Genomic DNA, 576,716 nt, shown 5'->3' with positions numbered 1-576,716 from the left:
GAGAGCAACAGCAGTGAGAAGAATTCTGAAAGACAGAAAATATTAAATAAATTCAACTGGAACCAAATGTCACTGTCAAGCTCCATTGTGGCTATGTGTTATATTTATAAAGTGTTTAAATAGGATCTCAACTCAAATCACAAATATTCTAGGTTAACACAATAACACAATACAAGAAATTAAAGATATATTCGACTGTATATATATATATATATATATATATATATATATATATATATATATATATATATATATATATATATATATATTACATACATGTATTGTGTTTACAATTTACAATTTAGAGCTCTTTGAGAAAGATTATGACACAACCAATCCTCAACTTTTGCCTTGAAATTCATTTTACTGTGGCTTACTGGGAAATGTAATTGCTCAAGGACAGGGAATAATTTCATGTTTCTGGAATAAAATACATGTTTATGAGGGACAGTGGGAGCAAGAATTATAAGAAGTAGATCAAAAAATGCCAACAAAAAAAATAACTGAATAACTGATATGATAATTTGCTGTAGCACCATGCTCGATTAAATTTCCATATAGTCTTTCTTAAAATAATTAATAGCCTCAGTGACACAGTGCTGCTGGAGTCTCAATTAACAGTGCTTGGATTTCATCCACTTCTTCCTCCATTTGCTGAAGATGTGGTTTTACATTAATTTAAGAACTGATGAAGCCACTTGGATAAAGGTTCTTCAATAAATGGAGGAACACGTCCAGATGCTCCAGAATAGACAGACAGACAGACTAGCCTCAGTAAGGTGGAAAAATACTAGACAGTGTAATGACAGGCAAGATGGCCCATAAATACAACGGCACCCTCCAGCTGTCAACATCTGGACAAACATCTCATGCTATGAACCCGAAACACGCTCTACTGACTCTTTTTCTTGCATAAAAATGTCCTGTTTAGTCCCTTTTCCTAGCTCCAGAATGTCTTGGCATCTGTACTGACCAGGCCTAAGCATTTTCTGCCAAGCACTCAGTTTCAACTCTGCACTTTCTCACGTTTTCCCCTTTTCCTTCTTTTTACCTAATGACGTGGCTGAATTGCAGATGTCAACGAGTGCAGTTCTGCTGAAAACGCTGTTGCCTTGACTCACATGAGCTCTGAAACAGATATTCAGCATCAAAACTCCCAGCTCTGACTAACATTCCAGTCATATATAAGTAAAGAACAATTGTATAGCTAATTCCATGTCTTTAATAACAAATTACGCTGGAGGAGGCAGCATTACGAGATTAAAAAGCTTTGAAAAATCTGCTGAAACCCAGACAGAACATGTTATTTGTTCAACAGCTGCAGTATATTAATGGATGCAGCTGGCTTGAATGAAGACAGTATGCAATCAGTTCAGCATCTAATCAACTTCTTTAGCAGCTGATTGTGATGAAATATTTTCTATCTATTATCTATCTATCTATCTATCTATCTATCTATCTATCTATCTATCTATCTATCTATCTATCTATCTATCTATCTATCTATCTATCTATCTATCTATCTATCTATCTGTCTGTCTGTCTGTCTGTCTGTCTGTCTGTCTGTCTGTCTGTCTGTCTGTCTGTCTGTCTGTCTGTCTGTCTGTCTGTCTGTCTGTTCTGGAGCATCTGGACGTGTTTCTCCATTTATTGAAGAACTTTCATCCAAGTGGCTTCATCAGTTCTTAAATTAATGTAAAACCACATCTTCAGCAAATGGAGGAAGAAGTGGATGAAATCCAAGCACTGTTAATTGAGACTCCAGCAGCACTGTGTCACTGAGGCTATTAAATATTATTTTAATGGAGAAAGACTATATGGAAATTTAATTGAGCATGGTGCTACAGCAAATTATCATATCAGTTATTCAGTTATTTTCTTTGTTGGCATCTTTTGATCTACTTCTTATAATTCTTGCTCCCACTGTCCCTCATAAACATGTACGGTATTTTATTTCAGAAACATGAAATTATTCCCTGTCCTTGAGCAATTACATTTCCCAGTAAGCAACAGTAAGACGAATTTCAAGGCAAAATTTGAGGATTGGTTGTGTCATAATCTTTCTCAAAGAGCTCTTTCAAAGACAGTCAATTGAGACTAAATAGAGTTTTTAATTATGTTACGTAATAACACAGTCCCACATGTTTCTCCTAAATGTCATTAAAATAGAAGCAAATTAGATGATTAGATATTGAGATTATATTTAAAATATAGATCAGTGAAGATGGTCTTGAGGTATCACACAAGAAATTGATTCACACTGAAATCTCTGACATTTGATTGCAGATTTTGGTTTCTGATAACAATATGATGAAATCTTTTGTGAAACTCCAGAGGAGACTAATTAGAGGTTACTGTGCTCTTTTTCTCAGAAGAAAAATCTAAGCAGGGGTCTCCATCAGCTCTCCATTTAATCTCACTCCTGTCTAGAAGAAAATGAACTCCACACACTGTTATGTGATGCTGGATATTCAAGAGACATTCTTGTTTTATAATGTTGTGCATTTCTGGCAGTTGTGGATCCACTCTCGCCTCTAGGGAACTGCTGCCAAGATTCAAAGTGACATAGCAAAATCAAGCCTGAAGTCAAACCACAGCTCATTCGGGCAAATCCCAACATCAACATTTCATAATCTGTCCTCAATCTTCATCTATACACCACTTCTATATACACCTAAAGATAATGTTTTACACAATGAAACTCTACGAAGACAGCAAGGTCTATGGTAACTCCCATACACCATATGAATTCATCCCCAAGAGCTGCAGTATTATTGAAAGGAATAGCAGCATTATTAAATTGTGTCTGGGATTGATTTATGAGTAGCCTGAAGCCACAATCAGCACTGGAGCAACACTGTTCTCAGATCAGAGAGGTACTACATGCGCAGAAATCGGGAGTACCAAAAGTTCAAGTGTGCCAAATATTGCAGAACCCCAGTCACACCAAACAGCTCAAACCCAAAGCCCTTTCAGAAAGGAAAAAAATCCTCTGTACAATGCTCAACCCAGATTAAAAGGCATACAGCCCATGATTTTAATTGGCAGTGCCTTGACTGAATGCGAGGCTCCCGTGCAAAGTGAGTGTCCTGGTGCGGCCCGCTCAGCTCTACTGAAGGTCAATCGGGAAACAAATCTCTCTGGCAATCTGACTTTACTAATAAAGGCTGCTTTACTGGAGGATTAATACAGCAGGGGAACTAGTTCAGAGAACAGGACTTAACCCAGATCATGACAACTAACAAACTTTAGGGAAGCTGTGATGTTTACACTGTATAAAGAACTGCGGCAAGATTTGAGAAAGACCCTATGAAAAGCTCTAGGGATTAGCCAATGAGCTTGAACATGATGCTTTTATTACATTAACTATTATTAGTGAATTTGCAAGAGTTAATGCATGAGCTAATCCAGGAACAGAACTATGAAGCGTTAAATATCTGCTTCAACTGCCTCATAAGAGTCTGAACTGAACCTACAGGCTCTTACAGGTCCACAACATTTAACCTAATAACTTCTTTAGAAAATCCCAGACTTTCAGAACTTTTCCAATGTTTGACCTCGGTATGATTTTTTAATGGTTTTGAAAGAAATCTTATAAGCTCACCAAGGCTGCAGTTATTTGAACAATAAACAGTAATATTTTGAAATATTATTACAATTTAAAATCAAAATTGTCACTGATGCTTCATTTAGTAATATTTCTTCTAATTATCAATATTGAAAACAGTTTAACGGTTTAATATTTTGTGCAGTGATACAATCTTTTCAGCATTCTTTGATAAATTCAAAAGAACAGCATTTATTTGAAATAGAAATTTTGTAACATAAATGTCTTTACTGTCACTTTTGATCAATTTAACGCATCTTTGCTGAATAAAAGCATGAATTTCTTTCTTTAAAAAAATCGTACTGACCCCAAATTTGAATGGTAGTGTACATTGAGTCATATCTAGGGACCAGAATCTCACTAAGACTTAATGCCTTGGCAACCACCCGCAATACCCTAGATGGTGGCATAATCTTAACATGGGCAAACAACAGTGATATTTTCATCACAATGATTAAAAAAGTAAAAAAGTAGTGCTTTATTTTTAAAACATAATTCGACTTTTGTCAGGATCTTTCCTTTAATGCTAGTCTTGTTCAGTGTAGTCAGACAAACAATTAAAGGGTGTGTAAGATAAAGGGTGTACTTCACAAGCATTCATTAATATAATTAATTATACCAGTTTAATAGCATGATGACAATACCATTAGCATATTAATACGCACCACAGCTCTATAAAATATACAATCAAAAAGGAAGAAAATTAATTCTCAATAAAATATCAGCAGTACACTTTAAATAAAGATATAGTCATCTATGGTTCCATGAAGAACCTTTAACATTCATGTAACCTTTCCAATGCACAAAATCTTTCAGTGGAAATAGTGGAATTAAGTTGTTTTATTTTTATTTATTTTTTAATAGGTGTCTTTTAAGAACTTTTCAGTGAAACTTTTCTCTTCTACTGCATTCCCTTTTAGAAACCTTAATTTTTTTCTGTAATATTGTTAAAAAAAGATAATTTATTATGACTTCTGATTCTAATGTTTCCCCACAAAAAGGTTTATGATGTATCAAATGCACAATGATTTTATCAATTCCAGCTCAAAGTGAATTATCTGTTCTCCATTAAAGTGCCCCTTGATGCAGAAAATTATGCTTTTTCAGATATTACTTTTCATGCTACGTGTGTAATATAGCTGTTTGCAAATATCAAAGTGCACGACAAATGTTATTGTCTCACAGAAGAAAGAACTGATTCTGAACTGCCTGAAATGAGTCGTCAGTAATTCCAGTCTTACTTCCCGCATGAACCTACATAGGTTTGTAACAAATTTACATAATGCCAGCCAATGTTCTCATTGGCGGCCATGAACAATGTCTACTTTGACCTGCCCTCAAACACTGTAGTTGTAGCTGAGGCCTGGAAGAGTTTGGTTCAGGTTGTTGACTTTTCTGCACAGTGAAAGCAAATCCACATTGCATGTACTTCCAAAGGATGAGGACTCTGGCTCGAATTGATATGGTAAAACCGACACATCACTACTGTTTGTATCAATGTGTATACAAGTGCTGAGGAAGCCTCCGGAGCTGAAATTCAGATACTGTATGGTAATGGTAATGTTTCATTTACGACATGCGCTGTAAGCGGTAGGCCAATCACAACAGACTGGGCCGAATCCTTTATCAAACCATTTCTGACACTGCGAGAAAAGAGGTGATGTTGCGATGAATATGATGAGATTTAAAGTGTTTTGTGACTTTGGATAGATGTAAACCTATTGTAGAAGACTTCAAAAACAAAACTAGGAACTTTTAAAATAGCATAATATTGGCACTTTAAGGGATTACCCCTAAAATCGGAATGCATAGAGTTTGACCTAAAACTGTAACTTACATAAAGAGGACAATGCCTGTGTTAGCCATGGCATACGCTAATCCCAGAATTCCACTTCCCATGATGGCGTTTCCCAAATTGAAGACGGACATCCCAAAAGAAGTCTTTCCCTCAAACTAAGCAAGAAGAAACAGAGCAGTTAGTCTACACATTCACATTCAAAACACTTCACAACATTATGGTCTTATCTGAAGGAGACACACTGTCACATACTGCTATACATAAAATCTTACCAAAAGCTCAACTTACATCCGTGAAGCGAGTTGTTTTCTTGTCATCTGCATTGGACAGGAACTCTGAGCTTTCAGGCAGGTTTGCCTCGGCATTACCTGGAGTTCTGTCAGTACTAAAGACACAAGAACAGCCATGAGGGATTGCCAACATCAACAGAAAGTGTTAACGCCACCAAAACAGTAATTGAGGATGAGTGCTTTAATTATAGATGCATGATTTGTAGCTGCAAAAAAAAAAAAAAAAAACTTCTGTCTGCAACAATTCTGCTCTCTGCATGACATACCTGACATTTTCTGTGCTATTTGGTACAAGTTCCCTAAAGAGCAGTGTAGGAGCCGCATCCACGAAAGCACAAGAGACAAGGAAATCATAATGAACACATCCTTAGTTAAACACACTGTTGAAGGTATGTGGCCACAGTCGGGGGGAAGTGATGTCTAGCTGAGAAACATTTCATTTCCTTAAGGTGAAGGGCAGTTCTTCTTCATGCAGGGTGATTTTATTTTGCATATAAAATTACAAAGAGGTGTTTCTTCAACTATGGGCACTTTTGGCCATGTGGAGAAAAAAATGATTACCTAAAAGACACTTTCCACAATCTCACTAATCATTCTTTTACTACTAGCAATGGCCAACATGCGTCACAGGAGCGTTCTGTCATTTTTTTCTAAAACAAAACATTTAAATTTCCACCATTTCTCACACTAGTTTTGTTTGTTTTTTTGCATTTGACAACATTCAATGGTGGAAATTATTGACGCATTTATGCAAACTTTTGACGCAAACTAAATTGCAGACTTTGTTTTGCTAAGACAAATTTCGTAATATTTTATGTATGTACACAATGAAATTATATTGTCACACATTTTTCATAATCTGACACAATTACAGCTTAACTGCAAATGACACACAATAGTGAAACTTTTTACCATGGTTTACCATCTCAAACATGCTCTTCTTTGTGAACTAGTGTACAGTGTACAACCAAATATTTTAGTTGATTTTGGAATAATTTCAGTGCATCTAGTTGTTTTTCAGTAATATGTTTTTATGTATTATATGATTTTCATATTTTAAGATCGAATGTCTGGGTCTGATAAAAGGGTAAAATAGTCTTAATAAAAATCTTGTTGTCACATAAAAAGTTCCTGTAGTTTAAGAAACACCCGTATACATTAGTTTGCACATAAACATCTACACAATCACAAACACATTGGAGCTTTAAACATATATTGAGTTATAAAGAGCATAACATCAGTGCCCAGTGATGTCTGAACCGTGTTGTTCAGTGACATTTAAAACTGTGATGACAGACAAGCTTCACCTTATTAGGATGACATGACTTGATGCTTTAATGCTAGCTGGAAAATACTGCAAAACACACACACTAATGTTCATAAATACTGGATATATGCACTAATATAAGACACCCCTAAAACATTTTATTCCATAATCTTACCAACTAGACTAAATGATAAAGCTTATACCAACTGAAACTGTATTACTAAAACTAAACACATTGGATGACTGACAATAAACCATCCTGAACTAGACAGACACTATAGTGCACCCTTGAGCGCATACTTACTGAGCAGCATCTTCTGATTGGCTTTTTATTGCAGTCGCAGTTGTCTCATCACCAGCTTCGTGCCCCTTCCCATTGGGGATAGTGTTCATCTCAGCAGGCTCCATGCTTTCAGGGCGATTATTCTCGGTCTTCAAATGTGAGTGTGTGAGACAGAAAGAGAAACTGTGTCGGTCCCTTGTATGCCTGTACGAAAAGGATGTAAAAAAAAACGTATATATTAATCCCAGCTTGTTTAAAGGAGATATGTTCATCTGTCTAAAAGGGAGCAGTGAAGGTACATATTATGTAAGACCTTGAAATAGGATAGTAATGTGATCCCCAAGGCCCGAAACACACTCATCTACACAAACTCAATTTCACATGCTGATGCTTTCCAAAAGTCTGCATGAAACAGACATTGAGATATTTTCCCCCCTATTGTAACATATATCTAAGGGAAACAACTTCTCGAATGAGAATGTAGGGCGGCACTGGATTTTGTCGATCAGGAATTGATTGGATCAGTGGATTGTTGTTGTTTGCTAACTGCATGTGAGTGACCGGTTGCTGGTAGGGGAGAGGTTATTGTCCTGTCCTCGCAAAGGTTGAACACGTTATCAGAGAAGAGATGTCATTGCTAGGGGTGAGGAGAAGTTAATGTTTTTGATTTTTAAAGAGTATGAGGGCACATGAATTTAAAAAAAAGAATGATGTACATAGATACATTATTTATAATAAACACTGCAATATTCCTTGAAAAAAATAAGAAATGTCTTGATTTCATGTTGAGCATTAGTTGCATTCTTCTCAGCGTTGCCCAAGGGGTGCTTACTCTATGGTCAGTTTTTTTACTTTCATGACAACTACTGACTTGGAGAAACAGTTTGAAGAGAATTTTTACTAGTTAGTAAAAGTTAGTGTGTGAATAATATTTAGTTTCATGGCACAGGCATTTAAAGTTACCTCTGTTGACCTTTGAGTACGGATGTTTGTTAGAGTAACACAAGATCTCCTGCAATGTGTTGTACGGTTGTGTCATTCTGAGAATTTAAAGTTCCAATGATTTTCAAGTTCAGACAGAATTGCAATTCAAATTTGAATAAAAAGAAGTAGACTTAAAATGAACTATTCTAAGAAATTCATATAACTGCAATACGTGTAATTTTTAACTACAAAAAGGAAGGTTTGTCAAGATAAACTTTGAATGACGGCTTGACAAAACTTGAAAGATTAAAAAAATTTAACGAAAAGGCTTTATATGCCTTATGGACAGACAGAGCTTCCTCTATGACTTTGGATCTCTGTATTTCTCTTGTGTTTGTCTTCATTCTTGCATGACAAACAGCTCCATCAAATCTCTGCCACTGCCAAATTAACTTTGCAAAAGAGCCGGTAACCTTTGCACCGATACCGTACAACTGAATAAGTCGTCACTTTCCTGACTCTACTGAGAGGTGTTGTTCTTACTTCTCTCCTTTCAATATATGGCTCCTGATGTCTCTATAGCTGTTTTTGTGGTCTCTTCCTGCCTTCTTTGGTGCCTGACTCCCTGTGGCTGCTTATGATGGACCTGTTGGAGTGCTTAGCCCTGAAAGCACAAGCTGACATGCGTCTCCAGGCTTCCATTTGGCCCCCTGGTATTCCCAATCCTGATCTGAAAGGACAGAGCCCTAGAATCACATTAACTACTGAGCATAAACGGGAGTAGGGGGTAAGAGGAGGGGAGGGAACCTACACTCCAAACCAGTGGGCCCATTGAGGAAGGCCATGAAAGCCAGCAAAACCAGCTATGACCAGCTCAGAACCAGTTCTGTCCCTCTTTGTCCATTCATCTCGCTTTTTTTTTTTTACTGCTTTCTTCCCATTCCTTTGCTTTTAATTAGGAGAAGCTTAACATAACAGTCATGCTCTCTTCATGCTTAAAATTCTGGGCTGGCATAACCTCAAATTCCCCCAGCTCCTTTTCTCCCTTCTACCCCTCACTCTTCCCCGCTATGCCTCGAAAATGTATATATAATTTTATAATAATAATATTAATAACAAGCAGAAAACGAATCAGTGTGAACTCTGAGAAGATAAACTCTGGGTTATCCAGTGAGATGCCACGTTACTTGGCTTGCTGCATGGCCGCGGCAAGAGCAATGTGGTTGGGCAGCAAAGCACGGTACGCAATTGTGCATGCTGTGCTGTTTCCTGGGAACAGGGCTGGAGGAACAGAAGGGTGATTGTGCCAAGCGTCATTATACCAGTGGGGCCTCCTTGGCTCAAACTCGCCAGGGCACTCGAAGGGCTGAAAAGGTAATTCATCGGACCCCCAAATTGGGAAAAAAATGGTGAACCTTAAATTTGGGAATGGGAAGCGGACCTATGATGGGGGCAGAGGTTCGTGCCAAGATGCTGAATGGAGAAGCAGCCTGTCCTTCATGCATTCCACTAATCAGACAGACAGTGATCTGCCCGTAACAAATAGACGGTTACAAGTGATTGGCCGGAGGAGTTCAAGGCTTTGGGCGGAGTCAATTGAGTTAACTACAACAGGTCCCATTGTTGTATATTTAAACACATAATAGCTGCTGCGTTCGCTCTGCGCCAGAATATGTGACGTCTTTCAGCCGGGTCTGAAAAACACAAACAGAATTTGTTTTCATTCTACACCGATGTCTGGCAACTCCTAAACACACTGGGGAAGAAACTGCTTTGCCAACTAGGTCATAGCTTAAGTTTCTTGAATAATGAGAAGTTTATTCATGGATTAAATACTCTGCGCAGCCTGCTTTCAATTGCTCATCTAGACTAAACCCACTAGCACAGACGCACGCTTCCAGAGAGTCATAACATTGCTTCCCTACTTGCGTAACAAATGTCCCACGTTCTCAAAAAGAGGCAGGGACATGCTAATTTGTACTCATTATGTCTGCATGACATCAAGCAATCACATGCAAAAAAGCATGAATTTCTTGCGACATGATCTGGTGTTGTCAGGAGCTGATTTAGCTCGGCTCTGTGAAAAGCACTTATTAGAAGTGCTGCAACGACACATCAGTGTTCATTAAAAACAGCCTACGAATGTGTTTAAAGTGTCTATAAATTACTGCTATTAAGACTGATTCATCCCTCTCGGTCACGGGATTCAACACCAGCGAAAACGTGCGAAAGAGGACGAAATCGACTAAGAATGGATTACAGCAAATGGTGAAGAGAAAGAGGATAAAAATAGTGGTTGCTAGGCCATTACTAGGTGGTTGCTAGGGTGTTGTGGGAGGTCACTATGTGGTTGCTTACTAGCCCATGTCAAAAGAGCCCACCCACATGTCTTTATTGTTTTTGGAAGAAGTCTCTTTCTCACCAAGGTTGCATTTAATTGATCAAAAATATAGTAAAATCAATAACATTTGAAAGGTTGTCTACATCTATAGGATTGTATCACCAATATCACAAATTGTTTGATTAGTAAAGTAAGTTGTGCACCTAAGTTTAATACTAATAACACATAAATGCAGTACATCTGTCCTGGAGACATTAGGACAGTGTTTAATGGGTGTGAAACCGTCCTAAACTTACCCAAGCAATGTGAGCATAATCATCTCTCTGTCTCCAAAAACCACAGTATCTTATTTAGAAAAGTGAAATGAAAGACAAAATGAGATGAGGTGAGAAAAATCTAAAAAAAGGATAGAGAAATCTGGCACCCCCACAACACAGTGAGACCAGCGAGGCAGCTGATGCAACTCCACAGTATCAGTGACGTGGGTAAAGCTGCATCGGGACGTCACTCGGTCCAGGGGTTTACACACAGCACTGGAATGTTTGCCTTCAGCTTTCAGATGTGCGTGAGCTGTGTACATGGTTTGGTGTCCTGCACTTTTAAATGATCCCTGCTGTCTGATTACTTACAGACACACCAGCCTGGCACACACTCACACACCTCTGCTATTCACTTCATTAAACCTGCACTGTAATATCCAGGCTAATTGCTCAGTCAAAAAGCCCCAGGTCTTTAATTAACTGATGAAGGATTTGGAAATGCTGTGAACAACCCTCTGTCCTGCCTACCATCTGGAGTATAATCTCAGATTAACTGTATTCCGTCAAATTCACCATATTCCAAGTAAAATGATTCAGGTTATTAATAAAACAACATTATGGGAGATTTGTTTTAGCTTTATGTATTGGAGAAGAAGGGGCTCTTCCCTTGCAGAATGCCATTAAGAACAAAAAGTACATATCAATAATAGAGAAAGAGAGAAAAAAAATAATAATAAATATATATAATAAAATATAAGCAAAATACCAGGCCATTAAAGGGATTGACCCGAAAATGAAAATTCTGTCATCATTTACTCATCAACATGTAATTTTAAACCTAAGTGACTTTCTTCAGCAGGGAAACACAAAACAAGTAGTAATTTTTAAAGAATATCCAAGCACATGTTTTTCATAAAATTAATGGGTGATGTAACAGTCCAAAAATGGCAAAAAGTAATCTGTACTACGCCTCATTAATCTTACACCTCATTACTGTCAAAGCTGGTGAAACACACATTGATGCTCCATATACTGTATTAAGTAAATTAGAGATGCGCTGGAAGGGAACATAATAAACGCTTTTTACTTTTAAGTTGCTCATTTTTGGAGTTTGACAGTCTCAATCCACCATAGCCCCGTTTGCACCAAAATTACCCAGAACAATTTGCCCCAGGGACTTTTTTTCCCCCCAGACCTGTTGCTGTCTGCTTTTCCATCGCGGTCTAAAGTACCGTTAAGATTAGTTCGGGGATGTAGGACTGCGCGCGACTTTCCAGTTCCCGCTGGATTTCGTCCTCCGCATATATTACAGTTTTTCTCAGTCGCTTTGGTACATTTCTCAAAACAATTCGTACAAATAGCAAAACACCATGGATTACCTGCAAAAGCCAGTCTCTTGCTCAAAATCCTGAGTTCATCTCTCAAAAGTAAATATCTGTGTCAATGAACATGTCAGTGCCATCAGAATGACAAGTCCTTGTGTCATTGTGTATGAATAAGACAGTCAAATTGCTTCGTCATATTGTCAATATAACTGTACTCTGGAGGGATGTTCTGATGTAAAAATGGCTAAAATTTTGATGACAATTATTGTAAATTGTAGGTTACACCTTAGTGTATGTGTGAGTTTGATTGTAAGAGACTGGACAAGATTCACATTTATGCTTTTACTGTTTGTACTGTAATTTGTTGACAGACCATGTCATTGCGATACAGAAAGGAAAAGACAGCACTGCATAGCACAAAGAAAAAAACCCCCCAGAAAAACAAAAGTAGAAATGTGAACGTCTAACGGAAATGTATAGAAATATGCTTGACATATTATGACAACTTGTTCAACCATTTTGCATGTAGAGACTTATGCTATGAACTAATGCCTAAATGTTGTGGGGGGTAAGACTATTCAACAGAGACCCATTAAAATACATTTTGATCAACATGACATAAGCAACTGATAATGTAGGAAACAGCAGAGAATTGTACATAAACATTTGCATGGATGTACACAAGCATTTGCAACTTGTTCAAAGAAATGAGAAACTGCTTTTTTGATGTGCACAAGTGACACAATGATGTGAAGATTGAACAGGTAGCTTTGAGAATTTCAATTCTGATCTGAGAAATGTACCAAAGCGACTGAGAAAAACTGTTACAAAGCCTGAACCTCGTCGTCTGTCTATCGTCGTATTTTTTAAACTCCATTGTTGATTCGAAAAGCAAACAACTCTTACTGCACGCACCACAACAGACTTTTAAAAATGGTGTTTAAATAAAATGTTGCGTGGAGTCAAAACATCAAAATGCTGCATGAACTGCATGAACAAAAAGTACTACCTCGTGAGCAGGGACTTTCTGAGGGGGACATTTTTACCCGGAAATTAATTTAGACCCTGGTCCCTGTGGTTGAAATACAGTAGGCCTACCACCCCAACTTTCCTAGTTCCTGGGGAAAGTTCCTGCGGTGGAAACGCAGATTTTCATTCAATCTGATTTTTGTAGTTGTCTCATACTTCTTATATTGTTATTTCTAAATGCTACTGCTGTTTATGTTCATACACACACAAAAATATCCATGCATTTCATATAATCGTTCTAACACATGATATAGTCTGCGAAGGGATTATTTGATGACAGACTGTGGATCTATAGTGATCGCTACTGACTGTAGAGCACCATTAATCAGATTCAGCATCTCATGTGATCTCACGGGGAAGCGGATGTACACAAAATGGATACTGTGTCGTGGCAATTTGCTGTATCAACACTTATTCTTTGTAGCGAGAAAAAAAAAACGATTTCACATTTCGACCAGCCGTTCCTCGATCTCATTGGCTATTGTTTAAGTACTGACATAATCATAGTCGTAATCATCCCGATTTAAAATTCAAAATATCAAACATGTTTGATATTGTCGAGGTGGCCCAGATGTGTCTGTGAGCAGATCGGGATGTTTAAGATTTGATCTGTAAACGCCTCACATTACCAGATAATCTGGGCCGAATATCAGAACCAACCGAAGCCCTGGACACATTTTTTTTCTCCAAATGTCGGGAGGGGTAAATCGGGCATAAATTGGCCTGTAAAACTCCTGTAGTCTGAGCCCGGTTTAAGAAATTGACATTGACAGTTCTCTCCCATTTTTCTCCCACAAACACAATCCAACACTTATTCACACAAGTGCAGAATCTGTTGGATTTTTCAAAGCCGTCACACATGGGCAAAACTGGATTAAAACCGGATCACATGCCGCCTGACTGCAGGATAAACATCCAATCCCCAGTCGCAGTCAAAAATAGCACAGAACATTCACAATCAGTCATGTGACAAGCATAGATGTATAGCACTAGCATCACACCATGCATACTGCGATGTGAAGAACAGACGTTCTGACAAGGATGCTGTTGAAGTGTGGACTGGATACATACATAAACGAGACAAACAAGTCTGTCAAGGCTGAAAACAATTTCTGACTGCCATGAAAAAAGCACCTCGTTTTCCAATGCAAAATTCTGTTGACAGTTTAAGTAACTGATTTCTAACATAAGTAAAAGAGAGTTAAGATGTGTAAACACTCTTCAGAATCCTGTGATTAACCTAACTGTAATGACACATATATTGTAGCATAGATTGTACACACAATAGTTGAACTATTGAAGGTGGTGGGCAGTATAGTGTACTAAAAAGCTTGAGCCACCCGGAAATACTTCGATATAGTGACATTGTGCATGAATGTCTATATCAGGTGTTTAATAGTACTTCCGATGGAGAATTTATGTTATGTTGGGAAATTCGGCTCAATTTGAACCATAATATAATTGTTTCATAACAGGGCTGTACGATATCGAAATAAAAATTGCCATTTTGATATGGCTTAATGTGAGTCATATCGAGAAGGCTGCGATATGATTAATAAAATACATGCATCAGAGTGAAGAGTGGCATTGTGTTCATTTACATATGTGTAGCTCACAATACAGTGTTTTTCAGTGTCTTAGGTTCATTTACTCAGAATCGATCCCCTCTGAGATACTAAACACATAAATAACTTGTTAATAACTTGTACATTTATAATGAGGAAATTAACAAAACTATTAGTAATTAACTAAACTATTAGTAATTTTACAGTGCTTCATAAAGCACATTTATTTGTATTAAATACTACTAGGGCTGCGCAATATATCAAAATTATCGAAATATCGTAAATGTACATATCGCAATCTGCATATTGCAAGGGCACGCAATATATCTGAATGATTTTAATAGGCTATGTCAACATTAAGAAAAGTGTACGTTTTAGGTTGATACATATACAATAGACTGGGCACACGACTGTGACTTATTTGCTTGACGTTAAAATGAGTTATTAAATGCAAACACTCGCGAAAAACAACTCCTTGCAGTCTTGTGCTGTCTGCTGTCTGACACACACACGGAAACGTGCGCACAAGCCATTCTTTTTTTCGTGTCTTGTAACACACTCGAACTGTCAAATACACACACAGTTATGTCAAAATGGCTGTCTTGATGAGTATTCATGTAAACACAGTCGGTTGTGCTTTAAGTGAAAGATTTCAGATGGGGAAAGAAGTAGATTTTACACACTTAAAGCAATATCGTATCGCATATCGAATATTGCATTATTTAACAAGGATATCGCATATCGCATTTTTCTTCAATATCGCACAGCCCTAAATACTACTTTTTATTTGACAGTCCAATAGCATTATTGCATATATATTTATTTTGTTTATTATTTTTATTTAATATTCACAATAAAATTACTCAATAATCACTCATATTTTAGTCATATTGAATGGGGCAGAAACTGGGAATGTGGCCCCTGAAAATCAATTTAACTCATTCGCTAGCTCACTCATGCACGCGGTATGATTTATAATAGTCCTTTACGACTGTTGCTTGTCAGTACGAACATCCCTGCTGTAAGCCATGTCACACTGTAGGATGTCAGTTGTCCTTAATATGAGACTGTATGGAAGTCAAGACGCATTAAAAGCAGGTCGCCCAATCCATGACATGTTCGGTGACTGTGAGCGGGATTGAAATGGTGGCTAGCAAACAAAAACAATCTCAAAAACAATCTCTAGCATTAATTTTAAACAAGAAAAATGGGGGGGGGGGGGGATACTAGTATGGCCCAGATTTACTAGTATACTAGTATGGCACCAGTGCAAACCCTATTTTGCCATTAAAAAAAACACTGTCAGGATAACAGTGAAAAATTAGCGCTGAAAAGGCAAGGGCAGGGTTGTTTTTACAGCTGAACTTATTGCATATGCATTTGTAGGATTTTCCCTTTCAGATGCAAAATTTATGGGAGGAGAGTATTTAAACGAATCATGCAAGGGGATTTATTAAGATCTGCACTTGTAATATTACTGGTATTTATTATTTACGCCCACGGACCGTTGGCTGAACATCTGATGCATATGGCACGATTATCTGGAAACACTTCAGGAGTTTCGAAGTGGTCATCTGATTGGTTGAATTCTACAAGACGTCAGCGAGACACGTGTGTGTCGCGTCCTTAAATGGTCCGCCTGGAAACAAATGGCGTGACGCAAAACTCCCTCGGGGAGGAAGAATGCCGTCGTGTTTAGAACTGGGACGACGAGCGCTTAACAGGATTAACTAAAGGCTGGATTTTCAAAAGTATGTGAAGTTTGTGGCTCCATTGTTGCAGTAAACTTGCACAACGTTCTTGAATTAATAATTTAAAGATGCACGCCGGTCTGTAATTGTAGGGACATCGACTTTACATTTTCACAACCATAAACATGACGCGGAACAAAATGAACTGTGATTGGTTGCGTTACATGACTCTTGGGCGGTCCTTGACCATGAAAGCTGCAATAGTTTCTGGAGGTCTGGCTACGCAAGACTATTTACTGTCCAAAAAAGCATGTCTTAAACAAGACACTAATTTGCGCTGCTCTTGGTAGATTACATTGGTCATTATGGATGGAAATTATCAGGCTGTATCTGTGTTTTTTAATTTGCACATCATCAGTAGATCACGGCAGAACTTTCCACTCCCATCTACACTTTTTTACAATTGCCCTCTCATGCCAATTTGCCCAGTTTAGCAAATCTGGCCCTATGTGTGTGGAGCAAGTGGTGGTTTGATGTTGTCTCAATTGTGTCATCAGGTTGTGTGCTACTATTGGTTTTTGATTTGACGGTTGTGGTAGGAGAAGTTACATTGCAGGACTGTGCATCAAAACTTCTGACACTGCCAAAATTTCATCTGAGGTAAAATTTGAACATTTCAACGGTCATTAATCAACTTTTGGTGAACATGTCAAACTAAGGATCAAAGATTTCAGATTTTGGCTTAGGATTTGAGGAATCTTTTAGGATTCTCAACATTTATTAACGGCCAAATTGTGACCAAAATCGTACAGTGTGAACGTGGCCAACATTGGGTCTTGTGAAGAGTATACCCAATTGTTATCTAACACTATCTAACAAAATGTTGTTGTATGATGCAAGACATTCATTTTTATCTCATAAGATTACACTGAAAGGATGGTTCACACTCAAAAAATAATTTTTTCAGTAAAAAAACAAAAAACAAATCAAAATGCTGTGTGAACTCAACAAATCAGCATGTTCAGTGCCCAAGTCCCACCCCAGAAAGTTCCTGAGCTTTGAAAAAGTACTACCTCGCGAGCAGGGGCTTTCTGAGGGGGACATTTTTACCGGGAACTTCATTTAGACCCTGGTCCCTGTGGTCGAAACACACTGTGTTTCTATGCAAAGTACTTCCCAACAAGATCAGCCCAATCATTCAAGTGATTTGAAATGATTTGTTGTTTTGAAAATATAACAATTCAAGGCATTTGTTGAAATATTTTTTCTTATCGCAATATATAAATCACAGATTTTTTCCCCCACAATGTCTTATATTGTCTACATCGGCATCAAAACACAGCGAATCCAACGCATTCGGGCAGCTCACCGTGGTTTGTATATACGTAGATTACAAACAAGCAGCAGCTATTAGCTCCATTAGCTGCTATTTAAAAAATGGCGGATCTCAAGTTTGTGTTTGTCTTGTTGGTCACGTTAGCCCCGCCCACAGCGCCTGATGCAGGCGGTTCTTACTTCTAGACCAGCAATGTTTTGGTGCTACTTAAGAATCACTTTTCCTGGTTCAGAGCTGGTGCTTTGGGTGTGGAAAGACAAAGAACCGATTTGAAACTAGACTCTGGCTCCGAACTAGCACCAGCGCTGCCTTGGTGGAAAAGGGGTAAAAGAGTCTACAAGTGCACAATCTGCACATACTGAAACTGGAAACGGAACGCATCACATCAAACTGCATCACCAATCAAAAACATCAGAGTGAACTGGTCCTGTTGCTCAAGTGTCCTTTGTCATCACTTTTTCATCATTCTAATGATGATCACAATCTAGTGCTTGTCTTCATCTGCACTGCACTTCCCTCTTCTTTTTCCCTCCATCCAGAGGATTTGTGATTAATGAGATCTGTGTGAGAGAGATTAATTCCAACCAAACCAATGTAGACGTCAACTGTCAACCCTGAAAATGAAATGAAAATTCGATTCAAAAGTTTGGGGAGTTTTGAAAAAAATATCTTATTATCACCAAGTCTGCAAAAAAAACCAAACAGTAATATTGTTAAATATTATTACAATTTAAAATAAATGTTTACTATGTTCATATATTTTAAAATGTAATTTATTCTTGTGATAAAATTTTCAGCATCATTACTCCAGTCTTCAGTGTCACGTGATCCTTCAGAAATCATTCTAATATGCTGATTTGCTGCTCAAGAAACATTTCTTCTTATTATCAATGTCTTAATATTTTTATGGAAGCATTTTTCAATGTTCAAAAGAACAGCATTTTTAAATTGAAATACAAAAACAGTACTAAATCCAGACTTTTAAAAAAAAAAAACAATGCTACTGATAAATTATGCAAATGTGGAATAATAAACAATACAGGCAGGTGCATCTCGATTGGGAGAGGACGATCGTCATATGGAGGTACGTCACATGCTTCGAGTGCAGTTTCCTAAAAGGGAGATTTAACAAATCTCGTTCATAAAGGCAAATTCTCTCACTCTCATCTCAAAAAAAGGCTTCAGGCTCAGAATGAAGATGTCAGATCCTGATGAAGAGGGGTTTTTATGTCATCTAGCTCAGTGGAGGGGTTGGAGACGTCACAGCATCAGGCATTGCCCATCATATATGATGAGCTTTCCCTTTTCCTCCCGTACTCTCCTTCACTCCCTCTTTCCACCCCCAACGCTTTCTGTGTCTCTTTCCCCGGAGGCAACGTGGAGAGTGACTCATTGCAAATGTGATTTATTTATAGGCCTGTGCTCCACATCCTGTCGGGGCTGCTCAGGTTCCCACACTGAGATCGCCACAGGTAGTGGAGTTAACATCAAACATGCACAAACCAAATACAGGTAAAACAGAGACCAATTATAAATAGTGGACCATGGCTTGACTCATATTGAATACGGCGGACACATGCATGAGGCCGTGCTGACAGCCAGGGATGTAGTAAATCAAATCATCTGGTTAAATTATGTGATATATTCCATTACAGTGATTATGATCCATTATTCACATTATTAAACCATAGCAAAAAAAAAAAAAATCTGATTTTTTTCGCATGGTCTGAAGCGCATGGCTCAGGTGCACTTAGGGCAGGGGTAGGCAAGTTCAGTCCTAGAGAGCCACTGTCCTGCAGAGTTTAGCTCCAACCCTAATTAAACACACCTGAACCAGCTCATCAGTGTCTTCAGGATTACTAAAGCTACAGGCAGGTGAGGGTTTTTCAGGGTTGGAGTCAAACTCTGCAGGACAGCGGCTCTCTAGGACCGAACTTGCCTACCCCTGACTTAGGGCATGTCCGATTCCACTTTGGCTATTTTAATGACGGAAAAACAGTCGGCTCGCCAGGTGCATGGTCCAAATGTTTTGGGCGTAATCCAATCAGAGTCTCATACCCCATTCCCTTTAAAAGCCAGTTGCGCTTGCACCATGGCGGATTCGATATTTACATAGTAGAATTTGCGAGCGGAAAGACTGAATGCTTCTCCAGAGAGGAATCTTTTGTTTTTAATATTTAAAAATATTAAATATAGGCACATATTACTTATATGCCCTAACACAAAAAAATACTTCGCTATTGACTTTAGACCAGGTTTTTGTTGGTCAATGGCGCAGTCGTTTTCAGTTGCCTCAAAATAGCAAAGCGCCAACAATGCGCCTGAACACACCTCGTTTTCAGACCAGCACACCCATGGGCGCACAGATGGGCATGAGAGCATTTGCTATTTAAACAACATGGCACTGGATGTGAAAATGATATCTGCGTCTGGCTGAAACTAGCAAAAAAAAAAACTTGCGTCGCACCTGCCGTCGCATTGCACCGGGTGTATGACAGGGCCCATAAATTTCTTTCAAGTCCAAACCTTTTCTCTTTTTAAATGGAATTTAAAATGTACTATCCTGCCTAATATGTGTTTATTTTATATATACATTTCTTATAGTTTATTTTGATAGCGTATGAATAAATGTTACTTAAGAAGTTTAAATTCAGTTGAGATGCTGCCTTTAAAGGTGTCTCTGTAGACAGTTCACAGTAAAGCAGCTCACAAGGTTTTAGAACAGAACCATTAACAACAGATGATATTCTAAAATAGAATTAAGAAAATTACTGTGAAATAGTCCCACTTTAGCTCTTTGTCTTCAGTGGCCAATCATCTCTTGTTTCACACTCTTCTTATCCATTAACAGTTTCTGAATGTGTAAATACTGTTAATAAGGAACAATTGTGTGATACTGTATGAATGCAAGGTTTTGGATAAAAACTCTGTGTGAAGATAAAAGCCTTATCCAGTGAGAAAGAACAGATTAAAAAGTGTGACCAGCATGAGAGATCTCATTACTTTCCTAAGCTGTAAATAAATAAATAAATGTCAGAAAAAGGAGGGAAAGAAAAAGTGATAAGCTGGTAAGCTGTCACATTAATCCAGATTGTATAAGACGATGGCATGAAGACACAAGCGTAGTGATTAGATGCTACTGCCTGACTGCACTGAAGTTGATAAATCAATGGCAAAAAAAGAAAAAAGAAATTACATTCATTGTGGGTAGCTGACCTTAACATGATAAGCTCTGCATTAAGTGGCCCCAAAAAATATTTGGACACAAAAAATTCGCAAAAATGTGAATTTCATATAATAAATAATAGTTTGCTGAGGGAGGTGATATAAGTAAAGCCGCAGGAACTTTCCCCAGGATCTAGGGTCAGTGTGTTTCGACCGCAGGGACCAGGGTCTAAATGAAGTTCTGGGTAAAAATGTCCCCCTCAGAAAGCCCCTGCTCGTGAGGTAGTACTTTTTCAAAGCTCAGGAACTTTCTGGGGTGGGACTTGGGCACTGAACATGCTGATTGGTTGAGTTCACACAGCATTTTGATTGGTTTGATTGGCACCAATTTATTTCAACCATTTTTAAAAGTCTGTTTTGGTGCGTGCAGTAAGAGTTGTTTGGTATTCAAATCAAAAATGGATTTAAAAAAATACAACCAATGGACCGACGACGAGGTTCAGGCTTTATTAAGCTTATATGCGGAGGATGAAATCCAGTGGGAACTATAAAGTCGCACGCAGTCCTACATCACCGAACTAACCTTCACGGTACTTTAGACCGCGATAGAAATGCAGACAGCAACAGGTCTGGGAGAAAAAAGTTCCTGGGGCAAATTGTTCTGGGTAATTTAAGTGGAAACGGGGCTTAAGTTATAAAATATTACAGTAGACAACTATATCTTAAAAGGTGAAGGTCAGTCCAAAAAGTCTTTATACCATTTACAAAAAAATGTATTAAATGACAAACATGTGGTGTAACCATTAAGACAAACCAAAACACCTCCCTTTCACATTAATTGCAAGAGAATGTACCTAAAGATGGTCGACAGGAAAAATATCAATCACAATTTTTTTCAGACAAGATCACAATCTATTATTTCATCACAATTCATTTTCATGTTGGCTTTTAAGCCCTACAAACAAAAGTTAAAGAAAAAAGAACTAACAAAACAAGTGTCACCTGTAACCACAGGTGTTATTCATCACATTAACTAATATGGATAAAATCCACAAACATTTCACAACCAAAAAGTGGTGGAATACTTTTTTTTTTCTCATTTAACTATTGATTTATACTTCAAAATCTTTTTGTGAAATGTTTTGCTTCGAAGCCTGAAAAAAATTAAATGTGAGTAGGTTTGATATTTTGGTAACACTTTAAAATAAGGTTGTATTAGTTAATATTAGTTTATGCATTAGTTAACATGAACTAACCATGAACAACACCTCTGTTCAGCATTAGTTCATCTTTGTTAACGTTCATGTTCATGCTGTTCATGTTAGATCACAGTGCATTAACTAAGGTTAACAAGATTTTAATAATGCATAAGTAAATGTTGAAATTAATATTAAAGGGGTGGTAAAACACATTCTTTTGAAGGCTTGATTGTGTTTGTGGGGTGCACTGTAACATGTGTTCATGCTTTGTTTAAAAAAAAAAAAAATCATTATTTTTCATATATTTGACCTTTATTCTACACTGCTCTGTCCCTCCTTGTAAAAACGGTCTGATGCTTTCCGGGTTGTATGAAGCCAGTCCCTCAAAAATACGCGATGGGCTCAGATTGGTTAGCTGGCCCAGTGTGTTGTGATTCGCTAACCGCAGTGCACGTTTGTCGGAAACGCTACGCCCCTTACCTTTACCGGAGGCTGTGCTTTGGTCAGTATTAGAAACAATGGCGTAAATAAAACCACACCAATCTGAGCCCGAAACAGACCCAGAACATTTTAGTGAAGATGATCGAGCAGAAGCTGTTCAGTCCTCAAGAGTAAAGACTGCGGATCTATAGTGATCGCTACTGAATGGCACTTTTGTATTTTTAGAACGATTATAGCCAAATATCTCGCGAGAACTATTAACTTCTTAACCCGCACCGGTTCGTGGGCGGGGGGGTTGACGGAAGTGGGGGGGTGTGTACTTTTATTTACTTTTGTTTTATACAAAATATTCAATCAACTATCACAAACTATGCATCATTTGAAAGCTAAAACACTCAAGATTCATGTTCTGAACTTGTTTTTGCAATAAATACACCAGAGAGGAAAGGGTTAAATGAAACGCTAAAGGACCGTCCATGTAAACATTAGCAAAATATTAGCGTTACTCATCTTTCATCTCCTGTCGTTCAGATCAGATCGGACGAATCCAATAAACACCCGCATACATCTCTGTGTAAGAGTCCATTCTTCAAAATGCATCCCACTTTTTAATCCAAAACAACGAAAAAATAGGGAAAAAACTAAAAATCCTCCGTTGTTTGCAAGAGAGTTTTGAGTTAGCGTGATCAATCATGTCCATTTTCAATGAAATATCGATTCTAATCCGTGTCTGGCAAACTCCCCCTGCTAGAATAGCTTCTCCCACGTGCAATGGTTCAACCCTCGTCTCTCTCCTTCAATCAGAGACTCTCCTGGGATGCCTCATATAGAGGAAGTGCCTTACAGGCTTGGTGAGCTGTCAATCATTGCGCCCATGGTTTTCGTTGGATAAAGGCACTCGGTGCCCAGCCAATGCCTTTCCAACAAAGGTTTGATTGATGGACTTAGTAACCAATCAAAAGGCATTATCTTGCGCAGTTTGCGTAAGTAGGCTTTGGTGAATACTGTTTGTGCGCTGGCTGCGCGTTCTCAATGGCGCAACTGCAGTGGAGCGCGCAGTCTCTTACTGACGCTTCCCATCAGCTAAATGAGTTTTTTACACTTTGTAATCTCTGTAAATAGTTGCTTTAGTTTTTCAGTAACTGTTTATCCATTATAATTAGTAGTATATTGCAGTTTATTGCAGATTTATTTGAATGAAAAACTACTCTTTACAATAGCAAATGTTCTGAAATAAATGGCCTTTTTGAAATGACGCCTAGACTTTTCTTGACATAAAAGCTCACAGAAGCTACATTACTGAGAGAATCATCCTCATATTTGAATCATGACATGATTAGACATTCAGTTTTATATTTAAGTTATTTTCAGGCTCTTAACATTAAATTATAATATTTTTTTCCCTAAGTGAAAACAAAAAACAAAAAACGTGAGTCACTTACATGTATATTTACATGTATATTACTCTGTTCCCATATTACTTTGAGTTATTATGACTCTTGGGTAGCAATATTTCAAGTGTCTAGTTTAAAATAAGACCAGGTTTATGAATATAGACCATAGGGTTTAAGAGCTGCAGACATTTTCATTTGGGTATATCGTTTTCAAAGAATTCTCAAAAATGGGGCGCTTGTTAAGAGGTTAACCCAAAACGAACACTAAACACTGGCTTTACTAGTAAGTTAGCCAAATCACACACAGAACCATGTTTAGCATGCCTGTAGATAAACAATACATAAAAGCTCTAATCAAAGAATCATTTACACTAATGCCAAGTTCGCTTTTGAGATTTTAACGTTAGGTGTTTGTAACGTTAGGTGTTCGTCGGATAACGTTAAGTATGAATGAGCATTTAACAGACTGGTTTGCAGAACAGCGTTGTCATCTGTTTACTTCCTTGCTACAACGCACAATTAACGTTTTACAGGAAAACACATCGATGAAAAATAAATCAGACTTACAGGTTGTGGCCCGTAAACAGCTTCTGTTTGTAAATCCAGCTTTCAGGACAAGCCGTTGTGCGAATCCTGCATTGAACTCGCAAAGTTTGTGGAAGTTTTCCTCCGTGAGATGTGCAGTGGGAGTCCCGCCTGTTCCCCTCCGTCTCAAACACACGTGCATATAACATGCTGTATGTTAAACGCTCTGCAACGCACCCCCGTCCCTATGAAGGCTGAACAAAGCAAGTACCCCAGACCTGCAATCCGGATGAAAATAACAGCGTTTCGTCGGCACTGCAGCAACACCACTCCAGCCTAACTATACCACAACAGCGCCGCGATACAAAATGGCCTCACCCCCCCATATTTAATATTCTCGGAGGAGGGGTTTATGTAAATATTGAGGCTGTTGATGTCACCAACCCTGGAGGAATGTGTGTAGTCGCCTACTGGCCGTTTGCTGTAGTCCTTAGAAATTGATTTCTTTAAAAGCAAATATCTCCCTTTGCTTTAAACTTTGAACGTTGTAACTTTGCAGATGTTGTTTATGCTCAAGCAGCAACATTACACGCTAGCTAAAGTTAGAATAGTGAAATCGTGGTTTACCACCCCTTTAACAAAGATAAATAAATGCTTTATAAGTGCAGTTCATTGTTAGTTCATGTTAACTAATGTAGTTAACTAATGTTAGCTAATAAACCTTATTGTAAAGTGTTACCGATATTTTGTTATATAATACAATGACAAATTTTTATGTCGCAAGATACAAAGTGGTGGCTAGAAGCATTGAGAGGGTGATAGCATGTAAAAAAGTATTCACTCTATAAGTGACATAATTAATATCTAGAACAATCAAGTTCTAGAGTAATTTTATACTGCTCACTGAAAAAAGGCTACATCTTCAATGAGAATGTCTTACTCTACACGAGTTCACTTGGTTCAGAGGCTGTGACCGTATTTGTTTTCACTTTCTCCACACAACTGCCATTTCCGGTGTGTAGGGGCATGTTTCTCTGTTAGGAAGTTATTGTGCTATTGGAGCGTAGAGGAGAACACTGAGGCAGTGTTGGATCGGTCAGGCGCTCAGCAGATGAGGGAAGCCTCCACATGCTGGCATGTCATCTGCAACAATAGAGGAGCGTAACAGTGGTCCAAACAGGGCGTATCGTTTCAGGTCGGCCCATCAAAAGCCATTCTGTGCCAGTGTCCACACACCACTCTAAAACAAAGGGACACCCTCTCCTGTCTTCCCTGATGTTCTTCTCCTGAGTCACGTGGTGAGAATATCGTGAGGGGATGTCACCGTGACCAGATGGCAAATCTATATACTGCTGACACCTCTGATGAGGCGACCAATCAGAAGCCAACGCTCAGCTGACGACATCAAGAGACCCCCAATCGCTTTCAAGGTCTTAAGACAAAGGATACTAGGCATTCATTTGCTCTTTGACAATAACACTATTGGTTGAGTAGAGAGAGACAATGTTTCATTGACTTGCAGCATACTTGGCGAGAATTAACGGCGTAGTAACTGGAGTCACATTCAATCAAATCCTTTATCAAATCAGTGAATTAAAAGCATTAAGTGAAGCATTCTCATTGTGAGACATGATGGCTTGTAAAGCCTGGCATATTAAATAGACTTTATTGAACCTTTAGACAAAATCATTTAAAAAATGTAAAAAATGATAGGCCTACATCAGGGTTGTGTGGCTTTCTATGATTTAGTGAGAATATAGAGCTCATATTTGAGGAGGAAAAACTCCTAAATTTTATTCAGAAGCCCAAACTGAGCAGTTAACAAAAAGTTAGTCAATGAAACTGTGATAGCTTGTAATGTGAAATGAATCAATGAGATCTTTAATACTGTCAGTATCGCAGACTACTAATATAAAATGCATTTAAATATCAGTTGTCCCTCTTATATCTCCTAATAATGTCTTATAAAGATGATATTTTAATGATTTTTTTATTAAAGCTTTTTTTGTGGGAGCAAAACATATAATATGCAATAATGATTGAGACATGTACAAATAAATGTACCTCAAAAGCCATCATATAAATATTAAATCCTATTTAACACTCACATTTTACCATGTTAAAGTGGCTTCAGTCCAGTAAGTGATCATCTTTAAATATTACCAACAATATAATAGTTAGCCTATTCTTACATTTACTTAAAAATCAGTAAAGATTTCCCAGCAAAAAGAAACACATGTACAAGACCTGAAGGGGGACATTTTTAAAATGATAGTAAAAGGCCTTTTGCTTGCTTAAATATTATAATCTATCAATCAGACGTCAGAAGGAATGTAGTAGATTGTGTAAAACAGGTTTTGCAACAAAGTTTTGCTCATTTAGAGATCTTAGAAATGTGTATCAAATATGATAGAGCAAACTTTAAAGAGTTAAAGGGATAGTTCACACTAAACAAAAATTAATTTTCTGCACTGCGCACAGCTACACACACAGAAAGCCGTCTCTCATATAGTGCACGAATACTGAATTGAGTTCTCTTTCGCACCTTCTTGTGCTTGAACGGACAAATACTAACAACACTATGACAAAATATCCACGTAAATACAGTCGATTTGTCTTAAATGTGTCATACAGTTGTATGACACATTTTTACTGGCTTTTCTCTTTAACAAACATCCTCATCTATTGTTTAAATGCTGCAAAGTCTGAAAGAAACAGTGTATTATGCAACATTTCTGACATCCCGCTGCTGTTCTCTTATCCATCTCTGTCTGATATTTACAGTACATGACTCTGAACTTGTACTTGTTGGATTTATTACACAATTTTAAGTAATTTATATAAACAGCACACTGTTTTCTGCGCTGCTCACATAAAGGGCCAGATAGGCGTGGACAGTTATTTTTGCAGATGGTAAATGGACTGCATTTATATAGCGCTTTCAACAGACTTATGGCCATCCAAAGCGCTTTAAATATTGCCTCACATTCACCCATTCATTCACAGACGGCGGTGTCAGCCATGCAAGGCGCCATCCAGCTCATCGGGAGCAGCTGGGGTTAGGTGTCTTGCTCATGGACACCTCGAAACTTGGTCAGGTAGAACCAGGGATTGAACCAGCAACATTCTGGTTTGTAGACAACCTACATGAACCACTGCCACCCCAGATGACCTTACTGCAAATGCATGGGATGTATGGGAGGAGAATATTTAAATGAATCATGCAAGATAATTTCCTAAGGTTTACTCTAGTCAATTTACTATTATTTACCGCCCAAAAAAAACATGTCTTAAACCAGACGCTGATTTGCGTTGCTCTTGGTAGATTACGCTGGTCATTATGGAAATGATCCGGCTGTTTCTGTTTTATGATTATGAACGGAACTTTCCACTTTGCTCTTACGCTAATGTGCCCTGTTTAGTAAATCTGGCCCCTGCGCAAATACTGAATTGAGTTTTCTTTCACATCTTCTTGTAGCTAATCTTCTTGTGCTTGAACTGACAAATATAAAAAGTTGTGTCAAAATATCCTCGTAAACACAGTCAGTTTTGTCTTAAGTGAACGTGAACAGTTGAGAAAGAAAATGCATGTGTAACAGTAGGCTTTATGCTGAACATCACATGAACAAACAGGAAAACTGGTCTCATTGCATTTGCTTGTCAGAGTAAGTGTAATGCTGCGTTCACACCAAACGCATATAGAGCGTCAAGAGCGAGTGATTTCAATGTTAAGTCAATGGAAAGGCGCGTTGACACGCGTCTGGAGGTCCTGCAGCGCGATAGATGCGCTTCGCCTGGCGCGATGGACTCGATTCCGCCTCATTCGCGCATCCAGTTAGCACAAATTTACGCAAATTGAGTGTCTTGCGCGAGTGGTGCTTTCTGTGCATTCACACGTTTGAAGCAAATTCGCGTCTGACGCCCGAGTTGAAAAATTTGAACTTTGGCGTCAATTCGCGCCGCGTTAACCAATGAGGAGCCTGCTTGCTGCTGTCACATGGTAAAGTGACGTGATGAGAAACCCTGCATAATTTAAAAATACTACTATTGTATCACAAAATGTAGTTTTAAGACTTTTTCAGGTTGGAATGTAGTTGTTTAAAGCTCAAATCTGTGGTTTATTTATAAAGAGATACATAATTTTTTTTTAATTATCCTTTTTGGAGTTGTGAGATCCAGGCGATCACCGGGCGTTCAGCGCTCATTAACCCCGGCGAGAGCAGCCTTTCCTCGGCCAGTCCTTCTGCCGTCTGACACTGGCTCGAATGTCTCTGTAGTGGTTAAACATGAGATAGAATTCGTCTTGTGTGGATCTAACGGGCGATCTTTGGTGTCATGAATCTATAATTTGTTGTCTGCCAAATCGTTTTGACTGAGGGCAAAGAGAAGTTTCATAACATATTTTTTTTTAGGATATTTAAATATACATGCAGTGAAGATAATCCAGGTATGCGTTTGTGTGGCTATTAATGTTTAATATATTTTTTTAATGAAAATGAAAAGAGGCAGAGTGGTGTTTTATGACTTATTTCTCCTAGAGCGCCTTGAACGAGCGTCTATTTCGCTTCAAACGCTCGATTTATACGCGCGTCCAATTTGCTGTGGATGCGCGAATGGATTCAAAATGTTCAAGCGTCCAACTAGACGCGGTAGACGCGATTTTGACGCTCTTTCGCGTTTGGTGTGAACGCAGCATTGACGGCAGTATGAACTGACAGCGATATCTATGGACTTTTAAGATAATCTGCTAACTGTTGGCGTTTTATTCATTCAATTTAAATATCTAAATGTTAGTGAGAAGAAAAATAAACAATCTTTTAGATATCAATCTGTATATGCGATGGACATTGGTTGTGATCATCATTGCTCTCTCCTCATCTCATGCTCTCTCCACCCAAGACATCTTGAGTAAAATGGCTCTATATTTAATGAAATGAATACAAAAGACCTGAACCAAATACGGAGGTTTGCTGCACATAACTGTGCATTTGGTCTTAAAGTGACAGCAGCCTAATAAACCTGCTACCGTCTATGTCATTAATGTTGATCAAAGAACAAAAGAAAAATAAAACCATTCTCTGATCTTGACTGAATAACTTTTGTAAATTTAATAAGGATTCATCTATATTTTAATTATGAAATGAAGACTATGCAGTGTGATTTTACAATTGATTACATTTGATTTCAATTTCTGGACCTGAACAATTTCTGTGGTATTTTTGTTGCAAAAGTTCCTTGTGTAAGTGTTCTTTAGGCTGCTGATTTTTTTTGTTGCAACCTAATGCATTGCAAAAAGACAGAATACATGTGTTTAAAATCTAATATTTTGACCTTTTTTAGCGATAAGCAGACTCCGAATCGCTAAAATTCAAACGATACCCATGCCTAGTGTTCAAAAGCATTACTGCATGCAACTTGATGCCAAAACTATCCATAGACCAAAAAAGGCATTGGAACTAATTTTCCTTTGGAATCTGAATCAATCCATTAACAACCGGTAAGTCAGCCAATGAGATGGCTAGACTCCAGAACGAAACAATGCTGCTCTGCCAACGCTAAATTGTAGATACTGATCTACAAGCAAACCTCAGTGGCCAGTTTGCAAGCAATGCTGAAACACAACAGCCAAAGATGGAGATGAAACATAAAATTGGACAAATAACATGTGCAATATGACACACAGACAAGAGCTTTGCCAACAAAAACACCTCAATCAAACAATATTGCAGCCCTGCTGCAATTAATCATATTCATGCAAACTGAACCATTAGCCTAAACAAAATATACCAGTAAGTAAGACATCTTAAAGTGGAGGCCAGGGAGTGCACGCATTTTGTTTTGTTTTTTAAATTTTGTTTAATATGTAACTGTGTGTTTTTGGAAATGATATTCCTGTTTGTGCATGGAATCTACAGCACAGCACATCCATAAACTCTGTAAATTAGTGTCAAGTGCTGTTGTTAAAACTTACCCCACGCAGATTTAAAATTTTGTGCATGAATATATAGTGGTATTCAAGAATTTACTTGCTCAAAATTGTTATCACCAAACATATCAATTTGAAATGTTAAACATAGAAGATATTTTAATTCAAAATTGGGAGTTTTACAACTTCTGCTATTACTTCAGGATTGTGCTGATGGGTAGTGGTCAAGTATGATAGTGATGTCACATTGAACTGGTAAAACAGATTGTGTTACAACTCACCATGTGTCACTCCCCGGTCTTCCCTACTTAATAATTTACAACCACTAATTTAAAACCTCAGTGACACACATCTTGCTTAATACAATATTGGTGACACTTTACAATAAGGTTCATTAGCTAACATTAGTTAACTACATTAGTTAAAGGGGTGGTAAAACACATTGTTTTGAAGGCTTGATTGTGTTTGTGGGGTGCACTGTAACATGTGTTCATGCTTCGTTTTAAAAAAAAAATCGTTATTTTTCATATATTTGACCTTTATTCTACACTGCTCTGTCCCTCCTTGTAAAACGGTCTGATGGTTTCCGGGTTGTAAGAAGCCAGTCCCTCAAAAATACGCAATGGGCTCAGATTGGTTAGCTGGCCCAGTGTGTTGTGATTCGCTAACCGCAGTGCACGTTTGTCGGAAACGCTACGCCCCTTACCTTTACCGGAGGCTGTGCTTTGGTCAGTATTAGAATTTAACAATGGCGTCAATAAAACCATACCAATCTGAGCCTGAATCAGACCCAGAACATTTTAGTGAAGATGATCGAGCAGAACCTGTTCAGTCCTCAAGAGTAAAGACTGCGGATCTATAGTGATCGCTACTGAATGGCACTGTTACTTTTGTATTTTTAGAACGATTATAGCCAAATATCTGTCGCGAGAACTATTAACCCAAAACAAACACTAAACACTGGCTTTACTAGTAAGTTAGCCAAATCACACACAGAACCATGTTTAGCAAGCCTGTAGATAAACAATACATAAAAGCTCTAATCAAAGAATAATTTACACTAATGCCAAGTTCGCTGTTGAGATTTTAACGTTAGTGTTTGTAACGTTAGGTGTTCGTCGGATAACGTTAAGTATGAATTAGCATTTAACAGACTGGTTTGCAGAACAGCGTTGTCATCTGTTTACTTCCTTGCTACAACGTACAATTAACGTATTACAGGAAAACACATCGATGAAAAATAAAACAGACTTACAGGTTGTGGCCCGTAAACAGCTTCTGTTTGTAAATCCAGCTTTCAGGACAAGCCGTTGTGCATATCCTGCATTGAACTCGTGAAGATTGTGGAAGTTTTCCTCTGTGAAATGTGCTGCGGGAGCCCCGCGCGCGTCGTGCATCCACACACTGGCAGTGTTTGTCTCGCGCAGCTGACGTTGTGCAAATCCGGCATTGAACTCGTGAAGATTGTGGATGTTTTCCTCCGTGAGATGTGCAGCAGGAGCCCCGTGCGCGCCTGTTCCCCTCCGTCTCAAACACACATGCTGTATGTTAAATGCACTGCAACGCACCCCCGTCCCTATGAAGGCTGAACAAAGCAAGTACCCCAGACCTGCAATCCGGATGAAAATAACAGCGTTTCGTCGGCATCGCGGCAACACCACTCCAGCCTAACTATACCACAACAGCGCCGCGATACAAAATGGCCTCACCCCCTCTTATTTAATATTCTCGGAGGAGGGGTTTATGTAAATATTGAGGCTGGTGATGTCACCAACCATGGAGGAATGTGTGTAGTCGCCTACTGGCCGTTTGCTGTAGTCCATAGAAATTGATTTCTTTAAAAGCAAATATCTCCCTTTGCTTTAAACTTTGAACGTTGTAACTTTGCAGATGTTGTTTATAATCAAGCAGCAACATTACACACTAGCTAAAGTTAGAATTTGGAAATCGTGGTTTACCACCCCTTTAACATGAACTAACAATGAACTGCACTTATAAAGCATTTATTTATCTTTGTTAATGTTAATTTCAACATTTACTAATGCATTATTAAAATCGTGTTAACACGATGCACTGTGTCAATGCACTGTGAACTAGCATGAGCAAACCAATTTCTGGAAGATGAACTAATGATGAACAGAGGTGTTGTTCGTGGTTAGTTCATGTTAACTAATACAACATTTTTGTAAAGTGTTACCCAAATATTCATATAAATTCAGTGTGAAACAAAACATGAATATCCACCGAGGCTTCATACAATAGACGTCTTATACTGTGGAGTAATGGAGGTCCTTTCTGTGTTTTCACACTTCAGGCACACAATTGACCCTTCTGAGAGCTGTCACATCAACACTCACAATCTGCTTGGGATGTGAAGTGCTTTCAACAGAACCAGTGATAACAGACCAGCTGCACTGTATCTGGGATCTGTAAATATCGTTTTCTATTTTTCTTCGGCTCTATTGTTATTGTGTTATTATCTTGCAATTACAGGAGCAGCACACATGGATTTATTTTAACATGCATAAAGAGTTCTGTGAGTTTCAAATGAGTGATAGGCCCAAAATTAGGTCCAAAAAGAAGAACAAAGACACCTTGAGTCATGAAGCTGTGCTTCTTTACAGATTCAAACTCTCTTGCAGCACACTATAATCCACATTTCATGCATATTAAGCAAATAATTCATGTTTGCTTTTCATTTATGAGGAATTAAACTATCACAAACAGACCAACATCGGACTAATCTACTAAAGCTAAAGTGGTTCAGAACGGGCCACCCGTCCCAATGCTTCACCTGTGAGACTTAGAAAATTGAATTCTGAATCAAATACAAAATAGCCATCCCGAAATGCCTGAGGATAAGAATAAATAACCTTTGTCGAGGCATTTCCTATTGAACCACCTTTCAAACAACTCCAAACTTGATTAGTTTGTCGAATGTCCTAAGGGCATGTCCCAATGAGATTTTAGTACATTTCAAAGGGCATACAATAAGAAAAAGAGATGCACACAAGATTCATATTTCATGTCTTCACCTGTTATCACTTTAGATAAAACAGGACAAAGCCTGAGACATCTAAGAGGAGGTTTGAAGTCAAGATTCTTTTGAAGTCAAGATGTGATTATTATGCTCTGTCTAACCACCCCTGTTTGGATAGACTTAAACAGAAAGGAAGAGAAAAAGGGAGACAGGGAAATCGTGCTTTCACTCTTCCTTACCTAATCACTGGTTAGAGCACAGCACCTTCTGTGCCTTAATCTACCACCTCAACCACCTGACGTGCTGTGAACTCATGATACTGAATATCTCCGCTTCACCTAGGTCACTTCTGCTGGGTCTCATCTGTTACCCAGACGCCCTGGGCTGATGCTACACTAAGGCACAGGTGCACACAGGAAGACAAGTAACTCCTGTCCAATCATACCCCGATGACCCGTTACTGAAGCCGTAACGTTGTAAGTCTTAACAAGAAGCCTAAAAAAACATAGGAAGGCCAGTTATAAACACACAGCAGGCAACCAGTCCTATAAAGGTAATCTGTGTCCAAAATAACATTTAAAGTATTTTCTAAAAAAAAAAAATAGGACCCACTTTATATTAGGTGGCCTTAACTACTATGTACTAACATTTTAATTAATAATTTGATACAATGCACTTATTGTGTACATACATGTATTTACATTGTACTTATATTTAAAAAAATACCTGCATGTAATTACGGCTGTAATTAATTTCTGTAGTTACATTTGTAATTACACAGTTGACACTTCCCTTACACCAAACCCTACCCTCAAACTTACCCTTACCAACACACCTGTCCCTAACCCTACCCGTATCCCACCTCAATATCACCAAAGGTGTTTTGCAATACAATTTGAACACAGTAAGTACATTGTACTTATTTTTTTGAGGTAAGTACATAGTACTTAAGGCCACCTATATAAAGTTATAAATTATTTTACTTTATTATTAAAGTTAAAATATTTTTAATCTGTGTAAAAACAAAAGAGGTGTAAAGAACTACTAAAATACTTTCCTTGCACCTTGAATAATAATATAATATAATATAATATAATATAATATAATATAATATAATATAATATAATATAATATAATATAATATAATATAATATAATACATTTTTAAGTTAGGAAGATCACACTGATAAAAATTAATCATTGAGGCTGTAAGTGTAATATTAAAAAAATCATAATTTTTTTAACAAATAAATCTTTTTTGTTACTTTACTTGGATTATTTGAGTAGCTCACTTAATTTGGATTTAAACATATTATGTATAATTGTACTGTATATCGCACTTCTTATCCTGAGTAATCCAGACAAGGCTTTGAAGACGTGCATTTCCAACATACTATTTAAGTTACATTTACTTAAAATATTTACTGCGGGATTTGGCTGATGCAGTGAATATTTTTCCATATTGCAACATAAATCTAGCAATTTTTCCTAATTTTTCATATTTTAAGGTAATTGTATAACAGTGTGACATTGTAGTTTCAATGATGTTTGCTGCTTAATCAATATTATTCAAATTAACATTTTGTCAAAACTTAATTTTAGGGTGTACTCACACTAGCCAGTTTGAACCGTGCCCGAGTGCGTTTGACCACCAAAGCGCGGTTCGTTTGACTAGTGTGAGTGATCCGAACCGTGCCCGGGCGCGGCTCGATTAGCCGGCCCTGGCCCGCTTGGAAGAGGTGGGCCAGAGCACGGTTCAGTTGGACTCGGGCGCGGTTCGCATGCAGTGTGAGCGCTAACCGTGCTGGAGCACGGAACAGCTGCACGCTACTATCAACATTACGACAGCAAACACCAAACTATTACTACTTGGATACACTTTCCAATTAAATCAAGTATATTCACGTTTATAACGGTCCTGGTTCTCACCTCATTGATGAACATGAATTGTAGTTTGCGAGTAAAGCTGCAAATTCCTCTGTCAAAGTCAGCTGCCTCCGTAATAATATTCTGATATGTGCAGTGCAATCAAGTGAAAATCGCTGCATGGCATAAATGATAAATGTTTTAGGCAGTCTATTAGCGAAAACACTTTTATTCCCGTTTTCTTCAAAACAAAAATTTGCATCATGAATGACGTAAGCTTGCTCCGGTCCGGTATGTTAAGTGCAATGTGAGTGCAGGCCAGCAGGGGAGTGGGGAGGGGGGACAATCGCGCTCGGGCACGGTACAAGGCAACCAGGCCTAGTGTGAGTACACCCTTATTGTGTACAATCTACTTACTGGGGGTACGGAGATTTCTAGTTCCCAGAATGCTTCGCGTGAGATTTAATTGCAATAGAAAATTTGTTTTTAATCAAAATAAATGAAGTATACGGCTTGTTATTATTGTTTAATGTTCTAATAAGTTGGGATTTAGAAATGTTTTTGTCATGTTGGAGTTTCAGGGAGTTTCGAGGAGCCTGACGTTAGGCTGACGACAGTGCATTATGAATTGCTTTGCTCAACCAGCAACCGTTTATAGCAGTATTGTGGTTCATCTCCACTGCTAATTACGTGAAATAGAACTAATGCATGTCATATATAAGTGTATTCACTTGAGATATTTTTACATCTAATTTTGTTGGCGCTAGTTGAATTGTGTTTGTGCTACACAAAGTATTTGAGTTGGGTTTACAAGGGTAAAAAAAAACACAAAATTGAGTTGAAATTACTTAAGGGTGCATGTTGAAGACATGTAAAGTCGATTTGGTCAAACACAACTTAGATGAGTTCAAAATGAGTTCAAATATTTTTTTTTTCTTTTTATTAAAACCAAGGCAATATTTTTTACAGTGCAGAGTTTTCTATTTGAGCTTGAAAAAAAAAAGTATTTTCATAAAAATGCCACAAAGTCTGCTTTTTAACACCAAAATGTGTGTGTGTGTGTGTGTGTGTGTGTGAGAGAGAGAGAGAGAGAGAGAGAGAGAGAGAGAGAGAGAGAGAGAGAGAGAGAGAGAGAGAGAGAGAGAGAGAGAGAGAGAGAGAGAGAGAGAGAGAGAGAGAAATAACGGTTTCCCACAAAATTTCCCTCCAAATAATATCAGCCTTTAAATAAGACTTTCTTTACAACAAGCAGACATTTACTCCACCTTGACATCTCATCATTTGCCATAGGCTGTATCTCCTCTACCTAGACAGCATTGTTTTGGGTATAATGCGCGCGTGCAGACTTTTTGGTCTTCCCATTTGCCTTCCTCTTCAAGCACCCCATAAATATTCTGATTATGATTTAGTTTTGACATCTGCACGCGCACCTAGGATGCCAAAAATGCTGTCTTGGTAGGCACCGCACGAGGATTTGAAACAGCCATTACCAGACAATAAAGTTTCTGCAGTTTCTAGGCGACAGAAAGTATTTACACACTGATATTTAAATAAACCACACAATGAATTAACGGACGTATGACAAATTATTATATTTAGAAAGACATCAATGTGTTCATCATTGGTCACATAGTTTTACATAGCCTATATCCTGTGAGGAATAGTAATGTCATTGTTAAAAGACTACGACTAGAATGTAGGTCACAACGGACAAAAAAATGTGGGAAACGACGACGTATCGTATCTATGAGAGATGTAGCCTATTTTATATCACCATATAAAAAAACGTTCAGTCTTACCGGGCAGGTTTTCTGTGATGGTAGATTACTGAGAAATGTCCTTCAGATGAAGCTCTCCCCGTAGGTTACCTCAGATAAAACATATAACACCACAAAACTTGAGAATGGGGATGGGAGGACCGTCCGGTATGAATTACTGCCGTTATTCTCATTGACTTGGAGCCCGTGAGTCGGTTTTGACGGGTTTTTAAAGTGGGCTGTAACGACTCTTCAGTTTCCCCGCCTCCGATTGTCTAGACCGAGCCGCGACCAATCAAATCATCCCAGGGAATTTTCGTCACACACTGGACGCAACGCTCCCGTTATAAGCCTGTGGGCGCGTGCGCTGAATATCACGGGTCCGTTCAGATTGGGGCGCGTCGCGTCAAGCCGCTCACATTTGATTGGTCGGGGGGAGGCGTCAGAATTCCATCCATCCATCCATCCATCCATCCATCCATCCATCCATCCATCCATCCATCTATCTATCTATCTATCTATCTATCTATCTATCTATCTATCTATCTATCTATCTATCTATCTATCTATCTATCTATCTATCTATCTATCTATCTATCTGTCTGTCTGTCAGCTGGTTGAAAGAAAAACACACTGCACCTGTTTTGCTGCCTCTTTAAATAACATTTTATTAAATATTAAAATACATAAATATGATCTTTATACATTTGCTAGAATATCTTTGTTTTCACTGTATCCATGTATCTGTATTTTGTCATAAGTTTGTTAGACCAATATAATTTTAATAATGACATATTAACTTTAATACACTGATTAAAGTTTTGCTATCTCTAGACAACTAAATATAAAATCTGAAGAAGAAAAAATCTCTCTGAATGTGAAAATTCTCCACATTTTGTCCTGTAATGAGTTGGATGTGATCTTTTTTGGTGTTTTGTTTTGTTTTTTATAAATCTGGCTTGATTTTTCTACTGCAAGTGCATTCTGTTGATTAAGAAAAACTGTGGTTAATTTAAACTCAGATACAGGTCCATTAAGATCCATTAAGGGGATCCATTTACTGCAAGATATTGGAGAGGTAAGCAACACCTAACTCTATGTGTGCATGTTAGAGGGACTTTAGAAGGGGCGACGGCATGCGTGCAGTGTGTATGGCCCAATACAGGCTCAAGTCATACATCCGGCATGTGGCCGCATAGCAAGGATATACAATAACGACAAATCCCCAACAATTCAATGACTTCAAAGACCAGTTTAATATTGAATGTGGATGTCACACAGCGCCGTGGCTATGGGGAGCTCGATCTTAAAGGCAAAGGCATATCCCCGACCACTGTGCCCTGCTGTACTGCCAGGTGCGTCAGTACAGCTGCATTCATAGCACGCATGTAGCACAGCAGTGAGGATCTCCGGACAGCCTTTGGGGGAAAGTTAATGGGGCCACTGTGTATCTCTGCACAGCCGGAGACCAAAATACTGATATCCCTAACAACCTCACTATACCAGGAATTATGGGAATTCATATTCACCCTTTTGTATTAATGTTTCTATATGTTCTTTGACGTTTATCTTTATATAGATATGGTATTTGAACATTTAATTATTTTGAGGATTGATTCATATTTGGAATGTATATTTTTGATTAATCTTTCTATGCATTAAACATATTTTGTGTATGTTTATATATTAGGGCTGTCAAAAGATTAATCGCGATTAATCACATCCAAAATAAAAGTTTGCGTTTACATAATATATGTGTGTGTACTCTGTTAATTATTATTTATAACACACATTCATGTATATATTTAAGAAATATTTGCATGTATATACATTTATATAATCTCTAATATATATAAATATAAATGTTTTATATATAAAAATAATATTTTTTCTTAAATATATACATGCTTGTGTGTGTATTTATATTTAAATAATAATTAACAGAGTACACACATATATTATGTAAACACAAACTTTTATTTTGGATGTGATTAACGCGATTAATCTTTTGACAGCCCTATTATATATACAAACATAATTTTATAAGTCTATATTAATACAATTTTATAAGTCTTCATTACTATGAATGAATCATATAATGAAGCATGAAAGCCTGCACACACCTTAAAGTTTTTTTCATTCAAGACATTTTTTATTTAATGTATAGAATTCAATCGAAATAACAATTTGTATACTTTAAATCATAAGTATGTGTGTGACTGTGTATATACACTAGATATAAATGTGTGTGTGTATATACACTATATTGACAAAAGTTTTGGGATGCCTGCATTTACATTCACATGAACTTTAATGACATCCCATTCTTAATTAGTTGCTTTTAATATGGAGTTGGCCCAGCCTTTGCAGCTATAACAGCTTCAACTCTTCTGGGAAGGCTTTCCACAAGGTTTAGGAGTGTGTTTATGGGAATTTTTGACCTTTCTTCTAGAAGCGCATTGGCTCGCAGTTTCTGCTCCAATTCATCCCAAAGGCGATTTATCGGGTTGAGGTGCAGGCCAGTCAAGTTCCTCCACACCAAACTCGCTCATACATGTCTTTATGGACCGACGCTTAATGCATTGGTGTGCAGTCATGTTGGAACAGGAAGGGGCCATCCCCAAACTGTTCCCACAAATTTGGGAGCATGAAATTGTCCAAAATATCTTGATATGCTGAAGCATTAAGCGTTCCTTTCACTGGAACTAAGGGGCCATGACCAACCCCTGAAAAACAACCCCACACCATAATCCCCCTCCATCAAACTTTATATTTGGCACAATGCAGTCAGGCAAGTACCGTTCTTTTGGCAACCGTCAAACCCAGATTCGTCCATCGGATTGCCAGACAGAGAAGCGTGATTGGTCACTCCAGAAAACACGTCTCCACTGCTCTAGAGTCCAGTGGCAGCGTGCTTTACCCCACTGAATCCCATGCTTTGCATTGCACTTGGTGATGTAAGGCTTGGATGAGCTGCTCGGCCATGGAAACCCATTCCACAAAGCTCTCTACACACTGTTCTTGAGCTAATCTGAAGGCCACACGAAGTTTGGAGGGCTGTAGCTATTGACTCTGCAGGAAGTTGATTTTACGTGGCCTACCACTTCATGGCTGAGTTGCTGTTGTTCCCAATTGCTTACACTTTTTTATAATACTACTAACAGTTGACCGTCACATATTTAGTAGTGAGGAAATTAGGTGGCAACCTATCACTGTACCACGCTTGAGTTCACTGAGAGCGACCCATTCTTTCACAAATGTTTGTAGAAGCGTCTGCACGCCTAGGTACTTGATTTTATACACCTGTGGCCATTGAAGTGATTGGAACACCTGAATTCAATGATTTGGAGGGATGTCCCAATACTTTATACAGTATGTAGTGCATATATATGAAGAGTTCAGATGCAAAAGCCTCTAAAAGCCACTTCGGTCAAAAATTAGATAACAATACTGAGTGAATGCTCTCCGCATATATAGTATACGTTCATACTTTCACTTCAAACCCACTAAATCCCAGCCGCAGCCCATTCAGAAGTACTTGGTACTTAGAAACCTATACATAGAAGCCTGACAAAAAGGCTTATTTTAAAGAAAAATATCAGATGGTCTTCATATATATATAGTATAGGTGTGTGTGTATGTATATCCCAAGGATTATAGAACCCCACTGAACCTTTTTTGTGCTAGTATCCTATTTTAAATTCAGCCAGAGATAGAATAATTTGATTCACTTTTCTGATATAAATATTCTATCCCAATAAATGTGTAGTAAAATTCAGTTATTTGTTGAAACTTACATTTTTTCCCCCCTATGAGATTAGAATTATTCTGTTGTGAATTTGAATGTTTTTTCTCTTGTTCAAAAGTGGAAGCACCACTGCTAAATCTCTGTAGGACTGTAGGCTTTTTCTCTGACTCCTGCTTTGATTCATGTTTGCAACAGGCACAGGCCACTGACAGAGTGAGATAATTCATTTAGACACAAGTAGGCTGCATATCCCGCCCACAAAACGCACTACTCATGTAAATCCAGATCCCTTAACCAGTGGCGTGTCTCTTTTTGTATGATGCAACCGTCAACAAGGTAAAAATGGGGACGTACAGTAACGTCTTTCTCTAGCCTTGCCCAGCACCCCTAATGAGGAGCAAAAATTCCAGCACAGATAATTAACTCCATTGAACATGTTGTGCTACTCCCGTTGTTGGACGTAACGATCAAACTCAATCGAGGTCATTTACAGCCCACCCCGAGTTCTGATGGGGGATGGCCTTTTTTACACTGTTCTGGAGAGAGAAACATTTCTCGGAATCCTTTACAACGTATAATACAGATTTTTAATCACATCTTGTCTGAATGATTGCATAACCTCCCGCTCAGTTTTTTAAACAATAAAATTAAACCGAATGTCTATTTTACTCTGTGATTGTTATTTTAATCTGAAACCCATTAAGATTATGTGGCCATATGGACGGGTTACTGTTTTAGGTGTAGGTTATAGTATTGCAGAGATTAGACTATTCTTTCATACTGCAGTTATGGAAATACACTTGCCACGTGGCTTGTTGCACAGAAGCTGGCTTTACTACCAAACACAACGGAAAATACTAATCATGTCTGACAGCGACAACTTTGGTATTATGTTAATTGGGACCTCTGGCATTATGCCTTAAAATGAAGAAAGAAATGAATGCAATGCATATTATACAGCAAATCTAAATTGGCCATGAGTTCATCGTGACATTAAATGGCATTAGCATTTTGTATTTTTAGTATCATATTATATAGATGCAGAAATTAGTCGCTGCATCTTGACTATAAAATGGATGTTATTAAAAATGATTGCAAATAAACATATTTACTCACCTTCATATCATTCCAAACCCGCACGACTAAATTTCTTCTACTGAACTCAATGAGATTTCTTGAAGCACGCTGGGGTCCATTCAAATAAATCTTAATGAGGGAAAAAAAGTATTTAGTGTGTATATATACACAATTTTTAAGCAAACAAATAACAGGTGTGTGTATATACTGTCACTATATCAGTATTTGATTTGTCATCACTAGCTCTGTTTCCATCCAAAGTTGCGAATGTAACTTATGCGCAAAATTACAATATTGCATAAAACATTTGCGAATAAAGCACCGTTTCCATCCAGTGAGTCGAAGAGAACATAATCGTCACTTCCTGAGCATAGATGCAAACTCCTCATCTTTAGGTTAGAATTCACTTTTTTGAGATCAAAATAGGTCACCTACAAGATTCATTCGTAAAGGCTGATATTTTTTTTTTCTTGTTTTGTGAAGTTACATTACGGTAATAAAAAAATAAACATTAAAAATTAAAAAACGGGCAAGGCTGAGACATGCAGTAAACCAAAGGAAGCAGGCCCTTGAAATTCTGGTGGCTAAACATCAGAAGAAATAGGGTTAACTTACGAGGGGGTGTACAAAGAATCCCATATTGATGCATTTGTAACCAGTGGGATCTTCAGTTTTCAATTTTGAGTGTTAATAAAGAAGCCAAGATGATTTCCAACATACATTTTATCTGGTTGTTGTCTTCTTGTTTTTGTTTTGTTTATGTATTCAGCTCCCACTTCTATTGAATCCTTTTTTGCATATATAAAGCGTTGTTTTGCCCTACATAAAACACAAAACCTTTTTTTACCTCTTACCTGTTAGAATTAGTTTTCAGGCAGATGCAAAGATACTATAGTGTCTAGAAATGATCATGAAAAGTAAATATATACATATATTTTAAAAAGTGTCCTGATCTCGGAGAATGTTTTCTCCATCCACGCAATGTTCTCACCCTTTTTACCCCTCACCCGTTTCCATCCCTACCTGATAAACTACTGCTTAAAATCACTAAGAAACATAGGAGAAGCCACCATATATAATTATTTTCGTATATAATAAATGATTTGCGTCTCAGAGAAACTTGTGCGTCTAAACAAACTTGTTGTCTTGCTTGTAAGACGGAAATATACAGAGCTAGACTGGGTAAACCCAGCCTGATCTGCCGTCGATTTGATTTCGCCCTGCAACTAATTCTGGAAACGTGTAGATTCATTTCTACTGCTTCTGTTACACTTTTGCGTAAACCAATCACAGACTGGCATATCCACTTGGCCCGCTATTGGCGGGTTTAACACGATGACGAATAAAGAAGCGATGGGTCGCTGCCCAGTTGATCACGCCTCTTGTGGTCAGATTGGTTGAAGGACTATCCAATTGGGTAGAGTCATTTAATTTGTACTCGTTTACCACACCTCTTGTGCAGTAGAAAATACAAAGCAGACTCCCCAGACCAATGTTCAATCTTAAATTGAGCTTGGTCTGGTGATATCCAAACAAATACCGAGCATCTTTGACAACAGACTTCTGAATGACCAAAACAGCATTTCAGATGCTTTGCAAACAAGATTTTCCTGCTGGTTAGTACAGTTATGCTGTTACATCGCAAAAGTTACATTATTTTTTTTATGCGCATCCAGGAATTTATTCGGTAAATGCATTTCCATTGTAGTTTATGTGCATGTTTTCGTATCGGATAGAAAATGTATCCGACTCAAACGATGGCATACGTTTTTTATGCACATTTTTAGAATTGATGTGCATCTTGGTGTTTCCATGCAGCATTTTTTTATGCGATATCCCAAAATGTGCATAAAAATAGGTGGATAGAAACATAGCTAGTGTCAGCAGTGTAGCTAATCACCTCGTTTGTCTGTCTAGGTATTTAACCCTGTGTTTTCAGTTCACCTTTGTCCAGTCTCTTTCGTGAATGGTAGTGTTGCACGATATACCGGTACTAGAAAAGGATCGTAATACCCAGCTATTAAAAAATTTAAGATATTACGTTTTATTAGTACTGGTACTTTAAAGGGTAAATTCAGTGATTTAGCATTAAGCTTTTTATCAGTAGAAACCCCGTAGTATATTTGAATTATGGTACTTTCCCCCCTCATGTCCCCCTGAGACGAGAGAATTATACATTTTATTTCTGGGAAAAAATCCTCAGATGACGCAAATATCGTCATTTTGCGTCATCTGAGGATTTTTTGGCCAGAGGCTAAAAACTACAGCCAGTAGAAGGAGCTGTTCCGCATGTTTTCAACCTGCCCACAGGGGAGGAATCTCATGAACAGAATGTAAATGCGTTCGGCTCGGCCTCGGGCATTCATAACGGAGCGATGCAGAGCAAAGTAAGTGTTTCAATGAATTGGGTCATTGCAGGTCTTAAATATTCTGTGTGATTTAATGTTAATCAAACAACAAAAGAAAATAGAAAATCACCCCATGCTTGACTGAATAACTTTAATATATTTATAGGGATTTTCACACTGGCATGTAATTAGTATTATTGAAATAATGGTCAAAAAGCAGGGCAGGAAACATGCTGGCCAATTGAGGTTTTTAAAAATATATAGGTATAATTAGAATATCATCAAAAAGTTTAATTATTTCACTAATTCCATTCAAAAAGTGAAACTTGTATATTATATTAATTCATTACACACAGATTGATATACTTTAAATGTTTTTTTTATTTTAATTTTGATGATTATAACAGACAACTAAGGAAAATCCCAAATTCAGTATCTCAGAAAATTAGAATATTACTTAAGACCAATACAAAGAAAGGATTTTTAGAAATCTTGGCCTACTGAAAAGTATGAACATGAAAAGTATGAGCATGTACAGCACTCAATCCTTAATTGGGGCTCCTTTTGCCTGAATTACAGCAGCAATGCGGCGTGGCATGGAGTCGATCAGTCTGTGGCACTGCTCAGGTGTTATGAGAGCCCAGGTTGCTCTGATAGTGGCCTTCAGCTCTTCTGCATTGTTGGGTCTGGCAGATCGCATCTTCCTCTTCACAATACCCCATAGATTTTCTATGGAGTTAAGGTCAGGCGAGTTTGCTGGCCAATTAAGAACAGGGATACCATGGTCCTTAAACCAGGTACTGGTTGCTTTGGCACTGTGTGCAGGTGCCAAGTCCTGTTGGAAAATGAAATCTGCATCTCCATAAAGTTGGTCAGCAGTAGAAAGCATGAAGTATACTCTAAAACTTCCTGGTATACGGCTGCGTTGACCTTGGACCTCAGAAAACACAGTGGACCAACACCAGCAGATGACATGGCACCCCAAACCATCACTGACTGTGGAAACTTTACACTGGACCTCAAGCAACGTGGATTGTGTGCCTCTCCTCTCTTCCTCCAGACTCTGGGACCCTGATTTCCAAAGGAAATGCAAAATTTACTTTCATCAGAGAACATAATTTTGGACCACTTTTTTTCCTTTTTGTCTTTAGCACAGACGAGACGCTTCTGACGCTGTCTGTTGTTCAAGAGTGGCTTGACACAAGGAATGCGACAGCTGAAAACCATGTCTTGCATACGTCTGTGCGTAGTGGTTCTTGAAGCACTGACTCCAGCTCCAGTCCACTCTTTGTTTTGAATGGGTTTTGTTTCACAATCCTCTCCAGGGTACGGTTATCCCTATTGCTTGTACACTTTTTTCTACCACATCTTTTCCTTCCCTTCACCTCTCTATTAATGTTCTTGGACACAGAGCTCTGTGAACAGCCAGCCTTTTTTGCAATGACCTTTTGTGTCTTGCCCTCCTTGTGCAAGGTGTCAATTGTCGTCTTTTGGACAACTGTCAAGTCAGCAGTCTTCCCCATGATTGTGTAGCCTACAGAACTAGACTGAGAGACCATTTAAAGGCCTTTGCAGGTGTTTTGAGTTAATTAGCTGATTAGAGTGTGGCACCAGGTGTCTTCAATATTGAACCTTTTCACAATATTCAAATTTTCCGAGAGACTGAATTTGGGATTTTCCTTAGTTGTCTGTTATTATCATCAAAATTAAAAGAAATTAACGTTTGAAATATATCAGTCTGTGTGTGTAATGAATGAATATAATATGCAAGTTTCACTTTTTGAATGGAATTAGTGAAATAAATCAACTTTTTGATGATATTCTAATTATATGACCAGCACCTGTATATTATATATAAATCAATGAATAGTATGTTATGTCATATTATTCAATTACTTTTACTGTTTTTTTGTTGTTGTTGTTGTTGTTTTCGATTCGGTATCGAGGTATTTTAGTCTGGTATCAAAGTCATAATTTTGGTATCGTGACAACACTAGTGTATGGTTGACATTGGTTGTGTTGTGTGTGCTCTTTTGGATTACCCTGTGGATACTATTAAATACTTTGCGAACCTACCTACTTTGTGTCATGTCATTTTTTTTTACATTATAGTTCTAGCTCAATAGCTCAAATAATTGCATATATCTATATAAATATAATTTTAGTAACAAACAGTTTGAAAGTTATTCTAGGTTACTATAATACACACAAAACACGAGGAAAAGCTCTCAGATCTAGTGCAAAGAAATTAGACAAAAGAAGGTGCAGCATTTCTAAACATTGCATAATTCCATGTACAGCAGCAGCACAATCAGTCTTTGAACGGTTTATCAACATTAGACATCTGTCATACCACGAACGTCATGTTTGTTGTTCTTCTCTGGATATCAAAGGTCAGAGATCACTTTCACAGAGTAAGTTCAGAGAGCAGACCCCCCGCCCACCCACTCAAACCCCCTTGCTCCCCCCTCAGGTCTTCACACGGCCCGCGCCGCGGTGCTCGGATGCTCTACTGGGAACAAAGAACCGCTAAGCATTGTTCCACTCCGAGTGCGGAATTCCGCAAGCAGGCCAGGTGCACCTCCATTAGGCCTCAGACACGATGAGGGGACCCCGGGGGGGCCCGAGAGTGCGGATGGAATTCAATTGAAAGTGAAGCACAAATGAAAACCTGAACAAGTCCAGATTTGAAAGATTACGGCAGTCTACAAACACAAACAGAGACATAAAAACATCCTAAATTTAAACCAGGGATAGTTGGAATTGTACAAAACAACAAAAGTGAAGGTGCTTGCGGAATAAACCTGCTGATGTTGACACTGCTGCAAATAGGAGTTCAGGGAGGTGATGCAGTTCATTCTATGGTAAATATGACCTCAGTGAAGAGAAATCCACCACCCACTATACAATTTGTTCAAAGCCATTCAGAAATAATTTACAAGCATCAAGGCTATTAGATGTCTAGAACGTATATGTTTATAAATTATTGAGACATGATGCATATAACCTGACTGTGCAAAGGGGATTAAAGTAAAGTCGGATTGTACTGACGCTGTTGTATGAGAACTGAACTGAGCTGGACGATGACTGCTTTATAGATGAAATGAACTATTTTAATTATTGATTGTCTTTACAACAGAACTGAATCAACATTGAACTGACTTCAGCTGAACAGCAGCCGAAATGCATAATTTTCCTGTTACCAAGCTGCTTTGAAACAATCTGTATTGTATAAAGCACTATATTGACTAGAGATATTCTAGAGAACACAAGTTCAGGAGCTGTCAGGTGATTGATTCTGTTTCAGGCCTTCAGGTCAACAACACAAGCCAAATCCATAACGTCTTTTGTGGTAATACTAAACATTAGCCTGACGTCGTCATGCTCAGATTCTAGTCAGAATATGAGTCTGATACTGCTCCATTGGGCTGTGATTATGGGGCGAAAATGCTCTGCTAGACCTACAACCAGTCAGAGCGAAGCATCACCCTTAAAAAAAAAAGGTGCCAGGAAGAACCAAAAAGGCATTTTCACAGTGATGCCATAGAAGAACCATTTTTGGTTCACTGAAGAATCGTTTTGTGAAAGGATCTTTAAAGAACCATTTTTTTCTAACCATTTTATAGTCTGAAGAACCTTTCTGCGCTACAAAGAACCTTTTGTGCAATGGAAAGGTTCTTTGGAAATTAAAGGTTCTTCATGGAACCATACACCCCGCCAATGAACCATTTAAGAACGTTTTAAGAGGCAACAGAACTCAACTGCACGCATGCTGGAGAAGGAAGTAGAAGAAGAATTCTGTTGTAAAAAGAATTTAACACTGAGTACTTAAAGGTCCCATGGCATGGCATTTTTCTATTATTTTATAATGTTTCCTGAGGTGTACTTATATTGTTAGTATGACTTTTACATCATAAAATGTCATAATTTAGAAATAAAAGGCATTTTTTCAATACTGCTGTTTGCCCTGTGGCTGACTGCCCTGCTTCAAGAGGCGTGTCTGCTGTGACTGTGAGACTTCAGTAAAAACGCCCACTGTTATGATTGGCTGACATCTTTGCATTTTAAATGAGCGGAGGGGGTGTGGTTTAACTTGGTCTACGAGGCACGAGCAGGCACGAGCTGCTGCCAGAGAGACGGATGGACCTGAGTTCACTTCACATCAGTTCTCAGCATGTCTGAACTGTTTTAGTTACAGCATATACTTCAGGTTATTAGTCTATTTCTAGTCGGAGCGACTGTCACTCATGTCAGAAAGTTAGTAACTTTAGTCAATTATGGATCAGCGCTGACTGGAGACGCGAACCGTTTAGAACGATTCAGTCCGATTTGGTGAACTGATTCGGTTCACTAAAAAGAACTGGTTCAAAAGAAAGATCGTTCGCGAACCGGACTTCACTAACGTACCAGAGACGGAGCTCAGCGATTGCTAACAAAGTTATTTATAGTAACTACTGAGTTATGAGAGCGCTGTCAGTCAGCGCAAGTTTATTGTGTTTGTATCTGAGAGTTCTGAATAAACACGAGTCCCAGTCACACCGAGTCCGTCTTCATCATTATTACCAACTTTGTAACACATGCAAAGTACCATTACAGCTGTCGAGATGAACGAGTTAAAAGTAAGTGTTGATAATAGCATTATTTTTAAAATAAAATAAAAGTATTTTATTTTACTTTGTTTGCGCGTTGAGTACACAGCGCAAACAAAGACACAACAGCAGTAATCGAATGTAATCCAGTTTATTGTGGAGAAAGCTGGCTAGCCCGAATATGCTCACGCTTACCCCCCTTCTGCTTAATCTCACGCCGCATTTGGTGCCTCCGCTGTGGGCCAGATGCAGTACTGGGGGTCGGGGATGTTGAAGGCCAACGGCCAGTGCAGCCCGAGCTTCGGCGTGTGTGAGGCCGATGTTGAGCAGAAACTCATGACTGTATGCACATTTTAGAACCGATAGACGCGACGAGGACGTACAAAAACACTGACTCACAAGATAGAAAACACGAAAACACCGTTCTGTCGGGAGAGAGAGAAGCCGCATTGTGTGCACGAATAATAAATAATTAGCTACACATAAGAAATCACTGATCACAGATCAGAAGGAACTGAAAAAAGACTTCTGTTTTCATTTGTACATCCAAACACTGAGAAACTGCCAGCATTCACTCGTTCACAAGTAATGATCTCTCGAGCGTTTGCATGGGCGTGCCAGATTCTCTGGGCGGAGGAAAGGGAGGGAACCGTTCCTGCTTGGACGTCAAACCAGGAGACTTCAGGATTGGCTCGTCTGGCCTGTCATTTTCTCAAAGGCAGAGAGAGACAGCCAGAACTCGGGTTTACACCGATCAACATTTCTATCCACTTGGGGACAATATTCAGGCTAGGGGAACTCATATTAATGTTGAAAAACCTCATAAAATGAAAATTTCATGCCATGGGACCTTTAAAGGACAAATCGACTTGTCAAGACTGTTTTCCAAGATGGCTCTTGTCTGTATACTCGTAACTGTCTTTATAAAGTAGCTTCTTATTTAACTGTATGTACACTTACAAAGTTCTCAATGCTTCGGTTTGCATGTAGGGACCCTCATTATGCTGTGTGAGCCTTGTTAGTGGTATTAACTAGCGATTTAATTTTACTTATTCTATGCCCCATATACTAGCGTTATAAGATAATCTGTTTTTAGAGATAAAACTCTTTACATTCGATTTTCATGAAAAAGCATCCCAGAGAACGATCTACTCGGTAACCATGTGTTAATTACCCCTAGGTTAATTTTTTTCACCGGAGTTGTCCTTTAACAACACAATCATCCTTTTTGAGAGAAATAGTAAAGGTAAATGCATATACAAACAAGTTTAGTAAACGAATTCAACCCAAGCACGTGGATGATTACGTTACTGTTGATCATATAAAGCCCGTCCTGACAATTTGATGGGTCCGACCAGCTCTGGTTCGAGCATAGAGACAAAGCACATTTAGGCCTTGTCCCAACTGGGAGCCAGAACCAAAAACCTAGACGTTTTTATAAGCTGTTGACCCAAAAAAATTTGCGTTTAAGGAGACAAAAGGTGATACAGGCAATAAGACGTGAAGAATCAGCAGGAAGAATGGGTAAATTTTGGGATCCTGACACTAAGTATACCTATTTGTACAGTAAACATTTTGTCACTGTTAAGTCAAATATCCAAATGTCAGTTTTATAGATTATATTTCCTGTCGCTGATTACATTCCCCTCCAGTGGGTTTAGTTCTCAGCGTAATATAACAGGTCCCGCTCCGTCTCAATTGCCTGTATCCACTTTTGTGTCCTTAAACGCTCGTTTTTTGGGTCAACAACTTATGAAAACTTCTGGGTTTTTGGTTCTGGGTTTTGTTTAGCTTGTTTGCTGTACACATCGTCACATATCAGCTTTTAGACATTGTTCTGTTTTTTGTTATGAGTCAGAAAAGACAAGGAGGCTGCTTCATGCAATACAAAGTCAATGGAGAACGTTGGATTGTCCCGGTGGGCGTGGTTTTCAGATTATGACGCGTGTCGCTCAGACCGAACTTCCCGACCTCAATTGTTGTGGGCGGGGCTAAGTTCGGCAGGCATCCAGGCTAACCAAACATCACACAGAAAGAAAAATGTTGAATGTGATATTCATCAGATCACATAAGTATTTGTTCACTTAAAAATGTTTAAACGTCATTATATAACAAAATATTAAAACAATTGCCATTTATTTAAAAGAATTACACTTTTCAAGCAAAATATTTCACAAATGTTAAGCTTTTTAATTATAAAACAATAGATATACCATTCAGATTACAATTCAAATAAAGATTAAAAAAAGTATTTGGACACTTTCTGGCTGTCAAACGTGAGTGGATCACACATTCAATGTGCTGGTTAGAAATATAGCATAAATGGCTCAGAAAGTTAGCTAAAAAAATGCCACTGGGTTTGATACTTTATAATCAGATGCAATAATATTAGTTTGTCCAAAAACGTACATTGACTATTCCAGTCAAACATCATGCACACAAATAAGAAGAATCTGAGAGCCAAAAAACACAAACTGCCTCTTAGACAGACTTAAAACAACCAAAACCCAGAGCTTCTCCCACTGAGAAAGCACAAAAGAGGCTTTTCCAGCTAGAGCCATTGTAGCATCACATGAGGGGAAAGTTTAGTGGGAGAATCAAGAATCTGCAGGAGTAAAACTGTGGGAAACATGAGCAATTGTAACCTCAGTGTTTTGAAAACAAGTATTGGCTTGACAAATTGCCCGTCTCATCAGTTTGTCCAAAGCTCAAAGCACTTTTTGTTTTTATACCCAAAATAGTATTTCTGAAATGAGAGGTTACATAAAAGCTTTGTAATTACCCTGTGCGCTCATGTAAAAACACTCGTTTTCCTTCGTTTTTTTTTGTTCAAACACTGTGATGCAGGTGATAACAATTGTTCTCTAAACTGTGATACTCCAATTGTACACAAACGAACATCCTGTTATGGCGGTCTGATACATTTTATATTAAAAGTTTCCATTTACACAAAATGAATGCTAAGCCTGGACTTTATCCAGTGGATTTGGTTACTTAGGAAAAATCAGGTCAAGTCGTTTTAGGGCAAAAAGCTTCAAGTCTCCGAAATGTAGCTGTCTAGTGAGATGTGAGATCTAAGGAAAAAAGTAAATTCACAGTTGGTTTATTTAGCTAAAGTGGATAAAATGCAACCCCACAGAGACCCAGAACCTGATAAAAAAAATAATAAAAAAAGTTATCTTCCACAAATGAAGTCTGTGTCTGCGCTTTATAGAGTTTATTGGGTTCAGATGTTGTCCATTTGGACAGCTGCAAGAACTGTATGAGATGGACTATCGGCTTGAATCACTCCTACATGGCGTTTTACATACAGTATTACAATTTTTTTCTTTGCGTCTCATCTGTTACAGGGTTATTGAGGACATGCAAACAAAGCCAAAACAAATCAAACACCAATAAACTCATGCACAGAAAAAGGAATGTTTAAATGAGTGATAAAATGACTAATTTAATTTTAAATGCACTATGAAAACATATCTAAACTTTTTAGACCTTTAAAACATAGAAGTTATTTTTGCAACTTACTGATATCAAACAGATAAGCTAACACAAACACTAGGCTATAGCAACCACACAGAAAAAAATTGTAACAACATACAAAGCAAAGCCCGGGAACCACAACAACAAACACATAGAAAAGCCCTGGAACTACCATAGCAACAAATTAGCAACCACCCAGAACACCATAGTAACAACCACAGAGAAAACCATAGTAACCACATCCGGGAACTATGATAGCAACCACATAGCAACACCCTAGCATCCATCCACAGAACACCATAGCAACAACCACAGAGAAAACCATAGTAACCACATCCTGGAACTGTGATAGCAACCACATAGCAACACCCTAGCAACGACCCAAAACACCACTGCAACATAGAGAAGCCCTGGAACCACAATAACAACCACATATCAAAGCCCTGGAACTACAATAGCAAACACCATAGCAACACCCGAGCAACCACATAGCAAAGCCCTGGAACAACGATAGCAAACACCATAGTAATGCCCGAGCAACCACATAGCAAAGCCCTGGAACCGCCCAGAATATCATAGCAACACCCAACCACCCAAAACACCATAGCTAAAAGAACACTTCAATCAAACTAAGATAAAAAAGGCCAAAAAGTGCTTCATGTGGCGTTCACCCTATTTCGACTTAATTTAGATTCTTCATTAGCTAAACAACTGCTGTTCTTTTGAAATTTCTATTCATAAAAAAATCCAAAAAAAATCACGGTTTCCACAAAAATATTATGCAGCAATAACTGTTGACATAAGTGTTTCTTGATCGGCAAATCAGCATATTAGAATGATTTGTGAAGGATCATGTGACACTGAAAAATGGAGTAATGATGCAAAAAAAATTAAGCTTTGATCACATTTTTAAACATTAACATAGAAAACAATTATTTTAAATTGTAATACTTTTTCACAATAATACTGTTTTTACTGTATTTTCTATCAAATAAATGCAGCCTTGGTAAGAGATTTCTTTCGAATGCATTTAAAAATCTTACCGACCCCAAACTTTTGAATGGTATTGTATATATTTAAATTTTTGCTATATATAAAAACTTTGCCCAAAACCCCAATTAAATGCACCCCAATTATTGGTATTACCCAAAATACCCTATTTAAAAGCAATGGTGGCAGGAGGTCAGTCTATAATAACAAAATTACACTTGTATCCTATTTGATGTTTATGATGACTCACAAAACACTTTCCTGTGTCAGAACACAACACAGACAGAGAAAGTTACAGTGAACGCCAGTGGCTCAACGCCCTCCACTGAGGAACCCAAAGCCTCTTCAAGTTCCCACTGAACTAAAGCCAGGGCACTTAAACTACAGAGCAGAGCCACAGGGGGACAGACTGTTCCAAAGGGTCAACGGGGAGGGGAAGCAGGGAATTATGCCTGTGTAGTGTGTCTAGGTTTGTCTTGCACAATAAATTAAACCAGTCCAAGGGATTTCAATTAGGCCAACGGTACAAGTGAGAGTGTTAAAGGCACTTGGCTTTTCCTGAGCTGATATACTGAAACAGGAAATTGGGGTGGAACATATTGAAGTGCTAGTCCTTTTTTTGGCCAACAACCTTGAAGCTAACAGACATGAAGTAAAAGTCACAAAAATTCAATTTAGACTTATAAAAATGAAAAGTATAAAATAATGTGATGCTTTTTTCTAGCCTAGAAATCTAGACACACCCTAGCGGCTGCAAGGGTAGTCTAGCAACTCTCCATTGGCTTGCGAGCTGGAAAAACCAAACTCTGGTCAAGCCAATCACATCGTGTATAGAGTCGGTGGGCGGGCTTAACATAATGACGGCAGAGTTGCGGTGGTTCCGTGCATGGATATACATAATAAAGGCTAGATGTCTCGTCCGCGCTGCTGGCCAATGGAGGTCGACGTCCGCACCTGGCGGCCATCTTGTCACAGTCAGCTCGCTCACTCGTAACATTGTGTTTTAATGGTGCTTGGACTTTTTAAATAACCATAACTTGCTACATTTTCCGATTTTCAAACTGTTTGGTTTGTTATAAACGTCAGAGATGTAGTTATGACACTGCATACTCATGAATAATTATTCATAATTTGTTCAAGCATCCATAATTATAGCCACGTTAATAATGTTTTTAAGAAACCAAACCATTTGTAAATCCGTCAAGATTTCAGCGAGATAAGAGTATTTGTGTTCATGCAGATCACTCGCCTTACATCAGGTAGCACAGAGCCCGCCAGAAAGCTTGCCTGTGACAAGATGGCCGGTGATGACGTTACAGACTCCGCCGTAAGACATCTAGCCTTTATGTATATCTATGGTTCCGTGTGCTACTCGTAAACAAAGAAGCTGGCGAACAGCGGTCTTTCGAATCGGCTTTGGCCGCGACTCTGGAAGTCTTGGAGTTAAGCTTTTCTTTGAGAAAAGAACAAAGAACGGCACTGAAGTCATTCTTAAGAAAGGAAGATGTGTTCAGAGTTTTGCCGACCGGATATGGCGAAAGTTTAATCTATCAACAGCTCCGCTTCACCTTCTTCGTTGCTCTGGTTGGTTGTAGCGCTATCCTATTGCGTGCAGAGGGAATTTGAAAGACAACCGTTTATCCCGCCCCTCGGATTGAGCCCTGCCAATGGTGTGTTCCCAGACCCAACATCTTGATGTGGGTCTGGCTTGTCAGGCTAGCTTTTTTTATCTGTTGTCAAATATTCAGGGATCCCTGAAAGAGATACAGGTGTCCAGTAGTGAAGTCTCTGCTTGCAACCCATTGTAACTAATGATCGTTTTCTGGTAAATCAATCTCTTTGGAAGCGGTGAGGATCAAATGCCTTCATGTGACTATCTCTGTTCCGCAACAGTGTCCCACTTTCTCAAGGGATTCGGTGGCCTCTGAGGGACATTGGCATGCATTCATTTGAGAACTGTTCTCCTTAAAAAGACATTAACCTTTCCATTCTATGAGAAGGAATCAGACGGGTCTCAGATTAGAGGAGAACAGTACAAGCACAAAGATTGATGAGATCAGCGTTCCTCTTTGTCTTGGACAGATGGCTGTCTAGATTGTAAGTGGGAGTGGGAAATAAAACTCAGAATTCAGGTCATTCTTCTTTGTCATTAAATAAAATCAAATGTTAACAGTGTTATTCAAACCCTACTGGATCCTTTTTTTCAAGTCTGGGTCACACTTTATAATAATGTTTATTACTAGTTATTATTAGTGGTGTTTGCTAAGGCAAGAAACATTAGTACTATTGCTCATAACATATAAGTCATTCTGCACCACTTGTGCGACATACATGAATATTAAAGGAATAGTTCACCCAAAAATGAAAATTACCCCATGATTTACTCACCCTCAAGCCATCCTATGTGTATATGACATTCTACTTTTGGAGTTATATTAAAAATGTCCTGGCTAATCCAAGCTTTATAATGGCAGTGAATGGCAGCCCAAAATTTGAAGCCCAAAAAAGTGCATCCATCCATTATAAAAGTAATCCACACGGCTCTGGGGGGTTAACAAAGGCCTTCTGAAGCGAAGTGATGCATTTGTGAAAGAAAAATATCCATATTTAACATGTTATAAAGTAAAATATCTAGCTTCCGCCAGACCGCCTTCCATATTCAACATACGAAAAAGCGTAGCAGTGCGACACATGATATCAGGCATAGTGTAAGCGTTTTGAACTGCGAGAGTTGTCACACTTTCTTTGTAAGTTGAATACAGAAGATGGTCTGGATTGGCGGATTCAAGATATCTTACTTTATAAAGTTCTAAACATGGACATGTTTCTTACACAAACCCATTGATTCGCTTCAGAAGGCCTTTACTAAGCCCTGGAGCCGTATAAATTACTTTTATAATGGATGGATGCACTATTTGGCCTTCAAATTTTGGGCTCCCATTCACTGCCATTATAAAGCTTAGAAGAGCCAGGACATTTTAATATAACTCCGATTGTGTTTGTCTGAAAGCAGAATGTCATATACACCTAGGATGGGTTGAGGGTGAGTAAATCATGGGGTAATTTCATTTTTGGGTAAACTATCCCTTTAACTTAAACCATCCACTTTCATGAAGAGATGCAGTTATTTGTAGCAAAGACCTGGAACCACAATAACAAACCCATAGCAAAACCCTGGAACTATGATAGCAACAACCCAGCAACCACCCAAAACACCATAGTAAACACATGCCAACTCCCTTGGAAGCACAATAGCAACCACATAGCAACGCACTAACAACCACTATGAACACCTTAGCAACTGCTCAGAAACACCTTGGCAAAGTGCAAATCATCAAGACAACATTTGCATGGGCAAACACGTTATTTGATGTGTTTGACATGTCATGATTTAAAAATCATGTATCTTTGATTCAAATATTTTTTAAACTTGAATGTACATTAAAGGGATAGTTCACCCAAAAATCATTTACTCACCCTCGTGTTGTTCCAAAACTGTATGAGTTTATTTCTTCTGTTAAAAAGATAATATTTTAAAGAATGTTGGTAACCAAACAGTTGAGGGTAGCCATTGACTTCCATAGTATTTTTTTTTTCCTACTGTGGAAGTCAGAAAAAAAAAAGGTTTTATATGGCACCTAAAATGGTTCTTCATCATAATCATAGATGAACCACTTTTAGTGCTATATAGCACCATATCTTAACATGTTCTGTATATGGTAGCAGTGCTAGGCACCTTAGTTAGCGGTGCTATATAGCACCTTAGTCAAAGAACCGGTGAAGAACCACTGAAGCACCAAAATTGGTGCTATATAGCACTAAAAAAGGTTCCCCTATGATTACGAGCCAAGAACCTTTTTTGGTGGCATATAGAACCTTTTTTTTTTTTTAAGAGTGTATCATCAACTGTCTGGTAACCAACATTCTTTAAAATATCTTCTTTTTTGTTTAATATTTGATAAGTTGGCAAAAAGTCTGTTTGACCCACATTCCACCTATTTTATTTAGTCATTGTCTGCATGTTAGACACATTTTTATTGCTGAAAATTCAGGCAGCACACAGATTTGAACCCCGAAACATGAATTATGAACCATTCTCTGCCTAAATGTAATGGCACATTTAAGAAATAAACTGGACCAAAACCCAAAATTATGAGAGGAAAGCAAGTCCAACCAAAAAGAGGTTATCTGAAGTTGCTTTGTGATGTTGTTCTCATCAAAGCTTATGCAGCTGTGAAGTCTAAGAGGATGTGAATGATTTAACAGGTTATGACAGACACGTCTTCCAGTCAAAGATGTCATCAGTAGATGCAGCTTTAGCACAGAGAAAATGATAATGCTTGAGGACAGACAATGGATTAGATAATAGGTATGTGACAGAATAAACGGTGTGTTATAGATAAAATGTCACAAAACAGACTAATAATCATGTGTTCTTGCATTTATCATGTCAAAAGTACAGCCTAAAAGCATGTTATTTACTACTCTCACATTTACTCTAAAATAGGCTGTTGTGGAGAAATGTTAACCATTCATCATAAATGCACTGAGAACAGGCAGTTGTTGTAAAGCCAAAAAACCACAATCAATAACTAGGATAATGGCTGGAGGTCCCTACTAGTATTTATGTCGGCCACCTGGATATCTTTTGGATTTGTCACAGAATTATGTCCTGCTTTTATGAATATACAGAACATTCTCTCTTTCAGACTTTCATCAGGCTATTGGTGCAGACTGAAGGAAAGAACATGGAATGCCACGGGCGCTATACGACTCGGGTATAATCTATAAAATATTAGCTGACCCCATGCTGCTTCAAGACGTGGGAGAATTAAATACAGGTCATGGGGAGCATTGATTCCCTGAGTTATTTGTTTCAGGTTTATGTTTAATAAATTCCTCAACAGCCTCTGAAAGCATAAAAACTGCTACTACTGGAACTACTTTGAAAATAGATCGAAGGGAGGCCTGTGTTGGGTTAAAAAAAATTGAGAAAAGGTGAAGAAAATTGATAAGCTTCCAAGCCCTGACCAATATGATCGAAGAGCCAGCAATTAAATTTTTTTTGTAAAGGTTGAGAAAAAGGAGACCACATAATTATATTCATAACTGTGGTAACATTTGATTGGGCAAGTTAATAAAAATAAAGGCACTACAGAAATCAACTTCTAAATTAAACAGGTCATTTTCAGACCTGGTCATGTTTATGTATTGAAATATTGAAGTAAAACCCCCAAAATAAAGGTTCTTAAATTAGCATTTATGACTCCATTAAAGGATTAGTTCACTTTAAATGAAAATGTCTCGATATTTTACTCACCCCCATCTCATCCAAAATGTTCAGGTCTTTCTTTCTTCAGTCGAAAATAAATTACGTTTTTGAGGAAAACATTCCAGGATTTTTCTTCACATCATGTACTTCAATTGCAACCAATGGGTTTTCTGGCTATCACCAGACCAATCTTTTAGGATTGAACATTAGTCTGGGGAGTCTGCTCTGTACTTTCTACTGAACAAGAGACGTGATCAATGGGCATGGTTTAAATGACTCTGTACAAAATTGGATAGTCCTTCAACCAATCAGACCACAAGAGGTGTGATCAACGGACATCGTTAAATGACTCTGTAAGCAATTAGACAGTCCTTCAACCAATCAGACCACAAGAGGCATGATCAACGGACATCGTTTAAATGACTGTACGAAATTGGATAGTCCTTCAACCAATCAGACCACAAGAGGCGTGATCAACGGACATCGTTTAAGGGCGTTTTCACACCTGAAAGTCCGCACCAAGGTCCGAACCAAAGTTCATGTTTTGATACTTTTTATATATTCGGTTAGTTTTGGTTTGGTTTCACATTGCAATTATGTGAGCGGACTAAAGAACTTTACATGACGCACTTGCGTCCACTCGTCATCATCTATGTGGGCGGCATCTGGACATTGATTGGTTTGTAAACGGACGTGCGTCTGACGTCAGCGTCTTTGACAAGGTGAATGAACGGACGCATATCATCGTTGCCACTATTGAACAGTGCGCATTGCTTGACTATTTTTTTATTCGTTACGTTTAAAAGTGGACATTTCAAGCTTTATATACACGTATTTCTCATGTTTGTGAGGCAAGTAGCCTGCTGAGTTTCGGTTTATTTGAGACCCGCTCCAGTTCATGTGTAAAGCATGTGATCGCTCCCGTGATTATTGTCTGCTATAGACTATTTGCTTCTTATTTATTAAATCCAGGCAATTATCTGATTAAACGTTGATTACAATTAAGATACAATTTATACAAAACGAAATTCCCATTAAAGAAATGCTTTCTAAGCAAAATCATACAAAATTTCGTTCAAAATTATTTCTGACTTTCTGTCTACTGACATATTGCGCATATTTTCACTTTTCATAATCAATGTAGCCTAGATTGAATTTAAAAATAACGTTATAATATCTAAACATAAACAGGAACTTCCTATAAATGGTCTGAAAGTCCGAACCATACAGAAAATGCTTTCACACTAGAAACGAACCGAACCTTTGTTCAGTTTGATCCGGACCGAGACTACCTCTTTTCGTCGGACCAAATTTCGTCTGTTTGGTCCGGACCGTGGTACGGGGGAGGTTTCACACCTGCAATTTTGATTCGGACCAAACTGAAAAGTCAGAAAATCCGGACCAAACAAGGTAGGTGTGAAAACGCCCTAAATGACTGTACGAAATTGGATAGTCCTTCAACCAATCAGACCACAAGAGGCGTGATCAACGGGCATCGTTTAAATGACTGTAAGAAATTGGATAGTCCTTCAACCAATCAGACCACAAGAGGCGTGATCAACGGGCATCGTTTAAATGACTGTAAGAAATTAGCCCATCCTTCAACCAATCAGACCACAAGAGACGTGATCAACGGACATCGTTTAAATGACTCTGTACGAAATTGGATAGTCCTTCAACCAATCAGACCACAAGAGGCGTGATCAACGGGCATCGTTTAAATGACTCTGTAAGAAATTGGATAGTCCTTCAACCAATCAGACCCCAAGAGGCGTGATCAACGGGCATCGTTTAAATGACTCTGTATGAAATTGGATGGTCCTTCAACCAATCAGACCACAAGAGGCGTGATCAACGGGCATCGTTTAAATGACTCTGTACGAAATTGTATAGTCCTTCAACCAATCAGACCCCAAGAGGCGTGATCAACGGGCATCGTTTAAATGACTCTGTACGAAATTGGATAGTCCTTCAACCAATCAGACCACAAGAGGCGTGATCAAAGGGCATCGTTTAAATGACTCTGTACGAAATTGGATAGTCCTTCAACTAATCAGACCACAAGAGGCGTGATCAACGGGCATCGTTTAAATGACTCTGTATGAAATTGGATTGTCCTTCAACTAATCAGACCACAAGAGGCGTGATCAACGGGCATCGTTTAAATGACTCTGTATGAAATTGGATAGTCCTTAAACTAATCAGACCACAAGAGGCGTGATCAACGGGCATCGTTTAAATGACTGTAAGAAATTAAGACAGTCCTTCAACCAATCAGACCACAAGAGGCGTGATCAACGGGCATCGTTTAAATGACTCTGTACGAAATTGGATAGTCCTTCAACCAATCAGACCACAAGAGGCGTGATCAACGGGCATCGTTTAAATGACTGTAAGAAATTAGACAGTCCTTCAACCAATCAGACCACAAGAGACGTGATCAACGGACATCGTTTAAATGACTCTGTACGAAATTGGATAGTCCTTCAACCAATCAGACCACAAGAGGCGTGATCAACGGGCATCGTTTAAATGACTCTGTACGAAATTGGATAGTCCTTCAACCAATCAGACCACAAGAGGCGTGATCAACGGGCATCGCTTAAATGACTCTGTACGAAATTGGATAGTCCTTCAACCAATCAGACCACAAGAGGCGTGATCAACGGGCATCGTTTAAATGACTCTGTATGAAATTGGATAGTCCTTCAACCAATCAGACCACAAGAGGCGTGATCAACGGGCATCGTTTAAATGACTCTGTATGAAATTGGATAGTCCTTCAACTAATCAGACCCCAAGAGGTTTGATCAACAGGCATCATTTAAATGACGCTGTACTTTTTTATTCTGTGAGATGAGATTGTCCTGACACCGGAGCATTAGCTCTTGAAGCTCCACCCTCTTCTTGAAAGGGGGCCGAAGGCACCAGCTTATTTGCATTTAAAGGGATACACACAAAAACTGCAATTATAACATGCTATAAAAGAAGGATTTTGAGCTAAACCTTCACATAATTACTTATTTTACATCTTTAACCCTTTAACATCAATGGAAACTTTCTGTTGCACAAAAGGTTCTTTATAGTGGAAAAATGTCCTTTAGATTACGACAAGAAAAGAAAAGTAAGAAAAAAATGGTTCTTTTAAGAACTGTTCACTGAAAGGTTCTATTAAGGAACACAATATTAAAACTTTCTTTTTGAACTTATTTTTTAAGAGTGTATGATGAATTTTAATGCATTTCCTCAAAACAACAGAGCCAACATGCAGTATAATGATATTTCTCAATGCAAAAACACTAGGGATTTTTTTTCTCTTTTTACAAAAGCAAGTGTCCATCCACAACAGCCTGGTTTACACCGGTTCTCTGCCTGTCAGGGTCTGGATGACAAACACTGTGTACAGATCATGAAGAATAGAACAGAGGGTGCATGAGGCAATGTCTGATTCAGGCTGTATGAAGAAAGGCAAAGTGTGAGATTGCCAGGCAGTCGCTGACCAATCTGTGAAAATCTGCCTTAGAATGAATTTAATATTACACGATCTTAACAACTCTATAGCTATATACAGCCTGCACCCACACATAGCAAATAACAAAAGGAGGTAGTTTGTTCAGCAATTCCAACGTGAGTAAAACCAACATGCGATGCCCAGACTGAAGCAATTATATAAGCTTTCTGATAGCCAGTCAACGAGCAAGACTGCTCCGAGGAAGCAACAGACCGCCTACACAGCTTCAATAAATTTAAGAATGCTCTATTTATTTTACACACGCAATATAGCTGTTTTGTAAACGAAAGCAAGGGATTTCTAGCATCAGAACTCTATAATTATCTCTCATATTCATCATATCCTATAAGCTCCTTTATTTGACCAGACAGAAAACAATTATAGCTAAGCCGACCACACAGACTTAGAAAAAAGTTTTAAAGGAATAGTTTACCCAAAAATAAAAATGAAAACTTCTAATGCCGTTCCAAACCCATGTGACTTAAATTGTCTGTGTAGCACAAAATTAGATGTTCTAAAGAATTTTTATTTTGCTATTTTTTATAAAAGTGGCATACAGTGACCACATATACAGAATTATATGCATGTGTGTGTGTTCAAAATATATACACATATATATATACACACACACACAAATTATTTTTATATATTCAAAATATTCACCCTGCTTTCTTCACATATATTTCAACTGATCATTTCAAATGATATCTCATAGGTAGATCGATACAGTGGCCTGACAAACATTTTTCAAGGTTAGCAGAGGCTGCGTCACACCACATCCACAAGCAGCACTCAATGATAAGAGAGCCTGTGAAGGTGATAGGTGTGACATAATTCCCTCCCTCATGCAGAGTCAATGTAGCATCTCTCACTGCCAAAACTAGATGAGCAGATACAAGCTCTACCCAAAAAAAGTGTCTGAAGGTCACCCACACATACAGAACTTACAACCCCAAGAATACTGAAAGCTGCCACCAGAGGGAAAACTTCAAAAGACATTGCATAAAAGGCAAACAGACAAGATGTAGAGGCAAGCGAGTAAGGATGGTGTTTTCAGTACGCTTTATCGTTTATATGCTTATTTATTTTTTATTAAAAATGTTAATATTGTTTCTCTACTAAACACTGTCACACTAAGCTGTTAATCAGTGGTTATAGGAGATGCTGCCACCTTGTGGTACATTTATACCAAAATACCTTCTTTCTTCTTTCTGTATGTTCCGCTATACATTTTAAAGTCACTAGGATGAATTGCCCTAAATTAGGACACTGCCTAATGTGGGCCACTTAAGGTCTAGTGTTTGTAGGTCCACCATAAATACATGAATGCCAGTGGTTTAGCCATAGCTGTTGTGTCATGTGATCAAAATCCCATGACCTCTCAAATGTCATCCAATCATCAAACTAGAAACACCTTGTGAAGTCCACCCAAAGTTCAGTTACAAAGTTTTGACAAATTTAAACAAAACAATCCTGCTACTTTTTGGCCTAATATGCTTATGAAATGTTTGTCCATCAGAAAATAGTATAACTTTGTATGTATAAACCATATATTTTATATTTTCATCAAATTTCCTACTGTCCCACTTTAGGAAATGTGGTTGTGAAAAGTGGGACAGTACAAAATTGTGTGGTGGGGCAGGGTTTGTCGGACAAACAAATTGTTATTTATGTTGTTATGCAATATTAGAGCTGCAGTTCACAGCATGTTCATGAATTCTGACTCAAGGTTGAATCTAGCCTAAAGTTTGTTCAAGCTGTGGGTTGTTTGTTTGTTTTTTTGCAATTTGCAAGATTTTATATTTTGCCTTCAAATAGTCTAGGCTATGCCTGTTGTGGTTGTATGTGTTTGTTTGTGTTTATTGTTAAGTAAAATGAACTAGAGAGCAGTCAGGAATTCTGAATGTGCATTTAACTCTACATAACAGGCATATGATAATAGTTGCTTAATGTCTTAATAATAAATGCAGCAAAACTATTATTTTTTTCTGATGATGTTCAATTATCTATGTTTCATCCTTCCATAACGAAGAGAAAATTTTACTATTCTACATGAATCAAGGTGATTTTGGCCTTTTATCAGACTTTTCAGTGTCCCACATTAGGAAGTTGCAGATTTTCTCAGACGACTTGCACTAATATGTCTATATTTTTTATGAATGTGCTATATGCATTTTCTCTTTTGATTTGATTCGGACACATCCTGTTTTTTTGTTGTTTTTTAAATGGTATTGAGTGTGGATTTAATGTTTTGGCTACACATCGCAATATGTCGCAGAAGTCTGAATAAAAATTTCCCATATTAGGGCAATTCACCAAGTAGACCCAAGGTTTCCCAGCAGAACATTGCCCAAAGCATCACACTGCCACCACCGGCTTGCCTTCTTCCCATAGTGCATCCTGGTGCCATGTGTTCCCCAGGTATGCAACACACACGCACCTGGCCATCCACGTGATGTTAAAGAAAACATGATTCATCAGACCAGGCCACCTTCTTCCATTGCTCCATGGGCACCCTGACTGGTCTGCGTCAATGCAGCCCCATACGCACTAAACTGTGATGGACTGTGTATTGTGACACCTTTCTATCAGAACCAGCACTAACTTCTTGAGCAATTTGAGCTCCAGTAGCTCGTCTGTTTTATCGAACCACTCGGGCCAGCCTTCGCTACCCATGTGCATCAATGAGCCTTGACCCTGTCACCGGTTCACCACTGTTCCTTCCTTGGAGCACTTTTGAAAGATACTGACCACTGCAGACCGGGAACATCCCACAAGAGCTACAGTTTTGGAGATGCTCTGACTCAGTCGTCTAGCCATCACAATTTGGCCCTTGTCAAACTCACTAATTTTTCCTGCTTTTAACACATCAACTTTGAGGACAAAATGTTCACTTGCTGCCTAATATATATCCCACCCACTAGCAGGTGCCATGAGGTAAAGTGTTATTCACTTCACCTGTCATTATGTTATGCCAGATATATTTATACAAACAGATACATACACAATATAGCTACCAATAAAAGTGTTGTTTGTTGTCCTCAGTATGTTAGCACTCTGTCCTCTGTAATGAGGTATGTGGGTAAAAGGCTGTCATCAGAAAAACACAGGGATCTAGTTCACCTCAGGTACCTCGGTTAATTAGTAAAACACAGGCTGCACGCTGTTTCCTGACAAGCTGTCAGAGAAGTCTGAGGGCATGACAGTAAAATAGCTGCAACTGTTCAGTCTCCTGAGAGAGACTGTGATTCCCATGGTAATAAAGAAGAAATTGGACAGCCGGCACCCAAAACAGCAGAAAAGTGCATGATTATTTTAGAAGTATTATAGCTGTCTTAAAACCAAACAATTATTTGTCAGATTTGGTTGTTTCTTGAACTCAGGGACCAAAGGGATCGAATAAATTCCCTTACAACACAGTCTTCACACTCTCATGTGGATATTGGTTGTTTAGCAACTGCAATGTCCAAAAGAATAGATTAATCATTTTTCTTACCACTTTTTAACAAAACGGTCTACACTTTGTCAAGGGCAATGTCTAGCAGTCCTAAAACACAATATTTTCTTACTTTAACAAATAAAGCTTAATTGAAAACGACCCACAATAAAAGTATCCAGTTGACTAGTGATATTTACCTTGCTTCTTATTCATACAGCGAGCCAGGAATGCTCTTCAGTGACAATATTGCACCCTTGGTACCCAACAAATACCTAAACTTTTGAAAAAACCTCTTGAAAATGATGCCTCAACATAAGCCGTATGAGGGACAGTCGTATGTTTTGAAAAAAAAAAAATTATATATATATATATATATATATATATATATATATATATATATATATATATATATATATATATATATATATATTATATTATATTAATTACTTTACTAAAGTAATTAATATAATTTAACAGTAAACAGCGATTTGTGTTTGCTTCACTCTTTGTTTGGATTATCAAATAATTACTTTATTATAACATTTCGTAGTTTAAGATTTAAATTATTTAAAAGATGTAATCTGTACATTTAAGGCATTTGAAAAGTAGCTTAAAGTCCCAGAGAACCGGAAGTTGCAACTGACTTTATTTCAGTGCAGTGACGTATTTCCAGGTGAAACGGAATATTGAATAGAGGGCAGGGTTTTACTTCAGCGCTCCTCCTCTCCATCTCGCGCTCATAGCAGACTAACGGTTGGAGGGGAGTGGTTAAGGATATTCAAACCCAAGCCGGCGCATAGTCGTCATCGGAAAGGGAACGCCATTCAAGACCGGAAGTTACTTTTCAGATTTTGATTAAAGATTACCGCGGCAAACAATTTTTTTCTGTGTATTAACTTGCATGGATTAGTTGTTCACCCTAAGACCTGTAATGTGGGCTAACAAATTAAATAAGATCGATTTTGATTTCATGAGGACTTTAACTTAAAAAAGAATTACTGCCTCAACCGGGGAAGCGTTCGTTATTTCCTTCACTTTTATTTTGTAATGTAATGATGACTTTTAATTTGATGCGAGTTGTATCAACCGGCCGTGACGTCACGTGGTCACTGGGGCTGCCTGCCTCCATGCTGGAGTTGATGTAACAGGCGTGCGGATTGATCGTTGTACCGGTGTTTGAGTTTCATTGATCGGATAAACGGCAATCAGGCGGATCTGTCAGCAGATATGTCGTACTGCAAACAGGAAGGTATGACTCCGCTAATTCGGACTGTTTAAACCCATTTTATACTCATCTTTTACTGTCGTTTAGCTGAGCGGCTAGTGCTCATGCCAGTAAAAGTCACACTCCCCAGCCATGCTTGTCAATATCATATATTAACTTAATATATTTATTAAAAAATGTAACGACTGCGAATAATCTTTTAAGATGTTCAAATGTGTCGTATTAGCCTATATTATGTGTGTACAAGTTTGGGGAAGAATTACTGAATTTCTGTTGGAATTATAGATGAACATTCTTCTTATTCAGAGTCAACATTAGCTCAATAAAATATACACATCAATAGTGTAACGAAATATGTTTTCAATAAGTCCAAAATCTGACTTATTTTGATGGCTGTGATGACTGAATTACTACATGTTGTGTTACCCTACATATGACAGGCGCCTGCAAGGTCATCGTAATAACCTGGGGAGTTGACCTAAAGTCCACCAAATGGTTACAGTTTTAACAATAAGATCTTCAACACACAACATTACACACTGGCACATATATTTAAAAACAAGACGTAAAGTTCTTATTCACTCAGTTCATTCCCATTACAGAACGTACAGAAGTGGTTATTTATTCCTTGTGTACTGATTGCAAAGTTTTTCATTTGACCTTTAACTCTGTGGATAATTTTTATAAAGATTTTGATTACTCATAAATTGCAGTCCGGTGTGTCTGATATTTAATCAGGGCTGTAAGACATTGAAGGGGATATACTAGTGTGTGTGTGTGTGTGTGTTTATATATAATTATATTTAAATACATAGCACGCACACACACACACACACACACACACACATAATATTATATATATATATAAAAAATGTGTGTGTGTGTGCGCGCGCGCGCGTGTGATATGTATATAAATATATATGCACAAGTGTGTGCGTGTATATATATATAACAAATTTTATATTAGATGTGATTAATCAATATGACAGCTATAAGTGTGTACTATGACTTATTTTAGATTTTCACTTTATTTAATTTGAGTTGTCATGTGCTTTTGTTTTGAGTGTGTGTGTATGTATGTATGTATGTATGTATGTATGTATGTATATATAATATATATATATATATATACAAATACATAAATTAATTAATTAATATACTTTTTTTTAATTCCAGAAAATGATTAAGAGTTTTAGTTAATAACACAACACTGGCATAGAGGTCAATTACCGGTATGTTTTTAAATATAAAAAAATCTTATATTTTTATCATTTAGTGTAACTCCATTCTTTTCTCACAATAGGTAAAGATCGCGTCATATTTGTCACCAAAGAGGATCATGAAGCACCCAGTAACGCTGAGCTAATTGAAGATGACCCTAATGATCCATATGAGGATCACGGTAAGTTGATATAATTACAAAATACAAAACAAATGACTGTACAAAATATGATCATGTTTCATAGTTTATCCTAAATATGGTTTATCTTACCTCCAGAATACTCGTTTTACACTCATTTCATTTGACCCTACAGGTCTTATTCTACCTAATGGTGACATAAACTGGAACTGCCCGTGTCTGGGCGGTATGGCCAGTGGCCCTTGTGGACAGCAGTTCAAGGAAGCCTTTTCTTGTTTTCACTATAGCAAAGAGGAGGTAAAGGGGTCAGAATGTGTGGAAAACTTCCGGAGTATGCAGGAGTGTATGCAGAAATACCCCGAGCTCTACCCCCAGGAAGACGACAGCGCCCCCTCTGGTGGGGCCGATACTACACCCAGTGAATCCTCTTCCACTGACTCTCTCCCTACATCCTCTCCTGATTCCGCACCAGCAGCCACAGAAAACCCAGCTGCTAGCTAATATTATCCTGGCTACATTCCCTTCGCACCTCACATAAGAGACAGCTCCACTTTCGTGTATGCAGAGATCATATCTTAACATGCCACTGGATAACTTAGATGCTCCCCACCTGGCTGCATGATGCACGGAGATGGGGGAAGCCCTTAAACTTCAGGTTTTTTGAATAAAATAAAAATCAAATGACATTAACATGCACTTGAGGGACCTAAAAAAAAAAAAGAGTTTTGAGGATCTGTATGGTGAGTATGACCCCCTTTGAATCATCCAGCTTTGTATTTTTTGGTTATTATTTGCTCCACAACCAAAGCTAAGCTAGTTTGACTTGTGAACTACTACAGATCAAAGGTCGTTTGGCGGTTGTTTTTTGACAACTGTGCAGTTTTTGGATGAAATGCGCAAATAAAGAGTCTATGTACATTTCCTGTGCTGATTTTTTGTTGTAGAACATAATTAATTTTATGATGAAGAAATGTTCTGTTGCTGTCAAGCGTGTAGCCCAAAGTAGCATATAAAGTACAAACAGTAGGGGGCGTGAGTGAGTAAACCAGCAGCCTCACCTGTCAATACACAGAAGTGATTTTTTTTGGCGTTAAAATGATTATAATAGGGAAACATCAACGCATCATAAATGACAAGATCTTCTGTTCTGTAAGAACATGCTAATATATGTTGTTCCAGAGACTAGTAGGTTTTGTTTAAATGAAGTATCTAACATCGAGGGCTGTTTCTAGATCTGTTTTCAACACATGCTATTGCTAACATTAAACAGTGTTTAAGAATCGTTCTGATGTCAGGTCTTTTTTGTAAGATATTTTAAGCTTATTGGTGCATTTAATCAGTGACATGATAACTTTACAGCAAGGTTTTATTTGTTAACATTAGTTAACTACATTAGTAAGCATGAATTAATAACAATGGGCATCTAGAGCATTTATTAATCTTGGTAAATTCTAATCTCAACATTTACTAATGCGTTATTAAAACGTTACAAAAGCACTGTGAACTAACATGAACGTTTATTAACTTGCATTAACAAAGGTTAATAAATGCTGTAAAAATATATTGGTCATTGTTAGTTTGTGCAAGTTAATGTATTAACAAATGCTAACAAATAAGACCTTAAATGTAAAGTGTTACCAGTGACATTTACAAATCTGTCTGTTTTGTCTCCAAGAGTGATTGTGTTTGGATTGAAATGATTTGTCATTCAAAGCCTTATTCTTGTTCTGATTAAATATTTTCATCTGTGATATATCTGTTTCTGTAAAATGTTTAATAAGATAAGAGTCCAAATCATGCATAACAAAAGCACTGGGAAAATTCGAATCAGTCCATGCCCTTTTGTTTTTCAATTGTGACATGTTCAAATGTATTTTTAAAACTGAAATGTTGTAAGCAAAAAAGCAATTAAAATACAAAAATGAATGAATGAATCACAAAAATGCATTGCCCATTCTTAAATGCAAGAAACAAGAGAGAGAGAGATAGTCTTTTGATGATTATAATCTAATAATCATGAAGGAAGTACAAAAACAGTCCAATCAGGCTTATGAATGCCATATCCATGTTCTGAGTTTTTGCATTTATGATTTAGTGTCCACAGGACAACGGCCACCTAAATGAACAGTTATTTTCGGAGATCCTTGAACAACTTTTTCTGTATGACAATTATATTTATTTTAAGTGACTATTAAGTGCACTTTGCCAAGAAACTACTTCATGAATCTTGCTTCTGGTAATTACCCACGTTCCATTTCAGTTGCATCCGGTGGTCATGCTACATTTAGGATCCAGCTGCCTGCTTTGGTACAATGGCATCATTTCAAGTGAGGGCTTTCAAGTTTGGGCAGTGATGTATGGAAGCTTGTTTCCACCAGGGAATACTCTCACGATTCTGACTTTAAAGGGTTAGTTCACCCGAAAATGAAAATTCTGTCATTAATTACTCACCCGCGTGTTGTTCCAAATCCGTAAGACATTAGTTCATCTTCGGAACACATATGAAGATATTTTTGATGAAATTCGAGAGCTCTCTGACCCCTCCATAGACAGCTGTTTAATTAACTCAACTCAACTCAATTTATTTTTATAGCACTTTCAAAGCCATTAAAATGGACCAAAGTGCTGTCCATAATTGGTAAAAACTGTAAGAGACACATATAAAACAATAAAACGCAAAGTCATACCAACATCAAATAACAGCACAACAAAACACCAAGAAAAACATACAATCAATTTCTCACAGTTTTCAGACCTAATCAAATGCCATAACACCTAACACCTTTAACACCTTTCAAGGTCCAGAAAGGTAGTAAAGACATCGCTAAAATTGTCCATGTGACTCCAGTGGTTCAACTTGGATGTTATGAGGCGATGAGAATACTTTTTGTGTGCAAAAACAAATGTTGACGTAGGAGCTGACCAATGTAAACAGCGTATGAGACCGGTTGTTAAATACATTTTTTAAATTTTTGTTTGTTTTTTGCACACAAAAAAGTATTTTTGTCGCTTCATAAAATTAAGGTTGAACCACTGGAGTCACATGGACAACCTTGGACATTTCTGGACCTTGAAAGTCTTAATTACATTGCTGTCTATGGAGGGGTCAGAGAGGTCTCAGATTTCATCAAAAATATCTTCATTTGTGTTCTGAAGATCTTACGGGCAGGGGCATTCTAGGATTTTCATTTTAGGGGGCTCAGCCCTCAGTGAGGGTATGAAACAAATGGTAACACTTTAGTTTAGGGTCCAATTCTCACTATTAACTAGTAGCTTGTTAGCATGCATATTACTAGGATATTGGCTGTTTATTATTACTTATACAATCAAATATTAATGCCTTATTCTTCATCAGTGAAGAAAGTAAACATAACTGTATTTATATGTTTTATGAATCATTTTCGTAGACACATTAATTTATTGAAGGCTACCAGGAAAGCTAGGTTAGTTTATTAAATTAAATCACAATATGCATTGCATACATTTAATGCAGGCTAATCAATAAAATAAAATAAAAATCACAGAAAATACCTATATCTATAACATCCTACAACAGCAAGACGTCATGAAAGTCATTTATTTTACATCGCCTCCCGCCTCCGGCTGACATGCAGCACAAGCGTTGCACTTCTGACGAAGAGCTATCACGACACGCATGCGCAGAAAAGCAACGAGAATAAAAAAATTTAATAAAAGAAACTTGAATCAAAGTCTTTATTTAATCGACATGCCCTGCGTTTCTTATTGTAATTTTTATTTTAAAAAGTAAAAATTACACTTTCAATACATTTTGATAACATGATAGTTGATAGTTTTAGGGGGGGCTGGCATGACAGACAAAGCCCCCCTAAAAAGGGTCGAGAACCGCCCCTGCTTACGGGTTTGGAACGACATGAGGGTGAAAATTTAATGACAGAATTTTCATTTTTTTGTTATATCTTTGTTATTTTTTGTTATAAAATATCAGTTTATATCTCGCATATCTGGGAAAAGCCAGATGTTTTAAATAAGTCACAAATACCTATTTTATTTTGTGGCGGAAACAAGCTTCCATAGTGTTGTGCTACTGTACATTTGGGTAAAGTTGCGCTCATAGGCAGCCCTGATGCAGTGCTTCTGTGACCTGAAAGCCCAGGATGGGGGTCCAAGGGACTACCAGACTCTGCATGGTGACCAGTAGCCTCCCTGAGTGCACTTCCTCAGGACCTGCCAGTAGATAGTTCCCACCTAAAGATGACAAAAACACTACTTTTATGAAAAACTTGACTGAACCAAAGCTGTGGCCCAGATAACAGTGAGTTTTTATAGTTAAGGGATTATGTGGTGTACCTGGGTTGAGGATGGGACAGGTGCAGCCGCGGCTGGTCCAAGAGAGTGGGTACAGACTGTGTGTGCCCTGGGAGAGGGGCAGTTTACCAGAACGGAACACCTTCCTCACCTTCACCAGGACAACAGCGTGTGTGCCTTTATCATGAGCTGACAGCACACTGGCTTTGATCACTGCGGCCACCACAAACAGTCAGTTCACTCATTAGATATAAATGTATATTGATTCATCAGAATTGATTCATCAAATTATTTAACGTCCTCACCGTATGCATGTTTTATCTTGCAAAGATCAGCCACACTTTTCAGCTTCTTTTCTCTACAGCTGCACTTCCCTATATTGAAATCACATTCAACATGTCACAAGTTCTGTACATATTGGCATATTTAATCTCACAAAAACACACTCAGGTCAAAGAAATTATATTTTACACAAATGAAAGGAAGCCTATTTTAGGACCATTAAGATTTAATGCTGTCAAAATCTTTTTTTTTTACCCCAAATTTTCATTACTACAATGATTCTGATTAATACAATTTTTAAGTTTTGATGATTTTTTACTGTATTAGAGTAAAAAAAATGACTGTAAGGGTGTGTTTTGTTATTTAAATAAATAAAAATTAAAGTACAACAAATACCACCATGATGTATTAATACTTTATAATTTAAAAAATATGTATGTCAAATAATACATTATATACAATACCATTCAAAAAACTGTTTTGAAAGAAATTAATACTTTTATTTAGCACGGATGCATTAAATTGATCGAAAATTAAAAGTAAAGACATTTATAATGTTACAAAAGATTTCTGTTTAAAATAAATGCTGTTCTTTTGAACTTTCTATTCATCAAAGAGTCCTGTAAAATGTATCACGGTTTTCACGAAATACATTAAAATAGAAACAGTTATTTAAAATTATAATACTATTTCACAATATGACTGTTTTTACTGTATTTTTTATCAAATAAATGCAATATTGGTGAACATAAGAGACCTCTTTCAAAAACAATAAAAAAATCTTACTAACCCCAAACTTTGGAATTGCAGTGTATAATAATTTTGCATTACATGATTTAAAATAATATTGTCATGAAAATAATCCCACAATGAAAAAAATAAATATACATATATTACACTCACCTAAAGGATTATTAGGAACACCTGTTCAATTTCTCATTAATGCAATTATCTAATCAACCAATCACATGGCAGTTGCTTTAATGCATTTAGGGGTGTGGTCCTGGTCAATACAATCTCCTGAACTCCAAACTGAATGTCAGAATGGGAAAGAAAGGTGATTTAAGCAATTTTGAGCGTGGCATGGTTGTTGGTGCCAGACGGGCCGGTCTGAGTATTTCACAATCTGCTCAGTTACTGGGATACTGGAAGACCCCACCGGGTACCACTCATCTCCACTACAAATAGGAAAAAGAGGCTACAATTTGCACAAGCTCACCAAAATTGGATGGTTGAAGACTGGAAAAATGTTGCCTGGTCTGATGAGTCTCGATTTCTGTTGAGACATTCAGATTCAGAATTTGGCGTAAACAGAATGAGAACATGGATCCATCATGCCTTGTTACCACTGTGAAGGCTGGTGGTGGTGGTGTAATGGTGTGGGGGACGTTTTCTTGGCACACTTTAGGCCCCTTAGTGCCAATTGGGCATCGTTTAAATGCCACGGCCTACCTGAGCATTGTTTCTGACCATGTTCATCCCTTTATGACCACCATGTACCCATCCTCTGATGGCTACTTCCAGCAGGATAATGCACCATGTCACAAAGCTCGAATCATTTCAAATTGGTTTCTTGAACATGACAATGAGTTCACTGTACTAAAATGGCCCCCACAGTCACCAGATCTCAACCCAATAGAGCATCTTTGGTGGAACGGGAGCTTCATGCACTGGATGTGCATCCCACAAATCTCCATCAACTGCAAGATGCTATCCTATCAATATTGGCCAACATTTCTAAAGAATGCTTTCAGCACCTTGTTGAGTAAATGCCACGTAGAATTAAGGCAGTTCTGAAGGCGAAAGGGGGTTACACAGAATTAGTATGGTGTTCCTAATAATCATTAAGGTGAGTGTGTATATATATATATATATATATATATATATATATATATATATATATATATATATATATATATATATATATATATATATATATATATATATATATATATATATATATATATGTATCTTTTTTAAAGATTTTCCTTAAGTAAAGTTTTATTTTACTTTTGGGATGAAATATGACCTGGACATGTTCTAGATAGGTTTGTGAGATTCACCCATTTACATTGCGACACATAATTTGAATGAACCACATTAAAAAGTCACATTTCCTGCTGTGGTTTTCCCATGTTTCACAACAGTGTTTTGTTACTGTAGTCAGCTCACCTGTATAGTACAGTGCAGATACGGCGAGTTCTTTAGGCCACGCCCTCTCGTCCTCTTGAGGTTTAAAGTGGGACAGTTCAGGTATTTTCCCACCAATAGGTACATTATAGAGTTTCACATTGCCTTTGCTGTTAAAGGAAAATGATATGATAACAAAAAAATCAATGGCATTTGAAAATCCCCAGCAGGTGTGCAATTAAAATTCGACTTGGATTTGAGATTCCTAATGTTCAACGTTTCAATTTCAAATCACAAATAGTAAAACTTGTTATAATTTAGAACAGAAAGAATTGAAATTTTAATTTGTGTATGCATAAGTCTGACCTGTCTAGGCAATGACCTGTGATGGGGTCGCAGGTCAAGGGGCACACACAAGGTTTGCAGCCTTCCTCTCCAAAGCCCCAGTACCCTGGTAGACAGTGGCTGCAGGTGGTGCCCCCCACACCAGGTTTACAGTGGCACTGTCCACTTCTAGGATGGCACCATGGTGTCTCGTTTCTAAAATATATTGGAACCGCACCAATTGGGTCACACCTGCATCCTGCCACAGAAAAGAATGTTGATCAACGTACTGCTTTTGAGTCGCTTTAGTGGTCTGTGTCATACCGCCGCCACTAGGAGGCAATGAAAGACTGTTATTGAATATTTATATATTTTAATGAAGTATATATGGAGTGTTTGACCATGCAAAACATGTCATCACTATGCTATGGTCTAATACACCGATTAGGCATAACATTAAGAGCACTGACAGGTGAAGTGAATAACACTGATTATCTCTTTATCATGGCATCTGTTAGCATGTGGGGTATATTAGACAGCAAGTGAACATTTTGTCCTCAAAGTTGATGTGTTAGAAGCAGGAAAAATGGGCAAGTGTAAGGATTTGAGCGAGTTTGACAAGGGCCAAATTGTGATGGCTAGACGACTGGGTCAGAGCATCTTCAAAACTGCAGCTCTTGTGGGATGTTCCCGGTCTGTATTGGTCAGTATCTATCAAAAGTGATCCAATTAAGGAACAGTGGTGAACCGGCAATAGGTTCATGGGTGGCCAAGGTTCACTGATGCAAGTGGGGAGCGAAGGCTGGCCTGTGTGGTCCGATCAAACAGACGAGCTACTGTAGCTCAAATTGCTCAAGAAGTTAATGCTGGTTCTGATAGAAAGGTGTCAGAATACACAGTCCATCACAGTTTGTTGCGTATGGAGCTGCATAGCCACAGACCAGTCAGGGTGCCCATGCTGACCCCTGTCCACCGCCGAAAGCGGCAACAGTGTGCATTGTAAGCATCAGAACTGGACCACGGAGCAATGGAAGAAGGTGGCCTGGTCTGATGAATCACATTTTCTTTTACATCACGTGGATGGCCGGGTGTGTGTGCGTCGCTTACCCGGGGAACACATGGCACCAGGATGCACTATGGGAAGAAGGCAAGCCGGCGGAGGCAGTGTGATGCTTTGGGCAATGTTCTGCTGGGAAACCTTGGGTCCTGCCATCCATGTGGATGTTACTTTGACACGTACCACCTACCTAAGCATTGTTGCAGACCATGTACATTATCTAAGGGTCATGTCATTATGCTTGTTATAGTGTGTTGTATGCTAGCTGTGCTGGAATTTATTTTCAAGGAAGTACCCTGTCAATGAATGGGTATAGCTACAGTAACATCTTCAACTAGTCAGCTTGAGATCTTTTCCATCTAAACTGGTTATACCTCTTAAAGGGTTAGTTCACCCAAAAAGGAAAATTCTGTCATTAATTACTTACCCTCATGTCGTTCGACACCCGTAAGACCTCCGTTCATCTTCGGAACACAAATTAAGATATTTTAGTAGAAATTCGATGGCTCAGAAAGGCCTCCATGCACTTTACACTCACTTTACACTCTCACTTTACATTCACTTTACACCCTCATGAAGCTCCGGAGAGTTATAAATCAGCGAGTCGAATCATGATTCGGATGGCGTTTCTGAAATCACGTGACTTTGGCAATCCAAACCGCTGATTCGACTCGCTGATTCATAACGCTTCGAAGCTTCATGATGCAGTGTTTTGAAATCAGTCATCACTATATAAGTCGTTATTTAGGGTTTTTTTGCGCACAAAAACTATTCTTGTCGCTTTATAAAGTTATTGTAGAACCACTGTAGTGAGATGGACTTTGTATCGACGTCTTTAGTACCTTTTATGGGTTTTGAGAGTGTAAAGTACATTGTACCAATGGAGGCCTTTCTGAGCCATCGGATTTCAACTAAAATATCTTCATTTGTGTTCCGAAGATGAACGGTCTTACGGGTGTCGAACGACATGAGGGTAAGTAAATAATGACAGAATTTTCATTTTTGGGTGAACTAACCCTTTAAGCCTAGTAGTGAATGTTTTATGAGCAGCGGATAACCTTATTTATCTGCACAGAGACAAAGCTCAACCAAAACAATGTTCTTCTGCAAAATGCATGTAGTTTTGTTTTTAACTGCTAGAGCAGGGGCCTCCAAACTCGGTCCTGGAGGGCCACTGTTCTGCAGAGTTTATTTCCAACCCTGATAAAACACACCTGAACCAGCTAAACAGTGTCTTACTACGGCCTAGCAAGACACTGATTAGCTGGTTCAGGTGTGTTTATTTGGAGTTGGAGCTAAACTCTGCAGGACAGTGGCCCTCCAGGACCGAGTTTGGAGACCCCTGCACTAGAGGGTCAAAAGTTACAGAGTACCTTTAACAAATGCCACCTTATTATAAAGTGTTAATGAAAAGTCACTTGAGAGGAAGAACAAGTTATAATTGATTGACGATTACAAATTTCATTTAGTTTTTTCTTACAAAGGGAAAAATAATAATATGCACAATTAAATCATTCACTTTAAGACCAGGAATGTGAAAGTCAAATTTGATTTAAATCTAAAACAACTATTTGAGTGCAGTCCTTTCAGTTTGTTCCTTCTCTTCTTTTCTGTCTTACGTGTGCAAGCATGCGGGGAGTTGAGGGGTCTGGCAGGGTGGCGGTGGTATCCAGGACGACAGCGCTGGCACCGGCGGCCCACAGTGCTATGCTGGCAGTTGTCGCAGACTCCCCCACTACTGCCCCCTGTGGACAGCCACACTCGCTGGGAGAAGTGGCAGCTCTCTGCATGGCCATGACATTCACACTCTTGAGCAACAGAAATAAGTGCGAGGGAGAAAAAAAGAGACATAATGGATGAAAGAATCATCCAAGATCTGATAAACAATCCTTAACATTTCAATTTAATCAAATTAAAATGACTTTAAAAACTCTTTTAAGCAAAAAAGCAACAACAATATTCTCAACAGTCCCGGTCACACATCCAATTTTAAAAATAGATATGCATCCAGCTGTTTCACCATTTTGTAATTTCCATCCGGTTATCAATTTGCAATACAGACATTTTCTTATTTATTTATTTATTTATATTTATTATTTTTTTTATTTAAAATGTAATTATTTATTCTTAATAGTGATTCTCACTGGATTATCAATATTGCAATGTAGTCATTTTCATATTTATATTTACTTTATTAATTAAAGTTATTTAAATAATAACTTTAAATTATTTAAATTAAATTCATATTATTTAAATGGGCTAATATGTTTTTGAAATAAGATATGCATCCAGCATTTCACTTTTTAGTAATTTGCATTAATCTTAACTGTGATTCACACTGGATTCTCAATATTGCAATAGTCATTTTCTAATGTATTTATATATTAATTAATTGTTACATTTTAATTTATAATACCATAACACTATTTTATTTAAAGAGTACAACAAATAATATCATGATGTAAAAATGCTTGAATAATATATTTACATTGCATTACAGTAATGACAATGAGATCTTTGAATATATTAAAATGTATTACAATTATTTTCTTTAAGCAAAATATATTTTGCTTATCTTTATTATATGGTATAATCAAACCTGGAGATTCTTAAAATCATAACATGATGATGTGCAAATTTTGTAAAAATGTTTACAAAGAAGAAAATGTTTTTTGCTACAAAAATCATAGGGCAATGCTGGTTGTTGCCAGGGCATAGTTTATGTGGTTGCTAAGGTGTTCAGAGTGACTCTTAGTGTTCTATGGTGTTCTGGATCATTGCTTACAGTAATAACACAACAACCCCCCTAAGATATGTATCGGATCCTTTCTGCATTAGAAAGTAAAAATATAAAAAATACCTTTCATCGCACAATTTCCTTTCCATTTTCAAGGATTAAAGGAATTTAAGGCTAAATCAACCCGTACAGTAAATGCACTCACTCTTGCATGGGTTGCTCTTCCCGCTGCTTCCATTGGCTGCTCTCCAGGGCTGGTCGTTGTAGAGCGGGGCACACTTCTCGCAATGCTCGCCCGCTGTGTGGTGGGTACACACACATTTGCCAGACACCTGTGCTCCAGAGGAATGATTCACTTTCAGTTGCTGCCCATTCAAGCCCCATAAAGCCTTATAAAAATACATGTAACAGGCCACTTCCTATTCTACTAACTACCGGGTGAGTGCACATATACCCTCAAGTATGCATCCAGGCAATTCATGGGGGTGGCCAATGCAGGCACAATATGGGCTTGAGATATGGGACCTATAGGCTAATTCAGATAGGGCCAACATGGAACCCATGGATGAACCCATTTAAGGCCCATACTGGTTCTAATTCATATAGGGCCAACATGGAACCCATAGACAAACCCATTTAAAGCCCTTACTGGTTCTAATTCAGAACGTGATTAAGTTATCCATAACACTCCACAGAGCAGCGCAAGATGAGCAATTTAGGTTAAAAAGTATATACCGTTTTTTTGTTTTTTATAATGACCAATCGTTTCACTAGATAAGACCATTTTTCTCGTCTGGGATCGTGCAGAGCCCTTTGAAGCCATTCGAAGCCATTTGAAACTGCATTGATTTGCACCTTCAACCATTGGTTGCCATAGAAGTCCATTATGTGGAGAAAATCCTGGAATGTTTTCCTCAAAAAACGTTATTTCTTTTCGACTGAAGAAAGAAAGACATGAACATCTTGGATGAGATGGGGGTGAGTAAAATATCAAGAAATTTTCATTTAATGTGAACTAATCCTTTAAGGCCTATACTGGTTCTAATTCAGATAGGGTAAACATGGATCCCATGGATGAACCCATTTAGGGCCCAGACTGGTTCTAATTCAGATAGGGTAAACATGGATCCCATGGATGAACCCATTTAGGGCCCAGACTGGTTCTAATTCAGATAGGGTAAACATGGATCCCATGGATGAACCCATTTAGGGCCCAGACTGGTTCAAATTCAGATAGAGCCAACATGGAACCCATGGATGAACCCATTTAGGGCCCAGACTGGTTCTAATTCAGAAAGGGCCGACATGGAACCCATGGACGGACCAATTTAGGGCCCATACTGGTTCTAATTCAGAAAGGGCCAACATGGAACCCATGAATGAACCCATTTAGGGCCCAGACTGGTTCAAATTCAGATAGGGCCGACATGGAACCCATAGACGAACCCATTTAGGGCCCAGACTGGTTCTAATTCAGATAGGGCCGACATGGAACCCATAGATGAACCCATTTAGGGCCCAGACTGGTTCTAAATCAGATAGGGCCAACATGGAACCCATGGATCAACCCATTTAGGGCCCATACTGGTTCTAATTCAGATAGGGCCAACATGGAACCCATGGATGAACCCATTTAGGGGCCCAGACTGGTTCTAATTCAGAAAGGGCTGACATGGAACACATGGATGAACCCATTTAGGGCCCAGACTGGTTCAAATTCAGATAGGGCCGACATGGAACCCATGGATGAACCCATTTAGGGCCCAGACTAGTTCTAATTCAGAAAGGGCCGACATGGAACCCATGGATCAAACCATTTAGGGCCCATACTGGTTCTAATTCAGATAGGGCCAACATGGAACCCATGGATGAACCCATTTAGGGGCCCAGACTGGTTCTAATTCAGAAAGGGCTGACATGGAACACTTGGATGAACCCATTTAGGGCCCAGACTGGTTCAAATTCAGATAGGGCCGACATGGAACCCATGGATGAACCCATTTAGGGCCCAGACTGGTTCTAATTCAGATAGGACTGACATGGAACCCATAGATGAACCCATTTAGGGCCCAGACTGGTTCTAATTCAGATAGGGCTGACATGGAACCCATGGATGAACCCATTTAGGGCCCAGACTGGTTCTAATTCAAACTTATATCATGCCTACATCGACCCCAAAAGAAACACTAACAAAATGGACACACTTACCACATTACTGGGTTGAAGGCTGTCTTGTCCTTCATTTTCAGGAAGGCAATGTTCAGCATGGCCATGACACAAACATGTCCCTTTAGCCAAAAGAGAGTACACAGCAAATGGGGTTGAATTCAGGGGATCAGATCTGGGTGTGGGAGAAGTCAACATCCTGCTTTGAATTGTGGGTAAAAAGGGTGGGTTTGACTGTTCCGGGACACTCCGCTGCCCCTTCGAGATGGGACACTGTTGTGATTTTAAAAGCTGTATTCGTAAGTTGGTTACTGTCAGACGGGACAAAGCCTCAGGACTGTACGGATCGACAATCCCTCTTTCCAATCCTATGGATCGGAATATGATCTAGAATAGAATTAGAAAGAAATGATTATGCATTCTCATATTTAAAAAGCATCAGACAGAACTAAGATTTAAATTCACCATAGTTGTACTCGAATGGGGGAATATTTGGTTTAAACGCTGGCTGGTTAACCTTACGAAGTCTATCATATTTGATATGCAAATTTCGGGGGCCTCTAAATGATCAACAATCAAAATTTTGCTGAAAATGTTGTTATGCACTATATACTTCATGCCTTCTGACATCTGATTGACAGTATAAAAATGCCCGTCTTCAGGTCATGATAAAGGTCTTTTTGCTGTGAAACGTTTACATTTTGATACATTTTATATTTAGAATATATTTTAATATGGTATTACTGCAGATATATAGCAAATTGCAATCTTATTCAGTCAAGAGTATGTAAAAATGTATAAATTGGGCAGTAGGTTCATATACAGTGGGGAGAACAAGTATTTGATACACTGCCGATTTTGCAGGTTTGCCCACTTACAAAGCATGTAGAAGTCTGTACTTTTTATCATAGGTACTCTTCAACTGTGAGTGAATGAATCTAAAAAAAAAATCCCAAAATCCAGAAAATCACATTGTATGATTTTAAAGTAATTAATTTGCAATTTATTGCATGACATAAGTATTTGATACATCAGAAAAGCAGAACTTAATATTTGGTACAGAAACCTTTGTTTGCAATTACAGAGATCATACGTTTCCTGTAGTTCTTGACCAGGTTTGCACACACTGCAGCAGGGATTTTGGCCCACTCCTCCATACAGACCTTCTCCAGATCCTTCAGGTTTCAGGGCTGTCGCTGGGCAATTCGGACTTTCAGCTCCCTCCAAAGATTTTCTATTGGGTTCAGGTCTGGAGACTGGCTAGGCCACTCCAGGACCTTGAGATGCTTCTTACGGAGCCACTCCTTAGTGGCTGTATGTTTCGGGTCGTTGTCATGCTGGAAGACCCAGCCACGACCCATCTTCAATGCTCTTACTGAGGGAAGGAGGTTGTTGGCCAAGATCTCATGATACATACATCCCCAAAGAATGATGTTTCCACCTCCATGCTTCACGGTTGGGATGGTGTTCTTGGGGTTGTACTCGTCCTTTTTCTTCCTCCAAACACGGCGAGTGGAGTTTAGACCAAAAAGCTCTATTTTTGTCTCATCAGACCACATTATCTTCTCCCATTCCTCCTCTGGATCATCCAGATGGTCATTGGCAAACTTCAGACGGGCCTGGACATGCGCTGGCTTGAGCAGGGGGACCTTGTGTGCGCTTCAGGATTTTAATCCATGACGGCGTAGTGTTACTAATGGTTTTCTTTGAGACTGTGGTCCCAGCTCTCTTCAGGTCATTGACCAGGTCATTGACCAGGTCCTGCCATGTAGTTCTGGGCTGATCCCTCACCTTCCTCATGATCATTGATGCCCCACGAGGTGAGATTTTGCATGGTGCCCCAGACAGAGCGAGATTGACCGTCATCTTGAACTTCTACCATTTTCTAATAATTGCGCCAACAGTTGTTGCCTTCTCACCAAGCTGCTTGCCTATTGTCCTGTAGCCCATCCCAGCCTTGTGCAGGTCTACAATTTTATCCCTGATGTCCTTACACAGCTCTCTGGTCTTGGCCATTGTGGAGAGGTTGGAGTCTGTTTGATTGAGTGTGTGGACAGGTGTCTTTTATACAGGTAACAAGTTCAAACAGGTGCAGTTACAGTTTTTCTCAGTCGCTTTGGTACATTTCTCGAATCATCCTCGACATTTGCAAAACAGTAAGTGCATTTCTCAAAACAATTCGTACAAATAGCAAAACACCATGGATTACCTGCAAAAGCCAGTCTCTTGCTCAAAATCCTTAGTTCATCTCTCAAAAGTAAATATCTGTGTCAATGAACATGTAAGTGCCATCAGAATGACAAGTCCTTGTATCATTGTGTACGGATAAGACAGTCAAATTGCTTAGTCATGTTGTCAATATAACAGTGTACTCTGGAGGGATGTTCTGATGTAAACTATGGCTAAAGTTTTGATGACAATTATTGTAAATTTTTGGTTACACCTTAGTGTATGTGTGAGTTTGATTGTAAGAGACTGGACAAGATTCACATTTACGCTTTCACTGTTTGTACTGTAATTTGTTGACAGACCATGTCATTGCGATACAGAGAGAAAAAGACAGCACTGCATAGCACAAAGGAAAAAAAAACTGAAAAACAAAAGTAGAAATATGAACGTCTAACGGAAATGTATAAAAATATGCTTGACATATTATGACAACTTGTTCAACCATTTTGCATGTAAAGACTTATGCTATGAACTAATGCCTTAATGTTGTGGGGGGTGAGACTATTCAACAGAGACCCATTATAATACATTTTGATCAACATGACATAAGCCACTGATAATGTAGGAAACAGCAGAAAATTGTACATAATCATTTGCATGGATGTACACAAGCATTTGCAACTTGTTCAAAGAAATGAGAAACTGCTTTTTTGATGTGCACAAGTGACACAATGATGTGAGAATTGAACAGGTAGTTTTGAGAATTTGAATTCTGATCTGGGAAATGTACCAAAGCGACTGAGAAAAACTGTAATACAGGTAATGAGTGGAGAACAGGAGGGCTTCTTAAAGAAAAACTAACAGGTCTGTGAGAGCCGGAATTCCTACTGGTTAGGTGATCAAATACTTATGTCATGCAATAAAGAGCAAATTAATTATTTAAAAATCATACAATGTCATGCAATAAAGAGCAAATTAATTATTTAAAAATTATACAATGTGATTTTCTGGATTTTAGATTCCGTCTCTCACAGTTGAAGTGTAACTATGGTAAAAATTACAGACTTCTACATGCTTTGTAAGTAGGAAAACCAGCAAAATCGGCAGTGTATCAAATACTTGTTCTCCCCACTGTAGGTTTGGTGGTGGTTGTGTCTTTGTGAGAAAACAATTCATGTAATTTGAAAGAAGTAGTCATTGAATGCCAATTTTGTGCCAAAGCAATGGAAAATGATCCACAGTTTTGCTCACATAGACTGCTGCTGTGCTCACTGTGTGGAGAGTTTTGAAAAGTGATCTAAGTATTGAGAGATGGATCCTCTCAATTGTAAAAAAATCTGTAAGATGCATTTCTTTAAGGCATTTGTAGTTACAAAAAGCCTACAAAAATGAGTGCAGAAAATACATACTTCAAGTTTAAACCTCCTGAAACATTTAAAAATCGCAATAAAAAAAAAAAAAGAAAGATATTTTGTAGTGCTTTGGAGACCTTATTTCCTTCCTTACCTCTCCTTGGCTGCATGGGACCGCGTTGGAATATCTGGAAGTGCAGACAGCTCCTGCTTGACTTACATCGTCAGGAAGCCCGAACATCTCAGTGCAGTTCCTGGCAAACAGCTTTAGTGTCTCCCAGGTCTGGCCGAAGTCCTGTGAGCGTTCCAACCTCATAGCAGCAGGACGTGGGGAACGGAACAACATCACAACGTGACTCATGCAGAACCGTGTCTCCAAGTCAAGACGGATTTCTTCCTTTTCTCCAGTGGCCGCCGCTGAGCCCCACCAGGTATCTGGATGAATAAACGGGTCATCGGCCATGAGGGCAGGAGGATGAAGCTCTGCTAGACATCGTGGCTGGGTTGGCAGGCAGGAAGAGCTATTAGTGCAGCAGCTAGTCAGCGTGAAAAGGGTCCTGCCACTGGCCAAGTTACCCATAGGAGGGCTGCAAGCACGACCAACACATCTGGAATCTGTGTAAAAGAGAAAACATGCATTGCACACGCATTCACAAACAAATCAGGGAAACTTTCATGTTGATGAAATGAAATGCACCATTTTTGAACACTGAACCTCTGTAAACACTACAGTCAGGTTCTGGCATGTCACAGCACAATGTTTGACAACCTGAGCCTTTAATGAACCTCATAGTTGGGCTTTCACAGAAGCTGTGTCATTTCTCCCGCAAAGATTGCAGCACTGCAATCATAGTTAGGTATGACAAGAAAAGTGAAAGAAAGGTCAAGAATACATTAAAAGTGACAGTATATTTGTTTTCATGTTATAAAAATATGAAATATTACACAGCTTAACTTTAAGCAAACACTATAAATACATAAAACCAGATCTCAAACTAAGTTTACACATCTGACAATTTGATTATTACAGTTATTTTAATGGATCCTTCTTCCTACAAAGTGAAAAAAACAAAAATTTGGTAACCATTTATCATAATACTCTTTCGACCTCTGTTTAAAATCATATAAAATGTAATGAATTTACAAATCATTATACAATCCATCAGTCAAGTATGAATATATATTCATCAAAGTTTAAGGACAGACAGACAGACAGATAGACAGTAGATAGATAGATAGATAGATAGATAGATAGATAGATAGATAGATAGATAGATAGATAGATAGATAGATAGATAGATAGATAGATAGATAGATAGATAGATAGATAGATAGATAGATAGATAGATAGATAGATAGATAGATAGATAGATAGATAGATAGATAGATAGATAGATAGATAGATAGATAGATAGATAGATAGATCTCACCTGTGAAGCCCTGCAGGAATCCAGGAAAGACCATTGCGCACTTCAATAACACCATCACAAACTGAGGATTCCCAATGGGTTTCATGTTTAGCAGTCTGGGTGTAAAGGCAGGTTAGTTATCCATAGTTAGAACAGATGCCTGTCCCAGTGCATGATCAGTTGAGTTTGGAGAGATCTCCTTCACTGTCTGTGTGGAAACAGAGTCTGCATGAAAAGTTGCATGAAATCCAGCTGCTGGTAATCCATTTTCACAGTGAGTCAGTAAGAAAACTTTTCTGATGGTGGTGGTGATCTGGGATGCACCTGTCCAAACGGCACGCGGTTCATTCCTTTAATTCCTTTAATTCCTGTTTTTTTTTTTTTTTTTTTTTTTTTGCGCACTCAGATGAAGACTCAACAGTTGTCTTTTCTGTGCTTGGACATGACAGTCCTTTCCAAATGAAGGCAAACGAGAGGAAAATCACGCAGGTCTCTTTGGTAATAGCAGTGTGTCGCTCGCTCCACTGCGTAATGCGCAGCGTTGTTCCAGCTTCCCAAGAGCACAGATGAATGACTGTGATCCACTGGCCTGAATCTGAAGCATTGAACGGGTTGAAAAGGAGCACTCTACTGCCTCACAGTGGAATGCTACCTTAGTGCAGTTCCCTGCCTACTTCAAGTGATCTTGATGACCTTTTTGTTCACTGTCCCAGACATGCCACTGAACATCCTATATCGGAAAGAGGCATCTTGGGCTTTTCTGGGATACCAAATGATAACAGAAAAGGAAAGGGATATAGTTTAACTAGAAACGAAAATGATGACATTATTTACTCACCTTCTTGTCAGTCCACACCTATCTTTTCCATAGAGCAAAAATTATTTTACAGAAACTTTTGCTATATATTTCTTATTCACGATTTTTCTGGGTCTTTTGCTTGGTGGTTGTGAAGGTGAGAGCATGAAGGATTCCCAAGGCTGGAGAACAAAGTTAATGTGATCCAGCCACATGGAGAATTCTAGAAACTGTATATATATATGCCAGCACCAAAACCTGCTCTCCTTAATGGGGTGAGAGATGTTACTTTATGTGCCTTTTCCTCCTGGTTTTGAACTATAGTAGTTCTGTAGTATGGCTGCTTTTATATTTCCTCTTCTGATATTTGATATTTAGGAAAATTGAAATACATATACGAAAGAAGGATATTGTGACATGAGAAAATAGATCACTATGAATGTTTCTGTCTGCATGGTGGTTAATGAAATCATAACTCATGCACATGAAACTACTGACATTTATGCATTTAAAGGAGGAGGTTATGTATATTTAAAAAAAAAATTATTACATGCAGTTCACTGAGCTGAACAGTCTCAGGGTTTGAGTGTTGAGATGCAAATCCAATGGAAATTATTTTTTTTATAAAGATCAAGAAACCTTTAGCCTTTGATATAATTGAATTATATATTCATGGAGATAAAGTCCCAATGTAAACTATCAGTTAACCTTTCCTTTCAAGAGTTTCACCGTGGACAAAAATCCAACTTGTCCTACCTGTCTCTTGCCCAGTTTACATTAAAACAGATGTTGAGTTCACTTTGTACTCATAAACAACACATAAAAATTAACAGAGAAAAAAATAACTCATTATGCCTCAATTAAATTGTCTGCATCTTTGTTGTCGTGAAAACCAATAAAACTGTTGTTCACAAATTATTTGAAATAAAGACATTTGAAATAATGATCTTATTATGTTTTCCTCAACATATAGGCTACATCAGAGGTTAATGGGCATATTAATTCATAAGTTAATAAATAAATGCCATCCCAGCTGAAATTGCCAGCTGTGCTAATGGGGGGAAAGATGAATTTCAAAGCCACATGCATTGACACAAAATATGCTCAAATGAAGTCTTTGGTTTTATGGTAGAGCATTACAAGGAGAAGTTTTATTGTAGTCACGTAAAAGCTGTTTACAATATGTGCAAAATTCCAGCAAGTCCTCTCGCATCTATGCTAGGTTCTTTTGAACTTAACTAGGCCCTTATAGTTACCTTCAGCTGTTTATATGAATAAATGATTGAAAAATTCGCCCACACACTATGTTGTTGCAGAAGGTATCAATATCGAAGGCAAAAATGGTTGGTTCTTTGCAGAAAAATGTAGCATGCATTATGACAATTATGTTGACTGAACTCAGTTATATTCAAAGCAATAGGCAAACTAACAAACATACTAATAAACATTGCCAGTACTTTACAGTAGTATTGAATGAAAAGTAAAAAGACAAATAAAAGAGAAAAAAGGAATATGTAAAGATACACTATAACTTTTGGTCCTCTTGTAGTTAAAAAATAAAACTGCATGCATTTTGCGGAAGAACATTGTTTTGGCTGTGCTTCAGTTCTGCGTGACTGTGTGGATGAATATGACTCTTGATTCTCGTTTTATTACAAGCTCTGTCGCATTCTCTTTTTGCCAGCAGAATGTCCTCTGTTTTGCATTGTTAACGGGCAATTCCCTGGAGGTTCAAGATTTAGGTTGCTCCTTGTAAAACTATCTAGCTCGTTGTGACAACTGACTTATGGCACTCCCACACCATACACGCATCAAAGTAGCCAGAGCAACTTTTCTCTATTTACGCATATGACGGGTGAGTGAAGCATGCACAGGCGATTTACGTATACACAATTTCCCACAAAATCCATCCATATAGGACCAAAATATAAACACTTATAAAAGGCCACTCTAAAAAAAAAGGTTCTATATAGCACCAAAAATGGTTCTTGGCTCATAATCGGGGTACCTTTTTTAGTGCTATATAGCACCAATTTTGGTGCTTCACTGGTTCTTCAGCGGTTCTTCAGAGATTCTTCACCAGTTCTTTGACTAAGGTGCTATATAGCACCTCTGAGGAACCGCTGAAGAACCACTGAAGCACCAAAATTGGTGCTATATAGCACTAAAAAAGGTTCCCCTATGATTACGAGCCAAGAACCATTTTTGGTGCAATATAGAACCTATTTTTTTAGAGTGTACCATAGTGAATCAGGGTAAGATAAAAACACGTTTTGAAAGAAGGATTGATGATGTTTCGATCATTTAAATTTTGTTAATTACAAAAAAAATTCCATAGTGTACCTTGAAAGGTTTAGGGTTCACCCAAAATAAAAATTCTGTCATTTACTCAGCCTCATGTCAACCCGTAAGACTTTCACTTCAAAAAGTTCATAAAGAGATTGTAAAACTAATCTGTATGAATGGAGTGGTTTAGTTAAAATATTCTGGAGACACAATCACTTTATATGATAAACAGATTGAATCCAATCTTTTATTCACATTTAAATATTGATCAGCGAACATAAACAGAAGCTCAAGCGAACCTGCTTGATGTGTGAGAATAAACCTCATTGATTCTTGCAGAAGCTCAAACGTGCTGCGTAACACACGAGAATGAACCTCATTGGTTCTTGCAGAAGCTCAAACGTGCTGCGTAACACGAGAATGAACCTCATTGGTTCTTGCAGAAGCTCAAACGTGTTGTGTAACACAAGAATGAACCTCATTGGTTCTTGCTGAAGCTCAAACGTGATGCGTGACACGAGAATGAACCTTATTGGTTCTTGCGGAAGCTCAAATGTGATGCGTGACACAAGAATGAACCTCATTGGTTCTTGCAGAAGCTCAAATGGGCTGCGTAACACAAGAATGAACCTCATTGGTTCTTGCGGAAGCTCAAACGTGTTGTGTAACACGAGAATGAACCTCATTGGTTCTTGCAGAAGCTCAAACGTGCTGCGTAACACGAGAATGAACCTCATTGGTTCTTGCTGAAGCTCAAACTGTTCATCTGTCCGCTCAATTCATATGGATTATTTTTTACGATCTCTTTATGAACTTTTCAAAGCATCAAATTGGTAGTTGCAGCTGTCTATGGGGGGACAGAATACTCTCAGATTTAATTTGTTTTCCAAAGATGAACAAAAGTCTTATGGTTTGGCCTGACATGAGAGTGAGTAATTAATGACAGACTTTTCATTTATGGTTGAACTAACCCTTTAATATTTTTTTTAACTGTTTTTACATTACATTGTACATGTTATGTGTTTTCAATAATATACAATGAGTAGTTGCATCTAGACTGCTAGTGTAGTTTAAACAGTGTCATCCTATGCCTGCACATGCTCTCGCTGCACATTAATTCTTGCTTTTTGAATCCTCTCATCTTTACTTTTGAGTTTAATTTTATGTCTTTCATTTCTATATATCTGCTCTTTATTAATTTTCCTCCCCCTTTCTCACATCCTACATTTATCTCTTCCCTTTCCTGACAGTCTCTACAGCGGCTGGCTGCACTCCAGGTCATAAAAGAGCTCAGAGAGCAGACCTTCATCTCCAAACCTCATCATCCGGCTGTGGGCCTTTCTGCCACCCTGCAGGCTGCATGAGCAATAACTATCTTTATTGGGGATCACGTTAATCCTATTGATGGTTAATTAGCTGTGAGCTATTAATATTTATTACTTCCAGATGGGAAAAATGGATGAATCTGTTCTTTTAAAAAGGTTTGATTTAAGGACTGTCAACTTTTCTGACAGAATCAAAGCATAATTTAGTTGTGTCTGCCTTTAAACATGTTTCTGTAATGCTCTTCTTGCGGGCCTTCCGGCATGCACTACCAAACCCTTGCAACTGATCCAGAATGCAGCGGCGAGGTTGGTCTTTGGTGAGCCGAAGAGAGCACACGTCACGCCTCTCCTCATCAGTGTGCACTGGCTACCAATAGCCGCTCGCATTAAATTCAAGGCACTGGTGCTCGCCTTCAAAACATCCACTGGCTCTGCACCAATATACCTAAACTCGCTCGTTCAGACTTACACACCCTCCAGAAACTTGCGTTCTGCCAGTGAACGACGCCTTGTGGTGCCATACCAGAGAGGCATGAAATCGCTGTCACAAACCTTTTCCTGGACCGTTCCCACCTGGTGGAATGACCTGCCTATCTCAATTCGTGCGGCCGAGTCTGTAGCCATTTTCAAAAAACGTCTAAAGACACATCTTTTCCAGCAACACCTGACCGATCGAGAATAGCACTTATCATTCTATTCATTGTCTGTCTGTCTAATTTATTAAAAAAAAAAAAAAAAAATATATATATATATATATATATATATATATATATATATATATATATATATATTTCTGTGCTAGACTAACTGAGACTTGTTACAGCACTTGCATATTGCTGATATTGTTGCCCTTCGACTGCTCTAGCTGCTTCTATTGCCCCCATTTGTAAGTCGCTTTGGATAAAAGCGTCTGCTAAATGACTAAATGTAAATGTAAATGTAATGTTTTTTTATAGTTTAATGAAGGAAACAATTACAACCAAAAACATTCAACTTTTTCTCTTATGTTTGTCAGCAGCGTATTGATACAAAATGTATATTGTGCAGACAGAGACATCTCATTCTACTGTCCTTCTTGCTGTTTTTGCTGACTTCATACATGGTCAAATCTAACCAGATGACATTGTGTAATTCAAAAGTTTAACCGTGTGGGGTTCCTCTGGCTGTTCCCAGGGTCTTTTTTGTGGCCATTACTATGTCTGGTCTGCTGGATGACCCTTAGGCTATCAGTGTAGCACACCTTATATCCACTGGCTGAGTGCATGCCAAAAACAGGAAGAGATGGTCTATGCCTGGAATTAGAAACAGCCATTTCCACCTAGAAATAAAACAGATGACACATAGTTGGCATTCCTATTCAGATGTTATGAAAGAAAGAACATTTATTTTGTGAAATAGATGGTTCAGCCTGATTTTTAGACAGAAAATAAAATGGAGTTCATATATATAGCAATAGCTACACTATTGGCAAAAGTATTTGGACACCCCTCCAAATAAGTGAATTCAGGTGTTCCAATCACTTCCATGGCCACAGGTGTATAAAATCAAGCACCTAGGCGTGCAGACGCTTCTACAAACATTTGTGAAATAATGGGTCGCTCTCAGGAGCTCAGTGGATTCAAGCGTGGTACTGTGATAGGTTGCCACCTAATTTCCTCCCTACTAAATATTCTACGGTCAACTGTTAGTGGTATTACAACAAAGTGGAAGCAATTGGGAACAAAAGAAACTCAGCCACTGAGTGGTAGGCCCCGTAAAATCACAGAGTGGGGTCAACGCATGCTGACGTGGACAGTACGCAGAAGTTGCCAACTTTCTGCAGGGTCAATAGCTACAGACCTCCAAACGTGTGGCCTTCAGATTAGCTCAAGAACAGTGCGTAGAGAGCTTCGTGGAATGCGTTTCCATGGCCGAGCAGCTCATCCAAGCCTTACATCACCAAGTGCAACCCAAACCACCAGATGCAGTGGTGTAAAGCTTCAACTCTTCTGGGAAGGCTTTCAACATGGTTTAGGAGTGTGTTTATGGGAATTTTTGACCATTCTTCTAGAAGCGCATTTGTGAGGTCAGACACTGATGTTGGATGAGAAGCCCTGGCTCGCAGTCTCTGCTCTAATTCATCCCATAGATAATCTATCGGGTTTAGGTCAGGACTCTGTGTAGGCCAGTCAAGTTTGTAGGCCAGTCAAGTTCCTCCCCACCAAAGTCGCTCATCCATATCTTTATGGTCCTTGTTTTGTGCACTGGTGCACAGTCATGTTGGAACAGGAAGTTCTCCTAAAGTGCTGCGTAACAGAAACTGTTCCCACAAAGTTGGGAGCATGAAATTGTCCAAAATGTCTTGGATTGCTGAAGTATTAAGAGTTCCTTTCACTGGAACTAAGGGGCCTAGGCCAACCCCTGAAAAATAACCCCACACCATAATCGCCCCTCCACCAAACTTTACACTTGGCACAATGCAGTCAGGCAAGTACCGTTCTCCTGGCAGCCGCCAAACCCAGACTCGTCCATCGGATTGCCAGACAGCGAAGTGTGATTCGTCACTCCAAAGATTACGTCTCCACTGCTGAACTGCGGTTCATTTAAAAAAAATTATAATTGGGTTCATTCTAGTAAAGCTTTTCAACAACTCATTAAAATATTTGCACAAAACAGTATACAGGATTAACTATTTAAATGTCATTGTAAATCCTGGTTTCACACTGTTCCGTTTTTACATTGTTGAGAATTATGCTGCCTTCATGTGCTATCGGAAATTTCGTATTTATCCCCTCCGCCATGTTTAAAGTTTATGGCCCGCCCAACTATCAAAAATATCCCTTGAGAGAGCGTTCATGTCCATTTTTTAACTAGGAAACTAGTATTTACGATAATTCCGATAGCATGTAAAGGCAGCATAACACTTACTTGCATATTTCCGGCGTCAGCGTCATTCATTGAATGAACACAGCACACAACCTGTTTAAATAACAGCGTTTCGCTCATATTTCATACCATTTCTGAAACGTTTTCCGTCACTGTTTGGTCATGTTTATCTTAGTGAATCCCTCTCAAGTTTCTGTTGCCACATGAAGCTTATGAATATTTAAAGGGGTACTTCAGCGCTGGGAAGATGAATGTGTATTTATCATTTGTGTAGTAGAAATGTGAAATTATTTTTGAATTTGGTGCCTTGTAGACTGAGAAAAGACAGAAAATGTATTTTTGTCTCATGTGGATGAAAGACAACAACTCCCAGAATGCATTTGCTTCGCTGCCCTACGAGGCCACTCCCAAAGCCACGGCCATGACCGCCCCACCGTTGTTTTGATTTTCATAGTAATAAAATAATTTAGTTCAGTTAGAGAATAGACACTACAATTAAATACTGAACGTGTCTTTTCAATAAAGTGTGAGTGAGCCGAACGAAAGTCACGGCACAGACGCAGCAGGAGTCAGATTTCATTCATCACGAGAGCGAAGAGCTGAGCAGAGCTGAGGTAAGTTATTGGGAGACACGAGGGTCAGTGGCTCTACCATTGGAAAAAGTGTAACGCTAACTTGCATCACATGTGCCTTGATAACCAATCACATTGCAGCCTTGATGTTGTGCAACAGTAATTTACTGTTTGCGGATAGCTACCATAAAAATGAATAAGAAGCATCTAAACTGAATAATACCTGTCGTTGTCTCTAGATCAATCCAAAATGAATTTTTAAGAGAAAGTAATGTTGAAGATTAGCTAATGGGCTGTCGATTCATTTAATAATAAGCTATTTCCTTACAAAAGTGGTTTATTCAGCGTAGTGGAGCCTCTCCTCCATTGACATCCATTTAAAAACGCCTCGTCTCCTTCCCTGCGTACCGCAGCGTTATGGCGTTAGGCTTTTTTTATACCTTTTTTTCTAAAGGTTGAAGGCTTGCCTTCAAGTGGCTTTGACAGAATGAAGTCAAGGTTAATGTGTGTATTGCACATCAAAGGTCAAAGGTGAATCATAGATTGTTGTTTGACCAGAGTATGGTAATGTAACCATGGCAAACCTGCCATAAATGACAAATGTTAACAAACAAACCATATTCATTACAGCAATTTCAGTCATCCGACCATCAGATCCAAGATTGCTAAGAGATTTTGGCATCAAAGTATGTTCAAGCACTTAGATGATTGTTTCTCCAGCAATGGTACTGTATAATGGAAAACACATTTTTTTGTAATGAGGGATGTTTGAAATTAGGCGAATCAGAACATCTGTGTGTATCCCACATTTATATTCATTGAGGTTAAATGAGACATTTTAATAGACAGAATCTGCTTTGTGTCATATTGGTTGTGGGGTTCTTTTAGCCCGCGTAGCCTATTTAAATGTGTGTCAAGTCAAATGTACGTTTTACAAGAAAATACTGTAGTCCTTCTACTTTAATATGTCATGTTTAATTCAGTGTGTTAGTTGCTGGTTGATTAGTAATTTACTAGCAATTTTTGAGTGAAAATTGTTTTGAGTGTAGTTTTAAATCATTGTAATCAACATCTTTAATTTGTTTATTCCTTTGCAATTTGTTGCAGAACTATGGAAGTCCATTTCCACCAGATACATTGGATAAACAAATACCTTTGTATGCATGTTTGTTTCTCACTGTGGTTGTGGGCTTGTGGTGGTCTGTATGAAAACATTTGTTCGTGTGTGTGTGTGTGTGTGTGTGTGTGTGTGTGAGACAGAGGGTCACAACATGCGAATATCTTTATACACAGGTAATAGGTTTAAATTGCTGCACGTTGCTTTGATCTGTGAGAATGAATGACTGAGATTAAGTTGTCAGGCCGGGCTCTGATAGAGCCCAGATGAACGGCTATGACAGTCCGGAGCCCCTGTGGAACATGTAGCAAGATTGCCAAAGTAATTGTGTGATTACATGCATGCGTCCATGTCTCCAGGAGAGCTAACGTTTGAGTCTATTGTGACATAGACAACCTTTGCATGCAGTAGCTCATGTCACTGTTTACATGCGAATGAGAGTGCACGCAAGTGTATTTTTGTGTGTGACGAGATTTGTCGCACGTAAACACTCACATATGTTCCAGTGTTCCAAATCCATTTAATTTCAACATTATTAGGTCTTAAGAAGCAGGAATGAGAGGAATTTTAAGAGGGGTGGTTTTGATTGAAGAGGTTTGTGCCTGATTGGTAGTGCCCCGCTGCAGGGACGCAGCTGAAACCACATTTTATTCGAGCGGAGTAAAGCTTCCCACACATATGGAGGTCTGTATAAACATGCACGGATACACACCCCACATCCTTCATAGGGGTTCGGTAAGTAAATAAGACAAGTGTTTACCAAGAGATTTAGCCATTTTCACGCTATATCACTGAGATACTATAGCAAGCTACTACGTTTCTGGAGTCTCTGCACGATATTAATTTTGGCTATATGAAAGATTTGGACTGTAAATAACGTTTTTTATTTACAGAGTTTTATAGGGAAAATGTGCAACAGTGAAGCATACATTTCACAGCACCCCATGGGGCACTTTAAAAAGAAAGAGATCATGGTGGACTGCAGTGATATTAATAAATAATGTAAGCCCTTTTTGCTTTATACATGTGTATTGCAGCAAGCTAGTGTAATGTCTAGTGTTTTGGTTTTGTTTCATGTTCATTGTCTTGTTTCCTGGTTTGTCATGTGATTCCATTGTATCCTGCCATGTGCTCCATTGTCATGATGTTATTGGTTGGTTTAGTCATGTGGGTTCTGTTGTCATGTTCTGTCATTGTTTCATTGTTTGATCATTGTTCACAGGTGTGTCTTGTTTAGTCATTAGTTTTTGTGTATTTAAGCCCTCATGTTTGCCATGTGTCCTTGTCGAGTATTGTTTCCTGTAAACCACTGTTGGTGAGTTCATTGTCCTTTGCCTGTTCAAGGGTCAAGCCTGTTCAAGGGTCATTCAAGGGTCAAGCCTGTTCAAGGGTCATTCAAGGGTCAAGCCTGTTCAAGGGTCAGGTCTGTTCATGGGTCAAGCCTTAGATTGTTTTGTATCTGTTCACATTTGTAAATAAAACTGCACTTGGGTTCACATCAACTTGCCTCCAGTGGATCTACATTACAGAATACTCGACCACATCATGAACCCAGAAGTTGTTCATCTGCTTAACCTCTGTCAAGGGGCTTGAGGTATAGAGTACTACGTAGAGGAGTTTTGCGGACTTTGTGATCACGTGGGTTTTTAATGACGTGGTGCTTAAGGACATTTTTAGATTTGGGCTGAATGAGCCCATTTGTTCTCAGCTGCCTGGGGGAAAATTTATTTGACTCTGGCCCAATACATTGACCATGCCCTTCTGCTGAGTGGCTCTTCATTTACTGTGGGAACGGTGGATGAGAGGCCCTGCCAATTCGCAGTACCAGAGTGTCACCATGCCCCCTCTGCCATGCCTGATTTTGTTCATGTCATGCCTGCCCTGCCACAGCCTGTCCGCGTCCAGAGCCAAGCGACGTCTCCTGTCCGCGTCCAGAGCCAAGCGACGTCTCCTGTCCGCGTCCAGAGCCAAGCGACGACTCCTGTCCGCGTCCAGAGGCAAGCGACGTCTCCTGTCCGCGTCCAGAGGCAAGCGACGTCTCCTGTCCGCGTCCAGAGCCAAGCGACGTCTCCTGTCCGTGTCCAGAGCCAAGCGACGACATCTGTCCGCGACCAGCATCCAGAGATGGCTCCAGCCCACGACCAGAGGCTGCTCCAGGCCATGACCCCATAGCTAAGCCCAAGAAAATTTGGGGTGGGTACCTTGATAAGGCCATGCTTCTGTGGCCCCCTGAACCTCCTGCACTGCCATGGCTTCCCACGCTCCACAGCCCAGGTCCGCCCATGCACCCAGGTCTCGGCCTTGCCAGGTTCCATGTCCTGTCCCCCTGCACGGGCCTGGCTCACCATCCCTTCCCCAAGACCTCCTCCACTCTCCAGGACTTTCATGTTTTTGTTGGGCGTCGAGAGCCCCCTTAGAGGGGGGGGATCTGTAATGTCCAGTGTTTTGTTTTTGTTTCATGTTCATTGTCTTGTTTCCTGGTTTGTCATGTGATTCCATTGTATCCTGCCATGGCTCCATTGTCATGTGTGTCCGTAGTCTCTTGTCATGATGTTATTGGTTGGTTTAGTCATGTGGATTCTGTCATTGGTTCATTGTTTGATCATTGTCCACAGGTGTGTCTTGTTAAATCATTAGTCTTTGTGTATTTAAGCCCTCATGTTTGCCATGTGTCCTTGTCGAGTATTGTTTCCTGTAAACCACCGTTGGTGAGTTTGCCTGTTCATAGTCAAGTCTGTTCCTGTGTCTAGTCTTAGTTTGGTTTTTAGCTGTTCACATTTGTAAATAAAACTGCACTTGGGTTCACATCAACTTGCCTCCAGTGGATCTACGTTACAGTAAGTATATCTTTTTCATTAGATTTATTTTAATTTTTAAATTATATAAAATAATTAAATATAATTTTTACTATAATCTGTCGACAAATCAGTTTTTATATTTTTATTTGATTCATTACATTTAAATTATTTTTATTATATATATATATATATATATATGATTTTTTTTTAATTATCCATCAAAGAATCAGCCAGTTTTTTTCTCTGATTTATTAAACTTTAATTTTTAAATTATAGAATATTAATGATAACTTTAGTATAATTTAATATGATACGTTTAGTATAATTTTTATTATAATAGAAACAAAGAATCAAGGTTGTTTTTTTTTTATTAAATTTAAAATGTTAAACTATACAATATAATTTTATTATACTTTTTTTTATTATTACAATAATTACCTTTTTTTTTCTATAATATTAAAAAAGTACCCACCTCCATCTCTATGATATTCTGATTTTGGGTCCCTTCTTCAATGTAAGTCTAGTTATTTTCCATTTGTTTTTTTTTTAAATACATTTTTGTGTTAAGTAGAATATTACTTAAATAGTAATTGTGATCCTGAATTGTGACCAGGTGTCCACCACAAACCAAAAGCTAGTCTAATCTCATCACCATCAATTAAAACCTTTCTATTTTATGTCCTCATGTGCTCAGATATCCGCCCATGATCTCACCTGAACCCTACGGCCATTTAAAGGTCATGCGGGTCACCATTAAAGCCACTAAGCCTGTCTGGTCTGGCAAAAAGCATCGTCATTTCAGGCCACAGCTCTTTTTTATTCTCTCGTAAAACACACATACTTCGAGAACTATAATGTGACACTCACTGACCTGATGGTGTATACATTTCACCCATTAAATAGAACAGATGACGGTCATGCACTGCTGCAGGGCTGTTGAACTTATGTTTTAAAACTATATTAGACACCACGTTTAACAGATTAGCTAATGGCAAAATGGAGCATTAGCTGCTAAAGCCAGACTGTGTGTTATGGTTGACACGTGTGTTTTACATTACATCAGCTGTGCCACATAATGTACTGTGGAACAAACACCTTATTTTCCAAGTACTGTCCAGACGCAATCTTGCAATCTTTGATGTGCTTGCTAACTGAGATAAAACAGAGTCCAGTGGTCTAAAAACACAGATCAGACTTATAGAAGCTTTATATCGTTCCATGACTCTTTAGCAATGTGACACTGGGAAGCTGGGGGCCCACCTCTGCTGCTCTCCAAAACCAACATCTGGGTATCATGAGCAGCTAAAGTTAGAAGCACATGTTGCTTTCATTACTGTAAAATAGGAGTCACACTCAAGCAGGCGTGACACCCACAACCGCCTGCGGAATAAAGGCAAGGAGGGCAGATGAGGGGTGTAAAGACAGAATGACTGGAAGACGTGGACGTTTCAAAGATCAATGCTTTAAATCATAATTATGACATAAGTCAAAATGATGGCCTACTAAGTCATCATTATGACATACAAAGTCAAAATTAGATAAATAGTCAAAGATATTTTGTCAAAGGTCAACATTATGAGATAAAAAATAATAATGACACAAAAAACATACTCATAATTACGATATACCAAAGCATGTTTTTTCTTATGGAAATGGGCTTTCATACAAAACTAATTAAAATACAATAAATGGCATTCTTAGTGTCATGATTCCAGCCTGTATGCCGGAAAGGCTGTCGCATTTGTATATTTTTTGCTTGCTGTTTAATAATCATTTGAAAATAGCAAACAAGCAGCTCCAGTAATGAAACATAGCATGTATAAACCTTAATCAAAACATTTAATAATTAAAAAGGAATTTATTTTATACCTGTATGATATTACGCTGCAACCACATTGGACCAGCGGGATGATTCAGCTGAGGATGGCATTTTCTGGCAAGACCCAGGAATTAATTTGGCGCACAACTCTCACAGTGCATTATGGGTTTTATTAATTCAAAGAACAATTCAAAGAGTCTCTGTGTATAGACGTCTATGGTTGAATGCACATCAGGGCTGCGTTCAGCCCATTTTTTTACAGTCTGGTTCAGCCCTGATAAAACGTTTTACGGAAACGGTGCTGCGTTGAACACCTTGTTCTGATGACGCAAGATTTGCTACTATGGCAAGAACTATGTTCTTTTTGAGGAATTTTCTGTGCATGACGAAATCGATGTAAAAACGTGTTTAATAGGTTACTGCAAAAAACATGCAATCACTGCCCTTGCTGTCCAGAATAAAATACAACATCTATATATATAATGTCTTCTAATATCTTCAATTGTTGCGTATACTCATAGACAGTAAAAGAAATGGACACAGCGACCCCATAGACTTCCACGGAGAAAAGTGAAGTCAATTAGAAGCACTCACTTCCTGATGGCTGAGCGTATTGTGCAGCCTCAAGGCCTGTACACACCGGGACGAATATCGCGCGTGCTTATCGCCAGCGTTTTTCGTGCCGTTTTTCGGCGCGTCTTGAGTGTTCACACCCAAGCGATTTTCACTGGCGCTGCGCCGAGTGAACGTGCACATTCAGTCGATGCGCTCGCGGTACACAAGATGGTGCTGCGGCACTTTAAGCCTCTGACACTCGCTTGTCACACAGAAGGAGAAGAGAGACAGTATTTACGTGCTTGCCAAAACCATAGACATATTATGTATATGGACAAAACCATTCACACACTTTTTGCTAACTGGCAAGCAGCATTAGCAGTTCATCTTCTTCTTTGTATACTTACTACTTCTTCGTCGTATCAATGTGTGCTCGGCAAGACTGTTTTGTGCTTGAGCGCCACCAAGTCGTGTTTTACTGTCACTTCAGCAGCTCCAGGCACGTGAACAAAAGCGCCGATCTCATTGGTCGGACAGTTTTTTACGCGCCGCGTCAAAATAAAAAAACGAACCCGAGGCGTTTTTTTAAAAATGATGCTTTTACGCCTGCCGTTTTGCGTGTCGGTGTGAACACTCACATTGGCGCCCATTGTTTAGTCCCGAGGCGTTAAACGTCGGCGATAAACGCGTGCGAAAATCGTCCCGGTGTGAACAGGCCTTCAGACTGAGCTTGACGACATAGATGTGACGTGAGCAACCTGTCTGACTGTTGTAAGTCTTCAAGTACTAGTTGTGCAAAGTAAAATCTGAATCACTGAATCTTGCAGAGACGGAGAGTGTGAGCAGGAGCAACTTTTGGTAAGTATTCTGAGTCATTATTTTGTCATTTTGCATAGTATTTATTTATTTTAATAAATTACCTCATAGACAGTAAAAGATTGCCTGCGAGCTTCTCCTCCTCTCTATACGGTAATTCCTCTACTGTGCGACAGAGAGTCGCGTGGTTATTACGCAATCGTTAGCCTATTTTTACAAAAATGGCTTCTACGGGGCGATAGTGTAAGATACAAGGTAATGGAGCCTTTTATACATTGTCGTGTTTCTTTAGAAATAAACAATGGACAAATGGAGTCTTTAAACACCTCCGATGTAAAGTTATTCGCTGTCAAAGTGACGCCAAAATGAATGAGAGTCAATGGAATGCTAACAGCAGGTGATGGCTTGGTTAGCAATGGCTGCCCCTATGGAAGGTACGCTTTCCGGGTGCTGGATTACCCCCTTGCGTATACTGAGCTGCAGCGGACGCATTTGTAAACAACTTTCCTTGGACCCATTGTGCGAGCTGTCTCTTTAATACCGTGTGGTTTATATACATGTTGCTTCTGGCTGACATGTTTGACACACCCACCAAACCAGAGAAAACGCATCTCAAACCCGCCGTTGCACACAGTTTCCAGGAAACATGACGTTCAACCGGAAACCATAGCAACGGTTTGAGCTTTGAATGTGCCCCAGTTGTACACTGGTTATTGTGGTGCATTATGGGATTGAATGAGTGCAATCGATAACATCCACTATGGTTTCGGACACCACTAAAAATGGCTGTCCCCTCAAATAGCGCCCTATTTATATAGAGCAGGGCGATTTCGGACACAGATCCTGTCTTGCGTTAAGGGACATTTATGTTGAAGTGTTTTCTGTTTCCATTGTTTATATTCACTTCCTGTGTTTAAATCCTGTTTTCCATGGCTGAATCCGAAATCGCCCTCTAAACCCTCAATCACTTCCCTACGTTAGTCCAATAAAATTCCCGTGAAGGAGTGAATGAAAACGAGTGAGTGAATTCGTGCTTAGCCCTGAGCGCACATCGGCTGTACACTCATTATTGCGGTGCAGTGTGGGATAGAAGTGCACTCGATAACGTCCAGTAAGGTTTTGGACACCACTGTCCACTCAAATAATGCCCTATTTGACGGTATAGGGTTCTCTGGTCCTCTGCCTGAATTTATTTCTCTAGGAAACTCTATACTGCATTTGGATCCCTTGGGTCCTGTATTTTCTAAAACAGCCACGTTACACTCAACTGTTTGAAACTGTGCCCCATATGGATTTAATACGAAACACATTTTATCCCTTAAATATTGTACAATTATGCATCATTCAGCATGGCTAACAATTCTAGTAGGTGTGAATTTGATGTAGGGCATAAAAAGTTGAAGTTGTTTTCTGGTCCTATATTTTGAAAGTCAGCTTTTCTTCTTGATACTGGCATAGTTTCTGCTATGTTGACATTTGAAAGTCCCAGATGTGCATAATTTTATCAGAAATGTCTTTCATCTGAAGTATAACAATGACCTCAATCACTTGGGGGACAAATCGGCCCTGATTCTGGATCACAAAACGAGAACCTTTCTGTTTTGAAGACCCAATGCACTAGAGATCTCATCTGTCTAGTTCAAACAACCCTGTAATGTTGTAAGCCAAAGCTATTAGTCATTAATTGCTGGCAGGTGATCCACTGCCAAGATGTGTCTGCTGCATCTGCCCTTGGGATACAGTGTGGGTCGATGTCTCATGATGCAACTGCACAGTTGTAAGAAGCTAGAGGGAAAGACACACAATTTTGTGAGGGTGATAGGCTTTACTGCAAGGCATTTGCCAGAAATATGTTTAGAAGTTCTGTTTGACTAATTGAAATCTAGATTTTTGTGGACCACATCTATGCGGTATCCAGAAGAACCATAACCTTTTAATAAAAATAAAAATGTGTATGTATAATAAATAATATGATAATAAATATATGAACGTATGTGTGGTGAACCGGCGACAAGGTCATGGCTCATTGATGCACGTGGGGAGCGAAGGCTGGCCCGTGTGGTCCGATCAAACAGACGAGCCACTGTCGGTCAAATTGCTCAAGAAGTTAATGCTGGTTCTGATAGAAAGGTGTCAGAATACACAGTCCATCACAGTTTGTTGCTTATGGGGCTCCATAGCTACAGACCAGTCAGGGTGCCCATGCTGACCCCTGTCCACCACCGAAAGTGCCAACAGTGGCACGTGAGCATCAGAACTGGACCATGGAGCAATGGAAGAAGGTGGCCTGTTCGGATGAATCACGTTTTCTTTTACATCACGTGGATGGCCGGGTGTGTGTGCGTCGCTTACCTGGAGAACAAGTGGCACCAGGATGCACTATGGGAAGAAGGCAAGCCGGTGGAGGCAGTGTGATGGCCATAGGAGGCAAAAGTGGGACCAACACAATATTTTCATAATGTTATAGATATGTAATGTTATATATCAGGCATAACATTATGGCCCCTATGGCATAACATTATAAAAAAATTTATGGTCCCCATTTGCTGCCAAAACAGCCCTGACGCGTCAATCCATGGACTCCTCCAGACCCCTGAAGGTGTGCTATGGTCCTGGCCCTTGTCAAACTCACTCAAATCCTTACGCTTGCCCATTTTTCAAATACATCAACTTTGAGGACAAAATGTTCACTTGCTGCCTAAAATATCCCACCCACTAAAAATGATGAAGAGATCATCAGTGTTATTCACTTCACATGTCAGTGGTCATATATATATACAAAAATGAAACCTTGGGGAAATAAAAGGAAACCTTGGGTTCTCCCATCCATGTGGATGTTACTTTGACACGTACCACCTACCTAAGCATTGTTGCAGACCATGTGCACCCTTTCATGGAAACAGTATTCCCTGGAGGCTGTGGCTCTTTCAGCAGGATAATGCACCCTGCCCCAAAGCAAAAATGCTTCAGGAACGGTTTGAGAAGCACAACAATGAGTTTGAGGTGTTGACTTGGCCTCCAAATTCCCCAGATCTCAATCCAATCGAGCATCTGTGGGACATCTTGGTGCCAGATACCACAGCACACCTTCAGGGGTCTAGTGGAGTCCATGCCTCGATGGGTCAGGGTTGTTTTGGCAGCAAAAGGGGGACTAATGTTGGTTATGGCATATACATCCCTTACACTAACTTCCTCTTTTGTGGTGAGTAATTGAGCAGGCATTGGTATCTTGTGTAAAGTATCACTCTTGTGTTGTTAATTGGCAAGTCTTTCCTCTGCTGCTATTAACTTTTTGACCTGTTGACTTAATGATCTGATGAATCTCCTTAATGATCTGTCAGTCTGTCATGTCCTTTTTACAATGATGGCATTTAGATCCCCTAAAGTCAAAAGTCATCTCTAGCTCCTCATTTTGAATTTCACACATGCACTTGACCTCTGACCTTGCCCAACCCTGTCTTTGGGTTTGCACGACACCTTCTGAGAATGACACATGAGTTCAGGCACATGAAGTAATTGATGCACGCAACAGTGAGCATGCTCAGGATGATATGCAGGGCCAGTGGGGGTGAAGGTGTGTGTTGCTTATGATCTCCGCTGGGAAATGGGGCAGGATTCGGTGACCTTTTGACCCAGGAGTGTGAGGATTCCTGTGGGTCATTCGGGACTATAGAATACAATTACACAGGATGAGATGAAAAGAGGACGGATGGGTTGGGAATAGGATCGCTCTGGGACGCCATTCCAGTGTATTAGGTCATAATTACTTCCATTAACTATTGCAGTACAGAATGCCTTAAATGTCTGAGGATCAACATAACCGCAACTGTCATTAACTGAGACCGTTGCAGGCATACTTTATTTATACTTACACAATGTGTAATTCATATAGAGCATCATGTTATATAAGGGAAAACAGATGGCTACTTATGAGAAATGTCAGACATTAAAAATACATTTTTAATTAAGGGACAATAATTCACTCAACTACAATAGTTGGTTTTCAGGGCCATGTTTACCCAAAGGCATAAGTTTCTACTCTTAATATATATATTTTAGGGCTGTCAAAAGATTAATCGCGATTAATCAAATCCAAAATAAAAGTTTGTGTTTACATAATATATTTGTGTGTACTCTGTATAATTATTATGTATATATTAAATACAAACACATTCATGTATATATTTAAGAAATATTTGCATGTATAAACTGTATATACATTTATATAATTTATATTATATATAAATATAAATATTTTATATATAAATATAATACATTTTTCTTAAATATATACATGCTTGTGTGTGTTTTTATATATAAATAATAATTATACACAGTACACACACATATATTATGTAAACACAAACTTTTATTTTGGATGAGATTAATCGATAAATCGATTAATCTTTTGCCAGCCCTAATATATTTCCATTAAACCTGTAACTAGATAGGATATGAATATAATAGAATATTATGAAATATAGCATATGTTACTTAAAAGAAAAGAAAAGAAATAAACTAAGAATTGCTCCTAAATAAGTGTTGCATAACCCTGATTAACCTGATATTTTAATAGGCCTACATAATATCTACACATATCAATTCCCATTGTCTCATTAAATATTTTCTCTATAAAAGCTTTCACACAAATATTACACAATGTAAAATAAATTACATATAAATCGTTACAGTGGGAAAATTACTATTCCTTATCTTTTTTGGAGTCGTATGCAAGTATGCAGTTCTGAATTTGGCATAATGTGCACATTTGAACAAACACACGCTAAATTATCAAGTACGTATTTATTTGCACAGTTGTTAGACCCTAAAGCTTAACTTGGACAAACAATATATCCATATATGTATTTCCTTTTAAAAAGAAAACTTTTTAAACTAGAAAACATTTTGCATAGCATCAATGTTTGTTTGCTCTCCACAGTAACTGCTTGTAAAGCGCTCAGCCATTTTTGTCTCGTGCACCGGAATCCACAACAAGCTCCGCGTGAAAGACGTTGGCTTAGCAACTGTTACAGCGTCGCTAAATGACAGTCAAAATAATATTTTAGACACCGAGGACGGCGGAAAATATACAAATGAAACGTATTTATGTTACCCACGGCTTGCAGTTTTTATATCACTTTTGATATATTTATAACTTTGTACTTTAAGCGATGCTTGTCAGGTGCTGAGATTTGAGGTAACTTTAAATTTAAACTGTTTTTTCCCCTTTTAAATATGTAACGTAACGTTAACTCAACCTTAATATAACATATATTAAATATAACGTTACCTCTCTCTTGTCATATTTTATTGAAATACGGTGCTACAGTGCTTACATGCTGTAAGGAGTTTGTGTAATTCATGAAACTATTCTGCTTTTCCGTGACTTTTCTATTTTCTTACAGTTAGAGATTATGGACAAAAAACAGACGCAAAGTGAAAACCATCCTCACGGATCTGGCATGTTTCGTCCTCACCCTCCAAACGAGCCTAGAAAGGGTCATAGGGGAAAACTGCCCCCTTTGAGGGGCATCTACTCTGATCTCATATCTACACCATTCAAAAGTCTACAAAAGGTAAAAAAACTATTTCTCTTCTTTTACTGCTTCGTCCTGGCATGTATTTGCTCAGTAAGGAAATCTATGAAATCTTTTTTTTTTCTTCTTTTTTTTTCTCCCCGTGTTATTATTTCAAAAATTCTGAAAAAGCATGTCTAATCAATTGAATAAAACGTTAACATTTTAACAATTCATTTAAATGTAACAATAGGTCCCTATGAAATGTTATTTTTCCTAAATTCCATTCCCCCACAATTTCTGTTTGTTTGTTTGTTTGTTTATTTATTTTGTATTCTGTGTTTTATGATTTAATACAAATGTATCATCAAAAGCTTTGGCAGTCAGATGCATTCATAAAACTTTACAACAAAGCACTGAATTTAATTTATTGTCATTAAATTTAAACTGAATTCAGTTGGGTTCTGGAAGTAAAAACTCTTTTTTTAAACCTTTAAAGACAGACAACTGAGCTACGAGGTTGTTAATCCATGGTATTTGCTTCCAGCTCACATTAGCCGTCAGCCCACATTATTAGAGCTTATATTTAAAATAATCTTATTTAAGAGCAGAATTCCTAGTGAAAAACTACATTACCCATGATGATGCTGCACAGTAGACTTGTTTGAGATTCGCCTCGCCTCAAATTCAGCTGAGACTAGGCGGCTGCAGTGAGGGGAGAAAAAAGTGCAGGCAAGACGGATAATTCTCTCTTCTAGTAGTGGATCAGACACCTGCGAGATCAAAGGCGATATCACGGGATTCACACTCGTGCACTTTGTTGCTGATAAACTGGATGTAATTTAAGGTATTTTCCTTTTATATGAAAATAAATATGATGAACAATACACCCAAAGTTTTTGTTATTTATTTTATCAATAATTTTTTCTTTAATTACATACATGTTTTTATATATTTTTTATAAATATGACAACAATCACAACAAACAGAGAGATCGCACAGTCAGAGAGTTTGGGAATATTCACACATAATTTATATACACATAAAAACATGAGTTTTAAAATCAAACATTTCAAAAAAGAACCATACATCACGGTTGTTTAAACCAATAAGCATTAAAGGGATAGTTCACCCAAAAATGAAAATTCTATCATCATTTACTCACCCTCAAGTTGTTCCAAACCTGTATGAGTTTCTTTGTTCTGCTGAACACAAACGAAGATATTTTGAAGAATGTTTGTAACAAAGGAGAGAGAGCAACCATTGACTACCATAGTATTTCTTCCCCTACTATAGTAGTCAATGGTTGCTCTCTCTGCTTTGTTACAAACATTCTTCAAAATATCTTCGTTTGTGTTCAGCAGAACAAAGAAACTAATACAAGTTTGAAACAACTTGGAGTTGAATTTTCAAGTTTTGGTGAACTATCCCTTTAAAGCTAAACTGTGTAACTTTTTTAGATTATTATTAGCTAAAAACACTTAGTTCTTTCAAAAATATATGTGCTCATTAATGTATATTTACTTCTTTCAAGTAATAAAGTATTCTCGTAAGTTAATAATATGCTATTGAAAATACATACGGCTGAGGGGTTCGAATGCGGGTCGCCATGTTGCCCCTCCATCTTGAAAGTACATTAGCCAATGAGGGACATACCCGTAAATTCAAGCTTCGCCTTTCGCGTTTTAACACTCAATGGCACCGTGTCGAATGTGGACGAGGTCGAACTGGACGCCATGTTAATCTTGGACTAAATCGGCCACCGTAGGAGTAAAAATGAAATCGGAATTGAGAGGAACAGAAACTAATATTCACTGGATGGTCATATACCTTTTCACCGCTAGATGGGGGAAAATATTACACAGTGTAGCTTTAAGAGTCATTTCCCATCATGCTTTTGATCAGCGCAGTAGGTGGAGAGCAACTGCGCACGACTGCAGAATCCGACAAGTCTGCCTTGCCATCGCGAGGGTTTTTTGACACACGTCAGCTAGGGTTGGGCGATGTCCCCTAAATTGGCAGTTGACGATGTTTAGGCCTACAGTAAAACATCGTGATGGTCGATGATATCGTCGTTTTTCTTTGGGGGGGGGTTAGGTAAATGGGTAGATAATATACTATATCTCTTTACATAAATACTATTTTCGTTATTTTTACTAACCCAAATAATGATTCATCCGCTAGGTTGCACGTGAGGGGGAAAACAATAGGTTCCTTCCACTTAAGAGTTGAGCTCTTTTTATTTTAATATATCTCTTTACATAAATACTATTTTCTACTTTTAAAAAAATAATTTCATTATTTTACTAACCCAGTGTTTTGTATGTGAATGCTGTTTCACATGAATATTACCACAGGAGTGAAGCACAAAGCTTTGTTTAGCCTAGAAAGGAAATAATGGTCAGATGGCACTTTTTCATTCTGTTTTGCGATCTGGTCACTCGATTTTCCGTTAATTTTAACAATAGGCCCAGTCCATTGTATCCCACTGGACATGAACATCTCGTTTCTTTTCCCAAATCTTCACTCATGTCGCCATTTTCGCAGGGGATTATAAACGTTTCTTCCTTTCGTTTGCTTATAATTAAGTCTATTATAACTATTCACATCCTTTACTGTGGTAAAGTATAAAAAAACACTGTGGGACGAATACCTTTTTACTTCAAATTTTATTTAACACAGTCTGTCCTTGTTATTAAACTTGGTAAGGCGCGTCAAGTTTGGTTTATTTGAATAGCGCATTTCACACACACGCCGGTGATTTTAGTTTCGTTTTCTCTGGCAGTGAATAATCAAACATTGCCTAAATGTCTTGACCTTGTGGAAGATAAAATCCTCTCTTCAGACCTTTTACAACAAGTGTTGCTTTGCAACATCAGGAGAAAACATGAAGATGAAGATATTCGAAAGGTGTCTATCCAGCTCGTGTCCCACATTCCTCTCAAAGCGCAGAGCGGTATAGCCTATGACGCATCTTTGCGGGGAAATAGTATGAATCAAATATTTTTCTAACTAATATTTAATTTTCTTATATTCTTGAGGTAACCATTATTTAATGAAAATCGTTTAAATGTTTTATAGGCTGTAGTGTGTTGTTTCACTGACGGAAGTGCTAAAATAAACACGCATGCTTATGGGTGTTTCAGCGTCAAATGATTTCAAAATGTAGGCTATATATCTGGCATAGACTACTTAAAATAGCATATGCATTAATTACATTCTCAATTTAATTTACAGAGCAAGTCCCTGCTAAGTTTTTAGTTTAACTAATACTATAGAAGAGGATTAGTGTGTGTCGCACTCACAATAGACTCGCAACGGGGGCGTGACATCACGATGGTGGCGCTCCATCGTGATGTCGGTCAGCCATCACCGTCCATCGGCACAACCCTAACGTCAGCATGACATCAGAGCAAGTCAGGCCACACTCTGACACATTTCTAACCGGCATGCATCTCGCGGGGATCACCGGTGATCGGTTCTGCAGAGATTTAGCTCATCTCAAACGAGCCTATTTACATCAGTCAGAGTTGAAAAAAGCAACATGTGACAAAATAGCTCTTTAAAGGGTCATGAAAAGATGAAAAGATTTTAACAGAAGGATGTGTGTTGAACATCATGGAAGACAGTGTTACCATCTGTTAGTTTTGAATGTGGGAGAAAACTCTGGGAATAACTCTACCTACTCCCCATGAAGCGTTGTCATTGAAACTATGTCATCGAGTCGATCTCTCCAGGCTCACAAAATACTTATACACTCACCTAAAGGATTATTAGGGACACCATACTAATACTGTGTTGCGCCTTTAGAACTGCCTTAATTCTATGTGGCATTGACTCAACAAGGTGCTGAAAGCATTCTTTAGAAATGTTGGCCCATATTGATAGGATAGCATCTTGCCGTTGATGGAGATTTGTGGGATGCACATCCAGGGCACGAAGCTCCCGTTCCACCACATCCCAAAGATGCTCTATTGGGTTGAGATCTGGTGACTGTGGGGGCCATTTTAGTACAGTGAACTCATTGTCATGTTCAAGAAACCAATTTGAAATGATTCGAGCTTTGTGACATGGTGCATTATCCTGCTGGAAGTAGCCATCAGAGGATGGGTACATGGTGGTCATAAAGGGATGGACACGGTCAGAAACAATGCTCTGGTAGGCCGTGGCATTTAAACGATGCCAAATTGGCACTAAGGGGCCTAAAGTGTGCCAAGAAAACATCTCCCACACCATTACACCACCACCACCAGCCTGCACAGTGGTAACAAGGCATGATGGATCCATGTTCTCATTCTGTTTACGCCAAATTCTGACTCTACCATCTGAATATCTCAACAGAAATCGAGACTCATCAGACCAGGCAACATTTTTCCAGTCTTTAACTGTCCAATTTTGGTGAGCTTGTGCAAATTGTAGCCTCTTTTTCCTATTTGTAGTGGAGATGAGTGGTACCCGGTGGGGTCTTCTGCTGTTGTAGCCCATCCGCCTCAAGGTTGTGCGTGTTGTGACTTCACAAATACTTTGCTACATACCTCGGTTGTAACGAGTGGTTATTTCAGTCAAAGTTGCTCTTCTATCAGCTCTTCTATCTATTATGCTCTTCTATCAGCTTGAATCAGTCGGCCCATTCTCCTCTGACCTCTAGCATCAACAAGGCATTTTCGCCCACAGGACTGCCGCATACTGGATGTTTTTCCCTTTTCACACCATTCTTTGTAAACCCTAGAAATGGTTGTGCGTGAAAATCCCAGTAACTGAGCAGATTGTGAAATAGACCGGCTCGTCTGGCACCAACAACCATGCCACGCTCAAAATGGCTTAAATCACCTTTCTTTCCCATTCTGACATTCAGTTTGGAGTTCAGGAGATTGTCTTGACCAGGACCACACCCCTAAATGCATTGAAGCAACTACCATGTGATTGGTTGATTAGATAATTGCATTAATGAGAAATTGAACAGGTGTTCCAAATATTCCTTTAGGTGAGTGTATATACTTAAATATATGCATATTTTCAAAAAATAAAACACCAAAACTCATGCTGCTGTTTTCAGACTTCTACACAAGGTCCAGTGAGCCAACAGAGTTTACTGTGCGATTTCAACTCCCGCAAAAGTAAGAAATCAACCCATAATCAAGTCTAAACACAAATGCTAAAATTAATTAAATTTTACTCATTGTATTGTACTTTGTTTTTGACTGCAGCAGCTATGTTCAAAACACCTCCTGACCCACACAGTGTCCTGGAGAAGGACTGGCATGAACCATCCACACAACTCCAGCACGAAACAGACTTTCATTCTGGAAGTTACACTCCTAAAGTTCAGCTACCTTATACGTGTCTCCCAGGACATGTGCCCCGCAAGCTCGAGATTGAGAGGTAAGCAGTTCAGACAAATGACACCCGTGGTTCTCAACTGATGGCAGGGTCTGTTTTAGTAGAAGCTAGGCTAATTAGATGCCAGCATGTACAGGAAGCTTGACATGCTTTATCCTCTTAAAAACCATGCATAAAATTATGCAAGGTTAACATATTCACATAAAAATATTCACTTTTAAAAAGGGTAACCAAAGTGTGTTCTGCTGTAAATCATTGGTTGTTGAGATTTTTTATTATTCATTATACACTAAAGAAATGAATACTTGTATTCAGCAAGGATGTATTAAATTGATCAAAATTGACATTACAAAGATCTCCACTTCAAATAAATGCTGTTCTTTTGAACTTTCTATTCATCACATAATCCTGAAAAATAGTATCATGATGATATCATTCAACATATCATGACACTGAAGACTGGAGTAATGATGCTGAAAATTCAGCTTTGCATCACAGGAATAAAGTGCATTTTAAAATATATATAACAATAGAAAGCTATTCTTTTAAAGTGTAATGATATTTGTCAATATTACTGTTTTCCTGTATTTTTCATTAAATATATTTTTCAAAAACGTTAACGTTAAAGGCATTTTTCTACATTGTAATGTAATATGTATGGATGTTGGTGTTTGTTTTAATTCTCAGACGTAGGAGGGAGTATCAGAAGTTAGATATCAGTAAGCTTTTGACTAAGCAAGACATTGGCTCCAACCAGCTGATGCCCAGAAACCAGACGGAAGAGACAGAAACCCCCTCCCAGGACTTTCCAAACTTCCTGTCTCTTGAGGTCATGCATGTTGCTTGTATATTGATTTTATAAAGTATTCTTGAAGTGAATTTTAATGTTCCAGTTTGCTCATGTAGATGCTTTCGTTTAAATTCCTGCACCTTTTCTGTTCAATTGGCTGCATACTTGTTTATTAAATGTCTTTATGTAACCCCAGATATTCGACAATGAGGAGTTTGACTGCCGGACCCCAGAGGAATGGCTGGCTTTAGGTTATGAGCAGGGCTCCATTGACCGCAAACCTGTTCCCGGCAAAGCCCTGCTGCCGACAAAAGACAGCATCCCACCTGGTACGGTACTGTCTAAACCCTCTGAAAATACCTGACATATTGTAGTCGAATGGATCCCATCATTTGTCTTGTAGTTCCTCCTGAAAATAAATTTATATTACAGCCCATCCAGTGGGAGCCATATGGGCACATGTGGTAAAAATTAAATGTCTGTTCCTCATGTGTTTGACGTGTAGTGGATCCAAAGAGCCCAGCTTTGGAGTATTCTTGGCAGTTGGTTGGCGTACTACAATACAACCAGGAGACGAAGCAGTACTTAGTGCATAAAGTGGACTGTAATGGAAGGGTTCGAGATTCCGAGGAAAACCCCATTTTGAATGGAGGACAGATAGAAGAAGGCATGTGCAAAAGAAACAGTTCGACAAGCACTTTTTTCCTATGCTTACATATTTCCTATTGAAATATGAAAGTTGTGATGTGACATTTCACAGCTCATCCCAGAACAGAAAGAAACTTAATGACCATTTAAATGCTGGCTAAAGGGACCCTTTTTATCATATGAATAGCATCAAACCTAACACATCAACTGAAAGCCACAAAACGTTTTGGTTTAATGGTTAACTCTGTGATATAGTTAAACTTCTTTAAACCAATGTTTCTATTCCACACTTTCTTTTTTCACAGGGGTTTTGTCACTGCAAGAAGGACAGTATTGGATTCCCAGGATCAGGCTGATGTTTTGTGCGGAGGACCCACGTGTATTTGCCAAGAGAGTCCAGTTTGCACAGAACTTGAGACAGGAGACAGAGGCCTTACTCTTTTACCATCTTTCCATTGACTGTATGCCAGTCTGGAGTGGTGCCCCCACTCTCGAAACCACCAGTTTAGAACGCATCAAAAAATATGCACTCTCCACACCAGGCCTCCATCCTGAACGGTGAGAAGAGTGAAAATATTAACAATTTGGTATTTTTTGGATCATTTTTATTCAGAAAGGATATATTAAATTGGTCAAAGGTGACAGTAAAGACTTTTTACATTTAGACATTGTTTCAACAAAATCTATTTTAAATATATTCTGTTCTTTTGAACTTTTTATTTATCAAAGAATCCTGAAGAAATGTACGGTTCACGATTTTCACAAAAATATTAAGCAGCACAACTGTTTTCAACATTGATTATAGTAAGAAATGTTACTTGAGCACCAAATCAGCATATTAAAGTGAATTCTGATGGATCAATTGACACTGAAAATGTGGCTTTTTCATCACAGAACTAAATTATATTTTGAAATCTATTAATATGACTGTTTTTACTGTATGTTGGTTTAAATAAATGCAGCCTTTGTAATAAAAAAATAAAAAAAAAAGTAAAGATCTCAAACTTTTGAATGGTAGTGTATTTTGTTAGAGTTTTTCTTTTTGTACTAGAATAGTTATGGGTTTTGCATAAAATATGGATCTCTGGCACTGTTGTACAGTAGTGTAAAAAAAATCTAAATATGCATATGAATTCCATTATACCCAAGTATGATCATTAAGAATAAGACATTAAGACTTTATAAAAAAAAAAAAACATCATTAACACCAGATGTACAGTTCCAGAACACACACGCACACACCATAAAATTGCATAAACAGTTACTGATGTCTGCTGCACAGAATTGTCACAGATAGTATTAGTTTGTATTTCAATAAACACATTTGTCTATACAGTCTACAGGATTGTCTGGAGCGGCTGGAAAAAGAGCTTCATCTGGAGTACAGTCGCACTGTGAACCGGATGGTCTTTGATAAGGTGGTACAGGAATGCCCAGAAGAGTTTTCCTACATCACACTTCCTCAAAAAGAACCTGAGAGAGTTCCCGAGAGAGGTAGAAAGATGAACATGAAAAGAGACTACTTTCAGTATGTCTGAGATATAATGTTGTTGACGTTCACCAATAACTTCCTGTCTCCCCTCCACCTAGGCTGTGTGTCAGTCCCTGACTATCCTTTTAAGAAGAATCGTGCAGCTATTGCCTTTTATGCTCTGTTCACTCAGCGTGAGGTGGTTGCTGTGCTGTCCAAAGTGAGAGAAGAGTGCAACCGGGTGGCAGAAATGAGCCTGTTCCATGTCAGCTTCAGAAAATCATTTCGCTTGGAGGAGTTTGAGTCGGCACAGTCTCGGAAACATGCACAGGTAAGCGAACTGCCACCTGTACACACATACACATACAAATGTGCCTCTACGTCATCATACTCTTTCTGTCTTCCTGCAGGTCCGTTTGTTTCTACAAGAGTCATGGCTGCCTGCTGTATGTAATTTGATTTCTTCTGGTCTACAAAATGAAAAAGGCTGGTACGATCTCAATGTGCACCGCTGGGATGTTTACCGTATGTCCAAACTGTGTCGCCTGATGGTGCTGATTCGCAGCTTTCAGCACGACTCAATCAGGTTCTTAGTAGAGGATTCCCTTGCCAGCTTGACCAAATTATTGCTCGATGCTTGCCACAGTGTCCTACACTGCCCCAAAGATCTGACCTGGGGCCCTGATCTCATAAACAGTCCATACAAGTATGTTATTTCTCATTATCCTGGTTACTACTTGATAAATATGCTTATATGATAATGTTTGATATAGCTTTATATTGAATTCCTTTTGTATAAATGAAAAATCTAAATCAGTGGTTCTCAACCAGGAGACCAGGGTCTACTAGGGGGCCTCTGTAAACTTCCAAGGGCCCCAATAAGTCATTACAATATTTAAATGTAGTTTTATTAATATAATCTTTTTTTTTTAAATACTTAAAAATATGCAGTAAATATAATCTTGAATAGGACCTTTGAATACTGTTTTGGACAAAGGGTGGCCTTGGATTCAAAAAGTTTGAGAAACACTGATTTAAATGAGATAATATGAGTGGCACTGTTTTTATATTGAATGTAACATATCCTTGATCCAACATGATTTTATGCAGGCCAAAAAAGACACCCCTCTTCTCAGTGGATTTGGTGCTCGACCAGACTGGGGTTCATTACAGCAGTCCTCTAGAGAACTTTGAGACCTCCATTATCAACCTGTTTGATAAAGGAATCCTGTCCACATACAACTTACCTGTAGTAGACAAGGTTCCTTATCTTATTAACTTTTATGAAGAGCTTTCACTAAATAAATGACCATAACTTAGACCATGAAGAGGTTGTGTTTATCAAAATTACTATAAATAAAAATGACTATATTATTAAAAAAGTCAGATTTATTCAGTAAAACATACTAATTATATTATTAAAATTATATATTTGAAGCTTTTTTCTGTTTTGTTCTTTCCTTTTCTCTCAGTGTGTACTGACGAAACTATTCATTGTTGGAGATTTGTTATGTTCAGTGGGCTTGTGGGAACCTGAAGTCGTGAATCTGAGGGAGAGCATCAGGTTGGCCCTGAAACAGGCCATCATACCTCTTACAGCATACGCCCGTGAATTTGAATGCCACCTTGAGCTCTACAACTCTGATATCAACACTTTTCTAGAGTAAATCTCTAATTCTGTTTGCTAGTTTTCTTTTGTATACTGGTGTTTGTAAAGAATGTACATATGCTGTATACTGTAATACTCATACACAGCAAGGATTGTTCTTCTGCTTATGTTTTTGTGTCTTCAAGGTTGCACAGTCCGGAAAACAAGACCCCTCAGGAGATGAAGCAGGAAGTTCGGGAGCACCTGACGGAGATGAAACTTTTAGATCAGTCCATCCCCTCTACCATCATCATTGGACCCTTTGTGGTCAGCGTGGAGGCTATTCGGCAAAACCTGGTAAAGAAACGGAAAGCCCTTGCCAATGCATTGCTGGACCGACTTGCCCTGAGGTTGCGTCAACAGATGCAGGATGTGAGTCAGAGTTCATTAGGACTAGAAGCATTTTTAATCAAGTCTGAATAAAACGCTGTTATATAATATTGTGCGTGTGTTTCAGGCATGTATGGAGTTTAAAGCCATCAGCAAAAAGCTGCTTGAGAAGCCCAGCTGCATTGAGGAGCTCATAGGGCAGAGAGAATGGATGAAACTAGTCCCTGAGCAACTCAAAGTGCATGAGGTACAGTCACTGTTTTATCATTACGTATCCTATTAGATTGCCACTTACAAGCCAATCAAAGTCTGAATCAAATTATATTATATAAGATAACTCAATAAAATGGGCAAAAAAATCCCATACACTTGTATTGAGGTACTCAAGCCATATCTAGAGACCAGAATATAATAGTGGCTTGGAGGTGGTTCTATTGAATTTAGACAGTTATCAACCACCGAACAACTACCCAGAAGTCCCTAGCAACACCTTAGCAACCACCCAGAACACCCAAGCAATGACATATATATGTGCTATAAATCACCGAGAATTTAGCAACTGCATGGCAACAACCTGGAAGTTTGAACTGCAACTCCCCTCTTCAGAAAATGTAAAATCGTATTATTTTATGTTTTTCCCTTTAATTGGAAAGGTCGGCATATCAGAGCACATGTCCTCCCCTTTGGCATTGTCTACCTAATTTAGATGATATTTTAAAAAGTCCTGTTGCATTGTTGTGATTATTGCTGTATTCTGAATGATTTTTTCTCTTGTCTCCATTGGATGATGGCCTCCTGCAGGAGCTTTTATCCAAAGCTATGTCTGAATATGATCTAATGGATGAATTTTGCTACAGTCTCTCTGATGTGGATTTCAATGAGAAGTGAGTGTATCATTGCCTTGCCATTGAATGAAATAGTGTTTTAACCCAGTCCTTTGTGTAGCCATAGCCAACCTCCTAAATATTAAATGTTGCGTAGGTGGACAGCAATGGCCTTGCCCTATAAGATCGTTGACCAGATGGAAACAGTGAAAGCCCAACATGTTGAGGATGAAGAATGCTTCCATAAGATCCAGGACATTGACCAAAACAACTTCCTGGAACGCTTGAGCTTCCTGCAGGTCAGACTCACTGATCATTATTAAAGGCATTATCAGTAGGGACTCACTTCCTGTTTTACTTCCCTAGCAAAATATGCTCATCAGTTATTGAATTAAATCATACTATAAAGTCCAAGGAAGTAATGTTTTGTCGTGAGATTTTTTGTTGTGAACAAATGGTTTGAAATTGGTCACCTCTGTTCAATTTTCAGACGGTGGTGGCTGGACTTTCTGGTTACTCAAACATTGGGCGAGCACACGAGGTGGCAAATGAGGTGCGGAGAGTGGACAAGCAGCTGAAAGAATGTCAGGAAATGGCACAGCTTTACAACAACCGTGAACGACTCTTTGGCAAGCCAGTCTCTAATGTAGGTTAACTCTAATTTTCCCTTTTTAATTATTTAAAATTATTAATTGTTTTATTATTTTATTTTATGACATTAATTAGACCATACTTGACCTTTATGATAAATAACATTTTTGAATTGAAAAATAATTTCTTTGTATTTTATGGTTGCGGTATAGTACACAGAGTTACAGAAGCTGAACCGAGAGTTTCAGCCATTTCATGACCTGTGGAAGACGACATCTGATTGGCTGCGTTGGAATGAAAGCTGGCTCAACGACCCGCTGTCAGCCATCAACCCTGAACTGCTGGAGCGTAATGTCACTGATGCTTACAAGACTATGCACCAGTGTGTCAAACAGTTTAAAGACAATCCTGGTAAGTAGGAAGTACGTTTAAGAGGATACAAACAAAGCTGAACTGAGAGGATTTTTAGCATAACTTTGTCATAACTGATGTCAAGAATGAGATATTACAATAAGTGAAGACTAAATTCTCATAAATACAAAAGTTGATGGGAATTCTGTTTTTAGACATTTAGACACGCACATCTGTTCATTCAGTTAAAAACATATTTTTATGCTTGACTCTTGACTCCATTTAGCCTGTCAACAAGTGGCATCTGAAATACGGACTAAGATTGAAGACTTCCGTCCATTCATTCCTCTGATACGGGGCCTGAGGAATCCTGGCATGCGGAACCGTCACTGGGAACTTCTTTCTGAACGTATCAACATTAATATGAGGTCTACAGCAAACCTTACCTTGTCCCTTAGTCTGGAGATGGGCCTGCTAAATCATGTGGAGGAAATCAGCTGCGTAGCTCAGGAGGCTGGAAAAGAATATGCTATTGAGCAAGTGAGTGTAGTGGAGTTGTTTTTCAGGTGCATTTTACCTTTATGAGGCACATAAAAACACATTTATGCCAAATACTTACAGGATAAGTTTGCCAATTTTCAACCAGCTTTGATATTGTCACAATGTCAGTAGTATATGTAAAAGAACAATACTCTTTCTCTGTACCTGCACCCAGATATCCCTGTTGCAAAACTTGTAATTGTGTGCCATTCAATGGAATTTTGACACTAGTTTTGGAGCTACAGATTGAACTTCTACACTTTTGTATTCCGCCCATAGACAGACGGATCAACAGAGTGGCGGTGCAAAAAAATCTAAAGTGCATAATGGGTGTTAAAGTTTTTGGCCAAAAGGAAACGACATAGCCCTTTTCTGTTTTTTCTCTAGCCATGTAGTGGCATTTCTACTGCATAGACAGCTAAGTTTTATTAAAATCTCATCTTGCCAGCTGTGAATTCCCCCTTTAAATTTAACCAACAGCTTTATTGGAGCAATTATGGCTGGTAATTATAACTTTAAATAAGCAGTAAACAGTCACAGTAAACATGCTGCTAAAAAGAATGCATTTTGGGATCATTTGCTAAGGCTCATTGTGCCTGAGGCAGTGCTACACCACAAGGCCTACTAAGCCCAGCACTGCAGGATCCACTAAACCCAGTGATGGAGATGCATCATGGGGCCCACTGCAATTCAAAGCTAGTGGGGTCTGTACAGTTGCGGGTGATATTTTTATCTTTAAAATTATAGTGTGAACTAATCTGTCTAGCACTAAATTAATATTTTATGACATGCCTATATACAGCACTTATTAAATGATTAAAAATGATTAAAAAAAAGAAAATAACCTCAAAAAAAGCACAAATGAACAATAGTGGAATATGTCACATTTTCACAGGGGCTTTCAACTTGTTATTTTTTTCTGGATTGTCTAATGATAATTCCATGGTCATATTATTTCATATGACAATATTTTTTACTCGCAAACATCTGCTTTAGGCTCTGAACAAGATGGAGGAGGAATGGTCAACAGTGAGGTTTGAGGTGATACCATATAAGGAGACGGGCACTTACATCTTGAACAGCCCAGATGAAGCATCTCAGCTCCTGGATGACCACATTGTCATGACCCAGAGCATGGCCTTTTCCCCATTTAAAAAACCATTTGAGGAGAGAATCAGCAAATGGGAAAGTAAATTGAAAATGACACAGGTTAGCCAATGTCATCCTGTAGGTATGATTTTGAAATATTGTTGGGTTGCTTGTTTAGTTTGCATGTACTGTGGCCCTAATTTGCATACTATCCATCCCAAATAGTATTTGAAAATAGAATTTGTATGTCCCAAATCGTAGTATGTTGAAAAGAGTATTCCAAAGATACTTGGATGGTCTACTATTTCTGGTTAGAATTCGAAGTGAAGATCGACGCTCATTCTAACGGCTGATATTGCCCACAACCCATTGCGAGTTGGACGAGGATTCGATTAGAACTACAAACGTGGATAAAAAGTGTTAAAAAACCACAAACATGATGGATTTGCGAGTTAAGTAGAGAGGTTTAGGTAAAGGGGCTTGAGTAAACAATTATCAGTATTTAACCTGACGAAAGGATATTTGTTCAGTGTTATCCACATTATATTTCACCAGCAACAGCATTGTGAACTTTTGTAATGACACGTTTGGCTATTAACTTGTAAATGCATCATTATATTTAAACTGCAAACACATGAGGAGAGTCTCTGCATTAAAAGTTCCACAAATGGCAGATAAACCTGCAACTAGCTACATTTCGCTCCGATATGGTAGGAAATGAAATTGAATGTGGAGGATTTTAACTGTGGCGAGGATTGACAGGGCTTTTTAAATGGTGACGGGATGCACGTAACTAAACAAACTAAACATTCCATTAATATATGTTATTGATGGCTGTAAGTATTTTCCCCAAAAGACTCTGTGTCACTGTGGCCCTCTGCTGGTAGGATGTATTAGAAGAGTGGCTTATCTGTCAGCGGTCGTGGCTGTACATGGAACCCATTTTCAGCTCTGATGACATCAACCGCCAGCTGCCTGTGGAAGGGAAGAGGTATCAGACTATGGAGCGCACCTGGAGAAAGATCATGAAGGCTGCCCATGATAACAGTCAGGTGAGCAGAGTCAGAAAATTTAATCACAATATAGTAGATTTTTCAGTGGTTCATTAAAGAATTCAAATTTTCTTTGTCTTCATGGGTCCAGGTGATTGAGGTGTGTCCTGAGCCACGTCTATTAGCCAGTCTCAAGGACTGTAACAATTTACTGGAGCTTGTGCAGAAAGGACTGAGTGAATACCTGGAGACCAAACGAAGCGCCTTTCCTAGGTTAAAATGATAAATTTTTATGGTTTTCTTAGTTTCTTATGTTAAATTTATCTGTGCAGGATCACTATAATCGTATATGGAATTATTTTAAATCGCTCTTTATTTTCTGGTTTTAGATTTTATTTTTTATCAGATGATGAGTTGCTGGAGATTTTATCTCAGACTAAAGATCCAACAGCAGTGCAGCCACATCTCCGCAAATGCTTTGAGAACATTGCCCGGGTGAGTGCTCTTTTACAGAAAACCGATCAGATTAGAAGTTCACATAAACAGTATGGCAGAAAATATCAATATCATTTTGGTTTATGTAGTAAAATAATGATTAAATGAATGCGACAGATTATGAAATCTATTATACTGTATGCAGCTCCAGTTCCAGTCAGATTTGCAGATCACACACATGTACTCTGCTGAGGGAGAGGAAGTCCATTTGTCCGTTCCTGTGTCTCCTTCTGGGAATGTAGAGCATTGGTTGCGGGAAGTGGAGAACTCCATGAAGGCCAGTGTGAGAGACAACATCAGTCGCTCACTGAAAGCCTATGTTAAAGTAAGTGTAATTGCTGTTTTGTTATTTTTTGTCAATGGTACCCTTAATAGGTATAAATCGCTATAGACTTTCAAAATGCACTCGATTTTTTTGTCACAACCTAAATACTATTTGTATTATCATTTTAAGTCACATGTGTCAAACTACGCTCCTGAAGGGCCACTGTCCTGCAGTGCGTAGCTCCAAAACACCTGCCTAGAAGTTTGTAGTAATCCGCAGGCCTTGATTAGTTGGTTCAGGTTTGTTTAATTAGGGTTGGAGCTAAACTCTGCTGGACAGTGGCCCTTCAGGAACTTGTTTGACACCCCTGCTGTAAGTAGTTAATGTGGTCAATGGGGGTTGATTGTTCTGTATATAAAGAGTGATATTTCTTTGTTCGTCTCTCTGCAGCATCCTCGCACAGAGTGGGTGTTGTCCTGGCCCGGTCAGGTGGTGATAGCTGGGTGTCAAACATTTTGGACCCAAGAGGTGTCAGAGTCTCTGGATAAGGGAGATCTGGCAGATCGGCTATATCCACAGCTACAGACGCAGGTACAGATTTTTTCCATCAATGCAAACAATTCCACATTCCTGGGGATGATTTCCCTGTACACTGACTGCATTTTTGTAGGTTCTAATAAAGAAACATTGGATATAAATAAAAGTTTTTGTATATTCACAAACAGTTGGGAGATTTGGTCCAGTTGGTGCGGGGTCCCCTGTCGAAGATGCAACGAGCGATGCTCTCTGCACTTATTGTGATTGAAGTGCATGCTAAAGATGTGGCAGCCAAGCTGGTTGAGGAGAAAGTATCCAGTGTCAATGATTTTGAGTGGATCAGTCAACTGAGGTTACACAATATACAATTCAGAAAATGTTAACACTTTACAATAATGTTTCATTAGTTAAGTACTTCAGTTAACATGAACTAAGACTGAACAATTCTTCTACAATATTTTTTAATCTTAATTAATTTCAACATTTACTAATGTATTATTAAAGTCAAAAGTTGTGTTTATTAACATTAGTTAAATGCACTGTGAACTAACATGAACAAACTGTATTTGCATTAACTAACATGAACAATGATGAATAATATTGCTTATTGATAGTTCATGTTAGTTAATACAATAACTAATGTTAACAAATTGAGACTTTATTGTACAGTGTTACCTACACACACATTCCTGTAAAGTTTCTTCTTATCAATGTTGAAAACAGCTGTGCTGTTTAATATCTTTATGAAAACCATGCTACATTTCAGGATTCTTTAATAAATACAAAGTTCAGAAGAACAGCATGTATTTTAAATAGAAATATGTTGTAACATTAAATGACTTTACTGTCACTTTTGATTAACTTAATGCATCCTAGCTGAATAAAAGTATACATTTTTATAGACATGGAGTTTAGACGTGTTATTGTTTGTGTGTTTGTAGATATTACTGGCGTGATGACCTGTACATCAGAGCGGTGAATGCTGAGTTCTTGTATGGTTATGAGTACCTCGGTAACTCAGGACGACTTGTTATCACGCCATTGACAGACAGGTGATATTAGAAAATTTAACTTAATTTATACATACTTATAGTTTTCAAAATAAAGTATTTTAAAGGATACCTTCTTTGTTCGAAATAAAAGATACACTGTTTTCCACACAGGTGCTATCTAACCCTGACTGGTGCGCTTCACTTAAAGTTTGGAGGCGCCCCGGCGGGCCCTGCAGGTACTGGGAAGACGGAGACCACTAAAGACCTGGGAAAAGCTCTGGCCATCCAGACTGTAGTTTTTAACTGCTCTGATCAGCTGGACTTCATAGCCATGGGCAAGTTTCTCAAAGGTTTGGCTAGTTCAGGGGCCTGGGCCTGCTTTGATGAGTTCAATCGAATAGACGTGGAGGTTTTATCAGTCGTGGCTCAACAGATCACAACCATTCAAAAAGCCCAGCAGCAAAGAGTGAGTAAAGTCACACACTTGAGAATACAGCTTAGATCTACTATCAAAACACTATCATATGCATGTTAGGGACAGAAAGCGTGTTAATTGGAACATAAAACTCATACATAGAGTTTAGTCTCTAGTAAAACATTTTTTTAAAAACCTTATCTAGTAATCATGAAAGACTAGAAAAGTCATGGAAATTCATTGATCAAAAGGTCTGAAAAAACCTGGTATCCTTTTTGTTGTGTTCAGGTGAAGACCTTTGTATTCGAAGGCATGGAAATCGCTCTTGTTCCGTCCTGTGCTGTCTTCATCACTATGAACCCTGGCTATGCTGGTCGTACTGAACTACCTGATAATTTAAAGGTACAGAGCTCACCAACAGCAATCTAAACATACAAAATGAAAGACACATATTTCAACATATACAAAAAGACTGAACTGTATGTGTTCCTCAGGCCCTCTTCCGTCCTGTGGCTATGATGATTCCTGACTACGCCATGATAGCAGAGATCTCTCTTTATTCATTTGGCTTCAGCGATGCCAAAGTCTTGTCCAAAAAAATCACCAGCACCTTCAAACTGTCCTCAGAACAGCTCAGCTCACAGGTCTGACCTTTACATCACAGGTTTTTCCAGTTTCAACTGTTTTCACTGAATCTAACAGAAAGAAAAATAGGCTAAATTTGCTTGAAATTCACTTTGTTGCTTGTTGTTTATTAGGATCATTATGATTTTGGGATGAGAGCTGTGAAAACTGTGATCTCTGCAGCTGGAAACTTAAAGAGGGAAAATCCTGACATGAATGAGGTGTGTTTGCAGTATTCCTTTAAAAGTTGTTGAATGTTTTTTTTCTGCAGTTTGATCCCTTATTGAAACATCATAATTCAAAAACTGTCTGTGGCTAATCTGATTTCATGATTTATGCAGGAGCTGATATGTCTGCGTGCCATCAGGGATGTCAATGTGCCAAAGTTTCTTCAGGATGACCTCAAGCTCTTCAATGGCATTGTGTCCGACCTCTTCCCCAAGATCCGTGAAGAGCCAATTGACTATGGAACCCTAGAGGAGTCCATAAGGAACGTCTGTGCAAACAAGTGCCTTAAAGATGTTGATGGTGAGAAGAAAATAAGAAGAAACCATAACTTTATATGATATTATAATTAGCTTTAAACATTTATTAGGTACAAAATGCTACTTCTGTAATGGTTTCTTAGCACATGATGAACATGATTGTGTATAAATGTTTTTCTTGTCTTGCAGGCTATATAACCAAGTGCATTCAGTTGTACGAGACCACTGTAGTCAGACATGGTTTAATGTTGGTAGGACCATCAGGCTCTGGAAAAACTAAGGTAGGCTTCGCTAATGAACAAGCTTCAACAAAAATTCTAATTTTGGAATAATTTTTTCTTATATGCACTCTCACACTTGTAGTGTTATGAAGTGCTGGGAGCAGCCATGACTGCACTGAAAGGCCAGCCCTCGGTTAGTGGAGGAGTATACGAGGCTGTACAGACCTATGTACTCAACCCAAAGTCCATCACAATGGGGCAGCTTTATGGAGAATTTGACCAGCTTACTCATGAGTGGTAAGTGCACTCTGGATTTATTGTATTAACAATACTCGACAGGTTGTGAAAAGTAACACACACTATTTGATTACAGGACAGATGGTATACTGTCTTGTCTCATTCGGGATGGAGCTTCCTCCGTGAACCAAGAGAAGAAGTGGTACATGTTTGATGGGCCTGTGGATGCTGTGTGGATAGAGAACATGAACACAGTTCTGGATGACAACAAGAAACTGTGTCTGAGTTCTGGAGAGATCATCAAACTCTCTGATGTATGAGAATTTCTGCTATTGCTTTCTGACTCCCCATATTGTACCTCCTTTGTGTAACTATAAAAATGTTCTGGGGGATGTTTTCTGACATTGTTTTGGCCCTCAGGTGATGACAATGATGTTTGAGGTGCAGGATTTGGCGGTGGCATCTCCTGCCACGGTTTCTCGATGTGGCATGGTGTATCTTGAGCCCAGTATTCTGGGTCTAACTCCATTCACAGAGTGTTGGCTCCGTACTATTCCTGACATGTTTCAGCCCTACACAGATCAACTCAAATCTCTCTTCACCAGGTTTTTACAGGTGATTGGTCTTACTGTGTTTTTATTAAATGTTTTAAATTGAATTAAGTGAAATGTTTTATTCATGGAAAGCCCCTTGAGATGCAGCATCTCGTTTTCAAGGGGGACCAAGAACATACAACAGATACAGTGCACTCAATACAATACAAAACAAACAGAACATTACAAGACAAATCTGCTCAAATAAAATTAAAAGAATTACAGAACATTAAACAGTATTTGGACCCACTTTATATTACGTGGCCTTAAAGGGATAGTTCACCCAAATGGAATAATATAATGGAATTAAAAGTACAAGCCAGTAATGCCTTTGAAGTAGTATATTAATGTAGCACACAATCTTATACAGCTATTAAGCTAACAATGTTCTATAGCACCTGCGCTATATTGCTAAAACTATCTTTTGGATCAAACAAATTATTTCCCACATTCAGGTTCCAGTTTATAATATGCAAAAGTCTAAACGTTAATATCTTAATTTTGCAGTAAGAAGTTATACTTATCGAAAATAAAAGCTTAAACATCTAAAAAAATATACATTTAAGGGGCTCCTCTTTTGGTCAAAGTTTTCAGACAGCTTTCAAAATGGCCACCAGACAGTGTGAACACATGAATACCCATATCTCAGTGTGCAATAGTCTAATCACCTACACAGGAGGTGTATAGCAACAAACACATCAATTGGTTAAGACATCAAGTAGGATGATAAATATTTTTTTTTTCTTTTTATAATCTGAGCTCAAAGATAGTAATGGGTACTTTAGCTTAATAGGTATGTTTACCCTATCCCTTTAATTATGTACTAACATACAAGTGAATCATTTGATACAATGCACTTATTGTGTACATACATGTTTTTACATAGTTCTTACATTTAAAAAAATACCTGCATGTTATTACATCTGTAATTAATTTCTGTAATTACATTACACTGTTGACCCATCCTTTACACTTAACCCTACCCTTAAACCTACCCACACCACACCTGTTCCTAACTTTACCCGTATCCCACCAATACAATACATTATGAACACAATAAGTACATTGTACTTATTTTTTGATATAAGCACATAGTAGTTAAGGCCACCTAATATAAAGTGGGACTCAGTATCTACTTTTTTCAGTACAGATTTTTTCATTTTTCCATTGCTTCATAAGAATTATTAGAAAGTGCATCTTTCATATGAACTTTAACATCAGTAGTCAGTTAAATAAATATTTATAGATATTTTTCATCAATAACTTTAAATTACATTTCTACTCAAAATAATATTGACCAAAAAATCCTAGTCTAATAGCTTTCTACCTCGACATGTAATTTATTTCCGTAGTAACATATGTGGATGTACAGTATATGTTTGTGAATGTAATTTCATGTACTGCATGTTAAGTGGTTTATTGTGTTCAATCAAATATCTGTTGAAGTGAATATAATATAAGGTGTATATACAGTCAAACCAAAAGTTATTCAGACACCAGATATAATTTTTTTACTAGTGGGTGCTGGACACTATAGCATTTATCTAAGTGAGGCTAGCAAAATAACGTAAACTGTGACATATTAAACCCAAAAATTCTTCGAACAGTGGACTACCAGTAAAATGTATAAAGATTTAGGACCAAAATTATTCAGACACTTTCACCTGATCATGTTTTGCTTTTTTCTTTAATTGCTAATGCGACCTTTTACACCTCAGACTGAGCAAAGTTAAACATTTCTTGGTAATTGGTTGACCTGAATTGAAAATCTAATTGTGTACTTAAATTTAACAGCTGACAGCTGATTGGTTGATTGTAATCCATTACTTACCTTTCTTACAGAAGTTATCTGACATTTTCCAGATGAATTTGTTCTGACACAGTTTAACTCTGAGTTCTTGTCATATTTTATTACCATTTTCTAAACTATAGCGAATAACCTGTGATAATGTGAAAAAATGTTGAAGGTGTCTGAAAACATTTTGGTTTGACTGTACCGTAGTTCATTGTCTATCGGGATTTTGAGGTGTTGTCATGTGTATCCTCAGGACTCCATCAAATTTGTCAGAGAATCGGTAAAGGAAGTGATCACCTCCATGGACAGCAATCTCACCTGTTCTCTGCTCAAACTACTGGATTGTTTCTTTGAGCCCTTCATCCCACAAGAGGTCAGAGAACTTTTAGTATGATAGTGGTTAGACTTGTTCATTTATTCATGGTTAAACTGATTTTTGTTGTGCTTGTGTGGTCAGGGTAAGAAGCCTCTTTCTCAGGAGAAAATGTCTCGGCTGCAGGAGCTGATTGAGCCCTGGTTTATCTTTGCCCTCATGTGGAGTGTTGGAGCTACAGGAGATGCTGATAGCTGCCAACGCTTCAGTGCCTGGCTCAGGGGCAAGATGACTGAAGAAAAGGTCAATAGTGGCATACATTTATCATGAAGCTCAGTGCTACCCGCAATGATTTACATGCTGTAGTAGATAATTAAACAGAAGTGCCAGAGAGTGTTCAAATCATTATTTGTATTGCTCTTACGTAAGTTTATTTATTCAGAGCGAAAATCTGCACACTGCATTTTGCTAACCTAATTTGTCTGATTTCAGGTCCAGCTGTGTTTCCCTGAGGAGGGACAAGTGTACGATTACAATTTAGATGATGCAGGAATAAGCGGTTTTGATGCAGATGATGAGGGTAAAGAGAGGAAGGTGAGAGAAAAAAAACAAAACAAAAACTCAGAGATGCTTTTATTTTTAAATGAATAAACATACACATTCATTTGATTATTCATATGCTTCAGATACAGTGGGTCAATTGGATGAAATATGCCCAGGAAGTGGTCATCACCCCAGAAACAAGCTACTCAGACATCATTGTGCCCACGGTTGACACTGTTCGAATGTCCTTTCTGATAGACATGCTGCTTTCTAATAAGAAGCCTGTAGGTTGTTCTGAGCCTCATTCAACATGCAGTCAACTTAATGCCATACATATGTCCTGCTAATCTTGTTCTCTGATTTGTCAGGTCTTGTGCATTGGGCCCACTGGCACAGGAAAGACCCTGACCATATCAGACAAGCTCCTCAAGAAAATGCCTGCTGAATACATAACTCACTTCCTTATGTTCTCTGCTCGCACCTCCGCCAACCAAACTCAAGACTATATCGACAGCAAACTCGACAGGAGGTGTTTTCTCTCTATCTCTTCCTGTCATCAGTTTGTTATTGAATTGAACTATTAATTCGCTGTGCATACAGTGTATTGTTTTGATCATTAAATTTAGTATTTATGTATCTTTCCACAGGCGCAAGGGTGTGTTTGGGCCTCCTCTTGGAAAATATTTCATCTTCTTCATTGATGATTTGAACATGCCCATGCTGGAAACATATGGAGCCCAGCCTCCCATTGAACTGCTGCGCCAGTGGATGGATCACGGAGGCTGGTATGACAGGAAACAGATAGGTGTGTTTACTAAGAATGCATATCTTTTATGAACGTTCATACATACATTACCATTTAAACGTTTGGAGTCAGTCTTTTTTTTTTTTAGAAATTAATACTTTTATTCAGCAAGGATGCAGAAAGTAAAGAAATGTATAATGTTACAAAATATTTCTATTTAAAATAAATGTTCTTTTGAACTTTCTTCAAATCTTGAAAAGAAGGTAGCATGGTTTCATTAAAAAACATTGATAATTATTATTAAAAAAAATACGTTTTTGAGCACCAAATCAGCATATTAGAATGATTTCTGAAGGATCATGTGACAGTGAAGACTGGAGTAATGGAGTAATGCCATTACAGGAATAAATTACATTTTAAAATGTATAAAAATATCTAAATGAAATATATATAGATAGAAAACTGTATTAGATTACTGTGTTTTTGATCAAATAAATGCAGCCTTGATGAGCATATGATTCTTCTTTCGATAACATGAAACGTCTTACATTTTGAGCGGTAGTATATAAACATATGCACACATAACTCTATACAAACTCTGATCAAAGTGTGATTTGTGTTCGGTGTTTACCAGGCACATTTAAAAACCTTGTTGACATAAACTTTGCATGTGCCATGGGTCCCCCCGGCGGGGGCAGGAACCCCATCACTCAACGCTTCACACGCCACTTCAACTTCCTGTCATTCACTGAGATGGAGGACACCAGCAAGAGGAAGATCTTCTCCACCATCCTAGGGAGCTGGATGGGTGAGTGACTGTCATCATGCGGGCATCTAGATATGAATGTATTTTAATGTGGGTTTCAACAGAAAACACCTGTCAGAAGCTTTGGTCGCATTTTAAATGGATCTAAATGGATTCTGTTTTTGTTTTTTTGGAAATATGAGTAAAAAGGACTCAGGCAGTAAGATTGATACAGAGAGAGAGATAAATATAGACAGAGAGAAGGAAGAGAAATAAATCTTTCTTCAAAGCAAAAGTTTAACATCAACATTGAGCTTATTTTGATGTGTATGTCACATTTGCAAAAAGAATGTTCTCACATGAGCTCATTTTGTATCTGTGATTTCTAGAGAAAATTCCAGAAATGAAACCGTTCAGTGAGCCACTTGTGGATGCTACCATCAGGGTATTCTCCACTATTACCTCTGCACTCCTACCCACACCTGCTAAACCTCACTATACGTTCAACCTGAGGGACCTTTCGAAAGTCTTCCAGGGCATCCTTATGGCAGAGGCTGCTAAAATAGAGGTACAACCTTTGATAAACCTCAGTTTTTCAGATATTTCATGTTTTATTTATTAAGATCTTCATAAAATCTTTTTGTGTCATCTTTATTTACACAGAATAAAATACAGCTATTGCAGCTTTGGTATCATGAGAGCTGCAGGGTGTTCCAGGATCGACTGGTCAGTGATGAAGACAGGAAGTGGTTCGACCAGCTCCTCCACACTCACATACAGGAGTTTGGGTGCAAAATTGAGGAGGTGGTCCCGTACCAGCCAGTCTTGTATGGAGACTTCATGCTCCCTGGGTCTGTTAAGATCTACCAGCTTATTGAAGATAGAGAAAAGGTAAATGGGACATATTTTGCCTTGTATTTATTCGGTTGCATATTAGTGATGCTTGCTACAGAAATTAATGATACTTCAAATTGATCAGACTTAATTTTTGCGTGTGCAACCACCAGTCACATTTTCACACGGAAATATTAAAATGTGACCTATTTATTATTATTTTGTCCTTTTGCTTGCTTTGATATTTATTTTGGCAAGTGTTTTGCAGAAAAATAATTAATTTTTGAAGTGTTGTTTCTTATCCCCTGAAACAGCTGGTCCATGTGATGGAGGAGTACATGGGTGATTATAACCAGACCAGCACCTCTAAGATGAAGCTGGTGCTGTTCATGGACGCCATACAGCATGTGTGTCGTATCAGCCGTATCCTGCGCCAGCCCCTGGGGAACGCTTTGCTGTTAGGGGTTGGTGGCAGTGGCCGCCAGTCCCTTACCAGGCTTGCCACACATATGTGAGAGCTGAACCGTTTATTGTGCTGAACCTCCTACAATATAATTAGCATTACTAATGAGTCAGTTGAATAAGACTTTATTTGATCAAAACCAGAAGTTGTATTGGTCCACTGATTTAAAACTGTGTTTAAACGTTAACAATTTTGACATCAATATTTTTGCCAAAGTGTCCCTTGTCTGTAATCGTTTTGCTTTGCCACCCATGTAGAACTGAAAAGAATTATGTCATGTCATGCCTGGAACACATATGCGAGCAAACATTCAATGTCTATACCAACTATCTGAACACATCAAATAAACTATGACATATATAATACAAATGCATCATTTTACAATAGGCACAATATTAATACACATATTCAAAATGATTGCTCAAATGTGTTTAAACTAAGTAACAATTATATTTAACTAGTCACTGTATTCCCTACTGCCAGCCCAGATCTTAAACTTCAGTTAATTCTCATACTTTTGATCATTGCCTTTGTGGGAGGTATAAATATATCTTTATACCTCCCACAAAGAAACAATTATAGTGAGACTCCAGCCATTATATCCCACCATCAGTGACAAGAGATACTCCCACTTCATTAAAGGTCCATAGAAACACATTGAACATTCATATGTCCATTTGGAAACGGACCATAAGTGATACACCAAATTAGAGACTTCATCTATGGCTTCATTGTTGACCTATATTTATTTTCTCATTGTGACTGTCCTTATATTGTCAGGGCTGAGTATGAGTGCTTCCAGATTGAACTCTCCAAGAACTATGGCCTCCTGGAGTGGAGAGAGGACATAAAGAGCATCATGCTAAAGGCTGGTCTGCAGAATGTGCAAATCACCTTCCTGTTTGTAGATACACAGGTGAGATCACAGATTATAAACATTTTCACATTACATTCTAGATTTTATATATACTGTTCAGACGTTTGGTGTGTGTATTATTTCATTAATGTTTTGGAAAGAAGACTCTTGAACTCACTAAAGCTGTATTTCAGCATATTAATCAGCATATTAGAATAATTTCTAAGGGATCATGCGACACTGAAGACTGGAGTAATGAATAGTATGTATATTTTATAAGCCTTCCTTTTATAAGTCCCATTAGTAGACAACCTACTAACTAGTCAGTTTTGAAAATGTCAATTTTGCACAATACTAATAGTAGTATAGCAGAAAAAGCAAGCCTCAAGGAATGTATTGATACTCAACATGGATTTGATGAAACGGTGTGAAAAAGCTCTCTGATGTTAGGCTAATGGACTTTCCAGTCTATCAATAAATGCTCCTAAAAGAGTAAATCACCTTGTCACCATTGGCAAACACACACAACAACATGCTGTAAAGTCTTTAACATACAATTTTTGTGTCTTCCCTTCTGGTTTTCAGATTAAGAGTGAATCTTTCCTGGAGGATGTGAATAACATCCTGAACTCAGGCGACGTGCCCAATCTTTACACTTCGGAGGAGCAGGAGCGCATCCTGACTGCCATGAATCCTGTGGTTCTGGACATGGGCCAGCAGCCCACCAAAGCTAACCTCATGGCTGCCTACATCAAGAGAGTCCGCAGCAACATCCACACTGTTCTCTGCATGAGGTTTATCTTTATATCTATACCTCTGTTGATATTTCAGTGCTACAAATACACTGTACAAAACTGTGCAAAATTCAGTGTAAGATTGGTGTAGATTTAGTGTATCTAGTGTACATCTTTTTGACCCTTGTTAGAAAGATTTCTCATAATATTTCAGCACCGAGCTATAGCTTGTAACATATACAGTTAGAAACTGTTCTTTGCCTCCATCTACAGTCCAGTAGGGGAAGTGTTCCGGGCTCGCCTTAGGCAATTTCCCTCACTGGTCAACTGCTGCACAATTGACTGGTTCAGTGCCTGGTCACAGGAGGCACTACAGTCTGTAGCAACATCTTTCCTAAATGAGCTTCCAGAATTGGAGGCCAGCCCTACGACCATCCAAAGCTTGGTAAGGAAAAGTGTGTGATATGTCTGTGCAGGGCCGTGCACAGGGGGGTGGCCCGGTGGCTAAAGCCACTGCCCCTCTGCCCTCATCAGCTGAGGTGGCCCTCTCGCAGTCTATGGTTGCTACCCATCCCCGCTAAAAGTGTTCTGTTTTTCCCTCCGCTAAAGATCCACCGATTCCGCGAATCCGCTCCCGTGTTTTTTCCGCTGGCTCCCCAGCGTCACTCAGAGGCTGTGCGTGGAAATCTGTAAAGCGGAGACAACAGTTCCAGAATGTCGTCGCATTAACAGTATGCATTACAATCCGCGGAATTAGTAATTTGGAAGTTTGTTTTTGTATTTCTGTCTGTATTATTTTGCGCCTGATCTTCTAATAGTGCTAACAACTTGTAAAAAATACACGTTCTTCAAGTTTTTGTACCCGAACTGATCTAATATAAATAACACCAACTTTGCTGTTGATGGCACACTTTGTAGAATATATATATTTATTTATATAGGCCTAATTTCATATAATAACCCATAAACGGTTACAGAATGTATAAATTACTTTTGATATAATTCTTATTACTATTTAGGCTATATCTTCCGTGTCATAATGTATATTTGTACTAAAAATATTCTACTTAATTTTATTTTGACAATTTAGTAGAATAATTGAATAACTGATAACAGAAAAATCTGAATACCAGTAAAAGATAATCATCTGAAAGGCATTTTTTGTATGACTTATGTACAAGCATATCAATATTTACTTATTTAATTGCCCATATTTTATCTGAAGATATGTCATAATAATAAATAAAAAACATAGGCCTAATAGATTTAGTCTTAATAGAAATCACTCAATTAACCTATAGGTTTTAATGAAAGTGAAGTTGCCTGAAATGTACATCTAATCCATGAAAATATTAAATAATAGCCCTGTTTATTACAATAAGTATTAGGTTACATTTAAAAACAATAACATCAGTAACAACATGCCACTTGGGGCCTTCTGTGCCAAAAATGGTTGGGTCATCTTACCCCAATTTTATCTTTTTTCTTCAAAATAAAAGCTATAACATTTACTCCACAAAGCCACAAATTTGTGTCCACAAATCCTTCATTAACAAATAGACACAAAAACTTTGATATTCAACATAATACAATGTCATATATCATTATTTTCGATAGACACAAAATTAGATCAGAACTGTTTTGACTGACTAGTAAGAGCAGGATGGATAATTTGTATGGACAAGCACCCAATCCTCGCCCCCAATGTCACCCCACCCCAGTGCCCCTTTATTTGGTTTGGGCCACTGCCCCTCTGTGCACGGCCCTGTGTCTGTGTAAATGTATACAGGGTGTAACAGAGTTCTGCCTCTCTGTACAGGCACTGATGTGTGTTGAGATCCATCAAATGGTATCCAGGAAGTGTGAGCAGTACCTGGCTGAACTTTCCCGCTACAACTACGTCACTCCTAAGAGTTACCTGGAGCTCCTCAGCATATTCTCATCTCTGATTGGCCGGAAGAAGCAGGAGCTACACAGTGCTCGTCAGCGAATGAAAACTGGCCTGGACAAGGTAATTTGGGAAACATCCATTTTTTCTATACTGTACATTATGGTGGCCCATATTGAGGGGTACAAATTGTTTTTGGGAAATGTTAACCTCTCACTCTCTCATTTGTTTCTCCACTAGAAGTATGTAATGTATGCAAAATACCATCCAGATCATTTGTAATTTTAGGGTATGGTCAAAGAATGCATATTGTTATCAACAGGTACTTCAATATCTGATGTGATATTAGCTAAGGTTTCATTCACTGATAAACTTTTGACTGTTTCTGATATCAGATGGCCACTTTGTACACTTGCTTGGAATCAAGCAAACTTTATCAGGTTGCAGTCTTCCATGAGGGCAGTTGTAGCCTAATGGTTAGGTTGCCGGTTCCATTCCAAGAAATTACTGAGGTGCCCTTGAGCAAGGCATCTAAACCCTAATTGCTCCCATGCCGCCACATCATAATGGTTGCTCTGGGTGTGTGTGTCCCAACGGTTTGCATTGTGTGTGTTCACTATTCACTACTCTGCTTCTAATGTGTGTGCACTAACTTGGATGGGTTAAATGCAGAGGTTAAATTTAGAGTTTGGGTTACCATAGTTGGCCTTCACATTTCACTTTCACTTTCACTGGCAATGTTCTTCTGCATTCAATATACATCGAGTGTATCTGCATCGAATGTGAAAAAAGGGTACAGTGAAGCATGAAGGAGCTCTACTAACAACACTGTTCTGTGTTCTCGTTTTTAACCTAATTCACGGTTTACTAATGGTCTTGTATAATAATTAATTACGTGCTGTTATGTTAATTAAGACAACATTTTAATTTTGTTGAGTACACCCTAAACGTAGTCCAGTCTCGTTTGCGAGCAAAATTTGATTTGTTTCCATTACTCATGAAGGGGAGTTGACTGGGTGGGTGAGAGCAGAAGTAGTCCAAAAATAAGGCCCACCCTACAGTACATTATTTCCAAAAGTGTTTTATGATTGTGTGTGTGTAGTTGTTGAGTACAGCAGAGGATGTGGCCAAGATGCAGGAAGAGTTGGAGATGATGAGGCCTCAGCTGGAGGAGGCAGCCAAGGACACTGTGGTCACTATGGAGAAAATAAAAGTGAATAAAATGATCAAAAATAAAAAATGTATGAATGCAAACATGGAAGAGTAAAATTCTATCTTGAATTTTGTCGCCTGGGGAATGTGTTTGAGTACAGGAAGACACGGTGGTAGCTGAGGAGACCCGTGTAGCGGTGCAGGCTGAGGAGGCTAAAGCCACTGAAAAGGCTTGTGTGGCGCAGGCTATTGCCGATGATGCTCAGAAAGATCTGAATGAAGCACTTCCTGCCATGGATGCCGCCCTCGCTAGCCTGCAGTCCCTGAAAAAGAATGATGTCGTTGAGGTGCAAACATCATATTTTCTGTTAACATCTGCACATATACAGCAAACGATTAGATCATGCTATCTCACAAGGTGAGGTGTGTGTGTTTGATATACAGGTGAGGGCTATGCAGAGACCTCCTCAAGGAGTGAAGCTGGTTATAGAAGCTGTCTGCATCCTGAAGGGTATCAAACCTAAGAAAGTTGCAGGAGAGAAGCTCGGAGAGAAGGTTGATGACTACTGGGATGCAGGAAAGGGCCTTCTGCAAGATCCAGGAAAGTTTCTGGAGAGTCTGTTCAAGTATGACAAGGTAAGGGGAAGATTTTGTATGTGAGTTCTATAAGCGTGCCCCTTTTGTTACCATTTGCTATGTCGCTTTTAAGAAATGTTGATTTTTTTTGTTGTTGTTACATACAATGCCGTTCAAAAGTTGGTAGAAAAAGGCATTTATAGTGTTACAAAAGTCTTCTATTTCAAATAAATTTTGTTCTTTTGATCTTTCTAAAAGAAAATGAGTTCCACAAAAATATTTAATAGCACATTTTTCAGCATTAATAATTAAAAAAATGTTTCTTGAGCGCCAACTCAGAATACAAGAATGATTTCTGAAGGTGACACTGGAGGCTGTATTAATGGCTGCTAAAAATTCAGCTTTGCCGTCACAGGAATAAATGACATTTTAATATATATTAAAATAGAAAACACTGTTAGAATTATAGCATTTCAATTGTAATAATATTTCACATTTCACATATTCACGGCATTAGAATAATTAATTATAACATTTTAGCCCAAAGTGTATAATAATCTTCTTTCCACAGGACAACATCCCAGACATGGTGATCAAACAAGTGCAGCCTTACATTGACAACCCAGAGTTCCAGACTGACTCAATCGCCAAGGTGTCCAAAGCCTGTACTTCCATCTGTCAGTGGGTGCGAGCGATGCATTTGTACCATTTTGTGGCCAAAGCTGTAGAGCCCAAACGGGTAAGAGCTTGATTCCTTTCTGCTAAATGCATTATTTAGCTTAGATCTCCTCAAATGTATGCTTAATTTATGTATTTGATTTTATATGCCTGTGTCTGTTCTGGACAATCTGTCTTTTTTGTATGTAATGCTTACAATCTACAATGCTTACAATGATTTCAATCTAATGCTTACAAACATGTTGTTGTTGTTGTTGTTGTTGTGAACAGACCAAAACTAAGGCTTGTTTTAATAATTATATTCATGTTTTAATAGTTCACGTTTCTTTGTGTGTGTGAACAGCAAGCCTTGCAGGAAGCTCAGGAGGATCTGGCTGTAACACAGCGCATTCTGGACGATGCTAAGGCGAAACTAGCAGCTGTAGAGGAGGGCATTGCCACCCTGCAGGCTAAGTATCACGAATGCCTGAGCAAGAGAGATGAGCTAGATGCCAAATGCCAGTTGTGTGAGAACAGATTGATCCGCGCAGATAAGGTGAGTGGAGAAAAACCATCTCACCTGTCTAATTTTACATTCAGCTTACTGTAATATTGGCTTGTCAAACTTACCTCTTTATCATATCAGTCTGGTAACAGTCTTCTGTTTTTCTAAATATGATATATGACTATTGAATATGTTTTGTTGAAGTTCATTATACATTGAGTTTATACTGAGCACATGGAGGTTCAGACACAGGATGTTTTTGTGTGTGGCAGCTGATTGGTGGTCTGGCTGATGAGAAGGTGCGCTGGAGAGAGACAGTACATCAGCTGGAATACATGGTGAATAACGTGGCAGGAGATGTGCTGCTTGCTGCCGGATACGTAGCTTACCTCGGACCCTTCACTGTGAGTGTGTGGGAATGAATGTGGTAGGGAAGTGTTTGAATGTCTTTAGTTAATTATGAGGCTGTTTGATTACAAAACATGTTAAGAACATGTCCAGGTCATATTTCACTCCAAAAATCAAAAGGAATAAATAAAAAAATAAATGTTCTCTTCTATATGCTACAATCCTCTCGTTACCACAATGCAGAAAAAACGAATCTTCGACATCTTATTGTGAGATTCAGCAATAGAGATTGGATGTAAATATGTATAATAGAGATTGGATGCAAATATGTATAATTTTTGCAGGGAGAGTATCGTTCAGCTATGGCTGAGGAGTGGCTTAGGGGTTTTAAAGAACTGGCAGTTCCTCACACAGAACAGCCAAACCTGATCAGCACACTAGGAGACAAAGTCAAGATCCGCTCCTGGCAGGTTAGAAACCAACACATTTGTACAACATTGTACATGTACTTAAGTGCTGTGCATGGACATAAATCCTGTATAATAAAAGGTTCAATATATACATATATTATAACATTTATTATGTTTTTTTATTTATTTATATATTTCTGTGTGTAATTTTGTGTAGATTGCAGGCCTGCCCAAGGATAGTCTCTCTGTGGAGAATGGAGTAATCGCACAATACTCCCAGCGCTGGCCTCTGTTCATCGATCCGCAGGGACAGGCCAACAAGTGGATTAAGAACATGGCAAGAATTATATTAAAATATTTTTTTACCGTACATAACAGAACTAACTAGATGAATTATGCACTGAAATACAAAGGTTTTGGGTCAGTAAAAACAGTAATATTGTGAAATATAATCACAAATGAATTTAAATAGCTGTTTTCTATTTTAATTTAAAATGTAAGTTGTTTCTGTGTTGGCAAAGGTGAATTGTCAGCATCATTACTCCAGTCTTTAGTCACATGATCCTTCAGTTTCCTTGCCACTGTTGCTTCTGGCTTGGCGTGCTCAGTTGGGGACACTAAATTTTTCAACTAAACATCGAAATAAATCTAATTAATAAACTAAATTAACCATTTAAACTAAATTACTGATCGAATTATTGATCTAAAGCCCACACTGTCACTGTATGATAATTGAAATGAACTGATGACATCAGCGTTTTTTCCAGAATGGCTAGACGGCTGAATAAAATTATGCTGCATTATTTTCCTGTTTAACACTGTAAAGCTGCTTTGAAACAATCTACATTGTTAAAAGCGCTATATAAATAAAGTTGACTTGACTTGACTTGACTTCAGAAATCATGTGCTGATTTGGTGCTCAAGAAACGTCTTATTATTATCAGTGTTGAAAAGAGTTTTGCTACTTTGTTTTTTTTTTTTGTATTCTTTGATGAATAGAAAGTTCAAAAGAAATATAATGTAAAATTATAAATGTCTTTACTCTAACTTTTGATGTAAAAAATAAAAAAAACATCTTTCTTTCCCAAACTTTTAAATGGCAGTGTATGTCATTTACCCCAATGTAACTTTTTTTCCCTGCCTTTTCTCATGGTCTTTGTTTTGTTCTGTTTCCGCAGGAGCGTGATAACAGATTGGATGTGATGAAGTTGAGTGACCGGGACTTCCTGCGTAGTTTAGAAAATGCTATCCGCTTTGGGAAGCCTTGCTTGCTGGAGAATGTAGGGGAGGATCTAGACCCTGCACTGGACCCTGTGCTCCTACGACAGGTACATATCAATGTTTTGTGTGAATAAATCATAAAATAAAGCTCAAAAGCTGCTATAGCTAGGCTAGCATCTATATTTAAAGCGTTCAATGATCAATATTTAAATTAACCTTATGTTTTAGTATTTCTTATCTGCCTTTAGTGTAAAACTGATTTTCTTGTGTGTATGCTCCTCAGACATATACCCATGAAGGCAACACAGTTCTAAAGCTCGGAGACACTGTCATTCACTATCATGACGACTTCAAGATGTACATTACCACTAAGCTGCCCAACCCGCATTACTCACCCGAGATCGCTACTAAAGTCACTCTCATTAACTTCACCCTCTCGCCCAGGTGCTGCTCTTACATTTCTTCAAACATAAACATAATGAAGGCTTCTAGGTTGTGAGGTAGAGTCTGGATTTCACATGTGCTGGGTTTCCGTGTGTGTTAATGCAGTGGGCTAGAGGATCAGCTACTAGGGTGTCTCGTAGCTGAAGAAAGACCCGATCTGGAAGGGGCGAAGAACCAACTCATTGTGAGTAATGCGCAAATGAAACAGGAATTAAAGGAGATAGAAGATCAGATCCTGTTCCGACTGAGCTCTTCAGAGGGAAACCCTGTTGATGACGAGGAACTGATAAGAGTGCTTGGGGCCTCCAAAGTCAAAGCCGAAGAAATTCAGGTATGACTGAAATAAATGCTTGTGTATTCCTTGCTTGAAAAGCTAAATGTGCCTTCTGTTTAATTTAGCATCTACTGTAAAAGTATCTAATGCCAAATAAGTGATTTTTTTTTTATCATTTCCAAACCACTAGGCTAAAGTGACTGCAGCGGAGGCGACTGAGAGGGACATTGACGCCACACGTCTGGAATATGTCCCAGTGGCTGTCCGAGCCCAGATTCTCTTCTTCTGCGTGTCAGATCTGTCAAACGTTGACCCCATGTACCAATACTCTCTTGAGTGGTTTCTTGGTATTTTCATGGGTGGCATTGCCAACTCAAAGCGAGCAGGTAGAGAACGTCCTGTCCTATTTTTCACACTATGCACAGAAGAACCTGCCAATTTTTCTTACAGTTTTTTTAAGCCAGTTCTTTACCTTTTTGACTCCAAGGCCCCCCCTTGTCCACAACAATATTCAAAGGCCCCATTACTTTTCCAGTTGTTCGTAATTTACAGGATAAGGATTAAGTATAAGGATTTTGAAAAGAATTTGAATTTCTACCTGATAAAATATTTTAGATCTTGGCATAACTACAAAAAAAAGCCCATGGTATAACTCCATGGTCGTTTTATTAATTTACATGACATTTCCATGTCTAGAAATCTGATGCATCCAGGGTTTCCATGACAGTGAGAATCCTGGTTCTTCTTGAATTAAAATAAGAAATATCTCGATTTTGAGTTGTGTCAGCTAATTTTATTGCTTGTTTTGTCTTATTTTAAGTCATCTTGAGGCTCACTAGTGGGTGCCGGCCCCCATGTTTTAGACATCTTATATATTTTAGACATTTACAGTACTAGTTAATATAATACATCACTTCTTTTATATAATAACTAACTGATTAACTAACTGTCTTGTCTTGTCTTGGCTTCCCTCCCCACAGAGACAGTGAAGGAACGTATTTTCAACATTAATGAGTTCTTCACCTTCAGCTTGTACAATAACGTCTGTCGCAGCCTTTTTGAGAAACACAAGCTGATGTTTGCCTTCCTTCTGTGTGCCAGAATCCTGATGAATGACAGCAAGATTGATATGGTTAGCGAGAATAAAAAAATTAAAAAAGGATTAAATGTCTCTTTCTCTCTCTTTCGTCTCTATCTCAACCTTTTTACTTTCCATCCTGCAAATAGACACACAAGGACTTTTTCATTAATTTCATTAGTTCATTACATGAATTCGGTCTCCATTTTCTTTTGATCTTTATCATTCAAGCTGCTGTTAATAATGCTAATGTTTGTTCCACTAGATATCCAGGAGCCTTATTTGATCGTGCTGTGATAGAGGCAATTGAACATACAACACTGTGTTGTCATATCATTACCAATGTTTGAAATGATGAATCATAACAAAGTAAAGAGATATCTTGGGGACTTATATCTGAATGTTATCCATTTATACATAAACGTCCTTGTGTGTACAGGCTGAGTGGCGATACATGTTATCTGGGGGGCGACCCCAGCAGCAGGCTCCTAATCCCGCTCCAAACTGGCTGTCCATGAGAGCCTGGCAGGACATATTGGCACTGAGCGCCCTGCCCACTTTCAGTAACCTGCCAGAAAGTTTCACCAAACATGAATCAGCCTTCAAGAATATATTTGACAGCAGTCAGCCACACAGGTAGCCACAAACACACATGCAAGCCCTATTCAAGTTTGTAAAAGTTATCATTATTTATATGCATATGTGCATGTATGTGAACAGGGAGCCTCTTCCAGGAGAGTGGGACAGCGACTTAGACTCGTTTCAGAAGCTGCTGGTTCTGCGCTGTCTGAGAGCTGACCGGCTTACTCACGGCCTGCAGGACTTTGTGGCTTCACAGCTGGGTCAGAGTTTTATTGAACCCCAGGTACCCAAAAATATACTCCATATGCACCACACTCATGTCATCATATAACAACATTAGTAATCTAATAGCATTTTGATATTGATGGTACAACGAAACAACATACTGCTTATGTAAGAACACATTAGAATGTTAAATAAACAGAGGCTAAAGACACAATTTTAATTCACCCTTTAGCAGGTATTTGCATATTTTTGAGTCATACTAATAATGTTTCTCTATGACTCACTGTTTTTGGTCATGATTTGTAATTTCTCTCATTTCACTGTGTTTCTCTTGTCTCTCAGACATCGGACCTGTCTGCGATGTTTAAAGAGTCGTCTCCCTCCACCGCTCTCATTTTTGTGCTTTCTCCTGGTACCGACCCTGCTGCTGACCTCTATAAGTTCGCAGAGGTCATGAAGTTTTCCAAGAAGATGAACGCCATCTCCCTTGGGCAAGGCCAGGTCAGAACTCACAGTAGAACTTCCAGAAATATAGAAATATATGCACAAACTGATATCATAATTGTAGCTTCTGACTAGGTTTTCTCTAATATGTCCTACATGCCATTTCAGTCAGTTCGAAGTATCCACCTTCATACCTTTGAGACTTTGAGCCTAAAATACTCTCCATACATTTTTTTGCAGTAGACGAACACTAATAAAAGATGACTTCCCACCCTAGTGCTAATTATGTTACTATTTAAAGTTTCTGAAAGGCTGTAATGTTCTGTGCCACCGACTAAGAACCGTGACATACTGTACCTGACCTACAGGCACACACCAACTGGTTAACATATATATTCAACATTACTCTAATATCTTAACAATGTAAACTTGAGGTTCATTTCTTTAGGGCAAAGACTAAATCACATACATTTTAATAGCCTTTTAAGGGCTTTTATTTGTATTTTCATGTTTATTTTATCTTTAAGACACTGTATCTTTGTATATTTGAGTATATTGACTATTTTAGGCTGAAAGCATTTGTTGTATGCCAGGGCCCCAGCGCTGAGACCCTGATGCACAGTGCCATGGAGAAAGGAGAATGGGTCTTCTTTCAGAACTGCCACCTTGCTCCCAGCTGGATGCCATCTCTAGAGAGACTCATTGAGAACATCGATTCTGACAAAGTTTGACACACCTGACTAGCTATTTCAGTTTTTATTTGTCCGAAAAAACTATTCTTTCTACTGGATTTTCAAAAGTAAGAGTTTTTAAATATATTGGAACCATATGTTTGTACCATAGGTCCATCGGGACTTCCGTCTTTGGCTCACTAGTCTTCCCAGCAACAAGTTCCCAGTGTCCATTCTGCAGAATGGCTCCAAGATGACCATAGAACCACCACGAGGCATTAAAGCCAATCTTCTGAAGACCTATGTCAGCCTCACTGATGATTTCATGGCTTCATGCAATAAGGTTCCTATCAAAAAGAAGCACATGGTTTCAGAAAAACCCAACTTGAGAAAAATACTGTATCATATTTAATTGGGATTATAGCAAATGTACTGTTCACAAGTTTGGGGTCGGTAAGATTTTTTAAAAATGTTTTTGAAAGGAGTCTCTTATGCTCACAAAGGCTGTATTTAATCAAAAAATAAACAGTAAACAGAGTAATATTGTGAAATATTATTATTTTAAATTCACGATTCTTTGATGATTAGAACATTCTTTTTTTTTGTCACTTTGGATCAGTTTAATGCATCCTTGCTGAATAAATGTTTTTTTATTTTATTTAAATAATTATACTGACCCCAAACTTAAGTAGTATGGTTGTTTACAAAAGTATACATATGTGTAAATATAAAATATATTTATTATTTTCTCTCTCTCTGACTTTCTTTATCTTGGCAGACAGCCGAGTTTAGGGCTCTCCTCCTGTCTCTGTGCCTTTTTCATGGAAATGCCATTGAGCGCAGAAAATTCGGCCCACTAGGATTTAACATTCCATACCAGTTTACAGATGGGGACCTGCAGATCTGCATAAGCCAGCTGAAAATGTTCCTGGATGAGTATCAGGACATCCCATATAAGGCAAAACCAGACGTTCTCTTTCCACCCACCCACACACACAGTTTCATGTCTCTTCCATAGCTGATTAGGCATATATTGAGTAACTAAAACTTGCCATTTTAAGCAGTTACAGAACAACTATATTACTAATCTATATTAGGTAGTGTTTATAGTTGTATTATTTATAAAGGAAGCCACTCTCACAAATCTTTCTGATCTGGTTTTCATTTTTCTCTTTCTCCCTCTCTGTTCAGGTTCTCAAGTATACTGCAGGGGAAATAAACTATGGGGGTCGTGTGACGGACAACTGGGATCGCCGTTGCATCCTAAACATCCTGGAGGATTTCTACTGCCCTGCTGTCCTGGGCCCTGAACACATTTACTCTCCTTCTGGAGAATACAGACAAATCAGCACTGAGAATAATGTCAAGGTCCAGAACTCATGTTTCTTAATGGAATCTCAACCTCAAGTATTATGAAAAAACAATAAAGCTGACCTCAGATCAGTGTAAAAGGAGCTTTTTCCTCCACAGGCTCACAATTCAGCACAGTCTTGTGTTCTTTTGTGTTTAAAGTAATGCAGTACATCTATTTTTTTGTGCAGGGTTATTTGACATACTTTCGTGGTCTGCCCATAAATGACTCACCGGAGATCTTTGGCCTCCATGACAATGCCAACATCAGCTTTGCACAAAATGAGACATTTGCACTGCTGGGAACTTTAGTGAAGCTCCAGCCCAGAGTTGCAGCTAGCGGAGGCCAGTCCAGAGAGGAGGTATGTGTCTATATGCATTATTGTACATTTTACATACCAATATTTTCCTTATATGTACACTACTGTTTAAATGTTTGGGTCAGTAAAATTTTTTTTAAAGAAATAATTTTTACTATGTAAACGTATAAATAAATAACGTAGCGACTGCAGTGTTAACACTGCAATTATGGATTTTTCTTACAACCTTTGATGTAAAATGATAATGTAAAATGCTTATGCATTTTAGATTTAATGCACGCTCTTTTCTCTTCTACTCTTTAAGATCATAGAAGAAATAGTGGAGGTGATTGTGGAGAAGATTCCCAATCTCATTAACGTGCAGGAGGTTGTGCATAAATACCCAGTGATGTATGAAGAATCCATGAACACTGTCCTAGTTCAGGAGGTTATAAGGTAAGTTTTTAAAATGTGCATAATTAATGTATAAATGATATACAAAGACCTTTACCTATACACTACCGTACAAAAGTTTGGGTTTGGTGTGATTTAAAAAAAAATTTAAGGGATAGTTCATCCAAAAAATGACAATTATCACATAATTTCTTCTTTCAGATGAATACAATCAGAGTTATATTAAAAAAATGTCCTGGCTCTTCCAAGCTTTATAATGGCAGTCCAAAATTTGAAGACCAAAAAAGTGCATCCATCCATTATAAAAGTAATTAATACGGTTCCGGGGGGTTAATAAAGGCCTTCTGAAGTGAAGCGATGGATTTTTGTAATAAAAATATCCATATTTATCTAGCTTCTGGCGGACCACCTTCTGTATTCAACTTACGAAGAAAGTGTAACGCCTCTCGCAGTTCAAAGTGCTTGCGTTATGTCCAACGTCATCGTCACACCTGTTACTCTTCTTTCGTAAGTTGAATACGGAAGGCGGTCCGCTGGAAGCTGGATATTTTACTTTATAACATGTTCAATTTTGATATTTTTCTAACACAAACCGATCGATTCGCTTCAGAAGGCTTTTATTAACCCCCCAGAGCCGTGTGGATTACTTTTATAATGGATGGATGCACTTTTTTGGGCTTCAAATTTTGGGCTGCCATTATGATGCTTAGATTAGCCAGGACATTTTTTTATATAACTCTGATTGTATTTGTCTGAAAGAAGAATGTCATATACACCTAGGATGGGTGAGTAAATCATGGGGTAATTTTTTCATTCATGTATCACAGTTTCCACATAAATATTAAGCAGCAACTGTTTTCAAAATATTGATAATACTAAGAAATGTTTCTTGAGCAGCAAATCAGCATATTAGAATGATTTCTGTAGAAAAATAGAAATTTTCACAAAGAAAGAACAAAAGCTATTTTAAATTGTAATGATATTTCACGATACTACTTTTTTCTGTATCTTTAATCAAATAAATGCAGTTGTCGGGAGCATAAGAGACTTTCAAAAACAATTTTAATCAGTTGTGTGTATTTTAAAAAAACAAGTAGATTACAGTCCACTTTGTCACTAAGCACACTAAAAATGCACCTCTCCATCACTCTCACAGATATAACAAGTTGTTATCAGTGATTTCCCAGAGTCTCAGTGATCTGGTGAAGGCTTTGAAGGGTTTGGTGGTTATGTCATCTGAACTGGAGCTGATGTCTAACAGTCTGTTCATCAACGCTGTTCCAGAAATATGGAAGGCCAAGGTAAGAATCTCCCAAATGTTAACCATGCAAGACATGCTCAGAATTTGTGGAATGATTGTTTTTGTTGCTATGTAAAGACTACGCAAACTTCTTACGCATGTAACTGAAATCAGGGCTTTAATGGGACACCGCTCGCATAAAATTCTTCTTTTGGTATTTTCCCAGGCATATCCGTCTCTTAAGCCGCTGGCCTCCTGGGTGTCAGATCTGGTCCAGCGGATAAGCTTTTTGCAGAACTGGATCTCAGATGGCATTCCTGCTGTATTCTGGATCAGTGGGTTCTTCTTCCCCCAGGCCTTCCTCACAGGAACCCTGCAGAACTTTGCCCGTGGCTCTGTGGTCTCCATTGACACCATTGCATTCGACTTTAAGGTGCATAATCTGCTTTTAACAGCAAGGCTTTCTTGCATTAAACTCTGTGTAATGCAATTTCAAGCCTCAACTATGTTTCCATATTAAGCTCTCAAAGCAAACTTGATATTTGATAGACCATTAAGAAAAGTACAGTATACCTGAGAAGGTCAAACATTGGAATGGAACGTTCTCTTGCATATCTTAACAGCATGGTGTGTGTATTTTTATAAGAACCACAAGTCTTAATCAACCTTTTTAATGGATTTCCTTTTGTTGATCCCTCTTTTAGGTTATGAAGGAAAGCGTAGCGGAGCTGACTGAGAGGCCCGACATCGGCTGCTTCATCCGTGGTCTGTTTCTGGAAGGGGCACGCTGGGATGCAGAGACAGGCCAGCTTGCTGAATCCCGTCCCAAAGAGCTCTACACAGAGATGGCTGTTATCTGGATGGTACCCGTTCCCAACCGCAAACCCCCTCCATCTGGGATCTATGTGTGTCCCATCTACAAAACTCTTACGCGTGCTGGTGAGCAATTTGAAAAGCATTTCTTTGTGAGACTTGCCACGATCTTCTGTTAAAGTTTTTTTTTACTGTACATCCTGTGGAGTCATTGTGATTTTATCTGAGAATTTGGTTTGTGTTTTACCAGGGATCTGAAAAGTTTTGTTTTTCCTCCGCAGGAACTCTTTCGACCACCGGGCACTCGACCAACTACGTCACTGCAGTTGAGCTGCCCACAGATCGTACCCAGGGGCACTGGATCAAACAGGGTGTGGCGTTGATTTGTGCTCTAGACTACTAGACTCTCACTCAAACACATTTTCATTTATACACACACAACAGTTATTATTAATATGCATTTTCGTTATTAGAGCTGGGCAATCAATTAATCGCATCGAAAATAAAAGTTAATGTTTACATGATATATGTCTGTGTACTGTGTATAATTATTATGTATATATAAATACACACTCCTTCATGTATATATTTAAGAATTATTTGCATGTATATACTGTAAATAAAATGTATCTTATATATGAATATAAATATTTTATATATAGATATAACATATTTTTCTTAAATATATACATGCATGTGTATTTATATAGTATATACATTAAGTTTTTTTTTTTATCTTTTGTTGTAAGTTTTACATTTCTATGTTTAAGTTTTTCATCTAATATTTATAATTTATTTGAAATTTGAAAACTATTCAATAATTTTAGTTAACCATAACAACAGTAAACATACAGTGACATAAATGAACACTCTTGCTACGGTGAATATTTTGAATAAAGTGTTTACATGACCTAAAATTGTGATTTATAATATTTTCCCCGGTCATCTTTCAACAATAAAGTGCGCGGCTCCTTTAAGAGACAAGCGGTTCAGTAGCTCGCGCTTCCGCAACAGACACTGACCCCATGTGAACACACACACACACACACACACACACACACACAGCGGTTTCACGGTCAATGACGGGAACTCGCAGGACAAAAGACACTTTCTTTTTCATTTAGCACATTTTTTATTCTGGGACCTTTTATACTGAACGTGAATATGACTTTTATAATTGGATAACACTGTTTTTGAATTAATTCTAGCTCGACAAAATCTAATTCAAAAGGGGATTTTAATTGTTAAACTTTATTTTTTGATAATCTTCAACTTGAAATGTTGAGACCGGCATTTTACTTATATGTATCTGACTATAAGTGACTTAATTCTGGTAAATGTGCAGTAATTCTGTAACCGTAAGTCATCACAGGAATTCATCAGCGGTGTATTTTCGGAACAGCGTCACTCACTGACAGCGGGACCGGCGCGGATAGTTTATCTGTGGATTTCTGAAGACCCTCTCGCCGCGTTGAGTCTCTAATACCTTCATTTCATCTGCACTGAAAGATGCTCCAGAATGGAAAGTCTCAAACGCACACCGCGGATGCGTCCGAGCCTAAGCCCGAAGCGCAAAGCGAGAAGACAGAAGCGAGCGAGAGCGCCGCGTCTCACCCGGAGAACGAGTCCGCAGACACCGACTCCACTCAGTTCCCCCTGCCCGTCTATCCCAAACTGGAAATCAAGCGCCATGCCGTGACTGATGACTACAAAGTCTCCAGTCAAGTGTTGGGTCTGGGTGTCAACGGCAAAGTAGTGGAGTGCTACAATAAGAAAACCGGACAAAAGTGCGCGCTGAAGGTAAATTACACACATGTTGTACTGGGGATCCAGATGTTTGGATTTATAATGGGAAAGTTGACTCAACTCGTATAATACAGTTTTTTTGTGGGGGGCAACTAGCATAATAAACCCTGTTCTAATACAATAATTGTTGTTATGTTTCAAAATCAGTCCTCGTGCCTCAAAACATGAAGCACAAAGGGCTAGATAACATTTGGACATGCACTTCTTTTTCAGTGGATTCGACTATAGTTTTTAATGTTAAGGAATCATTGTTACAGGGTAATCATATATTTAAGTACTGAGTAATATTAATTAACATGTACTTATAGGGTTATGGTTTGGTTGTGGGTTAGTTGTAACATATGTAACAAGGACACTGTAAAATAAAGTGTTACCATTTAGTTAATATGAATATAATAAAGTGATTTTTAGGTACAAATATTGGTCCATTTAACACATTCTGTTGACTATAAGTAACATTGCACCTACATGTCTACTAAGTAGGGTTAGAATAAGTTGACATATAGTTGCAGGGGCGGGGCCAGAGGGGGGCCTGGGGTGGCACGGGCCACCCCCAAAATGTAATTGGCCACCCCAAGTGCCCCCCCACCCATCAGAGTCGGAAGGTAATATGTTGTTGGACTTGTCAGTTTGAATTCTTTACAAGTAGGCTAGTTCCAGCGGTTTTCTTAACTAAAACTAATATTTTACAGAGCATTGATTTATTTATATTTTATTGTATGCATGCAAGTGGCCACTGTACTCCTCGCCCTGTTGTGGTTGTGGAGCGCCTCTGCACTGGGGAGGAACCACTCTACCATGACGTGCTGTTATCGGAGTAAATAGTGGGCGCAAACGGACGGCGAAGTGTGGTGGTTGGTTTCTCTACTTTAAAGCTTATAAAAAAACATTTGAGCACAAACATAAACTAAAACTAAGCCAACTCAGGAGTTAGAAAACGCGAATGAGAAGTTGTGCACGCTGTGAGAAGTGTGTGTGTGTGTGTGTGTGTGTGTGTGTGTTTGTGCTCATCCGAAGCGCGCAAACTCGCGTCTCGAGCAAATATTGAGTTCTCTTTAAAGTCTTGCGCTTAAACGGACAAATTCACACAAAAATTGTCAACATGATCGTCTTGAGTATTCTAGCAAACTAATATTCCTGCTGTCTGTGTTGTTAATGTTAATCAAACTACAAAAGACAAGTAAATCACTCACTGCTTTAGCTTTTATAACTTTAATAACAGTCTTTAATTTATACAGTCAAATATGCAATGTAATTTTACATTTGATTACTGATATTCCATTTCTGAGAACTAATGTTAGACCTACCAGAAAAACCTGAAAAGCACTGTTTATTTTATAAGTATCTTTGCTCTGATTGTATTTATTTGTGCTTTTGCATAGTTAGATTATTCGTTTTTATTTTCTTTATTTTTATTTGACAGTAGTTCTTTTTATCCCTGAATATAGCACATACAGACTGAACCATGAGTAATTTGAACAGTTAGACCCTATAGCCTAAATATTCACATAAAAAATATGTATTACAGGCCCCCACTAATTATTCTAGAAATAAGTTAATTCAACGAAGGTAACCTCTTTTACTGTATTTTTTTGATGGTTTGAATGCATACTCTCCATGTTTTACCATTTATGAACTATCATTTATGTGCCCTATACCATCACCATTCATATCTATGCAACCAATAAATAAATTACTACTAAAGTACAAAATTGTTTACAAAAAACTCACTTAATTTTTCTCTCAAAATGCACCAGATTTATGCATTTAAATTTAAAATGAACAAAATTTTCTTTTGGGGAGCAACCCCTAGCCTAGAGGGACCAATGTCTACCCAGCACAGTCTCAAAAAATCCTGTGGGAAACAAAAATAATATATTTATAATGTAATATGAATATGAATAAACACTGCTACAGCTTCTTGTTGAGCTCAAAAGCCTTTCTACTGTTGTCTAATGTTGGTCCATCTTGTTTACAACTATATATGATGGAAAAAATCATGCTTGCATTGCATTTACTACAACCCATGTTCTTCTACTACTGTTGAGTTATTTGTTATTTCATATCACATTTGAAGTTGCTCATTTTTAATTCCTTTTCACTCATTATACGTTTTGTTATCAATAATATACAGTATTATTACCTCCAGTGTAGGGCTATTTATACTGGTTCACTGTTTACATGTATTTAAATGTGCCACCCCTCTCTGAGTCTGTGCCCCAGCCTGGCCCCCCCACGAAAAATTGTCTAGACCCGCCCCTGTATAGTTGCAAAGTTACTTATAGTCAGTAGAATGTCTGTTGGGGACCATCAAAATAAAGAGTTAGCAGATATTAAGCAGATAGTGGACTCAATGAGAGTTAGTTGACAGATAGTTGCAAAGTTAAAGTCAACAGAATGTTCAAAAGGGACCATCAAAATTAGGTGTTACCCAAATATGTTTTATATAAAGTGAAATCTTGAAAACATTCCTTCTTTACCTGTGGTTCTCCTTGCTATACATGACAGCTTTGAAAAATCACACACTTTTTGAATTGCTGCATGGCTGTAGATTTTCCTAGAGCTAGTTTTGTTTCAATGGCCAAGAGAGTAAATAATGTTTTCGCTATGAGTTCTAACACCGGATGTCATTGTTAATTTAGCGTCTCTATATGTAGGTGCATAGGTCATCATGTCATACCTCATGTGAAGCCGGGGTTAAAAACGGTGTTCATGTTCTTGGAAACTGGAGGGCCAACGGTTAAAGGGTTACCGGATCTGACTTGGCTCTTTAAGGAGATGAGGTGTGACACACAGCATTCATGCAGTGTAATGGAAACATGTCACCCACGTGGCATCACGGACATGGATTTACTGTCCAGTATAATCCAGCTGGATCGAGGAACTCAATATGCACACACAGTAAAGACAGAGTGCCATTTTTTATTTATTAAGTTAGTTCTAGTAAGTTATTATAAATTCATATTTATTTTAAATTCTAATTTCAAATTTATTTTAAATAATGTTTTGGGGATATTTGTGGGAGGAATTTAAAGAGATGCAAAGTGTACCAAAACTTCAGGTAATGATTTGTCATCTCTCTTTTTTTTAAATTTGGGAAGCAATTCGTCAAAAGAACTTATAAACGTTGTCGCTTTTCTGGCCATCTGTTTTGGCAAGTCTGGATTGCACCTGTTCTCGTAGTGCTTTACAACTTCGTGGAAGATGTCTAACTTGGTTTGAACAGCAAGTGACCCGAAATACGTGTTTAGTGTCTCATAATGATTTGAATATGAAACAGAGCCAATGTGATCTCGAGAGACTCGCCGGTTCTCACTTGCGCATACCATCCCAAATATCTCTTGGGCATGATAGAACCATTGCTCATTATTATGCTAATGACACTGGCTAATGTAAATAAGCTGCTTTTGATGCTTATTGTCCTCCTGAGGGTTGTGTTGTAAGATATTGTGCTATCCTAAACGAATCTCATTGTGCTGGGACACAATGAAAATCAAATTGACCTGATCTTGTGAGTCATTCAGGTGTAATTTATTGCCCAATATCCTCTCTGCTTTTTAAATGGCTGCCCATCTTGGCAGGCTTTTAATTAAGTAGCATGTTTACGGCTGAATGTAATGAATGCGAGCGTATATTGGTGCTGTTTAATCCACTCTGTTTAGCTGGACGGAAGCCATCCTTTAAATCTAATTCCTTTAATTAACTCTTGATTTCCCATATTGGACTTGAACGGCTGCCAACAAGGAAAAGATATCTTACAGCCTGATCGAACCCCTGAGATCTATTTATTACACTGCCATCTCAAATATTGCAACCTGCAGATCTGTACCTTGCATATACTGTATAGTCCAGTGGAAGTGGTGGTTCTTGGTCCCTGAGTTTCTGGTGTGCTCATTTAAAAACATTTAGAAGAGGAAGCTATATATGTATAAGTCGGAAGTAAAAAAACAACAATATATATATACACATACAATACACACACACATATATATGCAATCTATGATATAAATTATATAATTGCAATTTTTATATATATATATATATATCAGGGTTCTCACGCTTCTTGAAAGTACTTGAATTTCAGACACATGGATTCAAGGCCTGGAAAGTACTTGAAAACAAATATAGGTCCTTGAAAGTGCTTGCATTAAATTTGAAATAAATTTTGTTTAGAATGGTGTTATTTCAAAAATTGTCCTACAGTATATGTGCGAAGACAGAAAGAAACGTTGCTTATGTTCGGGGGGTGGAGGGGAAAATAACTTGAACTGATGGAGAGCAGTACATACACTTGCTGAAAATGAAAAGTTGTGATTTTCTAGGCTGATATGGCTAGCCTAGGGTCTATACTCTCATTCCTGTGTAATAATCAAGGAACTTTGCTGCCGTACCATGTGGGTGCAGCGGAGCAATGATATTACAGAGCGCCTGACTATTTTCAGGTGCTGCGTAATATCATTGCGCCGCTGCATCTATGGTACGGCTCAAAGTTCCTTGATTATTACACAGGAATGAGAGTACAGTTCCTAGCCATATCAGTCTAAAAAAATCACAACTTTTCATTTTCCCTCGGTCTTGGTACACGATGTAACTATACACATCACAGCATGTAAATAGGAAAGTGTTGGCGTTATTTTGTCACTTATTGTAGGCTAGCTGGAGCCATTTACCTCCAGTCTTTGTGCTAAGCTAGGCTAGCGGTGAGTGCGTCAGACAGAGGTATGGCACGCACGGAGATGAGAATGGTATGTATGGACTTATCTAACTCTGGGGGATACAGTGAATAAGCTAAAGTCCCAAAAAGTCTGTGTGTTCCTTTTAAGTAGCCTACTTTTAAGAGGTCTTTCGTGATGCTACATATGCTGGGACCTGGGTTATGAATTCAATAGGTGCTTGAAATAAAATAAATGGTGCTTGAAAAAGTCCTTGAAAGTCCTTGAATCTGGTGTTCATGAAAGAGTGGGAACCCTGCATTTATATATATAATTAATAATAATAATTTGTTTAAATTGCATATATATTCTATATATCTATATAGTATAACATAACTGTTGTTTTTTTACTTCTGACTTAATTTATTAATATTATTTCTTTATTATTAATACTTTAGTGCTGTAAATTCGATTAATCGTGATTAATCGCATCTAACATAAAAGTTTGTGTTAATATAATATATGTGTGTGTATCTTATATATATTTCTGTGTGTGTGCGTGTCTGTGTATATGTACATATGCACATATATATATATACATATATATATATATATATATGATATTGTATTTGTGTATAAATATATGTGTGTGTGTGTGTGTGTGTGTGTGTGTGTGTGTGTATGTGTGTGTGTGTGTGTGTGTGTATGTATACAGTACATAGACATACTGTATATACAATATATATATACATTTAATATATATACACACACACACATATTATGTAAACACAAACTTTTATGTTAGATGCGATTTATTGCAAATAATTGTTTTGACACATATACACCGATCAGTTGAAGTGAATAACACTGATTATCTCTTATTCATCACGGCACCTGTTAGTGGGTGTGATATATTAGGCAGCAAGTGAACATTTTGTCCTCAAAGTTGATGTATTAGAAGCAGGAAAAATTTGTGAGTTTGACAAGGGCCAAATTGTGTGGCTAGACGACTGGATCAGAGCATCTCCAAAACTGCAGCTCTTGTGGGATGTTCAAACAGACGAGCCACTGTAGCTCAAGTTTCTCAAGAAGTTAATGCTGGTTCAGGTGTCAGAATACACAGCGCATCACAGTTTGTTGCTTATGGAGCTGCATAGCCGCAGACCAGTCAGGATGTTGCCCATGGAGCAATGGAAGAAGGTGGCCTGGTCTGATGAATCACGTTTTCTTTTACATCATGTGGATGGCCGGGTGCGTGTGCATCGCTTACCTGGGGAACACATGGCACCAGGATGCACTATGGGAAGAAGGCAAGCCGGCGGAGGCAGTGTGATGCTTTGGGCAATGTTCCTTGAGTTCTGCCATCCATGTGGATGTTACTTTGACAAGTATCACCTACCTAAGCATTGTTGCAGACCATGTACATCCTTTCATGGAAACGGTATTCCCTGGTGGCTGTGGCTCTTTCAGCAGATAATGCGCCCTGCCACAAAGCAAAAATGGTTCAGGAATGGTTTGAGGAACACAACAATGAGTTTGAGGCGTTGACTTGGCCTCCAAATTCCTCAGATCTCAATCCAATCGAGCATCTGTGGGATGTGCTGAACAAACAAGTCAGATCCATGGAGGCCCCACCTCGCAACTTACAGGACTTAAAGGATCTGCTGATAACATCTTGGTGCCAGATATCACAGCACACCTTCAGGGGTCTAGTGGAGTCCAGCAAAAGGGGGACTAACACAATATTCATAATGCTATGCCTGGTCGATGTGTACGTTTTTGTATATGTATATATATATATATATTACAGTACAGAATTATGTCATTATACATATACAAGATAATTTCTAAAATAGTTATATTATTAAATACAAATTATATTAAAATTAATGTACAAGTAAGTAAGGGGTAATTGACAGTTGATGGCTTGTTGAATATAAATCAACAAAAGTAATATTATCTAATATCTTAATGGTGTGTATATATATTAGTGCTGTAAAATCGATTAATCACATCCAAAATAAGTTTGTGTTTACATAATATAGGTGTGTGTACTGTGTATAATTATTATGTATATATAAATACACACTCTTTCATGTACATATTTAATATATATATATATATATATATATATATATATATATATATATATATATATATATATATATATATATATATATATATATATATATATATATATATATATATATATATATATATATATATATATATATATATATATATATTTATGTTTGTTCATATTTTATATATAAATATAACACATTTTTCTTAAATACATGCATGTTTGTGTATTTTATATATGCATAATAATTATACACAGTACACACACATATTATGCAAATACAAACTTTTATTTTAGATGCGATTAATAATGATTCATCTATTTGATTATATTATACACATGTACTGTACCTGTATGTATAGTCGATAAGACAAAATCAGAACCTTGTTTCATGCTTGTTTCTTACATAATCTAATAAAGTACCGTGGTGGTAAAATGTCAAGGAAAGATGTGTGAGCCCTGTTCAAAGGCCTTCCACCGCTCCCATTGTGCAGCCAGTTACCGTACGCTCGACTGGTTCATATTACAGCCCTGGCACTGCCACTCTCCTTCAGTGTTTGAGTTCATCTCTCCGCACAGATTCTACATTCAGGGTCCAGTCATTGTTCAGGATTCAGCCTTTGTTCGATCCTGGCATATTTCATAGTGTGCCGCAAGCTTCACCTGGAAGGCGCTTTATGTTTTCTATGCAAGAGGGAAGACATTAGTTTCCCCCTAAGGTAGAAACAGAGAAGCCAGAGTGTGACAGAGCTGTTTGACGAATTTCCAAGAGCTACTCTGTGTAGAAGTTCATTATTTAGGAGGGTCGGTTTTATGCATTAAAGGATTAGTTCACTTCAAAATGAAAATGTCCTTAAATTTTTCTCACCCCCATCTCATCCAAGATGTTGATGTCTTTCTTTCTTTAGTCGAAAAGCAATTAAGGAAAACATTCCAGGATTTTTCTTCACATAATGGTTTTCAATTGCAACCAAAATGTTGAAGGTCCAAATCGATGCAGTTTCAAAGCGCTTTGAAGGGCTTCAGAGAGGCTCTGCACGATCCCAGACGAGGAATAGGGTCTTATCTAGCGAAACCATCGGTCATTTTAAAAAATAAAATAAAAATTAATATACTTTTTAACCTAAATTGTTCATCTTGCGCTGCTCTGCGGCCGCCAGTGATTGCGCAATCACGTCGAAAACGTCACACTAGACGTAGGCCTTGTGTACCGTCCCCGTGTTTACAAAGCACACATGCAAAGACTAATAAAGACCATAGACAGTAGATACAGACGCCCTTTAACAAAAACAGGTAAAACAACGATGTCGGATGATTTTGAAGTTGAAGATGGAGTGTTTTTGGTAAAGGACGTTTGTATTAGTCCTTGCACGTTTGGTTTGGGCGCTACTTTCGCCTACTGTGACGGTGATTGCGCAATCACTGGCGGCCGCAGAGCAGCGCAAGATGAGCAATTTAGGTTAAAAAAATATCTACATTTGTATTTTCTTTTTTTAAATGAACGATGGTTTCGCTAGATAAGACTCTATTCCACGTCTGGGATCGTGCAGAGCCTCTGAAGTACGGTGGCCCAGTAGTGCACAACACAACGCAATATAAAAAGGTTAACAACACAATGAAACAAGCCACAACACAACGAAAAAGCCACAACACAAATAAATCAAGCCACAACACAACGAAAAAGCCACAACACAAATAAATCAAGCCACAACACAAAGAAAAAGCCACAACACAAATAAATCAAGCCACAACACAAAGAAAAAGCCACAACACAAATAAATCAAGCCACAACACAACGAAAAAGCCACAACACAAATAAATCAAGCCACAACACAACGAAAAAGCCACAACACAAATAAATCAAGCCACAACACAAAGGAATCAAGCCACAACACAACCGGAATGCTCCCAACCACTCGGGGGCACTCTGTAAAGTTGCCACTGTTCTATAGAATCTGCAATCTTACAAAGATATCAATACCACAATTAGTTAATTTAATTCATACAATTTAAATGTTTCAACTTGGTGGAATTGGCAGACGTTCCCTTAGCGCCGTGGCAGCGTGTCAAAGTGTTCTCGAGTATAAATATGCAGCTATAATGCACGTAGGTGATTTTGAATTTATATTTCATGTCTACAATTGCACACTTAAAACTGATCGTAGTGTTTACATATTTGTAAGACTGGCGAATCTATAGAACAATGCAAGGAAAACTAACTTTACCGCACTCCGAGAGCCCCCTAGTGGAGCATTTCTGTTGTGTTGTGGCTTGATTTCGTTGTGTTGTGGTTGTGTTGTGGCTTTTTCGTTATATTGTGGCTTGATTTCGTTGTGTTGTGACTTTTTCGTTGTGTTGTGACTTGATTTCATTGTGTTGTGGCTTGGTTTCGTTGTGTTGTGTTGTGGCTTGATTTCGTTGTGTTGTGGCTTGGTTTCGTTGTGTTGTGGCTTTTTCGTTGTGTTGTGGCTTTTTCGTTGTGTTGTGACTTGATTTCATTGTGTTGTGGCTTGGTTTCGTTGTGTTGTGTTGTGGCTTGATTTCGTTGTGTTGTGGCTTGGTTTCGTTGTGTTGTGGCTTGGTTTCGTTGTGTTGTGGCTTTTTCGTTGTGTTGTGGCTTGATTTCGTTGTGTTACGGCTTGGTTTCGTTGTGTTGTGGCTTTTTCGTTGTGTTGTGGCTTGATTTCGTTGTGTTGTGGCTTTATCGTTGTGTTATGATTTGGTTTCGTTGTGTTGTGGCTTTTTCGTTGTGTTGTGGGTTGATTTCGTTGTGTTGTGGCTTTATCGTTGTGTTATGATTTGGTTTCGCTGTGTTGTGGCTTTTTTTTTGTTGTGGCTTTATTTTTTGTGTTGTGGCTTGATTTCGTTGTGTTGTGAACTTATGTAGGCTTTTTAAATTTCGTTGTGTTGTGCGCTACTGGGCCACCGTACTGAAGCCCTTCAAAGCGCTTTGAAACTGCATTGATTTGGATCTTCAACATTTTGGTTGCAATTGAAAACGATTATGGGAAGAAAAATCCTGGAATGTTTCCCTCAAAAAACGTATTTTCTTTTCGACTGAAGAAAGAAAGACATAAACATCTTGGATGAGATGGGGGTGAGTAAATTATCAGGACATTTTAATATTGAAGTGAACCAATCCTTTAAACTCAAACTCTGTCCCAATAGTATTGAGTGATTTTTACTACAGACCCAATAAAGAGTATAAGATAAGAATAGTTTTTATAAAGACTGCTGTGTAATGCTGTGGTGTCTTTTACAAGGGTCTTATTTTAGACAGATCAGAGTGTCATGTTTCACGTGTTATCATAAAACATGACTTGGACAAAAATGGAAAGTAATATAAACACATGCGTGTCTCTGACCAAGAACCAAATGTGAGATGGTTATGATTAAGCTGACCTCGAATAACTCAAGTTGAGATGCTTCAAATGTCAAAACCAGAATGAAAAAACCCCTGCACATTTGTAAATGTTTCTGATGTGAAACTGAAGTGTGGTTTCTAGAAGATGTAATTCCCAATCTGTTTTCAGTTGTGTAGCCTACGTTTTTTTTTTTTTTTTAAAGGAAACTGTGGTCACAGAAACCTTCTGGTTACATTCAACATTATAAATATTTTACACTAACTGTAAAAAATAAAATGAGCTTCATGAGGTAACGTGAAAATATATATTTTTTAACTGCATCAATCTAGACTACACCAACAAAAGTCATGTCGACGTATAAATAAACAACTAAATATAAACAGTATATGTCATTGGATGTTATCTGCAAACAACATCCATCCATCTCATTCAAATGAATGACTCACTTAAGCGAATGTAACCTGTTATTTACTAAACAGAAACCAGGAGGAAGTATATAGACTCGTCGTCTCGCAGTTAATTTTACTGCTGAGACTATTAAATCCTGAGGCTGTAGATTCAGGAAATTAAATACCGTCATAAAGCTTAAATAGTCAATATATCCAATATGCATTCTGCTATCAATCTCTGCAGACGTGCTGATGAACTGCCTGTTGCATATAAACTGTCAATAAAGTTGAGCAAACTGATTGCTTTCATGGTAAATACAATTTCACATTATTATACATGTTATTATTGGCCTTAACTCAGACCATTGTAGCTTGTAATTTAACTGAAAAACCTGGCTCAAAATATCTGACTCTCATCGTAAGCTCATGCCCATACAGCTTTTGCTGTTGCACTGAATTCATGATGTAAGCTGAACTAAAGCTGCAATGCTGCTGCAATGCTAAGGTTTTCAGAGATGTTGCTAGGGTGTTGCTGTGCAGTTCCTTAGGTGTTTGAATTGGGTTGCCAGGGTGTTATGCAGTTTCTAGGGTGTTCTTGGTGGGCGTTGCTAATGTAGCTCCTTGGGTGTTCTGTGCTTTTGCCAGGGTGTTGCTATGCATGTTGTAGGGTGTTCTGTGCTTTTGCCAGGGTGTTGCTATGCATGTTCTAGGGTGTTCTGTGCTTTTGCCAGGGTGTTACTATGCATGTTCTAGGGTGTTCTGTGCTTTTGCCAGGGTGTTGCTGTACATGTTCTAGGGTGTTCTGTGCTTTTGCCAGGGTGTTGCTATGCATGTTCTAGGGTGTTCTGTGCTTTTGCCAGGGTGTTACTATGCATGTTCTAGGGTGTTCTGTGCTTTTGCCAGGGTGTTACTATGCATGTTCTAGGGTGTTCTGTGCTTTTGCCAGGGTGTTGCTATGCATGTTCTAGGGTGTTCTGTGCTTTTGCCAGGGTGTTAACTTACTATGCATGTTGTAGGGTGTTCTGTGCTTTTGCCAGGGTGTTACTATGCATGTTCTAGGGTGTTCTGTGCTTTTGCCAGGGTGTTGCTATGCATGTTCTAGGGTGTTCTGTGCTTTTGCCAGGGTGTTGCTATGCATGTTCTAGGGTGTTCTGTGCTTTTGCTAGGGTGTTGCTATGCATGTTCTAGGGTGTTCTGTGCTTTTGCTAGGGTGTTGCTATGCATGTTCTAGGGCAGTGGTTCCCAACCACGTTCCTGGAGGACCCCCAACAGTGCACATTTTGCATGTCTCCTCTATCAAACACACCTGATTCAGGTCATCAGCTCATTAGTAGCTACTCCAAGACCTGATGTGGGTGTGTCAGACAAAGGACACATCCAAAATGTGCACTGTTGGGGGTCCTCCAGGAACGTGGTTGGGAACCACTGTTCTAGGGTGTTCTGTGCTTTTGCCAGGGTGTTGCTATGCATGTTCTAGAGTGTTCTGTGCTTTTGCCAGGGTGTTGCTATGCATGTTCTAGGGTGTTCTGTGCTTTTGCCAGGGTGTTGCTATGCATGTTCTAGGGTGTTCTGTGCTTTTGCTAGGGTGTTGCTATGCATGTTCTAGGGTGTTCTGTGCTTTTGCCAGGGTGTTGCTATGCATGTTCTAGGGTGTTCTGTGCCTTTGCCAGGGTGTTGCTATGCATGTTCTAGGGTGTTCTGTGCTTTTGCCAGGGTGTTGCTATGCATGTTCTAGAGTGTTCTGTGCTTTTGCCAGGGTGTTGCTATGCATGTTCTAGGGTGTTCTGTGCTTTTGCCAGGGTGTTGCTATGCATGTTGTAGGGTGTTCTGTGCTTTTGCTAGGGTGTTGCTATGCATGTTCTAGGGTGTTCTGTGCTTTTGCCAGGGTGTTGCTATGCATGTTCTAGGGTGTTCTGTGCTTTTGCTAGGGTGTTGCTATGCATGTTCTAGGGTGTTCTGTGCTTTTGCCAGGGTGTTGCTATGCATGTTCTAGGGTGTTCTGTGCTTTTGCCAGGGTGTTGCTATGCATGTTCTAGGGTGTTCTGTGCTTTTGCTAGGGTGTTGCTATGCATGTTCTAGGGTGTTCTGTGCTTTTGCCAGGGTGTTGCTATGCATGTTCTAGGGTGTTCTGTGCTTTTGCTAGGGTGTTGCTATGCATGTTCTAGGGTGTTCTGTGCTTTTGCCAGGGTGTTGCTATGCATGTTCTAGAGTGTTCTGTGCTTTTGCCAGGGTGTTGCTATGCATGTTCTTGGGTGTTCTGTGCTTTTGCCAGGGTGTTGCTATGCATGTTCTAGGGTGTTCTGTGCTTTTGCCAGGGTGTTGCTATGCATGTTGTAGGGTGTTCTGTGCTTTTGCCAGGGTGTTATGCAGTTTCTAGGGTGTTCTGTGCTTTTGCCAGGGTGTTGCTATGCATGTTCTAGGGTGTTCTGTGCTTTTGCCAGGGTGTTGCTATGCATGTTCTAGGTTGTTATGTGCTTTTGCCAGGGTGTTGCTATGCATGTTGTAGGGTGTTCTTTGCTTTTGCCAGGGTGTTGCTATGCATGTTCTAGAGTGTTCTGTGCTTTTGCCAGGGTGTTGCTATGCATGTTCTAGGGTGTTCTGTGCTTTTGCCAGGGTGTGGCTATGCATGTTCTAGGGTGTTATGTGCTTTTGCTAGGGTGTTGCTATGCATGTTCTAGGGTGTTCTGTGCTTTTGCCAGGGTGTTGCTATGCATGTTCTTGGGTGTTCTGTGCTTTTGCCAGGGTGTTGCTATGCATGTTCTAGGTTGTTATGTGCTTTTGCCAGGGTGTTGCTATGCATGTTCTAGGGTGTTATGTGCTTTTGCTAGGGTGTTGCTATGCATGTTCTAGGGTGTTCTGTGCTTTTGCCAGGGTGTGGCTATGCATGTTCTAGGGTGTTATGTGCTTTTGCTAGGGTGTTGCTATGCATGTTCTAGGGTGTTCTGTGCTTTTGCCAGGGTGTTGCTATGCATGTTCTTGGGTGTTATGTGCTTTTGCCAGGGTGTTGCTATGCATGTTCTAGGGTGTTCTGTGCTTTTGCCAGGGTGTTGCTATGCATGTTCTAGGTTGTTATGTGCTTTTGCCAGGGTGTTGCTATGCATGTTGTAGGGTGTTCTGTGCTTTTGCCAGGGTGTTGCTATGCATGTTCTAGGGTGTTCTGTGCTTTTGCCAGGGTGTTGCTATGCATGTTCTAGGGTGTTCTGTGCTTTTGCCAGGGTGTTACTATGCATGTTCTAGGGTGTTATGTGCTTTTGCCAGGGTGTTGCTATGCATGTTCTTGGGTGTTATGTGCTTTTGCCAGGGTGTTGCTATGCATGTTCTAGGGTGTTCTGTGCTTTTGCCAGGGTGTTGCTATGCATGTTCTAGGTTGTTATGTGCTTTTGCCAGGGTGTTGCTATGCATGTTGTAGGGTGTTCTGTGCTTTTGCCAGGGTGTTGCTATGCATGTTCTAGGGTGTTCTGTGCTTTTGCCAGGGTGTTGCTATGCATGTTCTAGGGTGTTCTGTGCTTTTGCCAGGGTGTTACTATGCATGTTCTAGGGTGTTATGTGCTTTTGCCAGGGTGTTGCTATGCATGTTCTAGGTTGTTATGTGCTTTTGCCAGGGTGTTGCTATGCATGTTGTAGGGTGTTCTGTGCTTTTGCCAGGGTGTTGCTATGCATGTTCTAGGGTGTTCTGTGCTTTTGCCAGGGTGTTGCTATGCATGTTCTTGGGTGTTCTGTGCTTTTGCCAGGGTGTGGCTATGCATGTTGTAGGGTGTTCTGTGCTTTTGCCAGGGTGTTACTATGCATGTTCTAGGGTGTTCTGTGCTTTTGCCAGGGTGTTGCTATGCAGGTTCTAGGGTGTTCTGGATGGATACTAAGGCATTGCTATGCATGCCTCTCCATTTCAAAAATGTATTTTGTCTATTAAATGCAAAGTTTTTAATTTCAAAAGCACTTCTAAATTAAGTTAATAGTTCCAACAAACGAAATTCAGAGCCAAAATAACGAAGTAGTGCTCAAGTAGGCTATAAGGCACTTTCCTTGCCATTAATGCTTAGTAACACTCCTATGTCTCCAATGCGGTGGCCGGGATATAAAACTACCAACATCCATGGCATAATTTTTGGAATGACTTATCGAATATTGCTGAACTACTGCACAATGTTTCAAACGAATGGAAAATTCTGAACAAAGACTTCGTTTTGGCGAGTGATTCGTTAAATGTCTCTAACATGACTGTTGCAGCTCGGCAAGTTTTCCCATGTGAGATGTTATGCGCGCACACTGAATTTGGCTTCTCAGCGAGCGCTAAAGTTGTTTTTCTTCTGCATTAGCCTATGTTTTAAAGATTTTTTTGTGGCTCTAACCAAAGTAAACTTTTTTTTTGCTTTTAAAGACATTTATAAATGTTATATTTTATAAAGAAACTGAAAAATTGTCACACTTAGTTGTAAATTGAGAACTGTTTATTCTTAATTAATGTTCTTTGCAATTGTATGGCTTACTATGTTTCATTAGAGCTTGTTAATCTTGAATATAACTTTGTTAATAAAATAAAAGTATTGAAAGAAATCTTCATAATCATTTTTAATATGGCAATACGGTCAAATACTGATATTCTAACTAAAAACAAAACACATATTAGCTCAAATTTTGGTTAAAATGTAAAAAGTTAATGTATTTGCACAGCAGGATAATTAGTTACCAAAAATGTATGTTAAGAATCGTTTTGGGAATCGGATTGTTACTCCCAGAATCGGAATCGGATCGAATCATTAAGTGACTTAAGATTCCAACCCCTACTAATAAATGTTCATTGTCTAGTGCTATCAAACGTGTAAATTTACAATGCTCTCATTCAAAACAGTAGATGCCATCGTCCTTTACAAATTAATACTTTTACAAGATTACCCGTAAAGCTTATGCTGCCAAACCAGTGCTCACGTGATTTAATGCGTGTGTGTGGGTTATCTGATACTCTTGTGGGTTTTTTCCAGCCACAGCTTCTGCTCTGTTATTGTTGTAAAAGGAGTTTCCTGAGGTCTCTTCCCCGGACACGCTTTAGCATTTTTTTTTTTTGGGTTGGTGGTTTCTGTATCTCAGTGAATCAGGGCTGAACTATAAAGGTTGCCCCAGTCAGTCATTTACAACACTGCCCTTGAAACTGCTACCCACCGGCATCTCTGTTAAATGACTCAAACTGTCTTTCGGCTGCTGTTAGTCGGAAAGCAAACGTAATGTGCCTCTTTTTCACCCACACACATCTATACACACACTGTGAACTTTTAGTTTATCAACTGCAGATACAGAGACAGTGTGGGCGGGAGTCAAATCAAATTGAATGTAGTTCACCCCTGCAAGTGGTTCAAACAGCTTTTGGGCTTTAATTGATAGAAATTAGTACCAGAACCCCATTTCTGTGTACTTGCATGTAAACAATTGCTGAACTTTTTAAAATGTTTAAATGGATATAGCACATTTCTTTGCTAGTTTATTGTGTTTCATTTGGTGACATCTGCCTTAACTGTTTTTATTCGGGTCAAAAATAGTTTTTAATATGATGGAATTAACACCAACGAAGGAAGATATTTTAAAGATGTCTGTTTTTTTTTCTTTTGTTCATACTGTCAAAGTCAATGACTGACTTTTATTTAATAGACACAAACTTTTTGTGTTCCACAGAAGAATTTTTGGGTGAACTCTCCCATTAAGGCGTCCAGTGTGATTATAACTTTTGTTGTTGTAAATAGCTGACAACAGTAAACTATTTATGAAACATATAGACACCATGTTCTTTAAAGGGGACACAAACCAAGTGGTTACACTGGGTGTTACTGCAGCAGAAGCTTTCAGGGCCCAAAAATACACTCTGATGGGATGCATGTGCAATGTCAAGGTCTCACTCTGTTCCAGTGCATGCCATGTCTGTGACATCCCACTTTGGGGGGAGAGAAAGGACGGACACACAGAGAGACTTTCTGTACTGAATTTCTGTAATGAATATAAATGTTCTTTTCTTTTATATGAAACAAGCTATTGCATAACTGTTCTTCTTTAATGGACTGGAAAGCGGTGGACATAATGACGTAAAACGATTTCAGTTTTTTTGACAGCATCTGTCCACAGACAAAAAGGGTCACATCCTGTAAACAAAGCAAAAATACTACATTAAACAGTATTTATATGATACATATATATTAGAATTTTATTTAACTTTTATTTTTAATGCAAAAATGATTAAATCTTTTTAAAAAATAAATATAAACACTTTCAAAATTTTGTTCAGCAATATAGTAAACATTTTTATATTGTAAAATATTATTGGAATTTAACATATATTAAAATATTGTAATTTACAACCCCAAATCAGAAAAAGTTGGGACAGTATGGAAAACGCAAAAAAAAAAAAAAGAAGTGATTTCTAAATTTACTTTGACTTGTATTTCATTGCAGACAATATGAACACAAAATATTTCATGTTTTGTCTGGTCAACTTCATGTCATTTGTAAATATGCATCCTTTCCTGTCATTCAGACCTGCAAAACATTTAAAAAAAAGTTGGGACAGTAAAGCATTTACCACTTTGTAATGTTGCCATTCCTTTTCACAACACTTAAAAGACGTTTAGGGACTGAAAACACCAAGTGATGAAGTGTTTCAGGTGTAATTTTGTCCCATTCTTCATGCAAACAAGTCTTAAGGTGGGCAACAGTACGGGGTCTTCGTTGTCGCATTTTGCGCTTCCAAATGCGCCACACATTCTCTATTGGAGACAGGTCGGGACTGCAGGCAGGCCAGTCAAGTACCCGTACCCTCTTCCTCCACAGCCAGGACTTTGTAATGTGTGCAGAATGTGGTTTTGCATTGTCTTGTTGAAATATGCATGGACGTCCCTGGAAAAGATGTCTTCTTGAAGGCAGCATATTATGCTCCAAAATCTCTATGTACTTTCAGCATTAATGGTGCCTTCACAGAAGTGCAAGTTACCTTTGCCAAGGGCACTGACACAACCCCATACCATGACAGACCCTGGCTTTTGGACTTGTTGCTGGTAACAGTCTGGATGATCCTTTTCTTCTTTGGTCCGGAGCACACAGCGTCCATTCCTCCCAAAAAATACCTGAAATACTGATTCATCTGACCACAGTACACGTTTCCACTGTGTGATGTTCCATCCCAGATGCCTCCGAGCCCAGAGAAGTCGACGGCGAAAATAATTTTCTCACGTATTTGTTGGCAAACTGGCGATCCTCTGCCTATCTTTGCTCCTAAAGGATTAGACCTTTCTTGGATGCTGCTTTTGTACCAAATCATAATTACAATCACCTGTTGACATCACCTGTTTCAAATCACATCATTATTTAACCATTTTACCTCATTACTAGCCCTAAATTGCTCCTGTCCCAACTTTTTTTGAAATGTGTTGCAGGTCTAAATGACAGGAAAGGATGCATATTTACAATAGACATGAAGTTGACCAGACAAAACATGAAATATTTTGTGTTCATATTGTCTGCAATGAAATACAAGTCAAAGTAAATTTAGAAATCACTTCTTTTTTTTATTATTTGCGTTTTCCATACTGTCCCAACTTTTTCTGATTTGGGGTTGTATTACTGTGATGCAAAGCTGAATTTTCAGCATCATTACTCCAGTCTTCAGTCTCACATGATCCTTCAGAAATCATTCTAATATGCCTATTTTGAGGCGCAAGAATGATTTTATATTATTATTATCAATGTTGAAAACAGTTGTGCTGCTTAATATTTTTGTTTAGACTGTGATTATTTTTTTACAGGATTTCTTGATGAATGGAAAGTTGAAAAGAACAGCATTTATTTGAAATTTTGTAACATTATACATGTCTTTACTGTCACTTTTGGTCAATTTAGTGCATCTTTGCAGAATAAAATCATTCATTTCTTTTTTCTTGTTTCTCTAGATTCTATATGAGTGTCCCAAAGCCCAGAGAGAAGTGGAACTGCACTGGCGAGTATGCGGAGGGCCACATATAGTTCGGATCCTCACCATCTATGAAAACATGTATCGTGGGAAAAAGTGTCTTCTCATAATTATGGAATGGTCAGTGGTCATTTTTCATCATGCTCGGCTGCCAGAAATTTTACAGTCCTTTTTATTCAGTCAGTCAAGGTCTTTTTTTTTTTATAAAGACATGGCAGGAAAAACACTGAACTTATTGCTGTTTTGTGCTGAATGAAATCTTGTGATGTTGAGTCACAGTCTTGTTCTGAATGAAAGTTTCAGTTCTCCTTTTCACTAGTAGTACCTCACTGGTTTTTCCATTTTATTCTCGTCCATTTGGACTGTATTGTTTCAGTATGAGCCACCACAAGACTTTAAAAACATAAAATAAATCAACCCATAAAAACATTAATAGCCAGTATTCTTAATAGTAAAGCAGTCATGAATCATGATTTGCTACTTGCTTGTTGCATGTGGTATTAGGGGGAGGGACATTCTCACTTTAGAAAGCTTCTGATTAAACAAAGACGGACTGTAAATTGTAAATTCTAAAAGTGAATTCTGCCAGCTTTTCCATAGACAACCTCAAAGCTAATAGACATGGACTCAAAGCCACAGAACTTTGATTTGGTTTTCATGCTGTTTAATCAAACGGTGGCTTTGAGTGCTGTATTAAGTGGCTGTGATGTGCTTTATCTGAGGTGACTGAGAGCGAGTGTAAGTGCATCACTCAGAGGAGCAGAGAGGGACTGTCATAGTCCCAGATTCACAGAGACAAACGTTCCATCCCTTAATTAGAGCTCATTTCCTCTCTCCCTCCTGCTTTTGGACATTTTGGCAATACTATGATTCACATCATTTCTAGAAGTTGTTGTTGTTGTTGTTTTTGTGCATGCTCAGCTGGGAACTCAGGAAGGAACTCAGCTTATTGTGATTGTGAATTTGTGCATTAAGCTGTATAATTAGGAAATGCGTGTGTGTGTGTGTGTGTGTGTGTGCCAGTATGGAGGGGGGAGAGCTCTTCAGCAGAATTCAGGCCAGAGGAGACCAGGCTTTCACTGAGCGAGGTAGGTTATCTTCCGCTTTGTTTTTATAGCACACACACACACACACACACACACCCACACACAGGAAATGTAGACTATAAATGTATATGCACAAAGCCACACACACATTGTGTTTTCATGTTTTATGGGGATATTTCATAGACATGATGATTTTTATACTGTACAAACGGTATATTCTATCCCCTATCACTAAACTTACCCATCACAGAAAATGGCTAAGTTTAAATTTTAAATTTATTTTTGTGATTTATAAGCTGTTTTTCTCATGGGGACCAAAAATATCCCAACAAGGTCAAGAATGACTGGTATTACTATCTTTGTAACATAACATAGGGTTTACCAGACTCTCTCACACACACACACACACACACACACACACACACACACACACACACACACACACACACACACACACACACACACACACACACACACACACACACACAAAGACCTACATTCTCACACAGACACACACACACACACACACACACACACACATAGACTCACACTCTCACAAACTCACACACAGAGAGAGACTCACACTCTCACAAACTCACACACACACACACACACACACACACACACAAAGACTCACACACGCACACACACACACACACACACACACACACACACAGACACACACAAAGACTCACACTCTCTCTCTCACACATACACACACACACACACACACACACACACACACACACACACACACACAGAGACACACATACACACACAGACAGACACACACAAAGACTCACACACACACACACACACACACACAGGTAACTATGAATATGCTTATGGTTATGATGAGGTTAATTCCCCATATAACTTCCATGGGTTAGTTAGTTTATATTTTGAGGAAGGAAATTAATGGTGGAGGTAATTGAAGTTCTGGACCCACTTTATATTAGGTGGCCTTAACTACTATGTTTTAGTAACTTTAATTAATAATTTAATACAATACACTTATTGTGTACATACGTTTTTACATTGTACTTACTTTTTTTTTTACATCTGTAATTAATTTCTGTAGTTACATTTATAATTACACTGTTGACCCATCCTTTACACCTTAAACTTACCCACACCACCACACCTGCCCCTAACTTTATCCATATCCCACCTCAATATCAGCAAAAGTGTTTTGCAATACAATATGAACACAATAAGTACATTGTATGTAAGTACATAGTAGTTAAGGCCACCTAATATAAAGTGGGGCTGAAGTTCCCCGTTCTCTTACACTTGTAATCATAAAAAGGCTCTGGTATGGCATTGTATTACCTCTCTATTGTACCTGCAGAGGCCTCTGAGATCATGAGAGACATCGGCACAGCCATCCATTATCTGCACAACATGAACATCGCACACAGAGACATCAAGGTAACAAATGGACTGTTACTACCATCTATAAGAATAAGAGTAACATTATTCAAGTTCTATATAGAGGAAACTGGGATTGCATTAAGAATCTATTTATGTTCACAATATTTTGAGCATCCCTCTGCCCTCCTCAGCCAGAGAACCTGCTCTACACTAGTAAAGAAGACATTGGAGTTCTCAAATTAACAGATTTTGGCTTTGCTAAAGAGACTTCACTGCATAACATGTTACAGACGCCCTGCTACACGCCGTATTATGTAGGTCAGTAAGCCACTCTTATCATGAAAGGTACATTCTTCACCTCTGTTCAAACAGAGATAGAGTTATAGTAAATTGATAATGAAGTTATAACACATGGTCTGCTAAAGTAATCGTATTATTTTTTTCTCTAGCCCCTGAGGTTTTAGGCCCTGAGAAATACGACAAATCATGTGATATGTGGTCTCTGGGCGTGATCATGTATATCCTGTGAGTTTAACGATTCCGCTTGGTGTTAAATAAAGGGTGTGTTGTACATTTTGTAGCTTTTAGGTGAAACTGCTTTGTTCCTCTTCATGTTACAGGTTGTGTGGGTTCCCACCGTTCTACTCCAACACAGGACAGGCCATTTCACCAGGTATGAAGCGGCGTATCCGCATGGGCCAGTACGAGTTTCCCAAACCAGAGTGGGCTGATGTGTCTGAGGAGGGTAAGGTGCATTTTATGTGCATTTATGCACCCAGTCAAACATTGTATGTGTATTTATGCACCCAGTATGTATGCATCCAGTCAAATGTCATGTTGGCTGTTGACCACCAGAGGACAGTGTTGCTTTTGTTTTGATTGCCATTTCAATAACTATGTGTAATCATTTGGACCTGTTTTATGTAGGAGTCCATAAATCAGTGCAAAGTATAGCTTTTGCATATATATATATATATATTTTTTTTTTTTCATTTGCATTATTTATTTCTTTTTTTGCTTTTTAAATAATTGTATTAGATCCTTTTAAAGCATTAGATAATAATTATATAATAATTATTTATTCTTAAATATATAAAAATTTTTATTTAATTTACAATGCACAAGTGCGCACACACACACACACACACACACACACACACACACACACACACACACACACACACACACACACACACACACACACACACACACACACACACACACACACACACACACACAGTGTATATATATATAATATTAGTACTGTAAAAAAAGGTTCATTGCAATTAATCGCATCCAAAATAAAAGTTTGTGTTTACATAATATATGTGTGTAATGTGTATAATTATTATGTATATATAAATACACACACATGCATGTATTTAAGAAAAATTATATTTATATTAGTGGTGGGCATATATATTTCTTTTAAATCTAGATTAATCTCACTGTAATCTTGGAATTAATCTAGATTAAAATGGCTCATTTGAATTCTGCCGAAGGCATTCAGAATATGTGTGCTCGTAAGTGATCGTTTGTCTTTTTGTAGTTTGAATAATAAATAACTTCTGTCCCTTTAAGACCTGACGCACGCATGGATCCCAAACACTGTTCCTGTGATCTGGTTATGACTGTGTTTACGTTAAAACAAACCAAGATGGGCATTGAGACATTTTTGAGTGTATTTGACCATTATTAATAAGCTGGAAAAATGAGCTCATTTTTGCTCTTGTATGAGGCGGCTTTATTACGGTATGTGTGTGTGTGCTTCAGATGCGAGTGCGAAATCTGCGGGAATTAGTAGAATTAACGTTATGTGCAACCCCGCGCGAAATTCAGACCGGTCACTCCAATACAAACAGCTGTCATGAGGAAAAATCCAGCAGAACACCCGTTCGCTATGTTCAGAGGGTTAAACGGACTGAATGAGAGGAGGCGGGTGCGTGTCAACTCGCTGTCGGTCGGAGAGGAAAGGAGAGCGCAGCTGATATCCATACTGTAGAAAATGAGTATCGTATCGTTTCAGATATTTCAGTATCGATACATAGCGAAATATCGATATTTTTGACAACACTAGTAGGCATACACACAGGTTCGAAGACTCGTTCTCTCGCCCCCTACTACAGTGCAATTCGGGACAGGTACAGGGTACAACCGAACGGTTTCCGAATGCAATCTTTAACAGTTAACAGTCGGCTTGTTTTAAGCGCGGAACACACAAATCCGAGTTCCCACAGGAACATATTCATTATTCAGTCCATTTTATCACGAAATTCAAGCGATAAATGCCGTTTTGACGCTCTTTAATGTGACGTGACTGTATATTAGGCGCTGTATAGACGCGTCAGTTCGACTTCAAGCGGTAGCGCGGCGCGCGAGTGAACGCGATCATCTCTTTCTAAAGAATAAACATAAAATAACATACCTTAAGGTATGTTGAGGATACATTACAACTTACTGAAATGTATCATATGTCGTGTAATCACTCAATTGGTGTTTCAACGGTGGAAAGACAATAAAACAGCTTGTAAACAATGTCACGTAGCATCACATTTTCCTCGGGCAGTCTGAATTTAGGCTAATAGTTTGGGCTCTGTTGTTAACCTTTAATATTAATGTGCAAGTAAGGGCTCCCTTTATAGTTTACAGCATTATCTTTAAGAAATGTTTAGTTATAATTTAATTCATTTAAGGACAGGCACAATTTTTTTCAGGAAAACACTGTTGAATAAAAATAAATAAAAATCAATTTTGTAAAACTGCTGTACCGAACTCGTACCGAACCGTGATTTCCAAACCGAGGTACGTACTGAACAGTCAGTTTTGTGTACCGTTACACCCCTAATATATATATATATACACACACACAGTATATACTATATTTCTTAAATATATACATGTCACATGTCTGTTTTGCTTTGGATGTGATTCATCGTTTGACAGCCCTAATATATAGTTCAAAAAACAACAACAGTTATGTTACACAATATAGAATAAAATAATAAAATATTAAAAAACACTGATCTAGATGATGGAGACCTTCTCCTTACTGATTTATAATAATAATATATTCTCCTCCAGCCAAACAGTTGATTAACCAACTATTGAAGACTGACCCCAGTGAAAGAATGACCATTGAACAATTCATGAACCACCCCTGGATCATTGTGAGTATTTCTCCTGTTTTTTTGTGTGTGTTTTCTTGGATATAATTTCACTGCTATCTATTCCAACACTGAGATGTTTCTTTCAGCAATCCATGGTGGTTCCCCAAACGCCGCTCCACACCACACGAGTGCTCGCGGAAGACAGCGAGATGTGGGACGAGGTCAAGGTGAGCGGAGAATGCACTGGACATTGAGAGAATTACAGTACTTGTTTAGAATAATATCAAACACCTTTTCAGTATCTTTCTCATTCTATTTTCTGAAGATTGGTGAGGGCATTATTATCTGCAATACCATCCCTATCCTCAAGGGGGAGCCACATTACAGAATTAAAACAACTCTACCCAGTTCATTTGAATCTCAGTAGATTTATTGGCATAGTAAAATCAAATATATACTCATGGAATTTAACATATACTTTATTGAATATCGAATAAAATATTAAAAATATAAGTTTTATATATATGGTCACACTTTAGATTAGGGTCCAATTCTCACTATCACAGGTTTATTCGCTTTGGTAGTATTTTCACAAGTAAGGTGTACATTTTCAAAACTTGTAACACAGCTAGTCATTCTTTCAAAAGCTGATGTCATACTTTCATTCAGTTGGACATATTTTCAGTCCACAAGATGAGAACATTTGGTGTAATTACCGAAACACAATATATGATCTTCTTTCAGTTTAGTACATTTAACAATCGGTTCATTCAACAGCAAACAATGCATTTTTTACAATTACAATAATTACACAATTATACACTAATTACAGTAATACAGGATACAGTTGCCACAATTAGAAGATATACTTACTTGAAGGTGCACTATGTAACTTTTCCGTCCACTAGAGGTCGGCTATTCAAAACAAAGGCGTAGTTTGAGGACGCCAAGTTTGAGCGCAGAATCTTGGGACATGTGGTCTTCACCTCACAGCCGGTGGAAAAGAATCGGGATAGGATTCGGGCAGAAATCATGTTTATGGATGTGATTATTAACGTTGCTGTAGTATGAAGCAGAAGCAGGAGCGATTGGGAACTTAAGAAGAGCGCAACACATGCCTCGCGCACAGCGGGACCTTTATTATGGCTTAGTCGCCGGCGGGACTTTTATTATGCCACAGTCGCCGGCGCCATTTCCGCTTTTCCGGCCATGAGTATGAGGTAACGCAGCTCTGTTTATCATATTAGATACATCTGAGTGTGTTGAAAATTATGTTATAACGTTACTCTGGCGTTCGCTCGGCAGCTGCTATGACGCTTGTTGCACACTGCAGTGAGAGTACAGCGTTTCTGCAAAATAAAACCGAGGGTAACGCAGATATGACGCAATTGACAGGCAACTCCCAAGCGGCAACCTCCCGCAGTTTCTCTTGAAGCCAATACGGAAGTGACTTGATGAATCTCATTGAGCCCCATCTTAAAATGCTCAACTTTACAGCAGAAAAACACATGTTTACAGCCTGGTACAAATTGTGGTTTTGGTCTATACGGCTAACTTTGCCCTTCATGACAACTGTGAGGGGGGTGAATTTTTACTGAATGATTCAGCTGAATGAATTTTTACTGAATTAACTCATTTGTTTACATTATATAAAGCCTTAGAGTTATGTATAATTAAGGGCGTGGCCACTTTGAGTGACAGGTGGATTGCTTTTTTGTCTGCTGTCTGTTAGTCATCACGTCATCTCAGCTCCACCCACATCTCGCCTTTTTGCCCATTTTCTATTATCCGGGAGTGACGTGCTGCCAAGATGGCAACGGCCAGCTCGACCCGACTTTACGCTTCAAAACTGCTCTTCAGAATCCTATGGGTGACGTCCATATTTTTTTACAGTCTATGGCGACTCCCTCACACGCCTGGTTCCTTGGTTAAAATAGCAATTTTCTCACGATTTACAAATAGTTGGAAACATTTGGGATATTGTAAGTACTCAACTGAACAAAATATATAACACTGGCCTAGTGGTTTTTGGATATTTTACTGAAAGAATTTTACATAGTGCACCTTTAACTTATGTAATTGAATCCATAATGTTATATAGTATCTAGTGTTATCAAAAGTTGTGAAGTATGACAGCCCCGAGGATTTGAGAGTTTCCTCTCCTTGTACATTATCCTGATCTATGTTCACATATAGCAAATTTCTCTCTCTCTCTCTCTCTCTCTCTCTCTCTCTCTCTCTTTCTCGCTCTCTTTCACACACACACACACACGCACACATACACACACATACACGTGCATGCACAAACTTTGAACATAGTGGTGTTATCATCTAATATAATCACTAATGTAAAAAGAATTCATCACATTTGGTAATTGCAAACAAGTTCTACAGAAACTATGTCTATAGAATCAATATCTATAGAAATCTAGGTATACCAAATGATTCATTGATTAACCATTAAGATCAGTTAGATTAAATGATAGACAAATATATTACAGTTTTTCTCAGTCGCTTTGGTACATTTCTCAGATCAGAATTGAAATTCTCAAAGCTACCTGTTCAATCTTCACATCATTGTGTCACTTGTGCACATCAAAAAAGCAGTTTCTCATTTCTTTGAACAAGTTGCAAATGCTTGTGTACATCCATGCAAATGATTATGTACAATTCTCTGCTGTTTCCTACATTATCAGTGGCTTATGTCATGTTGATCAAAATGTATTATAAAGGGTCTCTGTTGAATAGTCTCACCCCCCACAACATTTAGACATTAGTTCATGGCATAAGTCTTTACATGCAAAATGGTTGAACAAGTTGTCATAAAATGTCAAGGATATTTCTATACATTTCCATTAGACGTTCACATTTCTACTTTTGTTTTTCTGTTTTTTTTCTTTGTGCTAAGCAGTGCTGTCTTTTCCTTTCTGTATCGCAATGACATATATATATATATATATAAATATATATATATATATGTGTGTGTGTGTGTGTGTGTGTGTGTGTGTGTGTGAGAGAGAGAGAGAGAGAGAGAGAGAGAGAGAGAGTAGAAATATATGTATGTGAAAGGAGAATGTATGTGTGTGAGAGTGCCAGAATGAACGTTGCTGGCTTGTACGGCCCCTCATATGTGTGTGTGTGTGTGTGTGTGTGTGTGTGTGTGTTACCAAATATGTATGTATGTATGTATATATATATATATATATATATATATATATATATATATATATATATATAAATGTGTGTGTGTGTGTGTGTGTGTGTGTGTGTGTGTGTGTGTGTGCGTGCGTGCGTGCGTGCGTGCGTGCGTGCGTGCGTGCGTGGGCATGTTTTTGTGAAATATCAGGACACAAATGTGTATAATGACATGGGTATGACATAGGTATTACAAAAAGAGGGTGAAATATGAGGACGTTCCCCATGTCCTCACTTTTCAAAATGCTTATAAATCACACAGAACAAGTTTTTTTTCACAGAAAGTGAACTGCACAGTCTCCTGTGAGGGCTAGGTTTAGGGGCAGGGGCAGTGTAAGGGGATAGAAAATACGGTTTGTACGGTATAAAAACCATTACGCCTATGGAATGTCCTCACATTTCACAAAAACAAACGTGTGTGCGTGCGTGTGTGTGTGTGTGTATGTATGTATGTGTGTGTGTGTATAATAAATGTAATGGAATAAACTCAACAGGTAAGTTATCAACAGATGAAGGTGCAGTAAGCAATTTCTGAGAATTATTGTTGAACATTGTTGATATGTGAAATCACCCAAACAAACACACCCCTCCCTTCATTGCTCCGCCCCTCAGCACGAACAGGCAATGCAAGAGTGGATGTCTCTTTCATATATCATAGCTGAGGTGAAGAAAAATAAAGCTTCACCAGTAACACACACTCAAAACCAATGTTACTCCCGTATGGAGCAGAAACAATGCAACCTCTGCGTCCGTTTTCAGGCCTTCCCGCTTAGGTCTCTCCAGCGCTGGAATGCTTTTCTAATATTAACGCCTGATCATAATCCTTCTTTTCCAGTGATATTCCTCTGACCTTTTCTCTTTTGTAATGTCTCTCTTCAAATCTCCCTCTTGCCCACTCTCTTTTCTCTTTCATCATGAGTGGACACGCCCCCTGCTGCTGATTGACTACAAGTTTGTTGTGGGGCTCTGTCCGATCCACTTTCAACAGCCATTTTCAGAAATGTACCTTTAAGTTAAGCATGTTATACCATTTACATGTATTTCTTTCTTTCTTTTGGTTTGTAGGAAGAATTAACCAGTGCGTTGGCCACCATGCGTGTAGATTACGAGCAGGTGAAGATTAAAGACTTAGATGCCTCCAGTAACCCCTTGCTGAACAAGAGACGCAAGAAAGCGGCGACAGGGGAGAAGAGCGGAGGAAGCGGATGCAGTAGCCAATGAGGGACTGGAGATGGAGGATAGACAGATCAATGATCAATCATCAAAGTGCAAGATCTGACAGAGGATGGGATCAAAGCAGAGGGAGATAGATGGGCTCTCCGAAGAAGAACAGAAGATGGACCTATTAAGAGAAAAACGCAAGAAAAGGAGACAATTTCAGTGATAAGCAAGAAAAATAGAGGAATAATTGGAGGGAATGCACATGTGTATCCTTGTTTCTACCACCAGCAGTGAAGAACTGAAAAAGCTGCTTTAAAGTCCTTCAGCTCTGTGTGTGTGTGTGTGTTCTGTTTATTAACTTTGTGTCTTTTTTGTGTACTGATCTATTACTTGATACGCACCTCTCGCACTGTGTATGTTATGTATGTGTATTTGTATAAGATGTCTCTATGTGTCCAAGTCATCACCAGTATCATGCAGTTCACTCCAGAGACGTCATTTGTTGTTGTTTTGGGCTTTTGTTATCGGCCCTTTTTATTGCAAATAAACATTTTCAATACATTTTCAGAGGAATTGTATGTCCGTACTGGAAATGTTCACAATATCCCTTGTGTTGCGAAATGTGGTACTTTTCTGGTGCAGTGAGTCACTTCCTGAACCAAAACTACCCAACGTCTGCCAAACCCTGACCTCAGATCAGGCCCAAAGACCATTTTCTGCAGTCTCCATTCCTTAGTGGACCAGAGAGAGTGTTCTCAATGTTAAAAAAGGTGCTTAATACTTTGCTTGCCTGAATTTGCATCAGTCAGAATTTCCCATTCAGCTCATTATGATAAAATACTGGGATTTCCCACAGGTACTTGCGCTCGATTCTTACTGTTATGCTGAGTATATTCTGAAAAGGTGTGTTTTCCCGTTAATAACTTAAAAAAGAATTATTGCAGAAAAATGCATCATGAAAGCGGCCCTGCTTTCTTTGTGGTCAGACACTGCGGTTTATAAATAGCACACATCACACTGCGTTTTGGTGCAAAGCCAGCATTAGTCTGGCTGATAGCGGGCCACTTTGTAGTGAACATATTTAGACGACCACTTGACACTGACCTTTCCCCTAGTTTCTGCCAGCGCTCCTCTGAGACAAATGCTCACCTGATCTTTGAGGAACAAGTGCCTTTGAATAATCAGCATGCATGAGCGAGCTAAAAATCATGAACAATTATGACAAAACGTTTTTCGCAACATACAGGGACGTCAAGAAATATTTTCACACTCAGTCCACACTCAAAATATATGAATCTTATTGCATTAGATGACAAAAAAATATAGCATAAGCACACTTTTCAAGCACAACATTTGCTAAAACAATAGATATACTGCTCAAACTGAAGACAAACAGGTATTTGGACACCACCTGGTTGTCAAATGTTAGTGTTCATAGTTAACACTTAACAGGGCTCGACATTAAGCATTTTCACGTGCTTGTCCAACATAGTTTGTGTTGTAAATATAATTTATTCTGAAGCAATATTCTTATACAGAAGTGTTCAATATTTTTACCTTTTATAAAGGGCATTTTCCCCTAATCTTATTACAGTTTTTCTCAGTCGCTTTGGTACATTTCTCAGATCAGAATTGAAATTCTCAAAACTACCTGTTCAATTCTCACATCATTGTGTCACTTGTGCACATCAAAAAAGCAGTTTCTCATTTCTTTGAACAAGTTGCAAATGCTTGTGGACATCCATGCAAATGTTTATGTACAATTCTCTGCTGTTTCCTACATTATCAGTTGCTTATGTCATGTTGATCAAAATGTATTATAATGGGTCTCTGTTGAATAGTCTCACCCCCCACAACATTTAGGCATTAGTTCATAGCATAAGTCTTTACATGCAAAATGGTTGAACAAGTTGTCATAATATGTCAAGCATATTTCTATACATTTCCATTAGACGTTCACATTTCTATTTTTGTTTTTTTTTTGTTTTTTTTTCTTTGTGCTATGCAGTGCTGTATTTTCCTTTCCTAATTGTCATCAAAACTTTAGCCATATTTACATCAGAACATCCCTCCAGAGTACGGTTATATTGACAACATGACTAAGCAATTTGACTGTCTTATTCATACACAATGACACAAGGACTTGTCATTCTGATGGCACTGACATGTTCATTGACACAGATATTTACTTTTGAGAGATGAACTAAGGATTTTGAGCAAGAGACTGGCTTTTGCAGGTAATCCATGGTGTTTTGCTATTTGTACGAATTGTTTTGAGAAATGCACTTGCTGTTTTGCAAATGTCGAGGATGATTCGAGAAATGAACCAAAGCGACTGAGAAAAACTGTAAATATAGGCCGTGCTTCAGCTTTCATATTCTTAAATTTGATCGATAAATTCAATTCGATTAAGACACTATAGGGCTGTTACCAATCAAATTCAATAATTGACACTGAAAATTACAACTGCATTAAATAATGTTATGAGATTATTTTAAATATTTTTGAATATACAAATAAGAAATGTTGGAAAGAATGTTTAAACATGAAACTAAAACGCCAGTAGGTGGCGGCAGGTGACCGTCTGAATGAGTGAGTCATTGAGTCGATTCGTTCAAGCGGCTGATTTGTTCAAGAACGAGGCAGTTGTTAATGAATAGGTTATTGAATCTTTGATTCAACCGATTCGTTCAAAACGCTGAATCATTCACTAACACGCTCTATGGTTCTGTTGTGATCTTTGTTTGGAACTATTTTCACTGCTGAAATAGAACAAAAACTGTGAATATTGCATCTAAAATGTAAGTGACTTGATGTTAATTAATTGTTTATGGAACTGGCGTATAATTTAAAATCAGTGTCATTTTCAGTCGTGATGTATTCAGGAAACACAGCACTCTTGCTCGTGAAGAAGAAATTCTCTTTCACTTGCCCCTTCAAAAAATCCACTTGTCCTAGACAAGCAGACAAGTGTTAATGTCGAGCCCTGATTAATATCATTAACTTAAGGGGAAACTGACTTTATTTCAGTGTTAATTTAGTATAATATATTATATTATATTATATTAATCTTAATTTATTGAGTAAGATTTTATTTTTATATTTTCTGTTTTTACTTTAATTTTAATTAAAGTTTTTGTAGTTTTCCATAGTTTAGTAGTAGTTTAGTTTTTATTATTTTTATGTTTATTTAATTTTTGTTATTTTGGTACTGTTAAGTAGTTTAGTACTTATTTTAGAAATGTTGCTATTATATATGTGTATATACACCGATCAGGCATAACATTATGACAGGTGTGAAGTGAATAACACTGATTATCTCTTCATCACGCCGCCTGTTAGTGGGTGGGATATATTTGGCAGCAAGTGAACATTTTGTCCTCAAAGTTGATGTGTTAGAAGCAGGAAATATGGGCAAGTGTAAGGATTTAAGTGAGTTTGACAAGGGCCAAATTGTGATGGCTAGACGGTCAGAGCATCTCCTAAACTGCAGCTCTTGCGGGATGTTCCCGGTCTGCAGTGGTCAGTATCTATCAAAAGTGCTCCAAGGAAGGAACAGTGGTGAACCGGCGACAGGGTCAAGTCTCACTGATGCACGTGGGTAGCGAAGGCTGGCCCGTGTGGTCCGATCAAACAGACGAGCTACTGTAGCTCAGATTGCTCAAAAAGTTAATGCTGGTTCTGATAGAAAGGTGTCAGAATACACAGTTTGTTGCGTATGGAGCTGCATCGCTGCAGACCAGTCAGGGTGCCCATGCTGACCCCTGTCCACCGCCGAAAGTGGCAACAGTGGGAACGTGAGCATCAGAACTGGACCACGGAGCAATGGAAGAAGGTGGCCTGGTCTGATGAATCACATTTTCTTTTACATCACGTGGATGGCCGGGTGTGTGTGCGTTGCTTACCTGAGGAACACATGGCACCAGGACGCACTATGGGAAGAAGGCAAGCCGGCGGAGGCAGTGTGATGCTTTGGGGAATGTTCTGTTGGGAAACCTTGGGTCCTGCCATCCATATGGATGTTACTTTGACTCATACCACCTACCTAAGCATTGTTGCAGACCATGTATTCCCTTTCATGGAAACAGTATTCCCTGGTGGCTGTGGCTCTTTCAGCAGGATAATGTGCTCTGCCACTAAGCAAAAATGGTTCAGGAATGGTTTGAGGAGCACAACAACGAGTTTGAGGCATTGACTTGGCCTCCAAATTCCTCAGATCTCAATCCAATCGAGCATCTGTGGGATGTGCTGAACAAACAAGTCAGATCCATGGAGGCCCCACCTCGCAACTTACAGGACTTAAAGGATCTGCTGCTAACATCTTGGTGCCAGATATCACAGCACACCTTCAGGGGTCTAGTGGAGTCCATGCCGCGACGGGTCAGGGCTGTTTTGGCAGCAAAAGGGGGACCGACCTATACAATATTAGAAAGGTGGTCATAATCGAAGTAAAATGTTCAGTGTCACAAAACTCGGAGCAACTTTAACAAAACTTCATTTGTGTAAATAAAACTTACCAATATAATTAAACTTTTATTACCCCCAAATTCAATCTCTTTGTTTTGCATTAAAACACCAATTCACAATGTGCCATTCAGATCAGTGTGTGAGGTAATCTTTTAATTTCCTGACTGCATCTTATTTCTTATAGGCCTATTAAGGAATTAACTGACTGTATTTGACACAGAACAAAGCAGAGAGGGTGTCTTGCTCAAGAGCATGTCCTGTCAGAGAGCTAGAAATAGGGGTAAGACTTGTGAAGCAGGGTCACTAATCACTATGGCCTTTATAAAGAATGTTCCGGACAGACACGTAAAGGTCAAATTCTGTTGTCACAAGTTGTAGATTTATTTTCAGCCTCCCCTGTCTTGTTTTTCATATGTTATGCAGTTTTTTCCCCTCTGTGACATTGTTAACATATCTTCAGACAGCCCAACTTTTTAACAATTTGTGCTCTTGTCATTGTAGATATAAAAATAGTACACTTTCTGATGGAAAGATCACAAGCTTATTGACGTGTGTGTTTGCGTGCACCAGATCACATTTACATCCTGTTCCTACGGACCCTTCTTAATTTCATGCCCTCATCACAATTTCATGCCCTGCTTTGTTCAAGTCTGAACAGAGCCGTAACTAGCGTCACACTTTTGCATCTTTTTTACAGCTTACCAGAAAGCACTAGATTTAACAAGCAAGAAAAACATTGACTCATACCAAATAGTTCAGCTCAAACTATTTCAACTTTGTTTATTTATTGATATTGGCCATGTAAACAGTTCTTATCAGCAAGCACGGACCCATGTGACCTGTCTCCTGACTTGGCCTGTGTCCACAGCTCTTATGAGTTTTTCCTGTGGCGTTACGGTACATGTTGCGACGTGACTGACATGTTCCAACTGTACAGGCTAAAAATGTTTTTGAATGCAGAATCACTGCAGCGTCCAGCAGGTCAAGATGTTCCTAATATAGCCGAGACGTTTCCTGAGAGACATCGAGTAATTAAAACACCTCTCCTGCGTTAGTGAATTTAGGCCTTATTGAACTAGATTTGAATTGATTCTCCACATTTAAATGGTGTAATTCTATCTATCTATCTATCTATCTATCTATCTATCTATCTATCTATCTATCTATCTATCTATCTATCTATCTATCTATCTATCTATCTATCTATCTATCTATCTATCTATCTATCTATCTATCTATCTATCTATCTATCTATCTATCTATCTATCTATCTATCTATCTATCTATCTATCTATCTATCTATCTAACCAACCAACCATCCATCCATCCATCCATCTATCCAACTGACCAACCAACCAACCATCTATCCATGCATCCATCCATGCATCCATCCATGCATCCATCCATCCATCCATCCATCCATCCATCCATCCATCCATCCATCCATCCATCCATCCATCCATCCATCCATCCATCCATCCATCCATCCATCCATCCATCCATCCATCCATCCATCCATCCATCCATCCATCCATCCATCCATCCATCCATCCATCATCTATCTATCTATCTATCTATCTATCTATCTATCTATCTATCTATCTATCTATCTATCTATCTATCTATCTATCTATCTATCTATCTATCTATCTATCTATCTATCTATATATTTCTATCTATGTATCTATCTATCCATCTATCTATCCATCATCCATCTATCGTTAGCCTACACCCCCAAAAATCACATATTATAGTATCAGAATATATTATTCTTAGTACTTTCATATAACATAATATAGATCCAGTATAATTCATATATAGTAAACTATATTTATTATGTAGTTCAATTAAAAAAAATCATACAAGATTAAATTGTTTTTGGGTGTGTTCAAAATCCCATCCTTTCACTTTAAACATGTAAACAAAAGAACGAAAGCATTCATTTACACATTCCTGTGTAACATAAAACATTGAATAACACTGCGCAACAGTATCAACATAAACTTTCCTCTGATTCTTTCTAATGAAGGTGGGTGTGTCCGCTCGCCTCTGCCTCGCAGCGATTGGCTGCACCACCTGTCAATCAGTGGGCGTGTGTGCTCGTGTTTTCACATACTTCTCCTTTATACCTCAAGGCTCGAGCATCAAAATAAAGCACTAACACTCAAAACGCGGACAATGAGGGGCGCCAGCCGGTCCAAAAACACGCAGATTCTGGATAAGAGGGGTAAGGAACATGAGGTTATGGCTATTCTCTGGCGGAAGCAGCTGGTATTGTGTACGCGACGAGGAAGAAGTAAACAAGACTCTGTCACGTAGGCGCGTGTGCATTGGACTCAACAGTCCACGAGCTGTTTATTTGAGCATTATATATATGGCCTGTTAATGATATACTCACATAACCTATGGCTATACATTGCTGTAAACCATGCATGTGATCTAAAAATAAACTGTCGCTGTGTTCTGTGTACTGCATTGAATGAATGAAGATAAGCACAGTGTTTAGATCATGTGCTGCATGCATTGCAATGCATTGAGGTTTTATGTGCACCTAAGATCGATTTCATTTAGCGTTTTGTGTCATTTCTCAGTTGTGTTTGTGTTATTTCTCTCTTGTTTTTGTGTTGGCCATGCCATTCATGCTGTGCAGGAGTGTGGAGGAGTTGAGGTCAAATCATGGCCATGTTTGTTAGATCACTGACATGGAGGTAAACTGCAGCTTGTCCGGTTGTAAAAATAGAATACTATGACCTAGAGAAAAGACAAAAACCAGCAGGATTCTATAATGAGGTTATCAGCAAATGAGAAATATTACAACGAACACAGCTGCTGTTGCATTTCATCCAGATTTGTTCAGATGACAGGAAAATGGGGAGGTTGGCAAGCAGTAATTATAACAATGTGGGCTGTTAATGAAATGGTTGTAGGGTCGTATCCCTTAAGTTTCCATGAAGTATCGCTGAAGCTATTGTGATGGGAATGACAGTCAGATTCAAAACAAGTACACATAAGAACTAAAGACAGTGGAATTACATCTCAGAGATTTTGAGCTATGACAGTATATGTTGTATACCAGTAGATAAGATTTTTTTTTTTGGGAGATATGATTATAATATGATTTGGGAGAATATGATTTGTTGTTTGTAGACTTTAACATATTCCACACCCACGCTTCATTGTTTAGCCACACCAGATCTAGTTTTCCCTGGGAATCTGAATGCTGATTTATCAGTCTGATTTACTAACTGCAAAATATGATTCATAGTTTGACAATAGACTCTATTGTACAATAAAATCTAGAATTGGGAGTGAATGTATGATTTACAGAGGTTTTGTGGTTTACTAGTTCCTTATTCAGCTTAGTCTCAGTTGAAGGATCTGTTGAAGTCTCCCCCCCCCCCCCAATCCCAAATGGCTGTTACTAATATGCATGTGTTGTTAAGTAGAATATTTAGCAAATATGAAATTGTCCTGATGTGTTTGCTGAAAAAAGCAGTCTAACATCATGTTGCCTCATTGTTTTTCCACCTTAGATGATCTGTAATCCCATTTCTGTGGCAAGACATTGTGCACTGATACAAATACATGCTATGTCTCAGAAATCACTGTTATTATCAAGCTGTGCTCACAGCTCAAGTCAAATCCTCTACCCACAATCCATAGAGTGCGTAGCTATGAACACGTCTCTTTCTTGCCATCTAGTGGATAATTTGTGTGTAGTATAATGTATTTGACTTAACATTCACTTTCAAAATGTAAGAAAAAGAAGGTTCTGGCACCTTTATTAGCCTTAAAATGTATATTGTTGTAAGTGGCTGCAGTTTTTGGAGTGTAGTGATTTGATATTTTAGGTTTAAGCCATGTCTATGATCTTTAACACTGCTAATTTTGAAGGTGAACTTTGACCTAATTTACATTCTTTTGTATTTAATGTAACTGTGTTTATTACAAGCACACTCTTTATACCCTAAAGTCACTGGGACAACAGGTTTTACGAGATGGATCAGTAAAAAAAAGTCAGACTATCCAAGAAACAAGTTGCAACCACCCTGCAAAGGCCACTGAAAATGTCCATGATCAGTGTAAACCAGTACAATTTTAACGTTTTACATGTGCATTTAATTTAATTTAGGAAAGTCTTAAACATATATATTACATTTGTAAATAGTTTCAAAATTAAAAAATTCTAATAAAACAAATGTCCAGTACCACATGGGGGCGCTCAGCAGTTTCATATTCAATATGCAAACCTTTAAGGCCTCAAATTATCAACATAATCAAAACTTGTGCTTTGTTTTACAATCTACTACATGTCTTCTGTTGTGTGATTAATAGTTCATCCTTTTTTAAAGCAAGTAAAAGGCATTTTAGTGTAATCCTAAAAATGTTTAGGTTGTGGTTTACATGTCTTTTTGTTGTGAAATCGTTCATTATTATATAAACATTAAATATGAATAACAATATAAATTATTTTTACAAGATGAACATTCACTGGACTGAAGCTCCTTACGTTAACATCCATACGTAATGTATTTGAAAAATCATCAAATGGACGGTATCAAAGAAGACACAACAGGCTTTTGAAAAAAAAAATTTAATGTTTAAGTTCATCTCTAAATCTTTGGATTGCATTATGTTTTGCCTCCCACAGTTAAAACTACAGAGCTTTGATCGTAAAACGTAGCATTTAAATATCATCTTACTAATATTATTGGGAGATATAGAGCGACAACTTGCATTCAATAAACTGATCCATTTAAAGGGTTAGTTCACCTAAAAAAGAAAATTCTGTCATTAATTTCTCACCCTCATGTCGTTCTAAACCCGTAAGACCTTCGTTCATCTTCGGAACACAAATGAAGATATTTTTGATGTGATGCTAAGCTCTCTGATCCCTCCATAGACAGCTATTTAATTAACACTTAGGAAGTAAAGACATCATTAAAATTGTTCATGTGACTCCATTGGTTTAACCTTAATTTTATGAATATACTTTTTGTGCACAAAAATAACGACTTCATTCAACAATTTCTTCTAGCCTGTGTCAGACTCTTACGCTGTTGACGCAGTGTAAAACAGTACAGCACTTCCTAGTTCTACGGCTGAACGACTCGTACGTCACGTGAACCGTGTCGGCCAATGGTAAGCCAGCGATCTGGAAGCTCTGCACTGTTTACACTGCGTCAACAGCGTAAGAGTCTGACACAGGCTAGAAGAAATTGTTGAATAAAGTCGTTATTTTGTTTGTTTTTTGCACCAAAAAGTATACTCATCGCTTCATAAAATTAAGGTTGAACCACTGTAGTCACATGGACTATTTTAGCTATGTTTTTACTACCTTTCTGGGCCTTGAAAGTGTTAATTTAATTGCTGTCTATGAGAGATGTCTGTCAGAGAGCTCTCGGATTTCATCAAAAATATCTTCATTTGTTCTGAAGATGAACAAAGGTCTTACAGGTTTAAAACCACACAAGGGTTAGTAATTAATGACAGAATTTTCATTTTGGGGTGAACTAACCCTTTAAATGTATATATTTTTCTTCTTAGTATTATTTTTTCTGTCAGGCTTTACAAGGTTAAAAATACCGTTATAATGCAAATATTGCTATTAGAACTGTATCCCAAAAGGCGTTTTTTTTGTCTCACTGGAGACATTTAACTAAAATTGATGATAATTTAAATCAAATTTACAAACAAAGGGTTAACACGCTGCAGCAATGCCTTTAACAGTAACCACAAACGACTGATGATGACTAGTCCGTCCACCACAGCGCAGAGAAACGTAACAGATACCGCGTGACCACGGTGTCTATTCAACAGTGGTCTGGACAGAATTATGACATAAAATAACTTTAATAACAGTTGAGGTGAAAATAGGATATTAATATTTACATTCGTATACAGACTAGTAGCTGTAAACCACCTATTTTAGGAAACATATCCGTCTTACGCTTAATCACTATGCAAAATATACACCTTGCACTACGGTAAAGTGTAGCGGGTGCGTATCTTTTCTTGAAGTTACGGTAGGGCCGTTCTTTCTTTACCCAGTCTCATGACATTCTTCCTCGCTGTCTTTACTGCGCATTGATGGTAATGGACGCTCGTGCGTTGAAAGTGAGACGACGAATATAATGAGTGTAATAGAGAACAACACAGAGCAATGCGGTAATAGTCTAACCCGAGAGCTCACACAGAATCCTTTAAAGAAAATATGGGTGCCATCCTCCAAAAACGGCCTTCCAGATAGACACATTAGTCAAAGAAAGGGTAAGTATGGATGAGAGCCGGACACTGATGCTGCACTCGGATGAGGGTTAAACGGGCTTTCTGATGCAATACTTCTATGGTGATACAATTTAACATTGTCTGAAACAAATCTAGAGGTTTTTTGTTTGATTGCATTTTTTTTTAAATTAAACATTAAATACGCCTTAAGAAGATTACATGTATTGTAATGATTTATTATAAATTGTTACATAATAGGCTACTCTGCTGTTCACTAGTAAATACATTTTCAAATACACTATTAATATATAATAATACAAATAGTAATAATAATAATAAGAAGAAATACAATAATTACAGTGTTATTATGTTTACATGTTCAGCATTCATGAGGGAATTAAAAAATATGTATTAATAAAATCTTTGTATAATACAGGGCTGTTACATAATCAGTAAATTAATTATTGCTTCGTTTTGTTCTTGTTAAAAAAAGTTTCACCTCAAAAACTTCTAATATAATTTTAAAAATAGTATATCATTTAAAATGTACCGACAAAGAACAAATACTTTTCACCCATTTTAGATTGCAAGACTATGTGGACATTGCTATGATATTATGCAATTTGATGTGGAGATATCGAAATGACTTATGCTCTACAAAGACAACTCACAAATTGTATTAAAGCAATAAAAAGGTCACATAATCTGCACATGGATTAAAAAAATTCTGTTCTTTACACCAAATGGTGTGATAACGGACCGTTCAACTGTTGTATATGTGGAGAATATTATTGTCAAACATATCAGTGTTTTATGGGCTGCTTTTTTTTCTTCTTCCAGTATGCATGACCAACTGCCCCACACTTATAGTAACCGTGGGTCTACCAGCCAGAGGAAAGACCTACATCTCCAAGAAACTGACGCGCTACCTCAACTGGATTGATGTTCCGACAAAAGGTGCAAAGCACATGCAGTGTGATTCTCATATCAAATGATGATTGGTGACATTTGTTGAAATACTGCCTTTGCTGATCCTGAAATTAGTCTTGGTTTTTTACTTCCGTAGAGTTTAATGTTGGGCAGTACAGACGTGAATGTGTGAAGATCTACAAATCCTTTGAGTTCTTCAGGCCAGATAATGAAGAGGGGCTTAAAATCAGGAAGTAAGACATATATTTCATGAATGGTGACCATTCAGAAAGTGAAATAATGCTAAGAATATTTAGAAGCTCATCTAATTTCTTGTTTCTTTTAGGCAGTGTGCACTGGCAGCTCTCAATGACGTACGGCAGTTCCTCACAGATGAAGGCGGACAGGTGGCGGTAAGGAAAACATCTTTTGAACATTTTGAATTGGATAGAGAATTTCAAATGGTGCAAGTATGTTATCTAGGCTAAGTTAAGAGTAATCTGGATACATTTGAACACAAATCATTCAGGCCTTCATTCACACTAAAGGCCCATTCACACCAAGAACGATAATGCTAACTATATTGGCGCCGTCCACACCAGCACACAATATCTGCATTTTTTTTGTCTTTTACTTTAAAGCAGCTTGGATTCTTCTGACAGGCTGGTATTAATATCATTCATCAGCTGGAAAAAAATTGTTTTGAAAGTGATTCCGATGATATTGTTTCTTTGTGCCATTATCGTTATAGTTGTGTTATGGATTGTGCTATTTTATATTTAGAACGATTTTTAGAACTATATCTTTATTGTTATCGTCCTTGGTGTGAACAGGCCTTGAGACAGCGGTTTTATCCTGAGAAAACTGAGCTATTTGAAGATGCTTTCCCAAGTTGATGATAACTTTGAAAAGTGAAAACACTGTTTCAAAACAATGACGTATGTTTAGTCATGTACCGGTGTGTGCCCGCAATGGTGTTGTTCACTTTCACAGTGTTGCTAAAGATACATGTTACTTTGTACAATCTCCATATTACATTTCTGCAAAGATGACAGACAATGTACTTGCAGTTGTTATCCTGTGTCAAAACTGTGTCACTCATTCTCTTGAAGCCAATACGTAAGTGACATATACTGCAATTTATCGACTTGCTGCTAGGGAACGGCTCCAGAAGGGAGCAGAATCCCATTGAGCCCCATGTTAAAATGCCCAACTTTACAGCAGAATAAAACATGTTTACAGTCTGGTACAAATTGTGGTTTTGGTCTATACGCCTAATTTTGCCCTTCATGACAACTGTGAGGGGGGTGAATTTTTTTATAATTCATTCGTTTACATTATATAAAGCATTAAAGTTATGCACAATTAAGGGCGTGGCCACTTCGAGTGACAGGTGGATAGCCATTTATCTGATGTCTGTTAGTCATCACGTCATCTCAGCTCCACCCACGTCCCGCCTTTTTGCCCATTTTCTGTTATCCGGGAGTGACGCGCGATGACACGCTGCCAAGATGACAACGGCCAGCTCGTCCATACTTTGCACTTCAAAACTGCTCATCAGAATCCTATGGGTGACGTCAAGGACACTACGTTCAAAACGTGAGGGCCATTGCGTTTTAGACCATGCATGGAACTGCAATTGAGTGCGACTTGAATGCACCAGTGAGTGCTCAGATATTTTGCTAATAAAGTGATCGTGGCAGAAGAATAGCGGGACAACTTTGTCGAGTCTTTGGTATCATCTCAGTAATCTGTAAGATCATTTAAGTATCTTGTGTGGATGAGAAACTTTCGTAAAATTGGTGTAAGCGGAAAGGGTTTTAAAATTAAAACAACACCAATTTGCGCACTATTGTATACCGTTTTATAGTGTAAATAGTGTTTGTACACACACACACCTATGACACACAAAATACATCATGTCACTATCCCTGGATAACTTTCAATTCACTCTACACTAGTTTTGTTCACATGATCTGCGCTGATTGCCATCAAAACACAGACATTTGATGCAGTTTCACTCATGCCAGCGGTTTCGATTTGTGACCGGGAACACACACTTGCAGAACAAACTGCATCCACTGTTTCCTTAACACTGGGTTATTTGGGAAGCTGAACAAGGATATCTTTCCCTCAAAACCAAAAACACATTTCTTTAGTGACATTGTTGGTTTTTGTGGTCTAAAATCAAAATGACAGCGCTGCCGACGGCTTCCAAAACCTGAACGAAGAGAGCTCTTGCTCTCGCTCTGGTTGATGTGCACATGCGCTCATCCAGGAGAAGTGCCCATACAAGAAATTCCACCCTTTATGACGTCATACTGGGCCATTCTCGGAAAAAAAAAAACGTTCCAAAATGTATTAGAATCCTGAAGGAGTGTATTTGGCACAGAAATACTCTGTGAAATGAGTCATACATCCAACTCGTTTTTTATTTATTTTAGCCATGTTTAGCATGAGAATCAAACTCTTTAACAGTGTAAATAAGTCTGAATGCATTAAATAGCATTATACCCCCTCTTTAACCAAAAAAATTAAGTGTTGAATGAGGGTCAATCAGACTCAGATGTTGAATGACAAAATTAGAAAATTCATAAACTATTCATAAACATGAATATGTGCATAGTGTATAGTGTGTCATTTGGGACACAAATATTGTCTTTCTTTAGCTCCAGTTCATCCTCTGACCATGTTGATCTTAATTTCTTTGTTTTTGTTTTATGCATTCACCCTTTTTGCTTTATGATCTTCAGGTTTTTGATGCCACAAACACAACAAGAGAAAGGAGAGAGACAATCATCAGATTTGCAGAGCAGAATGGTTTCAAGGTGCTAGAAATGGGATAATTCATCTACGATGTTCATGTCATGCGTTTTCTTTTTCTCACTTCAGCTGTTTCTTTTCACATCCCTCAGGTTTTCTTTGTAGAATCTGTGTGTGAAGACCCTGATGTTATTGCAGAGAACATTGTGGTAAGTCTCAGAAATGCAGAATGTTTTCAATATCTTTATCTCACCGTTGTTTTTGGGCTAAATTTGTGGTGTTCGTTTTCAGCAAGTGAAGTTGGGCAGTCCAGACTATACGCACTGTAACACAGAAGAGGCCACGGCAGACTTTATGAAGAGGATAAAATGTTATGAAAACTCCTATCAGCCACTGGATGAGGAACTGGACAGGTAAATGCCATTTTGGTGCTGTTGAAATGAATCCTATCTATCTTGAATCCATGAATTTACTGTTTGGTGTATTCAGGGACCTTTCGTTCATAAAGATTATTGATGTGGGAAGGCGGTACCTGGTAAACCGGGTCCTGGACCACATACAGAGCCGAATAGTTTACTACCTCATGAACATCCACATCACACCCCGTTCCATCTACTTGTGCCGACATGGAGAGAGTGATCTGAATGTCAAAGGTCGTATCGGTGGAGATTCAGGCCTTTCGGCAAGGGGAAAGCAGGTAAGCTGTAAAGGCCTTTTTGCACATAGTCATCGTTTTTAGCGTAACTGACAAGCAGAAAAATAGCTTGAGGCTTGACGGTCTCAAAATACCATGTGAAAGTGATGAAATCAGGACAGAAATATGTTACTCAAAAGTGTTTTATTTTAAAGAAGTTAATACTTCGATTCAGCAAGGATACATTAAATTGATCAAGTGACAGGAAAGACATTTATAATGTCTGATAAATGCTGTTCTTTTTATAGTTTTATTCATCAAAGAATAAGAGAAGAATTAAGAAAAATATATCATGTTTCCACAAAAATATTAAGCAGCACAACAGTTTTCTAAATGTTTCTTGTGCAGCAAATCAGCATATTAGAATGATTTCTGAAGGATCACGTTCAGCTTTCCATCAGAGGAATAAATTACATTTTAAAATATATTCAAATAGAAAACTGATATTTAAAATATTAATAATATTTCACAATATTACTGTTTTTACTGCATTCTTGATCAAACGAATGCAGCCTTGGTGAGCATAGGAGACTTCTTTCAAAAACAATTTTACCAAAACTTTTGAACAGTAGTGTAGATATTGATAAGTATTAGACATCAATTTAATTTTCAAAAGCACTGGATCCAGAAACCAACAGTGTGAATTATAAATTGATTGATTGTATTTTTTATTTGTTTAGACAAAACCTACAATACTATTTTCTTTTTAGAGCTGCTTTACAGCTGATTTGAACTGCATCATTGAATTATTATTTTCCTATTTATCCCGTGAACAATCTGCATTGTATAAAGCGCTAAAAAGATAAAGGTGACTTTACTTGACTTGGCAAAACAGTATCGAATTTTAAAATCAGCCATTTATCAGCTATTGGCCATAACATGCAAGTAATTATCAGTCCAACTGAAGTTGTACTGTTAAAACTTAATCAGATGCTAAACAATTCATTCAGTTATTTGAAATCTTGTCAAAGAATGACTGGCTAATACTTTACAATAAGATTCCATTAGTTAATTTAGTTAATGCATTAACATTTGTTACAGTGTTTATTAATCTTTATTTACATTCATTAATATAAATCCAACTGTTCTTTGTTAGTTCAGGTTCAATAACTAATGTAAACAGATACAACTTTTGATTTTAATCAGGTATTAGTAAATGTTGAGATTTTCTCGATTGTTAACAAATGAAGGAGTAAAGGTAGAGTGTTGCCAATGACTGTTTCTGTGCTTCTGGGTTAGTTAGCAATTAAAACCTGTTTTTTCACATTCCCTCTTAGTTTGCTGATGCTTTGGGCCAGTTTATCCAGTCGCAGAATATCTGTGATTTGAAGGTGTGGACGAGTCAGATGAAGAGGACCATACAGACGGCAGAAGCTGTGGGTGTACCGTACGAACAGTGGAAAGCTCTTAATGAGATAGATGCCGTAAGTATCTTGTTGATGAATGTTAACACAATATCCCAAAAATAAGGGGAAATTTTGTTCAAGCCAGAGGACACACCAAGCCGACTATTGGCTGTCGGCAATGTCAGACCATTTTTGAGCGTCGACCTTCTTTGTTTTTTTTCCGGTGTGTTCCGCACCATTGGCTCTAGTCGGACGAAGTCAGGTTTTTTTAGGGGGTCGATTCAACATGTAGAATCGACATCGGTCCGTCAGTGAGAGAGAGAATTCTCTGTTCAGTTTAGTGAATGAGTCGGTGCACGAGAATAATAGCAAAACAGCGAGCAAAGAAGTCAAAACGGTACAGATAGAAGGCTGTTCTAATTTTATGTCATCTTACCGAATGTTCCTGGGCGAATATTTTAGTAATAACATGAGCCCAGCGGAATTAAGAGAGTGATCAGCAAGATTGATATTCAAAACGGTAAGCATGCGCTGCTTTGTTTGGTTTGTGTATCTGCAGCCTGCTGTGTCGATTTCCCTTTTTGAATGATGAATATAGACAAATATATCTGCAGAAATAGACGGATATCTCCTTTACACTCAGGCGCAGAACGCGAGTGCTAGCTGACACTCGGCTGTAGTCCTTTCGGTGTGTTCAAGCGCAGCTATTTTGCCCCAACATGAGGCGAGAACATTCATCAGCGCTAGTTCTTTAATTGACTCTGTTCACTCTCTGTGTGTGTGTGTGTGTGTGTGTGTGTGTGTGTGTGTGTGTGTGTGTGTGTGTGTGTGTGGGTTTAGGGCGTTTGTGAGGAGCTCATGTATGAGGAGATCCAGCTGAAGTTTCCTCTGGAGTTTGCATTACGGGACCAGGACAAATATCGTTATCGCTATCCCAAAGGAGAGGTCAGTTTACATGAAATCAGTTTTCTTTTAATACATTTATTTTAATCAATTTCATTTAAATCACAGGGGGTTGATGGCCATATATATCATAGCGAGATGTATTTTAGCTGTCATATTTTATCATTCAGTGTTTGTATTGCTCTTTTATGTCCCTTTATGTCCCAAAGATCTTTTTCTTACACTTTAGCACATTAAACACTAGGGTTGGGAATCGTTAGAAATTTTCTGGCTCCGGTTCTGCCGGTTCCGCCTAACGATTCTGGTCCCATTAAAATTATTAAACAAATAGTGGTAAAGGAAAAAGGCACAATACGCAACTCAAACAATAATTTATGTGTTTATTCCTTGCTCTAAAATTACAATTTACAGGTTGGCAATGTCAAAATAAAGTCCTGTACTGTACATATATTACAGTATTAATTAAGCCACTCTTGCAACAAAAAAAAGGAATTTATGGAAATTAAAATTAAATATGTTCAAATGAACACCTCTGAAATTGTAGTAAACGGATTTACCGTCTCCGAAGTTCCAAGAGAGGGTGTGGGAGTGGCACATTGTTTAACATCTGAAAAAACATAAATAATATTTCTATATATATATTGATAGTCTATAGTTTATTACTACTGAAATAAAATATTTACCTGTGTATGAATTCCTACCTGGCGATGGGGACGTGCAAGGTGCAGCATTCTTCCTTAAACAGTTGAAAACATTGCATGTTTTGAGGTTGATTCCGCGCTGTAGCAAATGTTTTGTCAAATTGCTAGTGCAGCCTCCTTTTCACATGTGTTACATTTCGCACACACATTGCACCAGAACCGTTTTCGGAACCGAAACTTAGGAATTTTGCGCGGTTCTGGTATTTTTCAAAAATCAGTATCGGTTCTGCATAAGAACCGGTTCTCGGTTCCCAACCCTTTTAAACACTCACCAAATAAATGTTGCTGGCTGCTATAGGCTCTCTATTACTCATGGCCAAATACTTCCAAATGGAGTAAACAAGCCTGTTTTTTAGGTTGTATTGAGGTTGTTCCCAAGGTGCCTAATTGATGTTATTTCATGTGTTTTTTAGCTGTTATTGCTTTGATTGAGCACATCACACACAATTATCCTGAGGCCGCACATACACTTCCATTTGCTCCTTTCATCTGCCAGGTTGTGAGCATTTGTTCTTCAGAGCAAGCAGTTCTCATTTAGATCAATATCTCAAACCTGTTTACTCAGAGAGCATTAAAGCACCACACTGTTCTCACTATATTAGATAAAGACTGGGTGTAAGGTCCTCGTCACATGTTTATGTGTGTATTTATTTCAGTGCTGTAAGGTTAAGGGTGTGTGTAATGGGACTGCACATCATTCAATATCAATTGAGTTTGGCATATTTTAGTTGCATGTCAATTGTTGTTAGATATAGAATAGTTTCTGTGAATGATTTGAATTATAGGGAACTCTCTGAATGTGCATTACTAAAGCATTTATGTTTGATAATAGGTCTCTCTGTTTAATACTATTATGATATTACAGAGCACCTGAAAAAAGTCCCCAGCACGCTCTCTGGGGATATGGTGAATAAGCTAAAGTCACAAAAAGTCGGCGTGTTCCTTTAATACAATTTATATAGTATATAGCATGTCACACCGCAAGACTCTTCTGTCAAAAGCTTGAGATTTCACCTCAAATCCCAATTATATCCAGCCATATGTGTTACATGTGTGTGATCATTACATCGTGAGTGGAACCTGGTTTCTAATCCAGCTCTCTTCCCCCAAAGTCCTATGAAGACTTGGTCCAGCGTCTGGAACCTGTGATCATGGAGTTAGAGCGGCAGGAAAACGTCCTGGTCGTCTGTCATCAAGCCGTCATGAGATGCCTGCTGGCTTACTTTCTGGACAAGACTGCAGGTGATGACCACTACGACACCACTCATGAAGAGACACTTAATCACAGTTCACTTGCACAGAGTTGCACTGATGTGATGAGTAAAAGTAATCTAAAATCTACTTGTTTGCTGTGTTTTTCCATCTCCTGCAGAGGAACTGCCTTATCTGAAATGCCCTCTACACACAGTACTGAAGTTAACACCAGTGGCCTATGGTAAGACAGGAAACCTTTCTCAACCATCCTGGACATTATACTTTAAATAATGCTTTTCAAGTCCTGATTGTGAATCATCCTGTGTCTTCAGGTTGTAAGGTGGAGTCAGTCTGTTTGAAAGTAGAAGCTGTGAATACACACAGAGACAGACCGACGGTAAGACTCATAAATGCAGTCACTTAGGTTTTTAAAAAGCCTCCCCATCTGTTATGGCTTAAGGGAAAGTGTGCAGTCAGTCTGTAGTCATGCTTGAGAGCTCTTGTGTATAATAAAGTGATTAAGCTTTGTGGTCTCCTGAGCCTCAGCCGTTGCATGATAGATGTGGTCTCGAGCTCATTGATTCATTTACCAAGGGTGAAACACATTATTAGATTGCACTGTAGCAGTTTGTTAGCCACGGAATAAAATATAAAAAGGTCATTCAGATCTCACAATTCTAAGAAAAAAAGTTAGAATTGCAAGATATAAACTTTTTTTCCCCTCATAGTTGCGAGTTTATATCCCGCATTTCTGACTTCTTTTCTCAGAATTGTGAGATATAAACTCGCAATTGTGACAAAAAAGGATTTTTTTATTGTGAGTTTGAATCGGAATTGAGTTCATATCTTGCATTTCTGACTTTTTATCTCGCCGTTCTCACTTTTTTTTTGCAACTATTTCATCATTCTGACTTTTTTTCTCATAGTTGCCTGTTTATATCCTGCAATTGTGACTTTTTTCCTCATAATTTGCTAGTTTATATCCTGCAATTTTGACCTTTTCCCGAATAATTTGCTAGTTTATATCCTGCAATTCTGACTTTTTTACTCAGAATTTGGTAGTTTATTTCCCAAAATTATGACTTTTCTCAGAATTTGCTAGTTTATATCCTGCAATTCTGACTTTTTTCCTCATAATTTGCTCGCTTATATCCTGCAATTCTGACTTTTTTCCTCATAATTTGCTATTTATATCCTGCAAATATGACTTTTTTCCTCAGAATTTGCTATTTATATCCTGCAATTATGACTTTTTTCCTCAGAATTTGCTAGTTTATATCCCACAATTATGACTTTTTTCCTCAGAATTTGCTAGTTTATATCCCACAATTATGACTTTTCTCAGAATTTGCTAGTTTATATCACGCAATTCGGACTTTTTTTTCTCGTAGTTGTAAGTTTATATCTTGCAATTATTACTTTTTTTTCTTCGCAATTGTGAGTTTATATCTTGCAATTATTACTTTTTTCCTCAGAATTTGCTAGTTTATATCCCACGATTCTGACTTTTTTTCTTTGCAATTGTGAGTTTATATCTTGCAATTCGGACTTCATAACTCACAGTTTTCACATTTTTCACAATTATCTCACAATTCTGAATTTTTACTCAGAACTTTAAGATATAAACTCGCTATTGCGAGGAAAAAAGTCTAAATCGTAATTGTTACCTATCTTATTTTGTGGCTGAGACAAGCTTCCATACTTTATACTGCTGTTTTTAAATGATAAAAAAATGTACTTCTAAGCAAAAGCTCCTTGTTTTCCTCTTGATATTTGTGTGGTTCTGTTACATCGTCGCCGCCCCCTCACCTCATCTATTAACGTGACGTCATTCCCTGTGTTTGCTTCAAACAGAACGTAGATGTGTCACGGCAGGCGGAAGAGGCTTTGTTAACAGTGCCAGATCATCAATGACAGTTCCTTGTTCCTCACACACCATTGTCCCTCCCCCATTCCCTTTTTTTTTTTTTTTTAGGATTGTAAACATTCTAAAATGCATCTACTGCATTTCCTAAAATCAGAGGCCATTTTGACAGCTCAGTAAATGGCTTTTGAGTTACAACTGAGAGATAATTATGCACAGAATTAACCTTTTTTAAATGAATTAATTCAGTTTGTGTTCCTTTGTTCCTTGACGTGTTAATACTAAGCTGCACTTTATCATAAATGCACACTGAAGTTTTTCAGTTGTTGCTGCACATGAATGTAACTGCTGCTATGAAAGAACAGCATTCACTCCAGTAGCATGTGAAATCTATTTATTGTGCACCTGTAAATTGCATTTGTAAATTAGGTTGGGTTTTAGCAGGTTAATTTTACATTGTCTTATCAGTAATTATTCATCACTTGATAATTCTCAATGTGTATTGTGTATATAAGTTTTGTTGCTAGCTGAGCCTTTTTGTGCTCTTGGAAGAAAGACATTTTAGATTTTACGAACTAGTCTTTTTTTTTCAATTATTTGAAACACTAAGGAATGTTATGATGTGAAACTGTTCTCTTCTGGCAACTGAGGTAGAGGAAAAATCTCTACTGTAATGTCTATTTGCGATGCTAATAAAATGTATTTAAATAGTGAAATCCTGTCTCTCTTTACATTCACTCACAATTCTGGCTGTCGTTAAAGAACAAAGACAGAACAGATTCTGACACAACTGCACAACACTGCAAAATTTCTTCCAAATAAACCACCATAAAATGATAACATGAACATGGCAGATACCATATTACTGTGGTAAAGGGCAGCAATGTGGTTTATGTCAGTGGACTTTGGATCTATTGAGCTGATAATTTCAAATGTTTAATATGGTTTTATATCACCTCACCTTTTGTCCCATGACATATGTCCCATTTATATATATATATATATATTAGCTTTATTTTTTAAGTTTACCAGTACCAGTCTTACGACACATGTTTCAAGATAACCGGTAGATTTTGAAAAACCAACCATATAATAGTCTGTCATTTTCTGTTCTTTTTCTTAGAATGTTAATGTGCACCGTACTGCCGAGGACGCCCTACAGACCGTCCCGCCTCACCTCTGACCTACAACCACGCCTTCTCACCGTTCACTACACCCGTGTCCCTGATCCAACCCTGGGATTAGCATTAAAAGGTCAACCCTGCCTTCAGATTGGCTCCTGGTCAAGTTCTGGTCTGTCTTGTAAACCCGGAATCAGTTGATGTGTGAGATATCTACTGGTTGTATATAGTATGTGGTGTCTCACTCTATGTTTTGAAACAGCCATTATCAGTTTACATGGCATGAGATACACGGAGCCTGGGAGATTTTGTTTGCACTTATGGGGTTTGGGAAATATGTGTTCCTGATGGATGTTACATTAAATACTATGCTGAACAGAACGTAGACGTGTCACGGCACATCTACATATATCTACAGAAATGTCAATTATACCTATGGGTTCTGCAGGTATGTTATTTTGCTGCTCCTCCAATATTTGTGCTGTCATTTTGTCAAATCTAAGATGTAATCTCTCTGTTATTTTGAGGGATGGATGACAAAATTTTTCTTTGTGTGTGTGTGTACATACAAATCAGAGAAAAACACTCATTGTGTCAAAGAATTCTATTTACTTCAACTCCCTCTAATGATAGAGCATCTTTATTTATCTTATTTTTTTATATGCTTTAAGAGTTTAAGACATAAATATCGACCCTTTTCTCCTGACATTTAAATCAAACACTTATTGATTCAAGTGCTAGTTATTTTAAATCAGCTGACAGTTCAGGCAGATATTTTTACATACTGTCAATTTTATTCAGAGTCATTAGCAGAATATCCTGACTTTCCAACAGTGATTTTAACTGCATGTTTCTGAGAAATTGAAGTGCTTGTGAGAAGAAAAACATATGCTGTTTGTTACATTAACAAATTCGGGAACAAGATAGAAATCTCAGTATTTGTATTTATAATTTTAAACATGTTCCGCAACAATTCATTAATATAAATATCCATATTTCCAAGGATTAAAATATAGTACAAAACGATAGTCTGTCCGGTTATCTGTAATTCATTCCCCCTAGTAAACCTTGTTTAGATCCACTGAATTGTTGCCTCAAACCATATCCAAAGAGTGCTGTGGTAATTACTGTACATTTGAACAGGTCTAGACTATATTTCTGGAGTATTATGATTTAGTGCCAGTATCACACTAAATGGCCTAAAGATGTGTTTTGATATAATAATGAATCAATAGTAAATATCACAGATTTTAATTCATATTGCTACACCATGTAGACAAATATTGTATAGCTACAGCAGCATCATGGGTAAATAATCTATTTTATGTCAAATTACATAGATTTTTGTTTTTGGAACCATTGAAAATTCAATCTGTGTTTGTGTGTTTGAATTGTATCTCCTTGAATAAACGTTTTGTGGTGATTTCATATGTTGTCATTTTTTTATGGCACTGATAAGAGTAAAAGCCTTAAAAGCAATAAGCCACTTAGGCCATGTGTTTGGTCTCAAATATTCCATCTCAAAGGATAATAGCCCCTTTTTAGTCACATTAATTTAACGATAACCAAAAACAGAGGCTGAATCCGAAATCGCCCCTAAACCCTCACTATTCCCTACTTTAGTCCACTTAATACAGTTCACTTGAACTCGTTATTGCGGTACACTGTGGGATTATAGAATGAGTGCACTAAATAACGTCCACTGTGGTTTCGGACACCACTACAAATGGCTGTCCCCTCAAATAGTGAGAGTGAATTTCGGATTCAGCCAATATCTTGTACGCCACTTGACTTAAAATATAGAAAACATGGAATGGAGAGGAGTAATTGTAGCGCTTTGGGTGGCGGAGGGGAATCTCTTTCGCTCCGCTTTTATTTGGTACTCCAGGCCGGGTTTTCATCTGCGCGTTGATAGGTGACAGGCTTGATGCTTTTGGCTTCTTTGGAAGGAGCTATATTAGTTGACGAAAACAAGAAACATACGCCCAAACTAAGTGGCCCATTTAGTCTGAAACGTAAGTTACTCAATATGAATTTGTTTCAAGAACTTGTAAGAAATCAACATCACATTCGCAATAGAGCTGTAGAAATGAATATTCACTTGTGTGATATTGCTTAATTTTTTCCATGTAACTTAGCGATGGTGCTATTTATATACAAACGATACGTTTCCCACTTTTTATCCGTATACCTAATTATTCTTATCTTATATACGGAAAAATCCCTACATTACGTAAGCTACTTCACATAGGCCTACTGACAAAGACAGCAAAACACCAGGGCACCTGAAAGACAGATATATAGTACTTATAGCATTATTGCTACTAGATGGCGCTATTACCTCAGCATTTTGAGATCAGTTGCTTGTGTGTGTGCGTGTGTATGTGTGTTTGTGTACATGTTTGTATGTCCTCATGGGGACTTATGTCACCGTGGGAACCTAAATTGAGGTCCCCATGAGGAAACAAGCTTATAAATATTACAAAATGTAGGTTTTTTTTTTAAAAAATAAAACTGCAGAACGTTTTCTGTAATTGATAGGTTTAGTGTAACTAAGGGGATAATACCTCAAGAAAAACATTTGCACATTACGTGACTAAACCAGCAAACCAGTTATCTGCTTTGAGTGCCTTTACACCCAAGATAAATACAGTATATGGGTGTTTTTTGGGGGGCTGTGTTGTTGACTGTTAGCAGAACAAAACAAGTCATTTTCAGTATGAAGTGCCAAATACTTTTGGCTCTGTGTTGAGTGGAAATATCTCTCCTCTCTCACACAGTGATATCATTCCTCAGTGACTCAGTTGTTGGTTATGATGAACTTACTGTAAGTTGTAGTATGACAGCATGTTGACTTACTAAGACTGACGTCATAAGAGATGTTTCTGCAGGGACTCATTCTGTGTTTTGGGTGTTTGAGGTTTAGTAAGGAAGTGCTAGGAAATGTTTAGAGAAGAACTGTATACATAAATAAATAAATTAATGTATAAATATATCAAATTAATATGTTTATTAAAATAAAAAATATTAAATTAAAATAATGTAAATAATTAAATATTAAAATAAACAAATGAATAATATACAGTACAGTAATATAGTAAGTAAAACCCTTAATGAAACATAATATAATGTAGAAACATAATATTTTTTACACATATTAATAATATATATATTTTTCACATTATAAAATTTGGTCTTAATACATATGTATATAATTGGGGGTCTGTTGCATCTAAAAGATTAACAATGGATTATATAGATATTAATTATTTAACATAATTACGGTACAAACACAATAACGCAAAACATTAATTAATCTTTTTAACATATACCACTTGTTAATATAACCTAATCTTTAATGTGCAAGGTGTAGCAACTCATAATGTAGTAGCTGCACATAATGTAATAAGTATGACATTATTATTGTAATACAATGTTCATAATGTTATAATTTCTCAAAACATAATTAAATCTTGAGCTCATAATGTAATAAAAGAATGTACATTATGAGATTTATTAGATTATAAACTAACCAAAAACATGTCATATTTCCATTATTGTAATAGCTTTTAAAGCATAAAACATATTAGTATTCCCTTACAGTACATTTAAAAAAAAAAAAATCTAAATCCAGTTTTAACCTGCCTACAGAATCCACCAGATTACTGATACTAGAACTACTAAAGTTATTTATATTTCATTTTTCTTTTTTTACATCACAAAACCCAACAGTTTTAGCAGGGGTGTGTTGTACTGTATTTTTTAGTTCTCTCTCTCTCTCTCTCTCTCTCTCTCTCTCTCTCTCTCTCTCTCTCTCTCTCTCTCTCTCTCTCTCTCTCTCTCTCTCTCTCTCTCTCACACACACACACACACACACACACACACAAAACTTCTGCGTTTTTCCGTATATTGTTTTAAGCCAAGTGTCCATAAACCATTTTTTCATTGAAATACCAATGTCATTATACACATTTGTGTCCTAATAAACCACATATATCTGTACACACACACACTGTTTTTTTTGGGGGGGGGTTTACGTTTTAACACAGTGTTGGTATTTAACACTGTTTGTCATTTAACAGTAAGTATACCAAATATTAGTAGTAGTAGTAATAATAATATTAGCATTATCGTTAATCCAGTGGATTTTGACTTAGATTTAGATTTTTTTAAATGTACTCTAAAGGAATATCAATGCTTTATGTTTAATAAACATATAATAATAATAGTAATAACTGCATGAATATTTAAATGCTGAATTTCACAGGTAGTTTAAGACTGGCTTTAGATTTTTAGGGAATACACATTTTTTATGTTTTAAAAGCTATTACAATAATGAAAAATGACATGTTTTGGTGAGTTGATAATGTAATAATGTTCTCATAATGTAAAAATTGTTATTACATTATGAACTACAATAATAATGTAATACTTATTACATTATGTGTAGTTTTTACATTATGTGCAGTTATTACATTTTGAGTTGCTACACAAGGTTAACGTGCGTTAACAAAGTAAAATATTTTTTACTTTGTTACTATACACCTTTGCTATTATGGGACACATATTTCAAAGCAAAATGAGCCTTTTTGCCTAATTGTTGTGATATATTCCTGTGTTGATGGTGGAACGCTTTGTTTGTAAAGGAAGGAGATGGGCGTTCTTCCTGAATTCAATAACCATCTCCACAATTGTTTGTGTGTTTAGCTCGAAGTCTTCAACTGCACAACATGACAGCAGACGGCTCACTTCCTCTCGATGTAGACTGTTAACAGAGCATGAGAGAGAACACACTGTTTCCTATTGGTTTGGAAAGCATGGGTCCAATAACAGACAGGATGAGGGACCTAAAGCTGATATAGGAAATCAGAACTAAAAGCAACAAATACACTACCGTTCAAAAGCTTAGTGTCAGTATAATTTGTAAAAGCTTTTAAAGGGGTGATGAATTGAGAAATCAACTTTCCCTTGAGCCTTTGATATATAAAAGTTCATCGGGATACAGGGCCGGCCCTGACCAATTTGCTGCCCTAGGCAAGATTTTACTTGGTGCCCCTTGTATCAAGGTTTAGCACCACATGTTTTCATTTTAAGTTGCGGAAACACTGGTACGGTTTTATTTTTTTAATGCATTGATGTTTTTTAATTTTTATTGTTGTTGTTTTATATGATGTCCAGTCCATTCTACCCCGTCATTATGTTCATGATATTATTATTATTTAATTTCTTTAAAAGGCTGATGATAGTTAAACTATACAAAAATAGCACCTACGCCACATTACAGCCTAAACACAAATAACAAGTAATTGCATCTAGCATTCATGCACAGACTATTGAGAACTAGCAAAAGTGTTTGTTTTCCAGTAGATGGCAGCAAACTTCCACTTATATGCACATTCATGTTTTCACCATGAATTAAACTGAGAAATTTAGATATTTAATGTGAAATTTACATAAAATGTTGCTATTTTAAATACACCTGTATATAAATATCATTACTAATTTCGGCAAATACATTTTAAAATGTCCATATGTCCCCTTAAAACTGCAGAACTGTAGAGTATAAAAATTAAAGAAACAAAAATTATATTATATTCATAGTACATATCCACCTGTAAATTCTGTTTATAGTAATAACCATCTGTATATTATTCACTGTACATATTCACCTGTAAATTCTGTTTATAGTAATAACCATCTTTCTATTTATAGATACATTTATATATATTCAGTACATATCCATGTCCTGCACTTATGCAAACGTTGTATATCCTGCACTTGCTGCTATTGCACTTCTGGTTAGACCTAAACTGCATTTCGTTGCCTTGTACTTGTACTTGTGTAAGGACAATAAAGTTGAATCTAATCTAATCTAATCTAAAAACATTAGGTTATTAAAAAAGTGATATTACATGCGTTTAAAAAAAACAGATATGATTGTTTTTTTGACAAAATACACTATCTGTGGCCACTGGAGAACCCAGAACAGCTGCTTGCATATAGTTTAAGGTAAAACTGGAATTAATTAGCGTACATTCGTATTTCACTTCTATGCAGTTAAATAAACTCATTCATTACATCACTTTACCTCTGTCTTAACACTGCAAAAAATGCTCTTCTTATTTACTAATTTTTTCTTGTGTCCAGTCCAAACATCAAAAAATTCTTAAATCAAGATGTATTTACTAGTAAAATGATATTAGATCATTTTTTTTCTTGTTTTCTGGGGGAAAAAATCTAAATTAAGTGAGTTTTAGCTTAAAACTAGCACAATTATCTGCCAAATGGGGTGAGAAAAATGATCTTATTTCTGTTTGGGACAGAAACAATTAACAAGATTTCAATCAGAAACAAGATTATTTTTCTCACCCCATTGGCAGATAATTTAGCTTGTTTTAAGCATATATTCACTTAAGAAAAAATATAATTTTACTTATCTAGTAAATGCATCTTGTTTTAAGAATTTTTAGATATTTAGACTAGAAAGACAAAAATACTAAATAAGAAGAGCATTTCTGCAGTGTTTCCCTTATCTTGCCTGCATCAGAGGGCTTCTGTTTTTTATGACACTACAATTCGGCCATCCGTCATAAATTATCAGGCAACTTTCACCGTGTCTACACCTGAAGCGAGCCAAGCACCCTAAAAAATGAAAGCAATCCTGTCTACATTAGATGCGGCGAGAGGCGACGCGACACAGCAAATTCCATAACTGATCAGAAATATAAACTGATCGCGCGTTATATTTCTGACGCACTTCAAGTAGCTCGGCGGGGGAGATTGATGAGGCGGACCGGGAAGATGCGGGGGACTTGGTTAAGTTTGTTTGCGCTTTATTTGGTAATATTTCAAATTAATATGAATAAAATAGTATCAGTTATAGATTTTTGCGCCCCTATGGATGAGTGGCGCCCCTAGCATTTGCCTATTCCGCCTATGCCACGGGCCGGCCCTGTCGGGATATAAGAATATACTGTAAGTTTCAGAGCTGAAAACTTGCTTGTTAGTCAAAGAAAAGCTTTTATTGACACCAGGCCCAGAAAACACTCAATTTCAGAATATGTCGACCCTTGACGTCATCGTATGCTGAAACGCCGCCTCTACAGATTAATAAGTACGCCTGATTCTGTAGCCACGCCCACCGACTCGTGGAGCTAAACGGATCGCGCTACCAGGCAATAAACATGCCGAAGATAGCAAGATATTGCGCTGTGCCTGGTTGTGGAAGAACAAAGTCGCTGCATAAGCTTCCTTCGGATTCTAATATTGGAAATGTGTGGTTGAGCTTTATTTTTAATGAATATCTCACGTGGGGAAGACATTGCACATATGTTAATTTAACCACGGATTCGTTTCTAAACAAGAGACTGGATTTGCAGACAGGATGAGATTACATGAATGAATGAAGCAACACAGTAGTGTGAGTAAAAAATGTTTTTATATATGATATTATTGCATTGTTACAGATCAAATACAATGTTACCAGGGGTAAAGTGGGCCGGAACTGCATTCCGGCAGTTTATAAATTAATAAATAAATAGATCCAGCAGTCGCGAGAGCAGCTGGATCGCCTCACGCAAACCTCTTTTAAAAAAAAAAAAAAAACTCCTTATGGTGGTATATTCAAAAGTTGTTGCTGTTTCTGAAAACCTGTTTGCTTTGACCTCATATCTGGAGTTAAAGGGTTAGTTCACCCAAAAATGAAAATTCTGTCATTAATTACTTACCCTCATGTCGTTCGACACCCGTCAGACCTCCATTCATTTTCGGAACAGAAATTAAGATATTTTAGTTGAAATCTGATTGCTCTGAAAGGCCTCCATTGGCACAATGGTACACTACACTCTCAAGACCCTTAAAAGGTACTAAAGACGTCGTTACAAAGTCCATCTCACTACAGTGGTTCTAAAATACCTTTATGAATCGGCGACAATAGTTTTTGTGCGCAAAAAAGCCCTAAATAACGACTTACATAGTGATGACGATTTCAAAACAAAGCATCATGAAGCTTCGAAGCGTTATGAATCACTGAGCCGAATGATGATTCGGATCGCGTGTCAAACCGCCAAACTGCTGAAATTTGGCGATTCAAACCGCTGAATCGACTCAGTGATTCATAACGCTTCGAAGCTTCATGATGCTTTGTTTTGAAATCGTCATCACTATGTAAGACGTTATTTAGGGCTTTTTTGCGCACAAAAACTATTGTCGCCGATTCATAAAGTTATTTTAGAACCACTGTAGTGAGATGGACTTTGTAACGACGTCTTTAGTACCTTTTAAGGGTCTTGAGAGTGAACCGTGCCATTGTGCCAATGGAGGACTTTCAGAGCCATCAGATTTCAACTAAAATATCTTCATTTCTGTTCCGAAGATGAACGGAGGTCTGACGGGTGTCGAACGACATGAGGGTAAGTAATTAATGACAGAATTTTCATTTTTGGGTGAACTAACCCTTTAATGCATTTATGCTGTTAATATGTTGCAGCCTGGGGTATTTATATATAGGCCTACTTAGTATTAAAATTGAATATTGAATAAATTGAAATTGAATTTAAAAAAAAAACTAATTATTTCTGTGGTAGAAAACGGTGTGGCACCAAGATCGGCTACTATGGGGACCCTTGGGTTTGTTATAACCCCAGGGCCCTACGTGTTCTTAATTCGGGTTTTTAATCATTTTTATACTTCCCATTTTTATGTTTGAATTTACATTGTGAAAAACAAGGTTGTGTCGCGTATTATTTTAACATAGTATCATCATCATATCAGTGTAGATGTATGGACCCAAAACAAAACCATTAAAATATAAAGTAAATAAGTATTGTGATACTTGGGGCCACAGTGACACTCTTGTCCCAAAAAGTATTGCTATACCACAATACCCAATATGTTGTCCCACGGTGAGTCTTTCCCTGTTGCACCTACACAAAATTTTAGGGTTCCCCCACCTGCCAATTCCCACTTTAACCACTGAATGTTACATTGAGTACATGTCTTCTAACTAAACATAACTTACCACTGTCACAGGGCTCGCAAAGCCCAACGTCCCGGCTATGTGTTTTCCAGACGGGCTACCAATACGTATAATCTTAAATAGTGAAATAACATTCCTTTCTTGGTGTGCGTTGTTCACTCTCTTGACTTGATATTTGAAGGAAAAATACAGCCGAAGCTCATTAAATATGCAAAGCTTATCCAATCATAGCAGTGGGTGTTTACTTCCAAGTCTTCAGTGCGGCACGCCCATAAAAACCGAACGTGTCTTGAGAGAGGCTCAAAACCAGGGCAGTAAATAGCCTATTATTTATTCATTATGATGTTTTTGAATGTAAAAACCACGCGAACGTCACAAGTAGACCTCAGACAACAGTATAAAAAAATGTAAAAAGCCAGTTCATGACACCTTTAAAGTCTCTTATGCTCTGTGAATGAGATTTCACCAAGTACAACATGTTCCTGAATCAACATCCTTGTGGATCCTGGAACAACATTCCAATTGGATTTGAGGGATAGGTTTATAGTTAATGTCTACATACAAGGGTTAGGAGCTTCAACTGCATTTTTATTCACCTATCATTTCCCTCTGATTTTAGGGATAAGTTATGAGTAGGGTCAGGACTATGCTTTTGGACGGGAATGTTGTTCCAGGATCAACAAAAGATGTTGATCCAGAAACACGTCTTACTTTATGACAGGTGAAGTGAAGTATCTCTTCATCACAGCACCTGTTAGTGGGTGGGATATATTAGGTGAACATTTTGTCCTCAAAGTCGATGTGTTAGAAGCAGGAAAAATGGGCAAGCGTAAGGATTTGAGCGAAGGGCCAAATTGTGATGGCTAGACGACTGGGTCAGAGCATCTCCAAAACTGCAGCTCTTGTAGGGTATTCTTGGTCTGCAGTGGTCAGTATCTATCAAAAGTGGTCCAAGGAAGGAACAGTCACAGAGGTGAACCGACGACAGGGTCATGGGCGGCCAAAGTAGTTCACCCTTTCATGGAAACGGTATTCCCTGGTGGCTGTGGCTCTTTCAGCAGATAATGCGCCACCACAAAGCAAAAAAATTTTGAGGAGCACAACAACGAGTTTGAGGCGTTGACTTGGCCTCCAAATTCCCCAGATCTCAATCCAATCAAGCATCTGTGGGATGTGCTGAACAAACAAGTCAGATCCATGGACAGGACATAATGTTATGCCTGATCGGTGTAGTTCATAACATCATAATAAACATCATATACATAATTCACCCGCTATGTTATACAGGCTTTCTGGCTTTCACAATCTTTTATATCAACGGCTTTCACAATCTTTCACAATCTTTCACAATCTTTTATATCAACGGAAAAATATACCTGGATAACCTGGTTTCTCTTGAGACTCCCCTACTTCACAGCATAATTAATGATATGTTAATTGACCTGACTGGTTACAGTTTGTTACAGAAACACCAGCGATTTCAAACCTGTCTTTGGTTCACTGCCGTTTGAGGGAGAAAATACTCAGCAATGGTGTTGACTTATGACTTTTCACATGGTTTGTCTTAAAGCATATTAAAAACACCACATTGTCATATAAACAACATTAAAAACTTTTCACCACAGGGGGTCTTTAAAAACGAAGCACATTAGCTTTAACTGTTGTGAAAGAACTGACAACAGTGATCATGAAGAAGCAACACTTTCATTAGAATCAAAGCCCAGCACATCTGTTTCTCTCAGCTGATGCCACTGGAATTCCCAGCCTTACTGTTCCCTGTTTCCAGCTGTCATTTCTCCCGCAGGGCCTCAGCCATGCAGTCCATAAAAAACAGGACACAAGTTTGTCAGTTGACTTGGCCCTGTACAATGCATCCCACTCATTTCAGCGTGACTGCAATGCACAGACTTATGGGTGGGGTGAGCAAACAGACAGGGTGCCTAAGAATGCCATTATTCGAGAGGAGAAAACGTGTTGTGTTGAAACAAAACATTGGAGTGAAGGATGGGTCATGAGAGCTCGTTTGATGATAAGTCATATTTCGATTTGCCTTTCAAATGGCAATGGTTACAAAGCCGCAAAAATAATAGTTGAATGTAAGGCGAGGTTGTATGGCTTTGGTTATGCAAAATGATATGCCACACATCATAAAACTATCTTTTAACGTTTAAAAGCCATGGTTAAATAGAAAAATATGCAAATTTCTGAAACATGCACAATTCAGTATGCAAATAGATATAGTAAAAGAGACCAATTGTAATTAGTATGCAAATATTATAATGACATCATTGTTGTTGGATTCATGCGGAACATTCTAGCAATGCAAGTCAATGGAATATGCTTTAATCTTATTTTTTTCAAAAGTACAATGTTTACAAAATATATACAAAACATATTTTGGTAACACTGTAGTTTAGGATCTAATTCTTACTATTAACTAGTTGCTTATTAGAATGCATATATAGGATATTGGCTGTTTATTAGTACTTATAAAGCACATATTTATGCCTTATTCTGTCCATATTCTACATCCGTTGTTCCTACCCAACAACTACCTTACTATCTATAAATAAGCAGTAATTAGGATTTTATTGAGGCAAAGGTCATAGCTAATAGTTGGTAATTGTGAGAATTGGACCCTAATCGAAGTTTGACCCGTATTCTAATAATAACAATTGTTTTGATTATTATTAAAGGGTTAGTTCACCCAAAAATGAAAATAATGTCATTTATTCCTCACCTTCATGCCGCTCCACACACCTAAGGCCTGAACACAAATGAAGATATTTTTGTTGAAATCCGATGGCTCAGTGAGGCCTCCAGGGAGCAAAGCAATTTACACTCTCAACATCCGTTAATGTACTAAAAACATATTTAAATCAGTCCATGTGAGTACAGTGGTTCAATATTAATATTATAAAGCGACGATAATATTTTTGGTGCGCCAAAAAAAACTAAATAACGACTTTATAGTGATAACCAATTTCAAAACACTGCTTCATGAAGCTTCGGAGTGTATCGAATCAGCGAGTCGATTCAGTGGTTCGGAGCGCCAAAGCCACTTGATTTCAGCAGTTTGGCGGTTTGACACGCGATCCGAATCATGAATCGACTCGCTGATTCGATACACTCTAAAGCTTCATGAAGCAGTGTTTTGAAATCGGTTATCACTATATAAGTCGTTATTTAATATTATCATCGCTTTATACTATTAATATTGAACCACTGTACTCACATGGATCGATTTAAATATGTTTTTAGTACACTGATGGATCTTGAAAGTGTAAATTGCTTTCCTCCCTACCTGAGCTTTCAGATTTCAACAAAAATATCTTCATTTGTTTTCCGAAGATGAACGAAAGTCTTACGGGTGTGGAACGGCATGAGGGTGAGGAATAAATGACATTATTTTCAATTTTGGGGGAACCCTTTAATGCCATTATATTAATGCCAATTTTTGGTAACACTTTAGTTTAGGGTCCAATTCTCACTATGAGCTATATTGCTTATTAGCATGCATATTACTAGAATATTGTCTGTGTATTAGAACTTATAAAGCACATTAATGCCTTATTTTGCTTGACCATATTCTACATCCCTTAATCCTCTAAACTTAACAACTACCTTACTAACTACTAATAAGCAATTGTTTATTGAGGCATGGACAATAATCTAAAATGTTTAAAAGTTTTTTTTAATCTAAATTATTGCACATTTATTTTCATTCTTTTTTTGATGCCATTTATCGGCATTGATTTCAATATCAATACAGTGCCTTGAAACATCTATATAAAAAAGCCAGTTTCATGGACCCACATCCAGCCAGGGCATGGCTGAAATTTCTATGAGAAAGAAAAATATTAAAAACATAAGATTTGTCCATCAATTCGAGTATAAACAAACACACAAAGTATGCTGACCATTTTATAATGAAATATTTTATTAATACATTATATTGCGTTCAAAATTAAAGAGTCCCACGACTCTTTACAATAAAGTTAAAATGTTCTTTCATCTGCACTGTACATTCAAGACATTGAACCACTGTTTAATAAATCTTGAGGGGAAAAAAGGAAAAGGTTAGATACATATCATCACATCATCTGTATTGCACTCAGACCGGTAACGGGCATGAAAAGGCAACCATTATATAAGAAGATGTCTTCAAAAGGCACTGCAGCTAGATTTTATTTTGATGCACCTCAAAATAAAATGTGTCTGCTAGTCCTTTAAAAAACATTAATACGACTCGATATGAACAACAACAAAAACAAAACCCAGTGTAAATTAAAACAGAGGTATTAGAATAAATCGTGATTGGCTTGAAGGGAATGGACTGTGTGGATTCTCCATTGGGGGAGAACCTCGTGTCCCTGCTGGCGTCCTTTGGGAAGGTCCGTTTCCAGGGTCAAAACTTCCTGACTGCACAAAACACAAAACAGGATATGGCTTGCCTCTGGTGAATCTCTGAGAGAAAATACAATGACTGCCAGTAGAGAACACCAGCACAGTTGTACAGCTGTAGTGCTCGTGCGGATAATGCAGGTTCTAGTCTGACTTGCAACATGTTCTGATCCCATTCTCTCTCTCTTGCCTTTCTTTTATCCACTGCAAGTGGCAACACCACAAAATCAGTTTTTACCATCAAATTGATGATAAGTGGTGCATATTATGAATGAATCGTTAAATTGTCATTTAACATGTTTAAAATGCAAAGTGATCTTTTTTATATCAATATATACATATAAAAACAAATCACCACATTTATATAAAAAGAGCTCGACATAAATGTTCAGCACTTGAATACACAAAACATTAGTCGTTATGCAGGACTGCAAGTCCCTCCTACTGGAAACATATTCAAAGCAGAACAACATGAAATGTTCAACATCACAGTTGAGTAGGCTTTATACTCCGAGGCACATTTAAGATGTCTTCAAGGCTCCACTGAGTCCATTCGTCCGACAAGCTCTCCCATAAGTCCCCTGTGATGATTCCCACTGTAAACATTTGATTTGAATGAAAGCAGACGTCTGTGTAATAATATATAGCATGTCATGAACTTATCATCACAATACAGTCTTTTCCATTTCTTAGCAAGTGCAATTCAGTTCTGAAATGGTCCTTTTCTTGCAGTGAAATCGTCCTCTTAATATGTACAAGCAGCAATAATTTCATGCAGAACTAATACTAAATCAGAGAAGTATTACAATTGCAAACATTTAGTGACGATGGACTGCAATTCTGAAAAGTGATAGCTTATTTATGGAACTATTGAGAGCAAACTGGGTCACTTCTTCTGTTTATAATATTGTAAATGTCTTTGATAAAATATTTATAGCATTTTAAGTGATAAAATAGGGGAAGGGGAATGTTTATGCAAGTAAAAGCATGCATCCATGAACAAAAAACATGAAGCATGTAACATTTTTAAAGTCACCACAAAATCAGAATGGACAATTCTTATTTTTTTTATGCGGAGTATTGTAGTATTTAATATAAATGATTTATATGTGCACAAAAAATTCATGTTCTATGTAATCTTTAATCTAAATAACTTCTCCGCCTTGCAGCCACATCTCTTTTCTTCTCTGATGACATGTTTACTGACTCGAGGGCGGGGCGACCTGTCACTCACACAAAATCGACTAATGGCAAACCACACTGTAAACCCGAATAAGTTGGCAAAACTCAAAAAAATGTGAGGTAATCAGTTACAAAATTTAAAGTTTAAGTAAGGAGTACTTGCAGATTTTTATTTTGTAAATTCATACATTTAACTTAAAATGATCATGTAATCTCAACTTAAATATTTTTAGTAGTGGAAACTAGTCTAGCTTTAACTAGCTTAACTTTGATAGCATTAGCATAACACTTGTTGAATGAGTACAGCAATAAAAAAACATTTAACATACTGTACACTCACCTAAAGGAATATTAGGAACACCTGTTCAATTTCTCATTAATGCAATTATCTAATCAACCAATCACATGGCAGTTGCTTCAATGCATTTAGGGGTGTGGTCCTGGTCAAGACAATCTCCTGAACTCCAAACTGAATGTCAGAATGGGAAAGAAAGGTGATTTAAGCAATTTTGAGCGTGGCATGGTTGTTGGTGCCAGACGAGCCGGTCTGAGTATTTCACAATCTGCTCAGTTACTGGGATTTTCACGCACAACCATTTCTAGGGTTTACAAAGAATGGTGTGAAAAGGGAAAACATCCAGTATGCGGCAGTCCTGTGGGCGAAAATGCCTTGTTGATGCTAGAGGTCAGAGGAGAATGGGCCGACTGATTCAAGCTGATAGAAGAGCATAATAGATAGAAGAGCTGATAGAAGAGCAACTGTGACTGAAATAACCACTCGTTACAACCGAGGTATGTAGCAAAGCATTTGTGAAGCCACAACACGCACAACCTTGAGGCGGATGGGCTACAACAGCAGAAGACCCCACCGGGTACCACTCATCTCCACTGCAAATAGGAAAAAGAGGCTACAATTTGCACAAGCTCACCAAAATTGGACAGTTGAAGACCGGAAAAATGTTGCCTGGTCTGATGAGTCTCGATTTCTGTTGAGACATTCAGATGGTAGAGTCAGAATTTGGCGTAAACAGAATGAGAACATGGATCCATCATGCCTTGTTACCACTGTGCAGGCTGGTGGTGGTGGTGTAATGGTGTGGGGGATTTTTTCTTGGCACACCTTAGGGCCCTTAGTGCCAATTGGGCATCGTTTAAATGCCACGGCCTACCTGAGCATTGTTTCTGACCATGTCCATCCCTTTATGAACACTATGTACCCGTCCTCTGATGGCTACTTCCAGCAGGATAATGCACCATGTCACAAAGCTCGAATCATTTCAAATTGGTTTCTTGAACATGACAATGAGTTCACTGTACTAAAATGGCCCCCACAGTCACCAGATCTCAACCCAATAGAGCATCTTTGGGATGTGGTGGAACGGGAGCTTCATGCCCTGGATGTGCATCCCACAAATCTCCATCAACTGCAAGATGCTATCCTATCAATATGGGCCAACATTTCTAAAGAATGCTTTCAGCACCTTGTTGAATCAATGCCACGTAGAATTAAGGCAGTTCTGAAGGCGAAAGGGGGTCAAACACAGTATTAGTATGGTGTTCCTAATAATCCTTTAGGTGAGTGTATATCTGTTCTCAAACTAAGCTCATGCTCCACTCGTCACCATGATGGTATCCCTACAAAAAACAACAACAACAACAACATAATGAAGCTCTTCTAAACTAGTATAACTAGTACTAAACACTACTAAATATTTCAATTAACATTAATCTTGCACCAAAAACATTATAAAACGCTTAATTTGAGCATTTACTCTCCATTTTGAGTGTCATGGCAAAGCATGCTGGGAAATAGAAACCCCAGCCCAGTTTTAGTTAAATTTAAGTTAGTGTAAATTAAAAGAATCAAGTTCATAAAACTCAAAACAGTGCAATAATTCAGGTTACTTAAAATGTGTCAGTTTTGTGAACTCAAAAGAAAAAGAAAGTTCTAAAAACTCATAAAAGTTCATTTGATTGAACTAATTTGTTTAATTTAACTCAAACCAATTCATTATTTTGAGCGTTAGGGTTTACAGTGCATCCAATCAAAAAAGTCACGCTCCACCCCTGATTTTTTTCGGATATACATCACACTAGAGAAGAAAAGACTATCGCTACTTCTGTTTCATGGTGACTTTAAGAGCTCCTATCATGTTTTCCTCACTCAATATTGGTGGCAAAATCATATAGGTTTTAATTCATACTGATATAAAGCTAAGGGGTTCATTGGTTATTTCTTTCGGATAAGCTTTGGTAGGCCAACTTGAAAACTACCAAGTCAGAGGGTTGTGAGGTAGGGGCACAGACCTTATTAAAAATAGCCATGTTTTCCATTTCTCCCTTTAGTGTAGGGAGAGATTCCTTGGGGATAATCCAAGATGAAAATAAACAACAATCACCCAAATAATTTCACACGGAAGCAAGCTAGTTAACAACATCAGGTGTACACCCCAAAACAGACCAAATGATGTTCATCCGATTGAAAATCTCCCACTACATCTAGTTAACATGTGCAAAGCCAGACGGGGGTAGATCTATTGTCATCGCTTTCATAGTACATTCAGCAGGCACGCCGGAGACCCGCGGTGTGGATTCTCCCGGTAATGCAGTCTCTAAACTGAACGTGTGCGTTCTGTAGCTCCTGAAGAAACACAGTGAATCTACGGCTCAGGGTGAGTAGGTTTGCCACTTCTGTTTGTTTAGGAAACTGATTGCTGTTAGACTTGTCCCTTATTGAGGCATCAAAAAATAGCTGAGAAAACTAAATCATTTTAGTAATTATAAGTAAATAAATTATTAAAAAAAAATGATAGACATGTACATAAGTCTACATTGAAAGTATCTAATCCACAACACTGCTCATAAGAATTTACTACTTTCATGCTAATTAGAAATAATAATTATTTACCAGTTGATCTGTGGCATTTCAAACTTTAGATATTACTTATTAAATAAAGCTTCCTCAAACGTTTAATGCCACCATTAATGGTCCTCTCAGTCTGGCACAAAAGCAACTTTTGCTCTGCAGTGTGCGAATTTAAGCTCATAAATTGCTTCTAGAATAACAAAAACGTATTTTAAAAATGTCATATCCTATTTTAAAACAGCAGTGGCTACTTTGCAGAATTGCACGATTATTTCCTCAGGATCTGGGAATCACTAATTGGATCCTCTTAAGTGTATCCCAGATTTTCCATCTCACTACGGTAGCGTTGCTCGGACACTCGGCTTTTGTGCTGCTTGCTCTCCAGGTGAAGACGAAACTCGGCTTCCTCGCTGGCACCCGAGTTACACATTGAGCAGTAGAACTGCCCGCTGGGTGTGACGCACATCGCAAGGTCTCGTGGGATACGCTGCCTCGGCCGTGGGTTGTAGTAAGGGCCTGAAGCAGCAGAGAAAATGTGTCAGTTCATGTGAATAAATGAAGCGTCAAATAAATGCCTTCAGGGATTATGTGCGAATGTTCACGTTTATACTGCCTTTCAAAAAACAAGCAATGTTTTTTTTTTAAATAATACTTTTATTCAGATGAAATGCACTAAATTGATCAAAAGTGACAGTAAAGGCTGTTACAAAAGATTTATTTTTCAAATAAATGCTGTTTTTTGAACTGTATATTAATCAAAGAATCCTAAACAATGTTTCCACAAAAAGCAGCACAATTGTTTTCAGCATTGATAATAATAAGAAATGTTTCTTAACCTGTTATCTGTCACTGGCCCACCGGTGGGCCTATTTGTCACTGCATGTTTAAAACAATTATATCCTATATTTATCCTGATCTAATGTTGACAAACTATATATCATTCGAAAGCCTACGAACTCAATATTCATCCTGTGAAAACCGTTTTGAAATCGGACCTTGCATTACCATGGAAATGGTACCCTAAATTCTTCTAGCAGGCTCCTCCCCTAGTGGGCGTCGTCATGTTTCATATGACAACATTTATTTGAACTACTTTATAATAAAAACCTTTTCTAATCTTGACAAAACACATATTGTCAGAAAAGTCTGAGTGTCACGGTTCTATATATGCCAACTGTTTTGTGATATTTGGACAAAAATATATACATTTGTTACAGGAGAATGCATAAAAACACCCGGTGACTATTTGTGGTACAGCTCCTAAACAAAAACAATTTTACAATTCAATTTTTGTGATATCAACTTCAAATTTGGAACACAAATTCGTTAGACATATGGCTTTGATTTGATAGTAATTTTAGAGTACAAATAATTTTGTAACATATATATTTTAAATAAAATATTTAGTATAGTACATTTGATTTAGAGTAAATTTAAACTTTTATAACTTTTTCATACTTTCATTTGAAGTGATTTCACTTGAGCAATAATCTGCTGACTGTCTTCTTTAAAATGAGACCAAACTTATGTCTATATTCCAAAGCATTCTTGAATTGCAACCATTTAAGTTTGGATAGTGCATTTCTAATGTATATTTTCAAAAAAAAAGGGGGGGGGGGGGGGTGACAGTTAACGGATTGCACCAAATCAGCATATTAGAATGATTTCTGAAGGATCATGTGACACTGAAGACTGGAGTAATAATGCTGAAATTTCAGCTTTGCATCACAGGAATAAATTACATTTAAAAAAATGGCAAAAAAATAGAAAACATATACTATGTTAACATTACCATTAAATACATGCAAACCCAGCTTTGTGCCAATCAGAATTGAAATGAGAATGCTTTATAAATTCCAATTCACTTCCTGAATTTGCATTTTGAGGTAAACAGGATGCAAATTGTAGAATTTGAATTTAAGTAAGTAGAATTTAGGACGCTTAAATCATATGCAAATGCTAACTGCTTAAACCTGGGTAGTGTGGCTATTGAATGCTATGCTGTGTGTTTTGGTGCGTATGTGAGGACAGGACCGCGGGGCAATGGGGGCATGTGTGTGATTGAGGTCTGCCATCGTGTGGGTGACGTTCGTGAGCCCAGGCTGACGTGGGGTGGAGTATCGGCTTACATAGACCAAAGCATTGGCATCCGGCCTGCATTTAGCGAGACTAGCGCATTGCGCTACATTAGCACAGGCTGGCAAACTAGCACGCGCAGCTGCCAAGCACTCTGCTGCCAAAGCAGTGATCACAAATGGAGGTTTTGCACCACGGCCTTGGACCACTGAGCAGAAAACCGAACCCACGGGACAGATCACACGATGACAAAAATCTGTCTCTCTTAAACTATTTGTTGATGTAAATGTGTGTAGACAGTACCTGGCATGGCAGTGTTGATATGAGCCCTGCGGTTCTTCATTAACCTGTACTCGTACCCTTCTTTCCGGGGCCGTCTCTGAGTGTCGGATAAGTCTCTGCGAAAAATACAATATAACAATATTGTTATAACAATATTTGTGTACAAAATGTTTACAAAGACATATGGAAAATGCTACACAAAGACTGTTGCGGATTAATCATTGAATCATAGTTTTGAATCAGTTCATTCAAACGGACAGTTTGAGCTGATTCATGGAAATTAATCAAACTGAAATATCAGAGACGATATTAAAACACTCATATTCACAAGTAACAAGGCAAGATCAGTTTGTGAAATGTTTGAAATGACAAAAAATACTATTATTATAAATAATAATACTAGTAAATAATTTCAAATAATAGGCCTATTCATTTTAAGACACACTCAAAAATAATATACAAATATTTTAGTAGTCAAATAAAAGTTATCATTTAAATCCAATAATAAATAATTTATAACAATATGAACTTAATGACACACTCAAATAAAAATAATATACAAATATTTTAGTAGTCGAATAAAAGTTATAATTTAAAACCAGGCAAAATCACTGTGAATATATAGACCTACTAGTATTGCTACTTTCTACTTTTATCAATAACTAAGCTAATTTGTTTTGTTTTGAATAATAGGATCCAACCCTAGCTTAGCTAGTCATAGACATGTTTGCTCAGATAGCATCAGACGTTTGGAGTGCAGCAGGATGTATCTTCCTGGGTTTGTTATCAGGACCGCCCAACTTTGGCCACAGTGAATGAGTGCCTCACTTATCAATGCAAAAACAGCCTGAAGATAAAGCTACCAGGAAAACCCTTTTCTCCATGCAAAACGTCCTACTAGCTAGTTGATACATGATTTGTACAAGGTTTTTCTTTTCATCAATATTCCTATGGCTGTATGAAGATGTATATCCTAGATATATTTTAACTTTCATGCCACCTACCCATAAACCCCTGGGAGCAACAAAAGGGGCCATGACCCCGCCGTTTTTCATCTGACATCACCTCCTATAGTCGAATCTTGCGGGACAAACTGTATAACTGATGTCTCTCAATACAAAAAATGCTTCACACCGCCCACAAATATGGAAGGATTTTCCGTGTATAACAGTTGTTTTTATCTTGGAGTGTGTGGGTGTGACAGACTCACAAGGACGTGGCGTTCTGCTGTGCCTCAGCCAGCCGCAGTCTTTTGGCGTGGTTTTTGCCCTGATAGTGCGCCTGGGCCACAGCGGGGGAGCTGAAGGAAGCGTCACACAGCTTGCAGTAGTCGTTTTCCGTGGCCAGTATGACTCTGCTAGCGCCCTTAGAAAGTGGCTGCAGACGGGACAATGACAGGAGAGCTTTTAGAAAGAGTAGAGCGACGAAAGGTGTGCGTCCACAGAGACGTCTCTGATTACTATCACACTGGGCTTAGTGAATGGATGCTTGCAGAGTGACACCGCATGATCAAACTGCACTTAAAGATATACCCAGATAGGGCTGGACGGTAAAGCTTAAAAATATATCTTGATCATTTTTAGATGTTTAGCTTTTTGATTATAGTTCCTATATGTAGGCCTATATATAGTATATCACTATACTATATAGGCTATAGGTCTTTTTTTTTTTAGGCCTAATCATTTTATTCAGCAAGGACACATTAAATTGATCAAAAGTGACTGTAAAGATTTCTAATGTTACAAAAGCTCTCTGTCTGATAAATGTCGTTCTTTTGAACATCTACTCATAAAGAAACCAAGTATCACAGTTTCCATTAAAACAATTAAGCAGCACAACTGTTTTCAACATTGATAATAATCATAAATGTTTCTTGAGAAGCAAATCAGCATATTAGAATGATTTCTAAAGGATCATGAAGACTAGAGTAATGATACTGAAAATTCAGCTTTGCATCACAGGAATAAATTACATTTTAAAATATATTAAAATTGAAAACACTATACTGTGTAATAATATTTCTGTGTATACCGTGTAATAATATTTCACAGTATTACAGTTTTTACTGTATTTTTGATCAAATAAATGCAGCCTTGGTGAGCATAGGACACACATTTAAAAAAAATATTTAAAAAACCTAACCAACCCAAATGGGAAGACCAAATGAATTGAATTAATTCACTAAAATGGACAATTTGAATTTCATGGAAATTATCGAATTTACTAACTGGTGGTGATAATGTCAGTGATGAAAATCTCCCTCTTGCTGCCATTTGACAGACAAACAGGTAATTCTGCCCCAAATTTCAAGTAGATATAGCTGTAGTCTTGGAGAACTCCAAAACGGGTGTGAATTCAAAAAGTGGGCGGTACCTCAAAAAAGGGGTGGGGTCTCCACACATGCTGGCTTCACGTGTCATCATAAATGCTAGTTTCATAGTAAAAAAAATAGACATGAATGTCATCTCAAGTCATAAGTGCAATGAACTCATAAACACAACTTCAGATGTGGGTAGTAGGAAATGTTTTAAACAGCATTAAACACTTTCGCTTCCGCCAAATGTTGAATTTCATTTCAAAATAAAAGTTTGTAAATTAAACACAATTTCTCTTTGAAAGAGGAATTGATCTGACATGAAATTTAGGCATATGTTAAAGTTACAAAACATGCAATCTAAATACATATGCCTTAATAAATAAATAGATATTTATTTATTATTGAGATATAGCCATTATCTGATTGAACGTCATCTTTGGGGGGCGATAACCATTGATATACATAATGAAGGCTAGATGTCTTATGGCGGAGTCTCTAACGTCATCACCGGCGGCCATCTTGTTACAGGCAAGCTTTCTGGCGGGCTCTGTGGTACCTGATGTAAGGTGAGTGATCTGCACGAACACAAATACTCTTATCTCGCTGAAATCTTGACGGATATACAAATGGTTTAGTTTCTTACAAACGTTATTAACGTGGCTATAATTCTGGATGCTTGAACAAATTATGAATAATTATTCAAAAGTATGCAGTGCCATAACTACATCTCTGACGTTAATAACAAACCTAACAGTTTGAAAATCGGTAGAAAATTGAGCAAGTTATGGCTATTTAAAAAGTACATGCACCATTAAAACACAATGTTACGAGTGAGCGAGCTGACTGTGACAAGATGGCCGTCGACCTCCATTGGCCAGCAACGCGGACGAGACATCTAGCCTTTATTATGTATATCTATGGCAATAACGTCATGAGAGGGGGGTACCAAAGCTTGGGGCCGGTGGCGTTTAGATGGGGCCGAGGGGACCTCTTATACCCTTGAGTTTGAAGCTCCGGGTCCCCACACCTTCATCGAGATATAAGCGGGAATCCCCCATGACCATTGAATTCTTTAGGCTGTTGGGCGAAATTTGTGCTGAATCATGTGTCATCTGTTTGTCAATGGGAGGAAGCCACACCCCATTTTGGAGTACCCACCCTATTTGGAGATTTCCAGGCTGCAGCTATAACCTTCTCTCAAAATTAGTCCAGCCCAGTCGGGCGCTCCAAAAGTGTGCTAGTGGCATTTAAATGACTAGTAAATTGATGCACATTCACAAATGTTGCTTAGTTTTACATAGCTACCAAAATCATTGCAAATAAGTTGTAAAAAATAAATATATATCGTCCAGCCTTATTCCAAGACAGCCTGAAAAAACACACTTGTTCGGACAGAAATGCACCAGCTAAGAGTCATAAGCACCTGGCTGGCAGTTACATTTGCAGAATCTGTGGGTGGAGTGGCTGAGGGTTGCTGGGAAACAGGCTCTACTACCTCTAGTATTCGTATGGGAGGTGGCTGCTGGCTACCAGCATAAAAATTGCGCAGCTTCTTACTGTGGTTTTTCCCCTGTAGACAAAACAAAGGATGGATTACATGCTTTATAAAACCAATCATCTTAAGAAAAACATCTCACTGAAAGAAACCAAAATGAAAGTAAAAACTCCTTATTTTTAAGCATACAGTAAAACAATCACGACTAGCTATTATTTAGATATCGACATCGTGCAAACGAAAACCACTTTGTTGATAAACACAATGTGAATTAATTTACTATTCTCTTATCTTATTTTCATACCTCATGGACCACAACATGAGCTTTAGATTACCTGATAATGTGCCTGAGCCTGTTGGGCAGAGTTGAGAGTGACGTTACAAAGCTTACAGTACAAAGGCTTGCAAAGCTCTTCCAGGGTGGCTTCCTGGTCAGCGCCCACCGCCTGACCATCTTCGTCAGGGGGCTTTGGACTGAGGACAGGAGGTGCTGGGATGGGTGGGTTGGGCGGCATCTGGAGGTGAGGGGGCGGCTTTACGGCTAGAGGAGTGCAGTGTTGAAATTGCAAGGGGTCCGGCGTCATCATCACAGGTGGAGGTCTGAGGTTCTGAGTCGGGGTCATGGCCTGGAAGGGCTGAGGTGGCTGCTGACACATCAAACTAAGATGCGGCTTCAGAACTGGGTCTGGAATTGGAAAGCCAAATGACAAAATGTAGGTGTCAGAATGAGAACATACACTCTTCAAAATAAAGGCTCCTTTGCCATAGAACCCAAAAGAACCTTTCAGTGAACCGTTCTAAAAAGAACCATTTTATTCTAAATGTGTGGTAACATTAGTGAAATTTCAGCAAAATGTGGGCAGAAAAAGGTCCATTGTCAATAGCATAGATGTATGAGGCACTGTTCACACTGAAGCCACTTTCAAACCAAAAAGCTTTGTGTTGGTCAGCACAGTGAATTTGCATGGCCAACTTGAATAAAAGTGAATCTGCATAGGGAAGTTCCAGGACACCCTTAACCAGTGCCCTCCAACTGTCAGTCTGCGGTGAGCTATATGATGAGGAGGTGTGCTAAAGTCAAGCCACACCTTCTATTTTTTCTCATTAAATATTACATTTCACGTGGTCTTTAATAATCGAAATAACCTTTTGTGCAATGGAAAGGTTCCAATATTATAGGTTCTTCATGGAACCAAAGATGCCAAAAAACCCTTTTAAGAGATCCTCCTAATATCTCAGTTTGTTATCTTACACAGTACTGAGATTAAATGTAGAGAACAGCTTCTAAGGTGTTTCTTCTGAAAAAAGAGACTCCAGTACTCTTACATGTCTCTAGTTTCAAAAGAGACCTCAGTGTTTCAAACTGTGCTCAGATTTGCCAAGTCTGCACTAAAAAGTCAGATATTTAAATATTAATATTTATCCATCAAATTCTTACCAAAAATATGAGAGCTATAATGTCCACATTAAAGGTAGAGTAGGCAATTCTCTGAGAGGCTAGCAATAGCATGCTAGCTTTGAAAGCATAAGATTCCACCCTCCCTTCAGAGCGTCTCCAAAGCCACGCCTCCTTCAAAACACATCAATGCACACAGCCAGAGCAAACAAAAGCGTCACGAGAGACTGTGTTAAACTATGTCTCAAAGCACATAACATTACAATAATAATGAACATAAACAACTTAAAGAGCACAGACCTGTACCACCTGATTGCTGCAGATTCATTTCGCCATCGATAGTGTTGCCATTGAAATGCATACATTCGAGTCACAAAGCGCTCAATGTCCAACGTCACAGGTTCCCATCTCTTACAAATTACAGTAGTTATTACGTAAACACAGCATAAGCTCGTTGTTTTGGTTCAGGAGGAACTGTAATGGCTGCTGTCTCGGTTGCGGTGCTCTGTGACTGACGTCTGTCTAACTCTGCATAGCATAAAACGCGCTGATGACGCGATGTCTGCACGAGCAGGGTGCGCAGAGGTATGGAAATACATACATTGACAGGCAGTTAGGACATCGTCTCAATGCATTCGGACCGAATTTAATGATTGGACGAGAATGTTATGGACCTACACCTTCCACAGACGAGATATAGGGGAGTGCGGGGCACAACCTAACGCGGGGTTAGTTGTAACACGCTTGTTTTAACAATTTCCACACATGCCAGAATGACGAAACTTAGTGTATTTACTTAGCCTGGATGCCAGCCGAACTTAGCCCCGCCCACAACATTTGAGGTCGGCAGTTCGGTCTGGACTCGATCCATTGGGGAGCAACTATGCCCGAACAGAAGCTGTTCGGACCAATCAAATCGTCAGGGTGGGCTTTAGACGATGATGGACAGATGATAAACAGTAACGTAAGCATCCACGTCACCAAAGAGCGCTTGGGTTGAATTTGTTCTAATCCTAAACGGAGAACTTGTTCGTATATGCATTCACCTTCACTATTTCTCTCAGAAAAGATGATTGTGTTGGTAAGTAAACTCTGTGTATCCTTAAATTCTTTTTTACAACACTGGCAAACATCATTTACACTTACTTCTTCCAGCACGCGTGCACAGGGTTGCCAAGTTTTCACAACAAAACCCGCCCAATTGCAACTCAAAACAAGAACAAGCCAAAACAAGCCCAATAGCTTTCCGGGGGGGGGGGGGTGTTCTCCGGGAAAAAAAGGCGTTTGGGGGGTAAAATATGTGTTTTTTAAGCTGGGTTGCCTGGGTTCCTGGGTCTAAATATCACATAATTGGGGTCGCTTAAACCCGCGGACATGGAAAAACAACCCGCGGCACTTGGCAACACTGTGTGCAGTTGAGTTCTGTTGACATTTCACAACTAATGTTATGTGTCGCTCCGTTGCTCTGATTGGTTGTAGGTCTATCCAATTGAGGTCTTTCCTGGTTCGGTTGAAACACGCCCCATAATCACAGCCCAACGGAGCAGTATCAGACTCATATTCTGACTAGAATTGAATATGACAAAGCTAGTATTTACTAGGGCTGTCAAAAGATTCATCGCGATTAATCGCAAGTTTGTGTTTACATAATATATGTGTGTGTACTCTGTTAATTATTATTTATATATAAATACACACACAAGCATGTATATATTTAAGATTTTTTTTTATTTTTATATATAAAACATTTATATTTATATATATTATAGATTATATAAATGTATATACAGTATATACATGCAAATATTTCTTAAATATATACATGAATGTGTGTGTATTTATATATAAATAATAATTAACAGAGTACACACACATATATTATGTACACACAAACTTTTTGGATGCGATTAATCGCGATTAATCTTTTGACAGCCCTAGTATTTACTAGTCATATCAACATTATTTAGAGAAAAAAATAGCGCCAAAATTAAAAAAATCTCTGGAAGATATTACTGAACATGTATTAAACCATAGCAAAAGTAAATGTCTTATGTTTAGTTTTCATCTCTGTTTTTTGTGTTTATTTAAAATAAGACAAATCCGATAATATTTTAATCTTATATCTGTTATTTAACAGTTGAGATAGTTCTTTAATGCTGATCTAACAGCAGAATACACGAGCCGCGGTTTAAATCCCAGTTGCTCAGATGGGGTGTGTTGTAACACTGCGTTACAATGAGCCCCTATTAGAAATATGCCATTATATTCTATACTTTTATTCATTCTTATGAGAAACCATGAGAAAAGGGTGAATAATGACTGAGAGTAAATGTTCAGAAATTATTGATTATTATTATGTTTTGAACTATGCTGTATAGCTGTGTTTAGCTATGTGTTTGTTGTCAAACTCAAAAAGGAGTATATTTTTAATGATTAAAAAATGCCATTATTTTATTTTAAAAAGTTAATTGTATTTTGTTGACAAAATATTTTAGTTTGTCTTGGATATTTTTTTGATTATATCAGGTAACATTTTAAGCAGTCATTTGGTCATGTTACATTGTGCCCCACCACATGTTACAATGTACTCCACCTAAGGGGCACGTTGTCACATTTCACTTCCATTCTTTCGGGGTAAATGAAGAAAAAGGTATACAATGAAACAAAACCCACATAATTGTACTAGACATGTGTGCAATTAATGTGGGAAACAATAAATACTCTGAACCCCAAGTGGATTTACACAAACTGAGAAAGTCAAAAAGCGTTAGGTTGTGCCACGCTCTCCCCTACATATAAATATGATTGCGATCAGGATGTGAAGAGACTTTCAACCAGCATAACAAAAATTGTTCTGGAACAAATCACCTACCCTGCCTTTAATTTTGTAGCTCTATATTTTTATATATTTATCCTTGAGGTGCAGTCACACCCAAACCAAGCAGCCAGCGAATTTGAGTGACTAACTTGAACATGAGGGAAATTTGCATGGGGAACTTTTTCATACTCATGTGAAACTTCATATTAATTTGCCCACGATATTTCACCGAGCAGGAACTAAACGAGACTACACCTTTAGGACAAACATCCGATCATGAAACATAACATAAGACTCCTGTGCTACATACAACGGCGATGTAAAGGCCGCATACATACATTTTTAGTGCAGCAACAGATCCATTCTAATACAAGAGTGGATGTATATAAGTGGCATGTCTTGTGTATCACACTTTCTGTGGCATGAGTGAGTCTTTGCATGGCCTGCTGTAGATGTGATTAGGGCTGACTCCTGCCTCCTGAACTCAGCAAGTGTTTGGCGCTTTGGCAGAACTGAGGCCGGGCGAGTGGGGGGTTGGACAGTCAGCTGTTTTGTGGTTGTGTGATATTTCCAGTGTATCAGTTCTGACAGGATCATGACAACAATGATTCAGCCGACCAAAATAGACATAGGAATGCACCAAATGGTTCTGTTTCCGGTTGCCTGATGGTGTATTCATTAGAAAGGCACTTCTTGGAACTCTTAAATACCACACTGTTTATATCCTTAAATGGAGCTGTTACATTTATATTTCCATTTTCAATGTTTATTTTTAATGTAAATGTCCCCATGTCCTCAATTCTTTGGTCCAACACTGTCCCCAAACTATCACAATTGGTCGAGTCAAAAGTCAGATCGCTCAAACAAGCAGAACAACGTTTTTTTCCCCCAAGTGTACTTTTATGCTATAAAGTACTTCAGATAAACCTGTCCCTAAATGGCACATTGAAATTAAAATGGACAATTCCTACATTTTGATGGAACATTGCGCAGCAATTAGCAACAATGATCCAATCAATTCCCAATTGACAAAATCATGTCATGTCCTATATTTTTTTCTCATTTGAAAAGCCATTTCACGTTAATTAGGGAAGAAAATATGACCATAATTTCCGTTGCATGCCGACTTTAACTGTGATTGGCTGTTTTTATGTTGGTCATGCAGATTTTCCGGTCAAAGACACAGTTCCAGGCAAAAATAAGTTGCAAAGCTTGCAACTTGCTACACTGATAGTCAAAAGTCTGCTTATGAAAGACTAACCCATTTCTGCACAGCTTTTGCACACTTCCCCTTTAAAGTTAAAAGTTCACCAAAAAATTGTCATCACTTACTCACCCTCAAGTTGTTCCAAACCTGTATGAGTTTCTTTCTTCTGTTGAACACAAAATAATATATTTTAAAGAATGTTGGTAAACATTGACTTCCATAGTAGGAAAAAAAAATACAATGGACGTCAATGACTACCATCAACCTTCTGATCTGGTTATCAGCATCTTTAGTGTTCAACAGAAGAAATAAACCTATACAGGTTTGGAACAACATGATTTTGGTGAGTAAATGATGACAAAATTTTAATTTTTGGGTGAACTATCCCTTTAAATTCGATCATTTGCTATGTTTCAAAAATGAACATACCCTACTATTTCACATTCTTCTCCTTTTGACCTGAAAACAAACCTGATATCTCTTGGTCATCAGAGAATACAAGCCCAGAAATAGGTCTAAGTAGAACCTACAGTCCCTACTCAAGGTCATGGACACATACCTGCTTTCTCCATCCAGATTAAGTCCACTGTTTATTTAGCTTCAGTGCAAAGTTTAGTTGGAGCCCAGGAACAAACATCTGCTCTTTCATCAGGACTGAGATCAAATATTTTTAGATTTCGGGAGGATTGTTCTCGTTGGGCATCTATAATGCAAGGTATGCAGGGCACATGAGAAGGTAAAGTCGTACTATCACTTGATGCTGCAAGCAGGTTGTTTTACACCACACCGCTGCAAAACACTTCTAAGCTGTTCGTGCACTGTACAATTGTTCTTTGACAGCATCAATTATTGAGAGCAGAACAAATGCATGGTTGCTCTTTGTGTTTAATACACATTTTAAGTGTTTAAGATTTCATCCTTCTATTTTGGCATATGGATTTGATCAGAACTGTATGGTGTCTCACCATAAATAAGAGCCACACTTCAACCATGATTTGCACAGAACAGAGTGCAATTACATTGCAATAAATAAAAATGGAGCATTTTTATGCTCTGTATGATCAGTTAGATGTTCCATGAAACGACTGCCATGGAGTCTTCGTAAATAAAATCCACAGAAGTAACCTTGTGTTTTGTGAAGACATGGGCTGCAGATAGTGACGTTATGGACTCTTACTGGGACGTTTACAGCTGACCAGCGATAAGCCAAAAATCATCATTGATCTTGTATGTCCCTCCATATCAGCACAGTCATTGGATTTATATGTAAGCCAGACTTAAGTATCCCAAGTGTGACAATAAACCTGCACCCATTCTGTTCCTACGGTATATAAGGAATAAATAAATAATTAGTCCACTCAGTGTGTAAAGGAATATACTGAAAAAGCTTGCATGCATGGTTTTTGTTACTTATCTAATGCAAACACATAACATCCTCATAGAAAAGAAATAGTTACATAGAATACAAAAGGTGCACCTGAAGAATTGAAGTGAGATGTTAAATATGTTAGTCATGTACACAGTGTTCCATTATCATTTGATATGCAATGATCCCTTAACAATGCAGATATGGGATGTCCATTCTCAATCTGTCAGTGGTTAGGCTGACATCAAAACCTTTCTTCTGTTTAACCTTACCATTATTTAAAAATAACGAGCGGTCCCTAATAAACTCCTATTTTAAACCATTGCAGTAAGCAATTGTGATGCAGAGCATCACTTATAACGCAATGCATTGAAACCCATTTTGAAAACATTGTCTTTTCCTACCTGTCATCCGAGGGAAATAATGGCTGCAATCTCCATAATTTACAGGCTGAGAGCTGTAGATATTGCAATAGTCAGCACTTGAATAAAAAGCATCTCTGTTTTTTACATTCATCGCCATCTTCCCTGCATCCTTCCAAGCGCTCTCTGCTGCTCAACTTCTTCCAGCCAGACGTGCGCCGCATGCTTCAAACGTCCAACAGAGGGTAGTTTTTAATCACAAACGGTTTCAAAAACCCTAGAAATACGTAAAAACGCTCAATACATGAGATAGTGGGACATTTAAATTGTGCCATAGATACATTTGAAGAATGTATTCATATACATAATTGTAATTGCCGGAAATATGGTGCAATTTATATTAACCTCTCCCTCACCAGAGTTGGTACAGTCCATTTCCTATCGATGGGAGAATCTGATTGACGATTCAGCACGCGCAATGAGAGGATGCGCGAGCCTGTGATATGACAAACGGGTGTGTGAAGTACTTGAGGTAGTGTACTTCATTACTATTATCTATATGATTTAGCTGTATATTGTACTTTACGCGAGTAGTTTTGAAACCGAATTCTTGTATTTTTCTTAAATTAATTTCCACGGTTCATTTTTTATTTCTTAAAAATTAATTTATACGTTGAAACTACACGTAACTACGTTGAATTGTTATATTCGAAGATAAAATCATCAAAAAATGATGGAGGACATTGAGAAAATTGAGAATAAATTGTGGAAACGACTATACTTTCATTCAAGTTGCCTATGTTTTAGCAATACTCTGACTTTTAATTGAGTCAATTATAATAATAAAAAAATGCTGATAAAAAATAAAATCAGTAAACAAACTAGTTATTATTAAAGACCTAACGTTATGCAAATATATTCAGCTCTGCATTAGTACGGGAAAAAACTGACTGACAGAAGAAAGACGATGAAGAGAATTTAGTTGCTCGATAAATATATGCAGGTCAATTTATTAATAATTTAATATTTTAAACTTTCGTTTCCTCTTTAGCATTCAACATTCATTATTTCTGCCAATGTAATTCCTGTGTGCCATGAAGCAGTCTGCATAAAAGCACATTTTCGTGGCATTTCTGCAGTTTTAAATGCATAGGCAGTGCATATTGCATAATAAATCATATATACGCTTTCTAAGTGTCCTGACAAGATTAGCAATTCACACTTTATTTCGCTTGTTTGGGTGTGTAGTGGGATCATCGATTGAAAAAGTAGTTCATTGGGTTTGTCATCCTCGCTCTCTCTCTGTCCCTCTCCCTCTCAGTCAGTCACCCTCCCTCTTACCTATCCGGCCACTTTGGTGCTTATTTATTCACAGGATCCTCCCTTATTCCACAGTGACAGCGTTTCTGACGATTTTCATCCAATCCATCGGATATTGGACAGTATGTATTTCGTCTTTCTATGTCGGAGATGAATGGTTTGTGTGAAAACATTGCTCGCGATCCACCGCCGCCGCTGCTGTGATGATGGAGAGGCGGTGCATGTCAGAGCAAGGCGGATAGTGGCCTAGCAAAGCCCCGCACTGAATTTACAGCCCTGATCGAGCGACTGAATACCATCAGCGGATTACCTCACAACAACTCTCCGGTACATACCCATATTAGCTATATACATGTGAGATATGCGTTTATTCCTTTATTGTTCAAATAACAACGCTAGTTGTCTTTTAAAGTTGTATGTGTTGTTTCAGACTGGTAACTGTTAAAGCGTCGTTGGCGGGATATTACTGCATATTTTATCTGAAAGTTATCGGGTTAGCTATAGCGTATTAGCCTAGCGGCTATGTGGCTAAAGGAATCAATATCTAATTTTTAAGACATAGCAAATTCGTCTTTAATGACTTATTCTCACGCTAACAACGGATTATTTTAATTTTGGAGCATTTCAGCTTTCTAGCAAGATTATATGTCAATTTCTGCTTAATTAGTAGTATGTTTTGTAAGGGATTGCTATTTGGCTATTTGGCTAATTATGTCAGATATGAGCCTCCAAAATATACTTTTACTTTAATATTATGTCTTTTTGTTTTTAATGTACTTAAATGCGTGCTCATAAAATTCAGCGTGGTTCTTTATGAAATACTTTTTTGGCGGTGTAATATTAAGCCGGTTTATTGCATGTTTCTGCTCTGTCATGATTCATTCTTGTTTGTTTTTACCAGTTTGTGGTTTGAACTAATAAACATAGGTGTAACATTAACTTATTGTCTATAAACGTGTTGTATAAACAGTTCGTTTTAGCTAGTGGCTCTCTGTAATTGTGGGTCAGTCTATTCATATGCAAGAATGATAAACCTCTTAATCTTATTATCTTCCCATCTCTGTCACTCTAAACACTGCTGTGGAAGTTTGTTGTGGTTTGTACTGTTGGCATTGGTTTAGTTGTTTTGGGTAAACTTGTCCACTTTCCGCTAGACACTGAATGTCTGTCCTTGTTGCTGTTGTTACAGTAGTGGACCTGAAGTTATAAAGCAAGCAGATCAGATAAAGGTCTGAACTATGACGGACATTTACAAGTGGCCCTAACATCAGACTGAGGTAAGCACAAATACCACCAGCTTATGTAAATATTGATTCATCTCTTGCTTTTTTTTTTTTTTTACTGAGAAGAGATGACTAGCAATAAAAAATGTGAAAGGGTGGAGGTGGTTACAACCTTGACCTTACCAGTATTCGCAAAGCTCTGTGATAAACATTTGCATGGTGTTTTACATGAATGAACCTGAAGAGGATGGTCAGGACAAAAGATCTGATGTGTTCATCTCGCATGGCCTAGTTTTAAAATCCAATAATTTCAGATAACAGATCACATGTGTCTTAACATGGTGAAAGATGCTGTTTGTCAGATTAGTGAATTGCTTTCAACAGCCTTACAACCGGGAAATGTATACGCTTTTCTTTTCGTTGGCTCATGTTAGCAGGGAAAAACAAGTCATCCCCTTCAGTGTGAAGTGCCAAATGTTTTTGGCTCTATGTTGAGTGGAAATATCTCTCCTCTCTCACAGAGTGATACATTCCTGTCATTGCTCAGTGACTCAGATATTGGGTTGTACTGAACTTCTGCAAACTTTTTTTTATTAAGACTGATGTCAGTGATGCATTAAATGACTCTATTGGCCTCATGGATTAGTACTAGTGTGTTTAAGGAGGTGTGTGTGTTTTAGGTACAGCTTAAAAGTTTGGGATCGGTAAATTTTTTTTTATTGTTTCGAAAGAGGTCTCTAATGCTCACCAAGGCTGCATTTATTTGATTAAAAATGCTATAGAAACAGTAATATTAAGAATTATTATTACACTTTAAAATAACATTTTTAAAGGTGCAGTAAGCAATTTTTAAAAAGCTGTTGAAAGTGGATCGGACCTAGTCTTTGCCTCAGACGTCATGCCCATGGATCGTTGGCTGAATGTCTGATGCATATGGCACTCTTATCTGGAAACACTTCGAAGTCGTCATCTGATTGGTTGAATTCTACAGGATGTCCGCGAGACGAGTGTGTTGTATTTAGACGTGCCGGTATACGGTAACACGATATATCACGATATTGAACATGCATGATATCGTTATGGTGGGCACTTCAAAATACTGTGAATAATTATTTATTACGAATTATTTTGCTTTTTAGAATGCATTTTAAGAATACGTTACCCATCAACCGTTTAAAATGAACGACACCGCTGTATGCTGCATCAAAAAGGAACGTGCACTGATGTAAACAAACCCAACAAGCATGAGCAGCTCATGGCAGGAAGAGTGAAGGAGACTGCACATTCACACTTTCTGACAGCTGATGGAACAACAGAAATGCTGCTGTTTCCCCGGTAACCCCCGTAAACAAAGCAGACTTGCACTACTAAACTAGCCTAACTCCGCCCTACTACATACTTCCGCTCAATTTTCATTTTCCTTCAGTACTCCGTTTGGGACTGTGGTATATACTTAGGTTTTCTCCGAACAAATTTTAACCGGTCCAATCAGCGAACAGAGGGAGTGGCTGAGAACGATGACGTTGATGTCGTGCGCTAGTTTGAGTTGTAGTTCAGTAATGGGAGCGGAGAAAGATGCGAGTGAAGCCGTTCATTCCGTTGCGGCACCGCTGCCGAATATCCAGAAGTTAAAGGAGTTATCCGGAGCAAGAACAATCTTTGCTGAGTTCTGTTCGTGGCCATGATGTTGTGGCCCTCCTTCCCACAGGGTTCGGGAAAAGTTTGATTTTCCAGCTCGCTCCGTTAGTGGTGAAGGAGTTGGCTGAAGCCCTATTCGGACGGCAATTGTTTCTCGTGGGGTCGGAAGGCATTGTCATCATTTACAGGGGCTAGTCAGAGATTTTTTTGCCCTCCGTCTCCCACCACCCGCGTAAAAATCCCCGGCCGAATTTCCTACAGCCTTTGACAAACACCAAGGTCGTGTGGTCATTTAATTGCTGTCCGAATCCACATCTCTGAGTTTTCCTGTTTATATCCTTTTTGACCACTGCAGAGCACCGTGCGGTTACGCTTCGCTGTAATTTGGATGCATTTCTAGACTTGTATTTCTTTAAATGCTGGCAAGTATTTACAAGAGCAATATATTTAATCACCGCTCAAAAACTAAAAAGAAGAAAAGCACATAAACATTTGAATTGGGCTGTTATTTACGGCAGCATTTATTCTTATCATACCAATATATATTTTATTTACAGCAATCATGTTACGGACCACGTGAGCAAAGCGTTCATGATCACAAAACTCTCCCCTCCACTGTGAATAAATCACAATCCGAATGCACAAGTTTTAGGTTTTATCACTGAGGTGTCGTGAACAATCTGCACAGTTATTTTCACGAATTTCCATGTGTGTAACAGAGGCGAACGGCGCATGACATATGTCACGACCAAACGTTAGCGATTGGTTATGGCAGATCCAATAGTTTTAAACTTCAACAGAGTACCCACCTTCAAGGAAGTAAACGCTTGTCAATGGAGAGTGGCCAGACTCTCTGTACATATTAAATGTACGAGAGTCTGGTAAGACCACCAGGCTACTACTAAACAGTATTAAGGCTAAATGTTTCAAACAGCCATTCAGATTTCTGTATTCGCTATGGTGCTAACCAAATCACATCACATAACCAAATACTTAATACTTAAAGACTTAGGGCTATTTATTTTCAATCTTAAACATTTTTATATTTTAATCTGGACTACATGCCCTAGATATTGTTTGAATATGTTCTAATTATTTATTGTTCAGTCACACACTTTACAATAAGGCTCCATTATTTACCACTAGTTAATTCATTAGTTAACAAACTGACAATGAAAAATACTTCTAAAGCATTTATTAATCTTAGTTAAATGTAAATTTCAACTTTTAATAACACATTATTAAAATCAAAAGTTGTAACTGTATTATTTAATGGACCTGAACTAACATTAACTAACAGTTGCTTTTTTAGTAACTGACCTTATCAAAGAATAATAACTTCTGTAAAAAATGTAGCTATTTGCTCTTTCTTAATGTTAATGCATTAACTAGTGAGACCTTATTGTAAAGTGTTACCTATTGTTCTTTATAATTCTTTTGCACTTTAATCTGTTTGAAATATTTGCTTACTTTATACATCTTTATTGTATTCAAATGTTCAGGTCTTTTCGTTCCAAAGTTATAAAACCTGTTATTGTATTATACACATATATTTTTTTGCAACTTATTTCAATATCGTGATAAAACCGTATACGTGATAAAAGCTTCAGCAATTAATCGCAACATGAAAATTTGATACCGTCACATGCCTAGTTGCATTCTTTAACAGTCCGCCTAGAAACAAATGCTGTGACGCCAAACATCCTTGTGGAAGAAGAACACTGTTGTGTTTACAAACTGTGACAACGAGCATTTACCAGGATCAACTAAAGGCTGGATTTTCAAAAGTATGCGAAGTGTTTGGCTCCATTGTTGCAGTAAACTTGCACAACGTTCTTAAATGAATAGTTTATAAACATGACGTGGAACAAAAAGAACTGTGATTGGTTGCGTTACATGTCAGTCAAGCGTGCTCTTGGGCGGTCCTTGACCAATGAAAGCAATAGTCAATAGAAAATATAAATCTTTTGTTTGTAACATTTCAAATGTCTATTATAATGATCAATTCAGTGCATCTTTGCTGAATTAAATGATTAATTTCCTTAAAAAAATCGTTCTGACCCCAAACTTTTGAATGGTAGTTTATACAAACGGTAATATCAGTAGGTAAAGCCTTACAGTATATAATGCTTTAATGCAAGACCACGTAAATGAGAAGCATTACTGTTGTTACATCCAAGTTTATTATGCTTGTTTGCTGTCTGTGTTCCTGTTTGTTACTTGCATAGATTCTTAAGATTTGTTCTGGGTGTAGTTTGCAATACCTAACATTTTGTCTTGTCCGTTGATCTTCTTGTTATTGAAAACAGAGCATGATGTCAAACATGCTGCCAAAACCCACTTTTATTTTTCCTGTTCCTTTTCAGGAGAAAAGGAGGTTGGTGATTTATTTTTTTCCCCCTATTGAAGATTGTGAGGACTACAAATCATGCCTCCAAGACCCTCCTCAGGAGAACTATGGGGCATTCATTTAATGCCCCCCAGGATTCTGGTGGACTGTCTACTGCCCAATGGCATGATCCTGACACTAGAGTGCCTCCGGGAGGCTACCCTCATCACAATCAAACATGAACTTTTTAAGGAAGCAAGGAAGTATCCCCTCCACCACCTGCTGCAAGAGGAGACCTCCTATATTTTCGTCAGCGTAACGCAAGAGGCGGAGCGTGAGGAGTTCTACGACGAGACGAGAAGACTTTGCGACCTTCGGCTTTTCCAGCCCTTCCTAAAGGTCATTGAACCTGTAGGGAACAGAGAGGAAAAAATCCTTAACAGAGAAATCGGTAAGACGTCACACATGAGCGGATTTTTCCTTTATTTACTATATGCATGACTTAAAACAAATTCATGAATAGAAATTCAGTAACAACCTAGGGCTTGGCGATATGGCCAAAAAATCATATCTCAGTATTTTTTGGTTGAATTACGATACACTGTTTATATCCCTGTATTTTCTAAGTTTCTAAGTTTTTTATTTATTTTAATAATCCCAGTGATGTCCTAAAAACAATGTTGATTATTGAAGGCTATAAACAAATACAGTGAATGTGATGTAGGCAATATATCATGTGCAAAAAGGGGGTTTACAATATAAAAACAAAATTAATCATTTTAAATAAAATTGAAAATAAAAACAAAAGCATATTAGTCTATATTTGATTACCCCATTTTAATGGTCACTTTCATAAAAATACACTTACTTGAAGGTTTATAATTCCACATATGGCACATTTATTGTCCGACAACAAATATTTTAGAATTAGAAATATGTATACTTTAGTCATAATTATTGCGCTCCTATTCTATTGCGCTCCGTCTGTTTGCCGCGTGCGCTTGTTCACGGGAAGGCTGAATTTTAGCGGAGATTCACATGCAGAAGACTCGTCCTCTCCGGACAGCAAAATGAACATATTTGCATGACTTTCTAACATTTAAAGATGGAGAATATACCTGTGAAATGTAAGTTATGCACTGAGGAAAGCACCGCATTTCAAATGTATTAAACAGCGCAAGTATTTATCTGTCTGTCAGCACAAGTATCTCTCAGATCATCTGACAGGGCAAGCTGCTTTAAACTATACGTGTTAACACTATCTTACCAGTTATTTTGAAGCCCTTAATATAAAGCATGAGTCATTTTTGGGACAAATCGTATCATGCACTTTCCCTGCATCAGCTCACTCTGAATACTCAGTTATTTTTCAGATGCGCTCGTATCAATCTACTGTATATCGATATAAATGGTATTGCCTCATTCCATATCGTTTCTAAAAAATATATCGATATATTGTACAAACTCGATATACCGCCCAGCCCTATAACAACCAAAAATAAATGTCAGAGTATTGAAGTAGACAGAATGTCCACAATTTACATTCCTGTTTCTGAAAAACGTACAGTACCATTCATAAGTTTCTTAGTAAGATATGTGACCCTGGACCACAAAACCAGTCATAATTTCTCAATTAAGATTTATACATAATCTGAAAGCTGAATAAATAAACTTTCCATTGATGTATGGTTTGTCGGCCGAGATATTTGAAAATCTGGAATCTGAAGGTGCAAAAAAAATCGGAGAATTGAGAAAATCGCCTTTAAAGTTGTCCAAATGAAGTCCTTAGCACTGCATATTACTACTACTAATACATTTTTACTTTATGTTAAATTTGTCATCATTACAGTTTTTACTGTATTTTTTATCAGATAAAGGCAGCCTTAAGCCGGGTGCACACTGTGCGATTTTGGACATGATTTGTCCGTCAGAGACAAATTAGCAAATCCTAGATTCCTCTGATCCTAGGCTGAAATCTGAAGTCTTTGATTGTTAGTTTGATATGTTCGCCGACAGCCGATTAATGACCGCTGCGATCAAATTTGACCTCACACCAAATTATCAGAAGATTTGGCGCGAAATCCTGCAGTGTGACTTCTCCTACGACGATCATCAAATTATCTTTGTTTTCCAAAACAAACTATAACGAAAATGAGCGCTAGAGATTTCTTTATAGCCACTACTTCAATCCTTTGTGTGTAATGCAGCTCTCTATCACTGAACGCGTCTTTTATTGATTATATAAAACTCCGGACAAGTTTTCTTGCGTGCGCCTGTTTTTAGCGTGGCTTGACTATCGTACAGTCTGACATTAATGACAACTTATATCTTACAGTGTGCCATGGCTTACAGCGGGGATCATGTTCGTACAGTCTGACAAGGAACAATCCTAAAGGACTATTATAAATCGCACAGTGTGCACCCGGCTTTAGTGAGCTTAAGAGATGTCTTATGAACAGTAGTGTATTTGATTCACAAGTTTTATTTCTTTTCTCCTGATCTAAGATGTTTTATTTTGTGTGTGTGTTTCAGGTTTTGCCATCGGCATGCCAGTGTGTGAGTTTGATCTAGTGAAGGATCCGGAGGTGCAGGACTTCAGGAGAAATATACTTAATGTTTGCAAAGACTCAGTAGAGCTGCGGGATGCCAGTGGGCCACACAGTCGAGCACTATACGTTTATCCTCCTAATGTAGAGTCTTCACCAGAGCTTCCAAAGCATATATATGGCAAATTAGACAAAGGTAGGCTTGTTCTTTTACAGGAGTATTCAGTGTTATTTTCATATTTATAGACTCTATTTTCTTCAGGAGATCCACTATCTGCTTTTTAAGTCATGACGTAAGGAATGCTGTTTCCAGGTCCTCTACTCATTTCACTTGAGAATACCATCTCAACAGCCATTTATGAGCACTATTTATTCATTCATATTATACATTTAAGCTAAGCATTTAAAAACGTACGGTGTACACTACAGTCTCCATGCTCACGCTGTCCCAAACACGAGTATTTTAAGGACTTATAAAAGATGAATCACTGTCTGGCCATCTGGTATTTTGGTATGGAGATAAAGGTTAGGATTATAATTTTTATAGTAGTATTACATTACATCATGAGTGTATATTTGCAGCATTTGTTGTTTTCTTTGGGCATTGTGGGTTTGGACCCAGAAGCGGTGACGCGTGACGTCAGACTTAACAAGCGGATGAAGTTCTATATTAGTCCTTTAGAAATTAAACTACTTTTCTAGGAACTTCTGCTTATGAGTTGCTAGTGTGAATTCTGTGGGCAGAACTGAAGAACGCTGCTTTTCGGTTCTATGTTCCTTTTAGGCAGATGATAACTGTTTTTTAGGTGATCATGACATGAGTTGACATGAATAATCATATACATAATGTGAAACCTATACAATATTCATTATTGTCTTGCAGTGTTTTGTTAGTTCCAATAATGTCGTACTTAAGATTTTCATTTAATGCCTAATTTAAACTGTGTGTGTGTGTGTGTGTGTGTTTGTGTTCACTACTCACTTCTCCTAATATGTGTGCACTAACTTGGATGGGTTAAAGGCGGAGGACAATTTCCGAGTATGGGTTACCATACTTGGCTTTAACATGTCACTTTAAACTTTAGTTATTTTTAACCGTTTGTTTAAATGAATCAGCTTAAGACATTGATTTTAACAATTTGTTTACATCATTCCTCACATAATTGAATGGAATTTCCTGGTTTCCCATGCTTTAAAATGTCTTGGCAATAAATTATGTATCTATATTTACAGTGAATTATTATATTGGTGCATCAAAAAATCATTAATTATTATTATTTTTTAAAATAATTTTAGAGGAAATGTTGAGGAAAAAAAAAATCTAAATTATGATTTTATGTTTTATATAAATAATAATTTTTTAGTAATGTCGCCCAGCTCTAATTTAACCACATTAGTCTCATACTAGCACATTATTGAATGCATACTTTCTAAACAGTGTGATATTTGCATGTTTTAAACATTTATTACTAGCTACACTTTCATTGTGTTTTGCTAATACACACTGGCGGTCCTGTCAACATTATCGGCTGTGGTAATCGACAGCATGCCACAGATGCGGCACATTGATCAAAGGTTGAAAAATAATGTGGAATGTTTCTTTATGCCTTATAGCCTGAAGCCAGTAGTAATCTTCATAGTATAGAGTTATTCCCGTAACTTTTGTATTTTCAGCAATGCTGTTTTCATTCTTATGTGAATGGGCCTGTGTTGTAATAGAGGGCAAAAGCATCATATGCTTCATGACTACTACTATTTCCCTTATAGCCTGGAGCAATACATGCACAACAACTCCATTACATTCATTCCCTGACAGCTTCATTCGGCTACATTCAGTATATAGTCTTTCTGTGTAACACACGGTTGCCATGTGGGATTAAATGTTTGTTCTCACATGCTTGATGCCTGAAGGAATCAATTCAACTGTGCTGTTCCTGTTAACACTCTGATCTTCTTCTTTGTGTGCTAGGTCAAATCATTGTAGTCATCTGGGTGATCGTCTCTCCCAACAATGACAAGCAAAAGTACACGCTTAAAATCAATCACGACTGCGTACCTGAGCAGGTGATCGCCGAAGCCATCAGGAAGAAAACCAGAAGCATGCTGCTGTCAGCTGAGCAGCTGAAGATGTGCGTGCAGGAATATCAGGGCAAATACATCCTGAAAGTCTGCGGCTGTGACGAGTATCTTTTAGAAAAGTACCCCATCAGTCAGTACAAGGTACCTTTGAAAGTTCTAGACATTTCATTTTTTTTTTTAAAGTTTATGGTGATCATGTGTTTGTTCCAGGCTTTCATTATCCCAAAACCACCCAGTACACAGAATGCAAATGAGTAGCCTCCATATCCTACTGCATTTTAAGTTTTATATCATCCCCAAAAACACTAAAAATAGCTTTGCACATTTTGGATGATTTAACGGCTCGTGCTGATTATTATGTGGATTTATGTATGAAATGGCTCTTTATTTCTCTCCTTCTCATTCTCTCAGTATGTGCGGAGTTGCATTATGCTGGGTAGGTTGCCAAACCTCATGCTTATGTCCAAGGACAGTCTCTACTCTCAGCTGCCTATGGACAACTTCACCATGCCTTCCTACGCCCGCCGCATCTCCACTGCCACGCCTTACATGAACGGAGAGGCCTCCACCAAATCCCTCTGGACCATTAACAGCACTCTAAGGATACGTGTCCTCTGCGCCACATACGTTAACGTGAATATTCGGGATATTGACAAGGTGCTTAATTGAAATCCGTCTTTCTGCATTCTTAAAGTCATTTTATTGTGCAAAATGCATGAGATGTGTTTAGTAAGAAAGCAGAAGTTTTACTGAAATTGTTTATGAAAGAACAGGAAGCGGTTTGTGTCTTTCTTTTTATAATTGCATGACCTTTCTGCACTGGCATTTTCTTGATCTAAAGGCCAATTCACACCGCACAGACTAACGCCAACAAACAAGATGACACGTCAAACGCTGATTGAACATGTTCATTCGGGTGAAAACAAACCCTGACCAACACCAGCAGATGCCTACTGGGGTAACACACTGATCCAACAAAACCCAACACATGTTTGTTGGTGTTTGTCTGTGCGGTGTGAATTGGCCTTTAGAGGATGTTTGCTGATAGGTTGTTACCTTTTGTTTCAGATTTATGTACGAACAGGGATCTACCATGGTGGAGAACAGTTGTGTGATAATGTCAACACACAGCGTGTCCCATGTTCAAACCCAAGGTACCGTTCAAACACTGGTCCTATCTGATACTGATGCTACAATTGATTCATTACTAAGTGAATGTGTGAGTGAATGTATCTACAAAATACAATGAAAGGCCATTTCTGCCACGAAATAAAACAAAAAGGTCAATGTTTTTGACATGTTTAAATGTATTACTTTTATACCGCAATTTTGACTTTATATCTTGCAATAACGAGTTTATAGCTCACGATTTTGAGTTAACATCTTGGAATTTTGACACTTTTTCTTAAAATTGCATGTTTATTTCTTCTAATTCGCAAACTTCAAAATTAATATTTAGCAATTCACACTTTTTTCCATCTGAATTCTGAGTTTCTAACAATTCTGACTTTTCTCTGAATTCTGAGATTATATCTGTTTTTACTGGAGCTTAATTTCTGTCTGTATTATTAATTTTGTTGGTAATTATTTGTTTTGGTACATTCCATTTCGTATTAATATTGAAGTATGAAATCATATTAAATTCGCAATTCTTAGAGAAAAAAAGAGAATACCTGCAAAGTTAACTCAGAATTGTGAGAAATAAAGTCATGAGTTGTGAAAGTCATGATTATCTTTTTTTTTATTTTCTTATTCCGAAGCAGAAATGGGCTTTAATACTTATTTGTAATGAAGTAAAAATGAACCAAAGTATGCAGATATGCTATATTGACTTTAAATGTCAAAGGAGAAAAGGCATTTCATCTAGTGCAAGAGTCGGCAACCTTTCTGACGTGTAATTCTTCTTGTTAATAACTGTGACATAAAAAGCCCACCCTGTCTTTTTCCTGAAGAAACTCTTATTTCAAAATATCCCCCTCATTTAAACAGTTCACTGCAGAATGTGTGAGTGACATTGTACCACCCAACTAAACCACTAGGCCAATGCTGTCAATGGTTAACACAAGTAAATGGATTCACTTTAGTCTAGTAAGCCACATGATAATTAGGCCCAATCCCATTTCTACCCTTTAGCCCATCCCTTTCCCCTACCCATTCGTTTTGCGCATGAAGGGGTAGGGGTGTCTTGATTCTCTTTTGGCTGGTATGGTAGGGTTAAGGGGAAGGACCAGATAGCCCTTTAAAGAAAGATTTTCCAGGACCAGACTTTGAACGAAGGGGAATGAGGAGTTTCCCTCCACTGACTACCGTGCTGCTAGAATGTGTGTATGTTGCCACTCGGGATGGATCACTTGTGTGTCGCCTGGCTGCCAGTTTCTCCGTAGCTTGCTAAACGCTCTATTTGAGTGTTTTGAACACATATTAATAATAGTTAAAAATATTTATCTGGTCATCCTTCATAACGCAGTCGATATTTACATCACGTATCGTCTGTAAACTCTTGTGTTACCAACGTATGACGTATAACATATGAACATAATCGCAGCACCACTGTAGATAACGAAACCATATCTGTACTGGCCGGCTCGGATGAGCACGGAAGGGACCGGTTAACAAACAAAGAGAACAGTTTGGCCCGATGAAAAAGCGGCTTCACTAGTCTTGTATGTTCTGTATCATTCTGTATCGTCTTAGGAAACTTGAAGGTTCATACGTTTTTGAACTGAAAACGAGCGCCGTTTTATTAAGTCCAAATAATGCGCAAAACTCTGTTGGGAGTGAGTAATCTGTTAAACGTGCTCTCGCCTGATTTCTGTTAGATATGTGCACTTCATTGCTGTTCATACTGGTTAAGTGTTACAGGACACTAATAAAATAAAAGGGGTATGATGACGTGTAATGGTTTAGTAGTGGTGTCCCATTTCTTAGGGGAATATTTTCTCCCCCATGCTTTGCCGCTTTCTTTCAAGGGGCAAGGGGAACGGGTAGGTGTAATGGAAGGCGAAGGGGTATGAAATAGAACTGTGATTTGGCCCTAGTGACAATCATCTCTCTTACCCCTCAACCTGCCAGTGATGGTCGGAGGTTGCCCGACCCCTGATCTAATGCAAATATTTCCAAACATGTTAGACATTTGAAATACAAATTAATACATTTTAAAAACGTACTCTGTGGTTTATTCTCTCTGTCTCCAGGTGGAACGAGTGGCTGACTTATGACATGTACATTCCTGACATCCCCAGGGCGGCTCGTCTTTGTCTCTCCATCTGCTCTGTGAAAGGAAGGAAGGGGGCAAAGGAGGTGACTTGCTTTTTTTGTAATGCAATTTACACCGTTATAACAGTGTTGTTATTGTAAACTACAAAATAACATATTATATTAAGAGTTTTTGATAATTTAAATAAAGCTAAAATAAATATAAATACTACATGAAAACTTAAACAAAATGACAAATTTGTACTAAAATGACTAAAACATACTGAAATAAAAATAAACTACAGTTAAATAGAATAGAAAACAAAAAAACAAATGAAACCAGCACATAAAAATGACTTAAACTAATATTTAAAATATTAGTTCTAAATTAACACTGTAGGGCTGTAACGATTTGACCAAAAATAAAAACCTCGATTAATTGAACATTTTATCTCGATTACGATTAATGAATTAATATTTTGCTTTTTTTTTGCTTTCCATTTTTTGCCCTCATAAGGTTTTTGAGTAAGTTCCTGATAAGGTTTTTACTGTAAATATTTTCTACTATTAAAAGTGGAATATTTTTTTCTAATGAAAAAGTGCATTTCTTTGTGATTTTAAAATACTTGAAGGTAACTGTTCACTTTCAGCAGTTATTGTCTATGGGGCAGATTTCTGTTTGTTGTACATCAGATACAGATAAATTAACACAGTTGGCCTACATTACATTTATTTGAATGCATTAATGAGAGAGTGATTGTGTGTGTGACTATTTCCCCACCTTTGTGAGAACACTGTTTCAATGTTTTAGTGGTGATTGCTTCAAAGGTCTTTGAAATTAACCATTAAATGTTCCGCTACAGGAGCACTGTCCACTGGCCTGGGGAAACGTCAACCTGTTCGACTACACACACACACTGGTCTCAGGAAAGATGGCACTGAATCTGTGGCCAGTACCACACGGCCTAGAAGACCTCCTCAACCCCATTGGGGTCACGGGCTCCAACCCTAACAAGGTTTCTCCTCCTGCATAACCTCTTTCAGCACTGAGCTCTTTACGATATAATAAGGATTAATACGATTGCTCTCTTGTCTAATCAGAGGTTGACATGGTTAACATGCTCTAAAGCTGTTTATTTAGTGTGCAGTTGTTTTGAACCTTAATACAAAATACAGAAGTGTAACTGTATAGATGCTGAAAGTGCATTAGTTCTTAGTAATGTGCTATTTAGTTACTTGGTTTGTTAATGTGTTTTGTGGTTGTTGTTTTTTTTTGCTCTAGGAAACCCCATGTCTAGAGTTGGAGTTTGACTATTTCAGCTCGCCCGTTAAGTTTCCTGACATGGCCACGATTGAGGATCACGCTAACTGGATAATTTCCAGGGAGATGGGATACAATTACTGCCAGTCTGGACAGGTGAGCTTTCAGACACACATCCTACTTAATTAATTATAGTGACACGCTTACTGCTGCTATTAATACCCTTTACAAGCCTGAGAAACATCTCTTGTCATTCTGTGTAGTCACCTCATGAGTGTCAATGTTTCCAATTATTAAAAAGGTACAATGTTCATTCGTCTGATTTTTGTAATAGATCTCAGCGGTGACCGCACACTTTTTCAGTAGCATGGTTCCCGGATGCCCATTCTCTTTCTCAAAACTTTGTTGATTCATCTCTTATGGCTTTGAACTTTATCAAGGCTTTCTTGTTGAAAAATCACTGATGTGTGACTTCTACAGAAGCGAACACCATTGTTTAACAACATCAGAGGTCATATTAGGTTTGTCTTGTAAAGATTAATGCTCTCAAACTTTCTAAATGGTGATTTGAGACTTAATCAAACTGAAAGTACACTACCAGGTTGAGAGTAAAAATTTTTTTGAAAGAAGTCTCTTAAGCTCACCAGCTCTGCATTTATTTGATCAAAAATACAGTAAAAACAATAATATTGTATTCTTTTTTTAATGTGTGATCAAATGTAAGTTCTTCTGTGATGCACAGCTAAATTTTCAGCAGCCATTACTCCAGTTTTCAGTGTCACATGATCCTTGAGAAATATTTCTAATATGCTGGTTTGGTGCTCACGAATCATTTCGTATTATCTGTGTTGTCATGTTGCTTAATATTTTTGTGGAAACAACTATACATTCATTCAGGATTCTTTGATGAATAGAAACAACATCTATATGAAATATAGATTTTTTTTTTTCTTCTGTAACATAGGCCCCGTCCACATGGAGACGGAGTTTAGCTGTATACGTAAAAAAATTGTACTGTATCAGCGTTTCGTCCACACGGATCCGGCGTTTTGGGAGCATGAATCTGATATTTTTTTAAAACCGGGTCCCAGAGTGGATAAATCTGAAAACGACACCCTTGCGTTTTCGTGTGTACAGCCAATCCGTATATTTTGTGAAACGGTGATGTCATTACACCACGCCGCACGGGAAAAACTTAAAAGGAATATGACTACGGGCACTGGGCATGCGCACATCAATATTGCGTCATTTAATTACTGTATTTGCAATATTGTAAGGGTAGGTTTAGGGTTGGGGTTGGGGTAGGTGTAGGCGTTAATAAAACACATCTGGGGGAAGTAGCACATTTATTTATTGGGTTTTAATTGTGAGATTTTGCCTCACTTCCTACCATTGCTGTACCCCTTCTGTGGCAGAATTACAGTGCCACATACTGGTCTGGCATTTATACTATATCGTTTTGAGTCGTTTTCAGTGCTCTCGTGTGTACCCCCTTTCTTGAAACGAGGGGGAAAAAAATTGGATAGGGAAAGCTCTGGCTTTGTGTGGACGGGGCCATAATTTTGATCAATTCAATGTGTCCTTACTGAATAAAAGCATTAATTTCTTTATTAAATTGATTAAATGTTAATAAAAATCTTTATTGAAATATAATTTATTAATAATATTTTCTTGCGACTTACAGAGCAGCAGACTGGCGCGAGACCATGCCATGACGGAGACAGATATAGAGCAACTTCGACAGCTGGGCAACAGGGACCCGCTTTCTGAGATCACTGAGCAGGAAAAAGACTTCTTATGGAGGCACAGGTAGTCTAACGCCCCCATTAGCTCTAGTCGTTTTAGTGTCCATCGGCAGAAACGTTTATGTAGAAATGTGTTTTCTTCTGTAGGCAGTATTGCGTGAATATACCCGAAATCCTGCCCAAGATTCTGCTGGCGGTGAAGTGGAATTCCAGAGATGAAGTTGCACAAATGTATTGCCTTCTTAAAGACTGGCCCGCAATAAAGCCGGAACAAGCCATGGAGTTGCTTGACTGTAACTATCCTGATCCAATGATCCGAGACTTCGCAGTTCGATGCCTTGAGAAGTATCTGACTGATGACAAACTCTCACAGTACCTCATTCAGTTGGTTCAGGTAGGGCTGATATATTCATTTATTAATTATAAATGCCCTCTCATGTTTATCTGTTGATTTTTCAATGTTTCACTTTTCATTTGTTTAAGGTTCTGAAGTATGAGCAGTATCTTGATAACCCACTGGTACGATTTCTGCTGAAAAAGGCTCTTACCAATCAGAGGATTGGGCACTTCTTCTTTTGGCATTTGAAGTAAGTGATTTCCTCTTTTCGTTCTGCTTTCTGTCAGGGTTTTACATACACTGACGTAAATGTCATGGTGTTTTTGACATTCCAAATGAAGTTAAATTGTAACAAGATCTTGTGGGGTTGCAGGTCAGAGATGCACAATAAAACCGTGAGTCAGCGGTTTGGTCTGCTGCTGGAATCGTACTGTCGGGCATGTGGCATGTACTTGAAGCACCTGAGCAGACAGGTGGAAGCCATGGAGAAGCTCATCAACCTCACAGACATTCTCAAACAGGAGAAGAAGGATGAAACTCAGAAGGTAAACTCAGCCTTTGACCTTTCACCTCACCTAAAAGTAGGCATGTGAGGTTATATTAGGAGCGTCTTTACGTACTCTGCAAGTGAAACCTTAGCTGTTAGATTCGATTTACTGAGGATATGCCATCTACTCCGTGAGGTGATCCTCAATAGCATTTATGCATGATCTTGAATTACCAAAACATCCCACTCAATGTCGTTAATGTAAAGAAGTTGAGCTTAAAGTTTAATGGTCAACTAAGTTGCTTTGTGTTTGCTGATGTGAGAAGCTCCCCATTATGGTGGCCCAAATGTGTGATACTCAAATGTGAATTATTTGATAATTAAGAAATCAATAAATTAACTGGGAAATCTCTAAATCATTTGAAAAAACAATGTGAATAGATAACCGATTCTGTAATAAATAAGCTAACTCAAAGTACAACATTTAAAATTTTGTAATTATTAATATGGAATTATTTATAAAAATGAAAATAATTATTTTAATGTGTGGTAAAGTGATTGATGAATGCATTTTTAAATTTCATGTATTGCTTTTTCTATTATCTATTGCCCTTTATTGGGCGGCACCCAATCTGCCATTATTCGTTGTCCTGATGCTAAGCTTAGAATGATACTTTTATTGATTGACTGACTTTAATTTTCACAGAAGGCTTAGATTAAGCCAGGATTAGGCCTTGGTTCTATTAGGGCATTTAAGTAGCTTATGTAAATGTGCCTTAAAAAAACAACTAGTGTGCATCTCGAGACAAAACAATAGTGCTTACATGTTGCTTAAATGTTTTAAGATAAGTGCAAGTTGCTTTCGGTTAAAACATGCATTTTAGTCTGGGAATAGGCTTAAGCCTTATCTGTGAAACTGACCAAAAGTGTATTTATTTTGGTTTTTCAGGTGCAAATGAAGTTCCTTGTGGAGCAGATGAGGCGACCGGACTACATGGATGCCCTCCAAAATTTCACCTCTCCACTCAACCCCGCCCACCAGCTGGGTAACCTACGGTGAGTACCACACTGTGCAGTATTTACAGCTGAGAGAATGTATTATCACTTAGCAGGGATGACACACAAGGCAGACATAAAAGGACACAATTGGACACTAGCATGAGCTTACGGGCTAATGTATTTCCCACTTACACTACCCCTCATTTTTTTTTAAAGAAATCAATCCTTTTATTCATATTTTAAATTAATCAAACGTGACCGTAAAGACATTCATAATCTTACAAAAGATTTATTTTTCAAATGCATTGTTTTTTTTTTTTTACTTTCTATTCATCAACGAATTCCCCCAAAAAATGTTTCATGGTTTCCACAAAAATATTGTAACATCTGTTTTCAACATCTATTGAAGTAATGGCTGCTGCCATCACCGCTTTACCATCACAAGAATAAATTGCATTTTAACATGTATTAAAAGAGAGAGTTATTTTGGATTGTAATATTTCAAAATATTACTGTTTTGCTGTGTTTTTGATCAAATAAATGCAGGCTTGAGGTAAAACTGTAAACACTAGTGTATGTTTGATTTGTCACTTGTTTTTCTGTTTGCATGACAGACTTGAAGACTGCAGAATCATGTCCTCGGCCAAGAGGCCGCTCTGGCTGAATTGGGAAAATCCTGACATCATGTCCGAACTTCTGTTCCAAAACAATGAAATCATCTTCAAGAATGGGGATGGTCAGATCATCTTTTATACTTTTTTAGTATGAATACCCTTATTTGTTTATGGTAAGAAACAAAAGTGACACATATTTCTACCTTTTCCTTAGACCTGAGGCAAGACATGTTGACTCTTCAGATCATCAGGATAATGGAGAACATTTGGCAGAATCAGGGGCTGGACCTGAGGTATGTGGGTGTAGTGGTTTAAGATCTTGGCTGGTAACCAAAACATTGTTGTAGGTTTAAACCCCAAAAGGTTAATGCATGAGCCATCATCGTTTCCTTGATTAAGGCACAGAATTGGAGCTGCAGTGTACATTTAAGTCACTAAAATAATTAGTAGTTAATCAGGTATCGATGTCAAGTTATCCATAATTCTCTTGCAGCCTTAAAAAAATATTTTTTCTTAAATTTTTCGTATCCCAGAATGCTCCCCTATGGCTGCTTGTCTATTGGAGATTGTGTGGGTCTCATAGAGGTGGTGAGAAGTTCTCACACCATCATGCAGATTCAGTGTAAAGGAGGTCTGAAGGGGGCGCTGCAGTTTAATAGTACAACGCTACATCAGTGGCTAAAGGACAAAAACAAGGGCGAGATGTGAGTGCTGATTTTTACATTAAAAAAGTTTTTCAGTGGGCAGTTCAAATATCTAGTAACAAAATCATCTGTGTTTATAGGTACGACATGGCCATTGACTTGTTTACACGATCCTGCGCTGGCTATTGTGTGGCCACTTTCATTCTGGGCATCGGTGACAGACACAACAGTAACATCATGGTGAAGGACGACGGGCAGGTGTGAAATTTATTGCCACTGAAACATTCAGTCATCAATTTCCTCATATTGACCTTCTGCTTGTGTTCCTGCAGCTGTTTCATATAGATTTTGGTCACTTTTTGGACCACAAGAAGAAGAAGTTTGGCTACAAGCGAGAGCGAGTTCCATTCGTCTTAACTCAAGATTTCCTAATTGTGATCAGCAAAGGAGGAACCCAAGAGTGCACTAAAACCAGAGAGTTTGAGAGGTGCGTATGTTCATGCTGGAAGCATTGCAACAAATCCTTTGTTGTTTCGACACTAACATAGTTATTGGCAGGCAGCTAACTATCCAAGACAATTAGCGATTGAGTTTATACAATAGAGGCTTTCAAAATGGGCCTCTTGGGCCTCCATCCCAGCAGCCTTTCCTCTTCCAACAATACTCTGACAGCCAGCTGGCTGCCAAGTTTCCTGCTTCTCCTCCAGACTTCCGCTTTCTAACAAATCTCTGCTTCATTCGTGACTCAAAGGAGGCTTCAAAAAAAGCAGGATTTGCTCTCTATCAGTGTGTCTCAGAGGAGTAGACGTCCATGTCTGCACTTGCTTGCGTAAAACTAAACCAGTGTTGAAATGGTCTTTGGTGGAATGACAGGCTTTGAGTACACATTCAAAAAAAAGGTTTTTAGTTTCATTCAAATGAAAAGCACATGAAGGAAGATTTTAATGTTGTCTCTAACTTTGCATAGATTTTTTTTTTTTTTTACAGGCCAACTCAGATGTTGGCATCAATCTGATTCCTCCGACAACAAGATAATAGGATTTTTCCGTTGGCTTTTGGATCATTGCAGAAAATAAGCTCTGTGACCAACAACATGTTTTGTTCAGAAATATATTCTTCACAAATGAACACAACTTTAATGAATTTTGTAAAGTAAAAAGCTAAAGTTTGGCTATAAACAAACTATACCACGATCGCATAAAATCTACAAAGTTGAGATAGAGGGTTTTGCAAGTGCACGAGTACAAACACAATGAGGCTGTTAAAGTGGACTAGTGAGTAGAAGAATTTTCCTTCTCGGCGTGATGACGTTTAATGTCAACTTTTTAGCAAATGCCTTTTTCAAGACACCTAAAAAAAATCATGAATGGGGTATTACTGAAGTATTTTATATTGTGAGCTTGTGTTAACCGCAGACCTTATTCCAGGCATTCAACCAAGGACTCTCTAAAGATGCTGCAGAGAAACTGAATGTCTCAATGTCTCTCCGTGCAGGTTCCAGGAGATGTGTTACAAGGCTTACTTGGCCATCAGACAGCACGCCAACCTTTTCATAAACCTCTTCTCCATGATGCTGGGCTCAGGCATGCCAGAGTTGCAGTCCTTTGACGACATCGCTTACATCCGAAAGACCCTGGCACTGGACAAAACCGAGCAGGAGGCCCTGGACTATTTCATGAAGCAGATGAATGACGCTCACCATGGTGGATGGACCACCAAGATGGACTGGATCTTCCACACCATCCGACACCATGCTCAAAACTGAGCCAATGCCCACTGGCAGGACTTGGGGCCGGATAACAGGCAGAAACGAGACCTTTTTTGTAGGACGCACTGCCTGCTTTATGCCATGGAGAATCATGGCACCCAAACCTCATGTACAAATGACCTACAGAGCACTAAAACAACCTGAAAGGACATCTTTTTTTGTCCTCTTCTTGTTTATTTTTTTGTTTTTTTTTTCTCAAATGAGGCATCTCTTGCTCATCATGTCCAGAGTGATTTTACATTATAGCTGTAGTTTTGTCCCGCTGTTTTTTTCCCTCTCCCCCTTGTGCTGCTCTTTTCCTGGAGAGTCAATTCTTCTTATTATTAATATATACATATAATTATTTTTTTCTACGGAAAACAAACCTTCGAGGAAAAAAACCCCTTCTGCACTCTTCAGGAGCTTTTCTGGGGATGTTCATGTCTTCCTGTTTAAAACTACAAATGCCTTCTAATATGCACGGAACCTCTGAGAACACTCTAGAAAAACAGGGTATGAAACTTTCTGGTCTGCTACCTGGCCTTTCCTCTCTAAACCGTCACTAACCACCTGAAAGGCAGCCGAGGCGTAGCAGTACAAATCTGATGGTGCTGATTTCCGAATTGCGCTCTTGTTGTTTGAGTTCTGTTGGCCGCACTGGCCTTTACAATAGACGGATGTTACGTTTTTTTTCTCCTTTCTTCCTTATATGCACAGTGAGCTAAAATGATAGCCTGAATACCTTATGCACTGGACGTGAATATTTTTTATTTAGTTTTTATTGCGATCTCACAGTAGCACTACACGAGTCTCGTACAGACTTTTCAGAGACATCGGTAAAAACATGGTTTGTGTTCTCAATATGCACGTAATGCACTACAAAATAACAGTTCAGATCCTCCATGGAAGGAAGTATTCATTTTTAGGGCTATGCTATGTTTTTTTGTTTTTTTTTGATGGCCAGTACTGATGGCGATATGTAAGCAAATCAATGCGGGTTAATTATTTCCCTTATTTGACACTTTTACTCCAAATACTGAGTTTGAAACATTTGAACAATGTTTCTTTTCCAATACCAATGTTCTTAAAATGGCCAAATATCGGCAAACGAATCAGCCTGGCTGATATATATCGGTCGAAAATTAATATAGTTACATATATTACAATTTTTACTCACAGATCAATGATGCTTTTCCAGTTCCAGTGTGCGAAACATCACAGGAATCCAGGTTATCGGCTCTCTGTGTTTTCTTAGCTGTCCTGTGCGATTGAGCAGCGCAGAGTAACGATTGTCCTACCAGATGCCCTGGCAGCGTGCAGAAATGAAGCCTTAATACAAATAGTATGAATGGATAATCGTCTCCTCCATGTGCCCTTGCATGCCACAGGAAAGCAAACGCTTGTTGGTGCTTTGACGCTAAGCAGTTGCGAAAGAACAAACGTCTTTTTATCACCTTCGGTTGAGTCGCCGTGTCACTTGGTATTTTATTCCACTACATTAAAGCTAGCGAGACCTTTTCTGTTAGCCTGGCACTTAGTTTTTTTTACAGGTTGTAGTTTGTGCAAGAAGCATTAAGAAAGATGGTGCTCTGTAGTTACATTGAAAGACTCTATGGACGAAATGGATGTTTTAGGCGGTAAAATGGCTTTTAGATGCTTCAAGTGGATGACGCTGGTAAAATATTGTTTACCGATGACACTACAGTACAGTGATAAGTACACATACATTTATATACATACATACATGCATATATATGTGTATACATACGCACTTGTCTCCGTTTTCATTACTACAGACAATGTACAGTGAATGTTTCGTGGTGCAGGATGTCTCCGATGTGAGGGCTAAACAAACTAGAGAAGAGGGGGAAAAGTTAATTTCAAATGAGCGCCTCTTGAGACTGGTTAAGTGCCTTGCTTGGGGCCGTAATGGCAGTGTTACGTTTGAGCTTCTCCCTTCGCCTGTTGATTTGCCAGCTTTCTGGATAACAACAACACTTTCGCTTTGCCGTCTTGAACCACTGAGCTACGACTCGAAATGGGAGATTCCAGAACAGGTCGTATCCAAACAAATATTCCCTCACTCTCATGTTGTTCCAAACCTGCAGAACAAGAAAGAAGATATTTTGAAGAACGTCCAGACAACATTGGACCCCATTGGCTTTTATTGTATCGTTTTTGAGAATCTATTTTGTGTGGTAAAGTTTTGGAACGACACGAGGGCGAGTACAGGATGAAAGGCAGTTTTTCTTTTATAGGGTGAACTATTCTTGGACACAGATCCACGTTTTCGCTTTCCATCCCTCCTTGGGTCTTGTCGGTCAATTCAAGCCTCTGTCGTGTTTCTGCATCCTTTAAAGCTGTGAATGTACAATTACAAATGAGGTGTAATCGTGCTATTTAATGGTTATATGGCTACTAGGCAGGAAACCCCCGAGTACTATTTTTCTCCTCTCACACCGTTTTATGTATGTTGTATTTTCCTCAATAGGAAAGTCACTGATCAGACAACGATCAGATGTAGGAAAAACTGAAGGAAGTGGCTCATGCGCATTTCCATGTTGCAATCTGATGAGGTATTTTGCGAAGCTGAAATTCAGCTTAAATACTGGGCAACATTTTACAATGCAAATTGTAATGATAGACCGTTTGTTTTTCTACTGTTTTTAAGTTTAAAAGGGTGTCCTGAGTACTTACTGTTGTAGTATTCCACACTTATGCATTCATTTGCTATATGTTTTTTTGTAAACATTGTTGTATCTCTTATATGCAGTAAACAAATGAACAGATATACACTTGGCGTCAGACTGATGTATGCAGGTGGTTCTTGCACTTTGTATTCCTCCGTTCTTTGTTCTTTCTCTCTTTGCCTTCGGTCCTGAGGGACGCTTTAGTCTCCTGCATGTGTTTTTAACCCTACCCGCTCATTTACTGCCTGAAACTGAGATCAGCTACATTAGAGCTTAGTTATGGTAAGCAGCCTTATGTTAGCTCTCTTAAAGCCATTTAATGCATGGTTCTATTCACTATGTGTGTTTTTGTCTGTACAGGTTACAGATGATCTTGGGCTGGACCCGCTAAAAAGCCCATTCACAAATGTTTAATGTGATCAGTAGCTTTCTAATTTACCTAACTTTATGTACTTTTTTTTCCCTTTTCTTTCATTTGAATGACTTGCTAACAAACTATTGAGATGCAGAAATTCTGGAGTCTTTTGTATGACAAATGAAAATAAGATAAGAAAAAAAGGAGTTTCATGTTTAAAATGTTTAATAAGTTTCAGTTGTTGTACTTGAAAATCATCGCTCAGAACCGTCTTTGTGTCGACAACAAAGCCGTCAAAGTTGCATAGCACTGAAGGTTTACTTGCAAAGGCAATTTCATACCGATTGTGAATGTTTCAGTGGTTTGGTCTGGAGTCTCTTTACTGTTAGAAACTCCACTACACCAATAAAAAGAGAGGAAAATTACCATTTGAATTCAAAGGAAAATAAAATGTAAATTAGTTTGCTATCATGTGAAGTTTTGTCGGATGGAGGATATCAAAAATTCTATTTAATGGAAGGTCAAAGCATTTTTCATTTTTGTTTTTTCTTCGAATGCTTTGGTTACATTTCTCTCTCGGTATTGCTGTTGCATTTTACTTATTTACGTGTTGAATTATGATGTCATAAAGATATAATTTTCTGTACTATCACTATTATAAAAATGATATATAGCGGGCCAAATACTTTCTTTACATCCTTCCTTCCTTGCATGGGATTAAAATAAAAAATACAAAAATGGAAAAAAAAGACAAAAGCTGAAAAAAATGCCCTAGTATTTTTTATTTTTTTTTGTAGATGTAAGGGATTTTTGGCCTATGACTGCACTCAGTAGACACCATCTATAAACTGCCATCAGTTACAAAGCCTCATCTTCATTTCTATTCAGTTTCATTGTGCACCTCAGTTCAAAAGTAGCTTTGTATCCAGTCTGTCTTCAATATTTTGAGTGTTATGTGACTATGTACAAATAAACGTATTTCAAGAATTTTCCTTACTGTTTTACTTAATATGTACATGTTTGTGTACATGTATCTGAATGGCATTAACATTCATAGTTTACACTCTCTCAGACAGTAGCTAGACTAGAAAATTGTGAGACAAACCTTGTAGATGTGAAAAAGTCTGACAAAGGCCAGACATTTGACTTATTCGATTAGTGACCTACAAATACTATTTTAAAAATGTACATATTTAAAAATAATTTGAAATATTTTCCTTGTTTTTTTAAATGACAATGAAGGAACTTTGTTAAATTATAGCACACATTTATCTAATCAAAAAATATAAAAATAAGCTATTTATGTGTGTGTATGTATGTATGTATGTATGTATACAAACACACACACACACACACACACACACACACACACACACACACACACACAAACACACACACACACACACACACACACACACACACACACACACACACACACACACACACGTGTGTGTGTGTATATATATATATATATATATATATATATATATATATATATATATATATACATACACACATATGGCTCATTTTTACTTTTAGAATTTACATTTTTTAAAGTACAAAATATTGTAAACCTCAAAAACGTAATCCATATACGTAACGACATGGTACATAGAGATAAAAGCTTCTGAAAACCAATTTTTTAAAACACTTTTCAATTCTCTGTTTGTCGTACTTTCTATTCTCTGTTAGAAATTAGGCTATATCTTTGTTATTTTATCTATGGTGCACTTTAAAATAAAGAAACAGGAAGATGCTTGATCTCTCTACCATGTGATTGCGAGTCTTTTATTATGAACTATTCAACTTCCGGTGATGTTTGACGCGCAAGTGTTTAGATGTCTCGTGTCTGCACATTTCTTCTGTCTTTGCAAATTCATGTTTCCCTTCTATCTTTAGTGACCGACTGCTCCACAGGTCGCTTTCAGCTGCAGGGAAGGACTTCTGGTGTTAACGCGCGTTGCTGAATGCGTCATGTGACGGTGGTAAGTACAATCATGTGCAGTAACTGTTGCTTACAGGCCATCCTGCATTAAGGTCCACGGATTATTCATGTGTGGATTTGCATATTTAAAAGAACGTCTGCTTCTGATGTGCATTAGAGCTGACCCTGACACCTTTGAAGGTTTCTTGGTTTGGATTTGTCATTTGACCTGAATGACTTAAAGGGACAGTTCACCCAGAGCCATAGAGAGATCTCTCTATATGGCTCTGAGTTCACCCAAAAAAGAGAATTCTTGTCATAATTTACTTCCTATAATGTCGTTCCAAATCTGTATGCCTTTTTGTTTTCATTGTAGCAAAAACCGTGAAATATTGTCGCATATGAATGTGTGTTAGCCAGTTTTTCCATTTGATGGAAGTGAATGAAGAGTGATGGAGTTAAAAATCCCTCACAAAAAAACCCCATACAAATTGTCCATAGGACTTGTTCGCTATTTTCCAAGTTTCTAAAGGCTTAATAATAATAATAATAGTTTCTAAAGGCCTAATAATAATAATAATAATAATAATAATAATAATAATATATCTCTCTATCATTATATCTCTGTCATTCCAAACCTATGTGAAAAACAAAATTATGACAATATATATATATATATAATTTTTTGGATAACCATCCATTTAACAGAGTAGTTAAAAGATTTGTCATAATTTACTAATTTCTTTCTACACTTGAAAACAGTGAATGTTTGAATAACAACCTTCTCGCCTTATTCAATACAGTGAATGTGGGGCGGTCAATCTCCAAAATGACAAAAAACATAAAAGTTTTATAAAAATGATTATAAGTCTTCTGAAGTCATTTGGCAGATTTGTGCGATGAACAGGCCTTAAAGGGATAGTTCACCCAAAAAATAAAAATTCTGTCATCAGTTACTCACCCTCATGTTGTTCTAAACCCGTAAGGCTTATTAAGATATTAAATTGATGAAATCCGAGAGCTCTCTGATCCCTCCATAGACAGCAATGTAATTAACACTTTCAAGGCCCAGAAAGGTAGTAAAGACATTGTTAAACTCGTCCATGTGACTCCAGTGGTTCAACCTTACTTTTATGAAGCGACGAGAATAATTGTGCTCAAAAAACGTTACAATAATAGCGACTTTATTCAACAATTTCTTCTCATCTATGCTATTCTCCAATGCCGTTTACATTGTAAATACAGTGCAGAGCTTCCTAGTTCTACGTCAGAACGCCAGCTCACCATTGGCCGATGCTGTTCACTTGAGCACCACGAAGCATGCGTGTGATGCTGACGCAGGAGTTAGCCAATGGTGACCCAGCCTTCTGACATAGAACTAGGAAGCTATTTGTTTTTTGCGCACAAAAAGTATTCTCGTTGCTTCATAAAATTAAGGTTGAACCACTGTAGTCACATGGACTATTTTAACTGCTTTTAATGCCTTTCTGGGCCTTGAAAGTGTTAATTAAATTGCTGTCTATGGAGGGGTCAGAGAGCTCTCGGATTTCATCAAAAATATCTTAAAGGGGTGTTAAACCACGATTTCACTATTCTAACTTTAGCTAGCGTGTAATGTTGCTGCTTGAGGATAAACAACATCTGCAAAGTTACAACGTTCAAAGTTTAAAGCAAAGGGAGATATTTGCTTTTAAAGAAATCCATTTCTAAGAACTACAGCAAACGGCCAGTAGGCGACTACACACATTCCTCCAGGGTTGGTGACATCACCAGCCTCAATATTTACATAAACCCCTCCTCCAAGAATATTAAATAGGGGGGGCGGGGGCGCCATTTTGTATCGCGCCGCTGTTGTGGTATAGTTAGGCTGGAGTGTTGTTGCCGCGATGCCGAGGAAACGCTGTTATTTTCATCCGGATTGCAGGTCTGGGGTACTTGCTTTGTTCAGCCTTCATAGGGACAGGGGTGCGTTGCAGAGCGTTAAACATACAGCATGTTATATGCACGTGTGTATGAGACAGAAGGGAACAGGCACGTGCGGGGCTCCCGCAGCACATCTCACGGAGGGAAACTTTCACAATGTTCGCGAGTTCAACACCGGATTTGCACAACGTCAGCTGCGTGAGACAAACGCGGCCAGTGTGTGAATGCACGACGTGCGCGGGGCTCCCTCCCGCAGCACATTTCACGGAGGAAAACTTTCACAATGTTCGCGAGTTCAATACAGGATATGCACAACGGCTTGACCTGAAAGCTGGATTTACAAACAGAAGCTGTTTACGGGCCACAACCTGTAAGTCTGATTTATTTTTCATCGATGTGTTTTCCTGTAATAGGTTGTAGCAAGGAAGTAAACAGATGACAACACTGTTCTGCAAACCAGTCTGTTAAATGCTCATTCATACTTAACGTTATCCGACGAACACCTATCGTTACAAACACCTAACGTTAAAATCTCAACAGCGAACTTGGCATTAGTGTAAATGATTCTTTGATTAGAGCTTTTATGTATTATTTATCTACAGGCATGCTAAACATGGTTCTGTGTGTGATTTGGCTACTATAGTAAAGCCAGTGTTTAGTGTTTTGGGTTAGTTCTTGCGACAGATATTTGGCTATAATCGTTCTAAAAATACAAAAGTTAAAGTGCCATTCAGTAGCGATCACTATTGATCCGCAGTCTTTACTCATTAGGACTGAACAGGTTCTGCTCGATCATCTTCACTAAAATGTTCTGGGTCTGATTCGGGCTCAGATTGGTATGGTTTTATTGACGGCATCGTTTCTAATACTGACCAAAGCACAGTCTACCGGCTACCGGTAAGGTAAGGGGCGTAGCGTTTCCGACAAACGTGCACTGCGGTTAGCGAATCACAACACACTGGGCCAGCTAACCAATCTGAGCCCATTGCGTATTTTTGAGGGACTGGCTTCATACAACCCGGAAAGCATCAGACCGTTTTATAAGGAGGGACAGAGCAGTGTAGAATAAATGTCAAATATATGAAAAATAATGATTTTTTTTTTAAAACGAAGCATGAACACATGTTACAGTGCACCCCACAAACACAATCAAGCCTTCAAAACAATGTGTTTTACCACCCCTTTAATATGTGTTCTGAAGATGAACGAAGGTCTTACAGGTTTGGAACAACATGAGGGTAAGTAAAAGATGACATTTTTGGGTGAACTAACTATTCTGTAGCTCTCAAAACAAAGATCGTACCCTTAGTCAAGTCACCTTTTATTTAGCGCGTTATACAATACAGATCGTTTCAAAGCAGCTTTACATTGATAACAGGAAAATTATGCATTTTGGCTGTTGTTTAGCTGAAGTCAGTTTAGTGTTGATTCAGTTCCGTTGTAAAGATTATCAACTACTAAATTAATTTCATCTATAAAGCAGTTCTGCAAAAATGTCTTCGCCCAGCTCATTTCAGTTCTCATACTGTAAAACAGCGTCAGTACAGTCAGATCAATAATATTGTTGAATATTAAAGTGTACAAAACTGAGCAAGCCAAAGGCGACAGTGGCAAGGAACCCAAACTCTCATCAGGTGACAGAATGGAGAAAAAAACCTTGGGAGAACATTAGATCTCATTAGGTATAATATCAAGTGTCAATTGACATTTTCAGCTCAGCAAATGTCATTGATAAAATCCTTTTTCTTGCATTCAAGGCATGATCGGAGAGTAGAAACTGTCAACAAGTCGGGAAAGAAAGGGCATCCTGACCTATTTTGTGTCCATGTAGAAGTGGATCCATGGGTGTCCTGCGGGTGCTGTCGGTCGCCATGGGAAGGATCAGCACTTTTAGGTCCTATCAGATCATGCTGCTCCTTGCTGCAGCTTTGGCAGTGGTGGCGTTCTACTACTTTGGCTCCGAAAAGCAAAACTTCTCCAGCACCACAAAACGGATCAAGGAAACCCAAGCGAGCCACAACACCAACCGTGATGATGCTGATCTTTCCATAGACATCCGGTCAGGACATCCAGAAAGCAGAACAGGAATTGGAGATGACATGGAGGGAAAGCTGTCACGCTTTCACGCTCTCATGATGTTCACCAAGGTTGACAAGAGCTTGAACCTTCAGCAGAAGTTTCAGGTGGTCATGCGCTCCATGGCCAAACATGGACGGTTCTTAGAGGATGAGATGCTGGTTCTCCACTATGTCTCTGATGCGGGCAGTCAGGAGCTGGGGGAGAAGATGCTTCCTGAACTTCTGCTGGATGCAACCTTCCAGTACGAGGTATGTCGCTGGACCTCCATGTTTTGCAATGTGTGCTGATGCAGCACTGACTCTTCTATCAGTTAATGTCATGTTTTGATGTCTTTAAAATATTTGCAATCTGAATACATTCTAATAATAATACAGATAATATTACTACTACTACTACTACTACTACTAATAATAATAATAATAATAATTATTATTATTTGGAATTGTAGTTCTTGTATCAGAAGATGATTATAATATTATATTACAGTTTTATAATCATATTATATAAAACATACTCTATATATTACATATAATAAACAAATACAAAAACTCTTTCCCTGCCATTGACAGAAATTTCAGACTTTTCGTGTTTCGCTGTTATACGGTAGATTGTATTGGATCTCCTGATCAAAACACAGGGAAAAAAAGAAGCAGAAACATGTTCTTTATCATATTATGTAATCATATGCATAATAAAATAATGCAATCACCAACGTTAAACAACATATGAATCAAAACTGCCTAATGTTACTGAATGAAATGTCAACCCAGGACGAGCTATGGACTTGGTCGGCGTTACTGGGAACGCCCACAAAAACGTCATATTCTGCATATGTCGTGGGGGAAAGCAAGCTATTAGAATGAATGCACGTAGTAGACCTTGATAGACGCTTTATCTTTACTCTAAAACTTCAGATAACTTACTAGAGGTACAGAACGCCACATGGCAACTTTTCGGGACTGCACCAAGCAAAAATAAATCGTAATCATTACAAAGAGTAAAGATAAAGAGTCTAACAAGGTCTACGTGCATTCGTTCTACTGGCTTGTTTTCCCCCACGGCATATGGCGAATATGACGTTTTTGTGGGCGTTCAGAGTAATGCCGTCCAAGTCTATAGGACTGTGAAGTTTTGGGAGTGTTGATGGACTCAATCTACTCCATCTCTGTTTTGCTCATCGTTCTGATTTGATCTGGAAGTAGTCTTTGACGACAAGCTGATTTTCTCATCGTTTTGTTCAAAATGTTGCTTTTTTTAAATAAAATTTACCCACATTCAAGGGTTGATTAAAAAAAGGAATGCATTAAGCTAGAAAAAAATGTTTTTTTTTTGTTTTAATGCAGATGGTCTATTCTTTCAGATATTCATACAACAGAATATTCCGGGGTCATGAAGCTTTTGTGAAAATGACCAAAAATGTCGGTGGTGGGGAACTATTTTCAAAAACGCTGGCAGGGAAAATGATGGGTTAATGGACATGGTTTTTTTATTAGAGGGATAGTTCAGCCTAAAATGAATTAAGTCAGAAATGACTCACCCTGTTGTTGTTCTTGATGTCCTTCTTTCTTGTATGGACCACAAAATGAGGATTTAAAAAAAAAATGTCCAGCATCAATCAATCTTTTTAAAAAAAAAGAGGCAAAAGTATCATAGAATGATCCCATGCGATAAGTGCTGTGTATTCCAAGTGTTCTGGAGGTATACAATAGGGTTTAGTGAAAAACAAACCAAAATAGAATGTATTTTTAACACCATTTTGACCTTGTCCATTGGTCTTCTGAGCACAGCTGCACGACTTTTGTGCGACTCTGTTAGCGCTGCAGTTCACTCACACAAGCTGTGAGAAATCAAGATGAACAAAAAACGTAACATGAAGTACAACGCCTAGAACCCACCCCCCCCTCCCCCCCAAAAGTATCTGTTTCTTCACTGAGTCCAATATCACGGGACACTGTTTGTCTGACAGTCAGAATGACAGCTCAACATTGCTCAAAAAAGTTCCCCCACCGTTTAGGTTCCTTACATTACAGACATGCAGACATTGCTCTGTTCACATCTGCAGTCCTCATGCCTCCTGCAGCAGGACTATGGGATGTTCACACAGGTGCATCTGGGCATCTTTCTCCTTGTGTTTTTTCAGAGTCAGTAGAGAGGTCTCTTGAGTGTCCTTAGTTATTGGACCTGTTTCTTTAACTGTCTACCGCCTGTAAGCTGTTAGTGTATTATGGACTGTTCCACAGGTGCATGTGCAATAATTGTTTTAAGGTTATGTAAAGCTTTTTTTTTTTTTTTTAATTTCTTTAAATACAGTATCCTGAAAAATTGATGTTTTTTTTTCTGAAGGCATTTTCTGGTGTCTGTTAGCACAGCAGGTGGCAGTGCAGGAAAGCTGAACTCCGACAGCTGGACTAGAGGTCACACCGCAGACGTTTCCTTTACATCAGCTCACAGAATAACAACACGCTGCTCTCATACTCCAGTACTCCCTCAGGAACGCTCCAATTGCCTGTTCTCAAACACTTTCACACTGTATAACAGATTTTTCAGTTCTTCAAAACAACTAGGCTCATTCTGTGAACACACTTCTTTCTTATTAAATTATTCAAGCTTGAATCAATAAAAATCGAGCAAGACTTCGCCAATCTTTTTCACTGAACTATGACTGCGATTATTTTAGTGTTTAAATCGTTCAGGTAACTTTAATAACTGAAGTATAAAGTAAGGCTTTCATTGGCTGTGTGCTGGTCACATGGGGGCAGTGTTACTCTATTACAGTGGGTTTTTGTGATTCCTCTTTGAGCTTTAGGATCTTTGGTCTGATCCTGTTGTTGAGGATTTGTCTGTAGAACTTGGCCTAGTTCAGGCAGGTTCTCACTGGACTTTTAAGGTTAGGATATTTTCTAGATCTCATTTGATTGGTCATGCGACGGCAGTGCAACTTATCTGCTGTGGATCATGTATCAAGCAGAAGGCAATGTTTCCTGCCTAGCAACAGTTGCCGGGCATTAGTGGAGGCTGATCCTCTGTCCTGGAGTGGCGGATGGACAGTGGCTCAGTTTAGCAGGGATGCTGTGAGACTGAGGTGCAGATTACCTTCCTTTAATCCAGACTCATTCAACACACACACACTCAATAAGATAATGAGTATTTGGCTTAATGCAACATCCGATAATCATCGTCACCCATCCCAACATGTGCTGCAACATTTTGATTAAAACACACACGCACAAAACAAGAGCTTTAACTTTTTTCAATTTAGGATGAACTTTTAGTAGCAGTGGTACTAATAATCATTTTTGATGATGATGATTTGTTTTCATTTGTATTAGTAAAAGTACATGTTGTAGAAGACATGTAGATGTACACTCTCCAGCCACGTTCCCTCGCAGGACACATTTCAAGGCAGGAAGGCATCAAGGCATGTCCGAATCTAATGTTAGCTTCACTTCCTGTCTCCTGAGAGACCTTCATCAGATCGATTTTTGAAGGCAGCATATTTGTATCCTTCGCTGCCTTTGATATCCAACAATTCTGTAGCCTAGAAATCTAGACGCACCCTAGCGGCAGCAAATCTAATTTGCCGCGAGTGTAGTCTAGCTACTCTCGGTAGACCTGCGAGCTGGAAAAACCAAACTCTGGTCTGGCCAATCACATCGTGTATAGTGTCGGTTGGCGGGCTTAACAGAATGACGGGAGAGTTGCGTCAGCTCTGCGTGCTACTCGTAAACAAAGAAGCTGGCGAACATCGGTCTTTCGAATCGGCTTTGGCCGCGACTCTGGAAGACTTGGAGTTAAGCTTTTCTTTGAGAAAAGAACAAAGAACGGCACTGCGATCATTTTTAAGAAAGGAAGATGTGTTTGGAGTTTTGCCAACCGGATACGGTAAAAGTTTAATCTAACGTTAGGTCTGCTTCACCTTCTTTTTTTGCTCTGGTTGGTTGTGGTGCTCATGGCGCTATCCAATTGCGTGCAGAGGGAATTTGAAAGACAACTGTTTATCCCGCCCTTCGGATTGAGCCCTGCCAATGGTGAGTTTCCAGACAGTTTCAATTTCTGTGACAGTTGAGCTGGAAAAAAAGATGGCGTCCGAAAGTTGTGTTTGCTGGTCAGTTTGTGTGTAAACGTAAACATTTTTTTACCAACATTTTCTACTTCTGATGTCATTTCTAGCGAGAAATTACTAATGCTGAAGTTCAAACTGTGCATCAGTATGGGAAAGAAAGGTGATTTTTGAATTTGACATGTTTGTTGGTGCCAGACAGGCTGGTCTGAGTATTTCGGAAACTGCTGATCTACTGGGATTTTCTCTAGGGTTCACAGAAAATGGTCAGAAAAAAGAGAAAATATCTAGGTGGCAGTTTTTCGGGCGAAAATGCCTTGTTGATGCCAGAGGAGAATGACCAGACTGGTTCGAGCTGATAGAAAGGCAACAGTTACTCAAATAACCTCTTGTTACAACTGAGGTCTACAGAAGAGCATCTCTGAACGCACCAGACGTCGAAACTTGAAGCAGATTGGCTATAGGTGCTGAAGAACACACTTGGTGCCACTCCTCTCAGCTTAGAACAGGAAACTGAGGCTACAATTCACACAGGCTCAACAAAAGTGTGCCAACTGATCTTCGTTCAAATGCCACAGCCTAGCTGAGTATTGTTGCTGCCCATGTCCATCCCTTTATGACCACAGTGTACCCATCTTCTGATGGTTGCTTCCAGCAGGATAACACACCGTGTCACAAAGCTCAAATAATCTCAAAATGGTTTCTTAAACATGACCGTGAGTTTACTAAACTCAAATGGCCTCCGGATCTCAATCCAATAGAGCACCTTTGGGATGTAGTGGAACGGGAGATTCGTGTCATGGATGTGCAGCCGACAAATCTGCAGCAACTGTGATGTTAAATGTCAATATGGACCAAAATCTCTGAGGAAAGTTTCCAGCACTTTGTTGAATCTATACCACGAAGATTTAAGGGTATTCTGAAGTCAAAAGTGGGCCAACCTGGTACTAGCAAGGTGTACCTAATAAATTGGCTAGTGAGTGTTTTAGTTATTTTCGTACTTTGTTTAACTAAATGAAAACGAGAAATGTTGCTTTGGCTTTCTTAGAGTGTCATGTTGGCATGTGGTTTTTGGCTGTAGTGTCATGTTGGCATGTGGTTTTTGGCTGTAGACTGAACCTGTTTCGAAACTGTGCAGAGCAGACACTGACAGAGTGGAAAGTTCCACTATCACTGAGGGCTCACAGACTCCCACACAGTCTCATGATGAGATGAATCCAGTATGAACTCATCAGACATGTGTTCTCTGGGAAGAGAGGACGGCACCATCATCAGCTGGTGTTTGAGGGAGAAAAGTCATTATGGTGTATTGAGCTCTTTGAGGAACTGAGTGAAGTGTGTAACGCCTGGTATACCAGGGCCGTTTTTAGGTTTTAGGTGGTCGCCTATGGCGCCATCAGCTGAAGGGGCGCCAATGAACGCACATCAGGGGTGTGTGTAAAGGGTGTCACGGCCACCCTGAAATATGATTGCCGCCTCCACTGGTTCCCCTAACACTATTGGGAAAGAGGACTGTCAATCAGGCGATTCCTATATTGGATCAGAGTACTGTCAATTACGGTCTGAATGTTGCATGTAAAGTTTGCATTTGGAGCGCTCAACACCATTAGATCAAAGCGACGCTTTTTTTAACCACACAATAAAGCTAAATTCAAAGGCCAATTAAAAAAACAGGTACAATAAAAAGTGCACAAAGTATTTGTGGCAGTCGAGAAATCACGCTGTGAAATGGGCAGATATTGTAATATTGCTTGGTGTGTATTGTAGAGGCAAGATATAGGTTAACCACACTCACTTTAGCATTTCATGATATCATTATATTTTGACTCATTGAAGCTTTCTTCTCTTACTTGCACCTCCAAAAGGTGTGTGTTTTTGCGCCAATGCATTGTTAAAGGATCAGTGTGTAATTGTCCCATATAAAACTTTAACGGCCAATTTAAAAATAGTATAATAAAATGTGCTAATTCACAATATTTATTACATCCTTTATTAAACCGTTTTGTCGAATTTAATGCATCTTTACGGGTGGTGTTGAAAGCTGAATCGATTCATTCAGTTCTAATAGTGTTAGTTGGTACGAAAGAAATGTACACCTGCTCCCTACCACGTGTAAATGTTGCGTAAAACATTTGAACGTTCTATGTTCTAATTTTGATGCACTATGTACCATAATAATATTTCAAGAGTTGATTTGCCCCTTTTTATAATTTTTTTTACTGTTCAACATTGGGTAATAGACAGCGCTCGTCACTGTCACTTTTTACAAAATCATCCAATCAAAGTTGAGGAAGGGTGGGACAAACTACACCGACCAATCATCCTACTGGTACACCGACTGAACAACAATAATGGAGAAGTTAATACTGCTTTTTACGGCATTTTTTATTCAGTAATATTCTTCAAAATGAGATACTAGTAACACATTACTGCCATGGATATTCTGTATCATAGCAACCAAAGTATCTCAGCTGGAAAAACGTTTCCCTTGCACAGCACTTTCAGGCGCCACCAGCTGGCCGTTTTCAGAAGAGCACCGGGCGTAAAAATGCTTTGATGGACACACGATAATTGAATATTTATTGCTAGGCATATGGCCAATTAGTCTCTTTAGTATTTATGCAATATACTGGAGCCAAACCTGAGAAAGAAGTCCAGAAGATTCCAAAGCGTTCCTGGCCACGTCAGTTGCAGTTGAAACTCATGGGCGGGGATTATGCTAATTATGAATGAGCGTGCACGTGCATCACATTTACGAATGTTTTGAATTCATTAATATACACATGTTTAACTACTGAATCCGTGGTATACGAAGCGTTTGTGAATCTGGAGGAGAGTTTTCGTAAAGGTCCATTATACGCGCAAATTACTCAGAATTTGCTCATATATTTACGAAAGTTGGCCCTTTGTCAGTTAATCAGAGTCATAGATCACTTGTTGACGTTTTCACCCCGGATTTAGGCACGTTGTGACCTTCCAGGTCTGGAGCAGGTGCCAGCATGTCCAGAACAACATCCTGTGTCACTCTCCCAAGGATGCCCATTGTACACCTTCAATACGGATCTGTAACAAACAGAATACCGCGCACATACACAGATACACAGTCTCTCCAAGGTTGTTTAATTAGGATAAAGGTAAATTTAAGTGGCGGTGGATTTCAGAATCCGCACCCTTCAGTAGTATCATGGTATTCTCTAAAGTATACTGGAGTACCAATCGTTTAGTACAATATATCAAATTACCATGGTAATACCATTTTACACCATCAAACATGATGCTTTTTAGTTTAGGCAGGGCGATCATATTCCTGTGTTGTTGAGTTCTCATGATTCCCTCACAGAACATTCAGATTGTCAGTAATACTTTAGCAAGCATCCAGTCTCATGTAATAAAGTACTGTCTCCCTTTATTATAGACCTTTCACACCTCCAGAGCTATTTGGAAAAGCAGAAGCACATAAATGACCGGCAGGCTCTGCTCCAAGTCCCCATGAGCATTAACACAGTCTGAAGCCTTTGATTTAATAATACCACAGTCATTATTGCACCGCACTTCATGTGCAAGTAATAGAGATTACACTCAGCTCTGTATGCACAAACTCATGTGAATTCCTGGAAGAGACGAGCTGGTCCCTGCGGTTACTCCATCTATGAAATGAAACTAGTGCTTTCTGGTGTAGTTTCTGTTCCTAACTATTAGTTCTTTTCAAGTGAAATGAGGAATTCAAACGAGTGTTCTGTTCTCTTTCAAGTTCTTATGATGAGCAAAATGTTTCTCAGTCAATTTCCCAATGAAGTGAAATATTGATAATTGTCCTCTCTTTGGATGGAAAATTCAAATTCTCTACTTTGGAATCTCTGTCCTATGTAGTCGAGCATGCAGGACACCATTGGGCTGTTGGAATGCATCTATTTTGGGTGAAATGAGAAAAACATGTGAATGAACATGATCGCGTCAACTTTCAATTGTACATTTCCTTACTCCAAAGATATGGGGTGAAGAAAGTCTTGGTTGTGTGAAAGTTTCAAAGAAAATCTCCCTCTACATACTGTACTTTTGCACATATTTCCCCGCAAACGAGACAACTTTAAAATGCTTGCTTTGTTACAATATCAACTGTGTTCCTTGAATAATCTGAGCTTGTGCTGAATTAGTGCTTTTGTTTCACCAGACTGAAGGTGGAATGCTAATCCTATGGCAGAAACATATATTATACCCCTGGAATCAAAACCTTAATGGGAAATCTGTGATGACTGAACGCAGATGCCCCCTCCAGCTCAGTCCTCTTTGTGCAACCTAGCGAGGGATACACATTATCTGATTGCATGAGTCAGGTCGACGCCAAAGCCTTGCATAGCAGAGCAGGATTAGTGGGCTGATTGCACTGCAGACAAACACAGGTATTGTGTGTTTTCAATGGAAGGAGCAGTAAAAGACGACTGTCAAGGTTCAGTGAGCCAAACTGGTGAACACCTGAGAATGAAATCTCAGTGCCAAAAGAGGGCAGAAATAGAGCTCCCTCCTGTCCACCCATGTGTACATTTACAGAAAAGTAGTGTCAGTGTCACTAGGGTCACAAAAAGTCCTCGTGTATCACATATATTGTCTGTTGTCTATTCCAGGTGGTGTTTCACAATGTAGCTGCTCTTACAGAGAAATTATTCCCCATCGTGGAAGCCATGCAGAAACACTTCAGTGCAGGTTCCGGCGCGTACTACAGCGACGCCATCTTCTTCCTGTCGGTGGCCATGCATCGCATCATGCCTGCAGGTGAGATGTGTGACTCGGAATTGCCATTGTTTATAGGCACAGGAAAAGCAATTGCAAGTTGCTTTTGATTAGCTTGTAATTTTGATGTCCTCAACCACAAGCGCTTAACCGCCCCACACCATTAAACCAATGCCTTTGTACACACTCTTTAGCTCTTTCTCTAGCTTGCTTCCTAATCTAGTTGTAATAAACCGGGCATTTTAGTTGGTAACTTCTGCGCTCTGTGCGCCTCAGCATGAGCTGACCCCGCTTTGTGATTTTTCCGTGGCTTACCACTTCGCGGCTGAGTTGCTGTTGTTCCCACTTGCTTCCACTTTGTTATAATACCACTAACATTTGACCGTGGAATATTCAATTGTGAGGAAATCACGGTACCACGCTTGAATTCACTGAGCTCCTGAAAGCGACCCATTCTTTCACAAATATTTGTAGAAGCGCCTGCATGCCTAGGTGCTTGATTTTATACACCTGTGGCCATGGAAGTGATTGGAACACCTGAATTCAATGATTTGGAGGGGTGTCCCAATACTTTTGGCAATATAGTGTGTAATGGAGCATTACACGGTTGATGCTAATTCAGTTTTCTTTCACGTATCACCTTCAACCAACGAATAATCCAAGCTAATAACAATTTTTTTAACCAAATCATTATGATAATTATCTTCATTATTTATCTGAACGAAAATAAAAAATAAATGAGGAAGAAAAGGGTGTGGTCCGCTAATGGAGACCAAAAATGAACATGCGTGAAGGGAAGGAAGTGGAGACACGTCGCGGAAGTGAGAGAATAATTAGTTGTCGTTGGAGTTTAACCACTCTCGATTGAATTGCAAAACCTTGTGGGTACACCAGGAAGATCGTGCTGAAATCTTTGGATGTCCTCTGCACAGGGAAGAATTGTGGCAATCGAAACGGAATAGGCCTACCTAGGTTTCAACGACACACGCCGAACGGGTTTGAAGGATTTTGATTTTCTACCCTTTTGGGTTACTTGACTGCTGGCATAATTATTCTTGAACAAACTTCCCCTTGACTCTCAAGAATAGGAGAGCTCAAATCAAACTATTTCCACGCTTTTAAAGCTTCCTTCGATCCGATCTCTCCTTCATTTTCACTGAAGTTAGACCCTTGCCCCGATACAAACCAAACTCTTACGAATATATCACTTTAACTTGAATATTTTTGGTTGGAGAAGTTTGTTTTGTTGAGTCTTTTTTGTTCATTATTTATTTATTTCTTGTCGTATGGAAACTGTGATCTAGAATATCATGACACATACAAGTTTTTGTATTGCAAATTCTCTAAAAGAGTTTGTGCTATATACACTCACCTAAAGGATTATTAGGAACACCTGTTCAATTCCTCATTAATGCAATTATATAATCAACCAATCACATGGCAGTTGCTTCAATGCATTTAGGGGTGTGGTCCTGGACAAGACAATCTCCTGGACTCCAAACTGAATGTCTGAATGGGAAAGAAAGGTGATTTAAGCAATTTTGAGCGTGGCATGGTTGTTGGTGCCAGATGGGCCGGTCTGAGTATTTCACAATCTGCTCAGTTACTGGGATTTTCACACACAACCATTTCTAGGGTTTACAAAGAATGGTGTGAAAAGGGAAAAACATCCAGTATGCGGCAGTCCTGTGGGTGAAAATGCCTTGCTGATGCTAGAGGTCAGAGGAGAATGGGCCGACTGTTACAAGCTGATAGAAGAGCAACTTTGACTGAAATAACCACTCGTTACAACCGAGGTATGTAGCAAAGCATTTGTGAAGCCACAACACGCTCAACCTTGAGACGGATGGGCTACAACAGCAAAAGACCCCACCGGGTACCACTCATCTCCACTACAAATAGGAAAAAGAGGCTACCATTTGCACAAGCTCACCAAAATTGGACAGTTGAAGACTGGAAAAATGTTGCCTGGTCTGATGAGTCTCGATTTCTGTTGAGACATTCAGATGGTAGAGTCAGAATTTGGTGTAAACAGAATGAGAACATGGATCCATCATGCCTTGTTACCACTGTGCAGGCTGGTGGTGGTGGTGTAATGGTGTGGGGGGTGTTTTCTTGGCACACTTTAGGCCCCTTAGTACCAATTGGGCATCGTTTAAATGCCACGGCCTACCTGAGCATTGTTTCTGACCATATCCATCCCTTTATGACCACCATGTACCCATCCTCTGATGGCTACTTCCAGCAGGATAATGCACCATATCACAAAGCTCGAATCATTTCAAATTGGTTTCTTGAACATAACAATGAGTTCACTGTACTAAAATGGCCCCCACAGTCACCAGATCTCAACCCAATAGAGCATCTTTGGGATGTGGTGGAACGGGAGCTTCGTGCCCTGGATGTGCATCCCACAAATCTCCATCAACTGCAAGTTGCTATCCTATCAATATGGGCCAACATTTCTAAAGAATGCTTTCAGCACCTTGTTGAATCAATGCCACGTAGAATTAAGGCAGTTCTGAAGGCGAAAGGGGGTCAAACACAGTATTAGTATGGTGCTCCTAATAATCCTTTAGGTGAGTGTATGTTTGAACTGAAATAATAATAATAATAATACTTAATTTCTGAACTTTTTGAGAGTGATTTAATGTGTTGAAATGCTGGGTGGGGTCAGTTTTTTTTTTTTTACATTAATTTAAACTGTCTGGCGCCCGAACTGAAACTTTGAAATACCTCGGTGACCACGCTACAAGTGTAAATCACGTTTGATGGCTTCCAGTACTGTCAGTCAAAGTAGTCATTATTTCTGCTTAGTGACACTAATGTCACATTAAACTATATCGTTTCAAATGTATGTTTACAAGTTTTTCATAACCATATTGTGACCCAACTTTTCCATTTTAAAAGCGGCAGCTGCAGAACATTCGGTGTTCATGTAAACTTCCCCCATCACACTTCCTGTTGCACATTCTAACCGTGTTATCTAAAGGTCAGTACATTCGGCCATCCTGAAAGCTCCCCTCAATCAGTCAGGCTGTGAATGGATTTGAACACGAGGCCAACTCACTCACAGGTGTTGAAAAGGCACATGGCACAGCGCTTGGCAGAGAGGACTAGAGGGGGGCGGGACGATCGATCGTCCTCTGTGACACCACTGCGTCTCGCACGCAGAGTGGTCTGCCACTCGCTCTCTCTCGACATTGAATTAAATGGTCATGCAGGCATGGTATGCTGCTACACTAAATGTGGATTCCTCTGTCAGCCTAACAAATCAATGATACCATGACAGGGAAAAGACCTATGAGTGTTTGATAAAGCTTTTAGGCTCGTGGCTGTGACACAGATTACTGACATTACTTTTCTTTCTTGGAACCTTAAAACAGTATGTCATATTAGACAAGACCAATAATATATTGGAATAACATTAGCAGTCATTAGGACTTTTTTGGAATACTTGAGTTAGTTCAATTCAGGTCTTTAAATGTGTTTTGTAGTGTCTGAGTTTAATATGGTCACAGGGTCGGCGCCAGATCGCATAAAGTGAGGGGGCAACGTCTGGCTGGAGGGAGGGGGGTTGTCGGTTTTGTCTGTTTCTAAATATTGATTGATCTAAATAGTGTAGCCTACTAAGGTGAAGCAATATTCAGAAACAGGTGCAACGAATAAAATGGGGAAAAAACAAGCACGAAACTTGTAAATAAAATAATTTTATATACAATTTAAAGTTGTTCCAAACCTGTATGAATTTCTTTTTTCTGCTGAACACAAAGAAGATATTTTGAACAATGTCGGTAACCAAACATTTGACGGACCCCATTGACATCCATAGTATTTTTTTCCTTCTTTGGAAGTCAATGGGATCCATCAACTGTTTGGTTAAGCATGTTCTTCAAAATATCATCTTTTGTGTTCAGCAGAAGCGAGAAATGTATTTATATGTAACGTAATTACATGTATACCTAAACAGCAACACAACACACATCTCAAACATGATGATCAACAAATTTTAATTCAATAAAAAAGATGAATTCTGAACCATATGACGATTAAATAACAGTGACATTAAAGGGTTAGTTCACCCAAAAATGAAAATTAGCCCATGATTTACTCACCCTCAAGTCAACCTAGGTGTATATGACATTCTTCTTTCAGATGAATACAATCAGAGTTATATTACTAAAGTCCAGGCTAATCCAAGCATTATAATAGCAATAATAGTTGCTCTGTTTTTGAAGTCCATAAAAAATGCATCTGTCCGTCAATTAACGTGCTCCGCGGCTCCGGGGGGTTAATTAAGGACTTCTGAAGCGAATCGATGCGTTTGTGTAAGAAAAATATCCATATTTAAAACTTTATCATTTAAAGTTTCGGCTGATCAAAAGACTAACGCAACCAGGTACGATCGGTATGACGTCACGTACGCATCTTGAGATTCACTTTCAATACTTTTCCACGGAAGGCGATCGGCTGGAACTTTACTTAATAAAGTTTTAAATATGGATTTTTTTTTACACAAACGCATCGATTCGCTTCAGAAGGCCTTAATTAACACCCCAGAGCCGCGTGGAACACGTTATTCGATGGACAGGTGCATTTTTTTTATGGACTTCAAAAACAGAGCAACTATTACTGCAATTATAATGCTAGGATTAGCCAGAACTTTTTTAATATAACTCTGATTATATTCGTCTGAAAGAAGAATGTCATATACACCTAGGATGACTTGAGGGTGAGTAAATCATGGGCTAATTTTCATTTTTGGGTGAACTATCCCTTTAACAGCTGCAGCAGCGATAATTTTTTTTAATAATAGTTTCCACATAATATTTTTCAAGCTGCAGTGCATGCTGGGAACTGGCACAACATTGTTCAATGTACAGTTGTTTGTTCAGATAACAATTTGGAAAGTTGGGACATTTGGACAAGCTTTGGACAAATACTTGTGAATCTAAATAAGGATGACAACAACATGTTTAGAGTATTCTTTTTATCTATTTTTTTAATTAAAGTTTTTCTTTTTAAGTTCACTCAAGATAAACTGACTCATCCTACTAAATAATCTTTGTTTGTTACTTTTTTTAATGTTGGTTAGAAGAAAATTGTGCAAGTTTTATACGCCATATTGAGTCGAGTTCTCACTATTGAATTAATTTATTTTTGTGAACTGTATAAGAAATGTGCGTTTCAGAAATTTTAGACACTTATGTGCATTGATCCAATTTTAATTTGTTCTTCAGACATTTTGCTGTAGACCAAAACATTTTGCAGTTTGCAATTTTTTTATTTCTCTGGTAATACTTCACACTTTACAAAAAAATTGGTTTGAATTTTCAAAAAATTATCTTCTGCTCACAAAAGATGCATTTATTTGAACAAAAATACAGTAAGAACAGTAATATTGGGAAATATTAAATGTAATTGTATTCCTTTGATTTGCAAAACTGAAATTTCAGCATCATTACTCCAGTCTTCAGTGTCACATGATCCTTCAGAAATCATTCTAATCTGCTGATTTTCTGATCAATAAACATTTGTTATTATCAGTGTTGAAATTGGGTGAATGATCCCTTTAACGGTGGTTTTTAATTCACGTTTGACCCACTGACTGACTGCTCAAACCCACCTCGAGGAATTCTGTCCTGATTTCTCTGTATGTACGGAGTAGGTCTGTCTGCTTGCAAAACCCGTCTCTCCCGCCAGGCTTATTCCGGTCATCGAGTCTACCGACAGGGCGGTCAATACCGGCCTGCTGAGAGGCTGAATAAGTGAGCCATGAGGAAGAGACTTACACCATATGTATCACAGTTTAGACCATGATCTCTGGAAGACCACTGGCCCGCTAAGGAAATGATCATTTCTTTCGGTCTAAAAGAGCAAGGTTAGGTGCTCAGTAATGATGCTTTGTTTGTTCTTCTGAAACATTAGTGGGGGAAAAAGAAGCACATGCACTGTTTTTTTTCTAGTTTTATGTTCTATCATATTGCTGTGAGGGATTTGGCTGTTCATTAAAGGAACATTGCGCCTGGAGGTGGGCTAGTATATTAACTGCTTCGTTTAAACGACAACAGGAGCTGTGAAAATAATTGGCCCTTGTTTCAAATGGCTATAAATCTGCTTTTATTGTGAAGAAGTGCCATGTGTTCGGCAGCTCGTGAGGGAACAGAGAGCCCTTGTTTTAAGATCTTCAGCTTTTTCACTGCCTCAAGAGTGTTTTGTCAACAAAGTCTGCTTCTTTGAGGGTTTTTTTTAGCAGTTGTTTTTATTGTGTCTGCTGGTAAATGGATAAGCTAGAACATGTAAGGATTTTTTTTTTTAAATATTTCTACCTAATCATGTTGTTGCATTGATCTATTGGAGGTTTTAACACAGGTTGCTATAGCTGTGCACTAACCAGACACAACATGACAAGATTCCAGGACAAGCAATCGTTCGCAAGAATGAGGTGGCACAACATCAATCAATCAATCAGAACCATTCTTTCTGTTTGCAAACTACTAGCAAACATTAGCCTACTAGTACTGCAGCTGAAGAGCATTAAACTAAGCACTTAAATTGAATTCTCTTGACCTCCATTTTTTTTCTTGCTTTTTATGGTTGTATATCTGATCAATTATTTTTCCTTCATCCATGTTCAGACATTTACTTCGAAGGTACTTTGGTCCAATTACATTTTAGTGATGGTGGGGCTATTTGGTGACGGCACAGGCATATTTTAATATTATTTATATACAATTATGGTATTTATTTGAATCAATATTTGTATTTTAATTTTTCATTGTAATTTTAATTAATACGTTTTTAATAATTTGATGTGCTTTTTGCCATTTTTTTATTTTATTAAAAAAAAATTTATTTGCTTTATTTTATATATTATATTTCAGTTGTAGTTTAGTAAGAATTCAATATTTCATTTAATTTTTTCATCTTATATTTGTTTATTTCAGCTTTATTTCAATTTGCAAGTATTACTTACACTTATTATTAATTGGTATTACTTATTTATTTAGTATCATTATTTATAATGTTTTTATATTGCAGATTATTATTATTAATGCTGTTATTATTGCCAGGACCTGAGGACGAATTTTTGTTCCTTTCATGTACCGCACGTTTTGGAATGAACACAGATAAAGTGTTCTGCGCACTGTGTGCCTCAGCATGTGCTGACCCCACTTTGTGATTTTACGTGGCCTACCACTTCGTGGCTGAGTTGCCGTTGTTCCCAATTGCTTCCACTTTGTTATAATACCACTAACGGTTGACCGTGGAATATTAAGTAGTGAGGAAATTTCACGAATGAACTGTACAGGTGGCAACCTATCATGGTACCACGCTTGAATTCACTGAGCTCCTGAGAGCGACCCATTCTTTCACAAATGTTTGTAGAAGCATCTGCATGCCTAGGTGCTTGATTTTATACACATGTGGCCATGGAAGTGATTGCAACATCTGAATTTAATAATTTGTAGGAGAGTCCCAATACTTTTAGCTATATAGTTGCAGATTACAAACTACAAAAATGTAATTTGTGAAACTACAAATTACTACTTTTTTGTCTCTGTTGGAAATGGAAATGGAAAATGAGGGGGAAACTAAACATATTAAAACAAATCAAATCAATGTGATTTGTTGAACCATTTAAGATACTGTTTTATCAACATTGAAATTCAAGGCATTTGAACAACTTGTCAAATGCTTTGAAGAACAAAGTAGACCTAAGACCTTAGATATCCCAGATATTTCTTATCAAAGGCAGTCTGTTTTGTGTAGCTACATTATAAAAGTCATTTGCCATTTGACTCATCTTCAGAGTAGAATTGAGTAATTGTACTAAGGAATTACTCTCAGAAGGAAAACATGCATGCATTTAGAAAATTCATCATTTTGAAACTTGCCTTAATGTCATTTTCTTTTCTTTTTTTACAGTTTTTATTGATCCTCGTGTCTGCATGACCTGCCACATGATTATGAAATGATACATGAAAAGATTCTTCTAAGAAAGATGTCTCCTATAGGGCATGATCTTTCATGCCAGATTTTAACTACAGCTTTGCGTTTATCCTTTTGCCAATTGAGATATTCTTATTGTGTTTTTTGCTAATAGAGAGGGACCAGATAAGGCTGGGGTTTAATCGCATAATGAGGTTGACCTATATCAGCCTATATCACTTACTGTTGTTTTCACAGAGGAAAGCATTAAAGCCATAATCCACAGAGAACAGATGGAATTCCACCTGCTCCATGCATTTAGTTAGGACCAATTGATAAAGTAGATTACCATCCCTGGGTATTGTTAATCACCTTAATACGGTTTTAACTTGTGGCTATGCAGTGCATTTGCTGGGAGATTATATCTAAAAAGAAGGGAAAACCTAAACGATGCAGATATTCCCCAAGATGATGCTATTAAAAGCTTGTACAAAAGTATTACATCTGTGAAACAGCCACTTTTTTTAAAAGTGTGTCAAGCTTCAGCGCCCCTAGTCAATTAAGATGACCAGGCTGTTTTTGAGAATGTGCAAATGTGTGTTCGCCTGGCTGAAAATATGCTGGGAATGTCCTAGACGAATCTGTCTGAAACTAAACTAGAAACTGTTTATAAGGCTTCATAGGCATGTTTCCAGCACCCAAAGCCATAATGGAGCTGGTGAACTTCACGTGGACCTGGTTCTTGAAAGTCTTCATCGCTTCAGGCCGCAGAGGCCCAATGAGATGAATTAGTGCAGCCGTTAATGCTTCAAAGGCGCATTTTAACCTGCTTGCTGACATGCCCTCGGGTGCACATCAAGCCTCTGTGGCTCATCCTGCCCAAAGCGAATGTTCCTCTTTTGATCTGGTGTTCTGTGACGCATGGGTTTTATTTTTGGAGGTTTGACGGGACTCTCGGTTTTCTATGATATAAAAATTGTCCCTATTCATTTTGAGGCACCAAACTGAATCACAAAATGCTTACCGTTTACAACTGCAATTTGTTACAGAAATTTCTGGTGGTAACAGTAGCTGGTAACTATTTTTAGTATGAGAAATAAGCAATATCATGACTGATATTATAAATCTATACTGTTTTTGTTGTTGTTGTTTTTAATAGCGCTCTACTAAATCAAGTCACACAGCGATTCAAATTAAATCACATCAAAACAATATAATGTACTGTTAAAAAGATAATTTTGGTAACACTTTAAAATAAGACATCATTTGTTAACATTAGTTAGTGCATTAGTAATAAAGTAGAACTTTTTTTTTTTTTACAGCATTTATTAATCTCTGTTCATGTTAGTTCACATTGCACCAAGGCTGCGTTTTTATTCAAAATAGTTAAAAATATTGCGTGCAGTGCAGCTCCACCGCATCATCATCACACGCATGTGTCGTGGTGCTCATGTGAACAGCATCGGCGGCCGTAGAACTCGAAAGTGCTGCACTATTTACAATGGAAACTGCATAGGAGACTGACACAGGCTAGAACGAAATTGTTGAATAAAGTCGTTATTTTTTGTTTCTTTTTGTGTTCACAAAAAGTATTCTTATCGCTTCATAAAATTAAGGTTGAACCACTGTAGTCACATGGACAATTTTAACAATGTCTTTACTACCTTTCTGGACCTTGAAAGTGTTAATTACATTGCTGTCTATGGAGGGGTCTGAGAGCTCTCGGATTTCATCAAAAATATCTTAATTTGTGTTCTGAAGATGAACGAAGGTCTTACCGGTTTGGAACGACATGAGGGCGAGTAAATAATGACAGAATTTTCATTTTTGGGTGGACTAACCCCTTTAATTTTGAAGCCTAAATGCAGTCGCCAGAAGTAAAAAGCTAAAGGTAGGCAGACTACACCACCATCACTAAGCTTTCAAAAACTCTTTCAGTTTTTATCTCAAAACATTTTCCCAGAACGTTTGAGTTCGGCTAGTTTATAAGAGCACAATTATGAGCATAATGAGGCTGTAAAAGCAGATTGAGTTTACCTTTTCGCCGTGATGACGTTTAATCTCCCCGACAGCCTCTGTAGTCCCACTTAGCCACTTTTTGTCAACCGCCTTTTTCAAGACACGTAACGGCTGATGTAATACTAATGTATTTTATGTCATAGAATAAAACGTGAAAGTGTCTTGAGCTTGTGTTCACCACAAACCTTATTTCAGCCATTTAACCAAAATCCAAAACAATAACATTGACTTTGGGATGATGGAACAGTGCTAACTTGCTTCTGCGTTTTGGCCTACAAAGTGATGTCATACCTGCACCACTCTACCCAAAAAAAGTGCAGATGGGAGTGGCAAGTTCTGTGCATGATCTACTGATGGTGCAAATTAAAGAACACAGACGCAGCCGGATAATTTCTATAATTACTAACGTAATCTATCAAGAGCAATGCAAATTATCGTCTGGTTTAAGACTTGTTTTTTTGCCGCTGTAAATGGTGCAAATACCAGTAAATTGATGAGCAGAAACTTGCATGATTCCTTTAAATACTCTTCTTCCATAAATGATGTGTCTGATAGGGAAACTCCTACAAATGCATATGCAATAAGGTCACAAAAATAACCCTTTTCAGTGCTCATTTTTTACTGCGTGTTTTTCATAAATCCTTGATAGTAGGTTTTTAACACCAAAAGCTGTTAGTAAATCCGGCCCTAAATGTCTTTACTGTCACTTTTGATAAATTTGATCCATCTTTGTGGAATAGAAGTAGCAATTAAAAAAAAATGTACTGACTCCCAAACATCTAAACGGCAGTCTAAGTAGAAAGAATGTCTTTTTCGACCTAAGTATAACCTACTGTTAAGATAACTACTAATATCTGCTTCTAGTTGCCTACTATTGCAGCTTATTAAACTGTGATGGGATGAAGTATTTGAGCTTTATCTGTGTTTTGATCTCGGTGGACTGTAGATGTGTTTCCTGTTTCATACAAATTCAGCAGTTGTCCTCCTTTTATCATTGCTCATGAAGTGTTTTGTAGTCAGCCTGTGTGTTTGGAGGGGAGCGCTGAGATCGTTGATATTGATTCGTCTAGTTTCCGGTGCTTGTTTGGAGAGATATCAGTTTGAAATGCCTGACCGACTAAACAGCTCTGGCTGGCTGCTCTCTGCTCATTGTTCTAATTACAACAAGCATAGTTTGGGCCCCCTATGTTTTGCTTTCCGAATGTGTGTCATTGTGTGTGCTGCCTCTGCTCCACAATGGTGCGTCCAGAGTGTTGTCTTGAGGGCTTTGTTGTGCAGTGGGCTCACACGAAGACCCTGAGGCCATCCGACGTGAGAAAAGCCCTCCGGATGATCATGTCCCATCATATGTTAATTTGTGTTTTCTGCATTAGTCCACACAAAAAATTAATACGAAATCTCTTATTCATTGCATGTCTTGCTGCTCACCACGTGAGATTATTTAGAAGTTTGTTGATTTCAAGCAGATTTGCTTTATGTTCCTCTTTCTTTTGCCCCCTAGAACTGAAGCGCATTGTTCAGTTGGACCTGGACCTCAAATTCAGAAGCAACATCAGAGACCTCTTTCAAGAGTTTAACCATTTCCCTTCTAAGGCCGTCATTGGAATTGCACGTGAAATGCAGCCAGTTTACAGGTATCTGACGCAACTCTATGTACAGTCATTTCATTGGGTTCACTCTTCTCAAATTTATATGCTCCCTATTAATAAATCTGGTGCCTTCATACCAAAAATATTAAATATAATATATTGGTACCACATCATTTAGAGAGGTTTTTTTAAATGCATCAGTATTGCTTGAAATTATACATGCTCATTTACCCTATTTATATATTTAGATTTAATTTGCCATCATCGATTTATAGTTTTAATGATAGTTTTATCATGTTATAGTTGTTAAATGTAAAGCAAATCTCAACAAGAATATTATAACACTATTAAGACAAAATAGAATTTTCAAACCTGTAATTTATTAGTTATCAGCTATACCATGAAAATAATGTTAATATTCCAGTGTTATTTTAGTGTTTATTATAGTATTATTATTTAGTATTTATTATTAATATTTTGAATTAGCATTTATATTTTTAGCTTAATTTTAATTTTAGTAATTTTATGTGCCGTTGCCATTTTTATCAGTTAGCTTTATTTCAATTTTTATTTTTAGTCATTTTAGTACTTCAACTTACATGTTAACCTTAAATTTTAGTTGCCAAGGCAACATTTTTGTTGTATTATTTAAAATTAATTTCAGCTTTATTTCAAATACCAAAAACAATTTTTACAGTTTTAGTTAACAATAACAAGACTGATGCATTCCTAATCAAAAGTGCCATAATACCACCTTGTTTTGTATTTTATATGGTAATACCATGATAATTTGGAAGTGTACCTTGGTAGTACAATGTTAAATATGATAATACATAATCGTGTAGTACCATGGTATATATCAGAATCGCATGGTATCGCCATCTGATACACTACACTCACTGTACCATGGTATCATCATAGTACTGTTTTGGCAATACTAGGCAAGTGCTAATACTGCACATCAAACATGAAAAAGGAAATAAAGGGTGTAGTCTTATTTTGCATCTAGGTTGAGCCAAACGGTGGCATTGGCAGATCTAGCACAGTCCTACTGTACAGTTTGAGCAAAACAGATTTTCTAAAGCCTGAAAGAGACTTTGGACGACCTGTTCTCCTGGTTCACTTGCCGAACAGAATGTCGAAATAGTCAATGCCGTTTGTCTTGTGCCCTGGCAAAGTCAAGCTGGACATGAAACTGGGACACATTTGGAACCGAATAGAGGTGGAAGCCTTTTCACAGTGTTCTCCAAGAGCCATCATGTGACTTGAGCCGTTTCTAATAGCTCCAGTGTTTAGTCACCGAAACATGAGGAGGAAGCTCAGATTGGTGATAGGAATTCACAAAGGAGGCTGTTTTTTTTCTGCTGGCTTTCTACTACTGTGTTTGTGTGGTTCTGTGTATGTGTGAGAGATGGAAAGACTGTAGGTTAAAAAATACCCCACAAACTCTCCTTTGAAGCAAGTGGACTTTCTTAAAAAGACTTTCCTAGTTCATAAATCTCATAAGTCTCCTTAAACAGGCACAGATGTATTAAACGGATTTAATTACTAGGATCTTTAACAGAAAGGTGGCAAGACCTGCATGATTGAATATACAGGCATGTTTTATCAGATTAGTGTTGATTTTGATTAATGAGCAGTTACAGTAGCAGTTCACCGGACGGCATTAGATGGCTCTACCGTGCCCACCACTCCATTGTTGAATGTTGTTTCCCTTTTCATTTGTCCTACATTTCCATTAGACATGCCTCACTTCAGTCAGGGCCACAAGTGAAGTCTTTGTATAAGAAAACAACAGCAAATTGTAGCAAGCACATCTCTGTTAAAAGAATAATTCACCAAAATTGAAAACCTTGTCATATTTTACATACGCCATTGTCATTTCAGCTCATATCATTTTTTTCCTCCTTCCCGGAATGCATATCAACATAATAAATGTAGTGTACTCTCTGTCAATTACAAACTTATGAACAAAGGATGTCACCCATCCATTGTAAGGCCTGAGAAATAATTTTTTGAAAGAAATGAATTCAGCAAGAACACATTACATTGATTAAAAGTGACAGTAAAGACATTTATTATGTTACAAAAGATTTCTGTTTCAGTTAAATTGTTCTTTTGAACTTTCTATTCAAGTATTCCAGAGAGCGGTGTCAATTGAAGACTGATATAGATTCCTTACCTGCTATTATAAATTCACTATTGTTTTCATTCACCCATACAAGAATTTTGAAATCTAACGTTTTATCATTACATTTCTCATCTGTCTAGTCATCATTTTGTAGTGGATCCGGGAAGTATACTTCAGCTGTTGTGGTAGTGATCAGGCATTCAGCTGTGTGAGGAGCTAATATAATTTCTGTATAAAAGAAATGAGCCACACTGATGGAAAAATTGTCCACATGAGTGGTTTTTCTCCACAACAGAGTGCAGGTTTTCCACAACAGTTCTCTGACTGCACACATAACTACTGTACGCAAACAATTGAGAAGAATGAAAAAAGCATAAGCAGCCGTTGAGATATCAGTGGTACGTCAGCAGCAGCCGCACTGGGGTTTGGTGATAACATCTAACACCTGTGCCAGCACAATGACCCCGTAGGCTGCCGTAATTAAATTTTGGTCTTTTCCAAGCCTTCTGCCCGGCTGGCACAGGCCTTGTGCTTTGTTGTAATGCTTCTACGCTCCCAAGACCTCTCGTTTCCACTGATGCAGCATGTTCAGGCGTCTCCTGGCACTGAGTTGCGTGGTTCTTTTGATGTTGTTGCATTACTGCTGCTGCAGCTGAGGCAGAAAGAACACACAGCAGGACTGTTTCTCTCCAGAGCACTGTTTTATCTAGTGTAGAGTTATTTTAGCTAATGTGCTTTTTAGTTAATGAAATGAGGCTTTAGAAACAAATCATAGACCATTTTTTTAGCATGGTGGGTGTAACTATTTTGGCGTTCACTTCTAGAAGACTTACATTACATTTATTGCTCACTGGTTTAGTTGTTTAAAAGGTTGTCTCTTTGATTTTCTCTTGAAATGGGAGTAAGTATATATATATATACTGGAGCCAAACCTGAGAAAGAAGTCCAGAAGATTCCACAGCGTTCCTGGCCACGTCAGTTGTAACTCATGGACGGGGATTATGCTAATTATGAATGAGCGTGCACTTGCATCCCATTTACGAATGTTTTGAATTCATTAATATACACACGTTTAACTACTGAATCCGTGGTATACAAAGCTTTTGTGAATCTGGAGGAGAGTTTTCGTAAAGGTCCATTATATTGCTCAGAATTTGCTCATATATTTACGAAAGTTGGCCCATTGTCAGTTAATCAGAGTCATAGATCACTTGTTGACGTTTTCCCCCCGGATTTAGGCACGTTGTGACCTTCCAGATCTGGAGCAAGTGCCAGCATGTCCAGAACAACATCCTGTGTCACTCTCCCTAGGATGCCCATTGTACACCTTCAAAACTGATCTGTAACAAACAGAATACTGCGCACATACACAGATACACAGTCTCTCCAAGGTTGTTTAATTAGGATATATACACTCACCTAAAGGATTATTAGGAACACCCTACTAATACTGTTTGACCCCCTTTCGCCTTCAGAACTGCCTTAATTCTACGTGGCATTGATTCAACAAGGTGCTGAAAGCATTCTTTAGAAATGTTGGCCCATATTGATAGGATAGCATCTTGCAGTTGATGGAGATTTGTGGGATGCACATCCAGGGCATGAAGCTCCCGTTCCACCACATCCCAAAGATGCTCTATTGGGTTGAGATCTGGTGACTGTGGGGGCCATTTTAGTTCAGTGAACTCATTGTCATGAATCATTTCAAATTGGTTTCTTGAACGAGCTTTGTGACATGGTGCATTATCCTGCTGGAAGTAGCCATCAGAGGATGGGTACATGGTAGTCATAAAGGGATGGACATGGTCAGAAACAATGCTCAGGTAGGCCGTGGCATTTAAACGATGCCCAATTGGCACTAAGGGGCCTAAAGTGTGCCAAGAAAACATCCCCCACACCATTAAACCACCACCACCAGCCTGCACAGTGGTAACAAAGCATGATGGATCCATGTTCTCATTCTGTTGAGGCCAAATTCTGACTCTACCATCTGAATGTCTCAACAGAAATCGAGACTCATCAGACCAGGAAACATTTTTCCAGTCTTCAACTGTCCAATTTTGGTGAGCTCGTGCAAATTGTAGCCACTTTTTCCTATTTGTAGTGGAGATGAGTGGTACCCGGTGGGGTCTTCTGCTGTTGTAGCCCATCCGCCTCAAGGTTGTGCCTGTTGTGGCGTCACAAATGCTTTGCCTCATACCTCGGTTGTAACGAGTGGTTATTTCAGTCAAAGTTGCTCTTCTATCAGCTTGAATCAGTCAGCCCATTCTCCTCTGACCTCTGGATACTGGATGTTTTTCCCTTTTCACACCATTCTTTGTAAACCCTAGAAATGGTTGTGCGTGAAAATCCCAGTAACTGAGCAGATTGTGAAATACTCAGACCGGCCCGTCTGGCACCAACAACCATGCCACGCTCAAAATTGCTTAAATCACCTTTCTTTCCCATTCTGACATTCAGTTTGGAGTTCAGGAGATTGTCTTGACAAGGACCCCACCCCTAAATGCATTAAAGCAACTGCCATGTGATTGGTTGATTAGATAATTGCATTAATGAGAAATTGAACAGGTGTTCCTAATAATCCTTTAGGTGAGTGTGTGTGTATATATATATAATATATATAATTTTTTTTTTTTTTTTTTTTTTTTTTTTTTTTTTACTGACAAACAAGACAAAAGACATGCCTCGCCAGAGTCCTAAGAAACATCTTTTTATATTAAAAAGAAACTTAATGTTACTATTTGGGGAGATTTGAACATATTTGTGTTGCTTGTATGGAATGTATGAAGCAGCTGAGTGGGATATGAAGAGGTGCCAGAGCTCAGGATTGCTTGAACACTCATATCTCGGTTCTGAGCCTCTCCCTTCCACCGGCCTCTGTTCCAACCGGACCAGGGCACAAAATGGAGCATGGCACCGTGCCAGGGGTCAGGAATCCTCGCTGAGCACACCGTTTGGAATGAATGCAAACACTGAGCTGGGAATTATGTAATCGGATTGAGAGCTTCAATATGTCAACAATTACACACACCCTTTACCTCCCTGTGGAACTCAAACAAAAATGATGACTTGTTTATGAGTACTCCTGTTTATTTATTGTTTGGATTGAAGAGTAGTTTTCATGGTCAAGGTCTGGATGGAGATTAGTTCCGAGCAGAGAAATCTTTTGTAAACAATCTGTAAAGATCTTTGCGGTTTTTGAGACTGCCTCGATACTGCTGTCTTTGTATCAACCACATTTGGTTTTTGGCCACTGAAAATGTGTAAAAATTAACAATTTGTTCTTAGAGCCATGGGGCCCTATTTTAAGGATCTAAGTGCATGGTCTAAAGCGTACGGCGCAAGTGCACTTAGGGCTTGTCCGAATCCACTTTTCCTAGTTTAACGATGGGGAAAAATGGTCTGCGCACCAGGCGCATGGTCCACAAGGGTTGCCCCTATTCTCTTAATGAGTCATGGGTGTGTTTAGGCCTAACGTGCAATAAACACGTGCCAGTCTCATCTCCCATTCCCTTTAAAAGCGCTTGCACCATGGCGGATTCACTATTTACATGGCGGAATATAGACCCTCAACCTGACGAGTCAGTTTAAATCATGTGTATATTGCCACGAATGGTTAAATAAGTAGCCAATTTCATTCGTCATTACTGCAAATAGGTAATTCTGATGCATGCAATGACTATCCATTATGACTGGTAGGCATTTTTATCTTCATGTACACAATAATAATGTTTTACTTTGTGATCCTGTTATTTTTAATATTTAAAAATGTTTTGTGTGCTGCTGCCCTGTGTGTGTAATAAGCAGTGTATGCGCGTTGTGTACCCGTCTATATTACTAACGCGCCCTTTAAAGGTCCCATGGCATGGCATTTTTCTATTATTTTATAATGTTTCCTGAGGTGTACTTATATTGTTAGTATGACTTTTACATCATAAAATGTCATAATTTAGAAATAAAAGGCATTTTTTCTATACTGCTGTTTGCCCTGTAGCTGAATGCCCTGCTTCAAGAGGCGTGTCTGCTGTGAGACTTCAGTAAAAACGCCCACTGTTGTGATTGGCTGACATCTTTGCATTTTAAATGAGCGGAGGGGGCGTGGTTTAACGAGGTCTACGAGGCACGAGCAGGCACGAGCTGCTGCCAGAGAGACAGATGGACCGGAGTTCACTTCACATCAGTTCTCAGCATGTCTGAACTGTTGTAGTTACAGCATATACTTCAGGTTATTAGTCTATTTCTAGTCGGAGGGACTGTCACTCATGTCAGAAAGTTAGTAACTTTAGTAAATTATGGATCAGCGCTGACTGGAGACGCGAACCGTTTAGAACGATTCAGTCCGATTTGGTGAACTGATTCGGTTCACTAAAAAGAACTGGTTCAAAAGAAAGATCGTTCGCGAACCGGACATCACTAACGTACCAGAGACGGAGCTCAGCGATTGCTAACAAAGTTATTTATAGTAACTACTGAGTTATGAGAGCGCTGTCAGTCAGCGCGAGTTTATTGTGTTTGTATCTGACAGTTCTGAATAAACACGAGTCCCAGTCACACCGAGTCCGTCTTCATCATTATTACCAACTTTGTAACACATGCAAAGTACCATTACAGCTGTCGAGATGAAAGAGTTAAAAGTAAGTGTTGATAATAGCATTATTTTTAAAATAAAATAAAAGCGTCAGTGACGCGCGTTGAGTACACAGCGCAAACAAAGACACAACAGCAGTAATCGAATGTAATCCAGTTTATTGTGGGGCTAGGCTGGCTAGCCCGAATATGCTCACGCTTACCCCCCTTCTGCTTAATCTCACGCCGCGTTTGGTGCCTCCGCTGTGGGCCAGATGCAGTACTAGGGGTCGGGGATGTTGAAGGCCAACGGCCAGTGCAGCCCGAGCTTCGGCGTGTGTGAGGCCGATGTTGAGCAGAAACTCATGACTGTATGCACATTTTAGAACCGATAGACGTGACGAGGACGTACAAAAACACTGACTCACAAGACAGAAAACACGAAAACACCGTTCTGTCGGGAGAGAGAGAGAGAAGCCGCATTGTGTGCACGAATAATAAATAATTTGCTACACATCAGAAATCACAGATCAGAAGGAACTGAAAAAAGACTTCTGTTTTCATTTGTACATCCAAACACTGAGAAACTGCCAGCGTTCACTCATTCACAAGCAATGATCTCTCTAGCGTTTGCTTGGGTGTGCCAGATTCTCTGGGTGGAGGAAAGGGAGGAAACCGTTCCTGCTTGGACGTCAAACCAGGAGACTTAAGGATTGGCTCGTCTGGCCTGTCATTTTCTCAAAGGCAGAGAGAGACAGCCAGAACTCGGGTTTACACCGATCAACATTTCTATCCACTTGGGGACAATATTCAGGCTAGGGGAACTCATATTAATGTTGAAAAACCTCATAAAATGAAAATTTCATGCCATGGGACCTTTTAAATAACACAAAAAATACTGCACTATTGACTTTAGACCAGGTTTTCAGTTGTCTCAAAATACATCTCGTTTTCAGACCAGCATGTCCATGGGCGCACAAATGGGCGCAAATGCATTTGCTATTTAAACAACATGGCGCTGGACGTGAAAATGATAACTGCTTCAGGATGAAACTAGCCAAAAACACTTGCATCGTGCCTGACACCGATCAAGTGTGCCGGGTGTATGATAGGGCCCATATTAAGATCCCAATATCTCTGGAATTTAATATAGGGCCTTAAAAATATGGATACCAAAAGAAATGTTTGTTAAAAAACTAAATATAAAAGGATATTAAGAGATCTTTAATACTTTTTTGAGTTACAGGCATGCAAACTTTAGGAAAAAACACAAGTGCGTTTTCCCATTTTGGAACTGTCAAAGTTGGCATATAATACAACAAAGATTGCTAACGTCAACAGATTTTACTAATAGACCTACCAATCTCTGTAAATATAAAATAATTATGCTGACATCATCATTGAAGTAATTTTACCCCCCCCCCCTCCCCCCTGTTATTTGGCTCCAAATCTCAGATTGTACTCTAAAAAATAGTGGATTACCCTGTAACTATGCATCCATGACATTTAATATTTTGTCTTTCATCACTATTTATGTTTGTCTTTCTTCATATTAACAAAATAAAATAATTTGAGCCAGGGAAGTTTCTGAAACTTGGTTGATTCGACCCAAAATTACACTATTTTTTAACACAGCAACCAAGCGAAATTTGTAAAAGTGGGTACATGTCCTGTCAGAAATGGTTTGTGATGTCCAGTGTGTTCTGTCTTGTCTGGCTGTGTTCTTTGTGGACCGTTTTAGCCTCACAGAAGCTTTTGTGCCTGTGTTCCTGTTCTGAAGTTAACACTGATGTTGGTGTTCTTTTGCTGTGTGCCCTTGGTGTTTAGTTTGAGCATCTATCATTTAAAGAGTTTTCATGTGTCATTTTCTCTGCTATGAGTTGTGAAGGACCTGCCTGCTGTCCGCATGTTAATTACAGCGGCAGCGAGTCTTGTCTTCAGACAACCATTTAAGGTGCTGTCAGTCTGTGTTACTTTACACATGTTCAGTGAAACACACATAAACATCTCAGCTACATAGCCTATATTTACATCTCCCCCACCACCCTGACTAAAGATTATTTTTCCAGCAAAGAATGGAAGCATCAGACTGAAGAATTTTGCAATGTTTGCTCAAACACAAAACAAATCTGCTCCAGCTGGACATTGTTTGTCATTAATCTCGGCATGTGCAGATTTGGCAGTCCGGTCAGACTGTCCGTGCGCTCACAAGATAACTGGAATTCCTGCTTGTCTGATAAAGGTTTCCCTGCAATGTTTAAAATATTTTATTGCATTAATGCTGTTGGACATTGTTAGTTGACAAAGTAAGAGTGTAAACATTTGCATAATTAATTAGGTGAGGAAACTTTGCGTAGTGCTTGCATAGACCCTTACATTTTATATGTAGGCTAAATTTGCATGCTAATATGTGACCCTGCACCACAAAACCAGTCTTAAGTTGCATGGGTATATTTGTGGCAATAGCCAACAATACATTGTAAGGGTCAAAATTATAAATTTTTCTTTTATGCCAAAAATCATTAGGATATTAAAGGGTTAGTTCACCCAAAAATGTAAATGATATCATTAAATACTCACCCTCATGTCGTTCGACACCCATAAGACCTCCGTTCATCTTCGGAACACAAATGAAGATATTTTAGCTGAAAGCTGATGACTGAGAAAGGCCTCAGATAGGCCTCCATTGGCATTCAGTACATTCACACTCCCAAGACCCATAAAAGGCACTTAAAACGTCGTTACAAAACTCCATCTCACCACAGTGGCTCTACAATAATTTTACGATGCGACGACAATAGTTTTTGTGCGCAAAAAAAAATCTAAATAACACCTTTATCCAACTTGTTCTTGTCTTCCGTGTATGCCTCCGACGATTTGTTTACAAGCAGAGGAAGACGCGCCTATCTAAGCTGTTGAATTCTACATTGATCGTGCTTTAGGTCTCGGCGTAGTGTCAAAATGGGGCTAAAGTGTGCATTTCATGGATTCCCGAACGCCGGCGCTACGTCATATTCTTGCGCATGCGTCATGGGGCTTCGTGAGTTCACGGCAGAGGCCAAAACGGAAGACAAGAAGAAGTTGAATAAAGTCGTTATTTAGATTTTTTTTTGCGCACAAAAACTATTGTCGTCGCTTCGTAAAATTATTGTAGAGCAACTGTGGTGAGATGGACTTTGTAACAACGTTTTAAGTGCCTTTTATGGGTCTTGGGAGTGTAAATGTACTGAATGCCAATGGAGGCCTATCTGAAGCCTTTCTCAGCCATCAGCTTTCAACAAAAATATCTTCATTTGTGTTCCGAAGATGTCTTACGGGTGTCGAACGACATGAGGGTGAGTAATTAATGACATAATTTTCATTTTTGGGTGAACTAACCCTTTAAAGGGTCACTTCACTGACATCATTAAGCTTTGTATCAGTAGAAACCCGATAGTATATTCGAATGACCGTGCTTCCCTCCCTCATGTCCCCCTGAGACAAGAGATTTCAGTATTTTTTTTGTCTGGAAAAAAAAATCAGATGACGCAAAAATCGTCATTTAGCATCATTGGAGGCTTTTTTGCCCAGAAGCTAGAGACTACAGCCAGTAGTAGGAGCTAGTTCTGCATGGTTTTTAACCCAACCATAGGGGTGGGATCTCACTCACAGAATGTAAAATGAGCACGGCCGCTCGGGCATTCATAATCAAAATCGGAGCGGTGCGGAGCAAAGCGAGTGTTCTCAATGAATTCCTATGAAAGTTAAGCTTCCTTAGGCATGAACTGAAAACGCGCCAGACTGGACACGCACTGTGAATATGAATGACAATGCGGCCATGAATGAATGCCTGTGCGGCCGTGCTCAATTTAGTTTTGGTTTCGAATTAGCGCCAATTTGTGGGCGGGTTGCTTGAAATGTGGGTTCGTTAGCCTGTTATTCTTAATGAAAAACACAACAACAAAACAGTACAATGACAAACTCACTTAAATAGGCATTTAAGCTTATGTGGCTTGGGAGTGGCCTCGTAGGGCAGCGAAGCAAGTGCATTCTGGGAGTTGTTGTCTTTCATCCATATATGAACCAAAAATACATTTTCTGGCTTTTCCCAGTCTAGAAGGCACCAACTTCTAAAATAATTTCACATTTCTACTACATAAAGGGATACTTCACCGCTGGAAAGATGAATGTGTATTTAAACTGGGTCATTTAAGTAAAGATCATGTTCCATGAAGATATTTCCTACTGTAAATATATCAAAAATGTATTATTATTTTTATTAGTAATATGCATTGCTAATGACATTATTTTGACAACTTTTAAGGTGATTTTCTCAATATTTATATGGTTTTTGCACCCTCAGATTCCAGATATTGGGCCAAATATTGTCATATCCTAACAAACTATACATCAATTAAAAGATTATTTATTCAGCTGTATACATCTCAATTTAAAAAAATTGACCCTTATGACTGGTTTTGTGGTCCGGAAAAACTGGGCTGTGTTTTCATTGTTTGTTTGTGGTCTTTATCAAATTCCAGTCAGTGTGTCAAACCTACTTCCCCATGAAATGTATGGGAAGATCAGAAGCTTTATTTTTCCTTTATTATCAGTGTTGTGATGATGTAAGGACATTTCATTGGAGCCGTACCAATTGTTAAATGTTATATCAAATTTTTTCTTTTTTTCAGGAGTTGTGATGCCAGGCGTTATGCCAGGCCTTTTTCTTTCAGGACAGGAAGTGATTGCAGAAACAGCCAGGCCTTGTGTTAGTGCTGACAGGACTCCAGTCTATACAAACAGATTTCTATCAGTGCTCCTGTGTAACCAGAGGGCTTTGTCTAGCCTCAGGGTCTGCAAATTAAGACCCGTGTCCAGTTCGTAAACACTCCGGCTCCGGATCTACGTCACTTACCACATCTTTGTCCATCCTGCTCTCACTTACTGTATTTGGCACCACGTCATTAATGCTTTAAGGTTTTTTTTTCCTCTAGTGCTCTCTCTCTCTCTGTTCTTTCTCTTCTCTGAGATTTAACATTGTTTGGAAGGAAGGCACTCCTGCCTTCGTAACATTATGTCAGGACTTTTGTGTTTGGATTTTAATTGTGTTTGGATTTGGACTGAGACGTTGCAGAAGCTGGTACTGTGCCATCTGTGAACGCAAGTAACACATTTAATTCAACATGAGATTTGGAAGTAGAAAGTCTGAAATGGTATTTTCTTATGAAATGTACTTTTAATAATTGTTGTTCGAAAACAAAAATCCAAATGATAATAAAATTTTTAACAATTATATATGATTGTTTTAAAGGTGCAGTGTGTAATATTTATGAGGATCTATTGACAGAAATGCAATATAATATACATAACCCTTACAGTGAAGTGGCCATTTTGCGGTGCCATGTTTCTACAGTAACTGCTCTACAGAGCGCTAGCTACTCTCCGCTGTCTCAGACGACGACATCTTTGTCCTGTGTCGGCCACCGTAGCGGTTGAAATTCGCAACCTCACCGCTAGATGTTGCTAAAATGTACCTTTAATTTTTCCAAGTTATACAGTAAATTCCATTTAAATGACTGGAAATGTAATCTGACCACAGTTCAGAAATCTCCCATTGTTTGTTTCATGCCTTGATTTAATTTGAATTTGCCAGAACATTATTCCAGAAATCATGCAGGTTTTCACAAGGTTTCATTTCCCTTGTTTTTCCTCCATCAGGCTCGAATCTATCCTGTCTGTGTCTCGCTCGCTCTCTTCCCCTCCAATCATTCTTTTCCTCCGTCCCAGTTAGTTCCTGACTTCTAGAGCTGAGCGTTGATGGATGGGGCTTCCCGTGGCCTCGTTCATCGGCTGCCATCGGCAATGAAAGGCTCATCTTTGATGACGCATTAAAATGCAGCTAGCTTCTCAGAGTGCCGTGTTTAATATTTCACAAACTTGTTGCATAAGATCCCTCTTCCTGATTCTGTTCACATACTCTGCAGGGAATTCCAGTCTTATCTTTACTTACCACACTGATTTTTTAGTAATAGCATCTTTTGTGTTTGATATTTTGTTGTTGTTGTTTTGTAGGTTCTCTGAGATCTTGAGACGTGCATTGTTATGAAAAGGATGAGACTGCATTAATCGTATTGTGTATGTCTTTTAAGGAATAGTTCTTTATTGTATTTGAGTGCAGAATCACTGTCATGCTCATGGTGACACTGAGAGAATTCCTGCCACTTTTGCTGTATCATAAATCACAGTAGATCAGATAACAATATTCAGCTTTGAACTTTAGCCAAAGGCTTTGTCAAGATTAAAAGTAGCACGCTGCGTTTTCGTGGTCAGCAGGCGGTAAACGTTTGAACTTTGCTCCCTGTTCCCAGAGGGCATCATCATCATCCCTTTGGTACTGTTGTTTGAATGTGTCTGATGTCCATAGAACCATCTCACTAGTTTTTTTATAAACCCTAGTTAACTTGCTTATAATGCTACATCCTAATAGTCACAGGAATTTTTAAGCGGCCTATTTGGGGCATTCAACACGGGAAGTGTCTGAGTTTGACATTAATATAGTATGTGTGTGTGTTTGTACACCGATCAGGCATTGTGTTGATCCCCCTTTTGCTGCCAAAACAGCCCTGACCCGTCGAGGCATTGACTCCACTAGACCCCTGAAGGTGTGCTGTGGTATCTGGCACCAAGATGTTTATGTCCTGTAAGTTGCGAGGGCCTCCATGGATCAGACTTGTTTGTTCAGCACATCCCCCAGATGCTCGATTGGATTGAGATCTGGGGAAGTTGGAGGCCAAGTCTACGCCTCAAACTCGTTGTTGCGCTCCTTAAACCATTCCTGAACTATTTTTGCTTTGTAGCAGGGCGCATTATCTGCTGAAAGAGCCACAGCCACCAAGGAAAAACGTTTCCATGAAAGGGTGTACATGGTCTGCAACAATGCTTAGGTAGGTGGTACGAGTCAAAGTAACATCCACATGGATGACAGGACCTAAGGTTTCCCAGCAGAACATTGCCCAAAGCATCACACTGCCTCCGCCGGCTTGCCTTCTTCCCATAGTGCATCCTGGTGCCATGTGTTCCCCAGGTAAGCGACGCACACACACCCAGCCATCCACGTGATGTAAAAGAAAACGTGATTCATCAGACCAGGCCACCTTCTTCCATTGCTCCGTGGTCCAGTTCTGATGCTCTCAATGCACACTGTTGCCACTTTCGGCGGTGGACAGGGGTCAGCATGGGCTCCCTGACTGGTCTGCGGCTATGCAGCTCCATACGCAACAAACTGTGATGGACTGTGTATTCTGACACCTTTCTATCAGAACCAGCATTAAATTCTTGAGCAATTTGAGCTACAGTAGCTCGTCTGTTTGATCGGACCACACAGGCCAGCTTTTGTGCCCCACGTGCATCAATGAGCCTTGACCGCCCATGACCCTGTCGCCGGTTCACCACTGTTCCTTCCTTGGACCACTTTTGATAGATACTGACCACGGCAGACCGGGAACAACCCACAAGAGCTGCAGTTTAGGAGATGCTCTGACCCAGTCTTCTAGCCATCACACTCGCTCAAATCCTTACGCTTGCCCATTTTTCCTGTTTCCAACACATCAACTTTGAGGACAAAATGTTCACTTGCTGCCTAATATATCCCACCCACTAACAGGTGCCGTGATGATGAGATAATCAGTGTTGCTTCACCGGTCAATATATAAATGCACATTATGCAATTCATATCTGATTGTTTATTGAGTCTCAATGCCTGCATTGCACGATTCTTACTTTTCTCGAATTACAAAAAAAAGTGCACAATATACTGTTAATATGAAGGAATTTTCCGTATTGATTTTTCACTGGTATTTTACTTGTATTTTGAATTGAGCATTGCATTGTATTTTATGGTTAAAGGAAATAAACAAAAACATAACGGATAATGTTCTGGCAGAAAATGACTAGTATCTTTTTTGTTTTTCCTACAGATTTTCTTCTTACAGTGTTCATTAGGCATTATGAGAGGACTGTGTATGGGGATGACAGCACTGCTTTTGTTTCTGTTGTTTTTGGCACACAGATTTCTGTTCGTGTAAAACACAAAGAGCTAGGCACAGATTGTTCTTTCATTTTTTGAGAGCCGCTGTTTGACACATTTCAAATGCGGGCTTGGCTGCCTCTGCTTTAGGCAAATAGCAGATCATTTCCCAATGGCAGGTGTGGTGCATGCTAAAGCTCCAAACTGGTGGCACACAGGCATCCTCAAATGATTGAGGAAGAATGGCAGAAAAATGAGTTAGCACTATAAAGTGACAGGGTTACTGTCAGCAGTCTGTCTCTCAATGCCTATAAAGAAACTGAGTGAAATTGTCAAACCAGCAACCTTGCCTTTTATTAGGCTTGAGTGTTAACGTTACAAAATTAGAATTTTTAATGAAATATTTATCAAAAAAAGTTTTGGTGAATAAAGCTTCCTCCTCTCTGTCACACCGGGTGCCTTAATGGTGTGGTAATTTTCATTTTCGCTCCCATTTTTAAGTCTTCTCTTGTTTTCACACAGGTTCTAATGTCCTAAAAAGCAAATCCATTAGCATTTAATTTGTTTTTAATAAAGGAGAAGGCTCTGAAATACTCCAGGCAACTAATTGCAGTTTACTGTTGCATCAGGTGAGTGGCTCTTGTACACACAAGCCTCATGGTGTTTTTCACTGCAGTAGCTTTCACGAAATATGCATTTTTAAAATCTTTCACCAATACTGTTTATTTTTTGGGTTCTGACATGAGAAATGGATTTTGTATAAGTGCATAATGCTGTCATTTCCAAGAATTAAACCGTTTAAAGGAAATGTTTATTTCCTTATATAAAAGCCCATTGGGCCTATTAGCCTTTAAAAGGCAGTGGAAAATATTACCTTGTTAGTGGTGTTTATAAGGCCTTCAGTGTTACTATTGCTCGTACTTACAGGATTTGGACTCCAGCTCTAAATATTCAACTTTTATTCGTATCCACCCAGAACACCCTAGCAAATGCCTAGCATTTTCATTTTTCAATTTTGATTTGGTAAAAAAAAAAAAAAAAAAGTATTGTGAAATGAATGTGAAAATAGCATTGTAAAATGTTTTGGCCAAATCATCTGTTTTCATGATCATGATGCATTCTTCTAGATTTTGTGCTGCAGACCACGTACATCCTCTCAGACAGACAAATAGGTCTTGCCACTCATAAAGAAGACAATAAAACTAGACATGAAATGTGGAAGTGCAATCTGACATTCCTTTGGAGTTTATGGAAGAGGCCGTTAAACAGCAGGGAAAAGTTGTTTGTGTTAAAATGTCGCTGCTGAGCTGAAGAGATGACACAGGAAGTTGCCATTCTGCTTTCTCAACCCACAAAATTGATGCGCATTTGCGTGGTGACACCCGCTGTTTTCGACTCTGACTTTGCAAATTCCATTTAAAGACTGAATAATGCAGCTATACAGGATGTTTCTGAAGCTTCATTCATTAGGAACGGCCCAGGCACGCACAGATCCTGACCCATGCTTCAGCCATGCCCTTAGATTTAGCAACAGCGTTTTTCATATCTCCTCATGAATATTTAATTAGAAAACTCACAGAGAGTGGTCTAAATATTCTGTCATACCACCTCACCACATGTGCTGGAATTAAAGGGATCGAGATGCACAGAAGTGTCACTGTTTCAGTAATATGTTTTTAGTGCTTGGACTGAAGGTGCATTCATCTTTATCTAAGGAATAGGTCACTCAAAATGTCTCAATTTTCTCATGTCATTGCAGACCAGTATGCCGTTTTTCTGTGGAACAGTAAACATGTTGAAGAATCACTTTGTTGTCTTTTCCAATGATGAAACACTGACCAGGGTCTGTCAAGTGCATTCTGGGAGTTGTTGTCTTTCATCCATATATGAGCCAAAAATACATTTTCTGGCTTTTCTCTCAGTCTAAAATAATTTCACATGTCTACTACATAAATTACCCAACTTAAAGGGTTAGTTCACCCAAAAATGAAAATTCTGTCATTAATTACTTACCCTCATGTCGTTCGACACCCGTAAGACCTCCGTTCATCTTCGGAACAGAAATGAAGATATTTTAGTTGAAATCTGATGGCTCTGAAAGGCCTCCATTGGCACAATGGCACGGTTCACTCTCAAGACCCTTAAAAGGTACTAAAGACGTTGTTACATAAATCGGCGAGAATAGTGAAAACCCTAAATAACGACTTACGTAGTGATGACGATTTCAAAACAAGGCATCATGAAGCTTCGAAGCGTTCGAATCAGCGAGTCGAATCAGCGGTTTGAATTGCCAAATTTCAGCAGTTTGGCGGTTTGACACGCGATCCGAATCATCATTCGGCTCAGTGATTCATAACGCTTCGAAGCTTCATGATGCCTTGTTTTGAAATCGTCATCACTATGTAAGTCGTTATTTAGGGTTTTTTTTGCGCACAAAAACTATTCTCGCCGATTTATGAAGTTATTTTAGAACCACTGTAGTGAGATGGACTTTGTAACGACGTCTTTAGTACCTTTTAAGGGTCTTGAGAGTGAACCGTGCCATTGTGCCAATGGAGACCTTTCAGAGCCATCAGATTTCAACTAAAATATCTTCATTTCTGTTCCGAAGATGAACGGAGGTCTTACGGGTCAAACGACATGAGGGTAAGTAATTAATGACAGAATTTTCATTTTTGGGTGAACTAACCCTTTAAATAAACATTCATCTTTCCAGCGGTGAAGTACCCCTTTAAATTACATTTGTAATTACTTTTATGGTGCTTTTGTCCTTTTTTGTAGTGATGGGAGAAACAACCATTTTCGAAACTTTGAATCAATTAAACCAATTGCTTTGCAAAAGGATTAGCTTGTTTCGAAGCACTAGAATTGGTACACACTAGTAAATTTCAAAACATTTATTAAACATTTTAAAGAAGCCTTGTTTACGGACTTTGGCAGTTTCATTCGTGCTCCAAATAACTGGTTCAAAATAATGCAAAGGTTTTAAGCTTCACAAAGTTTCGAAATCGCACATCACTACTTTTTGGAGCTTTTGCATTATACAAAATATCATATTGTGTATTCAACACAAGAAAGAAATTCATACAGATTTGGAACAACGTGAGAGTAATTAAACAATGACCAAAATGTTCATTTGTTGGTTAAATTACTTGCCTTTAAAGCGTACTATTTTGTATCTTTACAACCAAAATCTTTTAAACGTGATTTTATGTTGCAGCATTTTAAAAATAAAACATGCAGCACAGACCTCTAAACAAAAGAATTTACTTTTATACCTGCACTTTATATTAAGACTTGTTAGAGGAAGGGGAATCTCACAGAACTCTTTCAGCAGCCCCATCAAAGCTTCAGAGGGTCCCTGACTTAGTGTTGTCATGTTCTTGTTTACCTGTGCTCCTGCTGACTCTAGCAAGCATTCTCTACAAAATGCTCCCCTGGATTGGACTTCCACTAAATTGGAGTCTCTGGGAGAAAGATAAAAGCTTTAAGTTTGTGTCATCCTGTCTGGTTCTGTTTTCCTGCTGCCAAATGAACAGTCCAGGAGCAGCAGCTTCAGAAATCTCTTTGTTGTTTCCTACCCAGCTTGGGCTTTTTTAAAAGCAAGAGAGAATCTATGAACTTCAGGAGAACCTCTGAGGAATTCCCTGCAGGGGGCATTGACTTGATGGATCAAAGCTACTTTGAATAAGCATAGATTTATCACTCCGCAGTCTTCGTTATGAGCAGTGCGTGGACTTGGAGTTTCACCAGCCCTCATGCTTCATCACCCAAAAATCGCAGTTAAAAAAAACAGAACAAAAAACAAGCCAGGATTTTCAGGATTTTCAACATGCCACAGCCCATAAGTTGAGTTCGCCTCAAGCTTATGGGCTGTGGGGTCAATCTCATGTCAAAATATCAGATACATTTTTTCGCTTCCCAACTTCATACTTCGAAGTTATTATGATTTAGCCATTCTGTACCATTTTTAAAGTGCCCCTATATCAAATATTACCTTTCATGCATTGTGTAATAGAGCTATTTGGGAATGTAAACGTTCTGTAAAGTTGTAAATTCGAAAGTGCACAATAAATAAAGTTCTCTCCAAAAGAAAGAATCGACTCTGGAGCGCCTAAACGAGTCATTTGTATTTCGAATCCCAATGCGGTATGGTTCTACGTCATTAGAAAATTCATTTGCATAATGCCCGCCTATGTTGTATGTTGTCCGCCCATGAACAAATTGACGTCATTTTACTGATGACTGCTCCTCAAATCTTGGAGTTCAATGCGTAATTTACAAAACGCTTGCTATTGAAAGATGGGTCAGTACCAAGCGGCAACCTCCCGCAGTTTTTCTTGAAGCCATACGGAAGTGACTTAAACTGCAATTAATCAACTGGCCACTAGGGACAGGGTCCAGAAGGGAGCAGAATCTCATTGAGCCCCATGTTAAAATGCCCAACGTTACAGCAGAAGAAGAAAAAACATGTTTACAGCCTGGTACAAATTGTGGTTTTGGTCTATACGGCTAGTTTTGCCCTTCATGACAACTGTGAGGGGGTGAATTTTTGTATAACTCATTTGTTTACATTATATAAAGCTTTAAAGTTCTGCATAATTAAGGGCGTGGCCACTATGAGTGACATGTGGATTGCTGTTTATCTGCTGTCTGTTAGTCATCGCGTCACCTCAGCTCCACCCATGTCCCGCCTCTTTGCCCATTTTCTATTATCCAGAAGTGACGCGCTGCCAAGATGGCAACGGCCAGCTCGTCCCTACTTTGCGCTTCAAAACGGCTCTTCAGAATCCTATGGCTGATGTCACGGACACTACGTCCATATTTTTTTACAGTCTATGGTCAGTACCCAGTTTATTTGGACCAGCTTACTCCTTAGAATCACCATCTGTACATAGAATAATTATTGATGTGTTTTTTTTTTGGTGTTCAAAATATTCAGTTTTGCGTTTTTATATTGTTCAAGTTTCCGGCTAATCGGCTAACTCTCGTTAATACTTTCCTACTGAAATAGTGCAACTCAGCTGCGGGCCACTATTACCTAATACTGTGTCTATTAATGCAGCTTTTCTATCGTTCTTACTACTTTGAGTAAAGATCAAGAATGGAGCAAGATTTGTTTTGCAAACTTTAATGTTACATCAGTCATTCACGTTAGTGCTCAGTTAACGTATGTGCTGTTATTGATACAGTTCCCGCATGTACACCACAATAAATGAGAAATATACACACACATGGGATTGTTGATGTACATACTCTTGTTAATGCTGATGGTGAGGAATTACAGTCGCAACATCTCATAATGTACCTCAATATAAGTAGCGTATCACTGAGAAACGTCCTGTTCAATTTGTCCTTGCGATGGAGGTCTGGGATGAATAACTAGTTCTTCCAAGGTTTCATCATCGGACTTGCGCTCGGATTGATGTGGTGAAATCGACGTCATCGTTACTCTCTTTACAGTGTGTACAATCGCTGAGTTTTAGGAAGCCTTCAGACGGAGCTGAAGTTCCGTTATGGTGATAGGCTTCTGAAAGGCGCTGTAGGCGGTAGACCAATCACAACAGACTGGTCCATCTGGCCAATCAGAGCAGAGTAGCTCATGGAAAGGTGGGATTTAGAGAGACTGATTCATCCGTCGAGTCGTTTGAGAATCATTGAAAAAATGTGGTGATGTGCAATGTATATTATGAGAAAATGAAACTGCATGTGAACCTGTTGTAGGAGACCTCCAAAAACAAAATTAGGAGCCTTTAAGATAGGGGCACTTTAACTATTTTAGCATTGAACAGGCAGAAGATTTCTGGTTCTCTGTTGTAGAACAGCTCTCTGTTATTTGTAGACCTTAATGCTTGTTTTTACTTATCTATGATTAATGCGTCCTACACCTGAAATATTGGTCTTCTGCTATTTTCTGCGTACCTTTTTTTAGCTTCACTATTTTCTCTAAGTCTCTACTCCCTGCAACAGCACTACTTTCACCCCAGTTATTAATTCTTGAGCTAAAAACAGCTTTGAGTTGAGAACAAAAACCTGGGCAGAGTCCTATTTTTTCCCTTTTTTTTTTAAAGTTTAAGGGTTATGAGTTTGTTCACATCTGTAAACCTAGGTATGATTCTAATTTTGGTATGACAATTCTTTGCTTAAATCTTTTTTCCACTGTCTTCTCTGTGTTGTAGGCACACTTTCTGGCAGTACCGCAAAGAGAATCCCAAGTCCCGTGTAGGTGACCCTCCACCAGACGGTCTGCCCGGCTTCAACAGCGGCGTAATGCTTCTGAACCTCAATGCCATCCGTCGCTCTACCTTATACAACCAGCTTCTGGAGCCCGAGCGGGTGGCCCGGCTCGCAGAGAAATACAACTTCCGGGGGCATCTAGGCGATCAGGATTTCTTCACCATGATCGGGATGGAGCACAGGGAACTCTTTTACCCACTTTCATGTGGCTGGAACCGACAGCTTTGCACTTGGTGGAGGGAACATGGGTATGGCGACGTCTTCCAGCTGTACTATCACTGCGATGGCCCGGTACACATCTACCACGGCAATTGCAACACTCCTATACCTGATGGTTGAGGGTCAAAGTGGGTCTTTGAATGCTACATTTTTAATTAAACTCGACGAGTTTTGTTTGCACATCTTGAACAAACTTTAAATCAAGTGGACCGAGGCAGAAGTGACTCGTTAGAGGTTCTAATAGTGTAGCATTCCCATGCCTACCACATTTACAATATATACTCCAGCCATTACCACATTATTCAGTCATTTAACACCCTTGAGGCTGTGCCTTTCCAAAGTTGCTGAAAGAAATAGTTATTTTTCTCTTTTTAAATTATTCAGGACAGCTATGATTCACTCTCAGTAGTTTCCTCATGCAGGTGTCTCATCAAAAGGCTCTTAGACAGCAGGTTGGGAAGGAGCCAATCAAAGCGCTCTTTTCCTTACCTCGATGCCACTCTGTATTGTTTACAGGTGCAATTGCACTCTTGCGGTCTCAATGAGGTACCACTTATCCCCGTAACGCACTTTGTACTGTTTCTAGTCTCTCCTAACTTTAATTCTGTGCAATGCATTCCCTCTTTATCCCACATTCTCCACTCCTTTTCTCAGTTTTTACGCAGAGAATGGTGAGAAAAGAGGGGAGAAAGGGTGTTGACCCACTTTCCTGAGATTTTTGAATGTGTGAGCACTGACGTTGGAAATCTGTTTTCTCTGTGATGTGCAACTGTATCGCCTTAGAAAAGCCAAGATACACTGCCCGGCCAAAAATAAATGAATTGCTGTTTGGATTTAACCCTCTGGTGCTCTTCGGTCATTTCTGACCGGAAAATGTTCTGTTTTGAAATTTAAAAAATCACTGCTTCATCGGAATGATATTAAACTTGGTGACTTTTCTAGCATTAGGTATGTAAACACACAAAATAATTGGGGTCATGATTCGAGCATGCTAATTGGTTGTAAAAAAAAAAAGTAGCGTTCATTGTCTTCGGTCATAAATGACCGACTATAGGAAATGAATGGGAAATCGGCAAAAATTCTCAGAATATTTGCGTGTACAATCTACAAATCGGCCACAATGCTGAAAAAAAGTACATGGCAGTAAAGGGGTGACACTCTAAAACATCAAGAGTGTGATATTGACACATCCACTCATACACACACACACACACACACACACACACACACACACACACACCTATGAAAAACTGAACCTATGAACCACATTTGGAATTTTTAAAAATCACAGCTTCATCTGAATATGAAACTTTGTGATTTTTCTAGCATTAGGTATGTAAACACACAAAAAAATTGAGGGCATGATTCGAGCATGCTAAGTGGTCATAAAAAAAATACTCCAACTTGTGCTCTTCGGTCAAAAATGACACCATAGGAAATGAATGGGAAATCTGCAAAAATTCAAATTCTATATTTCTAACAAACAAAAAAATATCTTAAACTTTATAAAAAATAGTCTTTGAGATTTTTCAAATATATATTCAAATCCATCAACAAACAAAAAAAATCATTAAATGTGTTCAAAACAGAACTAGGGAATTCTCAAGCCTCTCCATAGAGACCTCTAGTGATTACACCCATGGTTGCATGATTTCTTAAAGGGGTGGTAAACCACGATTTCACTATTCTAACTTTAGCTAACGTGTAATGTTGCTGCTTGAGCATAAACAACATCTGCAAAGTTACAACGTTCAAAGTTTAAAGCAAAGGGAGATATTTGCTTTTAAAGAAATCAGTTTCTAAGAACTACAGCAAACGGCCAGTAGGCGACTACACACATTCCTCCAGGGTTGGTGACATCAACAGGCTCAATATTTACATAAACCCCTCCTCCGAGAAGATTAAGTAAGGGGCGGTGAGGCCATTTTGTATCGCGGCGCTGTTGTGGTATAGTAGGCTGGAGTGTTGTTGCCGCGATGCCGAGGAAACGCTGTTATTTTCATCCGGATTGCGGTACTTGCTCTGTTCAGCCTTCCTTGGGACGGGGGTGCGTTGCAGAGCGTTTAACATAAAACATGTTATATGCACGTGTGTTTGAGTCAGCGGGGAATCAGGCGCGCGCAGGGCTCCCTGCAGCACATCTAACAGAGGAAAACATCCACCGTCTTCGCGATTTCAATGCCAGATTTGCACAACGTCAGCTGCGTGAAAAAAACACTGCCGGTGCGTGGATGCACGACGCGCGCGCTGCACATTTCACGGAGGACAACACAAACTTCCACAAACTTCGCGAGTTCAATACAGGATATGCACAACGGCTTGTCCTGAAAGCTGGATTTACAAACAGAAGCTGTTCACGGGCCACAACCTGTAAGTCTGATTTATTTTTCATCGATGTGTTTTCCTGTAATAGGTTGTAGCAAGGAAGTAAACAGATGACAACGCTGTTCTGCAAACCAGTCTGTTAAATGCTCATTCATACTTAACGTTATCCGACGAACACCTAACGTTACAAAAACTAACGTTAAAATCTCAACAGCGAACCTGACATTAGTGTAAATGATTCTTTGATTAGAGCTTTTATGTATTGTTTATCTACAGGCATGCTAAACATGGTTCGGTGTGTGATTTGGCTAACTTACTAGTTAAAGCCAGTGCTTAGTGTTTGTTTTGGGTTAGTTCTTGCGACAGATATTTGGCTATAATCGTTCTAAAAATACAAAAGTTAAAGTGCCATTCAGTAGCGATCACTATAGATCCGCAGTCTTTACTCTTGAGGACTGAACAGGTTCTGCTCGATCATCTTCACTAAAATGTTCTGGGTCTGATTCGGGCTCAGATTGGTGTGGTTTTATTGACGCCATCGTTTCAAATACTGACCAAAGCACAGCCTCCGGTAAGGGGCGTGACGTTTCCGACATACGTGCACTAGGCGTTTAGCGAATCACAACACACTGGGCCAGCTAACCAATCTGAGCCCATCGCGTATTTTTGAGGGACTGGCTTCATACAACCCGGAAAGCATCAGACCGTTTTACAAGGAGGGACAGAGCAGTGTAGAATAAAGGTCAAATATATGAAAAATAAGGCAATTTTTTTTAAAACGAAGCATGAACACATGTTACAGTGCACCCCACAAACACAGTCAAGCCTTCAAAAGAATGTGTTTTACCACCCCTTTAAATAATTCCAAAAGAGGGCGCTAATCTGCCTTCAAAAAAAATATTTTGAAGGCCTAGTCTCTATTTTAACCTGAAATACTGAAATACTTAGGCAAATGATTGGATCATTATTGCTTTGATTATTGTGTTTCTAGCATATTATATGTTTGGCAACAGTTTTTCTAACCCTAACTGATGGAGTTTGTAGCTTTTCATTTTTTAAACAACCATGTAGGAAGACACATCATGGCCATATTCCAGGAGTCTAAACCTTAAATTCATTGAAAGTATTTGTGATGTGCTTGCATTGTCAACATAAGATCTTAACCAAAAATGTATGCACCTCCTTGATGAAAAAAAAAATCACAACATTTATTGCCATCAAAAGGTGCATCCATTTTTGGTCAAGCCCTCTGTAAAGTCCACTCCAGCAAATCCCAAAGACTTTCAATGAATTTAAGGTGCCAATTCATGTGTGAAAATGATCCTTCATGCTCCTCTCTACCATTCTTTCATAGTTTGAGCCTGATGAATCTTGACATTGTCCCAGGATGGCCATGATGTGTCTTCCTACATGGTTGTTTAAGAAATGAAAAGCTACACAATCCATCAATTAGGGCTAGAAGAACTATTGGCAAACATATAACATGCTATAAGAATCACTGCGATAATGATCCAATCATTGGCTCTTAACCATTTGCCAATTTGAATCCAAACAGCGACTTTTTTTTGGGCAGGGCAGTGTAGCATCTAGAACATCTGATCGGTGGTCTCTTCAGGAAAACATTCTTGCCGAGGTGCTCTAATCTGCCTGAGAAATGTGGAAGTGGGATTTGCTGGAGTATTCCAAAGGGAGCAGCCTCTGCCCTGAGGGAGATATACGCTAGATTTAGAGGACAGAGCACTAGCTGTTGTGGTTGGCAGGCATTTATTGAGCGATGTTGCTGTTGGCGAAATTCTGCACAGGATTGTGTGGAATCCGTGTGATAATCTCTGCAAAGTCAAATCAACAGGAGAGAAAGAACTTCGTAATGAGTCCTCTCATCTGTTGCCAGGCAGCCATGCGATCCCACTTCAAGCTCTTCTGTGTTAATAGTGGAATATTGTGAAGTTAAGGACTGCATGTTTTGGGATTTTCAATTAATTAGTTTTTTGTTATGGTGGGAGTGCGGTCATGTTTTGTCTAGCCGTTTCCGTTATAGAGACCTACTTTTTCCTGATCAAGTTAAAAGCTAAATGTTTAACCAATTAACCTTTAATCTGCTGGTCTCGGCAAAGTTTCCAGTCATATGAAGTATTCACCCCCCCCCCCCCCCCCCCTGTCCCCTGTCCCCTGTTTTCTTTCTTTTGTGTTACATTGGGTCCCATTCCCACGGAGCCCCTAAAGGGACGTGGTGAACGGAAAAAAAATTTGAGATGGAGGAGAAATGAGTGTTTGTCAATGCTTTTGCTTTCTCTCGCAAATGTTTTGCATTCCCTCGCAAAGCGCTCAAAAGGTTTTGCGATTGAACGCAACGTTTCTCGGGGGAACACAGCGGTTTTGGGAGCAAACGCAGTTTCTCGGGGGAACACACAACATATGCGAGAGAACGCAAAAGCATTGAATTATTATTTTGATAATAATAATTATCCACAACCATGTCTCTAAGGGCTCTGTACATTCATAAAAGATGAGCAGAGCATATTTCTGTGCAGTGTTGGGTAAGTTGCTCTAAAAAAGTAATTAATTACTAGTTACTAATTACATCTTCGGTAGTGTGATTAGATTACTGTACAAATTTCTCTCTCCAATTTAATTACTTATTACTAAATACTTTCTAAATCCTACATCAACCTTGACTATTTAAGTGATTCAAAGATAGACATGAAACGGCTCTTAATTCATTCAAATAAATAATATAAAACAACAAATTATTATTATTAACTGACCCAAGTATTACAAATGTGAGAAGGACACATAAAAACATGCAGACTTTACATTTTTATGTTAATTCCACTGTTATATTAATATTATATATAATTGTTCTACAGTCTATCTATACACTGTATTTAGTTAAATTACATCAGAAGTAACTGTAATTAAATTACAGAAAAAATCCCTTACTTTACTTTTTAAATTACAGTAACTAATTACTTATAGTTACACCCAACACTGTTTCTGTGTAAATCTTATTTTGTACATTTATAGTTAAAAGGTTTGGGGTCTGAAAGATTTGTTTTTTGAAAGAAGTCTCTTATGATCACTCCATTTATATGACCAAAATACAGTAAAAACAGTACATTTGTAAAATGATTACAATTTGAAAACTCTTTTAATATATTTTAAAATGTAATTTATTCCTGTGAATTTTGAGCAGCATAACTCCAGTCTTCAGTGTCACATGATCCTTCAGAAATCATTCTAATATGCTGATTGGCTGCTCAAGAATCCTGTCTTATTATTATCAATGTTTAAAACAGTTGTTGCTGCTTAATATCTTTTGTGGAATTTTTTTTTTATTCAGGATTCTTTGATTAACAGAGAGTTCAAAAGAACAGCATTTATTTGAAATGGAAATCTTTTGTAACATTATAAATGTATTTTACTGACACTTTTGATCAATTTAATGCATCCTTGCTTGGATAAAATGCATTTCTTAAAAGAAGTAAAAATAAATCTTACTGACCCAAAAATTTTGAACGGTTGAGTAAATCACAATTTGTTTTATAAACAATTTACACAGAAATGGTTTACATTTGTATCATGCATATGTTGTGTGTTTGTGTGTGTTTATCTTGTTTTTTGTGAACAAATCTTTTTTCAAAGGAACCACTCAGGGAAGATTGTATGAGGAAAATGTAATATAACTTCCACTAGACTTTTAAAGAACAGGTTATTTTCTATATATAACCACCTGTTTTTCCTTCAATTCTGAGTACTGAATGTAAAACACTCACTTGTTGTGTAATGTATGTCATAGAAATTGAATGTAGCTAATGAACAAAATTCTAGAAGTGAAGGAGCACCAAATTTGTAATATATCTAATATATCGTTCTCTCGCTTCAAATGTATTGTTGGTCAGAATAAAATGTCCTAAATTTCTTTTACATTTTTCTTCCTTTATGCATTAGAAATGAGCTATATCAGTTTGACTTTGAAGTGGAGCTCTCACAATCGTTAGATCACTCTCTAGTTGAATATCCAGGATGGGTTTCGGTTATTCGATCAAGAAAGCATCCTTGTGTGTCGTGCGGAGGCCTGTGTCCTTTATCCCAGTTTCAACTTGTTCCAATTTTCACAGCATTGTCTGAGTTGGCAGTGATTTGCAGCATGTGTGTCGAGGAAATCAAAGCGGCGATGTGACCTAAATTCTGTCACCTAACAACACAATCATTAATATTTTCATCCTGTTCGTCAGCTGCTTCTGAGAATCTTCTTTAGTCCTCATGTTGTTTTTTGGAAACCTGTACATGTTCTGGTTTCAATCCCTTCTTTGTATTGAATCTTTTGTTAACTGTTAGGTATGCATCATGATATTGTTGTCTTATCCCTAGTAGTGACAACTAGATTTTTAACAACTTTCCTGATTTTTGCTAATGTGTTTGAAACGCTTTCTAGATGTCTGCTTTAGGGTGTGTTCACACTTGTAGTTTGGTTCGCTTGGCTCGTTTGGTCCGGATGAAAACAACAACATTTAGTCACCAGTTCACATTGGTATTTGATCTTAATACTGAACCTAAAGAAACTGAACCTAAAGACATAGGGATACCAGAGATGGAAACTCGAGTCTGCGACTTGGACTCGAGTCGCACTTAAGTCGAAAAAAAAAAAATGTCTTGCGACTTGACTTGGACTCAAATTAGCAAGAAATAGTAACAAGTAAAAAAGTTATCTGTTTTGATAGTTTAATACACTATTAATTATAACAACTAGCTGAAAAAAAAATGCTAAAAATAGAACAAAGACATGACTTGGACCCTAAAGATTTGAGACTTGACTTGGACCTCAAAGACTTGAGACTTGACTTGACTTGGACCACATGGACTTGTGAACATGTCTGATTGGTCAGTTTTTTTTCGGGGGGTGGGGGGGGGGGGGGTATCAAGATGCATGTTGACTAAATTCGAGCATTAAATTAAATTCAATTCAAATGTATTTGTATAGCGCTTTTCAAGATACATATCGGGCCCTATCTTGCACCCAGCGCAATTGACTTTGTACACCGACGCATGTGTCATTCCTATTTTGCACCCGCGCAAAGCGCGCTTTTCCCTCCACAGAAGCACGTCGCTAAACTAGTGAATGAACTTGCGCTCCCTGGGCGGTTCAGCGCAAAAAAGGAGGCGTGTTCCGGCGCAAACAATCCCTGGTGCTATTTTGCTGTTCCATTAAACAATTGCGCCACTGACCAGAAAAAACCTAGTCTAAAGTCAGTGGCGCGTTGCGCGTTGTTCATTATGCTATTTTAAGGGCGCATGCTTGACCATAATGTATAGCGTGCACAACGCGCATACACTTTGCTCATGTAATCTACACAGATGCAACAGTTATTTTTGCAAATCATAAATTGTTACTCTAAAAAATATTAACACATGAGATGACGGAAATCATTGTGGTGTGCCACGAAGATGTGAAAAAATAGGCATAAATCTAGCTTACAAATTATTCAGGCTAATTGTAGTCTAATAATTAAGGAGACCTGTTTGCCCAATAGTGGCAACTTCTGGCAAGACATATATGTATATAAGGACATCTAACAAATTGGTTTGTCCGTCAAGAACCAGGAAAAAAAATCGGTGAGGGTGGACGCAGCGATGTCCTCTGCTGGCGTCAGGTCCTGAGTAGAGGCAGATCCACCTCCCGTTTCACGGCGTGCCCGATTGATGCTGGCAAGCTTGGACTTTCCCCGTCTTCTGATGTCATTGTAGCGCTTGCGGCACTGGTGCGACGTCCTGGGGATGCCAGCTGATGAAACAATTGTGGCTATTTCCTCCCACGCCTGTTTAACCGACGCTATTTTGGGTGGGTTTCTCCCATCCCCATACAACACAACTTCTCTGTCTTTCACTGCTCTTACAAGAACATCAGTCTCCTCGGCTGTGAACCGCTCCTGGCGCGCGCCTGGTAAATACACCATAATAATAGCAATCCATAATGGAACTTGCGCACCTGCTTTTACAGGGAATGTTGGATGATGCTCTGATTGGTTTATTCACGTTACGCCCAAACCACACCTATGAATAATGAAGCTACTTCAGACCAACCCATTTTAGATTTGCGCCGGGCGCAAGAGCCATTTATCCCGCCGGGAAAATAGCAACAGCGCCGAGACCCGCCCACAAAGTTACTTGCGCTTCGCGCTTTGACACTTGCGTTTCAGATCGTTAAAATAGGGCCCATCGTTTCAAAGCAGCTTCACAGAAAATGCATCTACATTACAATTTATGCTTGTAAAATTGCTTGTTTGTTTTCCTCGTCTCTCTCTCGCTCTGACTGCGCGCGCCTCGTCCGTTTGGGGAGGTGTTTATACTCAACGTGCAGACTGGTTGCCGGCGTGATGAGATGCCATGCTCGGCCAGATTCGCCTGAAACTCGAACTTCTTCGCCGCGCGCAAAGGACATAGGTACAAATTTTGACGTGCACACCGCCAAGCGAAATGGGGTCTCGCGCACTCAACGTGCACTACCGCCCGCTCCGCGTTGACGTCATTTTTACCGTGCGCACCCTCGCGCTCCTACAGACGCGTCGAGTTTAAACAAGGCTTAAAGCTACACTGAAGTTGGCAGTTTGATAAATGCAAGTTCATTTTTCAGCTTAATCTTTGTGCTAAAAAGGCACATAAGTTCCTGTAGAGATAGCAATACATATTCTCCTTTTTTTGCCAAATAAATGAAAAGCATGTCATCAATGTCTTCTCTCTTGCTGTATCAAAATCTCACCTAGCTTTCCTCAGAGATGGTCCCAATAATGTGCTTAAAGTCATGTCAAATTCAGTTTGTGCATGATTACATGATATAACAATTTTTTTTAAATACTGTATCCTAAATTGTGGATAATTAAGCTAAATATCATATGCTAAAGTACGTTTCTGGAGTGTTAACGATTAAAAGAAAAAAACAACAAGAACCATACAGAACCGAAAACCGTGAGCCTAAAACCATGATACGAACCGTGGGTTTTGTGAACCGTGCCACCCCTAATTTGCACCTAAAACACAATCATCCGTTGCAGTTTTCATCCATTTTATTTATTGTTTTTGGTATTTATTCAAGTTCATTTGTTGTTAACAGACAGAGAGTCCATTGCTTTTATTGTTTTTGGTTGTCTTGTTCATTTATTGTGGATATTTAAAATGTTTTCCATTTTCAGTGTTAAATAGTCTTTAGAAATAAAAGTGTATTGATCTTTGAAAAGGTGTACCTGCATTATTATGCCATTATCATTATTTTAGATGAAAATGGTCTCAGAACGACAATATTATCGTTTATCGCAATAATTTCTTGGCCAATTTATCGTCCAGCAAAATTAGTTTTTCGTGACACAGGCCTATCATCACGTTTTTTTCTGTTGTCCAATCAAATGAATGGAGAGGCGGGCCTTCCGTTGTGGTGACCGTTACCTTGATGAGACTGACAGGACAGCTGAGTCGGGGGTTACTTAGCAACTTGGAAAAAAAAACGCAGCGCACTGCTATTTTCTATATTGAAAAACGTCGACCAATAAAAGGCAGTGCAGTGCGCCTCGAGTTTTCGAACCTGAAAAACGCGTTTTGTGTGAGTCCTGCTGTAGTAGTTGCTGTTCAATTTCTTCCTCCGGACCAGATTCTGGATCATATATGTGTGGTTGAATCTGATTGATAGTTTAGGATAATGTTTTAATTCCCACGTTTAAGGATGTCACAGCTTTCAAACGCTCTCAACGCTGCGCGCGCTCTTGGCTAATTAGCTCTGCCCACATGACACGCCTCCATCTGCTCTGTTTTTTTTTTCCGGAAAGACTCGGTACACCGTATCTTTTATCTTTTATAAATATGATAAAACTAAAGATATGAAGGAGATACGAAGGATGCAATACTATATAGGTACTCAAGATTTACACGAGATTGACTGAAACCGAGTGTTTCACCCACCTTACATTCTATGTTAGCATCGAACTGTTATTTTAAATTATAATAATATTACTGTTTTACGGTATTTTTGATCAAATATATTTGAGCATAAACGACTTTAGAAATGTTTTCTCCAAACATTTCTATGGTAGTGTAATCTTCAGCAAATCTCAAAATGATAATCCATTTTTCATGGTGTTCGGTTTTTTTGTGAAAAAAAAAATTAATTTAGACACTTTAGCCATTTGTTGGTTATCATCTACTGTATAACATGACTAATTATCAGCTTATCTGTATTAGCAGATTTTTATTATCAGTGCACTCCTTATTCAGCTTTTATTAAAATGTAATTACGTCCATTCACTTTGACACTGCAAATCGCTGTCGGTTTGAATGCTCAATTCGTGAGTTGTTCACATCCTAAAGCTTAGCAATAGTCATAGTGATACTTGCTTTAGTTCAATGTCAATTCAATGTCATTAATGGACCCTGATTTCAAACTCATATATTGGCAGGGGCACATCTCCGAGACGTAGATCCACTCATCCGCTGTAACTCCGTAAGATGAATCACGTCACACATGACATTTGTGAAGCCTGTGAAGGGGGGATGACGTGAACGGAGTCCTCCTTTCAGTCGGATTAAATTGGTTTTTTTTGTCCATCGTCTCCTCAGGCCCTCTGTTGTCACAAAGGTGCAGGTTATTTGGGCTTTGCTCACACTCGGAAAACTACAGGTGAGGGGCAGCACTGACCTACATTATTGTAGCACACTAACCTATTTTCCACTCTTAAGATTCTATTCTGATATTTTTAGTTATATGTTTATTGTCATGAAAGCACCAGGTGCATCCGTTGTTTGTTTGTCCTATAAATCTGAAAATAAGTTATATAAAATAAAATTCTGTAAAATATCAACATTTCGTTCCAAAGACAATACATTCATTTCCATACGCATTCTGTGCATATTTTAAATGTACACCTTAAAGGGATAGTTAGTTAGATGACAAAAATGATCCGTCATCATGTGCTCAATATTCTTGCCCTCATGTCATTCCAAACATATCACTTCCTTTCTTCCGTGGAACACAAAAGATTTTTTTTGTCCATACAATGAAAGTCAGAAAGAAAGAAAGATTTGGAATGACGTGAGGGTGAGTAAAGATGACAGAATGTTCATTTTTGCGTGAAATATCCCTTTAAATGATCTTAATGTAATTGTCCTACAGATAAAGAGGCAGAACGTGCGATATTCCATTAACTTTAGTTCTTTTATTTGATAGGGACACATTCAGACTGGTGCTGTGACTCAGCTGAACATTGGCACCTTTGAAATTGAAATGTACCCAAATGAACATCATTTCGCATCTTTTTTTCCCTTCTCGGAGCTCTGTGTGTTGTCAGAAGTGCTGTGGCATAATAAGATTTCATCAGAGCTGTTCTCTTTGAGTTGCAGTGCTACCAAACTTCAAGGGGGAGGTAAGAAAAGACAGGATGCATCTCATTGGGAATTAGTTGACAAGTTTTTGAACAGAAAAGTGAAAGAAAATCACGGCAAATATCACAGAGATTTTTCTAGTATTTGTGTGCATCACTTGCACAGTGCTGTAAATGAGATATCAAATTGTGCCATTCTTCTTTTCTTTAAACAATTTCGCCTTGTGATGTTGACTGATTAATTTTGTTCAGACTTAGCAGGAATGTCATCAAGACAAATGTTTGCTTTTTTTTACCATATTTAGGGACCACAATGTCATCGACAACTTTAAAAAAATCCCGGGAAATTTGTTTGCAAGCACCACTTGCATTTTCAAAAATAAAAAGTTAGAATCTAATTTATAATGGAGTGATGCTTGTGTCTCATGTATGTTTCAGCTGTTTCGGTTCAAGTTTCGGGAAGTATTGCCTTTCAGATGTATCGTACGTGATTTCTGCAGACATCGGGCGAACTCTCAGAGAATGTAACAGTGCTTTTTTAGGGAAGTCAGTTAGCCATGTGAAATGTAAGTGATGGATGTCATTGGATTTCTGCCAGATGAAATGAAAGCCGTGCATTGTGCCTGAAATTGAGTTTCAGAAATGTTGGTCCAGGATAATGAGGTTAAATTACCCAGGTGCGATATGCTTCCTTGAACTTTATGCCTAGCCAATGATGGAAGTCGTATTCTGTGCCATCTTTAGACAAAGCCATGGTGCATCCATAGACTGTAAAAAAAAATACAGACGTAGTGTCCGTGACATCACCCATAGGTTTCTGAAGAGAATTTTTGAAGCCTCAAAGTCGGCTGTTGCCATCTTGGCAGTGTGTAACGGCGCGTCGTTCCAGGATAACTGAAAATAGGCTAACAGACAGCAGACAAAAGACAATCCATCTGTCACTCAACTGGCCACGCCCTTAATTATGCAGAAATTGAAGGCTTTATATAATGTAAACGAATGAGTTATGAAAAAATTCACCCCCCTCACAATTGTCATGAATGGCAAAATTTGCCGTATAGACCAAAACCACAATTTATACCAGGCTGTAAACATGTTTTGTTTTCTGCTGTAAAGTTTATAAAGCATTTTAACATGGGGCTCAATGAGATTCTGCTCCCTTTTGAAACCCGTCTCTAGCAGCCAGTTGATAAATTGCAATTTAAAGGGATAGTTCACCCAAAAATGAAAATTAGCCCATGATTTACTCACACTCAAGTCATCCGAGGTGTATATGACATTCTTCTTTCAGACAATTAAAATTTAAATATAACTGAGTTATATTAAAAATGTTCAGGCTAATCCAAGCATTATAATAGCAGTAATAGTTGCTCTGTTTTTGAAGTCCATAAAAAATGCATCTGTCCATCAAATAACGTGCTCCACACGGCTCCGGGGGGCTAATAAAGGCCTTCTGAAGCGAATCGATGCGTTTGTATAAGAAAAATATCCATATTTAAAAATGATTTTCTTTTTTTTTTCTATGGCTCTGCATCAGCCGTCCCCGCGCCATCACTTCTGGCGAATAAGGTCAAAATACATGCAAAATACCGGCGCGATCATATACATAGATTCCTCGTTAGTGCCTGCGCGGATCGGTCAAATGAGGCGATCGCGGCAGTATTTGGACCTTATTCGCTGGAAGTTATGGCGCTGGGAAAACTAGATGTCATTCGTCTGATAAGAGGTTAAAAAAAATAACAAATACTGTTCAGTTTCTCGAAGAAACCGATCGTTTCGTGTCTTAAGTCATCAATGTGTTGCCACGAGCCGCATGGTTTAACAAGGATTCGTTTGTCTATGTGTTTTTACTCTCATTGCTCTCATACTCTAAAATATCCCCATTGACATGCATTATACGACTATCACACTTAAAAAGTTAAAAAGTTAAAGTTAAAAATCTTAATTTGTGTTCTACTGAAGAAACAAAGACATTTCTCTTTGATGCCCTGGGGGTAAGCAGATAAACATAAGAATCGTTTTTGGGTGAACTATCACTTTAAGTTACTTCCGTATTGGCTTCAAGAGAAACTGGGGGAGGTTGCCACTTGGCTGCATCCCAATTTGCCTACTTGTACTTCGTCCTAAAATTATGTACTCCTTTTTGTGAAGAAAAAGTAAATACTTTTGAGTGTGTAGCAAAAACTACAGATACTACTTCGTCATCTTTAACAGACAGCTCTGCCGCTTAGTTGCGTGCATCCTGTCACCGTTTAAACTGCCCTGTCAATCATCTTGTTACAGTCAAAACCATCCACATTCAATTTAATTTAATTGCCTACCGTATCGGAGAGAATTGTAGCAGCGCATTGATCGGTCATATGGAGACTCCCCTCATGTGTTTGCAATTTCAATATAATGATGTGTTTAAAAGTGAATGGCCAATGCTGCTGCTGGTGAAATATAAAGTGGATAACATTGAATAGATACTGATAATTATTCACTCAAACCCCTTTATCTAAACCTCTCTACTTAACCGCCGGACTCGCACATCCGCCATGTTTGCCTTTTTAAAAAAAAATTTTAATCCGCGTTTGTAGTTCTAATCGAATCCTCGTCCAACTCGCAATGGTTTGTGGGTAATATCAGCTGTTAAAGTGCGCCTCAATCTGCACTTCGAATTCTATAGTAGTCCGAAATAGTAGACCATTCGGGTATCTTTGGAATACTCATTGCAACATACTATGATTTGGGACATACAAATTCTATTTTCTAATACTATTTAGGATGGATAGTATGCGAATTGGAATGCACCTGCAGATTTTTCTCACTGTTGGCACTCATTTAAATATGATGGATATAATAGATTATGTTAAAGTTAACATGATGTCTGCAACCTATTTTAATAGCATAATGTGACCATCTGGAATTGATTAAGTTGTGAAAAGTGGGCATTGCCAGAATGGATCCTGATGATTTAAGAGGAGATTTAAAAAAAAAATAAGTGGACATTTTTTGGGACACCAAGCAATGATACATTATAATGTTATATACAATTTATATTTCAAATAAATGTTGAACTTTCTATTCATCAAAGAATCCCGAAAATCCAGAACAACTATTTTCAACATTGATAAATAATATTAAGATATGTTTCTTGAGCATATTAGAATGATTTCTGAAGAATCACTGAAGACTGGAGTAATGGCTGCTAAAAATTCTGTCTGCTTTGCCATTATATGAATATATTAATACAGGGACGTCGTTAGGTCTATTTTAGGGGAGCTGAAGCTACCCCAAAATGTTCCTAAGCCCCCCTAAATGATAATAAAAACAACAATAACAATTTGATTTATCAATAACCGTATCCTCATTCATATTTAGACGCAACAAATTATATATATCCAGCTACAAAAAAATAGCCGAAAAGTCGGAAGTTGGACAGCAGTACAAAGAGTCGTTGTGCTATCAAGATGATGCACCTTCTTGTTGCGTTGGTGTGAACTGTGGCAGCTTTCAGAGCGTTGCAGACCGGAGCGCTACTGCAAGTAATGGAGGATTCATCTCGTCTCGTCGTTACCAAGGTTATAATCGTTAACGAAAACGAACGTGGGTTGTCGTTAACTGAAATAACAATAAAAATGAGGCATTACGAAAAAACAATAACTAACCAAAACTGTAATGTGTGTTTGGCAAAACTAACTAAAATAAAATGATAGATTAAATATCCTTAGTTTTCGTCTTTATCAATGTCTTTCATAGAGCAAATAACGTTCAGCTGCATTTCCTTTCCCTGTGTCTCTCACTCACGCTCTCTCTCACACACGCTCTCTCACACACACACACACACACACACACCCTCCGTGCACACCGCGTCTCCATGAGAACGAGTGTTTGATGTTGAAAGCAAGTTCTCGAAAGGTTGGTATCTCGTGAACACCTTTACATACTCACACATTAAAAAGTGGTATAAAATATTTTTATTTCAGAATATAATTTTGTCAGTGTGTTAATGTCGACCCGAGAAGCGATTGCTACTTTAGAAAGTTAACTAGTCGCAAGTTTGAGGTAAAATGCACTTGGGTTGTCGATGTCAAAACACTATAAACTGTGATTCAAATATTAAATAATGTTATGTCATTAGGCTATTAAATAGGGTCAATTTAGTATAGGGTGTGAATATTTTACAGTTGTGGTATTTGTATAGGTTTAGCATTTGTATTTCAGCTAAAAAATGGGTTGAATACATACGGTTCAGTGTAATTAAGTAGCATTCTGTGGACAACCTATCTTATATAGAGAGGAATTAGATATAGTTTGCTACTACTTTATCATATTTACATGAGCAGACAGATAGCATTGAAGTCATTGCTTATAGTAACTCATCAGGAGCAAAGTCTGGCCTAAGTAAATTCCCCCATGCAGATTTGATGTGTCTAAAAGCTAATATTACAGTAACTTTTCTTTAACAGAGTAGAAATGGAAGCAGAGGTTATGTCTGTCACGTTTTACTTGTTAATATCTTGGTTTCTTGACTGGTTGTTGACATAAGTGTAGCTCTAGATGTGAGTGCAAAGATTTTGAAAACGCAAGTTACAAATACCCTGGGGGCTAAGCCCCCCCTGTCTTCCAGTCCTAGTGACGTCCCTGTATTAATATACATTAAAATAGAAAACAGTTATTTTTGATCAAATAAATGCAGCCTTGGTGAGCATTAAAGACTTATTTCCATAACATTAAACATTACTGACCCCAAACTTTTGAATGGTGGGGGGGTGGGGGTTGAGTTATCAATAGTCTGCTGTTCTCACACATGTGCGTTTAGCTTGTTGAGTCACCGCACACCATAATGACTGAACGCTGACAGTCTGTTGCCATGTCAGTTTGTAGGAGGAAATGGGAACATGGTGAGAGAAGTATCACGTCTGTACTCGTATATACCCTCAGATAGATCTCAACCCTCACTGTGACCGTTTAGCATTTAAAGGGTATTAGAATGTTCTTGATTTTCCCATATAAACGCAATATTTGAGGAAAAGATATCTCCGTTTCACTGGCCTTTAAAGGTCAGCAAATTAAGGTGTTTCTGTTATATAGGTTTCACTGGGCAATACTGCTGGAACACAGCTTTCTAAAAGCTTAATATGATGTGAGAAAAAACACCGCAATCTTCAAATAATTATCTAATATTGAACCGTAGGCTTGAGTGAAGAGTTATTGCCATATAAGATGAAATATTTATGAAATATCGATGTATGCAATCTCTGGCAGTTTTAATAGATTTTTCTGTTTTCTTTCTTTTCACTCTTTAACAAAGTGCTGTACAGCATAGTTTTCACCTTTTACGAGCAAATCTTTTCCTGATTTATGCCACATACTGATTGGTTTGAGATGACAGCAGTGTGATTATCGATTGATTCTGGGATTTTGTAGTTTTAGACAGTCTCTTTGAGCATTATACAGCTTATGTTTGTAAAGAAGACAAGCTAAGAAGCTAACAGATTGATGGACATGAAGCCTTACATGCAAAGTTTTACTTCTCTACTGTGACAGATTGAAACGGGATATCCAACTAAGCAATGTCTGTTTGAGATTTGTTTCTGTCTATTCGGACACGTGGTCACTATATAAAGTATATACACTAATGGGGTCTGTTAGATGTTGTTGTTTTGAAAGAAATCAATACTTTTATTTAGCAAGGACATATTAAATCAAAAGTGACAATATAATAATTCAATTCAAATAATTGCTGTTCTTTTGAACTTTCCATTCATCAAAGAATCACGAAAAAAAAATCAAAATAATTATTAAGCAGAGCAACTGTTTTCAACGTTGATAATAATAATAAATGTTTCTTGAGCAGCAAATCAGCATATTATAATGATTTTTGGTGGAGTAATGATGCTGGAAATTCAGCTTTTCCATCATAGGAATAATTACATTTTAAAATATAGCAAAATAGAAACAATATTTTAAATTGTAATTATATTTCTCAATATTTCTCTATTTACTGTATTTTATTTAAATAAGTGCAGCTTTGGTGAGCATAAGAGACCCCAAAATTTGGATCAGTTTAATATTTTAACAATTCTTTTTTTTATAATTGTTTGGAAACTGATGCATATTAAGTGCATCAAGCACTGCAGCAAGCACAACTGCTGCAAGCACAAATGATATCCATGATCTGTGTTTTCAATTTCTGGTGGCTGCTGCATGTTTTATTCCGATCTGATGAAGCAGGTACAGGCAGCGTTGATAATGGAGATGGTAAATGTTCCCTGTAGCAGATCTAGTCTTTAGTACAGTAAATGGGGCAAAGTCAGTTCTGAGTGCATGATGGGCTATAAGGACTGTATATTTTAAATTCACTCTGGTTACAATAGCCTAAAGTGGTTTGATATGTGTGTCAAGGTTTCCCAGATTCTCCCTGCAGGTTTTCCATATAAAGGGATAGTTCACCCAAAAATTAAAACTGTCATAATTTACTCACCCTCATGTCATTCCAAACCCGTAAGACTTCAATACATTCTGAGAGATGCTTCACAAAGCTCATAGAGAGATCATAAAAATAATCTATATGTTTAATGCAAATGCAGCACGTTTGAGCTTCTGCAAGAACCAATGAGGTTCATTCTCATGTTACGCAGCAGGTTTGAGCTTCCGCAAGAACCAATAGAGACAGAGCGTATTTAGGCCACGCCCACACACAATCCAACGCTCTCCATTGACTTTGCATTGCGTGAGGCTGCCTCATTGTCATTTCGGACTTATAACAAAAAACAGAACAATGTCTAAAAGCTGATATGTGACAAAGTGTACAGCAAACAAGCTAAAAAAACACAGAAATAAGTTTTTATAAGCTGTCGACCCAAAGAAACGAGAGTTTAAGGAGACAAAAGTGGATAAAGGCAGTAAACCGTGAAGCTTCAGCAGGAAGAATGGGTAAATTTTGGGATCCTGACACTCTGTCTCAGTATGTGTATGTGTGCAGTAAATATGTTGTCACTGTTAAGTCAAATATCCAAATGTCAGGTTTATATGTTATATTTCCTGTCTCTGATTACGTTCCCCTCTAGTGTGTGTACTTCTCAGTGTAATATAACGTGTCGCGCTCTGTCTCAATGGCCTGTATCCACTTTTTTGTCCTTAAACGCTGTTTTTTTGGGTCATTAGCTTATAAAAACTTCTGGGTTTTTGGTTGTGGGTTTTGTTTAGCTTGTTTGCTGTACACTTTGTCACATATCCGCTTTTAGACATTGTTCTGTTTTTTGTTAGAAGTCCGAAATGACATGGATGCAGCCTCCCGCAATGCAAAGTCAATGGAGAGCGTTCGATTGTTTTCCCCCCCGGTGGGCGTGGCCTTCAGATTATGACGCGTGTCGCTCTGTCTCTATGAGGTTCATTCTTGTGTTACGCAGCACGTTTGAGCTTCAGCAAGAACCAATGAGGTTCATTCTCATGTTACGCAGCAAGTTTGAGCTTCTGCAAGAACCAATGAGGTTCATTCTCGTGTTACGCAGCACGTTTGAGCTTCCGCAAGAATCAATGAGGTTCATTCTCATGTTACGCAGCAAGTTTGAGCTTCTGCAAGAACCAATGAGGTTCATTCTCATGTTACGCAGCAAGTTTGAGCTTCTGCAAGAACCAATGAGGTTCATTCTCGTGTTACGCAGCACGTTTGAACTTCCGCAAGAACCAATGAGGTTCATTCTCGTGTTACGAAGCACGTTTGAGCTTCCGCAAGAACCAATGAGGTTCATTCTCGTGTTACGAAGCACGTTTGAGCTTCCGCAAGAACCAATGAGGTTCATTCTCGTGTTACGAAGCACGTTTGAGCTTCCGCAAGAACCAATGAGGTTCATTCTCGTGTTATGAAGCACGTTTGAGCTTCCGCAAGAACCAATGAGGTTCATTCTCGTGTTATGAAGCACGTTTGAGCTTCCGCAAGAACCAATGAGGTTCATTCTCGTGTTATGAAGCACGTTTGAGCTTCCGCAAGAACCAATGAGGTTCATTCTCATGTTACGCAGCACGTTTGAGCTTCCGCAAGAACCAATGAGGTTCATTCTTGTGTCACGCAGCACGTTTGAGCTTCCGCAAGAACCAATGAGGTTCATTCTCGTGTTATGAAGCACGTTTGAGCTTCCGCAAGAACCAATGAGGTTCATTCTCATGTTACGCAGCACGTTTGAGCTTCCGCAAGAACCAATGAGGTTCATTCTTGTGTCACGCAGCACGTTTGAGCTTCCGCAAGAACCAATGAGGTTCATTCTCGTGTTATGAAGCACGTTTGAGCTTCCGCAAGAACCAATGAGGTTCATTCTCATGTTACACAGCACGTTTGAGCTTCCGCAGGGAACCAATGAGGTTCATTCTCATGTTACACAGCACGTTTGAGCTTCTGCAAGAACCAAAGAGGTTCATTCTCATGCGTCAAGCAGGTTTTGCTGAGCTTCTGTTTATGTTCGCTGGTCAATTTTTATATGTGAATATATAAAAGCCTGAATTCAATCTGTTCATCATATAAAGCGATCGAGTTTGTTCAGAAAATTTGGACTAAACCATTCGATTCATATGGATTCGTTTTACGATCTCTTTATGAACTTTTTGAAGCGACAATATGGTAGTTGTCTATAGCTGTCAATGGAGGGACAGAAATATCGCTGATTTCATTAAAATATTTTTGTTTTGAAGATGAACGAAAGTCTTATGGGTTTGGAACAACATGAGGGTGAGCAATAAGCAATTGATGACAATTTTTTCATATTTGGTGGAACAAACCCTTTCACTTCAGTTTGCCTGTTAAACTATCAAACAAACTAAACTATCAAACTTCCTTCTCATTGCTCCCCATTGATCTGCTGTAGGGAGTCATTGATCTATGGCTAGAATTATACACATTCATGCTCCTCTTTTTGTTCGTCAATTATCCTTTCATACACTTTAAAGTGACTCACTGTAACATCAGTCACCCAGCTTTCTTGGCTGGTGAAAATTTGATTCCTTTATTGTATGAAATTGCTGGTCAGGTGGAACAGTATTGATGCTCATTTCAGTGTCTCCAGGTTCACTGCGATGACTCACGAAGTTATAAGACTGTTGCATGTGGTGGAACATCAGAAATGTGTCACAAAATGTAGGTCAGTGTGACGGTCTGGGATAAACCACTCCTGCTCCCTCATGGGTCTTGCAGACATGATAGCTGGGAAATCAGATCAGCTGGTGGCAGATATAATAGGTATCAGTAGAGAATCCCTGCTGACATAGATGGGCATTGCAAATAATACAGCCTCTTTAATCTTTTTTCTCCTTTCAGATGGATATATTGCATCTCCACCTTAGTTGAGATGCAATATCAGTGCAATATCAGCTTAGTAGTCTGTATTTATCAGTATCCAAAAATAAGCAGTTTTTTGCTGTAAACTGTCACAGTGCGAAAAGCATTGCCTTAATTCACTCTAAATGTAAATAATTCATTCATAAGTTCATTATTCAACAGTAATATTGAGAAACATTTATAGGACATCATTCTGTTTATATAATGCTTATATGATTATTTTAATAATGTAATGTATTAACAATATTAATTTTTATAAAATATATTTGTGTGTACACACAGTTGCAATCAAAATTATTCAACCCCTCGGACACTAATAATTTACAAATGTAGGCTTTTCTAAAGATACAGGTTTTAAAAAAAATTCTCTATAACAGTTTAGTGGTTTAATTATATATTCATAATGTCAATATATAATGTAATGCTTTTGAGTTACGGGATTTTTTTTTGTTTGTAATATAGCTGTGTCATAATTATTCAACCCCTATTCAAAGCTGCTGTTTTTAAGTCACTTATTTGTATGGTATGGAACAAAATGATGTTAAAACACAGTTAAGCCTTTGGAAACTCTATAACAAAACTGAATTAGCTTGTGCTATTAAATAAACATACATTTAGCCCATGCATGTGCTAAAGTTGAGTAGCAAATACGGCCAAATCAAAAGAGTTCTCATGAAAGCTATAGAGAACTAATTGTTTTATTACATTAGAAAGTTTATGGCTACAAGATTTCCAAAACAGTAAAAGTTACTAGAGACACAGCCTTATTCATAAGTTTAAAATTTGTTGTACCAGAAAACCATTGATGGTTTTGACAAAAAAAGCAAAAAATTTTTAAGGGGAATAAAATGTTTGATCAGAGCAACTGAGAAAAACCCTCAATTTACTGCCAAAGACTTGCGAGATGATCTGATGAAAGGAGGAAGAAACATTGCAGAGTATAAGAAGAACACTAGACAGGCATGGCCTTCATGTTGGGACATCTTACCGAATGCCACTCTTGACCAAGAAGAACATAAAAGGCCGACTTGAATATGCTAAAACCCATTTGGATAGACCTGTGGAGTTCTGGAAGAATTTTTGATGTATTAAGTGATATGACCACACTGGAACTTTTTTAGACCCATGGATCAGCGGTATGTCTGGGGCATAAAAGGCAAATCTTATGAGTAGAAGAACACCATCTCCATTGTCACTAAGGTGGTCCAGTCTTGTTATGGGGGTGCTTTGCTGTTGCAGGAAGTGAAAATCTTGACTGTATGAAGGACATCATGAGGTCTTTGAAGTATCAAGCCGTTTTGGCAACGATTGCCTTCGGTGCAGAGACTGAAGCTTGATGATCAATGGACATTCCTGAAGGACAAAGTATACATCCAAATCTACTTAAGCTTGGTTCAGGGATCAGTCATAGAATGTTCTTGAGTGTCCTGTACAGTCTTCAGATTTAAATCTCTTTGAAAACTGGCAGTGATGAAAAAAAAGGCAGTGTGATGCTTTGGGCAATGTTCTGCTGGGAAACCTTGGGTCCTGCCATCCATGTGGATGTTACTTTGACACGTACCACCTACCTAAGCCTTGTTGCAGACCATGTACATCCTTTCATGGAAACGGTATTCCCTGGTGGCTGTGGCTCTTTCAGCAGATAATGCGCCCTGCCACTAAGCAAAACTGCTTCAGGAATGGTTTGAGGAGCACAAGAATGAGTTTGAGGCATTGACTTGGCCTCCAAATTCCTCAGATCTCAATCCAATCGAGCATCTGTGGGATGTGCTGAACAAACAAGTCAGATCCATGGAGGCCCCACCTCACAACTTACAGGACTTAAAGGATCTGCTGCTAACATTTTGGTGCCAGATAGCACAGCACACCTTCAGGGGTCTGTCTCGATGTGTCAGGGCTGTTTTGGCAGCAAAAGGGGGACAAACACACAATTTAATATAATACATTAAATGCAAGGGTACAAATTGATTTTATTTAAAACAACCTTACTTAATTTTCATATACAATCACCAATCCAAAATTTGCACACACCTAATCATATTTTACCATAATTTCTTCTTAAAATGTGTCTCCCATTGTCACGTAACTTTGCTGTAATGAACTGTTAAGTATTTTACTCTATAGTGATTCATTTATAATAATAGTTATCATAAAGTAAAAAACTTTAAAGTGTTAATAGCACAATTGAGCACTGTTCAGATATTAACCGATAAGTCTTTCTCAGTAACTGCAGTATTAGTGGCACAGATCTTACTGGCCCTCGCTGCTTTTCTTTCCTTCACAGCAGGTTTTCTTTCTCCCTTCTGAAACCTCAGACCACACTCTCTCACTCTTTTATCATCTGTTAAACCTCTGCAGTGAAAGGGTCCAGGCCGCAGTCCCGGGAGAACACTTTTGTGTATTTCAGCAGAAAAGTGTGAGGACTTGTTCTGTACAAAGCCGCTCCCTCCCCTTAGACACGATCAAAAGCTGATCTAAATAGTGCTGATAACTGCATTTTATGAATGAATTTATTCCCAAAATGGCCAACGTGAGAACCACATTATATTGAACATGAACAACCTTTTTGTCCCCTAAACATTGTATAGTGATGCCAGTGAATTGAGTATTTTATTCTGTGTACTCTCTTTTTTTTCTGTAATTCATTTATATTCTGTCTCTTGCTCTTTGCTTCTCTTTCATTTCATTTCGTTTCATTCCCGCTCTGTTCCTTTTCTACCTTTCACAAACACACATTTAAAATCTCAATGGCTGCTTTGTCACAGAATAATATGTCCTGATTTCATGTGAAAGCTTGTCTAGTTCTGACTGTGAGTTGACAGCAGGATGCATCTGGACTTTAGAAATATACTAGCGTTCAAAAGTTTGGGGTCAGAATTGAACCCCGGCCTATAATCGAAACCCCACATATTCCTTCAGAAATCATGCTAATATACTGATTTGGTGGTCAAATAACATTTCTTGAAAACAGATGTGATGCAATGCATCTTGATTTAAGAATGTTTCAATATTTCGACTAGAAACAAGACAAAAATGACTAAAAAAAGCATTTTTTCTACATTTTTTTCTACATTTTTTGTACTATTTTTTATGTTTTTAAAAGTAGTCTAATGCTACAAATTTTTATAATAAATAATTAAAATTAAGATAAAATTTATTCAAAACGAAATTCACTTTAAAGAAAGCAATTCACTTTCTACAAAACAAAACTCCAGAATCATTTCTGACAAACTTTGATATTAAATAAAAAAAAATACCATTAGGCTATAATATTTAAACATCAATATGAAGCAAAATACGTTTGACTGGTACTATATTTATAGCGTATGAGCAGACATTTGCGAATAAAAGCTTTATTGATGTGACACTAGGCTCTTTTACAATAAACACATTATAATCTGTCCAAAACAGGCCAAATAAATCTTGTCTAAACAGTCTTGTGTATGACATTTAATGTTGCAACAGAAGTCATATTTAAACAGTCTTTTTGCATTTAATATTCACAGATGCTATAGAATTAAGTGACCTTACAATCAGCGGTGGAATCCCCTTTGCTCTTAGAAATGAACAGCTTTTCATGAGCATAATAAATCCAGGATTATTCCTCAATGTCTCAAAACGATGTAGCTGAAATAACGTTACAGCGCTTCGCTAGATGTGTTTTTCATGAGTTGATGTGTGGGCGTCGACTCTGGAGAACGCGCGATCCGTGGACGTGGGAAGTGGCTTGCGGGTGACTGACATCTATCGCTTTTCAAACAGATTACATAAACACAGAATATATGTTTTTGATTTGGATTACATTGTTTAAAACCGGACATTTCAACGTTTCTTTAGACATATGTCTTATGTTTGTGAGACAAGTATTCACTAAGCTAAAGTTCCTTTTCTGAAGACTATTTGAATGAACGTCTTTGAGAGAAAGGCTGCAGATCAAGCATTGTGATTGTTTTCTTTGTTTTGCAAAAAGCAAAACATTTTGTTTTTATTGTGACTGTACACAAAAAATAGAAACCTAACAGATTATAATGATGTATAACACTTGCCTGAATGATAAAAAACGACAGTTATTTGAGTCTCTTGGGCACTGATAAGAAAAAAAGGCTGATCGCGCCGGCGCGACCGCCGACTCGAGGGGGTTAATATTTCTGTGGAAACGGTGATACATTTTTTTTTCAGGATTCGAACCTCGGACACTCCCAGTCAAAAGTGGCCGAACACCTCAAATCTAACTTTTTTCCAGTAAAACCAATACATTTTTTTGTTCAATAATATTTTGTCATATTTTGAGGGAATTGTATGGTACTAAGTAATATTTATGCAATAATTATGATCCTTTTGTTTTCGACAATTTTTACAATACAATTAATTAATCCATACACATTTTTTCAATTATTTTTCAATTAACCCCGTCATTGCTGTATGCTTTTTAGCTGTTCTGCATTGTGGTAGATTTGTAGATTTTATCTGTGTTTAAGGGTTTTTTTAAGGGTTTTTTCCTCATTAATTTCTATTGCGGTCATTTTTGACCACAAGGAGTACAGTGTGACTCTTTTTGATGACCATTTAACCAACATTTTTTTGCACATAGCAAGTGTCAGACCATTCTGATTTAAAAAAAAAAATCTAAATGTGAATTATTTTACCACAGTAAAAAAACTAAAAAAAAAAAACTTATTTGGAATAGAACTATTCTGTGCCATTATAAAGCCTTTGTCATTACTTTTGGTCAGTTTAATACATCCTTGCTGAATTAAATTTTTCTTAAAAGCATTCAACTTTCGAATGGAAGTTTATAAATCATTTATATTATTATTTGTAAATGTAAATTATAATTTTGGGATTCTTTGCTCTTTTTTTTGTCTGTTGGTGCTACACACCTCCTGCAGCTCTTATACAGTGCATCAGACAGCGTGTCTCTCATGATTGTCCACGCAGGTCGAGCTGACATAATTACACCAGAAGCTTCTGTACAATGTCTCAGCACACGCTGTGATACACTAAGACTTGTTCAGGAATCTGATAGAACAAGACCATCTGCTTCGCCATACAGAACCAAACCCCGTCTCACATTACACAATACACGCTGTCGTTTTTGTTACTATACACCACAACTATTAGCTATGATAAGTATGTAGCTTTATTACGTTCAGTTATTGTTCATAGTAATAATCAGTCATGCTTTGAGCGTGGGAAACATCTCCATCTGTCACCTCACGTGAGTGACTTGATTATTAGTCTTTATTGAACCTGCATGTGAGTCACGATTTATGCCTGTCCGCAGATACAAAGAGAGCCATTTTCAAAGCTAGATGGCATATGATTGGCTTTTTTGTGTCATTGTTGATTGCAGATGGTGCTCCAGTTTGATTGAAGCAGAGCTGCAGTTTTCTGCAGTGTGACTCATTAAGTTTGGTTCGTTTTGTGGGCGTTCTGGGTTATTGGAAGCCTAGTCCAGGCTGTATTGATAAAAACCCAAACAACCCCAAAACACAATTCCTATTGTTCCAGATGGCACGTGCAATCTCTTTGTGGAAATCACTCCTGCAGTGTTCCTCTCTCAACAACAATGAATTATTTTTATGAATAGTAATATTAGGGTTCAAATGCAAACATGCACAAGCACCTGTTTTCCAAAAACTTCATCTGAGTGCCATAAAACAATGCCATCTGTTTACATCCTCCGACTGCCACAGTGCTGGAGATTAATAGTCTCTCTAAAATGATTTTAGAACTTAATCTATTCTGACTTGTTGTGACCCCTGAGGATCTTTGCCCGTCTAAACCAGACATCACAGTTCACTCCGAGGCAAGGAAAACGTTGCCACTAGATCCAAATAATGTAAAAAATGACAAGTCTGTTGGTGTTTGTGCCGTCAGCCTAGATTTGTCATCTCATCTCGTACTGTGACAGTGGTATATTCGTCTGTCTTGAACAATGATTTGTCCATCTGCTTGGCAGCCAAGGCTTTACAGACAGCTGGGAAAATGAGAGATTCAGTCTGTCTCACTTATAAACAGGGTCACTTGAGAGAAGGGATAATGGACCATTTTCCCTTGAGGTGCTTTTGAGTTTTAGTGATGCATGATGTTCCTGGATGACACATATTCCTGAATAAAGAGATTGTAGATGTAAATCTAATGTGAGAGCCTTTATGTGATGTCTGGGAAGTTTTAAAGAACCAAGATGGGTTTCTTCTGCTCAGGAGCTCTCATTCTCTCTCATAAGATGAAGTGTCTGAAGAGTAGGTTCATTGAGGTCAGGTGACTAATTTGAGATGGAAGGTGCGTTCTACCTAATCCATCTTTGGTTTTAGTTTGGATCAGAAACAAACCAGCTCAGCTAACTTTTGCTGATCCCACTTCCCCCAAGCTGGGCCAGAATTGAGAATTGAATTAAGAATGCTTTTTACATTGAATTCAAATCAGGAATTGAATTTGAATTGAGGTAGTAAACATGATTCAGAATTCCAATTCCATTTTTTATGTGCAGAAGTAGAATTTCTGTTGATTTTTGTTCTCTTGAACACATGGGAAGGAAATGGGGCTTTATTCTCAAATGTTTTATGCAATATTCCAATTTTGTATGTTAAATTCACAACTTTGGATGGAAACATAGCTATGTGTCAACACTCTTAAAAGAAGAATTTTATATAGAAAAGCCAAGTTTCTCAAACTTATTTGAAAGTTTTGAAAGATAGAGTGATAGATATTGATTGATAGATAGATAGATAGATAGATAGATAGATAGATAGATAGATAGATAGATAGATAGATAGATAGATAGATAGATAGATAGATAGATAGATAGATAGATAGATAGATAGATAGATAGATTGATAGATAGATAGATAGATAGATAGATAGATAGATAGATAGATAGATAGATAGATAGATAGATAGATAGATAGATAGATAGATAGATAGATAGATAGACCTATATACATTTGAAATGACTTTATATTGTTATTTGTAGTTAATAAATTAACTTAATCATATTTAACTTTTAACAATTTCTATATTTAATATAATCCATTAACCAGATTTTTTCTTGTCATTCCAAATTACAGCACTGGTTAATCCCTTTTACACTTCAGCTCTAATTCTGGATTTATTTATATTATTTATTATTATATCATGCCCGGCCCATAAAAAATCGCTGTTTGGATTCAAATTGGCAAATGCTTAAGAGGGATTATTGTGTTTCTTGCATGTTATATGTTTGCCAATAGTTCTTCCAACCCTAATTTATGGAGTGTGTAGCTTTTCATTTCTTAAACAACCATGTAGGAAGACACATCATGGCCATCCTGGGACAATGTCAAGATTCATCAGGCTCAAACTGTGAAAGAATGGTTGAGAGGGAGCATGAAGGATCCTTTTCACACATGAATTTGCCAAAGTCTTTGGGGTGTGCTGGAGGAGACTTTACAGAGTGCTTGACTCTTGCATTGTCAATACATGATCTTGACCAAAAATGAATGCACCTCTTGATGGAAATAAATGTTGTAATGTTATTTCCATTGAGTGGTGCAATAATGAAAAAGTCAAGCACTCTGTAAAGTCTCCTCCAGCACATCCCAAAGACTTTCAATGAATTTAGGTCTGGACTCAGAGGTGCCAATTCATGTGTGAAAATGATCCTTCATGCTCCTCTCAACCATTCTTTCACAGTTTGAGCCTGATGAATCTTGATATTGTCCCAGGATGGCCATGATGTCTTCCTTCATGGTTGTTTAAGAAATAAAAAGCTACACAATCCATCAATTAGAGTTAGAAGAACTATTGGCAAACATATAATATGCTAGAAACATAATAATCACTGCAATAATGATCCAATCATTGACTCTTAAGCATTTGCCAATTTAAATCCAAACAGCGACTTTTTCTTTGGCCGGGCAGTGTATTATAAAATAGAAAGATACATTTTTATTATTCAAGTATTATCAGCTCTGCAAGGTGTAGATATGCATTGTATAATTCAGCATTTCCAAACTCTTTTGAATTGTTTTTTGGTAGCACACTGATCAGTACCAGACTTTGCTAGTTTTGTAATCACACTATGTGTTTCAGAAACACATTCTCATGTGTTTAAGCAGATGGCTTGGTAATATACCTCAGTTAATAAGAAATAGATCAATAGTTTCTCCTGACCTCTCTCCAGTGAAGTCCCCAGGACTGCTCGCTCACTCACTCACTCTCGTCTTGTGCACTGACACACATTTCTGGTTCGATGACCTACATAAATTCATGTTATGTTCTTGGAGGACCCCCTCCTCTGCAATCCTGCTTTCCTTTTACTCTGTCCAAGTGATTCTCTTTTTTTCATTCCAACTGCTATTGAACAGCAATGGGAATTGTTTAATCATTCAGATCCCCTCATGATTCCATTAAAGATTCTGTAAATACTTGTGAGGAGTCAGTAAATAATTAATCACAGCTATATTATATAAGCTACTATATAGCCTAATATTATTAATTGACACATACTCTGATTCCCGTCCAGCTCTGACTGGTGTGAACAAGCAATTTTATACATTTCTTTTAATGGCAGTAAAAAGTGAATCATTAAAAGAATTGATTTATAATTAATTTGTCTGTTGATACCTAATCCTAGACCAGTTGCTGAATCAGTTTGTTTTAGCTTAGTTCATTTGGCTATTTTTATTCTATTTTACACTGTCAGAGGATAATGTGCAAATATTGTACATTTATGGGTCACTATAGCTATTAGCTAGTTTCCATCCACTTATGTTTTTGTGAATTATGGAATATCACATAAAAAACTGGAATGGAAATGCCAATATGTGCATACATTCTAAAAATGCACATAAAAAATGCTTAATTGAGATTAATAAAACTCACGTGACTTTGACTCAGAAGTGGATGTGAATGGATAACTGGGCTATCCAGTGGTTTCATTTCACAGCATCTTAAATTTTGTTTTAGTATTTCTAAAAATTCCTGAGCCAGTGGGCCCTATCATACACACGGCGCAATGTGACACCAGGCGCGAAGCAAGTGTTTTTTGCTTGTTTTAGCCAGACGTGGTTATAATTTTCACGGAATTGTATCAGTGAGTCGAATGAGCAGTTTGGATCGCCAAATTTCAGCAGTTTGGCGGTTTGACACGCGATCCGAATCATGATTCGACTCACTGATTCATAACGCTTCGAAGCTTCATGATGCCGTGTTTTGAAATCGTCATCACTATATAAGTCGTTATTTAGGGTTTTTTTGCGCACAAAAACTATTCTTGCCGATTCATAAAGTTATTTTAGAACCACTGTAGTGAGATGGACTTTGTAACGACGTCTTTAGTACCTTTTAAGGGTCTTGAGAGTGAACCGTGCCATTGTGCCAATGGAGGCCTTTCAGAGCCATCAGATTTCAACTAAAATATCTTAATTTGTGTTCCGAAGACGAACGGAGGTCTTACGGGTGTCGAACGACAGGAGGGTAAGTAATTAATGACAGAATTTTCATTTTGGGTGAACTAACCCTTTAAATATTAAAAATAAAAGTATTCCTTTCTGGAGAAGCATTCTGTCTTCCGCCATGCAAATAGCGAATCTGCCATGGTTCAAGCGCAAATGGCTTTTAAAGGGAATGGGAGATGACACACTCTGATTGGTTTATTGGACATTAAACCCAAAACACACCTATGACTCATTAAGAGACTATACTCTCAGAAAAAAGGTACAGTGGAGGTACAATTTTGTTCCTAGGGGAACAAAACATATAACTGTACCTTTAAAAGGTATGCAATTGGTCCTTAGGGTACAATTATACCATTGTTTTCCTCTACTTGGAGCAGGGGTTGGCAAGTTCGGTCCTAGTGAGTCACTATCCTGCAGAGTTTGGCTCCAACCCTGAAAGACGACTATATAAGCTTTTATTGAGAATTAACAGAGGTTTAGATGTTGATGTTTTATTGAAAATGTTTCCTTTAGGGTTTCCTTTAGTTGGGCCGCTTGGCTTTTTATGTGAGCTTGTGGTTTTTGTTACAGTGTTAACAAAACACATAATCTGTTCAAATCAAAAGAAGCCATAAAGAAAGATTGTCATGAAGAAAAATTATTAGTCAGTCCCATCACTGACTAAAATATTAATAAATAATATTCACCAACAATACTTTCTTGCCCCAGATCAAACATTCTGGATTCTGATTTAAAAAACATTATAGGGGGAAAAATTTTAGACGCACACAGATATCAAGAATCAACATATGAATCTCAACAATGGTGACATACTTAATGCTGCAATGCATGCTGGGAGCCATGAGTTTTATACTGTGGTGACTTGCAGTCTAGTACCTAATCTTTCAACTGCTTAATTCAGTCTATTGTTTTCATTCAATTAACTTTTCACACATCTGTCATAACTGAAACCTCATTATCCTTTTATAGAAAATGTTTTGTTTTGGAATTGAGCGATTACAACACATTCAGATTTTGGATTGCCCATCATCCCATTTTGCATTAAAATGGTCAAACCAGGTGAAAGTGCACGTTTAAATAAACAGTGTTGGTAATGTGTGTACATAATCAGCAAAAGCAGCGCTGCTTGCATCACCTACACTTGTTATTGTTGCAGACAGTATCGCGCAAAAGTGATTACTGTCCGTCGGTAACTGGGAGAAGCAGTCGCGCGCATTCCCACGTCACCGGACTAATTTGCCTAATCTCCCCGGTACTTTAGACCGCGGTGGAAACGCAGATTGTAGCAGGTCTGGGGGAGAAAAAGTTCCTGGGAAAAAAGTTCCTGGTACAAATAGTTCCGGGTAATTTCGGTGGAAACGCGGCTCTAGTAGGGTTGGAGCTAAACTCTGCAGGACATCAGCTCTCTAGGACTGAACTTGCCTACCCCTGACTTAGAGGTACTTAGAGGACCATGTGCTCAGATAGTTTAAATTGGGCCCAATGTCTGTTTTCCCTTTTTTTTTGTTCCCTTGAACAACTTGAAACAGTGCTTTATTCTCAAATGTTTTATGTGATATTCTAATTTTGTGCTAAGTTAAATTCACAAATTTGGATGGAAACATTAACATGATAATGTTTCAGTACTCTCAAAAGTAGACCTACCTGTCTCCATATGACAAAAATCCGTAGTTGTCAAAAAATGTTTTAGCATTTCTATCGGTTTATGGGGATTTATTTAATTATTTTCCACAGCAAAAACGTGATCATTTTTGTTTGTTACATAGGAGAAAACAGCTATTTATTGCATGTTTTTGTGGTCTGATGAGTCAGTTTACACGTGTGCCTGTTTGCCACATGATTTCTGCCCTAATAATAGCCTGAAGGGATAAACATAAGCCATCATATTGTGCAGACAAGCAATAGTGAAGCATCAGCCATTGTCCTCTATGGGTGAGAAAAGTGTCCGGTAAAAATGTGCGCAGATTACTGTGGGGATACTCATCAATCTGATTCTATGAAGTTTGGAGTATAAAGAAAGCATCATCTTGTCAGTGATTTTAAACGTTTTTAGCTATTTGGCCTGAATGACATTGCAAAGAACCGTGATTTCACATGATGCAAGTTACCGTTTGTTGACTTTATTATTTTAAACTTTCGTGACCCTTTAAAGAACGAAACCGATCAATGAAAGAGAATAAATCAGTGGACTCAGGAATCCCCTAGCAACTGCATAGCCTAAAATGAAAGTTAAGTCATAAATTACAACACTGTTGTTCTAATGCTGTATACATTCTTACATATATTCTTTCTTTGATGGACCTCAAAAGGAGAATAAAACATTTAAAAAAAGTCCCTCGAACACTCGTCCATACAATGGCAGTGAATAGCGACCCAGCATCAAGCTTAAAAAAGACTCAAAAGTATCACGGAATTATCCCATGCGACACATGCTGTATATTTCAAGAATGTGTCTTTTTAGTTGTAGTTCCTTTTTAATTTAAATGGTCATTAAATTTTTCTGAGCAGTATGTGGGTGTAAAAGTTTGTCTATAGAAACTGAATTACACAACTGAATAATTAAGCTCAGTGATCTGAAGCCTTGGAAACACAATCCTTCATATGTCTTGAGGTCGGTTTTATCAGGTAAGCTTGACTACAGCTGTAGATGCAATGAACCCAGATGCCCCCAATCCACAGAAGAACTATAACAAACACCTGTGCTTTTGCAGTCTGTAATAAAGAAACACAAAAATTGTGTTGAAAATACCGACACGCTGGCTTTGAAGTACTCCTCATACTTTAAAAAAGCGAAGGGAGAAATGAAAAGAGCTTTTTAATGTAAAATGGAGGTTAGATGACTGAAGCACCGGGTTGTGGATAAAAGGGAGCTTCAGCAAAGCTTCAGTTTCAGTTTTTTAATAGTAATAAAAACAGTCATCTCTGACATCTAAGCACAGATATTGATCCAGCTGTCAAAGGTGAACGACAGAATCAGCTACAAAGATTTTTTTTCCCTTTCACAAACTGTTCCTTCATTTCTCCACAGTAAGATGAGAGACAAGCACTACTGGCTGTTTCTTCAAATGTACTGTGGGCTTTTAGAGAATAAACACTCTTAAAACACTTTTTTAAGGTACAGTGTGTAATTTTTGTTTAAAATCAGTCAATATTCTTACCCTGATTCACTATGGATAGCGATAGCCCATTATAAGTATTTATGTTTTAGACCTATCAGGATGGTTTTCGTGGGAAATTTTGTACATACGTCACTTGCTCGTGTGTGTCATATCCGTAGATACTTTGGCGCGTGTATGGTGTGGGAGTGGCATAGGTTAGTTCACATTCACGCCTGAAACCCACTCAAAACCTACCCTTATGCCTGAAACCCTCTCAAAAATGCATGGAACCCACTCAAAACCTTCCCTTACGCCTGAAACCCACTCAAAAATGCCTGAAACCCTCTCAAAAACGCATGAAACCCACTCAAAACCTTCCCTTACGGCTGAAACCCACTCAAAACATAACCTTATGCCTGAAACCCTCTCAAAAACGCATGAAACCCACTCAAAACCTTCCCTTATGCCTGAAACCCTCTCAAAAACGCATGAAACCCACTCAAAACCTTCCCTTAGGCCTGAAACCCTCTCAAAAACGCATGAAATCCACTCAAATCCTACCCTTATGCCGGAAACCCACTCAAAATCTACCCTTATGCCTGAAACCCTCTCAAAAACGCATGAAACCGTTTGGCTGCTTCTACTGCACGCTGCTTTGCAATCCACCTCCTCCCCAGCTCCTCCTTAATTTTGTGTTAACTTAATGTCATTCTGTTGTTGTTGATGCATGCTGTTCTCCCAATTTAAAAAAATGGGAGGTTGTCCCAAAAAGCTGCTGCTCTTCCCTGTCTTGGCTTTTCATGGAGCTCATGAAAAGGATGGGGAATTTAGAACCATATCGCCAAATGTAACTTTTGCAAAATATGCCAATAAAGAGTTGACTAAAAGCTTGTCTATGGTGTTTTTGACTTAAGCCTGACTAAACCGACCCTTATGCCTGAAACCTTTACACATTATTTAATTTTTAAACCTTTAAACATTACTGGAATAAAATGCAGACTGCTTTGTTTTGTGAAGGTTAATTTAATGATGTTTTTTAAATTCTAAATGCAATAATATTTCCACACTTTCAGATTTTTTTTTTTTTAATATTTCAAAAATAAAATTGACGTATTTACAGCTTGACAAATGACACATTTTGTTCACAAGTGAATTTGTCCTTGATTTTCTTGATGTCTTATATTTCCCAGATTTGAGGACTGGAAAGGCTTTTAAAAAGTAGTAAAAAAAAAATGCTAAAAGGTAAGAGCTTTATATATTTGTAATTAATAAATTATCTTTCATTATATCTTCCCATTGCCCTGCACGTGATGTGTTTTATTTGCTGTTTGTGTGCTGAAGTGGATAATGGGTTCCAAATAGGTGGGACAATGAACTTCTGCGGTCCACATCTATTGAATTAGTGCTAATTCAGTCTCTCTCTCTCTTATCATTGTTTCCATTAGGGCACAATCTCGGTCTGGACTGTCTCTGCACGGTTGTTCTTTAGGTTTCTAGGTTGGCTTAAATCACTGAACACTCTGTGTTTGTGAGCTGTCAGCTGTGTTTATGTGTGTTTCTAATCATTGGAATGCTGGATCAATATTCCCTGCCTTCAGGCGAACTCCTGACCATGAAAAAACTGGGTCATGAGTTTGGCATCTCTCCATAAAACTCATCTTCATTGTAATTGAAACATAAATTAACCCCATTTGAATACAGCACTTTCTTATATGGTAAAAATGTAAATAATAATAATTATAAAAAAAAAAAAAACATTAAATTAATAATTATAAGAGAATGTTATGTTGGGATGTAAGTTGGGCTAATGAAGGTTATTATTCGAACATTTATTTTAATTGAAAGTGAAATCTGTTTTGAATGCTGTTTTCAATAAGCCTTGCTAGAAAGTGTCTATGTGTATATACACTATATTGCCGAAAGTATTTAGCCTGGATGCCAGCCGAACTTAGCCCCGCCCACAACATTTTTATTCGGGGAGTTTGGTCTGGACTTGCTCAATAGAGAAGTAATTATGCCCGAACAGAAGCTGTTCGGACCAATCAATTGTCAGGGCGGGCTTTAGACGATGATGGACAGATGATCAACAGTAACGTAATCATCCACGTCATCAAAGAGCGCTTGGATTGAAATTGTTCTAATCCTAAATGGAGAACTTGTTCATATATACATTCACCTTTACTATTTCTCTCAGAAATGATGATCGTGTTGGTAAGTACTCTGTGTATCCTTAAATTCTTTTTTTACAACACCGGCAAAGATCGTTTACACTAATCTTTTTCTTCTAACGTTAGGCTATTTATTCCAGCGTGCGGGCAGACAGGGTTGCCAAGTTTTTACAACGAAACCCGGCCAATTGCTAACGTTCCTCAAAACTAGCCAAAAACAAGCCCTATAGCTTTCCAGGGGGGGTTCTCCGGGGAAAAAAAGGCATTTGGGGGTAAAATATGTGTTATTTTGGCAGGGCTGCCTGCTAAAATTCGCATTCCTGGGTCTGTATATCACATAAGTGGGGTCGCTTCAACCCGTGGACTTGGCAACACAGTGCAGTTGAGTTCTGTTGACATTTGACAACTAACGTTATGCGTCGCTCGGTCGCTCCGTTGCTCTGATTGGTTGTAGGTCTATCCAATTGAGGTCTTTCCTGGTTCGGTTGAAACACGCCCCATAATCACAGCCCAACGGAGCAATATCAGACTCAAATTCTGACTAGAATTGAGTATGACGACGTCAGGCTAGAAAGTATTGGGACACCCCTCCAAATCACTGAATTCAGGTGGTCAGGTCATAAAATCAAGCACTAGGCATTCGCTTCTACAAACATTTGTGAAAGAATGGGTCGCTCTCAGGAGCTCAGTGAATTCAAGCGTGGTACCGTGATAGGTTGCCACCTGTGCAATAAGTCCATTTGTGAAATTTCCTCACTACTAAATATGTCACGGTCAACTGTTAGTGGTATTATAACAAAGTGGAAGCAATTGGGAACAACAGCAACTCAGCCGCGAAGTGGTAGGCTACGTAAAATCACAGAGCGGGGTCAGCGCATGCTGAGGCGCACAGTGCGCAGAAGTCACCAACTTCCTGCAGAGTCAATAGCTACAGACCTCCAAACCTCGTGTGGCCTTCAGATTAGCTCAAGAACAGTGAGTAGAGAGCTTCAGGGGATGGGTTTCTGCATCAAAGCCTTACATTGCATTGTAAAAGGAACTCTTAATGCTTAAGCATACCAAGACATTTTGGACAATTTGATGCTCCCAACTTTAAGGGAACAGTTTGGGGATGGCCCCTTCCTGTTCCAACATGACTGCACACCAGTGCACAAAGCAAGGTCCATGGAGGAACTTGATTGGCCTGCACAGAGCCCTGACCTCAACCCGATAGAACACCTTTGGGATGAATTGGAGAACCAGGGCTTCTCGTCCAACATCAGTGTCTGACCTCACAAATGCGCTTCTAGAAGAATGGTCAAAAATTCCCATAAACACACTCCTAAACCTTGTGGAAAGCCTTCCCAGAAGAGTTGAAGCTGTTATAGCTGCAAAGGGTGGGCCAACTCCATATTAAACCCTACGGATTAAGAATGGGATGTCATTAAAGTTCATGTGCATGTAAAGACAGTTGTCCATGAACTTTTGGCAATATAGTGTATGTAATAAATGTAAACGTTACACAGCAAAACCAGCATTATTAATAATTATAATAATAAATGTTTCTTGATCAGAAAATCAGCATATTAGAATGATTTCTGAAGGATCATGAGACACTGAAGAGTGATGATGCTGAAAATTCGGCTTTGCATCACAATTTTTTATTGAATTAAAATTTCACAGCATTACTATTTTATATGAAATAAATGCAACCTTAGTAAGCATTAGAGACTTCTTTCCAAAACATAACTGACTAATGCTGCTACTGACTAATTCTGGCTAGAATAAATATATGGTTCATCGATCATTACATACATGTGTCTAAGAATATTAAGCGATATTTGTTGTACCATTTGTACCGGTGCTTTTTGTCTCTGGTAGTGTCTTGGAATCAGTTACTAACACTAATAAATCAAATCATCTGGTTTTAGAGGACATGTATAATATAGTCTGTTACCAAACCCCTGTTCACCATCCCCCTGTTGATGTTAATTAGCACTCGGGTTGACGAGAGCTCTGCAGAATGCCAGCTAATTTGACGGGCTGGAGGGCCAGTGTGGTGCACTTTAGCCCTGTAATTTTCCTCAGTGTCGCAGTCGTTTCCTGGAACAGCTGCTCCGTACAGTACAGAGGAGGAGAAAGCTGGGATCTCTAAGCTACCCAATCAAAGATCAGTTCATTCAAGGCCATGGTGACATTTGATGCACTTTGTTCAAAGGGATGAACTGAACATATAGTTTTTGTTCTGAACTGTATAGTTCTGTAGAGTGGGCTGCATAGAGAGAGTCTATAAATCTCCCCAAGTGCAGCTGTCTGTTCATTTATGATTTGCATCTCCTGCATTTAAACGTGCTAAACACGCATAATGCAACATGCAGATCGTTCTTGATTGAATGACGAAAGGCTTTCCATTATTATGTTCTGACAAATTATATAATAATGTCGGAGCTGTGAAATACATGCTTTTTTTAGTGTAATATCCTGTGGTCAAAATAAAACAGTCTCTATTTTGACTATCTGAGGATGTCAACAAACATCAGATATGAAAGCATCAGTAAATTACCAGCAATTTCAGGTGGCCTATTACAGTGGTGAACGTGATTCTTTGATTCAGGATCTTCGTTGATCCTGGAACAATATTCCAATCAATCAATCAGATTTGAGGGACAAATTTACAGTGTATGCCAAGTTTAGGTTTACAACAAGGGCGTTTCTACTTCAGTGTAATTCACCTATATAATTTCCCTCTGATTTCAGGAGTAAATTATGGGTAGGGTTAGCACAATATTTTTGGACGGGAATGTTGGATCAACAAAAGATGCTGATCAAGGAACATGTCTACAGCTGCTTTCTTTTATATCAATGCAGCCAATCAATCGACAAGTTTTCTCAGTAGCACTCATGTTTTGTCTGTTTCATTTATTGTTATAAAGAACTACTGACATCAGATGCAGCTCATTTGAAGTAGATGCGAACAGCCGTAACTTTCAGGTTGAAGGAGTCCTTTTTTGTAAATGCTTCTATGTTTTTTGTCCCATTTATTTGGCTCTCTTCTTCCTTCCACTGTTACAGCAGCCTATAATAATGACTTCAAATAAAGCAAAGAATTGCACTGACATTTTTCTTAAACAAGTGCATGACCCTTTAAAATCAATCTCTGTCTAAAAGATGTGCATTGTCTGGACTTTATGGTAGTATCAGCAGTGTTTTGCAAGCCCCAGAGATGAATGAGAACTAATACAATATATTAAATAGGAAATGTATTTGAAAGCAAAGTGTCCTAGCAGAAGGTCAGTGCTGTCTTCTCAACCATGCTTGGTGACGGCCATAGTTACCCAGGTCCCAGAGCACCTTATAAGAGTCCCAGAATGACCCCACAAAGCATGAATTCAGCTGTTATGCTTGTATTAAACATCTGTTATCATTGAGACTGCTGATATATTTAAGATAGAATTGAGTTGATACAGACTATTTGTAACTATAGTGGTTAAAGGATTGATTTCACTTCATTTTGATGGTCCCTTTAACACATTCTGTTGACTATAAGTTACTTTGCACCTACACTGTAAAACAATTAAGGTTGTACAACAAAAAAATCTTAGAATTCATTTCCACTAGATTTTTTGTTGACTCAACTTTTGTTCAGTTATACAAACTTAAAATAAGTTGTCTGTGACATAAAAAATGTTTAGTTGAGTCAACTTGACATTATTTGTTTTCTGGAGTTTTTTTCTGGAACTATTCTGTGACAAATCTTTGAGCCAAATCAAGAAATGTTGTCCATTGGAAACAGAAGTTCTTAAGAATTAACTGGTTTAGATTATTTATTTTTTTAAAATTGAAAATCATTTGGTCATCACCATTTTGGTGATAAGTGTTTCCTTTGGTTGGGCAGTTAGCCTCTTTGTGTGAGTTTGTAACAGTGTTGTAACGCTTTGTAAGAGTGTTTAGCTAAACACAGAATTTGTTGGTAAGAAAGAAATCAAGATTATCACATTTTCAGCCTCATAAACTCTAATAAATCAATAATATTGTTTCTGACCAATATTTTACAATATTATATATTTTACCAGCAAAACTTTGTTGCAGCAGATCAGACATTCTGAATTTAAAATACATTAGGGGGAGAAAAAAGTATTTTGCCACACACAGACATCAAGAATCAGCATATGAATCTCAACAATGGTGACATGCTTCATGCTGCAGTGCATGCTGGGAGCCAACAAAGTATTAAAATTATGGCTCCCAGCATGCATTGTGGCATGAAACATGTCACCATTGTTGAGATTCATTTGCTTATTCTTGATGTATGTGTCTAAAAAAAATTTCCCACAATGTATTTAAAAATCAAAATTCAGAATGACTGATCTGCTGCATAAAACCTTTGTTGGTAAATATATATTATTCATAAAAATCACTATCGATCAGGAATAAAGTAGTAAACTACTCCCCTTTATGTTGTTATCTAGATCACCTGATCATTGGTAATGGCTTTCTTTGCAACAAATTATGTGTTTTGTTAAACACTGTTAAAAAAAACCCAAGAGTCAAACTGCCCAACTAAAGGAAACGCTCATCACCAAAATGGTGACCAAACATTTTCAATAAAAAAATCTACATCTGAACCTGTTAATTCTTAATAAGAACTTCTGTTTCCAATAGACACAAAATGTTGAATTGGCTCAACTACAAAATATTTGTTACAGAATAGTTGCACCTCTTCAGAAAACAAATAATGTCAAGTTGACTCAACTAAACATTTTTTTTGTGTCACAGACAACTTATTTTCAGTTCATATAACTGTTATTTACAAAAGTTGAGTCAACAAGAAAAAGCTAGGGGAAATTGGTTCTTAGATTTGTTTTGTTGTACACTCTAAAAAAAAAAAGGTTCTATATTGCACCAAAAATGGTTCTTGGCTCGTAATCATAGGGGAACCTTTTTTTAGTGCTATATAGCACCAATTTTGGTGCTTCAGTGGTTCTTCAGCGGTTCTTCAGAGGTTCTTCAGCGGTTCTTCAGAGGTTCTTCACCGGTTCTTTGACTAAGGTGCTATATAGCACCCCTGAAGAACCGCTGAAGAACCACTGAAGCACCAAAATTGGTGCTATATAGCACTAAAAAAGGTTCCCCTATGATTACGAGCCTTTTTTTTTAGAGTGATACGAGAATATTTCAGTGTGGATTTTTGCTGAACCAACACAACAAAATCAGTCATTTCAACTTTTTTCAAATTGTGTTTTTTACAGTGTACATGTCTACTAACTATCATTAGTCTTAGTAGAGGTTAGGGTTAGAATAAATTGACGTAGCTGTAAAGTTACTTATAGTCAGTAGAATGTCTGTTGGGGACCATCACAATAAAGAGTTAGCAGATATTAAGCAAACAGTCTACTAATACTCTAATGAGAGTTAGTTGACATATAGTTGCAAAGTTACTTATAGTCAACAGAATGTTCAAAAGGAACCATCAAAATAAATTGTAGCAAGGATCCAAGACGTCTGAAGACATACAGTGTGATTTCTTTGTGTGGGGAACCAGGCCATTGAGTCAGTGTGAACCATATCAATTAGATTCATGAACAAATCATTCAGACCAATTGTGTGAACTGGATCAACTGATTCATTGAACATATGTCAGTATGTCAAGGAGAGCTAGAGTAGATTTTCACTGAATACATACATTTTCGTATCATATAACTGTTGATGCAATGTGGAACTAGATTAAGAAATTATGGATGAATCATTCAGACTGGTTTTGCGAATTGAATCAAATGCGCGACTCAAGAGATGTTCAGACGTTCCTGCTTCATGGTATTTGTATGGTACTCAGATGGTGTGTATCAAATTTATGATGCTCTTTCTGAAGATTTTCATTTGGGATTCTCTTTTGGCAAAGCAGATGCACATTAGATGACATCACTTCCCAAATTGCTTTCAGTAACTTGTGAATGAATAGCTTAATTTTTCATAATCAACCATTATAATGATGGGTTTTTCCATTCAATCTTTTCCATGTTCCATTCATTTTCTGCTTTGACAAAATGTGTCATAGTGCTATTTGCCTGTCTGTCTCTTGTTTGGTTTCTCAAGCAATTGATGAGAGAAGAAGCAATCAGAAGGATGGGAGACGTGGCACGTGTCCCATGGTCCACCTGACACCCTTGTGGACCTCCGCACGTGCCATGGTGTCAACGGTAGTCTTTTATTCTTTAAACTCGACATTTTCAGTGGTTCCAATCCAGGCGGAAAGAATAATTTTTTTCAACAAAAGATGGAAACTAATATGTTCTGAATAGACAGGAACTGGGTGACTAGGAAGTAGGTCATGAAAAAAGTAAATGGAAAGTTGCGTCAATCTCAGATTGTATTTTATTTATTTACATTGGAATGCACATTTTTCCTTGTTTAGATATCTAATTTTACCATTCAAGTGAAAGGTCAGGGACTTACTTGCTAGTCGGTTGCTGGTGGCATTACTGGGATACACATTGTCATTCCAGAGAGCATTTGATTGGACAAAAATATGTTTAATACAGGATCAGCCATCCCTATTTTGAGCACATTATGTGGTACAATTTGAAAACAAATTTACTAAAAGTTATTTTTGTCACTGTTTGGTAGTACAATAGTGTATAGCAGCCAACACACATGGACTAAAAAATGAAAAAACCCATTTTGATTTAATGGGTTCTTTAAATGGTGAAATGATGTTCTTCCCCTCCCATTCAGGAGTTGCACTGCTATGGACATGTCCATAAATAGGTTTTGAGCCCCAGAGCCGACATGTGATGTGGCTGTCGTCACATGTACACGTGCATTGTGATCACCAACAGAGATGTGAACACGAACAATGGATTTGGAGAATTTGAGTTTTGCTCTGTTCTTTAAGTTGATTTGCGTATGGCACTGTTTTCCCTCTTGTGGTTCTCTATAGAGGCTAAAGCTTTTGTGTCAGGAGATGAGAATATTACAGAATGCGCAAAATGGAAACGTTTGACACTGCAGAGTCAGGGAACAGCATCAAATGTACAAAAGCAGCACAAATCAGCAGGAGATGTTTAATTCATCTGATGTAGACTAAGGCAATGCTGCAATACATCTTTCATTATTAAAACGCTTGTAAAGTCAGCATCAGTATATTATATCGGCTTTGTATCTGAGAGTCTGAGTCATCAGTCCTGTAGGTGCACTAGGGAATTTGCATTTAAAATTAGTTATAACTTAAAAATCATTAAAAAAAAATCTATATAACAAAAAATCAATCTAGCTGTCTGTTTGTCTAAAAATATAGATTAAAAATGTGCTTTTCTTTATGAATTATTTTCGGTTATTCTTATGCTTTTTTGTACTGAATTTGTAAAGCATAAAAAACAATAAGCAAACATTGAAATCATATTTAGTATATTATTATTTCTTTACAGCAACGGCTCTACTCTGAGCTCCTCCCGAGTGACCGAGCTTCTCACCCTATCTCTAAGGGAGCACTCAGCCACCCTACGGAGAAAGCTCATTTCGGTCCATAAAAATTATGAACAGAACCGGTGACAAACGGCAGCCCTGCCGGAGTCCAACATGCACCAGGAACAGGTCTGACTTACTGCCGGCAATGCGAACTAAGCTCTTGCTCCGGTCGTACAGGGACCGAACAGCCCTAAGCAGGGGGCCGCCGACCCCATGCTCCCAGAGCACCCTCCACAGGATGCCACGAGGAACACAGTCGAATGCCTTCTCCAAATCCACAAAACACATGTGGACTGGTTGTGCAAACTCCCATGAACTCTCCAGCACCCTGGAAAGGGTATAGAGCTGGTCCAGTGTTCCACGACCGGGATGAAAACCACACTGTTCCTCCTGAATCCGAGGTTCCACTATCTGCCCAAATTCTCCTCTCCAGAACCCTGGCATAGACTTTCCCGGGGAGGCTGAGAGGTGTGATCCCCCTATAGTTGGAACACACTCTCCGGTCCCCCTTCTTGAAAAGAGGGACCACCACCCCGGTCTGCCAGTCCAGAGGTACTGTCCCCAACTGCCATGCGATGTTGCAGAGGCGTGTCAGCCAAGACAGCCCCACAACATCCAGAGACTTGAGGTACTCAGGGCGGATCTCATCCACCCCCGGTGCCTTGCCACCGAGGAGCTTTTTAACTACCTCGATGACTTCAGCCCAGGTGATGGACGAGTCCTCCTCCGAGTCCCCAACCACTGCTTCCTCAATGGAAGACATGTCGGTGGGATTGAGGAGATCCTCGAAGTATTCCTTCCTTGATGTCAACAGGTGCCCATCTCCACTGTAAACAGTGTTGGTAGTGTTGCTTCCCCCTCCTGAGGCGTCGAACGGTTTGCCAGAATCTCTTCGAGGCCAACCGATAGTCTCCATGGCCTCACCGAACTCTTCCCAGACCCGTTTTTTTGCCTCCACGACTACCCGGGCTGCAGTCCGCTTGGCCTGCCGATACCTATCAGCTGCCTCCGGAGTCCCACAAGCCAGCCAGGTCCGATAGGACTTCTTCTTCAGCTTGACAGCATCCCTTACTTCCGGTGTCCACCACCGGGTTCGGGGATTGCCGCCTCGACAGGCACCGGAGACCTTACGGCCACAGCTCAGAGCGGCCGCATTGACAATGGAGGTGGAGAACATGGTCCACTCGGACTCAATATCTCCAGACTCCCTCGGGATCCGGTCGAAGCTCCACCGGCAGGGGGCTTGGCCAAATGTTCCCAACAGACCCTCACAGTACGTTTGGGTCTGCCAAATCTGTCCAGCTTCCTTCCCCCGCCATCGGATCCAACTCACCTCCAGGTGGTAATTATTTGACAGCTCCGCCCCTCTCTTCACCCGAGTGTCCAAGACATATGGCCGAAGGTCTGATGAGACGACCACAAAGTCGATCATCGACCTCCGGTCTAGGGTGTCCTGGTGCCACGTGCAGTGATGGACACCCTTATGCTTGAACATGGTGTTTGTTATGGACAAACCGTGGCTAGCACAGAAATCCAATAACAGAACACCGCTCGGGTTCAGAATAGGGGGGCCGTTCCTCCCAATCACGCCCCTCCAGGTGTCACTGTCACTGCCCACGTGGGCGTTGAAGTCCCCCAGTAGAACGACGGAGTCTCCAGTCGGAGCACTTTCCAGCACCCCTCCCAGAGACTCCAAGAGGGCCGGGTACTCCGCACTGCCGTTCGGCCCGTAGGCACACACGACAGTGAGAGACCTATCCCTGACTCAAAGGCGCAGGGAAGCGATCCTCTCGTTCACCGGGGTTAACTCCAACATATGGCGGCTGAGCTGGGGGGCCATAAGCAAACCCACTTCAGCTCTCTGCCTCTCACCATGGGCAACTCCAGAGTGGTAGAGAGTCCAGCCTCTCTCAAGAAGTGTGGTTCCAGAGCCCAAACTGTGCGTGGAGGTGAGCCCGACTATCTCTAGTCGGTACCTCTCGACCTCCCGCACAAGCTCAGGCTCCTTCCCCACCAACGAGGTGACATTCCACGTCCTTAAAGCCAGATTCCGTGTCCAGAGATCGGGTTGTCGGGGGCCTCGCCTTCAACTATCGCCTGATCCACTATGCACCGGCCCCTTACGCTCCCTCCTGCAGGTGGTGAGCCCACAGGAGGGCAGCCCCACGTCACTCCTTCGGGCTGAGCCTGGCCGGGCCCCATGGGGGGAGGGGCGGCCACCAGGCGCTCGCATACGAGCCCCAACCCCGGGCCTGGCTCCAGGGTGGGGCCCCGGCTGCGCCATGCCGGGCGATGTCACGGTCCTTGTTTTATTTCTCATAAAGGCTTTGTGAACTGTTCTTAGTCTGGCCCGTCCCCAAGGACCTGTTTGCCTTGGGAGACCCTACCAGGGGCATATAGCCCCAGACAACATAGCTCCCAGGATCATTCGGGTACTCAAACCTCTCCACCACGATAAGGTGACAGTTCAAGGAGAGGGCTGGAGAAGGTGTTATTGGTTAATTTGTGATCAGACTCGGACTTGCAGAAGCTCATTAAATATGCAAATCTTATCCAATCCTATCCGTGGGCGTTTACTTCCAAGTCTTCAGTGGGGCAAGCCCATCAAAACCGACCGTTTTTCAGAGAGCCTCAAAACCAATGCAGAAAATAGCCTATTACTTATTCATTATGATGTTTCTGAATGTAAAAAACATGCAAACGTCAAAAGTTGACCTCAGACAACAGTAAAAAAAAAAAAAAAATTTAAAGCCAGTTCATGACACCTTTAAAGGGGCCCCTTTTTACAAAATAAAATCTCTGTATGTAAAATCTCTGATGTAAAATAAATCTCTGATGTCCCCAGAGTGTGTATGTGAAATTCATACCCCACAAAATACCTTTTGGGGGCTCAAAATACCCCACAGATAATTTTTTATAGCATGTTAAAACTTTTTGAGGGCGAGCAAAAACATGACGTTTTTGTGTCCCTTTAAATGCAAATGAGCTGCTTCTCCCAGCACCCTTTCTAGAAGAGGGCGGAGCTTCAAGAGCTTGTGTAAGCAGCTCCGATTACCTCCTGCCGACACACACTGAAAATGTCAGAAACTTTTGAGTCTTTTATGTTCAAACCGGAGTCGGGCAATGATGGCGAGACTCACGAAGAAGTGACAAGATGTAGAATGCAACAGGACGTTTTTGAATGGTTAGTTGATGAATTAATGTAGCTGATGTGGAGTTAACTATCTTCAAGTCATTGATTAGCATATTCAGTCATGATAATCTATACATCGCTCATGTGGGAACTGTTGTAAAATGCCTACAGAGCCAGAGAATATCTGCTGCATGAAGATAGAACAGGTATAGTTTAGTTTAATTACGGTTATAACTTATGTTGTCATCTTACTTTTATGTCATGCTATTGCATTTGTGTTACATACTGTTACATACTTGCAATAAATGTGAAAAGATGGATGCGACAGCTTCAGCGGACTCCTAAATGTGCTCTACAACAACTCTTCCTCTTCTCAACATGGCCTTTGTTGTGTGTTCCCAGGGGAGGGGTTTATGTACATTTTAGGGTTTGTGATGCATTTTTTCACATTTCTTTCATGAATAAAAGTTCAAAAGAACAGCAATTATTTGAAATAAAAACATTATACTAATAGTCTGTCACTTGATCATATTGCAAGTCTGGTTTTTCTGCTAAGACAGAACATGATTGATTGATACTTCCTCTTCTTTCTGCTCCGACTCAGGTCACTGAAAGTTCACTAAGAATGTTGATATAACATATATGATGTCCCTTGTGAATCTATTGTTTTTCCCCCCTTTAATGTTTGGTATCATTGTAAATGTCTTAGTGTGATTGGCAAAATGGTCTCAATTTAACTGCGGTCACTTATATTATGAGAAAGATGAAAAAACTGGAGAATTCTGTTCACCTGTTGTGTCCCTTCAAGAGATCTGATAATCATTGCTCCTCTCCCCAGAAACCAGATGCAACCCTTTGGGGCACATGAACCGGCCCAACAAGATTCCATAAATATTTGTGTAGTAAATATTTACAACTTGTTCTGGTCTGGGTATTTAAGGGAAACTAGAAGAACAGTTCTAGTAGAACTGTGTCAATGACTTGAGTACTGCTGTGTGTCTCTCTGCCGTCAGGTATGCATTTCTAGCCAATTGATGTTCTGTATTTATTATGTCTGAATTGGCTCCTATTTGTTTAATTGTGGAATTGGCATGATACACTTTCACTAGTCAAATTTGGCACACAATGTCTTTAGCATGTATAAGGCTAGATGGGTGTCAATAAAACAGAAATGTCTCTGCCATCATTGGCCTCCATCTGTCTACATCAGTGACTCAGAGTGAAAGGGTGAATGCGTCATGTGTCATGCTCTTATCATTCTCATGCCTTAATATGCAGGGTGATCTAAATATGCAGAAGCAAAATATAAAAATAACTTCTCGCTTGTGCATCGGGTATTTTTAGCTTTCCAGCAAATGCAAAAGTAAGTTGATGAATGAATAAATTGGCCAGTCCAGCATGTACTCCACTAGTTTAGCCTTGTGAAAAGCCATCTGCTGTCCAGACCCTCATCAGGAGAGGGTTGTAGAGAGACACACTGGCTGCTTTCTGCTGGACGGCACCAGCACTAATGAAGCTGGCTGCGGTTCTGTTCTCTCTTCATGGAAATTGAGTTTAATGTGTGGTGCATATGACTGGTGGCAGCAGGCATCTACACATCCTGTCATAAAACCTCTATCTATCTATCTATCTATCTATCTATCTATCTATCTATCTATCTATCTATCTATCTATCTATCTATCTATCTATCTATCTATCTATCTATCTATCTATCTATCTATCTATCTATCTATCTATCTATCTATCTATCTATCTGTCTGTCTGTCTGTCTGTCTGTCTGTCTGTCTGTCTGTCTGTCTGTCTGTCTGTCTGTCTGTCTGTCTGTCTGTCTGTCTGTCTGTCTGTCTGTCTGTCTGTCTGTCTGTCTGTCTGTCTGTCTGTCTGTCTGTCTGTCTGTCTGTCTGTCTGTCTGTCTGTCTGTCCCTTCATCCATCCATCCATCCATCCATCCATCCATCCATCCATCCATTCATTCTGTCTGACAGTCTGCCTGGTCTGTCTGCTTGCTCGCTCGCCCATCCATCTATCCATTCTATCCGCCCATCCATCTATCCATTCTATCCGTCCGTCCATCTCTCTTTATTGTTCTATCAGTCTGTTTGTCTCTTTCTGTCTGTCTGTCATTGTATCTTTCTGTCTGTCGTTCTATCATAATTCTATATGTCAATCTGTCTATCTTGCTTTATTGTTCTATCTGTTGCTTTATATTTCTATCTGTCTCTCTGTCTGTCTGTCTGTCTGTCTGTCTATCTATCTATCATCTAATCTATCTTTTCATTCTGTCTGTCTGTCTGACAGTCTGTCTGTCTGATCTGTCTGTCTGCTCGCTCATCCATCCATTCTATCTGTCCGTCCGTCCGTCCATCTGTCTCTTTATTGTTCTATCAGTCTGTTTGTCTCTTTCTGTCTGTCATTTTATCTTTCTGTCTGTCGTTCTATCTACCTATCTACCTACCTACCTACCTACCTACCTACCTACCTACCTACCTACCTACCTACCTACCTACCTACCTACCGACCGACCGACCGACCGACCGACCGACCGACCGACCGACCGACCGACCGACCGACCGACCGACCGACCGACCGACCGACCGACCGACCGACCGACCGACCGACCTACCTACCTACCTACCGACCGACCGACCGACCGACCGACCGACCGACCGACCGACCGACCGACCGACCTACCGACCTACCTATCTATCTATCTATCTATCTATCTATCTATCTATCTATCTATCTATCTATCTATCTATCTATCTATCTATCTATCTATCTATCTATCTATCTATCTATCTATCTATCTATCTATCTATCTATCTATCTATCTATCTATCTATCCATCCATCCATCCATCCATCCATCCATCCATCCATCCATCCATCCATCCATCCATCCATCCATCCATCCATCCATCCATCCATCCATCCATCCATCCATCCATCCATCCATCCATCCATCCATCCATCCATCCATCCATCCATCCATCCATCCATCCATCCATCCATCCATCCATCCATCCATCCATCCATCCATCCATCCATCCATCCATCCATCCATCCATCCATCCATCCATCCATCCATCCATCCATCCATCCATCCATCCATCCATCCATCCATCCATTCTGTCTGTCTGTCTGTCTGTCTGTCTGTCTGTCTGTCTGTCTGTCTGTCTGTCTGTCTGTCTGTCTGTCTGTCTGTCTGTCTGTCTGTCTGTCTGTCTGTCTGTCTGTCTGTCTGTCTGTCTGTCTGTCTGTCTGTCTGTCTGTCTGTCTGTCTGTCTGTCTGTCTGTCTGTCTGTCTGTCTGTCTGATCTGTCTGCTCGCTCTTCCATCCATCCATCCGTCCGTCTGTCTCTTTATTGTTCTATTAGTCTGTTTGTCTCTTTCTGTCTGTCGTTCTATCATCCTTCTATCTGTTGCTCTATCTATCTATCTATCTATCTATCTATCTATCTATCTATCTATCTATCTATCTATCTATCTATCTATCTATCTATCTATCTATCTATCTATCTATCTATCTATCTATCTATCTATCTATCTATCTATCTATCTATCTATCTATCTATTAATTCTGTCTATTTGTCTGTCTGTCTGCTCGCTCGCCCATCCATCCATCCATCCATCCATCCATCCATCCATCCTATCTGTCCGTTTGTCCGTCCATCTGTCTCTTTATTGTTCTATCAGTGTTTGTCTCTTTCTGTCTGTCATTTTATCTTTCTGTCTGTCGTTCTATTTATCTATCAATCTGTCTCTCTATCTTGCTTTATCTTTCTATCTGTTGCTCAATGTATCTATCTGTTGTTCTATTTATCTATCAGTCTGTTTCTCTCTGTCTATTTGTCATTCTGTCTGTCTGATCTGTCTGTATGTCTGTCTGCTCGTCCATCCATCCATCCAACCCAACCCAACCCAACCCAACCTAACCTAACCTAACCTAACCCAACCCAGTTATGTACAAATAATTGATTTGAAGGTAATATTATTCTCATTTTCAAAGTTGAACTGGGTTTCCTCTCAGTACCAGCTTGTATAAGAGTTCTAACCTCTCAGGGGTTTCACATAATAACACTGCCTGCTCTGTCCCACAGAATCCCATGCACCGTCCTTTGCCCTTGCAGGTCAATCTGGGCATGAGTGTGGATAATATAAGGGTTTTTTTTCCACTGAGAACAGTGCCGCTGCCTGTCTTGTTCTTACTTGATTTGAAAAGAAATTGCCTAATCTCTCACTGAGAAAAAGGATTTGCCATTATATGAAATGCATATAATCTTATAGAGTTCATTAGGTTTGACAAATAAGAACTAGTTCCATATGCTGACTTGAGTTTATTGCATTGACAGAATTTGTCTTTTTGTCTCATACTTTGGAAATTGTTTCATAGATTTGCATTGACAGTTTTGATGGTATTTTCGTCACTTTGCACTTTCTGTAGTTTTGTAATGGTCTATTTCTATTCATCCTGGTGGAGCTGGCAACATTAGAACTTATTTAAAATGTATTAGGCATGACGCCTGCATCGATGTTTCCATAGACAGTTGATTGCTCTGCAGAGGTCAGATCGATATAGTCCCAGGAACAGTCAAAGACTCACTGAACTGTGTGTGTGTGTGTATGTGCGTTTTTGTCTGCACTGAACTTTGGCTTCTTTAGAACTTTTTAGTAAATACATGATGCTCTCATTCATGCTCCATTTAGATGAAACTCAATAGGACGAATAAGTCAGCATCAGACTGAATGACATAGAAACAGCAACTCAATTATACAGTAGTACAAGTGCATTATAAAAACTTTAAACACAATTATTATAATGCATTTTAATGCAACCACTTTAATATAATATATATTTAATAATTCTTTATTTAACAAGGATATATTATAAGGCAATATAAATGCATTCATATTTAAATATTTAAAATGTGAATTAATATTTTATTACAGTTTTTCTCAGTCGCTTTGGTACATTTCTCAGATCAGAATTGAAATTCTCAAAGCTACCTGTTCAATTCTCACATCATTGTGTCACTTGTGCACATCAAAAAAGCAGTTTCTCATTTCTTTGAACAAGTTGCAAATGCTTGTGGACATCCATGCAAATGATTATGTACAATTTTCTGCTGTTTCCTACATTATCAGTTGCTTATGTCATGTTGATCAAAATGTATTATAATGGGTCTCTGTTGAATAGTCTCACCCCCCACAACATTAAGGCATTAGTTCATAGCATAAGTCTTTACATGCAAAATGGTTGAACAAGTTATCATAATATGTCAAGCATATTTTTATACATTTCCGTTAGACGTTCATATTTCTACTTTTGTTTTTCAGTTTTTTTTCCCTTTGTGCTAAGCAGTGCTGTCTTTTCCTTTCTGTATCGCAATGACATGGTCTGTCAACAAATTACAGTACAAACAGTAAAAGCGTAAATGTGAATCTTGTCCAGTCTCTTACAATCAAACTCCCACATACACTAAGGTGTAACCAACAATTTACAATAATTGTCATCAAAACTTTAGCCATAGTTTACATCAGAACATCCCTCCAGAGTACTGTTATATTGACAACATGACTAAGCAATTTGACTGTCTTATCCGTACACAATGATACAAGGACTTGTCATTCTGATGGCACTGACATGTTCATTGACACAGATATTTACTTTTGAGAGATGAACTAAGGGTTTTGAGCAAGAGACTGGCTTTTGCAGGTAATCCATGGTGTTTTGCTATTTGTACGAATTGTTTTGAGAAATGCACTTGCTGTTTTGCAAATGTCGAGGATGATTCGAGAAATGTACTGAAGCGACTGAGAAAAACTGTAATACATCATATCAGAGACAGACTATGAATACATTATTTATGCACATTAATATTAGCTAATTTAACTTTTTTTAATATTCAGCCTCTAGGTCAGAGGTCATAGGGATGTATTCTCTCTCACTCCCTACATTTTATGTTCTTATAGAAATATGACCACTACATTAATACTTTTATAATGACTACGGAATAGATTTATGTGAAACATTGATGTGCTATTTGGATTATGAGTCTATTATAAATACTGTCATTATAGAAATTAGGTGGCTCAGACTTCATGTCATTTCAACTTAAATTACATTAAAATTACTTCAAAAATGAGTTGAATCTTAAAAAAAAAATTTGTCATAACTTATTGATCATGTTTTACAGCTCTGTTAAAAAAATATTGTTGGTTTAACTTAAAGTAAGTTACCTGGTTGCCTTAAAATTTTGAGTTTGTTGAAATTAAAAATTTGAGTAGGTACAATAAAGGAGATTAATAAATAGAAACACAAAATATTATGTTACCTAAACCCCATTAATTAAGTTTATTTGACAAAAGATTCTAAAGTTGTGATAACAAATCATGAAAACATTTTTTACAGTGTATCTGATATATGTAAACATGTTTTTTTATCTCCATGCAAAAACTGTGTAGAATGTTAATTAATTAATAAATATAATATTTACATATCATACCAAGGTGAAGACTTGTCTCATGAATTTTAATTAATTAACATAACAGGGTGGTCTAACTCGCCACGTCAGGGCAAGATTCTTAATATTCATTAGTACAGGCAGACATTACAATGTTCCATTTCTTTTCCATTAAGTGTGTGAAGCCTCAATAAGAGCCTTAATGCAGTAAGCTCCATAATATTCCATAACTCAAACCAGCGCCTTGAACTATCCAGTGAGACAATGGTATTTGTAGGTTATCTGGGTGCAATAACCCTGTTATCATCTGGCTATGCTGTATAGTGTGCTGAAAGTCTTAAGCACTTTTGGCTCCAGTGGTTGGATAGTTTGGTTTGGCCCAATGCCATTGTTGCAATGCTATGTTCCTATTTTAATGTGAAATTTGGGATATTGCATAAAAAACTGCAATATCCCAAAATGCAATGTGCATAAGAAACAAATCAATTGAGGCAGATAAATGCGAATAAACTATAATGGAACACATTTACCAAATAAATCCCTTAAAGGGTTAGTTTCAAAAATGAAAATTAGCCCATAATTTACTCACCCCCAAGTCATCCTAGGTGTATATGACATTCTTCTTTCAGACGAATAAAATCGGAGTTATATTACAAAAGTCCAGGCTAATCCAAGCATTAGAATTTGATTCATAGTTGCTCTATTTTTGAAGTCCATAAAAAGTGCATCTGTCTGTCAAATAACGTGCTCCACGCGGCTCTGGGGATGGCTGGATTTTGTTCTCTTGAGATGGAAACTTTATTCGCAAATGTTTTATGCAATGTTCCAATTTTGCGCATTAGCTATTTCCCACCCAAAGTTGCAAATTTAACTACTTAAAAAAAAAATTTTTTTATACATTATATTTATTAGTTCATTATATATATTAGTTCATGCTCTAGCAGCCCCAATCATCATAGGAAAAAGGCCAGGATATTCCCCAGACATTCATACAGGTTTAGAATGGCATGAGAGAGAGTAAAAAATGAAAATGCAGTGATCCAATAGGCCCGAGAGCTAAGTACATAAAATTTTATTGCAATGGAATAATCAGTAAACTGTACTTGAGAGAAAAACGTCACACTAGATATTCCAATACTCGTGTGTTTTTTATTAATTCCCCAATGCTCTTGCTTTCTACGGCATGCATCTCTATCTGATCAGAGAAGCAGGAAATTGCTGCTCAAACACACCAGATCCATCAGGCAGATTTGCCAGAATATTGAAACCGCAGGATTCCAGAAATCAGTTTGAACAGCCTATTCTATTCCAGAGCCTAAAATCTTGATAGGCCTTATTGAAAATGTTTTAAATATCTCTGAAGTTCAGAAATGCTGTGTCATTCCAATTTAAAGGGTTAGTTCACCCAAAAATGAAAATTCTGTCATTAATTACTCACCCTCATGTCGTTGGACACCCGTAAGACCTCCGTTCATATTCGGAACACAAATGAAGATATTTTTGTTGAAAGCTGATGGCTGAGAAAGGCTTCAGATAGGCCTCCATTGGCATTCAGTACATTTATACTCCCAAGACCCATAAAAGGCACGTCATATTCTCGCGCATGCGTCGTGGAGGCATACACGGAAGACAATAACAAGTTGGATAAAGGTGTTATTTTGATCTTTTTTTGCGCACAAAAACTATTGTCGTCGCATCGTAAAATTATTGTAGAGTCACTGTGGTGAGATGGACTTTGTAACAACGTTTTAAGTGCCTTTTATGGGTCTTGGGAGTATAAATGTACTGAATGCCAATGGAGGCCTATCTGAAGCCTTTCTCAGCCATCAGCTTTCAACAAAAATATCTTCATTTGTGTTCCGAATATGAACGGAGGTCTTACGGGTGTCCAACGACATGAGGGTGAGTAATTAATGACAGAATTTTCATTTTTGGGTGAACTAACCCTTTAAATGCTGGACAGAATATTCTCTGATAACTGGTGTCATGGGAAATCTTCTTTTTTTAGGTGTCTGGTGTAGATCATTTCAGCATGTCCTTCTGGAGTCTTATCAAAAGGATTCAAATTTTCTTGATATTTTGATATTAAAGAGCTTGATGTACTGTTAGAACAGTACTCAGAGCTTCTCTTTCAGTCCAAAAATTGAAATAAGAATATAAAACCTGAACTCAACTATAATGAATTTGTAGAAAATGGTCCTGAAAAAGTAATATATGACTGTTCTATATATATTCTGTAATCGAACAACATGGTCTGTTTTGCGCTGAATATTCATCAGTTATGTTGCGGTGTCATTTAATAAGTATTGCAGCCGGTATTTTAGTGTAATTCTGTGTGAATGTCATTAGCTTCGGGTATATAAAAAATCAAAACCCAACCGTGACCCCTTTAAGGTACGACAAAAAGTATATTTGTGTGTTTACACTTGTGTTAATTATGGCATCTTCTCTGAAAAAGGTCCAAGTCTTTGATCTGTTATATCTATTTCACTATGCTTTAGTATTACGAACAACATTACCGTGGATCATCCCGTCAAAGTGTTTTCTCATCATGTCTTTTAAATAGATGTAAGGCCCAAGTGTGTGCAGAAGACCTCCTCTTGCTTTCTCCAACCGAAGGTCTCTTTGTTAGAAATATATTTTAAAATACTAAGGCAGAAGAAAAAGTAGGTCATTTGTTGGAAGAAAAAAAAGTATGAGCATAAAAGAAGACCTTAAGAGTTAAAGAGCTTCTTGAGTGCTTTAACGTAATGGCTCTGTATCCTCAGACAAACGCCAAGCCTTTATCCTTAGTTGCTTTCTTTGTTCTGTTACAGTATACAACAACAACAGATACTTGCACCAACTGAAGGTCTCTCTTTTTTTAGAAATATACTTTAAAATACTAAGGTAGAAGACAAAAAAGTAGGTCAAAGAAAAACATTTATCCAGAGAATCGTGCACCGGATGTCATCACCAACAGGTTTTAGATGTCGACCTTTGTGCTTTATTCGAATAGGCATAAAGGAAGAATTTCTTGCGTTCTTTAACCCAATGGCTCTATTTTTATTTCCTAAATAAGATGTTTTACATTAAAGATGTTTACAAATAATCCTCAAGATAAAAAATATCAGAATTTATAAAAATGACCCCGTTCAAAAGTTGATGTACCCCTGATTCATACTGTGTGTCGTTACCTGGATGATTCACAGCTCTTTTGTTTTGTGATGGTTGTTTATGAGTCCCTTGTTTGTCCTAAGCAGTTAAACTGACCAATGTTCTTCAGAAAAATCCCGAAAATTCTTCAGTTTTCCTGCATTTTTTGCGTATTTGAAACCTTAGCAGTGACTGTATGATTTTTAAGATTAATCTTTTCTTGAGGATAATTGAGGGGGAGGAGATGGGATGGGATGGGATAGGATAGGATGGGGTTGGGGGGTGAAAACTTTTTGAATTTGAAGATCAAGGTAAATTGTACTTCATTTGTCTTCCGGGAAACATCTCAAGTATCTTCTGTTGATCCTAAAGGCCATTATTAAATTAAAAAAATTGACATTTAAACAAAATAAGAAACATTTGGACCTGATTTCATCATCGACAGGTTTGAGATGTCGACATACCTTTGTGTTTTTTTCCAATGGTCATAAAGGAAGATATGCGTATTTACATGTTTAATCTAGTGGTGCAATACAGTATATCACTTAATTTACATCAGGAAAGCCATTCAATATGAAAATCTTGTTAATTAGCTAAAAAAATAACACTTTGCTAAATATATGCATTGCATATTCAGTATATTTGTACTTAATCTGTTAGTGATTTCGTTATTATTTTAAATCCGTAATGAAAAAAAGATTTTATTGGAGTCACCATTTAAATTTTTATATTTCAACAACAAATTGGAGTAGATAAGACATACGTTGATATAAAAACTGCTTTATGTGCAATGGAAATGTTTGAACAACAGATTCATTAATTCATTATTGAATAAAGTTTGTTTGTTTTCAGTTTTTACACCTAAAACAAACTTCATGAACTGAGAAAATCAACGCCTAATTTTATCATCGCAACTTTGGCCCCGCCCACTGGTGTGTTAGTGAGATGACGAGGAGAGCGATACAGGATGGACTACAAATAAGCAGACACACTGCTTCAAACAGAGCGATCAAATCAGAGGGCAAATGCCTTTTATTTCTAAATTATGACAATCATAAAAAAAAATCATACTAACATTATAAGTGCACCACAGGAAACATAATAAAACAATGCAGTTCATGACCGCTTTAAATTTTTGGCTTCATCACCATTATTAACTTTTATTGGACAAGTACAGCATGTGATAAGCATGTGTTAGTAAACTGTTAGGTGTTCGGGTTAGTAGAATAAATTGACATGTACTTGCAAAGTTACTTATAGTCAGTAGAATGTCTTTAGGGGAGCATCAAAATAAAATGTTAGCAGATATTAATCAGACAGCCTACTAATACTCTAATGACTGGGAGTTGACTGACATAGGTTCAAAGTTACTAAAGTCAATAGTGGACTATCAAAATTAAGTTGCCGTGGTTTTTTGTGGCTAATGAAAGTCAATGGGGTCCAATGTTTTTTGGACCCAATGTTCTTCAAAATATGTTCTTTTGTGTTACACAGAATAAAGAAAGTCAGAGGTGTTTGGAAGGTGAAATGACAGAAATGTCCAATTTTGGGTGAATTATCTCTTTAGCTCTTCAAAAATATACTACAAAAAACAACTAAACTATTGTATAAAGGAAAGAAAATGCAGTGTCAACTGTCACTGTTTGGCATTTTCTCAGATGCTGAAACTGACTATACAAACTATACATTTCATATTTGATCTTATCAAAAATCCATCAATGATGGCTTTATTGATGGATCTATATCGTGCTGTGCTGTTGTGGGTCTCTGAGTTGTGTTATTCTCTGTGCCATGCGTGTCCCTCTGGGTGTGTTGAAGCTGAGCCACGGTGTGTGTGACTTAGGAGAGCAGCATGAGAAGATACCGAAGCTCACCAGGAGACGTGACGGTCATGCTGATCTGGTCTCCAGCACGGTGATATATCCCAACCTACCTCCCACACTGACAGCCCTTTCCCAAAGGCCTCTCTCCACGCTGCCATTTAATATATCTGTGCCTCCCTGAAGCTCTTCAGACCAGGTGGAAATTTATCACAGCCTCGGATATTTCAGAATCTGTCGGTTGTTACTGCCTATACTCCCCCTCAGTCTAAAAGTCCATAGTGCCTTGTATGCATTGCCGTATTATCAATTACTGAACAATAGGTTGTTTCTGAGACTCTTTGGAAAGAGGTAACACTTTATTTCAATGGTCCGTTAGTAGACATTCTACTAACTATTAGTAACTCTGCAACTACATGTCAACTATACCATTCATTTGCGTATTAGTAGACTGTCTACTTAATATCTGCTAACACTTTATTTTGATGCTCCCACAACAAATTCTCCTGACTTTAAGTAACTTTATAACTACGTCAACTTATTCAACTTACCCAAACGCTAAAGCCAGGGACACACCAAGCCAACGTCAAAGAACTAGTGGCGACGGAAGCGTCTCAACCAAAAAGTGCGCTTGAACACGCCAAACTAAAGGCGCTGCCAACAAGCATGTGCGTTCTGTGCCTGCGTGTAAGTAAATATCTGTCTCTTAAATATTATATCAATCTATCTATTTTCGTCATTCAAAAAGGGGAAACCAAAACTAGGCCTGCAGACATAAGGCCTGTACACACCGGGACGAATATCGCGTGCGCTTATCTCCAGCGTTTTTCGTGACGTTTTTCGGCGCGTCTTGAGTGTTTACACCCAAGCGATTTTCACTGGCTATGCGGCGAATTCACTGGCGAATTCAGTAGATAGCGCTCCCGGTACACAAGGTGGTGCTGCGGCACTTTACGCTTCTGACACTCGCTTGTCACACAGAAGAAGAAGAGAGACGGTATTTACATGCTTGCCAAAACCTTTCACACACTTTTTGCTAACTGGCAAGCAGCATTAGCAGCTCATCTTCTTTGTCTACTTACTACCTCTTCGTAGTACCTCTTCATCAATGTGTGCTCGGCAAGACCGTTTTGTGCTTGAGCGCCACCAAGTTGTGTTTTACTGTCACTTCAGTAGCTCCAGGCACGTGAACATAAGTGCCGATCTCATTGGTCGGGCAGTTTTAATGCGCCACGTCAAAAGAAAAAAACGAACCCGAGACGTTTTTTTAAAAATGACGCTTTTACCCCTGCCGTTTTGCGCGTCGGTGTGCACACTCACATTGGCGCCCTTTGTTTAGTCACAAGGCGTTAAACGTCGGCGATAAACGCGCGCGAAAATCGTCCCGGTGTGAACAGGCCTTTACAAACCGTAAACAAAGCAGCGCTTGCTTACCATTTTGAATATCAATAATGCTGATCACTTTCTTCATTCCAGTTGGCTCATGTTATATGAAAATATTTTGTGCATTCGAATGCTCAGGTAAGATGACATCAAATTATAACTTTTGACTTCTCTGCTTAGTTTTATCACTCGTTCATGGCTCGTTCGCTAAACTTAACAGCCAATCAGAGTTCTCTCTCTGATCGATGGCCCAACGCTGATTCAACATGCTGAATAGGCCCAAAAAATCAGACTACGTCCGACTAGAACCAATGGTGCGAAACACACCGAAATAACTAAGTCGTCCGATGCTCAAAAACGTCCCGACATTGCCCGATGGCCTACCGTCAGCTTGGTGTGTCCAGTCTTAACACCTAACCCTAACCTAACAGTCTACTAATACTCTTAGGTCCGGTTTCACAGACAATGCTTCAGGATTAGGCCTTAGTTCAATTAGGGCATTTAAGTAACTTTTATAAACGTGCCTTAGAAAAAAACATTGCTGGTGTGCATCTTGAGACAAAACAATTGCACTGACATATTTTAAGATATGGCAGTGGAAGTTGCTTTCAGTTAACATGCATTTTAGTCTAGGACTAGCTTAAAGGGATAGTTCACCCAAAAATGAAAATTAGCCCATGATTTACTCACCCTCAAGTCCCTAGGTGTATATGACATTCTTCTTTCAGACGAATAAAATCAAATTCAAATGAGTTATATTACAAAAGTCCTGACTAATCCAAGCATTATAATAGCAGTAATTGTAGCTCTGTTTTTGAAGTCCATAAAAAATGCATCTGTCCGTCAAATAACATGCTCCACTCCGGGGGGTTAATAAAGCCCTTCTGAAGCAAATTGATGTGTTTGTGTAAGAAAAATATCCATTTTTAAAACTTTATAAAGTAAAGTTTCGGCCGATCGCCTTCCGTATTCAATTTATCGAAAAAGTGTTGAAAATGCCTCTGCCGATCAAAGGCTTACGTTACAGGTATGCTCGTCAGACGTCGCGTACGCATCTTGAATTGCGAGAAGGCACTTTCAACACTTTTCCACAGAAGGCGATCGGCTGGAACTTTATTTTATAAAGTTTTAAATATGGATATTTTTCTTACACAAAAGCATCAATTCGCTTCAGAAGGCCTTTATTAACCCCCCGGAGCCGCGTGGAGCACATTATATGACGGACAGATACATTTTTAATGGACTTCAAAAACAGAGCAACAGTCATTGCCATTATAAAGCTTGGAAGAGCCAGGACTTTTGTAATATAACTCTTTTATTCGTCTGAAAGAAGAATGTCATAAACACCTAGGATGAGTAAATCATGGGCTAATTTTCATTTTTGGGTGAACTATCCCTTTAAGCCTTGTCTGTGAAATCGGAGGAAAGTTGACATGTAGTTGACAAGTTATGTTCTGCATAACCGAACACTGTATTCACTTTGAGAGAGTGCTGGTGAGAACAAATCACATGTACAATACACGTGCAGACATCTATATACCGTAGGAGTGAAATTTGAATGAGCTTTGGTGTTACTCTGACTGACAGGTGATCTATACATTAGGGCATTGGGATGTGAACTAATACCACTGTAATCTCCGCTCTGCCTCTTCTCGAATGTCAAACAGAAACATCACAGCGTATAAATGCAGAAAACGCAGAAAAGGCAGGTTTTCTTTATCTTGATGGTGGATGGGAAATCTGCTAGAATCAGGTGGACTGTTTCATGGCCTGTCAAACGCTGTCTCTCACTTCATCTCACTCTCTTTTGCTCGTTCCTGACAGTGGGATTTCGCCCAAGGCTCAATTCACCAATCATGCAAAGTGGTCTAATCTCCAAACCAACTGGATTAACCAGATAAAAGGGATTAGGAGGCCTAAATTTAATCATTTTGGAGAAGAAAAACATCAATGGTAAACAAAAGTTGCATTGTGGCTCTGTTCACATGCCACACAAATCCGATTTTCATTTTGCACGTGATGACAGTGTAGACCTTTTTCCTTTTCTTATTTCTGTCAGTGATGAACATATTTTATGCAGTCATGCACATACTGTGTCCAAAACAAATGGCTGATTAATACACCATTCACTACATAGAGAACACACTATATGAGGAAAGAGCAAATGAAAATGAATGTATTTGGACACAGCTCCAGACAATATTGCTCATTTTTTATGATGTTACATATTGGTTGCATTATCTAACTGAATGTAATTTGTTCTTTTAAAATACCATGATCTTTGAAAAAGGATACACTAAAAATAGTATTTTTGCTTCCTGTCTGAAGAAAGCCTATGTGATTTAGAAAAGTTTAGGAGGGTTGACCTTCCACATACCAAAATAGTGACTAATCATATTTTTACTCAAAATCGTTGGAGTAAATCAAAGAAATAGGATACTCACACACACACATGCACTCTCTCTCTCTCTCTCTCTCTCTCTCTCTCTCTCTCTCACACACACACACACACACACACACATATAATTAAAAAAAAATTATGTTAGATGCGATTAATCAATTTGACAGCACTTATAATAAATATATAATATAATAACTAATTAAAAACTCTCAAAGTAAAAAAGAAAGTGGATGCATTACTGCAATGAACAATTTGGGGGGAAATTTGCTTAATTGACATGAAAAAATGCTACAATGCAAAAATAAATAAATAAATCTTTGTAAATCAATAAATGCATCTTAAAAGTAGGCTTTTTTTGTCCATGACCAATTTTGATATCAAATGTGACTTGGATATGTTTTTGTGAGATTCTCTTGTCTTTACTGTTTCTCTGGATGAAGCTGTAAACCTCCCAGTGTTCTTCACAGAGAATATGCCGTGCGTGTGGTCAGGTGAGGATGATAAAAATCGCAGCTCTGCATTGAAATGTCATTGAAGCAATTTACTGCCCCTCACTGTGGCGCTGTAGCTTGGCTGATGCGCTTCTATAAATAGGGTGATGCAGATGCTTTTCCCTGTGACCTTATAAACTCAGAGCTTAGAGCTGATAAATCCAACTAAGAAAATGCTTTGGTCTGAAGCTGGACTCGTGATCTCTGGGGTGGGATAAATGTGCACCATCCAGTTCACCACAGTGATGGTCTCTAGTACAGTATGGCATACACAGACAGTCTAAACAACATAGTTATACTGAAACAGACGAATCAAGGGTGTGTTGGTTGCTTGTCCTCAGTTGGCCCTGTTGTGAACTTTTGTCCTTCACTCACTTTCCCTTCTGTTTGAGCGTCTGAGATCACTTGAACTCTTGTAAGGTGCTCAGAAGACACACTGTGTAAACAGTTCTGTAATCTGCCAAAAGACGTGAAGAACAAAGTCATAAACTATCCAGAGGAGTGGCTTGATCTCAGCACAATTTACAACAAGTGTTGAACACCTACCTGCCATCTTCACAAGTCAAAGCTATTTACCTTGCTGGCCTATAGCAAGTAGTTACGGTACAGTATTCAGTTTGTTATCAGTTCTGTGTTAACCTCTTGATTCTCTTAAAGGGCTAACATTTCTTATTTTGCAGATTGTATGCATGTACACCGATCAGGCATAACATTATGACTGGTGAAGTGAATAACACTGATCATCTCTTCATCACAGCACCTGTTAGTGGGTGGGATATATTAGGCAGCAAGTGAACATTTTGTCCTCAAAGTTGATGTGTTAGAAGCAGGAAAAATGGGCAAGCGTAAGGATTTGAATGAGTTTGACAAGGGCCAAATTGTGATGGCTAGACGACTGGGTCAGAGCATCTCCAAAACTGCAGCTCTTGAGGGGTGTTCCCGGTCTGCCGTGGTCAGTATCTGTCAAAAGTGCTCCAAGGAAGGAACAGTGGTGAACCGGCGACAGGGTCATGGTCCAAGGCTCATTGATGCACGTGGGGAGCGAAGGCTGGCCGAGCTACAGACGAGCTACTGGAGCTCAAATTGCTCAAGAAGTAGTTCTGATAGAAAGGTGTCCAGTGAGGGTGCCCATGCTGACCCCTGTCCACCGCCGAAAGCACCAACAGTGCTTTTGTAGCCATATATTACCCTTTTTCCACCAGAATGTACCGGGTGCTAGTTCAGAGCTAGTGCTAGTCCAAGTTCATAGTTGGTTCGACTGAGGAGCCTTCTAAGAACCGTTTGCTTTTCCACGTCCTGAGAGCCACAACAGAGCCAGGTCTTACATCACTGTATACGTCTCATCTTTCTCAGCAACGCTAGCGAGGCAGCGGAAAACACAAACACACCATGCTTGTTCGAGAGGCATCTGCGCTGCGCAGACCGATCCACGTATGATATTAAAAAAACGCATGAATGAATCAAAAGCATAAGGAGTCATATGCTCTCGCTGGACTCATTGTCATAAGGCGATCGGTCTGCACAGCACCGCTGCGAACAAGCCTTCCATCAACAATGCAAACGTTGCGTTACTATTGATTCACATGGCTTTACGATCCTACATCGGCATCAAAACACAGCGAATCCAACGCATTCATGCAGTTCGCAGTAATTTGTATAGACGGAGATTACAAACGAGCAGCAGCTGTTAGCTCCATTAGCTGCTATTTCAAAAATGGCGGATCTCAAGTTTGTGTTCGTCTTGTTGACCCCGCCCCCAGCGCCTGACGTAATTGGTTACTTCTAGCCCTGTTCTAGCCCAGCAATGTTTTGGTGCTACTTAAGAACCACTTTTCCTGGCTCGGAGCTGGGGCTTTGGGTGTGGAAACACAAAGAACCGATTTGAAACTAGGCTTTGGCTCCGAACTAGCACCAGCACTGCCTTGGTGGAAAAGGGGTATATGTTATATAGTCAAGTCAAGTCAACTTTATTTATATAGCGCTTTTAACAATGCACATTGTTTCAAAGCAGCTTCACAGTGTTAAACAGGAAAATAATGCAACAGAATTTGATTCAGCCGTATAGACGTTCTGGAGAAAACGGTGATGTCATCAGTTAATTTCAATTATCATACAGTGACAGTGTGGGCTTTAGATCAGTAATTAGATCAGTAATTTAGTTTATATGGTTAATTTAGTTTAATAATTAGATTTATTTGTAATATTTAGTTGAAAAATGTAATGTCCCCAACTGAGCAAGCCAAGCCAGAAGCGACAGCGGCAAGGAAACCAAAACCCCATCAGGTGACCTAATGGAGAAAAATAAACCTTGGGAGAAACCAGGCTCAGTCGGGGTGCCAGTTCTCCTCTGGCCAATTAACAAACAGCGTATGATTTTTATTCGGACAACTTTACAGGTCATAATAGATCGGAATATTCGAAAGATTGGAGGCAACACGCCTGGAGACGGGTTTATTCAGGATGATGTGTCGATTAAAGCTACACTATGTAACTTTTCCGTCCACTAGAGGTCGCCTATTCAAAACAAAGGCATAGTTTGATGACGCCACGTTTGAGCGCAGAATCTTGGGACATGTGGTCTTCACCTCACAGCCGGTGGGAAAGAGTCAGGATAGGACTCGGGCAGAAATCATGTTCATGGATGCGATTATTAACATGACTGTAGTCTGAAGCAGAGCAGGACCGAGTGTTGTGGAGCTGAGCAAGGCCGCTGGAGCGATTGAAGAGCGGGACTGTTATTATGGCATAGTCGCCGGCGGGACTTTTATTATGACACGGTTGCCGGCGCCACTTCCTTTTTTCCAGTCATGAGTGAGGTAACGCAACTCTGTTTATCGTATTAGATATATCTGAGTGTGTTGAAAAGGAAGTTATGACGTTCGCTCGGTGGCTGCTATGACAAAAGTAAAGTGTTTCACTGAATAAAACCGGAAACCGAGGGTGACGCAGATATGACGGAATCGACAGGCGACTCCCTCACACACATAGCTCACACGTCCCGGTTCCTCGGTTAAAATAGCAGTTTCTCACGATTTACAAATAGTTGGAAACATTTGGGATATTCTAAGTACTCAACTGAACAAAATATATAACACTGGCTTAGTGGTTTCTGGATATTTTACTGCAAAAATCCTACATAGTTCACCTTTAAATAATTATTAAAAGGAATAATCGAAATATCTGAGTCATCACGCCGGAGACGGGTTTATTGAGGATGCCGTATTGATGAAACAATTATTAAAGTGCAATATTTGAAGGATCGGAGGCAACACGCCGGAGACAGGTTTTTATTGAGGATGACATATCGATTTAACAACTATTAAATAGGAATATTTGAACAATCGGAGTCATCACGCCGGAGACGGGTTTATTGAGGATGCCGTGTCGATGAGGCAATTCCAGGGAGAGTCTAATTGACACGGTCTCTGCAGACACTTCAGGGTCATGCGTTGGTCTTGTCTGGGCGCAGGTCCACCATCTGATCTGGATACAGCCCGGATCCGGCTGACTGCAGTAAACCTCGGGATAAAACAGAGAGACTAACATTAGCGCAGATGCCATTCTTCTGATGATGTAACGAGTACATCAGGTGTTATGGGAAGTGTTCCCGGTTCCGCCTGACCTAGTTAATGCAGCCTTACAATCATTTAATTGAAAAAGTGGTTTATGTGTATGCCATAGTAAAGAGATGTGTTTTTAGTCTAGATTTAAACTGACAGAGTGTGTCTGCTTCTCGAACAATGCTAGGAAGACTGTTCCAGAGTTTAGGTGCAAAATAGGAAAAGGATCGATATATTTTTTGTGTATATATGTGATATACACAATATATGTTTGTGTGTGTGTTATGAATTATAGTACTTTTTATACAATTAACATTAAAAACAACAGGCTTCTAAAAGTATTTTTTATCTATAAGCGTAGTGTTGATTCTCATCACACAAATTGAACAGACAGATTTTTTAATATGGATTTTAGAACTAAACCCTCTGTACATTTGCTAGTAAAAATAAAAATCAACGCATGAGGACATTTTCCCTCACTGTCCCACCTCTGAATACAAAGCCTTTCATTCTCAGGTAGAATGGATTGTGTCATTGCTTTTTATAAGAGGCAATCAAGAGAAGAGTGAGAATAGCAGACAAACAAGAGGAACCACTTGAAAAAGGCTTTCTCTGAATACAGGCTGTTACAGTGGTGCATTTCAAGTGGATAAAAAAAATGCAGATTTGGAAGCTGAAGCCATGCTGTTCCTCACACTCTGAGAGCAGCAGCAGGCATTACTCTGACTGTTTGAATTATACAAAGAGAGTGTTGAGTCATGCATCATGTGAACTCTTCTGAAAGCTGAGTAATCTCCACATTGCTCAGTGACAAACACTTCTAAACCCTTTTGGGTTTTAACACTTTTTATTTATTTACAGATTGTTTAATGTATTCGGTGTCATCAAGGTTTCACATACTTTTTTTTAGATGACAGGTCTTCAGGTTTGGCCCATTTTACCTGCATGTGTTCAGAACCGGGTCATTTCATCATCCAAAAGCCTGAAGACCATTCTGATAATTTTTTTCACACTCACAAACGCGAATATGCGTACGCATACTTTTTGAATGTTCTGAATTCCTGAGAAAGATGAGCCAAATGATAAGTGCATCATGTTTTAGATGTTCAAACCAACTGTTTTTGCGTAATTGTGCACAATTTGGACACTGAAAGTGCGATAAAGTTCAGATGTAGCTTACTGAAGGGGACATGGTTTTATTGGGTGACTAATTGGGCTTCACAAGAAGAACAGTGACCACCATGTTATATATATATATATATATATATATATATATATATATATATATATATATATATATATATATATATATATATATATATATATATATTATGCATAATGTCGGATGCACAAATATGTCAACACATGTCACAATATGTATCTGTCCTGATTCACATAGCCCAGACTGGTGCAGTGTATTGTGTACTCATCAAATATTTATGAGGAAATGTCTTATGAACAGAGAGAAGACGCGAGCCAAAGGAACATTCTTCACAGCCTGTTCCATTTGGATGGACAAATAGGTCATTGTGTGAGACAGATTCATTGAACGTGTTATAAAACATGGCCTAACCTAAAATAATTTTTTACAGTTTATTGATCATTCATAAAATATGCACTTTAAACCACATTGCACCTAGCCTGGCTCCGCCCTCCTATGTACTTCCGCTCATTTTTCCTCAGTACTCTGTCTGGGACTGCGGTATATTGTTAGGTTTTCTTCAAACACATTTTTACCGGTCTAATCAGCGAACAGAGGGAGTGGCTGAGAACGATGACGTTGATGTTGTGGGCTAGTTTGAGTTGTAGTTCAGTAATGGCGGCGGAGAAAGATGCGAGCAAAGCAATTCATTCCGTTGTGGCACCGCTGCCGAATATCCAGAAGCCGGAGCAAGAACAATCTTTGCTGAGTTCTGTTCGTGGCCATGATGTTGTGGCCCTCCTTCCCACAGGGTTTGGGAAAAGTTTGATTTTCCAGCTCGCTCCGTTAGTGGTGAAGGAGTTGGCTGAAGCCCTATTCGGACGGTAATTGTATCTCGTGGGGTTGGAAGGCATTGTCATCATTTACAGGGGCTAGTCAGTGATTTTATTGCCGTCCGTCTCCCACCACCCGCGTAAAAATCCCCGGCCAAATTACCTACTGTTTTTGACAAACACCAAGGTCGTGTGGTCATTTAAAGGGGTGGTAAACCACAATTTCACTTTTCTAACTTTAGCTAGTGTGTAATGTTGCTGTTTGAGCATAAACAACATCTACAAAGTTACAACATTCAAAGTTTAAAGCAAAGGGAGATCTTTGCTTTTAAAGAAATCAATTTCTAAGGACTACAGCAAACGGCCAGTAGGGACTACTAGACATTCCTCCAGGGTCTCTGACATCACCAGCCCCAATATTTACATAAACCCCTCCTCCGAGAATATTAAATAAGGGGGGGCGAGGCCATTTTGTATCGCCGCTGGGAAGCGTTGTTTTAGTTTGTAGGCTGGAGTGTTGTTGCCGCAAAGCCGACGAAACGCTGTTATTTTCATCTGGATTGCAGGTCCACTTTGTTCAGCCTTCATAGGGACGGGGGTGCATTGCAGTGCGTTTAACATACAACGTGTTATATAAGTGTATGAGACAGAGGGGAACAGGTCGCATTTGCAGCAGATATATGCTGCCCATCATAAATCAAAGCACGAGGCAGACAGGGGTCGGAGGAGAAGACCGTAAAATGTGACATAATGGACAATATTTGTAATACAAGAGCCGCGGTTCAGTTGCGCGAGATAAACACTGCCAGTGTGAATGCACAACGGGCGCGCGCCGCTCATTTCACGGAGGAAAGCTTCCACAAGCTTTGCGAGTTCAATGAAGGATTCGCACAACGGCTTGTCCTGAAAGATGGATTTAAAAACAGAATCTGTTTACGGGCCACAACCTGTAAGTATGATTTATTTTTCGTCGATGTGTTTTCCTGTAATAGTTCGTATTGTTAATTGTACGTTGTAGCAAGGAAGTAAACAAATGACAACGCTGTTTGGCTCTGCAAACCAGTTTGTTAAATGCTCATTCATACTTAATGTATCCGACAAACACCTAACGTTACAAACTTTTTTTTTAATCTCAACAGCGAACTTGGCATTAGTGTAAATTATTCTTTGATTAGAGCTTTTATGTATTGTTTATCTACAGGCATGCTAAACATGGTTCTGTGTTTGATTTGGCTACTAGTAAAGCCAATGTTTAGTGTTCGTTTTGGGTTAATAGTTGCGACAGATATTTGGCTATAATCGCTCTAAAAATACAAAAGTAACAGTGCCATTCAGTAGCGATCACTATAGATTCGCAGTCTTTACTCTTGAGGACTGAACAGGTTCTACTCGATCATCTTCACTAAAATGTTCTGGGTCTGATTCGGGCTCAGATTGGTATGGTTTTATTGACGCCATTGTTTCTAATACTGACCAAAGCACAGCCTCCAGGTAAAGGGTGTGACGTTTCCGACAAACATGCACTAGGCGGTTAGCGAATCACAACACACTGGGCCAGCTAACCAATCTGAGCCCATTGCATATTTTTGAGGGACTGGCTTCATACAACCCGGAAACCATCAGACCATTTTTACAAGGAGGGACAGAGCAGTGTAGAATAAAGGTCAAATATATGAAAAATAATGCAATTTTTTTATAATAAAGCATTAACACATGTTACAGTGCACCCCACAAACACAATCAAGCCTTCGAAAGAATGTGTTTTACCACCCCTTTTATTGCTGTCCGAATCCACATCTCTGAGTTTTCAAGACTATATCACTTCAAAACTCACTGTTTATATCCTTTTTGACCACTGCAGAGCACCGTACGGTTACACTTCGCTGTAATCTGTATGAATTTCAGTATTTACAAGAGAAACATATTTCATCACCGCTCAAAAAATAAAATAAAAGAACGTAAACATTTGAATTGGGCCGTTATTTACAGCAGCATTTTGTCAGGGTTCTGTCACTTCGGTCTAGTTTACATGGTTTTGTGACAGAGCCCTGACACTCCTGTATTTCTTGTCTTGTGTGAGCGCGCAGCTTTGAGCATGCTCGAGCTGCGTGCTCTTCTGTCCTTGTGTTTTGTGTGCGGGCGTGGTGTTCGGATCCCAGCACTTCTGTCTAGTTTGGGTTTCAGTTTTGTGTTGGGATTCGGACATTCATGCTCCGCGTGTTTGTTTTGTCTCGAGCGCACAGAATGAGCATTCGCTCGTTCTCGTGCGCTCTGTCTTGTCATGTGAGCGTGTGCTCTTCTGTCTGTGTGTTGTGTTCTGTGTAGCACACGGTTCATGTTTTCATCGGCCGTGTGCTTTCATGTTATGTTTTGTCTTTTGTTGTGTAGCACGTGGTTGGTGTTTTCACTGGCTACGTGCTACGTCATGTTGTCATGTTTTGTGTGAACATGCAGCTGATGAGTTCTCATTAGCTGCATGTTCATGTCATGTTTGGTGTTAGTACGTCTTGTTAAGTGTTTCTTTGTGCCGTGTGCTCGTGTCCATTGTCTAACCCCGCCCACCTTGTTTCCTGATTATTGGTTCATTTGCCCCACCTGTCTTCCCTCGTTACCCTCTTTTGTTTGTTCCCTATTTTATCTCCTTGTGTTTGCAGTCCAGTGCGGAATCGTTGTCGTATGTACCTCCTGTTTCCCTGCTCCCTTCAAGTCAAGCCAAGCTCGAGTCAAGTCAAGTCTTGTTTTTCCCCCTCGGGGTAGTTTTGTTTTGTCTTGTTTTTGTTTTATTATTATCATTAAAAAGCCAATTTATCTGCACCTTTGAGTCCTCGTCTCATCCCTACACCAACCCTGACACATTTATTCTTATCAAACCAAGCATATGACATTTTATTTACAGCAATCATGTTACGGACCACATGAGCAGCGCGTTCCCGATTGCAAAACTCTCCCCTCCACTGAGAATAAATCCTCATCCGAATGCACAAGTTTTAGGTTTTATCACTGATGTGGCGTTCACAGTTATTTTCACGGATTTCCATGTGAGGAACAGAGGCGAACGGCGCTTGACATACGTTACGACTAAACATTAGCGATTGGTTATGGCAGATCCAGAGTGGCTCTGGGCAGATCCAATAGTTTAAAACTTCATCAGAGTACCCGCCTTCAAGGAAGTAAACGCTTGTCAATGGAGAGTGGCCAGACCAAGGGGGTAATCCAGCACCCGGAAAGCGTACCTTCCATAGGGGCAGCCATTGCTAACCAAGCCATCACCTGCTGTTAGCATCCCATTGACTCCCATTCATTTTGGCGTCACTTTGACAGCGAATAACTTTACATCTGAGGCGTTTAAAGACTCCATTTGTCCATTGTTTATTTCTAAAGAAATACAACAATGTATAAAATGCTCCATTACCTTGTATCTTACACTATCGCCCCGTAGAAGCCGTTTTTGTAAAAAATAGGCTAACGATTGCGTCATAACCACACGACTCTGTCGCATAGTAGAGAAATTACCGTATAGACAGGAGGAGAAGCTCGCAGGCAATCTTTTACTGTCTATGAGGCAATTTATTAAAATAAATAAATACTATGCAAATTGACAAAATAATTAATCAGAATACTTACCAAAAGTTGTCCCTGCTCCCGCTCTCCGTCTCTGCAAGATTCGGTGATTCAGATTTCTCTTTGCACAACTACTAGAAGACTTACAACTGTCAGACAGGTTGCTCACGTCACATCTACCTCATCAAGCTCAGTCTGAGGCTGCACAGTACGCTCAGCCATCAGGAAGTGAGTGCTTCTAATTGACTTCACTTTTCTCCGTTGAAGTCTGGGGTCACTGTGTCCATTTCTTTTACTGTCTATGGGCTAGACTCTCTGTACAATTGAAATGTACGAGTGTCTGGTAAGACCAGGCCACATTGCACCTGATCAGCTACAACAAAACAATCCGTTTCAGTTTCCACAGCCAGGTGTTACTGTTTTTGTTGCAGGCAAAGCCAGTGCTCTCTGAGATCTGGATCACTTTTATACCAATGCTATATTTGAAATAGTATGCCCCACTAATCAAAAATGTGGATTAGATTTCCCTAAGTACCTTCTGATTCACACATATTGTCAGCAATGTTGCATCTAATGACAGATGGGAGGGATCCAGGGAATTGCGTACCCTTTCTGAGTCTATTTCTTTTAATCTGCAAAGCCTCTTTGGCCTGGGAAAAGTCTCCATTAACATACTTCCACAGGACTGGTGTTGTTTGGAATGCTATACAGAGTTTATTGCAACTGTTTATGTTGATCTGTTGGAGATGCTCTATGGTTCAATAAAAGTTATATAAAACTATAGAGATAAAACAATCTTACGTTTTATTATATATTAAATATATTAAGTATAGATATAGTTATATTAAAATAATTTATAGTATAAGTAATTTGGTCGCTCTATAGCTAGAGTGAAAAAGAATATTTGCCTTTCCTATTTGTTTTTGTGTGTCTGCCAGTTGTATTACATGAGGCCAAGGGGAATTGCATTTTATCTGAAGATTCAATTTTGTATTTGAGTCACTCTAATGGATGGAAAGAGACAAAATGAAAAACAGCTTCAACATGAGAAATTCCAGTGGAACTGGAAATAAAATATAAACATTTATATCAGTATAAGCATAAAACTGCAGGTTTTTTTATATAATCATGTTTGTGTTGTATAGGATCTCTGAGCCAACAGAAAATCTTCCTGCTTTGTTTGCTTGAGTTGGAACAGCCCAAGAGGGGACACACCTGACAACAGCACAGCCTCGGCCTCCACAGCGCAGACAGGTCAGGGCATCTCCCTTCACTGGGATAAAAGAGCACAGAGACACGAGCACAGCCTGATTTAACCTGTCTGTCGATTGCTGAGATAATGACATACGTTGTCTGTTCTGTTTTCACATTCTCCTTTTTACAAAATTAGTTCCAATTCTGCAGGTATAAAGCAAGTAACAGACCCTTGTGAGTAAATTAGATTGGCTTAGCTGGATCTACATGAATACAATAACATGAAGAGCAAGTGTGCATTTCAAGCCTGTTTTTTCAGCAACAAATTATCTGGTAAAAGGCAAACTGCTTTGATAGGCTGATCGTTATAGCAACAGGCAGAGCTCTGCTGTCATTGGCTGATCTCTATAGCAATAGATAGAGCTCTGCTGTCACTGGCTTATCTCTATAGCTATATATACAGAGCTCTGCTGTCATTGGCTGATCTCTATAGCGATAGATAGAGCTCTGCTGTCACTGGCTTATCTCTATAGCTATATATACAGAGCTCTGCTGTCATTGGCTGATCTCTATAGCGATAGATAGAGCTCTGCTGTCATTGGCTGATCTCTATAGCGATAGATAGAGCTCTTCTGTCATTGGCTGATCTCTATAGCGATAGATAGAGCTCTGCTGTCACTGGCTTATCTCTATAGCTATATATACAGAGCTCTGCTGTCATTGGCTGATCTCTATAGCGATAGATAGAGCTCTGCTGTCACTGGCTTATCTCTATAGCTATATATACAGAGCTCTGCTGTCATTGGCTTATCTCTATAGCTATATATACAGAGCTCTGCTGTCATTGGCTGATCTCTATAGGGATAGATAGAGCTCTGCTGTCATTGGCTGATCTCTATAGCGATAGATAGAGCTCTGCTGTCATTGGCTGATCTCTATAGCGATAGATAGAGCTCTGCTGTCATTGGCTGATCTCTATAGCGATAGATAGAGCTCTGCTGTCATTGGCTTATCTCTATAGCGATATATACAGAGCTCTGCTGTCATTGGCAGATCTCTATAGGGATAGATAGAGCTCTGCTGTCATTGGCTTATCTCTATAGCTATATAAACAGAGCTCTGCTGTCATTGGCTTATCTCTATAGCAATAAATAGAGCTCTGCTGTCATTGGCTGATCTCTATAGCGATAGACTGAGCTCTGCTGTCATTGGCTGATCTGTATAGCAATAGATAGAGCTCTGCTGTGATAGGCTGATCTCTATCACGATAGACTGAGCTCTGCTGTGATAGGCTGATCTCTATAGCGATAGACTGAGCTCTGCTGTGATAGGCTGATCTCTATAGCGATAGGCAGAGCTCTGCTCTGATAGGTTGGTGGCTCTGGCATTAATTCAAGTTCAACAGTGACAGACTGAGAGCACAGGCTGATTATTGTATTCTATAGTTCAGAGATTCCTTTGGTTTTCCCTGACAATCTAATACACACCTCTTGTGCAACAATTTCCGCTTCACAATGAGTGTGTATTTAGCTTACATATTATTCCCACACAGTGCTATTGTTCAACATGATTATACCCTCACCTGCAGATTCTTAAAGGGATAGTTCACCAAAAAAAAAAATTCTGTCGTCATTTACTCACCCTCATGTTTTTGTTTTTGCTGTTTGTGTTTTTTTTTTTTTTTGGTACTTATAATGGAAGTCAAAGGGCATGAAAGCTATTTGGTTTATATCTTCTTTTCATATTTGGGTGAACTATCCCTTTAATGCTTGTGGTTCATCAGACACTACCAATGCTTTAAGAAAGTTTGTTATGAGACTTCCATTTTTAGGTAGTGGCAGACCATCATACTCGTGAGCAAACATGTGTCTTGAGTAAGGATAGTGGCCCCAGATGACACAGCTCTGATTATGCATCATAACTGTACTGTGCCATTTTTAGTGGACCCCCAAATGTTCATAAACAAAGCACCTCGTCCATTATAGCCAATGCTCCGGAGTTGACAAGGAAAATACTCGGGGTCTTACTAAGGTCAGGCATCAGAGGAAAGTCTTGCGCTAGCTTTTATGCATAACAGAGATGTCAGAGGTGATCTACTAATTAAGATACTTTGCCTCAATGGTATTAGAGGAATTCCCATTAGCCCCTTGAAAAATGAAAGCATCAGATAGCTATGTTCCTTTTGCACACTTTACCATTGTAGTGAGCTTGTGCAAATATGCAGCTCAGTTAAACATGTAAACAACTATAGTGACGAACATACACAAAGAACTCTTATTTTCACAGCAATGCACTTCTTCTTCACTGCAGTTCTCTTAGTGAGTTCACACTTTGAGATGTAAAACTGTTCTCTAATGATCTTCATCTCAGCCTGTAATCCTCCAGATGGCTCTGTAGAGATATTCCCCACTTGATCGTAGAACATTTTATAACCCTCTGGATGGTAGGGATCTTTTATTGTATTAGTCAAAATGAGACGCGTTGAGAACAATTTTACTGTTACTGTTTATTTTCGTGCCAACTATAGCTCTGCACTGTTTGTACTGTTGAAGGGGATAATTCACCCAAAAAATAATTTACTCATGCTCCTGTCATTCCAAACCAATATGAGTTTCTTTATTCTTTCATTTTTGAAAAAAAAAATGTTTCAACTTTTTTTCAAAATATATACACTACCATTCAAAAGTTTGGGGTCAGTAAGTGCCACTGAAGACCAGTGTTGGAGGTAATGCATTACAAGTAACTTGACTTACGTAATCAGATTACTTTTTCAAGTAACTAGTAAAGTACTAGTAAAGTTACTTTTCAAATTTACAACAAAATATCTGAGTTACTTTTTAAAACAAGTAGCTCAAGTTACTTTTTCAAATGTATTTGACTGACCACTCTCCTGTCCCCATGTTGAGAGAAATCATGAGTGAGTACAGAGGCGTTGTGTTTGAACATGATGGTTATTGTAGTTCTAGATTAACTGTGAGCATGCATTTACTCATCTCACTTGCCCAAAAAAAGATTCAGTATTCTTCAAAATGAATAAAATCAGTCAAATGCAAAATCAGAATACTATGCAAACTTTCAATACTTAAATTTTAAATCTGTCTTTATTGACCAATGTCTTGCTGCTGACATTCGACGATTCAGTTCAACCATAAGAAAAAATGACTTTAGATTTTTTTTATTGGTGAAGCAAGTTTTAAACTTTTTTTTCTCCTATGCATTCACAGCTGAAAGGTTTGTTTGAGCTGCGCCCTCTACTGTACACGTGTGAATTTCCATTTTTACCTCAGCCTGAAGCTCACTATTACAATTTTGGTGTGAAAGGGTCTTTTCACAAAAATATAATTTTTTTGTTATAAACCCGTCCCCAAAAAACAAGCCCAGCCCAGCCCAGCCCAGGTGAGAAAAAGTAACGCAAAAGTAAGGTAACGCATTACTTTTCTTAAAAAGTAACTAAGTAACACAATTAGTTACTTTTTAAGGGAGTAACGCAATATTGTAATACATTACTTTTCAAAGTAACTTCCCCAACACTGCTGAAGACTGTAGTAAAGGCTGTTGAAAATTCAGCTATGCCATCACAGGAATAAATTATTTGAAATATATAAAAATAGAAAATGGTTATTTACATTGCAACACTCTAAAAAAAAAGGCTCGTAATCATAGGGGAACCTTTTTTAGTGCTATATAGCACCAATTTTGGTGCTTCAGTGGTTCTTCAGCGGTTCTTCAGAGGTGCTATATAGCACCTTAGTCAAAGAACCGGTGAAGAACCTCTGAAGAACCGCTGAAGAACCTCTGAAGAACCGCTGAAGAACCACTGAAGCACCAAAATTGGTGCTATATAGCACTAAAAAAAGGTTCCCCTATGATTACGAGCCAAGAACCATTTTTGGTGCAATATAGAACCTTTTTTTTTTTAGAGTGAATGATATTTCACAATTGTACAGTTTTTTACTGTATTTTTTGCAGCCTTATAAGCATAAGATTTTCTTTTTCAAAAAGAAAATCTTAGCAACCTCAAACTTTTAAATGATAATATATGTTTTGTGTTACACTGAAGAAAGTAAGTCAGTTTTAGTCTTTTTGCCTTCTGCAATTAACATTGCACTCTAACTTTATATTTGTAAAGGTCAAATTCTGCTTCAGAAATGTACCTTTAAAATATACAATGTGTGTTGAATAGAGAGATCACAGTGTACGAAACATTGCGATGATGACGTGACATTAACAAGTGTTGCAGCCTCTTTTTGTTCATAAATAAACAGCATTCACTGGATGGAGCCCTTCCAAGGATTTTCCACACAAACCCCATTGTCTACCATCTGAAAACACTCATCGGCCACCCAAAAAAAAAAAAAAAAAAAGGTCTGCTATTTATATCACATCTATCTTGTCTATCGCTCTCTCTTCTAAGCTCTGTAAGTCTGACTTCCTTGACAACCTACTCTTTGTTTTCAGTGGCACTCGTTCAAGTCGAGAGTGTGAGGAGCTTACGTCCTGGAGGTTATCAGACATAGAGACGGCTGTAGCCCAACAAAGAAACTCCCCAGTTTGGAGGCGTACAGAGTTCCTGAGGAACAGGAGCTATACATACTGCTACAGTCCTGTCTTAGTATTGCTGTATCATCACAGCTAGGTAAAAGTAATCAGTGTTTTTCTCTCTTTTTTGAGTTTTAGAGTTAAATTGGGTATGAGCCAATGAGCTTTAAAGTACGCATTAAAAATGCATGATCTGAAAATGCAAGCTTAGCATACCCCAATCATCTCAATGTTGGTTAACTGCAATCGCAGAACCTGATTTCACCACAACAACTTTGTTGATCCTGGAACAACATTCCAGTCATCCAATCAGGTTTGAGGAACAGGTTTACAGTTTATGTCTAGTTTAGGCTTACAAACAGGGTTAAGTGCTTCTACATTAATCGTGTTCACCTATCAGGGATAACTTATGGGTAGGGTTAGGTTTAGGGGTACGGATAGGGTTAGGATCCATTTTTCGGACAGGAATGTTTTTCCTGGATCAACAAAATATTCTGACCCAAGGAACGCGTCTAACTCTGCAAAATCAGTACGTGCGAGCCAGTCACCTGTACCATAAAAACCATGTGACTAATCATGTGACTACAGAGCTGCGAGAAAATTAAATCATAAATGGTGACACCATAAGAACTTCCTCAACCCCAAACCCTCCATTTTCAGCAAAACCTTAATGGCTTAGGGGTTTAAATTACATACAAATCTTGGATTACTTTTTTTTTTTCATTTAAATCTGGAAATATAGTTTTAGATATCTTTTGAGAAAGTTTTAAAGGTTATGATGCAAATTAAACTTGTGCTACTGAACATGAACTCCTTGGAATAAAAAGTCAGAAATCAATGCTAAAAGGGGGACAAACTGTAATTTTGATTCTCATAATATACAGTAGTTTGCAATGAAAAGAATGCTGTTGAATTAGAAAAGTTCAAAAGCATTTTCACCAGTGGACTTTATTTGTTTTAGCATTAAACTAATTCAAACATGACAACACATCCTTCTGTTCTCTGAACTGATCCGTCAACATTATCCATGCAGTGGCACTAAGAGGCGATGTGGGTGTTTGTTTTTAAGCCGCTCTAGTGTTGGCCATTAGCGCAATGCAATGTGTTCCCGGAGCTTTCTCATGTTTGTGTGGCAAGACCATTGCCTCTGACATCACAAGATCATCCTGCTCTGTTTGTCAACGTTCTAAAGCACCAACAGGAGACGCATGCTGACAACAACATAACCAAGTTAGAGCCGGCTTAGCTAGCCTTAACAGGTCAGGGATTGCTATTTCATAAGACTGGGATAAATTTAAAAGGAACAGAGGCATGGCGTACCCTGATTTAACCGGTCTGTTAAGAGCATTTGCTTTATTTAGGCTATACCTTTTTTAAATTAGTTCAAAAACAATACCTGCAATAATATGGGCAAGTAACAGACCCTTGTGGTTAAACATGATTGGCTAAACTCCAATGTGGTGCTTTTTAACTGTAATCCAATCACTGATCTGATCTAAAGACAGTTTTAAGGTTTAAGTTAAAGGCAGGGGGATTTTGTTCCGGAACATTTTTAGTTATGCTGGTTAGGGATGGTTCGATACCACAATTTTGTCTTCGGTACGGTACCACAATCTAATACCAAAGTACCGATATTAAATCGATACCACACAGGGTCTGAATTTTGATGCGGGTATTGCGCATAATTTTACTCACTCTCGCAAGTTTTGGGTTTATGAAACGGGAAATTACCATAAATGTTAATTATAAATTAATCAACAAAGATTATCACATCAATCAGTCATTTGGAAACTTTCTTGTAAGTAATTTTGCCAGAGCAAATTGCTTCTGGCTTCAAAAGACATCGCACCTGCACTGTAAAAGCAACCTGCGCGCTCAGATTCAACACTTTCGCTTCCGTTGCGGGACAGCTGACGGAAATTACTGCCCACATCTTTTTAAACCTCGCCAATTTGAACATGCAAGCGATTTTATAGCATTTCGTAAAACATATGGGATGAGAGCTCTTTGAGAGAGAGTTTTCTTTGCGCTCATGCCAACAACAAACACACACACACACACACACATACACACACACACACATAAGCCTAGAGCTCACGCATTCCAAATTAAGTTGTTTTTCCTCAGTCAAATACACACAAAATTATGTCAAAAATGTCAATCTTTAGTGAGTAGTTACATAAACACAGTTGGGTATGTCTTTCGCGGATGTAAATAGTGCAATAGTATGCGTGCAAATATTATGAGGTCTAAACGTCACTGGTTGAAACGAACGCTGGATATTAATTTAAACTATACGATCTTATGTATGTGCATTAATCAGTGTTAAAAGAAAAATGTCTAAATTAGATCGTTAGAATTATGCACTCACCTGTCGATCTCTTAATGTCTTACAAGTCAGGAATGAAGTGACCGATGCTTGGCAAGGTTTGATGGTTCTTCAGCAGTTTTATAAGCAAAGTAATTCCAAATTTCACATCTACTCTCTTTATTAATGAGTTTTGTGCGTGTTGAGTGAGATTCAACTGCTGTATTCATCTTGTTCTGTTGCCACATTTGCCGGTTTCACGTCAGTTTGGGTAGCGCGCTGCCAACTAGCGGTGAACTTCGGAACAGCAGCATATACCGAAATGAGCAAAATCATGATATCGTATCGTTTGAAATAAAATATATACCGGTATTTTTCCAGTACCGGTATACCGCGCATCCCTAATGCTGGTTGAAAGTCTCTTCACATCCTGATTGCAATCACTAAGCAATCAGGCTAGCTTGCTTTCAAAGCTAGCTCGCTATTGCTAGCCTCTCAGAGAATTGCCTACTCTACCTTTAAAGGTGATCATTTTCCATGTTTAAATATTTTCTTTTATTAATGATTAATATGCAGAATATTAGCCTGACAAGCCAGACCCACATCAAGATGTTGGGTCTGGAAACTCACCATAAGCAGGGCTCAATCCGAGGGGCGGGATAAACGGTTGTCTTTCAAATTCCCTCTGCACGCAACTGGATAGCGCCATGAGCGCCACAACCAACCAGAGCAAAGAAGAAGGTGAAGCGGAGCTAACGTTAGTTGATAGACTTTCACCGTATCCGGTCGGCAAAACTTCGAGCACATCTTCCTTTCTTAAGAATGACTGCAGTGCCGTTCTTTGCTCTTTTCTCAAAGAAAAGCTTAACTCCAAGTCTTCCAGAGTCACGGCCAAAGCCGATACAAAAGACCGCTGTTCGTCAGCTTCTTTGTTTACGAGTAACACACAGAACCTCCGCAACTCTGCCGTGACGTGCCGTCATTATGTTAATCCCGCCCACCGACTCTACACACGCTGTGATTGGCCTGACTAGAGTTTGGTTTGGTTTGGTCTCAGGTCTACCGAGAGTTGCTAGACTACACTCGCGGCAAAATAAATGTTCTGCCGCTAGGGTGCGTCTAGATTTCTAGGCTAGCAGAATATAGTTACTAAGCTAAAGTAGCTTTTTTTGTGGCTGTGCCCATGTGCTATTGATCAGAAATTGGTGTAAGAGTTACTTAAAAATTATAGGAAACAATTTTCACAAAAAAATGAGTAAATGTCATAAATAATTACAAAGAAATGGCGAGTATTGAATTAACGATGAGATTTTGAAGTAGAAAGTGTTTTAGAAAATGATTTAATGAGTTACAGGAATATGTTTTACAAGAAAATACGGTAACACTTTACTTAAAGCCTAGGGGCCCTATCATACACTCAATGCGACGCCAGGAGCGAGCCACACGACGCAAGATTTTTTTTGTTGGTTTCAGCCCAGCGCAGATATCATTTTCACGTCCAGAGCCAAGTTGTTTATATAGCAAATACAAATGCACCCATGGGCGTGCTGGTCTGAAAACGAGGTTTGTTCAGGCTCATTTTGGCGTGTTGCTATTTCAAGGAACTGAAATCGACTGCACAATTTTTTTTTTTGTTATTTAAAGAGCACGTTAGTAATGTGCGCATACACTCTACTTATTACACACACAGGACGTGCAGCAGCACACAAACATTTTTAAATATTCAAAATAAAAGGATTCCTCTTTGGAGAAGTGTTGAATCTATCCTCTAGCAAATTCTGCCATGTAAATAGCAATCCGCCATGGTGCAAGAGCAACTGGCTCTTAAAGGGAATGGGAGATTCTGATTGGTTTATTGCACGCTACGCCCAAAACACACCCATTACTCATTAAGAGAATAGGAGCAACCCTTTTAGACCATGCACCGGGCACACCGACCATTTTTCCCCTTCGTTAAACTATCAAAAGTGGATTCAGACACGCCATGTGCTTTAGATCATGCGTTTAGATCGTTAAATTGGGCCCTATTAGTCTTTTATTCAATGTGCTTGCAGTTTCTTTGCAATTATTAGTGAAATTTACCAGCAATTTCTGAATAACAATAATTTCCTACCTTAGTTTTGGTTGTTTGGCATCATATCGTAAAGTATTGTGTATTCTAGCATGGTTTGGACGCTGTTTTGATCAACTATTTGGGACTGGAAACTGTTTTATAATCCATTTTAAATGTTCGTATGAATGTCTAGGAACTTTGCACAAAAGTGTAGGACGTCTGCTGGCATTTCGAGTCTTTGCCTAAGAGTTACTATTGATTTATTCTCATGCAACGCATAATTTGCACACCACTACTTTCCCAAGCTTGCTTTAACTAAGGAACCTCTGTGAAAACACACACTCAGACAGACAGGTAAGTGTTTAATAAAATTGCTGGTGAAGCGCAGGAATGTGAGAAAGTATGTTTTGATTCCACCTGATTTTTATTCAATGTAGGTTCAAATTCAAAAACCAAGCTGCAGAATTGACACAAATGTAAATGACAGATGGAATGTGTCCTGGAAATGTCTGTAAAAGCATAAAAGGCTGGTTTTATGAGCACATAAAATGTTTTTGTGCGACCTGGCTTCATGCATGAAACATTGAAATGTTCTCTTTTCACAAATCCATTAGGGCCCTGTTTTTGCTGGTGTTTTTTTCTTTATTTCATTCTATTATACACTTTAATGTTGTTTTTACCACAGGCGATAGTTGTTTTTTTGAGCACATTGCGTTACTGGCTGATAGCACCATTGACCTTACGTTCCTGCAGGACTCTTCCTGTTAGTTGGATCTTCCTCTGGTGTCTATAAATAAACCCTTCTGTCTCACCCAGTGACTGTGGCTGGAGTTCAGCCTTATTTAAAGGTCCTTTAATGTGCCTGTGCTCGTTTTAGAAGTACTTCTTTTGCCATTGCTCTTGTAAGGACAAGGTGCTCTGTTGCATTTTTTTTGTACTGACACATGTGCGGTGCTTTGTAAACTTCAAACTGGGCTATTGTTATTAATGCATTAATGCTGAACTATTTATACAGCGGCTGGGTGCTTCACCCACAGCTACTGTGCTAAAAGTAGTGGAAAGGAAGGGCTATTAATGTCCTAGAATGAAAAGAAACCCAGCTGAGTCTGTTAAATCCGAGACACAAACTTACAGAGTTTATAATTAAAAACCACATGAAATCTATTTGGACTAGTTTTTAATCAGACGTCTGTGTTTTATGATGACGTCTGACTTTTATGTACTGATTCAGACAAGATCCCGGTTTCTACTAAAAATAATAAAATATAAATAATGGTTCACCCAAAATGAAAAATTCTAATTAGATCACGCATAAATGCTGGGTTAAAAATAACCCAAGTTGGGTTGAAAATGGACTAACCCAGCGATTGGGTTGTTTTAACCCAGCAATTGGGTTGTTTTAACCCAGCGGTTGGGTTAAATGTTTGCTTAAAACAACCCAATCGCTGGGTTAAAACAACCCAAATGCTGGGTTATTTTTAACCCAGGATTTTTTTTAGAGTGGTGTTGTTCTAAACCAATGTGCAGTTATTTAATAAATATATTTTTTATTTAATATTTAGAATGATTTCTGAAGGATCAAGTGACACTGAAGTGGTATCACTCTAAAAAATGCTGGGTTAAAAATAACCCAAGTTGGGTTGAAAATGGACTAACCCAACCGCTGGGTTAAAACAACTCAATTGCTGGGTTAGTCCATTTTCCATCCAACTTGGGTTATTTTCAACCCAGCATTTTTTAGAGTGTAATAATGCTGAAAATTAATGAATTACATTTTAAAATATATTAAAATATAAAACCGTTACTTTAAGTTGTAATGATATTCCTCAATATTATTTTTTTACTTTATTTTTGATTAAATAAATGCAGGCTTGGTGAGCATAGAAAACTTTTTTCAGAAACAATGAAAATCTTAAAGACCCCATACTTTTAATGTACATTAAAATCTATATATTTAATTTATATAATTATTAATATTCTATTTTTATTATATATATTTATTTTCTTTTTTTTAAATAGAATAAAATCTCTTTAACATATATTCACAGCAACACAGCAACTGATGACAAGGTCTGACTGCTTATCAAAGAAGTTGAGTTGTCAGTTGTTCTTTTGAGGCGGCAGTTTAGCGTATTAATGACACACTCAACCTTGAGAATCTCCCCTGGCAGCAGCAAGAGTCTGACTCCAGTGAGCTTGTGCTCTTCACAACACCTGTGTGCTGTCAGGGTAATTCGTGTGTCAAAACCCATTGCTTGTTTATATCGGCGCGCCAGTCTGGTGCTGAGTCTGATGCAAGTCTAGTGCAAGAGACACTCTTTGCATTCTCATGATGCCAGTAGAGTCTTTTTATTGGCTAGAGGTTTTGTTCGTCCTCTCCGTTGCTAGGCAGATGTAGTGAAGTCTATACTGTATGAGATCATACATTTTGGAATGTTTTTGTTGTTGTTGGTTTTTTAGTGTAATTATCATGTGTCATTATCATGTAAAAGAAAGTCTGTGAAGTATTGTATTGTATGAATATGAAAGATTTTTTTATATGAAGAGGATTTACCTGTATTTTGAATTACACATTGCATTATGTTGTGTTTTAGGGTTAATGGAAATTTCTGTAAAGTTACTGGATAATGTCCTGGAAGAAAATTACAGCTACCTTTTCAGTTTTTATTCTTTATAGTATATATATTATATATATATTTAATATATGTATATCATGTAAACATAGCATTTATACATGGTAATTCATGCTGCGTTACAAAAAATAAATGAATTATTGAATATGAATTACATATATATATATACACACACTACCAGTCAAAAGTTTGATTGAAGTCTCTTCTGCTCACCAAAGCTGCATTTATGTTATTAAAAATACCAACAAAAAAACGCTATAATATTGTGAAATATTAAAATGTAAAATAACTGTTTTATTTGGGGGGGAACTTAAAGAAATGAATACATTTATTCAGCAAGGATGCATTACATTGATCAAGTGACAGTATAGACATTTATAATGTTGCGAAAGCTTTATATTTCAGATAAATGCTGTTTTCAACATTGATAATAATAATAATAATAATAATAATAATAATAATAAATGTTTCTTAAGCAAATCGGCATATTAGAATGATTTCTGAAGGATCATGTGACACTAAGAGTAATGATGCTGAAAATCCAGCTTTGAATCACAGAAATAAATTGCATTTTAAATTTGATTCAAATAGAAAAAAATTACTTTAAATTGTAAAAATATATTTAAAATAATTTTTGCTGTATTTTGGATCAAATAAATACAGCCTTGGTGAGCAGAAGAGACTTCTTTCAAAAACAATAAAAATAGTATTTTCCAAACTTTTGACAGTATATATGATATATATTATATAATTTTTTTGTGTCATTATCATCATATAATGTGAATAAATAAACATATGTATATAATATAATAATTATTCTTATAATAATATTTATTTATATATTTTTTATATATTACATAAATATATAATTAAGCATCCCGTATACCTCAGAAATATAATTCATTTGAATTTTCTTAATTTTCTAATATGGATGTATGTGATTAATTCATTATATTATATTATATGAATTATATTATATTATATGAATTATATTATATTATATTATATTATATTATATTATATTATATTATATTATATTTATTAATTATATTATATTATATTATATTATATTATATTATATTATATTATATTATATTATATTATATTATATTATATTTATTAATTATATTATATTATATTATATTATATTATATTATATTATATTATATTATATTATATTATATTAATTATATTATATTATATTATATTATATTATATTATATTATATTATATTATATTATATTATATTAATTATATTATATTAATTACATTATTATATATTATATTAATTATATTATATTATATTTATTATATTAATTATATTATATTATATTATATTATATTATATTATATTATATTATATTATATTATATTATATTATATTATATTAATTATATTATATTATATTTATTATATTAATTATATTATATTATATTATATTATATTATATTATATTATATTATATTATATTATATTATATTAATTATTTTATATTATATTATTTTATATTATATTATATTATATTATATTACATTATTATATTATATCATATTATGTTATATTATATTATATTATATTATATTATATTATATTATTATATTATATTATATTATATTATATTATATTATATTATATTATATTATATTATATTATATTATATTATATTATATTATATTATATTATATTATATTATATTATATTATATTAATTATATTAATTATGTTATGTTATGTTATGTTATGTTATGTTATGTTATGTTATGTTATGTTATGTAATATTATATTAATTATATTAATTATATTATATAATATTTTATTATATAAATCAGTATATCGTAATTAATTTGATTAAATTGTTTTAATTGATTAACATCCGAGTTTTCGTGGCAACCTGCTGCCGGTGTGTGTGAAGCATCATGCTCTTTGTTCTCTGTGTCTTTATCAGAAGCGTTTTGAAGAAAGCACTAATAGCTTCCCACGCTGCACTGCTCTCAGAGAGTTCTCTCCCCGTGTGCCCGCTGGCATTCTGCTGAAAGAGAAAACAAGGATAGTGATATACCCCCTTATTACAGCCCATCCATCTTTTTAATATGAAGGGTAACGACTTGTTAAATAATTCTGGACTTACCAAAGCTTCATTGTCTTATGTTAATGACACATTCAAATGAAAGGGCCTTCTAATTGGACCCTGATTTCTGAATTGTGGTGTGCAGATTGCATTAAGATTTTTTTCTCTTTGTATGTATTTTACATTATATATATTCTCTGTGTACGCTTACATAATTCCTTTAGTGAATCAGGTGTTTGTTCTTAACAAATTGCCTCTTAAATCATTCCTCGTCGTGGACAGAATAGTGCAGGTTAGCAGCAAGGTATTTTTGCTGCTAACTTTGTCTTAGTTGACACAAAAGTCACATTTTATTTTGTGCAGTCCACAGGGTCTTCCAGGCAAATGTCCAGATTTTAAGCCAAGGTTGTCCTTGGCCTGGAGAAAAATCACAATTAATCAGGATTACAGGTGGAAATGCATCCCAACAGCAGTGCTTCTTTTCATTGCACCGGCCAAACCGGCCAGTTCATTCATCATGCCTTGTAAAAATAAATAAAAACAAATGATCTTCTTTACGTCGTGAAAGCTAATGCATGCAATCAACATATAATCAACAATCAACAACATATATGAAAGATTAATGACCCAGATCCAAAAATGCTGTTTTGATTTCAGAAAATGTGACTTTTGACCTTGCTTGTGTTTAAAATGGATCTTTAACGCACCGATATGAGGTGCTTACGAGGTTAACTTGTAACTGTTGAGTCATTTTCTGAGAAAGTGGATTTCTCACGTAACTGTTGCTATGTCATGGCCAATCGCTGAGCGGTGTTGAATCTAGTGCGATGGAGAGACATACCTGACTGCTCAGAAACGTTAATGTTTACTTTGAAATTCCCTCTGTAACCTACAAGTGTACTGACCACATATAGAAAGCTAATTATTCTAATCTGATATTCAGAATTGCAGATAAGACTTTAGAGAATGAACCTGCTTTGATTATCTAAGCACACAGATAAGTGGAAGTCGGTGTCCACCAACCCTGTCTGTCCTAAGGGATTAGACTGCATGCCCTGCGAAGCTATGATCTAATTCATAGCACTAAGTTTAGACTCTGTTACTCGGCTCAGGGAGACTTTTGGATCTTCAAAGGGTTCTTGTTCACCTGTCAGCCTGGAAAGTCAAAGTCCTATATGAGACAGTCATTGAACTGAAACTCAAATGACACAAACACATACTGTATAAAAATAAGTCCTTCTTGTATGTTGCCGTCTAACTACAACAGCAGGTTCACGTTGTGCTTTTACATGGGTATGAATAAATAAACAATAAATTAGTAAAAAAAAAAAATTTGGATTAAAATAAACAAGTAAATAATTTAGTACATTAATATATATATAAATATATTTTAATTCAATTCAATTCAATTCAAATTTATTTGTATAGCGCTTTTCACAATACACATTGTTTCAAAGCAGCTTCACAGAAAGTGCATTTCATAAATGTACATTGAAAAATGTTTGAAAGAGAATGTTAAAGAAAAAATGCTAGGATAAGTTAATCAATCATGTATTATTTTAGGCCATAACAACGCTGGCGTTGAGTCGTCTCTTCACAGGCGTCGAGTCGTCTCATCACAGGGGCATCTGAAGTCTCCATGAGAGGCTGGATACAAACTGGAGCTGACGAACTAGTTACCTCGGGACTAGTGTCCCGAGATAACAACAGAAAATCAATTTTTTTTGTTGTTGATTAAATTATTTATCAACTTACATTATATATATATATATATATATATATATATATATATATATATATATATATATATATATATATATATATATATATATATATATATATATATATATATATATATATATATATATATATATATATATATATATATATATAGGTTGATAAATAATTAAAATAAAAAAAATGTGATTAAAATAAATAAGTGAATAAACAAATAAATAAACAAAAAAATAATATAAGTTGATAAATAATTAAAACAAACAAATAAAAAAAAATAAAAAAAATTAAAATAAATAAGTGAATAAACAAATAAATAAATAAAAAATAATATAATTTTAAAAATAATTAAAACAAAATAACACAACATTTATTAAAATAAATAAGTAAATAAATGATTAAATAAATAAAAAATATTTAAATAAGTGAATAAATGAATAAATAAATACAGATTATATATAAAAATAATATAAGTTGATAAATAATTAAAACAAAAAAAAAAAAAAAATTGATTAAAACAAATAAGTAAATAAATGAGTAAATATATAAATAAATAAGTGAATAAACGAATAAATAAATACAAATTATATATAAAAAATAATATAAGTTGATAAATAATTAAAACAAATAAAAATATAAAAATATTCAAATAAACTAATAAATAAATAAAAATTATATATAAAAATAAAATAAGTTGATAAATAATTAAAACAAATAAATAAAATTAGATTAAAATCAATAAATGAGTAAATAAATAATACACAATTCAAACAAACAAATAAATACAGTATATATAACAGTATACAGTACTATAATGAGTAGAAGAAAATACATAAAAAGATAACAAAATATTTTTCCAAATAATACTGTCAACAAAATTAAGCGTTGAACCTGTCTTGTGAACCTTTACATCGCAAACCATTGCGAACAACGTTTCTGTTAAGTAACAAAACTGCGGCTCTTCAGTGATTTTCTGTTAATAATGATAAATCAGAAAAAAAGTACAAACATGCACTGCTTATGTGCACAGTGTACACGTCACATATATGTGCTTCATATGGTAAAAATGCTAATTAATATGAATAAATCACCCTTTTTAAATCACCAATTATAGTTGGTTACACATAATGTAAGGTAGAAACTCTTTACAGTGTTTGGTGTATTTTCACTCATCATTAATTGTTTTTTTTTTTTGTTTGCTTCAAATAATTTTTTCCAGCTCCTGGGCTAGATTTTTTAAAATATTTATATATTATGTCTTTTTTTACATGACCAGCAAATGTTGATCATTAAGCCCCTAGGACAAACAGCAACAAGTGTTTTCCTCCTGCATAAAAAATGAGATTCATTTCAGAATATACTGGCTGCAATTCCCTGTTCTCAGGTTATGCTCTGCGAGCCTGCATCCTGCACACATACCGGCAGAAAAATGTCTTAATAAAGCCTGACTTGATGCTCCAGATAGCAGTTATCATCTGGTGTGATGATAATTCTGGTGTCAGAAATTTCAAAGCCGATTTATTTCAGCCTTCAAAAACTTTCTTCCAACTAATAAAGTCTGCACAGTGATCCTTAAGCCACTCTGGCTGCAGACGATATATTAAAAGTCAACTTAAGCTACTGGCATTAGATTTCTGAGAGTGAACTTTCATGACATGACCTACTTGTCAATGAGGTTTGAAGGATTTTTCTTTTTTCATTTGTGAATTTATTTTAATGGGTGGTTGAGCAGATTTCACGTTTTTTTAACTTTAGTCAGTGTGTAATGTTGCTGTTTGAGCATAAACAACATCTGCAAATGTTACAATGCTCAAAGTTCAAAGCAAAGGGAGATATTTTATTTTACAGAAATCACTTTTTAAGGACTCGTAGGGACTACAACGAGGCACGAGCTTCATCTCGCTTATAAAAAGCCAAGGGGGGTATAAGGCCATGTTGGGCTGCTTTAGAGAGAGACAGACAGACAGATCCAATGTCTGGTTTGGTTTAGTTTTCGCTCTGTTCTGTTCCTGTTTTGCCTGCCTGAGTTCCTAGGCTGTGTTCAGAATCGCCTCCTAATCGTTCATTCACTATTCATTCACCTACATTACTCCACTAATATAGTTCATTTGAAGAAGTGAATGAAAACGAGTGAGTGAATTTTGACACTGAGTGCGCTGGAAAGGCTGTCACATCGGTTGTACACTCGTTATAGCGGTGCATTGTGCTCGCTATCTTCCACTATGGTTTCGGACACCATTACAAATGGCTGTCCCCTCAAATAGTGCTCTGTTTAAGGGTATAGGGGGCGATACACTATATTGCCAATAGTTTTGGGACGCTTGCCTTTACATGCACATGAACTTTAATGACATCCCATTCTTAATCCATAGGGTTTAATATGGAGTTTGCCCACCCTTTGCAGCTATAACAGCTTCAACTCTTCTGGGAAGGCTTTCCACAAGGTTTAGGAGTGTGTTTATGGGAATTTTTGATTCCCATATTCTTCTAGAAGTGCATTTGTGAGGTCAGACACTGATTTTGGATGAGAAGGTCTGACTGGCAGTCTCCGCTCTAATTCATCCCGGGTTGAGGTCAGGACTCTGTGCAGGCCATTCAAGTTCCTCCACACTAAACTCGCTCATCTATGTCTTTATGTACCAACGCTTTATGCACTGGTGTGCAGTCATGTTGGAACAGGAAGGGGCCGTCCCCAAACTGTTCCCACAAAGTTGGGAGCATGAAATTGTCCAAAATATCTTTGTATGCTGAAGCATTAAGAGTTCCTTTCACTGGAACTAAAGGGCAAAGCCCAACCCCTGAAAAACAACCCCACACCATAATCTCCCCTCCAGCAAACTTTACAATTGGCACAATGCAGTCAGGCAAGTACCGTTCTCCTGGCAACTGCCAAACCCAGACTCGTCCATCAGATTGCCAGACAATGAAACGTGATTCGTCACTCCAGAGAACACGTCTCCACTGCTCTAGAGTCCAGTGGTGGCGTGCTTTACTGCATCTGACGCTTTGCATTGCACTTGGTGATGTAAGGCTTGGATGAGCTGCTCGGCCATGGAAACCCATTCCATGAAGCTCTCTACACACTGTTCTTGAGCTAATCTGAAGGCCACACGAAGTTTGGAGGTCTGTAGCTATTGACTCTGCAGGAAGTTGGTGACTTCTGCGCACTGTGCGCCTCAGCATGCCCTGACCCCGCTCTGTGATTTTACGTGGCCTAGCACTTCGTGGCTGAGTTGCTGTTGTTCTCAATTGCTTCCACTTTGTTATAATACCACTAACAGTTGATTGTAGAATATTTAGTAGTGAGGAAATTTCATGAATGGACTTATTGTACAGGTGGCAACCTATCACGGTACCACGCTTGAATTCCCTGAGCTCCTGAGAGTAACCCATTCTTTCACAAATGTTTGTAGAAGCGTCTGCATGCCTATGTGCTTGATTTTATACACCTGTGGTCATTGAAGTGATAGGAACAACTGAATTCAATGATTTGGAGGGATGTCCCAATACTTTTGGCAATATAGTGTGTATATATATCTGTGGTTCTCAAGTTGTTCTATTCTGCTTTTACATTGGACTGAATATTATGTTTTTTGTATTGTTGAATATTTTTGGATGTTTTTTTCACCTTGTGTTGTTCATGGTTTTTGAGGATGAGGGCAAGTCACAAAACATATCCATGTTAGCATGTTTAATTTGCAAGCTTCTAATTTGCCATGTATACTATCCAAAGTATTGTAGAGCTGGCTGTGGAGAGCAAAATATATGGGAACGTTTTTTCTCTTCCCTTTTTAAAGCTGCTAAGTCTATATATTTTTCTGTCCTAACTGATTATAGATAGTTTACATTTTGCTGTTTTTCCCTGCTGAATACAGATGCAGCCCTTTTTTGCTTTGCGACCCACCAGCTGAGAAACCACTATTGGATAGTTTCAGTATTAGTATGTATAATATTAGTATGTTTCAGTATGTATATCAGGATTTATGTTTTGTAAAAATGTTTGTTTTTTAAAAAATGGGAAAACACGGCCTATAGTGCAATAGTGTGTGGTTACTATTATGAACTGAGTGATTCATAAACTCTAAGAAAAGTCTGTAAAAATAGGGGCCAATGTACTGTGTTAATATAAAGGAATTTTCTGTATTGATATTTTACAGGGATTTTACCTGTATTTTGAATTACGCATGGCATTGTCTTTTGTGTTAGGGTTAAAGGAAATGTCTGTAAACTTTATAGATAATGTCCTGGCAGAAAATTAGTAGTACCTTTTAAAAAAAAATTCTCTGAAATGTTTTTCTTGGAGTGTATATAAAATACGAATGCTGCTATATTTAGTCGTCATAAACATTTGACAATCAATTGGTACTTGGAACTAAATTTTACTGTGCAATGCACTTCAAGATTTAATAACGCTTGAGCTTATGTCACAGATTCCTCGGGAACTTTATGACCACTGATAACAATGTCCAAGATAACAAATCCGTGAAGAATTCCATGTTATCATGGGTGTATGCTGAACAATGTTGTGAATAGGTAAGTCAGGCTAGGTAACATCAGGTAAAAAATTACTCGTTGAAATTAAAAAATAATGCTTCTTTCAAACAGGTTTCCTGAACAACCCATTGGTCATTGTTTAACAAGCATCCCAGACTCATGCCAATGGTTTAGCTGTTGTTGCTATACTAGTTTCTTTATTGGCATTGATGGTTCCATGAAGAAACTTTAACATCCATGGAACTTTCTATTGGGCAAATAGAACTGTTCAGTGAAAGGTTCTTTGGGCCACAGATATTTTGGGAAATCTACCTATATATTGCTTTCCTACACTGTAAACCCTAAAGCTCAAAATAATGAATAAGTTTGAGTATAGGGTCAACTTAAATTGAACTAATTAAATTTTATGAGTCTATAGAACTTTCTTTTTCTTTTGAGTTCACAAAACTGAAACATTTAAAGTAATCTGAATTGTTTCATTGTTTTGAGTTTTATGAATTTGTTTCTTTTAATTTCGACAAACTTAAATTTAACTGAAACTGGGCTGTGATTTCCCAGCATGCTTTGCCATGGCACTCGAAAGTGAGAGTAAATGCCAAAATAAAGAGTCAAATAATGTTTTTTTGTGCAAGATTAATGTTACGTGGGAGATTTAATAGTGTTTAATGTTTAGCTGTGCTAATTTAGAAGAGTTTATATTATGTTGGGTTTGTTTTTCTTTGGGGGGGGGGGGGGTACTATCATGGTGACAAGTGGAGCATGAGCCTGTTTTGAGCATGTTGAATATTCTATATGGCTATACTCATTGAGTAATTGCTATGCCCAATGCTGTCAAAGCATTGTGTTACCAATTAGCAAGTTAGCATTTACAGAATTAGCTATAGTTAAAGTTAGCCAGGTTTTCACTTCTAAAAATATACAAGTTGAGATTACATGAACATTTTTAGGTTAAATGTCTGAGTTAGCTTACTCAAATATTTCAAGTTAAGAGCAATTAAAATATTTGAGTACAAAATAAACATGTTACAACTTAAAATTTGAACTTCTTAACTTAAAAATGTTGATGTAACTGATTGCCTAATTTTTTTTTTTACTTTTGCCAACTTATTCGGGTTTATAGTGTAGAAGTTCTGTACATATAGGAAAAAAGTATTTTAAAATTGAGAAAATCACACACTTCACCTATAAGGATCACCCAAAAATGATTTACTCACCCCTCATGTCATTCCAAACCTACATCATGACTTTCTTTCTTCTGTGGAACACAAATATATTTTGATAAAATGTTTTAGTGTTGTTTTTTCTTCTATACATTCAAAATGTCTTATTTTGTTTTCTGCAGGAAAAAAGGGTTGAAACAACATCATAAAGGTGAGTAAATGATGACAGAATTTTTATTTTTGGATGAACTAACCATTTAAAGGCAAAAAAGGGTGCAGCTTACAGACAGAAAGAGAGATAGTGAAGATGGGAGGGAGAACCAAGATGGCAAACTATGTCGATTATAAAATGCATTATAAAATGGATGTTTGTTTTTTTTAAGTCAGGGACGTTAATACATCTAGAACTGCACAGAGCTCTGATGGCAAGCTAAATTTGCACAGAGACACACAAATGCCACGTTGCTGATGACATTTATCAATTGATAGCTGTGAATTATCACATGCTGAGATCAAAAGAAGACACTGCGGCAGAACAGTCATTTAACGCCCTCAAAAGCTTTTAAAAAAAACAAATCTCTCGTTTAAGATCACATGGCTTTTGATAAGGGGAACTGGGAAACTGTAATTACGACGCTAAAGGTCGGTGTGGTGCAGTCTCTTTGAACAATTGTGGACGATCATTGGTCTGAAACAAGTGATAGTGTGTTACGGACTGTGAGCCTATCAGTGTAAATGGGCGAGTTAGCCTACTGTCTCCAAGCGACTGTAGATTGTACTCAATGGAATGTGTGTGAAGGTGTGTCTGGACAAAAGGTGTATTGTGATCATTCATTAGCTAAAGGTGTTATTAGAGGAACAACAGATAAATGGGCTAATGAACATCTTAGCTGCCATTCACTGTTTTAGACCTCAGTTGACCTGTTTGTTCCAGAATTGCATTCTTGCGTTTATTTGTCTAATTGACAATTCTTTTTTTTTTTAAATACCAGAAGTGAATGAAATTCTCACCTGTGCTTCCTGTTGACTAGTGAAATACTTTTACACAGTGTTCTGTGAATAAATTTTTATGCTTCAACACTGCTACCGAATCTACAGCGCAGAACATACAGCGCATACAGTTGTGTACAACAAACTTCCTTATTCTGTAAAACACATTGCGTCGCATCTGCTTCAGGTCTTTTGCATGTGCTTCATTGAAGTATGTTAGCCTTATAGTGTGCCAAAACTAATATAAACTATTGGCTATTTAAAAAAAAGGGGAGGAGCTGTTTGATATGTCCCGTCCTGTTTAATATGTACCTGTTTCAGTGTAAATTACATCAATACATTGATTAATGCCTTTCAAGGCACTTTCTTCTTTTCACTATAACATTCAGAAATTAAAATTGAATAGTCAATAAAAGAGCTAGGTCAGCTGATTAAAAGTCACACCTTAACCCCTTAACTGTCACCGTCCCACTGGCAGGACGCCTAGTGCTCTTTTTTTTATCGCCTTTTTTAAATATTTTTTATAAAATAATATTTTTTATATCATATATTTTAGTAATTATCATAATTTAGGTAACATTCGAAAGCTTACAAACTCAAAATTCATCCCGTCAAAACCGTTTTGAAATCGGACGTTGTGTTGCCATGGAGACAGTACTCTAAATTCTTCTACTGGGCTCCTCCCCCTAGTGGGCGGTGTCATGTTTCATATTACAAAATGTATTTTAACAAAATCTTTTCTAATCTTGAAAAAACACATATCGTCAGAAAGGTCTGAGTCTCAAGGTTCCATATTTGGTGACTGTTTTGTGATGGAAGTGATATTTGGAAAGAAATGTATAGGAAAATGCATTTTAATAAAACGATCAATGGAATGTGTCTCCCGGTGGCTATTTTTGGTATAGCACCTAAACAAAATCTCATTGGGACTTCAATTTTTGTGATATCAACTTCAAATTTGGAACACAACATGCTTAGACATATGGCTTTGATTTTATAGTAATTTTAGAGTAATTTTATTATATAAAATAAAAAATATTTAGTACAGTATTTTTTAATTTACAGTAAATTTAATCTTCCATAACTTTTTCATACTTGCATACTATTTTGAAATTCTTTCACTTCAGCAACAATCTGCTGAGTGTCTTCTTTAAAACAAGACCAAACTAAGGTATATATTCCAAAGCATCCTTTAAGATTGGATAGAGCATTTTCATGACTATTCTCAAAAAAGGGGGTGACAGTTAAGAGGGTTGTCCATTGATATCACTGGCCGTTCATACTGTTGTCAAGACTTTCTCTGACAAGCTTATTAGTTTGATCACAGAACAAATCACTCGTATGAGCCGCTTCTATTTGGTGAATCAAAATATACAACACGAGTCTGATTCTCGAACTTATTGACTTGAGCTGAATAAATAGGCTGAATAATGACACTATTGTCTGGCATTACAGCTGAAATTTAATTAGTTTCATAATTGATGAATTTTCAATATATATGACTCGACTTTCGATTTGTGACTTATGAACCGAATGAGTCAGTTCTTTTTAGTGAATCAATCTCATAGCACTTACAACTAACATTAAAAACATTTTGCATTTTGATGAAGCACACTGTAAAATCGAATTAGTTAGACTTACTTGAAAAAAACATGCAAACCGATTGCTTTAAAAAAACAAGTAAAGTGAAATAGGAATAGTATGTTGTGCTAACAAATGCTTAGTTGCTTAGTTCTAGTAACTAAAAAAGAACTGTAGATAGTACTTGATCTTTTAATTTAGGTTTACTCTTGACTTAGTATAGCTACCATAGATGTTATGAAGAATGTTGAAGTGTGTGTGTGACTCAAGCATGATCAGCTGCAAGATATGGTTACACATAAAGAGGGATGATATCAGCCCAATTAACAGTTCCACAGGTGTTTATTACATAAGTGTTAGCAATAAAATTGTAAACTATCATTTTATGACATGAAGGGAAATATTACAAGCTCTTAATTTTATATTAAATCAGTAACTATAGTTATTTATTCAGTCAGAAGCTAGGTCAACTTTTAAAAGCAACCTATTTATTACTTTTCTTCCTTTGAATAATATAAATGTTCCAAGTGCCCAACCAAAGTGAACACTTATCACAATAATGGTAAAGTTTTATTTTTAAACATTTTTTTGCTTGACAAGATGGCACTCAAACCAATCAATTAAACTTGGTTTTTCTGAGTAAACAAGGAATAGTATGTGAATAGTACAGATTACTAGATTTTTACAATTAAGTTAAGACACTAAGTAAAGTTAACTAAAAAGTGTTAGTTAGAATAACTGTTGGATTTTACAGTGATTTGGTTTGTTTAGCACTGTTGTTTAATACAGTGGCAAGAAAAAGTATGTGAACCCCTTGCAATCGGTGAAAATGTGAATAATTTGAGATCATACAAAATGGATATTATTTTTCAGTTAGTACTGTCCTGAAAAATATTTTAGTTTACATATAGTCCACAAGGCAAAACATAGCTGACTTTATAAGTTCCCTGGATGATCCACGGCTGTTTTTTTTGTTTTGTGATGGTTGTTCATAAGTCCCTAGTTTAACTTGTCCTGACCAGTTAAACTGACCAATTGTACTTAATTTGTACTTAATTTGTCTTCCGGGAAACATATAAGTATCTTCTGTTGTTTCCGAAGGGCAATATTTAAACAAAATAAGACAAATTTGGTGTTTCTTTCTGGAGCATCAGTGAATCTTTTTTAATAGTTAAGGCCAATTCAAAGTCTGTGGATTTTTTATTTATTTTATTGTATTTTATTTAATGAAACCGCCTCATCGTTTATCAGTGCATTTGATTTTTTTCTTCCTTAAAAGTTCTAAAAGAAATGTTAATTGAACCCTTAAGCAACATGAATTATTAAGAGGGACTGGAATGCACTGATCAATAATAATAGTGATACTTGCTGTACGCTACTGCTAAGCATCCTTTTTTTTCTTTTAATACCAGCTATCCTATAAATGAACGTGGCACTGTTGTTTTCTTCTCAGTTAGCACTGCATGTTTACTGGACAATGTTACATTTGACACATTTGTCATTAGCAAAAGGTCTGCAGGGGAAATTTAATTTAAACGGCTTGTTGGTGCCAAGCACAATAAGATTGAATTAGTCGCTATAGTGCTGTCAGATATATGACAACAACCTGCAGGGAGCATTTAAAGCTATCAGGAGACGAGGTGAGAGGGGCATTAAGCGAGAAAAACAACTGTTAAGGTTAAGCACGACTCATGTTGAGTCAAGCTGCCCGTCCCTGACCCCCCACCTAAAACATCCATCTATTCCACTCCACACATCTCTGTCCATGAGCGACACTTATGTTATTACACCCTGTCACAGAAAATAATCAGTCACCACCAGTCCTGCCCAGAATAGATTTTAAATTGTCTTGTTACATATGTGTTTATTTTAAACTAACTGTTGCCACCAGCTCTTGTTTGTGCCTGTGATTTGATCACTAGAAACGTGTAGACTGCATATTTGCCGTACTCAGAATCATATTCGCAATCAAGAAGAAAATGAACACATTATTCAAAAATGTGTTTTTCTATATTGTATTTGTTCTCAACCCTCCTGCATCCGGCGGAGGAGGGCTGGAAGAGTGCGCTAGGTTGCATCAGATTTGAGGGACTCATACCTGGAGGCGCTCTGAAAAACACATTTCTCTTGTTGTCTTTATTCTTTCAGGTTCCCAGCATCCTCTCAGCAGAGCTTTTCACATGCATTGTAGTCTGAAAGCGACAGCTGCATTTTAACATTGGCCAGTATTTTTGTGAATTATTTGGTGTGTAATTGGGTGAAATATCAAAACAGCATGTACAGAAATAAAACAACCATTTCTGGGTTATTTGGCAATTCAGTGGGTAAACACATGCTGGGTTATTTTGACCTAGCTTGTTGGGTTTTATACATTTTACCCATTTTCTGGGTTGTGGCATATTGTTGGGTCAATCAACCTGATATTGAAGGTCAAATAAAAAAAAAAATCTGTTATATAGGCTATATAAGACAGGGGCGGTTCTTATAAAATATTTTTTATTCCATGGCAACACTCTAAAAAATGCTGGGTTAAAAATAACCTAAATTGGGTTGAAAATGGACTAAACCAGCAATTGGGTTGTTTTAACCCAGCGATTGGGTTGTTTTAAGCAAACATTTAACCCAACCGCTGGGTTAAAACAACCCAATTGCTGGGTTAGTCCATTTTCAACCCAACTTGGGTTATTTTTAATCCAGCATTTTTTAGAGTGAAGTCAGTGTTTTAATCATAGGCTACTCAAAAACATTTAGTAAACAATTTCGGAAGTGACAGAAGCATTTTGTTGGGTTAGTACAGCCTACTGTAACTTATAACCTTATAACTGCTGGTTTGCCAAACTGGAATAATCTGGATTGGTAACAGTCATTTTGTCTTCTATCCTGAAGAGAAAACGTATTGAGGTGATCTTCCAGAATAAATGTAAGGTTTGTATAGGCCTACATTTGGGTTGGAAATGGACTAACCCAGCGATTGGGTTGTTTTAAGCAAACATTTAACCCAACCGCTGGGTTAAAACGACTCATTCACTTGGCTTGTTTTTAACCCACCATTTTTAGAGTGTATTGTATACACTTGTGTATGAAATAATTACTGTACAGATGAAAAATATTTGTAGTTTCGACTTTTTACAATTACATTTACCGTTGTTTGCTCTGCTAACATCGTTTCTTGTTTGTCTAGAGATGACGCGGCCATATTGAAGGATAAGCGCCCGTTAAATGAGCATCACAACAGCTGCGACACGTTTCGACACAACCAGGGTCCAGCTACTACTGCCATACCTGCAGTACGAACATCTCCGCTGATTATTATGGGAGCGACGCGTGTGCCACGCACTGAAAGGAAGGTGAGACCATAATGTCCGACAGCGGAGACATAGCGCTGTTATTAAAAGTCCCCGTAAAGTCAAAACTAAACATGTGTTCTGAGTTCCTCACACCACAGATAAATGTGTTATTAACCACCCAGCCAAATTTGAATCATAAAAAAATCCGTAGTACATAGCACATAAGTACATAAAATAGCTTATCAAAAACTTGAAAAAATGAGCAGCATTCTCTGCTCTCAAACGCTGGGGGTGTGTCCGCTGTCAGCGCCAAAACCACGCCCACTCGCGGGAAAGCTGCGTAGCACACAAGACAACGCTCACGTAAGTTACTGGTCACGACCGTCTATGATCACGACGGAGGATGAAGGCCTGGGCGGGGGATAATCGGTTCTGCAGCGGATTATCAGTGAATCCCAGTTGTCTCCGCCCGGTGAAAGTTTGTAAAACTATCCGGTGTAAAGTCACTTTAGAGGCAGGTGTCGGTGGTTATCCTCAGCTCTCCATCAAGATGGCTGTTCACAAAATTAATCAATCTCTTCTTGATCATCGTTTTTGTTTTGAAAGCGGTTTTGTAAGTTGTAGGCTGTAATAACTAACAGTACTGACAGTAACTCGCGATCGAGCGGGCAAACTGATGCGAATGTGCTCTAGTTATGATCGTGTTAGGGGAGGAGCCAAGCTCGGTGGCTCCAGTGCGTCATCGAGCAACCGTTTTAGCCCCGCCCAGAAAATCCTGAACACAGCAACGGTGAAAAACTGTTTAGCGGTCTAACTTCTGAATTCAGTACTACATAGTTCACAGTCTTTGTAATGTGTTTCAGCAATACATTTCTAACATTTATAATGTGTTTAGAAACAAATCTCAGAATTGCCTTTACAGGGACTTTAAAAGGGGTCATGAACTGGCTTTTTAAAAAATGTTATACTGTTGTCTGAGGTCAACTTATAACGTTTGCGTGGTTTTTACATTCAAAAACATCATAATGAATAAGTAATAGGGTATTTTCTGCCCTGGTTTTGAGGCTCTCTCAAGAAACACTTGGTTTTTATGGGCGTGCCGCACTGAAGACTTAACGCCCACTTAATGAGCTTCTGCTCCCCTGTCAGTGAAAGCGTGTGGGGAAACCTCAACCGGAATGAATCTCCCACAGGGCTCGCTAAAATGTCTTTATCAAACAAACACAATGATTTTTCTCTCATCCACCCGCGATTGATTGGAATGTGATTGATTGATAGGCTTGTTTAGAAATGCTGTTTATGCGGTTTAGCTCCATGTAGGCCTGTGTTATGTTAGTGGCACGAGTCAGTGGGCGGGGCTACAGAATCAGGCGTTGTTCTTCTTCTGTTGAGGCGGTGCTTCACTACACTCTGACGTCATAGCCTGGCACATTCTGAGATCGATCGTTTGCTGGGCCTGGTGTCAATAAAAGCTTTTCTTTGACTAACAAGGACGTTTTCAGCTCTGAAACTTACAGGATATTCTTATATTACCATGACCTTTTATATACCAAAAGCTCAAGCGAAAGTTGATTTCTTAATTCATCACCCCTTTAACACCGTAAACGCGAATAGTGTCATCTGTTGAATAGACAGTTCAAACTGTACTTTTACCAGAACTTACTTCTCACAGATGCCAGAAGCGCACAGAGTTAGGGTTTTGCTTCTGTCACTTTCCAAACGTTTTAGTGTTGTTAATGAACATGCCATTAATTAAAATTATTTGATTTAGACATTTTAATGTCCATTAATTTCCTAAATTGCCAATATATAGCCTAATTAAATAATTTATGTTGCCTAAGTAAAATATATCAATTGCATTTGCTGCAAGAAAATGGAAATAACTATTAATGAGGTCAAATTAGCTCAGCATTTATGAGCAGAATTTGGGTTAAATTGTGCAACCCAACTTGCTGGGTTAAAAATTGTAAACTAACTTGCTGGGTTACTTTAAAGCAGGGGTGTCCAACCCTGCTCCTGGAGATTTCAGTTCCAGCCCTGCTCCTACACACCTGTCTGTAATTATCTAGCACCCTGAACACCTTGATTAGCTGGTTCAGGTGTGTTAGATTGAGGTTGGAGCTAAAATCTGCAGGGTGGTAATTGGACACCCCTGCTTTAAAGCTACACTGTGTGATATTTTCCCCCATCTAGTGGTGAAAAGGTATATGACCATCCAGTGAATTTTAGTTTCTGTTCCTCTCAATTCCGATTTCGTTTTAACTCCTACGGTGGCCGATTTAGTCCAAGATTAACATGGCTTCCAGTTCGACCTCATCCACATTCGACAAGGTGCCATCGAGTGTTAAAACGCAAAAGGCGAAGCTTGAATTTACGGGTATGTCCCTCTTCGGCTAATGTACTTTCAAGATGGAGGGGCAACATGGCGACCCACATTCAAACCCCTTACCCGTATGTATTTTCAATGGCATATTATAAACTGACGAGAATACTTTATTACTTGAAAGAAGTAAATATACATTAATGAGCACATATATTTTTGAAAGAACTAAGTGTTTTTTAGCTAAGAATAAACTAAAAAAGTTACACAGTGTAGCTTTAACCAGCATGTGTTCGGTCCAATATTTACCTAGCGCTGGGTTGCCAAATGGGTTGTTTTTAACCCAGCCATTTTAGAGCGAAAAGTAACCTCTGGAGATCTGTGGGAAGAAAACTGGTTTTAGGCTGGTCCAGTTCATTAAATGACAATCGTATAGGCCAGTGTTTCCCAACCTTTTTTCAGTCATGGCACCCTTTGAAAATGTTCTCCATTTTGTGGCACCCCCTCGCATACATTACGCTAGGGGTATAACGGTACAGATTGCTCACAGTTCGGTTTGTATCACGGTTTTAGGTTCACCGTTTCAGTACGGTTCAGTATTTGCTATGTTCAGGGAAAAAAGGACTACTGTCAAATAAAAATAAAGAAAATAATAAGAACAAATAATTTAAATACAAGCAGCAGCACAAATAAATACTATTGAGCAAAGATACTAATAAAATAAACTATGCTTTTCAGGTTTTTCAGGTAGGCCTACGTCTAACATTAGTTTTCAGGTACAGAAATTGATCAAATGTAAAATAACATTGCATATTTGACTGTATAAATTAAAGATTAATCCTATTAAGTGAGTGATGTCCTTGTCTTTTGTTGTTTGACATTAAACAGACAGCAGTAAAGGCTACTGCCCCTTTAAGACCTAATGCTCGGATATGCTTCGTCTTTCTCTCGACTGTATAAAGTTCACTGAAGGCATATACAGACTATGTCTGCTAGAATACTCATCAAGATGGACATTTTGACATACTTTTTGTTTGAGTTTGTCCGTTCAAGAGCGAGACTTGAAAGGGAACTCAATATTTGCGCGCTGTGAAACTTGTGCGCGCTTTTGGATGAATGCACAGAGACACATTTTCTCACAGCGTGTGTGACTTCTCATTCGCGTCTTCTGGCACTACTACACCCGGATGATGATGGCGAAAATGACTGGTCATATTCGAACATACGGCAGCACTAGCATGCATTGAACAAAGTTTACAAAGAGAGAATTATTTGAAAAATTGGAACAAAAAAAATTATTTGAAGGACTTTTACACGGCACCCCTGCTCTCGTCAGACGGCACCCCGGTTGGGAAACACTGGTATAGCCTACTAATAATCATGTTTGCAAAGGTACATCAAAAACAGCTTTACTTTTTAAGTTTCAACCCAGGAAACTAATAGCGCGACCACAGCCGCAACGCTTGCACACAAGTGCGTTGGGTTAAAATAACCCACAGTTGGGAGGGTGCTGTACCAATCCATAGTTGGGTTATTTTAACCGCACATTATTAAGTGAGTGTATATACAACCCCAAATCAGAAAAAGTTGGGACAGTATGGAAAATGCAAATAAATAAAAAAAGAAGTGATTTCTAAATTTACTTTGACTTGTATTTCATTGCAGACAATATGAACACAAAATATTTAATGTTTTGTCTGGTCAACTTCATGTCATTTGTAAATATGCATCCTTTCCTGTCATTCAGACCTGCAACACATTTCAAAAAAAGTTGGGACAGTAAAGCATTTACCACTTTGTAATGTTGCCATTCCTTTTCACAACACTTAAAAGACATTTAGGGACTGAAGACACCAAGTGACGAAGTGTTTCAGGTGTAATTTTGTCCCATTCTTCCTGCAAACAAGTCTTAAGGTGGGCAACAGTACGGGGTCTTCGTTGTCGCATTTTGCGCTTCAAATGCGCCACACATTCTCTATTGGAGACAGGTCGGGACTGCAGGCAGGCCAGTCAAGTACCCGTACCCTCTTCCTCCGCAGCCAGGACTTTGTAATGTGTGCAGAATGTGGTTTTGCATTGTCTTGTTGAAATATGCATGGACGTCCCTGGAAAAGATGTCTTCTTGAAGGCAGCATATTATGCTCCAAAATCTCTATGTACTTTTCAGCATTAATGGTGCCTTCACAGAAGTGCAAGTTGCCTTTGCCAAGGGCACTGACACAACCCCATACCATGACAGACCCTGGCTTTTGGACTTGTTGCTGGTAACAGTCTGGATGATCCTTTTCTTCTTTGGTCCGGAGCACACGGCGTCCATTCCTCCCAAAAAATACCACTGTGAGTATGCCCAGAGAAGTCGACGGCGCTTCTGGACACTGTTAACATAGGGCCTCCTTTTGGCACAGTACAGTTTTAACTGGCATTTGTGGATGTAACTACGTATTGTGGTACTTGACAAAGGTTTGCCAAAGTAGTCTTGAGCCCATGTGGTGATATCGCTTATAGATGAATGACGATTCTTGATGCAGTGCCGCCTGAGGGATCGGAGATCACGGTTGTTCAGCTTAGGCTTGCGCCCTTGTCCTTTACGCAATGAAATTCCTCCAGATTCCTTGAATCTTTTAATTATGTTATGCACTGTTGAATGTGAAATATCCAAATCTCTTCCTATCTTTCTTTGAGGAACATTGTTTTTAAACATTTCAATAATTTTCTCACGTATTTGTTGGCAAACTGGCGATCCTCGGCCCATCTTTGCTCCTAAAGGATTAGACCTTTCTTGGATGCTGCTTTTGTACCAAATCATAATTACAATCACCTGTTGACATCACCTGTTTCAAATCACATCATTATTTAACCATTTTACCTCATTACTAGCCCTAAATTGCTCCTGTCCCAACTTTTTTTGAAATGTGTTGCAGGTCTGAATGACAGGAAAGGATGCATATTTACAAATGACATGAAGTTGACCAGACAAAACATGAAATATTTTGTGTTCATATTGTCTGCAATGAAATACAAGTCAAAGTAAATTTAGAAATCACTTCTTTTTTTTTTTTTTTGCGTTTTCCGTACTGTCCCAACTTTTACTGATTTGGGTTGTAGAATCTATTGCTATTTCAACTTCTTTTAGAAGTTTTCAACTTGCGATTGCCTTCTTTTGGCGGGAGGTGAAACTTCCATGATGGCTGTGAGTATCCGGTGTACGCTGCTGCATTTGTAGAAGGCTGTGTTCCAAGAAGACGTTAGATGACGTTCATGTAAAAAAACAAGGTCAAATGTGAGACTACAGGCGTTTTTCTGTTTGTACTGAAATAATTCGATAGGAAAACAATGTTATACAAACCTATCAATTCCATTCAGGGAATTCCCCTCAGGAAGTTTTCCCTCAGTACAGAAAATGACCATTGACAAATTTATCCAGTTTTAGCTGGTTTGGCACAGACAAACCCTATGTGAGGGGGTTCATCTTTTTTTTTGTTGACAGTAAAAAATTACCTAACAGCTGAGTTACAGAAAACCACCCAGCAGCACCTGGGTAAAAATATTATTAAAAATAACCCAATAAAATGACCCAACAGGCTGAACCCAGCATTTGGGTTATAACATACAGTATATATATATATATAATACTGATCAGGCATAACATTATGACGGGTGAAGTGGCTTCATCACGGCACCTGTTAGTGGGTGGGATATATTAGGCAGAAAGTGAACATTTTGTCCGCAAAGTTGATGTGTTAGAAGCAGGAAAAATGGGCAAGCGTAAGGATTTGAGCGAGTTTGACAAGGGCTAAATTGTGATAGCTAGACTCTTGTGGGGTGTTCCCGTTCTGCAGTGGTCAGTATCTTTCAAAAGTGGTCCAAGGAAGGAACAGTGATCCAGCGACAGGGTCATGGCTCATTGATGCACGTGGGGAGTGAAGGCTGGCCCGTGTGATCCGATCAAAAAGACAAATGATGTGTGTTGTATTGATATAGAATTTGAATGTGATTTTATGATTATTTTGCCTTGTTCCATGTACAGCACTGTGGTCAACATTTGTTGTATTAATTTGTGTTTTATAAATAAATTGAACAACACAGTGTTATGCCTGATCTGTGAAATATATATATATACTTTTTTTCTTACAATTTCAGCACATCCCCCCCCTCAGAATTCTCCACTATTTTCACAGTATATGTTTATTTGAAAATAAAGATTCTCAAAAATTCACATTAATTTTTGCATTATGGTATAGAGTGGAAAACATGTTGAATTGTGATCAAAATAATGTACATCTAAAATATATTTCTTTCATTTGATTTTGAGATGAAATATGACCTTGACATTCTCTTAATGAGTTAATTACTCCACCATTATGACATATTCTACTTTTAAAATGCACAGTTACATATTTATATATTAAAGTTAATTATTATCTTGACCATTTTAATTTGTCACAATAAGGCTTGCAAGCTTTCTAGTCTATTCCCAAGGCCGACAGACGGATAGGCGGCGCCAACAATGACAGTGGGGTATTTCATGCCATCCTAATGAGGATGGATGCCCTCATTGGTGCAGTAAGTGTAACTAAATTTATTGTCTAATCTTGGTGTGTTGCCAAATGGGGTAAAACCCCCAGCTGTGTTGTGACTACATTGCACGTGTTTGCTTCTGTAATGGAAGCCAGGATGATGTACAACCTGTGTAAAAATAGGATGTCAGGGGTGTGCAGCATCAGGGACTGTTGTTATGAAAACCCAAGGATTTCTAAGACACTTAAACTCAGATATGAGCCTATTTGGCCTTCATACTACAGTAGAAATAGGTCAGTTATCAGTGCGTATTTCTTTGTTGCACAGTGCAGCCATGAAGCCATGAGGATAGTTTAGATTATGAAAAGGAAGAAAAAGTATGGAAGCTTATTTCCGGTGTACTGACATTTTATCCTACCTGTCAGATTGTCCTACCAGGGATTAATGCGCATGTGCACATCAATATTCAATATATATATATATTTTTAATATTTACACTGGTTTTTTTGACCAGAGTTTGGAAAAACCAAAATCTGGTCAGGCCAATCACATCATCTATAGAGTCTTAAAATAATGACGGCAGAGTTGCCGCGGTTCCGCGTGCTACTTGTAAACAAAGAAGCTGGCGAACAGCGGTCTTTCCAAAAGGCTTTGGCCGAGACTCTGGAAGACTTCAGTTAAGCTTTTCTTTGAGAAAAGAACAAAGAACGGCACTGAAGTCATTCTTAAGAAAGGAAGATATGTTCTGAGGTTTGCCGACCGGATACAGCGAAAGTTTAATCTATCAACTAGCTCCGCTTCACCTTCTTCTTTGCTCTGGTTGGTTGTATTGCGTGCAGAGGGAAATTGAAAGACAACCGTTTATCCCGCCCCTCGGATTGAGACCTGCCAATGGTGAGTTCCCAGACCCAACATCTTGATGTGGGTCTGGCTTGTCAGGCTACATGAATATGATGCTGATAGAACAATCTGATAGGCAGCATCGCTGCGTCCCAATTCGCATAGGCCTACTATCCGTACTAAATAGTATTCAAAAAAAGAATTAATATGTCCCAAAACGTAGTATGTTGGAAAAGAGTTTTCCAAAGATACCTGGATGGTCTACTATTTCCGGTCAGAATTCGAAGTGTAGACCGATGCACACTCTAACGGCTGATATTGCCCACAACCCATTGCGAAATGGACGAGGATTCGATTAGAACTACAAACGTGGATAAAAAGTGTTAAAAAACTACAAACATGACGGTTATGCGAGTCCGACGGTTAAGTAGAGAGGTTAGATAAAGGGGTTTGAGTGAGCAATTATCAGTATTTAACCTGACAAAAAAATATCTGTTCAATAATATCCACATTATATATCACCTGCAGCAGCATTGTGAACTTTTGTAATGATACGTTTGGCCATTAACTTTGCAAACACATGAGAGGAGTCTCTGCATTAAAGACCCACGAATGGCAGATAAATGTGCTACTAACTACATTTCTCTCCGATACGGTAGGAAATTAAACTGAATGTGGAGGATTTTAACTGTGGCGAGAATTGACAGGACAGTTTAAACGGTGATGGGATGCACGTAACTAAGCGACAGAGTCCGTTATAGATGACGAAGTAGTATGTCCCAAAGTTTGCATACTCTTCTGCTACACACTCAAAAGTATGTACTTTTTCTTCACAAAAAGAGTACATACTTTTAGGTCGTAGTTTAAGTATTTTAAGTAGGCTATTTCACATTTTTTTGCTGTCGAATTGTGCGACCTACTGTTTTAATGCGAGTTAGCAAAATCTGACAGTAGGACAAAATCGACAGAACACCGGCACTGAATGAAAAAAAACAACTTTTATCTCACTTTTTTTCTGTGGATTTCTGAGTTTATATCTCACAATTCAGTTTTTTTCTGCCAATGAAAAAAAATGGTAATAATGATTTTCTATCTCACAGTTCTGACTTTTTTATCTAAATTATTTTGTTTAAATTTCCGCCATGAAATAAAAATAAATACACTTTAAAAGAAAAAGGTAAATGCAACCTTTTATCTCACAATTCTGAAGTTCTTCTTACAAAATTGATATCTTACAATTTGGATATTTCTTCTGTGTTTATCTTTCACAATTCTGACTTTTTCCCCCCTCGCAATTCTGAGATTGCAAGAAAGACATTTTTAATTGAAAAACTTGTGAGATGAAAAGTCGCTATGTGGCAGTAACAAGCTTCCATAGAAAAAAAAGGATTGAATCTTTTGGGTAAGATCTCTCACTCTCTAGAGTATTTTTAGAAGCTCTCCGCTGATTTCCCAGACTTGAAAGTGTGCTCTATTATCAGCTCCATGTGTTTATATAATCCCTCTCCCTAATGAGAGTGTACAATACAAAAATGGAGGTCATGGGCATCTGTACGAGATTTTTAGTCCTGTGCCGTGGCTTTAAAGCCATTGAGAATGTGGTCATTAGCTGCTAAACAACTTGATGAGCTCTGATGAAATTAGGATGTGAGCTCAGATCAAGTGTATGTGCTGCAATTATGTCATAGTGATTGTGTGTGTGGTATGTTATGTGTCTTCTGTTTATTGTTGGTTATGCAACTACAGTAGAATATGGCTTTAGGCCACATGCTTTGGCCCCTATGCTGATAAAAATAACTAAAATATATGGCCAGGCCATGTTACCTTCAAAATCACTCGTTATTCAATGATTCTGTCATCAGGAGAGGGCAGGGAGGGGTCCTTCTTTGGTAAGGGTGAGTTTGAAAGTGTTCATGCGGTTGGGTGCGCAGCTGGGATTTGGGACATGGGGTTGTTTTTAGCTGCAGATTTCAGGCCTTGTTGCCGCCTAATTTCTTTACACAGCTGCTCTTGTAGAGGGTTAAATGACAAATGCACAGATGTCACCACCTTCTTTTCTCTCTCACACACCATTTTTCATTCTCAAAAAATCTAAAGGTTTCTCGGTATGACAACAAAAAATGTCATTGCCAAAGTTGTTCTTACCCAGGAGACCAGTTAAACCAGATTAAAGCAGCTAACTAGTTGTTATTTTTTTTTAAATGTTTGATTGTCCCCTTTAGATATTCTGTTGACCATAACGTTGCACGTGTCAACTTATTCTCATTACATGTCAACTAACTATCAGAGTATTAGTAGACTAGGGTTAGTTGTTGATATGTTGTTGCAAAGTTACTTTATGGTCAGTAGAATGTCTGTCGGGGACCAAAAGAAAGTGTTAGCAGATATTAAGCAGACAGCCTATAATACTTGTGGTGGAATTTTTTAAACAAACATAATTTGTTCATGTAACTTCAACATCATGGAATGAAGTCATTTTAAGTGACCCAAGTCTCAAAGTGAATTTTATATGGCTCCCTGACATGATTCAGGCATTCAATTTCATATGTTCATTCATCCAATTCAATTTCATATATTTTAATGTCACACAAATGAATTATAATACTGCACTAGTTAGACAAACTTTTAGCTAGCAATAGCACACATTAGCATCTTAAATGCTTAGCATTAAAAGCTGTTAAAAGCAGTTATGACCAGTGTTGGGGGTAACGCATTACAAGTAACTTGAGTTACGTAATAATATTACTTTTTCAAGTAACTAGTAAAGTAACGCATTACTTTTCAAATTTACAACAAAATATCTGAGTTACTTTTTCAAAAAAGTAACGCAAGTTACTTTTTCACATTTATTTGACTGACAGCTCTCCTGCCCCCATGTTGTGAAAAATAAGTGGAGAGGCGTTGTGTGTAAACATGATGGTTATTGTAGTTCTAGACTAAATGTGAGCATTTACTCATCTCACTTGCACAATAAAGATTCTGTACTCCTCAAAATGAATAAAATCAGTCAAATGCAAAATCAGAGTACTCAAACCTCAAATATATAAATGTTAAATAAAACTAATATTTTTATGCATTTAATCTACCTTTATTGACCAATGTCGTGCTGATGACCTTTGATGATTCAGTTAAGCCATGAGCAAAAATTACTAGATTTTTTGTTTTTATTGGTAAAACGTTTTTCTCCTGCGTCCTATTCTTCCATTATCCAGAATGGCAGCACATTTATACCTCAGCCTGAGGCCTATTATTTCAATTTTGGTATGAAGAGGTCTTTACATTTGCACAAAAAAGGACTTTTTTTGCTATTAAAAAACAAAACAAAAAAGCAAACCCAGCCCAGGTGAGAAAAAGTAACGCAAAAGTAACGTAACGCATTACTTTTCCTAAAAAGTAACTAAGTAACTCAATTAGTTACTTTTTAAGGGAGTAACGCAATATTGTAATGCATTACTTTTCAAAGTAACTTTCCCCAACACTGGTTATGACGCCTTCTAAATTGTTCTAATAATTCCAATATAACTGAACATATAGGGTCCTATCATACACCCGGCGCTATACTATGTGCCCATGGGCGTACTGGTCTGAAAACAAGGTGTGTTCAGGCGCATTGTTGGTGTGTTGCACAACAAAAACCTGGTTTAAAGTCAATAGCGCAGTACACAACATGCGTACACTCTGCTTAATTTACACACAGGGACGCGCAGCAACACACAAACATTTTCAAATATTAAAAATAAAAGGATTTCTCTCCGGAGAAGCGTTCAGTCTTTCCGCTCGCAAATTCCTAAATAGTGAAACTGCCATGGTGCAAGCACAACTGGCTTTTAAAGGGAATGGGAGATGAGACTCTGACTTACGTTACTCTCAAAACACACCCATGACTCATTAAGAGACTAAGTACAACCCTTTTGGACCACGCGCCTGGTGTGCCGACTGTTTTTTCATTTTTTTCCTTCGTTAAACTAGCAAAAATTGATTCAGACATGCCCTAAGTACACCTGCACCATGCGCACCATGCACTCAGATTTTTAAAATAGGGCCCTAAACACTATTACACACTATCTCACCCCTTTGTCATCTTGCTAAAAAAAAACAAAAACAAAAAAAACTTTTACATATAAAATAACATTTACTCTCTCTTGATTTAACCATATGCAAAGCATGCTGGGAACTAACAATCCCTGCCCAGTTTCCGTTAATGCAACACAAATCATTCATGTAACCTCAACTTAAAGTTGATTGAACACAACCAAATTAAGTTAGGACAAAATGTATAGCAATTGTGTTGCTTTAGCTCATTTTAATTAAGCAATTTGAACAAGATGTATAAGATTAAAGTCAGGCCACTCAATAGTAAAATTATCAAACCAAATTTATTTCTGAAAATCTAAATTCACGGTAGTCCTTCTTACAACCCAAGCATCAGAGAGCTACGAAGTGAGCTTGAAAAAAAAAGAGTATTTATTCAGTCAAATCATATTCATTTTCCAGTAAACAAAGACTTGATGGATCAAAATGGATTGATTGATTGAAGGTCTTCTACTTCCTTTTATCATATAAGTATTTTCCGGTTCTTCAACATCCCATAATAGTTGTGCCCACCTGACATGCATAAATATTTTAAATTGGAGACATTTTATCTGACGCCCTAAACTTCTTCCCAGCCTAACTGACCTCGACTGCAGAAAGAGTCATATTATTCCCAAATTGCTTCTCACAGAAATTCTAGACAAGCTTTGAAACATCATAGAGAGAGAGAGAGAGAGAGAGAGAGAGAGAGAGAGAGAGAGAGAGAGAGAGAGAGAGAGAGAGAGAGAGAGAGAGAGAGAGAGAGAGAGAGAGTAAAAAACATAAAAAAGCCAATATATCTGAAATCCAAGGCCCAAAGAGTGGGCCAGTGCTTAGTTATCTGAGGTCTTGCATTTGAGTGATAACTTACTCAGATAACTTACAACATCTCCATGCTTATCAATCAAAATCTAATGCTTACATGTATACGGCTTAACCTCCGTTGGGCAATGACCTGCTTGAAACCTTCGGTTCGTCCTCTTACATTATTAAACCGTTAACACTCTTTTGAAACAATCACTCTTGTTCTCTTTTCCTAACAACATATCTTAATAACCAATAAAGGTCATGTCAAAAACAAATAACATTTTCTTATGATTAAAAAGTTATGGAAGGATTATGTAAGTAAGGGAATCTATGTAACTCATGTAAGATTGACAAAATTGATCATAAAAGTAGTAGCATTAATTGAATACACATGCGAAAATAATATTTTCTATTTATTTCAGCAGGGAATGTTGTCACGTGGTAATTTTCCTGAAATAAATCCTGACAGCGTAATAAGGACTTATTTTATTATTTCTACAGCCATGTAAAAAATGTGTTGTCTTTAACAATAGATAATACAAAAACTTCCTTATGGTTTATTGTTTTATTTTATTTTATTTTATTTGTTTAATTGTTTTTTAATTAATTATTTATTATTAATATTATTATTTTATTTTATTTGTTTTTTTTACTTTATTTTATTTATTTATTTAATTTTATTCTTATTTACTTATTTATTTTATGATTTTTATTATTTATTTATTTTATTTATTTATTTTTAATTAATTAATTAATTAATTTATATATATATATTTTTATATATATATATATTTTTTTTATTATTATTTTTTTTTATATTTTTATTTATTATTATTATTATTATTATTATTATTATTTACTTCTGCATCAGCATCTAAAAGCACTGATTAACAAACCGCTTGTATTGCAGCATGCATCCTCATTTTTGTTTTCTAGTTTTTCATTGAATGTGCTTTTGTTACATGTTATTGCATCAGGTACACATATATACACACTGCCGTAATTCAAGCAATGTTTATGCTTTACAGGTTTTATTGTTGCCACTGGCATTGTCATAAAGGAATAACCTCGAAAATTGTCTTTATTTATTTTTTTATTGTGCTTAATTTATTTTGTTGCTTTGTGTTGTTGTATCTAGGGCCCAATCCTGTGTAAACCTATCCTATACATTTGATATATGAAAAATATGACTTATTTTCATTCATAACAAAATCATTTGGACAATGGTAAAAATTGTAATTTGGACCCTTTAGTTTACATTTAACAGAATGTTCAGAATTTGGAGTCGCCTCATAGCATGCAGTCTAAAGTGGTAAAACTAGTCAGTTATGAATGTGAGAGCAGAGAATATGTGCTAATGACTCATTCTGTTATCAGATAAAAATGTTCTCCTAAAGACTACTCATGTGATTCTCACTCATATCTGTAGCAGAAACGTTGAGGCTTAAAGTTTAATAAATGGGGTCATGGTTTTTCACAAAAGCAATAGTGATCACCTTAGCAAACCTACTCATTATACACCATGGCGTATTACAGCAGACAAGAAAGCACTCAAAGTCTATTGAGGGAAAAGCTTTTGTGTGAGTGTGTGCGTGTGTGCGTGTGCGTGTGTGCGTGTGTGTGTGTGTGTGTGTGTGTGTGTGTGTGTGTGTGTGTGTGTGTGTGTGTGTGTGTGAGTGAGAGAGCATGCAGTCATTCAGTTAAAATTCTGAGAGTTTGCATCTTGGATAATTGTGTAACCTTCCAATTCCTCGAAATTAAGCAATGATTGTCAGACACTGTGGCATTCCATAAAATCCTTGCAGCTCTCCTTTGCTATCACTTAACAGAAAATACCATGGTCTTTTGGACATTGTACTGTATTATTTTTCTGTTTATTAGGCACATTTTGTGTTACACTATGAGCCAGTGATCTTTGTGTTTCTGTAATATGCTACTCTTAAGCCCATAATGGTTCAATGAATCCATTGCTTGTGCATAAGGTGTTGACAAAGCAGCTCTAGAGATAATATTACAGGTCTGTCTCTGTTTCATTACTGCGGTGAATAGAATTAGGTGCTTCATAGAAGTAAAAACTGCTCAGTGATGATGTATTCAAACAGGGGCTTAAGTGCAAACACTGCGAGTAGATGAAAAACAGCTTTGTAGCAGACATAATATGTGAAATATTTTAATAGCAATTTTCTACATCATCCAGTTAAGTTTTTAAGGGTGGCGGTGACTGTGAACATGCTCTGTTTCTCTTCACATTCAAATAAAAAGAGGTTAAATGCAATTAGGATGTGTGTAAAACATATAAAAACCCTATTGGAGAGATTAAATGGGTAAAAGCACAATTTCAGACTTCAGACTTTTTCAGGCTGGGAATAGATACCTTGAGTGTTATTACTAAAGGCCAGTCTTAGGATGGCCCAGTTTTGTTGGCTTTATGAAATTAAGCATCCGTTGATTTACAGCATCAGCTATCTTGTTTATGAGTGCCACCGGGTTGATATGAATGTAATTTAATTTAGTAATGTGTAAATTAAATCTGCATTCAAATGCATTCATGCATGGAGTTCATGAAATCTCCTCTCTGTGTTTTGACTTTGCAGCACTTTTCAAACTTCTTATAATTATTGATGCTCATGCTTTTGTGAGAAATACATTTCCTAAAATATGAAAACAATTGTATATTTGCATGTTTAAATATCTCTTTATACTGGTAGGAAAATATTACATGTGAATATTATTGATATTAATTAATATAATTGTTTCCAAAACAAAATATTGTCACTGTACTGAAGCCAGGGAAAATATTTACTTTGTATTAAGTTAAAACTGTATAATTTTTTCAACCCACTTTAAAGTAATGTTAGATGCATAAACCTAAAGAGAAATATTAATGGATTAGTTTATATCCAATGTTATGTTATGTTATGTTATTGTTATGTTATATAATGATATGTTATGTTATGTTATGTTATGTTATGTTATGTTATGTTATGTTATGTTATGTTATGTTATGTTATGTTGTGTTATGTTGTGTTATGTTGTGTTGTGTTGTGTTGTTGTGTTGTTGTGTTGGTGTGTTGGTGTGTTGGTGTGTTAGTCCCATATGGTCTAGCGGTCAGGATTCCCGGTTTTCACCCAGGCGGCCCGGGTCCGACTCCCCGTATGGAAAGTTGGGCTTGTCTTGGGGCAGTCGTGGCCTAATGGTTAAAGAGTCGGACTTGTAACCCGGAGGTTGCGGGTTCGAGTCTCAGGTCCGGCAGGAATTGTCGGTGGGGGGAGTGAATAACCAGCGCTCTCCTCCACCCTCAATACCACGACTGAGGTGAAACCCTTGAGCAAGGCACCGAACCCCCAACTGCCGCAGCAATATGGCTGCCCACTGCTCTGGGTGTGTGTGTTCACTACTGTGTGTGTGCACTTGGATGGGTTAAATGCAGAGCAGAAATTCCAAGTATGGGTCACTACACTTGGCCGTACGTCACTTTCACTTTCATTATATATTATTAAATTAGCCTATATATGGTGAAATACTATTTGAAGTTTTTTTGTACTCAAGGCCAGATGCAATTTGCAGTTCAGAAACATCAGCAAAGTTGTAATAAACAAAGGCTGTGTAACTTCCTAGGTGAAACACATTTTCTTTTTATGTTTGCCGAATCAGCTTTATTATGTCCCTCGTGATCTTGGCTTTGCTGAAGAAGATGCCAGTTTTTTTCTCCACAGAGATCTCTTTGCATGTTTTTTTCTGCAAGTGTTTGTGTGAGTGAATTAAAATGCGGCCAAGTTGCTCTGAAGCACCATGGTAGTGTTACAGATGGCCGCTCAGCGAGGAGTCCTGGCATGTGTCGTTAAGAAACATTGACAGACCTTATCCGGGTCTTGCTGTTCTCCTAGTTTTACTCTCCTAGCTGTATTTTCTTTCTAAGCTTTTTAAACCAAAGTACTTTTGTATGCTATCATCTCTTAAAACTCAAGAAATGTATAGTGTAAGCAAGCAGAACTTGCTGATTTTTATTTTGTAATCATACATTTGAATTGCTCTGAACTTATTTGAGAAAGCTAATTCATACATTTAACTTAGAAATATCATGTAATTTCACATTTTTAGTAGTGGAAACTTGAATGGGTTTAACTGCTGATTCATTAAATGCTGCCTTGCTAATTGGTTACACAATGTTTTGGTAGCATTAGCATAGCATAGCACTGGCTGAATTAATCATGCTCCACTCGTCACCATGATGGTAAAAAAACAAACATAACAAACTCTTCTAAACTAGCATAACAAATCATTAAACTACTAAATCTCCCACTTAACATTAATCTTGCACACAAAAAAACATAATATAACACTTAATTTTGGCATTTACTCTCACTTTTGAGTGTCATGGCAAAGCATGCTGGGAAATAGAAATACCAGCCCAGTTTCGGTTAAAGTAAGTTTGTCTAAATTGTCTAAAAGTTCATAAAACTCAAAACAATGAAACAATTCAGATTACTTCAAATGTGTCTGTTTTGAGAACTTTTTTGTTTTGTTTTTTGTTTTGTGTCTGTTTTGAGAAGTTCTAAATACTCATAAAAGTTCATTTGATTGAGCTAATTAGTTTAATTTAAGTTTACCTTACTCAAACCAAATAATTATTTTGAGCATTAGGGTTTACACTAGGGGTGAAAAGCTCTCGTGTCATATTGTCATGATGGAGTGTGAGGGTGAAGTTAGGGTAGAATATGTCATTACGCCTCCACTGTAGTTTTGCTTTTATAGAAATAAAAACGATTTAATTAAGGTGTAAACGGTCGCTTCAATTCCATCAGCTCATCTAACACGAGCTGTTCGAGCCGCACAGAGTGTGCAGCACTGATCACTGATCACGTGACGAGAAGACTGACAGGACCGTGGCGGAGGATTCGTTGCGCAACCGAAGCGTCAGAGAAATGTCTATTTTAAAATTCGCGTTCACCGCTCCCTATTCACAGAGTACGCACAATCGCGAAATTGAAAGTAAAAGTAAACGCGAGCGCACTTTCAAACACGCTTTCATTAAGTTACCGCTGTTTGAAAGCTGCTCCCTGAGGCAAGCGAATATCTCTCAATATGAAAGCTATCTGTGTAGTTGTAACCATCTCTTAGCTCTGTATCATGCTTGAAAAAAAATGTGGTCTCTATTTGCACTTGGAATATTGAGTAGCTACTTTGATTATGGTTGCACTTATTGTTTACAACATAGACCGTAAAAAAATATGGACGACGCGACTTCATTGACTTCCGCTGCCCAGAGTTGTAGCTTTCGTAGGCCCGCGAACGGCGCTGACATCTTGGGACAGAGTCTGTGCAGTAGCAATCTCGGGACGGGAGTTGCGCATTAGAGAGCAGGAAGTAGAGGCGCGATTATTAAAAGCCCGCCCACACTCTCACACATTATGATGGTGTGAAATAAACAGTTATGGAAATGTAGAAATGAAAGCTAAAGCTCCAATCTCCTCCCAAAAAAATTATTTGAAGTGTAATTTAATTGTTTAGTGTGTCTCGCGTCCATTCTAATACATGGAGAGGTGGGGTTTATGAGCTATACTGGGGGCGCGGATCGAGGCGCGGAGGCTTCCGTTTCTGAGAGGGGTGCTGCAGGCTTGGTTTACAATTGATCTATGATCAATTTGTGGGAAGGAGATCAGTTAGGAGGTCAAAAGTTGTTGAAGCTCATACATCATGTGCAGTTCTGAAGAGACAATCAAAAAAAAGAAAGAAAGAAAGAAAGAAAGAAGCCAGTCAGTTGAGTTTGTGTAAAATCTTTTACAGTGCTTGAGTATTGTTGTCTTTTACATTATTCAATACTCAGAAAGTAGAACTGAAATGACATTCATTGCAAGATGATGAGTTAAAACATTTCAAAGGCACCTGCAAAAAAATTTCTAGTCATGTATTTCCTCATTGAGGATTTCTTAAAAATACTATCTAAAAAATCTTTTCTCGTCCTCGTGAACCCAATCTCGTGTTTTGTGAGATTAGTGTCTTGTCACACCCCTAGTTTACAGTGTAATAGAAGTGGTGTAAATATTTTTTAAAAATACATCTTCTGTAGAAATCGTTACTCGAAGTGGTTCATGACTCCAATTTTTGCTTTTCAGTGGCAATACTATCAATGCCGAAATTAATCTGCAGCAGTTCTGTAAATTGTCTGCGTTCATTATTATTGTACTGTTATGTGCTTTGAGACGCAAGGTAATTTTGTCACGGTTCGCAGGTCTGTGGAATTTCCTGTTGTGTGTGTGTCTGTCACCTGTGTTGCTGGCAACCCATGATCGCTGATTAGCGATCAGGTTCAGCTGTGGCTCATCAGCCCTGCTATATATGTCTCTGGCTGAATCCGAAATCGCCCCCTATACCCTTAAATAGGGCACTATTTGAGGGGGCAGCCATTTGTAGTGGTGTCCGAAACCACAGTGGACGTTATTGAGTGCACTCATTCTATCCCACATTGCACCGCAATAATGAGTGTAAAGCTGATGTACACATAGCGGCTGTCCGAATTCACTTACTTGTTTTCATTTACTCCTTCAAGTGAACTGTATTAGTGGACTAAAGCAGGGAATCGTGATTGAGGGTCTAGGGGGGCGATTTCGGATTCAGCCTCTGTGTTTGTTCATTCATTGTCGGATCATTGTTTGCTCACGTTGTCTTCCTTGTGCAGTGTCTTCTGTCTTCCGTGTCCTGAGCTCCAGTTTTCCTGCCTGGATCTGGATTAATTCCTGCTTTGTTGATTTCCCCGTTGGAGTTCTGTCCTGGATTATCTGGCCATTGTAGTCCCTGTTCTGCTGAGGATTTCTCTGCACCCACGACGTTTCCGACCATTGCACTGTTTGTTCTACCTTTTATCCTTAATAAAGGATTATTGCACTTGCAACTGAATCTCGAGTCATTTATCCTGAGAAATTTAACACTGCCTCTTGTGATGCTTTGCAGACTCTGCTCTGGCTGTGTGCGGCCTGCTCGTTCATGTGTTTTGAAGGAGGCGTGGCTTTGGAGACGCTCTGAAGGGACGGTGGGATCATAGATATACATTATAAAGGCTAGATGTCTTACGGCGGAGTCTCTAATGTTATCACCGGCGGCCATCTTGTCACAGGCAAGCTTTCTGGCGGGCTCTGTGATACCTGATGTAAGGTGAGTGATCTGCACGAACACAAATACTCTTATCTCGCTGAAATCTTGACGGATTTACAAATGGTTTGGTTTCTTACAAACGTTATTAACGTGGCTATAATTCTGGATGCTTGAACAAATTATGAATAATTAGTCATAAGTATGCAGTGTCATAACTACATCTCTGACGTTTATAACAAACCAAACAGTTTGAAAATCGGTAGAAAATTTAGCAAGTTATGGTTATTTAAAAAGTACATGCACCATTAAAACAATGTTACGAGTGAGCGAGCTGACTGTGACAAGATGGCCGCCAGGTGTGGACGTCAACCTCAATTAGCCAGCAGTGCGAACGAGACATCTAGCCTATATTATGTATATCTATGGGTGGGATGCTTTAAAAACTAGCTCGCTATTGCTAGCCTCAACGCCCCTCATGTCTTTTTGTGTTTCATGGAAATATACAACAGAAATGTCAGTAAATAATGACAGAATTTTCCATTTTGGGTGAACTAATTCTTTAAAAACAGGAATTCCAAATTAAAGTATTATATCATTACACAAAACTCTCTGGGATTTGGGACTAAACTCTTATTTAAGAATTGTGCACCCTTTCTCAGGGTCGAATTTTGTGAGATAATTTGAGGAACTGATCACATGTAGCAGGTGCTGAGGGATTTCTTTTCAGTGTGCAGCTGTCTCAGGGTGTTTGAATGTCTGTATTTCACTTGCTATAAATGTTCGTATTTTGGAGGTTTAACAGTAGTTCTGCGAATGCTGAAAGTGTTAATGACACATCAGGCCTAACTTAGTGATATCATCATCAGCACTACTTCTCTCTTGTGACAGTAGTGTGAAACAGTAGTGCTCACAGGCCAAGCACAGACTACCATGTGACTGCCAGGAACAGTTGAACCCAATTTGTTACAGTGGCTTCTCGTATTTAGTGGAGGCGTAACCCTATATCGGTCCACTGGGAGCTGAAACGGCTCTGTCTCCATGAAGGCTGCGTGTGCGTTCCTGAAATCGACTATCATACATCTTAACTAGTATTATGTAAACTATATATCGAATGTTTGGAGTGTGTGTGGAGAAAAGTACTGGCTATTGTTTGTGTGGAAACCAGCAGGACGTTTTGAAGGCTGTACAGTCAGTCAGTCCGATTTAGTTCTTATTGTTTTGAAATGTTGGCAGATCGAGGGCATTTCCCACTTTGGCTTCCTTTGGCCATGAGGCCCTTGTATTCATCCAACAACAATAACTCATTTTACCCGCTCTGAGTACTCTGTTACAGGAATTAATTGTTTGTGTTTTTGCTCCAGGAGTTGCAGCTGGCATAAAGGTAAATGCGTATTTCCACTGGCACTGACATTTACACCCAGTGCTCTGTGTTTTGGGCTCTTTTTTGGGGAGGTTTATTGCCTTGAATAAGAACTCAAGGATTGTAAAACAGGTTTAAGTTCTTTATACTCACTAATCTGACTTAATGGAAGAGAAGTGTTTGGCTGAGGGAAGTCGTGTGACTCTGGCGCAGGCAGTGAAAAGAGATGGGTGTAAAAAAGTTAGTTATACAGTTTCACGAAACCAGAGACAGTCTGACCTGTCGCACTGGTAAAAGAAAATGTATTTGCAACATTAAGGGTGTAACTTTAAATTAAGAACATGTATGAATGTGAACACAAAGTAATAGTTGTGAGTCATACTGTACCTATCAATTAAATATGTATAAGGTGCGTTCAAGCCCTGCGGTGTGATTTGTCTTCTGAGTTGGCAGCATATCATTTTGGAGGCATGGAAAACTGCTTATGAAGCTAGATAGTTGAAAGCATTGAAAACACGAGGAACTTAAATCACCCTGTGCCATTTGTGCTACAGACATTAATGATGGATCAAATTGTGTTTTTTAAAGTAGGTTTTTGTTTGATTCCAAAAGAGACCCGCAATATATCTGAAAATCATATCATAGACTTGTAGAGTGTTATGGGTGGCACCGAAAACACCTAAGCAATCACCAGAATACCCTTTCAACCACTTGGCAACAACCCAGCAGCCACTTAGAACACCCTAATAATCACCAGAATGCCCTTGCAACTTCTTGAAAACATCATAGAAACCAACAGAATACCCTTGCAACCACTTGGCAACATCATAGAAACCACATAGAACACCCTAGCAACCACCAGAATACCCTTGCAACCACATAGCAACGCCCTAGTAACCACTCAAAACACCCTAATAATTACCAGAATACCCTTGGAAACATCATAGAAACCACATAGAACACCCTAGCAACCACCAGAATACCCTTGCAGCCACTTGGCAACGCCCTAGCAACCACATAGAACAACCCAATAATCACCAGAATATCCACTACTTAGCAACATCACTGAAGCCACCTAGATCAACCAACTAGAACATCATAGCAACCACCAGAACACCCAAGGAACAACTTAGATCACCCTCGAAATGACTTAGCAGTCCTAGCAATCACCAGAACACCCTAGCAACCAATTCCCAACACCCTAGCAATCACCAGAATACCCTAGCAACCACTTGTCAACGCCCTAGCAACCACTTAGAACACCCTAATAATCACCAGAATACCCTTGCAGCCACTTGGCAACGCCCTAGCAACCACATAGAACACCCCAATAATCACCAGAATATCCACTACTTGGCAACATCACTGAAGCCACCTAGATCAACCAACTAGAACATCATAGCAACCACCAGAACACCCAAGGAACAACTTAGATCACCCTCGAAATGACTTAGCAGTCCTAGCAATCACCAGAACACCCTAGCAACCAATTCCCAACACCCTAGCAATCACCAGAATACCCTAGCAACCATGTGTCAACACCCTAGCAACCACTTAGAAACACCATAATAATCAACAGAATGCCCTTGCAAGTTGCAACCTCTTGAAAACATAATAGAAACCCCATATAACACCCTAGCAACCACCAGAACACCCTAGCAACCACCAGAATACCCTTGCAACCACTTGGCAACGTCATAGAAACCACCCAGAACATCCTAATAATCACCAGAATACCCTTACAACCACTTTTGGCAACGCCATAGCAACCACTTAGGACACCCTAATAATTACCAGAATACCATTGCAACCAATTGTCAACGCCCTAGCAACCACTTAGAACACCCTAATAATCACCAGAATACCCTTTAAAAAACATCATAGAAACCACCTAAAATACCCTAGCAACCACCAGAATACCCTTGCAGCCACTTGGCAACGCCCTAGCAACCACTTAGAACACCCTAATAATCACCAGAATACCCTAGCAACCACTTGGTTACAACCATAAGAACACAATATGAAACAAATAACAACGCCATGTCCTAGCAATCCCCTAGATCACCCTAGCAACCACTTAGCAGCATCCTACCCTAGCAACCACTTATCAATGCCCTAGCTACCACTCATCACACCCAAGCTTCTGCAAAGCAAATCACAAAAAAACTGCATTATCCTGGTAATCTCTCAGAACATAATTTTCTTCAGAGAAAGTAAAAATCTAGTTAACATTTTGAAATGTTCACGCATGACTCAATATTGTACACATAAAAAGGTTATGGCATCTGAAATGACCTAATTAACAGTTCAGTTTGACCCAGCAGCAGCTCACGTCTGCCTCTCTCACTGCCAAAGGAAAATCATGGAAAAATCCCTTTGTTTGCTAAATCAGCTTTCAAGGCCATTGTTTCACAGACATTCCTCTAATGCTCAAGTCATTGGTCAGATGGACTGAAGTTGTTTTTTGACTAGCTGCTAGCTGTCTGGCTAATTTCCCCTCTCCTGTTGCTGGTCTTGATCTCTGCTCACCCTCGAGTCCCCAGAGCCCTCAAACCTCCACATCCACTTCCTGTTTACGCTCTGTGCTGTGGCCGGAGCATTTCAGACTGCCGGAGGTACAAAACTAAGGCTCGTAAGAATAAGAGGAAGGCTTACAGGCCGTTGTAGAATTGCTGAAAGCTTACAGCTTATGAAGAGAAGTGTTGCAAGCCACGTGTTGGTGTAATTTAGAGGTGTTGAGTGATCTGTTTCCTGTGATACTTCTACACTGAAGAGAAACTTGTCTGAAGTGTTGACAAGTTGCATCTGCTCACACAGATATTTTGCTTTTTATAATTTTGGATTTGTTTTAACTGGTTAATGACCTAGATTTATAAACATTAAAGTTTGCAAAACTGAAGAAAAATGCATATCCAGATGGTCATTATCACAAGATAATCCCAGACCGGGTGATCAGGTCATTTAAATGGACGTGAAATATTGAAAATATTTCATTATGTGAGATGTCAAAATAATTAATTGGTTTGAGTAGAGCCAAATTGAATAAATTAGTTCACACAAAATAACTTTTATGAGTATTTGAACTTTTTTGTTTGTTTTGGAGCTCTCAAAACTGACACATTTTAAGTAATCGGAATTGTCTGTTATTGTTTTGAGTTTTATGAACTTGTTTCTTTTAATTTAGACCAACTTAAATGTAACTCAAACTCAAACTGGGCTGGGATTTCTATTTCCCAGCATGCTTTGAAGATTTAGTATTTCATGTTTTGTTATGCTAGTTTAGAAGAGTTTATGTTGTGTTTTTTCTTTACCATCATGGTGACGAGTGGAGCATGAGCTTAGTTTGAGAACAGACACACAGTGTGTTAAATGTATATTGCTGTACTCATTCAGCAAGTGCTATGCTATGCTAATGCTACCAAAACATTGTGTAACCAATTAGCAAGGCAGCATTTACTGAATTAGCAGTTAAAGCCAGTCAAGTTTCCACTACTAACAATTTGAGATTACTTGATGTTTTTTTTTAATGTATGAGTTAGCTTACTCAAATATTTCAAGTTCAGAGCAATTAAAATGTATGATTACAAAATAAAAATATGCGCCTGAAAATGTTCATTTTTTCTATTTTCAGGCGCTGCGTAATATCATTGCGCCGCTGCACCCATGGTACGGCAGCAGAGTTCCTTGATTATTACGCAGGAATGATAAAATTATATTATATTTTAAATATATTCAAATAGAAAAAATTACAATGTGACTACATTTCACAATAGTGCTGTTTTTCTGTATTTTGATCAAATAAATGCAGCCTTGGTGAGCATGGGAAACTTTTGAAAAGTTTGACAACAATCAATTATATTAAATAATTTGACTGCACTATGTCACAATTTCTATGATCATAAAATGGAGATATGCATCGCAGAACAACCTGGAATACTGCATGCCTTGGCGCCTACGCTGTCCTCTATCACACCTGTTTATCTCCTTCATTTCCTGTACTTGTTCTGCGGTTCCTGTTTTGCATCAGTCCCTCTCCCAAAGCTTCCATACTCCCTTCAACTCCTCCTCCCTTTGTGTCTTCCTCCATCCCTTATTCCCTAACTCTCATCTTTGCTATAAATCAGAGCATTGTGCATCTGTCATTACAGGCCCGCGGGCTGTGTTCGAGCCAATGACCTACGAAAGGCAGCACTGCGTGGATACTAATGAGTCTCAGTCAGCATGTGGAAACCAGCTTGGGGACCGACTCATTCCTTACAGAGAGCAAGAAACAAATACGGAGAAACGGACGCCAGCTGTTCTCCCTGTCCCAAAGCATTTTTCCTTGAAGTCAGTGCTCACAGCTGAAAGGCTCTATTTTTAGTCTGTGTTCTCTTGTTTACTGAATGCACGTTTAGCACGTTTGCGTTTAGGGTGTGCAGGGGAAGTGGGTGCTGCATCCTATTTCAAGCAAATCGCAGTGGGCTAAAACAGTTAGTCCTTTTTTAAATGAATGGACAGTCTTTGTAATAGATCTTTCCATGCTGACAGTCCAATACTTTCCCTGAGCTTCCCAGGAGGTTGCACACTGTGTGCCCATTAGCTAGGGACAGATTGTGGCTAATTGTTTTTGTTTTTCAGGGTTTTATAAGGTTAACACAAATGGCCACACTGCTTCAACAAATTATGCCGCCCAGCTGTGCCATCACTCAGCACTGCAACAAAAAAAAAAAGTCCAGCTGTGTTAATATTTTTCCATCCAGTCCTTCCCATTATCAGAACATGCAGCACAAATAGGGCCTGAACAACTTGGTGCGCTTTTTAAAAGTTTGGGGTTATAGTAATACTGTAATAGTAATATTACAAACAAAGCTGAATTTTCAGCTTCATAAATCACATGATCCATCAGAAATCATTCTAATATGCTGATTTGCTGCTCAAGAAATATTTCTTATAATGATCAATGTTGAAAACAGTCTGAATCACATCTGCAGGATATAATGCTCATTGTGCGTGTAGATTAAATCAAGCAGTTGCAAGCATGATGTAACATTCTCAGAATGATAATCAGAGAGAACCATGCAGATGGCAAAATCATTACGCAACAGGTGATCACAGAATCCACAGGGAAACGCAAAAATATTACTGACAAAGTCAAAAAGGATTGAAGGCTGACTGCTTGAGATGCACCCCGGGAGTTGAAAATGATTGAAAGGAAGAGACTATACTGTGTGTACTATGACAGATTGTTCATTCTTGAGTGAACTATCCCTTTAAGAGCATTCTTTTCTAAGTAATTTGTATTTCTGAAATGTTTTTTTCACAGGAAACTAAACCACAGTAAATCTTAAAAGCATTCAAGAAATGTTTCACATTTTTAAAAACTCATTTAATTGATCAAAAAAGGACAGTTAAGACATTTATAATCTTACAAAAAAATATATTTCAAATAAATGCTGTTCTTGTCAACTGTTCATAAACAGTATAAGCAAGACAATTGTTTTCAACTTTGATAATAATCATAAATGTTTCTTGAGCAGCAAATCATCATATTAGAATGATTTCTGAAGGATCATGTGATTTATTATGCTGAAAATGCAGCTTTGCCTTCATTATACATCAAATATATTCAAATAAAAAAGTAATGTTACATTTTTATATTTCACAATCATATTTTTACTTTATTTTTGTATATAAGTTTGTTTTTACATAATATGTGTACTGTGTATAATTGTGATGTACGTATAAATACACACTCCTTCATGCACTCAAAAAAATGACTTGTTGAATTTACTCAAAAAAGCAGCGTCAAGTGGTTCCACACAACTATATTGAGTAATTTTTTTACAATTATTTACATGAACAAAAGAAATTCAAGTAAAGCTGACAAAATTTCTTTGAGTAAATGTGAATTTGTCACTGTTACATAATATTTATGTGCAGTTCACTTAATGTTATGTTAAATTGATAAAATTGTATTATGTTAGGTGAACACATTTATCTATTTAATTTACCTTATTAAATTAAGCAAAATGCAAAAATAACTAACTGGACAAACTTAATTGATTGAGGGCAGGAATTCCATCCAATAAATGTGTTTCCACTCTTCTGCTTCATGGTAAACACAAAATTACAGAAACTCCTCTAAATGTCCAACATAACTGAACATAACACTAACATAAACTAACAACATATTCCCCTTTACTGAAAAACACATAAAATAACACTTTAATCCCTAAATTTACTCTCCTAATGCAGTCCCTTGCAAAGCATGCTGGGAACTACAGATCCACTGCCCAGTATGTTCTTTTCACTCAGCAATGTAAAGTTGACCGAACAAACACTTATTAAGTAAAGCTGACAATACTCATTTTTAGTTGAAACAACTAACTTTAAGTTAATTTAGTTACATGAGTTTTTAAAGTAATGTGAACAAGGATGATTTGAGTGCATCTAACAACAGTGAAAGTTTATTTTCATGTATGTATATACTGTATATATATATATATATATATTTATATTTATATAATTTATCTTGTATATCAATATTTTATATATAAATATAGCATATTGTTCTTAAATATATACAATGAAAAAATGATTAATTGAATTTACTAAAAAATTTTATCGTAAGTGGTTGCAATCAATTTATTTTATCTCAATTTAAACAAAAACACATGCAATTCCCATAGAACCAAATCATTTTTTAAAATTAAAATAAAAAAACTAAATTGAAATGACTAAAACGAGCACAAATTAATTATGCTTAATTTAATCGGGCCATAATAATTTTTTTCAGTGTACATGCATGTGTGTGTATTTATATATACATCATAATTATACACAGCACACATACATAAATTATGTAAACACAAATTTATTTTGGATGCGATTAATCAATTGCCCAGCACTAATATATATAAATATATAAATATATATATATATATATATATATATATATATATATATATATATATATATATATATATATATATATATATATATATATTTATATATTTATATATATTAGTGCTGGGCAATTGATTAATCGCATCCAAAATAAATTTGTGTTTACATATATATATATATACGAAATTCAAGTAATATACTTGAATTTCGTAGAAGATTAAAAGTCACTGGTTTTGATCAAAAACCACTGGTTTTCTGTATGATCCAAATCTCTTTGAACATCAGTGGAATGTAAATCTCAGGTATGATGAGAATTTCTGCCGTGCACAAGCACATCTCATGTGAAGAGTTCAGCCCACAATCTCTATCACTTTCTTTCTCCCGGCCAGATGAAGGTGTTTCCTTCAATTCAATGTATACTATCATATGGCATGACCTTTGCATTTTCTGTACAGTTAGAAAGCACATACAGTTTGTTGTTGTTGGGCACGGATGGACGTTTGGCGCACGCACAGCTACAGTATAGTGACTCTAGTCACAAGTCTTACTTGAAATACTACATAGCACTGATATCACACTGGGTTCTGGCTGTGCTTCAAGGCTGCGTTCCCATGCATGCAGCAGAGCTCACAGCCAGACAGGCATTATATAAGGGGACAAACCGGTTGCAAACTGACTTGAGGCAGTTCAGCAAAATACCAGAGGATCTAAACTGTCATGCAGAAATAATTAGTTTGTTTATATCAAGTTTGAAACATCAGTCAAGTTACAGCCAGACTGGTGGCTTTGTTCACTCTGTATTCAAGCTTTCATTTTGTAAACATATGTACGCAACAAAATGACGTGTCTGTTTGAGCATGTGTTTGTCCGTCACATTATGCAGGTGGAGCTTTTACTTAAGTTTACTTTAAGTTAAATATATAAACATATATATTTTGATATTTTTATTTATCAGAGAAACCTGAAATTTTTTTACGTATTCAACAAGAATATAAAGCAGCACTACTGTTTTCAACATTGATGATGGGGAATGTTTCTTGAGCAGCACATTAGAATGATTTCTGAAGGATTATGTGACACCGAAAACTGGAGTAATGATGCTGAAAATTCAGCTTTACATCACAGGAATATTACATTTTAAAATGTATTAAAACCAAAATCAGTTATTCAATAATACACTCACCTAAAGGATTATTAGGAGCACCATACTAATACTGTGTTTGACCCCCTTTCGCCTTCAGAACTGCCTTAATTCTACATGGCATTGATTCAACAAGGTGCTGAAAGCATTCTTTAGAAATGTTGGCCCATATTGATAGGATAGCATCTTGCAGTTGATGGAGATTTGTGGGATGCACATCCAGGGCATGAAGCTCCCGTTCCACCACATCCCAAAGATGCTCTATTGGGTTGAGATCTGGTGACTGTGGGGGCCATTTTAGTTCAGTGAACTCATTGTCATGTTCAAGAAACCAATTTGAAATTATTCAAGCTTTGTGACATGGTGCATTATCCTGCTGGAAGTAGCCATCAGAGGATGGGTACATGGTGGTCATAAAGGGATGGACATGGTCAGAAACAATGCTCAGGTAGGCCGTGGCATTTAAACGATGCCCAATTGGCACTAAGGGGCCTAAAGTGTGCCAAGAAAACATCCCCCACACCATTACACCACCAGCCTGCACAGTGGTAACAAGGCATGATGGATCCATGTTCTCATTCTGTTTACACCAAATTCTGACTCTACTATCTGAATGTCTCAACATAAATTGAGACTCATCAGACCAGGCAACATTTTTCCAGTCTTTAACTGTCCAATTTTGGTGAGCTTGTGCAAATGGTAGCCTCTTTTTCCTTTTTGTAGTGCAGGTAAGTGGTACCCGGTGGGGTCTTCTGCTGTTGTAGCCCATCCGCCTCAAGGTTGTCCGTGTTGTGGCTTCACAAATGCTTTGCTGCATACCTTGGTGGTTATTTCAATCAAAGTTGCTCTTCTATCAGCTTGAATCAGTCGGCCCATTCTCCTCTAACCTCTAGCATCAACAAGGCATTTTCGCCCACAGGACTGCCGCATACTGGATGTTTTCACACCATTCTTTGTAAACCCTAGAAATGTTTGTGCGTGAAAATCCCAGTAATTGAGCAGATTGTGAAATACTCAACACAAACCGGCCCGTCTGGCACCAACAACCATGCCATGCTCAAAATTGCTTAAATCGCCTTTCTTTCCCATTCTGACATTCAGTTTGGAGTTCAGGAGATTGTCTTGTCCAGGACCCCACCCCTAAATGCATTGAAGCAACTGCCATGTGATTGGTTGATTAGATAATTGCATTAATGAGAAATTGAACAGGTGTTCCTAATAATCCTTTAGGTGAGTGTGTTCCACAATATTACATTTTTTCTGTATTTTTAATCAAATAAATGAGCATAAGAGACTCCAGTAGGTATCCTCTGGCGGCTCAGTATAGGAATCTGTGAACACAGGGACCCTGTGAATCAAATCGCAGCTTATTTGTCTACAAAGTTCACAGGAAATCTGAATGAAAGGAAACAGGAAGGAAGTGATGGCGATTCACTTTAAAACAGTCTCCCTCTGTCTCTCCACTTCAGCAGTGATAGAAACTTTTCTAAACAATGCAGGAGGATTTAGTTGAGATGTTGCTTTCTTTGTCAAGCAAATATTATTGACGTTACTGAACGTAGTTATAGTGTAGCCTATCCCCAATTTTTTGGTTTTATATTCCAGTGCAACTCAAGTACTTTTGACATTAAAATGTTCCTGTTCCAGCTCAATGTTTTTTCTTGAACTGAAAAAAATTGCTAATTTCTAACTTCTGATAGTTAAAGCTACACTGTGTGATATTTTCCCCCATCTAGTGGTGAAAAGGTATATGACCATCCAGTGAATTTTAGTTTCTGTTCCTCTCAATTCCGATTTTGTTTCAACTCCTACGGTGGCCGATTTAGTCCAAGATTAACATGGCTTCCAGTTCGACCTCGTCCACATTCGACACGGTGCCTGTGGGATATTCTGTGCGCAGTGGGATGGTTGGAACTCATCTGGCCTAATTATTCGGCTAGAAAGAACTGCAGCTAATCCAGAGTGAACTTTGATGATAGTAATGTTTATTCAGTCATCCAATTGCAAGGCATAAACAGGTTTGCGTGGATATGTACATAAATGTGGTTTCTGTGAGAGAACAAATAAGGATGGTAAATATACATACACAGTTAAGAACTGAATAACTATACTTATACGTTACATTTGTATAATGTAACCGTAAACCAGAGCTTATTGTACCATATATAGGCGCTAAATGCAGCTGCATTAAAAGGAGCGGAGCTGCCGCTGCTGCTGCTAACAAGCGGTGTCGGATTACAAAAGTGTGTGTGCTGCTTTAACGTTAGCACTGCAGTGCGCTCTGTATAACAATTGTTAATATGCCGATCAGACCTGATACATATTTCCATCAACATACATTACAAGCAAATATTTTCTAAAAACGAATAAACATTGTTGAAAACAAAATAACTGAATGATTATTCAAATAGGTGAGCGTTACGCTATTGTATGTTGACACAAAAATACTTCTGAGGTGACATCAACTGAATTACGCGATGACACACTCTGAAACACATCTACAATGACAATAACTATTATTACTTACGGAATTATTAACGCACAGAAATACCACACAAGGAAAAACAGACTTTTGAGGAATAAACAAGCCAGGAAAACTCTGTTACTGGACGCTGCTGAGATGAAAACTCTCTGCACATGCACCAGACAAGTCTGAACAATTTGACGCGCACATGCGCGAGGCAGAGAATTTCGTACAGTGCCATCGAGTATTAAAACCAGTTAAAACGCGAAAGGCGAAGCTTGAATTTACGGGTATGTCCCTCTTTGGCTAATGTACTTTCAAGATGGAGGGGCAACATGGCGACCACCGTTAGATCCCATTACCTTATGTATTTTCAATGGCATATTATAAACTTACGAGAATACTTTATTACTTGAAAGAAGTAAATATACATTAATGAGCACATATATTTTTGAAAGAACTAAGTGTTTTTAGCTAAGAATAGACTAAAAAAGTTACACAGTGTAGCTTTAATTAAATTGTTTTTATTTTTAAAAAAAAGTATAGCTTTTACCACACTGTAAACCGGACTAAGTTGGCAAAACAAAAAAACTTTAGGTAATCAGTTACATCAATTTTTTAAGTTTAGAAGTTTGAGTAAGCAGAACTTGCAGATTTGTATTTTGTACTCAAGCATTTGAATTGCTCAACTTGAAATATTTGAGTAAACTAATTCATAACTTAAAATTACTATGTAATCTCAAATATTTTTAGTAGTGGAAACTTGGCTAGATTAACTAATTCAATAAATGCTACCTTGCTTATTGAAAACACAATGCTTTGATAGCATTAGTATAGCATAGCTCTTGCTGAATGAGTACAGCAATAAAAAAAAACATTTAACACACTGTATATCTGTTCTCAAACTAAGCTCATGCTCCACTCGTCACCATGGTAACCCCCCAAAAAACCCAACATAACAGAAACTTTTCTAAACTAGCATAACAAAACATTTAACACTACCAAATCTCCACTGTAACTAATCTTGCACTAAAAAAAACATTATATAACACTTAATTTTAGCATTTACTCTCTCTTTTGGGTGTCATGGCAAAGCATGCTGGGAAATAGAAATCCCAGCCCAGTTTCAGTTAAATTTAAGTTTGTCTAAATCAAAATAAATTCATAAAACTCAAAACAATGAAATTTAAATTACTGCTGTCAAATCGATTCATCGCGATTAATCACAAAAAATAAAAGTTTACATAATATATATGTGTGTGTAATGTGTATAATTATTATGTATATATAAATACACATAGATTCATGCATATATTTAATGTATATTCTGTATATATATTTATATAATGTATATTAAATATTTTATAATATTTTTCTTAAATATATACATGCGTGTGTGAGTGTGTGTGTGTGTGTGTGTGTTATAATCATTTATATATAATATAATTATATATAATTAATTATACACAGTACACGGCAGAGTAGTACACACACATATGTAAACAAACTTTTATTTTGGATGTGATTAATCGATTTGACAGCACTATTTTAAATATTCATAAAAGTTATTTTGATTGAACTAATTTGTTTTATTTGAGTTGGCTCTACTCAAACCAATTAATTATTTTGACCGTAAGGGTTTACGGTGGGATGTGGAATGTTATAACTTGTTGTATAGTTCAATAACTAACATTCTTTCTTGTGCAAATTTAAGGGGTGTGCATTACTTCCCACTCAGTGTCGGAAAGAGTTGCAGTTGATGACTGATATCGATAAGCTGCTATTCTTCCCTCCTCTCTCATCCTCTGATCTGCTAAGTTGCCAATTTTTTTGAAAAACGACAGCAAACAAGGCGAATAAATCCATACTGTTGATGGGTCACCATGATTTTGCCAAGTAAAATTGTTTCTGTTGGTCCTGGAACTTGATTCTGTTCTCCCAACCCTAACAATAAATCACTTCAAATCAGATGGAAACGATTGACTGATAAGTATATATACCCAATCTTAATTTCTCAGGGATTTGAATGTTGCAATGAGTCACATTTTACTATGAACCTTTGCAAAATCCTCAAAATTTACCACAGAGGAAAGCCCCATTCTCCTAAACTGGTCTTTGATGGGTATTGCAAAGGTTTCCGCCAGAGTTTTCCATCGTAGCAGCCTTTCACCTGCATGTGTTTACTTAGCACTCTTACAAACCACTAGCACATGAAAGAGATGGAACTCCCCCATCAGCAACCCCGCTTAATGACACTTTCAGATGTCAAACAGTCCAGTTAATGCTCAGCAACTTCAGATTTCAGTTGATGTTCTCTTACATTTGTGTATTAGCAAAGGTACTAGCTGCTATTGCTGTTTTTATCTGTTCAATAAGCTCTTTGTTGAATTGCAAGGCACGATTAAATCTGTTTTGGCACTGTTGGTGTTAGTGTGAAAAGCGCTGTATACTCAGAATGGCCCTGTTTGGCACAATGTTCTTGTTTTGATTTTGAAGTTATCTACTGGTGTTTGTGTGTCTGTGTCTTCTGAGTATACACAGTGATAAAAATAAAGTCCTAACCTTACATGTAGTAAAATAAACCATGGCTGGGTGGTGTGATGCTGTCTGGACATGGTTTATTTTTGTGTGCTTGCACAGCATGGCATTGCGCCTCTCTCCTCTCTCTTGACACTTTTATAAAATTATTATTTATGAATAGCCTGTTTGGAATCTTTTAATTTTATTTTCCTGATACCCCATTGATTTAATTTAATTTAATTTAATTTAATTTAATTTAATTTAATTATTTTATTTTATTTTATTTTATTTTATTTTATTTTATTTTATTTTATTTTATTTTATTTTATTTATTTTATTTTATTTTATTTTATTTTATTTTATTTTATTTTATTTTATTTTATTTTATTTTATTTTATTTTATTTATTTTATTTTTTATTTTATTTTATTTTATTTTATTTTATTTTATTTTATTTTATTTTATTTATTTTATTTTATTTTATTTTATTTTATTTTATTTTATTTTATTTTATTTTATTTTATTTTATTTTATTTTATTTTATTTTATTTTATTTTATTTTATTTTATTTTATTTTAGTTTATTTTATTTTATTTTATTTTATTTTATTTTATTTTATTTTATTTATTTTATTTTTTATTTTATTTTATTTTATTTTATTTTATTTTATTTTATTTTATTTTATTTTATTTTTATTATTTTTTATTTTTTATTTATTTTTTTATTTTTTTTATTTTTTTTATTTTTTTATTATTATTTTTTTTAATTATTTATTTACTTTACTTTACTTTACTTTACTTTACTTTGTTTATTTTTTTACTTTATTTAATTTTATATTTATTTTTAATATTTTGTTGTGTTGTTTTCATGATACCCTGTTGAGATTTATTTTATATAATTTAATTTATTTATTTACTTTAATTCATATTTTTTAATTTTTAATTAATTGTTTATTTTATTTTATGATACCCAATTGATTTTTTATATATGTATATATATATATATATATATATATATATATATATATATATATATATATATATATATATATATATATATATATATATATATATATATATATATTAGCTAAGTGTTGTTGATGTTGGATAGATATAAGCTGTCACAATATTTCATACCAGATATCATGCAAAACATCTCAAATGACAAAGTGAGCTTTGACATTTATTACCAGTAGGAGAGCTGCACGGCCATGTGATAATCGTCATCCTGTTTTCGTCATGGTTTTTATTTCATTTCATAAGACCTGACATACTGCTTTGTATCATATTTTCCTTAACTATCTAAAAAAAACAGTTGCTTCTTGTCTTTTGTGCTGCACATGACTGAGCAGGTGCCATGTTATGTCCTATAAAGTAAAAACACACACTGGCCGAATGGAAATGAAACATGAGCCCTTGGAGAAGGACATTTCCATGAAATCTCCCAATCTAAGTGTGCAGATTGGAGTGTGTCTTGTGATTCTTCCTGTTTTCCTGTTATTATTCCATTTCCTGTCTGTAAGTAGAAGGATGGAAATAACTGTACTGAAATGTATTGCTCTCTGGGGGAGCCGCTTGTGCAGAAAACAGTAAGGAGAGGAGCAGCTTGCTAGTGCAGGACACCAGCGTTAACATTTCATGAGCTCTCTGAGAAGATCCCACTGACTCTTGAAAATGTGGGCATGAAAAGAACAAGATGTAAAAGATAAACTCTGTGACTGCATACATATGGTGACACCCGCACTAAAAACGTTACGATAACAGCTGTTTACACTCTAGTCTTACTTTCAAAATAACAGTATTGTTTGGAGCCCTCAGTGGTGAACATTTTGTCGCCTTGAGACAAGATTGTGGGTGTAATATATTATTTCTCATCAAATTTCCAAAATCATGCTAATTGTTGTATTATGGAAAAACAGCCTATCCTTTTACTCCCATTACACATTTCTCTGTTTAAAATATGCTTCAGCAGATGTTTATGTAATTTGATTTCATTTATTTATATTTGTTGACACTGAAATATAATGGAATGTGTTGTCACACAAAGTAATTTGACTAGGCATTCAAGCTAAATTTAAACATGTAAATCTAAACGTCCAAATTTAGATCAAACACCAGCCAAAACCTGTTTTGTTTTGTTTTGTTTCGCTTTGATTTGTTGTTGTTTTAGTTTTTAGTTTTCTTTCCAAGATGTTTAAAGGGATAGTTCACCCAAAAATGAAAATTCTGTCATCATTTACTCAACCTCAAGTTATTCCAAAAAGTTTATTTTTGTTCTGCTGAACACAAAAGAAGATATTTTGAAGAATGTTTGTAACCAAGCAGAGAGAGAGCAACCATTGACTACCATAGTAGAGAAAAAATACTATGTTAGTCAATGGTTGCTCTCTCTGCTTGGTTACAAACATTCTTCAAATTATCTTCTTTTGTGTTCAACAGAACAAAGAAACTCATACAGGTATGGAACAAAATAATTTTCATTTTTGGGTGAACTATCCCACTGTAAAAAAAATACTGTTGGTTTAACTTAAAAAAGTAAGTAACCTGGTTGCCTTAAAAATATGAGTTAATACAATGAAGGAAATTGGTTTAATAAATAGAAACTCAAAATATTATTGTATCTGAACCACATAAGTTTTTAAAAAAAATTGATAAATCATGAAAATAGCACAATTTGGCATGTTTCACTGCATTATTACAAATAAAACACAATTACGCAATATTCTTACAAAATATTTGAATAATATTTGAATAAAGGATGATGTCGATTCTCAAATGTTCATTGTACACTCTAAAAAAAAAAAGGTTCTATGGCACCAAAAATGGTTCTTTGTCGTAATCATAGAGGAACCACTTTTGGTGCTATATAGCACCATATCTTAACATGTTCTGTAAATGGTGCTATATAGCACCTTAGTTAGCGGTGCTAACACCTTAGTCAAAGAACCGCAGAAGAACCGCTGAAGAACTGCTGAAGCACCAAAATTGGTGCTATACAGCACTTAAAAAGGTTCTCCTATGAATACGAGCCAAGAACCATTTTGGTGCCATATAGAACCTTTTTTTTTAAAGAGTGTATTAACTCAAATTTTTAAGGCAACCAGGTAACTTACTTTTTAAATATTTTTTTTACAGTGTACCCACTATTTTGTTTTACCAAACAAATTAAGACCTTTTGATGTATTTGACTTTGATTTGGATTAATATACACTCTAAAAAAAAAGGCTCGTAATCATTGGAGTTCTCTAACTCCAATTGTAACCGCACAGGGACAGGAAATAGAGAAGGTGTCATGCTACACATATCTAGGTTTTTTATTGGATGAAAATCTTTCTTTTAATCCTCATGTTATGCATGTGGTAAAGAAACTTAGAGTAAAGCTAGGTTTCTTTTTTAGAAATAAGGCTTGTTTTAATTTGAAAGCTAGAAAAGAACTTGTAGCAGCCACATTTTTATCTGTTCTGGATTATGGCGACATTATCTATATGCATGCCTCAAAGTCTGTATTGCGTTCACTGGATTCTGTCTACCATTCAGCACTACGATTTATAACAAAAGCCGACTATAACACACACCACTGCAATTTGTACAGCTTATCTGGTTGGTTACCACTGTCTATACGCAGACAACGCAATTGGTTGATTTTCATTTATAAAGCAATTACTGGATCATTACCATCATATTTATCAGTATTCTCATTGGCAACAAACAATAGATATAACCTCAGGTCTAACAATAGCATACTTTTCAATGTGCCTACTGTTCACTCCGAATTTGGTAAAACAGCCTATCGTTACAATGCTCCGTCAACCTGGAACGCACTACAGAAAGAACTGAAACTAAATATGTTTATCTCCATTTCTGATTTCAAGTCATATCTGGCAGACACTTTACATCATACATGTGAGTGTGTCTAGACTTTTTGTTGTTTACAGCCTGCATATTCTTACTTGTTAATTGTATTTATGTTTTTTATGTTGTGTCCATCTCTGTTTTTATGTCTTTTTTAGCTATGTGCTGCCTTTTCTTGGCCAGGGCTCACTTGAAAAAGAGACTACTGTCTCAATGTGACTACCCTGGTAAAACAAAGGATAAAAAAAAAAAAAATAGGGGAACCTTTTTTAGTGCTATATAGCACCAATTTTGGTGCTTCAGTGGTTCTTCAGCGGTTCTTCAGAGGTGCTATATAGCACCTTAGTCAAAGAACCGGTGAAGAACCTCTGAAGAACCTCTGAAGAACCGCTGAAGAACCACTGAAGCACAAAAAAAGGTTCCCCTATGATTACGAGCCAAGAACCATTTTTGGTGCCATATAGAACTTTTTTTTTTTTTAGAGTGTATGACAGTTTGTCTGATTTCATTAACCAATAAACAAATGAGATTGAAATAAAAACAATGTGATTCTGTAATCCAATTGCCATGGTTGCTATGATGACATTACATATTTAGGGCTTGTGCAAATGCACCAGCGCAAAACGTGATGCAAGACATTAGGGAATCCTGTGTGTGTGTGTGTGTGTGTGTGTGTGTGTGTGTGTGTGTGTGTGTGTGTGTGTGTGTGTGTGTGTGTGTGTGTGTGTGTGTGTGTGTGTGTGTGTGTGTGTGTGTGTGTGTGTGTGTGTGTGTGTGTGTGTGTGTGTGTGTGTGTGTGTGTGTGTGTGAGAGACTGCGGGTGAGTTGTTCTTTTTTTAGACAGGTGTAACAGGAGACTAACCTGTGAGGCTGCATGGCTTTAAACAACAGCATGCATTATTTAAGCTCATATTGCTTTCCTTTGCCATGCCAAACCCTGCTTCAACAGAGAAACAGTTACGCAACACTACAACAAATAATTAAGACTAGCAGCACTTTTTAAAAAGCACCTTCCTGCAGAAATCCAGATCTTCTCACTATTTATAGTTCATCAACACTGTGATGCATTCTAATAATGCGCTTTCTTTAATTCAATTTCACGCATGAGCCATTAAATCAATTAGGCAATTTTCTATTAGAGAGCCAGAGACAAAGTTCACCTCATGATGGATTTTTCATGGGTGAGAAAGAACTTTCTGTGTTTCATTTTTGTTAACATCCCTGCCGAATCGAAGGGTATTTTTCACACACAAAACTATTACAATGACTCTTCATAATTGGAGACAGAAATCCTTATCTATGAATAAAGCTCATTTTGTAAACATCTGTTATTAAAGGAAGCACCAGCAGAGAAACACATTGATAGGCTGTTCTCTTATAGGCTAATTATATAATATGCAGGCTCGTTTGAGCATATCCATTTATTGTTATGCATTATGCAGTGCATATTGAAGCTTTTGATGGTGAATCCCATCACACAGAAAAATAGGGTGACAAAATTGTACCTTTAGGGGTACAACAGCTTGTCGCTGGGGCAGTACCCTTAAAAGGACACATTTGTACCTTTTTTACCACAAAAAGGTTCTTAGTAGGACCTTAAGGTATTTGTACTCTAAGGTACTAATATGCACCTTTTAGGAGTAAAACAGGTACAAATGTGTCCTTTTAAGGGTACTGCCCCAGCGACAAGCTGTTGTACCCCTAAAGGTACAATTTTGACACCCTATTTCTCTGTGTGCATGGAGGTGGGAAACTGAGAGCTAAGGAACTTGGGAACTTGATGCTTAGACTGCTGTTCCTGTTTTTAGAGCCCATATGTCAATATGGGGAAGCCGGTTCATTTCTTTATAACAGTACAAATAGCTATTTTGATTAAACTCAGTGACAGTTAATTGGTCTAATAATGAGTTTAGCATAATAACTGCATTTTAAAATTCTTAATTGTTCTTTCCTCTGCCATACTTTTTGCAGATCTGGAAGAAGGCCCCAGAACATGTACAGCGATGAAGAGCTGCTAGTTTGTGGCACTATAGGAAGTGTCATCTCTGCCAGCGTTATTAACACTCTCACCACAGGGATTGTGCGGCTCCCCCTCAGTGCGAACGTGCCAGCTATTGTGAGATTCCAAAGGGAGCGTAAGATGGTGCCTGCATGCTTCTGAAAGTGCACTTGAGAGCATCTGACAGCAAATTTAAACCTGCTTGGAAGTTCAAGTTGTCTAAATAATAGTTGACCTACTTGCTGACGTTGCAGAGAATGTTCGACATCGATGTGCATTTGACTTTTTTTTATTGGTGTTCACAGAAACAAACCACATTGTTTAAAAAATAATGCATTTTGTTTACACATTAGCCTATGTATTTAATATATACATCTCTGTACATCAGGAAAACGGTCTCTTTTGCACAGCAAAGATAAAACGTGTCTGTAAGAACATTCATAGGAAAACAATATTATGCACATAAATAATAACATAATACTCATCTGAGATTCACCACAGTGCAAAATGTAAAAAACAAAACAAAAATACAAACGGAACATCCTGAAAGGAAAGTAGTTTTGTAACTCAATGTTCGGCTAGACATTTCTTCTTTCAAAAGAAAGAAAAGGTAGAAAAGAAAAAAAGATTGAGTTACATATTTCAGGATTGTTGTTTTCTTTAAAAAAAAAAAAAAACATTTCCATGAGGGAAACATAATAGGTAAACAGATCTTTCCTAAAACCTCTTTCCCCATGGAGAGGTTAAGCAGGGACTTTAAGCGTCTTATTGCGCAGGGCAACTTCCTTCCAGACCCCTAATGAGGGATTATTGTGCGAGTGTCTGTAAATCCTCAAACATATCCATGGCTTGTCTCAAAACTAGTGAGCTGCCTACCTAGACATCATTTTGGTGCACTTCGAAGGTAGCAGGACTCAAAACATCCACTAAAAAAAATTGTGCATTACATTTGTCTTGGTTCTCATCTCTTGTCACAATAGTTCCTGGCGTTTAAACTCAAATCTCTTAAACCATTCAGAATGGTTGAAATAAAGTGCAGGTTGTAACTTTGGCACTTTTACTTAAGGCCGCAATTAGATTTTAGTGAACTTTTTGGGCCCAAACATTATGTCTAGATAGGCAGCTCATAGGTTTTCACACACTTGCCGTGAATAACAGCGCGCTTTCAAGTCATATGAAGTGGCATATCCTTATTACCATGTGGCTACTGTCATTAGATTGTCTTTATTCAAGAGCTGTCAGCCGACTTCTTGCATTTTCCTATCCACAAAGCCATTGGACACAGAAACAGTTTCTTGGTTGCCCTCTATGGAGGACTCGCTGCTCGTGCTCTCCCCGGACAGCAGGCGAGTCACTCTCAGGTCGGCTTTTAGCGTCTGCACGTCGTTCCCTATACTCATGGAGCCCAAGTCATTGATAATCTGGCACAGTTCTTGCTTGCCGTTGGACCCACAGTCGCTGTCGTTGTCCAGAATATCCTCGCACTCAAAGTGCATGGCTTTCTCCTCTTCCTCCTCCCCGAGCAGGTCCTCGGTGATGGAGCCCAGCTTGGGTGCGCTCCTGCTGCGCTCCACCGGGGGTTTATAGTAACACTGTCCGTTTAGCAGCTTCCTCAAGGGCACCAAGGGAATCGTTTGCTCCCCGATCAGCTGCTGCTGCTGGTGCCTGGCATCGTCCCTTCTTTTGAGTCTTTTAAACTCGGCCAGGGCTGTCGCTGAGGTCTGGTAGAGAAGCAGCGCCATGGCCTTCGCCTTCTCCGGCTTGGACACCAGCACGGCGTGGCAGCGCAGCATCACCGCCTTGTGCTTCATCTCGTGCCGGTAGATCCAGGCGAATATCTTGGGAAGCCGCGGGTCTGCGACACAGTAGGTGATCCGGTGCAATAAATAGAGATGTCCGGGTCTCTTCGCCTTTTCGTCGACGTGGACCATGCGGATGCCCTGCGAGCTGATGGTCAGCTTCATCTTGGTGCCGTTCTTCCCCATCTCGCTCTTGCCCCAGATCTTACTGACGGCCACATCCGTGCATCCTTCCCCCTTGGACTGAATGGTGGTGGCATTCCCCAGATACAAGACTGTGTATGTAGGGTCCTCGCTGGTGATTTTCACCTTTTTCCTCTTGGATTTGAACATGCTCCCGACTCTGTTGAGTGCGCTTTCTGGGCAGGATTTGGCGAAGGAGGTGAGCGCGGAGTAGTTGAGGCTCACGGCATAGCCCTTCTGCTTGGAATGCTGCTTGTCTTCCTCGATCAGCTCGAACTTGTTCTTCTTCCAAGGCAACATGCTGGTCGTCTTGAGGGCAATGGAGACACTAAATCTACTCTAGTAATTCTATAACGCCTAAATTCTACCTCGAAACCGTCTTTAGTCATATGTCGGCTTGCTTTAAGACATCTTCGAAGTTGCCGAGCACTTCATAGACCTGTGAGCGGAGGAGTATCGCGCCGGACGCCCTAATCGCTGCATCACCAAATAACAAACTGTACAGTACAAACGTGAATCAGTCACTTATATACCGGACTGAACCAATTCAGACTCACAGAGGGGAGCGAGGACAATACCAAGACGGGCTTTAATGTGCCTGGAATTCTTCGCCTAGCTGTTGCACAAGCTTCCATATATTTATTTATTAAAGTTATTTATTTATGTGTCTCATATCGGCTTATTTGTTCTCATTTCTACACAGATTAATGCTACGTAGGCTATGCCAAGGAGTAAAGCCATTATTTATTTATGTTTCGTTTGTTAGTTCGTGGACAATAAAATGTTTTTCTCTGCACATATAATCTTCTTTACTGATATTGATACCGAGGTGAAACAAAACACAAACTTTTCTTTAAATTTCCATAAGGTGGCAAATTTTGCTTTAAAAATGTTGGCATGCAACTTGATATTATAATTAACAACAACAACAACTATGATAATAATAATAATAATAATGTAATAATTTTTTATTATCACTACAACATATTCTACAATAATGAAAATAATCTGTCGCAATAAATATAAGCATGCAGCCTGTTATTATATATTTAATAACAATGAAAACAACAAAATGTAATTATTAATTAAATAACAATGATTAAATATAATTATTATTAACAATAATGTTTAACGATTAATATATTGTTATTATTATTATTATTATTACTACATATTCTACAATAATGAAAATAACCTGCCGTAATAAAGTTCCAGCATGCAGCCTTTTATTATAAATATATTACATATAATTATTGTTAACAATAATGTTTAATGATTAATATATTTTCTTGTTATTATTATTATTATTATTATGACATATTCTCAATAATGAAAATAACCTGCCGTAATAAAGTTTTAGTATGCAGCCTTTTATTATATATATATATATATATATATATATATATATATATATATATATATATATATATATATATATATATATATATATATATATATATATATATATATATATATATATATATATATATATATATATTATATAATTATTATTAACAATAATGTTTCATTATTATTATTATTATTATTATTATTATTATTATTATTATGACATTCTACAATAATAAAAAGCCTGTTATAATAAAGTTTAAGCATGCATCCTTTTATTATACATATTTAATATATATATATATATATATATATATATATATATATATACACACACACACACACACACACACACACACACACACACACACACACACACACACACACACACACACACACACACACACACACACACACACACACACACACACACACACACACACACACACACACACACACACACACACACACACACACACACACACACACACACACACACACAACAAAATGTCATTATTAATTAAATATTACAATGATTAAATATATTACATATAATTATTATTAACAATAATATTTCATTATAATTATTATTATTATTATTATAATTATTATTATTATAATTATTATTATTATTATTATTATTATTATTATTATTATTATTATTATTATTATTATTATTATTATTATTATTACTACTGTCCCTCTTTTATCTAGAGGGGCATAGAGTAGGAAGAAGGATTTGGGCGAATCTGAAGCTTGTTATGCGATGCCCTCTGCTGGTGGCACGCTAACAATTTTGTTCAGTTTGCAAACGATTCACCATCGGAACTAAGCCTTTTGGTTTCTCTTCGGAAATATTTTAGTGAGACACCCTGTAAACAGCCAAAATTATTGCGACGATTTATCTTTTCGCTGTAATCTCAGTCAACCTTTAAAATGTAAACATATGCACTCGACCAAGCTGAACAAACCTGAAAAGGGGATCTAATCTTAACGCCTTATTGCTCTTGAGAGGCGGTTCCTCTCATAAACCATTCCGTGTTACTTCCTTCCTTTGCCACAACAAACATGTCACATGTGTGAAGTTCTGTCTAATCGCAAATCCATGAACGGCTCACTGACACATTTCTATCGCTGTTTAACCGTGTAAAAGTATCTAATATGGGAAAGAAGAAGACTCGCGGAGAAGGATCGGGGTTGGGGAGAGCTTTAATAAAGGAGAGACTGAACGCAGGCCGTGGATACAGGAGAAATGACACATGGGTAGGAAAAAGTGACTGTTATCATAAAATTGCTCTTTCACCTATAGCATAGTCTAGAATAATGTAGAGCTATTTTATTATAGAACATTTATAAAATAACTGAAAAAACCAGGACTTATTTTGTCATATTAATTATTAGGGGTCGAAAACGTTACATATTAGTAACAAAATGAAGTGCAGAAACAAAAATGTATGGATTTAAAAGAGTTTTCATCATAAACTAAAACTATGTAGGACGAAATCTGCAAAAACAATAAATAAATATGCAAATAAATAAATCCACAAAATTTTACACAAATAAATAAATACAGAAATCCACATTGCTGCATAAATAAATATATTAATATAAAATCCTCCATACAAAACATGGACTACAAAATATCCTGTTGAAATAGAATATTGTTATTTAGGCAAGAGGGGAACAGATGGAGTGTTAACTTGATTCAGCAGATGTAAATTAAGCCAGTGTTGTTCAACAAATCTGATGTATTTTCTTTTAGCTCCACACCAGCGAGCTGAATGATGGATACGATTGGGGTCGACTTAACCTGCAGTCTGTCACCGAGCAGAGCTCTCTGGACGACTTTCTTGCCACAGCTGAACTCGCTGGAACTGAATTTGCCGCAGGTAGGTGTTGATGATATCTCTGGATCATTTATACAGTTATTTCTAGGAACCAGGTTTATTATCTCTTACTAACATTATTAAAAACATTTGGTAACACTTTATTTTACGGTGTCAATGTTACATATGTTACCTGTACTTACCATAGTAATAGAGGGCTGGCTTGCAACAGTAAATTATGCATAATTACATGCAACTAAATCTCAACCAAACTCTATATTATGTACATGTTGTTAATTAATATTGCTGCTCAGTACATAAATATAATACACTGTAACAATGACACCTTAAAATGAAGTGTAACTAAACAGTTTTATTAATTTAAATAAATCTGAATTCAAATAAAATATAAATATTAGATGAAAAACCTCACCATGAAATCAAATGTTAAAATGTTTAATAAAGGCAAGGCAAGGCAAGGCAAGTTTATTTGTATGGCACATTTCATACACAGTGGCAATTCAAAGTGCTTTACACAGAAATGAAGTTAAAATAGTTATAAGTGAATAAAATAAAAATATATATAGTATAATAGTTATAAAAGGAATTAAAAGGAAAAAAAATAAAGACGAAATCCCCTATCTGGGGTGGAAGAAAATGGAGAGTCAGGTTTACTTTAAAAGCCTATAGAAATAAAGCCTATAGAAACAGAACAGTGAAGGAAATTCTAGGTCTAATTATAGTTGGGAAATAATCATTTTGAACTATTTGCAAATAATATTTGCATTAAAACATATGCACACATGTACTTTTTTTGTATGCCTAAAATGTCGAAAACATGAAGCATTTGTCTCTTCACACTCAGTTAGGAATGACATGAATCACATAAATGCATATTTTTAATTCAAAATGGCCATATATGAGAGAAAAAAGTCAAGTAGACGCATCACTGGATGTTACTGTCAGTCGTTTAACATTTCTGTCGCAAAGCAGTTCACTTGTATTAAATGTTTCGCTTGCCTTACTTTCAACATTAAACTGATGCCTTGCGCTGGGATTCGCGCTTCGCTTCTGTGACCGGTAAACTGTACCTACTTTGATTGGCTATCGCAATCATTTTGACATTGATGAGCCCTGTTTGACCGCTGAGGCAGGCCAGACTAAATATGTGACACTTTAACCTTTTTGTCATCCTAACGACATACAGAGCGTAATGAAGTGTAGAAGAGCAGTGCAAAAATGTCAAATATTGGGGGGGACAATTTGGCCATTTCTAATTATTGGAGGGAACTTGTCCCCCTCAATGTCTTGGATGGTCACGGCCCTGCATCACAGCAATAGCAAACCAAATCCATCCAATCAGTTCCCAATGGACAAAATCAAGTCCCACCCTAAATTTTATCTTGTTGGAGAAGACGTAGTTTTACCTTTTCCTGCAGTTTGTTATTCTTCTAGTTATTTCCCCATAGCACCTAATGAATTAGAAGTCTCGCACATTCAAAGAATTCCTTCCGCTTGGCAAAATAAAGTGGATATTAGTATATAATTAATAGTAAAATTACCCTGCTAGTAACAGAATACTATGTGCTATTGTTTTGCAGAGAAGCTGAACATAAAATTTGTCCCAGCTGAAGCGAGGGCTGGCTTGCTTACCGTTGAGGAGTCCAGACGACTGAAGAAACTCCATGAGGACAACAAAGAGCTCTTACGAATCCCCAGAAGGTATGTTGTTGTGTAGTTAAATGTGCTTTTTTTTTTATTTTTGACCTGGATTGTCATAGATACACAATTACGCAAAAGCAAATGTATTCAGGATTGTGTTGTGTTGTGTTACTGCAGGCCTCCTTGGGACGAGGACACAAGCCCTGAGATTCTACAGCAAACCGAGAGGGACAGTTTCCTTGCATGGAGAAGAGAACTGGCTCTGTAAATGTTTAATAAATTTATATTGATTTTATAAATTAAGTTTTATACATTTTAAAGACTAGCAAATCAGATTCTCCAACAGGATGTTGTTTGTGAACAAATGCACTCTCTGTTATAGGTTGGAAGAGGAACAGAAGTTCATTCTTACTCCTTTTGAGAGGAATCTCGATTTCTGGAGGCAACTCTGGAGAGTTATTGAGAGGAGGTGAGCTTTTGTTTGCCTTTTTTACAATGGATATTTTATTTGTACTTTTCACTATCTAATCACATTATGTAGGCATGATGGTTTCTTGGGGGCCGTTTACACGACACTGTTTTCAAAGGAAAACCTTTTCTGCGTTTTGGCTGTTCATTTACACGAGTTTCAAAGTGCAAGTTTTTGAAAACGATACTGCTATTTTCTCCGTGTAAACTACTAAAATTCTAATTTGTGAAAGAAGTGACGTAATGCACATGTGTATTACGTGTTCAGTCTATAGGCGAGTAGTGTTTCTTTACAAAGTAACATTGCCAACTACTAGCCTGGCAGCATAATTCAGTGTTTTTAGTCGTATTCGTGGATCCATGTGAGCTGGGATATTTTTGAAAATGGTGTTGGCTCTATGTGAAAAATTTAAAGGAAAAACTTTATTGAGGGTATGCATTGACATCATTTTACTGCCGGAACACGCTTCCTGTGGCAAAAGAGCTGCTGCATGACTAGATTTAATAGGGGAAAATACGAAAACACAAGTAAAACGAACGATTATCAGTTTAAATTAAAGGTTGGACTTGATATAGTGTTCCTTACAACTTACCAAAGATCCAGTGATCCATGGATATTGACATGCAGCCAGGAATCGTGTTTCCTGACATTTATATGTGCCTGATTTTGACGCCGGGGAAATACATAAAGCAAATTTGCCTGTGAACGCTTTATATAAATACTATATAGGTATGTCTAAATCCGGGTGATCACTTACATCAATGTTATATCATCCAGCCCTAAAACTTGTATATTTTTTTGTCAGTGTTTATTTAAAAACATCCAGTTAGGCAGAATACACGATGGTAAATATTTAATTGATGAGTTGTCAATACAATATATAACAATACAATGTACAGGGTATGATTTTACTCCAAAATTCAACATATTGACACAAAATGATAACTCAAATCCACGTATTGCTGCCTGGAGTCCAGTTGTTTCTGTGAATTGCAGTGATCCATTTGCTTCTCCAGGGCTCTACATAGCGACCATTTTGGGCGCATTTGCGCCTGAAAATTACTGCGTGCGACTGTGAAAAAATATTTAGGCGCACTGGTGCGAGTGACCCGATCAATTCTCATTAATAAATGTAGCCTATAATACAATCGGAATAAAAACTACAACTGCCAAAGTGCATCAACACTGACTGAGCAACAGTTGCGTTTCATTCTGCGATCGACTGCTTGTCTTGCCTTCTGTCAGCAGAGTAGGCTATGTGCAAAAAACGTGTGCGACGGACTAAACTTCATAGATAGTTTACCAGGTGAAACGGGTGTGACGCGGCCATGCACACTTACCAGACGCCTCGCGCTGATGTTTATTTGCAGCCAAATCCAAATTAACTAGAAATACCACATTTGGATTATCATAAACAAGGTCGGAAATTATCGGGGGCTTGGGGCAAAAATGCCACCAAAAATGAATTACTAAATAATAATTTAAAAAATCCCCTGTATCAGTTCTTGATTGAATCTTTAGGCTATCAGCTTCAGTCCACAACTTTTCTCGTGTTTAAAAAATACTAGATGTATATATGAATGAGTACATCATGAATCCATTTTCCAAACCGTGTTTTTATCTTACCCTGAATCACTACGGTACACATATAATACGTGTTTATATTCTGACTATTTTATTCCAGTTTGGTTCGCAGCACAGTTGGTTCGCAGGAGCACAGTCCCTGTGTGACTCACCATAGACACACACAGAGAGAAGTAGCTCCGGCTGCAATGTTCTTCCGCAAGACGCGTGCAGTTATGTTTATTAAGCGCCAGAGCGCCTAAAGTTTATGCAAATGTTATACTGACCTTGTACAAAAGTCCAATAGACAAGCTGATGTTAAGTAACAACGTTTTAGCCACAATACTGTTTATTTCGTGAAAATCAAAACTACACCAGAACTGTTGCGCATCTTCAAGCTGTTCGATTCGAATGAATCTGCGTTTGAACGATTGAATCATAATTTAAATTAACATTTTAAAAACAACTTTTTTATTTTAATTGAAGAAATTGATAAGATGATCCATGTATTTAACAAGATTAGAAAAAATTGCTCTTATAATGGTAAAAATGCCCCAGGACATTAATTTAAAGGGACAAAGATAGTCCTGTAATGGGAAAGTTATAATTGGAATGCGTGTTATTGATCAGAAAGTGCTCCTAAATTTTTGACTGTGCTCCTAATTTTTTTAAATTAGGAGCACAAGTGCTCCTCAAGAAAAATGTTAGCGTAGAGCCCTGTTCTCTTTTCTGTAGCTTTCGGCAGTCTGTAAAAATATACATCAGATTTCTTGTCAAATCTATTTATACAGTCTCAAAGCTCTTTCCCGTTTTAGATGTGTTTTGTGTGTTTTTCGCGGCATTCACGCTGAAAACCAATGCTGCTGCTCAGTCTCTTTGCCACTCAGTGGGCATAACCGCAGTCACACGCATACTCTCTTACATTGTTGTCATATAAATGTACCCTAGAATACCCTAGAATTTTTTTGTTTAATCCTCAGTGATGTTGTGGTTCAAATCCTTGATGCCAGAAACCCTCTTCTCTTCCGCTGTCCAGATCTTGTAAGTAACAATGAGACATTGGCTCAAAACAATTACACTTGCTCTTCCTATTTTAATACTTAATTTTCTGTCTCCATCAGGAAAAATATGTCAAAGAGGTTTCTATTCACAAAGTAAACATGCTTCTGCTGAACAAAGCTGACCTGCTCACTAGAGAACAGCGGCGAGCTTGGGCCAGATACTTCCAGAAAGAGGGGATCAGAGCGGTGTTCTGGTCTGCTTTAGCTGAGGCACAACGACTCGAGGCAGAGGAGAAGGTAAGATATTGCCTATAAAATAATTTGATATATATATATATATATATATATATATATATAACACACACACACACAACGATCAGGCATAACATTATGACCACTGACAGGTGAAGTGAATAACTCTGATTATCTCTTCATCACGGCACCATGGCATCACGGTCGGTTAGTGGGTGGGATATATTAGGCAGCAAGTGAACATTTTGTCCTCAAAGTTGATGTGTTAGAAGCAGGAAAAATGGGCAAGCATATTTGAGCGAGGGGTCAGAGCATCTCCAAAACTGCAGCTCTTGTGGGGTGTTCCCACAATGCAGTGGTCAGTATCTATCAAAAGTGGAAGGAACAGTGGTGAACCGGCGACAGGGTCATAGGTGGCTAAGGCTCATTGATGTACGTGGGGAGTGAAGGCTGGCCCGTGTGGTCCGATCAAACAGACGAGCTACTGTAGCTCAAATTGCTCAAGAAGTTAATGCTGGTTCTGATAGAAAGGTGTCAGAATACACAGTGCATCGCAGTTTGTTGTGTATGGGGCTGAATAGCCGCAGACCAGTCAGGGTGCCCATGCTGACCCCTGGCCGAAAGTGGCAACAGTGGCACGTGAGCATCAGAACTGGACCACGGAGCAATGGAAGAAGGTGGCTTGGTCTGATGAATCACGTTTTCTTTTACATCACGTGGATGGCCGGGTGCATGTGTGTTGCTTACCTGGGGAACACATGGCACCAGGATGCACTATGGGAAGAAGGCAAGCCGGCGGAGGCAGTGTGATGCTTTGGGCAATGTTCTGCTGGGAAACCTTGGGTCCTGCCATCCATGTGGATGTTAATTTGGCGCGTACCACCTACCTAAGCATTGTTGCAAACCACGTACACCCTTTCATGGAAACGGTATTCCCTGGTGTCTGTGGCTCTTTCAGCAGGATAATGCGCCCTGGTTCAGAAATGATCTGAGGAGCTCAACAAACAAGTTTGAGGTGTAGATTTGGCCTCCAAATTCCCCAGATCTCAATCCAATCGAGCATCTGTGGGATGTGCTGAACAAACAAGTCTGATCCATGGAGGCTCCACCTCGTAACTTTACAGGACTTAAAGGATCTGCTGCTAACATCTTGGTGCCAGATACCACAGCACACCTTCAGGGATCCAGTGGAGTCCAGTCTCGATGGGTCAGGGCTGGTTTGGCAGCAAAAGGGGGACCAAAACAATATAAGGAAGGTGGTCATAATGTTATGCATATAGGCAAGTGACAGTAAGACAATTATAATGTTACAAAAATATCTCAAATAAATGCTATTCTTTTGAACTTTTTAGAAATGAATCACTTGTATTCCTCATTTGTAAGTCACTTTTGATAAAAGCTTCTGTTAAATGAAAAAAATGTATGTCCTATTCAGAAAAAAGTACTGCATTTTCTACAAAAATATGAAGAAGCACAACTGTTTTTAACATTGATAATAAGAAATTATTAGAATGATTTCTGAAGGATCATGTGAGTGACACTGAAGACTAGAGGGACGCTGAAAAATCAGATCACCGGAATACATTTACATATTACAATTTATTCACGTAGAAAACAGTAATAATATTTCAAAATTTTACTGGTTATACTTATATTTGATAAATGCAGCCTTGGTAAGCTTGGTGACAAAAAAAACCTTAGCGACCCCAAAAATTTGAACAGTATTGTATTGTATATAATATAATATATAATTTTAGATCTAGGCTTATGTGAATATTTGTGTTAAGATGCACATGAATTGTTTTGAAGCGACTCATTCTTGTCAGCAGCATCATTTCTTTGATGAGAACTGAGTGTTCATTATTCTTTCTCCTCAATGTTTGGTGGTTAAGGGAGAAGAACTGATGGACCAAGAGGATCAGAGTGATACAGAACAGGAAGCAGCCTCCAAAAATGCCCCAGATCATCATGAGGAAAATATCACTTCACCGAATGAAGAGAAAGATGAGAGTGAGCAGGATGAAGAAGAGGAAGACGAAGAAGGAAGAGTCTGTGTTAATGAGAGGGATTGGCAGACATGCTCCGAGGATTCAGGAGATGAAGATCATGCTGAGGAGAACCCAGAATCCACAGAGGCGTCATCTTTCTACAACTCGAGCCGTTTGCTGCGCAAAAATGAGCTGCTGGAAATATTTAAGTCGGTGCATTCTGGGCCGACATGTAAAGATGGACAAATCACAGTTGGATTGGTGAGTTTAAACTACAGTTCTATAATATATAAAACATTTATGTCACTGTCAATCAGAACTTGTATTCATATTTGCACTCTTAAATTCTCATTAAGGTGGGATATCCTAATGTTGGGAAAAGTTCTACCATCAACACCATCCTGATGAATAAGAAAGTGTCAGTTTCAGCTACACCTGGACACACAAAGCATTTCCAGGTGACTATTTTCTTATTAAGGAACAATTCACAAAGGAGTTTTTCTACTAAATTACTCTTAGGGATGAACTACTTCCTTGCACCACCCAATTTTCAAGCTGTATAACAATAGTTGCCAACCAATGAGAATCAAGAATTTAGTAACTAGCAATGGATAACCATGTTTTAATTACAAGGTCGCTTTGTTCTTGGGGTTTCATTGACTGTTGGTGTGTTTATGTTTTAGACTCTGTTTGTTGATCCTGGTCTCTGCCTGTGTGATTGTCCCGGACTGGTCATGCCATCTTTCGTGTCCACCAAAGCAGAGATGATTTGCTGCGGGATCCTACCCATCGATCAGATTAGAGATCATGTTCCAGCCATCTCTTTGATAACCTTTTTAAACAGCAATGGCCTTAACAATTGCATTTTTGCTTAATCTTTTAAGTTGTATGAAACACTTATACTTCTGTTTAAAAGATTTGGTTTAGTAAATTTATTATGTTTTTTTAAAGAAGTCTCTTATGCTCATTAGGGCTGCATTTATTTGATGAAAAGAGCAGTAAAACCGTAGCCTACAAATCTAGACGCACCCTAGGGGCAGCAAATCTAATTTGAAGCCAGGGCGTCTAGCAACTCTCCGTTGGCTTGCGAGCTGGAAAAACCAAACTCTGGTCAGGCCAATCACATCGTGTATAGAGTCGGTGGCCGGGCTTAACATAATGACGGCAGAGTTGCGGTGGTTCTGCATGCTACTTGTAAACCAAGAAGCTGGCGAACAGCGGTCTTTCGAATCGGCTTTGGCCGCGACTCTGGAAGACTTGGAGTCACTCTTAAGAAAGGAAGATGTGTTTGGAGGTTTGCCGACCGGATACGGCGAAAGTTTAATCTATCAACTAGCTTCGCTTCACCTTCTTCGTTGCTCTGGTTGGTTGTAGCGCTATCCTATTGCGTGCAAATGGAATTTGAAAGACAACCGTTTATCCCGCCCCTCGGATTTAGTAGTGGGAAGTTCGGATCATTTTACTGACTCGGATCTTTGAATCTCGTTCAACAAAATGAACAAATCTTTTTTTCAAGTAATTTCGTTCATTTCAGCAGAATCTAATTAAAATGTTACATGCTACATTTTTCAACACATTTAGTACTTTTGGAATAAAAAATAAACTATAAGCTAATGCAGCCATGGCCAAGCTTTGAGAAAAGAAAAGATTAATTATTAGTTCACCTCACCTCCCGATCCAAATCGTTCTTTCCTTTGTCACTTCATATTTAATCACGTCTGTTCCCTGGAAAGTTTAGTTCACCTCTCGTGTCTTGGGTATGAGCAGTTAGTTCCGTCATCATGTCTGATCTGGGCCGTGACAGCCTCATATGCAATAGATGCGTCTGGAAACAGAATTGATTAGTTAATCTCTCGAGTCTTCGGGTTTGAGTCATTCGTTCAAGTTCCAGCCCCATAGGCAAGGCTATGCAGTCACCGGAAACAGAAAAGATTAGTTCATCTCTCGAGTCTTCTCGTTTGAGTCGTTCGTTCTTTTTTCACGTGACCGCTTCCCTGTTCAGTGTCTCGCAACATATACAATATTACAGTCGTATTGACTGCATGTTGTAATATATTTATTATTATAAAATCATCAGAAGATATGTGCAATAAACATTTGTTATGCCTATCCGTTCTGAACAACCCAATGTGTCCAGGCTTCATATGAAAATCAATTACCTAAAAAACTGAACTAAACAAACATTAAAAAAAAAAACTACTCACTTGTTTGTAAGGAAGGTTATGAATTAACCATAGACTGTAAAGGAATTAACAAATTTCTGTATCCAACACGGCTATCACGTCATGTGACAAAAGAACGAGACTCAAGAGATGAACTGTTTCTGCATTCAGCCTATGGGGACTCGAACGAACGACTCGAACGAGAAGACTCGAGAGATTAACTAATCTTTTCTGTTTCCAGTGACTGCATAGCCTTGCCTATGGGGCTGGGACTTGATGAAAGAATGACTCGAGAGATGAACTAATCAATTCTGTCTCCTGTACAGAACATATGAGATGTTGCGCATGCAGTCAACACAAAATGAACGAATCGCTCTCTGAGACAACCTGTTGTTCTCGAGTCATATTAAAGATTCGTTCAAAATGAACGACACATCACTACTCGGATTGAGCCCTGCCAATAGTGAGTTCCCAGACCCAACATCTTGATATGGGTCTGGCTTGTCAGGCTAGTAAAACCGTAATATTGTGAAAATATTATTATAATTTCAAATACTTTTTTATTTTAATACATTTAATTTAATATACCCATTACGCCAGTCTTCAGTGTCACATGATCCTTCAGAAATGATTCTAATATGCCGATTTGCTGCTTAAGAAACTTTTCTTATTATCAATGTTGAAAACAATTGTGCTGCTTAATCTGTTTGTGTAAACTGTGATGCATTTTTTTTCAGGATTTTTTGATGTATAGAATGTTTAAAAGAACAGCATTTATTTGTAATAGAAATCTTTTGTAGCGTTATAACATCTGACAAAGTGGCACTGCAGGATTTTGGCCTTAACCTAAATACGTATGTCAGACTATCCCTCGAACAGTGCTGGAGGGGACCTACGGGATCAACATCATCAGACCGAGGGAAGACGAGGACCCTGATCGACCGCCTACCTATGAGGAGCTGCTCATGGCATATGGATGTCAGTTCACTGTGCATGATGTACACGTTAAGGCATTTCAACCTTTTTTAAACTACTACTGACCAATCATTATCTATACTCTTCATGCAGATATGAGAGGCTTCATGACAGCACACGGCCAGCCAGACCAATCGAGATCAGCCCGTTATGTTTTAAAAGACTATGTCAGTGTAAGTGCCTCTACATTTGCCACTACCAGCTCTGAATTTTATAGTTATATATGTGGAGAATGGGAGATGATAATCTGTTGCTTTCTGAATCTCTGCAGGGAAAACTCCTTTATTGCCACCCTCCACCCCACATCAACCCTAAAGACTTCCAGCCTCAGCACGCCAGGTTTGCCACGCAGATAGCAGGGGCCGAACAGATTTCTAGCAATGGGGAGAAACCATCAAAAGTCAAACGCATAGAGAACACAGTGGATAAAAGTTTCTTTCATCAAGTGAGATTTGTTTTGTAATCATGTTCAGCTAATTGTACATTACACAGCTACTTAATTGAATGAAATTTTGAAGTCTAAATCACTCAAAATCTGTAATTTTTCATAGGAAAATGTGCGAGCGCTGACCAAGGGTGTGCAAATGGTGATGGGTTATAAGCCTGGAAGTGGTCCTGTTGGGCCTGCAAATGCAAACACAGAACAGCATGCTGGGAAGCCCTGGAAAAAACACGGTAACCGGAACAAGAAGGAGAAAGTGAGAAGACTCACCAAACATCTGGATGCGTGATCCCTATTCTAATCGATTTGCAAGCACAACCTCAAAGATGTTTGGATTTCATACATTCTCGCAAAGACTCTAATGAATTTTCATATTTCACCATACCTTGAAGTGATTGAGAAGTGCTGCTGGAAATTTGGACATTCCTCTTTGTTTGAAATCTCATCACTCATCATAATAATAAAGAAATTATCACTATTTTATCAGTGTGTGGGATGACAAGATTAATAGACAAATGCGAATAAATGCAGTTCTCCTGATAATGTCATTAAAAGTAATTTTTGTCTTTACTAATTACTAGATTGCGTTTTTGTAGAATATGGATGTCTATCAAAGCTGACAATTATCATCTAAGGACTTGACCGTTTTTCAGTGTAATTTCTCTCATATTTGTCATTAGGACTGGTTTATTGTATTCTCCAATATATTTAAATATGAGGTATTGTGGAATTGGGTCAAATGTAATGTGTATTTTAGATGCTTGAAATAATCATATAATAGTTACTTTTTTGAATGCAGTATCTCAATGACATTGCAGGATGTTTCTTCCTAGCTTTGATAAGGTAGCGTCTACAGTACAGCTTCAGACGTTTAGAAAAGGTCTGTTTTTATGGAGCCCTTATATTTCGACATAGACATTACAAATTGTAGGAGGTAAAATATAAACTGAACTTTTAACTATTTTAATGTGAATTGGGATGTGCGAGGTGAGCTACTTCACAGGGCAGGCTAGCGTTCACTTTCTAAGCGCAGCCAATCAACTGGTGAACGTAACCGTACGTAATTAATATGTATGAGCCAAGAATGTGGGCGTTACCAAAAAGATACAGGTGATAGCTGGCACCACCTGGCAGGCAGTTAGAAACAAACGTTTGGATTTTCTCGGAGTTTCTTCTCCCTCAAAGGGTGACAGTATAAGTGAAACATATGGATAAAATTACATTTTTAGACATTGTCCACCGATGGAGTCCAGAGTTTGTTAAAGGTTGTCTATCGACATATGAAGAACATATTTGCATCTCGGCTGCTCTTTACGTCTTGTCTGCTTTTATATTACTGGTTTCCTGTTCACTGTGAGTGTCATGTGATTTAAAATTAGCTGAAGTTTGTTAATGGATAAACTCATAACTTGTGTCTCCTTCTCAGTCTCCTTTATCAGAGATGCAAAACGCGAAGCAGGATTTGGGGCGATGAAGCACTCTGTGCCTTGTATTGTTTTGTGGGCAACTTGTGCAGCGCAGTGGGCGCTTTCCTGTCCAAACAGTTTGATTTTCAGGTGAGAAATTAAACATACTTTTCGCAGAACCGTTTTATCATTACCTTGTGAGCTCTTTGAATCAGCGACGGTACAGTGCCACCTACCGGCCGGAACAGGTACTTTTCAACAGCAGATTAAGATTTGAAGACTGCTTTATGTGTGCAGCTGTTCATCAGACAAAAAAAAAATGAAGTATGAAACAATATGCTAATGAAATGTAGACATCATCAGAGTGATTTTAATTGTGTCTGAAATAGAGAGAGGTAACAGATTCTGGTAAGTTAACCTCTAATGATGCCAAATTGATTTGTATAATACAGAAGAGAGAATGGTTCAACTGTACACAATTCAATTATACACCACAACATTTACCATACTACAGTCTACTTTCTTATAAACAGCCTATTGAATGAAAATCACATGTTCTGTGCATCTGTTGCAGATTTCTATGGCTTCATATATGGCAATTTTGGATGTTGTTCATTTCCTGTCAATATCTTTCTCCATTTATTTATGGTACAAGTCAAAAATGGGTAAGGGTTAGATATTCTATATATAATTGGTATTAGTATATAGTGTTGTCACAATAAACGGTGTATCATTTGTGTTCTCAAGGAAAGAAAATGAGAATGATTTCCAGGAGGAGGCGGCAGAATTTTCTAGCCGTGTGTCTGCTGTTTGTAATGAGCGGCAGTGTTTACTTGGGTTTACCAGTCCATTCGAGTGCAAAAAGACTTTCTCCAACCATGAGGAGACTACTTGGCATCTTCCTCAATGTAGGTAAAGTCAGAGGATAGTATGGAGCCATACTATATGTAAACTTATGCAAAATACTGATAACTCCGTTTTAAGCAAGAGTACCACGTGGACTTTGAATTTGTCTTTTGGGAACAGGACCATACTGAGAACCTTGGTTACGTGCTGGGTCTTCTGTTCTTCGTAATTAGCTGGACCGCCAAGTTTCCCTTCGTCCTGAAAGCTGTGGGTGGCAATTTTTTTTTTACCTAAATAATTATTTTTAGCTCCGCATTCCAACACACTATCATGTCTGTCCACTTCTTTGGCTTAATAAAATAGTTGTGCACACATTTCATAATGTCCTGAGTTTCATAATCATACTTGAGTCCTCGTGCACTCTGGGTAAACTGCCATTATGTCTTTTCTGTCTTTTTCAGAATAGAGGAGAGCAGAGTTCTGCTGTGCAAGTGTCCTCTAGAGTTCTGTCTTCAGTTGCTGGGGCTCTGTACGGCTCTGCCATTCTTCTCTATGACACTGAGCTAAGATCAGTTATCAAAGCAATGCCATGGATACTCTCAGCTATCAGCTGTGCTGTTCTGGATCTTTGTGTATCCTTTGACACATACTGTGAGTGAATGTAGGTCTGCATTATTGGAACGTCTGCATTTAATTATTTTGCTTTGGTGCTTTTCTTGTGCCTTAAAGGGCTAGTTCACCCAAAAATGTAATATCTGCCATCATTTGCTCACCCTCATGTTGTTCCAAACCTCTAAGACTTTAGTTCATCTTCAGAACACACATGAAGATATTTCTAATAAAATCGGAGCGATTTCTGTCCCTCCATTGACAGCTGCAACTACCACTTTGACACTTCAAAAAGTTCATAGAGATCGTAAAACCTTTTTTTTTTGGTGAATGAAGGTATTTTTTCTTCCAGAAATTTGGCGTTTTCATCACTAATTTCTAATGCGATACTTCAAAATGCACATAAAAACAGGGTTATGGGGACTGATTCTAAACTGCTTGAAACGAGTTATCAGTAATTCAATTCTTACTTTCTGACCTATGTAGGTTTGGAACAAATTTACATAATGCCAGCCTATGTTCTCATTGGCTGCCCCCGCACAATGTCTACTTTGACCTGCCCTCAAATACTGTAGTCGTAGCTGAGGCCTAGAAGAGTTTGGTTCATGTTGTCAAGAAGACGCACTTCCAAAGGATAGGGACTCTGGCTCGAATTGATACTGTAAAACCGACGCCATTGTTACAGTTTGTATCACTGTGTATAAAAGTGCTGAGGAAGCCTCCGGAGCTGAAATACAGATAATATAATGGGAGTTTCGTTTCCAACATGTGCTGCGGTAGACCAATCAGAGCAGAGTAGGCTCTCAGAAAGGAGCAGTTCAGAGAGATCAGAATCGAACGGTTTCAGACACTATGAGAAAAGTGGTGATGCTGTATATTGAGTGTTGACCTTGGATGCATGTAAACCTATTGTAGAAGACCTCCAAAACAAAACTAGGAACCTTTAAAATTAGCATAACAGGAAATTCTAAACATTAAATGATGTACCCGTTCTCCATCTACTCTTTAACTTTGATCTTTCAGATTGTGGTCCTAATCTGTTTCAGATCCAGGCATAAACGCCCTTCTGTCCGGTCTTTAGACTCGGATACGGAATCTTTACTTGGTGACTCTTCTGTCACGGGTCAGCTGTGTAACAACAATGTTGAATGCTGCAGGAAGAAGCACCTCTCAAGAAGAGGCATCTCTTCTAAAGGGACTGACATGGGACTCTACATGGATGTCAACATACAGCCAATGAGGAAGGTTTGCACTTGTTTTTTCTCTTTGGTAAAGTGTTTTGAACAGACTATAAGGTACACTATATTGCCAAAAAGTTTTGGGACGCTTGCCTTTACATGCACATGAACTTTAATGACAGCCCATTCTTAATCCGTAGGGTTTAATATGGAGTTGACCCACCCTTTGCAGCTATAACAGCTTCAACTCTTCTGGGAAGGCTTTCCACAAGGTTTAGGAGTGTGTTTATGGGAACTTTTGACCATTCTTCTAGAAGCGGATTTGAAAGGTCAGACACTGATGTTGGACGAGAAGGCCTGGCTCGAAGTCTCTGCTCTAATTCATCCCAAAGGTGTTCTATCGGGTTGAGGTGCAGGCCAGTCAAGTTCCTCCACACCAAACTCGCTCATCCATGTCTCTGTGGACCTTGCTTTGTGCACTGGTGCGTAGTCATGTTGGAACAGGAAGGGGCCATCCCCAAACTGTTGCCACAAATTTGGGAGCATGTAATTGTCCAAAATATTTTGATATGTTGAAGCATTAAGAGTTCCTTTCACTGGAACTAAGGGGCCAAGCCCAACCCCTGAAAAACAACCCACACCATAATCCCCCCTCCACCAAACTTTACACATGGCACAATATAGTCAGTCAAGTACCCGTCCATCAGATTGCCATACAGAGAAGTGTGATTGGTCACTCCAGAGAACACGTCTCCACTGCTCTAGAGTCCAGTGGCGGCGTGCTTTACACCACTGCATCCTACGCTTTGCATTGTACTTGGTGATGTAAGGCTTGGATGCCACTAACAGTTGACCGTGGAATATTTGAGTACATTTCACAAGTGAACTTATTGCACAGGTGGCAACCTATCACGGTACCACGCTTGAATTCGCTGAGCTCCTGAGAGCGACCCGTTCTTTCACAAATGTTTCCCTAGGTGCTTGATTTTATACACCTCTGGGCATGGAAGTGATTGGAACAATTGAATTCAATGATTTGGAGGGGTGTCCCAATACTTTCGGCAATGTAGTGTTATGTTCATGATTAACTATCAAAGGGGCTCTTCCAGGTTTGTTTAAAGCAGGTGACCATCTCACGGGACGGCTCATCAGAGAGTCTTCCTCTGAAGAGGACTGTCAGGGTGGTGCGGGTCGATGAACAGTGTTCATCTGGTACCTCGACTGATTCATCCTCTATCGGCTCTGAACTAGAGGTTAGAACCCCATTCTTTTTTTTTCTTTTCAGAGGTGTATCCATTTTCCCCATTTAAATGAGGGGTGGGGAGGGTGGGATATATTCCTTTATTGAACTTCCAGTGTAGTAGTTGGAGGCTGCAGTACTGCTCTCTGCGGATAGATGGTAGCAGAGTTTTAAAGAATAAAGGTGACTTGAATCAAATCACATGTAAAATGTGAGAACTTTGAGTGTCTTGATAATCTTTTGAAAGGATTTATCTACAGTCTTTAATCAATATAATGCTTGCACACTTTACAATCTAAGCGCTCAATATATAACGTCTCAATATAAATTGTACCTGCAACAGTATTGCTGAAAATGTTGCGGTCTATTACTTTTCTTGGCTCTCTAAGTGGCTTTTGAGAATGCCAAGTGATTGAGGATGTCATTTAATCTAAAACAAAGGCAAATCGCCCTGGACGAAAACAATTGAACTTTGTTTTATTCACTAAACAGGAAAAAGCTAAGCATGTGAACCTCCTCAGACACAGTGTGCGATAAAGGACAAGCACAGAGCTCAGACCATGACATCTTTCTTGATGTCAAGAGCTGTCTTCCAGTGATTAAATGTACAGTTTCCCACAGCTCTTACTGTAGCTAATTTTTGAGCCACTAGCGTCAGTCACCATCAGGTGAAATTGTAAAATTAATAATATAACAGGATATATAAAGACTCATAAGCAGCGAGTGTTGAATAAATGATAATAAGTATCTGAATGAGAAGATTGTGGGCCCATTTAGTTACGATGACAAATCAAAATGTGAGATTCTTGCAATTCCATTCCATTGAGTCACTTACTGTTAGCTGCTGTGAAAGAGAAAGCTGGGCTTGGTGTTCCAGACGTTCATGTTGTTGCTTGATTGTTCTGCTGTTAAAGATCTGTAATAAAGGAACAGGGCAGGACCTTTCTACATCGGAAGTGGTACAAAATGCTTGTTCAGTCTACAGGAGATTTGGCCCGCGACTGCTATTTTAAGAGCGGGTCTGTCGCCCGCCCGATGCATGGAGAACAGTGGACAGGCTGAGGGGTTTTCTTAACCCTGTTCTCTGAGGAAGGGTTGTTTGTGTCTGTGCGTATGAGTAACTAAACACTCCTGCGCAGCTATTCATGCATTAAATGAATAGTTTAGCCCAAAATAAAAAATGGTCGTTTAATCACCAATATCTCGTTCCACACCCATTTGGGTTTGTTGTTTCTGCATAAAACAAATGCAGAAATTGCAAAATTGTATTTATTGTTTGTTAATTAGTTGTTTATTAATTGAATGCATTCATTTAAATCAATTATTCATTAAATGTATTTCTTTATTTTATTAATTATGACTACGTTAATTATTTATTGAATTCATTTATTACATGAATTATTCTTTACATGTATTTATGGTTTAGGGTGTTGTTGTTTTTTGCTTGAAAGTTTGTATCATTGTTAATAGGCTCTTATGTGCCGTTACTCTAATATTTATTATATATCATTCGTATTCGAATTCTTTTAAAAACCATTTAAATTTTTCTTCTTCTTTGATTTATACAGTGGGACTTTGAAGAAACAAAAACACAATGGGTACCAGTAGAGGAAGATCTACAGAAAGCAGAGGCGTTCCCTCTCAAGGAGTGGCCAGTGGGTTCGATTTCGGAGTCAACCAGCAGACCCAGCTCTCGTATGTGCTTCTGCAACCGCGCACGGCTAGTGGAGAACTTGGCATCCAAATAATTTGAAAACTGAACTCGGTGCCACTAAGTTGAATGATCACGCGTTAATTACACAGCATGATTTAAGTGTAAGTTTAATAAAGCAGTGTAAAACTGGACGTCATGTTCATATACAGTGTAAAGCCATCATTTACATCATGTAACATTTATGTAACTCGTGTGATGGGGCAAAATTTATTTGAAAAGCTAAGGAGATGACAGATGTCTCTCTCAAACCTCAGAGCTGGTCTCACTATTGTGTTATTACCAGCTTTAGACGACTGATCTACCCTTGTATCCTTCCCTCGTGGCAACTAAGGCTCTCTGCACTTCCCTGTCATTCAAGCTGATGGCTTTTTCCATTGTCGCCCCCTTTCCTCTCCAGAGCCGCGTCGCTGATTAATGGGATGGCTCTGAAAACCTTATCGGACCTGTCATTTGCATAGACGAGACAGAACACTGACAAATGAAGGGAGGTGTCACATTGACTGCCCTAATAAAAACAATATCACCATTTTGCAGGCCCGCCAGGTCGGGAGGTCACTTCCTTTATTTTGATAATTTCTGCCGGTTTATTTGAGCTGGACTGGACACGGCCCAGCAGCCTGAGATAAGCCGTAGACGAGACCGTGAGCGTTTTCAGCGTCCCCGCCGGTCACCAGACTCGGCCTGCCTTGGCTTCTGACTTTGCCTCCCATGCTCTTTGTATCTCAGTCAGTCGGGTTTAACAGATGGGTATTCAGGAGACTTCCTCAAAGCAAGATAGCAAGACAATGTGTTGATTAGAGTATGTCAAGCACATGAGGAGATTTCTTGTCCTGGTGGCTTTGCGTTGGGGATTTGAATAACGTGTAGGCCCACACAGAATCTCTGGAACTCTGCAGAAATTTGCCTGAAAAATGCCTGTTATTCACTAAGTTCTACGCATTCTTTGTTGCACGTTTTTTCATTGAATATTTGAGGTTCTGACAAGATATTTTGTATAGAGACAGCTGTATGTCCTGGCTGTTAGTGTCAGTACTTTATCTTCTTATTTTCCTTGCCGATTAAATCAATTAATACATTTTAAATGAATAAAAACTGTTAATTTAATTATACTCTCAGCTACCAATAATAGTAATCTTTTACCATGTTTTAATCCATTCTGCTGAATTCTGCATTCTAGTGTCTGCTATTGTGACAAATTAAAGGGATAGTTCACTCAAAAATATAAATTCTTTCATCATTAACTCACCCTCATGTCAACCTGTATGTCTTTGGTCTGTGAAACGCAAAATATATCTTGTTTGTTTTTTTCAAGGTCCAATGTTATTTGGGTCCCACTAACTTTCAAAATATCCCCTTGAAACAATTTTCTAGTATTCTATTACTAGAATTTTTTATTCAGATTTTTATATTTTTCCATTATTTTAATTTGTTTAAAATTTAGTAATTTGATTATTTGTCTTTTTTTTTTTTTTTTTTTAATATTACTATTTCGGGTTAATTAATTTTGATTTTAGTTATTTCCAGTTAGTAATTTGTGCTTCAACTTATTTCAAGGCAACATTTCCTAAGTTTTTCATTTTATTTTATTTCAGATTTATTTCAGTTAATTATAATAACATTGTTTGAAGTATTTATTTTTAGGGTAACTATCCCTTTAAGGCCCGTTCGCACCAAGGACAATAAAGATATAGTTCTAAAAATCGTTCTAAATATAAAAGAATAGCAGAGTCTACACCACAACGATATCGGAACAGGTAAACAATATCGTTGGAATCACTTATAGAGAAATATTTTCCAACTGAAGAACGTCATAAACATTGACAGCCAATCAGAATTCATCCTGCTTTAAAGAGCTTGAGCATTTAAAGTGGCAGACGACAGAACTAGTGTGAATGCTAAAATAACCTAGTTAAAGGATTAGTTTACCTCAAAATGAACCCCAATGCCATCCAAGATGTCCATGTCTTTCTTTCTTCAGTGGAAAAGAAATTAAGTTTTTAGAGGAAAACATTTCAGAATTTTTCTCCACACAATGGACTTCAATTGCAACCAAAATGTTGAACGTCCACATCAATGCAGTTTCAAAGGGCTTTGAAGTGCTTCAAATGGTACTGCGCGATCCCAGCTGAGGAATAGGGTCTTATCTAGCGAAACAATGGGTCATTTTCTAAACAAAATTCAAATGTATATACTTTTTAACCACAATTGAGCGTCTTGTGCTGGTCTGCAACGAGCCAGGCATTACATAACATACGTTGAAAAGGTCACGCCGAACGTGAGTGGAAGTACCGCCCCATTGTTTACAAAGCGAACGTTCGAAGACTAATACAAAGGCTTTTTTAACAAAACAGGTAAAACAATGATAAATTAAATAATAAATATGCCATTCAACATACAATCAAATTTGAACGATCCTCCTTCTCCACACTTTTAAACAATGGGGCGGGCCCACGTTCGGCGTGACCTTTTCAACGTATGTTACGTAATGCCTGGCTCGTTGCAGACCAGGGGACCGTTCTTCGTACCTCGCTAACTCAGTTAGCTGGATTTGATTGTTGACGATTTGGCATGATCTTGGATTATTTGGTTCTTCGACGCTCATCCTGGACTTGCTGTCATAGCAACAAGCCTAAACCTGCCCGCGAGCATGCTTATTTCATGTAAACAGGATTAGATTGCATCTTGAGGTGATACTTAAAATCTGTCCCAGCCACTGCTACTTTATTACAAGAGTTTATTACTGAACCAGGGCAATAATAATAATTTGAAATAATAATAATATACAAATTTTAAATTGTATATGTAATATTATAATGTTGTGTATAATACTATAGACACAGCCACTTGGAGATGCAGAGAATTTGATCTTGACCTTTAAGAAACTTTAATACTGTCACGTTACAAATCTGCTTCAAATTGAATTAAAAATTTCATTACAACATTGAAATAAAAATTTAAACGGTGTACAAGTACTGTATAAAATCGTGAATATAAATAATTGGTAATCATGTAAAAAAAAAAAAAAATGTATCATTGATCAATAACTTTTATGTTGGTTTGGTCGTTTAGCTGTTTCCTTATAAAGGTCCAGATATTTGTGTTTTTTTTGTGTGTAATTTGCCAAGTTTTTTGTCAGGTGGCTTTTTTAATTATATGATGTCATTACGTTGCTGTCTTGACACCAGCCAATCGCTGCATTGCTGATCATGGTTTCAAGTATCTGCCCTCTTCAGGGAAAACAAGAACGTGCAGTGATCTTAGATAATTTAATCCAGATATTTAAATCCAATCCGCAAATTTTGAAGAACCAAATTAGCCAGACATCAGTTATCACGATGAAACGATCTGGGATCTGTCAAATCATCTCAGATGTATTAAGCGAGGTACGAAGAACGGACCCCAGCACAAGACGATCAATTGTGGTTTAAAAAGTATATACATTTGAATTTTGTTTAGAAAATGACCCATTGTTTCGCTAGATAAGACCCTATTCCTCAGCTGGGATCGCGCAGTACCATTTGAAGCACTTCAAAGCCCTTTGAAACTGCATTGATGTGGACGTTCAACATTTTGGTTGTTCAAGTTCATTGTGTGGAGAAAAATCCTGAAATGTTTTCCTAAAAAAAAAACGTAATTTCTTTTCCACTGAAGAAATTAAGACATGGACATCTTCGATGGCATTGGGGTGAGTAAATTATCAGGAAATTTTCATCTTGAGGTGAACTAATCCTTTAATATAATTTTTGGTGTGAATGGGCCTTTTAAAGGGATAGTTCACCAAAACATTTTTTTTTTGTCATTTACTCTCAAGTAGTTTTTCCTATATTATGGAAGTCAATGGGGCCCATCAGCTTGTTACCCATATTCCTCCAAAAAAAAAAAAAACCCCAGAAGAAATAAATTCAAACAGGTTTGGAACAACTTGAGATAAATGACTCAATGATTTTAATTTTTGAGTGAACTATCCCTTGAAGCACACAGTTCATTTTTTTAATCTTTTGAATACTGAAAACGAATGGCCCCCTGGGGGACATAAATAAAGTTGATATTGAAATGACCTAATTCTATTTGGAGGAAAAAAGGCTCCATTTGTTCTCTCAGTCTTTTTATCCACTTGGTTCTGTGCATGACAATTCTCAGTCTGGTTTCAATTTGCTCTTTGACACAGACAATGCTGAGCCATCATTTCACAGAGCGTCTGACGTCACATGCCGTGGATGATGTGCCTCTCTGATGTCACTGAACTCTGGCTGGGCGTCAAGCGAGCGGCCTGTCTGAGGGGCTTGAGTTTGTAGTTAATCCTCTACCCCCTTGAACTTGGAGAAATGAAAGCAAACTTCCCCGCTTTGTTTAAATAGGTGGAATTCTGTTTGCTCATCTGACTCGAAGCATGGATTAGAACATCTGAAGCTGCAGTTGTGCGCGAGGAGTCTTGTTTGTCTTTTGGATTGGCATGTACGTCATCTTGAACTCACTACACTCTTAAAAATAAAGGGTTCGAAAGGGGTTTTTACAGCTATGCCATAGAAGAACCATTTCTTTGTGTGAAAAACATTAACCATTTAAATAACCCTTTTCCATAAAGAACTTTTTATCCAATGGAAAGGTTCCATGGATGTTAAAGGTCCTTCATGGAATTGTCAATGCCAATTAAGAACATTTGCTTTTAAAGGCCCAGAATATTTTTTTTCCCAGCTGATGAATGATTAAAAACTGACAGCCAATCAGAATCCATCCTGCTTGAAAGAGCTTGAGTATTTCAACCGGCAGATGACGAAACTGCTGCAGTGTGTGCTTCGAATAAACAGAACGACATTGGTGTGGCCGCTTATAAACTACTAATATACTAAATGCTAACACTGAAGTACCTTGAAAACATAGACTTTTTAGCATATTTGAAGCCTAAAGTGGGTTAAGTGGACAGTCACCATTTTGGCAGCGTGTCACTCCCGGATAACTGAAAATGGGCGAAGAGGCGGGACGTGGGTGGAGCTGAGGTGCCTGGTTGCTGAAACCATGCCCGCCTAGCTCGACCATAGTGTCAAACTTGTCACTCAAGTTGCCACGCCATTAATTATACCTAATATAATTTAAATGGATGAGTTATAAAAAAAAACCTAACCCCCTCACAGTTGTCATGAAGGGAAAAATTAGCTAGATAGACCAAAACAACTTTTTGTACCAGGCTGTAAACATATTTTTTTTCTGCTGTAAAGTTGGCCATTTTAACATGGGGGAGATACAGATTTGACTCCGTTTTCTAGCCTGTCTATGGCGGCCAGTCGGTAAATTGCAGTTTAAAGGGTTAGTTCACCCAAAAATGAAAATTATGTAATTAATTACTTACCCTCATGTCGTTCGACACCCGTAAGACCTCCGTTCATCTTCTGAACACAAATGAAGATATTTTAGTTGAAATCCGATGGCTCAGAAAGGCCTCCATTGGCACAATGCACTTTACACTCTCAAGACCCATAAAAGGTACTAAAGACGTCTTTACAAAGTCCATCTCACTACAGTGGTTCTAAAATAACTTTATGAAGCAACGAGAATAGTTTTTGTGCGCAAAAAACCCCTAAATAACGACTTATATAGTGATGACCGATTCCAAAACATGGCATCATGAAGCTTCAAAGCGTTATGAATCAGCGAGTCGAATCATGATTCGGATCGCGTGTCAAACCGCCAAACTGCTGAAATCACGTGACTTTGGCGATCCAAACTGCTGATTCGACTCACTGATTCATAACGCTTCAAAGCTTCATGATGCAGTGTTTTGAAATCGGTCTTTAGGGTTTTTTTGCGCACAAAAACTATTCTCGTCGCTTCATAAAGTTATTGTAACGACGTCTTTAGTACCTTTTATGGGTCTTGAGAGTGTAAAGTGCATTGAGCCAATGGAGGCCTTTCTGAGCCATCGGATTTCAACTAAAATATCTTAATTTGTGTTCCGATGATGAACGGAGGTCTTACGGGCGTCGAACGACATGAGGGTAAGTAAATAATTACAGAATTTTCAATCTTGGGTGAATCAACCCTTTAAGTCACTTCCGTGTTTGCTTCAAGAGAGACCGCAGGAGGTTGCCTCTTGCTTGAAACGTGCAGCATTATTCAATGTGTTGACGTAATTTCCACTGAAGCAGGAAGACAGGGCGGGATATACCGAACAGCTCCTCCCATTTTTCAGAGCCATTGAGCTCAATAAAGCTGGGGTTTACTCCTAACCGTTTCTCCTCCAAATCACCCCCTTATACCTTTTTAAAATACAGCATTCTGTGCAGAATTCAAATGCGTCCGATATGTTTTGTGTTATGCGCCAACTCGCACATATGATCCGCTCTGTGCTATCGTGTCTCTGGACCGAAACAGACTGTGTGCGGTGCGTGTGACACAAACGGAAACCAGACTTCATTCGCCCCAATGGAAAGAATATTTACACTCTGAAACGTTCCTTATCCCCTATATAGAGCACTATGTGCCATTCACCATGTAGAAAATAGTAAATGTGAGAACAAGTGATCAATTTCAGCTGCAGCTTCAGCGTCTATTTGTAGTGTAGAGGGCGGAACGCTTCAGATTCCAGAGGGCATTTGATTGGACAGAAAATCTGACGAGAAGCTGAAGTGCATAGTGAATGTCATTAAAAGGTTAGTTCACCCAAAAATGAAAATTAGCCCATGATTTACTCACCCTAGGTCATCCTAGGTGTATATGACATTCTTCTTTCAGAGTCCATGAAAGTGCATCTATCCATCATATAACTGCTCCACACGGGTCCGGGGGGTTAATAAAGACCTTCTGAAGTGAAGTGGCGCGTTTGTGTAAGAAAAATATCCATATTTAAAACTTTATAGACTAAAATAACTAGTTTCCGGCGGTCAGCGGTGTGAGTCAGCTTGCGCTAAAAGAGTAACCACTGATGCGTTGTACAGGAGCATCTCAAGCTTTGAAGCCTCTCGTGGATAGTCTTGGGACACAAACTCAAGCCCCTCTTCTCTAATATCGAAATCCTCCGCCATTTCTCTTTAAAGAGGTCATGAACTGGCTTGTTACATTTTTTTATACTGTTGTCTGAGGTCAACTTATGACGTTTGCGTAGTTTTTACATACAAAAACATCATAATGAATAAGTAATTGAGGCTCTCTCAAGACACACTCAGTTTTTATGGGCGTGCCGCACTGAAGACTTGGATGTAAACGCCCATGGCTAGGATTGGATAAAATTTGCATATTTAATGAGCTTCTGCTGCCCTGTCAGTGAAAGCGTGTGGGGAAACCTCAACCGGAATGAATCTCTCACAGGGCTAGCTAAAATGTCTTTATCAAACAAACACAATGATTTATCTCTCATCCACCCGCGATTGATTGGTATGGTTTTTTTTTATTACTTGGCCCGCCCGATCGGTGGATATAAGCACGAACCGTACACACACACACGCGCGTGCCCTTGAAGTCAAGAGAGTTATTTCACTATTTAATATAGTCCGTCGGCAGGCCGGGCTTACGTTTTGGTAGCCCGTCTGGAAAACACATAGTCCCGGGACGTTGGGCTTTGCGAGCCCTGGCCCATACATGTCCGAGTCTGATCCCTAATCGCAATGAACCAAATTCAGCACTGTGACAGCGTGCTAAGGTATATTAAGTTAGACAAGTACACATAATCAATACTATCACATATAAAAAACATTTTTACTCGCATAAGTGTGGTTAATTTCATCCTGTCTGCAAATCCAGTCTCTTGTTTACAAACAAATCCGTGATGAAATGAAGGAACAGACGTGCAATGTCTTCCCCATGTGAGCTGGATATTCATTCAAAATAAAGTTCATCCATGCATTCATAATATTGGAACCCGAATGAAGCTTATGCGGTATGTTTAGAAATTCCATCCGGTTTAGCTCTCTTTGTAGGTCTGTGTTATGTTAGTGGCACGAGTCGGTGGGCGGGGCTACAGAATCAGGCGTTGTTCTTCTTCTGTTGAGGCGGTGCTTCACTACACTCTGACGTCATAGCCGGGCACATTCTGAGATCGATCGGTTGCTGGGCCTGTCTATAAAAGCTTTTCTTTGACTAACAAGGAAGTTTTCAGCTCTGAAACTTACAGGATATTCTTATATTACCATGACCTTTTATATATCAAAAGCTACAGCGAAAGTTGATTTCTCAATTCATCACCTCTTTGAAAATTCTCATTTTATGACCAGTAAAATTCTAATTCATGACCAGTGTTTTGTTTTGCTCTATCCTCTGCGCTTCTGCGTTCGTCAATACGCATGCGTCAAGGGATTACTCTTTTAGTGTAAGTCAACTTGCGCACCGCTGACTGCCGGAAGCTAGTTATTTTAGTCTATAAAGTTTTAAATATGGATATTTTTCTTACATAAACGTGCCACTTCGCTTCAAAAGGCCTTTATTAACCCCCCCAGAGCCGTGTGGAGCAGTTATATGATGGATAGATGCACTTTTATGGACTTCAAAAATGACCCAACAATTCACTGCCATTGTAAAACTTGGAAGAGCCAGAACATTTTTATTATAACTCGTTTTTTTTATTTGTCTGAAAGAAGAATGTCATATACACCTAGGATGACTTGAGGGTGAGTAAATAATGGGCTAATTCTCATTTTTGGGTGAACTAACCCTTTAAAGGTGCACTATGTAACATTTTTGCTGTAAAATATCCAAAAACCACTATGCCAGTGTTATATATTTTGTTCAGTTGAGTACTTTCAATATCCCAAATGTTTCCAACTATTTGTAAATTGTGAGAAATTGCTATTTTAACCAAGGAACCGGGACGTGTGAGGGAGTCGCCTGTCAATTGCGTCATATCTGCGTTACCCTCGGTTTTTATTTTGCAGAAACGCTTTACACTGCAGTGTGAACAAGTGTCATAGCAGCCGCCGAGCGAACGCACAGAGTAACTTCATAACATAATTTTCAACACACTCAGATGTATCTAATATGATAAACAGAGCTGCATTACCTCATACTCATGACCGGAAAAGCGGAAGTGGTGCCGGTGACTGCGGCCTAATAAAAGTCCATACCTGTCAAGTTTTGGATTTGAAAATAAGGGAAATTTTTCGGCGCCCACCGCAAGCAGTCCCACCACCCCAACCAAGCTCCAGAATCCCTTACATTTTAAGACAGGTGTTATAGCCCAAATGAAAACACAAAAGGGTTTATATGATGAGCATTTATTTAAAGGCTTATTTGCATATTTTCTGTTCATTTAACATTGCTTGTCTTTACATTTTATTTTCATTCCACACATTCTTTTCATTTCATATTGCTTTTCTTTTACAGTTTTTCTTTTCATTTCACATAACTTTTCTTTACTCTATTAGTGAGTTATTGTACAAATTTGTTGCAGACTTTGCATTCTTTAATACTGTTTTGGAAGGAGTGTATTTTGTGGGCTGGGCCAGAGTGGTTCATTTTACATGAGAGTAGAGCACAAACAGTTCTGTTGTCTAATGTCATCCTATTCTCTTTAACAATCTTTTGTACCATGCTAAAAACCCTTTCTGAACTTGCATTGCTATGGACAGGGCTCGACATGAACGCTTGTCCGGGACAAGTGGATTTTTTGAAGGGGCAAGTGAAAAATAATTTTACTTGCCCAACGGACAAGTATCCTGAGTAAAATGTCAAAACAAAAAATAACTAGGGAATCACCAAAGTGCAATAATGATTCTGCATTCAGTTAGTGTAAGTGGCGATCGATAGTGGATAATAATATAAAACAAACTGACGTTAACAAGGTTGTGCTGTTGAGGCTCGCGCAGCCTCTCGAGGAGAAAATCGAAAACAAATGAGCGCCGCTCACACACAGAAACTCAGTTAACACACATGGTTAAAATGGTGTTGTTATTATATTTATAACATATCACACTATAACAGTCACACTAACAAGAGTGTTGTTTTCCTGAATACCATCACGACTGGAAATGACACTGATTTCATACGCCAGTTCCATAAACAATTAATTAACATTAAGTCACTTACATTTTATAATTAAATTCGCTGTCCCATTGATCACGGTATTTACACGAGGTTTTTTTTTGTTTTTTGGCAGGAGTGCCTTAATCCGTCTCTATCGTTACGTCCATCATCCGTCTCTGTTTTGTTTTTTTCCCGCGTTGTCACTCGTCATCTGACCTCACACACTAACCTCGCGACAACTGACACCTATACTGTAGGCTACTGCAGATGGCAGTTATCGCGAGGCTAGTTACAGAGCTCAGATTGGAAATGTTTTTGTTTTTTTACTCCGGTATTATTGTTTTTTAATAACGCAGGTTAAAATACGGGAGATTTACAGGAAAATACTAATACGGGAGGACGGCGGGAAAGAAGGGTAAAATACGGGACTTTCCCGGCCAAAACGGGATACTTGACAGGTATGAAAGTCCCGCCGGCGACTGTGGCATAGTAAAGGTCCCGCTGTTTGCGAGGCGTGTGTTCCGCTCTTCTTATTAACAATCGCTCCAGCGGCCTTGCTCAGCTCCACAACACTCGGCCCTGCTCTGCTTCATACTACAGTAACGTTAATAATCACACCCATGAACATGATTTCTGCCCGAGTCGAGTCCTATCCCGATTCTTTTCCACCGGCTGTGAGGTGAAGACCACATGTCCCAAGATTCTGCGCTCAAACTTGGCGTCATCAAACTAAGCCTTTGTTTTGAATAGGCGACCTCTAGTGGACGGAAAAGTTACATAGTGCAGCTTTAAAGTCGTTAATCCATATTGGCAGAAGTGAGAGACTAAGTTTTGAATGCTTATATCTTCTAAATGTGAACACAACAGTAAGGCTAACATATTGTAAGACCGCATGAATTCGCTCCAATGATCGGTAGCGAACCGCGGTGAAGGCCTTACGCATTCAGTGTCTCAGCTGGAAGAATGGATTTGATTATAATATTCTTTATCTGACTCCATTTCATTTAGTGGTCACATTTAGAAGAGAATCCCAACCGATTGTTTGGTCATCTATATTTGGTAGTTAATCATACATTTGATCGTTCCGTTTTAACCCTTTGTTACAATTATAACGTTCCACATTGGAGATAGTTAATAATTACAGATTAATTCAGAAAGGATCAAAATGTAACAATTTATTAACAATCAAGTAAATGTAAAATGTCAATTACATCATAGACATAAATCTCTTCTAAAAGGAAACACAAATTCTGGTTATGGTTACACTTAAAATCGTTTCAAATAAATGTAAAACATAAACCATTAATTATGCTCTGTAGGCCTCTGCCTAGAATGTTACCTGTGAGAGAGAGAGAGAGATAGAAAGAGAGAGAGAGAGAGAGAGAGAGAGAGAGAGAGAGAGAGAGAGAGCTAAAGAATAGCTCTCTCCAGAGAAAGCCAGAGAAACCAAAGAGAGCGAGCTACAGATGAAATTCTCTTTTATCCTCTTCCCTGATGTCACCAAATTCAAACCTGACTCTTGTAAAACTGACCAATCAGACCAACCCGTGAGACATTTGAAAATAACCAATCAGACAAAACTTCCCCCATTGTATCAAAGGTGCGAAAACCTGTTGGCCAGCCGGCCAATCATTCTTTTGTCTTTCTAACTCAACCTGGCCCTTCTGATGGCGTTAAGGGGGAAGGGGTTGAGTCAATTTCAATATCTTGATCACGACGATGGCAGTTAACAGCAAAGCAGAGGATTTTGTTCCATTTCAAATATATTTGATTATTTTCCACCTTACAATATTCATAATAAAAGCCAAAAACCTTCAATTTTGATTTCATGGGTACTTTAAAGTGAATGAGCTGGCTTAAGTTAAAATTTTAAATCAGCCATTTCTGATCTGAGAAAAAATCTGAATGTGCTATGCCTATGCATGTTCACCCGTTTCCTGTGAACATCATGTCAGAAATATATTGAACATGGGGCTAATCAGATGTAAAATGCTCGGTAAGCTTAATTCATTCAGTGACTTATATAATAAGCATCACTTATAATACATCACTTCCTCTTAATGTATCTTCTAAAAGAGCAGTTAGTGGTTAGAGATTTTGACTTTCAAAGCAGCAGGTCTGAAAGGTTATTGACCTTTGAACGAACAAACAGACAACTCATTGTTATATAATACAATCCCACAGTAAAACAATACAGCTTCTTATATCATTATATGATTTCAGTTTTTCTCTGCTCACACTTGCGCTTATCGCATGTTGCACATTATATTGATTTTAAAGCAGATAGTGTAACTATAGTTGTTGGTCAGGCTAGGAAGTAATGATGAACACATGGGAAAACATCTTAAATATGTTGCTATCTGAATTTAATAAAGATCTACGAGTATGTGTTAATGCAATAGCATGTATGATTAGATAAAGCTTAGGGTCTCTCCCTCTCTCTCTCTCTAGTCACATGGTGTGGTGATGTCATATCCTGAATGTCACTGAGAACCCACTAGAGATTCTTGCAACATTCACTTTGAAACATTCACTTTGCTTTCAAATAATCAACTCCCAAACGGTTCGGTATATTGAGACAGAAAAAAAAACCATAATGCATCTCCTTCTCACCTCATCCAACAACTTTCTGAAGATAATCTTTATAATCATAATATAATAGAAGAGACTGGGGCAGGTTGTCACACGATTTATTTACTCTTAACATTTATATATGAGTAAGAATAAGTTATATGAGTAAGTTTATATTTGAAAGTCAGTTTCTGCATAGGGAAATACTGTGTAAATTAGCATTTAAGTATTAAAACATTAAAGTATATGTACCCCAAATACCCCTGGATTTAAACAATAAAACAATTATGAAATAGAACAAATGTAAAAGATAACATAAAAATGGGCTATAAATCCATTGTTTTGGCCAATAATATTGTAATTAATAGTGTATAAAAAAAATGAAAACATTATTTATTTAACAATATAATAGAGACTTTTAGTAACTAGTCTGTGAATTGTTGTGTTGTCAAATCGATTAATCACGATTAATCATATCCAAAATAGTTTCTTTGTAATATGTGTGTACATGTGTATAATTACTACATATACAAACACGCATGTATATATTTAAGAAGAATTTGGTATATTTATATGTCAAATATTTATTAAATATACATGTAAATATAGAAATTATAAAGCTTAACTGTCCCACTTTACCCATTGCGCCACTTGACCAGTATTCACCCTATATGCATGCAAACATTTCATAAATATATACATGAATGAGTTTGTATTTATATATTACATAATAATTATACACAGTACACAATACACTTACATATATTATGTAAACAAACTTTTTTTTGGATGTGATTAATCGATTTGACAACTAGATTTGACAACTAGATTTGACAAAAATAATTATAATATTTATTCATATAATAATTGTACTATTATGTTTGAATATAATTATATATTAATAATGTTTCTCTCACAATATTTTTAGGATAATTCAGCTGCAGCAAACCAAATGGCACTTGTTCACAATGCAAAATCACTATACAATCTTCCATAAATAAATAAATAAATAAAATAAAAATCTCACAACAGCTTCTTAGTGCACACTATTTAGTGCATATACCAGGGCTTTTTTGTATTAATATATGCTACTACTAAAAGAAATGTTCCTCATATATGCCACTCCACTTATCCAACATATTGAATAATATTAGATTCTTTAATAAAAGAAAAATACTTGGAGCCACACATTTCTCTGGCCCACCTGACGCAGTTCCACGGTGACCTCATATCCTCTGCATCACTTCCTGTACATGCTGAGAGAGGCAGATTGTGGAGTCTCTGGCACATTTACACACACACACACACACTCTCATCTGCTCTGCTGACAGCAGTACACTCGAGCCGAGTCCCGCGTGTCTTTGTCCGAGATCCTAGCTCTCTCATCATGACCCAAAGGTGATCCTCAGTCCCGGTGGTTCTGGGTGAGTGCGATTGAACACACTCACACACACATACACACGACCGCGCGCGCTCACACGCACACACACACACACACACACACACACATGCACGGTTGGTTCTCTCTTCATTGATGTGTCAGTATGAAGTCATGGCTGCCTGTATTCTTTCTTCCTCGTGTGTCTTCCATCAGTTTATGGGGTTTATTTCATTATTCAATGACTGGAAATGAACTAGATCGTGTTTTACAAGGCGGTAGTGATGAATATATGTATTTATATGGATCATTAGTCAGGAACGCTGTTGTGATCTGTAGTGGAGTAGCTTATGTGTCCTTTGAATTTGACTACGTTTTTAGGGGATACATCTAGCGGCGTTATTTAAAGGGATAGTTCACCGTAAAATTAAGCACCAAACATTTATTTACTTAGTCATGTTTTTTTTTACATATGTATGACAACATGGTTTCTTCAAATTAACATACACGAAGAATGTGAGGGACTGACAGCCTCAGTCGCTTTTCACTTTAATTTCATCGTTTTGCCGAACACTACAATGAAAGTGAATAGGGACTGAAAATGGCATTCTGACATCCTCTTTTTTAAGCCATACATGTCATATAATATTCAATTAATACAATTCCCGTTTAATTTGAGCTTCATGAAACATATAGCAAGATACTTTTTTTGGCTAAGCTGTATTGGTTGGTTTGTCACTTTCTTATGCGCTATTTGGAAGTGTTTTTTTGAGAACCAAATGACATGATTTCTGAAGGATCATGTGACACTGAAGACTGTAGTTTAAGCTTTGACATCACAGGGTTAAATTATATTATAAAAAAGAAATTGTAATATTTAACAGTATTACTGTTTTTACTGCATTTTATTTATGAAATAAATGCAGCATTGGTGAAAGACTTTAAAAAACACGAGAGAAATCTTACTGACCACATACTTTTGAATGGTAGTGTTTGTATACATAATTTAACCTCAAAAGTTAATGTTCAGGGGGTATTCCAGAAAGCAAGGTTAACTTACCCTCACATATTCCTTGAACTATTGGGTTGATTAACTCAAACCTTGCTTACTCGAGGTATGCTGGTTCCAAAAACGAGTCCGGGAGTTAGTTCAGACAATTCGGAGTATGTTAACCGTGAACAGACAAGGCATTCTCAACAGAGCGACAAATCGATGATTAACCCTGGAAACAGACACTAAGAAAAATGCGCCATTCTACTTCTTCTTCTTTTGTTTAACGGCGATTTACATAACCTACTTAGTGCACATCGGCACCGATTTGGTGGTTATGAAATCATTTTTTCAATGTCTTCGTTTAATAAGTAATCTTTATTCACTGAGCATAAGGATTATATTGTTTGTTTGATGCTAATTAATTGAATGCAGATCCATGTGTAAAAAAATTATATAAATATTTGATTTGAATTAACATTTAAACATTACCTTGTTATATTTTTTATTCTAATTCTTTAAAATTAAAATATTATAAAGCTGAAACAAATTTGGTTATATTAATAACTATATTAATTGTATAAAAAAAAACATTCCGAATACCTCTTAAGCAAACTAACCCTGGAACATAACCTGCTCTGGAGTAGAGAGTGAGTTTCTCTGGCTACTTGCATACTCTGAAAGTTACCTCCGTTTTTGGAACCGAAAGTTGAAGTTATCCGCTTACTTACTCTTAAACGTACCCAGGTATGTTACATAACCTGCTTTTTGGAATACCCACCCAGGCCTTTTGCTTTCTTGAGCTGCATTGTTGATGTTTCTGCCTAGTTGATGTTTTCCATTTTAATCATACATTTTAACCTATGCATTTGAGTTTTTGTACCTTGGCTCAAAGGGCAGTTGTGTCATCACTTGCCTTGTTTTTACATAATTTACCAAAGGCTTCTTGGGATGTCTTGATTAGCTAACTTCAATAGTGACCCCTTTTGGACCTAAGCGGTTAGCCTAGATGTATTGCACTTTACACCTGGTATTAAAGGGGTGGTTGCATGCGGTTTCACTTTTTTAACTTTAGTTAGTGTGTAATGTTGCTGCTTGAGCATAAACAGTATCTGCAAAGTTACAGCGCTGAAAGTTCAATGCAAACGGAGATATTGTCTTTTAAAGTTATGGCAGTTTATTGCCTACAAAAACGGCCGGTTTGGACTACAACAAGCTTCTTCCGGGGTTGGTGACATCATAAACCCTTGCCATTAACATAAACACTGCCCCCGCGAACACGCAACAAAGTGGGCGAGGTCACGTCGCAGTCATTACGAAAGAGAGAGAGCTGTTGCAGAACTACAAACTACATTTGGCCATCTAACCAATCTAAGACCATTGCGTTTTTCGGAGGGATGGGCTTCACAGAAGCAGGACGCAAACGAGCCGTTCAAAGGACAGTGGAGACAGCGGTGTGGAATAAAGGTAAAATATTAGAAAAATATGGCGTAAAAAAAAAAGAAGTATTAAGACATGTTATACTGCGCCCCATAAACATAACCAAGCCTAGAAATAAACCACGGAACCACCCCTTTAACATGCGTCTCAACACGACCAAAATTTATATTTGTCCCACCAAAGGTTTATTCAATCATAGTCGGCTGCTTTAAAACACTCCCATGAGCGTTTGTGTATGTGAAGACCGGTAAAGATTTCTATTTACAGCGTGTTTTTGCAGCGTTGAGCTTTGTAGCCAGTCACAGACACATCTGTTGAGTGTGTGAATGCAATCGCCAATCAGATGTTTAAGTTAGTCCTAGTTTTTCTTCAGGGAGTTCTGCATGCTTTCATTATAACCAACAAGGTATAAACACGGTCAATGAGAGATTCATTGCACAGCATTGATTATAACAGCATTACTTAATTGCATCAAGTTGTTCTTACTTAAACCGTTTAAGTTTATGTCAACTTAATTCTATCTGTGATCTGAGGAAGTGTACTCCAAGAGTGCATTGTGGCATGAATACATGAATTGCTTCGTTTGACTATTTTTGGCTTTATTTTACTATTTGTCAGTATACCCCAATAACGACAGCATATAAAATTGTAAAGGTCTTATTAATAATAAAATATATATATATTTTTTTACCATTGTTGTGTTTTGCATGCTGAATGTTGAAGTCTGTGTGACTCACTCAAGCATGGTCAATTGCTATTGTCTCAAATATAGAGGGATTATATCAACCCAAATAAAAGGCTTGCCATAAATATTAGCAAAAAAAATGTTAAAAGATAATTTGACATGAAATATAGTTATATATCATTAATTCACAGTAATGTTTACTTGGGTTTTCTAAGTAACGAAGGCATAGCATGCAAATAGTTCAGATTACTTAATGTCTAATCATTTGTTGAATTTACTTAAAACAATTAAGTAAAGTTTACTAAAAAGTCTTAGTAAGAACAACTGTTGGATTTTACAGTGTGAAGGCTTATATAATGTATATTTTACATGCTGCTAACTACACATTGCAAAGTTTTAGGATTGACAACTGAATTTTAATGCACGAGTGAATTCGATAGATGGTGATAACCATATAATAGACCTTATTCAGAGCAGCGCAATGACGGGTATGAAAGCGAGGCTGTGAGGGAAAGACTTGCCGTATTTGCAATAACATTTGGTATAAAAAGCTGTTTAAAGCTCCTAGATCACTTATCATTTTTCACAGCTCATGTTTACTGACATGACATGGCTTGGAAAAATAGTGTTTCGTCAGAAGAACAATCCAAAAGCACCTTAAATAACAGTACAACCTACTGAAGAGATGTATGTCTATCCCTCACAGCCTCGCTTTCATTCCTGTTAAACGTCAAAAATGGCGCCAGTGTGAAATAAGGTCTATACACGGAACAAAAAAAATCTGATACTGTATCTCAAATGATCTGCGCCTTAAAGGGGTGGTAAACCACGATTTCACTATTCTAACTTTAGCTAGCGTGTAATGTTGCTGCTTGAGCATAAACAACATCTGCAAAGTTACAACGTTCAAAGTTTAAAGCAAAGGGAGATATTTGCTTTTAAAGAAATCAATTTCTAAGAACTACAGCAAACGGCCAGTAGGCGACTACAGACATTCCTTCAGGGTTGGTGACATCACCAGGCTATATATTTACATAAACCCCTCCTCCGAGAATATTAAATAAGGGGGGGGGGGGGGGGGCATTTTGTATCGCTGTTGTTGTGGTATAGTGGTAGGCTACAGGCAGGAGTAGTGTTGCTGCAATGCCGACGAAACACTGTTATTTTCATCCGGATTGCAGGTCTGGGGATGGGCGTTTAACATACAGCATGTTATATGCATGTGTTTGAGACAGAGGGGAACAGGTCTCAGATATATGCTGCCCATCATAAAGCACGAGACAGACAGGGTCGGAGGAGAAGACTGGAAAATGTGACATAATGGACAATATTTGTCCGTTGCAATTCATGAGCGGTTCAGTGGGAATCATGCGCGACGGGCGCGCCTCCCGCTGCACATTTCACGGAGGAAAACATCCAAAATTTAGCGAGTTCAATGCCGGATTTGCACAACGTCAGATGCGCGAGACAAACACTGCCTGTGCGTGGATGCACGACGCGCGCTGCACATTTCACGGAGGAAAACATCCACAATCTTCGCGAGTTAACAAGCTGTTAACGGGCCACAACCTGTAAGTCTGATTTATTTTCCGTCGATGTGTTTTCCTGTAATAGCTTAATTGTACTTTGTAGCAAGGAAGTAAACAGATGACAACGCTGTTCTGCAAACCAGTCTGTTAAATGCTCATTCATACTTAACGTTATCCGACGAACACCTAACGTTACAAACACCTAACGTTAAAATCTCAACAGCGAACCTGGCATTAGTGTAAATTATTCTTTGATTAGAGCTTTTATGTATTGTTTATCTACATGCATGCTAAACATGGTTCTGTGTGTGATTTGGCCACTAGTAAAGCCAGTGTTTAGTGTTCGTTTTGGGTTAATGGTTCTTGCCACAGATATTTGGCTATAATCGTTCTAAAAATACAAAAGTGCCATTCAGTAGCGATCACTATAGATCCGCAGTCTTTACTCTTGAGGACTGAACAGGTTCTACTCGATCATCTTCACTAAAATGTTCTGGGTCTGATTCGACTCAGATTGGTATGGTTTTATTGACGCCATCGTTTCTAATACTGACCAAAGCACAGTCTACCGGTAAAGGTAAGGGGTGTATCGCTTCCGATAAACGTGCACTGCGGTTAGCGAATCACAACACACTGGGCCAGCTAACCAATCTGAGCCCACTGCGTATTTTTGAGGGACTGGCTTCATACAACCCGGAAAGCATCAGACCGTTTTACAAGGAGGGACAGAGCAGTGTAGAATAAAGGTCAAATATATGAAAAATAATGCAATTTTTTTTTAAACGAAGCATGAACACATGTTACAGTGCACCCCACAAACACAATCAAGCCTTCAAAAGAATGTGTTTTACCACCCCTTTAAAGAAAATCAAGTTTTTTTATTGTTGTATCTATGTCTAATATGATTTCAGACAAACCAAAAATTCATAAGTCAACACCATTGCTCAGTATTTTTCTCCTTAACTGCAGTGAACTAAAGACAGTCTCAAAAACACGGTTTGAAATTGCTGGCATTTCTTGCGTCACAAACTTGTAACTAGGGATGCACGATATATCGGCAACATATCGTTATCGGCCGATAAATGATTATTTTTGATGTTATCGTTATCGGTCCAATAAGAAAATTTGACCGATATAGTCAAGCCGATAGATAATGTATTATTTCCTTCAGCTGAGACAGACGCGCTGTCCACCATGATGGGTTTGAATTGCTCTAAATATGTTTGGAATCACTTCGAAAAGGAAAATACAGTTATGTGCAACATGTGCAGCGCAAGTCTTCTATAATCTACATAAAATGATAATGAGAATAGAATAGGCTGTAAAAGAGCGTTGTGTTTCAGCGCGTTTGTTGAGGGAAGAGCGCGCCCACGGAGTTACACCTTCATGACGAGCACAGTCAAGTTCGCTTGTGCATTCACAGCCTTTTGTGCCATTGTAAGTTGTAATATTATATTTATTATTATTCTGTGTATGTAATCTCATATAGGATGCGTTTGGTTGAGTTAATAAACGATGCAGTAAAGCACTTCATTGTACCGGTCTTTAGCTTCAGCGCGCGCCCACGGAGTTACACCTTCATGACGAGCACAGTCAAGTTTGCTTGTGCATTCACAGCCTTTTGTGCCATTGTAAGTTGTAATATTATATTTATTATTTTGTGTATATAATCCCATATAGGATGCGTTTGGTTGAGTTAATTAACGATGCAGTAAAGCACTTCATTGTACCGGCGCGCGCATTTCAAACAGAAATGCACAGCATTAATAACTACTGGGACTGTCCTATACATAACACTGCAATGAGAATATTTCTGTTATAAAACGTAGTGAATTCTCTGGGTTTAGTTGTTTTTCAGCGCGCTGTTGTGGGAAGCGTCAACAACGCATTCTGACCAGCACAGTCAAGTTCGCTTTTGCATTCGCGTCATTTTAAGCATATGTAAGTCGTAATATTACGTTTTTGTAGTATAAACATCTGATTAAAGTCATATAGGATGTATTTCGTTAAGTCAATAACCCGCAGTGCTTCACTGTACCGGTGATCATCTTCAGTTTCAGCACGCTCTCAAACAGGGGAAGAGCATCCACAGGAGTTATAACCATTCACCTATGCGTGATTTTGTGCTAATATAAGTTGTAATATTATATTTATTTTGTATAAATATCTTATTGTTCTCATATATGATGCGTTTAGTTGTTAATTAAACTTCTAAGCGCTTCAGTTTATGGTTGTTCGTTCATTCTCTCCAGCTTCAGCGCGCTCTCACACAGCAACATTATTCCTAATAGACTAGACTAATATTACAGATGTTTACTATTACTGTAATATTAAACTTTTTTTTTTTTTCAAAAACACAGAAGCATTATTTTTTATAATTAGCACTTTTATTGTTCTCGTATCATTTCCATCAACAATATGGTTTGATTAAAACCATTTCTTTATCGTCTGTGCGGAGGTTATTTCATGCACTTGCATTCTGATTCTTTATTATGCAGCCTAAGCAATGCTGTTCAATTACTTGTTTGCATTATTTAGGTATATTATTTTTATTTTTTAGACAATATAATTTTTGGTAACATTTTACAAATAAGGTATCATTTTATTAATGCATTAACTATCATGAACAAACAGAGAGCAATAACCTTTGTTTCTTTTAGTAATAAAATGTTTGTGTTTTGTAACAGTCCATTCACAGTTCATACCTAATGTTAAAAGACACAACTTTGGGTCTGAATATGTTGAGATTAACATGAACTAAAATTAATAAATCCTGTTGAAGTATTGTTCATTCATTGTTGGTTAACTAATACTAACAAAAATTAAACCTTATTGTAAAGTGTTAAAAAAAAAAATTTGGCCATAGGAGTGTAAAATTAATTTGAAAAGGTAAGGAATCTCACACTGGTTCAAATAGGCTACTGTAGTGTATAGGTTTGATTTATGTTGTGTGTTTGGGACATGGCTTTTAATGGTGAGCCTTTTGTTTTTGTAATCAGGCTCTCAGAGTTTATTAAAATTTGTATTTAGATTTATCGGCCAATATATCGGTTATCGGCTTTCAAATATTAAGAATTATCGGTTATCGGTATCGGCCAAAATGTTCATATCGGTGCATCCCTACTTGTATCCAATCACGTCAACGTGTGGGAGGGCCTTAGCATATCATTAACTATGCTGCGAAGGGGAGTCTCAAGAGATACAAGAAATATCACAGATATTTTTCTGTTTAAATGAAAGGTCATGTACGTTTAGTGGGTGAATTATGTATATGATGTATAGTATGATGTTATGAAGAACTAAATGCCTTTCTCCACTTTCGTTGTTTAAAGCGTTTGGGATGCTGATTTTTAGAAGCCAGATTGAGATGGCGAACAGAAACATGGTTTGGGTAACATGAGCAACACATTATAAGCTGTTTGATAACATAGTCAAGCAAAAGGCTAATCATATTAATTACCGTTATGTGTCCGACTTGTCAGTCACTTGCATCTAAATTTACAGATTAAAAAAAAAATCTGTTTTTTTTTTATTTCACAAATAAATAGGATGTTATGCGTTAATTTTAAACAAACTGTTTCTTTGCTTTTATTTTGGATTTATTGTCAGTACTGGGTTGTCAGTCCACATGGGTAGGGTACTTACTTTGTATTGTACGTGTTGATTGTTCTGTGTGTGCATTGTAATCCGTGTTCGTCCGCCCAGAAAAAAAAATGTTTGACCTAGAAAAAAACCCTGTATACGTCTCACTATGTCAATCACTTTTTCCGTGTTGATCATCTTAGCATGAACATGTTTCAAGCTGTTGTAGTTGAGTTGCTCTATTAGTTGGATTTGCTTCAAAAAAATCTGTCTCTGCATGTTATCATAGTGAAGAAGATCTGTGAAGTCTTGTTCATGTGTTTGCAATGGCTTTTCTCAATTTTTATTATCAGATGTAGTTTTTAACACTAAAGCCACTATGTAATTTTTCACCACTTGAATTTAGGCGTGGTAAAACATGGGGCTCGCGGTAACTCAAGAAAACGAGATTTAAACAATAAGACTAACTAGGGGTGTAACGGTACACATATTCGTACCAAACAGTTACGGTACATGGCTTTCGGTTCGGTGCACGCGTGTATGCGAACACACTTCAATCCGAGTTCCCGCACAAACATATTTAGTATTCAGTCCATTTTATCACGAAATTCATAAATGCATAAATGCCGTTTTGACACTCTTTAATGTGGCGTGACTGATCACTGATCACAGTTCAAGCGGCCGCACATCGATCATTTGTGAACGTGATCGATCATATCTTCCTAAAGAATAAACATGAATGAACATCTGAAGGTATGCTGAGGATACATTACAACTAGGGCTGAACGATTTTGGAAAAAAATCTAATTGCGTTTTTTTTTTTTTTTTTTTTTTTTTTTTTTTTTTTTAACCAATATTGCGATTGCGATTTAATATGCGATTATTTTTTAAACTCTTTATCTTCTGTATTATTCAACAATACATTATTGTATAGTAATGGTGGAAATCTTTAATTGGTACCTCACAATCCGATTCCGATTCTGGGAGTCACGATCCGATTCCAAAACAATTCTTGAACTTTTTCCTTTTTAAGTTTTTAATAAATTAATAAGATTAATATTAATAATTAATGTTTTTTATTATGATATATGTAATTATAAGCTTTTTAAAATAACTACACATTATAACATTTTAATTAAAACAATTGCATGTTAATAATTTTAAATATATAAACTAATATAGCTGCAAAACATAAAGTAGTAAATCATAAAGAGAAACAAAAAAACATTACAAGCAATGAACAAAGAGTGCTTTCAGTATTTAAGAGTGTCTGAACTGTGAGTGATTTTTCTCTTTCTCAGCTTTACTGTTGTTTGATTATTAATGATGACATCATAGACAGCGGGAGACCTGCATTCACACTAATGCACAGATCTCTTTTGAAATATAAGATGTTTTTGCCCTGTCTGTTTAATTCATTAAGACATTACTGATGGTGTTAACATTAATTTTGCGTCATAAAAGCATTTTGAGACGCGCACAGACGCGTGCTCGCAAGCACTCTTCACAATGCGCCGCGTGAGCATTTGAAATGGAAAGCCTTCTGTCAGTGAGTTTCTAACGACATGAATGAAGCCTTCGTTGAGCATTTGTAAGGAAAAACCGGCGGGCGAGAACACACACTGTAAGCGTGACATCAGTTTCTCACAGCGCTTATCCTGTGCAAAGAAGCCTGCGAATGTCATTGCAATTCGCGCCGTCAACCTTTCTGAACGTTATGAAATATTATTTTATGGTTCGTGCGTGATTGTGTGTGTGTGTGTGTAAGAGAGAGAGAGATATAATGGAAGCAATCAGAATACGGGTGTTTCTAAAACACACGCAGCGCCACCGCGCACCTGCAGTTAAAATCTAAGCTCAGAATCATTGGAGAGATGATAGTAGCCTATAGTTAAAACAACACCATATTAGATAGATCAAACACAAATATTATTTTTTTTTCTTTTAGGCCAGGCATATGATATGTGTAACGTGCCAAGTTGATCCTTCTTCTGCAGACTTTACTCTCGCGTGTCACGTGACCAGACTGTTATCGCAGCCTTTGCGGTTAGGAAATCGCGTTATAGCATATCGCGATATTATCGCAAATGCAATTAATCGTTCAGCCCTAATTACAACTTACTGTCATGTATCATATGTGGTGTAATCGCTCAGTGTTTCAACGGCGGAAAGACCTCAATATAACTGCTTGTCAACTAAACAATGTCACGTTGCATCGCATTTACCTCAGGCAGTCATTCAGTGTCCACGCAATTTTATTCACTAGAGAAATCAACTTTCACTAAATATATGCTCTATATTAGCCTATATATTCATTATATTCTACTTAACCTGTTAAGTGATGTCTTGATTATTTCATGTCTGTTTAAATAAACCGGTCATGAAAATGACAGACACTGAAATGATTATATTTCAACAACGAATTGGAAAAAAAAACTATTTTATAATTAGATAAGATTTAGAAGTTATTGCAAAAACTGCCTTATGTGAAGTTTACATGTTTGCGTACTGTGTTATTTGAGTGTTGATTATTATACCTAAAAATAAATAGCAACTGAATTTAGGCTAATAGTTTGGGCTCTGTTGTTAACCTTTAAAGGGTAACCAAACCCCAGCTCAGAGCTTAACTCCACCCACTGGCAATTTTTAAAAAATGCTGGAAAAGTGGGCAGAGCCCAGCGGAGACAGAGGGGACGAACCGAGGGCGGGGCTGAGCGGAGGGCGTGCACCTGAGACCCGCATTGACGGGTTGATTGACAGCTGTCAGACTCGCGAGTCGCAAAGATGGAGAATGACTGGAGTGACGCCAGCTTTGCAACAGAGCGGTCATTCTCCTACCTTCACCTGAAGTGGAGGAGGGTGGATTGTCTGTAGACACAGACCCAGAGCCTTATCAATGCCAGCCGCTGGCTCAAACTGCGTTAACTCCCGATGCTGACGATGCTAGTGAAGCAACAGCGCAAGAGAACTGACCTAATCTATTAACAGTCAAATCCTACTGAATGCCACTAAAAATAGATCAGATATCTGATATACATACGATTTTAATTCAAATGAACTGAATCAATAAGCAGTGCAGGACCAATAAGTTCAGACCTAAAAGCCTATTATAAACAGATTTCCTCAAATACTATAGAATATAGAATATACGCCAGCACGTAACGTCCGCGGCAACCACTTGCATGTCAGGGTATGTAAGCGCGTCTCATGTATGAAACTTATCTGTACACATGACGGGCGGCAATAATATCACAAGAAAAGCCTGACGTGTACTGACAACTGCATTATTTAACCGCATTTTCTTCATTACAATGTTAAAGCAAGTGTCAAGTCAGTTTCATTCATAATGTTTCTACTTCACGTACCATGAGAGTTCATAATGGAGTGAAGCCGTTCTCATCATGTGATTGGGGGAAATATTTCTGAGGGCGTGGTGAGCTCGTGCCAGGGGCGCGGATAGTGAGCCGTTGGAAGTACCATCCTACGTCACGATGTACCACAACGTCCAATAGGAAAATTCAACTGCACTAGCCACCGTTCAACCTTAAGAGGGCAGCACTTTGGCGGTTTTACACCATATTTTATAGAATTAAAACACTTTATACTCAAATGTCAAAACATTTACTCGAATCAATGAACAGCATTAATAAAGCCCCAGTATTACAGATCATTAACTAAAAAAAGTTGGTTTAGGGTTTAGTTACCCTTTAATTGTAATGTTCAAGTAAGGGCTCCCTATATAGTTTACAGCAATATCTTCAATAAACGTTGTTATAATTTAATTCAGTTAAGGACAGACACTTTTTTCCCCCCAGTAAATCACTGTTTAATAAAATTAAATAAAAAGCAATTTTGTAAAACTGCTGTACCGAACTCGTACCGAACCGTGACTTCAAAACCGAGGTAGGTACCGAACCGTCAGTTTTGTTGAGCTGTAGAACAATTAGTTTTTTGTTGATGAATGTATCCAAACAGTTGCTCACCTGTCTAATAAAACACATCACATTTTAAAGCGTAGCTTATTTGGTGTTTCCGTGGTTTCTACAAAAAACGCAGTGGTAACGCAGGTATTCTGTCATTGATAGGCGACACAAAAGGTTAAAATAGGCATCCTGGTTAAAATAGCTTATTTCTTTGGATTTCAACATTCTTGGAAACATTTGGGATAATGTAAGTACACAAGTCAACAAAATATATAACATTGTTCTAGTGGTTTTTTGATATTTTAATCCAAAAATTTTACTTGTCTATTGTCATGCCATGAGACCTTTAACTAACAATGAACAATACATTTGTTTCAGAATGTATTAATCCTTGTTAATGTTATTTAGTAAATTAGTACATTTTGAAATTAACTTTAACTAAGATTAATAAATACTTTAGAAGTATTTTTCATTTTTAGTTCATGTTAACAAATAAGAGTGTAACGACACTCGTGTCACGATTCGATACATATCACGATACAATATTATTGCGATACTCAAAGACATATGGTAAAAGGATAACAATACTATTGTATTACATCGGGTGGAAATGAACAGGCTTGGATGTACTTATAACCCAATTCACAGGACAATGGAGAAACCAGAATGAAAATATTCACAATTCTGAAGCAGAAAACGCAGAATTATTTTAGATGAATATGCTTGCATTCTGTCACTGACTAGATATATTAAAAATAATGTTGGCCGGTTTTTACTGGTAGCATAAGACATTTGGCATTATCAGGACCCACAAATATTCCCCGATTGCGTTTTTATACATTATATTCAACATTATATATAATAGTTTAATGTAGTACTGACACTAAAACTGTAAACTTTTTTTTCTTTCACAGGAATTCTCATTTTGGGTGAACTACACAATACAGATTGTCAGTATTGTTGCATTTTTTTGTATTGCGATATATTGTTACACCCTCTATTAACAAATGTAACTTTATTGTAAAGCGTTTCCAAAAATTCTTATCAACCCTAAACTTTTGAATGATAGTGTAGGAGATAAAAATGTGCCTCAGCTGCTGTTATTTAAGTTAGTTTAATAAATATCTAAGTTATGTTATTTATTATTATTATATAATAATAGAATATTATATATTTAAGTTTGATATATATGATATTATTGATATACATATCAAAAGAGAGAAATCGTCACCATTTACTTTGCCAAACAGGACAAAGAGTTTTGTTTTGATCTGACTGCAGAGGTCAAGAGTAGGGCGCCGCTGGCAGACATTGATGTATGTAGTTAAGATGAGGTTTATGAGGGGCAGGAGGGTTCACAACAGCTCCTAAACATTGCAACACACTTGTGGAGTGTAAATATTATGATTTTCATGGCTCAAAAAAAGCAGTTAACTTTGAATATTTAGCAAAGAGATAAAATGTGTAGAACTAAAAATGGATCGCCATGAAGGAAGTGACTAACTGCGTTGTTCTGCAGTTATTTTATATACAGCCTATATATAATCATCCCAGCGATTATATCTTTGACATAGACAAACTGGAATTTACAAATTTGTCCGTGCGGTTTTGCTGTCATGTACCGAAGAGCTTTGAGGTGATGCCGAGATTACTCACAGAATACTTTTAGCAGACGCGCTCTAAGACAACAGTGTATGACAGAAAGTCTGCCAGTGTTGAATCAGAGCCGACGTGTGACATATCGTGACATGGTGCAAGTCCCTTGTGCAGCTTTCCGAGTGTTTGCTTTCAGAATCCTCGACAGCAGTGGAATGGACGAGACCTTTCCAGCCGTCCGTACGCGGTTTACCTACGACAAGTCCCAGAAAACCGACTCTGTTCATGGGAGGTGCGATAAAAGACACTGGATTAAAATAGTAACTGATGTAGAATTTGGGACCAAAGTGTGAACCAAAAACCACAGATCACATCAAAGACTTCAAGGGAAGCTGTAGAAGTTTTTAACCTGTAAGCATTTTGGCTGTTTGACTACTTCAAAATTGAAAACACTTAAACTTAATGTTTTATTTTATTTATTTATTTATTTAAAAAAAAAAATTATATATATATATATATATAATTATAATTTTTTTTTTGTGTGTGATTTAAAATAGTTATTTTGAATTGTACTAATATTTCACAATGATACTATTTTACTGTGTTTTTATCAAATACATGACTCGGATGGTTACTGTTTCTTATGGTTAGTTTGATTTTTAATAATGACAATAATAATAATAATTTACTATTATTATTTTAATGTGATATAAAAGACACTGGATTAAAATAACTAATGTAGAATTTTGGGTAGAATTTGAACCAAAAACCACATATTGCAGCCAAAATTGTTGGCCAAAATGTGAAACAAAATTTTGAAGGCAAACTATATAAGTTTTTAACCAGTAAGCATTTTTGGTGTTTGACTAAAATACTTTATAGTTGTATACTTTATACTTAAAATTACAATACTAAAATATTTTATTTATTTTATATATTCTATTTATTTTACTTTTCATATTTATATTTCTCTATTTTATGTATGTATATATATTAGGGATGAAACGATTACCGGTTTCACGATAAACCACGATACAATTTAGTGACGGTTAGTAATATCGTATAAAATTTTATTATCATTAAAACCGTGTGTGATTATCACGGTTGTGAAAACTCGCGGTAAATCTTGTCCAGTCAGCGTCAGTCTGGCGCACCGCTGTTTTCTGAATTAGGAGAAATGGCAGAAAGCAGTGACAGCACTCTGGGGATTGTTCTGCCTTCTAAAAGGACCAAATCTGAGGCGTGGTCAAATTTTGGCTTTTACAAAAGTCCTGAGGGAAACTTAATCTAAGATGGTCACCCTGTCTGCAAACATGCCAGAAGAAAGTCGCTGTAATAGGGAAAACACTTCAAAACTACGAACGCAAGGCAAGTGGACTTTGACCTCAATACCAAACCTACGTCTGGGAAATTATAACGTGAAGCGAACGAACAAATTCAGACAAGACTAGGGTGACATTTAAGGGATAATAATCAGGGTTTGACATTAACAACCGCCATTTGCGAGTGTAACGTTATTTCGGCTGCACACTAGCCACTCTGGCTGTTGAACTTATAATAGTCTTCTCAAAAGCCATCTGTTATAATCGCGTTGCGCATAAGCACTTACACGTGCTTCTATTGAGTTTATGAATGCAATATCTCATAATCAGAGGCGTTCAGATTAGCGGAGTTTTGTTCAGAGCGCGCGCCGCTCTCACACGCTGAAATCTGCACTCAAAGCAGAGATAAATATGCGATGTATGCAAGAGATTCATTCATCATACAGTGGATGACTGTTTTTGTTCTATTTCAGCAGCGAAAATGGTTTAAAAAAAACACAGCAGAACCACAGCGCATCTGATATGACTGGCATAACGCAGGCGAATTTAGGGACCGTCTCTAAAGTTACATACAACATTGGTAACGTTATACACGTTTCAAACTTCAATAGCATTTGAAGAGAATGACAGTCATAAAAAGACTGTAAAGTGTTCATCTAGGTGTCAGGTATGATGCACACATTTTGATATTTAATAAAATAAACTGTCAAATCATATGGAAATATGGATATGCATTATTTCACTAGGATACTGTTTGGGCTCTAACACAAAATATGCTAGATTTAAATGTGACTGATAGAACACTGATGAGAATATTGCTTGGGAATATATTTACAGTGATAATATTAGAGATTATATTTACGACAAGTTATTATTATTTATGTTATGCGTTGCTATTGATGACGGCCATTAAGGAAGGAAATCCCACAGAATCTAGCTTAAAAAAGTGCTTAGAGCTGCTTTAGTTATTTGTTGTTTGTTGAATTTCAAATATAAAACTTGTTGAAATGTTTAAAGTGTGTGCATCTGTTCTTTTTGAACACTTTCATTTCGTTTGAACAAAACCGTGATAATATTGATAACCGTGATAATTTGGGTCACTATAATCGTGATGTTAAATTTCCATACCGTTTCATCCCTAATATATATATATATATAATATATATATATATATTTTTTTTTTTTTATTATTAGACCTTGTTTAACCTAAATATATTTTATATATATATTTTTTAACCATGTTTTATTTACCTTTTTATTTTAAAATTCATAGTGAATTAAACTTCATTTGCATTTATTACACCTTATTTATCCTCATTATACTTCCGGATTGATAAAGGTTGTTTACCACACCTAAAACCAGACGGAACAGACTTTTATGGAGGGTAGTTTACTCTAGGCCGCAGTACTTTGAAACGGGCAGCATTATATATAAAATCATAGTGTAATCTCTCGAAGGGCCACAGGTTTTTCTTTTCCCAAGCGGCATTGACAATGGGAGTTGCTAATCCAACACCATGTGTCCAGACTCTGGTCCCCTTTTCCGTTTGATCTTTTGGCTTTTATTTCTTCCCACCACCATTTTCAAGACCACTTCTTTCTCGATGGGTACACCTCCTCCACACTCAGTCTCTTTTTTTCTCTCCCGTCTTACCATCATCTTCAGCTATAAAGTCAACTGTAGTATGATAAAAGACTGATATCTTGCATGAAATGGTCTTGGAATGCATAAGAATTTTGATTGCACAGTTTTTAATGGATTTATCAACTAGGCACTTAACTGGATAATTGCTAAAGGAGAAGATAAGAGAACTTTTCAGGTATGCTCCGGTTTATCTTGAAGTGATATTGGTTAGCTTTAAATATCATAATGTGAATTAATTTGTTCTTGGTTTACACTTGTAGACACTAAACCAGAGTGTATTAAAATCAGATGCTTTTGTTGAACTGCACATTTGCACCTTCACAGGTTCACAGCAGTTGGATAATGATCTGTGAGAATTTCTCATGAGCAGGAGCTTTAAAATGTAAGGCGGTTGTACTTTTTTTTTTTTTCTTCCTTTCTTTCACTACTTTGATCATACTTTCTTGACCCGAGTTATTGACCGCAATCGGATTAGTTTTTTTTCTTTCTGCGCTGTCCTTGACTACAGAAGAATCACTTCAAAAATGCATGAGAAAAGCACACATTTGTTCTCTGAATCCCGAATGATGGCAAGAAATGTGGCCATGAATTAGTAAACCGCTTGTCCAGCTAAGAGTCAAGCAGCTTTGCCCTGTTGGTGTTTGAGATTCAAATGCTTTTCAAACATTTCGAGTTTGCTGAGCGTTTTCAATAAGCTTATTAGAGGACTTTGAAGCATATTTCCCTTTAATTATGTTGTATAATAAGGCTAACATTTAATGTACAAATTCTATGACAAGTAAATTGAGGACATGAAAGATATTAGAATATTTGAGGAACAAGATTATTCTGTGAATACCAGATGCCCTTTTTCCAGTATTTCGATGTTTGTTTTTTTCTCCATCAAATTTTCCTAATTTATGATTATGACCGCTACTGTAACAAATGAGACTTTTGGTGGAAACTGGTGGTCATTTTTTGTACAGGTTCTTCACACTTGAAACTCTCCAAAAAAAACAGAATGTGGTAAAACCAAGTTTATTGGCCGTGGTAAAATTGTGATATTCTTTGAATTACTTTGGAAATACCAAGTCGTTGACCGTTTTATTATGAGTATTGTGAATCATTGAGTACCATGATTTATATTTAGCGTCATTGCTTTACTATGGTACTGCCACAATATCTAAGGGCTTTTAATCATATTTTTAAGGGTTTTATAGGTTGTTTTGTTTTAAAGTCCAAAATTGATGTCATCCACAAAGCAATCTCAATAATCTTAAAATAAAATGTCAGTTTTTGGCCTTGGTAAAATTGCTATATTCTTTATGTTCTTTGAAATACTTTGGAGTACCGTATAAATTATATTTTTATTTGAATATTGTGGTAATCATTCAGTACCATAATATTTCTTTTGTGTCATCACTGTTATATTGTACTGCCACAGTATCTGCAGGATGTTAATCATATTTTTAAGGGTTTCATAGGTTGTTTTGGTTCAAGGTCCAATCTCAATACTTATTATAGAAATATGTCAGTTATAGTGTGTTTTATATTTGAGACGGGTTAATGAGAAGATGGGGATTATGATTGTTTTAAATTGGGGGGATTTTTATGTTTATTTAAAAAAAATGTTTTTGAGAAAATATAGTTTTGTTGGACTTTGTGAGAAACTGTCAATACTGGGTCCTCTTAGATCAAAACAACAACTTAAAGAGATAGTTCACCCTGAAATGAAAATAGTCATCTTTTACGCACCCTGCTGTTGTTCTAATGCCCTATGTCCTTCTATCTTTCTCGGACCTCAAAAGCAGAAATTAAAAAAATTGTCCTGCACACGCTCCTTCCTATAATGGCAGTGGATAGCGACCAGGCTAAAACATTACAAAAATGATACAAAAGTATCACGCAATGATACAGGGAGACTCGTGCCATGTTTGGAAAGTGTTCAGGAGGCATACTATAAGGTTTTGTGAGAAAGAAACCGCAATATTAAGTCAAAATATTGAGCTCGGCCGTTACTGTGCGCACTCCTGTGAGTGCGTGCGAGGCATCAGCAGCCGCCGGCGCTCATGCTTTCTATAACTCGCACTGTTGTCACGCACCATTTTGAGAAATCAGGCTCAATAGAAACAAACGCGACTCTCGTCTTTTCTATAAGGTATATGATAAGAAAAATAATACAATAATACTGATAATAAAACCTCCTGAAGTGAATGTTGTGTACCGGTTGTAGGCATGTGCCATGTTCATGTTGCGATTAATTGCTGAAGCTTTTATCACGGTATACGGTTTTATCAAGTAAATAAGTTGCAAAAAAAGTGTTGTCATACTATATCAGGTTTAATAATTTTCTTATAACAAAAAGAACCAAACATTTAAATACAATAAAGCAATAACCAAAAATGTACAAGTAAACAAATATTTAAAACTGATTAAAGTGCAAAAGAATTATAAAGAACAATAGGTAACACTTTACAATAAGGTCTCAAAAGTGAATAGCGAATAGCTAAATTTTTTTACAGAAGTTATTCTTCTTTGAAACTGTTAGTTAGTGTTAGCTCAGGTCCATTAAATAATTGTTACTTTTGATTTGAATAATGTGTTATTAAATGTTAAAATATACATTTAACTAGGATGAATAAAAGCTTTAGAAGTATTTGTCATTGTCAGTAGTTTGTTAATGAATTAACTAGTGGTAAATAATAGAGCCGTACTGTAAAGTGTGTGACTGAACAGTAAAGAATCAGAACATATTCAAACAGCATGTAGTCCAGATTAAAATATAAAATGTTTAAGTTTGAAAATGAATAGCCTTAAGTCTTTAAGTATTAAGTATTTGGTTATGTGATGACCACCGTAGCGAATACAGAAATCTGAATGGCTGTGTGTTTAGTAGCGCAAGTGTTTTGTTTATGATGATTACCGGGGAAACGGCAGCATTTCTGCTGTTCCGTCAGCGCCATCTGCTGTCAGAGAGGGACTGTGCTTCTTCACTTGTTCCGCCATGTGCTCGGCTCATGCACGTTGGGTTTGTTTACATCAGGGCGCATTCCTCTTTGACATGTTGTTCATTTTAAACGGTTGATGGGTAAAGGATTCTTAAAATGCATTGAAAAAATTGGAATAATTCTTAATAAATAATTATTCACGGTATTTTGAAGTGTCCACGATAACAATATCATGCGTGTTCATTATTGTGATATAACGTATTACCGTATACCGGCACATGTCTAACCGGTTGTCATGACAACATTGTGTGAGGGGCTGCCGACGGCTCGCACGCACTCACAGGAGCTTGCTCAGAGTAACAGTTGAGCTCAGTATTTTGACTGAATAATACGGTTTCTTTCTCACAAAACCTTATAGTATGCATCCTGAACACTTTCCATATATGGTACGCATCTCACTGTATCATTTTTGTAATGTTTTAGTCTGGTCGCTATCCACTGCCATTATAGGAAGGAGCGCGTGCAGGACTAATTTTTTTACATTTCTGCTTTTGAGGTCCGAGAAAGATAGAAGGACATAGGGCATTAGAACAACAGCAGGGTGAGTAGAAGATGGCTTTATTTTCATTTCAGGGTGAACTATCCCTTTAACAGCTTGTTTTATAAAGTCTGATTTAAACTTGTTTGTCTGTTAGCTTAATGTTGTGTTCATGTAAATTTTTCCCTCACCGTTATCTCCTTTTCCCCTGCTCTGTTTTATGTTTATGATGCTAGACTAAATCATGCAACAAAACACGCCTTTACTGTGACACATTAACTCAACGGTCAACTGCATTGTTGAGGCCATCTAATTATTAAACCCTTACCGTCTATCTTACCGCTTATCAGCGAATATGCCATGAGACTTTTGAAACAGTGATACTGGAAGTCATGCTGTCCAAAAGAGTGGAGTTAAGGTCAAAGCGATGGTGAGTCAATGCGGTGGGAAACAAAACAGGCTGTGATTTAAGAAAGAATGAAGAGAGCGCATTAAACGCAAAACATGACTGCAACTGAATACTTTTTCCTCTGAAGGCTTCCATGAATTCTCGCGAGGGCCGTCAGTAGGTCATTGCATGTTGTTAGCTGGTGTCTTCGACTGGGTTTTAATTTTTGGAAAGTGTCTGACTGCTGAAACGGCTTGTTTTGATGCATGCCCCAGAGAGCGTTCTTGTGAAACTAGCTGTAAATGGAGCTACCTGCAGAATACTGACTCAGCAGATGCAGCGCTCTCTGAAAGCTAGATATCAAAGAGCAAAAAAGATATCAGACCGCTGAAAAAATCAATGCATGCAGGATGAGCTTGTCTGACAGGCTTTGTGAAATAAAGCTGAGGCATTCTGTGTGATTGTTTGTATTATTTTTTATTTCTTGTATTTTTTTTTTAAATAAATTTGCACTGTAAACGCATATATTATGTAAACACAAACTATTATTTTGGATGCGATTTAATATTTACAGCACTAATATTTAATTATTAATTAGAAATAAGAAATATTTATTTATCACTCAGACTGAATAAGTAAGTATTTATTTGTGCTGTAAATATTTATTAATTTGCTATGGAGAGCCAAATTACTCAAATTAAAAAATGTAATGTAATAAAAATATTTAAATGATTAAATACGTAATTGAATGATTAAACTTGTCATTCAATTAATTATAAAATCATCAAACAAATTGATAAATACAAATTTTTATTTCATTTTTAGCATTATTTTTGGAAGGTTTTTTCATTTAAGCATGAGCTTGTGTTCTTTCATTTTCTGGGTTATGGTTGTCAACACGTCACTCAATGTTTTTTTTGTAGTTTAGGCCCGTTTTTCTTGACAACGGTAAAAGTAAAAGATCTGTTGTTGACTTTTTGCGGATGAAGCTAACTGATAGCTATGTTTCCATCCAAAGTTGTGAATCAAACTTTTGAGCAAAATTGGTAAATCACATAAAACATTTACGAACGAAGCAACATTTTCATCTTATGTGTTTAAGAAACCAAAATCGTCTATAATAAAAATGGAAGTTGCTGCAGTTGGCTTTTTCCCCCTCAGTCATAAATGACTTGAGCGTGCAGACGAAATGCAAAAGACCCTTTTCACATTTCTGGGTTTCTCAGTGTGGAAGTCTTCATAGTTGGCTTAAATATTATAGCTGTGAATGAGAGAATACAGTAAATATTTTTTTGTGTGTACCCATTTGCTCAAATAGCAAAAGAAAAATGGCACAATAGTGATTTCACAACTTTCAAAAATAGGGACATAATGGAGTGAGATTGATAACGGCAGTCAAAAGATATGTTAAAATATGTTAATTTTACCATCATTCCCATAGACACTGTATTAGAAACACCCTCACAGCAGCGCTAACTTGTTTTTTGTAATTCGATGCAAAAGTAATAAAATACAAAGTTTTAGTGTCATCACAATCTGTGAAAAGGGTCTATACGCAGTTTATCCCAATTGAGCGCATACTTTTTTTAATGTGCATTTTTTGAATTATGCGCTTTTTGGCATTTCCATCCAGAGTTTAATAAAAAAAAAAAATGTTGATTTATACCAAAATGCGCATAAGATGGAAACATAGCTATTGACATAATTTTAATACAAGTAGATTATTAATGATTTAATTGAGTAATTTCACCCTCCATAATTTGCGCCCAGACTAAATAAATTAATAAATATTTATTTGTATCGTAAATATTTATTTGCACTCAGAATTAATAAATGAATGCTTTATGCTTTAACTATTTATCTTAAATAAAGATTTATTCTTTATTTATCAGTCGCTGCGTAATATCATTGCGCCGCTGCATCCATGGTACGGCAGCAAAGTTCCTTGATTACTACGCAGGAATGAGAGTATAGTTCCTAGTCGTATCAGCCTGGAAAATAACAATTGTTCATTTTTCCATCAGTTTTAGTACACAATGTAACTATGCATATCACAAAATGTAAATAGGAAAATGTTGGCGTTATTTTGTCACTTATTGAGCAGTAGGCTAACTGGAGCCATTTACCGTCAGTCTTTGTGCTAAGCTAGGCTAGCGGTGGGTGCGTCAGACAGAGTTATGGCACGCACAGAGATGAGAATGGTATGTATGGACTTATCTAACTCTGGGGGATACGGTGAATAAGCTAAAATCTCAAGTCGGCGTGTTCCTTTAATAATATGTAATTAAGTGTACTGTAAGTCATTTTGCATAAAAGCATCAGCTAAATTATACATTAGTAAGTTATGGTAAAGGCTATCCAACCTATCAGGTGAAGTCTAGCAGCGGTGCACCAACCCCCTCAGCACAGGATGGCATGGTAACCTCTCTAAGCTTTATTTTATGCCTTTGTGGTCTTTGTGCAAATATAGAGTCAGATGTTTTGACACTGTTTGTTTTATTAATGCACAGAGCTCTTTTTTGTTTCATCTTTGTTCCGACGTTTACATCCAAGAACTTCTGTTCACTTTAATGTTTTCTCTCACTGCGAGCTGCTTATAAAGACTCAGTAAATCTTTGAAAATGTTCTTCACACGTCTCATTTGAGAGAGCTGCAGAGCGCTTCCATTAAAAGACCGAAGGCTGTGTGATTCATGGACTTTAATTAAGATTTCCTCTTTTGTTTCCTCTCAGGAGTCCACGTCTGCGAGAGCGTAAAAGAGAGAGGCCTCTTTATAGGTGAAAGGATTGCCCAGGGCCACAGCGCCCAGAATCTAAAGGTAAGGGGATGTGTGTGTAAAATAATTTGGCTTTATTCCTGCAGTTCCCTTACATCTAAGCAAATGCGATTTAAGATTCCAGAGACAAGCAATTTGTCTGTCCAGTGTCCACACCCGATGCGAATACAAGACACGACACAATCAATCTAAAATCAGAGCCAATCAGAAGCGTGTGTTGCTGAAACAATCTTTGTCATAGAATACACTTGTTTGTTCACACTGAGTTGACAGTTTTCTTGTTCTCGTTTCCTAATTTATTTTCAATATTTGATGTGAATTATTAATTGTCGCTTTCAGCATGGCTATAAAGGTCGTGCAAAGTGATATTCAAACTCCCATTGGATGCTTTTAACATTAAATAAAGCACAATAATACAGTATTGTTCTGAATATAAGACGACACTGATTATAAGACCCCCCCCCCCCCCCTTCAAGCTGTACCTTTTTAATAAAGAAAATGCTTTTATTTGAAAATAATTCATACATATCTGGGTACCGTCTTACATTTTAAAAACACTTAATTTGGCCTACAGCAAGGCACACAAACATGAGTCATGCGACTTTTAAGACGGTAAGCTTTTCTTTGACGGTTTGTGTTTTTAAGCTTTTTGCGCTCGCATTACACTCTCCACACGCCGTAATTCTTGGCATACTCGTTTTACGTGTATGTGGAGCCACCTATTGTTGCGGTTGTATTTATTGATAGGGCTGAGTATCGATTCAGATGTTCCGTTTTGCAAGCTCTCAAATCGATTCTATTTCGAATCTCGATTCAACTCAATGAATATAGATTTAATACAAATACAAGGCTATTTATAAAAAAGAACCGTGAACATAAGTTTACAAGTGGGTAATTAAAAAATAATTAAGAGCCACAAAACAATATATTAAACTCTTTATTTTAGGTACACTTGGGGACATTAAAACAGAACCCATCTCTATATTTCAAATGCATACAATTATGTTAAATACAATACAATTTTGATGCAACTTTATTAAAAAAAAAATGTATCTAAGAAGTATTTTATAAAATTTTGTTTTTATGGATATTTTGAAATATTTATTCTAAAACATAAAAAGGATATTGCATGATTTTCAGCAATTTTCAGGACACAAGCTGTTTTGGGGATTTTGCCGCCCGTCGTGTGTGCAGTTACTTTTCATACACGAGAAGTGCGTTTCATACCTGGACACAAGTAGTTGCCGTGGTAACGAACAACAATACCTTAACATGCTGACTTATGTTGACTAACTTTTATTTGAGGAATTCTGTTTACAATATAAGCTATTAGGTTTGAATTTTTGGTCATGCGCTGTCTATTGACTTTTTCAAATCTATTGATTTGAATATGTCTATAATGGCTAACGTATGTGCTTAAGTGAACACTCAAGTTTAATACAGTGACCATAATGCAAGGCAAGCATTCGCATGTATGTGATCTATTTTTAGCGGTTGTGTGCTCGGCTGTGGGGGTGTTGCAGATTTGTAGCATTTCACCTCAGCATTACAAACATCAACAACGCACCGGAAGCCGCCATTTAAGCACCAAATGAATGACAGGCGATCCTCTCGCTCCTTTGTAACCTCGCGCAAGGCAAATAAAAGGGTGACATCTAGTGGAGAAGACTAGTAATTAGATTTACGTTAATCTTATGTTCAATGTTTTATGTTCAATGATTTTTCTATTCCTTTGAGAATTGATTTTGAATCGACCACATTTTTAAAAACGATTAACCGAAAAATCATTTTTTTTGCCCAGCCCTAATTATTGACATGTAAAAGTCTAGAGCCTGATAGTGTCAGCTTGAGACGTCGCGCCCACGGACCGTTGGCTGAACGTCTGATGCATATGGCGCACACATCTGGAAACACTTCAGGAGTTTCGAAGTCGTCATCTGATTGGTTGAATTCTACAGGATGTCCGCGAGACTTGTGTTGCGTTCTTTAACGGCCCGCGTGGAAACAAATGCCAAACTCCCTCGTGGAAGAAGAACGCCGTCGTGTTCACAACCGTGACAATGAGCGCTTGCCAGGATCGAAGCTTTTTGACCAAAATGGTAGTAAACCTAGAAATGGGAGTTCACACCTATAAAGATAACTTTAACAATCGCTATATTTTTGTCAACACCAGTGCACAATAACAATCCGTTTATTGTAAGCACGCGTTGGACATTTGTTGTCTGCCACTTTAAATGCTCAACCTCTTTAAAGCAATTTGTATTGTTCATCAAAATGATTCCAACGATATCTTTCCTCTGAACTGTTGTGGTGTGGGCTCGGCTATTCTTTTTAATTTATAATAATTTCTAAGACTTTATCGTTATAGTTATCATTCTTGGTATGAACGGACCTTAAAGGCCCACTGAAGTGCTTTGAAACACGCAGCATTATTCAATGTGTTGACGTAATTTCCCCTGGAACGGCTCCAGCTGTTAGCAGCTCCTCCCCTTTTTTGAAATGGCCAATAGCGTTTTGTTAATATCACAGTTTGACTAAAGCCTTTCTGTTTGGTAAAGCCAGAGTTTCCTCCTAATCTCTAACCGTTTATCATCTCCTCCATATCGCTTTGAAATACTGCATTCCGAGCAGAATTTAAATGGGTCCGATATGTTTTGTACGGTGGCCCAGTAGTGCACAACACAATGCAATATAAAAAGCAAACATAAGTTCACAACACAACGAAAACAAGCCACAACACAAATAAACCAAGCCACAACACAAATAAACCAAGCCACAACACAACAGAATCAAGCCACAACACAAATAAATCAAGCCACAACACAACAGAATCAAGCCACAACACAAATAAATCAACGGAAATGCTCCTAACCACTCGGGGGCACTCGGAGCGCGGTAAAGTTGCTACTGTTCTATATCTCCTTAATTTGCATTGTTTTGGAACGCACCAGCTTATTCATAACCTTAAGGCTAACATAGTCATACAAAAAAAACGTACATTTTGATTTCAGGGGAACTTTAACCTTCAGTGAGTTACAATTTTGAGGTGTAACAAAATGAGACCGTTAATTGGGGTTGGATCATTTCTGAAGACTAAGTATATTCTTGGCAGATGCATGTTTATTGAAGCTACTGGAAATGCATGTGTTTTGAGTAGGGCTGTGTATTGCCAAGAATCTGGCGATACAATACGTATCACGATACGATATATTGTTATATATTGCGATATTTCTAATTTAAAAGAATAAAGAACACAACCATATGCATAAAACCTGGCAAGTAACTTTTATTTAATTAATACAGTATAATTTATATCCCTAATCACTATTTTGTGCTATCTAATAGTAAAGTGACTGCAGGATTCTTTAAGTGTATATGTTTTAAAGGTTCACAGTATAGCAGTTTTTAATTTCTAAACTATTTAACAACAGAAAGTGCATAGTCCATTCCATGACTGACTGAATGACTGTTTGTTTTATATTTAATACTGTAAAGCTGTTTGCTTTAAAGCAGTCTATTGTATAAAGTGCTATTTAAAGTACTGAACTGCAGAGCTGGTGCATCCATATCCACATCGCTATGATCAGATGCTTTCGTTCTGCTGCCACCGCTGTCAATTTTGTTGTGTGTTTATTTTGTTACTGAGAGGAAAACGTGCTGAACATATTCTATCGAAACGCTTCTCAGCAGCGCGGATGACGTCGGGATGTTAAGCGAGCTCTCAGATTCAATGCGTTTCCCGAGTATTGGATTTTAACTTGGCCTATTTTGCAAACAAAATGACTCTTGTCGATTTCCTTAGTGGCTTCTTTATAGCTGAAGCCAAACTTAGTCCACACTTCAGCTTTGTATACCGCGGGAGCAGAATAATTCTATCGTCTTGTGAGCTGGGTTTACTAATACAAACACTAGCGACGCACGGATCTTCATCTCGCGCTTCTCTGGCTCCGCGTCAGTTACGTTCTGAGGTAACACTGCCATCTAGCGTTTGGGTTTGATACAGTCTGTGGTTTAAACCAAACACAAAGCCACGAATCTTGAATGTAAATAAATAAATAAATATCGAGACAGTGTTTTTGAGAATCTATACAGTATCGCCAAACATAATATCGCGATATTCACGTGCATCAATATTTTTTTACACCCCTAGTAGGGATGTGACTGTGAGGAAATTTCCCCACCGGTTAATTGGTGTGACAACACCGGTAATACCGGTATTACCGGCGGAGGCTTTTAAATCACTAATTCTATCTAACCGAAAGTAACATGCACACGACCGCTCTGCTGAACTGAAAACGCGCCAGTGCGCACACACCGTGAATGACAGCTCGTATGTAAATGCGCGCTCTGTGAGGCCATGGGTGCGTCTCAATCAGTTCCCTAGTTTAGTAGTCAGGGCACTGATCAAGCATTGATCAGTCTATGATTGAGATGCACGCCATGAATGAATAACAGTTCGTCCGTAAAGCTGGCTATTTTTACATTTATAGATTACTTTTTGCCATCTAATGCTCGCTTTAAAGAAAATAATTATTTATTGTTTTACACTGTTAAATGCTATCTTTATCAAATGAAAAAATAAATTTGAATTTAAAAACCTGCCATTATTGGTTAGTGGCCACTTGAAAATAATTCTGTGACATTAAAATGCTGCCAATAAGTCGGCATGAAATAATTTACATCTGTTTTGTAGGTCCATGTTATTTATCTTATTGTAAACGATTTATCCATGCGTATGTTTCTCTCCCCCCTCCCCCTCTTTTTTGGACCGTGTCATTTTTAAATGGAATATCATAACTTGATACAGTCATTTACTCCACCTAAACCCCGCCCCTGCAGACTCACACGCATCTGCCTTTTTGAGTACAACGCCCACATCTAAAAATGATTGTATTATCTTATTGTAAACGATTTATCCATGCGTATGTTTCTCTCCCCCCTCCCCCTCTTTTTTTGGACCGTGTCATTTTTAAATGGAATATCATAACTTGATACAGTCATTTACTCCACCTAAACCCCGCCCCTGCAGACTCACACGCATCTGCCTTTTTGAGTACAACGCCCACATCTAAAAATCCAATCAACATCCAGAGGTGTCAAGTAACGAAGTACAAATACTTCGTTACCTTACTTAAGTAGAAATTTTGAGTATCTATGCTTTACTGGAGTAATTATTTTTCAGCCTACTTTTTACTTCTACTCCTTACATTTTAAAAATAGCCTCGTTACTCCTATTCCATTTCGGCATGTTTTCATTCCGGCTTGTCATCCAAAAAAAAACAACTATCCAGATAAATCGCGCCATCCGGACAGAGTGAATTTGATTGTGGTTGGATGAGAAGGATAAACACAAACCATTCCGACACCCTATTGGGTTGTAGGCGATCAATCACGCCTGCACCTGCACAAATCACACACCATGTTGCCAGATAGGGCGGGTTCTCGTCGACGAGCACGCACTTTCAGCCAATCAGCGATCAGCAGGCAGACGAGCTCTCATGACTTTAGCCGGGTTTTTAGCGCGATGACTCGTAGCTGTATATTCCAGTGATCGCTATGACAGTGGCATAAATATACAGTAAGTTGTATCTACAGTAAAGAGTGGGAGAGTGACTCAACTCTCAAACGTGAATTAGACCTATGACTCGAAGACTCTTTATAAATATAACCGTGACTCCTGTCCATCATCATATGCACACTCAGGACATCTGCAACTTGCAACCCCGACAGCTGCTGAAAGATGTTAAAATCAACGTTTAATCCGTTTTGACTGTGCTACGTGCATGTACTTCACGAAAGATATACTGTAGTTTTGTCAAAGCAAAGTGCAACACAAAGGTAAGTGCATTGTTGTTATTTATTTGTTGACGGATTATACAGTATCAACGAATTACACATTTTGGCAGTGGTGTGTGCATTAACGTGTGAAATGCCTGTTAATTACATTGCTTTTTCCAATCTCTATATTGGGCACTTTTTGCACGTAAATTGGCTTTTTACTGTTGACATTGAAAATAATGCATGTGTTTTTCTGAGGGATTGCCGTTTTGACAGTTTCTACCTGGACATATAGTCATATTTGATCCGTTTTACTGGGAAATTGATTTTTTAAATCATCAATGTTATGTTTTAAGGAGATAAAATGGTAACTTACTTATCAACCTTGATTGGTATGGCAATAAAATATCACATTATTTTGTCAGTTAAAGTTTTGGGCTTTTTTCTTGGAGTGACTAGTTGCCTATAAATATTGTAAAGGTGCAAAAAGTCAACATTGTTATCAATAACCAGGCATGTTATCAATAACCATTTTTTGAATATAAATGTACATTTGGTGAGGTTTTTGGCCTGGAAATCGTCGACCCAATCTGGCCACACTGATCACACATTCAAAAAATGGTTATTGATAACATGCCTCTGAATTTTGACTTTTTGCACCTTTACAATATTTATAGGCAACTAGTCATCAAATCTTCCGCTCCATGAAACACGTTCATGCTCAGTAGTACACATATGGTTCTTTAATGTATTTGTATTGTCCTAAAATGCGTTCATTTTCAATGGGAATATATGCGGCTGAAACGCATAGCCAAGTGCATCTAAAAATGTTCAACATTAACTTTTTAATACAACATTTATAGTCATTATGGCCTTAAGAAAACATTTTTTTTTGAGGAGGTGGGGTATGCACTGTGGCGCGGCCTAATCTTTTGTCCTTAAAGGGATACTTCACCCAACAATGAAAATTCTGTCATTTACTCACCCTCAAGTTGTTCCAAAGCTGTATGAGTTTCTTTGTTCTGAAGATATTTTGAAGAATGTTTGTAACCAAGAAGATAGAGCAACCATTGACTGCCATAGTAGGGGAAAATACTATGGCAGTCAATGGTTGCATATAATCTGCTTGGTTACAAACATTCTTCAAAATATCTTCAGAACAAAGAAACTCATACAGCTTTGGAACAACTTGAGGGTGAGTAAAAGATAACAGAATTTTCATTTTTGGGTGAACTATCCCTTTAATGGCATTTGTCCCCCTTAAATTACTTTTACTTTTATACTTTAAGTAGTTTTGAAACCAGTACTTTTACACTTTTACTTTAGTAAAAAGCTTGAGTTGATACTTCAATTTCTACAGAAGTCTTTTTAAACCCCAGTATCTATACTTCTACCTGAGTAATGAATGCGAATACTTTTGACACCTCTGTCAACATCTGATAAATGTTATCACCTAATTCGATAATCCGTTACACTCAGATGTACATCACAAAATATTTAGCTACGTTTGTTTCATCATGACTTTAATATTGCATCCCAAGTAACGAATATTAGTTGCAAGGCAAGTTTATTTCTACAGCACATTTCATACACCGTAGTAATTCAAAGTGCTTTACACAGAAAAGGAATGAAAATATTCATAAGAAATAAAAATATAACCTGAATCTAATAAAATAAATATTGGTTAATTTATTCCAGCTCTGGCTCTAGCTGATATTAATTGGTTTTAAGATGGTCTTTTTTGATGTCAAATTAAACTTAGTTTGGTGTCTGAAAAAAAAAGAAGTGTCCACTAAAAACTGCTTGCGTACTTTCATGACACATTGAAATGGGTTGGGTGAATAGGCCTGTCAGGTTTATGATTGCAGTGTTTCCTTGCATTCATTGTACCGTCTGCTCGAGAGGAAGTAAAAAAAAAAAAAGAGCCGCATGTTGGATTCGCGGTTTGCGTCGAAATTGTAGCTGAGAGCAGAATGTGGCCACATAGCAGCTGCTCCAGAATGGTAGGAAGGGCTCGGTCCTGAGTTGGGTTTCCCCTTTCCGTGGTGTGTTGTACGGGTGCCGGGGCCTGATAAGATCAGGGCCTGTGGCAGAGAGCAGGGAGCAGTGAGTGGGGCATGACCACTGACACCCGTCTGTCTAACACACTTTCCCTGTTTTCTGCCATGATGCCTCCCTGCTGCCCTATTGTTGAGGTGACCACACCAGCACGGCGCTGGTTTCCTCCCTGTTGTCCCCTCTGAGCAGGTTCCAAAACCGAGTGAGCTGAGATGCCTTCTAAAGGCCCCATATACTCACAGCATAGTTTTTTTCAAGATACACTACACAACTTTTGCTCAGATCTTTGCCCCAATTTGCAGTCTAGGCCCTGTTTACACCTGGTATTAAAGAGCACCTATTATGGCATTTAAAATGTTCCAAATATTGTTTTAGAAGTCCCCAACAACAGTTTTGCATGCATGTAATGACAAAAAAGACTTTAGGTTTCTTATAATATGCATTTATTTTTACCTGTTTTGACAGCGATTCTCAAATGATTCCTTTAGTGATTCACTTTTCAAAACCCCGCCTTTACGTGACGCTAATCTGCGGTCCGATGACCGAGTCAGTTGTGATTGGTATAGTCTGTGCAGATATTTTCGAAAACGGAACGCCCATCAAAGTCTTATAGTGACAGTAATTTGTTAATATGTGTCAGGAGTTATGAATATGAAAACCGCGTCGGTACCGTTTGATTGTAATATGAGCCTCAGCTGATCTCATTCATAAAAAAACTCCTCTATTCTCCTCACGAAGACTCGCGACAAATCAACATCCCTCAGGGCTTTTAGTTCAAAAGTGTGCAGATGAGGAGACATATTGATAGATTCTCATATGTCTGTGTCAAATTTCTAAACAGAGGAGTATTTTTTTATTCAATACTTCCTCAAAATGCGCAGATGTAGCCTAATCATGAGTGATTGAGTCTCTTATGTGTTGTTTTCAATTCATACTGGCAGCCGGATGGCGCTCTGTGCACATGTAGTCCATATATGGTACAGACCGACGAAGAAGATACCATGTGCCATAATAGAAGTCCATAATAAAAGCTTCCTGAGATCGCGAAACATGCAAATAGAGACGTTTGAAGACTAATAAACACACAATCGCGACGATGTATGGTTTGTCTTCAAGCCACTTAGTAGTGGTGTCAACAATAATCGATTCAGCGATGCATCGCAATGCGGGGCATGCACGATTCAGCATCGATGCGGCAAAGTGCCATAATCGATTATGTCACCGTTTATTTTCTGGACTTGAGTTGGACAATAAAGTTGTGAAGTTTCAATTACTTCCAGGGTCATAACAACAACAATCAAGATGGCTGAGGCGGAGGGAGATGACCGCGATAGACGGGTAATTAAAAACGCACCCAAAGCTTGGAAAGCGGACATCTGGGCACATTTCGGATTCTGACGCCGGCTTCACACCGCACGCGGAGCGGTGGGTATGGAGAGCCGGAGCCCGCGCTCCCATTGTGGATTCACACTGGCAGCGTTTGTCTCACGCGGATATTGCAAATACAGACAAATATTGTACATTGTCACATTGTCACAATGCTTCTAGTTTTAATAATTTAAACAGGCTTTTGAAGTTTGGGCAAAAACTTCTGGCAGTGTTGTGTTTTTAATTTTTTTAACAGCTCTGGATGTCATATGGTGATTGTGAAACACACGGGGCACTTAACTACATGATTTCATGGTGAAATTTATTTTCCATGTTAATCTGGTCAGTTTTGATCAAGAACAATCCACTGTGGCTTAAATCAGCGTGAGCAGCGCGGCAAAAATAGACTCGGCGCCGAAACGATCGCGGCACTGCTGCTTCTCCTCCTGCGATGCGCTGCCGCGCCGCCTCTGCGTGCGATGTGAATGCTCTAATCTGTTAACATGGGCGCCGAAAAAAATATGCGCTGCTTACGCGCCTGCCACACTAAAATCAAGCACGAGAATTGACGAGTCCCTATAGGACGAGTCCCTATAGTGTCAACGTTACTGTGTGTGTTGCACTGAATATTTTTATTGCTGGGTGCCTGGGTGGTGGTTGTTGTTACAATAGTGTGACTGTAATTACGGATTAATATTTGCACAGGAGTTCATGAAGTGCCCTGTCTTAAAGCTTTTTACTGTACCATTCAAGTTTATTTTATTTAATGACATTATGTCAAAGATACAGGAGAGTGATAATACACACATAGCAGCCAATACAATCTGTTGTTCAATATCTGACTGCTTGTATTGCCTCATGAGTCATGACTGATTAAAAATTTGCCTTGTTGTGTGCAGTAGAATTTTGATGCATCGCAATGCATCGTAGAATCTAATTGAATCGAATCGTTACCTGGTGAATCGTAATCGAATCGAATTGTGAGGGCAGTGCCAATGCACACCCCTACCACTTAGTCTTCAAATGCTCATCATTGGGCAGATGAAAAAAGTTTGCTTTTGAGTCGCACTTGAGACACACTGCGTCTCGTCGCCATGATGTTTTCTAGTTTTCACTGGCGTCTTGGAGCGCAATAAGTGGGCGTATCGTATTCAAATAACTTGACAAGTTGATGTCATCTAGTCAGAGAAAAAGCTTCGGTCTTCTAACGATTCTTAAAAATGACTCAGAGTCGATTCTTACTTTTGAAAGAAAATAACTATATATACGGTGCACTGTCATATTTCAAACTTTGCAGGATGTTTTTGTTCACTTAGATCTGTTACACACTACATGAAAGGTAAATTTCAAAATTCTATGATAGGTGCTCTTTAAGATGCGTTTTAACCAGAGAAACAAGAAATCAATCAGAGAAGATTTCCACATCAAAGAAGGCGGAGTCTCAGAGCCACACCTACCTATTACGTAATCGGCATGGACCAATGATAGTTTGTAGGTGTTTGCTAGCTACAATTCGCAACTTCAGTCATTCATTTATATAGCAGTCCATGTATTAGATTGCTTTAAAGCAAGCAGCTTTACAGATTTAAACATGAAGTCGCTTTCAGTTAGACTTACAACTTCAGTTTCTACTATAAAGCAGCTCTTCAGTGTGTTCATGTTTTAATCGCATCTAACTTCGATGGACTGAACTGAAGAAATTGTCCATTGAAAATTTTGGGGATACATGTTCTTAATTCTTCTGAAAATAATGCCACAATGCATCTTACATTTTTTAATTAAAATTTTAGGGTGAGATGCTTGGACATGACATGTTCGTAAAAGCTTCGTGAGATTCACCCTTACAAAACAGAATGGTGAATAAATAGTATAAATAGTGTAAATGGTGAATAAATCCTTGCCAACTTTTATTGCCAAGACTTTGTTTGGCTGAGGGTTTGTGGTGAGATTGGCAGATTGGCCAGTTTGTCTAATGATTATGAGAGCTGGAAAGAGCCTCTTGGAATGACTGACCCCAGTGTTTTTCGCCGATCCCCAACTCCTTCCTCAGCAAACAGCTTCGGTTACACACACATACACGAGGACGCTGTACATTCCTGTCACTCTTCAAGACAACTGCAGCTCTGAATCACACAGACATGATATTCAACCATTAATCTCTTTCATTCTCAATGTTTGCAAGAACCAGATGAGAATAAAAAGGAACTTTAGTGAGCAAATAATCTGTCCAGTTGGGTGGTACTGGTTACTTATTGCGGTTTGATTTTGTTTTGTAAGAGTGATAATAAGTGATAAGAGTTTAATCTTCACTAATATAAATAACGTGAGCAGTTTGGTTTCAAAATCTGCCGAAAACATCAAAACTTTTTCCTCTCTGGAAAATATTAATCGGATGCCTGAATCATGTTTATTCTTATCTGTGTTAGATCTATAATTCCAAATGGTGATGCGGCATAATTTCCACATTAAGGAACAAAAATAAAAAGTATGTGGTGGGGGAGGGGTGTGGTTGTCATGGTGTCACTTTTTTTCTTTTCTTCTTTTTTTGCGTGTGTATACACCGATCAGGCATAACATTATTGTGTTGATCCCCCTTTTACTGCCAAAAATTCCTGACCCGTTGAGGCATGGACTCCACTAGACCCCTGAAGGTGTGCTGTGGTATCTGGCACCAAGATGTAAGCAGCAGATCCTTTAAGTCCTGTAAGTTGCAAGGTGGGGCCTCCATGGATCAGACTTGTTTGTTCAGCACATCCCACAGATGCTCGATTGGATTGAGATCTGGGGAATTTGGAGGCCAAGTCAACACCACAAACTCGTTGTTGTGCTCCTCAAACCGTTCCTGAACCATTTTTGCTTTGTGGCAGGGCGCATTATCTGCTGAAAGAGCCACAGCCACCAGGGAATACCGTTTCCATGAAAGGGTGTACATGGTCTGCAGCAATGCTTATTTAGGTGGTACGTGTCAAAGTAACATCCACATGGATGGCAGGACCCAAGGTTTCCCAGCAGAACATTTCCCAAAGCATCACACCATCTTCCATTTCTCCGTGGTCCAGTTCTGATGCTCACGTTGGCGCTTTCGGCGGTGGACAGGGGTCAGCATGGGCACCCTGGTTGGTCTGCAGGTATGCAGCTCCATATGCAACAAACTGTGATGCGCTGTGTATTCTGACACCTTTCTATCAGAACCAGCATTAACTTCTTGAGCAGTTTGAGCTACAGTAGCTCGTCTGTTTGATCGGACCACACGGGTCAGCCTTCGCTCCCCACGTGCATCAATGATCCTTGACCGCATGATCCTGTTGCCGGTTCACCACTGTTCCTTCCTTGGACCACTTTTAAGAGATACTGACCACTGCAGACCAGATTAGTTTTGGAGATTCTCTGACCCAGTCGTCTAGCCATCACAATTTGGGCCTTGTCAAACTCACTCAAATCCTTACACTTGCCCATTTTTCCTGCTTCTAACACATCAACTTTGAGGACAAAATGTTCACTTGCTGCCTAATATATCCCACCCACTAACAGGTGCCGTGATGAAGAGACAATCAGTGTTATTCACTTCACCTGTCACCATGTTATGCCTGACCGGTGTATATTCATTGTTTATGAAAAAATACCTAAATAATAACATGTTTTAATATGAATGTAAAATTAATGTATAAAAAATCTGATGTGAAACTAAGGTGATAAAAAATATTTTTGAATTGTCAATTAAATGTTGGGCCCTGTGGATATAAATCTCTCTTTCAGTTTAGAGAGACGTTTTAAATTGTTTTTGATTGTCAAAAGTGCCGGCTGGTTTGACAGCTGTTGTCTGGCTCTCAGACTCTCAGCGTGGCTCTCAGCTGTAGTGTTCAGGATCATGACTCACAGGAAGTTCTTCTCCAAGTGTTTGTGTTTACGTGTGCACATGATTGTGTGTCATCTCAGGTCAGCCGGTTGTCAATACAAAGCAATGGTATAACAGCTGTTGTTGGGCCTCACACAATCCTTACTGCACTACACACACACTTAGCGTGTGATCTCTGCGTGTGTGTGCAGGAGCGCAGCAGTCATCCAGCCAGGACTGAAGTTCAGGATGGAGAAGGAAGATCTGAAGATTGTCAATAGGGGTTTGGAGGATGAGATGGTATGTTTTCTTCTTGTTTCTCCTTCCTCTTTGTTTTTTTTCCCCCTCATATAAAGCTCATTCATGAATTTATTTCTGTGCAGGAGTTGAGCGGGTATCGGCTGTGTCGATGGAAGCTGGTTCTGGTGGGTTTAGGTGGTCTCTGTACGGGCGGTTTTCTTTTCCTTCTGCTCTATTGGATGCCTGAATGGTGTGTGAAGGCCACCTGCACACGGACCGCTGTCAGAGACGCAGACGTCGCCCTCTTACAAAGCACTGTATGTCTTAAAGCTCTACATAACTTTTTGGGCTTTCTTTACACCTTGCGTTTTGAATCTGGATAGTATCTGGAAATTCTTAGATCTTCTATATTGTAGAAAGGGTTACTGAATTAAAATTTTTACTGACAGATAAAAATAAACGAATGAAAATGATGAATTAAAATGACAAATATACAGAAAAAAAAAATCTGACCAATACAATTCGATTTATAAATTTGCTGTTAACTGATAAATAATATACAAAAATTGTATTGCACACAATACATACTTTAAATGTTGTATTCTATATTATTTTAAACATTATTAAAATACTATTTTAAGAAGACAGGAAATAAACAATAAATAAATGAGCACTAAAGAATTATGAATAATAAACCTAGAGACATTTGACTTATTAATCTTAGCTGATGTTCATTTCAATATTTATTAATACATTATAAAAAAAATAGAAAGTTATATTTGTTACCATTTATTTTTATTCAACTGTTAACAAAATGAATAAATACTGTAACAAATGTATTGCTCATTGTTAGTTCATGTTGGTTCATTACAACTTCATGTAGATGAGTTTATGAATGCTAAATATTTCAAATACTTTATCTTGATGGTCTTCATCATAATTATGCGTTACGTAATGCTTCAGGCTTCATGTTCTTCAGTGGTAGATAACACTCAACTCTGAAGCAGCTGAATGGCTGCCGCTCATAATTATAGTGCATCGGTGTGCTACATGTCAACACCTGCAATCAAGTATGTCACTTGTTAAAGGAACACTCCACTTTTTTTGAAAATAGGCTCATTTTACAAGTCCCCTAGAGTTAAATAGTTGAGTTTTACCGTTTTTGAATCCATTCAGCCGATCTTTGTATCTGGCGGTAGCACTTTTAGCATAGCTTAGCATACATCATTGATTCTGATCAGTCTTTTAGCATCTCATTCAAAAAATGACCAAAGACACTTTCAATATTTTTCCTATTTAAAACTTGACTCTTCTACAGTTACATCGTGTGCTAAGACCAACTGAAAATGAAAAGTTGCGATTTTCTACACCTAAATGGCTAGGAACTACTTTCTCATTCCTGCGTAATAGTCGCGGATCTTCACGGCCGTACCCTGGCTGCAGCGGCGCAATGATTCGTTGGTATTCTGTGAAACATGGTGGTAGTATACACCTTCGACTTACTATCACAGCACTTTACAACACACAGAAACATGGCTAAACACACATGTAAATCCACAACACAATTTGTCGGCTGCAAGCCTGAAACTTTCTCTGCAACTACATGAACTTAGTGCCGGTCACATTGAAAGTTACCTAGCTGGGGGCTACTTCCAGGCGCTGCGTAATATCATTGCGCTGCTGCAGCCATGGTACGGCCGCGAAGATCCGCGACTATTACGCAGGAATGAGAAAGTAGTTCCTAGCCATATAGGTGTAGAAAATCGCAACTTTTCATTTTCAGTTGGTCTTAGCACACGATGTAACTGTAGAAGAGTCCAGTTTTGAATGAGATGCTAATGGACTGATCAGAATCAATGATGTATGCTAAGCTATGCTAAAAGTGCTACCACCAGATACAAAGATCGACTGAATGGATTCAAAAATGGTAAAACTCAACTATTTAACTCTAGGGGACTTGTAAAATGAGCCTATTTTCAAAAAAAGTGGAGTGTTCCTTTAAAGTGAAACAGTTTTTTTACTTTTTTACTAAAAACATTTCTTTAATGTTACACCACATTCCTTTTTTCATTCCTCAGCTTTATTGGAGTTGCCTGTAGACCATGTAAATCCATTCTTTACAGCAAATGCAAAGTTTTGTAAAACCAAGTTTTCTGATTGTTTTTTTTATGTTCATTAAGATCACAATTTGTTTTAGGTGTTCCCTATTTGTAATATAATATGCTATTGTTTTAGTAGAAAATTTATTCAGACACCTTCAACATTTTTTCAAATGATCAGTTTATTCGCTTTAGTTTAGAAAAATGTTATTACAATATGACAAGAACTCAGTTAAACTGTGTCAGAACAAATTCATCTTGATAATGTCAGATAACTTTGATAGAAAGGTATGTAATGGATTACAATCAACCGATCAGCTGTTAAATTTAAGTACACAATTAGATCATATCAATTCAGGTCAACCAATTACCAAGCAATGCTTCATTTTGCTCAGTCTGTGGTGTAAAAGGTAGCATTAGCAATTAAAGAAAAAACATGGTTAAGTCAAAGTGTCTGAATAATTTTGGTCCCAAATGTTCAACAGATTTACTGGTAGTCCACTGTATGAGGAATTTTTGGGTGTAACATGTCACAGTTTACTTTATTTTGCCATCCTCACTTACATAAATGAACTATAGTGTCCTGCACCCACTAGTAAAAATGATATCTGGTGTCTGAATAATTTTTGGTTTGTCCGTAGGATGAGTTTAAGCGTTGGTTTCGAGCGAGGGTTCGGATAATGCTGGCCCCTGGGAGGAACCCTTACGACAACCTGTCCCCTCAACCTGCCTCACCTCAGGCCAATGACCACGCCCACAACCCCTCTGACCCCGCCCCTGGGAAAATCACCAGGAACACAGAGGACCAGCATGTGCAGGTATTATATGTACAAAATCTGTCTTATCCTTCCAACACAAATGATGTAATTCAATTTTTTTAACAATGTACTTAAGCTTCATTGGTGACTGAATAAGCATATTTTTCTTTTCTTTTTGTATTACAGATACGTTATTTTACCCTCCACAGTACTAAATACTTTTGGAACGACACCATCCACAACTTTGAAGTACTGAAGTAAGCAAGCATGTCTGATTATAGGTCCTGAATCTTGGGTAGTTCACCCAAAAATTCCAAGACCTTCATTCATCTTCTGGAACACAAATGAAGAAATCTGAGAGATTTCTCTCCTCCTTTTGGAAGTCTATTCAGACGCTTCAATACATTTATAAAGAGATCCTATATAAAAGAAATCCATAAGAATCAAGCGTTTTACCCTAAAGCTGTTTTTCCTCCGTCTGGACAAACTGTTCTCGTTGCTTAACCGTTACATTTATAGCTTATCATATCATATACGGTTAGCCAAACATGCTGAGAATTACGGGTCGAGAGTGGTTTGTAATCGGCCCGATGGTGGAAAAGCTGTTTAAGTCTTCTGAAGAGAGAACTTTATATGAAGAATATTTATTATATACATTGATCAGCAAACAACATTTGCAACTTTCACATTTGGGGCCCTATTTAAACGATCTGAGTGCATGGTCTGAAGCGCAGGTCAGGTGCACTTATGGTGTGTCCGAATCCAGTTTTGCTAGTTTAACGATGGAAAAAACAGTCGCTGCACCAGACGCATGGTCAAAAAAGGTTGTACCTAGTCTCTCAATGAGTCATGGGTGTATTTTGGGCATAAAGTGCAATCAACCAATCAGAGTCTCATCTCCCATTCCCTTTAAAAGCCAGTTGCACGGAATTTGCGAGGGGGAAAGACTGAACGCTTCTCCGGAGAGGAATCCTTTTATTTTTAATATTTAAAAGTGTTTGTGTGCTGCTGCGCGTCCCTGTGTGTGTGTAATAAGCAGAGTGTATGAGCTCTGTGTACCCGCCTAAAGGCGCACATTACTAACGCGCCCTTTAAATAATACAAAAAATACTACACTATTGACTTTAGACCAGGTTTTTGTTGGTTAATGGCGCAGTCGTTTTCATTTGCTTCAACATAGCAACACGCCAACAATGCGCCTGAACACACCTCGTTTTCAGACCAGCACACCCATGGGTGAACAGATGGGCGTGAGTGCATTTGCTATAAAACAACGTGGTGCTGAATGTGAAAATTCTATCTGCGTCGAGCTGAAACTAGCAAAAAACACTTGCGTCCCACCTGGCATCGCATTGCGCAGTGGTGCAGGATAGGGCCCTTGGTCACGGAAAGCTCATGCTTGCTTGATGTGTGAGAACCAATGAGTTTCATTCTTCTGTTACGCAGCACATTTGAGTTCACGCAAGAACCAATGAGGTTTGCTGATCAGTATTATATAAATATAAATTCATATAAAGCAAGGGTCTCCAAACTCGGTCCTGGAGGGCCGCTGTCCTGCAGAGTTTAACTCCAACTCCAAATAAACACACCTGAACCAGCTAATCAGTGTCTTACAAGGCCCTAGTTAATTGGGGCTGGAACTAAACTCTGCAGGACAGCGGCCCTCCAGGACCGAGTTTGGAGACCCCTTGATATAAAGTGATCGTCTTTTCAGAAGACCTTGATTCAGCTGCTCGATTCCTGTGGATTCGTTTTACAATCTATTTATAACATTTTGAAGAGTTTTTGGTGAATAGACTTTGAACAGTAACACTTTTTTTTAAGGTGACACAGTTACACGTTACTACATGTACTTACTATAGTAATAAAAGTAAATTATGCATACAACTAACCCTAAAAGTAACTCTATAGTAAGTTCATGTAGTTATAGTCAATATTACTCAGTACTTATTGGAGTAAGTACAATGTAACTATGTAACGTCACATAAAGTGTACCAAAATAACTTTATTTGGGTTTCGAGGATGAACGAAAGTCTTATGGTGTTTGGACGACATGACAGAAGTTTCAATTTTGTGTGAACTATTCCTTTAAGATTAGTGAAACTGTTCCCTGATAACATTTGTTAAAACTATTGTTGTGTCTGTTCTGCAGAGGCCTGGAGGATCTGAGCATGACCTGCTCATCCGTTCACTCAAAGCACAGCGTCGGGCTCAACAAAAACCAGCAGGAGTACAGGTGAAACCTTTGGCTAAATTTGTCATTTTTGGAGGTAAAGGCTCAGCAAAAAGGTTGACCTGTTGGGGGGTGTTGACAAGTTCACAGAACTTTCACCCACCATATAGGGTCAGAGTGCTTTTATTGACCATGTACATGCAGCTTTACAGGGATAGTTCACCCAAAAATGAAAATTCTGTCATCATTTACTCACCCTCAAGTTGTTCCAAACCTGTATGAGTTTCTTTGTTCTGCTGAACACAAAAGAAGATATTTTGAAGAATGTTTGTAACCAAGCAGAGAGAGCAACCATTGACTGCCATAGTAAGGAAAAAAAATACTACGGTAGTCAATGGTTGCTCTCTCTACTTGGTTACAAACATTCTTCAAAATATCTTCTTTTGTGTTCAGCAGAACAAATAAACTCATACAGGTTTGGAACAACTTGAGAGTGAGTAAACGATGACAGAATTTTCATTTTTAGTGCAAATTATAACTTGCATGAACTAACAATGATCAATATGTTGGTTAGACTTAATTGTATTACACTGTAGCATGAACACCTTTAAATAAAGTACTAAGTAATGTTAATTAACAACATGTACTTACTATAGGGTATCATGTTTGGGTTAGTTGCTTATAAATATGCATAATGTACTGTTATTACTATAGTAAGTACATGCAACTTTTAACAAGGACACTGTAAAATAAAGTGTTACCATATTTTCTTACAGCATTTATTAACCTTTGTTAATGTTAGCTGATAAAAATGTTTATATTCTGTTAGTGCAGTGCATTAACTAATGTTAATTGATAACTTTTGATCTGAAAAAGTATTAAATTCTGAGATTATTGTAAAGTGTTACAGATATTTCGGCTCCAAAGGGAAACATTGGAAAGTCCGAAGCTCTCAGCGGTTTGATAGTGTTTATGCCACAAAAATGGTAAAACGATGTGTCTGGGGTACTGTAACACTGATTCCAGGTATCCTGAGAGGATTTTATGGTTGTCATACTCTCATTAAGTTACGATTCAAGTTAGTGAGTCCCTGCTAACATACAAACTGTTCTCACGTCATGTAACGTTAACAGTGTAGGTCAAAAACACATAAACGAAGGTCTACATTTCAGTACCTCTCTATATTAAACTGTTTAAATGTAAATTTCTTTAATCTTACCCTGTGGTACATGAACAGTGTTGATCCTGGATGTTGATCATCTGTGTCCGTGACGACCGTAACATGAGGCTTCTCCCGTTTGCATTGTGATCTGTAAACCCTCGCTTCCAAATTAATCTTCCACCATATTTATTTTAAAATCGTTTATATATTTAAGTCCCACTTGAATGCTCCTCGGCGAGAGGTGGTCCTTCTGTGTCACAGACTGCGATTTATCATCTAATTTGTTTTTTTTATGTGTTTATTATCGGTCTTACTAAGGAAGACTCTTATTTTGATGTGTTTTATAGTCTACGGGTAGTGAAAGGGAGAGCTTGCAGTTTATCAGAGTTGTTTTCGGATACAAAGTTTAGTTTATTAGCACCCCCGAAAAGGTTTGTATGTTTGTTTACTGTTGGTTGTATGAGTGTTTTTGTATAATTTGCTGTGTATGTTAATGATAATGCAACGGAGAGAGAAAGTTTGTGAACGAGACGTTAATGCGCTCTTCTGCTTTTTGTTCAACTCTTATGGTGACTTTTTTTTTTTTTTTGGAGTGAAAAACTATGTAATAAACTTCATAAACCATCAGTAAAGTTTGGCCATCATACAGACGGGGTCTGCTGCATTCTGTGTCCAAAAACATCTTGGGATAAGGTTTTCACACTGACAGCGGTCATTGTAAGACTAATGTTAGCAACTCCGTTTGTTTGTCCGAGTTAGCAACAGTAACTAAGGGGGCCGGGGCTTACCGATAGGTCAATTATTGAGTCCTGAACTGGATTAAACTGACTGTACAAACCTAATTTTGTCCTTTTCTTCTCTATTTTAGGAGATTTTTTTTCGGACTAAATGAAATAGACGTGAAAGTGCCTTCTCTTTTCAAGCTGCTAATTAAGGAGGTACGAGTGAAATATGAAACTGACCCAGGCCGGAGAATGGCATGACACAGCACTACTGACTCTGAGTGTGTCTTCTCAGGAACTTGAAATAAGTGAACTAAAACTTCTCTCCATCTCCTTTTCAGGTCCTCAATCCTTTCTACATCTTCCAGCTCTTCAGTGTTATCCTGTGGTGTACCGATGAATACTATTACTACGCAATGGCCATAGTCCTCATGTCTGTCATATCAATAGCTACCTCTCTCTACACTATTAAAAAGGTAAGCAGGCTTGTAAACAGGATTTTGCTAAATATTTGATTTGATTTATTTTGAATGGAACGGAAAAGTCAGTGAGTGATATAGGGCAGAACTTGATTTAAAATTTCTGACCAATGCTTCTAAGTCAGTAATTATTTTCAAGTTTTGGCCATTAACTGAAAAAAATGGATCCTTTAAATTCTTTGCTATTTTCTGTACTATACGAAATAATTATTTTGTATATATTTATAAAAAAGAATTTGTATAAAATATTTACATGCTGTTTTGTACTGTATATTTGTTCTATAATAATTAGTATTATTATATTTTTTTATTAAAGACAAAAATGCCATGAATTAAAAAAAAAATCATGTTTTGGCCTGTATTAACCTATAAATGGTCAATATTAAAATTTTTGACTTTTGTAAAATATACAACATTTATTCTACACTATACATACTATAAAATTTGTACTCTATACTATTTTAAATATAATAATATTATTACATATTTAAATACTATTTTATTAATAAGACGGAATGCCCCAAAAATAAGAATTTACTATGAAATAAAATATTATAATAAAATAATATTAAAATATTATTATATTTACTAAGAATAAAAATAAACTATATTAAATTCAAAATATACAATATACAAAAATTCCCAAAAAGAAAACAAACAAATGTAATTTTACAAGCTATATATTATATATTATATTATATTATATTATATTATATTATATTATATTATATTATATTATATTATATTATATTATATTATATTATATTATATTATATTATATTATATTATATTATATTATATTATATTATATTAATTATATATTTTATATTATATTATATTATATTATATTTATTATATATATTATATATATTATAATATATTATATATTATATTATATATTATATATTATATATTATATTATATATTATATTATATTATATTATATTATATTATATTTATTATATATATTATATATTATATTATATTATATTTATTATATTATATTTATTATATTATAATATATTATATATTATATTATATATTATATATTATATATATTATATATTTTATTATATTAAATTATATATTAAATTATATTAATTATATTATATTTTATATTAAATTAAATTATATTAATATTAATATATATTATATATATAATATATTAGGGGTGTAATGGTACACAAAACTGACGGTTCAGTACGTACCTCGGTTTTGAAGTCACGGTTCGGTTCAGATTCGGTACAGCAGTTTTACAAAATTGCTTTTTATTAATTTTTATTCAACAGTGGTTAAATGAAGAAAAATTGTGTCTGTCCTTAAATGAATTCAGTTATAACTAAAAGTTTCTTAAAGATAATGCTGTAAACTATATAGGGAGCCCTTACTTACATATTGCTATTAGAGATTAACAACAGAGCCCAAACTATTAGCCTAAATTAAATTGCTATTTATTTTTAGATATAATAATCAACACTCATAAGCTTTACATAAGGCAGTTTTTGCATTAACATCTAAATCTAATTATTATAATTTTTTCTCCAATTCGTTGTTGAAATATAATCATTTAGTGGCTGTAATTTTCATGACAGGTTTATTTAAACATACATTAAATAAACAAGACATCACTAACAGGCGAAGTAGTTTACAATGAATATATATAGGCTAATATAATGAATAGATAGGCTAATATAGTGCATGTATTCAGTGAAAGAGTTAATCTCTCTAGTGAACTCACAGCTGTGGACACTGAATGACTTCTGAGGTAAATGTGATTCTACATGACATTGTTTACAAGCTGTTTTATTGTCTTTCGAATGATTGAGCGCTTACACAACATATGATACATTTCAGTAAGTTGTAATGTATCCTCAACATACCTTAAGATATTAATTTATGTTTATTCTTTAGGAAGAGAGGATCCCGTTCACTCGCATGCTGCGTGCTGCCGCTTGAAGTTGAACTGATATGCGTCTATCAGTCACGTCACATTATAGAGCGTTAAAACGGCATTTATCGTTTGAATTTCGTGATAAAATGGACTGAATACACAGTATGTTCGTGTGGGAACTCAACAAACTGACTGTTAAAGATTGCATTCATAACCGTTCGGGACACGCGTGCACCGTACCGAAAGCCTTGTACCGAAACGGTTCAATACGTGTACCGTTAGACACCATATATATATAAAATAAAAATGAATAAATAAATAAATAATATACAAATAAATAATAATATACAAAAAAAAAAAAAAAATATATATATATATATATATATATATATATATATATATATATATATATATATATATATATATATACATCTTTTTTTTTTTTTTTAAGAATAACAAGCACTATGCATATTAAAACTAGACATTGATTGTAATGTAACTATTTGATTCCATGTTGTCTCTACTAATTGATCTGTATGAAGTTGGATTTGAGTTATCAAGCATAGGTGTTAGTAATGGGGTGTATCCAAGTTTAGAGTTGATGCTAATTTTCTGATTGCATAACTCGGGTATGCTGTCAGTTAATGTGTGTATTTTATATGCCTTTTAGATTATCTGTGCTGCCTGGACAGGCCAATGTTTATTTGATCTTCACAGGAACATTTTCTTTTGTTTTACAGCAATATGTAATGCTACACGACATGGTGGCAACACACAGTACTGTTCGAGTTACCATCTACAGGGGCGAAAACGGTACGGCTCAGATGTTCTGAAAAAGCGTTTTCCTCACTCTAAGTATATTTGTGATGACGGGCACTGCTGCAGGCCTGGATTACCTGCTTCAGGGAGCCAGATGCAGTGGCCGAAGTCACGATGAGTCAGCACTCTGCCTCCTGTGCAAGGGAGCATGGGTAATAAGTGATCTGCTGAGACAGACTGGTCTTATTTCACTGCTCACTCTTCCTCTCTCCCTCTCTTTGCTGTACAGAAACGGAGGAAGCCCTGTCCACAGACTTGGTCCCCGGTGATGTCATCGTCATCCCTAGCAACGGGATCATCATGCCCTGTGACGCAGTGCTCATCTGTGGAACCTGCATTGTTAATGAGAGCATGCTCACAGGTGATTCGCTGCATATAAATGTGATGTCATAAAGGTTGACATCACAACCAGGGCATATATTATATTATATTATATTATATTATATTATATTATATTATATTATATTATATTATATTATATTATATTATATTATATTATATATTATATTATATTATATTATATTATATTATATTATAATATATTATATATTATATATTATATATTATATTATATTATATTATATTATATTATATTATATTATATTATATTATATTATATTATATTAATTATATTAAATAATATATAATATATAATATATAATATAATATAATATAATATAATATAATATAATATAATATAATATAATATAATATAATATAATATTATCCCATAAGAACCTGGACCAATTTATCCTTATAGGAAAATTATGGGGCATATAAAACAGGCTTAATGTACCACTTGTAACATGTTTCTGCAGTTGTTTTTGAAATATAACCCCTCCTTGTGAGATCTGTAATGTTACACATATGTGACATTGGGCGTTTATGATAAATTTTTTATGTTACATATATGTCACATTGGGCATGTATTTCTCAGTTTAAAAAAAAAAACATTTGATATTTTTTTTGCTAAATAGTATTTTTTTTTCTGTTTCATTTCTTTTCCACAACATTTATCAAAATTATGCATATTATTAAAAAATTATTAACAAAACATATCAAGCCATAGACGGATCTTCCAACACTTGTCCCCTGCTTGCTGATTTTAAGAATCATTGTTGTCAGTGAAATGTAGACATTGCTAGTAGAGTCTGAAAACAGTTGCGTAACATTTTGTCAGCCACCATGGTATGTCATTTTGTCATTTTCCCAAGTATGCATGATTTCCTGACATTTGGTGCAGATCAATACCAATCAATATTTCAATTATATTAAACCGTGCTGTTAACATTTTTCTGAGTCCCAGATTTTATATAAAACATAGAGAAAATATATAACACTAAAAAAAATATTGAATCTGAGCAGCTCATTAATATTTTTCTTAATATGACAAATACATAACATTCTGTTGTAAGGTTAACAGCCCGATGTGACATGTCACCACAATATTTTCATAATTTGTTTAAGAAATGTATTAAAATCAGGTTAAGTGTAATCTATGATAAGTTATTAAAATGTTAGAATTGTTGCATGGGTTGAAACATACCTTTAGTAACAAAAACAAGTGTATTAAAAAATTGCTCACACTGCAACATGTGCTAACCAGACAGACCACCATTTTGGAAATGTTGCCATGGCAACAAAAAATGCACAAATTGTCACATGACTGAACCTGGGTGTTCCTTATATGTCACTTAGGGACTTCCTGAATTGAAATTTAGGGATATTGCATTTATTATATTATATTATATTATATTATATTATATTATATTATTATATTATATTATATTATATTATATTATATTATATTATATTATATTATATTATATTATATTATATATTATATATTATATATTATATATTATATATTATATTATATTATATTATATTATATTATATTATATTATATTATATTATATTATATTATATTATATTATATTATATTATATTATATTATATTATATTATATTATATTATATTATATTATATTATATTAAATTATAGATATGGTTTGGCTAATTCAGCACATTGTTTAATGCATTTGTTAGTTAATGCAATACATTTGTTATTGTATTTATGAATCTTTGAAAAGTTGTATATTTATTAAGTTAACATTGTTAGTTAAGATCCATTAAATAATATTAACTGATACGACTTGATTTAAAAATGTGTTAGTAAATGTTTAAATCAACATTAAATAAGATAAATTAATAATTTAGAAGTATTTTTAAAAAGTTTTAATATTTTAAATGTAAAAAAAAATACAAATAAATAAACATCATGCTAATTAACTTTAATGGTGTTACAGATTACATTTTATCTTGTGTTTATTATTAATGGCTAATATTAACATTTGTAACAGTTATTTCTCACTTGGTCATACGGTTTATTATTTGTGAGTAAAATAAAGTATGTTTATTTCTGTGTTCTCCTCTCTCATTTCCTGCCTTCAGGTGAGAGTGTTCCGGTCACCAAGACGGACCTTCCGAACCCTCGGCTGGACAAGAAGGGGGATGGTGACACGATCTACAGCACAGAGGAACACAAGAGACATACGCTCTTCTGTGGCACAAATGTTATACAGACCCGCTACTACACAGGAGAAATGGTTAAAGCTGTGGTGGTCCGGACAGGTTAGAAGCCAGAACTACTGTAATGTATTGTGGGATATATCTGATGCTGCCTTTACATTTGGTACTTTAGTAGACAGCATAATTGTTGCCTATCTGATGCTTAAAATGCAGTTTCTTGATGTTTTTTTTTTCTTTTCTAGGTTTCAGCACAGCTAAAGGGCAGCTCATCCGGTCTATCCTGTACCCCAAACCCACAGACTTTAAGCTGTACCGGGACGCCTACCTGTTCCTGCTGTGCCTGGTGGCTGTTGCCAGCATCGTCTTTGTCTATTCTTTAGTCATGAAAATCATAAATCAGGTTTTTATCCATCTTTACTGTCTTAAAAATAGCAGTAGCATTTTTATTGTGATGTCAGTTCCTCTTAGATGTAGGATAAATAACTGCTTCAGCTTTGAGCAGAATTTTAAATGATGTAAATGCTAGGAAAATGTGACCTGTTCAGTGAATTAATCTAGTAAATAAGGTGTAGAAAAAGTTCACCTCACCATTATGATGTGTACTCTGCAGGAACCAGTAAAGGAAATCATAGTCAAGTCTCTGGACATTATTACCATCACGGTGCCCCCTGCGCTGCCGGCAGCCATGACAGCGGGCATCGTCTATGCTCAGCGGCGTCTCAAGAAAGTGGGGATCTTCTCCATCAGCCCACAAAGAATTAACATCTGTGGGCAGCTGAACCTGGTGTGCTTTGACAAGGTAAAAATGGGAAACTGAAGTCATTTTTGTTTTGGTGAAACCTGAATTAGACTTAAATTAAATAAGTCAGAAATATTTATTTGTAAAGAACTTTTCACAATACATATTGTTTCAAAGGAGCTTTAGAGAAAATGTATCTATCTAAATTACAATTTAGAGTAATCTGTTATCAGAGGTGACTGTGTCCAGGTAATGTCCATATTTCAGAAATGTACAGTTCTAATATTTTTTACAAATCATGCAGTTACAATGAGCTCAATTAAGTAATTACAAGTTGTGAACATAACAAATATAATACTCAATATTGATTTGTATAAAAAGAATAATTTATGAAATAATTAAACTAAGTATAATTATTATTTAATTAGTAACTTTTTTTATTTATTCATGTTTACTATTAATAATAATAATAAAATGTATTTAATACTTTTACTTACTTATATTATAACATCTACTACTACTACTAATAATATAATATACAATTTCTTTTTTTAACAATGAAAATAATAGTAGCAATTGTAATTAATATTAATTATTAATAATTAACATTACTACTAATAATACAAAAACAATTTAATTAAACGTTAAAAAATTAGCAATTAGGTTTATCATTTGCATCTCATTTGTTAACGTTTAGTTGGTTAATAAAAATGCAACTGTTCACGTTTTTTTACAGTGCATTAACTAATGTTAACAAATACAACTTTTGATTTTAATAATATATTAGTAAATGTTGAAATTAACATTAAATAAGATTACTAAATGCTGTAGAAGTATTGTTCATTCTCAGTCCATGTTAACTAATGTAGTTAACTAATGTTACCAATTAAACTATTACTTGTTTATTTTGTTAACGTATTACAATATGTATTATTGCTATTAATTAATTGTATTAATATAAATGATGATGATGATGATGATGATGATGATGATGATGATGATGATGATGATGATGATGATGATGATGAAGAAAGTAATTGGTTTTATTGTAATACAAAACAATTAATGCTTTCTTTTTAGTTATTTTAGATATTTCATTATTCTGTATAATTTCAGACAGGCACCCTCACTGAAGATGGTCTGGACATGTGGGGAATTCAACGATCAGAAGATGGCAGGTAAGATAAACTATATAAACAGAACATTCTCCGTTGTTTTTAAATGAACATGGAGGAATTTTTAATTGTCTTTCTGACCAAAGAATCTCTCTTCCCTAGGTTCCATCATTCAGAAGAAAAAGCAGATGATAAGAGCTTAGTAACAACCAAGTTTGTCTCCTGCATGGCCACCTGTCACTCCCTCACTAAGATTGAGGGTCAGCTCTCTGGAGATCCACTCGACCTCAAGATGTTCGAGGCCACAGGCTGGGTCAGTGTCTGCTGAGATGGGAGAACAGTTTATTAAATCCTCATTCGAGTTTTGGAACAAGTTGTACTTGTTTTTAATGTTTTTAGTGTCACTCTGTCTATCTATGGTCTTCAGATCTTGGTGGAGGCCACAGAAGAGGAGACGGCTCAACACGACCGCATTGAACTCACTTATGTAAAACCGCCAAATCAGCTTCTGCCGCCACCAGTAATATCACCTGAACAGGATATGGTGAGCATTTGAAAATGTCATTTATTCCTTTGATGACACTGAAGACTTGAGTAATGACTGCAGAAAATTCAGCTTTGTCACATAATCCTTCAGAAATTATTATCATTAATATTATCAATGTTTTAAAATGGTTGTGCTGCTTAATATTTTTGAGACCTTGTTTTTTTATTCAAAAGAACAGTGTTTATTTGAAATAGACGTCTTTTTTTTATTTCATAAATGTCTTAAAGGGATAGTTCACTCAAGAAATGAAAATGACCCCATGATTGACTCACCCACAAGCCATCCTTGTATATGATTGTATTCGTCTGAAAGAAGAATGTCAGAGTTGTATTAAAAAAATGTCCTGGCTCTTCCAAGCTTTATAATGGCAGTGAATGTTGCTCTGTTTTTGAAGTCCATAAAAGTGCATATATCCATCATAACTGCTCCACACGGCTCCCCTGAAGCGAATAAAGGCCTTCTGAAGTGAATCGATGCGTTTGTGTAAGAAAAATATCCATATTTAAAACTTTATAAAGTACATTATCTTACGAAGAAAGTGTAACGCCTCTCACAGTTCAAAATGCTTACGCTACGTCTGATGAGCGAACCTGGTGTGCAATGTTGTCAGACATGCGTAAACATTTTGAACTGTGAGAGGTGTCACACTTAGATAATTGACTTTATAGTAAATATAGTAAAGAAGAATGTCGTATACACCTAGGACGGCTTGTGAGTGAGTAAATCATGGGATAATTTTATTTTTTGGGGTTAACTAACCCTTTAACTGTCACTTTTGATCCTTTTTTTTTTAAAGTTATATTTTTGGGTATTTTTGCCTTTATTGGACAGTCAAGGTGAGTCAGGAAGTGATAGGGGCACAGGATCAGGAAAGGACCACATGTCAGGACTCAAACTCGGGTCACCCGAAGCCCTGTTTTGCTAAATGTCAGAGCTCTGCCCACAAGGCGATGGCTCTGACAATTTTGAGCAATTTAATGCATCCTTGCTGAATAAAGTATCATTTTATTTTTGTTCTGTCAAATCGTGATTAATCGCATCCAAAATAAAAGTTTGTGTTTACATGATATATATATATGTGTGTGTACGGTGTATAATTATGTATATATATACATTCGCACGTGCATGTATATATTTAAGAATTGCTATATTCATATATAAAATATATTTAATATAAATGTGTATATATACAGTATGTACATGCAAATATTTCTTATATGTATACATGACTGAGTGTGTATTTATATATACATAATAATTATACACAGTACACACACATGTATTATGTAAACATAAACGTTTATTTTTCATGGATATTTTTTTGGATTCGATTAATCGATTTAACAGCACTAAATTGACTTAAAAAAAAATCTTACTGACCCCAAATTTTTGAATGGTAATGTACATATGCTGCTCATGAAGCTAGATTATTATAAATGTTTTCCGCATGTTTGGTGAGGATTTATTTTAAACATCTTATCTCTTGTGGTTTCCTTTCAGGAACTGTCAGAACTCTATGAGCTCTCGGTATGTACAATGGCTATGCTTCTATGAATATATGAATTTCATTATGGACGTATATGGGTGTGTACATGCTTTCTGTCATTTCTCGTGCAGGCATCCTATATGATCGGTATTGTGCGGCAGTTCTCCTTCTCCTCCAACCTGCAAAGAATGAGCGTGGTCGTTCGTCAGATCGGAGAGAGACGTATGGACGCCTATCTGAAAGGAGCACCAGAGGTTGTGGCAAGCCTGTGTAAGAAAGAGTCAGGTCAGTGGAAGTTATGCCTGTTATTATATCATCTTTTTTAGATGTCAAATCAGCGTTGAATTGAAGTTGCTTTTTTCTCTCCCAACGCACCACAGTACCAGAGGATTTTGCAGAGGTTTTGGAGGACTACACTAAACAGGGCTTTCGGGTCATCGCGCTGGCACACAGACGGCTAGAATCCAAACTTACATTTCACAAAGTGCAGAACATTAACAGGTAAAGTTTAAACTTAATGAAGCTCTTTACTGGCAGTCAAAACTAAGTTTTTTTTTTATTATTTGCAATGTTATGCTGTGACTTTTGTGCAACTATGTGTTTAATGCAACATTGTATTTGGTTTCTCTTCTACAGGGATCAAATTGAGAAAAATATGGATTTTCTGGGTTTGATTATCATGCAGAACAAGCTGAAAACAGAAACTCCAGGGGTGCTGGATGATCTACGACGTGCCAACATACGCACCGTTATGGTCACAGGTAAAAATGACTTTGCGCTCTATATGTTCAGCTGATTATTTTTCCTGGCTTGCATCTGTGTCGGTTCAGAAAACCTGGGAGTTTAAAGGGATAGTTCACCCCAAAATTAATTTTTTTTAATTTTTTACTCATGTAGTTCCAAATCCGTGTAAGTTTCTTTCTTCTGTTGAGCACAAAAGAAGATTTTTTTTTTAAAGAATGTTGATAGTACCGACAGGTGACTGTAGCCATTGACTTCCATAGGAAGAAAAAAAATACTTCGGAATTCAATGGCTACCGTTTTCAGGATAGTTCACCCAAAAATGAAAATAAGCCCATGTTTTATTCTCCCTCAAGTCAACCTAGGTGTGTATGACATTCTTCTTTCAGACGGCTAAAACGGAGTTATATTAAAAAAGTCCAGGCTAATCCAAGATTTATAATAGCAGTAATAGTTGCTCTGTTTTTGAAGTCCATAAAAACTGCATCTGTCTGCCAAATAACATGCTCCACACGGCTCTGGGGGGTTAATAAAGGCCTTCTGAAGTGAATCGATGTGTTTGTGTAAGAAAAATATCCATATTTAAAGCTTTTTAAAGTAATGTTTCAGCCGATCGCCTTCCGTATTCAATTTATGGAAAAAGTGTTGAAAATGCCTCTGCAGTTCAAAATGATTTGATGATCATTTTGAACGGCGAGAGGCACTTTCAACACTTTTTCCACTGAAGGCGATCGGCTGAAACTTTACTTTATAAAGTTTTAAATATGGATATTATTCTTACACAAACATCGATTCGCTTCAAAAGGCCTTTATTATCCCACCAGAGCCGTGTGGAGCACGTTATTTGACGGACAGATGCATTTTTTGTGGATGTCAAAAACAGAGCAATTATTACTGCAATTATAAAGCTTGGATTAGCCTGGACTTTTTTAATATAACTCTGATTATATTCGTCTGAAAGAAAAATGTCATATACACCTAGGGTGACTTGACAGTTCCTGAATATTCTTTTCAAAGGGTCTTTTTAAATTGTAGAACATAGTTATTCACATGCATTTTATATTAGAATACTGTTCAAAACTTTGGGATTTTTGAAAAGTCTCTTATGCTCACCAATGCTGCATTTATTTGATCAAAAATACAGTAAAAACAGTAATATTGTGAAATATTGTTACAATTATGTTACAATATATTTAAATAGAAAAGTATTTTTGTAAGATTTAATTTATTCCTGTCATGACAAACTGAATTTTCAGCATCATTACTCCAGTCTTCAGTGTCACATGATTAGAAATCATTCTGATATGCTGCAAATTGTTGATATGCTCAGGAAACATTTTATTTTTATTATGAATGCTGAAAACTTTTTTTTTCAGGATTTTTCAAAGAATTTAAAAGAACAGCATTTATTTAAAATAAAAAAAATGTGTTGCATAAATGTCTTTACCATCACTTTTGATCAATTGAATGCATTTTTTTTCTGAATAAAAGTATTAATTCCTTTTTTTAAAAATCGTACTGACACCAAACTCTTGAACTGTAATGTACATGTGCTGCCCACGAAGCTAGAAAATATAGAAAATATCAATAACAATTTTGAACAGCAGTGTATAATCTTGGGGCTTAGTAAGAGATTATTTTATAAAAATAAATAAATAGTACTACTTATTCAGCAAGGATGTGTTTATTTTCTATTCATTAAAGAGTCATTTAAAAATGTATCACTGATTCCACAAAAATATGAAGCAGCATTAATAATAAATACAAAATCATCCTGATTTCTAAAAGATCATGATCTAATGAGTGTTCTGTCGCAGGAGTGCTTGGGGCCTTTCTGATAGGATACTTTCAGTTTTTGCCCAACAAACCTTGTTCAGTTACTTACTGCTTGCCTTATTTGTGTTAGTTTACTTGATTAGCTTATCAACAGTGGAATATGTCAATGTTGTTTGAAGATGGTAGGGCGTTTAGAGTGACCAGCCGCAGGCAGATAGACAGGAGTCTGGGAGCTTTGAAGCTTAATTCATTAGGTATTTCTGGAATCTTGTCTAATAAGGTTCTCAGCTCTCCAGATTACCAGCCAAGTGCTCCAAAGTTCAGACGAGGCTGAATGCAGCATTGTGAATGTAAGCAGATTGAGTTTGTACATGACCCACTCTTACAATCATGTGGAACACTGTCTGGGTCATTTGCAGATACCAGCCATCATCTGTGTTCACTAGCGAAAAAGTACCAATATATTGCATGTGTACCAAGGTCCAAAAGGATGGGATTTAAAAATTACTTCCAAAGTCTATGGCTTTAGTAACAGTTTCTTTCTTGTTTTTGTTTTTTTAGGTGACAACATGCTGACGGCCATCTCTGTGGCACGAGACTGCGGCATGATTCAGCCGCAAGACCGAGTCATTATTGCCGACGCTCTGCCCCCTAAAGATGGCCAGGCTGCCAAGATCAACTGGCACTACGCCGACAAACCCAGCAAACACTCGAACAAGCCCACCAAACTAGAGGTCAGTGCGCCATCTACTGGCCAGAAGCTGCCACTGCTGTTACTGGAATGTTACATGTGAAGCTCTATCAACAGCATTCGTGGCATGGCCGTTAAAAATTGGTCACACTTTAGATAAGGGTCGAATTCTCACTATTAACTATGATGTTGCCTCAATGAACTCCTAATAACTGCTTATGAAGCCACATACTACACAAAACTATTAATAAGTACTAATACACAGAAAATATCCTAGCAATCTGCATGCCAATAAGCAACTAGTTAATAGGGAAAATTAGACCCTAGACTGAAGTGTTACCAAAAATGTAAACTTGTCCTTTAGCAAAATCACTTAGTAGGACACTTACAATGAACGTACTCAAGACCATACAATATACATTAAAAAACTTTGGTAAAGTCGGCATGAAACGTGAAATGTGCACGGATTAATTATTTGTGATTACTCAAAATTCCATTAAAAATAACAACAAGAATTCTCCAATGCCCCAGTATAGTGATACGGACACTATACTGTCAAAAAGTACTGTCTTTCGGGTGAGACGTTACAAACCAAGGCCCTGACTTTCTGTCGTCATTTAAAAATCCCAGGATGTCCTTCAAAGAAAAAAAAAAGGGTTTACAACCCCTGCATCCTGGCCAAATTTGCCCATTGGTCTCTGTCCATCATCATGGCCTCCTCTCCACCAATAAGCTGGTGTGTGGTGGGCATTCTGACGCAATATGTCTGCTGTCGCAGATAATCCCCACTTCCATGTAAAGCACTTTGAGTGCAGAGAAAAGCACTATATAAATGTAACAAATTATTATTATATTAAGACCACAAATGTTATCGATAAAGCAAAAAGCTTTAACTTCATCATCTCTCTGTACTTGTTTTCTCTGATAGCAGGAGATGGAGATTATTATGGAAGATGGGCATTCTGAGACGAGACCTCAGGAACAGTATCACTTTGCCATGAGCGGAAAATCTTTTGCTGTAATTATTGAGCATTTCCAGGACTTGCTACAGAAGGTTGGCTGAAAGCGGATTTCTTTTTTTATACCATATTTAAACGCGTGTCGTCAAATTATATATGATATCTATGGTGTTTTTACTGTTGTTGGTGTAGCTGGTGCTTCATGGAACAGTATTTGCAAGGATGGCGCCTGACCAGAAGACTCAGCTTGTTGAGACATTGGAAAGTGTAGAGTGAGTATTACACACACACACACACACACACACACACACATTATTCGACAATAATGAAAAACATGTATTTTATTTTCATTTTCATGCTATAACTCTTAAAATATCTATAATATAGACATACACTACTGTTCAAAAGTTTGTGGTTGGTAAGATTTTTATTTATTTATTTAAATTTAAAATCTTGCTAAACTTTTTTCTTCTGCTCTGTGCTGCAGCTATTTTGTAGGAATGTGTGGAGATGGAGCGAACGACTGTGGGGTGAGAGACTTTAAAAATATGTTGTACTGTAAAACCTTTTCAATGTTTGTGTCTCTTACACCTGTCATGTGTTCTGAAAGTGTCATGTGTAGCTGATGACGTCTGTCTGTTTCTTGCTCAGGCACTGAAGAGAGCTCACGCTGGGATCTCCCTGTCAGAGCTGGAGGCTTCAGTGGCGTCTCCCTTCACCTCCACAACTCCCAGCATCACCTGCGTGCCCAATCTGATCAGGTGTCCTAACTGCACCACAGCACAGCTCTGTTTTAAAGCAGTCCTATAATGAGCAATCAAAACTTTCAGTATATTTTGGAACAAAGTTCATTGTTCTACAAGACGCTGCACGTTTCAGAACTCAAAACATCTCCAGTCCAAAAACAGCATATATTTAGACTGCAAAAATGTGGCTTCTGACCTCAGAAACCCAAAAATGCATAACGTTTCGCATTTAAAACCTTCCTGAATTTTTTTTCTGAATTCTTTTACAATGGTAATATTTATTCTTATTATAATTAAAGGGGGGTGAAACACTTTCAGTCAATCTCATGTCAATCTTGAGTACCTAAAGAGTAATATTGCATCCTTCATATCTCCAAAAAATCGTTAGTTTTTTTTATATTTATAAAAGAAAGATACGCTGTACCGAGTCTTTCCGGGGAAAAAAAAACAGAGCAGCTGGAGGTGTATCGTGGGCGGGGCTAAAGAGTCCCGAGCGCGCGCAGCTATTGCATTGAGAGCGTCTGAAAGCTGTGACATCCTTAAACGTGAGGAAAAACGTTATCCTAAATTAACCATGGAGATCAATCAGATCTAGCCATACATATATGATCCAGAATCAGATCTGTAACTTATATACTTGCTTAGCGGCTTGTCATGCTTGAGTTTTACAACATTTTTGTGTGTTTACTCATGGTTTATGAGGATATAATTTGGTTTATGGACTATTATATGTGATTTTAATGTTAGCAGTAGCAAGCGGACCGGTTTTGCACATCAGACTAGTGCGTGTTTACATAGAAAAACAATGGAATAGTAGCGCATTTGAATGAACGAACTGATAGCTATCAACACAAAGACATTTGAAGAAGTTTTACTCACCGCCTGCTTCCAAAACACGAGTCACGACCGTGAACCTTAATCGCTGGGACTGCTCTTTCAGCATTAGACAAGCTACAAATCCGGCGTCGAACTGGGCCTTGTTTATGAAACAATCGTCGCCGAAATGCAGGGTACAAACAAAACACTTGCACAACTCCGTTGCTGCTCCGGAAAAACAACCTCCATCCACTGAGCCATTAACGCTGGGTTCTTTGGAAAGCTGTACAGGTCTGTCTTGCCCTGACAACCAAAAACACACATTTGGTGACGTTGATGTCATGAAGTCCTGTGACTGCAGCGCAGCCGAGCAAAGCGCTTTGATGGGCGTACTGCTTTCGCTCTCTCGCTCTGGTCGCGCGCACGCCCTTCCGGGAGAAGTGCCCTTAGGACCCGTATAAGGAAATTCTGCCCCATTTGACGTCACAGACCCATACTCGAAAAAAATGTTTGCCACAGAAATACTCCATCAAACGTCCAACTTAATTTTTTGAACTTTGTCCATGTTTAGGATGGGAATCCAAGTCTTTAACAGTGTAAAAAACTCAGTATGCATGAAACAGCATTTCATCCCCCTTTAATAATTATTATTATTATATGACACATTTTTTGGCTAAATTGTGCCGACCTACAAACAAGCACAGCAAACCTGGAGCTTTTTTTTGTCATTTTTAATCAGAATTGCAATTTTTATTTTATTTTTCCCCCATTTCTTCCCCCTTTTGCCCACATTAATAATGAGAATGGAGGACAGACATAGCAAAACACAGCGTGTTTAATTCTAAGATCCAGAAACAGAGTAGATATAAAATGATCTTTTGGGTTTGATTAACTGGTAACACATTACAACGGTTTCATTTGTTAACATTATTAGCTACTTTAGTCAACATAAACTAATAATGAACTGTACTTCTGCAGCATTTATTAATGTTAGTTTTAACATTTACTAATACATTATTAAAAGCAACTGTTGTATTTGTTAACATTAGTTAATGCACCGTTAACTAACATGAACAAGCAATGAACAGCTGGATTTGTATTAACTAACATTGATGAAGATGAATAAATACTGCAGCAAATGTATTGCTCATTGTTAGTTCATGTTAGCTAATACATTAACTAATGTTAACATGTGACACCTTATTGTAAAGTGTTACCGATTAACTTAATGCAAGTTTTGGTCTTAAAGGTGCAGTAAGCGATTTCTGAGAGACACTGTTGATATTTGAACATCCAAACAAACACACCCCTATCCAACTGAAACACACCCCTCCCTTCATTGCGCCGCCCCTAAAATAATAAACACGCTATGCAACACTGGCACATCAGACAGCTCGTGCATGTATGGATGAATCAGCTGTGATTCAACAGCAGCTTAAAAAACATATATCGCATATCAAGCAAACACAAAGCAAACTGAGAGGCTCTCTAATGTCTCTCCAGCACTGGAAAGCTTCTCTAAAGCTGTTTCCACAGAGGGAACTTTCCCCAGGTTTCCCCAGGTTTTCAGGGGTGGTACTTGAACATGCTGATTGGTTGAGCTCACCCAGCTTTTTATTTCAACCTAAAAGTCTGTTGCAGTGCTTGCAGTAAGAGTTGTTTGCTATCCGAATCAACAATGGAGTTTAAAAAAATACGACCAATGGACTGATGACGAGGTTTAGTAAAGTTTACTTGCGGATGACGAAATCCAGCGGGAACTGGAAAGTCGCACGCAGTCCTACATCACCGGACTAATCTTCACGGTACTTTAGACCGGGATGGAAACGCAGAAAACAGTAGCAGGTCTGGGGGAAAAAAGAGTTCCTGGGATAAATTGTTAGCTCTTGCCTAATCATAACCTTTCTTTTTGCAATAATATTCCTCTGACCTCTTCCTCTTCACTCGCTCTACAAATGTCTCTCTTGCTCCCTTTCCTCCCCCATCATGAGCGGATACGCCCCCTACTACTGATTGGCTAAAAAAGTGTTTTGGTGGTTGATGGTCTGGTCCAGTTCACTTTGATTTTTCTCTTATTTACACAACCAGGACTATATACAAACACATTTCTTTTCAGCACACACAGACCAGACATCTAGCAAATGTTCACAAAACTGTTTGTTTGGTTGTTGATTTCAATTTCCAATAGCGTTTCTCAGAACTCGCTTACTGAACCTTTATGAACCACAATGAGAGACATGACATTTTGTTGATTGCTTGGTTTCTTAGGAAATGCTTATAATGCTGTGTTAGTTCACCCAAAAATGAAAATTCTGTCATTTACTCACCCTCAAGTTATTCCAAATCTATATTCATTTCTTTGTTTTGCTGAACACAAATGAAGATAATATTAAGAATAAGGGTATCCAGGCAGTTGTGGGACACCATTGACTTCCATAGTATGGAAAAAGAAAAATGGTGGCCCACAACTTGATTACAAGTTTGGAACAACTTAGGGGTGAGTAAATGATGACAGAACTTATCTTTTTACTCTTTAATGATCTTTAATTATACTTATGTGCTGCAAAATGAAATGTTTTGAAATGTAATCATTTGGAGATGAGGTTGGCCTTCAACATTGTAGACCGTTTTTCCCAATGGCAATTGTTCTTTGTACATAATGTCTTGTTTGCAGAAAATCTCACCTTTTTTTTTTTCTCTCTATAGGGAGGGACGAGCGGCTCTCATCACCTCCTTCTGTGTGTTTAAGTTCATGGCTCTGTACAGTATTATTCAGTGCCTCAGTGTCGCCCTTCTCTACTCCGTAAGTTCCCCTGTCATGGTTTCAACCACAAACAATTCACTGAACTGTTGTTATTATTCATCTTTTACTTGGTTTTCTGTGCTTGAAGACTGGTTGTGAGTAACCAAAGAGCATTAGTTCTTGCTGAGATTGCTTATACAACCCTGAACCATTAATAATGCATTTCAGATTGGCAGTAACCTGGGCGACTTCCAGTTTCTCTTTATCGACATAGCCATCATTCTTCTAATTGTCTTCACCAGTGAGTCATCTGTAATGTCTTTCTTGTTCAGCTCAAATTGATCTCAGCATTGCCTTTTCTATCTTTTCAGTTTTTTATGAATTATGCAATAAGGCAAACTAGTCTTTGTAATACAGATTAGTGGATTCTTATCTGGGAATGCTTTATACATTACATTTAACTTGCCAAATGTGACATAAAGGCACACAGAAAATTAAGTTAGGAAATAATATAGGACTGTTCTGTGTAGTATCCATTGTGATTACATTGCATCATAAGATCAGGGACATGCATAATAGAGTAAATAGCCAATTCTGATATTATGTTGTCAATAAGCATTTAGATTTTTTTTTAAAGAGTTTGAGCTCATGGAAATTGAGGTACATTTATTAATGAATTGTAAGCATTGATCGACTAAGTACACAGTTTGAAAAAAACATGAAACAATGTTTTTATTAAGTTAGTTAGTGGAGTAGATATTATGCTTAGGTAAAAGGTTCCTAACAGAAAATTACTCAAAGTACAGATGCTTGAAAAATGTACTTAAGTAATTAAGTAAAACTATATAGTTATTGTCCACCACTGATTGTAAGTGCAGTATTGAGTTTTTTTTCATAAATTTTTGTTCTGCTGTATTCCTCTCTCATTCGCTTTCCGCACCCACTCCTAGTGAGTTTGAACTCTGCATGGAAGGAGCTTGTCGCCCGAAGACCTCCCTCCGGCCTTGTCTCAGGTCCTCTCCTCTTCTCAGTTCTGACCCAGATTCTCATTTGCCTGGGTTTCCAGATCTTGGCCTTTCTCTTGATCCAAAAATTCGACTGGTACTCCAAGCCAGAGTGAGTATTGTGCACTGCCTCCAATGCAGTCAGCCCTATAGGTCACCAATGGTACTGCAAGACATTCAGAAGATCTTCAAATTGATTTCATAAGCTGCGTTTCCACTGCAGGAACTTTCCCCAGGAACTAAGGACTTTGGGGTGGTACTCTGTGTGTTTCGACTACAGGAACCAGGGTCTAAATAAAGTTCCGGGTAAAAATTCCCCCCCTTAAAATGGCCCTGCTTGCGAAGTAGTACTTTTTAATAGTTCAGGAAATTTCAGGGGTGGGACTTGTCCGCAAAACATGCTGATTGGTCGAGGTCACGCAGCATTTTATTTCAACCTAAAAGTCAGTTGCAGTGCGTGAGTTGTTTGCTATTCAAATCAACAGAGTAAGTGCAGAGGCATTGTGTGCGCTGTGTGAACATAATGGTTATTGAAGTTCTAGACTAAATGGGAGCATGCATTTACTAATCTCACTTGCACAAAAAAAGATTCAGTATTCCTCAAAATGAATAAAATCAGTCAAATGCAAAATCAGAATACTATAAGGCCGCGTGTCCACCAAAGCGTTTTTAGCTGGCCTAATATTAGAATTAGTACTAGTAAACTCTAATAATTAAATATGTTAAATAAAACAAATATTTGTATGCATTTAATATCACTTTAATGACCAATTTACTTGCTGCTGACCTTAGATGATTCAGTTAAGCCATAAGCAAAAAATTACGTAGATTAGACTTTAGTTTTTATTGGTGAAGTAAGTGTTAAACTTTCTTCTCCTGCATCCTATTATTCTGCAATTCGGTACAGCTGAGATTTGTTTAAGCTGCGCCCTCTACTGTACACGCGTGAATTTGCATTTCCTTCAGCCTGAGGCTTATTATTTGCACTTTTGGTGTAAAGGGCCTTTACATTTGCCAAAAAATATAACTTTTTTTTGTTATAAAAACAAATCGCATAACTTTCAAGTATCGTATTTAAGCCCTGTTTCCACCAAAATTACCCAGAACAATTTATCCCAGGAACTATTTTTTCCCCCAGACCTGTTGCTGTCTGCGTTTCCATTGCGGTCTAAAGTACCGTGAAGATTAGTTCGGTGACGTAGGACTGCACGCAACTTTCCAGTTCCCGCTGGATTTCGTCCTCCGCAAATACACGTAATAAAGCCTGAACCTCATTGTCTGTCCATCGGTCGTATTTTTTAAATTACATTCAAATTCGAATAGCAAACAACTCTTACTGCACGCACCGCAACTGACTTTTAGGTTGAAATAAAATGCTGGGTGAGCTCAACCAATCAGCATGTTCAGCGCCCGAGTCCCACCCCTGAAAATTCCTGAACTTTGAAAAAATACTACCTTGCAAGCATGGCCGTTTTGACGGGGACATTTTTACCCGGAACTTCATTTAGTGGTCATCCTGTGGTTGAAACACACCGAGTACCACCCCAAAGTCCCTAGTTCCTGCGGTGGAAACGCAGCTTTAGTTACTTTTTAAGGGTGACGCGATATTGTAATGCATTACATTTCAAAGTAACTTTCCCCAACACTGATTATAGTTACATTCAAATCTAATAATCTTTCTGCAACTCTAGTTCAAGTTTTCATTTGCTTGTTCTTTAATTTACAGTTTCTACAACTGCTCTGTTCCCCATCACATGGAGAACGCCACAGAGACAAAAGAAGAAAATATCACGAACGATGTGAATACCACACTCTTCTTCATCTCCTCTTTTCAGTACCTCATTGTTGCCATTGTCTTCTCCAAAGGAAAACCTTTCCGCCAGCCCAGCTACAAGAACTGTAAGGATGAACCTTTTTCAACTTTATGCATTCACAGTGCAGAGTAACAGACAACTCACAAGGCAGAAATGTTTTGAAATTATGTATCTTTTTTTTTCTAATTCTAATATTGTCTAGATTTTATGCATATAATAATTTAAAACTGCAGTCCGTAACTTTTTGCGCTCTAGCGGTTAATAAACAGAACTGCATGCGTCTTGCGGAAGAACATTGCAGCCGGAGCTACTTCTCTCTGTTTATGTCTATGGCGAGTCACGCAGGGACTGTGCTCCTCCGCAGCGGTTCCTACCAGTCCGGTCTAGACATAGTGCCAATATATACACTTATTATAAGTGTACCATAATGATTCAGGGTAAGACAAAAACACGGATTGGAAAATGGACTCATGTTGTACATTCTCATTATATAATTTTTGTAAATCTTGAACACAAAAAAAGTTACGGACAGCATCTTTAAAGACGTTTAAGAGTACATTTTGAAAATGTGCAACTGACTTATCATACATCAATGTGATATTTGCATATTTCATTTTTTTGACTGGGGAAAAGCAAATCTCGTTCTCAGTGCCTGTTCATTGACTCGTTCTGGTTGTCTGTTTTGTTTCTTTCAGGGCCGTTTGTTCTTTCTGCTTTTATTCTCATCATTTTCCTGTTTTTCATCATGTTTGTCCCAATCTCTGGAATCTATACATTTTTGGAGGTATAGTTGTTTTGTAATAATTGATTCTTTTAGATAGTATTAACCTGTTGTTCGAATAATTATATCAAGTATGACCTTATAAATCCTAGACATACAATATAACCGATTTGTATTTTATACTCACCAAGGCTATAATATAATATGTATATTTTTTAATATGATTTATTAAAACATGATTTATTTATTTTTTTAAATCAGCATCATTACTCCAGTCTTCAGTCACATGATCCTTTAGAAATGTTGCTGATATTCTGCTCAAGAAATTATTGATAATAAATTGTATTATCAATGTTGAAGACCGTTGTGCTGCTTCATATTTTTGTGAAAACCATGCATTTATTTGAAATGGAAATATTTTAAAAAAAATTATAATTTACTTTACTGTTGCATTGGATCAATTGAATGCACATTTGCTGTATAAAAGTTACAAATATTTTTTTTACTGATCTTGCTGCATGTTTTTGACATTTGTGTCCATTTCTCCTCAGCTTGTGTGTGTTCCTTTGAGCTGGCGTGTGGCTATGGTGGTTATCGTGCTGGGCAACACCTTAGTGAGTGTGTTCATCGAGGTAAGTGGGAACATCAGACTCTGACACATTATTTGTTGCGGATATTCACATATAAAAAATGAAATGTTCAATCTGATCATTTTTGTTAAAATCCATTTTGGGGGAATTAAATAATGTAATTCTATTGCTAGTTTATTTATACAGTATTTGGGGAAGATTTAGTGGACCCTGCAGCCCGGGTCAATAACTCACTGCTCTTGCTGTAACCCAATTAAAACCATCAATTGTACTTGATGGCATGTACATGCCTAAAGAAAAATAGGGTTGGGAATCAAGAGCTGGTTCTTGTAAACACACGACTCTTGACTCTTTAAATGACAAATTAATAAATGAGAATACTTGATCCAAAAGAGCTTCAAACTCATGTTGTTGTAGTAAGCAAGAGTGTTATTTTTTTTATTATTAATTAGAATTATTCACGATTAATTTAAATTTAATAAGCATTTCAAGTAACTAAATCAATTACAAAAAATAATGGATTAAAAGAAAAATGTTATAACAGTATTAGGATGAGTATTTTCAATCATTAATGAATTGCGATTCCCATCCCTATACAAAAGTAAATTCCATCTGCTCTGCTGAGGCTGATTCCCAGGATAAGGAAACTGCAGTTATATTTTGACAGGCCACGAATTGTACAGCGTGCCTGATTTCATCAGCAGCTCCTTCTGCCTCTGAATCCCAAAGAAAAGGTCAAATTACTCTCGTCCTCTTTGGGCAAACTCCTCACGCTGATTTAAGAAATGCCAGCAATCATCGTAGTGGCATAGCGGCTGTTTGCTTCGCCTCTAGATCCCGCCGACTTCCTGGTGCGGACTACAGGTCACGCCCCTTCTCAGTCGTTCTTTCTCACCTGTTAATCAGTAGAACACTAGACTCCAGCAGCCAATCAGAGGGACCCGATCCTGTGATCTTGCTGTATGCTCATTGCCAATTAACTGATTAATTTTTTTTAGGGCAGAATAATATAATTTTCTTGCATCCCTCTATTTCTCTAACTAACTCACAATCCAAAAAAAAAATGATCACTGCCCTTTCAAGAAGAAATGTATTTAGTTTTGCTCTTGACAAGGAAAAAGCAGAAACAAATGATGACCATAAATCTTTTGCTAGCCATGTGATCCGTAGCTCTCTTCATTCTTTCCGCCCTACTGCGATATTCTTTAGACCGTCGTGCTTGACGTCATCTTATGGAAGCATGTGTTCAGCAGAGACAAGCAGGGAAGCTATGGCGTCTCCCCTGCAGGCCCGACACCACAGGTTGGGAAAAATCTGACACTTCTGTTCACCGTTGCCTTTTCACTTCCTGGTGTCCACTCCGCCCTCTTTCCCACTCTCACTCTTTTCCCCCTCTCCTTCCTCCTCTCTCTCTCTCTCTCTCTCTCTCTCTCTCTCTCTCTCTCTCACGCCCCCTCTCACCCAACACCCTGTTTTAACGTTTGGCCTTGCATGCGCCAACATGATTTTTCTGAACGCTCTCTAGTGCCCCCTGTGGGGACTCTTGTTTTGTCATGCTCTGGGGGCTTCCGATTACCCCACTCCCCCCCCTTCCCCATTTTCCTCTAATGCTCGTTCTGTAGTGGCAACTACTGCATACGTGTGTAAGCTATGCGTCTGCTTAAACTGCGTGTTTGGAATGACGGTGCAGGTATGTGTCTAACAGAGCAATGTTTAATATCTAACATAGTGAATTGCAAAACTTGCACTAAAGTTCTGATACATTGTGTTTTGTGTTTTTTATAGAAGCATCTGGTTTGGTTAAAAGAATATTCTGGGTTGTTTGCAACTTAATGTCTATGGAAAGCATTTTGCTTAAAGGGATAGTTGACCCAAAATTTTAAGTTAGCCCATGATTTACTCTTACTCACCCTCAAGCCATCCTAGGTGTATATAACGTTCTACTTTCTGATGAATACAATCAGAGTTTGTCCTGGCTAATCCAAGCATTATCCGGTTGTTAAAGGGTAACTTCAGTGATTTAGCATTAAACTTTGTATTTAAACTGGGTAATTTATGCAGTAGAAATGTGAAATAATTTTTTAATTTGGTGCCTTCTAGACTGAGAAAAGACAGAAAATGTATGTCTCGTGGATGAAAGACAACAACTCCCAGAATGCACTTGCTTCGCTGTCCTACGAGGCCACTCCGTACACCGTCGTTTTGATCTTCATAGTAATACAATCATTTCGTTCAGTTAGAGTATAAACACTACAATTAAAAAACTGAACGTGTCTTTTCAATAAAGTGTGAGTGAGCCGAACGAAAGTCACGGCACAGACGCAGCAGTGTCAGATTTCATTCATCACGAAGAGCTGAGGTAACGTTAAGCGCCAGTCTGGCACGTTTTCAGATCGCATATGGAAACTAAACTATCACAGGAATTCATTGAAAAGTTGAAACACTCACTTTACTCTGCACCGCGCTCCGTTATTATGATTGTCCGTGCGGCCGTCTGTGTCTTACATTCTGTGCGTGAGATCTCTCCCCTATGGGCGGGTTGATAACGCATGGAACAGCTCCATCTAGTGGCTGTAGTTTTAGCCACTGGCCAAAAAATCCTCAGATGACGCAAAATGACGATATTTCCGTCAGCGGAGGAATTTTTCCAGAAATAAAATGCATAATTATCTCGTCTCAGGGGGATATGAGGGGGGAAAGGACCATCATTTGAATATACTACTGGGTTTCTACAGATACAAAGCCTAATGCTAAATCACTGAAGTTACCCTTTAAGTCCGACGTTACGCGGCAGCGCTTCCGGGTCCAAACGCTCTCTCATACCACAAGAAAAACAACAAACGGTGCTAATATACACACACAATGTGGTATAATACTAGCCTGACGTCGTCATACTCAATTCTAGTCAGAATATGAGTCTGATACTGCTCGGTTGGGCTGTGATTATGGGCCGTGTTTCAACCGAACCAGGAAAGACCTCAATTGGACAGACAGAACCAATCAGAGTAACGGAGCGACGCACAACGTTAGTTGTGAAATGTCAACAGAACTCAACTGCACACAGTGTTGCCAAGTCCACGGGTTGTTTTCCATGTCCGCGGGTTGAAGCGACCCCAATTATGTGATGTACAGACCCTGGAATGCGAATTTTAGCAGGCAGCCCCATTGCCCCACATGCCATTTTTTCCGGAGAACCCCCCCGGAAAGCAATTGGGCTTGTTTTTGGCTCGTTTTGAGTAGCAATTTGGCGGGTTTTGTTGTAAAAACTTGGCAACCCTGTCTGCCCGCACGCTGGAATAAGTAACGTTAGAAGAAAAAGATGGGTGTTAACGATCTTGAGCGGTGTTGTTAAAAAAGAATTTAAGGATACACAGAGTACTTTCCAACACGATCATCATTTCTGAGAGAAATAGTAAAGGTGAAAGCATATACGAACAAGTTCTCCGTTTAGGATTAGAACAAATTCAACCCAAGCGCCTTTGATGACGTGGATGATTACGTTACTGTTTATCATCTGTCCATCATCGTCTAAAGCCCACCTTGACAATTTCATTGGTCCGAACAGTTTCTGTTTAACTTTATTAAATTATAAATATGGATATTGTTTGGCTCCGGTTAATAAAGGCCTTGAAGCAGTGTGGAGTACTTTTATAATGGATGGATGCACTTTTTTGGCTCCCATTCACTGCCATTATAATGCTTAGATTAGCCAGGACATTTTTTTATATAACTCCGATTGTATTCGTCTGAAAGAAGAATGTCATTTACACCTAGTATGGCTTGAGGGTGAGTAAATCATGGGATCATTAAATTTTTTGGGTCAGCTATCCCTTTAACCAATGTATAATTTGCTGTGTCATGTAACTAGTCCTTGATGAAAAGCAATCAGGTTGACTTTTTTACTCTACATCACTGTTCAAAAGTTTGGAATTTTTTTTAAATACTTTTTCCAGCAAGGACATTAAATTGTAATAATGTTTCACACTATTACTGTTTTAACTGTATTTTGATCTAATAAATGCAGCCTTGGTGAGCATTAGAGACCTATTGCAAAAAACATTTAACAATCTTTCGATCCCAATCTTTTGAACAGTAGTGTAGTTGTCAGTTAGTTTTTGGCAGTATATCCAAGGCATGAGCTGTAAAGGCACAGCACTATTATAAATAGGGTGGTGGGGAGCAGCAGCTCATTTGCATTTAAAGATACATGAACGGAAACTACATGTTTTAGCTTCCACTCAAAAATGGGTACACATTCTGGAGACTCCTGTGACTTATATTAAATCTTGTAAAAAGGGGCATAATATGTCCCCTTTAAAGTGTAAATAACTCAGAATATTCCTTTAAATGAATGTTAAGGGTTCAAAACGAGACTGGCCTGTTGTCGATTATCACAGACAAATACTTTTATTCCTGCTTGCATCCTTTTAAAGTGGGACTATTTTTGTAGGTGGATGAACTTCAAGTTACCAATCTACTCATGTATGGCATCTTCATGCAGACACAGAGAATTGTTTTAGTATTATTTTTTTGTTTAAATCATTGTCTATTTGTATTTATTTATTTTTTTTAGCTTAATTTCAGTTACTGAAAACCAATTTTAATCGTTTTAGTAAAGAGTAATAACACAGATACTGAGAAAGTAACCAGGTTGACCAGCTTGTCATTAAAGGGTTAGTTCACCCAAAAATGAAAATTAGCCCATGATTCACTCACCCTCAAGTCATCCTAGATGTATATGACATTCTTCTTTCAGACGAATAAAATCAGTTATATTAAAAAAGTCCAGGCTAATCCAAGCATTATAAATGCAGTAATAGTTGCTCTGTTTTTGAAGTCCATAAAAAATGCATCTGTCCGTCAAATAACGTGCTCCACACGGCTCCGGGGTGTTAAAGGCCTTCTGAAGCGAATCGATGTGTTTGTGTAAGAAAAATATCCATATTTAAAATTAAGGTCCCATGGCATGAAATTTTCTTTTTATGAGGTTTTTCAACATTAATATGAGTTCCCCTAGCCTGAATATTGTCCCCAAGTGGCTAGACATTTTGATGGGTGTAAACCGAGTTCTGGCGGTCTTTCTCTGCCTTTGAGAAAAGGACAGCTCAGACGAGCTGATCTTGAATTTTCCTGTTATGACGTCATAACAGGAACGTTTCCTCCTTTTCCTCCACCCAGAGAATTTGACACGCCCATGCGAGCGCCATATTTGTTTGTCCTCAAGAGATCATGGCTTGTGAACGAGTAAATGCTGGCAGTTTCTCAGTGTTTGGATGTGCAAATGACAACAGAAGTCTTTTCTCAGTTCCTTCTGATCTGTGATCAGTGATTTCTGATGTGCTAATTATTCAAGTTCACACAGAACTTTGTTATTCGTGCACACGCAGCGGCTTCTCTCTCTCCCGACAGAACGGTGTTTTCGTGTTTTCTATCTTGTGAGTCAGTGTTTTTGTACGTCCTCGTCGCATCTATCTGTTCTAAAATGTGCATTGTCGTGAGTTTCTGCTCAACATCGGCAGATCCACATCTTTAGAGATAAACCTCACGCATGCCGAAGCTCGGGCTGCACTGACCGGTCGGCCTTCAACATCACCGACCCCCAGTACTGCATCTGGCCCACAGTGGAGGCGCCATACACGGCGCAAGATTAAGCAGAAGGGGGGTAGGCTAGCCAGCTATCCCCACAATAAACTGGTTTACATTCGATTACTGCTGTTGTTGTCTTTGTTTGCGCTGTGTACTCAATGCGCGTCACTGACGCTTTTCATATGATAGGAAAATATCAAAAAATAATGCTATAATCAACACTTGCTCGTAACTCGTTCATATCGACAGCTGTAATGGTACATTACATGTGTTACAAAGTTGGTAGAATAAGGAGGAAGGCGGCTCGGCGTGACTGGGACTCGTGTTTATTCAGAACTCTCAGATACAAACAAAATAAACTCGCGCTGACAGACAGCGCTCTCACAACTCAGTAGTTACAATATAACTTTGTTAGCAATCACTCCGTCTCTGGTGATGTCCGGTTCGCAAACGAATCGTTCTTTTTAGTGAACCGGTTGAACCAGTTCACCAAATCGGACTGAAACTTTCTAAACGGTTCGTGTCTCAAGTCAGCGCTGATCCATAATTTACTAAAGTTACTAACTTTCTGACTTGAGTGACAGTCCCTCCGACTAGAAATAAACTAATAACCTGAAGTATATTCTAGTAACTACAACAGTTCACTGAACTGAGACGTGCTGAGAGAACTAATGAGAAGTGAACTCAGGTCCATCCGTCTCTCTGGCAGGCTCGTGTCTCGTAGACCTCGTTAAACCACGCCCACTCTGCTACACGATATAATACTCATTTGAAATGCAAAGATGTCAGCCAATCACAACAGTGGGCATTTTTACTGAAGTCTCACAGCAGACACGCCCCTTAAAACAGGGCATTCAGCCACAGGGCAAACATCAATATAGAAAAAATGTCAATTTAAAAATAAAAGGCATTTTATGATGTAAAAAACGTACTAACAATATAAGTACACCTCAGAATACATTATAAAATAATAAATCCATGCCATGGGACCTTTTAAAAAAATTTAAACCGACCGCCTTCCGTATTCAATTTATGGAAAAAGTGTTGAAAGGTCCTCTGCCGATCGAAAGACTAACGCGACCAGGTACGCTCGTCATGACGTCACGTACACATCATATTTAAATATGGATATTTCTCTTACACAAACGCATCAATTCGCTTCAGAAGGGCTTTATTTACCCCCCAGAGCCGCGTGGAGCACGTTATTCGACAGACAGGTGCATTTTTTTTATGGACTTCAAAAACAGAGCAACTATTACTGGACTTTTTTAATATAACTCTGATTATATTCGTCTGAAAGAAGAATGTCATATACACCTCGGATGACTTGAGGGTGAGTAAATCATGGGCTAATTTGAATTTTTGGGTGTACTATCCCTTTAAGTTATAATAATAGACTTTAGGTTGCAAATAACCTGGAATGTTCCTTTAAAGGAATGTCCCGGGTTTAAAAGGAGCTCTATTGACAATATCTGTGGCCTGCCTTCGATTACCACCAAAAATTATTTAGAGCCTTCAGATTGATAAAACGAGCAAAAATTGTCGAGTCCATGGAGCAAGGCCTTTTAGAAGGGTTTAGATGATGAAATGCTATACGCTCATATTTTGTTAAAGCACTTATTTTAATGCTTCTATACCAAAATATGTCAACAGGTGGAGTTTATGCTTTATTAAAATGATTCCTGTGAGTGTATTTTTCTCATATTGTATACAATTAGAGGGCTCAAAATTTGGATATCTTTACGCACATTAGGTTAGTAAGTGGTTTTGTCTTACTCATCATTATACGAGTTAAAATGGAGCTAGTGAGTCTTTTAAAACTGAACCTTAATCAAAATGCAGTGTCCATACTTCGTATTTGTAATTTGCATTGGATGCACATTACATTTGATGACAAGCCAAAGCTATTTTCTATGGTAACTGACAGCATGCCATGGATTTGAACCCGGAACATTCTCTTTTTAATACCATTTGAGCTTAGCTAAAGCAAACACGTAAATTCCATTGAATTTTGGTATTGATTTGGAAAAGAATAAAAAGTCATTACCCTTGCATGTGCTCAGAGGCATGACATACTCTACAGGCAGACCAAAGGCTCTGACATTGTTTCTGCAGATGAATATGAATCTCTCATTTCATTTTGCTGTAGTTTACAGTGATTCCATTACAGGTTTGAAGAAAAGGGTAAAAACCGACCTCTTATCTTCACCTTCCCCTGTGTTCCTCTCTGGCCGATGTGTGTGTGTGTGTGTGTATGTGTGTCTATAGGAAGGAATAGAGATGTTTGGATCTAGATTCCTCTCCTGGCTGTGCTGCCGACGGAGAAAAGTGCCCAAGGCTCGGTACATGCACCTGGCCCAAGAGCTGAGCGTGGATCCCGACTGGCCTCCCAAACCTAAGAGCACTACTGAAGCCAAAGCCGCCCCTCATCCGGACGACGACTGCTACCAGATCGAGGCCGTTTCCTAGCATCTCCACCCGCTCGCACTCCGTATCGCACATCCAAGCCACCAGGAAGTTCTGTAAACACTGTCAAATTTAACGATTTTGTTAAAACGATACGAAAAAGACACCAAAAACAAAAAACCCTGCAACGTAGAGTTTTTAATAACACTTCAAAGATATTTCGAGGTTTTGCTGTCCCTCTTCTTCGAATTTTCTTTTGTTTCTGCTGCACAAGATGATTTTTTTTTAAAGGGCGGGGTTCACAGGCTGGGAACTGTAGAAGCCCCGCCCACAAAGGCGTGCCGTCCGTCAGCACGTCACCGATATTCCCTTAAGACGTAACGTAGACCGCAAAGTCATTGAACTCATTACCGAATGTGGCTCCTCTCCATGATTTCCGCCAAGGTGGTCCTACAGATATCAAGGAGGCTCTTCACTGGATTTCAAGCATTGTCCCGTTCATGTAGACTGTAGCGCATCATCTCTACAGGCTCCAAGGCAGGGGCTGCATGCAAACGCTTTGGAAACCGTCGCTGCATGCGGAACAAACCAAACTCTAGTGGCTCACAGAATCCAAGATCCAGCCAGCTCGTTTTAAAAAAATATATATATCGACGTAGATATATAATTATACTTGATCTTTACTTTTCATATCTCTTCCCATGGAAGAATCGAGGTGGGATTCACTTGAGGAAGGCCAAACATTTGTGAAAGTCGTTTGTGTTTCGTTCACTTCTCCTGGCGCAGTATTTAGCGATTGGTTTTGATTTGATCCATCCTGAAACGGTTTTGTTGAAAACATTGGGGATCAACAGGACAGGAAAGAGCAAATAGGGCACATTAGGAAAAAGTACAAAGGATAGAGCTTTAAACTGGAGTCCTTTTGTGACGCGAGGACTGTGTTTTTGCAATCTAAATCAAAGCAGGTTGCGGATTAAAATCTCTCAGAATTGGCCAGTTAACAGTATTACTTGTGCATGACTTATTTACGGTTTTGCTGCTAATCTAGGAAACAACATTTTTCATCCTAAAGGATCATTTGAAGGTTCGAAATCTGTTGCAGATGACCCCTCCCCTTCTTCCAGATGCGATTTATTTGCATCATTTATACAGTGCAGTTCAAATGTCCTCAACTTGCAGGTTTGTCTCATTGCATCTTTTTTAAGAGAAAAAAATGAAACAAAGGTTAAAAAAAGCAAAGGTTTTTCCATATCATTTTACACGTGGTGTTCTTGAAAAGAACCACTAAGCAATAGCAGGTGATCACTGTTGTTTTTTGCTTTACACTGACAGTTTGTATTGTTGCTCATCTGTAAATCCAAGCCTTGTATTGTGCATTTTTGAAGAGTTTTCATTAGTCATGCCACTGAGGTAAGATTCGTGTAACTTTTCATGTCATCAAAAAGACTCAAATGGAAAATTAATAATGGTAATGCTTCATTTTTATAATGAATTACTATGTGAGGTAACAGAATTTGTAAGCGTATTAAAGATCTACGTGTTCTACATGAACCTTGGAATGAAATGTTCTTTGAATACAGTGGAACAAGATGTGCAAACATTGAATTTAAAACAGTAATCCAGTAATCTTATCACAGATTTTCCTACGTGTTTTTGCATTTATTTATTGTTTGGTTTTCAAGTTTATGTTGATTCGTTTTGCTGTATATGGGGCATTTTTTAATTCTTCAGTTTGATCTGAAAAAGGGCTGAATCTGTCTTTTTTTTTTATTGCTCCGTTTCTGCAATATTTTGGTACTGTTTGATTGTTTAAAATGTTATTGATCATCTGGCATATTTGCGACGTGTTCTTTTCAGATGTATTTGTCTGATGTCATATCCGTTTATATCATAAATGCGTGTTTGCCGGGCATTCCTTGAACGAGGCAACAACAAATCACCTTTTTATGATTTATATAATGTATTAATTTTATAAGCGACCATCTCAAAGCATCTACTCGCACCATCTACTGAGCCCGGATGGTTAAACACGGCTTTTCTTTTCTTTTATTACATGTATGTCCTTAATGTGAATGCAATGCTGAATGCGTTTGGGATTGGGGAATGTTAAATTATTTTCTTTCTTTCTTTTTTTTTTTAATTATTGGTATTGTTAATGCTTTTTTTTTAATTATTATTATAATTTAAATGATTTAGTTTGTCTTTATCTGAACTGTGTTGTGTGGCAATCAGTTTCTCTTCCTCTAGGAGGCAGTAGGTTGCTGCTAGGACTTGGAGAACATCATCATCATCATCATCATCATCATCATCACAATAACAAACCTGCACCTTATGCACATTTTTGTTGGCTTTGTTCACTTTTACACCTGCAGATGAACTGAAATATCCATCATGTCAGTCTTTAAAGGGATAGTTCACCCAAAAATGACAATTCTGTCACCGTATACCTTCAAGTTGTTCTAAATCTGTATTTAGTTTCTTTGTTCTGTTGAACACAAAAGAGAAGATTTGGAAGAATGTGGGTAACCAAACAGTTGCTGGTCCCCATTGACTTCCACAGTATGGGGGGGAATACTATGGAAATACTATGGAAGTCAATGGGGATTATTTATGGATGAAATATCCCTAAAGTTCCATAGCAATCATGTAGGCTATGTGTTGAAAAATGTGTTTTCCAAAACTGGGGCCATGTTCACGTCGTCTTTGTCATATGTCACATCTTTGTTATTTCTCTAGGATACAAACGTACCGGGAAAAAAAAGTGTTTGATTACTGGAGGTCATTCAATACACATTGTTACTCCTTACTTTTGCTTAATTCATTTTGTACCGTATGTCATATTCATGTGATCAAACGTGAGCAAAAGTTCAGCCACTGGTTCTTTTAAAGCTGGAGTGGTTAATTTCCTCAGGGGAATGTGTGTATTTGTAATGATTAATGCTGAATAAATAAATATGGAAAAAAAAATAATGTGGGTCTGTATTCTTGGTGACGTTCAGTAGATCTCTCGCCATGTTTTAATTTTTGCATACATGTAAATTTGTGATTGCAGCTTTGATATATATTTTCTATAATAAATATTGTAAGTTTTCCTTTGCATTTTTTCCTCCCCCACTTACTGCTCTGCAATAAATGGCACACACAGAATATTGTTCATTGCTATCAGCATGTTGGCTGTATATTGGTGTTGTGTGGGAAGCTTTCAGATTTTGGTACATGCTTAGCTGACTTATTTTCTATTTGAAAATAAGTATGTATTATATATACAGTGGGGAGAACAAGTATTTGATACACTGCCAATTTTGCAGGTTTGTCCACTTACAAAGCATGTATTAGTCTGTAACTTTTATCATAGGTACTCTTCAACTGTGAGTGACGGAATCTAAAACAAAAATCCAGAAAATCACATTTTAAGTAATTAATTTGCATTTTATTGCATGACAAGTATTTGATACATCAGAAAAGCAGAACTTAATATTTGGAACAGAAACCTTTGTTTGCAATTACAGATATCATACGTTTCCTGTAGTTCTAAACCAGGTTTGCACACACTGCAGCAGGGATTTTGGCCCACTCCTCCATACAGACCTTCTCCAGTTCCTTCAGGTTTCAGGCTGTCACTGGGCAATATGGACTTTCAGCTCCCTTCTAAAATTTTCTATTGGGTTCAGGTCTGGAGACTGGCTAGGCCACTCCAGGACCTTGAGATGCTTCTTATGGAGCCACTCCTTAGTGGCTGTGTGTTTTGGGTCGTTGTAATGCTGGAAGACCCAGCCACGACCCATCTTCAATGCTCTTACTGAGGGAAGGAGGTTGTTGGCCAAGATCTCGCGATACATGCCCCCATCCATCCTCCCCTCAATACGGTGCAGTCGTCCTGTGTCCCCTTTGCAGAAAAGCATAGCATCCCCAAAGAATGATGTTTCCACCTCCATGCTTCACGGTTGGGATGGTGTTCTTGGGGTTGTACTCATCCTTCTTCTTCCTCCTCAGTTTCAGTCAGTCTAATGTCAATCTTGAGTACCTATAGAGTAGCATTGCATCCTGCATATCTCCGAAAAATCTTTATTTTTATTATAATTATAAAAGGAAGATGCGCTGTTCCGAGTCTTTCCGAAAAAAGCCGTGCGGCTGGGGGCGTATCGTGTGGGCGGAGCTAAAGAATGTCGAGCGCGCGCCGCTGTTACTGTGTTGAGTGCGTCTGAAAGCTGCGTCATCCCTAAAAGCGGGAAAAAACTTTATTCAACATAAAAAATGGCTTTTAATCAGATACAGCCATACATCTATGATCCGGAATCAGACCCAGAGGCTGAAGTTGAACAGGAGCAGCAGCAAAAACGACTAGAACAGGACATCTCTATGTGGTATAAGTTACACTAACTATATAATATGCTTAGCGGCTTGTGTTATTTACACATTTATACTTTAATTATATCGTGTGTGTGTGTGTGTTTACGCGTGGTTTGTGTAGACATGATTTGTAGTAAGCGGACTGGTTTTGCGCGTCAGGCTAGTGTTTACATAGAAAGACATGGAATAGTAGCACATTTGAATGAAGAAGCGCGCTTATTTAGTTCAACATATTTCCCCACTCTTTGTGTATTGTTTGGAGTGCTTTTACAATACACAAACATACACATATAGTGGCCAGCTAAACAAATGTACACACTATACATCGCATGCTCCATTGATCAATACGTGATCATGTTTGGGCTACTTGATGGGCATAGGCAAAAACAGACATTTGAAGCAGTCTTACTCACTGCCTGCGGTTCCAACGTTGGGACCTTTATCGTTGGGACCGCTCCATCCTTCAGTATTAGGCGATTTGAAAATCTGGCGTCGGAGTGGGCCTTGTTTATAAAACAATCGGCACCGAAATGCAGGGAACAGACATAAATATTTGCGCAACTCAGTTGCTGGTCCGCCCTGTTGACGTCAAGCGGACCCATGATCGAAAAAAACTTTCCGAAACTTATGACTAACAGGAAGTACTAATTTTGGCAAAGAAATACTCCCATCAAACGTCCACCTTAGCTTTTGAAACTGTGTCCATGTTTAGCATGGGAATCCAAGTCTTTAACAGTGCAAAAAGATCAGTATGCATGAAACAGCATTTCACCCCCCCCCTTTAAAGAAAAACTAAGGCCTATTCAGACTGCACGATTTTCAAACTGGTCGGATCACTGCTCTTTTCACACTGCATGACTATCTGGGCCAGCATTCAGTCACTGCTGTGTTCACACTGCACAATGGATCGGTGACGGGGTTTCACACTGCATGACTACAAGAGGAATACCGGTAATCACTGACAGCTCTGTCCTGTCCGCAAATTATGTTTCACAACAAAGCACACGCGAGAAGTGCTTATTCAAAACAAAGGCGTAGCTTGATGACGCCTTGATTTCGCAGAGCTGTTATTATGCCACCGACGACCGCTTCTGCTTCTTCCAGTCATGCTTATGCGGGGTAACACAGCACTGTTTTATCATTTTAGGTACATTTGATTGTTTGTTGAAAGTTATGTTATAATGCTACTCGGTGTGTTCACTCAGCGACTATTATGACACTTGTTGCACACTGTAAGTTAAATTGATATTAGGCCTGGTAAAATATGGTACTCTCTGTAAATCAAGAAAACAAGCAATGAAAGCAATAGTTTTCTGTCGATGAATGTATCGACAGAAATGTATAACAGGCCCAGCTCCAGCTTTGAGATGCAGGGTGGGCCAAGTGAAATTCCTGGTGGACCCAGACTTTTAACATAATTTTTTCCCAGTAACAAAACTATTTTATGACAAAAGAGGCAGGTCTTGAAAGGAACTCTATATTTACAGGGCTCAATGCAAAGGAGCTTTTCTACAGGTTTATTCTGGTCCAGATTTTTACTTGCCCGGCAAACATTTTCACTGGCCTTAGTATTTTAATAAATATTAAGACAAGTCAACAGTCTGTAATTTAGAATTTTGTTCTAAATTACAAGCGACAGCACAAATAAATAGAATCAGGGCAGAACTGAGGGGTCTGGGCCCTGGGCTTGAGTTTATGTTTGGGCTCTGCCTACAAATGACCTCAACTACATCATTATAGTAGCAAAAAATACATGAAAAAAATGTCTAGCTTGGTCAAAGTTTAGAGGTTTATTATAATACAATAAATTACAGGACGTGTCTCTCAGTCAAGAGAAGATCAAAACCGTAAAATAACACTGAGCAATAAAGCCAGAGATGAATGGTATTTTTAAATGTATTGTCATATCGGTGTCCTCTTGTTCTTACATTAAATCAATCAATTCAATCAGAATAAGAAGACACTATGTCTATTACCAATAAAAATATAGTCAGTATCAACAAAATCATCAATGTATTTACACTTAATGCAACTCATATGCGGCATGAATCAATTATTACTGTAATTTCAAAGTAAAGTAAGGAATTACTCTTCATTTCTTTGTAATTTACAGTTACTTCTGATGTGATTCAAATACTAGACAACAACAACAATTCTATATAAAACAATAGTGGATTTAACATCAAAATTGTACATCTTACGTTAAACTGCAACGTAACCTTATCCCTTTAAATATTTTGGTCCGTTCAAGAACAATTTATGCAATTTGATATTATTTATTTGAAAGATTTAAAAGAGCAGTTTCATATCTTTGTTCATCTGGTCGAGATTGATATGGGATTTAGAAAGTAATTGGTAATAAGTAATGGAATATTTTTTAGAAAGAGAATAATTGGTAAAGAAATCTAATTACACTGTTGAAGATGTAATTCATTAAATAATACGCTACTTAAAAAATACAACAATAGGCTATACTTTTTAAATATGAAACTAAAACCGCCAGCTAGCCTACTAATAGCTAGCTGTATCAATGAGGGAGTTGAATTCAGCTGATTCGTTCATAGTGCTAATTTATTTAACTTGGCAAACGACTGTATTTATGAATGGGTAGCTTAAATAAATAATTTACTCTGATTAGTTCAAATACTTTGATTCTTTGAGGAATAAAACACAGTGTTGCTCGGAGATGCAGCGGTTGTGCTGTTTGTTCTGTTTTCTTTGATAGAGCAAAAACAGAATGTGTCTGGAAGTTACTCAGTAACTTCTTTTTTTCTCTTGTCAGTGCAGATGTTCGAAAAGACAGCACTGCTGCTTGTGCGATAACATATATCATAGATTTATGTTATAAATAGCAAAAAGAAAACTTTTGAAAATGTATGACATTTTTGCCTAACTATAGTGTAATGGCAGTGATGGGGGAGAGCGCTCAAAACCATTCAGATCGCATAGTTTAGTGGAAAAATAACAGAATGTTATGTGTTATATGTTAATGTGTTCATTCTATGTAAAGAAATGATGTGTGAACATAAGATGCAAAAGAGAACAGTGTAGACTCTTGACCCTCTCAGTGCGCGCTTTGGTGTAGGCTATGCGCAGCGAAAACTATGGAAGCCCGTTTTCGCCACTAAAAAATAAAAAGAGTAATTAGGACTTTTTATCTCAGAATTCGGACTTTTTTCTCACAATTGCTTGATATAAAGTCAGAATTCTGATATATAAACTCGCAATTACTCTTTGTATTTAGTGGCGGAAACGGGCTTCCATAGAAAACCGCGTGAGAGGGAGTCTTTTTGCTAAATTATTTAAAATCGTTTGAATGCTTAAACTGAAAAAATGAGATTTACATACATTATAAACCAAGTATAAAAAAAGATTTTTAACAAAAATTTGATTTGTACCAACATGCATAAATAAAATAGTAAAATGCCCCCACTCTGACAAAGCAATTTGCTCTATACATTTAAAGCAAAAATCTGAGTTCAACTATTCTATTTACACACAAAATAGCATATTTTCTTAATGATAATTGCTATTTACACTAAGTGGAAATAATGATAGATGCTATTTACACCAAGTGTAAGTGTAACACCAAGTGTAAATAGCAAACAGATTAATTTACACTAAGTGAAAATACTTTATTTTGACAGATACATACTATTTGCACCTCAGTATTGTTGTACATTAACAGGATGCAAAAATAACATAGTGTGCAAATTATTATATTTATAAAAATTATTAAATGGATGCAGCCTTAATGAGACAATAAAAGCCCTCCCTACACCTAACCCTACCCAATAAATGCTTTTATTATTATTCAACATTTCGTTAGGCACTTTATTTCCACATTTATAACATTTTCTTAATTTGTATTAAATGCCTTTCCGATGTGATTTGTGATGAGAAAAAAGAGATAAGAGCGAGCTCTGCAAAAGGCGGATTCGAACCCGGGTCGATCGCGTCAAAATCAAGGTCCTTTAGCCATATGCTTTACTCAGTACACCACTGAAGACACTGAAGTATGATCTTTTAAAAAAAAATTGTTTGGCCCAAGCAGGCATTGTTAGGCGGAGCTAGTGCGAAAAGCATTTGCCAACAAGGCACGCTATTTGCACTTGGTGTGAATAGACACTCTGTATTTGGCAATGAACCATTTTTGAAAAACGTTGTTAACTGATGCTAACTGGCTGGCTAACTAGCTAGCTGATGCTAATGTGAGGTATTTTTTAAATATTAAGTCCAAATATGTTTATTCAACCACCTAGTTAGATTACATTTGATGGAAAAACAAAGAATATGATGTTCAGAACATGTTAACTACAGTAACTATGATAGTGGGAAAAGGGATGCCCCCTGGGGACGTTTATCCCAAGCGGAGGCGTTTTACCCCACAGACTAGGTTTGAAAAATAAATTATGTAATTCTGAAAATATAATAATATTTTCCTAAAATAACAAGTACTCCCTAACTACAGGCCTTGCTCTTCTCCTATAATATAAAACTGTTATGTTCTGCAAAACAACAAGCTTTAAAACACATTTTTTTCTTTCTGTTAAAAATTATGTCACTTAATGTGAAATCCATTTTCTCTCAGGTATGTCACTAGTGTAATCTTCGTGGTGAAAACTTCTACATCACTCTGGTCATAGTCCATAGCAACAACAAAAAAACGTATCTTGATTTTATCTAGTGGTTATTTTGGGAAAAACAGTGGGGGGCGTTTCCCCCCATTCTACCCTACCTAAACTTAACAACTACCTTACTAATTAATAAGCAGTAATTAGGAGGTTATTGAGAAAATGTTTGTAGTTAATGGTTAGTTAATAGTGAGAATTGGACCCTAATCTAAAGTGTGACCCAATATATTGTTACATAGTAGGATATGGCTTCATCTGCTGACTGCTGGGTCCCAAAGGTTGCGTTGTGATTGGCCGATTCATCCTATGTGTAAGACTTCGTAGAATCTTTTACTCCATGTCAGGGTTCAAAAGACGAGAACATCGTGACTCGAGCAGTGTCAAGGTTGATTTGTTTGAGCACCAACTTATGTGAACTATTCCCCATGTCATCACTGCTTGTGTGCCTTAGAGCAATTTGTTTTTACTTGTGTTTGCACAGAGTTTTGCACATTAACTGAACTTCAGCCCCATTAAAATTACGACACCCTTTGACCTCAAGCTCTGTCTCTGAGATATCGATTTGTTTAGTTTTTAGGCCTTTTGGTTGGGCTCCAAGTGATCTTCTGTGGCTGATGGTTCCACAAGAATATATGCAAAAATCAGCTCTTATGTAACGGCCAATCTTGTTACAATCCCAGAAGGACTGCTCTCAATAAGATAAAGTGACTTGGAAGGTTTGATTATGGATAAAAAAAGGCCTTTAAGCAACTGTCAAAGTTACTAAATGTGCTTCTGTAAAAATAAAATCAGTGAAATTGGTAAAACCAGAAATTTCCTGTAAAAAAAAAATAAAAAATACGGTAGCAACATTTTAGGTTGACAGATTTAACTTAAATTTGCAGTTTTTCCTAAACTGATACAATGTTAATACCAACCAAAACGTCTCTGGTTACGTATGTAACCTATGTTCCCTGAGAACAGGGAACTTGCGCTGCGTCAGCTGACGCTACGGGGAACGCCTCCAGCGTGACAGGTGCCTGAAATCACTATCAAAAAACGTCAATCCTATTGACCGGCGACAGCCTATGATGCATCAAAGTGCGACCAGGAAGTATATAAGGGCGCCTTGCCAACATGACAGCATCTAATCGTCTGAAGGGACTGTTTGGCAGGCAAGCCCTGAGGCATGGCAAAGCGACGCAGCATCTCGTTCCCTGTTCTCAGGGAACATAGGTTACATACGAAACCAGAGACGTTCCCTTTCGAAAGGGAACTCGCGCTGCGTCAGCTGACGCTACGGGGAACGATATACCAATGCCGCCATGCCGAAAGGAGTGCCACCGAATGCCACCAGGGAGGCCTGACCTAGTGACCTCTATGTGAGACACATAGGTTCGGCCGACCCTGTATGTTGAAAACAGAGCCTCTGGTACTCGCCTCTGAAGAGACATCCAGCTGAAGTACTGCAAAATGGCAGTGTCCTCCTCCAGCCGGACCTCAGAGACGGGTTATCCTGGAGAGCAGCGCTCAGCGAAGTGCTTTCTAACCCTTGCTAGCAAGGGGAGTTTCAATCCTAGGATCTACCGAGCACTTATTTTAAAAACGTGCTTAGGAGGCTGACCAGGCCTACGGGCTGATCCTAGCTGGGAGGCCCAGAGGGGCCTACAACCGACGGATCAGTGCCAAGCGGCTGTAAGCTCACAAAAGACACTCACTTGAGAGGAGCTCCAAAGCCTGCCTGGTAGGTAACCATGCTGTAGGCAACCTATGCAAGTCCCTGTCCTGTAGGGACCGCATAGCAGCAGCGTCGTCTCGTCATGCTAGGGTATGAACACCGCCTTCAGGTGCTACCGGCTAGAAACCGGAGCCTGATAGCAGGTGACCACTAACTGTCAGCATAAAGCCAGTTATGTGTTCCCGCCTAGGGAACTCGTTCCCCAGGGAGGCCGGAAAAGGGGCCTCCACCTGTGCTGACTGTTCGAGCATCCAAAAAGCAGTGGAGCTTAGCCTCAAGGAGTCCTAACAAGGCCTACTACCTGATAGCAGTCGAGCTAGCCCTCGAAGTAGCTGGGGAAAACAGGGACTCGCTCCGTCAGGGAGGCTTATTGAGGCCTACCACCTGCTAGTCGTTGGGCGTCCCTCCAGGGAGGCTTGATTAGGCCTGCCACCTGACAGTAGGTCGCGATAGCTATCCACACAACCTTCCTTGTGCTAGCTTGTCACAGTGACTGGGCCCGCCCAGCGACTGAAGACCAGGAACATGCCCTCAGGGGAGGCCAGGTGAGGCCTACTACCCAATGGCGAATCCCCCAGGGAAGCCCCGTGCAGCTTGCTACCTGTTAGCACCCATGCTACCATCTGTTACCAAAAATGGGGACCGGGGAATGATCTCAAGGAGGCTCGGTGCCTACCACCTGATAGCAGAACGTGCTAGCCTCCAGGGAGACCTAACGAGGCCTACTACCTGCTAGCAACCCACGCTTGCCGCCACAGAGACTGGGAACCGGGAACTCGCCCTCAGGGAGGCCGGATAAGGTCTTTATCCACCCAGTGCGTGAAGCTCGGGAACGCCCCCACAGAGGAGGCCAGGTGGCCTGCTACCCCACAGCAGGCACTCAGGGAGGCCCAGTGAAGCCTACCACCTACTAGCAGCTTGTGCCAACCGTCGAGGGACTGACGCCTCAGAAATACCCCCTCGGGGGAGCCTAGGCGCGGCCTGCTACTCATTGCAGGCTCTCAGGGAGGCCTGGTGGGGCCTACCACCTGAGCCAAGGTGACCCAAAAAACAGGAGCCTACCCCTCAGGGAGGCCTGGCAGGGCCTACCTCCAAATAGGAGACCTGCAGGTTCTATGAACCCTGCCGACAGGCTAGAGGAAGGCTGGCTGATGCGTCCCGGGCTGACAGTAGCTGTCTGCTACTGACGAAGAACTGGACATCCAGTTATGACCTGGGGACTCATCCCCAAGGAGGCCGAAGAGGGCCTACTAGTTGACGAGGTTTCTGCTGAAGCCGACATCGATGGAAAAAAACCTCCCGGGCACACTTACGGGCCGTCTCGAGATTGTCTTGCATGGAGGCTTTGCTGATGCCTACCACCTGTCCTGGAGTCTGCTGCCCAGACTGCCCAAGCTGGCCTTCACACGCCCGCACCTGGGGCTGGCTCCATCCCAGAGGCACAGAGCCTTCCATGCAACGTCATTGGCCATTGGCAATGCTCGGGCCTCAGGGGAGCATCCGACCAAACCGTCATGCAGAAGGTTGCAATGTACAGCTCAACCTGAGCCCTAAAGAAGGTGGAGCAGAAGACATAGAGCAAGGGTGAAAATATACAGCAAATATACAACCCACCGACCGTACCACCCTCCAAGATCGTTCTTAGCTACTCACGGGGAGCTGCAGGCCCTGCGTTGTTCCATAATCCCCAAAACCCTCTCAGGGGAGCGAAAGAGGGTCCTGGAAAACATAATAAAATAATGTTTCACCCTACTTGAGGGGCACTCACCGCTCGCTCCTCCGGTGCTTCAAACCTTGAAAAAACAGCCGTCAAGCTAGTGTTCGACCACCATCCTGAGGGGGCGCTTTCACCAAACAAGCCAGGCGGGCCGTCAGAATCTTACATTTCTGCTCATCATAGGCCCACCGGCCTGATGTAAAGTGCCCGGGGAAAGAGGCGAGAGGAAGGGAAAAGCAGCGCTCATCTGTGCCCCCTAGGGGGCGGGGTCCTATCGCGCTGCCTCCGTTGGTTCCGGTTCCCAGCACCGGCTTCCTTCCTCTTCTTGTTGTGGGTGTACCGCCTCCTCTGCGCACCAGTCCTCCACGGAGGGGGCACTCGAGAGGCGACGCTGGTTCGCTGCCTGTGCACGGTCCCGGACCTCAGCGGAATGCATGTTCTAAATGCCGCCGAGGGCGTCTTCGCCTCTCTGAACTTTCCCACCACTGCCTCGACGGAGGTGCCAAAAAGTTCAGATGGCGAAACCGGGGCATTAAGGAGAAAGGACTTCTCCTTCCCCCCGATGTCCGTAAGGTTTAACCACAGATGCCTCTCCGTGGCCACCATCGCCGCCATCGAACGCTGTTTGTTTGGTGGCCCGGAGAGCGAGATCCGTGGTCCGGCGCAACTCGGCCATCGCATCAGGGGGTAGTCTGATGACGTCATAGGCTGTTGCCGGTCAATAGGATTGACGTTTTTTGATAGTGATTTCAGGCACCTGTCACGCTGGACTCAACGCGAATTCCCTTTCGACTTTAGGGAACTAATGTCTGTTTTGTAACCACAAGCAGATTTTCCTCACGTTAAGTGCACAGTGTCATTCACAAATACTAAACACAATCATGGTAACACACTTGACATTAAAAACAATTCAATAAACATTAGGCTAATTTAACAACATAGTAACAGGCCGTACTCTCTTGAGTAGGTACTTATTTACAATAAGTAATTACTCCACGACCGCTAAAAAAGCATGTTCTATATAGTATGAGTGTGTGTAGTATGAATATAATCTGGACGTACTACATACGCCATGTTGTCACTATCATGTGAACTACAGCTTCAGTTACGTTGTTTCATTGCCATTCACGAATCCTCTCCTGTAGCCTCATGGGATAGTAAAGTGTCCATTGCATGCACACTTTAGCATCCCGCTAGAAGTAGTAGGTCATCCGGGTACTTTTTGCCTACTCTTTTATGAGTTCTGTGAATTCGGATATATTTCTTTTGTCACATACTGTTTTTTGCCTACTGTAATATGCCATTTATGTAGCCATAGTTATTTCAACAAAAACACATCAAATGTGAAGTGTCACGCATGGAATTCTGGGGATTGTAGTTATAATTTACGTTTTTTTAATTGTAAATTATACACGTGAACTTTTTTCACTTCCAAAAATTGAAAACAGTATTTTACTGTAAAATTACATTAAATGTAATGTTATATCTATTACAGTTATTCGTGTATAGTAAGGTTTTTACTTTTCACACTTTTCGTCGTACTTTGACCATTTTACAGTGTAATTTAGTTTCCAGTTACTTCTGACCATCATTTTGATAGTGTGCTTGTGACGCATTGGCTTGTCGCACTTGTTATGAAATGTGTTTTGTGTTTTGACAGCCCCCCCACCCCCAGCTAACCCACATGACCTTGTCGTGATAAGCCCCCTGACCGTCGTGAGATGCCATTGGCTGTTTCAGTTCAATTTTAAGGGGGTAAGAAAATACGTACTTGTAAATATTTACCTGTCCATAAACGTATAGTACCATAAGTGAAAAAAATCTAAACATCAAGTTCAAGTGCATTTTGAACATTAGACCAAGCTACAAGCACATTATCAAAATGCATAACATTTAAATAATCCTCATTTTCAAGACTCCCATTAATTAAAATGTACAAATGTACTGGACAACAAATTAAAATGTCAACAAGCACATAGCATTTTAACAGCTTTGACAGTCGCTTTTTTATTATAGTTTATATGTATGTGTGTGTGTATAGTTTTTCTAAATTATTTCAGTTTTAATTTTAGCTATTCTACATGACATTAAACTAAATGAAAATGCAAAATATTGCCTTGGGAACTAGCTGTAACTAACTAACTGACTATTTTTATGGTTTGTTTTAATTAACTAGTAAATGGTAAGATTTTTGTGTAAAAATCCAAAACAATCACATTATGAACTGTACACACAAACACACGCTCACATGTCTACCTTGTGCATCTGCTTGCATAGGCAGGGTTTGGCAATCCAGCATTTGATTGGACACTGTAAACCTTTAAATGCTTCACTTTGCAATGAAACACACAGTACCTTGTGATATAAACATTAGTAAACATTGATAAGGTCAATTTTTGTTGGACATTTTGAGGAAAAACATGAGTGGATGTCCGTATTTTGAAAGAAAGCATCAGTGAGTTTTATATGGTTTTAGAATTTGATTTTAAATAAATGTTCTTATTTCCTGTCAAAAATCTAATTAAATACAGTGTAATCAACATAAAATGCAATGTTTTTATTTTTTTAACTGAACTAAATTAAAAAAGTTTTTTTTTTTTTTTTTAATCTCAAAATTAGATTGTTTACCAGTAAGCCCAGTGAGGCAGAGGAAGAGGATGAATCCCAAAAGGGCATCAACAAAGCCACTAAAGGAGGAATCATCTATGGAGAATACCTACAGGTAATTCACTTCAAGTCATTAACCTTTATAGACATCTGTACTTATCCAAATATGAATGATTCATTTCAAACATTTTAGTCTATTTTGCTGCAAGTGATTTAGCATAGCAAGAAAGGCTGAAATGCATTAAGGTGTAATAACGTCAATCTGTTTGCTGGTAGCTTGACAAGGTGCTGAACGCTCAAGTTTTGCAGAGTCAACTGAAAGGTAACAAAATCCATGATGAGCATCTCTTCATCGTTACCCACCAAGGTAATCTATTCATATGTATTAAAAATACTGTATGAAACATACTGTATGTAAACTTGCACTGTTCGCTCTCATGTAACAAAAAAAATATTGTTTAAAGTGATAGTTTAAGAGATTTACTCACCCTCAACCTGTATGATTCTTTCTTCTGTTGAACACAAAATAAGATATTTTAAAGAATGTTGGTAACCAGACAGTTGATGGCACCCATTGATTTCCATAGTAGGAAAAAAGTACTATAGAATTCAATGGGTCTTGTCAACTGCCTGGTTTCCACTGATTTCTATAGATCCTGACTGTATTATCCTGCTTTCTCCTTTAGCTTACGAGTTGTGGTTTAAGCAAATATTGTGGGAGCTTGATTCAGTTCGGGACCTGTTCATTAAAAACCACGTGAGTTAAACTAACAAAGTGATAAGAGTTGACTTTACCTCAAGCATTATGACTTTATTTAGAAGCATTTTCTTGTGATGAAATTAAAAATGAAGAAATGTGGGCTTTGTCCACAGGTTCGGGATGAGAGAAACATGCTGAAGGTGGTGAGCAGGATCCACAGGGTCACCATGATTTTCAAACTGCTGGTGGAACAGTTTGCTGTCCTGGAGACCATGACTGCCCTTGACTTCTTTGACTTCAGGTAACAGCCTCAGTCAACACATGCCTCATAAAATACTTGTTTTTTCAAGAGCTCGGATTTGCTCAGCTCAAACAACCATGAACAACAGGCCTCAATTGTACAAAGTAGTAGAAATCTTGCTGATACATCCACCCTAGAACGTCAATGTCCATGAGAGAAATTGCTGCAGATGATTTGTGAATGAATCAGACTATGTTGTGTACGTGTTGTAGGGAGTATCTGTCCCCAGCCTCGGGGTTCCAGAGTCTTCAGTTCCGTCTTCTGGAGGGTAAGATTGGTGTGGCGGATCATTTGAGAGTCCCCTACAACCGACGACATTACAGAGATAACTTCCACGAACATGAGAGTGAGACCCTGCTGAGTTCAGAGCAGGAACCCTCTCTCCTTCAGCTGGTGGAGGTAAAACCTCTCATCTTCAGGTTCAAAATAAATAGACATTTTGCCGCTATTGTTTTTCCGTCATTTCAGTTATATGCTATTGTTTGTTTTGTAGCAATGGCTGGAGAGGACTCCTGGACTTGAAAAAGATGGATTTAATTTCTGGGGGAAACTGCAAGCCAACATTGAAGAGGGTCACAAGATGGAGAAGCACAAACTGGAAGTTCGTTCTGCTCTTATATCCGATCACAATTATTATTATTTTTTCACAATTATGTTACTGAGATGAATGTTAACTTATGACTTTGACTGATAGAGCATGGAAGATTCTGAGGTAAAGCAGGAGCTTCTAGAGGATCTAAACAAACAGACGGAGGTCTTCACTGCCCTATTTGACCCAAAACGCCATGAACATCTTTTAAGCAAAGGTGAGGACCGGTAGCCTGACAAGCCAGACCCACATCAAGATGTTGGGTCTGGAAACTCACCATTGACAAGGCTCAATCCGAGGGGCGGGATAAACGGTTGTCTTTCAAATTCCCTCTGCACGCAATTGGATAGCGCCATGAGCGCCACAACCAACCAGAGCAAAGAAGAAGGTAAAGCCGAGCTAACGTTAGTTGATAGACTTTCGACGTATCCGGTCAGCAAAACTCCGAACACATCTTCCTTTCTTAAGAATGACTTAAGTGCCGTTCTTTGTTCTTTTCTCAAAGAAAAGCTTAACTCCAAGTCTTCCAGAGTCGTGGCCAAAGCCGATTCGAAAGCCGACTTACGAGTAGCACGCAGAACCTCCGCAACTCTGACGTGACGTGATGTCATTATGTTAAGCCCGCCCACCGACTCTATACACGATGTGATTGGCCTGACCAGAGTTTGGGTTTTCCAGTTTGCAGGTCTACCGAGAGTTGCTAGACTACACTCACGACAAATTAGATTTGCTGCCGGTAGGGTGCGTCTAGATTGCTAGGCTAGAGGACCGGCCCACAATGGCAAAACAGACTGTGGTGACACTTTCTACTAAAGTTTTTATAGTTTCTTTAAAAAAAATGTAATGCAGCAAATTAGCTCAAAGGACAAATATGAATAACTTGTTATAATTAACTATAAACATTTGGATCAGTTGAATTAACTTGATGTAGCTGAATTAATACTGCAATCAATTCATCTATCCAGCGAACACTCAATATTGATCGTCTATCAACTCTCTTCGTGGCCACAGAAAAATAACTCTAGCTATGAGCGCATCGTTAAAGTGACGTTGATTTACTAGCAATTGAATATGCACAAAATGTAAATCACGAACACATCACTTATCCAAACACACACACACACACACACACACAATCACACAAACATGGGTAAAATGGAAAATGAAAGTGAATGAAACAGAAACAGGGGAATGAAGCTATGGAATAGATTCCTTTTACCATCTGAACAGAACCATCAGTTTCTTATTTCAAAGCACCTTGTTAACAAGGGTCTACAGCTTATACTAAATCTCTGCTTACTTAGTTAAATGTACGATACCTGCAATGCCTTAGCCATTGAATGAGCGTCTCAGGAGAAAGCCTTGATTGGTGTTGAAGTTGTAATCAATTTCTTCTGCATTGAACAAAGAAACAATGCACTTGCTGTGTTAGTCTGATTCTGTTTTGGTTGAGGAAGTTACAATGGTTGTAACCTGAGGCCCCTCTGGTTGCGCACCGGGGGAAAGGTCCCACGGTCGGACTGGATGTCTCCAGTCTTTTAACAAGAACAGCAGCAAGGAGAAGGACGAAGGTCAAACTTTTAACTTCTGTGGAGGTCAAACCTCCAGTGGGTCGGTGCGCCAAAAGTAAATTAAACTTTCGGAGGGAAAGTTTACGACCCCTTGTCTTTGAGCATGCTGTTTTGCATATGTAACTGGATTGGGTGTTGATGGAGAAACTATTAAAGATTCTTGTTGCATAAGTATCAACATATAACATAAATGATCATTGAGATTATACAATACAAAATAACCTATTCAAGACTGTAATAATCATACACACAATGTCCTGGACATATGCATGTTCATTCATAGAAGGTTTGCCTATGAATGAATGGAAATAAGTCCTTTTTTATGGGCCTTATGTGTCTTTCCTATGACCTGAGCCTTCCGCATTTTTTTATGTTGTATAAACGTTGCATGTTCTATCCATTTGGGGGGTTGTCACAGGCAACATTATATATTATAATGAATAATTGTGTCTGATTGTTCCAGCCGCTACAGTAATATAATGCTATACTTTGTGTTATATTACCTTGGTAGTAAATGACAAAAATCAAATTAACACTGCTGCGATTTTATCTTTTCCCCAAAGGTGAACGTCGACTTTCTTACAAGGCCCTTCAAGGAGCTCTAATGATCAATTTCTACAGGTATGCATTTCATGTAATATCTACTATATTCATTTGAATATTATTTTTGTTCATTATACAATGGAGACCGACCTTAATCCTTAATTGTTCCCCTTCCAGGGAAGAGCCTCGCTTCCAGGTGCCCTTCCAGCTCCTGACTGCGCTGATGGAGATCGACACGCTTATGACCAAGTGGAGATGTAAGTCTGATTCTGCGCACTTCTTCAGGAATCTACAGTCATATCCCACATTAACATCACAAACCTTTCTCTCCAGATAACCATGTGTGTATGGTGCACAGAATGATTGGTAGTAAGGCAGGGACAGGTGGATCTTCAGGATACCATTACCTGCGCTCCACTGTCAGGTGTGTGTCTCACAAATTACCGGAGAAAGGTGTTATTTTTTCTGTGCCAATCTGAAATACTAAGCTTCCTGTTGTGTTTTGGACGACATCTTACTTATGGTGGCATGATTACAGCTCATTTACTCAATAGCTCTTATAGGGTTCATCTCAATCAGCTCCCTAGTTTAGTAGTCGGAGCACTCCATTGAATCCTATTTCTATGGAAGCTTGTTTCCACCATGGATTAAAACAATTTAAAAGATAATTGTAACTTTTTATCTCACAATTCTGTCTTTTTTCACAATTGCAAGTTTACATCTCGATTTCTCAATTCTGCCTTTGTTTCCCTCAGAAACTCGTAATTGCATGTTATAAAGTTAGAATTAGGTGATATAAACTCACAATTGCGAGAAATAGACAGAATTTCGAGTTCATATCTCGCAATTCTGGCACTTTTTCTCGCAATTGTGAGTTTACATCGCAGTTCTGACTTTATAACTCGCAGTTCTGATTTTATTATTCGCAGTTCTGACTTTATAACTCGCAGTTCTGACTTTATAACTCGCAGTTCTGACTTCATAATTGCAGTTCTGACTTCATAATTCGCAGTTCTGACTTTATAATTCGCAGTTCTGACTTTATAACTCGCAATTCTAATTTTATAATTCGTAGTTCTGACTTTATAACTCGCAGTTCTGACTTTATAACTCGCAGTTCTGACTTTATAACTCGCAGTTCTGACTTTATAACTCGCAATTCTGACTTTATAACTCGCAATTCTGACTTCATAATTCGCAATTCCGACTTCATAATTCACAGTTCTGACTTTATAACTTGCAGTTCTGACTTTATAATTTGCAGTTCTGACTTATAAAGTCAGAACTGCGAGTTATAAAGTCATAACTGCGAATTAATAAGTCAGAACTGCGAATTAATAAGTCAGAACTGCGAATTAATAACTCACAGTTCTGACTATATAATTCGCAGTTCTGACTTTATAATTCGCAGTTCTGACTTCATAATTGCAGTTCTGACTTTATAATTCGCAGTTCTGACTTTATAACTCGCAATTCTAATTTTATAATTCGTAGTTCTTACTTTATAACTCGCAGTTCTGACTTTATAACTCGCAGTTCTGACTTTATAACTCGCAATTCTGACTTTATAACTCGCAATTCTGACTTCATAATTCGCAATTCCGACTTCATAATTCACAGTTCTGACTTTATAACTTGCAATTCTGACTTCATAATTCACAGTTCTGACTTTATAACTTGCAGTTCTGACTTTATAATTCGCAGTTCTGACTTATAAAGTCAGAACTGCGAGTTATAAAGTCATAACTGCGAATTAATAAGTCAAAACTGCGAATTAATAAGTCAGAACTGCGAATTAATAACTCACAGTTCTGACTATATAATTCGCAGTTCTGACTTTATAATTTGCAGTTCTGACTTCATAATTGCAGTTCTGACTTTATAACTCGCAGTTCTGACTTTATAACACGCAGTTCTGACTTTTTAATTCGCAGTTCTGACTTCATGATTCGCAGTTCTGACTTTATAACTCGCAATTCTGACTTTATAATGTGCAGTTCTGACTTCATAATTCGCAGTTCTGACTTTATAACTCGCAGTTCTGACTTTATAACTCACAGTTCTGACTTCATAATTCGCAGTTCTGACTTTAAAACTTGCAGTTCTGACTGTATAATTCGCAGTTCTGACTTTTTAACTCGCAGTTCTGACTGTATAATTCGCAATTCTGACTGTTTAACTCGCAGTTCTGACTTCATAATTCGCAGTTCTGACTTTATAATTCGCAGTTCTGACTTTATAACTCGCAATTCTAATTTTATAATTCGTAGTTCTGACTTTATAACTCGCAGTTCTGACTTCATAATTCGCAGTTCTGACTTTAAAACTTGCAGTTCTGACTGTATAATTCGCAGTTCTGACTTTATAACTCGCAGTTCTGACTGTATAATTCGCAATTCTGACTGTTTAACTCGCAGTTCTGACTTCATAATTCGCAGTTCTGACTTTATAATTCGCAGTTCTGACTTTATAATTCGCAATTCTGACTTTATAACTCGCAATTCTGACTTCATAATTCGCAATTCTGACTTCATAATTCACAGTTCTGACTTTATAACTTGCAGTTCTGACTTTATAATTCGCAGTTCTGACTTATAAAGTCAGAACTGCGAGTTATAAAGTCATAACTGCGAATTAATAAGTCATAACTGCGAATTAATAAGTCAGAACTGCGAATTAATAAGTCAGAACTGCGAATTAATAACTCACAGTTCTGACTATATAATTCGCAGTTCTGACTTTATAATTCGCAGTTCTGACTTCATAATTGCAGTTCTGACTTTATAACTCGCAGTTCTGACTTTATAACACGCAGTTCTGAGTTTTTAATTCGCAGTTCTGACTTCATGATCCGCAGTTCTGACTTTATAACTCGCAATTCTGACTTTATAATTTGCAGTTCTGACTTCATAATTTGCAGTTCTGACTTTATAACTCGCAGTTCTAACTTTATAACTCACAGTTCTGACTTCATAATTCGCAGTTCTGACTTTAAAACTTGCAGTTCTGACTGTCTAATTCGCAGTTCTGACTTTATAACTCGCAGTTCTGACTGTATAATTCGCAATTCTGACTTTATAACTCGCAATTCTGACTTTATAATTTGCAGTTCTGACTTCATAATTCGCAGTTCTGACTTTATAACTCGCAGTTCTGACTTTATAACTCACAGTTCTGACTTCATAATTCGCAGTTCTGACTTTAAAACTTGCAGTTCTGACTGTCTAATTCGCAGTTCTGACTTTATAACTCGCAGTTCTGACTTCATAATTCGCAGTTCTGACTTTATAACTCGCAGTTCTGACTGTATAATTCGCAGTTCTGACTTTATAACTCGCAGTTCTGACTATATAACTCACAGTTTTGACTGTGTAACTCACAGTTCTGACTTTATAACTCGCAGTTCTGACTTTATAACTCGCAATTGTGAATGTACATCTTGCCTTTCTTTTTTTCTCTGATTTATGAGACATAAACTCACAATCACGAGTTATAAAGTCAGAATTGTGAGATATAAACTCTCGGGGGGCAGTCGGAATTGTCCGATGTAAACTCGCAATAGGCTTTATGCTGGACGTCACGTACAAAATGCAAAACAGGTCTCATCGCATGATCCCCTTGTCGGAGAATGTGTTAAGGGCAGTATGTACTGACGGCGATATCTATGGACTTTTATGGTAATCAGCTAACCTAGCTGGTTATTTTTATTGTTGCCGTTTAATTCAATTTAAATATCTAAATGTTAGTGGGGAGAAGGAAAATAAAAAACTTTTAGATATCAATCTGCATATGCGATGAACATTAGTTATGCTCATCTTTGCTTGCTCCTTTGAAGTCGGCTTTATTAAACGGCTCTATATTAAATGAAGCACATACAAAATACCTAAACCGGAAGCGATGCGACCTGTTTTACAGGATACGGAAGTTTGTTGTGCATAACCCCTATTGTGAGATAAAAAGTCGCAGTCATCTTTTAAATTGTTTTACTCTGTGGTAGAAACCAGCTTCCATAGGTTTACAAGTGTTTGAAGATGATAAAAGGCCTTTATTCGCATTTTTTATGCGTTTATGGGACTTTCACAAAGTGATAAACAGTAACACTTTAACCTCAGAAAAGTGCTTGAAAAGATAATGCTTTTAAATTTTTAAGATTATGCCATAAATCAATAATGCCTCATTCTCTCATCTTTCAGTGACCGTTACAAAGTGTTTGTGGATTTGTTCAACCTGGCATCATTCCTGGTACCTCGTGCCTGGGTACCCAAACTGAACCCAAACATCGATAAATTCCCCTACATGGCCGAGTATTACGACAGCTCGTACAATTCATGCAGTGGTGAGGATTCAGATTAGAAAGATCAGACTTCCAGTCCATGCTGGTGAAATGAAATAATGTCCAAGAACTCGGAAATAAGGCCAAGTACTCTGTATTTATCAGCTAAAGCTTGTGCTTTTTGTTCCATGTACGTGATTTACTAGAACTAGAAACTTCTCTCCAGATGATATAGACTAGATAAAGAAAGTTTAATGATGAAGTAATTGTGTATATACAAAAAAAATCAATATATATTGTACATACTATTTATATTTTAAACATATATGTAAAAATGTCTTTTGTACCAATAAAAGGATATTTTTGAATGCGGCACATTGATTACACACACACACACAGGTTTGTTTTGCTATCTAAATGAGGACATGCCATAGGCGTAATGGTTTTTATACTGTCCATTTTATACCCCTACACTACCCCACCCCAAAACCTACCCATCACAGGATATAATTTTTAATAAAACATTGTTTAATTTGTTTCTAAAGCTATTTTAAATATGAGGACATGTGAAATGTCCTTATATTTCATGTTTACGTTGTAATACCCGTGTCATTATACAAATTTGTGTCCTCATAAATCACAAAAACAAACACACACTGTATTGTAAGCTGTACATGGATAATAGTACATAAAATGTAATTTGGACTATACAGTGAGATGCAAATTTTATGCTGAAGTTTTAAGTGAAGATACTGTGCACCACAATCATAAAAAAACTATATTTTCATCACTACTTGTAAAGAAAAAAGAGAATTCTTTGCAGAATTTTCTCAGACCCAGTTCACCGGCTTCTGTTGGTAAATATTTGTGTGACCGCTGTCGCATTGATCTAATGTTTGGAATTAAGGACCACCTCAACCTTGACATTTTAATAAACAAATGACCTGCTCCAAATCAGTGGAAAAGGACAAAAAGTACTTTTTCCATCATTAAAAAAAAGATCTCATTGTGCTAATATACACCCTAAGAACTTTATACTTTACCATTTATCATTGGTTATCTACATAACATGAACTAACATTAAACAATACTTCTACAACTTAATATCATTACTAATAATTTTTTTAAATCAAAATTTGTATCTGTTAAGTTACTTCGCTATGAACTAACATGAATTAACAAAGACTAATAAATTGTGTACAAATAAGAAACTATAAAAATCTGGTTTATAGTAACTTTTTTTCTAACAAGTTCCTTGTACCTTGTGCCAT

The 576,716-nt window shown here is 37.9% G+C and overlaps 14 protein-coding genes across 27 annotated transcripts in view; 10 read left to right on the top strand and 4 right to left on the bottom strand.

Moving 5' to 3' along the window:
- slc38a3a (solute carrier family 38 member 3a) overlaps window positions 1-37,250 on the bottom strand; it is a 66,603-nt gene extending 29,353 nt beyond the window's left edge. Inside the window, exons 1-6 of one of the 4 annotated variants that reach the window (XM_079844325.1) lie at window positions 37,011-37,250; window positions 7,267-7,449; window positions 5,962-5,994; window positions 5,694-5,790; window positions 5,445-5,560; window positions 1-25 (exon numbers count right to left, since the gene is read on the bottom strand). The exon at window positions 1-25 is cut by the window's left edge and continues 49 nt beyond it. In XM_079844325.1, the coding sequence (XP_079700451.1) occupies window positions 1-25; window positions 5,445-5,560; window positions 5,694-5,790; window positions 5,962-5,994; window positions 7,267-7,370 (375 nt within the window). In that variant the 5' untranslated portion in view covers window positions 7,371-7,449; window positions 37,011-37,250. Of the gene's footprint in view, window positions 26-5,444; window positions 5,561-5,677; window positions 5,791-5,961; window positions 5,995-7,266; window positions 7,450-37,010 lie in introns of all 4 variants that reach the window. The other 3 variants (XM_079844328.1, XM_079844326.1, XM_079844327.1) reach the window with 3 other exon arrangements.
- A 28,847-nt stretch (window positions 37,251-66,097) lies between these two features.
- Window positions 66,098-69,945, top strand: chchd4a (coiled-coil-helix-coiled-coil-helix domain containing 4a). Its single transcript, XM_079845312.1, has 3 exons — window positions 66,098-66,671; window positions 67,951-68,049; window positions 68,183-69,945. The coding sequence occupies exons 1-3, from the start codon at window positions 66,650-66,652 to the stop codon at window positions 68,506-68,508; spliced, it is 447 nt and encodes a 148-aa protein (XP_079701438.1). The 5' UTR covers window positions 66,098-66,649; the 3' UTR covers window positions 68,509-69,945.
- A 220-nt stretch (window positions 69,946-70,165) lies between these two features.
- Window positions 70,166-86,455, bottom strand: LOC307142922 (netrin-4). Its single transcript, XM_079844098.1, has 10 exons — window positions 85,942-86,455; window positions 84,666-85,126; window positions 81,033-81,377; window positions 79,030-79,156; window positions 77,707-77,895; window positions 75,073-75,289; window positions 74,749-74,876; window positions 72,600-72,668; window positions 72,337-72,507; window positions 70,166-72,234 (listed from the first exon to the last, which is right to left on the bottom strand). Exons 1-10 carry the CDS (start codon window positions 86,024-86,026, stop codon window positions 72,098-72,100), a joined length of 1,929 nt encoding a protein of 642 aa, XP_079700224.1. The 5' UTR covers window positions 86,027-86,455; the 3' UTR covers window positions 70,166-72,097.
- Window positions 86,456-102,579: 16,124 nt separating this feature from the next.
- Window positions 102,580-148,309, top strand: dnah1 (dynein, axonemal, heavy chain 1; the record flags this gene model as incomplete). The annotated part of the gene is made up of 77 exons (XM_079845364.1): window positions 102,580-102,678; window positions 106,275-106,445; window positions 111,442-111,502; window positions 111,593-111,767; window positions 112,413-112,554; window positions 112,712-112,844; window positions 113,021-113,182; window positions 113,469-113,721; window positions 114,500-114,657; window positions 114,754-114,965; window positions 115,045-115,340; window positions 115,745-115,895; window positions 116,107-116,297; window positions 116,429-116,654; window positions 116,740-116,859; window positions 117,414-117,496; window positions 117,594-117,735; window positions 117,927-118,082; window positions 118,240-118,438; window positions 118,665-118,918; window positions 119,915-120,127; window positions 120,895-121,059; window positions 121,151-121,272; window positions 121,389-121,494; window positions 121,640-121,819; window positions 122,210-122,350; window positions 122,485-122,648; window positions 123,238-123,348; window positions 123,460-123,754; window positions 123,992-124,105; window positions 124,198-124,347; window positions 124,462-124,548; window positions 124,669-124,855; window positions 125,002-125,093; window positions 125,176-125,330; window positions 125,407-125,584; window positions 125,691-125,885; window positions 127,912-128,031; window positions 128,116-128,274; window positions 128,464-128,565; window positions 128,658-128,798; window positions 128,883-129,043; window positions 129,162-129,319; window positions 129,894-130,067; window positions 130,394-130,572; window positions 130,668-130,895; window positions 131,153-131,349; window positions 132,082-132,217; window positions 132,743-132,951; window positions 133,165-133,336; window positions 134,711-134,902; window positions 135,882-135,992; window positions 136,093-136,278; window positions 136,376-136,567; window positions 137,079-137,246; window positions 137,529-137,720; window positions 137,942-138,073; window positions 138,362-138,487; window positions 138,645-138,764; window positions 139,606-139,755; window positions 139,932-140,092; window positions 140,198-140,423; window positions 140,557-140,752; window positions 141,347-141,498; window positions 141,884-142,080; window positions 142,165-142,309; window positions 142,594-142,752; window positions 143,289-143,420; window positions 143,539-143,709; window positions 144,145-144,324; window positions 144,558-144,734; window positions 144,908-145,078; window positions 145,341-145,471; window positions 146,586-146,730; window positions 146,896-147,102; window positions 147,374-147,608; window positions 147,764-148,309. 77 exons carry the CDS (start codon window positions 102,580-102,582, stop codon window positions 147,883-147,885), a joined length of 12,651 nt encoding a protein of 4,216 aa, XP_079701490.1. The 3' UTR covers window positions 147,886-148,309.
- A 206-nt stretch (window positions 148,310-148,515) lies between these two features.
- On the top strand, window positions 148,516-354,889 carry mapkapk3 (MAPK activated protein kinase 3). Its single transcript, XM_079845003.1, has 11 exons — window positions 148,516-149,282; window positions 167,703-167,842; window positions 168,746-168,810; window positions 170,120-170,199; window positions 170,334-170,460; window positions 170,592-170,667; window positions 170,763-170,887; window positions 173,224-173,309; window positions 173,396-173,476; window positions 177,510-179,612; window positions 354,812-354,889. Exons 1-10 carry the CDS (start codon window positions 148,992-148,994, stop codon window positions 177,663-177,665), a joined length of 1,227 nt encoding a protein of 408 aa, XP_079701129.1. The 5' UTR covers window positions 148,516-148,991; the 3' UTR covers window positions 177,666-179,612; window positions 354,812-354,889.
- pfkfb4a (6-phosphofructo-2-kinase/fructose-2,6-biphosphatase 4a) lies at window positions 184,112-201,223 on the top strand. Of its 4 annotated transcripts, none has more exons than XM_079845002.1 (14): window positions 184,112-184,299; window positions 189,141-189,257; window positions 189,367-189,463; window positions 189,556-189,622; window positions 191,963-192,037; window positions 192,125-192,181; window positions 192,264-192,385; window positions 192,462-192,669; window positions 193,944-194,090; window positions 194,853-194,957; window positions 196,729-196,858; window positions 196,989-197,051; window positions 197,143-197,207; window positions 199,798-201,223. In XM_079845002.1, the coding sequence occupies exons 1-14, from the start codon at window positions 184,251-184,253 to the stop codon at window positions 199,855-199,857; spliced, it is 1,362 nt and encodes a 453-aa protein (XP_079701128.1). In that variant the 5' UTR covers window positions 184,112-184,250; the 3' UTR covers window positions 199,858-201,223. The 4 variants fall into 4 exon arrangements, with proteins under 4 accessions (XP_079701128.1, XP_079701127.1, XP_079701126.1 ...); XM_079845001.1 differs by lacking the exon at window positions 199,798-201,223 and adding an exon at window positions 198,665-199,387 and having other exon boundaries at window positions 184,117-184,299; XM_079845000.1 differs by lacking the exons at window positions 184,112-184,299; window positions 199,798-201,223 and adding exons at window positions 188,088-188,342; window positions 198,665-199,387.
- Window positions 217,532-230,715, bottom strand: zmat3 (zinc finger, matrin-type 3; the record flags this gene model as incomplete). The annotated part of the gene is made up of 6 exons (XM_079844223.1): window positions 230,586-230,715; window positions 223,730-224,079; window positions 223,323-223,469; window positions 220,793-220,959; window positions 219,604-219,698; window positions 217,532-217,740 (listed from the first exon to the last, which is right to left on the bottom strand). The coding sequence occupies exons 1-6, from the start codon at window positions 230,701-230,703 to the stop codon at window positions 217,532-217,534; spliced, it is 1,086 nt and encodes a 361-aa protein (XP_079700349.1). The 5' UTR covers window positions 230,704-230,715.
- Window positions 231,015-256,728, top strand: pik3ca (phosphatidylinositol-4,5-bisphosphate 3-kinase, catalytic subunit alpha). The gene is made up of 22 exons (XM_079844505.1): window positions 231,015-231,075; window positions 231,939-232,190; window positions 233,053-233,140; window positions 237,091-237,504; window positions 239,586-239,795; window positions 241,569-241,819; window positions 242,090-242,335; window positions 242,747-242,832; window positions 244,873-244,978; window positions 245,737-245,889; window positions 246,156-246,290; window positions 247,819-247,943; window positions 248,027-248,273; window positions 248,363-248,466; window positions 248,590-248,761; window positions 249,653-249,759; window positions 250,317-250,438; window positions 250,531-250,609; window positions 250,850-251,020; window positions 251,101-251,218; window positions 251,293-251,447; window positions 252,455-256,728. Exons 4-22 carry the CDS (start codon window positions 237,153-237,155, stop codon window positions 252,723-252,725), a joined length of 3,210 nt encoding a protein of 1,069 aa, XP_079700631.1. The 5' UTR covers window positions 231,015-231,075; window positions 231,939-232,190; window positions 233,053-233,140; window positions 237,091-237,152; the 3' UTR covers window positions 252,726-256,728.
- On the top strand, window positions 257,536-304,642 carry xxylt1 (xyloside xylosyltransferase 1). 2 transcript variants are annotated; one of them, XM_079844874.1, is made up of 5 exons: window positions 257,536-257,737; window positions 261,357-261,926; window positions 270,361-270,508; window positions 281,919-282,051; window positions 302,888-304,642. In XM_079844874.1, exons 2-5 carry the CDS (start codon window positions 261,441-261,443, stop codon window positions 303,282-303,284), a joined length of 1,164 nt encoding a protein of 387 aa, XP_079701000.1. In that variant the 5' UTR covers window positions 257,536-257,737; window positions 261,357-261,440; the 3' UTR covers window positions 303,285-304,642. The 2 variants fall into 2 exon arrangements, with proteins under 2 accessions (XP_079701000.1, XP_079701001.1); XM_079844875.1 differs by having other exon boundaries at window positions 257,553-257,737; window positions 261,431-261,926; window positions 302,888-304,167.
- An 87,534-nt stretch (window positions 354,890-442,423) lies between the features above and the next one.
- On the bottom strand, window positions 442,424-444,632 carry fam43a (family with sequence similarity 43 member A). Of its 2 annotated transcripts, none has more exons than XM_079844511.1 (2): window positions 443,358-444,632; window positions 442,424-443,017 (listed from the first exon to the last, which is right to left on the bottom strand). In XM_079844511.1, exon 1 carries the CDS (start codon window positions 444,429-444,431, stop codon window positions 443,388-443,390), a length of 1,044 nt encoding a protein of 347 aa, XP_079700637.1. In that variant the 5' UTR covers window positions 444,432-444,632; the 3' UTR covers window positions 442,424-443,017; window positions 443,358-443,387. The 2 variants fall into 2 exon arrangements, with proteins under 2 accessions (XP_079700637.1, XP_079700638.1); XM_079844512.1 differs by having other exon boundaries at window positions 443,386-444,632.
- A 1,707-nt stretch (window positions 444,633-446,339) lies between these two features.
- lsg1 (large 60S subunit nuclear export GTPase 1) lies at window positions 446,340-459,232 on the top strand. Its single transcript, XM_079844382.1, has 14 exons — window positions 446,340-446,741; window positions 447,241-447,367; window positions 448,906-449,026; window positions 449,144-449,230; window positions 449,349-449,435; window positions 451,979-452,039; window positions 452,120-452,296; window positions 454,144-454,500; window positions 454,596-454,697; window positions 454,923-455,066; window positions 457,256-457,379; window positions 457,470-457,549; window positions 457,648-457,821; window positions 457,928-459,232. The coding sequence occupies exons 1-14, from the start codon at window positions 446,640-446,642 to the stop codon at window positions 458,105-458,107; spliced, it is 1,923 nt and encodes a 640-aa protein (XP_079700508.1). The 5' UTR covers window positions 446,340-446,639; the 3' UTR covers window positions 458,108-459,232.
- On the top strand, window positions 458,911-466,026 carry tmem44 (transmembrane protein 44). 2 transcript variants are annotated; one of them, XM_079844383.1, is made up of 9 exons: window positions 458,911-459,171; window positions 459,245-459,374; window positions 459,799-459,889; window positions 459,972-460,132; window positions 460,251-460,337; window positions 460,532-460,702; window positions 461,703-461,924; window positions 462,967-463,110; window positions 464,666-466,026. In XM_079844383.1, exons 1-9 carry the CDS (start codon window positions 459,026-459,028, stop codon window positions 464,843-464,845), a joined length of 1,332 nt encoding a protein of 443 aa, XP_079700509.1. In that variant the 5' UTR covers window positions 458,911-459,025; the 3' UTR covers window positions 464,846-466,026. The 2 variants fall into 2 exon arrangements, with proteins under 2 accessions (XP_079700509.1, XP_079700510.1); XM_079844384.1 differs by lacking the exon at window positions 460,251-460,337 and having other exon boundaries at window positions 458,927-459,171; window positions 464,666-464,953.
- Window positions 466,027-478,567: 12,541 nt separating this feature from the next.
- On the top strand, window positions 478,568-555,401 carry atp13a3 (ATPase 13A3). 5 transcript variants are annotated; one of them, XM_079845295.1, is made up of 34 exons: window positions 478,568-478,754; window positions 502,007-502,092; window positions 515,302-515,389; window positions 515,473-515,646; window positions 518,070-518,246; window positions 518,373-518,443; window positions 520,339-520,422; window positions 522,390-522,459; window positions 522,585-522,719; window positions 525,354-525,426; window positions 525,662-525,793; window positions 527,886-528,065; window positions 528,206-528,363; window positions 528,574-528,762; window positions 529,819-529,880; window positions 529,980-530,130; window positions 530,245-530,361; window positions 531,865-531,891; window positions 531,982-532,135; window positions 532,231-532,351; window positions 532,487-532,611; window positions 534,929-535,101; window positions 535,987-536,112; window positions 536,210-536,289; window positions 536,505-536,547; window positions 536,669-536,778; window positions 540,286-540,382; window positions 540,551-540,623; window positions 541,273-541,438; window positions 543,053-543,225; window positions 543,836-543,924; window positions 544,413-544,493; window positions 545,661-545,753; window positions 552,306-555,401. In XM_079845295.1, exons 3-34 carry the CDS (start codon window positions 515,339-515,341, stop codon window positions 552,504-552,506), a joined length of 3,756 nt encoding a protein of 1,251 aa, XP_079701421.1. In that variant the 5' UTR covers window positions 478,568-478,754; window positions 502,007-502,092; window positions 515,302-515,338; the 3' UTR covers window positions 552,507-555,401. The 5 variants fall into 5 exon arrangements, with proteins under 5 accessions (XP_079701421.1, XP_079701423.1, XP_079701420.1 ...); XM_079845297.1 differs by having other exon boundaries at window positions 478,589-478,754; window positions 535,990-536,112; XM_079845294.1 differs by lacking the exons at window positions 478,568-478,754; window positions 502,007-502,092 and having other exon boundaries at window positions 515,370-515,646; window positions 535,990-536,112.
- Window positions 555,402-567,087: 11,686 nt separating this feature from the next.
- tdo2b (tryptophan 2,3-dioxygenase b) lies at window positions 567,088-576,412 on the top strand. The gene is made up of 12 exons (XM_079844381.1): window positions 567,088-567,316; window positions 567,481-567,583; window positions 567,745-567,835; window positions 568,155-568,225; window positions 568,342-568,469; window positions 568,682-568,868; window positions 568,963-569,070; window positions 569,164-569,275; window positions 571,193-571,250; window positions 571,350-571,429; window positions 571,506-571,596; window positions 575,366-576,412. Exons 1-12 carry the CDS (start codon window positions 567,282-567,284, stop codon window positions 575,523-575,525), a joined length of 1,224 nt encoding a protein of 407 aa, XP_079700507.1. The 5' UTR covers window positions 567,088-567,281; the 3' UTR covers window positions 575,526-576,412.
- The last annotated feature ends 304 nt before the right edge of the window (window positions 576,413-576,716 follow it).

This window comes from Gobio gobio, assembly GCF_949357685.1.
Source record: "Gobio gobio genome assembly, chromosome: 19".
Taxonomy (NCBI): Eukaryota; Metazoa; Chordata; class Actinopteri; order Cypriniformes; family Gobionidae; genus Gobio; species Gobio gobio.
The sequence above is the reverse complement of the archived record's forward strand: the minus strand, read 5'-3'. Positions and strand labels throughout refer to the sequence as shown.

Coding starts and splice junctions, on each gene's coding strand:
- chchd4a (XM_079845312.1), top strand. CDS start 66,650: ATGTCGTACTGCAAACAGGAAG. Junction 66,672..67,950: donor GTCGTACTGCAAACAGGAAG/GTATGACTCCGC, acceptor TTCTCACAATAG/GTAAAGATCGCGTCATATTT. Junction 68,050..68,182: donor TGATCCATATGAGGATCACG/GTAAGTTGATAT, acceptor TTGACCCTACAG/GTCTTATTCTACCTAATGGT.
- LOC307142922 (XM_079844098.1), bottom strand. CDS start 86,026: ATGAAACCCATTGGGAATCCTCAGTTTGTGATGGTGTTATTGAAGTGC. Junction 72,669..74,748: donor ATCTGCACTGTACTATACAG/GTGAGCTGACTA, acceptor ATTTCAATATAG/GGAAGTGCAGCTGTAGAGAA. Junction 72,235..72,336: donor CTGTCCCATCCTCAACCCAG/GTACACCACATA, acceptor TGTCATCTTTAG/GTGGGAACTATCTACTGGCA.
- mapkapk3 (XM_079845003.1), top strand. CDS start 148,992: ATGCTCCAGAATGGAAAGTCTCAAACGCACACCGCGGATGCGTCCGAG. Junction 168,811..170,119: donor CCAGGCTTTCACTGAGCGAG/GTAGGTTATCTT, acceptor TTGTACCTGCAG/AGGCCTCTGAGATCATGAGA. Junction 173,310..173,395: donor TGAACCACCCCTGGATCATT/GTGAGTATTTCT, acceptor TGTTTCTTTCAG/CAATCCATGGTGGTTCCCCA.
- pfkfb4a (XM_079844999.1), top strand. CDS start 188,207: ATGAGTGTAATAGAGAACAACACAGAGCAATGCGGTAATAGTCTAACC. Junction 189,623..191,962: donor ATGAAGGCGGACAGGTGGCG/GTAAGGAAAACA, acceptor TATGATCTTCAG/GTTTTTGATGCCACAAACAC. Junction 194,958..196,728: donor ATCGCTATCCCAAAGGAGAG/GTCAGTTTACAT, acceptor CTTCCCCCAAAG/TCCTATGAAGACTTGGTCCA.
- pik3ca (XM_079844505.1), top strand. CDS start 237,153: ATGCCTCCAAGACCCTCCTCAGGAGAACTATGGGGCATTCATTTAATG. Junction 247,944..248,026: donor GACTTCTTATGGAGGCACAG/GTAGTCTAACGC, acceptor TTTCTTCTGTAG/GCAGTATTGCGTGAATATAC. Junction 248,274..248,362: donor ACCTCATTCAGTTGGTTCAG/GTAGGGCTGATA, acceptor CATTTGTTTAAG/GTTCTGAAGTATGAGCAGTA.
- xxylt1 (XM_079844874.1), top strand. CDS start 261,441: ATGGGTGTCCTGCGGGTGCTGTCGGTCGCCATGGGAAGGATCAGCACT. Junction 261,927..270,360: donor ATGCAACCTTCCAGTACGAG/GTATGTCGCTGG, acceptor TGTCTATTCCAG/GTGGTGTTTCACAATGTAGC. Junction 282,052..302,887: donor GAAATGCAGCCAGTTTACAG/GTATCTGACGCA, acceptor TCTGTGTTGTAG/GCACACTTTCTGGCAGTACC.
- fam43a (XM_079844511.1), bottom strand. CDS start 444,431: ATGTTGCCTTGGAAGAAGAACAAGTTCGAGCTGATCGAGGAAGACAAG.
- lsg1 (XM_079844382.1), top strand. CDS start 446,640: ATGGGAAAGAAGAAGACTCGCGGAGAAGGATCGGGGTTGGGGAGAGCT. Junction 449,027..449,143: donor CTCTTACGAATCCCCAGAAG/GTATGTTGTTGT, acceptor GTGTTACTGCAG/GCCTCCTTGGGACGAGGACA. Junction 449,436..451,978: donor TGGAGAGTTATTGAGAGGAG/GTGAGCTTTTGT, acceptor TTTAATCCTCAG/TGATGTTGTGGTTCAAATCC.
- tmem44 (XM_079844383.1), top strand. CDS start 459,026: ATGGATAAAATTACATTTTTAGACATTGTCCACCGATGGAGTCCAGAG. Junction 459,375..459,798: donor CCAAACAGTTTGATTTTCAG/GTGAGAAATTAA, acceptor CATCTGTTGCAG/ATTTCTATGGCTTCATATAT. Junction 460,133..460,250: donor TACTTGGCATCTTCCTCAAT/GTAGGTAAAGTC, acceptor TTTTGGGAACAG/GACCATACTGAGAACCTTGG.
- atp13a3 (XM_079845293.1), top strand. CDS start 515,392: ATGTTTTCTTCTTGTTTCTCCTTCCTCTTTGTTTTTTTTCCCCCTCAT. Junction 520,423..522,389: donor AAAAACCAGCAGGAGTACAG/GTGAAACCTTTG, acceptor TCTCTATTTTAG/GAGATTTTTTTTCGGACTAA. Junction 525,427..525,661: donor CATCTACAGGGGCGAAAACG/GTACGGCTCAGA, acceptor TTTGCTGTACAG/AAACGGAGGAAGCCCTGTCC.
- tdo2b (XM_079844381.1), top strand. CDS start 567,282: ATGAGTGGATGTCCGTATTTTGAAAGAAAGCATCA. Junction 568,226..568,341: donor ACCTGTTCATTAAAAACCAC/GTGAGTTAAACT, acceptor CTTTGTCCACAG/GTTCGGGATGAGAGAAACAT. Junction 571,597..575,365: donor TACCTGCGCTCCACTGTCAG/GTGTGTGTCTCA, acceptor CTCATCTTTCAG/TGACCGTTACAAAGTGTTTG.